The sequence below is a fragment of the Pseudopipra pipra genome, chromosome 2 (assembly GCF_036250125.1).
Source record: "Pseudopipra pipra isolate bDixPip1 chromosome 2, bDixPip1.hap1, whole genome shotgun sequence".
Classification (NCBI taxonomy): Eukaryota; Metazoa; Chordata; class Aves; order Passeriformes; family Pipridae; genus Pseudopipra; species Pseudopipra pipra.
In genome coordinates this window covers 13,560,923-14,137,638 of record NC_087550.1, presented here as the reverse complement: position 1 = coordinate 14,137,638, position 576,716 = coordinate 13,560,923, and the positions used below count along the sequence as shown (strand labels likewise).

At 36.8% G+C, this 576,716-nt stretch overlaps 1 protein-coding gene and 3 long non-coding RNA genes across 8 annotated transcripts; all 4 read right to left on the bottom strand.

Annotated features, from left to right (window-relative positions):
- Positions 1 to 39,652: 39,652 nt before the first annotated feature.
- Positions 39,653 to 54,226, bottom strand: LOC135409026 (uncharacterized). Its single transcript, XR_010427991.1, has 3 exons — positions 53,854 to 54,226; positions 46,707 to 46,799; positions 39,653 to 44,701 (listed from the first exon to the last, which is right to left on the bottom strand). It is a non-coding gene; the product is annotated as an uncharacterized LOC135409026 (long non-coding RNA).
- A 35,446-nt stretch (positions 54,227 to 89,672) lies between these two features.
- LOC135406601 (uncharacterized) lies at positions 89,673 to 93,259 on the bottom strand. Its single transcript, XR_010426366.1, has 3 exons — positions 90,742 to 93,259; positions 90,537 to 90,653; positions 89,673 to 89,922 (listed from the first exon to the last, which is right to left on the bottom strand). It is a non-coding gene; the product is annotated as an uncharacterized LOC135406601 (long non-coding RNA).
- Positions 93,260 to 102,480: 9,221 nt separating this feature from the next.
- On the bottom strand, positions 102,481 to 125,688 carry LOC135409025 (uncharacterized). 5 transcript variants are annotated; one of them, XR_010427988.1, is made up of 7 exons: positions 125,410 to 125,688; positions 118,857 to 118,940; positions 114,962 to 115,068; positions 113,859 to 113,918; positions 112,517 to 112,702; positions 108,949 to 108,998; positions 102,481 to 104,695 (listed from the first exon to the last, which is right to left on the bottom strand). It is a non-coding gene; the product is annotated as an uncharacterized LOC135409025 (long non-coding RNA). The 5 variants fall into 5 exon arrangements; XR_010427990.1 differs by having other exon boundaries at positions 102,481 to 102,708; positions 103,023 to 112,702; XR_010427989.1 differs by having other exon boundaries at positions 102,481 to 103,222; positions 103,335 to 112,702.
- A 106,767-nt stretch (positions 125,689 to 232,455) lies between these two features.
- NCAM2 (neural cell adhesion molecule 2) lies at positions 232,456 to 504,054 on the bottom strand. Its single transcript, XM_064644006.1, has 18 exons — positions 503,860 to 504,054; positions 363,397 to 363,471; positions 362,165 to 362,371; positions 359,851 to 359,994; positions 355,463 to 355,600; positions 352,309 to 352,426; positions 347,123 to 347,283; positions 339,813 to 339,958; positions 322,453 to 322,603; positions 308,734 to 308,921; positions 308,016 to 308,112; positions 299,394 to 299,567; positions 275,026 to 275,145; positions 273,031 to 273,152; positions 266,042 to 266,222; positions 243,013 to 243,217; positions 238,514 to 238,633; positions 232,456 to 233,220 (listed from the first exon to the last, which is right to left on the bottom strand). Exons 1-18 carry the CDS (start codon positions 503,909 to 503,911, stop codon positions 233,109 to 233,111), a joined length of 2,511 nt encoding a protein of 836 aa, XP_064500076.1. The 5' UTR covers positions 503,912 to 504,054; the 3' UTR covers positions 232,456 to 233,108.
- Between the last annotated feature and the right edge of the window lie 72,662 nt (positions 504,055 to 576,716).

Here is a 576,716-nt window from a genome sequence, read left to right as displayed (position 1 = left end):
AAAAGTTTGCATGTATATAGAGTCCTGTTCAAATATTTCAAACTCTTCTACTCACTCTTGAAAACTGAATAAAACAGGGACAATTTTTCATGCTCAATACAGTCAATTTTTGTCTCGTTCTTTTCTCAGACTTTGTTCTTAACAAAAGTGAGATAAAAACCAAAGCAACAAGTAAGATAAGGGTGTTGCAAAGTTCTCTGAATAGAGTTTTTCATCTCTAAAAAGTAATGGATACTTCTGAAAAGCAAATAATAAGTGAACTCATTATATATATCAATAGTGGTTTTGATTGATTAGTTGTTTTGGGTTGTTTTTTGGTTTGAGTTTTGTTTGGTTTTCTTTTAAACAAAACCCAAACCTTCAGACTAAGGGTCATCAATGCTCCTTTTCCTCTTCTGACTGGTGATTAAAAGCATATTAGGGTCATGCCATATCAACAAAATTAATACAATCTACATACACAAATATTGATAGTGATTTACAGACTTGACAACAAAAGGCCACAAAATTTAAACAGCCTTTACTTCTCACTTTCCAAAGTTCTGCTAAGAAACTTGTAAAGGTGCAGATCAGCAGCATTTATGGTAAGACAACCGTATAGCTAATTATTAGCAAATGAAAGGAGAATAAATTCAAGGCAATTTTGATGCCCAAGTCACACAAATACTGTGCAATTCTTTCAGTCTTGAAGAAATTGGATTTTCTGCTTCACAGGAAACATTGATACTTCATATTAGTTTCCATCAGTTATTGGAATAAATGGATAAAAATATATGTTAATATATACATAATTATATATTTATAGATCATAAATCTCGAATTGTGGATAACAATGAAATTCAAAAAACATTTGATTGAAAAGAGGTGATTCATTAAGGTTGTCATGTGAGACCATTAATTTTTCAGAGTACAAAATATTTTATTTTAATCTGTTATTTCTTTTAATGTTCAGTTTCAACTATATTGACTCCTTGGAGGTCTCAATCTATTTTAAACTGAGTATACTTGAGATCCCGAATAGATAACATTTGGTCATGTAGTTCCTTTTAATACCTAACATCAAAGTCTGCCTTACAGTAGTTACCTTCTTTAACACCTCCAATATCTCTTTGAGACATCCATTCCAGATCCTCAGCGACAGCATTTCCAGTTTAAATTTATCCAAATAAATTATTGTCCTCAGTTTACGTTGTTATTTTTCCTGTCCTCATTTAAAGAGAACTTGGTCTTGCTTTAGCTCTGATAAATAAGGCATGTTTTCAGCCTTGCCTTGTAAAATAGCTTCTTCAATTTCTTGCTGATCTTTCTTTGCCCTTATTCCTGCCTAAAGCCATCACTCTTGTGCAAGCTGTCTTGAAAAACTACAGGCAGTATCTCAAACAAACTCCCAAGAGGGTTTCTCTCTAACAGAATCCTAATGCATCCCACCATCATATTTTGTATTTCCCTAAGGAAAATTTTGCTTTTGCTGACTCTTCAATTTCTGTCATAGGGTGGCTACAGAAAATTGCTGTTCACCTCTAGTAACCTAAGAGACATGTAACTCTTCTCATGTCCTGCCTGGGAAACAGAAAAGGTTCGGCTGTGCAGGTTTTCTTAAAAGATAAACATGCATTTCATTGTTTGTTAGGCTTAACCCACACTCTGCCAAAGGAAAGATCAGTTATTTTATAAATGCCTAAACACTGTATCATAGTAATACCATCAACCTATACAGCACTACTTGCTGGGGGGGGGAAATTACTTTAGCTATGTGCAGGCTCAGTCTGTGACACAGCACACCAGGAGCCACACCAGATAACACCTTGCTCTGAACAGCCCATAACAATTCATTCCTCTTGCTGCAATTACTTTCTACTTAAAAAAAAAAAAAAAAATAGGTCAAGCCCCCCAACTCCAAATATATAGAGAGTTCAGAAAACAGCACCTGGAAGCCAAAAGCTGAAATTAGGGCACATTCAGGGCACTCTCTGGAATCCTGAATAGTGAAGTTCAGAGACTTCAGCCATCCTCTCTCAACCTCTGCTTGGAGGAGCAGGTCAAGAGAGGAATCAGAGAAAAGAGGCACCATGTGTAAGCCTGTACACCCGAGAACAACTTCAGGCTCCTTATAGCAAACTGTCTTTGTTCCCAGCACTATTATATGGTCCAAGTGTAGAAAAGTTGCCTAAAAGTAAATGATGACAAATCCCAGTTCCTATCCCTTTATTCCCAAGAGCAGATAGTAGAAATAGATGTGAGCAATGAAATAATGAAACTTTTACTGGGTGGGCCAGGTACAATTTATGCTTCTCTATCTGTTTTGCAGTTCCCCCCCCCGTATTTCTGTTATTTTTCATTATAAATTTGAACACACACAAGTTTGAACACACCCTATGCACCCAAAAAGTGGATTTCAGAAATCACAAAACTTCAGAACAAACCTTTCTTTCAAAGTCAGTTTGCAACTCTGGAGGAGAATTTGTCAAACCATCCTAAAAATGTTTCTTTCAGGACCAACTCCTTGTAATTGCCTGAAGGGCAGAGGTAGAGTTCTTCAATGGATCAGGTGTTTGAACACTCACACAGAAGTGGAAAGTCAGGGCTAATGGCTCTTCTGCTTGAGAACAGCTGATGTCACTCCTTTCAGGAGACCATTTTAAGCACTGTCACAGAAGATAAGAGAAAAAGTTGAGGGGATTGCTAGACATCTCTATTGCTTATCATCACTGCTTCGCTTAGGAAAGATAATTAAAATATTCACACCAGGAATGGTATCTTCTCATAGGAGTACACTTATTGTCCTGACCAGCAGACTAGAAAGTCATCCTACAATACCTTCAGATTATATAAGTGATTTATAAAAAATTAATTGCACCATTATATCTAAAGCCATACATCTAAGTTCTCATAAGAGAGAGGACACTCAGTCCAAGCTATTCATTGTCTGATCAGAAGGAATTTCACCCAGGGGCTTGTACCAAAAATAAACATCTTGTTTTGTACCACACTGTCCTGGTCCCCAAAGCAATCCATGTTGCCATGTCACTTTTTCCCTACCTAGGACTGTAAAAGCTTTCAAATTCAGTCAGTCCAAAACTCTTCTTAAGCTTTCTAAAGTCCAGTTAACAGCCTGAAAAGCTATACAGCCCTTCTTTTTACCTTCCCTTCATCTTCTTTTCGTTCCATTCTTCACTCTCTCCTGTCACCTCCATCAAGATGTACTAAACTCGTTAATAGAAAAGAGAAGAAAAGGAGATGAAAGAAAAATCAGAAGATTACTGGAAAAAGAAAAGCTGTGAACAGAGAGAAAAACAGAGAGAAAGTGGGAAGAGTTGAGAGGAAGGGTGAAATTAGGAGCAGTGCTTGATGAACAGGTTAGTAAGTTGGGGTTGTGGGAAGATGAACGAGTGACAGAAATGAAGACAACAGCGGAATAGATGACTCTGTGATAGCAAATGGACAGAAAACCTTTAAACACAGAAAAGTAACACAGGCAGAGTTAGAAACAAAGAAAGAAAGATTCCTAAATAATTTTCTTTTAAAATACCAAGCATATGGAATTTTAAATACAGCAGCTTATATATATATTTAGTTATAAGGCAGATGGGATCAGGGGAAATCAGCAATGACCTTCACAGCTGGAGACCATACCAATGATGGTTTTTAACACCGTGTATCCATGGAGTTTTACACTGTCAAGCATGAAACCTGAATACTTTTAGGACTGAAAGCTTTACAGAGCACGTGTTCTATCTGGTTCACTCACTACTGCTCCTTTGGGAGTGTAGGTGCTGCTTGCTGGGACAGATGATCTCGCAGCCACCTTGCAGAGGCAACGATTTTCTGATGATATTTCTCCTGCTCTCAGAAAACTAATTTATTGACTATCCCTATGAAAAGGAGCAAGAAATTGATCTTTACAGCAGTAGGTGGCTTCACTGGCAGACACCAGTGGTGTCTCCTTTGATGATTTTGAAGAATCCCACGGACAGGATCCCAAAGCTGGTTCCCTTAGCAACCACAGATGATGCATGACTGTATTATGTTTGATTCTCCAAACATCATTTCGGCTCCTCCCTGAGATTTAGTTCTTGTTTGTTTGTCAAGCCTGTGTCTCTGAAAAGCATGTTCCAGTGAAAGACTCTGAAAATTAATCCTCCACATATTTCTGAGTAAAAACATGTCCTTCCACTCATAGAGATTTAAACTTTTAATCAAGCAAATGAGATTGGGCCCCTCTCCAGATTTCACTGCCAGGACAACTAAAGTTATTCCCAGGAGGAATAGAAGAGAATTTGTCACAAGAACAAAAGATTTCCACTGCAGCCCATTGGTGGAGGTGACCAGCTCGGGAAGGAACAACAGGTTAATACTGATATTCTGTAAAGTGGGAAATGGAATATAGACAGTATGGTTTTGCAATTCGGGTTAAAGAACCAAGCAGAGAATCTGCTCAGGGTATGCTTTAGGCCATGGAATATGGGACCCAATTAGCAATTAAGAGGGAATTGTGATAAAAAGAGAATATAAATATTAATGAATATCAGATAACCCTCCAGGATACAAATAACTAACTATATGATCCTGGAGGAGGATTATTTCACAGAAGTAAACAATTTTAACGCAATGAATATTGCATTTGCAAATGTGCAACAGAGGGCTGTGTTAAAATGTGACATAGAGTACACTCTACCATTCATAACACAGAGGCAAATGTTACAAGGCAGAGGTAGAGGATGGGCAATATTAATAACTTACCGACCATGACTTCCAAGATAATGAAAGGCAGTACAGATGAATTCAAGTACTCACTCACACCTAGAGGCTTTGACATGGCATTTTAGAGAATGCAGAAAGAAGGAAATATCTTCAGAGAAGCGCAATTCTGTAGACATGTTTTTCATTTTTGAGGCTTTTGTTGGTTCCCCCCCTCCCTGTTACAAACACCTGAATTAGTTTATTCTAGGCCTGATGCCTCCCACGTGGCTGAGGACTTTCTTTGCCAAGAGGACACACTGTTGTCTCCTGGTCAGTATGGGATGCACCACAATACCAATATAATTTTCAGCAAACCAGCATCCAGCCTGCAATTAATTGAGTCATCTGATTATCTCTCCCCAGGTGCAGGACCTGTTGCAATTTGTGAGGAAACACCTCTGCCCATTCCTCCACCTGTAAAGGCTCCTCTGGAGGGCTGCAAAACCAACTGGTAGATCTACCAAGAATTCTTCCCAGTTTAGGGTCATCTGCAACCTTGCTTCCTTAGCCTTCCTTTTTTTGCTGATATAACTATGGAAGTCCTTCTGATCGACCTTCACGTTTCTTGCCAACTTGAACTTCAGGTGGATATCATCTTTCCTAGCCTGTCCATCCACATTAACACAATGTGTCTGTACTTCTTTGCCACTTAACACCAACTCCATCTCTCATATCCTTACTATCCTTTCTTTTTATATTGGATTTTTCAGGAGCTTTTTGTTCATTCCTGTAGGTTTCCTCAGACCTTTGCCTGGCTTCCTGCACATGGAGCAGACAATTCTTGAGCCTGGAGGATGTGGTCTGAGAAAATCAACCAGCTCTCCTACTCTACTCTTGTTCTTCACAGAACCATATCCTACAGAACCCTTCCAAGTTCACCCTAAACAGGCCCAAATCTGTTCTCCTGAAGGACAACACTGAGTCCTGCTTTTTGCCTTCTTTCTTCCTTTCATGATCCTGACCTCTTCCTCTAGCAGCCAAGGCTGCTGCAGCCAACCATCAAATCCCTAAACAATTCTTTTCATAACATTCTGAACCTCCAGTTGGTAATTCTGTGAAGGGGTAGCAACACTTTGACTCATGAGACCCCATTGTTAGCAAGGCTGGACTTGTTAAGAAAACACATTGCTCAAAATTTCCTGTTGCTCTGTTCAGAGGCCAAACTCCATGCAAGTTAAGGTACTCCCCTGATGCAGTAAAATATAATCCTGTGGTTTAGATACTTCATTAGTCAGTGGTTTTATCCTTATCTGTGTGTTTAACAAGTATTGAAGGTCTTTTCTTCCATGAATTTCTCTAATTGCTTTTAAACCAATTTATACTTTGGCATCCACAACATCCTTTGGCACAGAATTCTACAGCTTAATTAAGCATGGTTTGAAGCAGCACTTCCTTTTGTTCCTTTTAAAACCTCTCATTATTTCATTTTACACTTTCCAGTTCTTGTTTTATAATGAATCATGAATAATCATTCTCCATAATTTCTTTCATGATTTTTGACATAGTTATTTAAATATGCCCCCTCAGATCTTTATCCAAGCTAAATACTACTACTTCTATCTTTATTCACTCTTTATAGTCTCACTTACAGCTCTTCTATGCCTCTAGTAATCTTCATATCCTTTCTTTCTACCTTTTCCAAATTATTATATTATTTTTGAAACGAGGGGATCAGAACACGTAACCTCCAAGATTTAAACCCCTCAGAAAGATATATATGTCAAATTACAGCAGTGATTCTTGGTTTTCCCTTTCATTTCATCCAATCCAAAAAATCCTTACTTTTTTAGAGTCACTAGGGCCTTTTTCCTTGAGTGGTGAAGGTTAATGCAGAGTTTCTCAATGATTTAGGAACCAAGGTAGTTTCTCCTTTATCTGCTCTGATTTCCACCTTCCCTGAATTTCATCTGCAATGTTTTACTTAGTCATTAAGATATCAAGACAGTGAAAACATTCTGCAGGTCCTCAAAACTGGTTTTGTTTTTACTCTGCTATACAATTTTTTATTATCTAAGTTTTGCCACCTAATATTTCATCACTCTTCCCAATAATTTATTAAAAGGTTGAGGAGGACTTCTAGCTTACCTCTATTTATTTGTAGAGGAGGAATCATTTTGAACTGTGTTCATCTGTTCTCATGTACTGTCTTTAAGTCTTTATAATAACTAGATTTTAGCACTGGCTGCACAACTCTATTTAGAGAAAGCCCCTCCTTTCTATATGGTCTCTCTTTTGTTTTTTTTTTTTCTTTTTTTTAAATGTCAGGTAACTTCTTATAAAATGAAAACTTTCTTTCCTATATCATTCTTTTTTTTTCTGGAAACTTCTCTCAGGAGTCTTATCTCCTCTTTAACTTCTTAAAGTTTGTGTCCAGAAACCTCTCTCCTGTCTCTTCTCATCTCACTGATACATCGAGTCATGGCAACTACCTCCTGCTCAAGAGGAAGCAATCATGTGGTCCTCAGTAAACTTGAGGGTATATATAGAAACAACTAATAATCAAATCTACCCACAGCCATAATGTGATTCACAGTTAAACTCTTACTCTGCCACCGGGTATCCTCAGTACAAATGCCACAAAACTGTCACCCAGTGCAAACAATCACTGCACCATCCTTTTTTGGCTTGGTGCTATATCTGCTCAAACAGCCTTTCTCTGTTGCTATCAGCTCAGTGGTTCAAGTGTGCTATGATGTAATCCTGTATGCTGAAAACATTCCCACTGCTTTTCTTGGGCTCCTCTGGGTGAACCACGCTGGCACAAGAATCAATATTTTGTGAAGACCACTTCATGTGCCTGATGCCGTTCACAGAATCACAGAATCGTTTTGGTTGGAAAAGACCTTCAAGAGCATCAGGTCCAACCTTTGACCAATCACCACCTTGTTAACTACACCAGAGCACTCGGCCACATCCAGTCACTTCTTGAACACCACCAGGGATAGTGACTCTACCACTTCCCTGGCAGCCCATTTCACCTGACAACCCTTTCCATGACAAAATTCTTCCTGATGTCGAACCTGAACTTCCCCTGGCACAGCTTGAGGCCATGTCCTCTTGTCCTGTCGCTGGTTGCCCGGGAGAAGAATGCAATCCTCACCTTGCTACAACCTCTTTCCAATCCACAAACACACATACTTTTTTTCAAATACTATGTGGACGTTCTTCTAGATTTCAATTTGGAGAGAGACGGAGGAAGAACTGGCTGAAAAACATAGGTTGTCACTTTTTTATTCTTCTTTTAAACCACCAAGTTCCACCTTTCTTCTGCCTGCTCCTCTCCCTCCAACGGTTAGTACATCTGAACTCCACAAGTTTCTCCTCTTCAACTCTCCTAAACCTTGGCTTCCTCCATTTTATAGTGTTATTAGAGCTGGGGTTTAACAGTTCATGAGCTTCCTCACCAGCAGACTTCATAGTCACTCTGCTAAGACTTGTGGTTGCAGCTATGAGACAATATGAATCTTTTGTTCATTCACTCGTGGACAGGGAATTAAGACTAAATATATAGTATAGAATACACTTGGCAATGATTTATCCTTAATACAGAACCAGAGGTATGATCAGGTACAAATCCCTGCATTTTACCATAAGGTGAGCAAACAAAGTTTTGAATGCATGCTGAAGTACCACTTGTTTCACTTCAATACTGAAGAAACTTTAAATGTTAGAAAACAAAATTTCATTATGTTAACCAGCATCTCAATTTCATTCCAAATACCAGCTATATCTTGATTCATCACTGCAGCAATGCACTCCCAGAAGAGCTGTCACAAAGACAGAAAATGAATAAGTGAGTATCTGCTGTTATGTGTTGTTGCTACTGCTGCCCCACTCCATTAGGGAAGAAATCAAAGCACAGAAGAGAGATCTTATTAATTCCTACTCCTAATCCCTTTCAGTATAAACCACCCTTTTTCATGCATTGTATAACCTTTGTCCTATAGGGTTTACACAGTTAACTCCTAGAGCATATAAATATGGAGAAGTCATATCACTGCACCAGAAGTCATCAAATGAGTTTCAAATAACTTGAACAGAAGATTTGTATTTTTCCATTCCTAGTGGTTTTGTCAATTTGCATTTTCATTCTCATCTGTCATTTTTGTTCCTCTACTGACTTTAAAAATCAACATTTTGCTTCCCTTTGTCTTGAACTTGTTCCAGACTAAATAAGGAAACACACTTGATCTATGCCATGCATAATATATAGGGCTCATAAACATCGACATTTCAAGTTTTCAAAGTTGCAGTCAAGCAAAGAGAACTCTTCAAATATCTGCTTTGACATCCTTTCTCATTCTCAGCAACAGCACACAGTCTGACAGGCTCAATACACATGAACACCTATTTCAGACTAAAGGGAGAAGATTTAAAAAACTAATTTCATCTATATCAGAAAAAACCTGAAACTTAGAGAGAGGTCTGCAGAAAATACTCCATGTTGCTAGTTCTTTAATTCCATCAAAATGGAAACTACTTTGAAGTAAATTGTGTTTGCAAAGAAAATACTATATAGTTCAAAACAAAATTTAAAAACAGCATTATAGAATCCATTGAAGGACAGGTGCTGACAAAGAGTAGCATTGTAAGTAGCATTCTCTTCATCTTTATTTTAGCATTTTATGTATCATTATTTTTTAATAGGTTCTGTGCATGTTGCTGCTAAAAAATTAATAGAGATTTGCAGCTAGTTTCTCTTCACTTACCTAATCCATAGTGGGATATCTAACATTAAATTGATTTCAAATCCTGAAACCAGTACTACAATAAATACAAAGCAACAATTTGTAAGACCATAGTAACTTCTTCATTGCACTTCCCTGGTACTCACCTTTAAATTAAATTAAGAGAGATCCACTAACAAGGATTATTTTGTTTGGTAAAGGTAATGAGAAAACCAAACAAACAACTTCAGCTATGGTGGTGAGAGATAGAGACCTTATTAATGAATAACCAATAGAGAAAAAAATTTAAAGAGAAATATTTGCATAGCTGCTGTCTCAGCCAAGTTCAGTAAACCTTTTCCTTTCTATCTTACTCGAGAATTACATGCTAGCTGACTCATTGCATGAAGAAGAGTAACAGCAAAATTGTGTTTTGGGCAAACAAGATTAAAAGCTAGCAATTGTATTTCACAGTGAAAGAGGATTAGACATTGTAGGAATTATTTTCAAACAAGTTATATGGACTCCTGGTTGCACTGAGATGTTGTTGCATGTATACATTATACATATAAAACTAATTAAAGCTGTTTATTAGTTGTCAGTCACTCATTTCCATTAGTAAGCCATTGAACAAAGCAAAAAGTAATTTGGAAGCTTATTGCAGGCATAAAACTGAACAATGCTCTTTTGGTTTAGAATTCAGAGATGAAGTATTTTTACCTGAATCAACAACTTATCACAGCAAAAACATGGAATGAGTGCATAATCTTGTACCAACATATTAGAATATCAGAGTAATTCCACTGAAAGTCATAAAACCAGACTTTTTACAAGTTCTTCCACTCTTCTACAAAGTCATACCGAAAACAAAGTTATTTACTAGGAGAATTTAAGGCAGCTATTCTACTTGTCACTCATCTATAATAGCCCTTTTACAGCTGGTGAGCCTTCAACATAACCACTTTTATCCTCCACCTTTCCCTTCTATTTTCCTTCCAAAATAGCTAAACCAGACACGCAATAACAGACCAAAATGTTTTAAAGAATAAGTACGTACCAGAATAAGGTCCAATAAAAGGACATATCATCTTAGAAGGATTATCAAGCATTCATTTAATAGTTCAGAGCTTTCAACAGACTCCCTCCTATGTACTGTGAGAGACCCAAAAAGATCCTCAGGAGGCCTGCAGTAGTAATGATGGTTGAAGGCTAAAGGGACCAAGAGAGAAACTGTGGCAACCTTTTCTCTACTGAACTAAAAAGGACGAGAGAAAAAGAAGGAAAAAGAAAAAAAAAAGGAGGAGAAATTATATCCTCATTGAATTTCTGAATATTTCTGCCTGTTTTAATTCAAAATACGCACATAACTTGAAGACTCTCTCAATTAAGTATTTTATTCCAGATTATTGAAGACAGAAGGCAACTTGTTGAAAGAAAAAGATGATTGAGTCTTCTGCAGTTAAGTTTCCCATTTCTACCAACCTTGTATTGACTCTGAAAGTACTATTATGTATGTTTCCAGCAGTCTCTCAGTCAGTCATCTAGCAGTGAAATTAGGCAGACTACTAAAACAAAAAAGTTGATAAACTAAATAATGAAGGGGAAATTATTTAATTCCATGCTTGAAAATGTGATTATTTTTAGATGACTTAGAATATTTTTTAAAACAAATGTAATAGCAACAGCCTTAATTCATGCCTGTGGCTCAATTCAAATCATATTTTCTTTCTTCCTATCAAGGATTCATTAAATCTTTGATCAGATGAGGTAATTATTTCAGGTAGCTTTCCTCAGACACAATAGAAAATGAAGCAACTGATAAAAGAATTAGTTCTTTATGGTTAAAGGCCGACTTCTGAAGACAGTCAAAAGGAAGCCCACAATCTGAAATCTACTTGAGACCTTTCCAATTGAGAACTGGTTAAACAGGTACAATATCCAAAAGACATGCACATTCTCCTCTGTCCAGGTTTGTTTCGGTGGTTACAGCATACTGCAGTTAAAAATTTAGTGCAGCCAGAATGCCTCTTAAATAATAAATAGGGAACACCTTCCTAACAAGAGGAAGGTTGTGTTGTCCTGTCTCTTTTCTAAGTGAATGACTCACATTTTGAGTTCCCTTTGCTCACAGTATCCACATATCTAGACATCTAAACACAGCTACAACTCGGATGCCTAAGGTTCAAGAGTGCATCCTGCAGAAGTTCAGTGAGAAATAGCATAAGAGATTTCCAACTTCAGTGCATACTATTTTAATTACTTCCCTAAAAAAGCCCCAAATGTAATGGGAATGCATTTGTTTAAACTCTTAAGAGTGTATAAAAAACCACAGATCCTTATTTCGGAAAGCACTGAAGAACTGCATTACAGTACCTAAATAATGTAAAAGTATGTGGTCAGTACATGAGAAAAATGCAAGCCCTCACAGTTCAGTCTTTTGTCTTTATTTCCATGATCTTTTCTTTGCAAAACAAAAACAATTGCAGCCAAAAATTACCTCATGAAACAGAGCTGGAAGTGCACACTACAATTGTACTGTTTGTAATGAGACAGTTCAAGTTCTGTCCAATTCTTTACATCATATTTCACATGTTTTACCTGGAAAGGACACCAGAAGAAATCTTTGGATCAAAAGAATAATCCCAATAGCACAGAACTGCACCAAGAAACAAACATGCTTAACTGAACTAATAATTTAGAACTTTAGGTACACTTTGGGGATAAATCATTAAATATGTTTAAAAAATTTAAAACAAAACTTAACTACAAAATCATCTGCTGATGATCACAGCACAAAGTGAGACACTAAGAGGAACAGTGAGAGAAGTTTTTCTATTTTCTTGCTCTTCAGCATCCAGAAGGATCCTGGGATACCTATTCCAAACAACTATTCATGAGCAACTAAAAGATACTATAGGAATGAGAGTCAAGATTAACTTTTTTTCTACAGCATCTTAACAAGTCTTATAAATAAAAAGTACCTTGACACTATATCTCTTCAGTGTAGCAAGACTTTTGACAGTCTTGTGATATTCTGAGAAACGAGTTGGCTAAACCACTGTCAATTAAACAGTTTTAAAATAGGTTCATATCTGCGGAAAACTCATCACCAGAGTAGTTAGCAAAAGTTCACAGTAAAAATAAAACAAACTAAAAAAAAATAAAATGCGATGAAATCAGCCAAGCATCATCCTATGTTCAGTACTTCTCTATACTTTCATTAATGAGCTAGATAATGAAGGACTTTCCTTGAATTTGAAAGCAATATGAATAAGGGAGGTAGGAGAAAGGTGCACAATGTGCTTTTTGTGCTGCCAGGAAGGATGTGATTTAAAAAATTCTCTTGACTAATTGAAGCTATACCCTGAATTATGTATAGGATGTAATTCCGTAATGGGGAGAGAAAATTGTTATTAGGTAAGAATAATCAGCTGTGCAAATACAAGCACTTAGCAATGAGATAGCAGGTCTACAGAAAAAGATGTGTGGGTTATAAAAGGAGATTTATTTGAAGATTGGGGAGACACAGTAACCATACCCAATATGTGCTAAAAGCTTCCATAATAAGGAGACATCATATTTGCTCCATGTTCACTCAAAATGGGACAAGAAGTAATCAAATGAAACTGTATTAAGGGACTTCAATTTCAGATGTTAGTTGAAAAAAATTCTAAAAGTAAAAATTAACTTAGGCCTTCCTGAATTTCATGCTACTGGTAATTTTTAAGAACAAAATAGATAAGTTTAGTGTGGATTTGATCTTGCCTTGGAGGAGTGAGTCAGGGTCAATGACTTCTTGAGGTAACTCTGAGCCTTATCTTCTATGATTATCAGCTAATCTCTCTGTCCTCAGCCCTGCACATTTCCGCTGGAGGGAACTCAATCTTTCCTCTCATTGCAATCTTTTCCCTAGCTACGAACATGCAATGTGCTGAAATATGAGTTTCTAATGCCTTGTTTATGTTATTTGTCCTTCTGGTGCATATTTAATAGCCACTGCCACTAATAGTCTGAAACAACATCTAATTATTACAATCTCATGAGAGACAAATGCCAAGAACTTTAACAGCTTTAAGTTTTGGATCAGCAAAGAGCTGCCATTCTTTCTTCCATCATTTTTGTTTTTGTAAAGTATTAGATAATATTCTCCTGCCTCACTTGATGTATGTCATCAACTGCAAAATCACAGCTAACTGCAGTTTTCATACCCTGGAAACCAGCATGTCAGGAACTGAGCTGCAGTCATCAGTTAAATTAGCTCCAAACATGCTGGGCTGCTATGCTCTCATATTATTAATTTTTCATAACCAGAAGTTGTTTCACAGAATACAAGCCATGCTAACTTAAAACAACAATCTCTTCTTATTCTGTTTTAAGATTTTGCATTGGTAGCTTGCATCCTTCACTACTTGGAACAACACAAAGACAGGGTTAAAATTAGTTTACATAGGAGAGCTCTCTATGCCACTCAGCCAGGTCTTCTTGAAGGGAAATTGAATGGTATGACATGACTTCTACTTTGCTGATCACATCAACTATTGTTATACATACTCACTAATGAAAAAAAAAGTTTATGCTTAATTATGGACATGTGAATCAAGACCATAGTTAAAAGATAAATAACTTCTGCACTTCATGCTAAGAATGCAAGGCCAAGCACATCCTCTTTTTTGTTAGCTAAAGTGTGGCCAGCAGGCACAGAGAAGTGATTCTCCCCTTCTGCTTGTCCTGTATTTCATTTGAGACCATCCATCATGTGAAAGACATGGACATACTGGAGCACATTCATCGGAAGACCACGAAGACAAGTGGACACTACATCTCATGATGTACAAAGAAAGGCACAAAACTGAAAATTTTCATCTTGAAGAGACTCAGGAAAGAGCTTATTTCTCCCTAGAACTCCCCACAACTTGAGTTGTTGTAAAGGAGCATCCAGACGTGCCTCAGAGTTACGTAGTGAAAAGAAAGGAGGCAACGGGCACAAGTGGGAATAACTTTTTTCACTATGAGAATGGTTGAAAAATTACAGCATCCTAGAATGATTTGGGTTGGAAGGTGTGGCAGGATAGACCCACCTGATAAGACCTAAAATCTAACCATGCTATCATGCAAGCTATTATGCAAGATCAATTGCTGCAGCCAGGGTGTTGTCTTGGTGCTAATTATGCTAAAACCATCCTGGTTCATCAAACTTTGAATACACATCTTGCTTTTTGAAGTCTGATCTGATAGATAAGCTGATAGTTGGCCTGTAAAGGTGTGACTAGCAGTCAATCACTTTACACTATAAAAGTCCAGTCCCCTCTCATGCAGTCAGGTTCTTCTGACATAACCCTTCTTGGGGTGTATATGTGGAGATTCCTCCCTTGGCTGGGGATGCCCCCCAAGGATACTCCTCGAGGTTGAGAAAAAGAGATCTCCCCACAAGCGTTGGTATGGGTGAGGTACATCACATCTCCACTTCATAATTATTTCTTTTTGCTAGCTTTAATATAACTGCTTCAATAATCACTTTGTTACAGTGCACTATACTACTTTATGCCATGGTATACTCTACTAGTAGATTTTTAGCGTTTATGTTGTGTAGTAAACAGTTCTGATTAGGATCTTTCATCTGTTCACCTGTTTGTTAATTTGTCATAATAAGTAACTAATTTATATAAATATATCTGTTTTGCCATCATCAAAACCGGCAGGACAAAGTGGTTTAATCACACCTCTATAATTCCTTTCAATTCAAACAGTTAACACAGTCCGAGGCTAAGACAGGATTCAGCCACACCTAAACCTTTCTCTGAGAGGGAGGTCTTTCTCTCCTTTGAGACTCAACAGCAGAACTTCTTAATAACTTTGTGTAAGCCTTCCACTCCCATCCACAACAGAAGGGACCATAGACTTCATCTAGATCCAACCCCTTGCCATGGGCAGGGACACCTTCCAATAGACCAGGTTGTTCCAAGCCCCATCCAACCTGGCCTTCAACACTTCCAGGGATGGGGCAGCCACAGCTTCTCTGGGCAACTTGTGCCAGGGCCTCACCACCCCCACAGGGAAGAATTTCTTCCTAATATCTAATCTAAACCTGCTCTCTTTCAGTTTAAAGCCACTCCCCCTTGTCCTGTCTCTTTTCCTTGCAAACAGTCCCTCTCCAGCTCTGTTGTAGTCCCCTTCAGATACTGGAAGGCCACAATAGGATCGATCTCCCTGGAGCCTTCTCTTCTCCAGGCTGAACAACCCCACTCTCTCAGCCTGTCTTCACAGGTGCAGAATGGCAGAATTTGCCCAGAGACACTGTGAAAACTCCATTCATGTAGATTCTCAAAGTTCAACAGGACAAAACTGATCAGCTTGATTAACATGGGCCTGCTGAGCAGAGATGTGGACTAGAAACCTCTGAAGGTCCCTTCTGATCTACATTTTTCTTTGATTCTACGGTGTATTACGTGTTTTTATTATACGCAATAAACCACTCAAATTTATTGTGTGTTTTATCTCCCTGAAGTCTTGTGAAAAGACTTTCACAACTATGTTTAGTACGAATGCTTTGTTTTCCACTATTCATCTTCAAAAAAATAGTTTGTCGTTTAGCTATGCCAGCTGAAAACCTGTTCTACTAAAGGGCTATAAGGCAAATAAATGCACTTCAAAATGCCTTGTTTCCTAGATTATTCCTTTCTTTTCAAGGTTTTCTGCCATGTAGATGATTTGTGAGCAACCTATTTCTCCCTTTTGCCTCTGCATAAGATTAAATACCTTAGATTAGGGTGAAAACATTTGTTGTAAGAAGTAGTTGTCTTCAACTCTCTTGAGAATGAAGAAAGAGAATGGATGTCTTCAAATAAGCTTTCTTAATGACAATTCTATTACTGATAAACAATGAAAGGTGGGAATATCAGCTTGAAGGAATTTGTGTTTTTTAAGACACTCGCAACCTTGTGACATTATTCATCAGTCTGAAAATGTATAATTACAACTAAATAGTACTGAATCTAAAAGGTTAAATCTAATGACTGAGAAAAGTTATTCTCTGGTTTACAAGGTTTGACCTTTCAAAAATATTCCTACAGTACAATGCAAAACAATATATATAAATAGAACTTACACCATTTCTCCAGAGAATTACTTGCACAATACAAAATAAATAGAGTGTGTTTAAAGAGAAAATTGAATTTATTTTATATATATATATATAATTGTGAGATGAAAATACACTAAATAAGCCACTGTAGTACAAAGTTGCTGAAGATTTTATGTGTTCTAAATTAGAAAATGTTTATGCAACATTCAATTTCAGTTTTCTATTCACATTTTAAAATATAAACATTTGTCAGTGTTACAGCATTAAATTGCCTTTTTCACAGCTCTGGAAATAACAACGTAATGTTTCTCATCTTTTTGAATATCATTCACTGCTTTGGGATTCTTGCCTATCACACCTGGTTTTTAGTTGTTTAAAAATCTAAGATATGCAGATGAGAATGCATGCAGAAATTAAGTAATTCTGCATATCTTTTGGGAAGGAAATTACAGAAACAATTTTCCATCAGCAAAATTTTGGAGATGGTGCAGTTTGCAATGAAGCTAATTTACTAAACATGCCTGCAGATCTCGGGCATCCTTAACTACAATTCACTGGTAACAGATTTTTACTTCAAAGCTCAACTTAACCCACTGAAATTTGTAGTACTTCCTAAATTGGATTTTCCAAGAAACCAAATGGATTTAATTGCATGTCTCCCACTGAAGCAAGAATGGAACTGTGCTAAAAGAACAAACCCATAAAATATATTTACGAACTTTGTGATGTAGACAGATACCTTCAAAAAGTGATTGAGAGAGACTGTAGGCCCTCCTGTAAGCTGCACAAAGGACTAGGTTTCCTAAGAAGGTGGGTGTAATAAGGGACTGCTACTCTCTAACCTAAAAATTCAGATTTTCAAAGCTTTGATGAGCTGCCATGTAACCTTAAAAATATCTGAAATCTAGCTTTGCAAACATAATAAAACAATAAAATGGCCAAAGTGCCTAAATTGTCTGTTTCTTGACAGGTGCAGCATGGTCCAGCTAGTCACCCAAATGGGAGGGAATCACATGATAGAAAAATACCACCCCCTGCAAAACTGCTCTGAAACAGAGGAAACTCAAGAAAAGAGGAAATAAATTACATCAGATTTGACAGAAGTATTTACTTCAGAAACTTATTGGAAATGCTCTGTATTTCCACGTCAAAAAGCAAGTTAAATCATCATTTTAAACTCCTCCATCCAAAGACCAGAGAAGTAAACTCCAGGGCAAAACACTCACACTCAGGCGAAAGTTGGAGAGTTGTTTCACATCACTCAAAGCAACCTCTCCATATGACTAAGAAACAGCCCAGAGATATTCCAAAGGGATCTCTCTCTCACACACTGTCTTCATCCACTGTTGTGACCTAAGGACACAGGACCACTAAAAAGAGTTGGCTCAGTACATAAAGTAATTATTTTGAACAAGAACCTCTTTCAAAGAAGTACTTCACACATGCCCATCTACCTGCCACATACATAATTTTAGTCCAATCTCGAAGTCACTCCAAATTCAGCCTTCAGGTTCTGAACACAATTTAGGCATTCATTTTTCCCATTTTCTCTTTCTGGAAGCTGAAAGCCTTCAAGTTAGGATTTTGCTGGATGGAAGAAGCAGCAGCTCCTCGTGCTTTTTAACATGGTTGAATTTCATTTACTAATTCCCAGGAGAACTGTGTAGCTGCACAGTATGTATGAATGCAGCACTTCTTAACAGTTGTTCTTAGACATGAGATGGCAGACAGGTCTATATGCAATAACAAACCCTAAATTCTTTCATTTCCTTAGCAATGCACTTATGTAAGCTCCAGTGGTGTAGAAAAACCCTTCTCAACCTTCACTTCTCCTGAATCATGAAATTACTTTATCCAGCAGAGCTGTGCAATGCTACATTTTAAGCAGGGTCCATAATACTTCCAACAGCATTGTGAGTAATAGAAGAGCCTTGGAAACTTTTCATGTATTTCTGCCCCATTTGAGTTTCCACCCTTCCAGAGTGTAACACTGAACCTTCTTTGTTGTTGCTGGTGAATACTTTGGGAATTTTCCACTTCTTCAGCTCTAACCTTTACAAAGAGTTTGCAGCAAACTCCCACCTCATCCCACCCAACATCAACAGTCAGACTTCCTGATCTGGAGAACACACTGGTATAATTCGTAAAGTCCAATGGCAATGTGATCTTTTACAAGTCAGTGGTTCCTACTACCAGCCAAAATGTATAAAAAGTACAAAGACTACTTCAGCACTTATTATGTGCTTAACAAATCACTTAAACACACTTAAGTGTTTGGCTGACCACAGACTTACTTTACTGACTTATAACTTTGTGGAAGCACGGACATAATTAACCTGCCAAACCTGCACTGACAGTCTGCTCCTGAGATTATTAACTTTAAACTGCTTCTTTGTCAAGAAACCTCAATTAATTTACCACAAGTGAGTAGCTGGGAAAAATAAATCTCTCCTTTAACGGTTGGATTTTCTCTGTTAGCTTCTGTTTTCAGCTCACAGCCTGAGAGAAGAAATTCCCCCAGAGCACTGCATGATGTACACCTGAAAACATCAAATAAAAGAGATGTCTTCTGATTCTGCTCCTTATTAACTTCAAGTGGGCAGCATCCCACAGAACAAGAAGATAAAACCTAGATTTGGACCCCTAATGCAACTCACCAAGCATGATGTCTGGAATGATTTCAATTAATTTGTTGCCCTCCTTGCCTGAGGACAGAGGTACCGGGGGTGAGATCACTACGTTAGCACTAACTTCTTAGAAAGAAGAAATGTTTAAGTTTAGCATTTGAATGCATCCTTACAACAGCCTATGGGAACAAATTTATATCTGATTTATCCTGAAAATTGAGATTGCTTGGGAATTGCCAAAGCACATAAGAAATCTAGGAGCAAGTCTTTAAACCCATTGAACTAGCCTTTATCAGTGAAAGAATACAGAATTAAAAGCCAGTACAAAATCCTTCAGATGAAGAATTAAGAATTTAATAGGAGCCAATCTGGGATAATCTGGATCATTCAAGATGCCTATAATTAAAGTGTAAAGCATTGGGTTCAACAGCTTTTACAAAACTGGTTATACTTGGTAACTCCTATTTACATCAGTATCTTTTTTTTTTTTTATTTCATCTTACTAAGTTCTTGGATTCCATTGCACCCTAATTTCACGCATTTCTTCTTATTCATTTGCTGCCTTTCAAAACCAAGTAGTCCCACTACCAAGGTTTGAAAGAGAAGGGTTGCCAAGCCCACAGAAGCTGTAAAATGCAGTAACTACTTAAAAAAAGTTAAGGTGAATAAAAGGTAGTAATCACTGAAGCATAAATGTAACTTACTTTTAAGAGCTGTTAAAATCACTCTTGAGCAAAGTGGAAATTACATAGTTGCAATAGCACTGGGCAGAACAGCTGGGCTGGATTAGGCCTGGCATGCACAGTCACCCTGAAGTTTTGCAATGATTTACAGAGCCCAAGCTTAAGTGTAACACTCCTATGCTTAAGCACTATGAGACGGCATTTTAAAATCTACCTTGGATTTTTGCTGCAATCCTGTGCACTGATATATCCTGCTATGGAACTAAAGCAGCTGCAAGAGCTGAGGAAGTGGCTGGCTGGAGGGGCTGGCAGGCAGCTCATCACCTGTGGCTGGGCTGAGGCTGTTTTGTGCCAAACAGCCCCAGAAACTGCTTTGGGGGCAGCAAACACAAAATGTGTATTATCAGCACATGTTAAAAAAGCCAATTTGTTCCAGCAGTTGCTTCACCACCTCAGACAGGAGAACTGGAAGCCACAAGTCTCAGGAAAAGAGACTTACACATCATCTTCCTCATCTTCCCACCTTTTCTGTCCTTGCTCAGTTAAGCCATTTGAGTCACCATTTGCAACCAAAAAGAAATAGCCCAAAGTAATCAAAGTCGTTTTGTTTCACTTGCCCTGATTCTTGTGTTTGAAGAGATATTAATTAAAGACCAATGAACTGAGTCCCTTCTTGCCACAAAAGTTGGTTAGTATGCTACACATACATTAATCATCTTTTAAACTCCTTTTTCTGTGTCCTAAAGTAGGCATTTTCTGTTGTACTTCATTTTTGAAATTTTCCAGAGCATTAATTATTTTTGTTGTGTTTCTTAATTTTCTACAGTTCTAAACAACATTTTTGAGAGAGCTTTTGCAGAGTATATTGCACAAGAAAAAAACTGGTATTGCATAAACTGTAAGCAGCTGTATGCAATGAGAAGATCTATTTTTCCAGTGGGTTTTATTCGTATTAACAAATACCACTCAAAAAATAAGGCAAATATATACTTCTTCAATATTGAAAACTGAAAATACCCCAAAACCCTAACAACACAGCAGCAGAAAAATACTGACCCTGAATGGTTAATAGCCACATTTCTAAAAACAGAATAAACGTAGATGGGATATAATGCTACATCAAAAAACCAGCATGGTAGAAAATGCTGTAAAGTTTCTATTTGTCTGTATTATTAGTTACAGGATATTTAATAAAAGTCATTAGCAAAACAGTCATCACACCTCTATTAGATATGAGTGGGATTTTCTATAACAACATTATTCTACAGTTTACTAAAACAGCTGCCAAAAGTTGGAAAAATCATCCTATATTATTGAGTAGCAATAATAAACCTGGCAGCAAATCAGTAGAAAGGGTAATGAAACCTTCTGTTGATGAAGGCTCATAATAACTTCTAGTATATCTCATTTTCTATATTGATTCTTAGAGGAAAGCCTAAAATCAGTCTGATTACTTTCCTCAATAGTTTAAAAAAAAAATTTGAATTATAAGCCAGTTTCAAAGAATTGGATGCTGAATGACATCCACCAACATGGATCTTACTGCCTCCTGTTTTGGTGAATCCATTTGGTTACTCACTTGGAAGCAGTCAAGAAAAATCAGAGAGTCTGCCCCTGCACAAGCAAGATGGTAAAGCAGCAAGATTTTTACTTTAACTCAGGAAGGTTAGAGGTTAGGTGTTGTTCCATTCTTTTCCACAGTCCCCATGGATGGGATCAAGATATTCTAGTATAACTAAAGTGTTATGGAGTCTGTCATGAACAGCCCTGGGGAAGCAGCTTAAGTGGAACAGGTATCAACTGACACCTCTATTCCGGCTGCAATTGTTGGGCCTGCACAGCTAAGTCTGAACACAGCCCTCTTACAGCCTGAAACTGGGTTTTGTTTCCCTTCTTTTAAGACATACGAGCCACTTAGGAAATGAATATCAAATTTTTCCTATCATTTTTATTCCAGCACACAGAGTCAAATTTTTAGGTTTTGTTTTCCTTATGGAATTTTCCTCTAATTATTCTACACCAGTTCTACATAACTCAATTTATTCAATGATTATTTTGAATTAAACAACAGATTTCTTTTACTCACTTATCTTCACATATCCACTGAGGCACTTTTAAACACAAAATATGTTGCATACTAATAAAGAAACAGAAAAAAAAGAACAAAACAAGCCCTTTAAAGTATTGGGAAAAAACTATAGCAGTATTCAAAAATGCACATGCCTGATGCATTTCTAACACAGACTGTCACATTTATCAAAAGGCTAAAGAAACTCAGGAATTCTATCTTTAAGCTCATTTTGGGAAAATATAGCCATATACATGATATGAAAGTCTTTTAGGAAGGAGCTGATACACCGGATTGGTTTAAAAAAAAAAATTGTTTTGAAAATTACTAATTTGGTGTATTTAAACATTAAAATTTCAGAAAGCCTCTCTACTCATTCTACTAATATTAATTAAGTACAATTAATTAAGCCAAAGCAAGATCAGGAACACAAGTAGCAGCGAGGTATCACTAAGAACTCCTCTTTCTTCTTTTTTTTTCTTTTATTGGTGGATTTCCTATTTTAATACCAGATTTTATGATATACGGTTAAGAATTTAAATATTAGAAAATAGCAGATAATGGTAAAGAATTAGGAAATACCAAAAAACCTGGTATTGTGCTCTCATGCAGACCAATTGTGAATTAACAGGGAGCAAGGTGAGGGGTGCAGGCCTTGATATAGCCTTCATTTGGATCCGAGCTGTGACTCTCCTGGAGAAGCTGCTGCAGCAAACAAGCTCTAATCCACAATTTTCTGAGGTTGCTTAGGAAGCATCAACAGAATATCTATGGGGGAGAAAACAAGACTTCACAAAGCACAGCCCGTTATGTTTACCTAAATCTTCATCCATGAAGGTTTCCTGTCAAACATGAGCAGAATTAGCAGTTTCCTCAAAACCTGTTGATCCTAAACAAAATGCTGAGATGACAGAAAGCAGGAAGAGAAGCCTCCTCTTCATCTGTCCTGCAGTATCACAGACATGGGAAGTGAAATGACTGCTTGTCTGCACCCTTGGACAGAAGCAAATCCCTCCTGTAAATGGAGTTATCGCTGCTTCTGAGGACTCCAACTGCTGCTCCTGCTGCATGGCCAGAGCGTGGGATCATCCTACTACCCAAAAAGGTTGCCCATTGATTCAACATCCCCAGGACTGTTTCCTAAACTTAATGTCACAGGCAGTAACTGCAAAGCCCAACTCTCTCCCCGCCACCAAACCAGCAACTTATCCCACACTCCCTTTATCACCATCACAGTCAGCTCACCTTGATATGCAAAAAACCCCATCATATTAACCCTAAATACAGCTTTCCAACCTCTTTCCTCCTCTTTTCTTACAACCACAAAGCTGTTCCAATAAAAGAAACTTCACTTAAACAGGACAAACTGTGGGTATAGGCCCATGAAGCTTCAGTAGATTCACTGCAGGTGGCTGAATTTATTGCAAAACAAGCCAAAAATTATGACAAATGCCCTTGTGTTAAGATCTATATGAGAATATGAAAGCACTTATTTTTCCTAATCTGGGTTCTTTACAGACAAATGTGAAAATGTTACCATCTAAACAGGGAAAAAATTATTCTTCTGGAAAACAGATACTTTTAATTAGATGCTAGATGTTCAGATTCCTCATTACAAGTAGATCACCACACACTTTCTCTACTCTATGAAGCCTTTTCATGAGCTATTCCACAATTTCTTAGAGATACCAGTAAATTATTAAACTACTGTGATTTTTTTCCTTTACTCAAGAAAATATCCAAAAAAGGTAATTAAAATAGTGAGAATGTTTTTATACTGCTGTCTCTAGAAAGCTTGATTAGAGTGGGGAGAAGGGTGGCCTGAGATGGGAAGGCAGTGATGAAATTGTTCAGCTTTGCAAAGCTTTAAAAAACAGGATTTCTCAAGAGAGGATAATTTAAATTTTAAAAGCTTTTAGCTTGTGAATAATGCACATTCCTTACTTAAGCATGTTATTATTTAATAAACAGCAAAGTCTAAGAGATGGGAAATCCCTTTACACGCATATTCTTTCTCAAATCTTAGAAAACTTGCTACTTGATTTCTAATTTTTAAATTTAAACTTATTACAAAAGCATTATATATACTATATCTAATTATTATATATTATATATAATTAATTACATTACACATTATAATTCATTATTCATTATATATAACTCATTACAAAGTATTATACTTAAAACATAAAAGAGATGTCAGACATTTCTTATAATCTGTCATGAGACATGTACAATGATCAACACTGTAGATTTTAATGGACTCAGTTTTTCCCTAGCTTAGATATCCCATCAAAATCACAAGGAATATCGGAGACAATAAATGACCCTCTTCTGAGGTAATTACTTCAAAATTCCTTGTTTCTAGAAAAATGGCCTAGTAAAGATCAAAAAGTTAATTAATGTCACCTAAAATCTGATCAGGTTGTCAAAATTGTCAGGTTGTTTTAATGACAAGACAGGGAAAGCATGAGTTTTATGCAACATATTTGTGTCCTCTTTTTCATGTCTGAACAACACTGAATGTAGTCACAGTCACTCTTTTTTCCATTGAACACAAACCTTATGTGCAGGTCTAAGGTACCACCCACTAAACACCAATTCAAGCAAATTTTGAACAAATGGCTCCCAGCAGTTTAGAAGGTAAATTTTCAATTAACTCTACTTTTTCTCATTCCAATTTTAAAGTTTAAGAAAGGAAAAAGAAATAAAAAAAAAAGAGCCAAGTTAAAGGAATGTATTTATGTGTTTAGCAATCAAAAAGTAGCATTTACTATGAAAATCTGGTACAGTTTCTATTAATCTAGTTATCATAAAATTGGGATAGCTACTATAAGCCAGTCAATTTCTTTATCCTTATGCTCACAAGTGTTTTTAGGTTTCAAGGAGACAAATAAACCAAAAGTTAATACAGAACTAGGTAGCTGAAAGCCACTGCTATCTTGCAAACAGAGGCAGACAATATTTCTGTAGGAGCCCAAACCTGGTTGCCAGCAGAAAGGAGCTTAAGGGGTTTGAATAGCAGACCCCAGAAAACAGAGGCTGGCAATAATCTCGTGATCTGAAGAAGTTGGACCTTCCTCACAAGACTTGTTGATGAACAATCTTATGGATTAAGCTGGCTCCAGCAGAATTAAGAAAGGACTTTTTGAAATCTTGGTATCGAACCACGTCTGAACCCCTGTAATCCTTCCTTCCCCCATAAAACCCTCCTTGAAGAAAAATTAACTATTTGGAAACTGCAGTAAAAACTTGTGTAACTCCCTAATTAACATAGCTTGTCCCATTCATTAACATGTCCAACCCCCAAAGCCCTTAAAATTGTGTTCTTGCATTCAATAAACTATTCCAGTTTATACCCCATATTGGAATCGTGTTAGCTTTGTTTTTTAGACCTCCACTTATTTCAAACTCTTTAACACCATGAATAACTCTACCAGTAGAAGGTGCTACCCCTCAGTTGAACACACTGAGCATGAAAGTAAATTCTGAGTCTCACAAAAGTTTCATCTCTTAAAGTATCTGGGTCTTTCTGAATTACAAGCGATTTAACATCCTCCATTCACAGAAAATCCTGTGCTACCACTCATATAAACACTTTTTTTTTTTCCAAAAGTGTATAAAACCCCCACAGTTAGTAATGTGCCACCTTGCATTGCCCTGTTTAGGTATTTTCCAGATGAAAGGGACAGCAAACCTATGCTACACTCACAGACCATAGACACTTCAAGTAGAAAGGAAAATACCTTAGAAGAAAGCAGCACTTTATGCAGTTATTTAAATTTATTCCAAGTATTTCTTCCCAATCATTACTACTGGAGCACTTTAAAGTGTAGCTCAAAACCAAAAGCCGAAAAAGCCCTTTACATCTCATAGATAGGAACCATCACAGCCCTTTTTCTACAGAGTAAGCATTTTGATTTAGATGTAACATGTGTAACCTGACACACAAAGGATAAAAGCAGGCACATGAACTTTCATCAGTCTCCCTTCTGAAGTAAGAGGAAGAAAATGGTAGTTTTCCTCAGCTGAAAAAGATATTACGGTTATTTTTATTCCTGAATTAACAAATGCATAACTCATATCCACTATTCAATTTATACAAAATGATTATGCTCAATATTTTGTATGCTGAGTGTAGCATCTGTAACTCATTTCCTAGTGACTAACATTATCACTCAATGCACATATTATTATTTTGAATTTACTTTTAACATTATAATATACATCATAAACATACACTTTTACATCAGGTTTTAAAAAGCAGTTGAACTGCTTTTTCCATAATCTGACACACCCAAGCGTGTTTATCTATCTTGATATGTTGATTCTTTGGCAGCATCACTTACCGGGGGTTGTTTGAGAGAAAAAACCAAAGTTTCCAGACTGATAAGGATACATTTTTCCCCCTTGCCCTATGTTTTTTATTCCCTTTTCTCCATTTAACATTTATTCAGGAAGTTGCTATAATTTAGAGAAAATTGACAACTTTCCACATTTGGTATTTTTCCACTGTCAATAAGGAGGAATGAATCAACTACAAACAAGCTGTTTCTTCCAGAGTCAGTGTCGCCCCACAGAAGTCACTGGCAGACACAAGAGGACAAGGATACTCAGAAAAGTTCAAGAAAGAGCTTTCTCTGAATAAATGAAAAGCTCCCCTTTGAATACAAAACTCACTTTGATAAGTTGCAAGTCTTCTTCAGCCTACTGAACACAACATACTTAATTCATATGTACCAACATCTGACATCTGCAAGTAGATGAGTGTCTTCATCTTTAAGCTGCCTAAATTTAGTCTCCATGCATATTAAAATATTAAAAGTCAAGGTTCTTCTCAGACATCAGTAAGCTGAAAGCTTCTGTGGTCACTATTGGTTTTAACTTCTGTTCTAGGTCAGTACAGACTTATCAGAATCTATTCTCCTAGTTCTTATAAAAAACTAAGAAAAAGATAAAAAATTATGTCTCTTCCTTTCACTAACCATAAACAGTTTTTTCTCCTACAGAACCTAATCCTCTTTATACTTCTCATTTGAATGCAAAAGTAATGAACTATGCATGAAGGAAGTCAAAATACCAAGAGATGATTGTGATGAGAAGGGGCTACCATATCACAGGGTTTTATGTTTAAAGATGTACAGTGTTTATTAAAAGGGGAAAGGAAAGCAGTACATTAACCTAAATAATTGTCTCTTCTGTTAATAGTACCATTATTCACATACTGATAATGACTTTCATATAACCTATCAGGCTGAATGAGTTTCATTGTCCTCAGATAGTCCCTGTGAACATACTTGTTTTCTGTGCTTTCATATGTCATAACAAAGAGCAATAAAATTCGTCATTGCTTCATTGAGGGGTGATTTCTGCTTCTCCTGCCCAAATCTAAAGTAGAGTTGGAATGTATCCTCACTGTTCCCTGCATGCACACAGTGGTACAGCAGGCGTGTGCAGAAAGCAATCTGCACTGCAACCCACAAGACACAGGGTGCCAAACAGCAGCTGACAAATCTGCAGGGATGAGAACTGGTGGTTTCCTGGAAAATCACCTGTTTGATCCCCCTCACCACGCATTTCACCAAATGTGTTAAACACCACTGAAATGCTTTTAAGGTTATTTTTCAAGGGATCCATTCTGATCATTCTCCTCCTTGGCCATACAGGGAGTCCAAAAGCAAGAACAGCTTTGCTGCAGCTTCCTGTGACAACAGCTCAGGACAGGAGGGAGGTAAGAGGTGGGAATGCACAATGTGACTTACATGATTTATATAAGCACACTGCACCCTGCTTGAATGCTTCACTACGAGAACAAATACGTGCAGTGTAACTCTATCCATGACATCTTGCCAGAAGAAATTAGAGGTTACAGAATGCAGGATACCTCCTTCCAAAAAAAGTGATTTTATACCCTTTATGCTATTCTTCCTCTGCACATATAGTCAAGAAATGTGATTTCACTAAGGAAGCTTTCAACAAAATTGCTATCAGCACATAAGAAAAGTAAAAGCTTCTCCTCTTTAACCATTATTTCTTACTGTAATTTTTGAAACATTATATACATCATCAGAATTAATTACATCAAGTTTTTGCTGGCATTAAGTTATTTTACTCTTGAAACTTGAAATATTTCTAGTGTGATTTCATGGCAAGTTAGAGGAAAAAAGCTTTCTAGATCACGTAAACTAAAAATATGTCATATTTCTTACCATGTGTTTTGCTTCCTTCCATTCTGGTAGGCTCTCGAAATTCAGACACTGATGGTTGCTTGTGAATTTCTATAATAATGCTTAAAAGTTCCTGTAGAATGATCTATTTATTTACTGTTTTTATCTAATTCAGCATTAATTAGCAATATTTTATTTCAGTCTTCCCACATGTTCCGGAAGAGATCATCATTCAATTCCTGAACAATGATTAGATCTGCTTCATAAAACTGCATCTTTCTAGAATTATTTCTCTCTGAAGTGCCTATGTAAATAAGTGACAAAAATGAGGAGGTGTGTAATAGATCCTTGTAAAGACAATGCTTTGAAAAAAAATGTAGAAGAGGAGAGGAAGAAAAAAACAACCCAGTTTTTAACTTAAAATCATCAAGCTTTCAGCTAGGTCTATTGGTATGAAACCTGTTAACGTTATTCTTGGACTCTTTACAGGTGTAACCAAGGCAGGTATGGTCACTGTTCAGTACGCTCTACTCTGAAGACATCAAAATAACTCATAGCATCATAAAATCATAGAATATCTTGAATTGGAAGGGATCCACAAGGATCATCAAACTCCAGGCCCTGCCCCAAGAGTCACACCCTCTGCCTGAGAGCATTGTCTAAACCCTTCTTGAGCTCTGTCAGGCTTGGTGCTGCCACCACTTCCCTGGGGAGCCTGTTCCAGTGCCCAACCACCCTCTTTTTCCTAATATCTTAATGTGTTTCTCATTAAGAAGAGTTCAGCTAGGGTGTTTGCTTCATGGTCTCAATGGAAGTGTGTTCCTGACAGTTCTCAAGGTTAGAATGTTTCTTCTTAAATCCTGAAGTAAATAAAATATTTTTTAGGCAGTGACAATTACTCAGTGTTGGATTCTGTACATTGCAGCAGTATTTTTGAAAAGTGTGTTCAATTTTCTGGACTCCATAATTCTAGAAGTACTTTTAAGGCAGAAAATTACAAATAATTTCACTATGAAAAAGGAAAGATGGATTTAGAGAGAGGAGAATTTGGAAGCCACTTGTGTTGTCTCTTACTGGGTTTCCTTTCATAAGCAATAAGGAATCACATAAAGAGCAGAGTTTAAGTTGGAGAAAACCAAAACAAAACCCCACAAGTTACTTCTATTGCAAAGTGTTGCTAAATTATTCTCAATTCTTGCCAACATAGAATTGGGGGTGGGGGGTAATATTTTGAGCTAAAATTGTTCGATAATAGCACATTTCTTTTAAATTATTTTATTTGCAATGGTGGAAAACATTAATTACCTTAATGTTTCCAGAGAACAGCTAAGAAATATTCTGAAGAACGTCTTTCACTCTGAGCTTGTAGGCACTAAGTGTCCCTCTGGTTGTTCCTTAAGCCTTTTGCAAAAAACACTGAAGACGCATTAGCACTGGAAGTCTTAATTTATCTGGTCACTTTAATCTCTGTCCTAGAAGGAAAAAAGTTGTAATACAAGTTATACGAAAAGATTCCTTTTTATAAGTATTTCTTCATAATTCAAAAGGGAACACTACTCTATGGATGTTGTATATTTAAAATTGATATGCGGTATGTTTTAAGGTTATAAAAATAAGCAGAACTGTATTCACAGCTGCTACTTATCTAATTATGCCAAGAATGTTAAAAAACAGCCACTCATAACCCAAAACCACTCAGCCCCTTCTCCCTCAGTGACCCACACATTAAATGAAACCTCAGCCTGTCATTTTTCAGACTGGAACACGAGGTTCTGGCAGTAGCTGACCACCAGCCACACCCACATACAGGGCAATGACAGCAAACACAAAGCCTTTTTGCTCCACAGCATACCCACAGTCCATCGTGCTCTCAAAGGTACAGTGAGCAAACAATTTTAATTTCCCAGAATTGCTACTGAGGGCATACTGAAAGTGGTGCACACTCCCTGAACATGCATGTGATGATATTTATAGGTATAGCTAAGGTTACCTCAGCATCATCTTCTGATGCTTAATAATAATAACACTAAAAATAATAATGAATATGAACACACTCTTAGACTTGCAGCTTCTGAACAAACCAAAAGACATTCCCCCTCACCTCCTTACACACCACGCTAAAGAAGGATTTCAAAATACATGTTCATTTTTCCTTCTCCACCCCTCCCTCATCACAGAGGCAGATGGCAATGGATCAGGTCCAGGAAGGCAGAGAACCCCACTGCGAGGGATCCTGGCACAGAGTATCTAACCTGCCTTCCTGGGCAGGAACCATCCCACTCGATCCTGCCGCGATTAAGCTGCTCCTGCTTTCCAGGGGAGATGGAGTGTTTCTCTGCAAACACACTTGACAGAGTAACACAGTTTAACAAATCGGCAAAAGAGAATCTGAGAGAAAAGATAATTTGCTACAGCTCCAAATAAAATTGAACAAGTTACAGCATGTGTTTGGTAACCCACTGACTTCCCCTGAAGTCACGGGAGCTCTCATCTTTAATAAGCCAGTTAACACTGTAAATAACCAGGTTTCATCCAGCACCGACTCTTTTTCTATTTAGGGTGCCACTGCATGAGACCCAAAGTCCCCTGTCTATTAGCTCCTCTAAGTCGGATTCAAGGAATGAAATACTTTAGCTACCAGCAGTTCTCAGATGTCTTCCTGCCCGTGACAACTCTTTGTTTAAAGCAATTTAGCTAACTCTCCCGAGCAGATGAAATGATTTGCCTCACTAATCTTCTCCTAACTTACCAAGCTGTTAGTGTCTATGTGGCCACTGTGCATCTGATTTTTCACCTAGGAAGAAGTATACAAATATACAAAAATCTGGGTTTGTGTGTGTGTAAATACACACACTGGACATTTCACAGGAATCTCCAACAGCTGTGCAGGGAGTTCCTGGCACTGTGTGCTTAATGCAGCATTAACTAAATGACACATAATACATTCTTTTTTCAGGCCACACTGTTTTTCTTCAGTTCAGCACCGCAGTTTATTGGTAATTATTCTGTATGTGATAGATATAAGGCATATTTTTCTCTGAAGAATCCTGATGATTAAATGGACTCAACACATGCAGTTTGTCTACTTTCTTTCATCTTTATAGTTGCACATCTGAACTTTACTAATTCCTGATAAAAACCACAATATGCTTCTTAGTTACAGTGCAATTCTGTGATAAATACAAATATCTACATAACCTCAAACCTGTATAGATTTTTAAATTAAAAAATCCAATGAAGAAATAACATCCATTTTGCTGGCAGAATCAGAAACTTAGCCATAAAACTGAGGTTCCAACAGAAGGATCAATCCTGATACATATTTTTGACGTAAAATATTCCTTGGTGCTGTTTCTTAGGAAATAATAAATTCACTGAGGTGTTACATTAATCAGGCCACCTACGACAGCTTTAATATATACCTCCTTAAATGAAACTCATTGCTTTTACAGCACATAATACCATTCCTCTGTCAGCTTTTAAAAGCAGTCTTAAAGCTCTACAGAGGAAGCAGGTGTCACAGGAAGACCTCTCATTGAATATTCATTGTGCTGCCTGTAGTATTTTGAAAATAACATCCTCTCTAAGAGAAGGCAGGGAGAGATTGCAGAATATTGCCCTCCTCAGAGGACTTAGTTCAAGGAATAATGATCTGAATAGCAGGAGGTTTAATCTGGTACTGACTTGCAAAAGCAGTTTCATAAGAGGAGAAAATGGCTGGTTACCTTGTGTTTTCATTTCAGCATGAGACTAAAAAAATATGTGTATCATCAATTAACATATGTAGAGTTAAACTATGAATATACAAAAATATAGGGAGAAGTATAACTGAAATCCACAATTACTCATTCACTCACATATTCTTGACACATATTTCTATTTCTTCTTTGTTGCTGACCTTTTAAGAACAGAATAGTCTTAGTTCGCAACCCCAAGTCAAATAAACCATAAAATATTTTTTGAACTGAGATAATATTGATTAATGGATTACACTCTCATGATATTGGTATTTTGACCTGTTTACCTTATTTGGACTGCTTGACAACAGCAGCTGACATTACTCATCATCAAACACTGATGGCTTTTATATTACGGCCAATTAAGTGCTCGGAGAGCCTGAATCTCCAACTCTTAGAGAGCAAGAAGGCCTTATTCAAAGACACCAAGGGCTGTGGGTTTTCATCTAATATATCAGTCACACCTCCTAATGTAAAATAGAAAAAATTAAAATATAAAGCCTAATTTCACCACTAAGTAACAGTATCAATAACAGACTACACAAATAAAAAGTCACTCAAAAATTTGATGCAAAGATCACTGCATATTTAATGTAATCATTTAACATCATATGTGTTCTTTTAGTATGGGGATAAGCTCAGATAATGCTTTCAAATCATTGAGTAAATTATCCAGTGCTTTGGAAATGGTTGTAGACAAGCAGAAGATGAAGAAAGGAAGGAAAGAAGAAAAGGATGACAACAAAAACCAGGTTATTGTACTCAAGGTACCCTCAGAGGGGAGGACTGCAACAGAAGTACTACACAGAAAAGACAAGACACTGTAATGGACAAGGAACAAGAGTTATAAGTCACAGTTTCACAACTGTAGCCAAATTCCTCTCTGTAATCAATCCTCTCAGACAGTCCTCTGTTGTTTGAGGAGCATGAGGACTGTCAGGCTGATCACTGGCAGTGAAATAGTTCCTGGCATAGAAATTCCTAGCCATCATCCATACAACACATAAACAGAGAGTCAACCCAGTGTAAAAGTCTAAATCATCAGCTGCTGCGCAAAATCAGATATTTATACATGCTTAAATAAATAACACAATCAGGCTGCCACATTTGAAGGAAACTGGTAGATATCTATTTTCACCAGGTTATTTATGCACACATGTGCTGAATACAATATTAATTTTATTCCGACATCATCATAATTCAGGGGAATTTCTCTAAAGAAAAACTGTTAAGGAAAAATAAACTTTAAAGAGGTCTTAAATGCCTGGATACAGACAATCCAAGTTTTCAAGGTGAGTACTGAGTATTGTACATTCCATATGCTTCTACTTCAAGGTCACATGAGGGAAATGCTAAGTCCATTTGCTTCTCCTACCCAAGAGCAAGGCTTTCTGCCAGTTATCCTTCAGAAAAGAAACCTTTTCTGTGAAGCTGTGCAGAGGAGTTATGTATGCACAGCCTGTGAGAGACATAAAAGCAGTGTGCTCCTATCACCTCTGCTAGATTTATCATTAGTTCAAAAATGTATTGTATTGTAAGGCAGATTTCATAGCATGAGATGAGCACTGCAAAGAGTTGCCTCTTACTTTATTGTGTCTCCTGTAGGGAGAAGGTGGTGCATGTTGCTTTCTCACACCCTTAGCTGAGGAAGGAGCAGGTGCTCAGTCCCAGCCCTCCCACCCATCACAGCAGCAAGGCTTCTCCACCACTCTGCAGACCAAATCAGGGGAAAGCTTAAGGGCTTAAAGCAAAAAAAAAAAAAAAAAAAAAAAGTCATACTTTACATATAAGAAAGTGAATTTTCTGTTATAAAAGAGAAAATAAAAATTCCAACATTTCTGTTTCTGCTACAGTTTCTCAGGGGAATGTGATAGTAGTTATTGACTTTTTATGAAGAGTAATACCACAGTACAAAGATAAGTGTAGTTGGAGAGTAAAGTAAAACAGAGGCAAGTGATACTTGAAGCTCTGACCAAAGCCTGAAATACTTGCATTTTTTGGAGTAAAACTTTCATTTCCATTTAAAAAACTTTTCCTGCTTTGTGAGGTAATTTTAATGAAGAATTTAAATTACCTTTCAACACACTTCTGAAAAGTACACGTGAAGTAAAAAAGTCAATTTTCTGAACATAAAATTTTTAATGCATTTTATTCATCACCTTATTACACTGAATAACCTGGAGACATGAAGTCAAAACTTGCTGCCTCTCAGACTAATAAGCTCCTGAAGGAACAGCTAGTATAGGGTTTCCCTACGCAAGGCCTCACCTACTGCTGATCACTGTGATTCCATTGGAGATTTAATTCAAAATTTGTCTCCTTGTTACAGGAACCTCATCCATTGGGAAGTTTCTTCTTCCAAATATTGAAACTGGTGATACTGGTGCTCAGGGAAAGCAAGCACACCTTAGCTTGTAATACTCCAGTTCTGACACAGATGATTTGAGTGTGAACCTCAGCTAATGTTTGTTACTACCAGTCTGTATGACTCTGCAGTTAAGTTTTCCGAAATATTATAACACAATATCCTCAGTTTTTCTGTTTGATAAACTACTCCTCTGTGAAAAAGTAAGTGGCAGATAGAGGGCAGTAGATACTCACATTTTTTCCTTCATCAGGGTGGAGCACAAAGTCTGAGAGAAGAGGGAATAGGGACGAGAGAGAACTTGGAAGCAGCAGGTTGCAACATACTGGACATTGGTGTATGCTTGAGTGACTCTGGGAACTGAATTCAAAGTACTGCTGCACAGGGGTAAATGTTCTTTAATTTAACATCTTTTGAACAACTGCATTAACCCACAGGTATGAGCTTCCCATTTCATTCTGTCAGTTCCTTCTCTCTTCTCCTCAGATCCTGGATTCTTCTTTGCTTCAGTATAGCTAAAATTAAAGATATCTTAATAAGGATTTCTAAATATATCACGTAGGGGATTTTTTAAGCATCATCTACTCCTTCAGCTGGTAATTTGTTTTAGCAGCTACATAACAATTATATACAGAAGCCAGTTCCCAGATTTGTGGGAAACAAGGATGGAAAAAGTTAATGAAAATGTGACTTTAGGCTACGTTTAGGATTTACAAGTCCTGAGATCAATATATGTCATCTTTTGTTCTCTGTGTGAAGTATAACACTCTGAAGAGAGACTGCTGCACATTGTATTAGAAACAATATCCCCATGTGTGTAGCAAATAATTTGGTGTTCTGTTATACATCTTCAATGACTTCATAGGAACTGAAATCTACAACCAAGGGTTAGTCTAAGAAAAATGAAGTTTTTCTGGAATTTCTGGAGATTGCCAGAAATGATACCACTGCTGATATCATATATAAAAAAATCTGATCGTATGTATGTTCAATTATTTTAAAATAAATATTATAAATCCTTAATGAAATAATTAAAACCATTTATCGTATTCTCATCTCAGAACAACCTGCTTTTAATAGAAATTTATTTGATTCCAATAGTTATCTTTCAATCAGGTATCTCTGTTTTATTTGCTGCATATGGCAGATAGACACCCTCAGTGAAGCCATACCATACCAAGGAAATATGGATTAGGAGGAATAGCATGATGCAGCCTCAATATTTTTATTCACAGGATCATCAAATGGTTTGGATTGGAAGTGACCTTAAAGATCATCTTTCCAATGTCCCAGAAATTAGTTTGGAACGTGTAATGCGAACTGACTTCCTTCCTATTAACTGTGCTCACTTGTTATCTGCTGACCTGAAAAAGTAAATAATTACCTTCTTCTCAGCAAATACGTTATAGACTTGGTTTTTTTTCTTCTGATTAATGCATTTTACTAGTTTGGAAGGGCATAGGAACAAACCCTTTCCTCAGTATTTATATACTTCTGATTTTACTTCCTTCATACATGTCCTTTATACTGTAGCATGGGTTTTTTTAGATTTTGTTTTACTTTTTTCCTAACAGAAAACTCAGAAATTACACACACACACACACACCCCCCTTCAGTCTACAGTGATTTTGACAATAATAGACAACCATTTCCTAAGCAGAATAAAGTACAATAAATGTAAATCTATTCAGAAGTTTACTTTCATGAAAGAATGCCCTGTGTCTCTTACCTGCTCTCCAAAGCTGGATCCACGCTGTTTCATTTGTATTCTTGAGGTTTCTTTTCACACTTCCACATCTTTCATCATTTTGGTGTATATCCAAACTCTTAAATGGACTGAGCCTAAATTATTCTTCAAGTTTAATAAGTAAAGGCAAAACAACCAATTCAAAGGTAAGCACAGAGAACACAAAGGAGAGAACGTGCTCACACAGACAGAGTCCCTCCTTCATCCCTGGTCCCCAAATCACATTTCTACCCTCCCGTCTGCCACATGCAAATGCAATGATAATCTTTGTCAACACAGTCACTGCAGATATCCCACGTGAAAATTTAATACCGTAAGGCACACTGGAAACACTTCTCCATATGACTAGAATTTTAAAAACAGTAAAGTTATTCTGCACCTTTTCTAAATGAAGACTCTCTTCCTCTGAAAAATCTAGTGGACAACTGAGTTTGTTCTACATCGACTAAATCCTTTCAAGTCAACTATATGGGGCCACCAATTCATTTTCCTAAAAATGCCATCCTTTACTTCTCTGATCTGTTTACTAACGAAAAAAGGTGGATAACTAGACAAGGAAAGTGGGAGACTTAGTAGTACACTGTGCTGGTTTGTAAGCACACATTCACTCTTGACTACATGTTAATATTCAGCATGAAGAAATCCTGGGCAGGTTTCACTTCAATGAATTGTAGATTTTTAACATCTCCGTTTAAGGTGGTCATCTGAGTTCACTTTAGAACAGGGAAAAATGTAACCTCTGGGCACAAATTATCTAACTCTAAATAAATGGCTGAAACAGGTCAGATGAATCATGCTCTATTTTTCTTCACTGACTGCAAAGAGAGCCTATGATAACTTGCATTATATAGTCCTTTCACTATAGACATATAACATCAGGGGGGACGAATAAATCAAACTTCTGGCTACCTTTAAAAAGAGTCATGGAAATGTATGGGATAACAATCTGCTACTACTATTATTTCTTCCCAAAAGGGAAAAAATAATATTGCATAGAAGCCATCTGAAAATACAAAAATGGTATTACGATCAAATAGTTTGAACTCAGCTTATTACTTGCAAAGGATAACATTCATGTTTGGGTTTAGACATAGTTACTACAAATCACAGGAATCAAGAGCAAGTTGTAGGTTTCCTTCCAGCTAACTGCCCAACTCAAACACCACAACAGAGTAAAATGTGCTACAGAAAAAAAAAAGGTTTTTACTTCAGTAGAGTCTTTAAATTCACACAGAAATTTTTATCCCATGTATTGACTGCAAATCTCAGGCTCTTAGTTCCCTAAAACCTGTAGAATTTATGTTCACTTCTACCTGAAATACAGCAACAGACAAAAAAACGCCCCAAAACTGTTAAAACATTAAGAAACAAAAAGAACATTCTAAGCTCTGTTAAGCATAACGTTCAAATCTATATCAGTTTCAATTCTCTAACAGGTTTTATATATCGATTCTTTAGAGCAAATGTTTACTGAAAGATACTAAAAATGCTAAACAAGTAATAAAGATTATTGTAAACAACAAACCGAACCTTATGAAAAGTGCTAAAAAGATATAAGATATACTAAGGAAAAATGTGGTGCAAATATGAGAAAGTTAAGACAAAAAGGGCTTTTCACTCCCTCCCACATTCGTTTATATCTTATTTTAACCAAGAAAGATTGTCAAATTATCTCTTTTCAGATCCTTCCAATGAAGACACGGAGATCTAATTCCAGTCAGTAAGAAGTCAATAAAACAACATATCTGAAAATTTCTTTGTGGGTTATAGCATGTTATCATGTTCCAGGTGAAATTTCTCTACTATGAAGTGACTTATTGCACACAGGAAATAGATTTTTGTAGTAAAGGAATTGAGATAGAGTAAATAAAGGTTATCAATTAATCCATTCCTATAGTATTGCTGAAATTGTTGTTCATGATGAACAGCACGGTCCTACTTAAGTATGTGTATTAATTTGCAAAAGACTATTTGAGGAGAATCGTAATGTACCTGGCAGTGCAAGAGTATCAGAGCACATACATTTTATTAAATAATTTGCAGCTGCTTAGAACAAAGAATTCATTAGACAACCTTTTCCTTTTTATGTTGTATTTCATTTCCTATGTAATTAGCTTGTACATATTTGCTTCACTGGAGACACACAGAATAAGTGAAACTGTTTCCTCATAAATCTTGCTACATATATGCAATGATGACTTTCTCCCATTCTTCATAATATGTCCTTTACTCAGGACATATCTGACTTACTACAGTTTCTCTGCCTATAGTCCACAGTCCTTGCTAGGATGCATGAATCAGAACACATCCAAAAATATCTATCCAGTGCAGGCAAACTGTGTGGTTCTTGAGTTTATCATAAAAGACAGACTCAAGCAAAGGCTTAGGGAATTTTCTGAATAAGATTATACAGGAAGATTTAACCAGCTCAAATAAACCAAGTTACACATTAATAAAATAACAAGGGAGCACTGAACATTACTGTTATACTATTGAATTTTCTGTATGGGTATTACGTCCAGATACTACAAACAGTTATTCAAGGACTTAATTCCTAAAGTATTATTTATGCACATCTTTCCATTGACTTAAATAAGCCTACTCATGTGAGCTAAACATAATATAGGGGTTCTGTTTTACATTCAATAAACTTGATTTCATGCTCTAATAACATTGCTGATTTATTTCTTCCATTAAGTAATCCTCTTGACTTTTTGTAATAATTAAATTGTAAGTTGTTTTCCAGAAAAGATGAAAGTAAAGCTAGGCTGCAGAAAGGAGTAGGAAAAAAACCTGGTCATTATACTTGTATATCAAGACTTTATTAATTTACCACAGACACTTTCTTTTAAAGTGAAGAATTAAGACATTCAGCAGCTGTACTTGCAGAGATAAACAAATTTATCAGACATCAAGTCTTTCTGCTATGTTTGTTTAAAAGACATTAATAAGTCTGTTTCATTTCATTCCCAGTCTCATGCTTTTCATCTGATGATGCTTCTCTGTGGTGACATACTGAGGTATTTAAAGAAGATTCTCCTGAGCAGTTTTACAGGCTGCTGACTGTATATACACATCTTCATACTTATACACCCTAATAACTTAGTAAGAGTAATTCATTTCATGATGCACTGCAAAACAACGCTTCAGATTTGAGAACTAAAAGTGATTACATAGACATTCAACAACACTCAGTTCCTCTTCAAAGATGGTGCAACTTGGAATTCTGATTCTAGCTTAAGAGAATAGCATACATTCAAATTTCTTCCCTGCAGGTTATTTGCCAGAAATTAAGCATTCTTTTTCCTTTCCCCTTCTCCAGTTTCTGAACTGTGAATCTTTACAAAGTTTCACACATTCTAGCTTTTTAATCTGAGCTAATTTACTTGTGTATCCAGGATGCACTCCCTTTCCTGTGAAACCTTTCACATTTGGAACCAAGTTAGTCATGTTCTTGCATTGATTTCTCTCATGCCCAGCTGCAGTTATATCCCTGACCACTGAAGAACTCCTCTTCTCTCGAACAGTCTCCCACTCAGGTTTACGATATCCATTCTTTTGATTTTCTAATAATGGTGAGATCTGAAACATCCCAACTTATTTTCATAGAGAAAAAAGTATCCTGTGATTCTCTAAATAGAACTTGAAGGGAAATATAGCAAGACCTTGAAAACCACATTACTTTTAAACATCAGTTGCACTTGAAGTCTCAGAAAAAGGATAAATACACAAATACATGAGTGAGGACATTAAAAAAATTGTTTTATATATATATGTTAAAAAGTTCCTTGTCTTTCTCATTCTTAACCCTGGTATCAAATATTATCCAATATCTCCACTTATTTTTCTTTCTTTTCTAGTGCAAAAAAGAAAAAAAAAGAAACCAAAAAAAATAGTAGCAAGTCAACAAGAAAAGAAGTAAATTAAACCAGAGTGCTTTTTTAACTTATTCTACAATACTCACCCTGGGGATGGCAGGCTGTATTTGTCTGATCCTCATATTTTCTAGACTAGTGTAAGCACAGAATATGAGTATGTATATATGTATGCAGTAACAAGAAGTTCAAAATCATCATTTGGATACTTATGCAAACCTACTGATTATCAGAATATATCATTTCCTTGCGCCCCCACTATGCACTGTGTGTGCTGTTTCCTCAAAAGGTGTTACATTTCCTACACGGGAAAGGCGTATTCCTAAAACAAGGAGAATGTTTTGGAGCATGCTTAGACTAAGAAGCTCCTTGAAGACAGAAGGCAGGAAAGGAGACTGTGGGTAAAGACCCCAAACAACATGCAGAGATCAAGAGCTGCCTCAGAAGTATAAAAGTCCCAGTCACCATGAAAAATGTACCTATTTTTGGAGAATTTTATAGAATTAATTTACAGCTGTAACAGCTGTGGAAAGTTGCTGGTTTGAGAGTAAGCACAATAAAATATCCACTGTACGCAATGGGAAGGAGGACAATTTTGTTATTAATCCATTTTTTTTTAACCCATTGTACTCACCAGATTTCAGAAGTTTCATACAAAAATCTAACAATCACTTGCAAAGTCCTTTACAGTGCTAACCTCAAAGAAGAGGCAGCAGCTGCACATCCCATTAGGTTCACAAGGAGAGAAGAGTGAGACACAACAGAATTGTTCTCTTCTCCACCTTTCCTTCTCAGCTTCTTTGCTTTTCTCTTTTCTTCTTCTCATCTTTTTTTCCTTTCCTTTTGAAAAAAAGAAGTCAGTTCTTCTCATGGAGCTGAATCAGTCAGTCATGCACTTCAAACACAACATTCAGTGGAGGAGAACTGGTATTTTGTCCTATTGAGGTGGTAACAAGCCCAGTTTTTTTTTTCCCTTAGTTATGTAGAAGCACACAAACATGCTACTGTCAAAATCCCAATGGTCTTCAGAGGCCAAAGGAAAAAAAAAAAGAAACTATTTTCCCATATGCACTACTTTACCTAACAGTGATTTACACAGCAGGCATTAATTTTCATCTATCTTGTTGCTTTCTATCCCTGCTCAAAATTGTGAAGGATCTCACTGAGTTTTTCAGTTTTTCAGCATGTCTCACTCCTAACCTTTTATCACTGAATGTTAATCTGCAGTCAAGGACAAATTTTGCCCAACTGTAGAGTTTCCTTGCTTAATTTTTTTTTTTTTTTTAATAATTGACACTCACTTTTCTTCTCCCTCCCTCTTTTTAATCTCTCTCTTTGGAATAAGAGATGCTTTCAAGAAGCCTTTAAACTTCGTATTGCCCTGACATGAGGCTATTCTGGAAAATTAACAGAATCCCATCAAATTTGACGGTATCAGAAGCAATTTACGTTTTACTCAGAAAAAAAATAGAAAAATAAAGTTTTTCATCCTGTTTAGTGTAGTAAGTGCTCAGCTGATCTTGAGGCCTGTAAGATGTGAGGAGCTACCAGTAACTGAGGACAAAGGAAAAAGAAATCCTGACACTATTAATGTTGAAATCCATGGAGCACAACATTCCCTGACGTGAATATTGTACATATTTATGGTCATTATCTCCCAAAACAGGCCAAATTGAAAATGGGGAAAAGAGAAGTGGATAAGAGAAACAGAATGGACAAATGAATTTCCCCTCTTTCAAACTGAAGGAGAAAAAAATTTAGGTTAGATATCAGGAAGAGATTCTTCCTTGTGAGGGTGGTGAGGCCCAGGCACAAGTTTCCCAGAGAAGTTCTGGATGCCCCATTCCTGGAAGTGTTCAAAGCCAGGTTGGCTGGAGCTCTGAGCAATCTGGTCTAGAAGGACGTGTCCTTGTCCATGGCAAAGGGTTGGAATGAGATGATCTTTAAGGTCTCTTCCAACCCAAATTTCTCTGATTCTGTGATTCTATAAAGAATAGTTTCTGTATTCAGAAATGAGTAAACAAATTTAATTTTTTCAGCTTTGGAGGAGGAAAAAAAGCAATTACAGAGGAATTGAACAGATGCCTAGAATAGTACAGCCAATATACACAAAATCAAACATGGAACAATTATTCCTTATTTTTCGTAGCACAGAAAAGGAAAATTGTGATACTACCACAGTCACAGTCAGCAATTCAAAGTCATCAGAAGGAATTACATTCTCCACACAAAATGTGATTAAATAGTGAAACTCACAAGAGACCCAAAGTATAAATGAATTCATAAGAAGATGAGATAAGTTCATGCAAGAGATATCAATTCACAGCCACCAAATACAGTGGTTTGATGTAGCCGCTGGCTAATAAAGTCATTAATCTGCTTATTGCTGGAAGCTGAAGGGGGAAGGGCTTCTCTGATTTACTCTGGTGTTCCATGCTTTGACTAGAATCTGCTACTGGGTATTGCTGGGGACAAGCCACTGGGCTAGACAGACAATGATCTCCCTCACTGTGCCCATTCAAAGCTTAAAAGTAAAACGATACTCAAAGCAAATACTTCATTTTCAAAACCGCTGTGTAATAATTTCATAACAAATTATTTATAAAAATAGACTTATGAATGCTCTCCTAAAGTACAGTATTTAGATGGTCAATACCCATATTTCGATATTTTGAATGCAGAACAAACAGAGGGCAATATACACTGTATACAGAAATGCAATTAGCTACACTAATAAAACCACTGAATTATTTAACCTTTTGGGAAAGCACTTTCTAAGGTATTGGTTTACAAATCAGATTACAAAACTGAAAAGCATTTGACACCAAAGGGTAATATCTACAATGTCTCACCCTAATCATTAGTCCCAAGACTTAAAAAATTATCACTCAAACCAAGAGAGACTATCATCAGTCCCAGATCTTGAGCTGAGTCTGTCTGCAAAGATTTTGTTTTCCTCCTTCAGCCAATGAGAATTCTAATAAAAAAAAAAAAAAAAAAAAAAAATTAAAAACGTACTGTGAGTGAATTAGATTAGAGACTGGTAATTGCAGAGTTCATCTACACTGTTTCTCTTGTATTTCTACAGTATCAACCAGCTGTGTTTTTCCTGAAAGCAATATTGAAAATACAACAGCAGAATCTGAATAGCATAATTTACATCTATCTTTTAAGTTGTTTTTTGTAAATGTTACCTACTTCTAATGTAAATTTTGTTCCTTGGTACAGTGAGTTGATTATTTTAGTGAATAAAATAAAGTGTTGTTGAAGCTGAATATCAGCTTTTGCTCAAAGCATATCCTACTTTGCCTAATGTTAACAGCTGAAATTGTGCCTCAGACATCTTTTCCACCTTACTAACTGAATGGGCAGTGGCAGATTCATTTGATATTCATCACCATAGCATATAACCTTTCCATCACTGGGGAGGACCATACTGGAATTACACCATTATGAGAGGAATAAAGTCTGTACATTGCACCTTTGGTAGAGCACAGAAGACACTTAAAGAAGCTAAAAGACAGTTGACCCCACATGCTGAGATGCATGGGGGGGGGGAGAAAAGATGGGACTGAAAGCTCAAGGTTCCAGTTCTCATCACGAAGATTTCAGTCACTCCCATTTAATCTTTTGCTTGTAATCCAGCCATGACCTGCTGAATTTCTTTGATCTCCTAAACATTTTACCTGCCGTACCAAGTAGTACTCATGAGCCTGATAAAAGACATCTCCTCTGGATGCCTCAAAGGTCTTTGCTGGCCAAAAGTACTGAAATATCTAAATTGCACCATTCCAGAACAGCTTATTCCACAGGCCTGACTGAAGAAAAGGGTTTTTTGCTTGTTGCTAATATCTCTAAGAAATCTGCCCTAAAAGAGGTAGAAGGTCATTCAAATTGGTAGAAAAATACAAACTTAACATAATCTTCCTGGAAAATAAAATGTTTTTTTCTCTATTCACCTCTAGTCCTGGTGATATATCTTCACATGGATATATACATACATACAGTCAAGAGTTCATACCACTCAGTCAGCATCTGGCTTTAAAGTGTCAATATCCTCCAGACATACAGGAAGAAAATACTGAATAATAATGGCTTATAAGTATTGCCACAAATAATTCTATGTTTGTATCTTGTGCATACAGTGCTGTTAACTTTCTTTTCTGATTCTTTGATTTCTTTCCTTCACAAACCATTTCCATAGTGAAATCCTTTTCTAGTCAAATTTCATTACAGTATGTCATGCCAAATCAGGGACACGCAGGTTAACCACAAGATTCAGTAGTTCTGGGCTATATATCATCTTCTTTCATAACTGACAGTTAAGACACTAAGCACAAGTCTGGGAATAGGGAAATATTTGACAAAACAAGGGTCTGTTGCTTTAGGGGAGCCAAAATTCCGCCTTGCTTGGTGAGACATAATTACTAGAACCATAAAATAGACTATGATAAAGGTAATTCATTTACTACATGAAAGAGCCTAAAGAATAGTTAGCAAATTTTAGTGGCAATAAATAATACTTCACATCTTGTTGTCCTGTACCTTTCTCAGTTGCCTTCAAGTATTTCCAAATTCATCAACTAATTAATGAAATAAAGCTCTGAATTCATTTAAATGAAGACAATGAGGGTATGCTCTAACACATAAACTACACACTGTCCACTACACTGAGATACACCTCTGTTAACATCAATATTCCCTGTTTTGGAATAAAAATCTGAATAAAGTCTGAGCATCGTGGAAGTAAGAATACATGTCATATTGTTATACTATCTCCAAATCTTGGATGTCTTCTGGTGTATCTTCTTTTAATGTTATACTAAAACTAACTTTACTTGTCATCTTGTTTAAGCCATCTTGTCCACAGAAGAAAACAACATACTTACAAAGCCTTTCTTCAGCAACAGAGTTGTATCAGCAGCAGGTTTTAAAGCTTTTTAACTAACAAAAAAAAAAAATCACAGAGATTTTAAAAACAATAACTTAGTAACTAATAAAAAAAATACGTATGTATGTGTATATATGTATATATTTTCCAGATACTTGAAAGTGATTCTTCTGACTCAATACTGAAATACAGCATGGAAGTTCAAGGAATGAGGGACAAAAACATTTTGCCTAAATACATTGTCTAATGCATTCAGAAAGAGACAAGAACAGTGCCTTTCTGAAGTATAATGAGTTGGATAAAAAAAGTAGTGTATGTAGAACTCTTAACACCCACTGAAAAACAACCTGACCTACAATTAAAGGATATTAGAGAGTGCAGCTTGTGGAATCACAGAAGTAAGAGTGTTGAAAATAAGGAGTATTACACCAAGGTTAAAAAGTGGAGTGATAATTATATAAAATTATATTTCCTTTTTTGTTTGGTTTTTACTTTTTAAGTCTTTCCTGACAATTAAAACATACAGCAGAAACAGGTGTTTTTTTTTCTTTAATCTATATCACAAAACCTAATGCAGTATTTTGGTGTGCTTGGGCTCACAGTTTTGGAAGACAAGGCACACTATCTATCACACACCAAAATATACACAAGGCATCCACTGAGCAAGTTCCTCTGCTACTCCCCTTTGGCATAGCTTTGCTGGCTACCCTGGAATGAATCACTTGGCCAAGGCAGCACATAACTCACAGATATCTCTTTCCATTTTACCAGCCACATTTGGAGTTGTCACTGACATTTATAAAACATTCAGTGAATTAGAACTTACCACAGGCTGCAGGGGAATTTCCACTCTGGCTCATGGAGCACCTCTTCTCCCCCGTTCTTCTCCCACCTTGTTGTCTGCAGAGTGGTTTCTCTCACATATTTTCACTCCTCTCTCTGGCTGCTGTGCCACCAGAGTTTTCCCTCCTTCCTAAATCTGTTATTCCAGAGGTGCTACCACCACCTCTGATGGGCTCAGCTTTGGCCAGCAGCAGGTCCATCTTGGACACAGTGGAATTGGCTCTCTTGGACACAGGGGAAGCTTCTGGCAGCTTCTCACAGAAACCACCCCTGTAGCCCTGCCACCAACCAAACCTTTGCCTTGCAAACACATACAGTTGTTAGAACCATATAAATTTTGCACTTCTTGACAGCTGTGGCACATTTTGGTCACTTGGGCTCTGCATTTTAATAAAGTAACATTTAATTAATGTTGTCTGTAGTTATAACACATGACAAGACCTTAGTCTCAAAACCATGTTCTGAAATGAATATTATTCCCTCGAGATTTATGATGGGAACAATATTTTCATTTAACTGAAGGGGGATGGTAAAACATCCCAGAGGTATACAAATTTTACTGGAGAAGGGAATTTTCTTTCTCTTTCCAGTGTGCATATGCTGTTTTCATCCCCATCATCTTCAAAACAGAGGAATGAGGCATTGACCATGAGAGGAGCAAACAAGTTAGTGAATTTTTTCTATTTTAGAAGTTTCATGAAATAAGGATTAATTACAACTCCTCTGAAGAGCTATGTCTGCCAGAACATAAAAGGTATCTTGAAATTACGAATATTAAAAATTTTAAGTACTTTCAATCATATACTAAAAACCAGAAGAATTAAAAAAACAAAGGCAAGTAGATGTGCTCCTCACTGCAGGAAAGTCCAGAGTAGCTATAATGTAATAAAAATCATTTAACCCCTACTAGATGAGTTTTATCAAGTACTGATGATTTTCCTCTCATTTTCACTTGAAGATAATTCACTGTATCAACTTGTAAGATGAAAAAGAAAATTGAAGTTGGCAACCGAAAATTTTCAGATTGTTATAAGAAAATTATTTTTGCATATACTACCCCTTATTCCAAAGAAATTTCTCTTTTTTTTTTTTTACATCAGTAGAATTCAAACACCTTACGGAAATTAAATGTCTCCAAAAATAACCATAAGTTATTTTCTGAGCAAGCATTTACCAAGCTTTAATATTTCGTTAGGTTAACAAGTACGTACTCACCACTTTGACAGCTCACTCACATATTTGCAGATATGTCTGTAAAAGATACAGAAGATGCTCAGAGTGTCTCAGAGTAAAAGCCAATACACAGCACTGAAAAAGAAACATAAATAGCAAGGAGAAAATTAAAAGGACAAGTTTAGTCCCTTGCTGCTGCAAGTGAATAAAATAAACATTTGCATACACTTTCCAGCCATTCTTCGCACAGATTTTGCTGTTGTGTCATTCTATTTAGTTACCTACTGCTCAGAATATTAAAAAAAAAAATCCCAAACCAACCAACCCACAGCCAAATTTCACACATTCTACGGTTTAATCAGAATTTTAGGATTCTTACATACATAACTGTAGACATGCCACGTTCTGAATTCAATGAGCTTTCTTACAAAGTATTGTTTTTCTAAACATATTTTGAGTCAAACAGTCAGGAGTCAAGTAAGGTCATTCCCAGCAAATCACATGGCGATTGATCCCCCAAAAAAATCCCACTTCAGTGAAAACTATTACATATGTATAAAAGACAGAAAAAATTAAAAAATTAAGAGTACACATCAGAGGGAAATTTTAATCTTTTGGGAGAATGGTGGGTCTGTAACCTCCAAATGGATAATTTCTTTGGGTTTATTTTGTTGGTTTGTTTTTGGTTTTTTTTTTTTGCAGAAGGGTATAGTGTAAGTAATAAATATGGTGATAGCTCTAGAAATAGAATGTAGAGAATAAAATGGTTTGAAGCCAGAATGCATTTAGGTGGCTAGCTAAAAGAAGAGAAATTCTCTGCTTCCAACATCCTTGCTGATATTGAATGGTTTTATTCGATTTTTTTATGTAACTCCACGGGGGAAAAAAAAAAGTGTATGCAGTTTTTCTAGTTGATCATGGTAGACTAAAAACATCCATGTCTTAAAAGCTTCTGTCGGTAGCCTTTGATACAGTAATGCACTTAATATTGGTACTCTGACCCCTTAAATTTCAGAATAGGAATGCTATATGTTGTAGAAAAGAAACCATTATTAACCTTTGAATAAAAGCTTTTGATATTCATTTTTAGTACTTCACATTGAAAGCTCACCTTTCAGAAAGGCTATGAAAAGGTGAAGAACACAGCACAAGACTAATTCTCATTTAAAAATATTTTTTTTGTGTCTTTCTTCAACACTGATAAAGATAGTACTGGCATTAGTGTAGAGTAATTTTTGCAGATTGCTTAGCACTTATGTGCCATAAAAATAAGTTTACTGGATCACCCATCATGCCGTGACAAAATGGTTCTATTTGCATGGATAACATATCTCAGTGTATTTTTCATCTCACTTGAAATCTATGCCTAAGGAAGTTGATGATCACTGTACAAACTCCATTTTCAAACAGTTAGCTCTGGTAATAGAGTTCACTACTCAGTTGAATTACTGCTGATATGTGTGGAAGTTCCCTTTGATTCACACCACTGCTCCTGGCTGGTACTTTGCTGGACAGAATTCCTGGTAGTGCTCTATTATTGGTGGCACTGGTTCTCCAAGGCACATACTTAAGTGTAACTCTGGACAAAATTAATGTATGAACAAAGGAAAAGGTATTTTTCCAACTATTTTTATATTTAGAATCCAAATCAGTACCAGTCAAAGAATAACCACAGCGCCAACTTATTTAAATAATATTCTCTGATAAATTTTGGAGGCCTAAAAGCAGCAGGCACAAGCCATGAAGCAGAAGCTGAAGCAAGCGAGAAAGTAAAGTACCTTCTTGGCACACTGAAAATACTGTAATAAGACATGCTGGAGCAGACAAAGGGATAACTCTTCCAATACACATCAAAAGCTTCCAAATGTCATTTCTGGGGCCCACAACATAAGAAGAACGTGGCTCTGTTGGGGCAAGTCCAGAGGAAAGCCATGGAGATGATCAGAGAGCTCCAACACCTCTCTCTGATGCCAGGCTGAGAGAGTTGGGTTTGTTCAGCTTGGAGAAGAGAAGGCTCTGGGAAGACCTTATAGCAGCCTTCCAGTACCTAAATGGGGCTTGCAAGAAAGCTGGGGAGGGACTTTTTACAAGTACGTGTAGTGACAGGACAAGAGGAAATGGCTTTGAACTGAAAGAGGGTAGATTTAGATTAGGTACTAGGAAGAAATCCTTCACTATGAGAGTGATGAGGCACTGGAACAGGTTTCCCAAAACAAATCATTCTATCATTTTATGATTCTGCAGCCAACAGAACAGTAAATGTAACTCTATTTGCTATTTTCTTCATGAAAATCAAGATTAACTACATAAAATGATATTGAAAAATATTTAAGGAATAAGGTATATTTAGACAGAAGTTTAGCATAAGATAAGCTAAGGCTAATATTTTCTTCACAAACTTAAAAGTATATCAAATCAGATCAAAATCCAAAACAAAATCAAGATCTCTCTAAATAGTAGAAAACATTAATTACAAGGACAGGTTAAAATGAGAAAGAAAGTTAGGATGTACAGGGGGATGCAGAGTACCTCAAAGTCTTAAAAATATTAACTAATGTTAAAAATTAGCAAAAAAATATTCATTTTTATGGAAGTGTATAAACCATAACCTTCAGATTTCCGTAACAAAAAGAAATATGAATTAGTTTAAAATGGAAACCAACAAATTCCAATGAAAGGTCAAGGGGAAATAAAAATTGCTTCATTTTACAGTCTGTTTGTTGGTACAAGAGCCCCTGAAATAAATGACACGAGGAAGCTGTAGGAAGAACACCTACATAAACACCACAAATAGGAAACTTTAATCCAGCACAGAGAGCTGTGAGTAGGGCCTGTTTGCTTCACCAAATAATTTTTAAAGCAGACTAAACCGTAGTATGAATGCATCCAGTGTGACAGACACATTTCTATTGCATTTATCTGCTGAAATCAGCCCAGTTGGAATCATTGGAAAAGGATGTGGGACTGCCGTTTGACAGTCACATGAATATGAGCCAGCAGCGTACCCAGGTGGCCAAGCAGGCCAATGGCATCCTGGCCCGTGTCAGCAATAGTGTGGCCAGCAGGACCAGGACAGTGACTGTCCCCTGTACTCAGCACTGGTGAGACCACACCTTGAATCCTGGGTTCAGTTTTGGGCCCCTCACAACATGAAAGACATTGAGGGGCTGGAGCAGGTCCAGAGAAGGGCAACAGAGCTGGGAAAGGGTCTGGAGCGCAAGTCCTATGAGGAGCAGCTGAGGGAGCTGGGGATGTTTAGCCTGGCAAAAAGGAGGCTCAGGGAGACCTCATCACTCTCTACAACTACCTGAAAGGAGGCTGTAGACAGGTGGGGGTCGGCCTCTTCTCCCAGGTAACCAGTACAAAGATGAGAGGAAATGGCCTGAAGTTACGCCAGGGGAGGTTCAGATTGGATATTTGGAAAAATTTCTTCACCAAAATGGCTATCAAGCTTTGGAACAGGCTGCACAGCGAAGTGGTTGGATCATGATCCCTGGAAGTAATTAAAAGGCATGTGGACTTAAGGACATGGTTTAGAGGTGGAATTGGCAGTGATGGGTTAATGGTTGGACCCAATGGTCTCAAGGGTCTTTATCAACCTAAGGGTCTTTATCAGCCATGTTTCTATGATCCTATGATTCTAAGCCACAGCCTTTTGAGGATTCAACAAAATGGAAGCTAAACCCAAAAATCCACAAAATATGCTACGTATTCTCCATCCTCTTTACCTGCAAAAGTAACATTGGGCCCTTAAGACCTTATTACACACTCTTTTCACAGTGTTTGAAAGAGTGAGACAACAAAGTACCACCAAGATTTTCTACAAACAGACACGTCTCACCCTCGCTAAAACAAAATAATTTCTAACACTGTCCGGTTCCTTTTGCACTTCAGCACTTTGATGAGGAACCAGACCTGATATAGAATCTGCTTTCTGCAGAGCATCACTAAATTCAGCCATAGGAGCACCTTCACAGTCCGATTTCTAGCCAAAGTGCTGATAAGAGAGAAAGGACAGTGTGGAATGAATCCACCTTGCTTACCAGCTCACCCATTCCAAATTTGCTACGGACAGGCTAAGTACTACAAGGCTTCCCATCCTCCTTGTGTTAGTTTTTTTCCCCAGGGAAAGAATGATTGCTGCTGCTACTGCAACTTTATAACCCTTGCAATTGCTATGATTATTTCTATGGCAGAAAATGACAAAACATTAGTTATTCCAGATAGAAAGGGGATACACACCTTGAAGGTCAAGGTGTGTATATAACCCTACAATAAAATTACGTTTCCTTTTACCACTTAAACTATCAAATTGAGAGAAAGAAAAAATAATACAAATAGGATTTGATTTACCTGTTCCATATTTTTTTAAATTATTTTTTTAACCCAAAAAACATAGATATATTGGGAGGAATTTTGTTGTTTTGCTTTTTTGGGGTGGAGGTTGTTTTTTGTCAGGGTATTTTTGGATCTGTTTTCCTTTTTTTGTTGTTGTTGTTTTTCTTTTTATTTTAGACATTTCAGTTTGCAGAAAATATAACAAAGGAGATGTGAGCAAGCTGGGGAGTCAGACTAGTCAGACTATACTTCTTTTTTATCCAGTAACTTGGGACTTCTGGTGTTCATCTAGCTTTGGAAACTCAGATTTGGTTATCTCCAGTTTTGGAGAAAATATGATTCCATATCTTTCATATGAAACCATAAGGCTACAGGGGATTTCAGAACAAGTCCTGTGTAAATCATAGAATGACATAATTGCCTGGGTTGGCAAGGACTATAAAGATCATCTAGTTTCAAACACCCTGCCATTTGCAGAGACACCTTCCACCAGACCAGATTGCTCAGAGCTCCATCCAACCTGGCCCTGAACTCTTCCAGGAATGGGGCATCCAGAACTTCTCTGGGAAACCTGTGCCAGTGTCTCATCACCCTCACAGTCAAGAATTTTTTCCTAATATCCAATCTAAACCTACTCTCAGTTTGAAGTCATTCCCCCTTGTCCTGTCACTCCAGGCCCTTGTAAATAGTCTCTCTCCATCTTTCCTGTAGGCTCCCTTCAGGTACTGGGAGGCCACAATTAGGTCACACCGAAGCCTTTTCTTTCCCAGGCTGAACAATCCCAATTCTCTCAGCCTTTCCTCACAGGAGGTGCTCCATCCCTCTGATCAAATCATTACCTTGTTCAGACAAAGTTTTCAATATAACACAAACTGTAGAAGAGACTCCTACCCAGAGCAGGAACCTCCTAGGAATTTGTATAAAGTTGTTCACTTCACCCAGCAAAATTACTTTTTTAGTGCAGTAATTGCCAAAAGAGAATAATACAAGTTCACTACTGTGACTAATGGCAACAGACACCGGTAGAAATTCTCAAGATGTCACTTTTATCTATTTGAAAAAGAGTTGCTTGGCCAGTGGGCTTCTCTAAACAGTTTCCTAACATAGGGCAAAATATGGTCATCGCAGTACGTGTTGTAGTCCAGCTGCATGTTGTCATGTTCACTTTTGCTCAGGAACAGTGAATCTTTAAGTATTTTACATCAAGCCATCTCCATAGAAAAACAGAGATTCAAATCCACTATAGATACCCAAATGAAAACCTTTTAGGTAACCAACAGGAACAAAATGTGGATCTTTCATGACCAGGGCTACACGGTAACCACAAATAATTTAGGAAAATGCTCTGGTATGCACAGTAGGGAGTTCCTCCAGCATGTCAGTAATTTTCAGTATCAATCAAAATACACAAAGCAACATGCAGAAATGCTGGAACAGCTTTCATGTCAGGTAATCCTGGAATGCAAAAGCAGTATAGTGCCTTTGCTGCCCACCTCAGCTCTACTTTTCATCTCCCAGGAAAACCGGCCGTGCACTCATTTGCAATACAACCTTCCATGCTCATTAGAAGATTTTCTTTAAGCTCATAATTTTGAATCGCTTTTTGCTCCTAGTCAGCTTTACAAAACATCCTTCAACTGATTTCATTATATATATATATAATAAATTAATATAAATGTGTGCATATACACACAATTTTTACTAAACAGGACTTTTGCTGCCTTGGATGACCTGCTAGGACATTTAGAGACATGCTGCCTGTGATCGATGTGTAAAACTGGAGCATATTTCTGAGATTAAATCAGCATGGAAGGTTAAAGGGTCATTTATCTTCTTCCACAAATTTATCATTGCTATTATGAAAACCTCATATTTGGATTTCATTATCCTTCAGTCCTATCTTGATTTTCTGCTACTCTTGCACCCTTAGAAACGGGTTTAGGTATTCCTCATGAATTGCTGTAAGAGTTCCATCTGAGTAGAATTTTTTTTTTTTCACTGACAATGGAGTTACCAATAATCAGGGGAAAAAACCCAAACTATTAGTGATACCACAGAATGCCACGTACTTAGGAATTCCTTCCTTTTTTCATTCTTGATTACTGTGTCCCCCTCCCTACCCTTTTTATGCTTCTAAAACATAGATTAGATATTAAAAAAATTATTCTCAGGTTCATTCTTAAATCTCTATGTGAAATATGTGTGGATGTATAGCTTCAGAATAAAACTAAAATATATTTGAAATTCTTCTGAATACTATTTTTTGCTCAGTGTTCTGCATCCACATTGTATCTCCTATTTAGACATGGTCTCCAAAAACCAAAACAGAGATCAAGCATGATAATGCAGATACAGGAGAATTTCATTACTGGTTTGTTTAAAGAAATATTATAATAGGATTTGGACCATCATTTGCCAGTTGTTGACTCAAACCCATCTCAGAAGCTAATTTCAATCACTGCAAGCTCCCATTTTTCTGATCCAGGCACAAAAAAGTTGCTGCTCTCAGCCCAGCGTTTAGTGGGCAGGTGTCCACATCATAAAACTTACATTGTATAATATATTATAACTTAAACAAGTTATTGATGTACTCAGAAGTGTTTATGTACATTGATGAGGCACAGTAGGAAGTGTACTTAAGTGATGCTCGTGCTGTACTCAGCTGAGTAATTTTGATAACAGCTCCTCATAGCAACAGCTGGAAAAAACACAGAGAGTAAGAAAGAGAAAAGGATGATGACAACTTCAGATTCAAGAGTCTATCAATGTAAGAATTTTCATAAATACCTGAACTGAAAAAATAATCCATAACCATTCTGACTATTGGAATATTTATTATAAATTCTTATACCTTGAGGCTCTAAGAACAGGAGTAGCACAATAAAATGACTTTGACCGTCATATTTTGGAATAAGAAATGTGCTCTAGCCTGAAAGAAGAAAGAGCAAAAAAGTTAAACAGCTTGTTCCAGGTGGATAGAGGCAGGCTGGTGCTCCCATCCCTCATCCTCTGCCAAACACCATCCACTCTTCAGCACTAAACTTTTGGTAGTCAGCACCTGACAAAATGCAAATGCAGATGTAGAGATTTGATAAACTTCAAATAAGAAAAAAAAAAAGAGAAAATTGAAGTGATCAAGACATCACAGTGGCTGCTGACCTTCCTCCTTATCTGTAAAACAGATGCACAGATGGAGCAAAAAAAGCATATCAGCATTCTGAGGAGGTTACAATCATTTTCCAGACAGAACATTCTTCAAAATAAGAATTTATAAAATTTTAAATCAATTACTAGAGTGAATACATAGGGAAGTATATCCATAAATCCTACAAAGAATAACATTTTTTTTAAAAATCCAACATACAAAAAAGGCAAGCTAAATATTTAGTACAGAACTTGATGATTCATAAATTACAATGAGCTTAAAATGAAACCTTGAATTTTACTGTTTCCTCTCTTCCATCTAAATAATTACTTTGGAAAAATCACAGGAAGGTAGAAAAAGGCTGTATTATGGACACGTTTAACCAGTTAGTCCTTCAAATTCATCTCATTCAGTTACTAATTAGTTGTAAACGTTATCCTTATTATCAGCATAAAACCTTACCTTGGGGAAGCCCAAGCCCTCTCTTTTTTTCGTCTTCAATAGCATAACACGATAAAACTGTGAGCTCCAGTAGCATGGCACTGTGCAGGAACCATACATAATGGGAATCCCCTGCCAAAAGCAAACCAGGAACTTTTTCAGACATCTCAGATGGTTTTCTTCCATGTTTTACAGTAAAAATATTGGAACTACTACTCATGGAAATGAAATAATGATTTCTATTTCTCATTGCACTATAACAACTTTTTTTTTGCTTTTCTGACAATGACTTTTTCTTGTTTAATTTACTGATGTGTGTAAAAATTGCCTTTTTTTTCTGATTATTCCCTTCATCTCCTCTACAGAGATGGCCACTTAAAAATGCTCACTATACTGGGTATTGAGTCAAGTTTTCAATTCTTTATTAGTCACAAAGGATGCAGGTATGACTTTCTTTGGTTCTATGCCTTTTCAGTCTCCCTTTTGTGCAACAACAAAAAATTCTAGTAAAATATGGATTTCATCATTTTCAATACTGCCTGTGGACTTTCTCATTTGTCAGTCCTAAATCTCCCAGTTCACCTCTTCTTTTTTATTTTTTTTCCAAGCCAATTGCATTTTGCTTCATTAGTTATAGCTGTCCAGAATTCTTTGCTAACTACATTCTTTATTCATCATCTTTACACTTTTAAGCATTGGATAACAAATAACTTTTTAGGTTCAGATACAAGAATTTGTTTTGAATTTTAAAGAGCTATTAATTTTCTACTTTCAAAGAAAAGCACATTCATTTCTCCAGAAAGGTTATTCTTCTTTCCCAATAAAGCCAAAGAGTGCCATTAACAAGACCACAAAACTGCCTGTTGAATAGAAGTTTGATTTGTTTCCTCACTCACTCTCACTCTTCATATTTGATGATGCATGCTTTTGACTTCTCGACTGTATTTAATTCCTCCTCATTAATGACACACTTGTCTCTTATCCCTCTTTGCAAAGATCAATTATTGATCTGCATTAATGTAACTGATGTATCTCTCCCTCATCTATTAGCCATGTGTTTTCAAGCATGTAATTTAACTGAATTCTTTCCTCCTGTTACAGTTTCTCTGTCATCCATTTCTGACAAGCACTGTACTTGCTTTTATTCCTGTTCTTTGTGCTTCATTTTATCAAAAAAACCCCAAACCAACCAAACTCTGTGCTCATTTTATAATAGTCATTGCTATTAACTGTAGTAAAAATAACTTGATCACCACAGGTTTTTCTTGTTTTGTTTTGAGAAAATGCAAACTATTACTCAAGAAACATATTAAACATTTACAAAAGTAACAGACTTGTAGGCTGGCATGAAACGGATCCAAACATGTAAAAAATTGTATTTATACACTAAGGTTCTACGGCTCTATACTTCACATGTGATGTCTGCATAGCAAAGTATTTCTCATAGCATCCTCCTCAAAATCCAAGCTGTACTATTTCTAATAGAATCAACTGCTCTGCTCCAAGGGCCTGAATATTTAACATCAATATCCACATACCCTCTGAATCACACTGCAACTGAACAAACCTATAACTTGGCCCAGGTACCCTAAAGATCAAACTCCCATTGTGAGCACCAGCAGGCCTTGCACAATCTCACCCATGACATGGAAGTCACTGCTCTCGCAGGAACTAAAAATAGTGAGGGATAAGTATACCAGTCACATCCTCTTCCTGTCACCAAAAATATGCCTCTTCACCACCACATGGGCTATGAGAAGTTTCTTAAGGCAAGTACAGTTGCATTGTGACCCACTAGCTCATTGAATTTTTTAACCTGACTTTTGTACATCTTTGTCTAAAACACCTGGACAACTACGAAGATAGACATAACTTGCAGTTTCTTCTCTTGAACTAGCTTGACCTTAATCATTCAATAGATATAAAACACCTTCATATAATTTCAGTATGTGACAAATCAGGCTATATTCCTAAGAAAGACTGCTAGTTATGAAACAAGAATGTGAAAGACTTACTGTAGCTCTGAGTAATCTGTTCCAATGCTTGCTTGCCCTCACTTCCAGCAGTTTTCACTGTCTTTCCGGTTTGGACTTTGCTGACTTCAACTTCCAGCTGCTGGATCTTGTTAGTCTTTGTTTGGCAGATTAGAGAGACCACTATTATCAACTAATAGCACCGTACCCTCCACAGTCAATTCCTCCTTTGCAAGCAGTAATTCAACATAATTTTTATATGCAGATTAATAACTCAGCGAGAAAGGCAGACAGGAATACACTCAGTACATTCAAGTTGTGTCAATCCTTTTCACAATAATACTGAATTAATAGCTATGTTATTATTTAGATTATTAGCTCATAAATTGCAATCTATTCATATCCCACAGCTAAGCAGCATGTAAAAACTCCAGGTAGCAAAAATCTGTACTTTTTCCAATTAGAATACATAAATATGCCCAAAAGCTGTAAGAGTACTAAAGTACAGGGCTCCCCTTTCAATGGCTCACTGATTAGTCAAATTATTCTCAGGTACTTTTTTATCTCTCTAGGAATCCTCATTTTATATGTTCCAGTGAACAAGTCTCAATTTTCACAGTACAGTTTCCTTGAATTTAGTCTATATTTTCTGTTCAGAAACTCTCCTTTTAGTAATCAGCATATGAAGGTGACCAGAGCCCAGTTACATAGTTACATAGCAAAGCAAGTTAAGATCCATTAGTACTTGTTGCTCTGCACCAAACTTTGGTGTTTACTCTAAATCACGTTTCAGTTCAGCAAAATGAATGAGTAGTACGTGAACATATTGTCTTAGATGTTTAAAATTTAAATGGAGTCACCAGTTGTAATGACCACATTTGGAATATATTTACTTAGTTTTCTTTCAAAAATACATCATATTGGAGGTTGCCAAATCTGGTGAGCTTCACTCTTACCACAGTTGGGATGATACAAGGCTGCAGTGGTTCCAGGTTTCCAGAGCAAGTAGTGAGGCTGCCTAAGTGTTCCCAGACAGACAAACAGATACACACTATAAATATGCATTTACACCTGTATTTATATGCACACATGGCCAGCCACACGGAGCAGCATAGGCAGAACAGTGCCTTTACCAGTATCCATGAAAGGCACAGGGCTCTCACCAGCAGGAATAGCACAGATGCCCTAAGCCTTCATCGCTGTGGTGGATCCACCACTGGGACAGACACACATATATGTTGGCTGTCTTTCCATTAGCTGGTTACAGACACTTGGTCTGGTCAGTCCCTGGCTCACAGGCCATTGGGAGCTGCTCCTCCAGCAGCTGACACCTCAAGCCCCTGGAGTTGGTACTCACTGCAGTTGCTGGCACTCAGACTTCTTACCCTACTTGAGGATTGGTCTGAATTGCAGCTTGCTGGAATTAAACTACACCTAGAACAGAGGTTGTACAACCCACATGGAGGATGGTCAGAAATAGGATTTAAGAACACCACAGGATAGACTATGATAGTCAAGGCCAGTCAGGTAAGTGTATTAACCAGCAACCTGTATAAACTCAATCAGCCCCTTTTACCCCACTCACATCTCTACTTCCCCCACACTTGTTCAAGGTGGACCCACTGGTCCACTTTGATTCCTACTCACCTTCAGTCCATATTGAAGTTTCACAGCCCACCCTTAAAACATTGCATGTTTTACACAATCCCTGAATTCTCTTCTGTTTGCAAGTTTTGTGCCCCTGAGAGACAGTTTTGCCTTTATAGCTTTTCAGGGATTCTCCTCCTTTCAGCATGCTCCTTTCAGTTTTCACTGATTATTCTAAGGTATCCCAGCCTGTCACCACTCCTCTGATCTTTACTGGGGCTTTGTCCTTATTGTGATTAGCCAGAATACCTAACATAACATTTATGCTGATACCAGCTAATACAGAATCACGTTGCTCAATTCCATGCAATCACATGATTACCATGATTGCATTTCAGTGGTATTTATGCATTTAATGGTACTATTAGCTCTACATCAAATCAAGTTTTCTGTCATAAAAATAAACCCTTTTGATCCATTTAAACAGACTTGATAAATCATTGGGAAATATAATGGTTTATTATTTGATTTGGGAGGGAAAATATAACCAACAAAAATATTAGGCACTGAGTTACATCCTCCATGTATCTCTGTTCCGGGTGTGGTACAATTCCAGATGCCTACAATAATGCCTGATCACAGAAAACAGGTTTCATCTACATTGGAACAGTGGGAGCTGTCAGGAGAAATCCGTCATTCCTGCTGGATCAAACAGCCTGAGAGAGGTGAGGCTGCTGCTGTTCTATGTTCCCAGTAGGTCCAGCCAGTAGTGAGGCTGGAGAAGCACTCCCAGCAGATACACATACAAAAGCACAAACATGCAATACACACACAGCTGCCTGCACAGGTCACAGATGGAGCACTTGCACAAACACAGCACCAGCACCCTCATTCTGCTCCCTGTGGCTGGACAGGATGGAGAATGACTAGTGAAAATGCCATTCCCATGTAGAAGGGGGATCCCTCCAGCAGGTGGACTCAAACACTCAGTGTGTCCAGGGCTGGCCAGTTGTTGGTATCTGGACATACCTGAGACTAGGCTGGGTGGGGCTCTGAGCACCCTGGTCTACTGGAAGGTGGCCCTGCCCATCCACAGCAGAGGGCTTGGAACCAGATGATCTTTAAGGTCCCTCCCAACCCAGGCCATTCTATGATTCTAATCTCTTAGCCCCAGAAGCTGCAGCCCTACTCCAGTTGCTGGCATAGACTATCACCCACACATCGAGACAGGTCAGGATTTTCCAGGTCCCAGTTATCTAATGTCCCCCATGTTCTTGCCCCTAGAGGCACCCAGGTGCTCTCACACCCAAAGTCAGCCCTAGAGATCTGTTCACCATCTTGCTCCTGGGCCATTTCTGCTGACCAACCCATCTGATTTGATCTTCACTATTGCTCACACACATGCTCACAGACTTACACTCGCTCCAGTCTCTGGCAACATGGACACAGACCCTCTGCCCCATGGTCTGACTCCAGTTGCTGCACACAGATCCCCCTGCACACAAAGAGGGAAGTGCTGCCCTGGGAAGAGCTGGGAAGAAATTTAATAAGGAGGACAGAGAGGTGATCAGGTGCAGGGCAACATCTGGCAAGAGTACTGACCACACTATTTACAACATGTGATGGTCCCTTCTAATTCCTTATCCCTCCTTTGTTTTCTCACCCCTGTTCCTCTCCAAATCACCTGAACACCTCCCTTTTCCTACCACTGATTCCTGCCTAAACACCCTGTAAATCCTACGTGGTCTCAAATTGCTTTTCCCCTGCATTCTGCAATGCAACTCCTCTCAGCTTGAAAGGTGATTTGCAAAGCTGCTCCCCATGACACATTGTGATGGGTTTCATGCCTGGACATTGAGGCTGAAGGATCAGCTGACATACACTGTTAGGGGTCTGGACAAGGTGGTTGTTCCTCAGAAGTCCTAGGTTTGGGTTCCCACCTGTCCTTGTGCATTCCTGTGCTCCTCTGGACTTGCGCAGACAGGTCATGGATGGGCTGGTGGTCCCTGAGATGGCCTGGGAGCAGCCCAGCAGGGCATTACTTGGGCTTCAGCTCTTGCTGTTGTCTTTCTGAGCTCCTTTATGGATGTGGAGATGCACCTCATTACTTAATTGAACAGTAAATTGAGAAATAATGTGTCAGCACAAAAGGTATGGAGCAGCACCAGACAACCAGGCAGAGAGAGAGGTGAGAAAAGAGAACACTGGGAGAGCAGCAGGAAAAAAAATTTAAAAAGCACAACTGCTTATGAACATATTGGAAGTCGGCTGGAAGAACAGAATGCCATATCAATGGTTATCCCAAGGAGTAACTTGAAAGACTGGGAATAACCACGCATACAGAAGATGAGCCCTTGTGTCCAGCTGGATGTCAACAGGATAAGATTAGCAGTAAGGGTTTTGTTTCCCTTGCTGCCCCTCTGCCCCTCCCACGCCTGCTGCTCGGAGCCATCTCTGCAGTGATCACCACAGAGCCAGCAGAAAACAAACCTGATGCACTTGCATTTGGACTCATCACTGAGCTGACTTCTTACAGCAGCATCACTGAACTTCCAGACTGCTGTACTTGACCACAACAGTGAACCACTGCAGAATTTATATTGTCTCAGTGCTTGGCTGCTGCTGAGGTGATAACATCACAGGCAGCCCACCTCTTCCTACATATATGAGGTACTTCTTTAGATGTAGAAAAAAAATTCTTCATTAACAGGCCACTTAAGCTTATAAACTTGTGATTTTTTTCCAGTGGCACATCACAAAATGCACTAAGACAATTAACTCACTGATTCAATCCTTAACCAAATACAATAACACCAACCCAGCCATGGACTAAGATCCCCCTGCAGAAGCAGACCCTGCTTCAGTAAAGAGTGATTATGCACAAAGTTCTCCGAACACCTGACTGTGCTGAGATTGATGTGAACACAATGTCTACAGGAAAATGAAGAAAGATTTCCAGAATGTTCACATCCCAAAGCTTGCTTCACGTGACAACTAAAGCTGTCAGATAGACTTTATAAAAACCCCTCATCATCTGTTCTAAAAGGAAGGTTTACTTTCTGATGGGTTAATTAATTAGTGGCAACAAGGAACCTTTCATGGATCACAGAAACATTATTAACAGTAATAAATTGCACCTTCCCCAAAGCAACACAAAATCAATGACTTTACAAGAAATTGTTAAAACAATGGTGATGCTTTAAGAAAAATGCTCATTTGAACCGTATGAAGGTTGTGATGTAAGGGCCATTATATTTTTATACTATTTATGATTTAGAGAGATTTGATGTTACTGAGTTAGATCTATTTTCCTAATGTACTATTAGATATATGTGAGATATGTAATATGAAGAAACTTATTTTTGCTGAGAGGTGGGGGAAGGAAAGAGTTTTACACAAATTGTAAAATTTCTTCTTCCAGGAAAAAGTCCCCACAAACTATAATCGTAATCTGTTGGAAGAAAAATAGTTATACTGATCCTCCAAGGAAGGTGTACCTCAAATTTACTGAATTTTCGTAGGAATTTCACTGATATAAGAAAGTATTTCAAGAGTAACCACTGTCATGACAAATTTTACCCTGCTTATTGATCTTCCACTATAATTTTAAGAAAGTACTTCTCTCTCATCCATACCAAGAGAACTTTCACACAGCCACCAAGAAAAATGTATCAAAACTGAGCCTCACTTCAGTATAAATTAACACTGACCTATGCGAGACAACTATTTTTGTTACCCAGTTCACTAAGGATTTCACTGATTACTTTGAAAAAAGGAGAAATTTTAACTTGAGTTTGTGTGCTGGTTTTTCAGTTTGTGTTTTTTTTTTTTCCCCTCACTTTTTAAAATTAAGAAAATCTTTTGAAAAATGTAGCCAGGTCACTACCTAAAGTTAACCCTTGCTCTTTATTCTTCCTGAGAATAAATAATAAAGAGCTAATTATCCTTAGCTCTGTCCTTCTGTTATTTCTTCCCACTGACTTATATTTCATTCTTGACAGTAACTATGGATAAATAAAATCTACTGCTGATAATTAAACATATGCATCCCTTTAAAGACTAAGCCAGAGGTCACAACAATTGTCAATAGTTACACAAACATGATTAGTATTAATTTAGCCTTAAGTGCTAAAGCATCACTTAACATGTAAACTGAAGCAGACTTTACAGATAAATTAACCAGTAGGAGGTTTACCCTCTGGTGTTGCATAAATAGAAAGAGGAAATTCCTGCCGTGGTACCCTCTAGAAAACTATTATTTTTGTAGAGAATTAGTGATAGAGCAGCCAAAGAATTTGTCTTTGATATTTAAAGATGATACAAATTATAAGAAATACAAATGAATCATAAACAAATGGAAACAGCACGCTATCTAAAAAAAAAAAAAAAAAAGTATATGTCTAGAAAACAATTTACTAAGTTTAAATTAATAATTATAGTACTTTAGACACTGTCCTGGAAAGGAAAACAATAAAGCAGGATACTATAATGCATGGATAACATAAAGTACCACCTTAAAACAACCAGGTCAGGACACATTAAAAGGCTATTCTCTGTCATTACTATGATCAATAAAAATACATTTCCCACACTGACCATTAGGTTAAATAGGAGTTAGATAAAATTCAATTAATTACTGTTATGTTTTAGAAGCAAGTATGGCTAGGTAGATTTCAATCTATTCCAGAAAAAAATAAAATTTGATTAAGAAGAAATTAATACAAAAATGTAATCCTTTACTAGGAGCAATAATAAATTTCCAAAAAGGCAAAATTAATGATTTTTTTTTTCAGAATATCTTTTTGGCTTAATAAAACAAGGTGACTAACGAATGGTGTGGGATATCATCTTGGGTAATGTTTTCTCAAAAGAGTCCCCAAACATATCTTTTTCCCATTTATGCAATTTATGTAGCTACACTGAGAAAGTTTTTATTGAAGCAAGCATTCATCTACCTCATTTCCACACTGAGCCACCTCATAACTACATTATCAAAATTCCTGTCATCTAAAAAGCTCAACTTAATCCATATCTTATTAAATAGATTAAATGTATCTGATCACAAAACCCACATAGAGTTCAATTCACAACTTTAACATATTACATAACTTTATCATTATACTACCCAATTAGCAAATACTTTGTGTTTTCTGAAGTGTATAATATACAACTGTACCACTGCCATTTTTATTTCATTGACAAATTAATATAATACTCCCCTACGATTTTTTTTGTTCTCAGAGATTGCATTCCTTTCTGCTTACTTAACTCCAAATGCTTAACATGGATTGCTAAACCTCAAAATCCTCATCTTGCCAAACTACTCAATGTGTACTGTCTGCCAATTCTAGTTTTCAGTTTGGGTTTTTTTGTGCTGACTAAAACTCACTGTATGCAAATGTACCTTTTTGTTTGATCATTTGTCCTAACTGGAGGTCTTGGCCAAAGGTGTAAGACAAAATTTTTTCTAACATCTTGTGTTCATTACAAAGCAGTGACTTTGTGAGGATGATGGATTGGAAGGTCAACATGAGCCAGCCGTGTGTGGTCATAGTCCAGAAAACCACCTGTGTCCGGGCAGCATCCAAAGCAGTGTGGGCAGCAGGGGAGGGAGGGAATTCTGCCCCTCTGCTCTGTTCTGGTGACATCCTGCCTGGAGTCCAGCAACCAGCTCTAGGGTCCCCAGCATAAGAAGGATATGGACCTGCTGGAGCAAGCCCAGAAGAGGGCATGAAAATTATCAGAGGGATGGAGCACCTCTCATATGAGCACAGGATGAGGGAGATAGGACTCTTCAGCCCAGAGGACAGAAGGCTCCAGGGAGTCACAGAATCACAGAACATCCTGAGTTGGAAGGGACCCAAAAAGATTATGAAATCCAACTCCTGGCCCTGCACAGGTCACCTCAAGAGTCACATCATGTGCCTGAGAGCATTGTCCAAACACTTCTTGAACTCTACCAGGCTTGGTGCTGTGACCACTTCCCTGGGGAGTCTGTTCCAGCACTCAATCATCCTCTGAGTAAAGAAACTTCTAATATCCAATCTAAACCTCCCCTGACACAATCTCAGGCCATTCCCTTGGGTCCTGTCACTGGTAACAGTGCCTGTCCCTCCTCTTTCCCTCCCAAGAAAGTTGTAACTGCAGTGAGTGTCTCCCCTCAGTCTCCTCTTCTCCAGGCTGAATAGACTAAGTGACCTCAGCTGCTCCTCACGTGGCTTCCCCTCAAGGTCCTTTACCATCTTTGTTGCCCTCCTTTGGACACTCTCTAACAGCTTAATATCTTTCCTATATTGTGGCGCCCAAAACTGCACACAATATTCCAGGTGAGGTTGCACCAGTGCAGAGCAGAGTGGGATGATCCTCTCCCTTGCCCGGCTGGTGATGCTTTGCCTGATGCCCCCCAGGACACAGTTGGCCCTCCTGGCTGCCAGGACACTGCTGACTCAGATTCAACTTTTTATCAACCAGGACCCCCAGATATAAGGGGAGACCTCATAGCAACTTCCCAGTACCCAAGAGGGGCTACAAGAGAGCTGAAGGGAGACTTTTTTCCAAGGGCATCTAGTAATAGAATAAGGGAGAATGGCTTCAAAGTCAAGACAGTAGGTTTAGATTAGATATGAGGAAGAAATTCTTCACTGTGAGGGTGGTGAGGCACTGGAACAGGCTGCACAGAGAAGTGTTGGATGCCCCATCCCTGGAAGAGTTCAAGGCCAAATTGGACAGGGCTTTGAGCAACCTGGTCTAGTGGAAGGTGCCCCAGTCCATGGCAGAGGGGTTGGAACTAGATGATCTCTAAGGCTGTTTTCAACACAAACCATTCTATGATTCTATAATGTGACAGAAGTAGTCATAAAACACGGACATCATCTTTCTTATCTTTATGTATATGTTTTGTGTTGACCGAATTAGAATTCAAGATCTGGATGTTGCTCAGTGTTAACCTTTTACATGCCAACTTTATAGGAACTAATCCCATCTCTCTGGCAGCAGCAAAGGCCCAAGAGCAAAAAGGAAAGGGGTCCATAAATAAACAAATACATAGATAAATAAGTAAAACTAAACTAAGTCGAGATCTGAATAAGAATCTATCTAAATCCATTTTAAAATATTTAGGCTATAGCCTAGAGCTTTATATGTGAGTAGAATTAAGCGTAGCACCATTCTGGACAAAGTTTTCCCCCCACAGAAGCTGGAAATTATGTCTATGATAGCCATAATTTTGGGGGTGGGGGAAAGGTGAGGCAAAGGAGAGTGGATTTGAGCAGAAAGCACAGCAACAGTGAACTGATTCCAGTACAGCACTGTAACACACCTAAACCAGTAGTCACTGTCAGTGTGCCGCCTCCCCTATGCCAAAATCTGTGTGTTACCTGTTTCCAAACCCTGGTTACCCATCAAAAACAAATCTCAAAATTACTTTGCCAATTATGCACAGCAGTGGTTTTGCTATTGCTGGTCCATTTGCACAAATCATTACATTAACCAGTTGCAGCTGACTTTAAAATGTGTCGAAAGATGCTAAACTCAAGTATGCTCAAGAACAAGACCTTCTCTCCTTCCTAGTGTTACTTTTATTATATCCACGTTTTTTCTTATTATTAGGTAAGCTGTATCTTTCCAGATTTCATTTAATACAAGTGGAAAACACGAGTCTTTGAAACGGTTAGAATTCATGGCCTTTTCCCATTTCAGCATGGACCACTGGATTCTCAGACTCTTGTCCTTCTGTAAGAGATCAAATTTGTAAACAAACTCTTTTAGCTACTGTTAACAAACAGGAAAATATTTTCCGTAAAAAACTTTTAACTACTCAGGCCCATTTTGGCAAAGCTTATTTTGTAAGAGGTTTGGCTTCTCTGAAACTCTCTGTATAAACTCAAGTGGGTTTTAATCAATTTGACATGGGATATGAAAACTCTTTTACAACATTTATAAACTCATCAGTATGTAATTAACAAAACCATATCCATTTATTTTAAAACAAAGCCTGTATGTGAACTAATATCTAACACCACAGTGCTATAGCAAAGGGGAGGAGTGGAAGAGTCTTCTCAGCCACATGAATGCAAAACTAAAATTCAATACAAATAATCATCTTTTCCTCTTCTTCCTAGCTGGTTGCCAAAAAGCTTGTCCCATCTCAGCAGAGACCTTGGCATGGATCCTGTATAAAATCATAGCATTCAATTTCCCATGCCTAGCTCAAAAAGCTTTTCTTTGTGTTGCATTATTCAGCAGGTAATTGATTTGAGCTTATTTACATTTTCTGTTCTAGAGTGAGACTGGTGAACTCTCTGTGTTAGTATTTTCACAGATGAAAACTAAAGACAACTGTCCATCCATTCTCAAATCATCCACAAACACATCTGAGCTTTAAAAATTGGTTTAGTGTTCAAATATATATGATGAAAGATCTGTTTAAACAGAAAAGATAGAGAAGAAATTGTATGTTACAAGACATACATCACACCACTCAAAGCAAAGGTGGTTTTGAGGGCAGCCATTTCATTTCACTGCAAGAGAAAATGAGAATTGTTCCCTCATGTGACTTTCTAATGTGGGTGGCAGACAGCACTACTGCCAAGCAAGGGAGGGTTTTATTGAGTTTGTGGCATTCCCTTGAGCAAGCCAAGAAATTGCTCATGAGGATAGGTTCACCACATCCTGAACCTGTAAATCTCAGCTAAAATATAGAAAGTGATAGGAAACATAACAGCTTATGCAGTGCTTCAACTAATTTTGTATTATACCATGCTTGCCTAATTTTTAAAGATAAGTTAAATATATGCATATGGTCTCATTGCAGAATATCCTGGTTACTGGGAGATATCCTAAATATCCAGGGACAGAGCAGTCTGCTTCCATATGCACCCCACGAGGAGTGAAGTCCTTATGCATGGCATGTGCATGAGCACATGCAGATGAAGCCAAGAGTCTGTGTGCATGACATACTGCCACATTTTAGGATAACATCATGAGTTACTGAGGTTCGTAATGAAGTTATGCAAAACTACCAGAGGACTAACAGAAATGCTTTTAAAGCAAAGCTGGCGCAGAAGGGAAAATAAACAAAAAAAATCCAGAATCTCCAAAATATTGCATGGTTTGCTAAAAACAGCAAAATATGACAAGTACTCAGAAAGCCTTGACGTAGTTCTCCTTTCTAGTAACTCTTAATACCCCATACCTTCATGTCACTTTTTATCTTACTGCCTTTGCATAACATATTTTCTCATCTTCTTCCTTCCCTGCCACCATCCTGGGATTCCATGACCACCTGCTCTGAGTACACAAAATCTTCCCCACCTTTTATTCCTGACATTGCTCGCCTTCCTTTTAAGGTATCTGCTAGGAGAAGAGAGCTCCCACCTGATAATGCTCCTAGGAACAAAGACCAATGATGGTGTCTTTGCACAGTATTTCATTGAGTCCCCATATCCTTTCCTTACTGTGTGACTCAATCATGCCTTTGTCGTATTCTGTTAACTAAACATGTTCTCCAGTGAATAAGACAGCTTAACATATGCATGACTTCAAAATAGTCTTGAAAACACCATGACTGACCCAATCTTTCCAATGCTTCTCCCTACAATGTTCCTACAGAAAATTGTCTAGCAATTGGTTGAAAAGATGTGCAAATGTATACATATATATGTATACATAAGTATATGTATATAGAGAGAGCATCTTTAGAATGATGGTTTTTTTTCTTACATTCTTAAACAAAAAATCCTAACCCTATAAAACAGCACAGCATCAATTCAAATTCCCCTGTTGTGCTGCTGAAGTTCAGACAAAGCAGTATGATTGCACTGTGAGAAGCTGACACATCTTGCTATCAGATCTGAGCGTTCTTTCTTCTATCCATAAAGAGACTTACTGTTGTAAAGTTTTCTTTGGGAGGAGGTGGAGCACTAGACACAGATATGGATGGAGTTTGGTTTTGTTTGTATTCACAAGGCTGAAAAGTTATATCCTTTTGGTTAATCTCTTCTCCCTTCCCTGCCCATGCCACTGCCCAGTAATAGGGGTTTTATGTTAGTTTCATGCTGAAAAATAATGTTCTATACTCACTCTTTCAACAAAATACAAATGCACCTCACACACCGTATTTTTGGGGAACAATCTCTTCCCCTGGGAAGTGGAAAAAATCCATAAGTCTTCCCAGGATATTTAAAAACGGAGAAGTAACAAGCAGAGGGTGGGGTGGAAAGAGTGTGAAACATAAGTCCTAATGAATTAAACATCAGATGATAGTATCCCACACTGAGACATGGCATATGTAGTAGTAGTCCCCGTAGTACAGAAATTCACTAAGAAAAACATTTGGAAAGTGGAAAAACAGTGGGAAATCAGGATGAAACAATGAAGATGCCAGTCTAGCACATCAAGTTCAGTATAATATTACTCAGATGAATAATTTTCATTAAAGATGCATATCCTTTTGTTCACAGTCTGTTCAGACAGACAGATAAACAGGCTTAAGTGACTTTAATATCACAATCACATATTTGTAAATCAAAAAATAAAAAATACAGACTAAATAGCATTGCTCTACCATTGTTTTATATGAATGCGCAAGAAACATATTATTTTCATCTACAAAGAGAGATAAAAAGGGACTCCTCACACAAATAAGATGGCAGCAATTGCACTTTGACTTCAAATACTTATTGGCATAAGAAGAGGAAACCTATTAGAAGTTTATTACTCTTAGAGATTTCTGATTTTCCCTAATCGTTGTGTTTAATAATGCAACAACTACCAAGCAAGATACAGACATTATTTTACGTAGCATAGTTCCAATAATTAATCTGTAAAAGCTTCTGTCCTTCTAATGGGATGGGATTCATAAATTCTATTGAAATTGCTAGAGGACCAGCACCTAACAAACAATAAAATAATCAACCTGTCTTTCAGGAAAATACTGATCTTATTATTGCATTAGTATGATTTTTCCTTGAACTGAAACCACTTTGGGGAAGGACACAGCTCTGGTAGGAGATAAGTGGAACAAAAGTATGCAGAGACGATACCAGGATGCTCCAGGAGTTCTGACAGACCAGATTCCAATTGATTTCAACTGTCTTAAAACATTTAAGCAGTCATTTAACACATTACAGCTCCCACTTGTCTCGACATTCCATCCGAGGTGGTTACTGCTTTCCTTGCCACTGCAAACAAATCCTCTTATTTCTCAAACACCAAAGTTTACTGGCCAGGGAAAATGTGTTTCTACTCCTAATCTAGACTGTAAGCTGGGGCATCTCTTGCTTTCTGTCTCCTTTCCTACAGGTCTGAAAAATCCTAGACAAGGATGATCCAGGTACCTTAAATCTTGATAGGATGTCACTGTAACTAGGCCAACAGTAATGTGGAAGTCCTGAATATTACTTGCCAGCATGTAGTTACAACTTATGCTTGCCCATTTCCTCAATCCCTCAATCCCTTTGCCTTGGTAGCTAAAGGGATATCGTTGCTGCCTTGCACTACTTTCTACACTGTTGAATATATTTCTTAAGAAGAGACTAAACCAGTTTGTGCATCTCCTACTCCCAATTTTCCTCAATGCAACAAAATGGACTGTACATAGGTTCAATCATGTCTTTCCACTCTACACCATTCCGCCACCACAAAACCAGAATGCCACAATAATGTCTTTGGTTACGAGCGAGACAATAAGAGAGGGACAAAATTCACATATTCAGCCTTTGCAGATTTGTCATAAAACAACTTCACATTGATAAAGTGAACCTCTGTACTGTCCAATTCATATTTTACAGAACAGACAAAATCCCAAATAATTAACAATATTTATCCTAAAAAAAAGTGTAGAAATAGAATCCTACAGCTTAGAGCAATGCATTTTGGTGTGTTTACAATTTGGCCAGTGGTATTTAGCCCTTTTTCTTTTTAAGTGCATCTAAAATGAAAAAGATTGTATAATAGACTGTACTGCATAATTTCATTTTATTTTCCATATGGACAAATTACAATAGCTTAGCTACAGCAAAACACATAGTAGTTAGGGAGTTCTTTAAATTAATTTCTTGTACTTGCATACTTATAGCTTCTCAGTTTGTTTAGATTAAATAATTTTAATGCTGAGCTTAGCACATAGAGAATGTTATTAACCATGGGAATAAATATTTGGAAGATGAGGATTTAAAAATTGCATCAGCTTTATTATTCTACTTAATAATAGCTTTTTCATTGTAATTTAAAAGGCAGTTTATCTTGCAGTTAAAGTAATAAAATGTAACTGTATAAAATAAATAGCCTTTTTACAAAACACTGATTTAATTAAATTTAGAGATCATTGGGAACTAGCTTTATGATTCTATTTTTGCATTGTATTTTTATTTTTTTAAATCCAAATGCTTATTTATAAATAGGCATGCAGATTATAACTATAGATGCATACAGATGTGTGTGTGTATTTTGATAGCTTTTTCAGGTTGCACTGCCATGCTGTATAGGTTGCAGTTTTCAGCATGCTGGATTTCAACTGCTGGAAATAGTTTGTAAGAGTTCTGAATTCCCAAATCTCTACGGAAACAGGTTAGGTAGAAGTAATGCAGTTCTACTGTAACCAGGGAACATAACATCAAAAAAACCCTCACCTATAAAGCAAATGAATTTGCCAAATGATTTTCCAGACTTTCCTTTCTAAGCCAAAACTTTGCTTGAGTCTGGAATACAGGGCACCTGGACACACACAAGAGCTTTCTACCACCCTCTGCTTCCAACATATGGTCAAATGCAATGGGAACCTCATGGCTGAAAACCAAAGAGAGAGCAAGGAAAAAAAAAAGGGAAAATCTCTTACCTTCCCATTCACACATTTGAAAACACAACAGATGAAAAATAATGTCCACACTAGGATAGAAATTATCAGCCCAGCCTACTCTGACAGCAAAGTTTGCCTCATCACAGCACGAGGGAACACTGGCAACGCTCCTTTGCTCTCTGTCCTGTTGATCACCACCTTCCATTCTCCAAGGCTTGTTTAGCAGCTTTTCTTCCAAGTCACTGTTTAAAATCATTGTAACTACCCTGCCCAGTTTCAGCAGAGGTAAGTTTATAAACTCCTCTATACCTGTAGAAGTCAGATTGATTTCATAGAGAATTCTTCAAAAATTTCAAAACTTAAATGATCACAAATGCCAGCTGATTCCTCTGGGTGTCTTGAGGCCAGTTCTCTCCTATGAGGCTCAAAACGTTCAAATCTTGCTTTCTCTTTGACAGGAATGAAGTTTTGTATCCCATACTGTTTTGTGAGAATTCATATCACAACAATAACATATTTCAGGATGAGATAAATTAACTATGCTGAGAACCAAATATTGTCCCCATCAACACTGTGCTGAATTGAATTCAAGGCCAGGCTGGATGGAGCTCTAGCAACCTAGTGAAAGGTGTTCCTACCCAAGGCAGAGGGATTGGAACTAGGTGATCGCCAAGGTCCCTTCCAATCCAGGCCATTCTATGGTTCTACGATTCTATGATGAGCTCTTGAACCTGAAGCATTGATGGCCTACAAAGCCAAAATATTTTTCTTTAGCTATAGAAAGAGTCTGACACTCCCTCATCCACCACTTGTCCTTGTCCCCATTAGGAATTCCTCAGTCCTATAGGGGTGCTCACAGAACGGCTTCCAGTTCAAAATAAAAACCAAAGTTTAAAAAATGCATTTCACTACCTCAGGTTTCCCTGAAACCTTACAGCCATATGTCTGCAGCTATATGTCAGCAATACTAAGTTTGGTCACTGGACATATTTTCTGGTAGATGCAAGAACCTACACCCACAGGTTACAGCCAGCCCACTCATTTAGAGGTGGTTGTCAGGAAGGGACTGAGGGTGAGTGTAGTGTAGCTGTATTTTAAGATGTGAAAAACATAAGAACCACTAAAAATGGCCTTTAATTCTTCTCAGTTGTTTCCAGTTTTGCAAGGTTCATCCCTCGCAAAAAAAGGTTTCTTCTGCGTAAAATAAAATGTTCCAAGGAAAGCACTGCAAAGTCAAACTTCAAACGAAAGAATATGCACTATCTTAAGAAAAAGAGTTGATTTCAGTAATGTTAAACCTCAAACTTCTTTTGAGTATCACACTGATTTCATTTACTCAGCAAAATTTTGTTTCAATTTATTTCTTCCTTACCCCACTTGGCTGTCAAGAGTATACTTAATAATTTTAAATCAAATGAGAATTTGTATTTGGTAAAATTAAGGAACATCAGGAGTTTTTAAGTAGCAAAACATTGGATCTTGCTGGCAAAAAAAAAAAAAATCAAGAACATTACATTTTATTTGTAAAGACTATATTAATATGTCTATACAATTTATTAGCCTTTGAGAAACTGCAGCAAACTGGCACTAACTCACCAAGGGTTTACAACACACCCCTCTAAGCTGTTCATAGGTTTAACAAACAGGAGGAGTCTGGTTGAAATCCACTGTAAAAGAGGTGAGATGATACTGTTTGAATGACTGTCATTGACCCTGAATTACCTTTAACTCACATCTTACCGTCAGTACAGCAGTTTATCCTGCAGACTAAGGAGTACTGAAACATCCAAAATTTGACAGCAGGCAACTTCTTTCTACTGAGCAAAAGAGAAGTAAAGTCTCTGAGATGGCTAAGAGCACTTTCAGACCAACAATTTAAAATGCAGTCAATCATTTTCCAGTCCTATACTTCAATTCCAGAAACACATAAAAGCCTTTCACATTCTAACCGATATCCCAGAACTCTTCCCTGCTATATTTTATGAACAAAGATCTCACACAGATGAACACCACAATTTGACACACAAGGCTGAGCCATTTTTGAAAGTTGAACTACTCAGTTTAATCATATTATGCCCATTAATGTTCCTGGAATGGGTCTGAGTGACTGTGTTTTGTAACCTTTTCAGACCTTATTTTTATCTAAGGGAAAAGCTACATATGCTGTTTCAAACTGAACCTGGAATGAAAAAGGAGAGCTCCAAAAGGAGAGGTATTATCATTTTGCCAGCACTGGCATCTGGCAAATTTCACTGCTGTACAGATCCCTTCTGTTTGGCTTACATCAAAACCCCAGAATTTTAGACAGGTAAAACCAGACAGTGCTGACCACTGCCTTAGATTCTCAAGACTGAATCACACAGAAAGCTTAACAAGACTTCCATAGTTTTGATAACTCGAATGATAACTCAATTATTTTACACTGCTATTGAAGAAAAAAGTTTCAGAAAAACATTCTACTACCTGTAAAATGGCTTCTACTAAGCCTGTAAAATGTACAGTAACCATGATGGATGCACATGGCATAATAATAGGAGCTGGTGTGCTTGAAAATATTTGGGGATTTTTCCGGAATCTGAACGGACTACTCCTCAGGAAAGGATCTATATGCATACCTTTTACACTGCATTTCACTTAAACAGTAGCCATTTCTCCACAAATCCATTTGTTTTTCTAGCTATTATGGATGAAATGCAAGGCTATACAAGACTCCTAATTTCTTAATCTGACTGTGAGTCTTAAATAAAGAAGCTATTAAGTTTGCAGCACAGACGCATTTCCTTACAAAGAGGAAAAAAAAAAACAAAAACCCACGCGCAAAAATCCCACCAAAAAGCACCCAAGTCTCCAACAACACACACACACAAAAACCAAACCCAAACAAAACAAACAAACAAACAAAAAAACCCTGAAAAAAAAAATAAAAAAAACAACAACCAAACAAAAAAACCCCAAAACAAACAAACAAACAAAAACCCTGGAAAAAACAAAAGCACAAAACAAACAAGAAACAAACAACCAAAAGCATTGCTCCCGAAAAAATGAAGAATCAAGACTTACACACTAGGATATCCTGAAGTTTCCTACACATATAGTTTTCATAATCCTTTCCATAAATAAATTATGTAGGAATTTAAAATATATAGAAAAAAATTGTACTACACATAGAAACTTTGAAAAGACCCATAGATGGTAATATATAGCGAGATCATTCTCCAAATACCATTCTAGCATCTGTAGTTTACTTCATTTCGAGATTCATGCTTAGACAGAAAATAATCCTTCAAGCATTTTCACATCCTTTTCCTTACACATTGAATATTTAGAAGCAGAGACTTTGTTCTGCAAAATCCTGCACAGAAGAGTTGGGTGTGTAACTTAAGAGAAAGAAAAAAACCAGAGGATGGACTATTTTTCTGAGCCTGTCCTGGAAGATGACTTTCTCTCATTACTCACTAGACAATGAATACTGGTTGATGAAAAACAGCAAGTAGGAACCATTTTAGCTGCATAAACCTGTCATCTTGGATTTATATTTCAATAGCCTGTGTTAGTGCTCAAAATGTTATGGAACTCTCTGGAGTTTTTTGGTGTAGTTTTTTTTTGTGGGGAGTGTTTTGTTTTGTTGATTTTTTTTTTTAGATTACTATTTTACTAACAAATAGTTAACTATTACTTCTAATAATTTTTTTTTTCCCTGTAACTTGTTAGGAGTTAAAGGATGTGTAGATGTTAGGTGATTAAGAATAATTGCCTGGCTTTTCCAATGTTGTACAGCATCCTTAAAAGGTGATTCGGATGTAAAATCAACAGAGATCAATTTAAGACCATAACGTCCTGGATTGTATTGAAATGAGAGAATATATTTGGGGTTTTTTTAAAGTAATTTGGCATGATATTAAAGGAATGGAAATGAGTTAGTAATGAGTATGTTATGCTTTCTAAAGGCATCATCTCCAATCTCTGTATTCAATTGTCATAAAAGCTTTTTAAAGCATAACCATATCTCATCATTGTAAAATGTTGAGAGTACAGAAACACCTCTAAAAATATTTAACACACCTCTTCCCTACTAGCAAGGAACATACAGGAAAAATTGTTCTTCCTTTTATGGAGACATTGAGTTGGAAAGATTATCAGATAAAAAATGTAAAACAACTGATGTAGAACTAATCCTGATTCCAAATACAAAAAACATTCTCAAGAGTCTGTAGGACATTGTGAAGTATGTAAAATATTTTCTTCTTACAGAGTAAGATAAAGACTTCAATAAAAAAAAAAGGAAGTGATAGGAAAGGGCATTTGCTGAATTGTGTCTTTCTTACATGCGATAACCACCCACCATCTGTAAGAGGTGGTCAGAAGTGGCTCAAGAACCCTTTCAGAAAGGTATTCCTAAAAGCAAATTCCAGAAAGTAGTTAACTGGAATCACTGTAGTCCCTGATGCAATAGAGAACTAAATCTGTCACAATTCACTGCAGTAACACATGCATCAAGGAAACCATATTTTGTCTCCCTTTCTCTTGCAAATTCTGAACACTTATCTGATGTTCAAAAAAAAATTAAAATAATCATTCATAAGACTATAGGTAAGGTGAAGAAATGAGAAAGGTATCACTCAGAACTTGAGCATTCAAAAGAGATGCAGTTTGTGTCAGCACAGGAAAATCTACCCAGTAGTCAAGCAAGTGGCATCTTACACACAGGGCAAACTTAAAAGTTTAAAATTCAAACTTAAGGTTTGAAAACAAGTTTTCTCACCTTTCTCACCTCACAGTATCTTTGCATAAAACCTGTCTCCAAGATCCTATCATCACTGTTAGATACTTAGGCTTTAACTGCAGTGGCATCATCTTCCTTTATGTTTTGATGGATTTACTGTTCCCTCTGATCCAATCCATGCAAATACCAGGTGGAACACATTCTGATACAGGAGAAATGAAAGACATTTTACTTCAATAATTTCCTATGTTTTTGATAAAACATGCAATGTGTTTTAACAGTGATAAAGCAGCATATGACACCGAACAAGGAGGAAAGTCTTTGTTCATGCTAACTTTAATATATTACTAGTATGGAGGTTTTGATAGGTTTTCACATAATCACTTACCACATTTCACCCTTCCTTTTTCTTTTCCCCTTTGATTTCCTATTAGATAATAAAGTAAACCTTTACAGAGGACAGAATGAATTGTTCCTTTTATCTCTAGGCAACAACATCTAAAATGGAGAACTACAGTACAACATAATTTGCTGTAAAAAAAAAACCAAAACCCAAACAATTTCACAGTTTAAAAGAGGGTATGGGGAGTAACTGCCTATTTAGAATAGTGAATAACTCCCCCTTCAAGCACTCCCAGAAGAAATATATTACACAGAGAAAAGTTACAACTTCTTGGTCGCACTGGCTTCTGTCAAAAAGTGCCCAAGCGTCCACAGTCACTCTGTCACAACAGACCACAGTCTGCCATTTCTACAGGAAAGAGATGGATCCTCAACTGTATCTTGTCTCTGCTGTCAAAAAAAGAGTAGGAAGATCCCAGTTCCTTTCAGTATAGGATTCATTTTTGTTCCAGTACTTCTGAAACTGAAGATCACTTCTATCCTCTGCAGAGATTTCACAAAAAAGCTGGAACACTGACTCTTTTAAGTATCACATATTGCTCTGTTCCCTTTCCTCACTAGGACTTAAAATATCCTTTCTGTTGAAGTAGAATTCTTAAATATTCATCTCAGATGCTTCATTTGGGAGGAAAGTGGAGTTAAGTAAAGGAAAAAAGTAGAAAACACCTCACCTCATCCATTTTCTCCCTAAAAACGAGTCACTCACTCCAGAGTACAGAAGTCTTTATTCTGTAACACTTCTGTTCTTATCACTCCATATTATTAAGTAACATTTGAAGTAATATCTAAGAGCATTTGCATGGCAACAGTAAAGAAGAATGGAGCACTTTGCTCCTTAGAAGGGTTCTGAGACCCCCATTAAGAGTTCAGCATTTCCTCATAAGATCCACTTCAACAGAGCTTCCTACACCCTGATTAACTAGAGCTGTTAAACTCTCTTAATGCAAGATCTCACACCTTGAGAAGTGCAGCACATACCTTTCCCAGGAAAAAGACAGATGTCTTATCAGTGTTGACCAGACCAAAAGGGAAACTTTCTTGTCTGAATAATAAAAGTGGAAGTGTGGCTATGAGATAAATCTGACCAGAGCAGTGGACAAGATACAAATGAAAGAGAAGCATGAGAAAAAGGTGGATGTAGTGCTGTACCTAATGTCCAGAGTACTGCAAAAGAGCATGATCAAAAAATCAAAATAAAAAACTAAGTGCTAAGGGGAAGTCTGAAGACTGAAAGCCCATAACACACCACAAATGTAACTGCACAGTCAGAAACCAAACCAGGGCCTGAAACCACAGGAATAACCTCAGTAACTCAAGAGCAGGGGAAAAGGTGAGACCAAATCCTCCACGTTTGGTAGATGATAAAAGGGAAGGAGATCTAGAAAAAGCAGCCTCGAAATGGCAGAGAATGTGTTCACACTTTCAGGAAAGAAGATGGAGAGCATCCATTTATCTGCAGAGGATAAGTATTGTAGCAAAGATTTTGTGTCATGGTGATTTGCTACTGGCACTAAGGCAATAGTATGGTAGAGAATAAACATACTGTAAAGCGTATTAAATTCTCTCCCAAACTTCACACAGTCTAGCATATTCAGAGCATAGCACCAATATCTAAATGCATTTTCCATGTGCTGTAAATACAATCAGTAATACTTTTTAAAATAATAATAAAGGAGTAGCCTACCTAAATTCCCACATATAATAAACTGAAAGATATATCTAATTTGTTTTCTTGAGAGTATTTATCTTTCTAATATTATTATGAATTTACAAAGGAAAGTAATATAATTTCCAGCCTTAGGGACAAAAAGGAAGACATAAAATGGAGAAAAAAGCACTTACATTAAAAATACTCTTCATCATATTCTGTTTTGAAAAAGAAAGCTTATGCATTAATTAGCCTAATAATTAGACTATGATATTTGGATTACTTCCACCAGACTTTACAACACAATCTGAAGCACTGGAACAAAGCTGAGTAAATAAATGCATTTTAGAAGTTGCATCATGGAAAAACAATAATATTTGATTCTTCAGGAAAAGAAAATAGACTACAATAATTGAAGAGACAATATGTACTCATAAATCACTTTAATAGTATTTGAATATTGAAATCCACTATATCTAAAATATTCTAAATTGTACCAAAGATTGCATTTTAGAGACACACAGAGCAGTCAGACTATTTTCCTAAATTTGATTTTAAAAATTGTTTTCAAATACCTAAAAAGGCACCACTTTTTAAATGTTTTCTTACATTTAAGATGAGCAACTATCAAATAGAGTACTGCTGCTAATACCCTATCTTGAAAATTTGCACCAGCATGGAAGGTAGACTTCTCAAGTTAACAGTGTGCATCGTGTACAGCCATTTAACCCAAGAAACCCTTATTTTCCAGTGAATGCACTTAAAAGAAAAATATTATTGCCAGTCAGTTTCAGCAATCATGAAGGGAGTACAAATCAACTTTTACTGTTTGACAAAATCATTTAGGGTCAAGGGTGACAATAAGATGATGATCAAGTTCACTCATCTTATGGTTTTTTGAGGGATGTATCTACTTCCTCCTAATATACTATGCTTTATAGTACTTGTCATTAGACTTAACTGTCTGTATCAAAATCAGCATGACTGAGGGAAAGTATTACTTCTTTCATGCTTGCTGACTGACAAACATCTGTTTTCTGGAGAGGTTAACATCGATTAAAGTTCATTTTGTTATTGAACATAAGTTACATGCTGCTTCTGTTCAAAGAAGCAAAATTCACACATGTCAAGCTTTGCACGTAAGGTGCACCTGAAATACCTTTCCAGGAAAATCAGTGGTAATTATTTGGGTATCATAAACCCGCAATACAAATCCAGATACTGCTTTAACACCTGAAAAATCAAGGTTACAGGAGGAAGAAAAAAAAAAAAAGAGCTGAATTTGGGATGTTTTTACAGTTTTCCAGTTGTGATTATTGCAGAAGTTGAGATGTTTTCTGCCTTACATCAGAAAAAGGTCAGAATAGGGTCTACAGCCCAATCTGCTCTCCACTGGATTGCCATCCATCCCTGGGAGAGTTCTATGTGTTCCTGCCATTCACACACAGGGCAGCTTCCTTCCTCACCTCTCTTGTGTTCTTCCTTAAAATCATATATCCTTCCATCACAGTGCACTGGCTACATGACTGGGTGTTAATAAATGTCCAGTTGAGTGAAACACGACAGATTTTGATAGGCCCTTGCAAGTGCTCTTGTGCTGAATGAAGAAAAAAGATAAAGCACACCAGAGATACCACAGATTGCCATAATGGTACTTTGTGAAAGGCAATAAAGCACTACTTTCACAATTAAGTCCTCCTCTCAATCTGTTGTCATTCTGAAGTCTCAAGCTTAGGCATTCTTTTCTCATTTGAACATACACTCTACTGTCTGAACTTCTGTAGATGAATGACACACAAAAAAATTGAAAAACTATGTTCAGGAGCTCACTCTCTCCTCAAAAAGTGAAAATTTTCTGCCCATAGAAATCTGTGGCTCTCAGCCAGGGAATTACCAACTGAAAAGTCTAATGCACCACCAAAATAACTACCAAAATTAATAAAAATAATTTTATTTTAAAATTTCAAATAATATCTTGGCAAAGCTTTTCGCACTAATTAAAATATTCCATATTCACTATGTAACATACATTATTTATCTTTTTGACTTAAAAAAAAAATCAAGGAACAAAAAAATCAGACCCTCCTATTTCCAGAGAATTTTCTTTGACGCATGGTGTATTTGTAGCTAATTTCTAGTTCCCAAAAACTTGTAATGAAAATGCTTATTTTTTTTTCTATGACACTTCTGTAAGTTAATTCCCTGAAATGACATGAGAGGTGAAAGAAAAATGCAGTTAAACCAAAAATCATCAATCTGTCTACTGACTACTGCACATATCATGTGGCCAACATTGTATTTAACTGTACCTACCATTAAAAAAAAATTTAAATAATCTTGGGAGATTAAAATATGACAGCTTAGACCTTCTAAATTAATGCACTTGGTGTTTTTGTATTGTAAATTTTACATGCAAAAATGTGGCCTTTAAAATATAATTAAATACCTTAAAACATTTTAATGTTATCTTAAATTGTATTATTCTCAAAAATATTATAAAGGATCAACTTAACATAGCTAATAATTTTACTTCTTTAGGGAGTTCAGTAGGTTACCCTGAATACATTCCTTTAAAAGTGATGTTTACTGAAGTTATTGTTTAGCAGACTAGTTACTTATAAGAAAAAACTTGAGCGTGCAAGAAAAAACCATATAAAATTATTCAATGACCTGCTTTAAGAAAAAAAACCCTGAGCAGCCAGGATTCTCTCTGCCCCAATGACCTCTTCTCACTTTTGTAACTCTAATGAAAACACTCAGGTTAAAACAGAAGCCCAGATTCTCTGCTTTTCCACCACATTTCAGGGTACAGACATACACTCTTGCTTCCTCTTCCCTTGCCCTCCCCTTTAAAAACCAAAGTGAGTGGAAATGCAACAGCACAGCAAGAAAACCTCAAAGAGTTCAGCAATCAATTAACTGCATACAGAGCTTCATAGCCAGCTGTGTCCCAGTAGAAAATCAGCTCCCTGCAGTGCAGTGATGAGGAGACAGGACCCTGGGCCAAAGGTTTCCTTTTCATTTTATCCCAACCTCTCACCGTAAACTAGCCTGAATTAAAAATCTCTTCTTGCTGCTGTCAGTGGCAGGATTTGTGCACATAGAACTTCTGCAGATGTTGTTAAAGCAGTTTTTTCTATATCAACTCACATGTTTCCAGTGCATAGGCAAACAAGCAAACCGTCCAGAGACACACCCCCATTTCCAACTTCCTAGGCAGGAGCCATTTACCTCTATCCCAAATATCCTTAGCTTTAAAACAAATGTTCTTCCCTTAACAAAAGATCTTTCCTTCCAGAAAGAGCCAAAACATGTGAGTGTTATTCTACAGTGTTACCTGTGAGCTCTCTGAGCACTCTACACTCCACAAGTTCTCCTTCAGAGAAAAGTTTGAGATTTAGGCAGAGGAGGTGCAGATGAAAGAAGTCTGCCACATCTCACCACCAGCCTAGCAACAAGTTGGGGAATATGGGTTCATGTCCAGTTCAGGATTTGACAACACATCATCTTACCTTCCATTAATTGATCTTATCCCCAATCACATCAAGATCCTGTTATGACAAACAGGGGAAAAAAAAATCTTTACTTTTGAAACATAAATAGCTTGGTAGTCTATTTAAAATCTTAATACACTAATTGCAGTACAAAAGCAGTTATCATTAGGTCAGCTACAGTAATACTGCCCAGGACAGAACACCTTAACAGATAAAACCATCTTTAATATTATTACAGTAGAAAACTTACTAATATCCTTTTCTCTGGTGTTCCACTTGCCCTCATGATATCTATCTGTGTCCTAAGGCTGCCACTTTCATCTTGGATAGCTAATTATACATGTGTATCTATACATTGATATATCATTGTGTACACATGGTTATACATAAGTATATTTTATTAGGCTACATCTATACATAGAATTAGCCTAAACTACCAGGTGAGGCTACATATATATATATATGTATATTTGTGTGCATATGTGTGTATCTATACATAAACACAAAAACATTGACATTTCCTTACCTTGTGAACTTAACACCCTGAAACACTGATAAAGGCAAACGCAGTTGTGGGTGTTTACAAAAACCCTCATGTTTTAAGGAAGTGTTGAGGCAACACACCAGAGATCTTTTATACCAGAAATAACTGCTTCAAGGCATTTGCAAAGCAACAGCCAACCCAGAATGTCCTCTGCCCCAAGAAATTACTTGGATAAAAACCTCAGGTAAAATTCCCTCCTCAAGAACACATTCATCTCAGTTTTGAGGATTAAATACACTGCTTTATGTTTTCTGTCAGTTCAGCAGAAAATCAAGGAGTGGCTTAATTAAGCTATGACACTAAACAATGAGGAACAGTTGAGTTCAATTCAGCCATTTACCAATAAATTCTGCACCTTTTTAGCATCATAGATTTCTGATGGACACCAAGGGGTTTAGGGTGAGTTTGAATTTTTACCACTTTATGAATTAAAGAAGGGCATTGAACCAAACAAGAAATCTTGTTTTGATGGAAATTCCTCAACATAAGGAAGGAGAGGACAAAGAGAGGCTGAAACCATACAACTGCGTGAACAACTACTGACTTCACCACTGACATGACCACTAAGAGCCAAATTATTAGTTTCTTGTGCTTCTAACCTGAGAAATCCATGCCACTCTCCCACTTTTAAACCTAGGAATTAAAACAGCTTATCCTCCAATATTTTGCATAATTAATTTTGCAACAATTACATACAGGAATCAAGGAAGTTAACATTTTTTGGTTACAGGATTTTGATTAATGCTTGCATTGCTTCAATTTAATAACTATCAAACATAATTAATCTTCAAAACCCAGAGAGTTTAAATACAGAGCTTAAGTTATAATGACGAAAAACCCTCAATCCTTCATCACCTCTGTCATACTTATGATTGAATATCTTTTGTGCAGTTTGAAGGCTCTCATTGCAAGTACAAATTGCTTGGGGTTGAAATCTGCCATGCAAGGCTGGTGGTCGAAATGAGTCCTTAAGCATTCACAATTAACAAGCCCTCTGCTCTCACCACACCAGTTGCGGGTGTTCAAACACATATTTCCCTGAGCTGCTGAAAAACACGACCCTCTGAGCAGTTAAATGTTCTTGAGTCTGACAACGTTAATAAATTAGCGCTGGAATTCATGCTGCAGGACATAATCATCTTTGGCATGATGACTGGTTGTGCTAGACTGTGCCATATGTCAAAGAATTACAAGAGCATCAAAATTCTCTCAACTCCAACAGAGCACAATCACACTCTTCCATTTGAGTAAGAAGAGAGCTTAATCTTAGAGCTTGGATTACACTAGACTTCCCTTGTCTGACTGAAAGAAGCTTAAAAAATGCCACCTCTCACCTTTTTGCTGCAGGGCTTTGTCTTTGTTTAGAATGTTGCTAAACATTCTAATGGCGCTTTTTATTGTTGTTTTATACATGCATACATACATATATATATTTATATATGTGTAAAACAATCCAAAGATTTTGGCCAATCAGACACAGGACAATAGTCAGGAAGTTTCTCACCAGGTATTTCTTGAATTTTCAGCACTAATATTTTCAGCCCAGTTATAGTGCTTACTACAACATTTGCACAGTTTTCTATGATAAAATAATACAAGATAAAACAGCATTAGACAAAAACACATGAAAATTTAGTTCAGAAAGTAATAGCCCTCTTTAGAAATGGCTGATCTCAGACCTTATTTTGTCTGCCACCAACAAAGGTTAGTCTTAATTTTTTTCCACATAAGAGTTTTAAGAGCAACTTATGGTTCACTTCAGGCAAAAAAACCCTCAAAATCACACAATTCCATCTGTCTGTGAGCAACGTGTAGGATGTGCCATGTTGGATGGTTACTGATGGCACTGGAGGTGGTCTCTGCTGTTGCACTCCCTGAATCTCCAACATATCACTTAGACAGCTTTACCTGTCCTGGTCTCTCCATGTTTAGAAGGAAGAGGTACTCCAGCCTGATCTCTGTATCATTGAAGTAAAAAACTAAGTTTTTGTCACTTTTGTCACTGCACTGCTAAGATTTCAGGCAGTTCTTGAGATATTTAAACTCTGCTTGTCACCATATCTCAGCAAGTAAACGAACTAACAGATGATCAACTTAAATATGCTCTGCCTATTCACAAAAAGAAAATGCACAGCATTTGGGAGGAAGAAAACAAACAGAAGTGGCACTGCAGTTTATTGGTCTGCTTTTGTCTAAGGCAAGAAATAATTACTCTCATTTAATAGGGTTAATTTAATTAATTTAAATCACCTCAGCATTTTGAAGACCACTATCTGCAATGTCATAAAAAGAGAGGGAAATAGTTTTGTCTATTTGTGTATTCTATATATCAACCCAATTCAATTCTGTCATTATAGACAGAATCCTACCTACTTTTTCCTTCTGAAATTAGACTAGAACAAGGGACCTCCTCATTTTAGGACAGCAATGAAGATAACAAGCCAAGAACAGAGTAAGATTTGAAAGTAGCAATTTCATACTTATGTCTTTGGGGGCATAATTGATAAGGAAAATAAATTTAGGTAGTGCTCAGTAACCATGTTTTGCAGTCACAGTCTTTCACATATGTTGTCCTACATAATGAGGTTTCCTAAATAGTTACTGGGGAAAGAATCAGGCAAAGTTCTCAATTCTTAATTTAAAATAGATTAGTTTGTGACAAGATGAAGTTTGGAAACAAAACATTCGACCCAAATGCATAAACTTTCATTTCAATATTCACAAGACAAAAAAAAAAATAATTATCTCTGAATATACCACTCCTCTCTTTTTTCTCTATATATGAAATGTATTTTGCATAAATAGGATATTCATTGCACATTCCTTTTCTTTTTCCTCCAAGTAGAGAAAATGGAATCACTTTCACACAGAAGAGGCAAAACCCTCTTTTGCTGTCATCATGCATCAAATTATTTTGGTTATGTTATTTTTAGTTGTTTCGAACAAAACATCCAAACTTCACTTCTGTAAACTGTTAAAGAAGTTTGAAGTCCATGTAACTTGAGTTAGTAACCTAAGTATAAATAAATATATTCTTCCATATTTGTGTAAAATAGGTCTACAGGTCTTTTTGTTTCTACTATAATTACTTATTAGTTTAAACAGAATTTAAGATATCCTGATTTCCTATATTTTTATGGTAATAACTGCTTTGATAATACCAAGCACATTATTTATAAGCCTAGTGAATCTGAACGTGAAAGCATTCGGTTCTTCACAAGACACAGTCATTATCACTAATCAACATTGGCACTGGGAAAACTTCAAAATGCACAATAATACTTCTCTGACATTTTAAGCCTATCAAAGGAACACCGTAGCTTCATGATTTTTAGATAAAACTTCCTTCCTGTGATTTTTATTTAGGAATTTTCTATTGAAGGATTGTATCAAATTGCTTCAAAAAAAAAGGCAATTAATGCGGTATCAACTCTTTCTCTCCAGTGTGAAATAAAACATGCAGCTTTAGAAAAGAAAGAATAATGCTAGCATTAATATTTCTCTCACTCCTGAAGGTTTCTCATTAGTTCCTTTGTGCTCAATTTTATATCATAGATTCACAGAATCACAGAATAATTTAGGTTGGAAAAGACCCTTAAAGATCATTAGGTTTGACTGTTAAACCAGCACTGCCAAGTCCACCACTAAACCATGTCCCCAAGTGCAACATCTACATGCCATTTAAATACCTCCAGAGACGGTGACTCCAGCACTTCCACAGGCAGCCTGTTCCAATGCTTTTGGTGAAGAAATGTTTCCTATTATCTGATCTAAATCTCTTGTGGTGCAACTTGAACACATTTTCTCTCATCCTAATGCTAGTAACCTGGGAGAGGAGACCGCCCCCCATCTGGCTACAATCTCCTCCAGCTCCTGTCAATCAGCACCCCCAGGTCCTTTTCCCTTGGGCAGCTTTCCAGCCACTCTTCCCCCAGCCTGTAGCACTGCAGAGGGTTGTTGTGACCCCGGTGCAGGACCCAGCACTTGGCCTTGCTGAATCTCACACAATTGCCCTCAGCCCATGGATCCAGCCTGCCCAGATCCCTCTGCAGAGCCTTCCTGCCCTGCAGCAGATCGACACTCCAGCCAAACTTTGTGTCACCTGCAAAATTACTGAGGGTGCACTCGATCCATGTCAACAATGAACATATTAAACAGGGCTGTCCCCAGTACTGACCCTGGGAACACCACTTGTGACCAAACACCAAGTGGATTTAGCTCCATTCACCACCACTCTCTGGGCACAGCCTTCCAGTCAGATTTTTTACCCAGTGAAGAGTGCACTTGTCCAAGCCATGATCAGCCACTTTCCCCAGGAGAATGCTGTGGGAGACGGTGTCAAAGGCCTTACTGCCATCCAGGTAATTCAACATCTTATCATTTCCTTCATTAACTAAGCAGATTGCTATCTCATAGGAGGACATGAGGTTAGTCAAGCAGGACCTGCCTTTCATAAGGCCATGCTGATTGGGTCTCTTCCCCTGGTAGTCCTGCATGTGCCACATGATGGCACATAAGATGACCTGCACCATGACCTTCCCCAGCACCAAGGTCAGGCTGACAGCCTTGTAGTTCCTCATAACTACCTTCCAGCTCTTCTTGTAGATGGGTGACACATTTACCAATCCCCGGACTCCTAGGACCTCCCCAGTTGGCCAGTGAGTGCAGTGAGCACTATTCACTTACCAGTGAGCTGGTAAGTGCTCAGTGAGCACTATTCCCAGCTCCCTCAGCAGCCTTGGGTGGATCCCATCTGACCCTACAGAACTGTGTCTAAGTGGTGTAGCAGGTCACTGACCATTTTCCCTTGGATTATGGGGGCTTCATTCTGCTCCACATTCCTGTCTTCCAGCTCAGGGGGTTGCATACCTAGGGAACAACTGGTCTTACTATTAAAGACTGAGGCAAAGAAATCTTTAACCACCTGAACCTTTTTCCCATCCTTTATCACTATGTTTCCCCTGTGTCCAATAAGAGATGGAAGTTCTTCTTACCCCTCTGTTACACTCTGGTCCAGAAGCTTCAAACTCTTACCTGGTGTGCACCTTAGATTTCAAAAGATTTGACCCACGTGAACTCTTGCAAATTCTTTGATTCTCTGATACCTCGAGTTCATGTCTGGAGAAAAACTACACATTTTTCTCTGGGAGATTTCCTTTAATTTGGTGAGAAAACAGGTGTTTTGGCAAAAAGGGTTTTACAAAAATAACATGCAACTTCCCAAAAGCATTACAGCAGATTACTGAGACTAGCAAGACATAGCAATAAGGGAACCTCTGTTACACCCAGCAAACACAAACTCCATACATCTTAAGCGAGATACTTGCAACTTAGGTGAAATACAGAAAACAGCTGTTTAAGTTGCCCACAGGAGTAAAGGAAGAGAGATTAAGAGAAAAAAGAACAGAGGCAGAAAGAAAGGAGAGAGGTATATTTCCCACTCTGGAGGTCACACATCGACAGACTAGGAGGGCAGAGGCCAAGGGGAGATAGAGACCAAATATCTTTGTGTGTAAGAGTCTGGCCGCTCCCCCTAGGCGGGACCTTGGGCTCCCTGCCACTCACTGTCCCCCAGGCAAAGTGAGCAGTGCCACAGCCACCCAGAGGCTCTGGGGGAGTGCTGTGGGCAGGCCCCCAGGTAGCCTTATTGACTGACAGCCCAGCCCCATGGCTTTCCCTGCCATATGCTCTGCATGGGCACAGCCGGGGTGGCTCCAGGTCTAAGCCTGGCCCTTCTTCCCCCCACCCAGCACACACGGGCAACATGGTTTATTCAACCCACCAGTCAAACAATCTGGTGGGATATGAATCCCATCTCTGACACACTCCTTTTTTGCCTAATTTATTTATAAAAGCATTTGGTTTTGTCGTTTATGGCAGTAGCCAGATTAGGCTTTCCTTGGGCTTTGGCCCTTCTAATTTTTTCCGTGCATAATCTCACAATATCCTCCTGAGTTGCCTGCCCCTTCTTCCAAAGGTCATAATTTATTTTTTTTTTATCCTTGAGTTCCATCTGAAGCGCTCTGTGCAGCCAGGCCAGTCTTCCATTTCAGGCAAGAATAGAGCTTAATCCTAGAGCTTGGATTAAACTGGACTTCCCTTGTCCGACTGAAATAAGTTTACATTTTGGTGCATCGGGATGGCCTTTTTCTGAGTCTATGAGACTTCCTTCCTGAAGAATATTATAATACTCATCATAATACTTACAAGGTGGTGGTAGGAATACAAAGCATTTAAGAGACAGACACCATTACCTCTTATTTCAAATTATTGTATTTTGATTCTGAAGGGAAAATTAGGATGTGTTATTAAAAACATGGATTTCTTTTACCTATAACTCTGTCTCCTAGTGTGCTTCCTGTGTCAGATAAAGCATTGCTAGTCAAAAATTAAATGAATATATGTTGCACCTGAAGTTCATACATCTGAGTTATTAAGTTAGGAGGAAATAAAAGCAGTTAACAAAAAAAATATTTGAAATAATAGGTTGATTCAGAATTCCTGCCTCCATTTGTGAAAGGGATAAATAGGTACTGGTTTTACTTGTAAAGTTGTGTATCCAGGTCTGGGAAGTCATTTTTACTTAAGTCAGTCATACCAACCTCCATTTGTGTTCAAAGGGACTCAGTAGATTCCTCAGTAGATTCCTTCAAGGGATAAAGTTCTTGGAAGTTACTGAACAGGTTAACAGAATATTAAGATATAAGCACATTCACAAAAAAAAAAATCTTCCTTATTCCTTTATCAGGTACAATTTGGCATTTTTAAGTACTTGCTTGCACAATACCAAAGAGGGCAATTTTCAGTTACTATCTCAGGCTATAAGTGTATAGAGATAAGCTATTTTTTTTGCCTTTCAATTTGTGAAGTCTAGTGTGCTTGCTCAGAGATTTGAAAGAGCTGCAACAGGTAGAGAATTTCTACCTGTTTTACATAGTAAACTAAAATAATGGAGAGTCTTCTGTAGCTGATTAGTTCAGGAAAGAAAAGCAGGAAGTTTTCAAAAAACAGAAAAATTTGACTTATATTTTTTAAAGGAAGATAGAAGAAAATAACAATATTGCAATGGCAGCATTGTTCCAAGAGGGAAAACAAAAAACAACTCTTGGATAGAAGTGGGGGCTCTATTTTTTTGGATTCACACAAATAAAAATGCATGTTCTTCTCTAACTAGTAAAATGAAAAAAGTATAAAAATATTTTTATTGAAACTCATCTCTTTGCTTCAAGTTGTATGCAGGTGAGTGCTTTTTTGTGATTTGTTTTTCTTTTTTTTTAAATAAATGTTTGCTTTCATCGAGCATTAAGGGCTTCTGTGGTTTAGAATTCCACCCATGTTACTATCACTTGTATCTAGTCAAGGCATATAGAATAAGCAATGCCTCATTATAACTCCATTTCTGAATGATGTATTAATGGCTGCCATAAATGTGACAGAAATACATTAAGGACAGTTTTGTTTAAATTTGAAAAGCTGGAATCAGAAACGCGCTTTAGAAACTGCTCACACCTTAAAAATCAGAAGTATTTTCTGAAGCCTGACCCATGTGTTCCTAAGGCACTGGTTTCAATGAAAGCTAAACTACTTTTCCCTTTAGGAATCAGTTTTAGAAACTTTAGGAAAACTACTGAGATTTAAATTTGAAAATTACATTCAGATTTTCTGAAGACAGGTCATTACTTAATTGTGCATCTCTAGATTTCATGTTATTCCCGCATATAATGATAAGCACAGACACAGTTCTAGAGTTTATAATTGATTCAAGTATTTAACCTTAAAGACCTCGGCCAAATTTGAATATATTTCCCAATTATATACACAATATTAAATTTAGGATTTCATTACGTTATGCATAATACTATTTTACTGTATCATATGAAATTTCCCACACTGAAACCAGAACATCTACATTAAATTTTGCTGAATTTAAAATGAGGCAAGTACATTGTATTGCTCATTATAACATTATTACATTAAAAAAAAAAATAAATCAAGATTATGACCTGTTAATCTGTTAAAAGCCAAACATGTCTCTTCATACCCTTAGTTTTAACCTTCTTGGACATCTTGTCCTATAGGCTGTCTTCCTCATTGCCTAGAGTTTCTTTGCCTCTCCATTTATGAAGTTGATTTGCTATCAGAATATTCACTTGATTCTCTTTCAGACCTTGTAACAAACAGGGAAATACCACCTCATTGCTGGTCAAACAACAAAACACTAGGAAAGAGCCACCCAACAGCTGCAATCCTAGAGATGGACTGCCCTCATATACACTGTGTATGCTCTTAACCCCACAGTCTCTCCTACAGTGACATTAGCACACATACACGAGGAGTAAGTTGGATGCTAAGTATTTTTATCATTAAGAAATTCAAAGTCTGTTACATCCATTCAGTTGCAAGAATGTAATTTTTGCTAGGTTTTATGTCTAGTTATTTGTAAATATCAAATATCAGCATCCCTAAATTAAGTGTTTAAGAATAATCACTACCAGTCATATACTCCAGTTTAATGAGACCTCATAAAGCAATAACTACCTACATTCAAAACCAAAGACAGACAAGGATGTGGATATATATTCAATCTATTTCTGCACTTATTAGCAAGTAGAAATAAGCTCATGCATATATGACAAAGACAGCACTTTCCAGAGGTGTCCAAGTCTTTAAACAGAAAAGGGTATCCTTTCTTTAATGGTAAACTATGTTAAAGCATTTAAATGACATGCACAATGCATAAGGAAATTCAGGTACCGAAAACACGTTGAGAACATTTCTTACCTTCGGTGTTTCCTTTTGCTTTCTTGGGTATCTAAAACACAACCCCCATCCTGATGTTGTAGTTTACCAGCACTTCTAATCCACTCCATATGGGAAGCTGCAACCAGGAGTCTATGTCTGTCCAAAATTCAGATGGATAAACAGACCTTTAGAGAATGGTTTATTTTAGAAGGCAGCCAAAGAACACATTAGTGTCACCTCTGACCTTTATATGAAGTAGCGTGAAGAAGGGAAAAGCTACTTCGCATGCTTTCCTTTCACCACCATCTCTCATGTTGACCTTTCAGCAGTCCTGTCAGAGTAGGAAGATCCAGGGAAGGCTAAGCTGAAGACACAATCCATACTGTTTCTTTCAATAAGCAGCAAGAAGAAACTATTAACAAAATTAGATTGCAAGCACAATAAAGGAGAGCATACTATCATAGACTGGTAATAGATTTTGTTTCCAGTTTGGCAGGATTATGTTCTATCTTTTGCCAAAGGCTGCTGAGGCAGGTGGAATTACAGATGCAGAAAACAAAGTCCTGCTCATCATGAGGTCTTCTTTCTTGATTTATCTGTTCTACAGGACCTCAGCTTCAATAGGAGAAGCTAAATTATCATTTGTCAATTTCAATCAAGGTTATAATTTAGGGCTTAGATTTGGGAGATATAAATAGAAGTTCTAAATCCTACACTCTTATTACAATGCACCTGTTATAAATTAAACAGACAAAAGTCCTAAGCTTTAGCTCAGTGACTTATCCTTGGAGAGACTCAAAACCCAGCTATGTCCTCAGCAGCCTTCTCTAGGTGACCATGCTTAAAGATGCTCCAGATTTCCCCTCCAAAATCAACCATTCTGTGAATTTACTTACCGCCTTCTTGTCAGAGCAAGCAAAAAGTTTCAGCAACCACAATAAAACCAGTGGACAATCAACCAGCCTGTCCTTTCTGCTTGCAAAGCAAATTCCAAGATAAGCTGAACCAATGACCATTGTCCTTCCCTGGCTCTGAACCTGTCTCTTGGACAGCATCACATCCAAGTTTGCTTCCCAGTACTGTGGCATCACTCACCCTGTGTGTGAAGGTCACAGCATAGAACACACATGCAGTATTTGCTGGGCTTCTAATTTATTTAAATATATATATGAAGATAATCCTTTACATGTGATTGCTGAGTGTGCAGAAGGAATACAGGATGAAGAAAAATTCAGAAAGCAGTGTTCCCAAAAAAGGGTAAGAACAGATACTGTTAAGCATAAACACTGATAACATGCATTACCTATAACCAAGTGGGAATGCAGGAACAATTCTCCCTTCTTCTTTTCTTCCCATGCCTGAAAAGGATGTAACTGCTTTTTATATTTTATCATTTTTTCTGTGCTTCCATCAAAAATGTGGTGTTTCACATATTTGTTATTTTCTTTGCTGTTCCCTAGAAACACTTTGGCACACCTTGAACTTACATTCTTTTAATGACCAGTAATTTACCATTTGTGGTTTAGGTTTGCACTCTTGGTGCTGCTGATATTGTCCTGAACTTGTGCTCTCAAGGCTTTTGCTATGATCCTGTGGCTGTGCTCTCATCAGACCTTGCTATAGCATGAATGAGAGGTGAACTCCTGATTTTCAGCCAATTTCTCCTCCTTACTTTATGACTTGGTTTAGTTGACAAGGCGGTGTTTGGTCAAAGGTTGGACTCAATGATCTTGCAGCTCTCTTCCAACCCTAATGATTCTATGATTCTATGACTGTGAGGCACATTTCCCAAAGCATCTGAGGAATGGCAGCTCACAGCTTCTTACAGTAAGAACACAGAGTAAGGGGGAAAACTTCACTTTCCTACAAAAATCAACCCTTCTAATTTATGCTGTTGTACTTACAGTTGAAATAGCAGTGTCAAGTACTAACTCACCCATAACTAGGAACTGTCCATTGCCTAACTGGTATTGGTAATAAGTATTAACTCAATTCACTAGAGAGATCACAGTGATTGTGACAGACTCCAGAGCCAAAGTAATGGAAACCACAGTCTGGTTTTACAATATAAAAACTCTGAATGCTTCACAGGTCAGATATTACTTCTAATCCATCCTCCAAATGTTGTAAAAATGTTTATATTGATGGCCAAAACATGTTCCTCCCTAATACACATTTAATTGAGTTATGTAAGTCATACACCAATAACAGATGCTTTTATCCCATTTTGCAGAATCACAGAATGCCTTGGGTTAGAAGGGACCTTAAAAGTTATCTACTTTCAACCCCTCTGCTGTGGGCACGGACATCTTCCACTAGACCAGGTAGCTCAGAGCTCCATCCAACCTGGCCTTAAACACTTCCAGGGATGGGGAAGCCACAGTTTCTCTGGGCCATGTGTTCCAGTGCCTCACCAGCCTCACAGTAAAGACTTTCTTCCTAATACCTAATCTAAACCCACTCAGTTTGAAGCCATTCCCGCTTGTCCTGTCACTCCAGGCTCTTGTAAATAGTCTCTCTCCTTTTTTTCCTGTAGGCTCCCTCCAGGTACCAGAAGGCCTCAAATAGGTCACCCCAGAGCCTCCTCTTTTCCAGATTGAACAAACCCAATTCTCTTAGACTGTCTTTTTTTTTTTTTTTCCCCTTTCATCTAAGAGCTACTCTCACAAGTTCAAGCCCCACACCACTAGCCAGCCTAGTTAGTAAATCCTAGTAGCACAGGTCCATGAAAATAATCGCTGATGCTTAGCTCTGCGTGCACAGAGTGTGAACACACCAAACCAGAAGAGCTCACCTTGTACAGACCCCTGCAGCACAAAGTGCCTCAAGATAAGAAACTGGCTGTGCCAATTACCTGCTGTGACCTCTGCACACCCAAGTTCTGACTAAGCCCCAGTTTAAAAGTGTGCTGCTGTGGAAAGACTGGCCAGTAACATATTTGTAATGTCAGGTAGCAAGTCTCATGCATTAAGAGACTTACAATCTCCTTACTGCAAAATGTAGTAGTGTGATTCAGACTAAGATATCTTTAGCACATCATTAAAAGAACTGCCTAGCAGTTCCTTTCTTCTCACAACAGCTACAACATAACATATAGTAGTCTAGTTTCCCAATATGATTTTTTAGCTTGTATTCTTTGCCTGTATATCTTTATGTAAAAAACCCTCACGTTTTCTTTGATTGCTCTGCTTTCGCTAAATTAGGATGCCTTGCAGGGAGTCTTGGGAAAAATAATGCTCCTTGATTAAATACTTTTAAGATGCATAAATAACTATTGTCACAATGAACACATTATAGATCAGAAATTACCATCATGTAATATCTCAGCCTATGCATTGTACTCCATACAGTATGGAACAGATCATGTCCTAAAAGTGAAATTATGTTATTAATGGGAGAAGATTAGAGACAGTGAAAAGACTGGGGCTTAACCCTGAAAATAACTTTTTCATCATTTCTCAGGAAGGAGATTCTACTCATTCTGAAATTAAAAATATATTGACTTCAGCATTAAGAGGATCAAGCACTAATAAACAAATCAATATATCCACCTACCCTTTCAGTTCTCCCTTATTCTCAGCTTTAGAAAAAATCTGATCCAATTTGAACACAGAAGCACAAATCACTGCAATGTATCATATACCATTTGTTGCTCAGAAAGAGCACCACACACTCAATTTTCCATTTTTGAGATACAAGAACACACAAGTGTTGTTCTAAACAAACACATTCCTGTGCCAGATACTGTATAACACTATGAAACAAACCTGAACTCAGCTACCCAAACAGGTTTTACAGGTGAGATAGTCTGGATAGAATCAGGAATGAAAAGTAATTGAGACATAAGTGAATATAGGTTAAAGTAACAGAATAAATTAGTCAGAATAAAGCAGTGTGAAACTACTGATAGCAAAGAGAATATGAGCACCAGGGGTATCAAGGCTGAAATCTTGTGCAACTTGAATTGGCTTATGCTTGTTCAAAAATTCTGAATATCATCCTCAGTGTATTTATCAATAAACTGAACAGATTCAGATCTTGTTACCTGTGCTTAAGATACATAGATTAAATTCTTGTGATATCTGTTTTAAGAATTATTTAATCCATTAAATACAACACCAAAAAGTTAGTTAAGTCTTAATATGGACTAAATAAACTTTTGATTGCCTCTTCAAACAAACTCTAGCAGGATACTTTACAGTCGATGTATCTTCCTTGTTAGCACATAGCATTGATATTTACTACAGCATTATGCATGAAAATACTTAAGTATATTTAAAATAGAAATAGGTCGTTATGCTTTATTGGAAAAACACCTGTTTCTTCTCTTCTTCATGACCCACTTACTTTATAAAATTATTATCAAATACTCTGATTTTCTAGTAAGATTCCAGATGCTCATAACTCACGTAGCTTGTGTACAATTTAAAAACTTTAATAACCTGTTCCATCATGAATGTGAAATCTAAACATTTTATGTGTCCATACATCAGTGTAATCATTAGATAATAGTGCTTTAGCACTGTATTTTTGATTGACAGAAAGCAATATAAGAAATGAGATAATAATAAAGGATAATTTGTTCCTGTTTACAATGTAGCAGAACCTTGCTTTGATTATTGTAAGAATAGCTTGCCTCTCCCTAATAAGACGCAATGCAGTAATATCATTCCCACAAGGAATACAAAAGAAATCCATGTTCTCCATATTGTCCTGGTTCACATGTGAACAAAAGACCAGAATGCTAGCTGCATTTATAGCACAACATGCAGAAAAGAGTAACAAGAAGTACACAACATTTTAAAAGTCACACACAGAAGCACCAAGGTGAGTTGAGGTACTCCAGGCTTTAGGCGAAATCCAGCAGAATTACTCCTATAACATACAGACACATGTATACACATACACACATATGCAGGTATGGATGTATGCATATGCACACTATGGGCATTCTGATCATCAAATCTGATCTTCCATCATCACAGACAGTCACTTATTGTGACTAGTCTGGAGTCTACGAGGAACCTGTGCAATCTGTATTTTTTTTGTCCTCCCTAAAGTCTCTTTCTTAGGATTCTTTAGTACTTTTACTTAAGAAATGATAGCAATGAGGTTTCTGTCAGTTACTCATGCTTTCTGATTCATAACTTTTTAACTCTGAAGAAGGTGAGGTTAGTACAGAAGTTCTGACAGCTGTTAGGGGGTAGGGAGGTTTAGGGCTTGTGATATTGAGCAGATACTCCATACTACCTGTGAGAGATAAAGTATTCTGAGGGAGGAAAAAAATGAACATCTATATCTTTTTGTTAATATCTATCTACTTTGAACATCTGGAAATTTTACACTGTAAGGACTTCATGTCAGAGTAGTTAAAGGCTTTCTTTGAGCCCCTGTGTTTACCACAGATTCACGTGACAACTAAGGAAGATGGAAGTACTACAGACAAAAATAATCATTAGTTTATTACTAATAATTCATCATCTCTAATTCTTTCTACTGTCTGCTGATAACTACACAGAGAAAATTTTCACCCTCACTGAAAGTGCCAAAATCTGTATCAGAAATACAGATGGTGTGGTGTAAGAAGGGTTATGACTATTAATGATAAAATTCTTCAGTCCCTTATCTTAAGTGGTTTTGGACAAAACCCATGGGCTACCACTTGTCCTGCTGATAGCTTTCAAAGTAAGTATTTTCATTCAACAGAGGGGTACCCATATGAAATATCCAAACCCATGCATTTCCTATTCAGTGAATGAACTGAGGCTGATATAATTAGGAGATGAACACCAAATTTTCTTAAGTTGTTCACCCCTCCTAGCCAAGATGTGGAATTTTCCTCACCCCACAAGCATAAATCAGCTGCTGCCTCTCTTCAACAGAATATTCTTACATGGGGATGCTGGAAACAATTTAAGCTGTAACAGAATAGAGAAAATTAAGGAGTGGGGGAGGGAGAGAGCAGGGTGCATTTTGGATGATTGAAAATATAGTTCATTGTTCGACTCTGCACACAAAATAAACCAAATTTCATTCACTCATAAATATCCCCATCGTGAAATACAATTACCATCCCATCTTGCCTCTTTAACCTCTCATTGTGAGCCAGTTCTTTGAAACTGTCTTGGTATAATGGCAGGTTTTCTTTTTGGTGTGATTGCAAACGTACTGAATGGAGTTTCTGTCAAGTGATAGAAAGAATGACTCAACTTTGGTCTTGAACTACACGGGAATTGGTTTCAGAAGAAAAACTGAAATGGTGGGGGAAGGGATCATTATATAGAGAATCAGAGAAACCAGGTTAAAAGGTATAGCCTAGATGCTCCTAGGTATTTGGAAAAGCCTGCATAGAGTGTCTCCCTTACCTCCTAAGCAGGCAGTTAGAAAAATAATGAAATTGCTAGGGCTAATTTTCTATTTAATAAAGAACATAACAATTTTTCAGGTTTTTCTCCACTCCCCATATCACACTAGAAATTCTTTCCACATATCATAAGAAATTAAGGGAATTTTTTCCTATCCAATGAATGTGTACAACATGAGGTTCAAAAATATCTAGGCTCGCCTATGCACTTGTTTGTTAAAATTTCTTAGGTATTCAAAACCCCTTGTCTTCTCTGTTCTAGTCTTTATTCTAACTACTGATTTTTCTTTTGTTTTAAACTCTTTTAAACTAGTTTAAAAAGCACACAGCTTACCTTTTTCAAATTTACAACCACTACATTTGACATGATACACACAGTGCTAAAATAGTTTTACTTTTCATAACTTTATCTTTCTTAGTCTCTCCATTTGTCTACAAGGTGCTTGCAACAAAGCAGAATGAAAGTCTTCTGAAATGTTAAGCTTGCAACTGAATACCTCTTATTTTATTTTCATCCAGGCATAAAATTTAAAACAAGTAGAACATGTAAATGAAGAAGAAACTGTCAATTGTGACTCTGTGTTCAATACTCAGGCTTCAGATTTGCACTTGGAATAACCCACAGTATAGTATCATTCAGTGTACCATAGCCTGAAAGTCAGCATGATACAACAGGAATGTGATTCTGTATATTTGCCAAATTTCATCATCCTGAAATAGTTCATCAAACATGTTCACTTTCATATATATATTATACACAAACTCTTTAAAATTTATACTCTTTGAAAAAAGATTGTCTTATTTTGGAAAATACCCCAAGCCTGGTGACGTTTTTTTTTACAGGAATATTGCTGCTATTGTAGGGAGAGGGAAGCATCACAAACTTTCTGAAATGGCGCAGAACACAGAAGTACTCCATTACCCTCCTACAAGGTATTCCATGATCAGCTCAGGCCAGCGAGAGGCACTTTCACTACTTCTGGTTTCTGGAGTACCAGCTTCCAAATTGGCTCATAAATCATCTCCTGGGGACACTTAGGATTGTTCAGACAAGGAGCTGAAGAGGGAGGCAGTCATTAAAATGGAATCAATTTCCCCCAGAACTGGTATATAGAGAACCAAGCACCGTTCAGAGTTTTCTGTTATTGTGAAATCACTCAACCTACGTTACAGTAAAAGCTCAAGGTTTTGTTTACAGTATCCAGAAAGAGAAAACTGATACATGTTTATCTAAACCATGGCTGAAAAAGCAAAAAGACTGTGAATAACAGATTTACTCTACATTTAACACCAAGTGGTTAAGCCTGCACGTACTTGACTTGTAGAAGATTTCCTGACACAGTCACAAACTATTCTGTGAAAAAAAAATCCACATTTATACATCATCAACAGTGTTTAGTCTGTGAATACACCAGCTTTTACAGTTAATTTCCTTTTAGTATTCTGCACAGGGTTTAAAGTGACTTAATCTTTCCCTTACTCCAAATAAAATAAAATGTAAAAAGTCAAACTTACTGAGGAAATATTTTTCTCTTTCTCTAACATACAAATTAAACAAATTCCTTGGTGGTGCAAATGTTTATCAGATCAAGTGTCATCCCCTGTACCCAACTGTACTCCAACAGCTGCTCCAACACAGTCCCAGTCTCTCATCATTCCCTATATTCCCTGTCTCCAGTGGGGGCTATATTTCGTGTTTGTATTTTAACAAACATACTGGTAAAAACTTGTCAGAGGTTAAAGGTATCTAGTTCAAGCTCCTGAGATGAAATATTAACCACTTCAAAATAACAGAGGCTTGGGGGTAACCACACACATTCACTATCAAGAGATATTGCAACAGATATTTTGAAGTCAGTCACTTGAAAATACCAAAGATTTCAAAAGAAAAGTCGTTCAGCTAACTAAGACTGGAACATTTATTTTAGAAAGGTTGATAATGTTCAGGTTTTGCCCTTCATGACTCAAGAAATTCCATAAAAGAAAACATTTTCCAATTTTCCCTGGATTCTGGAAGAAATTTTCACTCTATTTTGATTTGCACTGATGTAACATTCCTCCTGGAAATGTGAAACCTCATTTTCTTTTCAGATATGAGAAGTATAAACAAATACCATCTGTAGTCATTGAAAAGGAGATACATTCATATACATATGAATTCATACACATTCCCATTATGCAGAAGGGGATAAACATAGTTAAAAAGTGGAGAAAAATTTGAGTTTCCCTAATTATATTTAGCTCCTGTTCATCTGTGCTGGACAGATTAGTTCACATCCAGGATCATAGCATCATCACAGAATGGTTTGGACTGGAAAGGACAATAAAGTCCATCACGTTCCAACCCTCTGCCATGCACAGGGACACCTTTTACTAGACCAGTCCAGCCTTGAACACTTCCAGGGATGGGGCACCCACAGCTTCTCTGGGAAACCTGTGCCAGTGCCTCACTACCTTCACAGGGAAGAATGTCTTCTTAATATCTAATCTAAACCTACTCTCTTTCAGTTTGAAGCCATTCCCCCTTGTCCTGTCACAACAGGCCCTCATAAAAGTCTCTCTCCATCTTTCCTGTAGGCTCCCTTCAAGTGCTGGAAGGCCACATTTAGGTCACCTCAGAGCCTTCTCTTCTCCAGGCTGAACAACCCCCATTCTCTCAGCCTTTCCCCATAGCAGAGGTGCTCCATCCCTTTGATCGTCTTCATGGCCTCCTCTGGACTCACTCCAACAGGTCCATGTCATTCCTGTGCTGGGGACCCCAGAGCTGGAGGCAGCACTGCAGGTGGGGTCTCACCAGAGCAGAGGGGCAGAATCCCCTCCCTTGACCTTGGAAGAACCAAGGAAGCAAAAGTCGTGGTGAGAAGACAATACTATTTATTCTCTGTGGACAAGACATTAATGTTTCCAAAGATATCTTATAGATGATGGTACAATGTCCAAAGCAATTTTTTCATTGCTTTGTGTTATGCTGATGCCATAAGAACAGTGAATTAGGGGGGTTATTTCTGCTCACAAAAAAGGCTTAATTACTGTTATTGCAGATTTTCAGTGCGGATGTACTCTTGCATTGCAACACCAACACATTACCTCAACAAAAAGAAAAAAGTAACTGTAGGTATGAGAAATTACATCTAAGTGAAAGTGCTGTATACAATCTTTTCTTCCAGAATTAAGAATTCCTTCATCTATACCAAAGGAACATTGCAATAGTGGTACAAAACCCAACAAATAACCCATTTTGTTCCACAAATGTAAAACCTTTTCTACTTAGCAAATCTTGCAAGATAGTTTGTGTGCCACTTCTTGGCTTTTGTCATCTAGTGACCACCACTGCCAACAGGTCTGGATTTTTATATCTTTTAACATGATATGGGCACTTTGAGGACATGTTTACTGCATTTCAAAGCACTGTGTGAATTATTTCGGTTCACATTTATGTATTTATTGTCTGACATGAAAATTATGTTGCTATGAAACAAATCAATCCTAAATTAGCTTTTCAATAAATTTAGGTGTATGTGAAGCTACTGGGAGAGCAAAACTGTGCTTGTTACCCATATGAAGTATTGGAATGTTAATAAATAGTTTTTCACATAACAGTAAAAGATTACACACTAGATTATATGTATAAATGTATTAAATTATATAAACTATATATTTAATTATATAAATATAAATATGTAATATGTATTGGTATATAATTATAATATATAATATATATTTAATTATATGTAATTATATATTTTATAAATATATAAAATTCTGTGGTTTTTTAATAATAGATCTCACAATTAAAAGTTACAGATGAGTTTTCATCATTTCTTCTGAAAATGTGTATGAATTATATCTTACCAAAAGGTTTTAGAGAGTTTTACTCTAGAAAATAGCATTTCATAGTGAATTTTAAATCATTATGGTCATTTACTGATATAGTGGAAAACAAGTATCAGACAAAAGCCATCATTTTAAATAGTTACAATACTGCATGATACCACAGACTAGCAGGAACCAGAGCAGATCGTTCCTAGGTTACCTACCTGCCATTCTGACTGATGAAGACCCATCCTGTATAGGATATAAAATGAGGTCAGAAATAAAATCTAATGGCCTCCTTCAAGAAAGCTGCTGTCCCTGCTCCCCGGCTGCTTTGGGCAGGGGCTGCCCAGCGAGCTACGTGCCGGGCACAGGGATGTTTGAGGAACTGGGGTGCCATAGTCGATCGGGAAAAGATCACTCGACAACTGATGAAGTTCAAGGACAGTGGTAGCTTCAAACAGCTATCACCATTTATTAAGGGTGGTTCACTCTATTTATGTTAGGTAGGGAAGGATCTAGAAAGAGGGGAGGAGCATGGGACTGACAGAGGTCATAACCAATCGGGGAAGGAAGGAGGGAACATGGGACTAACAGGGACCAAGGAGGGAAACACCTGCATTGCAGCGAATCTCGACCAATGAGAAAAGAGGGGATCAACGTGAGGGGGGAAAATGGAGTAAAACTCGGTAAAACCAGGGGAACAATGCATTCAGTGCATGCATTAACAGCTTCTATAATAGTGTCCTTCAGTTAACAGTCTCTGTTCTGATATGGTCGCCATGTAACACTTCACAGCACGTTCTCATCTGCTGTTGCCTCAGCCAGTGTCCTTCGTAGCTGCTGTTTCCAAACGAGAAATTTCTCCTCCTCACCACAGGTGCCTTCTACACCGGGGGATTTGGTGGACACTTGCCCAGAAGGGTCTGAGCTCGGGGACCTCTGGGGACACAGGCTTGTTGTGGAGTTCCATTGGCACCCCTGGGAGACCGGCCCCTGCATCCAACAGCCCGGGGATGCCACAGCCCTGCACCTCCCAGCACAGCATTCCCCAGGGACTCTCTGCAGCACCCACAGCTCCCACACCCTCCACCCTCCTCTAGGCACCATGCCCCCATGGGGCCCATGGCACCCCGGCACCGGCACCCTCACAGAAAAGACTCCACTCCCTCCCCACCACAGCCTGCGCTGCCCCCTCCACACATCACCAAGAGAGGAGGACATGGCCCAGTGCCCACTGCCAGCAGCAGGGATCCAGGTAGGGGGAGGATTGTTCTGCTTGGCTTGAGTGTCTTGAAGGGCATGGGGTAATGCCATGAGGATGGGAAACAAAGCCCAGAGCGCTTGGAGGTTCAAAGCCTTAAACATCAGCCACTGCAACTCCAAAAGCTTCTCCCCAGATCCTGACTGTAGCACTTCCCAAGACTGTCATGGCCTTCAGGAAATCAATTGGAGTTTTGCATCCCTGTGGCCTGATCCCAGCTCTCACCCCAGGAGTCCCCTTGGCTCTAGCAGGAAGGGGAGCAGCAGTTTTCCTGGTGGCACCACTGCAGGGACCAGTCACGTCAGACCCCCCTCTCTGCTGGTGACAGCTTTGCTCTTGGGGACACTGCTCTGCACCAGCCCATGAACGCCAGGAGTGCTCAGTGCAAGTGGGACCCCTCTGTGCACAGGTCCCCCCAGACAAACCTGGGGGGGCCATTCCAGCACCCCCAGACACCTCCAGCCCCAGGAACCCGGAGCAAGTGGAAACCACAGCACTGCAAATGCTGCAAGGGCCCAAAGCAAATACAAAGAGAGCTGGGGTGTGAAAAACAAAGAGTATTTATTTACAGAAGAGCAGCAAAACCAACGAACTACAGAACGTATTTACATTATAAGAATCTTTATAAAAACAACCACCTACAAAACATATTTACAATTCAACTTATCTAATAGCAAAAAGTCTATCCAACGTATTTACAGGAGGAAAATGAAACAACAACTAAAACATATGTACAAGGGTCAATTTCTTCTCCGGCATGTCCGTCAGTCCTGGAAGAAAAGCAAGTCATTCCAGTCAGGCCCTGCTGGGTGTTCCATGTGCCACCAGCCTGGGAGCTGCTGGGCAGAGTGGGCCTCTGCCACCAGGACTGAGCCTGGCTGGGGATGGGAGCCAGGCTCCAGGCGGTGGGACACGGGTCATGTGGCCCAAAGCAGGCACAGGGCAGGGCAGGGGTGGTGGCTGTGCCACCAGAATCCAGGGATGTGGCACTGTGTCCCTGAGGGAGGTCACACAGCACAGCCTTGCACCAGCCTGGCAGCAAGAGACCCACTCTCCCTGTGGGCAGGGAATGGGGCAAACATGCCTGTCCTGCTGCTGGAGGGTCTGTCCTCATCCCAAAATCATCTCCTCCTCCTCATCGTGCTGATCGACATCCATCTCCTCCAGATCCTCTTCCAAATTGATCTCCATCTCCTCCACAACATGTTCTAAGTCAACCTCCATCATCTCTTCCTTAGCCACTACCATGTCAACTTCCATCTCCTCTTCCGTGTCTCTCTCAACCTGCATCAGGCGGCACAACCTCAGAGAGGGGTCCCTGTCCCACACCATCCCCACAGTTCTCCATCTCACTCGGGCAGGCGTGGGGGCCCAGCTCCATGGAATGGCAGTGTACCTTCTTTGGGATGAGGGTGCCCATCCTGCAGGAGTGGATGCCAAGCTCCAGACAGCAGGTGGAGTTCAGGACTGGCGGGCGTAGCAGGGGCAGCTGACAAGGGCACGCTGGCACAGCCGAAGGCAGCGCTGGCAGCAGGCGAGTGGCTGTGCTGTGCTCATCGCCGGGCACTCGCAGTTCCTGCTGGAACACAGGCTCTGGCAGCTGGGATGTCACAGGAGGCCCAGGGCCACTCCAGTGTGGGTGATGGGGACCACAGAATGATGGAATCGTGGGATGTTGGGCTTGGAAGGGACCCTAAAAATCATCTCCTTCCAACCTGACCAGCCTTCCATCAGACCAGGTTGCTCCAGGCCCCGTCCAACTGAGCCTTGAATGTTGCCTGGGATGGGGCATCCACAGCCTCTCTGGACAACCTGTGCCACTGCCTCACCACCCCCCAATAAAGACTATTTTCCTAACATCCAGTCTAACCCTACCCTCTTTCAGTCTGAAGCCATACCCCTTTGTCCTGTGACTACAGATCCTGATGAAGAGTCCCCCTCTGGCTTCCTTGGAGGCTCCTTCACAGACTGGAAGGTTGCTCTGAGGCATCCATACCATCTACTCCAGGCTTGGGAAGAGCCCCAACTTTCTCAGCCTGTCTCCATGGGGGAGTTGCTCTAGTCCCCTTTGCAACTTTGTGGTCTCCTTTAGATTTGCTCCAACAGTTCCATGGACTTCTCATGTTGAGGACCCCACTGCTGGGGGCAGCACTGCAGGCGGGGTCTCCTGAGAGCGGAGCAGAGCAGCAGAGTCCCCCCCTGCCCTGCTGCCCACAGTGTTGGGGATGAGCCCTGGACACAGGGGGTTGCTGGGCCGTGAGTGCACATGGCCAGGGCATGTTGAAATGGAGGTCTGAGGCTGGTGTTCCGCTGTTGTTCTCTGTGGGGTGCACACAAGCATCACACACCCGTCTCCTCACCAGCCATTGATGATTTTCTGCGTTCATAACGCAGGTCACAAACCAACTCCAGCCCTGCTGCTTCTTTTGGAGCCTCACAGTTAGATCAGAAACACGCTGGGAAAATTCTCAAGTTCCTGATGAAGAGTCCCTCTTTGGCTTCCCTGGAGGCTCCATCACAGACTGAAAGGTTGCTCTGAAGTCTCCACACAACCTTCTCTTCTCCAGGCTGAACAACCCCAGCTTTCTCATCCTGTCTTCATAGGGGAGGTATTCTTAGTCCCCTTTGCAACTCTGTGGCCTCTTCTGGACTTGCTTCAGTAGTTCCATGGACTTCTTATTTTAGTGACCCCAGCCATTCTGAACTTGTGACATTTATGTGCTTAAAGTCTATAGCACTGTCAGTGAAGGAAGCTACCTAAAGAAGAAAAGAGCGGCATTATCAGCAAAACTTATGATACTCATTAAGTCTTTTGATTAGCATAGGTGAATTTAATTGCTCTTCAGAGCCTGGAAGATAAATCGTAAAACCTGAATACAAAATTAACAAGATCACCTCAAGAAACTGTTGGCTCCTTATTGACATCCCTGAAAATAAAATGGGGATTCATCAGTTTTGAGTAACGAATTTACCATCTGTGCTTATCCTAAACTACTTCTGATAGAATGTCTGAATTTCATAAATATTCCTGGGTAAGCAACTCTCATGTTTTCCCACATAAAAGAACAGATAAATATTCACAACTCCATTTTTCTAATACAGAAGTAAAGTAGTCAGCTAGACTAAAAGCATATTTCAGATCAGGAAACCTTGCTTAGATTCATAGAAAAGATCTTCAGTTTGCTGTATGAAATCAAAGGGGATACCATTTGCTTCTTAATCTGCTTAGATAAAGTATTATTCAGACCCTATCTCTGTTTTTTATCCATTTCTGAGGTGCACATTCTTTGTCTGACATCCTCCCTTGTATTTACAGCTCCAGTCATCTGAATGGCTGAACCCTTTAACACCTCTAAAGAGAAAGCAATAGCCAGTGCAAACACTGCAAGAGTTTAACAATGAACTTATTAAAACCTTTTCTTTTGGTATAAAACCAAGGAGGCTAGTGGAAAAAAAAAAAACAAATGTTATAATGATTCACCCTGGTTTTTAACTTTCCATGAAGGCCAGGTTGGATGGAGCTCTGAGCAACCCAGTCTAGTGAAAGGTGCCCCTATCCATTGTAGAGGAGTTGGAACTAGATAATATTTGAAGTCCCTTCCAAATGAAACCATTCTTTTCTTCTATGATTCTTTGATTCTGGAGCTTTTATACTGTCTCATCAGAAGGTCAGAGCCCCTCTTTAGTGTTCTCCAACTCTGAAAAAGGCATTTCACCTGAGAAACATCATCTCTTAAATCTGTTGGTGGCCATTTACATCCAGCTTTAAATACTAGGCTTTTTTCCATCATAAGAAGCTTTAATGAATCTGCTGGCACATAACATAACTGTTCTGCTGGTAAACCACAGTGCCCCCCAAGTTGAGATTACTCAGATGAGATAGGAAGGACATCAGTCTGTTGAAGTGAGTCCAAACGAGGTCACAAGGATGATTAGTGAGATGGAGCACCTCTGCTACGAAGAAAGACTGAGAGAATTGGGATTGTTCAGCCCGGGAAAGAGAAGGCTTTGGGGTGACCTAATTGCAGCCTTCCAGTACCTCAAGGGAGCCTACAAGAAAGACGAAGAAAGACTATTTACAAGGGCCTGCAGCGACAAGACAAGGGGGAATGGCTTCAAACTGAAAGAGAGTATGGCTAGATTAGATATTAGAAAGAAATTCTTCCCTGTGAGGGTAGTGAGGCACTGGCACACACTGGCTTCTCTTTCCCAGAGAAGCTGTGGTTGCCCCATTCCTGGAAGGGTTCAAGGCCAGGACAGATGGGGCTCTGAGCAACTTGGTCTAGTGAAAGTGTCCATGCCCATGGCAGTGGATTGGAACAAGATGGTCTTTAAGTCTCTTCCAACCCAAACCATTCTATGATAACTTCTGATGTCCTTCTTAAGGATTCATCTGTAAGCCCAAGTTTTTGCCAGAAGAGCAAGACACGTTCCCTGAACTACAGGCTGCATTGCTAAAAAAAGTGATCGAGGTATTCATTATTTCTGAAAGGAGATACAAAGGTGAAGTTTCAATTAAATATGAAGACAACATGGCAAGTTCCTTCTGCTTTGAACAATGTTGCTTGGAATGCAATTCACTGTTCTTTGACAAATGCAAAGCCCACATTTTCAACACAGCCAAAAAAAAAGCTACTCTACAGGGGTGCTGTATTGCACAAAAAGATGGTCTGGGATCTTCTCAGATGACAAAGGGAGTTGGCCAAGTATTTACAATCACAACAGAGTACCCTGGAGAAAGAAAATAAATAATTACTAACTAAAGCTTGAAACAGCAGAGGAGTGCATTATCACTGTTCAATTCCTCTCTTCCAGAGTATAACTTCTACTCCTGGCTCCATCCAGATAGAAGGAATAAGACACATATAGAACAGAGGAAGTCATCTTGTACAAATAAGCCTGTAGAAAAATAAATGGCATTGTTACGCTGTCAATACATAATGGCACTGCCGTATCAGCTGTCGACAAATCTGTTTTAGCACCAATATTCAACGAAAGCACAATGTAAACAGTAAACCCATCCAAGCAAGCCTCTAGTAGTTTTATATTTTGAAGAGAGAAATGTTCTTACTCTAAGCTAGTTAGATCTGTAAACTGAGCACAGAATTAATTTTATGCCAGCAAATTACTGGTTTTAACAGGTTATACAAGGCACAGAGCCATATAATTGCTTTCCACTTGAAATATGCTCTCATTCAAATTGAGGGAATGAAGTTAACTGAAGGTGCAGCTGGGGGCGGGGGGACCACATCTTATCTGTGCAATGACTTGTTCTTTACAGGTGGTTGGTTCAAAAATTAGCTGCTATTTTTTTCTGCAGTAATAAATTCTAATATTTGAAGAGAGCAAGAACAGATGGATTGCCAGTTCATTGCCACTTGCCACAGCACAATGAAGATTTAATCTTTATGATGAGCAATTCACTCTTTACATAACCACTATACTAGAATTCCAGTATCAAGTCTCATCATCCCATATTAAAGCAGACTGATTTCCTACACTTTATTTAATAGAGAGTTTGGTTTTATTTTTCTTGATATTATATACAAGTTGCTCTAAGACATTTTTGCCTTACTTAAACTATGTGTCACCTGTCAAATAAGTGCTAAAATACAGCAATGATGTTATAGTAATTTGAAATGCATTCTTAGGTGCAGAGATCTTAATCAAAGAAACTAAAAGCTCCTTATCTTTTTTGGTGCAATTCACTCATTTTTATTTTGCAGAAATAATTTCTGTTGGTTTAATGAGAAAGGTTTCATACTCTGACTTGAGGATCTTCTCCTGATAAAATGTCCTTGTAGATAGGTGAACACATCCATCTGTGGCTAGAGCAAATTAATATTTTATCACTCCCCATAATACCTTCCAATGTGTGACACCTTACTCTAAAATGGGCCAGAAACATGCAAAGGGGAAACTTCCACAGATAGTGGCATTCCAAACCCTGAATCTCAGTCAGCTGCCTTCTGAATTCCTAAAATCTTTGCAGTCTGACTTTCCATAATCTTTGTAGTCTGATTTTCTAAAAATCTTTGCAGCAGTACATTTTGTATATGACAATTTTTTTCTCTAAGTCAATTGAGCAAATATTTTCCACTCTAGTTAGGGCTTCATTCGGAGTATTGGTATTCCATTATCAGGCTTTTCAGACACAGCACGACAAAGGCTATGTGGATTTTCTCAGGTAAAAAATAAAAACTATATTGTTTAAAAATATACAAAGTACAGCATAAGAATCTTCTCAATGGAAAATGTGAGATGGAACAGTTTTTATTTTGTCACCTGGCTTTTCTAGAGCTTCCCCGAACTTCCCTGTGCTTGATTTCCTAGCAATAGTGTTACCAAAAGCAGCAAGTGCCCTGCAGCTCTCACCTTAGTCCCATCACCTTTTGTTTTGATGTGGAGCTCAGCCTTCTTGCATTTGCAGCATAACTCTGATTCCTAACCTTATACAGCAGTATTACTGATCTAGAGAGAACTACGTTTTTTGCCTTAACGGGTCCTGGCTTAACATGCAGGGGCGAGTGCTTGGTAAAACTGTACAGAGAAACAGGCTCCTCAAGGAGGTGGCTTAAATCACCTGGATAAAGCTCTACTTTGAAGGCACTAAAAAGACACAGGTAGAGAACTATGTGGTGGTAAAAGCAGAAACTCAAATAAATTTATTATTGAAATCTAGATAGAAAAAAAAAGCATTCTTTTTTGTTCCTTTTCTTCTTATTTGCTTGCTCAAGGTTTCCTTCAGGAATGCCGTATTTGTGTAAATAATTACAAAACCAGTAGAGGGTGCTGAAGAATATCCAGCATAGTTTTAGTTTCTGTAAGAGCAATAAAATGTAACCCTGTTTTACACTGCAAATAGCAGCTTCTCTTTAGCCTGCACATTGATTCTTACAAATTCAACTCATTGGATAAAAGCAATCAACCTATTTGCACGTCTGTGGTTTTGCTCAACTCCCAGTTTTCTCCTGCTCAACTTACAAAGCCTTTCAGATATTCACACTAACCTGAGAGTGCCTGGACCACCTCCTGGTGCACCATAAGCACGTGAAACAGGCTGGAAAGAAGCACAAAATGAAAACCTTTTACATTTCTTCAAGGTCAGACTATGTGATGAGTCATCATCTGGTACACTGTTCTCAGTCAAGGCACTGTTCAATCATCCTCTGGGCATTTAGGAGGAAGAAAGAAGCACAGATTTGTGTACTTTTACAAATGTGCTTTTGGTTCTTTTCATCCCATATCAATCCATAGATATTAGAAGAATATGAGAAAATGAAATAATTTCTTGCTTTAATAAGTTCAAAGAGAACTAAGAGGGACACATCCCATTTTCAGACTACTAGAATAAGCTATTTTTCAGTACAGTAAAAGCTTTATATATTAGGGGTTTTGTCTGAAATCACAGTTATTTTCAATGGAAAAATAAGTAATAGAAAGAATTATCATAATCTTATTAGCTAGAACCAGCAAAAATGCTGTGATATGTTGACTGTGCATAGAAAAATGGTGTTCATTTTAAAAAATAAATTTAGTCCCTTTTGATAACAGAAAATCTTTGTTCTCTGTGACTACTTCTGGTGTGGTCCCATAAATTAATAGAGGAATATGATGTCTCTGCAACTCTCCTCAGCTTGAAAAAATACAGAAAAAAAAAATTGAGGCAAATCTGCTTTTACATGCAAGAGGAACATACTTACCAAGGCGACTTTTAAGGTATGCAATGGTTTTTTTATATGCAAATTTAAAGTGTCATTCTGACTGTGCATCCTGGAATAAAGAAAGGGCTCAAAACTGTCTTTTTCAACTGATCAGATCTTTGATGAAAACCTTTGAAAAATAAGAACTTATTTGACTCCTTCTTAAAGTGCTCATTAGCCTGGTTTAGAAATACCAGCAACTAATGACGTCTGGGGAAAATATGTGCCTGTAACTCTACAAAAACATCAGCTTTTGCTGCTCAGTGACATTTTCTGCTATGAATTTTTGTTATTACTGAGTGGCATGCAATATTCAGAAGTTCATTTGATTCCCATTTCAAAGGGCTCTTTTCAGACCCAGTTGCAGAATTCTCTTTGATTTGGCAGCTCAGTAACTGTTGAACTTTGACATTTGTACAGGCACCATTTGTATGGAGGTAAAAATACCTTTTTTCCCCTTACAGAAAAGCACGAAAAAACTCCCAGTCTTAAATGTCTCTTGTATATCAAGATCAACTATGCAAAACATTAAACATCAAAATTTTAAAAACCTGTGGAAAATGAAACAGAAAAGGCATATGGCTGGAGTAGAACTAATCTCTTTTTCAAGTGTCCAGAAGAGGATCTTCTGAAGAAAATATCACCAATGACTTGAATTAACTCTGGGGTTGTAATATTCAAAAATTAGCAAATCAACCAAATACTCAAGTCTTGGTGTGTTAACACATTGAAAAAACAACAAGACTCTCTGCTTTCGTAAGGGCAGTGTATCAGATGGAGGATGACTGATACAGGACTCAAAATGTGACCTTTCAGGTTTTACTCCCTTTGAATAATTTCCTCTTGTAATCAATATATACAAGATTATGTCACAAAGTCTATGGACTATCAACAGTACAAAGGACAGAGAAGAGAGAAATCAGAAATTACAAATATGCAGCTGCAAGAGGAACCCAAAAGAGGCAAAAAGGTGAGAAAATGGTATCTGAAAAAGATGAAGGTATGTAAATACTCTTTTTGCAATTCAAACCAATAATTATATTCAATAAAAATATAAGCATTGGCATGACACTTCAGGATCTGTGTTGATCGTAATGACTGGAATGAAATCTATCACTTTGCTAAAGTTTACTCAGCATGTACCAATAACCAACTCATTGTACAGTTCATTTTTAAATGAAATCATAAGAGCTTCTGTGCTCGACAGTCAACATCACCTATTGCATCAGTGGTAACATCCACTCATTTTTCTTCGATTCAGATTTGTGCAAATATTTGAACTGCTCCATGCATTGTTTTTCTCTGGAATTCCTAAGTGTTAGTGGTGAGGAATTTTTTTAAATTGTGAATTTTCTGTCATTTTCATACCACATGAACAAATCATAGTACTGAGTCTGCTGCTACTTTCCGTGGCTATTGGCAGTACCAGCTAATCAGTAGCCTTATAATTTTTTTATACCTTGTCCCTTCGTACATAACATTGTTCTCATTTTCTTGAGGCAGAAGTTGTGAATGAGCGACAAAGCCAACAAGTGTATAGTACTGGACATACCTTGTGAGTTTTCATCAACATATTCATTTTCTCTCATATTTGAAAGTAATTTCATATTTGGGGATGTAGCTTTTAGATCTCAACGCTTCTTAATAGAAAAAATAAAGAGGATACTTATCAGCTATTGGGTACCTTTCATAAAGTGGAGATACATTTAGCAAATAATAGTCCTATGTAAACTATTTTTCAGTTTTCATATTAAAAAGAACAATAGAAGACATAAAATGATTTTGCTCTGAAATCGAGAATGAAGAAATGTGTGGGGAGACCTGACCTTTCACATTCTTTTTTCACCAACCACTAAGTGATTTAATCTATATAATCTCTTTTGTCATCAAACAGAGACTTCACATTTTTTTTCCTGGAAGATATCATGGTCAGAAGGATGAGAGGATGAGGACAGTAAACTTATGGGTGGTCAGACCAAATGATCTTAATAGACTCTTGCCACTTAACAACTAACGACACCTAATTTAAATGATTTTTTTTTTAATTAGCACATTAGCATTTGAATCAGGATCCACCCTTTACCTTCATCTTTTGAGCAACTAAATTTAAGGGACTGACATTTTGGTTAAGTTTTCTGCATGTGATATATTGTTTTTCAAACAAACAGAAAACAAAGTTGCTTCCCCAAAATTTTTTAAATATGTGCAACAACTCAACAAAAAACTTTATTCTCTAGCAGATGTAAGATATAATCTAAGGTATCTGAGGTATGAAAAATTATGCAAAGTAAGAAAAAGTAATTATGGTTCCCAATTTGCTAATCAAAAGTAAAATGCTCAGAGTGCATATATTTAACCATGCAGCTGTCTGTAAAGCACCTGCCTCAGGTACAGCAATTCACCAACTTTGAATCTTCAAAATCCAGAAAAACAAAACTTTAAAAACAAATCATTATATCATTCTAAAAATACTATGTTTTTAAGAAGTATTTTGGCACCAGTCTTCTTTCACTGTGTTTTTTGAGCACTTATTTGAAGCAGGGCAAGACTTTTACTTTATCATTCATTTGAGAAGCTGGATATTTAAAAAATCATGAAGCAATGATGCATCTGTCTGAGCTCTGGATACTGACATGTAAAGCTCCACATCTGAGATAGCTATTCTGCATTTTGCTAGAAGTTCTTTATGCAGTCAACAGAAAGAAATCGGCATTGTGAGTGTGCCAGACACTCAAACTACCCTCACTCAACTCACAAAGCACATATTTTCTGCTCGATGCTGTCAAAGGGAAAATAATGGCAGCTCAAATGTAAGTATTTTAAAATAAATTAGATGAATCTCAGTTCATGCACCCACAATAGTGTTATCACTCACCTTTCAGTACTGTAAGAACTGTAAACCCTAGAGAAGGAGTCTAAGTTTCTTACTCTCTACATGGTTTTATTCTGCTCGGTTCTGTACCATTTCCATAAGCACAATATGCTTTTTTTTACAGTAAGTAGGAATATTTTTTCCCCATCATCTTTCTTCACATCAGTCCACTGCATTTTTTTTTGAGGTCTGTTAAAAACAGAAATTCAAGACAGAGTCACTCTGTCTCAAGTTAAAACTGAAACAGAGATTCATAGAAACAACTAGTAAAAGATACACAATATTTGACAAACAGAAGAAATTAGACATTCATGCATTGTTGCAGAGCTGTAATGTAATGGGATTATTATGGAGCCATAGGAGAACTGTTCACAGGAATGGAGCACTGCAGTGGATGGGCACAGACTTTCCAGGAAAGATGAAAGAGGGAGATAATGTGCTCTGTGCAGATGACTCTCCACCATAGTCATCTATAGTCAAGAGGGAAAAAGTTGGCTGAAAGGATAGGCTGAGGGTGTAAGGACGTCCAAAAAGAATGGACATGCCGGTGGATTGCTCCTACAGGAAACTCAGTCAGGAAGAGAAAGGGAAAAAATAAGCTTCTTTAAGGCACAGTTACAGACCTTGGTTCTCATGGAGGAATTTAACACCTCAGCATCATCTGGAAAGGCAATGAAGCATAATACCAATAATCCAAATTTCTAGGGTGTGTTGGGGACAATTTTTTGCTGCAGCTACTAGAGAGGCTGCTCTGCAGGATCTGCTACTTATAAATAAGCAAGCAGTCAATGGTAGTCAATGTCAGGCTTGCCTGTAATGAGATAGTAAAGTTTAAAAACATAAAAGTAAGATAAGTAGCAAAATAAAGAGTCGGTTTTTACAGATGTCAGACTTTGGCTTGTTCAGTTGTCTGCTTCAGAGGGATGTATTGTAGGGCAAGTGGGCCAGCAATAAAGTTTAAAAGCACATGAATAGTCCCTCTGATGTGCAAAAGAGTAAGCAGACATGGCTTGGCTAAATGAGAAACTCCTATCCAAGCTCAAATGTAAACAAAAACAAAAAAACAAAACAAAACCCCCCAACCAAAACAAACAAAAAACCCAACAAAACAAAAAAATGGTCTCCAGATAGTGGAAATGGGAACAGGCTCCTTGGGAGGACCACAGAAGCATCACCCAGGCACGACACAACAAATGGAACACAGCCAGTCAAATGGAAGCTCAAGTTAAAACTAGTGAGGGGCATGAAAGAGAATAAGAGTTTCTATAAAGAAATCAGCACAAAAATTAAGATGATGGGTATTTGCTGCTGAATGAAGCAGGTATGGAAAAGGCTGGAAAAGTACCTCAGTCATTTCTAACAGGGTTTGTTCTCAGGTCTCCCAGGTCCCTGGTGATGGCAAAACCTATGGAAGAGAAGTATTACCCATTGGAGAAAAGAATCAAGGACTCCTTAAGTAAAATTATCATACACAAGTCTGGAGATCCAGAGAGAATATATCTGGAAGTGCTGAGCTGCCATCAACTTTGAGACAATTGTGTAATCTCTGATAAATTGTGATGACTGTGGGCGGTTCACAATGACCAGAAATAGACAAAGGCTACACTCTAAGTTAAGAAGGATTATCAAGTCTAGTTTCCCAGTCCTGGGAAGACTATGGAGCAGATCACCATGAGCAAGAGAGGATTTCTGAATCCTCTTTCCTAAAGAACGTGATCATTTCTAAGGGCAACCAGAATTTTGAGATTCATTCTCAACACAACCCTAGACTTGCAAGTTAACTAAACCACTCCTCAGTTGTTCAGTTGCTTTTTCTGCATGAGTATCCAATTACCCAGCACCCACTGGTGTTTTAAACTAACCTGACTAGCACTGATAATATGATCCAGCTCTTCAAGAAAGGATCTCAAAACACTCTCTACAGTGTCATTATCTGAAGGTATATGTCCTTCAGATACCTTTTGTCTATCACATTAAATAATGACCTTTATAGAGGAAGGAGCTCTGTAATTTGTGAACTTCAGTTGGTTTAGCACATCTCTTGCCGAAATGTCATATTTAAATTAGTATGCACACTGCAAGAGCAGCCTCAAATCATTTAAAAATTAATATTCAAAATAATTTCAAAGCTGATAGGAGCCGATACCCTCGGTTTATTATTCTCTACTCCAGCAGAATGTACGTTGGCATTATAAAAACAGACCATTTTGAACTTGTGTGGGTCATTTCAGATCCAGGAGCTTTCCTAGGCACCCAACATTTTTACACTGGCTAGTTATTCAAGATCTGTCACTTGACTCTGAAGCACTGCAGTCATCCACAAGTTTTTCCCCTTAGGCACTTGAGAAGGGTGGGTAGTCCTCGGAAATATCTGGTTCATGTCTGCTTTCACCATGAACAGGTTTCACATGTGTTTTGTCTTTTCTGACAAGACTTATGTTTATGTACCTGTGAGATGCAGTTCCACATCAGCTCCTCCTCTCCAAAAGAAAAGATTCTGCTTTTTCAGAACCAGCTGTTCATAGGCAGATGGTTTGAATCTTGATTGGTCCTGCCTAGAAAGAAACAGTACTGTAATCTCAATTTATTCCCTTCTTCCCAGGAGGACTGTACTATCCAAGACCTGCTATTACTTTTTCCTTCATGGTGAAGAAATTGCTAATGACACCAATTACGTGACACAAATGTCGCCTCTACATTTTTCTTCCATTCCCGGTCAGCAAAATTGCAACTCAAAAACAAAGATATAGCAACTTGAAAAGAATTTAGGGAGGCTGTTGTTTGGTTATTTTTCTCCCCCAAATGGAAATGCTGCATAAAATTCAAGTCCAGATAATCAGACAGTGCCCAGCTCAGTGAATGAGCTGAGAAAGGGCATTCATGAGTGCTATGCTGTATTTTTCTGGTGGGAGTCTGCTCAGACAGTGCTGTGAAATGAAATTGCATTTTACCCACTGCATTCAGTACTTACAATTGCTAGACACAACAAAGGAAATTAGAAAGAGTGGCAGCTGTCAATTGATTCTGATTTATTTTCAATTATTTTAATTTTCATACATAATTAGTTTTATAATTCCCTTAATATGCATGAAAATTACATTTCTCTTTTCAACCATCCTTAAATAAAAGCTGAACCTTTTTTCTACTGAAAGCTACACTCCCTTATTTCTAGTAGATGAGAAGCAAATTTGGCTTTCATGACACACTCCTCCACTTTCCTTGGCAATAAATGTGCTTGTTTAGTCACACAACCAAGAACCTGTATTTCATTTTTATAACATAGGTAGACAACTGTCCTAAATTTCTTGCTTTCCTAGTATGACTTTACCTTGTGCATATGAATTATTAGTCTTTGCAAACATATTTCATCTCCTAGCATTCTCCTCCCAAGTTTGAATGCTATTTGATCATCCTCTTTAGTCTAGCGTCAGCTGAAATTTGTTGAGAAAAGATTAGTCAGTCGTTAAGAACCAACTGCAGAATAAACTATGAGTTATTTTGTACTGGGCCTTGTATATGTGTTGTTTACAGGGTGAAAAATTACCAATATAGCAAAATACAGATTATAATTAAATACATATAAACATATGCAGCAAGTCCAGAGGAGGGCCACCAAATTGATTAGAGGGATGAAGCACCTCTCCTGTGAGGAAAGGCTGAGAGAACTGGGATTTTCTGCCTGGAGAGAAGAAGGCTTCAGGGTAACCTAATTGTGGCCTTCCAGTACCTGGAGGGAGACCACAGGAAAGATGGAGAGGGACTATTTACATGTAGGAAAAGGAGAAGGGGAAATGGCTTCAAATTGAGAGAGAGTAGGTTTAGAAATTCTGAATAAATTCTTTACTGTGAGGGTGGTGAGACGCTAGAACAGGTTGCCCAGTGAAATTGTGGATGCTCCATCCCAGGAAGTTTTCAAGGCCAGGTTGGATGTAGTTCTGAGCAACTTGTTTTAGTGAAAGGTGTCCTTGTCCATGGTAGGTGGAATGGAATGAGATGATGTTTCAGGTCCCTTCCAACTGAAACCATTCTATTGTGAAATAACAATGTGAGTTTAAAATTTGATTTAAGCTAATGCCCTTTATTCATAATATTCTTTATGATACAGTGACAAGAAAGCACAAGAACTGGTAGGATGGTCAGATACACTCAGCAGCTATGCGTGGATACTCATCACATCATTTATTTATTGCCAGAAAGGGGTTTTCCCCTTTCCACTCATCCCAGGTTTTCAGTGCTGAATAAAAAGTTGTCCAACTATACCCTGTAATTTGACTTCAGTTGATGATTCATTTCACTGTTTCTCAAGGGGGAGATGACCTCCTGCTGAGAAAACAGGCAGACTAAACACATACATCACCACTGGTTCTGAGTACCTGACATCTGCTTGTTAGGGATATGCACAATTTACTGGTCAGTGGTACTGGGGCCTGTTCCTTCACGCTCTATTTATTCACATTAAGAGGATCTCTTTGAGCCTTATCTAGGCTAAGCAGTCCCAGATCTCTCAGCCTTCCCCCATATGAAAGATTCTTCAGTCCCTTAATCTTGTTTAACAGCCCCTTTATGGACTGTCTCCAGCACATCCATCCCTTCCTTGCAGTGAAGAGCTCAGAAGTGAACACAGTACTTCAGGTGGGAAGTACTATAAGCTTAAAGAACAAGTCTTCACGTTCTTTAATGTTGAAAAGTTGGACATTTCTACCCAGTGAAGGATATCCTGCACCTCACATATTGCAATACTTACTTCCAGTATCACTGCAGAACCAGAATTTCGAAACTTAACGTTCTTATACAAAAAATAATTTCACAAAAACATACTGATTGAGACTTAGAGCAATCAAAGGGAACACTGCCACTGACTTAGCTGGGAATGGGATACAGCTAACTGGGCAAATCAGAAGAGTAGAAAGAAAGGAGGAGAAGCAATCTGATTTATCACAACTTTATCATCAGTAGGTAGTTACAAGAAATCACACAGGTAAAAATTGGGAAGATCATTTCTAGTTCAGAGCTCGCCAGAAGGTTCTTCCCAACTATGCTGTCACTACCAGCTGTCCTCTCCACTGCTACAAACTATCTAGGAGCCTGTGGCCATATAATGAACCAAACGGATTCCACTGATTCAAGTATTGCCAGGTAGCAATAGCTGTGGTAGCCATAATGCTTATTTAAATAGTAACATTGAATCAGGCTGAGTTTTAACTAATTTTACATCTGAGGATGGAAGAGAGATGCACCAGAGCATATCTGATTCCCCAAAGTCGAACGGTGAGGCTAAAGAGGCAAAGCACAGCAGGACTGAAGCTGCTGCTGTCAGAACTTGTTTACACTGTCTGATCACAGTGTTCAGTTCACGATGCAAATCCATATAAGTAAATTAGAGCGGGTTTAGTTCACCCAAGCACATCTGTCATACCATCACATTTATGCTGCTCTTACGGTCCCTTTACGCAAGTCCGAAATTTTTGGATGATTCTGTAAGTAATTCCTTAAAATATGAGACGGCCATTTTATTTGCTGGGTAGTTTTAAACACAATTACAATCGGCACGATTAGGGATTACAGTTGTCTAGAGTTAGCCAAAAGCTCAGCCATATCCACAGAGCAAAAAGCAGATCTAACAACTCCTTAACACCCTCCTCCCTTAGCTGTCTACATCACTATATCAAAATATGGCAGAACAAAAATTAAGACAAATTAAACACTCCACCATCCCCCTTTAATCCACTAATGTGTAAGCAATCCCTATCTTTAGATTGAGGAATTTTAGAATCCTTTTATACCTCTTTAAAAGCAATCTTTCTGCTTGTGTACCTTCATGCACTGAAGAGGATGGTATTGAAAACCTCTCTTCCCTTGTCATTTATTCCAATCACATAAAGAATGGTGATGAAATTTCAAATTCACTTCAGTGTTGTGTGCTTGAATATTCCCAGGAGACCTGATGTCTGAGCAGTTTTAAACATCATTTTTCTACAGGTGTTTTTCTGGGGAAGGAGTCCTATGAATTTAAAACAACTGTGCCCCCCACAAGCCCCCAGCAGCCACTCAGGTGTGCAGTAGCTTTAAAGCAGCAACAGAAATAGAAGGACATTAAGCAGGCAGCTATTGGCCATTTGATGGTCACTAAGGTTTTGTCCATCCTTTACTTATAAAAATTACACATCTTTCTATGGGGGTTTCATAATTAGAAACTTTGAAGACCTTGTATAAGTCATTGCTATTTCTGTAGTTCAGGTGTCATAAAAATATACTTTCCTTTACATTCAATTAATACCTTTTGCACTATTCAACAATCCCAGAAAGTAACAGATTTCCATGTTAAAGAAACTGGTAAACTCACCACTCCAGTGGCTTGTAGCCTCAAGAGACCCATGTCCATGGTGAACTCCATTTTCATGCCCCATATTTAACACTTCACATGGTCCTGGAAAAACAGAAGCAAAAGAATGCATAGAGAGTATTCAGCTGCCTCAGTAGTTCTGGCAACAACAGAGAGACTACATTCTTGTTTTTAATCCCTAAAGCAAGTACATGGCTCCTATGAAACTATGAACACATAACTGAACTCCTGGTTTTGTATCTCTGTGTTGTGCAAAACGTAGGACAAGATCACAGGTATCATGCTTCACACCCAGTGACAACTCTGTTTCATCAAAGCTCTGGAAGAAAATTAAAGAATAAAACACTTCTGGTAAGATTTGTGAGCAACAGGAAATGGCTGCTTTGTTGGTAATGAACAGAAAAAAAATTGTTTCTTTTCATAGGGAAGCTATTTGAAATAAAGTCTGCCTAAGCACAGCTAAGTTATGCTATGACAGAAACAGAAAAAGAGGGAAAATATTTAAGAATGAGGACAGTCTTCCAGAAAACACCATCTCTGGAGGTCTGAATGAACATGTAATTCAATGAATTTTCAGTGAGATGCTGTAGTGAAAAGAAGATGGGAGTGCTTAGATGCACGTGCAAGAATAGCAAGAAAAATAAGGTGATTTAATCTCCCAGGCAGGGCATAATGAAGTTTATGCTCCCAAGAATCAAAACAGACACAACAACACAGAAACACCTCTGCAGAGAAAAAATGTGCTTCAGACAAGAGACTCCAGTTCAGGAGAGAACAGAAATGGATGGCTAGAAGTGACAATTAGGCAATTTAAAATTAAGAATTAATAATGTTGAGTATTTGATGGGGCAAATAAGCATGAAGTGGTGATCCTGCTGCTATGGATACTTTCAGGTTGATTCTGATACACTTTTATGAACTTCTCATAGCAAATTTCTCAGAACTCTCACAAGCAAAAAATAATTGTTCCATGCGCTTATGTCAGCATTCTTTTATAGTCAAGATATACAAAACAATACAACAACCTTTATCCAGGCTGTAGAACAAACAGATGGTCCTGGGCTGTCTGATTAAATCCTGATCTATCAAGCAGAGATAGTGGCTGGTATTCATGAAGCACTTTGCACCTTGGCTGTTTTAAGCCTGGGAAAATACATCACCAAGTTAGTCATTAATTGTACATTGTGTTGGCTACAGAGGAAAATATTAAAACAATACATTGTGGGTTTTCACCCAGAAGAATTACATGTGACACGGAATCCCTATGCTGTATATACCTCTCCTTATAAAAATGAATTTTAGCCTTGATTCCACTTGTTTATTCCAAAGATTCAGTAATCATGCATTTTGATTGCTATAATTTACATACACTTAAGCAGTAGCTAACTCTCCAGGAGCAAAATTGCACCAACTCATCTTGAAGAAAATTTTTTTTTCTAAATCACAGGTGTACTGGCATACAGAGTAATACCACAAACATAACACAGAAAAGTACTCACTCCTCATCCACATTATGCAGCACAATACGAAATTTATTTCTTTTTTACCCCCAAATAAAACATAAAAACACTGTAAAAACAAATCAGAATTTACCAGGTTTATCCTTTATTCTCTTCCATTTCTTAAAAGCATCTTTCTTCTGTTTATTCTACTACTTTTGGATACTTTCAGTTTTGCCATTTAGTAAACCAGCCTAATGTCACCAATCCTGTAGCTGCTCTGTCAGTGGCATCAAATGGTAAAGCACCTTCACAAAAAGCTGCACTAAGATATTAGACAGGGTCAATACTTAATGAGGATGAAATGAGTAAATTTTAGTATCTAATAATTCTATTATTCACTGTAGGAAAATCAGGGACATGAGAGAACACAAAATGAAGGAGAATTTCAGCAGAATTGTTGCCTTTGTCTATTTTACAGGGATGGACAGATGAGAATACACTTAGGATATAAGAAAAGAACAGCAAAGAAAACTAGATCTAAAATTAGGTGCTGAAAAACACCCTGTTACAGACAGAAGTAATATAAGCCATAAAAGAGCCCTACAATATTTAAAAAGGAAAGAGCACTATCAGAGAAGACCAAGGTGACTAACATAATATAAAGGAGACAGAAACCTGTGACAGGCATTTTAGGAAGATGATTAAGCCAGTAAATTTAAAAATTTTAGAATAATTGAAAAAAGACATCTGAGAACCCAATAAAGGCATATCCTGGCTGACCACTACTGTAAAGGATGGTAGAAAGTTAAAGAAATTTATGTTACACTTGAAATGAACAAGCTAATGAGATCAATAAGGCTTGTAATAATATTTGTAAAAAAAAAGGGAGAGTTTTTTAGTAAAAATTTCAAAACGCAAGTAAAACTTCTCTCCACTTCTCAACCTGAGTGGTGAACCAACAAATATCCACTTGATCTGTGTAGATGCAGGTCACTTGGACAGCAGGCCTGTTGAACAGTACTGAGGTACAGTTCAGGACTAACGAAAAGGCAACTGGACAAGGGGTATCAACTGCAAGACAGGAGATGAACCACAAAGAAATGTGGAGTACCAAGGTGAGGAAATCTGAAGTGCCTATGTGATACATTCATTCCTTCAGAATTTCATGACCTTAGGGAAGAGAATACTTTTCAACTACTATCCAAATAACAAATACCATATCCATAGCAAAAGAAATAACTGGATTATCACAGTAATGAGCTTCCATAGACTAAAATGTTTGTAAAGTTAGGGTGTGCTATTAACTACTGACCATGTAAAGGGGCTTTTTGAAGGAGATCAGGCACTGCAATTCAACAAAATTTCAAAGGATCTAGAAAGAAGTCAGCTTGGGAAAAAAGAGTGGACATTTTAAGATTGTTTGTGGCTGCAAGACCTGGAACTTCATAATGGAAACACCCTCCCTAAATTCCAAGCAGAGACTAGCCAAGGAGGGATCAAATGCCTTTTGTACAGAAAGCCTGAGGAAAGATTCCAGAAGACATCAGGGTGATGTGAGAAACAGGACATCTCTCTAAAATGACCTCAGCCACCCAAGTCATGCAGCTCCCTATCCAACAAGGACCTGTGAATGGAACTCTTCCAAGCAGAAGCCAGTCAAGAGGGGATTATGGCTACAGTGGGAATTCTCCCATCTTACATAACTGTTGCACTTCACATGAATCAGTCTTTGCCTTTACAATAACACCCTAGTGAACTAAACTTGCCCTAAAGCTGTTATTGAAAAGAACTATTTTTAGGGTTCAGATCACACTAAAAGTCATGTAGGATTTCTTTGGAGAGGATTTTTACCTTATATTTAATTATTACTACCCCTGATGCACAAATGCATTAGACAAAATAAAAATAAAAATCTGAAAGACAGGTCAAGGCATAGAATTCCTGCACCTGAAAGCTGAATTCAGGAAGATGCTCAATCTTTTAATTCTTGGTTAGTCTCTTCACTAAACTGAGCATACATATTTCTCAGCTGTGCTTGATTTTGTTTGAATATTTGTGAGTCTTGTGGACATCACACTGTCAGCTTCTCAACATCAACAACATCAGAAAAAAGACACAACATAGAAACTGATTGAGGAGTTTCTTATAAAAAAACGTGCTTTCAACACAGTTTTTTATCTTGTGCCCTAATTTTCAGGAAGAAAATTCCTAATTTTGGAAGAACAGTCTTCATTGTCTTAAAGTGAAATTGTTACCAAAAGTCTGCAAGTGAACTGAGAAACTCTAAAGAGAAGAAACGCACAAGTCCTTCAAAGTTCATAGGAAAACAGAACAACTCTTTTGTTTTATTTACTTTGCCTTTTTGCTGAAAGGAGGGAGAATACTTTAAAAAAAAAAAAAAGAGGTTACCTCATCTTCATTAGTCTACTAACAGTTCTATGTTAATATAACACAAAAATATTTGCAATTTATGCATTCATGAAAATGGTAATTACTGCTTTTTTGAGCATAAATTTATTTAAAGTGTTCTGTTTCCTAACCTAGAAAGTCAGGTTCCTAGACCATCACTTCCAAGAACAATGCTATTGAAGCAACCAAACACTTCTTATTTTTTGACCTGCTTTTTCAATTTTACCCACATCTACAGAATCCAGCACTCAAAATGCAACTAAGCAAAGAAGAAAAATCAGAAATGAAAATATATTCTGGAAGATATAACACAAACCTTTAAATATTTGCATAAGGAATTATGTATACAAGCTGTCCCTGGAGGGTATAGGCTGTGAATTCAGAAATCACTTTCAATGTCTTCTACATTCTGTAGGCTATTAGAATTCACATAAACCAGCAGCTTTGCTAGGCTTGAAAACTTCACATTAATGTTGCTTCATTTTTTATGTGTTGTGTGAACAGCAGCAGAGAAAACAGTATTGAATAAACATTAAACAACTGGGAAAGATCATTTATAAGACTGTGTGTTTTCAAACAAGGCTTTACTATTTCTCTTTTGAATATGTCATGTTCTTACTTCAGGTTTAAGAGCTAACAACAGGCTTAATCAAAACCTTCAATAATTTAACATTATTAGTGAGAACAAGCTATAAGAAAAATGAATTAAATATAAAATTAGATTATGCAAAGAATAAAAATAAACCAAAATTGCAATTCATTTCTCTTTCAGGTGTTCTTAGAACGATCTAAAAATGCTCCACTGTCACCACTCAGCATTTATGGAGTTGGTATGTTTAAAGTGATTATGAAAAATTTTCAACTTCTCAGCAACCTTGTTTCCTAGGAACTAAAACCACTTCTTTTTACCTTTGACTAGTTTGACTATTCAACAACCATAGGTAATAACATTCATTATTAAAAATAAAAATAATCAAGATCAAACTTCACAAAGAATCTGTAAGATCTAACATCAATTGTGGCAAGAGTTTATCTGAATAGACACTGATCAGACTGTCATTTTCCACAAGCATGAGCTGTAACAGAATCCAAATATATAAAATTCACACTGAAAAACTATTTGGAAAGTCCACGATAAAACTGAAATCCATGAATTTCATTCAAATAAATTGTTTATGATTTTCCTCCCCCCTGAATGTACATCAGTTTTAGACATAAACTTATTTCTGATGGATATTTTGACATTCATAACATCACTAAAGAGCCAAACTGAACACATGCACAAGTGGTCTTATTCTTTCATGTATTAAATCAGATTGGCAATACACGTATTAAGCTGAAAATCTGAGTATCAAGTTTAGCTCCCTCTCCTCTTTTCCTTAAAGACAAAAAAGAAATTGCTTGATACCTTTAAATGTATGGATGGGAAACATGCATAGAGCAAATTCTAAGGTTTAGAGGATCCAGAAAGTTTAGAATAAAAAGATCTGGGCAGCCATGGAAGACAAAGGAAAAATAAAAAAAAAAAATTGAAAAAAGTGAAAAAAGTATACAACATCCTAAAGGGCAAAATGTATCTAAAGCTAACAAACAGTTTTAGGGCAAAATTCCACTTCTCAGTAAAGGAAATGTAATGTTCACTCACATTTGAACTCTCTCATATGAGGGTGGAGGCCCATCACTCTTTGTTCTGACCCCCTACACCAAGTCTTTTGAAAGCAGACCTGGTTTACAGTCCAGTATGCTGATCAAGAGGTGGTTCCTCCAAGTGGGCTTGTATCTGTAGGTCAACCTCTGCAAAAATCTGCACTCCTACCATCAGCCCCTCTCTTCTCATCAACTGACTTCATTCCTCCTTCCCTGTTTTATCCCTATTTTTGGACCTTCCTTTTTGGCTTCCTGTACCACCATGTCTCATGTAACAAATAAACCACCTGCCAGTTTTTCCAATTTTTCTATATATGTACCTAAATCTAGCGTTTCTTATGTCATTACCTGTCAATCACAGGTAATGTGATGCTACTGATACAGAGTAAATATAGGTATAATTACTTGCCCGGCACAGCAAGGGGCCAGCTGCTCCCCAAGCAATGGAAAAGCTGGAGCCAAGGGGGATGCCTGGGCTGCCAGAGCATGGGCCTTTCTGCCTAAGGCACATCCTAAATGGCAGGGAGAGGCAAGGGCAGATTGGGTGAAGGGGACCCAGCCTCGAGTCCAGATCGCCAAGAGAGTCTGTGATGAGGCAGGTTTGACACCAGATTGGGAAGTCAGGATCAGATCAGGGTTCAGACATTCTGGTGACTGCCAGGCAGGTCAACAGAACCAGGGCAGAGCCAATGTCAAGCTGGGAAGAGACTCCACAGTTCAGGACAACAAAGTTCCCAGCCAGGCTGCAGGCACCACTGTCATGGGGCTGCAGACAGACCAACCTCCAGTGTCAGCGGGCCAGTGGCCCCAGGGTGAGCTGATGTGGGGCTTCAGGGCCCACAGGAGAGAGCTCAGGGTAAGGAATCCCCTTTAGGACCCTCAGGGCTCTCACAGTTACCCAGGCATTGTTTGCCTTTGCAGATCCCACTCCCCAGATGGTCCCAAAACCATCTGGGTTGCAGTGGATCTGTTATTCTTTGCCTCACGTGCTCCCCAGGACAAATCATCCTGTTTAGCCTTGGTATGCATACTTAGGCCCAATTCAGTTTTCTTACCTTATACACAGAGCACCTGTAGACCTCAGCAACGTGGTTTTCACATGCTGTTGTACTCACAGACCATCCTGCTTTCTGTGGTAGCTGCTTGATTAGGGATCATTGACCTTGGAACACTCCTTGGGCAGCATCCTGGTTCCTTTCAAGGATCTTAGCTGATGCCTAGTACTCCATAAGGACCTTCTTGCTCACAAAGTCAAAACAGCTTTCAGAAGGTGACCCGCTGGTTATCTGCCACTTAAAAGTCATAACTTATTTTTGCTTGAATTTTTTCCTTTAATATCTGTATGTGAAAATCACAAAAACAACATTAAGTATTTAAGAACTGAAATACAAGCACTCCAAAAACTCGTGTTAACTCAAATTTTACTTCGGTAAAATGCAAATCACTCTAAAACAAGTACAAAGCATATTAAAAGTCAAAATGCAACATTTGCAACAGATGGAAAATGATCTTTATATATTTTCTCTAAGTAACAGTTCTCTTGCCTTTTTTCAGCCTAATGCAGCCTTCAGAACACTGCAGGGCTTTAAAATCTATTACTATTTCCAGATTTTTCCTCGAGAAAATGAACAGTCTTTCATTAACTGAAAAGACTAAACTACACATCGAGTCAATGATTAATTATTTGGCAACGACCAATTAATAAGGAATCAGCTCAATGGCATTAATTGACATTGGCAATTCCCCACTTCTGTAACGATGTTAAATATAAATTTAATTAAAAAATAAAATTTGGATATGTTTTCAAATGAATCCTTCGTATTCTCATTAGACCCATCAATAGAAACATCTAATCACACCATACTCCAGTTGCACTGGTGGAATACCAGACCTGCAGAAGAGATTAGAAAAACGTTCAAAGACACACTAGATAATCTTTTTATTTAACAGTGGAAGCATTAACTATTTCTTTCAGATAATATCTATCTAGTCCAGGGGACATGCCTCTGTGTTTCACACTGGTTCATGTAACTAGATTGGAAAGCTGTGCCCTCTGCTCCCTTGTTCAAACTTCCGTTTCGACTAATACAGGGTCACGACGCCTATTAAGCATATGGGAGATTCTCTCGAGCATCTGAAATTATGCAGTGACCCCCCACGACATTCAGCTAATCAACACTGCACTTTAATTTCTGTGTAATCTTCATTAATTAAAGAGGTCGGTTTTTCCACTGAAGGACCAAGGTGCAGTTTCTTGTTTCTTCAAGAACAGATTCAACAAGAGAGAACAGTGACAACACAAACTTCCATATGCAAATGCTACAAACCCAAAGGACACAACAAAAAAAAATAATAACAAACTTTCCTAGTTTTTAGCTGACAGAGAAAAAAAGATTTTATCTTACAAAGTATACTTTATTAGTGTTTTATGTGATTAGTATCAAGTTCATGGTTTTTTTAATTATTTTTTTTATCTTTAGCAGCATCAGTATAGTTAAAACAACAGAAGTCAGGGCAATATCTTCCTGCTTTGTACCTTTCTGTACAAATGACTTCAATAAATGCTGTGCATATCCCACCTAAACCCATGAGACAAGAAACTGATAAGAAATACCCAAGAAGTAGAAGAAAAGGAAAGACTATGTTTCTGAGGAGTGGTGTTAGAACCGCTTTCTTAAAAACCTTGAAGATCTATAACTGCCATCCTACCAAAATTTTTCCAGGTGATAACTCACTTCTCTGTATGGCCTCCTAGTATTTTGCCAAGGAAAAATCTCATAAAAAACAGAGACTTAAGAAACCAGGGATTCTGGAAGAAGCAGCTGGAGAAAGCACTGCTTAAAAACCCTTCTGCAGACACTATTACTGAATACTGTGTATGTAATTCCAATCTGTCAAACTCCAATGAATAGAATAAATTCACCCAAAAGTCCCAAATAAATTTCTTCTGATGGTGCAGTCAAGAAATACTGTTCAGTTTGATGCATAACACCACACACAACTCACAGCTGCCACAATGGGTAGAGATTTGCAATGTACTTGTGGGAATGTTAACACCGGAGGAATGTGCAGGTGCTCCCATCATGGAATACATGTTCTGCAGCTTAGTGTATTGAAAACCACTATGTATATAGTTTCTATTTAGAATCATAGAATCATTTAGGTTAGAAAAGACCTCTAAGATCATTTGAGTCCAACCATTTACCCAGAACTGCAAAGCTTAATGTCTTATTCCAATGATTTCTTGATCACAACCACAGAATGTTTTCAGCCACAGAAAATATTCAGAGAGCTTTGACATATTTCTTAAAAAAAAAAAAAAAAAAAAAAGACATCTTTACTTAGAGAGACCTTATTACTAAGCACTATTTCTTTCACTGCCTTTTCTCATCCTGCCTGTCTGTCATCTTCTCTCCCTCCTACATTTTCTTTCTCCTTTTACAGCCATTTGGTTTTCCTGTCCCTCCTGCCTTTCTTCTCTAGCTTTTCGTGGCTTTTGTTATCTTGTTCTCTTGTTCCTTTTATATTTTTTCATACCAGACTTCTCTTCCAATAGCTGCATTACAATGTGGAAGATACTCTGTGCTCTTCCTACAAGTGAAACTACAAAACAAAACAAAGCAAAACAAAATCAAGTTGGCTTTAGAAATACTAGAAGTTCTTTTGACTTAGGTCATACCCAATGACTATCAGATACCAGGGCGTGGCATCAGATAAACAAAACTTAAAAAAAAAAAGAAGCAATATAATTAATTTACAAATCTGTATAACAGGACATTTTCTCAGTGTTAGGAACACACTGCCTGAGTGTTTACTGGACATTTGGTTAACAATTCTTAGTGCTATTCCTTTACCCCCCCTTAGGACACTGTACTAGGGATGTAGTCAGTTCTGCCTCAGCAATTCTACTTCTCCTTCACAGAATAGTTAGCTAAAAAATTAAAACTCAAGTTATACTTTCAGCCTCCTGTGCCCTGGTACAGGGGAAAACGTGTTTGGTGCAGGGAACTGTGCATATAGCTGAGGAGGTAGACAGAAATATTAATTTGCTACCTAAAAGAAACTTTGTTTTCACTATCAAAACGAAGATTCACATATGGGCTATACAACAATTTATAATAATACTCCCACCAGAGTCAACATGCTCAAAGCAAAGCAATTGTTTTTCATTACTGTAGATGCAGCTGTGAAATGAGGCCAAGACACAGAGGAAGGGGTGAGAAAAGAGCATCTTCTGAAGATGGCTTCTCAGATTCTCCCTATATTCCTTCAGGATGCTCCTTAACTGCTGTTAGAGAGCGCACAGAGACACCAGCATTGTCACATGATCTCGACTCCCCTCATTGTGATTTCAGCCCTTCCAAAGCCTATAAAAATGGAGGGGAGAGAAGAGGACAAGACATTATTATGCCTTTTTCTTCACTGGGACAGTCTGGATAATGAACCTGCTCAAGCACCTGCTATGTGAAACAAGCATGTAAAAACCTTACTTCAAAGAGCTGTGGCGTTTCAGCTGTCTGCTTTTTACTGAGCTTCAACAATCTGATACATTGGCTTATAATTTATTATAATTTACTGTATTTCCATTTCACAATAGTTATTTAGTAGTCTACTGAATACAAACTGACAAGGAGAGATTAGAGAGAGGTTCATTGGTAAAAAGGAAAGTACATGCATGAAGATGTTAAAATCAGCATGGACTGCGCAATCAAGAGAGACACTTACAGGCTGACTGGCAGGCACAAAGAAGTGAAGCATTTTTCATAATTTCTTATTAGGATACCACTTCAAATCTTGTTAACTGGAAGCTAAGAATGTACAAAGAATAAACCAAACCCGAACTGCAGAGGTACAACCTGGGAAGTGACATATTAAACACTGGCAACCCACAATGACCATACTTCTTTTCATAGAGTCAAAAAGTAGAGGAATCTACTGACTACATGGATTATTTTCCAAAGATTTATCCCTCCAAATTTTCTAGTATTTAAAAAAAAAATTAAAAATTGTTTAGAATTAAATAATATAATCAGTGTCTTTGCCTCTTTAATTGTATTTTATGTGTTAAGTTATGTGTCTTTTATGTTTAATTGTCTTTTATATGTCTTTAATTTGGCTCTTTAATTGTCTTTTATGCGTTAGGTAGAACTTCATATAGTAAGTTGAACTTTGAGTAAACTTCAAAACTGAAGCTGGAAATGGAAATTTAAAAGCTCCTTGGAATTCCAAAGCTCTACAATTATGTATTTTGTTTATTCAAACACTACACTATTTTTAATGAACTGAGCAGATTTCAGATTTTAAAGCCAAGATGTAAGTTCCCTGTACCATTGACATTTCATTTGCAGAATTATTGCTATTTATATGCCGATTTTCTATTTTTATGTGTAGCTACTTCTATCTCACATGTTGAAAAATATGCCTAAACAGGTGTATTAATGTGTGGAATCATATTTTTTGTAGGTCAAAAATAACAGAAGTAAAATACAGAAAAAGTCACCACATCTTACACTTCAAATGAATAGTTCAGGCAAACTGCACCTGTAATTGAACAAGAGAACCTCACAACAACCCAGTCATCCCAAAACTCCAGGCAGCTACAGGCTGTAGATAATCACAGAAGAGTTGCTAGAACAGGGACTCTGAAACCCTGCAGAGTCTGGTTCATGTCTCTTCTGTAGCCATTCCCACTAGTCTAAGCTGCAGAGAACATTCCATATGCACTTGACATCATGACATTTCTAAATCCTCTCCTAAATATTTGCGCAATTTCACACAAAGTATCTTTGTGAATTGATAACACAGAAAAGCATCTAATTAGGAAAAATGTGTACTCCATAAGCCAAATTGAACTGACCTAGGAGGGCAGAACAAAACTTTGTTCCCAGTAGATTTTATTAAAATAATTTCATCCTTTTTGTGTGCTTTGATCAGCAATATGATAGAAATAGTTATTAAATTATCATCAGTCACTGCATACATTTTACAAGCAATGGTAGAGCAGAATTGTAATTACAAAGCAAGCATTTCAGACCATCTGCAAAGTTATGCAGATGCATTTTTTACAGTAATACAGAAAATATACTTATTTATACTTAGCTATTTTTAAGTACTCAAAAAGGAAAGGCACTCCATTAATGCTTACCACCATGAATGCTGACCCAAAAGGATTCATAAATATTAAGTTTTGCTTCTGGCACTTGAACAACCACACTGATTCCAAATATCATGTCCTAATCCACTAGCTCCCCTGTTTCTGATCCTGTAAAATGCTCTGTAGGCTTAACTACCTTTAACATTTCACAGTTGACTTCTTGAAAACTAATGGGAAGAGCAGAGTAAAGTAGGATGGGAGCTAACATCAACAAAGGAATATTTAATATGTAAATCAGAGCCCAGTGACAGTGCTCCATTTTCAAATATTTTGAGCTCTCACTATTTACATATCATAAAAGTGATTTACCATATATTTTAAATACATGCTATCTTTAATAAGCTATACTTATGTCAGTACTTATGGCACCTTTATACAAACAGGATCACATTTACCTTTACCCATTTCAGAATGAGAAATGAAGATTACCAGTTATACAAACTCATAAACTGGGATCAGAGCAGTTTCTCTGTGAAACTGCTATAAATAAGACCATCGGGACCAATATTTCTCTGGTTTCCTCCGAAAAGCAGAACAGTACAGGAAGAAATATAATATTTTTTTATATAAACATTCATGGCAGTTGTTTTCTTTTTTTCCTGACAGACATTGGAAACACCTATTAGATATATTTGTAAAGACACAAAGAATAGAGACATATTGCCATTTAAAACAACCATTAACATTCTTGCACCGACACAGCAACAAGGCACCTCATTATGTCAGCACTGCCCGTATTTGAAGGGAATTTGACAGGAGTGGTTACTCCAGCTCATCATGCTCAGCAAAAGATGGAAGATCTGTTGTGACATAGGATGTGCTAATGTAGGAGTACAGATTCAGGGAAGACGTGCACTATAATGATTTAGAGCAAAGCTTATCATTGTTTGCCACTTGGAATAACAAAAGAACATTTTGAGAAAAGCTACATGTTCTGACATCCCTATTTATGGTAAGCACTGCTTTAAGTCAGGAGTGTTCAAAAGAGATTCTGAGGTATTATTTGTACGTAAAGGTATTATTTAACTTAAAGCAGTATTCAAAACACAGGCTCTGGCCCACAGCACTCTGGGGTTTGACTGACAGGAAGGCTACCTTAAAATATGCAACTCTTAGCCCAGATCAGTGCAAGGATAAGAGAACTCGCTGTACCAGATTTAATATTATGGTGCTGGTCTATGTCAGGACCCTTCCTTCCTCAGAAATTCCCATACAATGCCAGACTGTAGCTTTACACTCCTAAAAACAGGATGAAGGGGAACACACACAAGCTGTACCTCAGCACCACAACTGCTGCTTGCTACATTACCCCACTTCGTGAAGCAGATAAAGCTTTTGTTGCACACAGGCTCCAGTTACTGAACCAAGAAAAGCCAAAGCCTCCTTCCATTTCTTTCACTTTTGGAGAAAAAACATCAGTAAAACAGTTTGTGTTCTCATTCCTCCATGCCAGAAAGGAATTCAGTACACTACACAACAAGCACCCTAAGATCGCCTTTCTCTGGTGGAACCATACCTGGTTTATTTTGAAATTTTTACACCAATCTACTGATGAGCTCCTCTTATTTCAATGCTCTTTTTCAAGTAGGTTATTTCAGATGTCTCCTCCAAAAGCAATTTATTCTACCTTTTCATCTCCAGTAAGAAAAAATCACGCGGTTACCATGATTTTGTACTTCTTACTAAACATACATTTCTGGGGTTCAGCTGTAACACCAGTGACGGTATCACAGCTTTGTGCAGGTTAAGATCAAGAATCTCCTTGTGAGAAAGAAATTGCAAATATACCACATTGCTGTTGTCCCACTCATCATCTGAAACTGTAGTAAGTCATTTTATGTCATCATTCAGATCACTAATTAACGTAACACAGAACAAAAGAAAATTCATCACAGAACTCCACTTGATAACTCTTTCAGACAGTGAGTACTCCAAATTAATGTTGTATGCAGTATTTTTCTCGTGTTCCATGAGTTTTAGATAGAGTATTCATGCTGAACTCTACATATATAACATATACTGGGGGGTGGGAGGGTGTTGGTTTGTTTTTAAAGCATTTATATGACCTGAAACATGACGTCCTTCAAAAAGTTCTAGTTTTTATTGCTTATCTCACTATGTTCTAGGACTACAGCTCAATTTTGTGATTGTTTCCTATTGTACTTTACTGAATATTTTAGAGAAGGATTTATAACACCCTATTTCTTTCCTTTCTTCTCTGTATAGAAAAGACAAAATATTTTTGTTCCTTCTGCCATTTGGTATCTTGTCTTTTGCAAAGTCTTGAATACAAAACTGCCAACACCTTTGAGACTTCACAAGTTTGTTAAATGTTTCGGAATGATGTTCAACAGGTTTATCTAACTTAAAACCTAACTCACCTAAGGGTTTTCTAAATACCTTTTCCTTCATTAAGGATGGCACAGGCTTGCTGCCAGCATTTGTTTCATTAGACACCAGTAACATCATTGCTGAAGACCAGAGAAGAACAGCATTAAGCACATCAGCCTTCCCCCTCCTATTACCCAGGAGCAGAAGTACCCCGGGCAGTGCCTTATACTTGGTGATTAATCATCTTACTGCTAATGTGCTTTTGGAGTAAATGTGTTGTTTACTTGAGTTTGGTTCCTACTTCCATTCTATGATTTGATCTTCCAAACGAAATGACAGATATCAGCAAAGGAGAAGAAAGGGATGGTTTACTGTTCCTCATTTACCTTTCTCTCTTGATTACTCTCTTTTATATGTAAACAGTGAATGAAATTTTAGCAGTGAGATCCCCAACTTTTGGATGGATCCACTCTCCTGCAGACAACTGTTTTTATACCTTTGCACTGCTGATATACATAAACATTTGGTAATCATTTATTTGAAGAGAACAATAACACTGTGCAACAGAAGAGCCAGATCCCACATGGGCTAACATATCTCAAGTAATACTGAACACTGTACTTGGTCAGAGAGAACACTGATGAAGCAAATTTCTGAAGATACAAGTTTAAATTAGCTTTTTGTTGAAAAGAGAGGATTAGCTCTGAGTTTATATTATCAGCTGCTCCCAGTGTCACTTCGGAAACCCATTCTTTTATAGCATGCTGCTGCTTCAGGCACAACAGTTGTCTCTAACAAATTATCACAATTCCCTGAACCCATTATTTATCATGGATAAATCTTAGCACTGAGACTTAAGTCTTTAGTGTCAAACTGACACTCTCAGCCTTTCCTCACAGGCAAGATGCTTCATCCCTCTAATCATCTTGGTGGCCTCCTCTGGACTCGCTCCAATAGGTCCCTGTCCTTCCCGTGCTGGGGACCCCAGAGCTGGATGTTGTACTTTCTCGGAGTTCAGCAGACATGATAAGAGCTTTGTATTTATTAGTGCTGACTACAGCTAGAGGATACTGCATTCATGGTAACACTACCTGCAGTTTGAGCTACTGAACTTGCTAGAAAGTCTGCAGCCTTTGGCCTTTAATCCAGTTCCCGTGTGTGATACTTTACACTTCAGCTTTACGCAAGGGAAATATCTATCAGGAGCCCTCTGTATACAGTAACTGCTCTTACACATTGAAAACCAGGTTCTACTAAAAACAACTCAACAATCAAAAATTTTACATACCTACTGCTTAATCAATATATCAGCATCAGAGAATGCTGATGCTGTAAACAAACCATTTGCAATTTTATTAAGTGACAAGTGCCTTTGACTACATGTTCTAAGATAAATGGTTTTGTCCATTTTACTTTTAAGTATTTGCTTAAATTACTTAAGGGAGGGCTTCTCTTCAAACATTTTTACAAGAGTGGAATTATATACAAGGTTTTTTTGTAGATTAATAAAGGTGAAGTATAACTTCATGAAAAATAAAATTTATCGTGTGCATGACAACAGCTACCCTTCAAGCTTTTAGTATTCTAATATATCACCCATAAAAACCACCTTGCTGTACAATGCAATGTAACCATTAATGTTCACAGAAATTATGCAGTGCAGGTTTAATACTTTATATCTTGGGAATTTTACAATATGATCATAAATGGAATTTGGAACATACAGATTATTCTGAACTTCAAGATTGCTTTGTGGTTTCTTTAAATATTGTCACCCAAGTACTCAATTTAAAATAAATTAAGCTGTAAAACTACACAGAAGAATAGTGCAGTTTTGAATATCAGCAAATAAAAGTTGACTGTGTTCTATTAAAAAAACAATTGAACTCCTTGCTGCTGGATATGTTCTCATTCAATAACTTCATAATAAATCATCCTCTGCTAAACGCGCTTGGCAAAAGGCATTACTTTGTTCTAGCAGCTGTCCTTTTCATCCTTTTGAATCATAAGAACTTCTGAACACAATTATTTCTACAAACTCTAATAGGGCAAGCATATTAGATGGGTAAAATCTCTTCTGGAACAGACTATGGAAAAAGAAGATGACTCAGAGGGATGATATTTAATTAGTATTATCTATGGTAAGAAGCCACTCTGGGACTAAGCTAGCCATAACAAAGAAAACAGACCCTCAATCTTAACAGGAATTCAGGGTTTAGCTTTAAATACTGAGGTATCACTGAAAGTTTCAGCACATGCAAATGAAGTGCTGCAGATATATCCTGAGATGTCAATATAATTCACAGGTTTAAATACAATGATCTATTTAATCCACTACTGCATAGTAAAGGGATGATTTCTTTAAAAATTACTTTTATAGTAAAAATTTGTGCACTTTTATAGTAAAAATTTGTGCACTTTTATAGTAAAAATCTTCCTGTGCACTAGGTTATATCTACAAACTAAGGCAAATGTCATTACCTAGATACTAGGTAAGCACAGGTTTATTTACAGGTGTACTGGAAAAGGAATGGCTGGAACAGCTATTCTGTCAAATACATTTTTAGCATCTACATATAAACTAGACCAGTTTGACATATTTAAAGTACACTTGAATCCAAGTCCACATCTGCCTTGAAGAGAGGAGAGGACAAAAATGTTCCAGTCAAGATCAGCACCAAAGTTTTATCTCACTCTATCATCAGGCCTGTAAGAAAGAAGACCTAGATGGGTCTTTCTATTGATATCTAGAGGGAATCAAAACTATATTCCAGATGCATGTCACTGGTAATGTTTTAGGGTGAAGGTGGGGGAACAGGTCTTTTACTTTCTACTGTCCATATTATCAGATCCACAAACTTACATTTATTTCATAATTATAACTGCACTATATAAACCACTTCCTTCCTTTACATCACTGGATGCAAGCCATGAAGAATTAGCAAAGCTTTCCGAGTTAGAAAACCCAAGTGTTCAGGAAGCAGCAAGTTCTTATCTCTAAAGGAAATTGTGACGAGGGACACACAGATTTTTCAGCCTGCTCTTCACACGGTGGCTGTGTCCAGCCAGGCTGGGACTCCAGACCACTTCTACAGTCAAGTAATAGACACAGGTTATTCTAAAGGACAGTTCATCAGTTCCTCCACTTTAAAAAATGAGGAATGTACAGGTGAACTGTGTAGTGTTGCCTGCCTGGATGACTCAGGCTACCCAGGCCAAAAGAAACACCTCCATCCCTTTGATGTGCCACACTGAACCCATGCAAAAGCAGCACACAAAACCTACCCCAAATCCATTTGTGAAATTAAGTTCTGCATCCCTGAGGGCTTTGACTGTAAAACGTTAGAAGTAAATTGAGCTAAAGGAATTTCTGAAAAGAACCAGTCAGAAGCGTATTAAAATATTGCAGAATAATTTATAGGTGGCAATTGTAATGATGTGATATATCATTTGTGAATATAACCATTTTTTCATTAGCTTTTCAGAGTTAATTTCAGCAAGTGAATTCATATTTAAAGCTCACTGTACTGTACAAGATTGAGCCCTACATCTATGAAGAATATTTGACAACAGTAAAAGAGTTTCTGGGTTTAGTTGACATTTTATGGCTTAAGGTGAAAGAATTAAACAAATGGGAGTTATGCTTGTTTGACATTCTAGATACCCTTCAGTTTATATGCTAAAGCTGTCCTAATTTTTCAGCAATAAAACTGTGCTGCTTTAAAGCCTAATATCAGAATTGCATACCTCCAAGTGGCTTCAGAGCATACCACAGCTTTTAATTGTTGGTACCCATGTTCTTGTCTATATTCTCTGATTTTAAATTAGAAAACAGTAATGGAAATATTTTTCAGCAGAAAACAGACTTCCTCAAGTATTTTGCTGAAATTAAAGTGACTGACAGTTTCAAATGTGATACAAAAATAGGTGTTTATCTTCTGAAGTAGCATAATTTCCATAGCCTATTTCTCTGAAACTTTTGCCTGACAGGGCAAATACTTTCCACAGAACATTAAAACTCACAGGAGCTTTCAATAAACTGAAGCTCAACTCAAAAGCAAAAGTAGACTTTACTTTTAAATTTCCAACAGATCTAAACTTTGACCTCCCAGACTGGAAGACTACATGCTGACATAATACACGAGGACATCATGACATGATACATAAATGACAGCACAAGAAATTACTGAATTTGAGAATGTCTAGATTGAGTCCTTGAATCTGACACACTTAATTGTATTATAACAATATGTAAACACATACGTATTAAATGAAGATACATTTAATTTCTCCAGGTGCTCATTTTCCAAGCAGAAAAAAGGAATAATTATTCTTCCTCTATTTGCCTGCATAAGATTATACAATACTCAGAACAAAAGAGGTTTTTGAGAATTTGGTAGTTAAATAGATGCTCCAAATTAGTCTTTTAACTACAATTCTCATGATACACCACAAAAATCCTAAGAACTCCAAATCTGTAGAAAGCAAATACTAAGCTTCCTGATTCTCTAAAGCATTTTCCCTAAGTTTTACTGAACTAAAAAGTCTAATCATAGCTGAAGAATGCTCACAGTACAGGGATTTCAAATAGACACAGATGCATCTGATCCAAACCCACCTGAACTCAAACTCATTATAGACGAAAAGCTTAAAGAAAATAATAATTTTTATTATTATTTCTATTTAAATTACAACCAAGAAGACTCATGAAAATCTTGATCCTGATGGTTGCAATGGGAAAGCTCACTCTGGAGAAAATAAAGAGCACACTGCTAATTTAACATGAATAACCATCCATTTAAAAATCTTGGAAGAAACAGTGTGGCAAACAGCTTACCAAAAGTGACAGGAGGTTCTTCTGTTTGTTTTTCTGTGTGGATTTGTTGGTGGTTTTTTACTTCTTTTTTAAGGAGACATACTTTGGTGACAAGAGACTCCTCAGTTAAACTGCAGTTGCCTACTCTAAATTTATCGAGCTTGATGAGAGCAAACACAAAGTCTGTGCTACCCCTGGCACCATCAATCAAAGTCCTAGGTGGTAAAACATTGCATCTTAAGCTTCCCAACTGAGAATTCTTTGCCTGCTTGCTGACTGAGATGTGCAATGCATGCTGATGCACCTGTGGATGAGGAAAAATAGTCTAATAAACCTATGATTTATTTTCTCTGAGATCAACAAAATATCAAAAACTGTGACAAATGAGAGATCTATTGGGACTAGGAACCATTTTATTAAAAAGTCAAAGGCCTGTTTACTCTATCTTCTGTAATTTATCACTCTGTAATTTCTCCCAAGACTTAACATCTTTTCAAGGTAACTTCAGAGGTCTAGAAAATTTCTGTAAATTGGCCTGCTGAAGCTGAAATTGTACTTATACCACATGTGAGGTTATTCCAGAATCAAGGGAAGTATGTGCAAATGAAAAATGATCGAGTTGAAAAGCTTCTTTTTTCTTAGAGGAAATCAACCATCAGAAATAACCTGTACTTACATAATACCTTTATGCACAACTACATAAGCAATATAAATGCTTTGTATATATATCTTCAGTGTTATCCTGAGGTTCATTAGGAAGAGCATTGCCAGCAGGTCAGGGATCCTGCCCCTCTACTCAGCCCTGGTGAGGCACATCTGGAGTGCTGTGTCCAGTTTTGGGGTTCTGAGCACAAGGGAGACACTGAGCTCCTGAAGTGGGTCCAGTGAAGGGTGTCAAAGACAATTAAGGGACTGGAGCATCTCTCTTATGAGGAAAGGCTGAGGGAGCTGGGCCTGTTCAGCCTCAAGAAGCAATGACTGAGAGGGGACCTCATCACTGTCTGTCAGTATCTCAAGGGAACACTCCGGACACAATCCTGTGCCATGTGCTCTGGGATGACCCTACTGGAGCAGGGAGGTTGGACCAGGTGACCCACTGTGGCCCCTTCCAACCTGACCCATCCTGTGATTATGTAAATTTGGGGTTTATTTGTATGTCTAGCAAATCATCCAGTAGATACATTTAATATTATGGAAACTGAAAAAGTATCAACATGATCTAGTGGACATGAGCACAGTATAATTGCAGGAGCTCAAGATATTCCTTGAAAAGAAAAATCTCACGAGTATTCAATTATGATTATTAGACATAAGAACTGACTTGATGTACTGGATAGATTTTTTTTCCCTACCCTAGCAGAAGGCCACATAGGTGAAAAAAAGAGTAATAAAAGAGAATTCCCTGGCCGCAGAAATCTGGGTGGTTATATTGTCTCTGCCAGAATGGTGACTGTACTCGACTTGAGGACATGGCAGCATGACTTCCTTGCCATGCAAATGTTTGTTTTCATAAGTAAAAGGCAGGTATTTGGGGTTTTGACTGAACTTTGCTGAAGCTCCTGTTGCCTGTGTATCTTTTAAAGATATAGTTCTGTAACTTATAAGTGTTTTCCTTTTTCAAACTGCAGTATGCAAAGGCATAAAAATTAGACGTCTCTATCTTAAATTATAAAACCATCAAGAGTGCTGACTCCTACAAAACAAGCTTGAAATTATTACTGCTACTATCAAAATAATTTCCTCTAATTGATGGAAAAAAATGGCCAGACCCATAAAACGTATTTTTCTCTCAAAACAGCACAGTATTTGAGCAAGGAGAATGACTAATATTGTATTGTGGGGGTGCAGAATTATTCAAGTCAAATGTACCAAACGTTTTTAAGCTAGAAGCCTAAAAAATAAATCCAAGAAACAATCACGTGTAATTTCTCAAAAGGCAGTGCAGAACTAATTAGCATGAAAAACTGTATGCAGATTCTTCCTTTATTACTTTACTCCACAGATGATTTCTACAAAGCAACTTCTAAAGCAATATTTTTTTTGAAAAGTAACCGAGCCTTCTCTTGAGAGCATCATATTACTATATATTAAGTTAAATGTACCTTTTGAATTTGTAAGGCATCAGAGACTACATTCATATATTTTCAGTGATCAAGCTATCAAAATGATTCTATTTAACTTGAACTTTTCTTCAGACCACTTGTTTTCCATACTCCTGTAACCTTCCATCTTGTTATATTATCAGACTGTAATTTTACCAGGTTAGATTACAGTTTTGGGGTTTTTAAAGGTTTGTTAACTAAGTCCTCTCCTCTTTACCAGTCGACTCATATTCTACAGTGTTAACATCACATTTCTTAAAGCATTTAATTTTTTTCTGCTTAAGTTCTGTTGATATAGAAACAGATTCAAACATCTTAAGTTACCTCTCAATGTAAGCACAGCTATCTTGAAAATAGTTAAAAATGCACATCTTATTACAAATGAGAAACCAGCACACTGTGTATCTGCACTGGTTGCCTCCATGTACATGGAGTATTCCTGCAGTATTACACAGCTACTTTGTTTTTAACCATGCTTTTAAATGGTGTTCTGTTCCTATTTTTCTCCAAAGTTTTCTGGGGGAAGCATTTACTTTTTTTTTTTTCTGCTATGATCAAAAGTTTCTACTCCAGACAGTAAGACAAAACCGAAGACATATTTATTATTTAAAGGACATTCATCCCAGACTAACATCAAAAGGAGTTAGTAACCATACTTGAACATCTGAAACAAACTATTTAGGAGCTAAAAAGGAGTGCAAAACACAAAAATATAAGTAGATTCTTCCCCAGCTAAAGAGTAAAAAAAAAAAATTATTGGTCAAAACATGAGACTTTTCCTCAGATACTGAATGATAAAGCATCTTCTTATAAAAGGAAAATCTCCAATCTCTGCTGTGCTAGCTAAAAGCCTGCAATGCAAGATAACACAGTCCCAAGATTCTGCCTAATGCCTACTAAAATCCATGGAAATTATACACCTCCTTAGCTTTTAGCACAGCTGATAAAGTACAGGACTTGTTCTGGGCCACGCAACAGCCTGGCAGAAAGGGAGAGTTTTGTGGGAGAGTTCTGCCTCTCTGCACTAACATCAGAAGCAACCTATCAAAAGCTAATAGTGAAGAATAAGGTCAATATAATATTCATTATACTTTAAAAATACTTGTTCAGTGTTAGAAAATCATTATACTACAATGCATTGGACTTTATATTTCAAAAATATTACTTACAAGTTTTGTCATTGAAAACCCAAAAGTAACACAGCACTAATTACAAGCCTTGGTGATGCCCATTGGAAGCAATTTAAGATTTTCCCAAAGACAAAAGGATAAGCACATGTATCTTGGTAAAACTATCCAAAATTGATGTGAAAAGATTTTTACAATCTGACAAAAAAAGAATGAAAGAGTATTTTTAGAAATTTCAATCACTAGCCAAACAATTACTCAATTATCTGTTCTATATATCCCAAAGTTATTTTCTTTCAATTGACAATAAAGCAGAACTTAATGTAAATATATTTATGTCCAGCTCTTGGCCATGTACAGTATATGAAGTCAGAATGCAGTGTAAAGCATTTGTCTGCTGATAAATACACGGAAAATCAATTAAGAGACTTTTAGGTATGTGGATATACTTTACCATAACCATTAGTGTTCATTTCTAAAAGTACCAGCATAGTTTTACCATTGAAGGTTTGCTTTGTCTTGCTATCAGTGATATACAGTACTCTAGTTTGCCCCTGGAATATATTCACTCATATCTGTATACTTTCATAATACTAATAAGTGAAAGATTTTTCTTGTTACATTTTTCTTACAAGATTTTTCTTGACTACATAAAAAAGGAAATTTAAGGCTCAACACCAGCTATGCTCAGTGAAACAGACTGCTCAACAAGCTGTTTTAACAACTAGTTCTATCTCATCAACCTCCACTCAGAATTCCCAGTAGCTTAAGAGGAAGTCTGGATTTCTTACACAGTCAAAGGTCGGAAATTATTAAATGTAATCCAAGTAAGACTCTAATCTCCTACGAGAAAAGCTTATGTGTGGTTCTAAATCTAAATCTTCCATGGAAACCTTGTATTTTTTCACACATACCTTCAAAATCACTTTCTCTTAACAGGTTTTATTTGTTTCCTATTGTAAAAATACACTTTGTTCACCATCAGTTTGTTTATTGTAAATTATTTTTCTTGAAACTCTATTTAAGTTCATGCGTTTAAAAATGAGGTGCAAGAACTTCAGAAGCAAAATAAAGCTTCCCAAAACACTCCCAATTTTTAAAGGATATAAATTTCCATTCTTACATCTCACTTTAGCTTCACTTGCATAAATGCAAACCTGTGAGTTGCTTAATAAAGAATCTTGTGAAGATGGAGTACAGTATGTTATACTTGCTCACATCAATTATACCAGACAGGAGCCATAGGAACACAGGCACAGTGTGCTCAGAATTAGAAGTGTTTACTGCTGGAATATATGGAAAATATTAAGTTAGCATGATGCCATTTGCTTCAGCTCATTTTCAGCAGAGCTCTTGCAAGTTACAGTAGAGTATGTCTGCATGCTTAACTAAATGCATTAACATTTTGGGTTAGATGGGGAATACACTTTTGAACCAAACATCTCTTATCACCTCTCACACGGCCTTGGTTTGCATTGCAGAATCGTCTCAGAGGACAGAATTGCATCCCCTTTGAATTAAGGTAAACTGACATTGTACTTCAGAAGCATCTAAATCTTCAACTGCTGTTGACAGGACCAGGGCAGAGCCAGGCTGATATAAATCCCTTGAAACATGCATAAATACATAAATATGCAGATTTCTGGTCTTTAACCACAAAGTTCACTTCTGTTGTACTGCACTACTGGGTAATGCGGACACAAACTTCACACAGCAGCAGCAACCCTGGTGTCCTCAGTGGAGCTGCTGGCAATGTCAGCACCCTGAGGGAACAGACTGGGCAGGCATGGAGGCAACAGCTGTGCATAGGCTGGCCAGCCCTGGTAAATGAAAGAGAATCTCTCTTCCTCTCCAACCTTATGAGCTCGCATCTTGATTAGGGAGAGTGTCCTGACAGGTCCAGCCACTCAAAGAGACCAAGTTACCTTCTTCCCTATACAGGCTGATGTCTCAGCTATCACAAGTGCTTTAAGGAGTCAGCACACAGGCAAAGGCAGACGTGGGTGCCATGTCCCCCACCCTGTGGTTCTATCTGCATGAGCACTAGGAGGGCATAAAGAAGAGGGATGATGCACCTACATGGGCTTCTAGATTGGAGGTAAGTGAACTGTGAGAAAAGCAGTGTCCAAAAAGCATAGTCAGGAAGGTTACTCCCCCACATGCAGCAGAAGGTCTGAGGACATTTCCACTTCTGATCCTGATGAAGGGACTTCTGGTTTTCAGTTACAGGCATCAAGTGATGAATGCTCAGATCAGCGATAGAGGGGCTCCACCTCCAGCCAAGTAGAGGAATGGTACAACTAGGTTTAAGGGAACAGATTTCCTGGCACATCAGACCCACGGGAGAATAATACTTTGGTGTACACTGATGCCCAATGCAATCTAAAGCCATCAGGGTACACGGGGGCAGAACCTATCCGGATTTCTGGAGTGATGGCTTCCCAACTGGTGGGGTGAGCCTAGCAAGGCTCAAGGACACCTCAAGGACACCCCAAGGACCCAAAAGTGTGCCAATGGGCCTTTGGTGTAGACACCATGAAGATTAAACAGCTGTTTATCTTGCCCAGACTCCCAGGTGATCCTTCTGTGGTGAGGTTGCTGCATGTCAAAGAGCAGAGCTGTTGCTACCATGATGGTGCGCTGGTGGCAATACCGCACCATCCAAGACCCTCTGGTTCCCCTCCGTGAGCTGATTCATCAACTGGAGATGGAAGAAGTCATCAGCAAGACTTAATCACACTTTAATACTACCACACAGTCAATGCAAAAGTCTGATGGAGGGTGGAGATTTCCAGTAAATTATTGTAACCTGAACAAACCACTCTAGCACAGTGCTGCCGTACCAGACACGTTAGAACTCCAGTACAAACTGGAGTCAAAGGCAGGCAGGTGACACGCCACACCTGATGTGATCAATGCTGTTTTCTCTATTCCTTTGGCAGCCTGTAGGCCACAGTTTGCTTCCATGGGGAGGGGTGTCCAATAGCTGGAATTGGGTGTCCCGCAGGTGGAAGCACAGCCCTACCATTTGCCATGTAGACTGCACTGGAACAGAGTGAAGCCACCCAGCACTCGCAATATGTTGATTACATAATAATGTGGGACACTACAATGAAGGGAAGGCTTGAGAGAAAGATACTTGGATACCACCTGCAGTGCTGCATCCAGCTCTGGGATTCCCAGCACAGAAAGGACATGAACCTGTTGGAGTGAGTCCAGAGGAGTCCACCACAGTGATTAGAGGGATGGAGCACCTCTGCTACGAGGGAAGGCTGAAGAGAATTGGGATTGTTCAGCCTGTAAAAGAGAAAGCTTAGAGACGACTGATTTATGGCCTTCCAGTACCTGAAGGGAGCCTGCAAGAAAGAAGACGAACTTTTTACAAGGGCCTGGAGTGACAGGCCAAGGGGGAATGCCTTCAATCTGAAAGACAGTAGGTTTAGATTAGATATTAGAAAGGAATTCTTCCCCGTGAGGGTGGTGAGGTACCAGTACAGGTTTCCCAGAGAAGCTGTGTCTACCCAATCCCTGAAGTATCCAAGGCCAGGTTGGAGGGAGCTCTGAGTAACCTGGTCCAGAGAAAGATGTCCCTGCCCACAGTAAGTGGGTTGAAACTAGAGAATCTCTGAGGTCCCTTCCAACCCAGGTCATTATATGATTAATATTTTCCCTCAAAGATGATTTTGCCCAAAACAAAGCAAGGCCAAAGGCCCCATACAAGAGACTTAGCTATAGGAAATCAAATTACATATAGATATTACCACATCCTAACTATGTGATTTGTATCGTAACAGCCATGTCCCCACCAGTAAACAGAAAGAAAACACAGGTATGCTGAGTTTCTAGATAGTGCATATCTTTTGCATATATTTAGATTGGGAGCCCTCTCCACTGAGTGACACAGTAAGTATTTCAACCAGTTCCTGAGCAGCAACAAATGTTTAAAGAGATCAAACATGAGATAGATCATGAAGTAGCCCTTAGGCCAGTTGGACAGGACCAGATTTAAGAAGCAGAGTCTACACCACAGTCAGGAAACATTGCTGCAACTAAGACCCTCTGCCAGAAAGTGCCTGGAGAGACTCAAGGCCAGTCTCTAGAGTTTTGGAGCCAGGATACATGGGGATCTGAGTTCCAGTACCCCCTAACTGAAAAAGAGATACCAGGGGGACACAAAGTGGTTCAAGTTGCTCCAGAAGGAGTTGTTACAGAAACACAGCTCTTTTGGGCAACACAAATATCTGTGCTGTACTGAATTATCAAATGAAGGATCCCCACTATATATCATGCAACTGACACTACATGGAATCAGTGGGTAGCACTGATCATGCAATGAGCTCCTACTGGGAACCTCAACTACACAGGAACCCTGGTAAAGATCATACAGAGATCTCAGAGCACTGCCTGAGGAGACTCACATTGAAAAGTCCCAGTGTATAAATGTCACTGGGAAGTAAGAAGTGATATGCTCTCTTTGCCAGAGTACTGTCACATTGTAGGAATCCACCTAAATGGAAAGCTGCTGTGTGGAGTGCCACGCAAATACAGAAACCAAAGGAAAAGACAAATCAAGTCAGTTTGCACAGGTGAGAAGCTTTACAGTTGCTTTTAGATATCACTGAATGAGAAATGTGGCCAGAGCTCTCTCTCTGCACAGACTCGTGGGTCCAACTGGCAGCAGAGGGGTAAATATAACTGAGTTGCTGTGTTGTAACAGGACCTTGCTGTCTGAGAAGAGAAACTTGTTGTAAAGGTCTATCACATCAATGCTCACATGGAAATCAGTCTGCTAGACCTGAACCGGCTCATGTGGACCTGGACTGGGAATGTAAAAATGACCTACTCTTAAAGGGTGGGGCCAAGAAAACATCAGGACATCTAAGAAGAGAAACAACACACAGAAAGTCTCGTGAGCAAAGGTTGGACTTGACTATGCAGGATGTCTATGAATGCAAAACATGTTGCCATAATCAAGCAAGGCAACACCTGACACCAAATCAGGAAGGCCTGACAGATCAAGTGTATCACACTACCATGAGCATGCTGCTGCAAACATTACATGCTTTCTTGGCTGGAGGTGACTCCTGGATGGTTAGAAACATACCCTGGAACCTATACTACCACCCAAAATACCTTGTGCTTTGAAAAAGAAGTTTTCTGATGACATAACACCCCAGAAAGAAGTAAATTGTACAATATGACTCATTTAGGAAACCACTTCACAGTCATCCAGGCCAAGAAACACATCCTTGATTGGGTTTATCACATTCCCTATCACGCACCATCTCCCAGGAAGACTGAACAAGGCAATGAAATGTTAAAGAATACACTGAAAGCAACAGGTACTGGGACAGTCAAGCACTGTGATACACATTTACTATAAGGCACATGTCTAGTAAACACTGGAGGATCTTCCTGCCCAAACAAACACCCTGCACAGCATTGAAGGAGCTCCAATGGCACATAAAGGCAGTCAGATGAGAAAGTGTGGGTTACACCTTCCTTGGGAAAAGGCAAAGACCTTCATGGGATAGATTTTTTTTTTTCAAGGACCCAAGTGCATTTGATGATTGATGCAGGCAGATGGAATAATCTGATGTGCACCTCCACGATGTGTTTCCTTAGGAAAAATAACCCATGATTTGAGTTGCCATTATATATGTATTTCGTTGAAAAGCACCACAGGAGGAACTATCCAAACCAGTAAAAACGAGCCTTGTAAGGAACCTGCTAAGTGCAACAGTGATCCAACCTGAGCTTGCTTCTGCACCCAACAATTCAACACACATCGTCTCTCCCCTCTCAAATGACCACCTCAACAGACAGATGCCAAGACACAGATTCTTCAGTTCCCTGTCCCACTGGACTTGCTGGACAGTGGTGGCATGAGGAAGAGACTGATCACTGCTTGGTTGCTGTCCGGTTTCATATCACAATAGCTAGAGTGGTGGTTTGTTGTTTTTTTTTTTTTTTAAGACAGTATTAGATTCCTGATATCTTCACTCAAAGTTTATCTGGACACAGGATGCTTGAATAATTTTTGTTAGTTCTGAAAATCATGACTTTGGCCAAAGGGCAAGTGACATGCATTTAAATGCCTGTTACTCTGTGCATTTACCCTTTAAGTCACACAAACATACGTATACATATATAATTTTCATGTAATCAGTTTTTGGGTCTTCTAGCTCACATCTCCCTGTTGAACTTAACAAATGAGACAAAAAGCAGTCAAATGTAAAAATCTGTATCCTACCAATACCTTTGAAACCTAACTTAATCTTAAACTCCCTTGCAAACATCTGTTCCTGAAAAAAAATCCACCCTTTAAGCAATTGTAAGATTACCAGGGAGCAAATAAACATCTAAATAATCTTTATTTCATTTCACCTCCCACTGATGGTCTTTGGGACATATATTTCCTTCTTGCTTTCTCATCTTCTTTTCTACCCCCTTCTGTTTCTTCCAAATTATTTCTATCCTTCATTTATGTCTCAGAACATGAGCTATTTGCCAGAAAATATGTCCTAACTTGACTGAAGCTGTAACAGTTATTCCTGTAAGCCTCCATCAAGTAACCCTGTAATTAATCATCTCTTTCCTTGAGGGCTGGTGTCACTCAGCATAAATCAGAGAATGTGTTTCCTTCTTGTTAAAGTAAACATTATTTTTTTTTCTTATGAAAGAAAACATTTGGGATTATTTTTTTTTTTTAGTATGATAGAAAACATTTTGACTCCCCATTAGTTTGGGAGTGCAAACTAAGGACACTGAAGGCACCATATTTTCATCCTCATAACTGAACATCCCCCAGCAATTTTTGCTTTGTTACACTAATTTTTAAAGATCTGTTTTTTACTTAATACACACTTCTGTGATAATATAGCTTGTTAAGAGATTGAAAGTTTCATGCCATAGGACAGCAAATATTTGGAGATTCTTTCGCTTTGGCTCAGAACAAAAGCTGAAACATTTTTCCCTGACAGAGAAGATTTTTCTTTCCCCACAAAGCTTTTCCCTGGCTCTTGAAGCCTGTCCCATTTTCTGCAAGGCTGAAAGCTCTCCTAGTTTTGAGGATAGTTGACATGACCTGGACCACAAGCACTAAAGGAACTACTGGATTTACCAATACCCCTCAAAGCTGACTGGGAGAAAATTAGGTAGGTTTCCTATAAACAATTATCTTCCCTTCAAGCAGTTTGTACCTTATTCCATCAGGAGCTCTGCTGAGTTTTACTGTGTAATTGGTTCTGACTTGAATAGAGCACAGACACATACAGACTAAACTTCAGCCAAATTCAAGTGGACTGATCCATTATCCTGGAGATGCAGCAGCAGTAACAGGATCATATATGATAATATTTTTCCAAGGTTTTTATGGAGTTTTGAAGACAAATAAGGTAACGCAAAATGCGTAATACATAAAACCCAAAAGAATTTAGTAAAACCACAACAAAATAATGCCAAGGGAATCCTAAAAGAGTCTAGGGAAAATAGGAATGATAACCCTGTCATATTTTCTCGTGGTAATGTCCTACATACTTAATCTGCTAGTCTTTAACAACTCACTGGCATCGTATTTCAACACTAAGGGGAAATGAAGTTAACTGGGAGTCTCACCCCAAACTTCAGTTACCCACATCTTACATCCATCTCACAGTTGTACGGATGAGGACACACTTTAAAGCACAAGTCTGTCATAGACTGAAGGGTCACAAGTGCACTGGCAGAAAGACATGAAGAAACGAGTGCATACCTGTGAAGGTTTTGGGCCATGACTACGAGTTACAGGCCTGAGAAGCCTCACGTGCTTACCCAGCAGCACATCTTTCAGCACAGCCTGGTGTTACCTATATTTACATAATTCTGTCTCAGAGAAGAAACTTCCAGCATTTTTTAGAGTTTTCACTCCTGAGAAGAACAGGAGTGAGCCCTTAAGACATGTCAACAGATGAGGAAGACAGAGCAGAGAAAACAGCATATTTTCTTTTCAGTGCAGGACTTGGAGCTTCACAGGTCTATGGAAGGGACTGCATGGCATGGCAGCTGCAATTGGAAGTAATGTGGAAAATCCCTTCCTACAATGTAATCTCAGCCCAATTAGGCTTCAAATTAGCTGGCAGCTCTCAGAGTAGACATGGTAGTAGGCAAAGGACAGTGTGGATACTAAATATCTAGTGTTGTCTCAAAATACAGACATTTGGGTTTTGATATTGAATCAGTAATAAAAGTAAGCGAAGATCTGAACAAATAAATACCCCCAATTTTTACAGTAACCTTTAAGAACAAATTCCGTAACTCATATGATTTACATTGAATAGTCCCTATTCATGTAACAAAGACTAATCAATGCTCTGTTCATAATGAAGTGACTCCTTATTCTCTATTTCATGTTTATTTTGCCAGATGATCAGAAAACATTGAAGGTAACATTAAAAAGGTAATTCAACTTTGCTTTCATGAATTTTAAATTCTCACCATAGCTCTTCAGTTATAAAATTCACATCTGTTTTCAACTTATGATTTTGTAGGAAATAACACAGTATGAAGCACAGAAAATTTCAGTCTAATAATTCATTCTTAAACTACCATGTTTTACTAACCAAATATCTATGTACAATAACATTCTATTTATTGGCTATAACCAAGAAAAAAACAGATAATTAAAACAAACAGTCCCGGGGCAAGATATTAACAAAATATTTTGTAATTCTTTTGAGGAAGTAATTATTCTTCTACTACCAATAGTTACATTAACATATGTTCAACTTCAATACAAGTAGCTACAACATAATCAACAAAACTACTTGCATTCTTAAATCAGACTTGTATATGTAGTTATATACTTAGCTGTATAAATAACTGAACTAGGACTTTGTAAAAATTCAATTATCTATTTCTGGGTTTAGTTTGTTGTGGTTTTTTGTTTCTTTGTTTGTTGGTTTCTGCTGTATTTTACAAGAGTTCTACTTTTATTTTATTACTCAAAAACACCTGGTTTCCCCAAGGATTAATCTTCCTACCCAAACACTAATCAGTGAAGACCAGAATAACCATACATACTTCTCCCTGATGCTCTCCCTCTTTCCAGCACAGAGAAACCCTAGGACATGATTTGTGACAAGCCCAGATCTTTCCACTGGCTGAAAAGTTTTAGAGGAATTACCCTCCTCAACGACTTTAGTTGGACCTCAAATGTTGTGGCACAACAAAAAGCCTCTCTCATTTTGCTGTGTCCTTGGCATCTGAATATGTTTAAGTCACTCTGGAGAATGACTGAATAGATACTACCCTGAAAATAAAGCGCACCTGTTAAAAGTGCCCCTACAAGGTAAATTTGCTTTTATCCACACAGGGAGTCACAGATTTCCTAAGAACCTGACAATTATATTGCCTGGAGCAGACACCAGTGGCTTCTAAACAACAACATTCCTATTGCACCTCCCTCTAATCGACTGCCATGGTAATAACAACAGGCGAGCAAAGAAAAACAGCCATGAACACTGCAGGCTGTAAGGGTTTCTTAAAAGAAGTGTAAACATTATCAGTCATTAAAAATACCCTCAATTAAGGGAATCTATTTTCCATACATTATGAAGAACTATTCTACTTTGTTCTATTAATCACAGAATTGTTTGGGTTCAAAGGGACCTTCAAGATCATCAAGTTCCAACCCCCTGCCACGTGCAGGGACATCTTCCACTGAACTAGATTGCTCAGAGCCCTGATTAAGGATCAGATGTCCAGAGAGTACTTTATAAAGTGGAGGAAATATAAGTCAGCAGAGAATAACTTCACTCACGAAGAGCTTTCCAAGTATCTAAGCACTAAACAACTGTGTTTAACAAATTTTATTTTTTTAACCAGTTGGAAAACATATTTTGATTCCATAAAATACTTTCACTGAGGATAGATTTCAAAAGGAGCAATTATCAAGAGGAAGAGGGATAATAAAGCCCACAATTAAGAGAGCTAAATATTCAAAAATAAATGGTGTGGGGTAACAGGCAAAAGAAAAAGACCTCAGTAATGATAAAACAAGGCAAAAGTCTGTATTCCTCAAATTTATGTAAACGAGTGCCCACAGTCTGGGAAACAAGCAGAAGGAACTTGAGCTCCAACTATGGCCACAAAATTCTGACTGTGGAAGTAACTGAGATGTGTTGGGAGAGTTTGCATGACTGGAAAGCTGTGATGGACAGTCTTCAGCTCTTCAGGAGAGAAAGGTTAGAGAGACCAGGGAAGGGAGTTGTCCTCTGTGTGCAAAAGCAGTACAAATTCAGGGAGCTTTTCTATAGGATGGTAACCCTGTTGAGAACTCAAGAGTTTGGACTAGGTAAGAGGCCATTAAGGGGGACATCCTGGTGGAAGCCTGTTACAAACAACCTGATCAAGGCCAGGTAGAAGATGAAACCTGTAAAAAACTTGAGGAAATCTCTGTATCACAGACCTTTGGTCACAAGACCAGCTTCGACCTCCCTGACATTTGCTGGGAATGCAACATGACAGGACACACGAAATCACAAAGAAGGATGCTAAGGGATAACTGCTATATCCCAGGGATACAGGTACTGGATGAAGCAGCCACGGATGATACGCTCCTGGATCTGCTACTCACTAAACAAGAAAGAGGCTAGTAGAGGATGTGGCAATCAGTGGTAATCTTGGCTCTCAGGAGCTCACAACTGAAGGCCCATAGCAGAGTCAGAACTCTGACTTCAAGAGAGCAGATATCCCCTTTACTGAGAGAGTGGGGAAATGGGATCCCATGGGCAGCTTTGAAAAGAAAGGAGTTCAAGAAAGCTGGCTAGTCTTTGAAGACCTCCAGGCACATGGAACAGTTCATCCCCGTGCTGGAGAAAACACGCAGACATTTCAGGAGGCCTGAATGGCTAAAGCAGGGAACTCATGACAGACACATGTGCAAAAAAAGAAGGAACTATACAGATGGAATTCAGAAAGCCATTTAGTGAACCTGCTAGTAAAATTAAAACTCTTTTGCAGCTAAGATTTGCAATGGATATTAAAGGCCACAAGAAGAGCATCTACCCAAGCATCAAAAGTCTGAGCAAGGAAAGTGTGGACCCATTGCCACATGGGGCAAATGATTCAGTAGCAGACAGATTAGGGATTAGGTATTTAATGTTTTCCGTGCCTCAGTCCTCAACAATAAGACTGCCTATGTTTAGTGAAATTTCAGGTAAAGAAAGTACCAGTAGTGGATGGGAATTGAGTCAGGGATCATTTGAGAAAGATTGACCTATAGTGATCCATGGTTTAGGATGAGCCACATTCAAGCATCCTAGAGAAATTCCCATTGTCCTCACAAGGTGACTCTATCATTTCAAAGACTGTGGACAGCAGGGAAGATCCTGATCTAGTGACATGAAGCCAAGTGATACAGAGATACAAATAATTCAGCTTCTAAACTGTTACATTTGGTGCAGTGAGGGCAAAATCTCCATAATCACCTAAGGAAAGCTGGCATTTTGCAGATGTTGGAATACACCACCACACAGGACTGACTAAACTAGTGAAATAACCATTAACTGTAGGAATCGTATCTTCTGTTTACCATAGTCATAACTGAGAAAATCAAGACAATAAAACAAATAGTAAGACAGTGTTTTCAAATTCCTAAAGCATTTAAAGAGTTTTTTTACAATTCAAAACAAAAGCCCTGAGTCTTGAACTAGTCTTGCACATCTAATTCACTATGAACTTCCAATTTCAATTTAACACAAGCAGCTTGTGTATCAACAATACAAAGAAAAAATGAAGTTATAAACTGCTACTAATGCAATGTACAGGCCTAAAACAATAATGGCAAATTAATCCAGTCTCTTCTACAAATCATATATTACCAAATTCACAGCTGAAGGAGACCATACTGTTTTTGTAAATGACTTGCTAATATTTAGAATAAGACATTAGAGTTAGTTTCAAGTGAGCATTTAAGTTTACAGTATTCACATTTCAGATTATGAATTATTAAATGCAATTTTAAAGGAAAATTACTGATAGAAATACTTTCAGTGCTATCTTGCAAATGGAAGGTGTAAGATAAATTTTATGGAACTGCAAAGCAGAAGCTGACTGTAGAACATCTCACTGTAGGGTATTTAAACATTTCAAGCAAGAAAGTTTCTCTCTTTCCCAGAGCTAAATGTAGGAGGCTGACTTTTAGAAAGGTTAATAACACCCAATGGCATGCCCTCATCCTTATATATAAAATATGAGGATGACCAGTTGTGATGGAAAGAACAAACATCAGCAGCCATCCTTTAAGGACACAGACCCTTCAGGACTCCACTCTTCCATCACTGTGATGAAATCTGCTTTTATATCTGTCTCAGAGGAAAACTGACGAGATGCACATGTGCCAATGTGTGCTACAAATCTTGGCAAAGGCATTGAGTGTTAAGAGAAGCTGCTGACAAATTTATCTCTTTTGATAACTGTAGGTTTTTGAGATGATGGAGATGGTCCTTTCCTGCACTAATCACCTTAAGGTCTCAAGACACTTAACTTGCATCCTTAAGCTCATGCTCTCTCAAGAATTATTCTTCCACTAGCCTCCCTCCTTCTACATCCCCCCTGAAACCTTTAAGTAAATGAGTTTTTATGGGTTTCAAATTAAAGTATCACATTTTATCACAAAGTACAGCCCAAAGTATTTCCACAGCATATAACTGTAGAAAATGCATCAGAGATTTCACCAAGTTTCTTTCAGCTTCACTATCCTTATTTAGTCTTCTACTCTGCTAAACAAGGGAGTGCAGATAAATCACAGGAACCAAATAGTGCAGAAGTTAGCACTTCATTCATATTCCATCCTTTTTAATCAATCTTAGAATACAAAACAGAGTCTAAACAATAGCAAATAAAAAATTTCATCATTAGATGATTAATTAGCTATACAGTCTCCACAAAACAGTCTTGCTTATACTCTAGTGTGATGAGTCAAAACATCTCTAGCTTATATATGTTATATGTAAACAACAACTTGTAATACAAGTAGTAATAATTACTCCCAAAATAGCACGGATTTTTTTCCTCCTAAAAATTGCCTGAATTCCAGACTTACTCAAAAAGCTGCTCTAAAGCAAGGATAGTCCTGACCCCACATTTGACTCAATCTTCATATTATCAACAGGACATGCACCACATATTTCAGAGAAGCAGAGGATAACAATATCTTTGAACTGATTCCCAGGCAGAAGACTGGTTGCCCAAAAACCCTTCCACAATATTGTAGGATGTGACTAGGCCTCACGCTGGTGACAGGTTTATATAAAAGAGTTTACAGCCAAAGGTGACAATGTAATCCACCCAAGAAAAAACAGCAGCAGGGACTCAGGGCAGTCGGGCATGGAGGCTCCAGGGACTTTGGCAGCAGCACCAGGAGCAGCTGCTCCATAGGCCAGGATGGAGGGGATGTGGCAGCAGGTGATTCCATTTTCTTTGGTGGCATAGTATGTCATACTCTCCAGACAGTGTTGAGCAGACACTGTTTAAAAAGCAGAACCACTATGGATTTCTAAACAGTGGCTATTTCTGAAAAGGTAGACCATGGCCATTATTGCTGACTGTGCTGTCAATGCGCTCTGACACTTTCTTGCACATTGTTTAAACTCTTGTTTCCTCACTCTCCTATTTGTAAAATTTGTCTCATGGTGTTTAGCTCCTTCATATGGTGGTATGAAAATCAGGAAGTTTTTGACAAGCATAGTTATTTATTTTTGTTGTGCTCCTTAAAAGCCTACTGCACAGAAGAACTTACGAAAAGTCAGTATTTGCTCACCATTGCTATTTACCATAGGAAAAATACATTACTGGCAAGCACAGATGTCATTGTGAGGCACAAGTGATATGAAAAATTTAGTGGCAGTCATTACAGCTGTCATAGGACACTAAATATCTTCCTATCGATTCAGTAAATGACACGGAATTACTCTGAGATATTACGCACTTACCGAACAAATTTCATCAGTCAAATCTCAATTTTGCAGTAAGTTTTATGCAGAGAAATCCTTGTGGTCATGTAGGATTTACCACCGGGCAGGCAAAGCATCCTTAAGTACACACAAATTCTTCATTTCAAACTTCATGCAAGAAATGCTTACGTTTCTCACCACATATTCGTATATCTTCACTTTTCCAGTTCGTCACTTTACTGGAACCCATCGTGTTTTACCACAATGTAGAGGCCCACCTATGGAAGTGAAAGCCACCCATTTCATCTCTCAGCTCAGCTGATTCCCCACTCCAGCTCTTCAGGTTTTGTGCACAGGGCCTCAAGAAGTAATAGTTTTCAAAACACACATATTTGGTTTATATATTAATACTGTGTTTATATAGTTCAAAGGTGCTGCAGAGTCAGGTTCGTGAGTTGTGTGGCTTTCCCCCAGCCATGCAACTTTCAGTTAGTGGGGCCAAAAGCACTGCCAGTTGAAGCAAAAGTTTGGCCTCCAACATTAGTGCAGAGGGTTTTGTTGGTGAAGTCTTCCAAAATTACAGTCTCAGGTATAACATCATATCCCCATTTTCTGTGTCTGTTTTGCTCAAAAAACATCAGACCACTGTACCTGAGCTAGGCATTTGCATTCTACATATAGAATGGACTTCTGGTTCACACAGCAAATGGCTGATGCAGCAGGATTGGGTACAAAACACCCTAAGTCCCTCTGTAGCAGGATCTTGCTTCTCTGGAAGACCGAGGTACTTCTTGCTTGGGCTGCAAGGCCATTAGGTGAGGGAGGCAAGGTCTTAAGGAAGGAAGTTGCAGGTAGGATCTTAAGGTCTGAGGTACAGCCGATCCAGCAACTCCTAAATATCAATTCTCTTCACTACAGAACTGTAAACACCTTTTCTTCCTTGCAGAGATTGAAAATCTGTCATTTACAAACTCAACATATCCTTTGCTTTGTCTGCTTCAGTAGAAGTGCACCATCACCTGATGAGTTTTGGGGTTTTTTGTTTGTTTTCTTTACGTTTAAGACTAAAATTGAGTATATTTAAACTGATTAATTTATCTTTTTTTTTTTTTCTTCTATGGTCAAAACCAGAAATTGCACATGCAATGCAACGGAAGCTCCATTTCCAGTCTCATTCCTAACCTATGATGTTTCCCAAATTACTGTTTCAGTTAAATACAGTGTACTCAAGTTGGGCATTCAAATAAAGGTAATATAATGAAATGCTGGGTTACTCATTATGTTAACCTCATTAGCATGAGATTAATGTAGTGATAAGTAGATTGAACTGTCTTTAACTGATGACAAACTGAAAATGCAGCACTAAAGAACTCCCATCTCTAATTTAAATAATAAAACAATTTCCGTTTTCTAATGAGTTTAATGTGATATGAAAGCTGTATCTAGCCTTCAGTTAAACTAAACTGCGTTTCTCTTAGCTAATTTTAAATAGAATTGCATGTTTTCTTATTATCAAATGTATGCTATTACCTTTACCTCTTATCTACAGTCATTAGTTTCCTTGGTATCTTATATAAACTACGCACAATGAATCAGTTACCTGAAATGGTGCAGTGTGATGAAGGGGGTTTATTATCCACAACTTCACTCAGAGACAGAAGAGAAACCTTCAATTCTGATCAACAAAGACTGAAAAAGGGAAAACACTCCTGCAATCAAGAGACAAAGAGAGTTCATAGTGAAATCCACATATGTTTTTATAAATTCAATGATAAATACCTCGGTTCAATATTAATTTACGCTAAAACACTACCTGGCACCACCAACAAAGCAGATGAAGTTCTGCTACAGAGCCAAGGATAAAGACTACTAAAGGCAGACCACAAATGCAAAACTTTTTCCTTAAAGTAAATTCCCCAAGTAGGTACCTTCTAATACGGAATACATGTGACAGTCAGTCTTCAATGATTTAGTCCATTGCATTCTTCTTGCACAGCATCACTTGTTTTGGTCTCCACTGTTTATTTCTTAATTCTTTACACATTTTCCTGTGTCTAGTTTGATAAATATCTGTTCCTCTTTGGAGTGTGAGATGGTTAAGTGCCTCAAAGCAAATAGAGAAATAAACATCTATTGCATGAGATTAAAAATCTTGTTTGGAAGAACTTCACAAGATTTGTACAAGTCGGTAATCCTTAGATGTAAAAATAAATAGCTACTGGTCACCAAGGAAGCTGCAATGTAAGGATATAAAGGTGTTCTTTTTTCTCCTCAAATTTACCTAGATGAGCTTGGTGCTGTGACAACTCCTCTGTTTGTACAAAGCCTGTCTTCACACTTTGAGCTGGTCCCAAGGTGCCACTTCCAGCACTCCAAGAGGCAAGGTCAGATGTCCTAATTATTAGTTCCATTAAATCCCATCAAGTTCTTTCCAGAGATCTGGATCCTTGCCAGCAATGCAATCTGCAACTTCAGTCTCACAAGTTCCCAAAGTAAAAGCAGACTGGTACTGGGTCTACATCATCAAGCAAAAGGCACTTTTTTTCATTTTGAAATCATTATAGCCCTTACATTTAAAGGCCAAGTCTGAGACTGTGACAATTGATTCAGGGATAAGCAGGCTGGGAAAATGATTGATTCTGCCAATGCATGCATGAAGCAAAAAAAGCCAGACACCTTCATGGGTTTAAAGGTTTCTTTAAAGATTTCTGAAGTATGCATCCAGGGTGAGGGGAAAAATAAAATAAGTTTCTATAGTTGAATGTTTCTGTTAAACACTATAAATTGCAAACTGTGAAAAGGCATATAGTTACAGGTGTATCTGTATAACTAAAATGAAAGAAATCCTCCTTTTTAGACTTTAGTTTGCTAATTCCAGAGTTGAGCTGTCAAATTGCTACAAAAAAGACAGCCTGAAATTCACTGCAAAGACTAAATCTTTTGATATCAATTTGCACAGAATTGGAACATTGGAAAATAATTACATGGCTGAAAGTGTAAATTTAATCAGTGTCAGTTAAACAGACCCATTGCACAGGAGTCTTCAAACTCCAGCTGGATATAGTGTGGGACCCACAAGGATTTAATTGATTAGTCATGATTAAGGCTGACTTGAAAATTCTGAATTTAGCAAAAGGTGATCATGTTTTCGTGCTTTAAGGGTTTTATCAGGACCATAAAATGCAAAACCAAAACTAAAACAATCAGTAAATTCCACACCTGTGGTGCTGATTGCAGAGGAATTTAGAGTTTCATGAAGGTGGCTGAACTATAATAAGTTTACCCTGTCTTACCAGAGAAAACAGAGGACTCCTGCTGGAGTCAGTGTTAAGAATTATTCACTTGTTTTCCCCAATGATACAAAACATTCAAGGCAATTGATGTGATGGAATTGAAGATTGGTTAATAATTCTTGCTAGCCTTGCATTTGCTACACGTATCATGTATCTCACTCCTGAAAATAAAGTCTGCATGGCTTCAGATGCCAGGAAAGTAACCATTTTCATAGTTGGATGCATTTCTCCCTCTAGAAGAAGAAATGTATTAAAAAGCAGCTGACAGAGCAACATCTTAGTCCATTTTTTGATGTCTGAATGTTTTGGTGAAGCATGTGCACCAAGTCTAAACCACTGAGTGCATGATGCACTTGCTTTTTCTTATGCTGGATCTGATTTTAAGCCTCCATAAAAGTGCTACTGCATACTTCATGGAACAGCAAAATACATGAATAACTGCAATTAAAAGCGCTAAGTGCTATTTATATCTGACTTCTGCTCCCCATCAATAAGACAGCTGCCAGAAAACAGCAAGAGTAGTCTAAATACAAGTGTTATAACTCTATAGGTGTATGGCATTTGAAAAGGATTTTACTGCTATGATGTTTCTAAAACATAATAACGTAACTCACGATTGCGTAATACACTGAAAGAGATGTTTTCCTGGCCTCAGGTGGTATATTACATGCAGGAGGTGGGGGGTGGTAAAAAGAAGGGGGAAAAATATCTAACTCAATACATCCATAAGGAAAACGCCTTTCCTTTCATCTGCAGATAAAGAGTGACCACAAATTAGAGCACAAATTCACAACAGACATACTAGAAATGCTGTAAGCTGACACTGCAAAACTCTGCACATAAATACAACACCCGAAACTTCCTCCCTTTTAATTATCATTCCGTGTTCCTGTGATATCTTGGAGGATAGGAGTGGAAGACAGAAGAAAATATTCATCATTCCTTAAATTACTAACTACACTTTAAGTAATAAACACACTCCTCATTAATGTTTATCTGACTTGCATCAAGCGCTTCCACAATTCTCATTCCAGCATCCTTAGAAAAATATTGCTCAATTCAACTGAGGGATCTGAAAGTCAGACAAAAAAAATTCTATAGAAGTCCACACATTCTTTTCTCAGAGATCAAATACTGTAACAAAGAAATTAAAACTTCTGTCTAATTTATCCAATCCCATTATTAAAGCATGAGAGTCAATTAAATTAAAACTAATAAAAATTCTCCATTTAAATATCCCCTTATTATTTGATTTTCTCAAATTCTCTATAAACTGAAACAAGTTTTATAGGAGCCTTGCTAGTCATAGAAATTTAAGTAGTTCAGATGTACAATAAAAAAATACTAGATACTCCTACTTTTTAACTTAGCTTTATTCCTTTCCGACAGTGTTTTTGTACAACCAAAGTAGTATATTTTGTAGTAACAGATCAGAATAAAAGTGACCTTTTCAACATCCTCCTTCTAGTAGAACCTGTCCTCAGAGCCAGGTGACAGACTGCCCTCCTAGGCAACTGAAAACTTGAGCAAAAGACCACTACAAAAAGAATAGAAATTTGAAAAGAGAATTAAAATAAATGTTGCTATGCTGGACCATATGGTCTTTAATCACGTAACACCTTTCAACAAACTGTAAATGCCAGTATTTTTTAGAAGATAAGATAAATACAGAACATTTCTATGCAAATTTTAAGTGCCTTATTCTATTTAGCAAAATACAAAAACAGAGTAGACAGTCGTGCTTCACTAACAAGTACATCTAAGCACTGCACTTCATATTCATACTTTTTCTCTGAATAGAGATAGACTAGTCTGGCAAATAAATAAAACACATTTAATTTGATTACATTTGTTGCAGTAGTTGTGCCACTACATGTTGAAGTAAAATCTCAACTCTTAAATGGATTCATTTAGGCAAGCCATCAGGAAGATTTTCAGGTACTGCTGAAGAACTGGTTAAAGCTAGTTAGAACAACCTTGCATGACTTCAGATACACAATCATTGCACAAAGTGCATAACTTTTTGTTAATGGGATTGTTAAAATCCCCCAAGTAGCTATAGAACAGTAATTTCCCCTTGGAAGATCTTAATAATAAACAATGCAATCATCAAAACTGCTGCACTTGTAACTATACACAGTGCCTACCTAAAAACTCTGGAATGAGAGGCACTGGAGGAACCCAAGCTAATAGCATTAACACTTCCCTTCCCCAATACCAGTACTTTAAACACTGCTTGCATCTTCCCTTTATTTTCAGACTGCAAAAGAGTCACACCTCAGCATAGGTGCAACTTAACCTTGGTGTGTGAATAGCTGTGAACTAGGTCTGCTCATCACTATCCTCACCTGGGATGAGCCAAGCTTTGACATTCCTGACACCTTATCTGGGCTTCTAAAGTAAATAGTTTTCCATAGGCTTATTATTATTAATATATATACGTTTAACATTACACTATTTGGATGGCCAAATAAATTCTTAGACTTGGGGAAACGAGTATGCCATCGTGAATTTGTCACAGACTGAAGGGCAGAAAATTCTCCTGACAATATTTTCTACTTCTTGAAACAGATTTTGTGCTCTAATACTATTCTAAGACACAATATCATTTTTAGGGAAGAAAGAATGTTTGCAATTACTCACTGATGATGAGAGTATATGAATTATTATTTGGACAGCTTGACTCCAGACCTCATTAGGTACCACACAGAACCTGTATTACTTCTGCATAAATATTTGCATGAGTTTTTGAAACTCTTCCCTAATTCTGGCTGATGAGAAAGCGATGTTTATAGCCCTTCTGTTGTTTTCCTGCTTTCCAAACTACATATTCCCTATATCATAGCTATGGTATCTGTTTAATCTTCAAATTGCATGAGGTTTTTACATGCTCACTGATGAATACTGTCACGAATCACCAGACCTTAGCTTGTTAAGAAGAACTGCCTACTGAAACACTGGAATAACTAAAACTAATATTTTTGAAATCTTGCTGAGTGAAACAAACACTAAAATACCGAGCATTTTAAAGGCACAATTCCAAAACTGTTTGGAACACTGATTATCATAAGAAAACCCCAGTTGATAAACTGAAACTGCTCATCCCTGTACCTTTCTGGATTCTCAGGAAAAAAACATCTGGCATGCACCAAATGCTGCTATTACCCCTAATTTGAAAGCAATTAATATTCGTATCTTTCCCTCTTCACCCACAGAGCCTGGTGAGCTGAAAGCACTGCACTGGCATTGTTTTAGAGGTAGCTGCTCTATCTCCCAAATGTATCAATACATTTCTACTTTCACACATTTCATAACCAAACAGTAGATTCAGTTAAAAGCCCTCCAGGCTCTTCATCCTTGTTTCTAGGTAACTCTTAAAAAACTCCAAAAAACAAAGTACTGAAGTGTGACAGTAATGTCAATGAACATTAATTAGTGCAATGCAACCATGAGTCATGAGAAAATGTCTAGTTTGCAAAGGTTTGAGGGCTCTGTTTGACTACGTAACTCCAAATGTTAACAAAGGAATACTTTGAGGCATAGATGTTTTGCAAGAATTATTTATAATTAAAGGAATTTATTCAATCATCATTTAGAAGTCCCCAAATAAGTCTTGATCCTCACACTTTATGTCAAATATTCACTTTGTACTTGGAGTAGTTGACTTTAAAGCCCAATCATTGCATTCCCTTACAAAACAATTACTAAATGAGAGCTAGTTCAATCATTCTGCATACACTCTTACATTTGCTCTATTGGTCTAGATTGCCTCATATATAACCATTAAAAGGAAATTAATTCTAGTACATTCCCAGAAGTCTGAGAGGATTTATATAAACACATATATGAAAACTTTAAGAAAAAAATGTTTTCAGATTATTCTTAAGCAAAATTTGTAGCAGATTTAACAATGTTCTGTCTTCCTCCATCTATCTGAAATAATACATGGGATTTGAGCTCACCATTAGAACATCATACCAAGTTCACTATTTTTTTACAGGATTACTAAAATGGCTGACCCAAAACCTGCTGTTATTTAAAATACATATTTAATTAGGGTTGGCTTTTTTCTTATTGCTTTTCTTAATAGATTTATACTGCAGAAGTCTTGCTCATTTTGAAATGGCCTCTGGCATTGCTGGGAACAGACTGTGCTGTGCTAAAGGAGGCAAAAGGACAGGCAAGCAGGAGACCCAGTTTGGCACAAACCCACTGGAACAGTCATGGAAGTCCAGATGTGTTGAATGACACTTCATTCCCTTTGTCCAGAAACAAATCAGCGGCCACCCCTCCAGTTGTACACCTGATATTAAGGGCAGTTTTCCAGGAATGAGAAAAACAAAAAAAATATCAAAAAATCCCTGTAGTTGTAAAAAAAAAAAAAAAAAGAAAGAAAGAAAGAAAAAGGAAATATATCCAGTTTTCCCTTTTTTTCCCCAGAATTAATCTTTTGGGAGACTTGGCTGTAGAAAACCTGTTTATGCACATTTCAAATAAAGCAATGCATTTTACCAGAACACCGGTGCTCCTGAGTACACACCACAATGGAAATAAAATGCTGAAGAAGGACTGGTGCCTGGAGAAACATAAAGATAAGCAGACTGTTTTCCAGCTATTTATAGTCAGATGGTTCTGCTGGAAGTGACCACAGATGCATCATTTTCTTTCCAATATCTGGACACAGGTCAGGAAACAGTGTAGAATATTTGGGCCTGGACAAGTAAGTCTTGTTGATTTCAATGGAGGACAATGACCTTTCCTTCTGAAAAGGGTATTTTTTTTAATTTTTATTTTTTAATTTTATATATCTTAAAATTATAATAATTGTAAAATACAGCTACCTGACCTCACAAAGTTGCAACATCAGCAATCAGATTTAACTTTCCTTTTTAAGAAGTTATTACTCTCCCTTTTTAGGGTGCAAAATATTTTAGTAGTTCAGAATGAAAATCTCATGCTAGAGCCACTTCTTACAGTGTCTTTATTTATACCTGATTTCAAACACACCTTCTATTTTACTTCATTTATACTCTTACATAATTTCTTTAAAATGTCTAATTTTTAATGACTAATTCACTGAGTAACACTCAAGATGTTGCATCTAATTCTCCTAATTTTTGAATATATTTTAATATCCTTTATTCCTACACATCAGAATCTTTCTTAGAAGATGAAAGATGGTTCTTTGGTAACAATTTTTTAATTTTTAACATATTAAAGTATGAAACACTTGCAACTACAAGAAAAATTTTTATTAGCAGTAGTTTTCAGGGTATATATTCAGTACCTTCTTTTTTTTTTAATTGTAAATAAAAGACCTGAAAGCTCATAATCATCTACACTCCATCTGAAGCAGGTTTATCACTTTGATTCCACGTCAAAAGAGAAAATCCAAAGGCAGATTGAGAGCACAGCTTTGGTTCTCTCTTTTAACTGCTTGATGTTTTTTTTCTTTACTTGTATTTTTATTTCTCATTCACAAATTTCTAAAATTCTAAGTAATGTACCTATATGACTTAGACAAGAAATTTACAGATTGAAGTCTGATTGCTTAAACTTCATGACAATAACTCTGGATCATGCACAATTCTTAAGGATTATATTGTCCAAAATGTAAATACAGAACTGAACTATTTGCCTGACCAAGTGACTTTCTATGGTGGAGTGACTACATCAGTAGACAAGAGAAGAGCTACAAATGGCATCTATCTGGACTTCTGTAAGGACTGTGAGTTAGCTCCCCACATCTCTCTTACCTCCAAATTTTTAGAAATATAAGTTTGATGGTGGGCTGGTGGATGTAGGAAAAATTGGCTGGATGACCAAGCATGAACAGTTACAGTCAATGACTCAATGTCCAAGTGGAATCCATAATGAGTGCTGTCCCTCGGGGGTCTCCACTGGGATTATTCATTGTTATACAAGCCCTCAACGCTCCCAAATTACGTATCTCTAGCAGTAACTCACCAGCATGACTGCCATTATTGAACTTCAGAGTTGGTAGCTGAATCCATCTGTGGGTTTCTGTACCATCTTTCTTGATTTTCCAAAACCTCATCCTCCCACCTAAGCCCATTAAACTGTCATTTGTGGGTTTATATCACTTTTACCTGAGGGGCCCAAAGAAACTTTGCAGTTCTCGTTTTTAAAATGCATCCAAAAACTATGCTACTGCATCCTGAAAACTCTATTTTGCTTCATTTTTTGTCTCTTGTTATCTTGGCCTTGAAGGGTAGCAGATTTAATAACTTTTAAGCAGCAGGATATCAGAAATAGCAGCATTAGAAATATTTAAATTACACGTTTGATATGCAATTCTTCACTTCCCATCAAATGTCTTCAAGCTTTTGTTGCCTACTTCAGCAAACAGGGTTATTCTAGTCACATTTTAAGGTGTTTTCTTTGATGTGCAAATAGACGGAAAAGTTCAGATAAGAAAATCCAATATATTTTGTGTACTTCACGTCAGCAAATCAAATAGATGAAGTGAGCTTATTTTGTACTGAAGGCAGAAAATGTCAGAAGGCATATTTAAAATTAAATGTAGTAATTGCAGGAAAATGTGTGTTAATATGCTATTATAATAGCAACAGGGCGCCACAGATGAAAGGGTAGAAATAAATTTGAAATATCTCTGCTGGTTATAACCAAGCACAGCATACTGAAGCATATACTTTTTATAGGTACAGAACGACTATACACACTTTAAGCAATCTCATGTTTTTCTTAATATTTTAGGTACTAAAAAAAAGTAAGTAATTCTGTCTAATTCATTATTTCTATAATTAAGTCTACTTACAATGATTAATTAGTAGAAGACTTGCACTTTGATGAGCCTGAATGAGGTTAGAAATAAAAAAGTTCTGCTAACCTATAAAAGTTACTTTTTTGTCTACAGTTCAGCCATTCAGTTGGGCTATATTTAAGTTACAGAAACTACTTACAGATATTCTTGGTTTCAGATAAGGTCACAAAATTGCTATGGAGATGGAGGAAATTAAGTGTCAAAAAAACAGTGGGTAAATCATAACAACATGTGGCAGAATCATGAGATTCTGCAGGACATTGCCTTCTGGAAAGTTAGTCAGCTATTGGTTTAATCCAGTTTGTGAAATGAATAGTTTAAGAACAAAAGTCTCAGCACCACGGCTAATGTTTTCCCTTACAATTTTTTCAGGATGTGGAATTTAGCTCAGCTTGGAGCCTTTAGTGTTCTGAAGACTCTGCAATCTCTGTAAAGCCATCCGTCCAAATCCTGAGAAGCGCTGGGAATCATTTTCTGCTGTTTCTCCAATCCACCCTCTTAATAGTGTCAACATCATGCAACACCTTTTTTGTTTTGATTTTTTTTTTCCTTTCTCCTTTCTTTTTTTAAGCTGATGATGGGGAGCAGCACAAGTGCACAGATGGCTGGAGCACCTACATCTCCTACAGCTTTGTATGCCCACAGCCCCAGAAAGGGGTGTCTGTAATTGCAAGGATAAATTGCAAAAGAATGTTTTGAATATGTAAAGATTACTAATGCTTTAGAAGTCTTTAGTATTCTGTTTCATCTGTTGTATTAGTCATATTGATCCCAAATGTGTATTTCACTGATTGCTGGCTAATTATGCATCATTAATAAATCACTAAATTAATTAAACTCCTTTGATCCTGATTTGGTTAAACTATATTAACCAAGCTGTGTTTGCCTGTGACAGGCGCCAGCTCAGCAAATGTAGAAGTAATTCCTAGAAATCGGAATTTATGCCAGTAAATTTCATTTTCTCCTTGTGTTCATTTGTATGCAACTGGAGCTTCAATGTGCAACTGCCACAGGAGACTCACTACTTAAATTTAGTGTGCTGGCCTTTCTAGCTGTACAGAATTTCTGAAGGGAAACAAAGCTTTCCTTTCTGGGTTCTTCTGTATGAAAAGAATGAAAGAACAAAGTACAGGATACTTTTAAATAAAAAAATTATAAGAGAGGTTAAATAAACACTTTTGCAACTGCTCCAAGACAATATTTACCTGAATTTTCCAACAAGATGAGACACAGATAAGTAGAGAGATAACATGCTATATATTCTCAATATCAAGTAGTGCAAGTCAGAAATCCTGACTACACCAAAAGAAAACAGATAAACGTATTTCCACAAGTGTCTCGCACAGTATTTCCAAACAGCTACATATGAGGCTGTACATATCACTTCTGCATATATGGAGGTTTCTCAGACTCCACTGCTTTAAGTTTTACTGTGATTAAACAGTTGCTCTTTAAAAAACTGATCTGGATTTTTCTCCTCAGTGCTGAGATCAGAAACTGATGAAATAACTTGTATAAGATGAAATTGGTATTGATCCATTGGATTTGTATTTCTGGAAATTTTCATGTAAGCTCACAGTTCATATTGTGATTCTCCACAGTTTCTATGTAGAATGTGTATTTGTGACATTTAGGAGCAGTGCAGTGAAACAGAAACATCAATTTCCCAGAAAACATAAGGTCTCTGTCTGAATTCCTTCAGGCATAGAAGCAACTTGTTAAAGAACTTAAAAATCAACATCTGTCTCACAAAGCTGCATGGAAAACACTGAAGATAAAACATCATAAATAATGCTCAAACAAATGTTTGTTCACAGAATTACTGATTTGAATTTCCTGTATTTACCCTTAAATTACAGTTAATAAAAACTTTTATGAAAGGAAATAAATTAGGGAAAAGAAAGCTGGAGTTTTTTAACTGCAAAAATGTCATTTTTGTTAAAATAAACCCCAAATTGCTTGCCAAAATAAAGTATGTTAAAAGCTGCCCATGAAAATCACTCAAAATATGACAAAGATTGTATACCATCAACTGGTTTTAATGACTTATCATCTTTTCATCCTTTAGGCTGAAATTGCATTTTCTGACTCTCCTAGCTGTCCTGAGTTTTTTCTGTATCTAATGGTCCTTATAGTGCTTATTTAGTTCTTCCAAAGCTTCCACCTTAGGGAAGGAAAACACTAGAAAAATGCCAGAGGGTCACTAGTTTTCCTCTAGATCATAATGTGGTACTTCAAAGTCACCAGGCATGTTTAAATTGCTAAGGAGAACAGCAGTGATCCAGAGTGTGGTACACTCTAGCAGCTTCCAGATGCTTCAGTGCTTAGAGTCACATATCTGTCCAATATTCTTGGTCTTACTCATACAACCATGGAATATCCTGAGTCGGAAGGAACTCACACAATGATCACTGAAGTCCAACTCCTGGGCCTGCTCAGGACACCCCAAGAGTCACACCAAGTGCCTGAGAGCATTGTCCAAACCCTTCTTGAACTCAGACAGCCTTGGTGCTGTGACCACTTCCCTGGGGAGCCTGTTCCAGTGCCCAACCACCCTCTGGGTGAAGCACCTTTCCCTAATATCCAACCTAAACCTCCCTTGACAGAGCGTGATGCTGTTCCCTCAGGTCTTGTCACTGTGCTGAGATTACCAGTTCCCCCGAAGATTTAGGCACAAAACATCAACTTAATTTACAGATAGACAAATTTGTAATGGCAACAGGAAAGTCAGAAAGTGACTTTAAGATGCTTTAAATACTTCAAAAGCAGAGATAGGATCTCTCAAAAGTATAGAAGGCACACTCAGGAATGTTAAGGATATAAACAGAGAAGTTGTGCTTCGCTCCAGAATGACAGGGTGTTTTCCAACACATTTATTCAGAAAGGCAGAGCAGAGCACCTAAATCAATTTCTAGTCCTTTCATAAGGAAAATAAATTATTAAATGAAATTAATAAATTAGATGTGGAATAACAGTACTCACACAAAGAGCTCTGAATGAACTCAGCACCTGCAAGAATACAGACTAAGATGTTTAAGCTATTGCTGTGCCAAGGGACTACCAGTCTTGTCAGGGTAACCCTTGTCTACCAAAAGAGATTTTCAAGGGATTCCAGGAACAATAGACTGATGAGTCTGATTTCCACCTCAAGATGTAAATCAAGATGGAGTGTCTACAGTAAAACATACAGTCACTGAGCCTACACATAAACAGCCTGTCTGGAAGGGGACAATCTGGTGAAGGAAAATCCTGGCCTAGCAACCTGCCAGATTTTTTGAAAGGGATCAATAACCATGTGGGCATTGAGCACACATAATGTATCTGGATTTTCAAGACTCCTTTAACAAGGTTACTCAACACAAATTACCACAGAGACTGATCTGCCCTATGATGGGGGATCCTTTCATAAAATAAAAAGTTAATTAAGAGAGAGAAAGCAAAGGAAGAACTTAAATGCTCGCTTTTCAGGGCAAAGAAGAGTCAGTCCTGGGGCCCTCCAGGCATCAGTGCTGTGATTGACTCATTTTATTCACCATTCATGACAGAAAGGGAAGAGCACTGTCAGATCTCCAAGTCTACTGACAATACTAAGCTTTTCCAGCCAGACAGATGCCACAGCAGTGGTGAGTACCTCGCTAGGCTGAGCGTGTGAGCATCAGACAGCAGAGGAGCTGCAGGGTAAACAGGTGCAAGTTTGTTTACAAAGGCAAAAATTATCTAAAGGATGCCTGTGTGGTGCTGAACTCAAACCAGCAGACAACTCTGGATTCTGGAGTTACTACCAACAGTTTGAAATCTTTCGACAAGGGTACAGTGGCAGACAAAAAAAGCCAAAAGCCCTCTGAGCACCACTAGAAATGACACAGGGAAAAGGAAACACAAGCCCACATTGCAGGCAGCTCTGATCTCCATGTCAAAATGCAGCTTGAGCAGCTGCCTCATGAAGAAAAGCTAGAAAGTTCTGGAACCTTTCACTTCAAAGACCAAAACACTGAAGAGAACGTGATCATGAGCCTACAAGAAAGACGGAGAAAGACTATTTACAAGAGCCTGTAGTGACAGGACAAGGGGTAATGGCTTCAAACTGAAAGACAGTATGTTTAGATTAAATATTAGGAAGAAATTCTTCCCTGTGAGGGTGGTGAAGCCCTGGCACAGGCATCCCAGAGAAGCTGTGGATGCCTCATCCCTGGAAGTGTTCAAGGCCAGGTTGGATGGGACTTGGAGCAACCTGGTCTGGTGGAAGGCGACCCTGTCTATGGCAGGGGGGATGGAACTAGATGATCTCTAAAGGCCCTTCCAGCCCAAGCTGTTCTATGATTCTATATCTCAAACCCCATGAAAATGCTGTATAGCATAAAGGCAAAATTGTTACAACCAAGTCCTGCAAGACTGGAAGTAAGGGACATGTAATAGCAGATTTAAGAAGTATTACACAGCAGGCTTTCAACTTCTGGAACTTGCTTCTGTCAGGTTGCAAAGTCAGGCTCTGACAGTGGGTTCAGATGGAGTTTGGACAAATTAGAGGGCCACGGCTTCATTAATGGATATTAATGACAAGTTTATGCTAGAAGTCCTGGCTCTGCTATTGTTAGATAGGGAACAGTGACTTGAGTAATCCAACATGGTATTAAACATCAAGTTACTAGTCAAAACCCAAAAAAGCATTTAAATTATTTAAATTCCTAGATATATAACCAAGTAGGCTGACTGCTGAACATGCTGACTCAGCAGTCATGGACAAGTAAAAAGCTTCATATTATTTATAGGATTCTTACCTCTTGGGACTGAGTGGGGAGGAAAAAAAAGAAAAAAGAATCCATTTCATAACAGAAACAGGCAATCCATAGAATCAGATAAAGATAGTTTGTTCAAACAGTTCACAGGCATGTGTCAAGTTGACAAAATTTTAACACATGCTCCTTTCAGCATGATAAACACCTCCCACTTTCCAAGAAAAAGCTGGCAACTGTTGTGTTGTTGGTTTGCTTTGGATTTTGATAGCTGCAATACTTTTATAAACTTAATTGTTTATGCTGTTCTCTTTCTCATATGCTACCACTTTACTGAAGACTTATATCCTTGATGTTCTCAGGCTTTTCCTATTTTTTTGTTTTAAGACCAGGTACTCTTCTTCTGAACCTGGGTTGCTCTAAGACCTCCACTGAATTCCCTCCATAAGTGACATGCCTAAAAATATTTTTTTCCATATGAATTAAAACAACAAAAGTTAAATGTAGATTTACAAGCAAGGAGTCTGTATGCCAAGGAGTCAAAAAATAATCAGGCAGTTGATAATAGCTGGAGTAATTGTTACAAATCTTGACCATTTACATCATCCTTAAACACCTTTCAGTAACATAAATTTTCAAATACTCTTTGTATTTCAATTACCAAAGACATCTTAAGTGACAATGATACCAGTAAAGATTCCTTAAAATGAAATTACCTTTTTAACTGTATTCTTAATACATGATCTTCATACAGTGATCTACATGAAGAGTAATGTTTTTCCTTCAAGTCATGCAGTCCTCCTCTCCTTTTGCACAGTGACATTTTATTTCTGAGCTGCAAAGGCTAATCAGCTTTCCTCTGATATTTTCAAGTCCTCAGAAGCCCTTCTTTTTCCCACTGATTGGAAAATGTATCAGCCCAAATAAAAAAAGCCACTTGTTTCCTTTCATTAGAAGGAATGAAAAGAACAGTTCACAACAGACTGACTGTGGTCAGCATTAAATGAAAACTTGTGTCAGTGATGAAGATCAACAACACTCATTCATGGCTTGGGAATAATCAGCTCTGAAAGGCAAAGTAAGGAACAGGTCAAAACAGAGCAAACTTTCTTTAGTGTGCAGCACATATCACACCAATAAAAATAGTACTATATGAAGATTTGTGGATCCATTCTCTCATCTGCCTCCTTTCATTTCTTTTCATCTCTTCTTTTCTTCTTTATGGACAATAAGTTCTTCAGAAAAGATCACATGTATAAAGCACAAAATCATCTGCCTAGATGCTTTTGAAAACTCTTGAATATCCAGCTGAAACAACATGATGTCACTGAACATCCTCCACTCTCTAAATCTCAGGGACAACTGCTGCAAAGTTGCAGAGAAATACCTGCCACAATAGTCTTCAACAGAGATGAACATAAGCTGGCAGTAAAGCAGTCCAATACGTTTGTGAAATGTCTTCTGACTCAGTATTAGGGACAGGAAGACTAAGAATAGAGGTGAGTAACTAATCCTCTTCTAATGCCTATGGGTATAGGATCTTGGAAAAGCAAAAGCTTGGTTAAAACAGTGCTTTGGGAACCCAGTGGCAAACTCTAGAAGTATTACCACAAGGTGCAGGATTTAGCCAAAATGCTAATTAAAGTCTTTCAGAAGGCAGAGATCTAACATATACAGGCCACATACCTGAAGCACATCAATTCACAGTGCTTTATTCAAAACTTCCCCCTTTTCTATTCAGAGAAGGCATAAGGGAAATGTTCAACAGCAGACACCTGTAATGGCTTGTAAACAACAACAAGTGAGAGGATTTAATTATAATTATTTTTAGGGATAACTTTACTATTATCTGCAAAAGTTTAAAAAAGCAACTCTCAATGGGAAGTAAGACTTGATAATGTTACATTTTTACATGAAATGTTTCTACTGTCTCCAGAAGAGTGTTTTGTTGTAGTTGAAAAGGCAAATATAGGCATACAGATTAAAAGGAATGTGAGAATGTAGCAGTTTTGTCTTATATGTGCCTGTCCTCGTCTCCCACAATGCATCCTGAGAGCTCTCATTACTGCAAAAAAAAGGACATGGAGCTGGGCAATGGAAACTCATAGGGGAGTCCAATTGGTACAGAAAACTTATCATACTTTGAATTGTAGTTCCATAAGACAAAACTTTAAAATTTCAGGATGGATGTTTTCTTGAACTTTCATATCTTTTTAATGTTCCTCCGTAATTAAAGATCATGTAAGGGAACTGAATTTCAGTATCAGACTGCAAGTTTTGACACTGACATCCTAAGACACGTTTTTCAAGGCAATACTTCTATTTATACCTGTCACATTCTTTCCTGGTGCAAAGAAAACTACCCACACATAACCAAAATTATGTTTTCAAAACCATTTGAAGCTGTGTCAGGGGAAGGTTAGTTTGTATATTAAGGAAAGGTTCTTCACCCAGAGGGTGGCTGGATGCTGGAACAGGCTCCCCTGGGGCAGTGGTCACAGCACCAACCGTGACAGAGTTCAAGAAGTTTTTAGACAATGCTCTCAGACTCATAGTGTGATTTTTGGGGTGTCCTGTGCAGGTCCAGGAGTTGGACTTTGATGATCCTTGTAGGTTCCTTCTAACTCAGGATATTCTACGATTCTATGATTTCAGGATAAGGAAAGAAATTATGACCTAATAATGAACAAATAAGTAAATGCATACCAAAATGCTATTTATATAATAAGAAACCATTTTGGCCTTCAGCCGTTACAAACTATCAAACTGTGTAAGCATCCTTTCAAATACAGACAAGTAAAAAAAAACTTTAAATACTCAAGCATGGCAAAAATGAAGATTTCATTTAAAAGGAAAAGAGTACAGGCTTACAACATATTCTTAATTAACCCTTGCCTTTTTAAGCAAAACAATTTTTAAATCACTCCAGGAAGATATTTCACCAGCTGAGAGCATTAGAAAAGCATTTATTTACAAAAGAAGGCATTACAGAAGGTATTTTCACCATCCATGAAAGTTCTTAACATCAATAATGAGCAAGAGCAACTCTTTAGTCTCTACTGGTCTGAATTTAACCACAAAAGCAAGACTTCAAATTATCACCATCTGACTTTTGCTTTGTCACACTCAGTTTTTAAAAGGATTTAGTGAAGTCTGATGAACATAAACAACAACAAGCAACTCATTAGTGTTTCACTCCATGAACACACTCTATATTCAGAACCGACTGCATGTATTCATGCACGCACTTAATCAGGTTAGGTAAAAAATAACTGTATCCTTAAGGTACACATAAAACAGACTTCAGCACATCCTTTCATAAATAAAAACTTTGAAGTTATCTTGTTTGTGGTCCTGTTATGTTGATGTTGAAGCACGCTGAAAGAAATTCTCTATTTTAGAAAATGCAAGCACAAGCAAGAAGCTCCCACTCCTAAAAAAAACAAAACCCACAAACAAACAAAAATAAACACCCTATTAGGACGTATGAGAGATGCCAGACAACTTGTAGAAAAGATTAAATACAACACTTGGAAATCTCACTGACTATGACGTGGGACCCCAGCATGTCCCAACCCAGTTGCTGTTGTTGTTGTTTATAAGCACAACTCTCACGTGATAGGACACCAGGGCCTTTTTTGTTTATATCTGCACACGTAGATTTGCATTTACACACGTAAAACATATCCTACGTATTACATGTTGTCCTCATTAAGAGTAGCAGGAAGCAAATGCAGGGATTGCATGTTCCATACTGCCAGACTGACGATGAAAGAACCTTTTCCTTCTGGAGAAGCTTCAAGTATAAGCTTTATCTTTCACCATTTCCTAATAACATTTTGGCAGGCTGAAAAAAGCTCTCTCAATACATCTGAGAGTTCTTGATGAATGAAAATCTAAAGCCAGTTACCATGTTGTAAGGAAGTTGTTTGTAATCCCCAAATACCACCATGTAATGGTATAATCAAACTTAAAATGTAAGACTTTAACATCGCTGGAATTAAGAGTTTTTCTATGTAAACCTTATATGGAACTTCAGAAGTATAAATAAAAGAAATGCCTGTATTAGATCTTACTTGTTTTTCAAAAGAGCTAAAAACAACAATAGAAATTGTATTATTCTAATGAAAACAGAAGTTTTAACCGACTATTAGGTACCACATTGTGTAGGATGATACTAACACCGACATTAATTCATTTAAAACCTTTTTTTTTCCTGTCAGGCTTGCTGTCTACTGTGTAGAAGAAAACAAGCTCCTGATCACTGCTTTGTGAACTCAAACTAAACATACAACAGTAATTAAGGAGGTACAAAGAAACCACTTCAGGAACAGCACAGATTGTTAAAACAGAGCAAAAAAAATACACCTGAAAATGCACTTCAAAATCAGGTCTGTCATGCTGCAAGTGTTGGGTTTTGGTGAGCTTTTGACAGCACATTAGTGATGACACAATCTGACAAATATAGACTGTCCAATGCTCCTAGGAACAGTAATTTTTAGCAATCAGCTTTTTATATAAAAAGTAGGTCAGACTGACCCATAACATTCTGCTGGGGTTTTTTTTTGAAGGACAGATGTATACTACTACTGCAAAATTGTACATGAATACATTCTATAATTCAGTCATATTAGTTGTGTATAAGCAGAAGAACAATCTTTGACAGCAAAAGGCTTAACTGTATTTAAAATAAATTAAAAGAAAGAAAGAAAGAAAGAAACCTTATGAAGGTTTGAGCCTGTTACCAATTTTTCTAGAAAATTCCAGTGAATAAAAGACTAACCACGACTTGCAGAGAGCCACACAGGCTCATGTACTATAGATTAATCTATAAAATATTTCTATCAGTTCCTTGGAGAGTTTAATGAGCAGTTTCAAATCAGTTTAGTCAAAAAAGTCACAGATGAAAAGACAACATCATTTTACTTTCAGCTTAAAAAATGACATGTATGTAACATGTAGCATTATAGTCAGCATTGGTGTTTACAATTCCATACATGTTCCTTATAGATGTATTTATTTACTTGTTACTGGTCCATGTGCACTAAAAGAATGTGTTAGTCAAAGCATTGTCCAGCATTTGATAATAAAAAACTAATCATAGAATCAGACAATGGTTTGGGTTGGAAGGGACCTTAAGGATCATTTAGTTCCAACCCCACTACCATGGACAGGGACACCTTTCACTAGACCAGGTTGCTCAAAGCCCCATCCAACCTGGCCTTGAACACTGCCAGGGATGGTCATCCACAGCTTCTCTGGGCAACCTGTGCCAGCATTTCACCATCCTCATAGTAAAAAAATTTTTCCTAATACCTAATCTAAACCTACTCTCTTTCAGTTTGAAGCCATTTCCTCAACACTGTCATTCAGAGACAGACAGAGGAAAGCAGACCTATTAAACCTACATTTAATATGAAAAAAACCTCCAAAAAACAAAACCAGAAAAACCAAAAAAAACCAACTCAGCAAAATTAATCTTTCTGCTCTCTGAAGCTTTCAAGCATCTATACGTACACAAACAGAAAAAACATACACAATATATTATGCTATTCCAATTTAAATTCTTTTTATGTGGAAAATAAAACCCAGTCCCTCAACATGCAAGTACTGTACTGAGAAAGATAACACATCCCCCAACATTCTTGGGGATTTATGCACTGGCTAAGCTGCATGTTTATCAGTCAGCTTGAGTCCAGCCTGAGACTGCAGCTCATAGTCTGTGAGCTGCACCTCACAGCACATACACAGATCCACAGCATCACATCTAGAAGTCATCACTGACAGACGAATGAACTTCCTTGAGAAGAAATACCTTATTTTCAACGAAACTTAACCCACTTAGCTGCCCCTGTTTTCAAGGGCAGGCACTGGCATTCGCATGGTTATATTCTTTACCCCAATACACAAAGCCTCATCAGAAATGCAGGTTAGGTTCTTTTCTGTATTACATACCAAAGTAGTTTCTTATCCCAGCAAAAATGGTTTTTAATAACTCTCTGGGCATACTTTGCTTGCTCTGAACCTTGAGAGTGTGTTCTGCTGTAGCACCCACCATCTACATGAATGTACTCTTCAGTTTTTTATCCAGATTAATGATATTTTAAAGAAATTTGCAGTTCCATAAGACTGCTCTATTCATTAAATTAACCATGTGATACTTTTAATACCATTTTCAAGAAACAATATGCAACCCACCCATGAAGGTGAAGCCTGCAGCTCCTGTTTTAAATGAAAATGGCTTTAGAAACAATGTGAACAGAATATATGGAACTACTCTTATTCCTGCTTTGATTCTTTAAGGCAGAATATATACAAAAAATAAATTCAATTCATATAAATATAAAACACAGGGCACTGCCATGACTGGCTTTTATAATGCTAAACTTTTATAAGTTGTTAAGTTTCAGTCATGAACATTTTGTTTCCTGGAATAGGTTTTCTAAACCTTCTAATCCTTGCCAAAACGTCCTTATGACATTTATTTTTCAGGATGTACAATGTCCTGTATTTTGTGTTCAGTTGTAGGATGGAAGTCAGAAAATAGACTCTAAAGACACATCCATCCCAAGTAATCTCTGAGAAACAGATAACTACTGGAACTATATGAAGGTAATAAGTCTAAAGGTAATGATTTACACTTAAATTACATGGGCCCTTACAGCATTAGCAACAGCAGATAGATTCTCACAAACCTTATTTAACTTGATGCAATTTGGTACATTGTTTTTCCCCCAGCTCACTTATTTGAACTAGGGATTGGTTCCAAAAAGTAGAAAACCTTCTTATTAAAAAAATGGAACACCCTATTTTCAAAATTTATTATCATTTACACTTTTTTTAAAGGTGAATTTTCAGAATTATGATTTTTCCTCTTTTTCAACTAATGGTATATCCTTCTGAAGAGTGATAAAAAATAAAGTATTGAAGTTTGGAATCCAAATAAGGTACACTATACCCCTACATATAGTGTTTCTTTATGGTTTAAAACTATTTTTGATTAAAGGAGGTTAACCTATGGTACAGGGTGTATTTTCTTTCATGTCAGCAGGCTTGCATTGTTTCACAGATAGAAATGTTCCCCCTGATGCAGTATTTAAGTGATCTTTCTTCTGGTAGGTCTGAGATGCAGCTTTCAGACTTATTTCTGCCATTTCAGATTTTTAGGGAGAGCAATTTCATAACATTTTATATCCAATATATTTACTCCAAGAGTATATAATAGCAGAGGGTCTCTTTAGGAAACAAAGATCATATTGTGCTAAGCTAAACTTGATCTGCTTAATCACAAACAAGAAAGTGAGGTGGATGTAACAGCTGATCCACTAATGCTGCTAAAGAAAATTTAACTAAAGCATTCCTAGGGGTACAAAGATTCCTATTGCTCACTAGTTTGAAAAAACAAATACATTAACTGAAGACTGTTTAGCTCCAGAGCAACAACAACCAAGGTGTATCTGGGTGCTTCCAGACTTCAGGCTTCCCAAGGTCAGCTCACATGGCCCTGAAGTTAGAAACACCCAGAAGAGAGTTATTGATACTATAATCTGAAATCTGATTCCTGTGAAAAAGTTCCAGCCACTAAATGGGACATCTCAAAACTTCAAAATCATTTTGGTATTTCTCATCTCCCGATTGAACAATGACAAAGTGTAACATTATGATGTGTTATGATTTAGCCCTGTTCTTCAGAAGATTATTCTGCTTTTTTATCTTCTGAATTCATTTAATTACAGCTAAAATGTTTAGGTTTTAAGAGTTTGAAAACAAAGCTTTCTCAAATCTCTCAATCAAGTTCAGGTTTTTCAGATGAAGCATCTATCACGACCAACCATCAATTCATCAGGATTTAGCTATGTAATGTTGAGGTTACTTTACATAAATAAATTATGTAGCTTAAAGTTAAAACAGATTTTTCCATGCATATAATCTAGCAAACACTTACAAGATCAATAAGAAAACTAGGACCGAAGACCCTGGACTTGGCTTCCGTATCCAGAGTGGGAACTTCAATGAAGAAATCTCCATATTTGTAATTTCTGAAAACATTACATTGTTTCTTAGTATAATGAAACCTGTTATGTTCCAACAGGCATTTTAGACCTACAGACTTCCAGCCTTAAAAGGGAAGAATATACAAAGTAAAAATCATATACTACACGAGTCAGTTCTAGTCCTAGATCTACACCACAATTCTCTGAACAAAAATAGCTCAAAACCACTCTATAAATATGCCAAGAAATTTTCAAATAAACAAAAAAAAGAAATAAAAATCAGATCCCAAAGGAAAAAGCATTCTTCACCAGCCAAGGAACATATAGATTATACTCTACTTCCCAGACTGAGATGTAAAAATATTGGTGTTCATTTTAGAAGGTATTTCAATGATTTAAAGCTTTACTGGCAGAGCACTGTGTAATAGCTAAATTCTTTGTACTCTAAGTCCAGCATCAGTGAAATTTGTTGTGAATTATTCTTATTCCCTTATCTAAGCACTTTCTGTAATAATACAAAGCATCAGAGAATCTATGGAAAGCAAATAAATTCAATATCTACAAAATTACAGCCACAAGAATGTATTATGGAATCATCTTTTGGACATCAATAAAAACCAAATGCTGTCATAACATCTGCTGCATATTTTATGTGTCTCTATTCAGCCAGAAGTGGCCCCTCCAACCACTGCAAAATGAGCAAACATGTATTTTCTCTGCATCTTATTTTCCAACTGTCACCTGCTCTCTTGTTTAAACGGAAGTCAACATGGGAAAAACGATTTGTATTTGTCACTTGTTAGACTGAACACATTTATTATGCCATGTTTGCGCTGTACACTACTATCAGACAGCTTCCTACAAATCCAAGCCCGCGGAACATTTTAGAACTGGAAGGTGTCTCCAGGGATCACCTGGTCCAGTCCTCTGCTCAGAGACAATGGCCAGTCAGATTATAAACATGTCCATGGACAGAAATACCTCTTGGGGCAGCCTGTTCAGCTATTTAATCCCCATGACAGTAAAAAAGGGGTTTCTTATTTCATGTCATGCCCATTGCTTCTTCTCCTGTCATGCAACATAGAATCACTGACAAAAGTCTAGCGTTTTTGCCTTACTCTCCCCTCCATCACACTGACAAATCTTTCATATTTAGTGTCACACAGATCCAGGATATCAGAGATGATCTTGAGAACCAGTACCCAAATCTTAAGGCAGGGTGAAGGCAAAACACTCCCAGAGACCATGAGTGCACTTACTGCCAAGGGGTAAGTAAAAGGAACATGTTTTAACACCTTTTTTTCTGTGGTGCCCAGGGACAGAACAAGGAGTAATGGGCATAAATTAAACCATGAAAAGTTCCACCTCCACATAAGGAAGAACTTCTTTATGTTGTGGGTGGCAGAGCACTGGAACAGGCTGCAGAGCCTCCCTCTCTGCAGACATTCCAAACTCACCTGGACACATTCCAGTGCCACCTGCTCTAAGTGACCCTGCCTTGGCAGGGGGTTGGACTGCATCATCCCCAGAGCTCCCTTCTGATCCTATTTTGTGTGATCCTGTGATTCTGTTTTCAAAATCTCATGCAGAGATTCTCCACATCTCTGGAGACACTAATGCAAGTTACTTAAAGTTACTGACAAGCTGGGCACTGCATAAGCAGCAACCCTGAAGCTGTATGTACTGTTTGGTCAATCAAGGCCACACACAAATCTGGTGGAAAAACTGAAAACTCACGTAATAGTCTCTAAAATAATTGCCCGTAATAAATATGAGAAAAAACTAGTAGATCTTCATATGGGTAGATCAGAACTACTCATGTACGGTGGGCTTTATATAAATGCACCAGAAATCCTAAGCACAAGGACACAGCTTCATACTGAGCACCCGTTCAAGGTCAGATTTCTCAGCTCTGGTATTGGAATGCACTGGGAACTCAGCAGGAGTTACCCATATTCTCTTCCGGTTGAAGAAAAAAATCATTCCTACTGAGGGTTTTTTTTTTTTTTTTCAATGAAACAAAACATGTAGGATGATGTTGATTAAAATCTTATAAGGACAGGTAGGAATGCCAAAACTTACCAGTGGTTTTGGAGAATATTACACATTTAGAAAATACTTAATTCCTACTTATTATTGCTGTGTTTTAAACACAACCTGCAACTAAGTACTACACAGTCACTCATCACACCTGCCTGATGGGATGGGGAGGAAAATTGAAAGGGTAAAACCCATACTTGAGAACAGAACAGTTTAATAATCTAAATAATCCTTGAAATAATCCTTGAAATTATAAAAATGTAATAAAAATAACAACAACAATAACATTAATAATAGGAATTAAAAGGGAGACAATAAAAAGAGAGAGGAATAAAACCCAATAAAGTCAAGTGATGCTCAACACAGTTGCTCACCACCTGCTGACCAATGCCCAGCCCATCCCCAAGTAGTGATTTACCCCTCCTGGACAGCTTGCCCCAGTTTATATCCTAGGTATGACGTTCTGTGTTGTGGAATATCCCTTTGGCCAGTTTGGGTCACCTGTCCTAGCTGTGCACCCTCCCAGGTTCTTGTGCACCTGCTCCCTGGCAGAGCAGGAGACACTGAGAAGTCCTTGATTTTGGGCGAGCACTCCTCAGCTAAAGCATTGGTGTGTATCAAAGTTATTTTCATATTAAATCCCAAACACAGCACTGCAGCAGCTACTAGGAAAATAATTGACTGTATGTCCACCAAAACTAGGACAATTATTAAAAAAGAAAAAACAAAGACCAAAACGAACAAATTACAAAACCCACCCACAAAAAACAGAACAAAAAAACCAAAACCCCCAAAACCAAAACCACAAACCCACAAAACGCAAACAAAAAAAACTCACAAGCAAATTAATATGAACAAATCTAGCCACTACTTTATCATCACCTTATGAACAATGTAGAGCTGGAATGAACTCACAGTACAGCCTTTGCAATTTATTTCCTAGCCTTCAGTCCAATAGCTTCTCCATTACTCCTGAAGACTGACCTTTCAGTGACATGTTAAAGCACTAATAGTTTAAACAGTAAACATAGTTTTTATGTACCAACACCATTCCTCATTCCACTGAATTTCTGCTGTACACAATATTACCTCTAGCTGTCAACATTTTTAATTTATCTTTTTTTCTGCAGGAAATGTCGATAGCCACACTAATCCTTGAGAAATACAAGACAGCACATTTTCTGTGTTACTCTTCATTGTTATTCCAAATTAAGGTGATGTGGCACAATGATATTCCAAAGCATAAATTGTTTCAAATGATTAAAATTGCAGGGTTTATGTTATTTTTTCTTATATTTCCTTCCCCTTAATTTATAAATATCTTTTTCTTTCTTTTAAAGGTTCCCGAAGCTTCAACACAATCTAAAATTCCCAAAATGTCTTGCAGAAATAAAGTTAATTTCAATTTTTACTACACTTTGCTACGTTCAAAATACAGTTACAAGTCTTTCAACAGCTTTCTGGAAGTTGGAAGGAGAATTCTAAGGAACGTACCACTATATAGATATTCATAAATATTTTTCAGTTATTTGAGACCTTAAAAACAGCTCTGTCTTAGTAAATGATTTTGGCATGTGCTGGAAAAACACACACAGCACAGATGACTTATTGGGAGGTTTCATTTATCTGTAAATTCAAGAGTTTTTCATCCTACAGTAAGTGCAGAAGTTAGGGCTAAGTACACTTAATACAGAGCTAGCGATTTTCTGTGTCGCTATGGCAGCTAACGTGACAAGGCATCACAATATTTTAACTTTCCTTATAAATGTTTTCAGATGGTCCTAAGTAAGAATAGAATTCTAGTAGGATTAGGAAATGTTGGGTGTTCCACTTTTAGTATGCAGTATAGTCATCAGAAAGAAATGAAGCATTGAAGAGGAACTCTTTAAAATTTTAAACCTTTATGACTTACTTTGGGCAGAAGCCTGAAGGTGATGGTAAACCATGTTAACAAAGTTAAATGAGTGCGAAGTCAACGTTAAACAACTAATAAGGCCTTTGGCAGGTTGTCAACCATCTGAGTTAAAAAACTGCAAAGCATGAAAGCAGATAATTTAAGTGGAGTGGGGGAAATATCTAAGGGCAGCCTCAAGTCAGGCTGCCAGATAGGACTTGGACACCTTACTGAGATCAAGTAAATATTCTCTTTCCTTTACTGGTGGTTATAACTGAACCAGAAGCCTTTACTGGGGAAGAGAACAATTTTTATTCTAGCACACTTCTATGCATCTGCTTTGCTCATCCCATGTAGATCTTGGATTCTCCACCACTAAGTTGCATGGTTGTGTCTTGTTGACTTCTGGACTTTGCTGTGTGATGTTCTTCCAATTCTACTCAAGATTGACATTTCTGATCAACTCCAAAGGTAACAGATTTTCTAGAGCTTTGATTTCATTCACTCCATCTGCTCCATCTTAAACCTAACCTGAACCCAGTACACACAGGGAACAGAAGTTTTATTATCATATACAACACTGCATCAAAGGTTCTGAAATTCACATGTGTCTATACTCAACTCAAACCATCCATCTTCAAAAATCATCACTCAGGCAGTACTTACAAACAAGAGATTACAACACAAAATATCTCTAAATGATACTGTATAGTGCCTGGGAATTTGTATTTGGCTCACATCTCATATTTCAAAGGAGACTGATTACTGTGAGGAATACTGACAGGCAGATAGTCACCCACTTGTTTTATTGGTGACTAATTAGTAAGTTCATCACTCAGTTTATTCTTTAAAAGACCATTTAAAATTACTTTGGGAAGAATTGTGTGTAATCTCGATTTACAGTTAAAATGCTTATTACTGAACACCTACTGAAAATGTTCACTAACACATGCAATATTTATAAAGACCTTCACACCTGACAACCAGAATATACCGAAGAAGATAAATGATCTGCCTATCAGTCTCAATTAGAAAAACAAAACCCTGTTTCAACAGTTACTATTTCGCTGACAACTTCTGCTGATGATTTGTGAAATTGAATCAAAACTAACTGCACAAAGTTGTGGTATCAGTGAAACATCCAGGAAATATTTGCTATTTTTGTCTCGCTGATCTTTAAAATAAAAGTATAAATGTCATCTCGGCTACCATTATTATCATCAATCAAGGGGTGGTTTAGATTGTGCTAGAAGCCTTTCTCACTCTATAACATGAAAAGTATATCACATACTTTTCCTTTGTGCTTCTGCACAGAGTAACTAATTACTGTTCCTCACAATGATGAGTACTAATTATATACCACGACTTTTTTGAGGACACAGGCTTTACAGCTGTCTGATTTGGCACTGAGAATCTTTCTGTTCCTCCTTCATCTACTGTCCACCCTTTAAAGCATTAAAAATATTGTAAAGCTGAAATTAACAGGTTGAGAATTTCCTTTTAAAATATATCCTTCCAGAGAGCCTCAAAAACATACAGCTCCTTTTACCCCTTTCAGAGACTGCCCCTGCATTTTGTGACTATTATCCCTTTGTGACACACCATGGACAGAAATACAGAGCACTGTCACACTGTGCATGAGCTCAGAGTTCAGTTCTGTGTACAGGATGATTTAGCACTTTAAAAATATTTGGCCAAAATACTGAGCAGCTTAGTAGCTTCACCAGTTGAAATGTCACTACTCTGTACTTACACAGAAGTATCAGCCACTTACTCTCTAAATTCACGTTTGACACCATCTTCCAGTAATTCTGCACCTTGCTCCTCAGTGTTCCACCCAGGGAGTTTTGCTGTGTCACAGAGCTAAACTAACTAGCACAGAATCACTAATCTCTCCCTCTGTTAAATAAAGAGGCAAAAAAAAAAAAAAAAAAAGCACTCCTCTTCCTAGAAAATGCAACAGGGGAAAGTGACACAAAACAGCAATATATGGTTTACCCCTGATTATACAAAACACATTCATAGAAACAAAGTAGTGCAATGCATGGCACAGATTATTAAGCACAACTGCAACACAAATGAAAGCAAACCTTTATAATTAGTGTTATTGATTGCATTATTTTGAAGCACTCAGAGACTAAAATTATAATATAGCATAACAATTATTTAATTATTCTGGCATATTCAAATATTTACATATACTAATAATTCATATCAGCTTCTTCCTTCAAGTAGTAGATATCTATGTTGACACAATGCAGTAAGACAGAACTTGTAAGCAAATAGAGCACAATGCACCACTTATTTAAAGTACTTCCATGGGTACCATTACTACTGCACCTAGGTACTTAAAGACGGGAATGTATCTTTCCTCAGCAGAAACATCAAAAAAAGGAAAATTATAGTTCCAATCTTTGACACAGAAAGCATAGCAACAAAGGCCCTAGTTATCAGAAAGCATCATCAAAATAGGACTGGTAGCCTGTAGGCTTTAAGGGTCTTCACAAAATGGCTGAGGTTAGGGGGGATCTCTGGAGGTTTTCTAGTCTAGTTGCTGGCTTAGAGAGTTGGTGGACAAGAAAAATGTTTCCAGGACAAGAGCCAGTTAAATTGTGAGCATCTCCAAGGATGATAACACCCTTCTTTGCCACAGTTGTGCATAGGTTGCTCATGGGAACTTGGGGTCCACCAGGATATCATCATCACCCCATACCCCTCCCATACCTTCTTATTTAAATTGCTTTCCAGCCTGTCCACCCTCAGCCTGCATTCGGGCACCATGTTATTCCTCCTCCAAGAACAGGACTACATGTTTCCTGTTGTTGAATTTCATACATTCCCCTCCACCCGTTTCTCCAGCTCACCAAGGCTCCTGTGGAAGGCTGCACAACCATCTGTCTGGCTATCATCCCAGTCTGGGGTTATCTACAAAGCTTGCTGAGGGTGCACTCTGACCATCATCCAGCTCAGTACGGTGAATATTAAGAAATATTAGACCCAGCACTTACCCCTGGAGGACACTGCCAGGGACTGGACTTTGCCACTGAACACAACCCTTTCAGCCCAGCAGTTTCAGCTCCACTCCACTGCCCTTTAAGTCCACTCTCCACCGGTTTTTTAATTATGATGTGATGGGAGACAGCTGAAACCAGCAACATCCACAGCTCTCCCCTCATCCACCAAGTCAGCTGCCTTGTCATATAAACCTATCAGGTTCATCAGGCATGGTTTCCCTTGCTACTGCTCTTCAGGATCCTGAACTCCACCATCTCGTGGTGACTGGGGAAGACTCCCAACTTCCTCATCCTCAAGCAGGATGAGGAAGTATATATATATACATATATATATACTTTCCCTGTTTTTAATACCAGCTCTAGCAGGTCATCATCCCCCATTGGCTTCTCCATCACCAGTGTCAGGAGGTTTTCATCAATGCACTCCAAAAACTTCCTTCATATCTTACAGCCCACTATGCTGCTTCCTCCAACAGATATTATGGTGGTTCAAAACATACCTTTGCCAATGGAAGTCCAAGCAAATACCATCATCCCTTTCAGAGCCAGCAAAGTTACTTTCAAGCTGAAACACTTTTCCACACTGTAGGCCAGTCATTACACAGGCCATTAAATATTACCAAGAAAACCACCATAACTTTGGCAATTAAGTCTTGTGATTAGGACAACCATGTACAAGTCTTAGATTTTTTTTGCATTCAATGTCCAACACTAAAGGATAAAGCAACAGATGCCAAAAGTATCCTGAAAAAGAACATTTTCAATATAGAAGCCAAAGAGAATTGACTGAGGGTTAAACAAACTATATTCTACCTATTGACTGGCAAAACAGAGAGCAGACTGGATGAGTCAAGGTTCATGGATAGCAACTCAGAGCACTCTTCCTATGGGAATAATGATATGGAAATACAAAGCTCTAGCATTTACAAAAAGAATGCTTGTATGTTTATATCCTCAGATGAACACTGTGTGTCTGAACTATTTTCTATCAGTTAGTTCAGCAGTTCAACTGCATACATTTATATACACAAACTACATACAAAGCATATATAAAACATTATTTTTGTGTATACATCATTAACCAGAGCTACTTGACTACCTGTTAAAAAGGTTTTTCACACTCTATCAGGAAACCCAATACCTACCAATGGCAGAGAAATATGATTTTAAAAGTCACTATGAATTTCCTCAATTAAATATTATCTATTGACTCTCCTCTCCACCCTTCAAAAAAACCCAAAAACCTTTCCAAGTGCAACAAAACTGTTAAAAACTGTTAGATAAAGATATATTTAAAATGATGTGTGGTACTTATTCAAAAGCAAAGATTAACACAAAGTAGAAATACTCTTTTTTTCTTTTTTTTTTTTTCATAGAAGCATGACTTATTAAACATGCTCCTTGTCTAATAGGTTATATATAAAGTTTCAGTTAGAAATAATTTTTACATCTGCAAAAGTAAGTTGCAGGTCCCTTGGGAAGCTGATCTTCTAACAGAAAAAACGAATACCTGACCAGAGACTCTGCTACCACTGTACTCACAACTAATCCACGTATCATGTATTTTCCTTACGTATAATATGGTACCAAAACTGCAAGATTTTCTTTAGACAGTGGATAATTTCAGCTGTTATATCTGATTGTTATGGCACAATGCATTTTAATTGTCTTTCTTTAGTGAATGCAATAATTTATGTTCATTTTGTAATTCTGTTACCCATGTAATGTCATCTATAGGTTTTGTCCACCACCACCACTACCAGGTCTAACCAGGAAATCTATTTCCATATATCATTTATATCAATATTGCATTTTAAACTGTGCCAAACTTTAAACATAACATTTGCTGGTCCCACATTCAACTTGTTTGATGAGAAAAATCAAGATACAGTGTGGTAGCTTTTGCACAATATATAGATTCTGAGCTCCCAAAGCACAGGTAATCCAAGAAAACATCCATTAATCTGCAAGTAGCCAATGAAAAAGAATACTAATAGTGTTTTGTCTTGCCTAGGACACAGTGACAACTGGCTGGAATACCTGCAGGCTCAGGAGTGAAAGATTTGTGAGGTGTCACAGAGTTCAGCTGAGTGAAAACAGAAGTCATCACTCTTTCTAGGATTCCTCATCTTAGGTAGGAGAAAGAAGTAGTCCAAGCCTAGCTGCAAGGATTCAAATGAATCCCTGCCCTTCTGTGCATCAAGGAGAGTACATAACATCCATGCCTTGCTAGCTACAGCTCTTTTGGGCAACATTCTGTAACCACAAAGAGCTAACAGAAAAACCTGCCACTCGATTCCCATTTGGAGCCTGGGATTGCTTAGAGAAAACAGCAGATGCCCTAAGAGATAAAGTAAAATATCCTTACAGGATTCTGATTAGGCACCAGTAAAAAGAGCAATGAGGAACAAGCTCTCTCTCTTCATTCTGACCAGGCACACAGCTCAGGGACTTCACAGTGACTGACAATGCCTCCAACAAAGGCCTGAGGAAGAAGGCACTTTTCCCCCGAAAAAGACAAATTTCCAAGGGCTGTATTGCCAGAGGTCCCATCTTTCCCATTTCTAACTGTGCGGTCACTCTCTGTTTAGCAAAGAAAAGGGGGAAGAGTCAGCTCGAGTCACTGCTGTGGACACAAAGTCAATTTTTGCAAATGGTAAGAAGTAGTAAATTGCCAGGTACTGCACTACTGTGATTAACGGAGTAGTAGTCATGCTAAAAACTAAAGTGTGCATGACATGTCTCTAGGGACACAGATAAAGTCGCCTGAAGTGAGACAAAACTATAAAAAGATATGATTCAGAAAGGGATTTAGTATTCACTGCATTTAGATTAATAAATTCAGTAATTTCAGTTGTATTTACTTCATTCTAATGGTTACATCCTACACAATCTCTTTTTTTTTTTTTTTCCCCCCGAGATAGTGAGCTTAAAAGTTTTATGTGTGGACAAATTCCTTATTTACAAGAAATAAATATCTTATTGTACTTTTACAATGGTTGGGTTAATGGTACATCATTAAATATTTAAATTGTTTTCCATGAATTTTAAAAAAAAGAGACAGACTTTCATATCTTTAATAACAGAAATAATGTCTGAATTTATGAAACCTCACTGTGAACTTTTTTTCCAAAGCATATCAAACCTTGCTTTCCAGAGAGTCTTGTCAATCAAATTTCCAACAGACTAATGCATATGAGACAAAAAACCTGATCTTTTCTACTCTTGTGTATCTGTAGAATTAAGAGTTAATATTTTTACCCTTTACTCTTATGATCAAGCATGTAAGCAAATCATCTTTTCATCTTTAGATGGAACTCAAAGAACTTTAGTTTTAAGTTCCATTATAGATGTTTCTACCTATATTTTTTCTATCTGAACAGGCAAAGGCACAAGTTGCTGCTGGATTATTTTACATTCAGGTATACAGTGCAACAGATCAGTTACTTGACTCAATCCAATGTTTTTCCAATCAGCAAGAGGTCCCTCACTGATATATCAATCATGTTGTTGAATAGTAAAATATCGTGGGCAGACCATTTTGCTTTCTTTCGTTGAGTCTTCTATAAGCAATTTATGTTCTCAGACCTCGAATCATAGGGATTATGACAATAGTTATCCCTTGACCAATCAAGATAAACCAGAAAAGAAAACAATGTTTTTATTCATGTGACTATCTCCCTGGATAATCTAGTACTGACCAGACCTTAATTCCAAACTGTCGGCCAAACAAAATGTGCCAGTAGCCCCACACTCCCTGCTCTCTTCACAATCCATCTAACAAACATTCCACTGTTGACATTCATTCTGCATCTGTTCTTTATTGAACTTACTTCTATTCTTCTGCCCCTTGGAGGTTACCTGTAAGTTGACTGAAGAACCCTCCACTTTTTTCCTATCTGTTTCCTACTCTAATTATTTTGAAGCCTCATACACACTCCAACGGTATGTAAATAATTAGCAGCATATTAATGAAAACAAAAAGAATAAAATCAGAGTGGAAATTGTGTTCATAATCTGTAATAATTGACCATAAATAGAAATATGCCACTGAGTACAAGCAGACAGGTATTTTTTGCTTCTGTTCTGTGGTTTGGACTTCAAAACTTCCTAAAACTGTTCGTAAGTCAAAGGAGTTATTTTCCTGTGGTTTTAAACCAGCAAATTTCAGAAGTGATTTGAGTTGTATTTCTAATTTTTGAAAATAAGTGAATTATTTGGGAGTCAAGGATTTGGGTACCTATACTTGAAAGAGTGGACCCATTTCTTTCTGAGGTAAGTCTACTCAATGTCCTCTGATGAGCTGCTATGACAGTAAACAGATTTCTGGGAAGACCTTTTGTGTTTTCCCTTTGGGTTCTAAGATGATTTCCGTCTCCTCAGTTCCCACCTTGAGTGGTTGATAAACCAGATGGCTGTGCTGGCATCCAGAGGGACCCTGGCAGGCTGGAGAAATGGGCTGACAGAAACCTCAGGAAGTTCAACAAGGGAAAGTGCAAACTCCTGCACCCAAAGAACAACAACCCCAGGCACCGGTGTATGGGTGTCAGTCACCCAGCTGGAAAGCAGCTTTCCCTTGGAAATCCTGGTGGGCACCAAGTTGAACACAGGCCAGCAAAGTGCCCACATAGAAACAAGGTTAATGATATCCTGGGATGCATCAGGAGGAGCACTGACAGCAGGTCAAGGCACCACCAGTGGAGATGGTCCTTCCCCTCTCCTCAGCACTGGTGGGGAGGCCACATCATGAGTGCTGGGTCAAGTTCTGAGCTCCCCACTGCAGGAGACATGGATACTGGAGAGAGTCCAGGGAAGGGGTGTTGAGAAGACTAAAGGACAAGAGCCTTTCTCCTGTGGGGAAAGGCTGAGAGATCTGAATCTGGGGAAGCCTGGGGAAGTAAAGGCCCAATGGATACAAATACCTGTAAGGGAAGGTAAAATAAATGAGAGCACCAGGCTCTTCTCAGTGGTGCCCAGTGACAGGAAAAGAGGCAACAGGCAAACTGAAAGACAGGAGGTTCCATCTGAACATAAGGAAACACCTTTTTTTTTAATACTGTGAGGATTATTGAACACTCGCAAAAATGACCCAGGGAGGTTGTGGAGATGGCTCAGACATTTAAAAGCCATTTGAATGTGGTCCTGGAGCACAGTGGTCCTGTGTCACCCTGTCTGAGCAGACCAGATGACCTCCAGAGGTCCCTTCTGATCTCAACCATTCTGTGGACTCTTAAGCGCAGGACTCAGCTGTGTTCCTGCTTTGCAGGCCCTGTTTCAATGAGTATCCAAAAGCATGGCTGTGGAAATTAATTCTCACACAGGATTTCATAAAGAAAGCTAGAAATGGACAAACCAACAAAAATCCTGCTTGACGGTAACTTGATGCCATAAAGGATGGAAAGAACAGCTCATACAAAGCTTTGGGATTCAGATATGAATGCTTCTGGTATTCAAGTGAAAAGACTTCCAAGTAGAAAGAAGTGAGATGTCAGAAAAAACATCCAGGACATGGTAGAAACGAGCATTTTTAATAAAGCCTTAAAATAGATACATAAAATGTCAGGCTTCGTTAGTATCTATTGACAGAAAAGATATTCCACAGTACAAGACTGTCACAGGAATCTGACAAAAGTATTTACTATCAGCAAGGCTGCAGAGACAAATGAGAAATGGTTTTCACAAGTGAAGAGTTAGAAGGAAATACAGTTCACTGTTCTGTTTTCCAGTGCCTGACATTGCCACACTCAAAAGCAGCAGCATGATGACACTACAAACGCTACTGTCACAGGGAAAGGAGACCACTGTCTACAGGACTCCTTCCCAAGAAGTGAAAAGTTACCAGGAAAACCACTTACAATCTGCCTAAACCATTTCAAGTTATCCACTGTTGTAAAAAAGCTTCTCTTCAATAAACATGAGATTGTTCCCTGTATCTCATGTTCTATTATGCAGATATCAAATTTCAGACTTACCTCTTGATCTGGCTGATGACACTGTTTACTGAAAAAAGGCAAATAAAAGTAGCAAGCAAAACCTCAATAACTAGGAAAACATCAAGGTAAGAAGGAAGAACACAGTTTACTGCAGACTTTTCAACTTGTTCAGTACAATATTATTTATCAAAATCTCTTCCATGACAAAGCTAAGATAGTGCATGCAGCAGAGGAAGAACAGTATGTGAAAAGTAAATCTTATAAAACCTGATATATGGTACTGCAGCATAAAGTTATTGAACAGCTTCTGCAAGAGACTTATCAGGGCTTTCTTTCTTTTTATTCATACAGGGGTACTCCATCATCCAGATTATACAGGGCACAAGAGAGGCATGATCTTACCCAGACCAGGACTCCCAAAACAATAATCAATGCAGGTATTACTGCAGCATTCTGCTTGCTTTATTCTGAGTCATGTAAACAATTACCCAAGTCAAATTGCACATTTTATCTGAGCAACAGGAACAACAGTTTCTGTGCACGCTTGAGCAGAGTTCTACCTTGCCTATACCTCGCTTTAATTATTATGATAAAATCTTTACAGTTGTTACAATCCCACCCAAATGCTGTTTGGGATCCCACAGCGAGCTTCTCTGGGCTGCAAATCTTCATGAAAACCTCATGCCCAATTACACACCAGAGAATGCTTTTGTTCACACATACATTGATCCACCATGACGTTAAACAGAGAGACAAAACAAGACTTCTCATGCAAATCTGACTTTTTAGAGTAGTTAAAAAGTACAGAACCACATTTTATTTGTTAGATAGCTGTACTGAACAGATCACTGGACAAATATATTGTTGGTTTGGGTTTCAAATTAACAATTCCTTAAAACATCTGCTTTCTATGGAACATTTCTGATTTTGTCCTTAATTTCATGCCCTCTTCTCCCTTCATTTTCTAGAAATATGCTGAAGAACAATTCTTTCATTAATCAAAGGTTTGTATACTGGCTACTGTGATAAAGCATCAAGCATCTCCAATAGGTATACTGCTAGGTTTTATTAATTCATACTTGAAATAACATAGTTGAAAATATGTAGTCATATAACAGCTGTTTGACTATCACTAGACTTACTTCTCAGAAACCAACCCTTCACACATATGATCATTTGTAGCCAACAGCAATAATTAAAGTTTGCTAAAATTCTTTCAGCATTTTTTCTCTGGGGAAAGTCGAAATAATTAATATCAAGTAAATGACAAAATTCATATTATCAGCCTTTGAGCTCTTAGAACTGGTCATTCATATATCGCAGACAGTAGTAGGAACAGCAATCCAGACATAATGAGCCAACAAAGGATCATTAAGTTTTACCTCAGCTTTGAGTCACTTTTTTTTATGTAGCACTATTCACTGACTGACTGGTTATTGCTTTTAAAATGTACTGATCTAATAAAGTTAACAGGAAAGAAAGCATACATCAACAGGTAATGTGACAGAGAAGACTAAGCACTGTGTCAGATATGTCAAAATGTGTATGCTACCCTACAAAAACATGTGTATTAACCTTTGGAGTATGCTCCCTCATCCAACCAGACAGATGGAAGCAATCATCCTGGGGGGCCCAGCAGCACGTGGTCCATGATGGCACACTGTATGTCACAAGGGAGAGGGGGGTCCTGCGAGTGCTCAGGACCATGGTGGCATATTCTTACACATAAAAATATTATTGTGTTTTAGTTGTGCTGCAGCAAGCTAAATGCACCAATATTGACACCAACCCTGAAGGAGCTGCAGCAGCAGCTAATACAGCCACTGATCGTAGAATCACAGAATGGTTTGGGCTGGAAGGGACTTTAAAGATCATGTCATTCCAACCACCCTGCCATGGGCAGGGGCACTTTCTACTAGACCACATTGCTCAGAGCTCCATCCAACCTGGCCTTGAACACTTCCAGGGATGGGGCATCCACAGCTTCTCTGGGCAACCTGTGCCACTGTCTCATCGCCCTCACAGGAAAGGATGTTTTCCTAACATCTAATCTAAACCTACGGTCAGTTTGAAGCCATTCCCCCTTGTCCTGTCACTGCAGGCCCTTGTAAATAGTTTCTCTCCATCTTTCCTGTAGGTTCTCTTCAGGTACAGAAAGGCTGCAATTAGGTCACCCCAAAGCTTTTTATTCTCCAGGTTGAACAATCCCAGTTCTCTCAGCCTTTCCTCATAGCAGAGGTGCTCCATCCCTCTAATCATCTTGGTGGCCTCCTCTGGACTCTCTCCAACAGGTCCATGTCCTTCCTGTGCTGGGGACCCCAGAGTTGGAGGCAGCATTGCAGGTGGGGTCTCAGCAGAGCAGAGCAGAGGGGCAGAATGCCCTCCTTCCCCTGCTGCCCACACTGCTTTGGATGCAGCCCAGGACACGGGGGGTTTCTGGGCTCTCAGTGGACACAGCCTCTCATCTGCCAGCAAGCAAAGACAGAAAAATATATTTTCCTTTATTCATTTAAATTTTCCTTAAAGCTATCTCAGCACTTCAGCTGTGTTATACTATTATGAAGTACATCAATGCCAGTGTGTGAAACTGTTTTAAAGTTGCTTCTTATTTGCAGGACATTACAAATTTGATGTATACAGTAAATTTTTCCAAAACCTCGTCTGGTTTGTTGTGGTCTCCTGCATTTTATTGTACATCTGTTTCATTAATTTCTCTTAAACTCTCAAAAGCATCATACAAAATTATACATACTCTGCTATTTTCCAGAGTGCATTCAGGGTTTATAAAAGGGGAGGAAGGAGTGTCATTGCTTGTGTAACCACATGTATGTGAAAACTCAACACATGTCTGTGCTACTTATGAAAAGGTTCAAGAAGTACAGGCTTCCAAATAGCTTATCAATTAACAGTTTAGCAATTAAAAGAAGCCACTACATCAGTAGGATGAATGTCATGGGACAGGTGGGCCTAATGTCTAGCTCTCCCAAACGGAGAAGCCAGGTTATCTGAAAGAAACAGAGCCTCTCACCTTACCAAGAGACTGCATTTTAAAAACATTTAGGGGGAGACAAGTCAATGAAATTTATCTTTCCTAAGGTTACCCAGGAAGTCTCCTCGTGTGAATGCTACACAAAATAGCTTTTTTTTTCTCCAGAGTTCTCCAACTTCAGACCTCCTTGTTCTTCAGAAACTAATGAAAAAAAAAGCTTATTTACACAATCAAAAATATTCTGAGCAACAACTAACAAGTAGTATATTAAAATAGCTAAGTGTAATCCATTCAACTGTTTCAGAATTTAAGTAATTGAGAAACTTCTCAGAAGTAAAAAAAACCCAAAACCAAAACAAACCACCTTGCTTTAAAATAATATTTGAAACAATGTGATATTTGACTTCTAAACATGTCCTATATTCATATAAAAACCCTCTTACATTTAACTATGGAATGGAAACAAATGCCCTTTTGAGAACACAGAAAATCACGTCTCTCATGCAGCCCTCCAACACTCTGACAGACCAGTGATGCTATGTCAATTTTACTAATGACAGGGCATTTTTAGTGTATTTCCAATATTTAAATATTGGATGTCCCAGAACTCCAGCTTACCCAAGCAGTGTTTATAAAGTAGGTTTGCACTGTCAGAAAATGTTCAAGAGATTCTGATGCTGATGCAGTTCCTTTGCTATAAGTAAAACCAACTTATGTCCCCCAGAAGCCAGTAGGACAGCCCAAAAAACCTGGAAAACAGTAGGAACTGGGCTTCTCCTTCATACTCTAGCTCTATCCATTTCAAACACAGGAAAATGGTAAAGCACAGCATTCTTGGTTGAGCCTGCCAAGGATGGTAAGAGAATTTTCACCTCTCACCTCGTCTTCTGATAGGAAAAGTCTGAATAGTATCTTTACCTCAATGTAAGCGGGCCTGGAATGCAAAGTAACTGCTCCATTCTGTAGCATTACAGGCATTTCTAAACATATAGAAGCAGTCACTTCTGCTCAGAAAGGAAGTGCAAAATTTATAGCCAGCATTATCAGTGTGACAACACACAAATGTGAGACACAACTATCTCAGATATTTTACTAAATCACAGCATCAAAGCATTTCCCAAATACATGCAAAAAGACAGGTGAAGAACAAGTCTTCAAAGAAAAAGGGATAACCATTGTGCAATATAAAAATGTGGCCTGGAGGCCGCATCTGGAATGCTGTGTCCAGTTCTGGGCTCCTGAGCACAAGAGAGATGTAGCGCTCCTGGAGGAGGTCCAGTGGAGAGCTATGAGGATGATTAAGGAACTTGAGCATCTCTCTTATTAGGAAAGGCTGAGGGAGCTGGGTCTGCTCAGCCCCAAGAAGAGACAACTGAGAGGGGACCTCATCCATCTCTGTCAGTGTCTGCAGGGAGGTGTCAGGGCATGGCCCAGGCTCTGCTCGGTGGTGCTGAGCAATGGGACAAGAGACAACAGCCAGGAACTGATGCCCAGGAAGTTCCACCTGAACATGAGGAAGAACTTCTTTCCTGTGCAGTGACCACACACTGGAACAGATCAGCCAGAGAGGGTGTGGAGTGTCCCCTCCCTCACTGGAGATATTCCAGAACCATTTGGACACAATCCTGTGCCATGTGCTCTGGGATGACCCTGCTTGAGCAGGGAGGTTGGACCAGATGACCCACTGTAGTCCCTTCCACCTAATCCATTCTGTGACTCTGTGAATCTGTTTATTTAAAAATCTATCTCAGGCCTAGCTCACAACATATTATTTTATTTCAAGCACAAATAAATAATTTCTGTTTCCCTGCAAACTTTCAACTCTAGTGACATACTACAGGTGTGAGAGTAAAAAGTAGCCTTATTAAGAGCTAAACAAAAACTTACTACCCATAGATCCTGTTTGAGCACTTCTACTATTTGGGCAGAACTCATCACACATAATTTGCCTATCTTTAAATACCTGTCAAAACCTAGAATTTATCACCTTCAGTAGGAGGTTTCTCTTACTCCCCACTGATCATGCAGTGCTATATGATTAGCTAGTCTGAAAACATACATTTGAAAATACATCACGTAACTGAAATGTATCATACCCTTTTCTCCTCTCAGGAAGGCAGCTCAGAAATGCATACTTCAAGCAAACTCACAACCCATGGAGGACAGTGACAATTTTACTGCAACATAAATAAAAAAATCCTTGTCGCCCTAATTTTTCGTGTACTTATCCTTACTAAATTTTATCCAGTCCTTCAAAATACATGGGCAAGTGCACAGGCATGTACCTACATTTTATATACATAAAACATATGCTCTCATTCTTCAGCTGCTATAGCAAATACAAGGAAGTGAAAACAGCTTATCTTAAATTAATAAAAAAATCAAATTCTCCCCCTAGACAATTCTTGTCCCCTCAGTAAACATCTTTGTGCTACTAAAAACTATTTTCTTGTCACAGAACCAATTATGCCTTTAAAAATTCAAAAACATGTTTCACTCTGATCCATGAGATTATTTTAGCTTTATGTATGGCTTCAAGACACATGGATCTCCAAGCATAGTATAGATATTTTAAATATATTGTTTAAATATAGATATTGTTTAAATATAGATATTTTAAATATATTGTTTTACTGAAGAAAGGTTGTTGGAATTTATCCACTCGAACCAAACACATGCTTCTTACATGCCCACTGAATACTACTGTTGATCAAAGATAAAAGATTGAAAACACATTAAAAGACAATTCTGCTGTGAAAATGTATGAAAATGTAGGTAGGTCGATGTCTCTTTAGAGAATTACTCAATATGAATAAATAGTTAAGTAGAGGACGAATGCAGCAATAAATTGGTCTAATATGAAAAAAAAAGAAGAAAAGGTAAAGGATACCATGTCTGACTGCATTATCCTAGAAAATTAGTGCTCAGTTTTGATAATGTGCATTGCTACTAATCCCATCTGTCAAGCAGGAATTCCTGACCATTGTACCTGACCCCTTCTGCCATCTAATCAGAACATAGAACACTGCTACAGACTACCAGGGACCCCACATTCCCCAGGATGTCCCAGGCTGGAGAAAGGTCTTCCCTGGCCTTTCAAGCACCAGAAATTAGCAGGATGTTTGAAACAGTCTCCACAGCCTCCTCCCTTCCCCCAGACACTGTGAGCACTCACATGCATAACTCACTGGACAATGTTTCTGATCCAACAGGTGATCTAAGGCTTTTAGGAAGGTTGTGCACTTTGTGTTTATGCTTTCTCTAATCAATGGATAGGCTCTGGAATCCCACCATGCAAAAGGTTACCCCAATTCCCAAGGCTCATTGGAATCACAAGGAGACGCCGAGACACAACTTCACCAGTATAAAACACTCTTAGTTCTTGAACATATTTAAAACAGATCCTGAAGCTACTTACACAGAGGTACATTTGATATGCTGCCCTAAAAGACCAGTCACAACTTGAGGTGTAAATACTGTTTCCCCATTTCAAAATTTACACTATCTGCCTGTTATGTTAGAACCAGTCAGCAGTGAAGCCTCAAATGCCTCAGTCAGATGAAAGACAGAGCTGCATTTTTCTCACTGCTACAGCTGCTCTTTGAACATGAAGATGTATTAGTAGCACAAGAAATTAGATGACTGCTAAGCTACAACCACGAATAGCTTTTTCAAATGGGAAGCTAAAAAGAGGAAACATCTTCCTTTGGAGGGCAAGGGGGATGGCATGGGACCAGCAGTCAGGAAAAACAAGGTCTGGCTGGATCCTCCAAGTCTTGCTAGTGATCCAGGTGATGCTAATCTGCCTGAGTTTCCTCATTAGAAGAACTATGAAGCTCAGAGCCTGCTTATGGATCAGCAGGCAGCATAAAAACTGACAGATTAAACTGAAAAGCAAAACTGAGAGCCCACAATCACATCACTACAGGCAGATCTTAAAATAAACCCGGCAGCAACAGTCACTGGCAAGGCAAATGACATAAGAACTGTGTGATTTTATAAAAACTTACCCAATTTTGTCATTTAAAGGTTATGTCAGACCTCTAATCAAAGGTCATTCTACAACTGTCAGCATTTCAATCAGTCATTACTCAGACCACTTCTGTTGTTAAACAGCATGTCCCCTGACAGACAGCTTCCCCAGCTCTCTCACATAACCACAGAGTTTTTCATCTAATCATTTCCATAAAAGGAAACAATGACAGGAGACTGAAACAACTGGAATATTTTTGTTTTCTTCCATGTAAGTCAAAGGACTAGGTAATTTAGTCCATTTGATGGCTGTGTCCCGTTTCCTCAGGATTTCTCTAAACAGAAAACTCAGGGCATTCAATGATTTCTTTAAAAAGTTCTTTCCTACAGTTTCACTTCAACACACCACTACACTTCCCATAACATTGAGGGAGTAAGTATTTTCAGACCAATATTTATTTTAAAAAGACAAGTATTGAAATCTTTCAGGGCACAATGATTTTTCTCTTCCCCAAACCACGACAGGATGCTTGCAAATGTATTTATGATGAGCATTACCAGAGTTACTACAGTTCTATCAGAAATTTGTGTGTGCAGTTTCCATCAATCTCACAGAATGGGTCAGGTTGGAAGAGACCCCAGTGGGTCACCTGGTCCAACCTCCCTACTCAAGCAGGGTCATCCCAGAGCACATGGCACAGGATTGTGTCCAAATGGTTCTGGAATACCTCCAGTGAGGGAGGGGACACTCCACACCCTCTCTGGCTGATCTGTTCCAGTGTGTGGTCACTGCACAGGAAAGAAGTTCTTCCTCATGTTCAGGTGGAACTTCCTGGGCATCAGTTCCTGGCTGTTGTCTCTTGTCCCATTGCTCAGCACCACCGAGCAGAGCCTGGGCCATGCCCTGACACCTCCCTGCAGACACTGACAGAGACGGATAAGATCCCCTCTCAGCTGTCTTCTCGGAGCTGAACAGGCCCAGCTCCCTCAGCCTTTCCTTATAAGCGAGATGCTCAAGTTCCTGAATCATCCTTGTAGCCCTCCACTAGACCCACTCCAGGAGCTCCATGTCTCTCCTGTACCGAGGAGCCCAGATCTCAGCAGGCTACATGTCTGCTGTCTTTGATTCCCAGGTGCCTTCCTAGACACAGGCTGTCACCTGTCAAAGATCCACAAGGTCACCAAGACCCAAACACCTTTGATGCCCAGGGACTTAATTGTCCAAAATTGTCTCCTGAAAATATTTTGAAGGTATGTATCAATGAAAGAAAACAAGCAAAGAAATCTGCAGGTAATCTGCAGAAATTCCAGGTCAGAAGACTTGCAAAATTACAAATGCATTTTGCTGCCTCAGTTCACATACTAATTCTGGTCATCCTCCCCAAGCTAGTCATGTAAGTCAGAGTCCCTGACCCTGGGCAAAATTCACTCTACAGAGCACTGGATCTCCCTCCTACAGGGGATTTTAGGTAATCTCTGTAGGCACAACAATGAAGAGTACTAAAAGGGTACCAAAAGAAAAAAACAACACACAACAGCACTGTCAATATTGAACAGGAGTGTCCCAAGATACTATTCAAAAGATTCAGCAGTAGCTCTCCAGTGATTATGCAATGAATTCTGACCACTAGCACAAACTGAAGCCTGTCCAATGTTAACTGTTAACTACACTAATCAAAGTAAGGTCAAGACAGAATGCATACATATATACCTGAGCACATCTTCATTTTCCTACTAAAAAATTATTGTAAATCACTCCAGTTGACCTTTCAAAGCTGATCAGAAATCCTCCAGACGAGAGATCGCAGCTTCCTGCCAGGTGATCCACTTTTTGCCTACCCTGATTTTCAAGTTCAGGTCTGAAATGTCACCTTATGCAGGAACTAGGAAGGGCAGTACCCATCCTTTTCTCCAAAGTATATTTCATTTGAACAGACAGTTAAAATTAGCCTATCCCCTATCCCTAGCTCCATGCCAGGTACAAGATTTTGTTCTGACACCTCCTGTGAGTTTATCTCAGTATGAAAACAGAAGACAGACGTGGCAGAAAACAAAATGCACGCTCAAAATGCAGTTTGCAGTCTGACACTGGTACACAGAACCCTTAACACCAACAGAGATTCGGTACATAAATACTTCTCCCAGACTGTCACAATAACATTACAAACCAAAAGGTTTATGCAATGCTTTCTCCAACTGACATTTAAAGCACTATCATTTCACTTCTCCTGCCCCATCTGCATTTATCCTGCTCAGAAGAATGTTTTGGTGGTTCAGCATTGTCAGGAATCAACAGCCCCAGTACAGAGGCAGAATCACAGAACATTTTATTTGCTAGGTTTCTTGTACATAATTAAGACTATAAAATATGTTCCTACCGCAAAAGCTGTGCAAGCAGCTGACTTTGACATACACAGTAAGTGTTTAAAAATGTGAAAGCACATTCTGCACATTCGCACAGAATCTGTAATGTTTCTGGCCCTTATCCAATACTAACTAATCTTATCTATGCCATCCATACTGAATGTGAATCACTAAGATGGGATATTTCAAAACATGCTTAACTACTCTGTAAAGGAATGCAAGGGCTAGACTTGCTTGCCACCATTTGAAACTGTTAACAGAAGTAATCTCCCCTGCTCTGCACAAAACCTCAAACATATTCAGGCTCTCCTGTGGGTAGCAGGGAGGTGCAAGCCAACGTGTTTCCTGCTCCTGTACTTGATTATAGATCTGAGCTGAAGTGTGAAATATTGTCAACTTCCAATAGCTAGACTGAATTAAGAATGTTCTGCGGGGTACAGTGCCACTTTCAGGCTGCCATTGATGGCAGTGGCTTAACTCCAGCAGACAGGATTCAAAAATGAAGACAGAAATTGCTCCTGTTCTTACACAAACTTCCCAATAACTTCAACAGTGATACTATCTGTACAGCCTTCAGTAGCAGGCTCTTCACCAGCAGCATGTATAATTAGATACTTCTCGATAAGTCAAACATTTTTTCCTTCATCCCACTCCATGCCTGAACTTTTCTTTAGAATCCTTTTTTGACAATTACTGTGAAGATGCTATAGCGTAAGGAGGCAGGGAGATGGCATGGGGTTTAATTATTTTATTAATTTTTTCAACTGCTTTTGTCATAATTACGTATTATTGGTCATTTTTGCCAATGGTGAATGAAGTGCACCTTAATTCCTTTTTACAATACACTGGATACTGAAAAATTCTTTTTAGTGCTACACATTTACCTTCCAGCCCAAGTACTGTGTTATGATGAATCATACATAGAACTAATCAGTATTGTGCCCAGGTTTCCTAACTGGCTACTGGAAGACACTCATTTTATTGTCAAAATAAGCTTATTTCTCCTTTAGTCAAACTGTTGAAATGTAATAAAAAAACATGGAAATAAATTATGAAATGCAGTTTTCATTTTGTAAGGATTTATTTTTGCTGGAAAGCTGGAGGAATGGGGACACACATGACTTTTTTCCAGAAACATCACTGTTAAACTGAAGCATTGTCACCAAAATTTACTCTGGTTTTCATTCTGTGCCTCTGACCAAAGTGCTTTGACTGCATAAGTGTGTTCTCTGCATTACATTATGAAATGTAGTATTAGTCTCAGGAGCCCAAGGGAAACAACACAATGTACAATAATTTTTTGTTACCTAATAAAAGCTGTCTTCAGCAGTATGGGTATAATAGGTAATGTCAGTCAACAGTAAGCAATACATTTTAGAAATGTATTTAGGTAGCATAAATAAGTTCAGAGTCAATGTAAACAACTGCAGATATCCCCTGTTTCTTTGTTATACTGGAAACATGGGATAAATGGTTTATGATTTTGGTTGAGAGCGCTGGTCTTGACAACTCTGCGTGTTTCTCCCCTAAAACACACATGATAAAAGTCATAAATAAATGCTTTCACTGCAGTAGCTCCTGCATTGTTTTTTCCTCTTCACAAGCATAAAGCTCATAACCATCAAATTTTCAGCTGAGCACTGAATTCATTCCTGGAATTTAAGAGGCAGATTCACCTGGTATCAGAAAGGTCTACAAGAGCCACTTACCTTACACAAAAACAGGCTGTCTACAAGCTCCAACAATCTCATAAATAAGGGATATCCCTGAGAATGGTCCTAAGTTCCTCTCATTTTCCTACAGACAGCAGTGACTGAAGGGTCGCTGCTTTAGAGCAAAATCTACACACAACCTACTTCAACAAACAACCCCTGTAATTGACACTTTCTGTTCTTCACAGGTAAAAAACCACCAGCAACTTCCTGACTTAAGTCGTAGAGATACCACTGAAGTTCAAAGGCACTCTGGGGGTTATGATTCAGCATTTAATACAAGCCTGACCTTGAAAGTAACGGTAAGAATTTCCATTAATATCTGCAGGAATTACATATGCATGCCATGGAGAGCACAAACCTCTAAATGCTTCTATTGTATGATTTAGAATCCCCTTAAACTAAGTATCATGGTATTTTAGGGCCTAATACCTCTTGCCTCATCCAGCCAAAACTCACATGAGGAAGAAAGGTTTGGATCCATAAAGCATATTGAATTAAAACCCATAAAGGAAACCAACTGCTTACCAGAGTGATTAAACTCAGATATGTTTCCACAGGGAAAATAAGAAGCTTCTTCATAAAAATTCACTGCAAAAAGGATCCAAAATTATCTTTAAAGATAGAAATACTTCAAGGAAAGAGTGACTAACAGACAAAAAGTGAGACAGTCATGAAATTTGATGCTTTGTTTCCTTTTCATATGTCAACCTCTTCGCCCCTCCCCAGCTTTTCTCACTGTACTTTTATTCTTGGAGACAGAGAACACAATACACAAACACACACAAAGTATTAGAGAGTTCTATTCCTCTGTTTCATTTTTTTTATAATTTGCTCCCCTTCCCCACAAAACTCCTTGACAACAAACATTTTTTTCTCCATAATACAGTTCTATTTTGCAGCCAAAGGCTTGACAAACATGAGAGAGGCATCACAATTGTGTTTTCATTGTATTAATATATGCTAGACCAGTATCTCATATTGCAACGCACAGTTGTGAAGGTATCTAAAAGACAGCAATTCCTCCTCACAAAACAGAGGACTTATAAACACCTCTATTTTGGCTTTAAAAAAAAAACAACAAAACAAACAAACAAAAAAAACCCCGCTAACAATTATGAGAAAGCATTCATTTTCTTGAAAATTATTTTAACCTATCATTTCAGAAGAAAAAGTTTTACTATCAAGTGAAGTTTTACTATCAGGCACTTTTATGTCAACCATTAGTATTTTATCTGCTATTTCTATTTTGTCCTTTTCAAACGTGCCTGAGTTAAAAGAAGACCTAATTCATTTTCTCTTAAAAAAGGTACATTTTCACCATCTTTAAACTTTCTTTGGCCTCCAATATTACATCTGAAAGTTCTAGAAATATCTTCATCATTTACAACATTCCCTGAGTGATTCATTTCCATAGAATTATATTCCCAACATCAATTTCTGCTACGCGCACAGCACAAGAAGCTGCTTTCATTACATGCCATGGATTTATGAAATTGATTCATTTTTAAACTTATTCATCATTGCACCCAGGACTAATGGAAGTCATGATGTTGGAATATAAAAAAAAAAAAAAAAAAAGAAGCTTTTTGTATGAGGTTTAACAGAAATGGTCAAGGTTAAGAGAATATTGTTTCTAGCCCTCTTCTCATCCTCTTTAGGCAAAATGATCACACAATGACACAGGTGCCATAAGAAATATTCAAAACATTAGCTGGATATATTTTGTAGATATCTGCATTAGCAAACATTAATAATTCAAGACATTTGTACACTGCAAAACTAACCAGGAGTGTTCCCATGGGTTCATATCCATGCTTCCCTCAGTCTTCCACAGTATTGCCAACTCAGCTGTAAGTCCTTACATGCTGGGATAAGGTTGCAGACAGGCACAACATATACATACATGTGTGTGTCTTCTCTCTTAGCATATTGAAGTAGAGCAAAAACTGACCAAAGAGAATCCACTAAAACCAGGTTTGGGCAAATACACTTGCTAATCTCTTTGGATAACGCTATCCGTTAAGTTCTATCTTCAAAAACCCAGACATCCATTTAGATCTCAGTGTCTCTAAGTGTCTACATGCAATACTTCACATAAGCAAAATATCCAAGAAAACAGTAACTATCCATTCATAGAAAAAAAAAAAGGGGGGGGGAAGGACCCTTTCAGTTCCCTGTATGCTTTAAAATATTAACAGTTTAGCTTTCTGAGAAATACCTTTACACTTTGGTGATAACTATATCAAACCCCAAAATTCTCAGAGGAGATAGCTGAGGCAGGACTGAAGATGACATTTTTTTATTCATGGAAACTGCATCTATGGACACAACTTCCAAACTCCACCCATGCCAATGATGTGATACTTCCCAATCACATTCTCCCTTATTTTCCAAAATGTAGTAATTCCTTAATAAATCCAGTCCATACCATCCCTGGACAGACTCAAAACAATTCAAGAGGAAAGCCAGAAGCATTCTAAATTTCATGCCGCACACCACCCACTCAATGCCCAAAGGGTTGGCACTACCTGTCCCTTTCTGTAAAGAAAGGCTTGGGAAACCTCACAGCACTAATTAGGTCAGCATTTATCCTCAGAAGTATAATAATATCAGTGGAAAAAATGTATTTGCATCCCAAACCTCAGCTTCTTCGGAACATCACCCTTTAAAATAACCTCTATAGAAGTAGCTAATGCTTCTCCTCCTCAGCCTGCTGGCTGGAGAGGAAAAAGTATCAATAGTATAGGGGCTATAGAGCTGAAGAGCACACTACAGCTGCACACTAGGCCAGGCAGCTACTTTATCTCATCCCTCTGCTATTTTGTAGCCCAGAACGCCCCCGTATCCTGGGCTGCATCCAAAGCAGTGTGGGCAGCAGGGGAGGGAGGGGATTCTGCCCCTCTCCTCTGCTCTGGTGAGACCCCACCTGCAGTGCTGCCTCCAGCTCTGGGGTCCCCAGCACAGGAGGGACATGGACCTGTTGGAGCGAGTCCAGAGGAGGCCACCAAGATGATCAGAGGGATGGAGCACCTCTGCTATGAGGAAAGGGTGCGAGAATTGGGATTGTTCAGCCTAGAGAAGAAAAGGCTTTGGGGTGACTTAATTGCAGCCTTGCAGTACCTTAAGGGAGCTGCCAAGAAAGATGGAGTGTAGGTTTAGATTACATGATAGGAAAACATCCTTTACTGTGAGGGTGGTGAGGCAGTGGCACAGGTTGCCCAGAGAAGTTGTGGATGCCCCTTCCCTGTTCAGGTGTTCAAAGCCAGGTTGGATGAGCTCTGAGCAACCTGGTCTAGTGAAAGGTGTCTGCAGTAATACTAAGAATTCAACAAGCAGCACACAAAATGGAAGAGGACACAACCACATTTCAATATTCATGAAAAAAAAAGATAGGTGTGTTTTCAATACTTTTCCATCTTGAAGGACTAATTTGCCCAGCACATACCCACCAAGGAGCCACAGAAGTTTATGAATATGACAGAAATGATGTATCTCAAAATCCTTCAAAGTAACTGGTAAGTATTAAATGGGAAGTCTGATGACTCAAAAGCCTGATGAGCAGGACAAAAACCCAAACAAAAGAAAAAAACAAAAAAACCCCCAACCAACCAAACAAAACCAAAACAAAATCCCACCCATTGCTCAGATCATAGAATCATAGAGAGAAGCCAAAAAGTTCCAAATCGGAAACAATATTCAAATGAGCGTAGATATCTTTATACAATGTAAATACAGCAGTATGTCCCATATGAGCTTTCTGTGGTATATTTATCCTTCCTCTAGAGGCACACCACATTGGGGAATGGCTATTATACTCTTAAGAACAATAACCTAGAACAAGATTTTTAATTTTATCCAGTCAAATGGAAATTTAGCATAAAACAGTACTTAGCACTTTTTGTAATCAAGTCTCCTATTCCATATACCCCAGCAGAAGATCAGCCGTGAACTTCATGCAATCAGTGTGAGCTCACAACAAAGCCAAAAAACCCTGCAGCTGTTTCTTTGTGCTACTTAACATACAGGATTTGCCTTGCCAGAACTTAGTATGCTTCCCTTGTCTATTAATTTGTAATCAGTGGATACTGAGACATATATATTGTCACATTTCCTGAAGGCTCTACCAGGAGGAAAAATCCTTTAGTATCTCTGCTGAAGATCATTCTGTACAATTATTCAGTGGCAGCCATAATCACTGCAGTCAATCAGTGCTATGAAACACATCCCCACCCCTGCCAGCACCACCTGTGGGGCGATGGCAGCCAACTGTTAGTTCCACCAGTGTATCCAAGTCCTCCTCCACACGGCTGTTCTCAATCCATCTCTCACTCTCTTTCTGGAGATTGTCCCAACTCATGTGCAGGACATAGCACGTGACCTTGTTGGACCTCATGGGGTTCACATGTGCACAATTCTAAAGCCTGTTAAGATCCCTCTGGATGGAATCCCTTCCTTCCAGAACAACCACCATGCCACTTAATTTGGTGTCATTCACAAACTTGAGGAGTTATCAACCCTCTTGCCCATGTCCCCGAAAAACATCATGAGTCCTTTGGGAGTGAGCGAATGATGTCTTCAAACATAAATGAAGAAATTTCTGGAGAGGGGAGAACAGCAGAATATGATATTTAAAAAACAAAACCAAAAAACACACACACAAAAAAACCCCACAAAACCAAACCAAAACAACCCTAAAAAAACCAAACAAACAAACAAAAAAAAAGGAATATGCAGTCAGCATGGCTGATCAGAAAATAAAGCTGCTGGGATTAATCGCTGAATTCCTAGGGCTGCTGGCCATCCTAATGCATCGCTCCTGGTATTTGCAGGCTTGTCTCCAGGTTTTGATCATCCCTAGCATTTGCTCGATGGAAAGAGGTAAAAGGCTCAAATCAGAGACATCTGCTGCAATCATCGAGTACCTTGTTTACCAAATTCAACAAGAGGAAAAGCCTGTAGTAGCTCAGCTGTTCACTTTCTGTCATAATTAGGAAATAGTATTTGATTTCATGGGAGAAGAAAACAAGGGCAGTGTGAAACAACAAAATGCAAACCTCCAATAAGAGCTGAGTTCAGGAAGTTCTGGTTTATTTTTCCCACAGAACAGGTTACAAGGTGGGAAACAAGAATACGAACATTCTCAACTCCATTTTTTGAAGAAAGGCAAACTACTGAATTGATATGTTTACCTCTGACCTGAGAAGTTGATAGTATATTTGGTCTTGTTTTACCTAAACTCAGTTAGCCTTGAGCCTCTTGCACTACGCAATTATGACAGAAACAAAACCCACATTCTCTAATTTGGAACCAATATTTTTCTCCCACCTTCCCAGGTTCACTCTGTCATTCAAAAAATGAAACAAATGCTAAACCAGCTCTACAGTCTAGTACCATATGGCCTAATACTTTAACTTCTCATTTGATATGATAAAATTTCAAAATAAGCTTATAAAAGAAACCTGCAGGCTTGAATGCTTTGGATGATATTTCTTTTACCTCAAGAGCCTTATTGGGAGCACACACAAATAAACTGTTACCATGATATTCTTTCATACCTGTCCCTCAGAAGTTGAAAACATTCTTTTTCTGTGCTTTTTGCCTGTGTGTATGTTTTTCCATTCTGTCTCTTAATAATCATACAGAACTTTAAATAGAAACAGCCCTACTCTTTTAAATTTGCCTGATGGGAAGCATGGAATGAATTAAAACTAAAACACAGGAACAATCATTTGTCAGGGGAATAGAAGAGAACTCATGCACACACATATATGCACTTGAAACTCAAATTTTCTGCTGGGAGCAAGATAAGAGTTCTCAACCTGAACTTGGGAGAAAGGACATGCTGTTCTTCCAGATGTTCAATTAACATCACACACTGAGGCAGGAAAATTGGATAGAGGGTGATCTCTCTCAAAACTCTTGAGTCCTGATGATCAGACCTTTCTTCTCTTGACAGAACAAAAGAAATCCCAAGGCATATTTTTAAAAAGTTTTTAGGAATTTCCATATGCTCCAAATTACAGAAGCAAAAATAAATACATGGTAAAAAAAAAAAAAAAAAAGGCCGCAGCTCTTTTTGCCTTTTAATACTGAAAGGTCCTAACACCCCTGCTCCTTCTGGGGCTGAACTATCATTAAAAAGATCTAGGTTAAATAATCTCCATGACCAAAAGACACTGTTTCCTGTGTTGGGGAGAGGCAAGAAGAGTTATAAAAGTGTTGAAAACTCTCAAACCAGATCATTTCAGTGAGACTGGTCTCTGAAACTTTACAAATACCAGCAAAACCATATCCACTCTAAAAACCAGTTGTGGTTTCATTATTAAAAAAGAAAATAAAAAGAAAATAATCCCAAGCCCTATGTCAAAACAAAGAAACAAAAATCAACCCCGGAAAAACTATATGAAACCAAACAAATAACCCAACATTGCAGCATGCAATATTATTCTGAAAACAGAACAAGAGCAGTAGCTACCAAAACCCTGTATCTTATAATTGCATCCTAAGTTTCCTAGGAATTTCAAATAACAAAACATCAATGGAAAGTGTTATTCCAGATAGACATCTGACAGACTTCAGCTGAAATGTAGTCTTCCTCAGGAAATACTCTCCCCCCCCAAACGCCAAAAAGACAAATATAAAGCAAGGGGATAGTCTTCTCAGTTTTAACATCTTTAAACTGAATTTGCAAGGTTTCTTCCCACTTTCCTTATGAGCTGGGAATAAGGTGCTTTTCAGACGTGATTGCAAAAAATTAAATTTGCATTACCAACACCTTCTTAGAGGGAATATCACACTTAAAATCTCACTCTGGGTAAAAGTGAGCACATTGTATATGTGGAGCTGAGGATTTACTATCAGTCTAGTTAACATTTTTGCATTCCATTTATTTATTTATTTTGTATTTATCACAGAATTGCAGAATATGCTGAGTTGGAAGGGACCCACAAGGATCATTCAGTCCAACTTCTGACCCTGTACACGACTGTCCCCAAGAATCACACCATGCGCCTGAGAGCATTGTCCAAACACTTCTTGAACTCTGTCAGGCTTGGGGCTGTGACTACTACCCTGGGGAGCCTCTTCCAGTGCCCAATAACCCTGTGAGCGAAGAAAATTTTTCTAATATCCAACCTAAACCTCCCTTGACACAACTTCAGGCCGTTCCCTCAGGTCCTGTGACTATATTAAAAAAAAAAACCTTTCTCATCCTTCCTTTCTATGTTATGCCTATGTTCCCAAAACTTGTCTGGGTCTGATGGTGCTCCCCAAGCAGAGGGGAGGGGAGTGTGACTCATCAATGTCCTCAGCTCTCCCTGGGACAGGTGGGGTGTTGGTGGTTGGTTCCTTTCCTTGTCAGTGCCAGTTCAGATTTCTTTGCATTCATTTGCATACTATGACCTGCTCCCTTCTCTCTGATCCCAGGGAAGGGGTGAAAGGTTCTCCACAGCTCCCCCAGTATCCCTGGGGCTGCCAGTGCCTTTCCCAGCACCATTCCCAGAATTGGAGCTCAAACAGGCTGGGCAACGGGCACTCTGGGAACCCAGCTCAGCCCTGCTCAGGGCAAGGGCAGCCCAGAACCCCCCGGGGACCCACCACAGCCCACTGCCTGCCCCCGGCAGCAATCACATGTTGCTCTTTTAGATTTCACGTAGCCACCTACTTTAATAGATTTATTCTCCAGCTGTTCTCCGGTATGATTCATCTGCTCAATAAAGAGATTGGCACCATTTGAAATCTGTGCTTCTAGACATGGCTAACTGGGGAGCTATAATTCATATTTCACTGTCTGAACTCATTTCGGTGTCTGCTTGCCAGACTTTAAGGTTACCCAGGATTATCAGTCTCTCGCTTTCACCCAGTTCAGTAAGAGACTTAATCAGGATAAGACTCATTTGCTTCAATAGGATTTACTGCTTAAATTAGGCAGATGCTTAAGACTCTAATTCAGCAATGTGTTTAATCGTTAGAGCCTGCCTGTCAAAACAGTAACTCTAATGGGAACAGTGATTTAACACTTATTTAAACTCTTATATATATTTAATTTTAAATTTGTTATTTTAGTACTGTGCAGAATGGAAAGGAGTATAAGCACATGCTTAAACTCATATGCTACATGCTTTGCTGCATGGATTTCATATTCTTTGAAATATCAAATTAAGCTAGTAGAAAGACTTCCAGACTCTTCTATCCTTTTTTCTTGATAATCTCTCTCACCAGGAAATTTGTTATACATATACACAGAAGCTTCAGTTAGAGGGGAAAAAAATTTCTACACTTTTTATTAGTAATAGAAGAGTTATTTGATTAGCATTTTGGCATAGAAGAAGAGCCCTTTAGGTTGTTATGAAGGTGTTCATAAAACAGGTGAAAATGAAAACTTGGAAAGACTATAAAATGTTATTACCATGATGAACTTACCTGAACGGAGATGAAAGTCAGCTCAAAGTTATCAAAACTTTGAAGAACTATAGAACTATACAAACATCTATTTTTAATTAATGTGGTGTGTAGAGGGAGAAAATTACAATTCACTTGGTTATTTATCACAGTCCTGATGATAAAAGTTATTAAATGCTTTCTCACTGGAAATACATTTATTTATATGGGGACAAGGACTGATCAACAGGCTTCTGGGCATCCATAGGCAGGGGAATCCCTGCTTTGTTTGTTAGTATGAGTGCTCAACTCCTGCTGGACATCAGACCCAAACATATTACTGACACCACTGCATGTAAACTTCGGTTTCCAACAGGTTTATATACGACATTCTATTAATTATCTGTTTATTAGGTAACATAGAAACAGTCCAACATAAGAAAGTGTACAAGAATATTCTTAGCCATATTTTAGCATATGACCTGCAGGAATCAGGATGGTATTTTTTCCATCTGTGTCTTACAAAAAGGAAAAAAAATACTGAAAAAGCAATTTGAAACTGAGAGCTATTTAAGTTACCTAAGCAGAAATTTGCACAAAGAACATTAGCAGAAAAGCAACAACAAAGACAAACTCTCACCTTAATGCCAGGTCTGAAGAATTGTATTTACTGCAATGACTCCAGTTAACTTATATTTATCAAGGCATAGCATGACAGCAATAGTACCTTTTCCCTTGCACTGTGGAATTATCATAGCTTTTAATAAAATTCCTGCTGGGATGCCATACCTCACAAGTAGCAAGATTTGTATGAATTACTAACTTAAGGATAAAAAAAAAGGGATGAATTACTTGTCATCTAAAACTACGTGAAATTTAAAATTTAAAAAGTAGCCAGGTCACACAGTTTTGAACTTGAATCTCGATGAATAACAATGGATGGATGGAGACATACTAAAAAATTGCACAACTTCTTATGTGAAAACTTGAGATCTTAGTAAATGGACTTTTTTTTTAGACACATGTAAACAGTATCTAACACAATGGGGCTCAGTAATACAGCTTTCCAAGCCTCCATGCACTAATGGAGCAGAGACATGACAATAGCAAAAGTAATTCTTGACTCCTTCAGAAACTTGAACTCTACCTACTGATTTAAAGCAACAAGTTTGAAACTACCACCTTGAACACAAGAAGAAAGACATGAATTGTTCTAAATTAATGTACATCTCAGTTTTTAATGAAAAGGAAAGCTGAATTCTGTCAGGAAAAGCCCAAACTTATTTTTGTTTATGCCAATGAATACTGACAGATATAATTCATAGTCAGTTTGTAATTTATACCTCAACCTGTAGAGAGTGGCCACTTGGGAGTTCTAAATATGAGGTCAGCAAAGAAGGAGATCTTGCATATATTTACAAGTACATGCAGATATTTTTCTATTTTGACAAAAACAAATTGCATGAGTAGCAAATATATTTGCAACTCACCTCTGTCAAAATCAAAGTAGGCAGTAACAGGACTAAAGCCATGATCACTGAAGTAGTTTTCTTCAGTTGTCTGTATTATCTGCAGCAACCCTGTTGCAATGAACCATCCCATCTACAACTGAGATTATCCTGAAAAGCTATGCCTGAATTATTCTGAGAAGCTCAGCACTGAGATGTCAATGGCACAGACTAATTTGGAAGGGGACTATTCACTATGCCTCTAGGTTAGTGCAATCTTCTCTTATTTTCATGTTTCTCCATTTAATTTTCTGACAAATGTTACAAGAGCTCCATTAACACTAAAATTCTGATTTTTAAAAAACAGAGGTATAGAATTTTTTTGACGTCTATCTCTAGGTTTTTTTTAAGAATAACACGTGAAACTTTTTTGTAATTTGAACAATTTGCATTGGCTTCTTATAATTGTATTGAAATAATATACCTTCTATTCACCAAAAAGAAAGTGAAGAAAACCTCTTGAAAATTTTGAGTTCTGTCATATCTGAGTAAAAGTTCATAATTTTTCAGATATCTTTTGATTCTTCAGAAGTAAGAAAATCACTGTATCCAGTTCTGGACTCCCCACTGCAAGAGAGACATGGACATACTGGAGAGAGTCCAGCGAAGGGCTACGAAGACGATTAAGGAACTAGAGCCATCTTTCCCAAGTAAAAAGGCTGAGAGATCCGGGACTGTTCAACCTGGAGAAGGCTCAGGGGGATCTTATCAGTGTGTACAAACACCTGAAAGAAGGCTGTACAAGCAATGGATGCTGGCTCTTTTCTGTGGTGCTCAGAGGCAGGACCAGACTCAACGGGCAGAAACTGAAACGCGGGAGGTTCCCTCTGAACACAGGAAAACACTTCCTTCACTGTGAGGGTGACTGAGCACTGAAGGGTTGCCCGGACTGATTGTGGAGTCTCCCTCTTTGGAAATCAAAAGCCATCTGGAAATGGTCATAGAATCTTAAAAAAATCACAGAATGGTTTCAATTGGAAGGGACCTTAAAGATCATCTCTTTCCAACCCCCACTGCACAGGCACCTTCCACTAAACCAGGCTGCTCAGAGCTCCATCCAACCTGGCCTTGAACACTTCCAGAGGTGGGGTATCCACAGTTTCTCTGGGCAACCTGCACCAGTGCCTCACCACTCTCACATGAAAGAATTTCTTCCGTATGTCCAATTTAAAACTTTCTTTCAGTTTGAAGCCGTTACCTCTTGTCCTGTCACTACAGGCCCTTGTAAAAAGTCCTTCTTGAAGACTGTTCAATGGACAAAGTGTTCCACGCACATTTCTCCTGACCTTCAACCTTAGGCCTTTGCTCAGGCACAAGCTGTTATTCAATCTCCTTGAAGAATGATTCATAAAGTTCTAAGATTCTGTCACTGCGCTTCCCCAAAAGAAGTTTATTTCTCTCTGCTGTCCTGCTTTGAGTCCAAGCCTAGTTGTACAGACTTATTTATTTTCAACCTTGGCAGATATTTAATTTTCACCAAACTACTGCTTATCAAAGAAGAGGGTGAGGGAAGAGGGAAGGAAGGGAGAAGGAGAAGACATCTAAACTTATATCTTCTCCACAGAGCCAAAATACATTATGCCCTCATTTAAATGGGACTGTGATAGCAAGCCTGTACATGACTTGTCTTCCCTAATCAGCATTCCTCAGTTTGACACTAATGTACCCTAACAAGGACAGTCAGAAGTTGTGTAAAAATAAAGACAGATTTGGCAAAGGGCTGCAGTTGTCAATAAAATCTTATAAGTAACTCAAGGTTACTATGTCAAATAACTCACTTCAGCTCCTCTACAACTGCAAATTTACATGAAGAAGACAAACATTTTTTCAGAGCCTCTTCTTTGGCTGCTGTAAGACAGATTCAAGACAGTTTTCAAACTGGGTGTTTTGAAATCCAAACACGGAAGTTTCACATTTTCATCACCTCTATCATTTCTGCCTATGAGTAAAGTAAATTTAAGTCTTTCAAGAAATCAAGCTTCATTCAAAGATAATATGAGTATCTGCTGTGCCACATGGACATGACCTCAAAAGGCATATCTGCTACACCATTATTAAACATAAATAAGCAAAACATTAAAAATACAGAAAAGGGATACTGAATGTCAGGGGCAAAATAATAATGTTATCTTAGTCTGAAGATATGACAAAGATACAAGTAAATGGTAAAAATTTCACTAGTATATTACTTTTAATTACACAATAACAGCAGAGGCTCCAAATGGAATTTGGCTATAGTTGTTCACAGGGTAGAATTGGATATAACATGATTTACATTAGGTTTTACATGAAAAAGAAACTGGTTAGTTAAAATGAACTACAGACAGAGGAAGGAATGAGAGAAGGCAAAGGCCAAAAGTAAAAACTATAGTAAAGAGTAACACAGGCAACTTGTGTATAAACTGAGTAAAGCCTCTCTTAGTATATGAATGAAATATTACATGGAAGTCAAAACTATGTATAAGGATATGGACTTTCTAAAACAAGCAATATTATGAGTAATTTCTAATAGTTTTTCTGGTCATTACAACCATATGGAAAGTTGAGACCTTGAAAACCATCTGACTTATCACAGCAATCATATTCCTGTCTATACTTCTTTGGTCTAAACAGCTGTATATATAAATGTTATGATTTTTAAATTTAATCTTTATAGCCAAACTCTGAACAGATGCACAGATCCTAAAAAAATTTAAATTAATGGCTCGGGGTGGGGAATGTGGGTTGACTATTGAAAATTCTACTGCATCTATTGGTAGTTCAAACATAGAAAAAACCTACAAATATCTGAGAATAGAAGGTTAGTTTTGAATTATGTACATTAAAGTAGACAAATAAGCCCAGGCAACCTCTATTCCATTAAGGAACAACATAATCCACATTTGACAAAGACTTTATCTCTGTGACTCTTTATGAAAATGTTACTTGATTCAGGAACTTCAGATATTACTCCTGAGGGATTTGGTGGAGTAATCATCAGCTGTTCACAGAAACAAACATTTTAGAATTTAGAAAAAAACAAACCCTAACATATAAAAAGTATTGGTAGATATTTTGCAGCATAAGAAACCAAGCAGTTAAAGCTGGTTTTGAAGTAAAAAATAATTTCTAAAGAGATATTTAAAATACTTTGTTTTATTTTTCTTTCTGAAAAGCTGTTGCCTAATTACAGAAAGAAAAAAACAACGAACTCTTATCTTGAAAAGAAATCACAGCTAAAAAAAGCCACTTAAATTCATACTTTCTGCTTATTATTTTATATATTATTTTTATATGTTTTCCAGAATGTCTAGTGGTTAAAAAAGAAAAAAAATCATATAATAAACATCTCTAAACATAAGTTCTGTTTGTACTATCCAGCCTAGCTCACTAAATACCTATGAGCTGTTGGAACACATTTTATCTCAGAGCAACGTGTATTAGCAAAAACTATTAATCTAATATTTTTCAACAATAAATAGGTGTTCTTCTGTATTGTATCCCTGATCAATTCAAAAAACAAAAGGTAAAACAGTCATCAAATAAATAATTCATTAGAAATCAGGCATCAAGTTCTAAGGGTAGAGGGCTGATACATAAATAAATGTTTGTAAGTGCATTGATGTTTTGAAAGCATCTCTGGAAACTCTTGACGTCAAAATATGAGCTTATGTATTTTACAAACTGATGGAGAACTTTAAGCCACATAGCTGGAGATGTTTGGCTTAGGGTCACTTTACATATGTGTGCATTTTCCTGATATATTCTAGAAGCTATTGACTGAATTAGTCTGTTAAAAAATGTAGAGCAAGACACACAAATGCTCCCCTCTGCATTCTTTTATTTCAATGACATTTAAATATGCCATTAGGAAAATGGAATGGAAAATCTAGACTGCAGATAGCACTTGCACTGAATTTTAGACTATATATTAAATATTCTAGAATGATTTTAACCAAACTTAGGCAGGAAAATTTCACCATTAAGCTGCTGTATTAACACATATTTTCATTAAATCTTCCTCATACTGCAGATTAAAATTTATACAAGTTCATTAGTAGCCAGTAAACAGACTGTGCCAAAATGTTGCTGTGTGACCTCTGTGATGTGACTACTGATCAGGAGCTTCAAGTGGAGCAAACAGAACTATATAATTGTATATATAAAGAGCTATACACATATATAGCACATCCATATGCACATATGCATGTGTGTGTATATACATGTATGCAAACAGAGTTTCTCAAGTCTTTATTCCTGATGAACTACTACTCAGCTGAGGGGAAAAAATACAAACCTAACAGTAGGTTGTATGGTCAGCACATACAGCAAGTGCACAGTAGGACCAAGTAATACTAAATAAGAGAAGTATCAACAAAAAGCATCAAACCAAAGGAAGGAAAATACTGAGGTAGATAAGTAAAATGCTACATATAAGACTGTTTCAAAATCAGTTTTTTTAAAGAGTTCACACAAATAAGAAATCTCAGACTCTAATTGAAGATACAGTCCTGTCAACATGCACTATGAATTAATATGAATACAAGTTTTCCCTTCTTGTATTCTTGGAGAATTCAGTTTTTTCCAGTAGACCAAACCCACCTCCATATACAGAAAGACTCTGATTTCTCTTTATGGATGTCTCTACCCAAAGAGAAAATAGTTTGATGTTCCTGATTTCAATCTTAATTAAAGAAAATCGATTGTATCCCAGCCCAAACCAGCATAAGAGGGTTCAATGCCTTCAACCCAACAAGGGTTACTACGCAAAATCTTCCAAAAATGCACGTATAAGCTTTCTGGTTTGGATGTTATTCGTAAGATATCCTGTATTTCATATGCAGATGACAATAAAGTCCTAGTATCTTAGCAAGATCATTCATTATGGAACAGCATAGTACTAAAAGGAGTTTAAAATAATGTTGTATGTTAACAGACACAAAAAAAATTAGCAATCTTAAATAGGAGTATACAGGCAAAACAAAACACTTCTTGATTAAAAAAAAAAAGGACTAATTATAACTCTAACAGTTCTCACTCATTATTTTAGGACTACTTCATTAGTCCTAAGAAGAACTGGTATGATTTTATGAAATATCAGCTTCCACCTCCTTAAACTCACCATTAAATAAACAGTAACGTTTTAACCAGCTCAGCATTTACTATCACACCATAATGTGTGAATTTTACAACACTGAAGCTTTAGTTCAGCATTTGACCTTGTTTCAGCAAAGAATACATATCTAGATGCAATAAATGTAGTTGATTATCCTGAACTATCAGTCAATGTTTGATTTGCAGTCAGGTTCAGAGACCAGAATTAACCACTGCATCTTGATATGTGCCTCTGAAAATCTCAGGATCACACTGCTGATTCAATCACCTTTCAAAATATCTTTATATTTAGGTTCACTGCCTCATTTTGAAAGCTTCCTAAGTCAGCAGCATCATGTGGGTGTGCCTGTTACAAAAGTATTTGTTGGATGGGCAGGCATAACACAAAACCAAGTCATCTTATTTATCAATTTTAATGACATTATTACTAATGAGGCTTTTCTGCTCTAATTTGAACTGTGCTCGTATGGCTGAACCAGTAACAACTGTTATACTGTGATTAGGTGTTATCATTTTTTGTTCTGTTAACAACAAATTTTTGGTTCTCCCTCTCTTGCATATGGTGTCATCTTTCTTCCTTATAATAATGACTTGTAACTATGTACATCTTGGTTTATTTTACTGAAATGTAGTGCAAAAGCTCAAATGAACTGCATGTGCAATTGTTTTAGATTGTTTAGACATCAGAAGAGCTTGGAGGTCCAAAATTGCAAAAGGAAAAAAATATTAGGAAAACAAACTTTTAAGGCAGTTAATTTAACACCTTCCTTTTTTTTCTTCTCTTCACTAAATATGACACAGTTGTTTGTTTTCCTAGTCCTTATCCAGAGCTATGCCTGTGTTGTCACCTCCTTGTGCTTTAACACAGTAGAGTCAAAATGTGACCTTCTCCTGTGTCTTTTAATTCTTACTAAATGTAAATACTATTAACTGTCCTTTTCAAATATAAGGCCAGTTTAAGAATTTTGTGCTTCATTACCATCATACCTAGTTTTTCATATGTAACAGCTTTTTAATTGTGAGAAACTCAAATTGTATTCTCTGCAATAGAGAAAGAGAAGGACTAAGTTAGGTATGAAATTTGGTGTCCAAGGAGCAGAAGGTCCCTACTAATTTGCAAAAGTCTGCAAACATTTTGAGGCAGTCTGCTGGATCTAGTTTGACTTTGGTGGGACTGTACCAGCATGCACCAGCAGCTTGATCATCTGGTTAAGGCACAAAACAGACCTCTCTACCCTGCAAACATACCTGTCTTTCCAGGGACTGAAATCACAAATGAGGGTGGAGGAAAGCCTTGCCTTCAGAGAGGCTGGGAACAGGAACCTGGGACACAGGGTTCACAGAGCTCCAGCTCCAAATGTAACTAGTGTAGAGAGGAACAGGCATCTTAAATGCCCTGCAGGTTGGGAAGCAGCTGTTTCTATTCCAAGCAGTGCAGCCATTTCAGGGGCTGGAACTTTCCCACTCACAGGGGTATCACAGGATGGTGTGAAGCTGTTGACAACTCCCTTCACTGCAATGTGACCAAAGGCAAAGAACTTTGCTACTCCACAGAGTTCCTGCAGGAGCTGTGCTGAAGAAATGGGTGCGAAGAGAGGGAATTTCTGTTGATTACCTTGCAGCTCAGACTGAGCTGGAGATGGACAATCCTGCTCCCAGCTAAACCTACAGTCCTCTTACCCATACAAAGAGGGATCAATCTACTGGCTGTGGCACCTCATTATCCTCTCTTTGCTAACATACAAAATCATGCACCAAGTGAACAAGCACCACATTGGATGACAGAAGAAGAGGTTATTTTCTGACTGGAAGATGAAAGAACAAAAACAAACCCACAGCTTCTTTTTTATGGGACAATTCTCTTCCCATCAGCTCACGATCCAGATTTTCCTTCTGCCTTCATGCTCCACTTTTTTCCTGTCTCTCTTTTTTTTTTTTTTAAACATAAACACAGTACGTGTGGAACAGAAATTCTTTTGTATCTCTGGCTAACATTTTGTATACAGTGATTTTCTATTTAAATCATCAGGAATGTCATTAGGATAATAACTAACTAGGCAGTGAAAACTATTCTTCTCCCTCTATTCAGCTCTCCTTCCACCCCGTTATGCTTCTGCACAAGTGGAGGATGTTAATTATCTTTCACAAAAACTAAAAATCATTCTAGTGATCATTAAAAAAAATAAATAGGCTTAAATTAGATAGTACGATAACTCCTGCACACTACTAAATGCATTTTAGCTTAGCAGATATAGCACACCTAGCTCAAAATATGTGTACATAAAGGTCTTAGGCAAGAGCTGCACTGAGAGGTAAACCTATTTATAAGCCAACAATCAATAGAAAGCACCAACAGTGGGGTATACAGCTCTTCATTTTCTGCAAACAGCTTTGTTCCCATCAGTGTGAGAGAAACCTCAGACACACTGCAGTATAAGGAATAGGTTATACCTGTGTAAACACAGATCTACTGAAAGTGGAAGATGGAAGAGAAATCATGTAATGTGATTAAGTATTAAGAGTGAAGTGTCCATTATCCTTTCCATTACCGTGGAGTAAAGCACAACAGAAAGAAAGCCTACTTCTAGACTCCTTAAATGTGGATTGAGTTGGGTTTTATTTGAAAAACAAAGCTTTGATAAAATTGCCACTGTTTGTTGAATGCACTGAAACAATTTACTTTCGTTTGCTCTCAGTGGATTCCACAGCATCTGACATAGTCTTTCTAATTTTGGTTTTAATTGTAGGTGGTAAAATCTGTGATGGCTATTTAAACATACTAGGGACTGACTTAATTTACTTATGTCATGTTTGGATTTATGACAACCTATCTGGGATTTTTCATATTCCTATTTTCATTCTCGTGCAACACTGGAAAGCTTAGGACAGATGGTTCATCTTTATAATATTGTAATTGAATGTGTATTATCTCAGATGTTTTGGCGGTTCTGGATGGTCTGAGGAGGTTGGCTGGAAAAAGAAGGCAAGCTGGTACAATATTGTGATAAAAAGGAAGCAATTATGATGTGCATTTCTGATATATTTTGTTTTGAGTGATGAATCAATCTTAATTCACGTGCAGGCATAAATTTTTCTCACTGAAGGAATTAAACTGTTAAGAAAAAAAACAACAAAGCAAACAATTCATATCTATCAGTCTCTACCTAACAAGCTGTAAACTTTTGCTTTGGGAAAATGCTGCCTCTTCATACTGTGACAGAGTAACATGCAGTGGAACATAAAAACAAGGAAGAAAAGCTGTGCCTAGAGGCTGTAAGTTGTCTACATCCATCCAACTCAGATCTAATAAAACCTTAAGTTAAACTGTTATGATATTTTTTAACCAAAATAACAGATGAAATCCAGATATATGGTATAACTTCACTTACAACTTGAAATGTCTTTTAAAGTCAAGTATTATTCTTTGCAGCTCTAAATGCAGCATGATGTGATGGCACCTTATGTACCAGTGAAGTGGCTCAAAGGGAGTAAAGGAAAGACTGCAACAGTCATTGAAAGTTTCTGCTAAATTCTAACATATTCATGGTTATACATGCCAGCACCCACCCATGAGACTGACAATCTCTTGTTAACAGACTTTTAGTAAGAGGCAAATAAACAGTGATCAATTTGGCTATAAAGAAGACACAGGTCATAAATCAATTTTAGTGTGAGTGGGCGCTGATTTTTAGAGTATTTTGTATTAATAAATACACTGGACTTTTTTCTAAACACCATTGGCTACAAGAAGGCAGCAAGTTCCACTACTATCATAATAACATTACCTGCTGCAATACTTTCTGGGTTTTGGGAGATTGTCATAGCCCATTTTGCTTCTAGAAAATGACAGCCTGGTTTGAACTAATTTGAAGCAATATGAGTGAGAGTTAGCAAAAAAAGTATACAAATAATCAAAGGTCCACAAATTAGCCATTTTTTAAATAGGGTCCTGTTATTTTATTGTAGTAAAGAGATTTCTGAGACATATGCATTACATGACCATTCTGTAAACAGGTCTAATAAGAGCCAAGTAAACAGAAATCAATTTAAAAATAAACCAACCCTATTCCAATAGATAAATTTGTTCCACTAGAAATGGGAAGTCAAATAAGACCATTTAACCCCTTTATCACAGCTTCCTGCTGTGACAGTAGTAGTGCAGTATGTACTAGAGGCCTCATCTATATTAGTATTATTATATTATCCACCATCACATCCTTTCCAAGTCCACCTACGTGAGAGGGCACATCTGTCCGAGGGAACAGTTGCTGAGAAAAAGCCAAGTACCACCAAAATCTTCTAAAGCACATTGTCATGATCTGTCTACTTGCTCAGCTAAATGAGTGCAGTTAAACCTCTAAATTCTAACACAACCTGTCTGCCTGACATATTTTTGAAGTTGGAGCCATGGAGATGTTATGACCACAGGCACGGTAAGAAAAGGAAGTCATACCATAGGATCATGAGCCAATAGATCCACGAGTGGTCCAAAGAAAAAACCTGTGCACAGAAAAAGGAACAAAGGAAAAGCAGTATTCATGTTTGTCTTTTTTACGATCAAGCTTGACAGAGACAAATTTGCATAGTGGAATAAATGTCCAGTCACAAAAATTGAGCTTAATCCATCTCTAAGGCTACCCAAAAAAAAAAAATCCACAAAAAGACAAGATGAAAGGAATATATTTTATCTGGACTAGGCAAAAATTCCACCTCAGGCAGGGCTTTGCAGCACACCTAAGTGCTACATGGCTGTCAGAAGAATTAGTGAAATAGAGCCTGAGAGGAAGGAAATTAATTGTTTGCAGAAAAAAAGAAAGTTTCAGTTTAGTTCTCAGTATTATAGGAATAGGTGCAGGTCAGAATGCTGAAGGACTATTTGGGAGAAATAAAACAGCAAACAAACAAACAAACTAAAACAAAGAAAACCTGAAACAAACAAGAAAAAGCCCTACCAAACCCCAAGAACACCACATTGAACAGCTTGGTTTAGTACAATTCAATTGTACCTTTCAGTTACTCCACTGTTAATCAAGGCTGAAGAATGGAAAAGTTAAGAACACAGAATTTAGCCTCTGCCTCTCTTTTGAAATCTGCTTTTAATATATCACCCTGCAGGCCCAACAGTTTCCACCAATATACCAAGGTAAGGCAGGAATGGGACTTCACAGAGAATTTGGGTCAGCTACCATCAGTGTGCACACCCAGGAAGGCCATAATAGCTAAGCAGGAAATAAAGCCACTGTATGAAAGCCTTCCATTCACACTCAAAAGTAGGAATAGAGTGACAAGTTATATCCAGAAAGTTACGAAGAATTAGGGTAAACGTCTTCTAACTTCACTGACTGGGCTTATCAGTGAAAAGCATCGTATCAAGCACTCTACACACCCTCCAAAAATTATTTACACAGGCATCTGCTCACCCTCCCAACACCGCAAAGGTACCAACATTTCACTCTTCTCCAGGTCAGCATGCTGGATCTCTCTCTCACACTTGATTTTCTTTGTTTAAAAAGAGAACTACTTTCTGCCAGCAAATTATATTTTTTGGTCTCACTTAAACTTCTCCTACCCTTTTTTATTCTTATTTCTTTCACTAACTTTCTAATACATCTTTTGCCTAACTCTTCACTACTTTACTAAAGCTATTCTGATAATTCCATCACTCTTCCCACTCATCTTCAGAGTAAAAGCGATTAAAAACTACTATACTCATCATTCCTGCCCAAAGTATAGATTTTTTATTGATAATACATAAGTCAGCTTTCCCTCCTCTGGTTTTGCTTTTTTGTCTCTTGACTTTTTGTGACTGTAATTCTGTTTCTGCACTCCCTCAGCCCGCTCAAGGCTTTTAGATACTCCACTGACAGAAGCTGTAGCATCCAAACAACAAAAGTTGTTGTTTAACTAAAAGCTTCCCTGTTACAGTCCCTCTAACAATACCTTCTTTTCTCAGAAGCAAGAGAGGAAGCTGTAACAGCACCTGAACATACATACTTACCTCTGGGAAAGAGTGAAGTTGGGAGCACCAGCCATTGGCAAAATAGCCACATCACACCACACCTGCATTTGTTTAACCCCTTTAAACTTGTAGTGTTTAAACTGCCCTCAAAAGGCCTAGTAAAGAAAAAAAATCCTAGAAGAGGTAAATTCTGCTGTTACAGATAGTAAAGGATTTTAAGATAGGTTATTTAAGATAACTCAGTGTGTTCTTCGTTGTCTGTTAAGTTACTCAAGTATTTCCAGGGAAATTTGGGTGTTACGGTATAGGAAAGAAATTGTCTCTATTCTCTGAACAATAAATTAATTCATGGCTGCCCTTTCACACAGAAGTTACTGGCAAACCTTCAGAGCAATTTGTCTCAACAAACACCATAATATATCAAGACAGCAGCATTTTTTGAAGCTACACAAAGACATTCAGTTTCTCATAATTTGATAAAGAATTCATAATTCTTTAAGGTGAAGTTAAAAATATCACAATTATGGGTAATAGGTCTCCTTTGTCTAGCTTGCCACTCTTACAGAGAATGCATCCTCTGCCCAGGATTTGCCTATTGCTTTCATGCTCAGACAGTGGTACCAACTCAAGTATTAAATGTGTGCTCAGAACTGAAGGCTCCAATATGTTCAAATTCGAACACACTAAAACTCCATGAAGCAGCAGGAAAAAGATTCCTCCACCACAACACACAGCAAACCGCACTTTTAATCTAAGGTTTAAATCTAGCAAACAGTTTATGCTTGTTCTTGTATTTATTGCAAGTAGTTTCACTGAAATCAGTAAGATAAACGGGTCCATAAATCTTTAGCACAAAATGGCCAAAGAGAGGAAAAAAAACATTACTCTTTCCTGGCAATTGATTTGCTCAATCCAAGCAACTATCACCCAAAATGGAAATCAGGTCCTCTGATCCCTAATCCTGTGCTACAGCCTTTCTCTGTCAGTCTTCTGCTCTCACACTTCAGACAAATTACGAACTACAAGGAGCTTATCTCCCAAAAATCTCACATAAAATACAACAAAACCAATGTACAAAGAATGTGATTTAGTTTACTTATGGCACTATGCTTTTCTCAGCTGAGAATCATGCTTAACCCAAAATACCTGAATGATCAACATCTTGCTGCTTTAACATGTCAGCAAATGGGCATGTACCCAATTCCCACCTCCAAAACCTTTTTCTTTTTTTTTTTTTCCTTCTATACCTTTAACCCAACCTGAGAATATAAAAACTTCTTACCTCTCTGTGAATTTCCCCCCTTACTCTCCGAGCCCTGGGCATCCCCGACTGGCCCTGCCCACCCCTGAAGCTCCCCCCCCAGCTTACCCACAACTCCTATCAGCCTCCCAGGGCCATCAGCCCCTGCTCCAGCTGTGCTCACAGACCAGGTGGATCCTGGCTTCCTGGGCTAATTTTGACCCTGCATCCCCACTACGGGGCCCCTGGGCATGAGGCTGCCCTGCTCCTGGGCTGAGGATGGTGGTAGAGACCCTGGCTGCCAAACCCTCCCAGACCCCCCCCCCCATGGGTCCCCCAGCAGACCGGTGTCAGGGAGCTGCCAGAAGTCGTGGCACTTTGACAGTGGTTATCTTTCAACAGCATCAGGGGACTCGAATACTAAGCTCTAGCTGCTTTGTGGGGTTTTGGGGTATTTTTACTTAGTGGAGTTAGCAGAAAATTAATCAGCAGTCAATTGTTTTTATGCCTCTACATTACTGCTTCCCTCTCATGCCCGTATCCAGCAGACAGAGTGGTATCTTCAGAGACCCTGGACTGATGCTGAAATTAAACTCTCAGAAAACAATCAAACGCTTTCCTTGGTCAGTTGTTCAGCATGTTCGTGTCACCATCCATCAGCATAACACAAAAAACATGGATATTTTAGCTTAAGGAGTTTATGTTGCCTTGAAGAATACAAGCGTATTGTATGGAAAAAAGTGCATGGCAATGATATTATAGCTGTGTCTTACATCACCAGATTATACAAGTGGTTTTTATATGTTTTCCTTTACTCAAAACAAGCAAAAATCATACTTTTCAGAGTAAATGCCTTTAATTTTTTTAAGGATACTATTTTCTGCTGAATATATACCTCTTAGAGAGAAGGATAGGAAAAAATACTGCAGCTGGGCATGTCATGAATACCAAGAAGGACAGAACCGTTACTCCAGTGCAACAATTAACACTTGCATCCCATTAGGGAATGGTCTAATTAGAAAACTTGTCTATAATTAAAACCTTTGCATAGGAGACCTCTAATATACATCACCACTTTCACCCTGTGAAAATTCACACAGTAGTTTGAATTTCAGTGCAAGCGCCCCGTCGATTAAATGTGCACACTATATGTCATTACTTTCTCCAAATTATTGTTTCCTAAAATACATCTGTCATTCATAAAATCCTTTTGAAAGCAATTCTTGAAACAAAATAATTTTTATTTATTATGGACTTGGAAATTGTAATGGCAGTACATAGGAACTTCTCATTTCTTGGGGTTAAAGGCTTTTTAGCCCTTCAGACACAAGTAAATTATAAAAGTTTTTTTCCTCTGATCTATGATAAAAATAAGTACCAGAGTAAAATTCATTCATCATGTTATGGTCTAAGACAATGAAACTCCTTTTTAAACTTTAAAATAATAAGATATCATTTCTCCCTCACTAGTTAAGTCCTAAAGGATGGCATTTGCTTAGCAGAAAAAGCTTTTCTTTTTAATTAAAAACTTTTTTGTCCACCTTATCATCAGATTGCCTGAAAGAATTCTACAAGTGTGTGCTTAACCTGATCACCCTCCTGCCAGATGTGGTTCATTCTGCTTTCTCAGCAACACCACTGACAATATTTATATTGGCTCCAACTGGATACATTTCATTTCTTTGTTTAATCAGACTGAAGGACAGTATTATCTTTTTTCCTAAAAAAAAATAAAAATTACAGAAGTTAAAGTATGACACTAAGCTTGATTTAGAGGTTTAGCTTTTTTTAGGAAGTGTTTAATAAATCTCCAAAGAAGTTTGAAACATATCCCCAACAAGAAGCATTTTCCACATAGGAATGAGTTTACAAACACAGTTTGTTTTTCAGGATCTGCTAGGTCTCAAAGGAAAAAGTTGTAATCAAGAATCAGTGTGGCACATTTTTTTCCATTTCATTTTGGAGGTTTTTTGGTCCAATGCTATCTGTGACCAATTTAGGAATGACATGGGTAAAAAAATTGTTCTTATCAAGGTACCTGAGTATAATTTTAAGTATTTTTTCTTGTATTTCAAGTAACATCTGAATCACATGAGAGAATGATATATTGTGACAAGGCTGAATTTTAAAAGGTTGAATCTGTTTCTGAAGATGTCATACATTATCTTTCCGTTACCAGTAGTTTGCAATAGTTGCATTTACTGCTCACCTCTAAATTAAAGGGGGAACCTGTCCTGCAGACAGTGCACTAAACTGATTGACTCTCAAGATACCTGACCTAAATTTGTGCACCATTTGAGAAAGTCTGTTTATTTTCTGAGCAAGAGACATGACTATATGAAAAATTTTCCGTGGTGTACTGGTGTTAACAGGACACTGAACAAGTTCTCATGCACAGTTTTTCAATACAAAGAGGTATTTTTATTATTTGTTAATGCTGTCACTGACACTTAGGGAAACACATGCCTAAGACATCTGCAAGGTCAGAGCTGAAGGGTGTGTGGAAGGAAAAAGATACAGCTGTGAAGATTTTGTTGGGTAGAACAATATATTTCTCCTATATATGGCCCCTCCTTTCTTAGGCTGGTGTGGTTTTTTAGAACTTAGGTGGCACTCAGAAAGCTGATTCTTAGGCATGAATACACAATCTGGCAAGTTTCTCTTAGGTTACTTCATTTTATTGGTGGTAAAAAGGAGGAGATTTTGCTCTGCCATTTCAGGGGAGTGCCTGGGCTGTATTCTCTGAGGTGTGCTTTGCCCATCTTCTGTCTTACTGGAATACAAACCAGCACTGCAGTAAAAGCCCACTACATTGCAGACTATGCCCAGCCTGTTACCATCAACTCCTGGTGGTGCTAACACAGTTACAAGACTTTTGGAAGATTCAAGGTTTGGCAAAATAAGGAGGCTTCTGCTGATAATATTTTTTTCTGGCATATACTAAATACCTTTAAAATGTTGCACTTGTATGGAAAAAAGGACTATTAGCTATCAACACTAACACTTAGAGGGCTGATCAAAATGGGCCTCAAGCTCAGGATGCTACAATAGATGTATTTTGACAGAAAAGAGAATAATAAATTGTAGGTCTGTGTGAGTGTTTTTCAGTACTTCTATAAAGAGGGTAAAATAATTGATATGTTTCTTTTTGGCAATGAGACTCCTAATGAATCAGACATCTTGACAGAAAGACGCTTAGCAAAAATAAATATAACGACAACACTTCATTAAAGTAAAAGTATCTTTACTATTAATATACAAATGGTGAAGAGTGACAAATAATTGATATACTTTAAGCCATACTTTCAATGTCTTTCATAAATACAAAACCAGCATCTGCGATATTACTTCTTTTTACAGTATAGAGATATATATATATACACAGCATTTCATAGGGACATAAGATTCTGAAACAATAAACAAACTAGCTCCAGTGGTAGCTAACTTATCAATATATATTTCAGGTGGCATATATCGCAAGTGGGCTGTTGACAACATGTGGAATAACAAAAACAATATATGGTATGCTTTAGCTTGTACTGTACATAGCATACAAATACGTACCGAGTGCTCATTGTAGCAGGAAAGCTTTTTTTTTTTTCTTTTAAAACCTTGTCTAAGTAGTTCAAAATTCTTAGTGAGAACTCTACATCATGAGCAACAAAATTATCTTCTGGGGGGGGTTGACTGCTTTGTGTATTTGTCACTGCTCTATAGAGACTCTGAGGGTTTGTTTTCCCTTCCTCCAACCCTGCATTTTAGATTTTAAAAAATGCTGCCTAATTACATGGTAGAGCTAAAGGATACAGTGTGGTTAATGTTCCCTCTTCACTGGTTTTCACAGCTCACAGTGCTTTGCCTTTTGGCAATGCCCTTCAGCAGCCTCTCCTGCTTCAGTAGCTCCCCATTTCCCCTGTCAATGCTAAGGAGAGATGCTCCCGGTATCGAAGCCTTCTCTTGGCTCATTCTTTGGCACCCGTTCTCTCTGGAAGTTGCTTTCCTGAACTCTGCTGGCACTGCATCTGGTCATCCCACCCGCACCCGATCTCACCTGTGACTTAAAAGCTGCCAATACAAATTTGGCAATAAATATTTATCTCATTTCTCTGGGCTAAAAATGGCCAATATTCAAGTTTGAAAGTCAAACATCATGAGGCTCTCAAAGCCTGGTAAGAGAAAAGATAGACTGCTAAACTGTGATTTCTCAGAACCTGATCCAAGGCCAAATTTGTAAGGCTTCTTTTTGGCTCAGGTTCAAATAAATTGATATAAGAACACATCTATATGTGCAGTGGAAATACTTAAAACTTATCACTTAAGATCACTTAAAACATAGTGAGTGGTTTCTCCCCACTACTAAAGAACTGCTGTCAAGTGGACAGGCTACTTCAGGAACTGATATGAAAAAATCTGAAAAAAAGGGGGTGGATCCTTTTTAAAAAAGATTTATTTAGCCATGGTAGATTTTCATTGATCAGAACAATTATCTGAAGCTAAACAAAGATATGTTTTAAGAATGTTTTCATCCTCACCTGAAGAACTGTCGCAATCACAATGAATTATTTAAAGAGATGTTTTCTTTCTGGACATATGGTAAAGTATTGGAAAAAAAACTGTCATCAGATATTCTGTCACAATTTCCTGATCAATACAAACGCCTGACAGAAAAACTCCCTCTGTGCAAAATGTTAGCAGGAGCCTGGTGGGACATTTAAGTTCCACTTAGAAGCAACTCGATCAGCTGAGGACATGCAGAGCCTCGCTGAGGTGGATGGATGGATGAAATTCAGGCCCTGCTGAAGTCATTTTGTGTCTTACAGCCCAACGCCACCTGGATTACAGTGTGGCCCTTCCTGCAGCACCCTCAGCACCCCTCCATAGGTTAATTCATAACAGGGGTCTTGAGCTTTTCCAGTAAAAGGCCTTTATGGAGGTTCTTTAATCAGGAGTGATTATCATCCCTCAGACACAACTACGCAACCAAGATGTTACTTCCTGTGACAGCTTACCCAGTGATGGTGAGGCTGCAAATGACTGCGAAACAAATGCTCGCTCCAGTTTTTCTCCAGGGGTAAAATGGTGGGAAGATGCTCCACATCATCTTTCAAATTTGAGAAAAAGATTTTAATATTTTAGGTCTAAGCACTTAAATAGAACTAAGGAGACTTTCTGTCTGACTCTTCAACTTGATAAATTGGTCAAAACACCCCCGCACATCCACCATGTGCTCCATCTACTTGAAAGTTTTCAGCAGTAATACACCCACTATGACCCTCCGTGGAATTGTGATCTCAATTGATTTTTTGAAAAAATTGTGTTTAAAGTATTTACGTGACTTGACAATAGTATCTCCAGTTTAATGTCACGGTAAAGCTTTCAATTATTTTAAACAGGCTTTGTAGACAAATTATTGAAGATTTCTCTTTAATAAAGCAGAGTGGCATGCTATCAAAAGGCACAAATACATTTCCATTATCTGGTCTAGGAAACAGAAAAAAAAAATGGCATGATGATTATACTACAGTTTGATGATTGGCACTTAAATAAATAATAAAAGTAATTACCATCATAAAAAAGAAAGCCACTTTTTTTTTGGATGAACATCAATGCAGAGGCTGAAGACAGCAGGTGGAATTCACTATACCAGGAACTGTTGTCAAACAGCCTTTGTAGATGACGGTCACTGTGTAAATACGTTGTAAATATCTATGAAGAGATAGAAAGTAGGCCCAGTCCTGCAAGTTCTCCTATGAAAGTACATCCATCTTCCTGCTCACATCCACCCCACTGGTGTCAGTGAAGTGCCATACGTGGGGTGGGTTCAGCCATATAAAATTTCTTGCAAGACTGAGGCCTAAATAAATTAATCTTTGTCACATTAGGCATTAGCATCACCAGAATAGTAAATATTTTTAAAACCACAAAAAAAACTTAGAAGTCAAAAACCCCAAATAAACGAACAAAACCAAGAAAAACCTCTCCAGGGTACATTCATATACTAAATTGTAAACTATTAATTAAAACTTTGTTACTATTGTGGTAAATCAGAACAGAGGTCTACTAAAAAAATTATAACAAGGAGTTCTAAGTAATTTTACTTAACTGTACTCCTTACTTTTTTTGTTGAAAAGAGATTGTCACTGCCACATTTCATATCAGTAATAATTTCAATGGCTCCCTCCCACCCTCGTCCCTGGAGTATGTTAGTGTAACAATTCAGATTACTTTTACAAATAGTTATATTTTGTCAACTCTTCTGACATTTCATACTAACACTTAAAATTACTTTTAGACAGTAAAAGTGACATTTATACAGATATCTGTTTGTTGGTTTTTTTTTTTTTTAGTCTAGAATAGGAAAAGGAAATAAACAAATGTTGTTATTCCAGTTCTACACATATCTTACAAATTACTATGAGCTGTCCCTCATTTGGAAATATTTGCAAATATCAGTGTTTTTCAGCATTCTTTCATAGAGTTTGGCTTTCTCCTGCACAGCACAGAGTCAAAGCACAAGAGATTACCTATTAATCCACAGACCAAAAAGGTATGCTTGGACAGTCCATCAGGAAATAGAACTGTTTTATTCTCAGCCCTCATATAGCCCAGCTGGCAAGAGGCATAACAGCAAGAAGAAATTAAATACTCCTGGAAACAGCTTTTGGTTTGTAAACTAATATAATGGGAAATGCTTTTACTTCGAATATTGAAATAATTTTGCGGGATATTTTGCTTGTGAAGAGTAGCACAGGCATATTAGTAATAATGTGCTGACAAGATCTCTTAAATCTTCTAATTCCTTCATATTGGAATTAGAGGCCATATTAGGGGAAAAAAAAGAGGAAAAAACTCCCCACCAATATAGTCCATGATTTTTTGTGTGTGTGTGCATAAGTCCAACTAAAGAAGTACTAAAATTTGAAATGCATCTGCAGATGAGCCTGGACAGCGTTACTTCTGCCCACGTGGTATAGGCAGCTTCTTGTGCAACTGCTGAGTCTGGCTTCATGAAAAGCACCATTTGCCTGGGGAGGATTGACTTATGTGGATATGCATGGCACCACCTTACTTTGTGATAGCAGGTAGAAGATCAAGGATGTCTCCTACCTTCATCCTCACCCTGGAAAAAGTATTGTGTGAGAGGATGTTCAGCCACACCAACCGCATTGTTCTCAACTGCTGGAACTGCCCAGGTCCCTTCCTTGCATTTTGATAGAGCAAATACATACTTTGTACAAAGAATATATATTCATATATATAAATAAGACAACTGGTTCTCTTAATTATAGGTTAGGGGGCAGTTCAGCTCACTGTGTACTCAAAAAGGAACAGAACAGAAATCTGACAGACAAGCAGCTCTTTGGTGGTACTGCCTGCTCAGGATGTGGGAACAACAGTGAGAGGTCATAAAGGAATGTCTTCATCTTTTCTTCACCCAGAATTAGTGCCTTAGCATTAAGGGAAACTTCCTTTCAGCAATTTTGAATTATCATCTTCCATGATTTTCATCCCACATTGCTATCCCCTCTTACCCATTCTTTTCACTTTGGTACTAGTTTTGTAAGAGCTTGACTTCTCGTCCTAACCACACCAGTGGCATGCCTCTGTCCTCAGCTACTTCGGTCATTGCACGTATTTCCCAAAGTGAGGAAAAGTTGTAAAACAACCCCATAAAATAACCTGGTTTTGAAAAATAAGACAGCTCTAATAATTAAATATATCCTCCTTAGCTCTTTCAAATGCACTTAAGCTTGGGTTAACAAGAAGGGTATTGTGACATTTTCCTCAAATTTAAGGACATCCTTTTAAAATTCACTTTCAGTTTTACTGCACAAAAGACAACAAGTGTAAGAACTTCAAATATGAGCAGAATTCAGATATAGCATGGACACAAAACAATTTGCTGAGCAAAGCTACACTTAAACCTCAGCCATGACTTAGATGTGGAAAATCCACAAAGTACTCTACCATTTACTCCTGACAAGTAGGACTTTTCAATCTAGTTTTCTATATGGTTTATCTACTTCTTCCAAAGCAAGACTTTGAAGAGTTTGGTAGGTGTGGATATACTATGTTGCAATGGAAACAAACTATATTGTTCCAATTAGTGATTAATCAATGATACTAAATATGAATGATTTTCGCATCAAATAAATCTGTCAAATTTCAAAGTGGGGCATGTTGACCAGAATAATAAAAAGGAATATCTTAAGGAAAGTTTAACAGGGAAAAAAATGAATTTGGTTGAATATAAGACTGCATTAAGTTAATAATTTAATAGTGTTCCTAACTGTTAAGGCAAAGTCTGCCTTTCCATCTGTTCTTACATGTTATTTGCTAAGACAAAGAGTATCACAAAAGAAATCACAAAGGAACAACTGCTGTTTCAATAAGGCTAACTTTAACGTTTTATGCACTGATTTGGGGAGAAAATGTATCTATTTCACTAAAACACAGTTTCATCCCCCAACTAAATGGCTTGAACTAAGAGCAAAATGAATATTCTATATGTATAAATATGGTGGGACAAATATTGTAACTTTTCATTTGAAGACAAGATTACGATTAAAAACGAGTTTTCTTTCCACACCTTTGCTGCAGTTTAGTTCACATGCGACCTCCAAAACTTTAATATAGAAAACCTGAAGCACTGAAAATCCAATCCTGGAGCCTTTCAGAGTCACACTCATGTAGTTAGGATGAGGCCAATATATCATTACAAAACAGTTACCAATTTTATTTATATCCATATATACCATCATGGTTATCAGCTTTTCATTTTACTGTAGAACCCAGGTGAAACTGCAGGTGGACTTGCCTTTGTGTTGAAGAGTGGTTTTTGTTTACTTCAAGTGATAATCACAGCTGGAATGACTACTGAGTATCTGCCAGTGCTAAGGTCTTAAAGGTTATACTGAAACTGTTTTTCTTCTTTTTTTTTTTTTTTAAAGACAACCTAAACTTTTGTTTTATTATAAATGGAAATAAATACAGTAGCATATGGCACTTTATGTATGTAGCTTGCACTGTAAGATCTGGAGAGACCTGATATGCTGTTTGTGGCTAGGGGTGCTCTGCAACTTTTCTTCTAAATAGGCATAATTTTTCACAAAATAAATTACAGTTCTTGTTCTGCAGATTTGTCCAATTTATACCATGGGACTTGGTGTCAGCAAAACTACATACTAAAACCATTAACAAAAAAATAGAAAGAAACTGTAGACAGGAACTGTTTCATCATATGTACACACGTACTAACTATTCCAAGCTTAAGTTTCCCAAGAAATTAAGGTCAGCTGTAAAGTTTTGGTCACGGGATTACTTCAATCCAAATGCATTATCCAGACAGCTGTAGTTTATCTTATTATGCTTTGCTATCATCTTCTTTTGACTGGATGATATCATTAGCAACTTTGATTTCTATGGTTTCTGGATTTAAAGCTTCTTTGCCATTTTCCTCCTTTAGTGGCAGTTTCCTATCAGACAAAAAGAGAAATTATGATAAGACATAAATAACACAATCTGGAATTTAAGTCTATAACATATGTATGACTTACACAGTTCACAGTGTTTCTAAAATCATAACTTATTGAAAATAATATGTAATTATTTTATTATGTGCACTGGCATTCTTTGCTTTTAAAGAAATCCATGTTAACCCTTTCTATTTCTACAAAGCCATGAAAAGCTAAATGTCACATGATAAGAACATTGCTGCTGCCCAAAATGCAGCTTCTTCAATAAGACAAAATTAAAAATAGAATGTCAAATAACTTGACCCAAGACAGCACAGAGATATGTGTTCCATAGGATACTGTGGAACACCTACAGTCCAGCTCTTTGCTGAATCTGGATTAAACTCTTTTTTAATGTCTGTTTCTTAATGTAAATTCAGTTGTATACAAAAGAACACAGCTATCATTGGAGATTATACCAAGACATAGGTAAAGAACTTATAGTGCATAGTTATTTAGAAACTTCTACAATTTAATTTTCATAGATCACACAATATAGCTTCATTAATAACTTACAACTCTTCTAAGACCAACTTAGTGAAAACTCTGAGGATTTTTATAATACTTAATACCAATGGCAAAAGAATCCCCACCCTTTTGAATGTGATTTCATTCGAAAAGATCTTGAAAATCATTGATTTCTTACTGCCAGTAATTAGCTATCAAAAAATATAGCTGTCAAAAAGATATATGGATTACTGAGATGTTCCTGTAATAATGTCTCCTGGGCATAATAGCTGTTAATTGTGATTCCAGTTCGGGTTTGCATATGCCGTTTTTATTCATAATAACTGTTAAATCTTTCAGTAAATTTCCACTGTGATTGCCTTGATGTCCCGAAGAGCAATAAAATGTTCAAAATCTGTCTGAGGAATCCCCTAGGAATGTCTTGTAATAACAGTGTTTAATGACAGCAAATAAAACAAAACAATACCCAAATTCCCAGCCTTATGAAATTTAAGCCACCTGACAAGAACTAAGAAAGATGCTGTTTATGTGGAGGTTAAACAGTGAGCACAACCTATATCTGCGAGAAATCAAAGACAAGACTAACTCGTTCTATTACAGTAAAATACGTGGGGTATATTATCAGCTGTCTGGCTCTGAGCACAGAGGGAGGTCCCCACTAATTGAGTGTTTCCCTTGGCACACCCAAGGGAAGCAGATCTCAGCCCACAACAGGACGGCTGAATGAATGGAAACAACAGAATCAACACAAATGTATTTTTAACAGAGGATTAAACACTGGGGCAGAGGAGGTGCAGCTCGTGAGATGCATTTCAGGTGAGCAGGTACACGTGTCAAAGATCTGATAAACTAGCATTAAAAAAAGGAAAGAAAAAAGATCTAATTTAATCTGGTTTTAATAAAGGCACAGTAATTTTTCAAAAGATGGTGCTGAAAAGGGAGGAAATATTTAGTCAAAGTAAAAACTGGGCAATTGACAGAATATACTGTGTGGAAATTTAAATAAATTGGTTAAAGTGGATTAAGACTGTGTTACAAATAATTTCAAATTACTTGAAATAGGAAGGTTTTCTAGAACCCTATTGAAGGATACGGGGCATCACTAAAATCCATGTTCATACAAACATTGTGAGCAAATTAGCCTTGGTTTACATACAAATGAGGAACAACAAAGAAAAAGGACTACAAACAAATAAAAAATTTTAGTCCTCAAAACTTTCCTCGTCGCAAAGGTCTTTGACCTTATTGTCTTTAAAAACTTGTGGTGATTTTTTTCTATGATGTGAGTTACGAGTGCAGTTATCATTAGACATTATTCTTTTTGACTTTGTTTTTTTTTTGAATTTTCATCTCCATTTGTTTAAAATATTAATTCATATTTAATCTTTATTAATAGATTCAATCATTTTCATCTTTCCATTAATTAATTTGAGTTTAAATGTTTTAATTACACCAATTTTCATATACCTAGTTTTTCTTTAGCTACATCTATTTGAAATAATTTTATATATTTCAGCTGGGTAAACTAATCCTTTCAAATCTTAAAACATTTTATAATAAAAGCCTTTTGAGGGGAAAAAAAAAAGGACCAGAGAACTTTAAAAGTTTTTTTGCTTTAATCAGATGCTGGTTGCAATCAATCATTAATAATATTGACTTCCTCTAGCACTGCATGTGGTCTAACTGCAAATGTCTGCTGCTACTACCCATACAAAACTTTAACTAGCATGTTTACTTTCCTATTTTAGAGGAAAATGGTTCCATTTTAATATTGGAATTCACCCAACTTCATTAATACTAAGAAATATTCAACCAATACTGGAAACACAATAATGTCAGACTAGGAAGGTAATTATAGTCCCACATTGCATGTGGTATTTTAATCATATTACAGAAATGAGATATGAAATGCACCGCTTAAATTGATTTCCTGCCAGAATGATTAAAACTTGTTGACTTGCAGGTAAAAGTGCTTTGAGCTAATCTGTCACAGAAGGATTCCAAACCTGGCTTTGACAAGAATCTTACCTGAGATAAAGTAAAACATAGATTGGCAAATGATATACTGAGCAATACAATGAAAATTATTGTTGTAAGAGGAAGTAATCTCTTTACTAGTTATTTCCCACAATTGCTTAAATTGCATTTAAGGTTCTGAGTATAATTTGGCATTATTCAAAATAATTCAATTAATTATTCAAAATATTTCATCTAATTTAACCTCAAAGCTTATCTTGTATACATTTAAAACAGCCAGAATTAGTCAGAATGCATCCCATCATGTGTGAACAGTGCCTGCCTGGAATGTCCTTGAAACTTTTCTTTCCTGCAGGCTAAGCCCTTCTCTCCAAGATCCCTGCTGGTCATCCTCACTCTGCCCAGCATGTGCCTTTCTGGCTGTTGTTGGCAATGTGTCTTTGTGTTATTCCTACTGAGAGACTGACTTCTTCTCTATTGCATCCTCCATTAGTGGCATCTCACTTGTGCTTCTCTGTTTTATTGGTTATGACCCACGTCCAAGCCAAAGGTCTTTCTGTGTTGCCCTAGTACCATTGTCCCTCCAGGTGTCCTGGTTGCATGGTGCTCTTTTCATCTTTAGTTTACTAAGTGGCACTGTCCCAAATATTTAGCTGACCTCTGTCCTGCTCTGCCTTGAACTGCTGCCTTTTGCCATTGGTTGTGAGAGAAAAAAATACCAAGAAGGAAACTGTCATCATTATTAATATCTCTTAGCAGTCCTATTCTTTCAAGGACATAATACCCATCAAAATCCTTATCAGTTGTTCCTATGATTTAGTTTCAGTGGTTTTTTTCCCATGACAGCGGGGACTGATTCTTTCCCCCTCCCCTAAGATAATAAAACATTTTTGATTTTAACTTTCTCATATTTCACTCCTGTCAGTTGTTCTAAAGATTGTGACAAGCAGAATGAATTTAACTGGATTTTTCCTGGTATCATGTCCCCTGCTAGATGCATCTCTTTTGTATTTGCAAGAGCTGGTGCTACAAATAGTCTTGAAACCTGAACAACTGTGGCCCTGGTTCCTTACCCACTAACATATTCTGTGATATCCAAGGCCTGCTAGACTTACAGTTCTGGCTTTTGCAGTTTTAGATAATGGAGAAAAAAAAAGACACTGTTTTATAAGAACACCCTCTCCTTTTAAAAAAACAACTGTGACTTCATCAAATAATGATCAGGTAAATTTCTATATTTATTATGTGTCTTTGTAGCCCTGACAGTAATCTCATGAGGCAGGAGGTTTTCACAGCACATGGAAAATCTTGGGCTCCAACCAAAGAAACTTGGAGGTTTCTTTAATAATTTAAAATCAATCAACTTTTGAGGCTCAGAAATTAAACTCTTGAGCAAGCAGTTCATGCTCTTTAACACCAGTATTTGGGCTCTCAATAGAAAGAATGGTACTGTCATCACCTTTATTGACAAATTAGTTTCTCTTCAAGCTAAATTTTTAAAGAAAAAAAAGCATTGGAAGCTCTCATTGTAACAACAAGCTTAGCAAAATACCAGCTCGCAAATTTATGGTCCATCCAGGTATTGAAAACTGTTGCTCAGGTACAAACAACAGGCACTTTGCCCAGTTTAATCTGTTCCAGGGGCTGCATCAGCAAAAGAGGAGAGGACCTGACTGTCAGGACCCAGGATCCCCAGGCACAAGGCTGATCCCCACAACTCAGGAGGCAGCTGGAGTCTGCGAGCGTGGGTGAGAACTACTGCAGGGACAGGAAGGGGGCACAAGGAAACAGAGCAAAGCAGCTGCCCTTCAGCTCAATTAATCCAATTACACCATGAGGACTTAAATACTCAGCTAAGCTCTCAGTAAAATGAATGAAAGCAGGAAGAGGCAACCCTGTGAGGAGCTGGGTTTCTGGGGCACAGGATCATTGTGCCCTACCTATGGGATGTGTGTGTGTCAATCTAAAGCTATTCCTGAGAGTCAGGAGATTCCCAGAGTGGTGAATAACTTCTGGATGGGTGGTAAAGATCAGCTGTAACCAACTTAAAAAATCCTTGTACTGCTCAGTCACCACTGCAGAGTCAGGAGAGCTTGGGGAGTGAGGTGGCTGCAGGTGCTGGGGCTGGGAGGGAAGGCAGAGTGGGCTGTGACTTGCTTCTGCTGGCCAAGGTTCCCCTCGGGGTTTGGAGGTTAGCCAGGAATGGCAGGGGAGCACTGGGGCAAGCTCTGGTGCATCCTGAGAGCCAGGGAGCACAGGAAAAGCCTTGTCCTCAGCCTCCAGCTCCCCGAATGCAACAGGCAGAACTGGGAGCAGCAGCAGGGTGCCCGGTCCATGTCCCACCAGGACCAGGGCTGGGCAAAGGCTGCTGATGAGTCTGGACCTGTATTGACCAAGAACACAGGAGGAGCTCCTCGGGAGTCAGGGCAGCAGGGAAGAGCAGAAAATTTCCCCAGAGGCTCATTAATCTCCAAACAGGTGATTGTGTAAAGACACACTGCAGGATTGACTGTCGTGATGTTGCCACCCAAGGGCTGGATAATGCCCAGATGTGGTTGTACTCTGGGTCACAGAAAGCAGAGAAAAATGTCTCGTGATATCCTCAGCCAGTATATGTGAGGTACAGTGATTTAGATGGATTATTGTAAAAAACAAGCAAACCAACCAGCCCCACACTCATACACTGCACTGCCACAGCAGACCATTCTGGTGATACTGCGTATCTCCCCCCCAGACTGGAGGGAATCCAGTCCATCCATGCAGCCAAGAGGAGCTTGTGTGAAACTCCAGGGAATATCAGCCTACTTACTCTGGTTCTGTGAGGGGAGTTGTCTCATTTGGCTCATTTACTGGACTCCCATCTTCATGATTGGTAATTCTTTCATCCTCTGTTCTCATTTCCACTATTGGCTCTTTTGATCCATCTTTCCTAAAAATTATTAAAAGAGTCTTAGTCTCTTATCACCATATTAACCATATACATTGCACCTAACGAATTACCAAGATCCCTGCTCTCAAAAGTTGGCAAAAGAAAGGCAGAACTAATTATCAGTGACTAACACCACCAAGACACATTTAACAGTGTGTTCCCAATTCCTTGAAGTCTTCAAAGCATCCTGTATCCATGGTTACTTACCTAACTCTGCAAACATGATGAATTAGCATCTCAAAAGAGCATTTTGTTTATGACTAATAATAAGGCAACAGCCTCTTCGTGGGAATAGATGTAAACTTCCCTAACATAGTATAATAAATATAGGATTTGAAGCCTAGTTATACTTGAACTTCTCTGGCAGTGTTAAAGAGTCATTATGTTTGTATACACACTGCAGAAGTGTGCTTTAATCTCCTGAGATTGTGACAACCCCAGCTGCCAGAGTGGCGTAAAGAGCCCTTGTGTGGTAAAAATCTAACCCCTTCTGCTTTCCTGGTAGAAAAAACTGTTTCTGTGTCATATTTCCCCCCATTTAGGAACAAATGCTAGTGTCTCACATATAAGTAAATGAATAACCATTGGGCTAATTAGACAATGAATTATAAAGAAGATGGAGCAGGGAGTATTGTCATTGTGTTTTGTTGGTAGTCACAGAATCACAGGTTTGGGTTGGAAAGGTCCTTTAAAGGTTATCTAGTCCAAATCCCCTGCAATGAGCAGGGACATCTTCAACCAAATCAGGTTCCTCAGAACCCTGTCCAACCTGACCTTGAATTTTTCCTGCTATGGGACATCCACCACCTTTCTGGGCAAGCTGTTCCTGTGTTTCACCATCTTAATTGTAAAAAAATTCTTCCTCCTGTCCAATCTAAATCTACTCTATTTCACTTTATAACCATTACCCTTGTCCTATCCCTACATCACCTTCTAAAAAGTCTGTCCCCATCTTTTTCATAAGCCCCCTTCAAGTACTGAAAGAACGACAAAGGTCTCCCTGGAGCCTTCTCTTCTCTAGGCTGAACAGCCCCAATTCTCTCAGCCTGCCCTCATAGAGAGAGTGCTCTATCCCTCTGATCATCTTGGTGGCCTCCTCTGGACTCGCTCCAACAGGTCCATGTCCTTCCTGTGCTGGGGACCCCAGAGCTGGAGGCAGCACTGCAGGTGGGGTCTCACCAGAGCAGAGCAGAGGGGCAGAATTCCCTCCCTCCCCTGCTGCCCACACTGCTTTGGATGCAGCCCAGGACACGGGGGGTTTCTGGGCCATTGAGAGCATATTGTTGGCTCATGTCCAGCTTTTCATGAGCCAGAATCCCCAAGTCCTTCTCGGCATGGCTGCTCTCAATAATATGACCATGATATGGGAATAACTGCTCACTGCTACAGAATTATTAACAATACTTACTGATTAACATGACTTACTAAAAGTATTAAGTAACTTGCATATAATTTTACTCTCAAAAGGCAGATCAAAGTATACCCGATCTATATTTAATTCCAAAAAGAAAACCTCTTTCCATGCAAATATTTCATCTCTATTCCTGTCATCAGATCAGGAATTGTATCCTGGAACTTCATCAGCTGCAGTCTGGAAACAGAGGGTAACTGAGTTACAGATGAACAATCACTTTTATATTTAACAGATTATTTTCTGGACCTTTGATATTCTAGAGAGCAGTCAGTCTGCAATGGGCCACAGCAAAGACCTGGCTAAATGCTTCTCTAATTCATGTCTCACATTTTCATATAGTTTCTGACAAAAAAATTGTTAAATAGTCTTTTGCAACAGGAAGTATCAAGAAAACTCTACCATCTTCTGGTAGGTATCCTTAAGGAAAATCTTTGTAGGTTAATAAGAGTTTAGCATAGATACAGAAACTGACTGGAGAAGAAATAATGGGTAGAAGTCTTAAAGATTGTGTCTATTAAAAAACCCCAAACAAACAAAACCCAAAACCCCCAATCCTGTATGTGCTTATTCACCTCTGCAAATGACATTTAAGACACAAAAATGGATACAAAGCTCATTTTGGATGATGCACTAAACTGTCATGGCTACCTCATATCTGTGAAAAGATTATGGATTTAAGCTGGACTGGTGGAGGGACTGATAAGTTCTGCTTGGTTTTTCAATGTATTTAGAGTCTTACAAACATTATTGCATGACCAAAAACCTAAAAAAGATATTATTCATGAGCAGCATTCACATACATGTGCAGAATGTACAAACTGTGTAACATTTCAGAATTCCACAGAAGAGAAAGTGATTTATAGGAAATGCATTATGTCATTTTTGTTCTAGATGGCTGTGTGTATGTTACATGCATTGTATCACCTACATTAATTGCATATGGAACATAATTAATTACTATATATATATATCCTACAATCAAAGTGTAACCAAGAACCATAGCACAAACCTGCTCAAAAATCCAGAATGCAAACTGACATATTTAAAACAGGGAAATGTCAGTGTATTTTAGGGAATAGCTGTTAGCATGAAATAAATTCAAATTTTGATTCTTCAAGTCTGTCCTGAAATTTTAGCCTGACAGTTTATTAGTGCAGAGAACAGGCTAAAATAAGAACCGTCACAAGTATTTTAAGACCTGACTGACTGAAGGCCACTCCAGCAATGAAAAGAAATATAGTTAAATAACATAGTTGTTCTTTTAAAATACGTGTCATGGAAGAATTAATATTAAGAGACCAGCTTTATGCTTTCCTGGGACAGCACAGAATGGCATTTGGGTATGATGTTGATAACAAGGTATAAACTCCTGTCAAGTGACATTTGCAGCTTTATTTCCCTAAGGTCTTCCCGTTCAGGAGGGTCTGTACACCAATTTGTACTTGGTCACTCCTTGAATGGGAAATTAAAGCATAAACTGAAGTGCTGTGCTCAACAGGAAAGGACAGCTGAGCCAGAGCCAGAAGCTTCACATCTTGATTCTATTGATCCAGACAGGCCAGATTCACACAATAGAAAAAATATCCTTAATCTTTCTCTTGCTGTAAAATGGGAGAGCTAGGAAACACTTATTTTATGGCATGACTTTTATTCAGAAGCCTTATTTGATGGGAGTAGTCTCTGCTTGCTTACAACTGGTTTTGTTCTATGGAGCTGTTTCCAAAAGGGAACCTCTTTTAAGAAGAACCTGGCCAAGACGTGTAGTCAAGTTAAGGAAGACACAGTCTGAAACCCAAAAGCCAGAATTAAAACCAAAAAAAGGCTTTTACACCTCCAGTACTGGCAATGGAGAAACCTGTTACAGCTGTGAATAATGAAGGCTGCAAAATCTACTCTGCTCTTACAGGCACTTGGGGAAGGACGGGATCTAGGATGCTGCAGGACAATAAACTGTTATGCCTGACTGCTGGGAGAGGCACAGAGGAATTGGACCAGTAAATATTAATCAGCCACACAAAGACAGCATTCTTTCATATATTACAGTGTATGCATAAGTTGTCTACCAGATGAACATAATCAGGTAATTAAGCACATTTTGGTAAAAAAATGGAACTGCATAAAATAGAGGACCACAAATAATCCTCTCTCCAGGTTACATATTGAAAGCCCTGTAAAGGCTTGGTCTCTAAAGTATGGTTATTTTATGCAATTAGTAATTGAACTGTTTTGCCAGAGATCTCAGTATCCACTCTTAATTAAGGGACCATATTTGCACATAAATGATCAGTTCATTCACCTTTGTCTGATGGAATAGCCACTACAGAAGGCTATTTGTGATAATTAGGATTGTTTATTTCCCACTCATGTTTAGCAATCATTGACTATTGTTATGAAGAACAATCACACTCACCACCATTTCACCCACATCTAACTCAGCATTCCTACTTAAAAAAAATCAACAATACCTTTCATTCTTAAAGTCTCTGGGCAAGAAAAAGGATTTTTCCATCAAGTGCTATATCTGAGAAGAAAAATTCTTTCATGGATTTTTTATAATACTACATCCTTCACTCTCAGATTTACTGGCACTGTCACAACCATATGCTGAGGTTTTGGGTATTAGCAGCTTAAAGATGGATTTGCAGAAATGGGAGTTACAATGATCTGTTACCTGCTCCTCATGAACCAAATATGTGCTTGTAACTAATACTGCATTACAATTGATTTCCTTTGTGTCAAGCTGGACAAAGAGGTCATCCTAAAGTGAGGTACGGTAAATTCCTTGTTTGTGTCTCAATTTTTCTTTTAAAGGCAATAAACAATTCTACACATTTCCTTTTCCAAGTAATAGAAACATTTTATTAATTCCCTTTGTCACACCACAAAATGGCCATAAAGTCAATATAAGCTGGACAGCCAACTTTTTCTTTTAATGATGTTTCCAGCATAGGTGTTTAATACTCACAAGTAAGCAGCCTTTCCTTCTTCCAGTTCTTTACTTTTTCCACTTGAACCACTCTTCTTCCCACAGATCCTCCTGGTGATGCACATTAGCAATCCACATTGTCGTACAAAGAAGCAGCTTACATCAGTCACAACCAGGATTAATAAAAGGGCTGCCACTCCCAGGCCAATGACAGCACCGAGTCCAAGACCATTAAAAAGAGTGTCTTGAAGGAAAGAAAATTAACACCTATTAATAAAATTAATCCCAAAATATCATTTTCTAAAGTTTTAAAGCTGTTGATCAGGAGACTAAAGGATGTTTAGAAATGAACCATTGAGAAATTAATGGGAATAAACAGTCCTGAAGATTGAGCATGAATATTACCTGATTAAAATCACAAAAAACATTTTCTTCTGCATAATACTTTCCCACTGCCAAAATTCCAATATGGTCAAAGAGCATAAATGGCATTATTAAATAACAAATAATATCTCAGCATTCTAAGACTGAGAGTATCAGTAAGCAGCCTAAGGAAAACATTTTAAGTGCTCAACATAATAATAGTTGATAGAAGCTATCATTTTCTACATTTCAAATATAATTATGATTCTCTGATTCTAATTACTGAAAGATTTAAGAGAGTGCCAATAGAGTATTTATTCTTGTAAAGGTCATTTTTTGAATTAGAGTAAAAAAGTCTTCAGTCAAGTTAATTCAAGCTATTTAGTCTACAAACAGTTGCACACAGTCTTAAATAAATTAGTATGAGGAAAAATATGCATATCATTAAATCATTATAGGGTTAGGACCTCATTTGGTTTCATCTTGTACCTTGAAAATGCAATCATTCACTTAAAAATAAACATATTCCACACCTGATCTTGCTTTCTGTGTTTGTATTATGAGACTTGACGCTTAGTTAATTTTACCTTATTACAAAACTCAGAAAAAAATTATTTTAATTTTTCGATTTGGTTGATATTTCTATAAGAGACAGCAATACTGTGAACTCTTTTGAATAGTGTGGTTCTCAGGAGAACAACCACTGCTGTGTCTGTGAACTCAGACGACCCTTATACAGGAGAGGATTTGTATCTGATCAATAAACTATGGGAAAAAAGCCAGCTCAGCAATGGTTCATGCACCAGCTAATTCAAGAGGCTGTCACCTGGCTCAGAAATTGGCCAGTGACAATTGCCTAGTGTGATACTCTGTCCTGGAGCAAACTCCAGTGGATGTAACAGAATATAAATAAAGAAATGTGACTACTTTAAAATATCATCTTCCTCTTCTTTCTCTTCTGCCTCCCCAAAACATTGTGGATTGTTTTCAGATTAAGCATAGCGTTCAAGCTTTCATTTTTCTGCTTAACTAATTTTAATATCTATTTACCATTTCAAATATAATTCAAAAATTTTTTTTGCAGGCTTCTAAATACATAAATATTCATTCTTAGTCTAGTCTTAGTGTAGGACTCTAAGATGGAAAAGTAAGAACTGTTTTCAAAAGAAGGGGAGCATTTTACTTCTTATGCAATTGACTTCATTGTCCATTATATGGGTTGTTTTATTATAGAAGTGTTCTTCATGGTGTTATTATGCAATAAGCCAGAATTCAGTGTATATATTTACATGGATGGATAGACAGAAAAACAGACAGATATTACTTCAAAGTTAATCTGCTTTCTTCAGAAAGACTTAAAAAACACTACATAAATTACAAAAATAATGGTGCAGCAATGAAATAAAGTAACATTTATGCATTGCTCCATCAGCAATGTTGGAAGTTTGACATTTCACATTAATTCATTTTCTTCCCTTTTTTTAACCTCAACATTCCTAGGTAATTATTATAATTTCTGATACATCTTCCAAAACTTACTTTATCCATGCATCCACCCACCTATTTGATGGCTTCTTTTGTAAGCTTCAGACATTTTTATTTACTAGTCTGAATTGTCAGGAAGATATAAGTAGATATTCAATTCCAATTTATTGAAAAGATCATATGTTTCAACTGACAAAATACCACTAAATTCTATAGAGTTCGGTTTTCAAGATCTTATACTGTGAAGTTTTCATCTCTGTACGTTCTTGACCAGCAAACAGAATGTGGAGGAGTAAAATTAGTGTCTTTTAATCCATATTTTAAAAGGGATTATTTGCTGGGTTTTTTTCTGGTTTATTTTTAGGATTTTTCTTTATTTTTAATGCAGTGTTAAGAGTTCTTTCCTACAGGGAGATACATTTTTCACTGCTGTGAACAGCATTTCCAGTGTCACTGGAACGCTGTGAAGTGGCAAGCTTCCCATCCCAAATGACTCAGTGACAGAAAAGCCTACACAGTATTTTCACTGTCAAGTGAAGGAAATGTTTACAGTAGCAATATTCCTCCTTTGTATAATACTTGCCATAGTTGAGAGGGAGACTGTTTTTTGTTTCTGATCTTCTTCGGTATATGTGAGACCTAAATATTTGACTGTTACATACTTTTTCTATCTCTTCGTGATAGATAATTTCCTTTACATTCAGCATTCCCCATCCTTACCACTGCCCTACCTCTCAAGTCCTATTTTTCCTACTTGAAACCCATTTGTTCATACACATTTCTGTTTCATAAGTCTGATTTCTGAATAACGGGAACGTGGCCACATCCTGTGGTGGGGTGAGGAGCATGGCTATTATCACCCTTCTGACCTGTCTAAGTATCTTAATTTACTTTATTCTTCTAAAGACAGGTAGAAATTGGACTGTCTTGTGTTTTAAAAGTACCTATGTTATGGTTTATTTTCAGTCTTAATGAAAACATATGCAATTAGTGTTTTAAAAGTTCATTGGTGGCTTAATTCTGTTCTTCCTTAAGATTTTGTACTTTTCTATCTGCTCCCACAAAAGTTGTAAAACTAATGCCAAGTACTATTAAAGAGGTTTAGGCCTCTCCCAACTGCTTTATAAAATCATATACTAATATATCTATGGTTTCAAAACAATGTCAATTTTTTTCTTAAAACTTTATGTTATAATGTTATGACATCAACAGAAGCTCTAATTCTATGACTGGAAGTAATATTAATGTCATACTACATATAGCCTTTCCACCAACTTTGAAAAGCACCTTTGTTATCAAAAAGTGTTGCATTAAATTAAATTTGGTTTAACTTTACTGCAACAATTCTTAAACAATGCAAAATGAAAGTTAAATTAAAGAAATGATTTTACACTTTTGGTGTTTTTTTAGTGTTCCAGTATATACTAAATGGACTCAAAATACTAATTCTACTCTGCACTCTAAAATAACAAAGTATTTATACATTATACCATTTTTTTCCTAGTTGAAAACAAACTTATTTTAAATCATAAAAATTCAACGTTAATGCAAGAGAATAGGTTCTTAGCAACTTTTTGAAAAGAATTATTGTATACCTAACTTAATAGTCTAACCATAGGGAGCCTTTTAAAGCACTGCTTGGAGAAAAAAAAAGTGTAAGTTCGAGAGTTCTGAGTGAGTTTTAATTATAATTTGTCAAAAATATGCTAAATTTAAAATGACATGCTTTTTGTTATAGAGAATGTGGCATGAATAATATAATAAACCTTGCCATGACAATGAATGAAACCGACAACCTTAAAGTCACTTCATTCATCCACTTCTTCAAAAAAGTGCTTATCAATGAATACGTATGGAAATAAGATCTAAAAAAATTTCAGAAATGTAATAAAAAAAACCCTGAAGCAAGTTTATATAAATGTCACGGAAAGTATTGGAAATGTTCAAGTTCTCACTTGTTGAATATTTCTAACGATGTCTAATAAAATAATTGAACATTTTTGCAGAAATCATTATTTGATGGGAAAGAGCAATGGAGAGCTTTGGAAAGTAATTTTGCAGTGAAGAGAACTAAGTGGAAAGATAAATTTTCTGGCCCCTCAAATGCAAATTCAGACTGAATTCCTTTAAGGAGTCTCCATCGGATACCCTAAAGGGAAGCAGGTCTAGAGAGTCACCATCTGTACATGTGTACAGAATCACAGAATGGTGTTGGAAGGAACCTGAAAGATCATCCTTTTCCAAGCACTTGCCACAGGCAGGGACACTTTCCACTAGACCAGACTGCTCAGGGCCCCATCCAACCTGGCCTTGAACACTTCCAGGGATGGGGCATCCACAGCTTCTCTGGGCTGCTCCAGTGTACAGGTATACATGGAAAACTAAAGCTTCCTCACAAAGTGACAGGAACTAAACAGGCAACACTGGGATACTCAAAATGATGTTACATCAATGTATGTTCTTGGAGGTGACAGAATTTCACTGTACTCTGACAGAATCACATTCTATATATTCAATTGCTGGTACAATAAAATAATAGTTGTAAGCTTTATAATAACTAATCTGCTTGAGCAGGGAGGTTGAACAAGATGAATTCCAGAGGTCCCTTTCAGATGTTCAGTGATTTTAATTTTGTTGGGGGAAAAAAAGCAAGTTAGCACCTTCTTGTGCCTTTCTTCCCTTCCCCTCCTCCTTAGCAGACATGGATTAAAGTTAGGATGAAAGATAGATGAGGCTACATAGTCTCCACCCTTTTCCAGTCATTTAAATTTTTAAGGGAAAATGGCAATGATATAAAAGACTTTCCAAGCTCATAGGGAAGCACCTGGCTGCTACATATGCATGAGTGCAGGCATATCATGCATTTTGTCCTTTCTTTCAGGTCAGTCAGAAAATAAAGTAAGAAATGCTCTCAAGCTGAAGTAGTTAAAAATTATGAACTAGAGGATGAATTTGAACATACTGCACTGGGTCATTGGAGGAAGGAAAAACATACTCTTGCTTGTCGTCTTCTTGAACTGCACTGTTGTACTGACTCTTAAAAGGTGCCCAGCCATAAGAGTTGTTTCTGCACTGCCTATGAATATTGTCTGGGATTTTATATCTGATCTGAAACTTAGACTGAAAGGCTTACAAATGCATATTCTAAATCAAAACCTCTAAAAAGACAGAAAACATAGATCTTAAAATTTCATATCCATTGATGAGCATCCGAACAATCATAATGCAGTACTAAAAAATTAAAGAGCTGTTTTCTACCAGTTAATAATATGACAGTGGAAGGGCAAGACCATTGCTAGAACAAGCTCTGCCAAGCTAAAGGGCTAGAGATGGGAAAAAAAAACCCAGACAAATGGATTCACATGCGGAAAACAGCCTATCATGAGAAAAATAACAATGGCAAAACCAAAAGAATTCATCAGAAATGTTACAGAATTCCAAACAGGTAACATACATCTGTAGCACAGGTCCATCCCAGATATAAAAATATATACAATATGTATACAAAACTATGAGGTGTCAGAGGCAGGGAATTGTAAATATTCAAATGATGGCTTTTCATTATATCTTATACCTTTCATTATATATTATACCTATATTTCACTGCCTTTTAATGCTTTGCATTTCCTTGTATTGAAAATGGATATACCTATATTGTGGGACTTGCACAGCTTTGCAAGTCAAAGCATCTTCCTCCTTCATTTTCCAACAGGAAATCTCCAAGAGGGCTTTGACAGAGCTGTTTTGTGCTCCAGCTCCTTTACTTTGGCTGACCAGGATGCAAGGACTGTGTGACACCCATCAAATGAAGAATGAACTCTATCTTGAGTAGCATGTGAAGGTAGCATGTACCCACCTTTTTTAGTTAGATTGGCATGATGCTGTAAGACTATAAATTAGAAGAGGAACCATATCTTAGCTTTGTCCAAGAGCTTTCTATTACTAAGCACTCCTGTTCCTTACTGAGATAAAAATCATGGCAGGCAAAAGGGAATAAAGACCACGATCTGTTTTTAGCAACTTATACCAGTAAACCGGGCTTTTAAGCCAGGTAAGTGCCCAGCAGCTGCGTGTCTACCTTCAAATTAAATAAACAAATCACTACATTTGCAACATCAACTTGTAAAAAATTAATATGATTCTGTACAACATTTACTGGGGGAACGTTCGATGCAAAAGAGAATGTGACAGTAAGTATTATTCTTTTCTATACCGTTCCTTAATACAAAAAGATGCTAACAAGGCTATAATCGACATTAATTTTAATGCTTTTTCTTCCTTGGTGATTTTTCCTATAACTCTCTGCTAGGACAGATACAGCTGAGGGCACTGTACAAGCACATGAGGATGTGTGTGCTCTGTACTGCACAATTGAGTAATATGTTCTGACAGACACACTTGACACACAGCTTTGAAAAATAAGGGGACAGTATTATGAACTCTGAGGTAACTAACTGAAAAGGTGGTTTCCTCTAACTTCCTTCCACCCACAATGACAGATCTTCATTTTCTCCCATTTCCAATGAAATCTGAGCTGGATGGCAGTGGAGTTTCAGTGATTTTCACTGGCAGCAAGAGTAGCTGTAAAGAACAGACTAAAGAAACAACAACACACGGAGAGATGGGCACTCACAGTCAAAGGAGTCTGTGGTGCCACCAAGATTATCAGTTATACAGAAGTCATCTACTAAAATAAGCATGTCTAAAATGATATCTGTCAGAAATGTTGCAATGTTCTGATACTTATCTGAGTGAGGGAGCTTTTCTTTATTATGACTGAGATCCTCTTGCCAACAAATTTTCTGAAAATACTATTTTCCTTTAAATTTTACAGGAAAATTTCTTGTATCATGACTCTCTCAGGATATACTGAGTAAGTAGGACTTGAGTTCTCATTTACTCTAATGGCCCTTTACATCATTTCTTATTGGAGGTTGTCTTAATAGACATTGATACAAGAGCTAAATGAAAGAATAGTAATGTAAATAACAGCTTGAGTTTTCCTGCCAATGTCTTGTCTGTGGCCATTGAGGGATAACAAGGGAAAGGCAAGGAGGCCTCATTTACTAGAAAAAGTGTGCTGTGTTGTGAAAATACTCTCCAGAGTTGTTGTTTATTACTTTTTAAACAAAGCTTAAAAAACAGTATTCCTGGCATCATCAAACTATCCCTAAGAAGCCTTCAGAGGCATTTCTGATATGCCTAAAGAGTTATCAGGTAATTACAGCCCCTTTTTTCATGTATTTGCTCAGTCAGTGTAGTAAAGAGTATGTTTTTACTGCTGCCTCCTTCTATGGGAAGCCTCAGAGAAGAGAGGGCAGAGAGATCCCAGCCCTCCTGTGCACTGAGGAGGAAAGGCTGCACAACCATGGCAGCTCTGTGGGGTTTATGGCATCAGGCCTGCACCCAGGTTTTAGAAGGCCTTGGGGAAGCAAATTCCTGTGTCCCAGTTTCCTCCACTCCAACTGACAGCAGATTTACTGAACATGTCTCTTGGAGGAATTTCTAAGAACCTCTGCAGATTAATTAAGATTGACATGGGTATTGAGAACACACAATTATGTGTGGTTTCAGTACTGCTCTTACATAAAAGGATAAATTATTTTAATTGCTTTATTTAGGAGAATTCAAAATCATACTGTGAGCATACCACAGAGACCTGAGAGATTTTTGCATCTTTATAGTGGATGACAGCTGCAGGCAGAGCACTGTAGCTGGGAGACCTGAAAAACAGTCAAACTATCTTGGGATTGTATTTGAATTGATAAAGTATTTCAGCATTTTGACAGCATTTTCTTTAAGACAGATGTAAATTCAAAGACAACAGTTTCAAGAAGTAATACTTGGAATAGTTCAAGTATATAATTATTGTGTATCATTAGCTACAAAAAGAGCATTAATATTATGAGTGCTGCCAATATATGGTGCATGTTTTTATTTGAAACAGTCACACTGCCACAACTGCAACTGCCAGCAGAGCCCTACTTGGTACAAAAGAGTTGTGTAACAATATAGTTTCTCCCAGTAGTAAAACATCTGCCTTTGGGGATACAACTGTTTCAAGCAGGCAGATTAAATCAGCGTGGATCATGTGCTCAGGCTGCATATTTGCACAGACATTTCACATACTTGCTCCATTAGTGCAGTAGCATGGCAGCCACCTAATATCAACCAAACGTAAAATTCAGGAATTCTATTTTTAGTGACTTTTTTGGGTTTGTGATGCTTGTTTTTTTTGGTTTTGTTTTGGGTTTTGTGTGTATGGGTGTTTCGTATTCACTATTGGAAAAAACACTGTTGAAATAAAAATGTTGATACAATGCTAAAAAATCTCTTCAGTTACAAAATACATAATGCAGATAATACAAGAAAAAAACCCAGCATTTATCAGTAATAAAGAAAATACAGATTGAAATGCTTTAAGTCAGTTTTCTTTATTACAAAAATGAAGACAGAAGTTGCATAAACTAAAATGAAATTTGAACAACAGATGAAAGATGCACAAAGTTACATACATTTCATGACATTGTGTTTGGAAAGATGCTGAGGGACATTACAGTTACACCATGCACAGGTTCTTCAGGGAAAAAGCAGAAATGACAGCAAGTGCTGCGTGCGTAAAAGAAATCAGTGGAGCAAAATGGCAGTGAAATATGAAAAAGACAAAAAAAAGTAATTGTTTCACAAATTAAAATAAACTATTTTGAATCCAGATTTTTTCTCTTGCCTTTCACACTGTTTTTGAAAACAGAAACTTACAGACACTGCATTGTTTCCAGTATTTTTCACAGAATTAGCTTTTAGTACATTGTATACATTTTCAATTGTAATGCTCTTAGAAACATTCTCAGTGAGATTTACTTTGCTTGTAGTATAGGGCACCTAAGACATGTATTATATTTAAAATTATATGAAAATAAAATATGCACTGAAAATTGCCTCCACAGAAATGTTAAACATGTAAAATAAATATACAGAACTGTTAATATCATACAACATAATGGGACTATGATGTCAGGAATTACTACTACAGTTTCTCATGGCTTTAGAACATATGAAAATGAAATGAGGATATTCCTACCTCAGTTCCTTGATCTAGTTTACATAAAATATCTAAACCTAGTATAGGTCTCAAGCACACAGTTTCTATATGGCTGCTGATTCTAGACAGGCCAAGTTGGTAGATCTCTACACTTCATACTTGAGATCATCAGCTTTATTAGGATGTTGTCATTGGCATTAAAAGGAAAAGGTTTTTCCCTGTGAATTTCCATCACTTACATATTAAGCCTGATAAATACCAAAGGAAAACTGGACATTCCTTACATGCCTGGAGAAATGAAATAGATGAAGTAAATGTAGAAAGTAAATAAGTAAATGTGATAAATGTAGGTGAGTTCTAGATGTAGCAAAGATTTCAGTGATGTCATTATAAACCTCAGAAGCTACACTTGCCTTGATATTGTTCAAATTGCTTCGGAAAAGTAATACTTTTTTCTCCTTTGCTCCCAAAAATTCTGAAGAAATGAGCAATCAGAAATCATACTGGACAACGTGTAGAAGATTGGAGACTATTAGAAAAATCACAAATTGTATATGGCTCTCTATTACATTTTAAAAAAAATAAAATTGTTTTGTTAGGCTTAATTAGTTAACTTTACATTTGCATAAACCTTTGAGTGGAGCTATTAAAATGAGTGAATGAGGATTGCCTGATGGAAACCTGCACCCAGGAATCCGACTTAGTATTGGTTATAAGGTTACATACGTACTTAAATAACTATATTTCTTTATCTTCGAACTATCTATTTTTCATATGCATGTCATATTTTTTTCATCAGTGCTTGGCCTTGTACCTTCATCGGAAAATGAAATGGAATGTTATTTTGTTGTTTGGTAATAGTATGTTTTGTCCGTCTGATAAAACCACTCAGAAGTTATATTTTGTTTTCAATATATGCAGTATATGTGTCTATTTCTGGGCAATATTTTTCCTATTTAGAGAGACAGCAATTTATATTCTAATAACCTTACTGCAATAAATGAAGGATCGCATTTGAAGTTGCATTATGTAAATACTTTGATTTGTGAATAATTTGTAAATGTTAGGAACTTGTCAAAACTCTGGAAACAAGAAAGACAACACATAAAATCTCATTAGGGAAGAAGCCAGGCTTAGACTCAAAAGGTTGTAAACGAGAACATTTTAAAAATACTGTTCCTTAGAGATATACTGCTATATCACAGAATAATCATTACCCTTTTTAAGTTTCTGTGCCACCAATTTGGATTTAAAGCATAAGTTCAGCACAGAATATTTTAGGACTTCAGTCTTACAGACAGTTTAATATTAGCATTTCAAAATATGTGACAATGTTAAAAAAAGGGTAACATTTTACACTGTCAATCATAAAAACCCAAAATCTGTTTTACAATTACTACATTTAAAGGAACAAATTTACTTATCTAACATTTAAGTACTAATGTCAGCAGAATATTAAATTCAATTTGTGACAACATATTTATCATTTTAATACAGTTTAAATTACAGTTTTAGGCTGCTCAGTCTATACCTATGGATTTAATTCGCAAATGTCTGAGTTCATTTTTTCCCTCGTGCTTGTCTGTAAGAAGCCAGGAGTTCAAAATCTTCTGTATATTCACAGATTGAACAAAATATTGTGAAATAATCTCACTCTCATTGTTTTTAAAGATACAATTATGAAACACTCATAAAGAGAACTACAAACAAAGCTGTACTATTTATTCATCTCAGGAGACACATGACAACCCAAGGACATTATTCTCTTCCTCTTTTTCTTTCTCATTACAGAGGTTTTGGGTCACTGCCCAGAACTGCCTGGCCCTGCTGTCACATAATCCCTATAATATTGGTTTAACTCATCCTCTTTGGACTTTGATGGGAAGAGGAGGGCCAAAAGAAAAGGATCACATTCAAAGTGCTTGATAACCTCAAAATGCAAAGCACAGAAGAGTTTAAATTGGAGCAGACCTAAAATTTTTCTCACTTAATGGAGGAAATTTATGTAGTTCCCAGCTGAAGCTACTATCAGTTGGAAAAAAAGATAAGTGATCCAAATTTGTCTCTTTATCCCACTGGCATTGTGACGTAGAGGATAAAAGCCAACTTGTCATTTATAATGTATATTTAGCTTCTAAAATTTCTCAAGGCTTCTCATTATCTCCTTCACAATATGTTTGGAGAGCTCACAGTCGATCAGTCTCTGCGCCCTCATTCCTATCTTGTCTACTTATCTACAATGTTAGAATGACTTCCTAAGATAATAAATTTACAGCTGGTAAAGAGTTCTTCAAATGTCTAACCAGAGTAGGAAAATTATATGGAAATTTTTATTTTTCTGCTTTTATACATACCTGTAGTAGTGTCTTGTCTTGTCTTATTTTGTTAAAAAAGTAAGAACAGAGACAAGTATATGACAGGTAAAAATAGGTTAAAAAATATTTTGTAGAAAAACTTTCTTTCAAATTTTAGAAAATTAGGAAAATGTTGCAAAATAAGGTAATACCAGCTGTGCAACCTTAATGAGACCCTCCCTATTTTAATTTTCAGGTTTTGAGACAATCTAAGTTTTACTTAAGACCGATTAATCCAGTGGCAGGTGCTCATTAGTTGTGATTGTATCTGCAATTTGATTTTCTTTACTGTTCAGAACAGCTCTTTTTTATTTTTGTTGTGTCCACAAAAGAAAATTCTGTCTCCTTATATGCATCCAGTCCCTGTCCAGCGGTTTCTTTCCCCCTTTGGACAAGCAGCATCTACTTACTACATATGTGCCAAACATCAGTTCTCCAATTGTAAGTAGAGATGTACTTGTAGTCTTATGTTTTGTTGCCACAATAGTGGTAACCAGCAATAGTGACAATAATGACAACAACAAACCTTTTCACTATGTGGATTTTTTAAATTATTAAAAAAACCCACCCTACAGCTCTTGCTAAAGTTCCTGCCCAAGGTGATTCTTTCCCTATAAATAAATTTAGCATTAGCAACAGCACTTGTCAGACTTTTACTCAATTGAAAATGTGTTCTCACATCTGAAAGTCTTTGGTAACTGATGTGTAGTTAGTAATTCCAAATCCTCTGCAGCACAGTTAAAGAGAAAACTTTAATTAAAAAAAAAAATCTATCCTTCCATACTTACTGTCTCTTGGTTCAATAAACACTTAAGCATAAAAAAAAAAAAATTATGTTAGAAGAATAACACTTATACAGCTAAATGACAAAATCAATACATATATTCACATTTGTGTGTGGAAAAAAAAAGGCTTTCACCTGAATGACTCGAACTGGGAACCCAAAGTTTCTACTCTTATAAAATTAGAATAGAAATTGCCAGGCACATATCAATGTAATTAATTTCAAATAATGTCATTACATTAGGTTAAAGTGGCAAAACAGAGTGGCAAGGGCCAGGGATGAAAGAGTGGCTCCACTTAACACAGCAAGACATCACAATAAAGCCAATATATTTAAAATAGCATTTGTTTGAATTCCAGCTACTTCATTACACTAAATATGTAATAAATTGAAACTGGCAAAAATAATCATAATCATTATTTCTTAGAAAAAAGAAAATCCTGTAACTGGGTGAAGATAAATACTTAAATTTGAACAACTAATTTCAAAGTTATAGGATTTTATTAAATCCTAAAAGGTATGAACTATAAGAGAGAAAAAAATCAACATATACAGTTTATTTATCGTATTTGTTATATTTAGTAACAATTTGAAGGGAAGTATCTTAAAATAAATATTTAATTCTGTCTTAGATTTAAAGTGCATTGCTTTCTTGGATTATTCTGTATGCAACAGAGAAATAAGCCATAAACTTAGACAACTATATAAATTTTAAAATTAAATATATGCAAAAAGTCTTCACAGACTCTTACTAAATAAAATAATTTTTTGCTGAGGTTCTGTCTACATTACTCTAGTTACCATGCTTTTAATGTATAAAATAGGAAAAAATACTCCTTTCTGTTTTTACCACAGGTCAAAATTAACCCCCCCAGAGCTTCAAGTCCAACAGATGCCATGGAATGGAATGTGGCATCATTACAGTCACAAGAAATGAGTTTGTTGGGCAGGGACCTCTTTTATGTACTGAGGCATGGCAGTGGAGAGGCACAGGAGATGAATATGAAATTAAAGCACTATGAACTAAAGCAATCCTAGATAATTAATTGGGGAAGAAATGTTTGTTAAAATCCATTAGAAAGAAAACGTGTCTACAGACGTATAGAACCATAGAATGGTCTGGGTTGGAAGGGACCTTAAAGATCATCTCGTTCCAACTCCCCTGCCATGGACAGAGACATGTTTCGCTGGACCAGGTTGCTCAGAGCCCCATCCAGCCTGGCCTTGAACACTTTTCATTAAGCATAAAGTTTTAAGTTCATTATGGAAGGAACTAGTACAAGGACAACTCTGTGCAAAGTATTAATATAATAAATAATAACAATGCTCTCATGCAAAATCAATCACTGGTGTATTGGAAAGCCATGTGACTCACAATGGTAAAGTCTCTGCATGGATTTCTTATAATCAAAATATAGTTCAGAAAATAGAATCAAATCACACTGATCAAATTCAATAGGTCTCATTCTCCAAGTTCTGTCAGACTGAAGGGTCAAGCATCATCTGTTGAATTTTTCATAAAACTCACACGGTTTTCCAAAAATCCAGATGAAGAATTTTGCACATACAGACTGAAGCAATTACACTATTTGGGATCTTAACTAGGAGTGGAAACTTTAGAAGAGCTGTAGAAAAGTACAATTTTTTTAAGGTCTCTATTTTCCCTTAAATATAAAATGAAGAGGAAAAGGAAGAACACATATTGATTGCCTTATCAACAGTATCAAAACATGCCCCAGAAACTTATGACTACAATGAGAGAGAAAACAGCAGCATTCAGCTGCAGGGACTGGCCTCCATTTTCACGTCTAGTAGCTTCACAGCATCTATCTGTGTGGATAAGAATTGTTACAGAATATCAAGAGTGTGAAAAAGAAGTAAATTTTAGAGAAAAAGAAGTGAAAAGGTTGAAACAATATGAAAAAGGAAAAAAAAAGTGACAATGGAAAAGAAAAAAGAGAGAAAAAATCCTAATATTTACATTGTGTCAAAGACAATCACTAGAAAGACATTAACAGAAACATCAAATTAAAGTGTGGCTGAAATGGTAACCATTGAAATGCTCTGGCCAAGTGTGAAAAATAAAGTAAACTGTGGAAAAGGTGTACCTGAATAGCAGCAACATGTGTTTCTCCACAGCAGTTAAGGTGGCAAACTCTTTGGGCTATCTTTAAAACAATTTATCTAAACACTTAAGCTGAAGCATGTTTCTTGCTTCCCTTGAGATTCAAAACAATTCAGCCAAGCCCAATCTAAAGGCAACCTTCCATGTGATTTTTATGCTGGAGGTACTTGGAACTCACGAAACCGTCATGTAACATCTATCAGAAACAGTGACTATTTAAAGCAAGGACAAACAACAGCACACAGGCTCAAAGAAGAAACTGTGAAAAAGAGTAAACAATTACACAATTCCCTCATGCACAGGGCTAAAGAAGGGACAAACTTGTTTATCTGCTTCTCCTTGCTAATTAGTTCATCTGTACCTGAATTATCGTAGGCATTCAGAATGGGCAACTGTAAAAAGTGGCATCAATAACCTGGACATAGGTCCACTTGAATTAGGAGTGACCAACGCAATTAGCACATGCAGCTGGGTAATTAGATATTGACTTTAATACCGGGGTGGGAACAAAGTAGTTTCTTAGACATTCAAGTCAGACTGTAACGTCTGGATGCAATCTGGTGAAATATATGAAGTTTGCATGTATATTTTCTACTAATATTTATATTAAAAGTTAACTTTTTGGTAGATAATACAGTCAAGTTTATGCAATATAGTATGTTGACTGGATTTTATTTTTTTCCAGCTACAGTAATACAGTAATTATATGGATAGTGACTAATATCACTGTTAGGCTACTGTTTCAAAAGACACTTCCAAAGAAATTGAAATGTAGAAAATCTTGTGTAGTATGAACAATAACCTTGGTTATGCCTTTATAAATTTACTTTTAAAAGTGAATTTTAAGAAATTTTAGTGTAAGCAGAAGAAAACTATTAAGCTAAAATGTATTATATCGGTCCCTTATTATAATTATTTCAGATTGAAAAGGATTTGCTTAAAACTGAAATCAGTGGAGAGGATGATTTCTGACATCCAAACAGAAGCATATTGGGGTATGTCTCTCAATCTCTAGAGCTCAGAGTCTGAAGAGAAAGGCCAGTGGAAGATAAATAATTATCTCTTTCCACAAGTACATGATCACAACATGTAGAATGTAAGCAGTACCCAAAATAAAAGGATCTTTAGGTTTTAGGATATAAATCTTCTGGGGTATTTTTGCAATAAACCTCAAATTTAGCTTAAATCACAGAGCTGTTGTTTTTTTAATATAATCAAGTGGAAAACTTGCCTTTGGGACATGGATGCATAATATTTAACCAATGCATTATCTTCTTATGACAGGAATGTCCCTATTCTTTCACAAACATACATGTGAGTGTAGGTAACTATCAAGTAGAAAAGACAGCAATAAAAATAAACTAAGAGCAGCTATGGATTCTATCCCATCCTCACCCATATTTCTACTGCGCTGTTTTCAATGATACACATTTTTAAAGAAATTATGAGTGTTCAACTTAGCTTTTAAATATTTTTAGGGTATATACCTAACTATTTCATCTTTTAACTGGCACTCAGGGTTATTTTAATTATAAAGCAACACAATGCTGGCAATTATCTATAACAAATAGTCGAGCTGAATAAGAATACCATATTTCTAAAGTGTGGCCTGGCGCTTCAACATTCGGCATCTATGACGATTTTCTTTTTACCTCACAGAGTTCAAAAAGATGAGCAAACTTATATGGTAAAAGAAAAAAAGAATTAAATTCCTTTTGAAGAGGAAATTTTGAGAATACAAACCAGTTCTTTGATTGCTGCTCTTCTGCTATTCAGTGGTAGTTAATGGCTGTAATAGCTGTACCATAGGAACTAGATTTTACAAAAAAATAGTGTATTTTTTTTCCTATTGACATCTTTGATAGTGCAAGCCTTTTTGTCTCCTTTTCTGATTCATATCGAATAAATTCTACCAATTTTAGTAAGGGATTTCTATCCCTTTTCATGTAACAACTTTAGTTTTTGCAGGGAATGGAGCAAACACAGCTGGTTTTAGCCTTCAGCAAGAACATGCCCTATCACTTTCAACAATGATCCTCTGCAGGATTTGATGAGAAATGGCTCTTACTCAGCAAATTCTAGTATGGTTTGCAAAACAAAAGCAAACAGGTTTTGTGGAGTCTGCCATCCTTCTGAAGTTTTAGATATTAATTTATCTGATTGATGTGATTCCTACCAACTGCTTTACTCAAAGCATGAGATCTCAAATACATATTTCATCTCTCTATCCTTCTATTCTTCAGAAAATAAAATTAAAAATTTATTCTTCCATCACAGCAATATATGCTAAAGACTTTACACTTTTATCTCAGAATTATGATCTGAACAAAAAATCCGATACAAGTTTTCATTTTCAAGCTCTGATTTTGGAATTACAACATCCTTCAGCCTATGAGAAAATGATGTAGGTAAATTCACAAGGGTAATGCTGCAGCTCTTCTTTGCTTTGGGAAAATGATCAGAGCTGCAAAGGAACTAATCCCCCAGGCTTTCCTTTTTCACTACTGCATTTTGTTCTTCATTTTAGATTTAGCTAAAAACAAACTAGTCAGAGCTAGTAAAATTGTAATACACAGACTCATTACAAAAGAGGTACTTATGGCCTTAAAATTTTAGATCCTTGGAACTGAAATTTTGCCTGTGAAAATATTTTGTGCTTTTTCTTTTTTTTCCCCCTTGATTTAAATTTACTGTTGCTATCCAAATTGGTGTAAGGAACAAGGGTCAGAAAGTTAAAACTTTTTTTCCCCCAAGTATTCTTATTATTACAGTTGTGTAAAGTTTTAATGCAATATTTTGCCTACTGAACAACAGAAAATCTTATTTTTTTCCTTAGATAACTCTTTTGGAAAAATTTGCAGGAATGATTAGTTTTGAAGCCTCCATTCTCTGAAAAATTTAGTGAAATTATCAACTGTATTCAAAAGTTATTAGAAGCCACAAACTGATGGATGTTTGTGCATGTACACAAAAACACAGACATGGAAGAGCAGAGTGGTTACGGACCACAGGCTGAAAATCAGACCAAAACATTATTCCTGACAAACTGGTAAATAATGTAATTCTACAGTCCTTTTCCAGAGATTCAAACAGGCAATTCATAAGCCGCACATAAGGAATGACTCTTAGTCCTGACTCAAGTAGCTCCTGGCAGCCATTCTACCTTTTTTTCTATGGTAAGAGAATAAAATAGAAGATGATTACAAATCCCCACAATTCTCCTAATTTAACTTTTAATGATGAAACACAACTTTTCCTACAACTAAGAATAAGCACCAGAGGCCAACCCAGGGGTAGATGTTGGGCCCCCTCCTGTTCAACATCATCGGTGATTTGGATGATGGGGCAGAGTACCCTCATCAACTTTGCTGATGACACAAATCTCAGAGGAGTGGCTGATGCACCAGATGGCTGAGCTGTCACACAGAGGGATCTGGACAGGCTGGAGAAATGGGCTGACAGGAACCTCAGGAAGTTGAACAAGAGGAAGTGCAAAGTCCTCCCCCTGGGAAAGAGCAACCCTGGTTACCAGTCTATGGCTAGAGACCAACCAGTGGGAAAGCAGCTTTGCAGAAAAGGGTCCTGAGGGTCCTGGTGGACACCAAGTTGAACAAGAGGGAGCAAAGTGCTCTTGCAGCAAGAAAGGTTAGTGGAAATGACAGCAGAGGCCTTGGTCATGCAATCATGATTTTAAATGATACCCTGACCTTGAAGCTTGGTTGTAATCAGGAAAAATCCAATTTCAAACAGATCTGAAATGATCTGAAATCTAATGAAAGTGCTTCAAAGGACCCAAGAACTATTCAGTTTGGAAGTTTATTCCTAGGTATGGTAAGTCAACAATTGTTACATACTTTTGTGGTGGAGTAAAGAACATGAAAGAAGAAGGTGGCTTTTTGGCTTCCCTTTGCTGATGCATGGTCAGGGTCAAGTCAACTCTTCCAGAGAAGGGAGGCTGTTTCCTTCAGAGGCAGGGAAACTATGTCCCAGGGAGTCTCATACAACCCGTGGGTTGAAGGGATGTGAGAGAGAAGGAGAGCATCTGCAGCAAGAGAGTCTGCTCTTTGGCAGCAAGATGTGACAGGAACAAAAACCTACTCCATCTACACAGATGGAATCATATAGCATTTATTTCCACCCCAAAAAAAGTCATTGAATTGCTTGATTTAGAGCAAAATTAAATAAAAAGACTCTCCCTGAAAGAAAATTGTGAGCATCAGGGAAACTTAGTTCTGTTTTGCTGTACTCAGTAATTTTCAGTTTCTGGATGAAAACCTTTACGCCAGCTTCTTTTCGAACAAAATACCATTTGTATAGCTCAAAAGCTCTATTTTGTCAAAGAAATACATCATAGAATGTATATACACAAAGGCAAACCCAAATATATACACACATAGCTAAAGAAATGATAAGAGCTATTTTTATTTTTCGTTCATTTCAAGAACACTGGAGATCCTAAAGCTGCCTTTTTGTGAAAGCTATTGATAAAAATCTTTTTTGGCATGATGAGTATCATCTTTGCTACCAGTGGTGATGAGAGAAAATTCCACATATTATTGTCTCTCTTTTGTCTATCACTATATCATTTTAAGAATGGTGACATACATTCACTGAAAAAAAATAAATGAGATACACAAGGGATTAAAACTCTTCCAGCAATGTGAATAAAAAAGTACTCTGACAGTTCCTGCAGTATTGGAAGTCAAAACCAACCAATATTGCAAAGTGAGAAAAATAGATCTAAGAGGTTCTTATTATCCCCAGATGTTGGGGGTTTATTTATTTAGTTAGTTTTCCCACTATTGCTTCAAGTTATTAACTTATAATGAGGAAAAAAACCCCTATGATAAAACACAACTTGCAGCCATTTTTAACATACTTACTGGCCTTTCAAAGTAACAGCACTGACTGGATAAAAGCCTTTGGAAGATAGCACCTGCATAAATTTTTTACCACTAATCTATGAAAATATATCTGACACTTGCAGAAAGTATCCCTTTTTAACACTTTCCATTTCATCTTCTTTTAAGATCCATTTATTGTAAATCTGTGGATGTGTTTTTAGGTTGCAATAGTAATGGCTCAGAAGGGCAGCAGATTTGGACACTTTTGTACAAGCTGCAGGGTACAAAGACAGGGTCTCTGTCTTCACCCAGCAGAAAAAAGAGTAAATGGGCCCATAAAAATGGACTCTGGGAGCTGATGGAGTTTGGCTGTTCCTGGTGGCACTTAGAGTGTTTGTTATGGCTGCAGAGTTTAGTCCATGCTGTCCTGACACAGATAAAGACCTAAGGCACACAAGTTCCTTTGAGAATCCCTAGGAAGCTTAACACTGTAGAGGAGCCAGATGAAAATTTTCTGAAATATCAGAGATTAGTACCTAAAATGTGATAAAGACTTCACTCAGAGGCAAGTGCACTGATCTAAGAGTTGCACCTGCCTGCAAGTACTGCCAACTAACATCCCTAGTGAGATTTTTGAATACGTAAAAATACTACGTTTAAGACTATGCTGCTCTTTCTTCAAACATGATTCTAAAATACCTGCTTGTACACCTAAGAAAAGTCTGAAATACAGATATAGAAATGCTGACTGCAGAAAATAATATATATATACCTGAATATATTTATCCATACAGTTATTTAAAGCAAAGTGTTTTAAGAAGTTGGTTTGCTGAGTATTTCTCAAAGTCAGTGCAAGTTTCCACTGATAAAACCCTCAGAAAACCAGAGAATTTTCATTAAAAGGATTACAAATTCTGAGGAACTAATCACAAATTTGATTGACTCAGTGAGTGGAGACCATATTACAGGCCTAGGGACAGACACCACGAAATCAGTAGATCTGTAGTTGGAGGCTGCTGAGGCCAACCACAGGAAAAGTTAAAGGAATGTCTGTCTCATTTATACACCTTGCTGATGCCAGACAGTAATTTGCAGCCTCAAGCTCTTTTCCAGACCTAAGGCTATTAAAGGAAAATCATATTGTGTTATGGAATTGACTGCCAGCCAGGAGTTGGTACCTGCACACTTCCCTAGCAAGCAGAGCTGTGGATTCACTGTCCACGGGAATGGCATAGTCACGTAACTATAGTTTTGGCTTCTAGTTCCTGCCCTCAGGAATTACTATTTCTGTCTTGTATCCAGTGGTTCTTGGAAGCATAAGCAAGCTTCTTCTGCAGCAATCAGAACCGAAGTTTTAGTTCTTGTGACAACTCCCATTTCCCTGCTAAGCACCTACTGAAGGACAACCAATGTATCCTTGCCTCCATCTCTCTCTGACTAATTGCACTGGCTGGCACACATCTTCACCAGAATATTATGTTCGGTATAGTCAACTATCAAGACACTTAGAGGATCCCAAAATTCCCTTGGGATTGAACACACAGGATCTACAGACTGTTTTTCTTTTTTAATTACATTTAGAGCAAGACATAAACAGTTCAGCTGAACTGCCACAGATCTGGGCAAATACAAATGAAAACCTTCAGGAGTCTTAGAGGCTTTTCTAATAATTAAATTAATATTTAGAAAGGGAACCTCAGTTATCCTCAGCTGCTAAGTGAGCACAGGATAGGTGATGTGGATTTCATTCAAAAGTCTACCCCGTTTCATTTTTGTTGCCTATGTCCTTCTTCAAACCTAGCTGTAGGTGCCTAGCTGTTAGCACCTTAGTCTCAAAGCAGACAAACAGAGCATCATCAGAATTAACTGACATCAGAAATAATATTTCTGCTCAAAGTTAAGCATTTTATAAACAATATCTATCAAGTTTTAATAGATTACATTCGTATTTTTGCAACAATGTTATGTGTATATATAATATTATATTGCAATAATATTATGCCATTTCAAAACAAGATAATCGTGCTGACTCATGAATATGAACACTAATGTTCCACTGGTTCTGTCTTTTGACATACTTTTAAAAATTGCCTACAGAGTGTTCCTATGATTGGAATTTCACACCCTTTTCAGGCTTTGCAGAAAACAGTTGTCAAGGAAACTAATTAGTTCCACAATCATAATTGCAGTAATGATTCATATAAAGAGGAGCTGAAGTTAAATAGTGTAACAGGCTTCTTACAACTACTTAGAGGTTATGGGAGAGCACTGAGAGGAAAAAGCCCCTAAGTGCCTATAAAACTGTGTTTAGAGAAAAATGTTCTATCTTTCTTTTGAAATTAAATTAACTAAGATTCTTACTACTTGAATGTCTAGAGACCATCTATGTTATCATTTACAGAGGCATATCATGTTTCTGTTACAGCAGCTGTGGCAATAATAGGGAATACTTTATGTAATTATAACAGGCTGAAGTTAGATTGCATTGCAAAAGAAGAAAGATTTTCATTTCAAACATAAAAAATTGAAAAATGGCATATCCCTTCCATTTTCCTAAACAAGTTTTTTACTTATTTTTCTAGTTGACAAATATTTTTATTTCCTTGGGACAATAAGCTTTCCTACACTTCTTTTCCCCTTTTCTTTATCAATCATGTGAAATTTTATTTCTGAATGATGGCAATCACAAGGCACTGTCTGTTTAAAAACAAGTACACAGGACCTATTGAGACCCTGAATTTCAATCAAGATGCAAATCAGCTCCACTGCAATTCAAGTGCATAAACCAAATATTTGTACTAGAACTGGATCTGAACATATGAATGAATTACAAATGCCTTTTCTTTTTTGTAAATACAAATCACAATGCTTCCAATATAAAAAAATTGCTCTGAAATACTTAAAAGTGTTGCAGAGATCTTGAGAAAACTTTTGTAAAAATGTATTTGAAGAAAACTTACAACAGACAAAAAAAATTAGCCAATTATTTCAAATTCTTCTGATGACACAGTAATCCATGACTCATTCAAACTCATTGCCACTGTACTAAGGTTGATGCAAGTCAGATGCTCACATTGAAGCGCATGTAGTTTATTTTTTAATACATTTCCCATTATATTTATACAGCAAGTTTTTTCTTTGATTCTAATACTCCAATAGTTTGATATACAGCAGACAGAAAATATCATGTTAGAGGATTTAGCACTGATTTTTCAAGTGGTAATGATGACACTGATCTAATTTGGAAGTTATTATTAAATACAACAGCCCATAATTGAAGGAAACAGTTTGAAATCTTTTCCTCATAACATTTATAAAAATTTTTATATTTAAAAATTAAAAAATAAATTTACTCATAATGCTTTAGAATTCATCATTTTTTAGGTTTATTCTGAACTAAATAATTTAGCGTTGTTGCATTAAAAAAAGACTTCATATTGGGAAGCATTAAAACTCTGACACTCACTCCTAACTACGATGTAATTTTCTTAATTAGAATTCCAAACATTCCTATTTACAGACTTAAGAATATGAACAACATTTCTATAGATTTCAAAGCTTGTAAATAGGCCTCATAGAACTCTGTGTAGTCAACATATTAGGGTGAGTAATTCAGACAGTATCTAAGCAAGACTATTCGAAGTCTTAACCTCATCAGACACTAAATTAAACACCTTTATTACATGTGGAGCTTGAAGCACATGTTGAGAGGGGACTGAAATCAAATTCTACTAAATAAGTTGCTTACAACAGACAATAGACAGTAAGAGGCAACTTAAAAATGTATAGCAGGTGTATCTTAAATACTATATTGCTTGTTAACTGCCATCATCTGGGTTGAAGATTCAGTCTTTCTTCTATACTTAAAAATTCCTTGGCTAGTAAGAGAAAAGTGGGAGATGGGGTCCCATTTAAGGGTTTTGAATCGAGTCTTTGAAGGTAATAGGATCTGGGTCTCAGCTTTTTTCAGTTAAAGATTTCAGTGTTCAAATGTTATGTTCAACCACAAAAATTAGTGTACTATGAGTAGGAAATGATTCACAGAGAGAAAACACTATGAAATAAACTCACCTGTAATAATGTTGGGCTTTGGTGGCATGCTGAATTCATACAATGTTGGTTCAGAATAACCCAGTCTGTTGGCAGCTGTAATTTGTACTTCGTAACCCATGGTCCATTGAAGGTGCTCTAAGATGATGTGGTCTCTACTACCCTGCACTTTTTTCTCTAGCCACTGGTCTTCCTTGTCTTTCTGCAAAGATGAAAATGTTTGTTTAAATGCTAAGAAACTCTTGTATTGTTTGTCTAAACTCTGTATCTGCACAAGACACAAAAATACAGAGTTTCCTTTACAGCGGTTATGAACACTGAAATAAACTAATTTTGGAGTTCTGAGTACTCCAGCTTTTTGTAATTTTGACCACTCCTTATCAATTTTCCATAAAGTGGATTTAAAGAATTTTGTGGTCAACCCTTTTTAACCTTTTGGCTTCAATTTATTCTTTGCTCAAATACTGTTTTTTATCTGGTAGAACGGCAGGATAATTATTTACAAATGCTGCTAAGAAAAAATTATGTAAAAGGTTTATTTTATATAGATGTTTCAATTACATTTTGATCAATGTTCATTCAAAGAAACTTGCCATTAAACCCAAACTTGAATTGTTCACGAATGCAAGCTGTGCTTATATCATACATTAGTAATTTAATGAAAATTGTAGCAATATGTGGTGCTACAGGAGCATTTTGCATACCAGGTTGTATGCAACAATATAAACAACAGTTAGAAATTATGAAGTACTATGTCTACACTGGTGAGAGGAGACATGTAAATCATTGAGATGGTGTTCAAGGGGAAAAAAGGATTCTCATAATTTCTCATAATTCAGGTAATTAAGACATCTGTACAAGGGGAAAAAATAAGGACTTCAGTTGCAAACAATTCTGGCATTTTATAAATTTGGAGTGCTTACCTTTGTGATTTCTCCTTTGAGTGCATAATATATTTAAATATTCTTTATACAAATAAAAATGACAAAATAACTAAGAGATAAAAGGATAAAACAATATATACTATCAAACACAAAAGTGATCTAGTTCAAAGGACCACCAGTAACAGTCAGTAAGAATCCCTGCAGTCCTATTTTTACTACACACTGAGGTACAATAATGGCAAAAAACATGGCTGAGAGACAATTCTGGCCATCCAACCCATACAGCAACACAGAATTAATCAGTGGATTTAAACTTTATGGGGAAAAATAAAGACAAAAAACTTATAATACACGGAAGTATAACTTTTTAGCTGCACACTATTGTGTTTCTCAGCAGCTTATATTTAAGCTCTTTGCTGAAGCATCTTGCTCCTCACTCATACAGGTTTCAGAGAACATAGCATCCAATTTAGAGAGGTCAGGGCCGGGCCCAATCACGCTCCTTATGTCTCTTTTTTTTTTGCCCCCAGTCTTCAGAAAACAGAGGACAGACTAAACTCACTTATGGGCACTGCTGCAATAATTCATTTGTTATCAGATCTGTGTGATGATTTTTCCATACTGATTTCATCTTTTTATAAACTTTCTTGCTGCTTCTGCACCAGCATTGGTGTTGTCACATGGTAGTCCTGGGAATGATTAAAATCCAGCAAAATGTCTTTTCAAGAATATTTGCAGCCAGGTGAAAGTTCCCACTTAATGCAGCCACAGATCAATGAAAAACGTCAGAATGGTAATTCCATTACAAATCATGAAAAAATCTAAATACACTGGAGTAAAAATAGTTTGCTCATCATACAGTGAAACTGGTATTTTCTGGATACTTTCCCATATCCTAATGTTGCAATCATCTGACTTGCCACTGAGTGAATCCACTTACATTGTCACTATACCAAACTCCTTTCACAAAATATATTTTTTGCGTAGCACTCCTGAAATAGAGGGATCCAATAGTGATTGCAATATATTGCAGATACTTCTTAGTAATATCAGGAATAGCAATGTTATGTAGCACCATATTTTAATGGCTGTTTAAATTGGTGAGGTGTGTGTACACAAATACAGCTAGATTCCAAAGAATATCAACATTAGAGTAATCAGAAGTTCCATACATGACCTTTGTGTTATGCACATATACCATGTGAATATCCTGGAAAATTCCATAGGGGTTTAGAATCACACGGGGGGAAAAAATATACTGAAATGGAAAAAAAAAGATTCAGGCTAATATGGTTCTTGCAGGTGGAAAAGACAGTACTGAAAACAGATATATGACTATATGACTATGTTTTGAAGACAAACTGTAGAATTTGATGTGATGAATAGAATGAGCTTAGGGGTTGGAAGTAAAACTTCCAACTTAGATTTCTGTATGAGGCTGCACATCTACAGATAGAATAAGTAAAAATGTAGGTGTTCTACAATTTGGTCAGGTGAAAATAAAGAAACAGCTGAAATGTAACGGGATACCTGCACAGTATTCCAGAGAAGTTTAGCTGAACCTGAAGCCAACTGGGTGAACTGAGATAAATGAAAGAAAGTCCAAGCCCTGAGTGCCAAGACACAAAATATTTTGTGAAGAGTGACAAGCACAAGTTAGGAGGAAGAGGATAAAGTATCTGGAAAGCAAGGTGTGTTTTTCTAAAGACAAGCAGATGAAGTCTTCCAGAATACCACCTGCTTTTGGCATCTTAAAGAAAAAAAAAAAAAAACAACCAAGAAAAAGAACAGCAATGTCCTTCTTTATAGCTGATATTTCAGCTATAATGTATTTTCAAGTACTTTTTTGCTAAGCAAAGCTCAGTAATGTGTCCACATTTATTTTATTATTAGTGTTGAAATGGAAAAAGAGGGACAAGAACAAAAATCAAGAGTCTGCCAAGTAAATCTTCCCACAAATCTGTTTGTTCTAAGACTCTTTAATCAGTACCTTAAGGAGCAGAAAACAAAACCACAATCACTTTGTACTATATTGGGTTCTTTTATTATTAATACTTCTTAAAATTTATAGAAAGCTCTATGTGTTCTAGAACAAAAGAGAGAAACTTCTAAATTGCAAACTAGAGTCTAATTTGGGAGATGGATTAATATGAATATCTTCAATAATCACTTACTATCAGCAGTTGTATCATTAATATCCACCATCAAATGCACATTTTCAGAAACTACAATCAGATCTGCAACTGGAGAGGTTAAACTGCTCCTTTATTTGCATTTCATTTTGTTTCATATAATGCAGAAATACTCCTTTACAGAAAGCCACTGATGACCTAGGCAGTGACTGGCAATTTCTAGGGATCTCACTGCCCTCTTCCATTACTCTTAAGCCTTAGATTAACACTGTCCTCTTCCCACTATAAGTCCTTGGTTGAAACAAACCTGTCACAATGCTACAGACCACTACACTGGAAAAAAAACCAAAAACCAGACCAAATCAAAGCCAAATCAAGCACAAAACCCTCACAGTATTCTTTCTTAATTGTGTATATATTTGCTTTATAATACTAGCATCAGCCAAATTTATTTAAGAAGTATCTAATAGCTAGATTTTTAAGACAGCTGTAACTTAAACACCTAAATGCCCTGGCAAAACAAAAACAAAAAACCAAAAACATAAAACAAAAACAAACCCTCAACTCCCCAAAAAAGCAAAAAAAGTAGAGTAAAACTCCAGTCTAGCATAACTTGTTGCTTATCAGAACTGAAGACACACCTGACAACAGTGGAAGTAAAGCCACTCCAGTGTTAAGACACCAGTCTACTAGTCTAGAAAATAACATCTCTTTCTTTAATGGTCATTCTACAATATATCCAAGGTCACTCCCTTCAACTCTTCCCTTATTCTCCATCCACTCTAAATTGTTGAGCTGAAAGTTCAGCCCAAACAGACTTACTGTGATGGTCTCTGTGATAAAAAAGGACAGGAGATGCCACACTATCTTGATATCTGGCAAGAAAAAAAATCAAGAAATCCTCACAGAAAACAATCTGACAGTTTAAAGCAGTGACTTCACAAGAATTGATTACATTTGGTTGGTGATTTCTAGGTCTGGGTAAAATACAGGACAAAGCACAAAATGGCTGATAATGTACATGGTGGTAAAATGCACAGAAAATCCAAGGATCTGGCAGGTAAAGTGAAACCTAGAGGTGCAAAAACATTTAACTGTTTCTTGGTAGGTAACTCAAGAGTGAGAGTAAATGAGAAATTATCTCTTTTTAAATGTTTCGTATTTATAGAGGTTTGTTCTAGAACCTGTCATAAAGGAATAAAATGATCACAGACTAAAGGAATAAAATCAACATAGTCAAAACAAGAGCAAAGCATATAACCCATCAATCAAACCCTTGTTTTCCAAAATTCAGATCATTAATAGGAACCCTGTCACCTGTCAACATGGTGAACAACTTTCAAGCCTGCAAAAACTAATCACTCCTTTAATGTTTCCTCCAAACACCATTATGGACGTAAAAGGCAAATTAAGCACTGTTATTGGTTTTCGAGTCAGGATTTTAATCAATTTTTCTTGCTTCTGCCTATATTGTTTCTAACCACAAAAGAGAGCCTTCTTTTTTGCTTTTTTTTTTTTTTTTTTGAATATTTACTAAAACTTTTCCTACCATGGAAAAATGAAACCAACCTTCTGTGTAGTATCGAACTTGGTAAATAACACAGCAGGTGATAGTCTTTTGCAAATTCAGTACACATCTCCATAATGTCCATGGATAAAGCTTAACACCCACTGGGAAACACCAGCCCTTCATTATGGGTGTCCCAACCAACTTCAGAAGGACCATAAGCAGGAACAACCAAAGGAGAGCTTGAATTGGCCCCCGTTAAAATGACACAGTTACTGTGAGAGATGTGGTCGGGTGGTCATCTCCTGCATCAGACAGGATGCTTCCCTAGGGAATTCCTATCACTGCTCTTCCCGACTGGCTACTGAGGAACAATTTTTCCTTTGTTTTTCTTACTACCCTCCTATTCTTTCCTAAGGTAACTTTGAAGCCAATGTGTGCCATCAGCTTCAGACTCCATCAGTGAAGCTTTGTCAGACTGTCTTGACTTAGTGCAACAGCACGAAAAAATCTGATGCTGCTACTCATAAAAATTGTATTCCCTGGAATACAGAAGAAAATGTCAAGCTGCTTATTATCTGACTGTAGTCAGTAATTCTCACCCATAGTATGAAGAAACTGATGTTAGGGAAGCAATATTTGACAGAATGAAATATGTGATTTCCAGAAAAAGAAAACTTACCAATTGCCCTAAATCAGGCTATTAATTGCTTTAATATCTTAAAGGTTGTCCTCCCCCCAGTTTATAAAAAAAAAAAAATCGGTATAAAACTTAAACATGAGGGAACTGACTTTTAATAAGACATGAAGAAAAAGCCACTGATGTACAGGTTCTTATCTAATATGCTCTTTAAACATGCAAGCAAATACATTGGTCCAGGTGCTAGTAATGAGGCTGGTAAGAGTTAATTAAATATGACCAATGGGGAAGATAGAAGAGGAGCAGTCACCAGATAATTATGAACTTTAAATAGCATTCATTCATCCTGCTTAAAACACCAAAAAAATTATTCTGCTTCTTTTGTTGTAGGAAGGCCTTTAATTTAGTCAAATTGCTTTTTCAATTGGAAGCTTAAGGAGATAAGGATTTGAGGTTCAATTAACGCTATCTTCTTCAGTAACCTAATGAGTTTCCACTTACTGCTTAAACTGTACATTTACCTTTCAACAACACACATGAAAAGTCATCTTTTATGCTAAAATATTGTACTTTATTCAACACACAAGATCAAATTCAGATTTCAAAAAATTTTCAGGATACTTCCAAAAGCATTTAGCTCAGGAAACCAGATTAAGTTCCGTATGTTGCGAGCATGTATTATATCCAAACAGTTTATTTTCTTCCACATGGTAAATACTTAGAGGCATTTTAATCTAACTAGGAAGTTCAATCCCACAAAATTGCATTGTATCTTTTATTGCATATTTTACTACCCTCGTCTTCTTTACAATTACTTTTTTTTTATGCCAACTGTATTCACTGGACTGAAAGTCATTCGAGGAGGTCGATTACTATTTAGGGATCAATGATAGCAGAATAACTCCTGGTCATTGCCTCAGGCTACTCTTAAAAGTGCTACCAAATGTTTCTCAACTGATTTGGAGCTACCAATCTTTTGTGGTTATACTTAGTTTAGGAGAATCATTCTACATACCAGGTTTAGCACTCAGATAATCCCAGGACTATCATTAAAAGCTACATTATAAGAAACATCAGGAAATGTGACAAAAATTGTTACAAGTTAAGGAACTGTCTTTTCCTTTTTGGGAACACTAAAAGAGGTTCTGCAGCTAATTTCTCAAAGGTTGCTTCGTTCTGTTAAATACAGTTCCAACTACATTCCATTTAACATGACTGGATATATGATGTCACATTCCCAATCTTTCAGACTCTTGAAATGGTAAATTTGTTATAACACTCTGGTAAAATGTATTTTTACTGGATTTAGTCAGATAAATGTACTATAATCTTCCTAAAAGAACACTATGAAGTTTTTAAAAAATGAACACTTTGGAATTAAATTCATCACTTTTGCCAGCTCTGTAGCTACTTCTTCAACCCAATCTTTTCTAAGCATAATACACCAGGAACTGAAGGATAATTGAGCTACTTTAATAACAGAAAAAAACAAGCAACACTTTTTTTTTTTTTTTAAATAAATTATACATTACAGAAAAGCCTGTTTTCTAAGCATGCCAGATCTGTTCTTAATTTACAATGTAACAAAATAGAGAATATAGTTTCCTTACTGGAATGAAATTTCAGTTACATCCTTAGGAAGACCTTTTCTTTTAATTTTTTTTTTATACTCTGGCATCATCAACTTAGCAACAAAAGAAAACATACTCTATCTTATTTACTTTTCCTGGTATACAAAACCATTCTGTTAAATTGTTACATTTCAAATAATTTCATCAGTCTTCTCTGCATTAAAAGCAGATGTTAACAAGCATAACTCACTTATTTTGATTAACTGAAATACTTACACTTCTGTATTTGACAATATATTCCAGTATGGGGGCACCTCCATCATCTTGTTTAGTTATGCTAAGTTTAAAACTCTTGCCACTTTCAGGTTGTCCATGAATTGAAGGGGGACTTGGCTCCCCTAAAGAAGGGAAAAAACATAATAATAACTCAGCAGTGAGATAAGTCTTATATTACAGCTGGGAACCTGTCTGTAATAATATTAATCAAAACCTTAAAATCAATATGATCCTTCCAGGCAATGCAAAACAACCTCAACAATATTGTTAAATATTTTGTTTAAAATATATTCCAATGTAGATTACTCATACCAGGAAACAAAATTATGTGAAATGTGAAAGAAATATTAATTTCTTTGAGACCTTCCAACTTTTGACACTTTGAAATTAATTTCCTTCTGAAATCCTTTAGCCATCAATTCAGCAAGACTGGTAGGCTGCTACTCACACCGAATTTAAAGATCAACACTCTCTTACAGGTGAGAATATTAAGCTCATGCTTAATATTAAGCATGAGCTTTAGTCCCATGTGCAAGATTTAAATTGTAATTTAAAGTAAATATACTCTCCAATAAATGTGTCAAGGCAAATTAGATACTTTTAAAGTAGTCAATATCAAGAATAAATGTAAAGAATAACATTTCCAAAACCAAACCCAAGTATTCTTAAACATATCATCCAAAGATTTATAGCCAGTTTAAGCCACTTTGCTAGTCAAAATTCACTAACTAATTATCATTTCTATATGCAATGCCTATTAAAAATTTTTAAAACAGATCCTACATGAACATTTCATGCTGAAGTGTCTAATCATCAAAATACCTGCAAATTTGCATTCACCCCAAGAGATACAGTTCTTTTAAAATAATTTTATTATTTCTGTTTATCCCTTATCGGAGTAAGGATAAACAGATCTCAACATAAAGTTTGCCTAGCTTTCTATCAGATGACATATATATATATATATATATAAACTTCACGAGTTTCTGCCATTTTTCCATCAGGTATGTTGTTTCATAGGAATGATAGCAAATCATTTTATCAGTCCTTCAATATATTTAGGATATGCATATGCTTCAATGAAAAAGAAAATTAAAAGCTGTCATGTTACTGGTTTGGGACAGAAGAAATGTACCAGTAAGAACATAATATAACAACACAGAAATATTTTATGTTCTTTGTAGTTGCATGAATATTGTTCATTCCCTTAGGGCTGGTATTAACTACACTGAGTCATGCCCTACTCAGGAAACAGTTCAGTTGCAACAGATTTATGAGAGATTGGTCTGGCAATAGTTGCTGATGTATTTTGGTATGTCTGTTTGATTACTATACACTGCCATCTGCTAGTTCCTTTATTTTTCTTCTCGCTTTGTATTTTATTTATTTATTGTTCTTTTTATTTAGAGATAATTTGAGAAAAATATTTTTCATTAGTCTTTAATGTTTAAGTCTGAATCTCTTGCTGATAGTTACTACAAATATAAAACTGGCTTCATAGAATTTTTCATTTGCATGTAATCATAATTACAACAATTTATCCTCATCATTTTTTCCACATCTTAAGATTTCTCTTTGAGGCTTAATAATTGCAAAACAATGGCAGCATAATTTGATGAAGAAATGTCTCCAGAAATGGACAATTCATTTCTCACAGATGCTGATAATATCCTGAGTGTAAATGAGAAAAAGCCCTTAATCTAATATCTTTCATGGTTTGTTCTCTTGTATATAAAATATAGATTTTTCCGAGTTTCAAAAATATAAGATAATGGGATAAATCTGTCAATTTAAATTCATTTATACTTCTTGGAAGGGCGGGAATAAGATGAACAAAACATGATTTCTGAGAAGCAATGACTGTTGTAATACACTAGGGAGTAGAGTATAAATATAAAACATTATCTACAGTGAATCATAATTCAAATTATTAGCTGATCTAGAGGTAACATATTCCAGTAATAATTTTCATTTAATAGCATAAGTGTTACTCACGGACAGGTAAGGTCTGAAAGATCTCAATTTTGCTATACTCTCCTTGACCCTTTCCATTTACAGCTGCTACTTTGATTTCATATGTCGTATTTGGTTCCAAGTTGCTGAGAACAACCATTGCTAAAGGAAAGGGAAAGAAAAAAAGGAACAAAGTTTGATGAAGCAATAAATTAAAGAAATTCAGGCAACTTCATAATTTGTTTGCTTCACTTGTAACTTAACAAGTCCCATTTTCCAATAGTACATTGGTTTCAAACGTAGCTTTTTGGTCGAGTGCTAATAGTCCCTTTTTTCATCTGCATGGAATTGTTGTTGTGACTGAGCAAATTATGCTTCTGCAGGAATGTAAAGTCAGTGTTTCAGAAGCCACAGGCAACAGTCAAAGATATTGATGGGAATCGATATTTTATGTTCACACCGTGAGCACACTGTATTGGTTTTGGTAGCTGGGGGGGGTTACAAGGGAGGCTTCTGTGAAAAGCTGCCAGAAGCCTCCCCTGTGTCTGGCAGAGCCAAAGCCAGATGGCTCCAGGATGGACCTGCCACTGGCCAAGGCTGAGCCCATCAGAGAAGGTCGTAACGTCTCTGCAATAACATTTAAGAAGGAAAAAAGTTATTGCACAGATATAATTTCTCTCAGGGAAGAGTGAATATGTGAGAGGAACAACTCTGCAGACACCAAGTTCAGTGCAGAAGGAGGGGCAGGAGGTGCTCCAGGTGCCAGAGCTGAGGTTCCCCTGCAGCCCCTGGTGCAGCCCATGGTGAGGCAGCTCTGCCCCTGCAGCATGTGGAGGTCCACAGGGGAACAGAGATACACCTGCAGCCCTTGGAGGAGCCCACACTAGAGCAGATGGATGCCTGAAGAAGGCTGTGACTCCATGGGAAGCCCACACAGGAGCAGGCTCCTGGCAGGGACCTCTGGAGAGAGGAGCCCATACTGGAGCTCGTTTGCTGTTAGGGCTTGTAATGCTGTGGGGGACCCACACTGGAGCAGCCTGTTCCTCAGGACTGCACCCCATGGATGGGACCAGTGTTGGAGCAGTTAATGAAGAACTATAGCCTGTGGGAAGGACTCACATTCATGGAGTCCTTCCTGGACTCCATTCATGGAGTCTCTCCTGTGGGAGAGATCCCACACTGGAGCAGGGGAAGGACTCCGACTCCTCTCCCTGAGGAGTTGCAGAAACAATCTGTGATGAACTAAGAGTAACCCCCATTCCCATCTCCCTGAGCTGCTGTGGGGGAGGAGGTAGGTCCTGGGAAGGAGGGAGAGGTGGAGGGAAGGTGTTTTTCAGATTTGTTTTACTTCTCATTGTCCTGCTCTGAGTCTGACTGGTGATAAATTCAATTCATTTCTCCAAGTCGAGACTGTTGTGCCCATGATGGTAATTGGTGAGTGACCTCTCCTGGTCCTCATGTCAACTTTTGTTCTCTTTCTTCTCCAGTTGCAGAGGGGAGGGACAGAATGGCTTTGCTGGATACATGGCATCCAGCCACGGACCACCCACCACACAGAGGAGACAGGAATCTGGCAAAAATTTAGGCAATTCTCCTTCTTCCTTACTGGCACCTAATACATTTTCCAGCCAACTTCATACACTTCATAAATCGCCATTTTTCCTTCATGCAGATGAGTATGAACTGTCCTTGGTCTGCACTCTACACAGTTACATTAACATCAGTGGTGAATTGCTGGTGCTATCGTCTGCCAGTTCAACAAAGTATTCAAGACCTAAAGTGACAGATGTGTATGATGACCAAGGGAAGAGTTCTGAGTTATCTGCTAGGGACCTGAAAGTAAATTAGTCACATTTGTATATATTTCAGAGGAGGTGCATGGAAGTGTGTATTAAGTTATAACAAACAAAAAAAACAATCAATCAAACAAAAAAAGGTGATTTGGGAAGCCAAGGGGTTTGAACTTATGACAGGCTTTCAGAAATTAAGACTGAACCCCTGACAGGATTCATTCACACAACCTATCTCTATAATAGCACCTGGAGCATCAGAAGCAGAGAACAGGGGAAAAGCTTGCCAAAAAGCAAGAATATTGTACAGAAACAGCTCTAGAAACAAAATCCAGGGAAAAAATGTTGGATTCCAGGATCCTTCATGGGAATAAATAATATATAATATTTATAAATATTGTAGTACTGTATTTACTAATAGCAATGGTGAATATGCACTTGGAAATATCGATCCAAAGAGAGTTCTTGGAGCATTACCCTGCCTTTACAAGAAAGATTCTTTTTTGTTGTCTCTACAGCAATTGCCTGTTTGCTGTTTGCCAGCTCTGTGATGAGCTCTCCATATGTCAGATTCATAGTGGGGAATGGATGTAAATTAGATGGACTTGACTAGAAGCACAGTAGCATTTCTCCTGCCCAGCAAGGCAGGGGCTGTAATATTTTAGAAGAGGATATAGAAATGTAATGTCTCAAGAAAAAAACAGTAGTATCTTTCTCAGTCTCTAGGGAGCCTCATTTTTCATTATAGAGGAGTATTTTTATAGTTGCTTTAGGCCTCCTTTTCAAGTTACATATTCAATGAAAGCATGATTATTTCTGTCCGTACTCTTTGTTAGTCTTTTGAGTTCAGATTTATTAGAATTTCTATTTCTTTAGTTTCTGCAGCAGTCAGCTAGAGTTTCCATTACATGTGGTGCTAAAGGGATTTAATGAATTTGGAAAAACAGTAACTTTTACATTTCACACTCTATTATGGGCACTTTGCATGAATTTGCCATTGAAACATGATAACTGTTTTCTAGTAAACAAAGCAGTAGAACTCTATGTCTTCCAGCATATTTTAGCCTTATAATTTCATGAAATTTAAAAATATCAAACTCTGAAGTATAACCATGTCATGAAAAAATAAAGTACCATTATGAGAATAAGAATAGAATTTGGAGAAGGGAAGGATTATGATATATAACATTCAGTTCTGTTAAGATGAAATTTAAAACCTAAACCAAGCAGTAGCAGTGTTTGACTTGCCTTTCAGCCATGACTACTTTCCAAGGCTGAATAATTTCACTGAAAATAAACCTTAGGGCATACTAAAAATTAGTGTTACTGTAAATGTATTTAAAATTTAAACAACATAAAAGCATGACTATGAGTCAACACTTAATAAAAAACAAATGTATTAAATACACGAAACCTAAGGATTCGATTCCATAAACACTTAAGCGACTCCTGGGGCCTACATAAATGAACAAAATTACTTATATATGCAGTATTTAAAGAATCATTGTATACTTCAGAATCCTCTGCACAGCACTATGTGTCTAGATACAATGACTTATAATTACATTTATGGAATTAACCCAACTGTATCTGATAGCACAATATGTCCTCAAAAGCTGGACCAACTTGTTATCAGTGATGGTAGATGTGGATATATTATATATGTAGGAAGAAAAATATAACTATGTCCTGCTGGGAAAAAAAAACAGAAAAAAAACCATTCTGAATCTGAATACTTTACATACTCAGTTCCAAGAGAATATTTAGAATAACTAAGATATAAAACTGTCCCACAGTATGTAACAAAAGGGCAGGGCTGAAAAGTAATCTAAGAGTAGTGAAACTACCACTGCTTGTTCAGTTTCACATTTTTTGGAATATGTTAAGAATGGAAGAAAATACTTGACAAATTAGTTGTTTGTTTTTGCTTTTGTTTTTTTTTTTAAGATATGCATCTGTCATTTAAATATAAAATCATCCTACATATCTTTCCATATAAAAATTAAGATTTTCTTAAAGGACTCCTTATTTCATGGCCCTGGCCACATTGGATATTTTGATTACAGCTTGCAATGATCACTGAAGTAATTAGCTGCAAAATTTCAAACAATGCTCTGAAAGAAATATAGTATTTCACTTTCATAGTATATAAATGTGAAAAATTTGGTCCACTGCATACTGTATGTTGTGCTGTTTGTATATTCATTGATGTCTATCAAGTTCAAAATATACTGAAAGTGAAATTCCTTTATTTCAGAATATGATTTGAAACTTTTCAGGTTTTTTTTCTACCTCTCATGTCTACCTTTCTACCTTCTTTTGCTTTTATACTGTCTTTCTAATTAGAATATCTGTGTGCTTCAGCTGGAGAATTCAATTTTGTAGCCTGATTTTGCTGGGATTATTCATATAGTGACGGGTTACATTGAGGAGCAGATTTGGAAGGAATACTCTAAAGAGGGAAAACCAGAACATTCTCTTGTGAACTCTGCAAATTAACTAAATTAACTAATTTAAGTTACTTAATTAATACATTAAAATGATGCAGAACACCTCAGACCCTACTGTTTTCCACTTATAAAAAGATAGACAGGGAGACTGCAAGTCACAAGGTGCTCTTCGAGGAGATCATGATACAATAAGTTATCAGTTATTTTGGTTTTGGTTTTATATACTAGATAAGGAGTTTAAAACAAAATTATAAATACTTTTCTAACAAGGTATGCCAGGAACACTGGCTTGATTTTTATTAAAATGTTGTTGGCCAGAATTTAAAAAGAAACACAGCCATGAAAAAGAAATAAACCTTATTGCATAAAAAAACTCAGTGTAACATATTCTGGGGCAATAATCCTAAAGTTTAAGCAATATTAAAAATATGGTCCTTATTTTTCATTTTACAGATTGTTTTAATTTGCAAGCAAGTCTAAAACAATAAAAACATGAATGCAGTAAAAAAAAAACCACAAAAACAAACACAAAAATATAGACAAAATATAGATAGAAAAAAATGCAGAATTCCACACTATTTAAAATCTAGTGTGCAAGCATTTCAGCTAGAAAAGTTCATTTTATTCTCACAAAATTTTAACTGCTGTCAAGATGAACCACAGGAAAACAACATCTGATGCAAGATTTGCTGTGAAATAAATTGTACCATAAATCCAAGTCAGTAAAATCAAAACAAAATTCCCCAGCTGCTTTTCTGGTCCAGGGTAGGTTATTTACGTTACTTTATAACAGTAGAATGAGAGGGAAAATGTCTGGCATATAAAATTGTCTTTTCACCAAAGTAATCTTCCTCAGAAACCTTCTAGGGACTGTGATATATTACATAAACCATCACAAAAGCAAAGAAGGTTAGGGGAACTAATAGTACAGTTACACTACATTAATCTCAAAGTAGATTTTATATGAGGTTAATTAGCAGAAATAGCACATCACTACATTGTTCTCATTGGAGAGGTATCTGTTGCACGGACCAATGTTCTTCCCGTTCCAAATTCAATCCCTTGAGGATGTCAGATCTAACTAAAGCAGGATATAAATTTATTTTGAAACAAAGTATCTGAGACATATAATCCTGGAATATCATCTTTGCTCGTATATATTTGAGATTGTGGCAGAAGTGTGAAAGTTCTGTCAAAGAAACATTACAAATTTTAGGATTTTTTTTCCTACTCCTTTCTCTTTAGTCTCCATCTGTATTACTACAGAGATTGAATGCAGACTGAATACAGTGCATGTTGATAACTGGAGTGTTTTGATTTAATAGCATTTTGGTGCACCTATTACTCATTATTTTACTACCCTCAAGGGAAAAAATGAGTCCCCTGGAAATATGAGAACCTCTTTCAGAGGAAAAATAAATAAAATAGCATTTTTATGAAGCTCAAACAGGTTTCTTTTTGTGATGATGACTCATGTTCTTTTAAGGACAGAAAAAAAAAGCACAGGAAGAGAGCAGTGAGGAACCTATGGCAGCACGACGTGAGAAGAGCAGTGAGGAACTTGAGCATTAAAGTTCTGTACAAATGTCTAAGACTCTTCTAGATGTCACAGAATATGAGGAACTTCTCCCAAAATTTCAGCATCTGTTTTGTTTATTCTCTGTGTTTACACAGTAGGAGGAAGAGTTTAAAAACTCTCTTTTCTAGCTGAGCCTTACAATCAGCTCAGAAATATTGACAAAATGAAGTTAGAATTTGCCATGGGGTAGAAATACAGGGAAAAAATAAAAAAAGATTTTGCTACACAATAGACAAAATGTTAATTCATATGCAGAATCAGCCAGACTGTCTCAGTTCCACCTGTCAGCCTTGCCCAAATAACAGTTAATTTCATAAATACTGATTCAAGCAGACTATAAATTTTAGAATTCAACTAACACAAATGAATGAACTCTAATAATGAAAACATTTCAAATTGCACATTATATGAAAAAACCCATAATTAATGCAAATCCTACTGCCAGTGAAATCACTGGCATAAATTCCATTAATATATGTGGAGACAATATCAAGCCTTAAGTCATTCTCTAAAATGTATACACAGAAAAAATGCAAACATTTTAATAATCAGATAAAATAGCTCTGTCAGGAATTTCCATCGTTCTTTGCACTATAATGTATAATTATTGCATTGGTTTGGAATAAAAGTTGCAGAGGTTTAATTAATTGTGAATACAAACAATCACCTATGAATAAAGATATAAAGCATGACAGATCAGTTATAATTAATATAATCTAATGTTCACTAACATGAACAATTTTCTTACAAAATACTTTTCAGTAGCTGACATTAAAAATGCATTTTGCAAAAATGGCTTTATTAGTTTTTTAATATTAATATATAAAATACTAAAATACAATTACTTTGTTAAGTCTCTTTATATATTTAATTTTTAATTTTATTGGGTTGGATTCTGAAATATCACTATACAAACCGAATCAAGAGTAGTATCCCCACTTTAGAGTCATTCAGGGGATTTTCTTTGCTATCTATTTGCATTGAAATAAATCTAATAAGAAAAGGTTAAATAATCTATGGGACAATTACAGTTATAAAACACAAAGTGCTATAAATTAATGAAAATAAAGAAAGCAGGAGTGTAAATCAAAGCCCCTAAGAAAGAGTAAATTTGTGGATTGAGAATACAGTTTATAATAAATGGAATCAGCATGAATCCAGAAGATGGGTTTTGTCACATAACAAACCTTGGGTATAACGATGAATAGATTTTCTCCAGAAGTTCATTTTCTAGTTTATTTATTTCAAAAGCACCCTTAGTTCAATCTGTATTTAATCAAAATAACAGCAGAGCATGCAGTTTAAGAAAAAAATCCTATGAGAAAAATTCCGGGAACAAAAGCAATTTGCTGAGATGGATCATTGTAACAGTAAACTGTTTCCATAACCTCATTCAGAACAGAGACACACTTGCACGAACTGCATATAAAATAAATAATTTATGCAAACTAGTGTTAAGAAAAATGAAAAATCATTAAAAGTATGTAATATTTTTAGGCTATAGCCTAAAAGAGACCATGTTATCTTGATATCATTTTCACAGTTTTCTGTGATATTAATTTGACAATAACAGAATATTTCATGACCAAACCCTGCCACTTGTACTGATTAATGTCTTGTCCTATCAACACCCATGTGAAACTAGGGTCCAGCTTTGAGAGCTTTTGTTTCTCACCACCATTAAGACAGAATTTGTATTTCAAACACACATTCTATATTCAAAATAAAAGAAATAATTTTACTTTTATTCTGTAACTGTTTGGAATGCTTTGTATTTCTCTACCACTTTCAGTGTATGCTAATTAGAAATAGTTCCCTCACATATCTATAGTTCACTTCTTTGTTAACTAATATTTCTTAGCTACTATTTTCTGTAGTTCCCTGAAATGGAAGATGACATGGATAATAGTATACCCTAACCTAAAGGACAGGAATGTAACAGCCAGTTCTCCTGGTTTACAGTACTGTGTGTGCAGGGTGGGGTAGGTTAGGAGAAGAAATTCCCATTAAAAATTGTATTATTTTTAATTACAATGTTTTTAGTGCGTTTTTAGTAAAAGCAAACTTTTCATAATTAAAAATTGCCAAAATTTCTAGGAGATCATGTGAGGCTTCACTATTAATTCCAACTTGCTATGCTTCTTCTCTATACAGAAACCTTCTAACATTATCAAATGAGAATTTACTAATGTACAATAAGAATGTATAAGAGTATGTAATGGATATACTGACTATCCATAAAATAATACTTATTTTGTCCTAAGTTTCCTGATTTTTCATATCATTGCATTAAAACTGAGATAGGCAAATTTTCAGAATTTTCTTTACTCTTTGTTTCATTCATCTATAACCCAACACTTTCCTTTACAAGTCACCTTCCCTTTCTTCAAATTTGACACCACTAAGCTTTTATTCAATTGTTTCTGTATTACCCTTTTGTAAATACCTTAGGTTGCTATTTTGATTACGTTTTATCTAACTGGAATGTACAAAATCACATTAGGTGTTGGTTCAGTTTTTAGTAAGAAGTATCTCATCACTTAAAAAAAATTATGGAGAACAAAGTCAAATGTGTTTTTCACCATGCCAACGAGAAGAGCTTCTTTTCCTCCTCTGTAGTAACACCCATTGAACCACACAGATACTCAAAGGTGTACTGATACCTTAAAAAAAAAAAAAAAACAAAAAACCCCCCAAAAAACCAAACCAAACCAAACCAACCCCCCAAAAAACTCTCTTTTCTATTCCTTTAGTATCCCTTTCTCCAAGGTTTTACTTTGAAAATTTCCTATACTACCTTTATGATGACCAAGCAAACTGCTTAATACCAGATCCTTGAAAATGCAATCAACTTCCAGAAAAGATACTTGTACATATTAAAGGAAAGGGAAATGGAAGTGAAGGAATAGGAAAGGGATAAGAGAGAAGAAATGGAAGAGGAAATGCAGAGGAGAAAGAAAGAATGGACAATCAAAAATGTACTAGGCATCCCTATATTTAAAGTTCAGGAGATGGAGTCCTTGAAACTGTTGATAAAATCCCTGTAAGGAGATCTTGTTAAGCTAAACAAGGCATATGGAATGAACTAATTTTTTACACAATTCAGTTGGCTAAAATGGAAATATGTATTGAGCTTAAAACCCACAGAATTTAAATGCATTTTAAAAACAAATGCTCTTTGAATAACTTAACCTTTAAAATGTCAGGTCTCCTCACAGTACTCATTAGCCCTTCATTTTATTTATTCAATAAATAAATTTTTTAGAACAAGCTTTTAAGAAATACTTTTATTAGGTTTTTTTGTCTGTGTATAGGATTGTCAGTGTTCTGAAGTGTTGCAATTAACATCCAATTAAACAACTTTCGCTAATTGTTTGCTACCTTAAAATGTAGAAGCATGAAGTTAATCTAAATCATGGAAATGGATCTCATGGAGACTGATGAACTTTGGTGCACTCCTTAGAAGAACTGATCACACTCTTGCAGTTTAAAACACACAACACAAATCCCAACCAATTCAATGAAAGAAAAAATAGCTGCAGCAGCATAGACGACAGAATCCCATCTGTGTAACCCTATTCCTTGATGTTCACCAATGCAGGTGCCAAGATGCCCAACAGAAACATTTTGATTAGATCAAAGATAACTTTGATTAGATCAAAGATAACTGTAGGTCTTTGGGGCAAGAGGTCTTTCTGGTCAGGCTGAAAGGTTTGTGTAGGAAGAGCTGCACACAGGCCAATGGAGACAGCGATGCAGAGATGGAGCCAGCAGGCTGAGGGAAGTTTATTGTCCTGTTCTAGTTAGTGCTAGTAACACCAAGCTGGGACTGTGTGTCCCAGAACAAAATGAAACAGCCTGGAGAAGAGGAGACTGAGGGGAGACCTCATCGCAGTTACAACTTCCTCACAAGGGGAAGAGGAAGGACAGGCACTGATCTCTTCTCTGGGGTGACCAGTGACAGGACTCAAGGGAATGGCCTGAAGTTGTGTCAGGGGAGGTTTAAGGTTGGATATTAGAAAGAAGTTCTTCACCCAGAGGATGTCTGGGCCCTGGAACAGGCTCCCCAGGGCAGTGGTCACAGCACCAAGCCTAACAGAGTTCAAGAAGTGTTTGGACAATGCTCTCGGGCACTCGGGGTGACTCTTGGGGATGGTCCTGTGCAGGGCTAAGAACTGGAGTTGATGATCCTTGTGGGTCCTTCCAACTCAGCATATTCTGTGATTCTGTGAAACCAGATTGGGTCCACCAGAGAGCTACCAAAAGGAGTGTAGGATATGAACAACGCACAGTGCTGAGTGTTATTTAGTCTGCTGGAGATAATGCCAAGGGGGAATTGAACAGTCACCTACATCCTTTCTCAATGGAGATAGAAACAGTGGTATGAGACTCTCCTCAGCAGTAGCAAAGAGCACAACAAGCACAACAGGCCCAAGCTGTAGCTGGGCAACTTCAGAGCAGATATTAGTAATATTGATACACTGGAAGAGACATGAAGCACTGCAACAGGTTACACCAAGACAAGAGGGTGAGGAATCTCCATCCTTGGGGGTTGAGACTGAGTTAGAAAAAGACATGCCTGGCTTGATCTAGGACTGGCACCAGTCCCGATTTAAGCAGAAGGCTGGACCAGATAAACTCCAGATGTTCCTTCCAACCAACCTTTCTCTGATTCTATAAATGAAAGGCGAATACTATCTTGGTCCTTGGAACTCTGTTTCCTCCTCTGCCATAAAACTATTGTGCACTTCTTAATGCAAGGATTTTAGGGTCTACTGCTTGAAGAAACAGCCAGCCACTTGGAAAGGACTACACTTAAAATTTTTTATGAAACAATAAACGAATACAGTAAAATCAATGGGAATTTGTTCTCAGCACGGTTCATTGTTAAATATTTATGTGACTATAATAGCTGCAATTTTAGTAGTACAAATTACACTGCTAAATATAAAATCTGATTAAGTTAAACCTTTCCATGAATCAAATGTACTTTCTGTAGATATAGTTTTAAAATACTCCTATAAGAAAAATTTCTAGGCCATTGAATACATCTGAACTTCCACTGGCAATATGAACACTTAAAGACAGTAGAAGTAAGTCTTCTAAGTGATGCTTTATTAAGTGAACATACAATATCACAATATGTAGTAAAAGAATAACTGTGTTAATCTCATTGTAGAAGGGCAATTAAGGCCTTCAGCATTAATATAATTTATATTGTTTCATTTATCCCCCTTTTTTTTAGTCCTTTTGAACACCAATCAAGGCTAAAACCAACGCTTACTGAGAGAGAACCCAGAAAATAAAACAGGGTCTTCTAAGGGATTCCATTTATTAGGAGATGACAAAGAACATACTCATTGTTAGATTTTAGCAAATGCAACAATGCTTTATATCAAGGTTTAGAATTCACTGTAGATTATTGAAGGAGGGAGTATAATTTGAGGGGGGAGGCTGAGGGTTAGCTATGAGTACATACCTTACTTTCTTCTATGCTTGAGACAGCTATACCACTTTCTCTCATTTTTCAGTGGTATAAATCAAACTGTATCCCATCCCAGTCTGTGCCAGAATTTAGAATCTCTTACACTGCCTTGTAGGGCAGAAAGAATTTAACTACTTGTATTTCAGCTTTTCCTGCCCTTTTTTCTTCTGTTCCTACAATGGACATCTCGTTGTGACCTAACATCCCCTTTGAAAATTGCAACACAAAGTTGGGAGTTGAAGAGAGTCTCCTACATTCAACATTCTAGCCATGATTTCTTTGTTACTGAGAGATCTTGGGGAAAAAAGGTGAGCTAGGCCTTACTTGAATTCCTAACAGACAAATGTTGCACCTTCCAAGCACGAAGTGGTTTCAGCGTCAGGTTGAATGTGTATGTGCTATCCAATGGTGTGGCAAGTCCACGTAGATTTGTGGACCATATCACTGCTTGAGAAAGGCAGGTATGGGACACCTTGGCACAGATTCTTGCAATACAGTGACATTTGGTGGGTCAGAGTCCTCCCATTTGAGTCAAGACTGACTCTGCTCTTCTGCATCACCAGTCACTGGCAAACAGGACTTGCCAATGAGGGCAGAACTGTGCCCAGGAGCACAGCTTTACTTGGAGTTGGTTTTTGCTTGACTGACTTCACAGAGTGAACTCAAATCTTTCTTCCAAAAGGCTGAGCAGACAAGTATTTTTCAGTGTGATACAACTGCCGTTTCAAGACTGGACAAGCTCCTGCTGACTGCTTTTAATAGAGCAGTGTATATCTCAGATGTAAACTATCAACTTATCCTAAACCAATAACTGATTACTGGTCCAAATATCTTTTTATCACAGATACAAAAAAATTGTCAAAAAAATCCCTCACAGAAAATGCCTTCCGAGTCTAAGAAAATACTGACAGCAGTTTACTTTTAACAACTGCATCTCCTTCCTGTTGTCAGCCAAGTTCTGCAGAGCTACAATTTTTTTTCCCATGAGACTTTGCAACAAATTTAAGATGTTTTGTGTAATTCCCCAGTTTTCTTACATACCATGCAATTCACTAGTTTTCTTATGGTGTTACAAAACTGCACCATGTTATTATATACAAATAAGAGGTGGCCTTGCTTAACCAGATGGATTCAAAGACGTAAGAAAATTAATGACTCTTTACTCATTACTACAAATATATCAGTATTCCTACAGCACTCCAAGACAGATGTCAAGAATTTGGGAATTCTTAATGGTAAGCCAAAGGAAGGAATTCTTAATAGTAAGCCAAAGGAATATCCGAGAGTACCAAGGAATGAAAATGTCTATTACCATGCTCAGAGAAGCAGAGAATTTTTCATATACAAATTCATGTATGTTAACAAGCCTTGCCTCTCAGTTAAGGCTGCTATTTAAAATCCCAACATTTTAACTTTGATTGTAATTCTGCATCCTACTAGTAGTAAACAGAAAAATATATAAAATCTACATGTCTTTTCTCACATACGTTGCTGCAGCCTTGGAGCTACCTAAGAAGTAGGTACTGACACAGGAGTTCTGACTCTAAGCCATGCAATTTTCAACTCTGGAATATGCAAAGTGTGAGAAAAAGAGACTCTACTTGCTCTGTTACCCAGGAGGTGGCAGAAACCTAACCACCACCATTTAAAGTGAGAATATACCAGCTCCTGGTGACTGCTATCATCAAAGAGACCATCCTCACAGTGACAAGCAAAGGGACTAAAATGTGATCCCAAATGTGCCTTTCATGGCATTCCCTACTTTGCAAAAGGAAAGACCTCAAGGCTGACATGAATTATGATTCAATAACTGGTTTTTTTTGCTTCCTACATGCAAAGATAATTTTTCCTTCATAACTTTTTCTTTCTCATCCTCATCATGTATACTATACTTTTTCCTTACCACTGAAGAAAGAAATGGGGAGAGAGAGAAAAAGGGACAAAAGGGAGATTAATTTAAAGATATTGTGAAATGTAATACAGATAGATCCACGCTATCCTTCTGTTGCTCATTGTTGTACGTGGCAGAAGGAGAGCCCTGTTCATAACTATTCTGTCATTCAGTGACCTTGAAAATACTCCAAGAACACGCTGTCATCCAGAAACACTTTTCTGTTTTGTATTACAAAATGCAGCAGAATTTTATATACACATAAATATTCTGTAAATGTACTTTACCTTTTTCTAAGTAGACTAGCAATGTAAAGTAAATGGGGATGAATACAATACAGATTTGAAAGGCAAAATTTGCAGCTGCACCATGAGTCTCATTTATCAGTTATTCATATCCAATATTGCACTGCATCACTATTTACTTAACAAGACTTACTTTTACGAGCCAGATCAGCAAGATCTTTACATCAGATCAGCATGTTCACTGCAAATTGACTTGAGAGTGTGCCCTCATGAAAAGCCTGAAAGGTCTAAATAGGAAGTAGGCAGGAGTTAACACAACAGAGGAGCATCAGGTGAAATACATTTGGAATACCCGATTCTCCATGTAATTGCTTGTTAAAATATTTACTACATACTTCATGCATTCAAAGTATCTTGTGTTTGTTCCTACAGATTTTCAAGTCTATGTCTTAAAAAAAACCCAACACTGGCACATAAATCACATTTTGCAATGAACTTTGACTGGTTGACTAAATGCAATTAAAAGCACAGAATTACAAGCTCTTGAAAAAAAAAAGTAAGCTCTGATATTGGCAGTAGTTATATCTGCATAACACTCAGTTGCCTTTAGTTATGAACCCATGCTGTGCAGTAAATTGTCTGGATTTTCTTCACTTCTCATGACATTTTATTCACTTTTGAATGTGAAAAGTACATCTCAGTCTCCTGATGTTTCAGGTCTGTATAAAAACCTGAAATATTCAAACCTAGTTTTCCCTTTACACTTCTCGCTTTCCAGTCTCTCTAATCCATCCATGTAATTTAGTTTAAGACATTTACTTACAGTTCAACCTTTCCACACACATGAGACTTTTACAGCAAAGATTAAGCTGGATGGAGGCCAAAAATAGTATAGAGACAGAATTAGAAGGTTGAATAACTTTCTTACGTGCAGGCATGTACCCAAATTAAATTGAGTGGTCTTTGTGCTACCATTTAATTGTAATCTATATTGGTTATAAAATTGCAGCCATTCATTCACTTTTTTTTTTTAATGGCAAATTGTAATAGAAAATTGTATTGGCAAATTGCATCATGCCATTTTATCACAAGAATTTATTTTTTTTTTTAAAGTTTTATGCATATTATTTGTATTGTGTCTTACATCACCATAGGTTAATGACATATACATACAATTCCTGCATTCTTGTAATTTCAAAACTGGTTTAAATTGAGAAAATTATTTTTGAATCCAGCTAAATATCCAGTTTCTTTTGAAGAAAAAATCCCATGAATTTAGGCTTAGCAATAATATCATCAGTATATTAACTGATAACAGGAATGATGTACAAATTTCTTTACAATATTAACAATTATTGCCTATTGAAAACAGGCAATTTCTTTAATTAAACTAGTAATTTCAGGAAATTTCACAATATGACAATCAATATGACATAACACACAAGTGGGATAAAAGGGACAATATATTTTTTGGGTCTAGTTTCACAGGTTTTTTCATCCATGTTTTCACTGTTCTTAAACTGCTTGCCTAACAGTCTGCTAAAAGAAGAATCAGACTCTAAATCTCAATTCAAAACTCAAAAATGTTTTCTGAATGATTTATGGCTTTCTTTAACAGGCACAAGAACCTCTGAGACTTCAGGTGCTTCTAAATTTGTGGAGTTTCAGATGTTCCAGAAAGGCATAGACACTCCTCTGGAACAGCAAGTGGGATATCAGAACTGCATGGGATCACAATTCATGTCACAGGGAGCTAAATCTGACAGATATGCCAAGGAACTAAATGTCTCAAATACTTACAAAAATGTATTTTCCCTCTGGAACAGGCTGATGAGTGCATTTTTCTTCTGCTTTTGAAGGTTGCAGGAGAAATTACTGAATTCTGCTTTGAAGATTTTCAATTATTAAAGTAATTTTGAATGCTGGCTTAGCCTACCAAACAAGTTATTTCTGTTTGATCGACAAATATTCTACTTAATCACTGAACTCATTTAGAAAAGTATTGAATTATATGGGGTTTGTATCTCTCAGGAATCCATTTGAAAGTCTTCCCAGTTTAATGGTGAAGTATTGTTACACTGGGAAATTGTTCTAATAATCAGTGGGGTACATACTTTCATGCTTCAGTACAAAAGAAGCAGTAAATACAAACCCTACAACCTAAGAGATAACACATGAGAATTCTAACTCATCTATCTATTAGATTTCCTCACAATTACACTAATAAATTGCACAAATTGCTGTATTTTACCATAAGAAGGAATATCTTTTGGCATAGCGGTGTTTCTGAAATCTCAGTGGAAAAATATGCAGTACTTCTTCCCTGTGAGGGTGGTGAGGCCCTGGCACAGTTTTCCCAGAGAAGCGGTGGATGCCACATCCCTGGAAGTGTTCAAGAATATGATGGATGGAGCTCTGAGTAACCTGGTCTCATGGAAGTTGTCCCTGCCCATGGCAGGGGAGTTGGTCCCTTTAAGGTCCCTTCCAACTCAAAACATTCTGTGATTCAATAAAATTCTAAAGTCTTCTGAAAGAATGTCTGTTCATATGATGTCTATCAAAATTTCTTGCTTTAGGATAGAAAATGAAGTTTAGTAGAAAATGGAATGACCTTATTTTAACTGTACTGATTTCTTTTTTTACTAGAAGCTTTGTAGAAAGAGTTGCCTACATCATTTCAATGCAGCCAATTCAAAAGTAAAAAGAGAGAGAGACAGAGAACTTCAAGTTTTAGTCACCTCATCAACACTGGCATGTACATAACTTCCTCTAAGTTTAAGGATACGTGTAGTAAAAAGAGCATCAGTACCAGGCCTAAAACACAACAAAGCAGGTTAAACACATACCTTGAGTAACAGAAAATCCTTTCTCTACTATAAAGTACCTAAAAGCCCCAATTAAATGCATGTGAAAAAACTAATACAGATATGACTTGATTTTAAAAAAAAGCCCCTCATTTCACAAACAAACCTCTAAATACAGAATTTCCATTCATAGAAACAACTAAAAACTCAGGACAAAGCCCTAATAAAACTTTCAAGCTGGTCCTGCTGCAATGGGGGGGGAGTTGGAGCTGATGACCACAAGGTCCCTTTCTTTCTAAATTATTCTAGGATTGCATGAAGTACATGAAAGTGAATTCACTTAGGTAAAAGAGAAAATTAACAGAACCTGCTGAGATTTGAATGTGAAATTACAAAGAATTATTTCAAGTTTGATCTCAAACTTGTCAAGAACCAGAGAGAAACCAAAAAGTTATGTTGAAAGCAAATTCAAGCATTAGTGCTTGAAGTTTCATAACTCCTTAATAGCTAAAGCTGAAATATTACATTTATTGTTATTCAGTTTGCATAAAAGATGCTATACAAACTTTGTATTTTTTCCTTATGTTATGCTTATTTCTCACACATGTAAATTAATGCTACTTGTAGTCCACCTGTCAAGGGATTTTCTTTTCTTGCACAAAGAATAAAGTTTTCAGCATTTCTTGGGTTGTAATATTTTTCATTTTGAATTATAATGAGAAGTTGTAAAAACATTTATATTTTACTGCTCTTTGCACATAGTCTGATTATTCTTTTGCAAGGCTTTGAAAATTATTGTCTCCTTCAATAAAAAATTCAATAAAGAAGTATAAACATATGTTGATAAAGTATTTTTGGTATATTTTGATATCACTGCATGAAATATATTCATGAGTAACACATTCATTATTGAATCATACTTGGCTCATTATTTCATAAAGCTTCTGCTTTCTGCCATTGTAAGAGGATTCTCTAATATCAAAAAAGAAAACACTGTTGAACACTGAAACTCAAAACACATTAATAGATTAAAAAAAGTAGTTTTTATAACATCTTCATTTTCTGTATTTTTTCTTCTACCCCATGGCTTGGGAACGTAAACTTTAGCTGATATCATTTTTCTATTGTAGAAATTGTTTTGTGTTAGTATCCTACAAATGCTAAATTATAATTCCAGGGTTAATTTCTCTAAATTGCTTGAAACTCAACTGAATATCTCCTGAAAAAAAAAAAAATCAAGACCTAGAGATGCCAGTAAAGTCCAGAGATTTTAGTTTGGTGTGGTTTTTTGTTGGTTGGTTGGCTTTGTTTGTTTGTTTGGTTAGTTGGTTTTGTTTTAGTTTTGTTTTTGTTTGATTTATCGTTTGGGGTTTTTTTGTGGTGGTGTTTGTTTGGCTTTTTTTCAGGAACATAAAAAACACAAGACATCTCTGGTTTTTAAGATCCAAGGTTAAGAAGATTATAAGGTTGTCATGTTCAGTAGCTTCCTGAACTTTGCGTATTAAAAATTATGTCAGAGTACTTAATTCTTTAAGTAAGTTATTTTTAGGGCATCACAACAAATTAACATCCTTAGATTCACCAGTTTCTAACCTAATTACACTTAATTTTATGTTAATTTACCAGTAGGCAAATGCTTTAAGGAAAAAAATACCTTATGTAAGAAATGCAAATTTGTTCAAGAGAGGTTCTGTGTCTTCTACTATTCTTTTATGAAGTTTACACATGAATGATTGAAAAATACTTTTTCCTTCTAAACTATAATTTTATCCTCCTTTATTAATTTTAAGTGTTTAACAGTGATCTGTTTTGGAAGGTATACTTGTAAAGAAGATGCACCTTTATCATCTGCAAACTCTGTTATGTGCACTTCTTCAGTCATTTGATGATATAAAAATTAACCCATATAAGAAATTCTAAATTATCTAGGCATTACTATTTTAGCAATTTCCTTACAAACTCAGAAAACCTATAAACTTTTTCAAATGTTGCTAAACTGAAGAAATGAGTAGACTAACTTTAAGAAGTCTTCCATATTTATTGAAGCTTTATATAAAATATTAATAATTTGATTTTAAAAATTAAAAAAAATATATTAATCTAAAATTTTACCAAACCTTTCCTAAAAAATGATAAAAAGCAAGAAGTTAAAATAGACATGAAAAAAAAAATAATTATCTGAATTCTGAAAACTTCCAAACCCAAGAAGTTCAGGGGAAGCAAAAGGGGGGGAATGTGTATTGGCTACATAAATCCCCAAATGTATATCTCTCTTCTCTCTATATATCCCATATATCTCTATATATCCCATAGGTCCATTTCCACAGTAATCTTAATGTGGGACTGGGTTTTTACTGTACTCCTCATGTTGTTCTGTCACCAGCAAAACAAGTGGCACTACAAATGCAGAGACTGGTTTTCCTTAGTATTGCACTAAAATGCTCTGAAAAACAAAGATCCATTGACGTGTTTCTCTATTTATCTACCTGTAAACAGAAGAAGGAAGGAAATAAAGTTTTTTGTGCATTCCTGTTGAAGACATCCAAATGTTTTTAGAGAACACATTCTTTTCAGGTTTCAAGCACACCTCCACAGTGGTTTGGATTTGTGTCTAAGGTAAGGCCCTTTCTTTACAAATGCATTTACTTGCTGCCTGTGAACCAGAATTACTAATGTCTATAAAGCTATTAAGACAAAGCAAGACCTTGATGGCTTCTCTATTAGAGCTATACCAGTGATGCTTTCTGAGGGATTGAAGGGATGTGAATAACTGAATCTCACAGACTCAATCCTGCTTCTTCCTTAGAAAACTCACTACTGCTTGAAAACAAAAAATAATGAAGGCTGTTTCTTATGAAGTCTTTGCTGATTACTCAGAAACAGATCAGTCAATGTCCTTTTTTTAAAAATAAATTTTCACAGAAGATCGTGGTAAGGTAATTTTGCCCAGCATAGGTATCTTACACCTTCTCACTGGTTTCTTTGTGTCTACAGAAGAAATCCTGGCACATGCTCTTCACCTGTGGCTATCCCCTCCCTGAGGGGGGATGGGTGACATCTCACAGGTTTACCAGCTGTCCAGGGAAAGGGATGCAAACTCTCCTTGGAGAATGAACCTTGCACATACAGTACTTCAGGATTAGTGGGCTTTTTTGCACTACTGACAGGGTCATAAATGTCTGATCTGCCCATGCATATCCAGCTCCTCTCAGGACTCCGGTCCACAAGGAGAACTGCTGTAAAGTGAAGCTGCACAGAGATTTGCAGGCATCCTGTAACAAAACAATGTTCATATTCAGAAGAGCACCTACCAAGGGCAGAAAAATCTAGTGCCACTTCCTCACTGATCTCTTGGTGAACTATGATAATGTTGATTAAGACTTTAAATTCCTTAATAGTCTGAAACTGGTGTATCAGGATGATTGCTTCACTTTCTGCACTCCCCTTCAATAGCTGCAATCAGCACAGACTTTCAAATGAAACGTTCTTCATTATAAAAGACAAAGAGGAGGGAATAGGGAAATAGATATTCTTGACTACAGCTCCAAGACTGGGATTTTCTCCCTTATTTGATCTGAAAACAGCTCAGTCTAGTAAAGTTTGAGACAAAAGTCACCTTTAGAGGGATACTTTGAAGAAAACAGGAAATCAAGAGAATGGCAGGATGTTTGAATAGATTTGCATATAATTCATTTCATACTGCTTAATTGTCCTGATTAAACTTATTTGTATTTACTGGATGATTGATTACACAAGAATGCCTAAAAGCCTTGGTAAGCATCTATTGTGTTTTACATATAAATAATATAAATCAGATAATTATAATAATTAAAATCTTACCTGTAAAAGAATTTATATGTAGCTATTAGATCATAATCAGATGAAAATTAATGACTTGTTATCATTAATAGCAATTCCTTTCAAAAACTTTTTGAAACATCTATTAATCATTTATTAACGCTTTTTTCATAAATTTACTTCTGTAGGTACATTTCCATGACATTTGTTTAAACTAAAAATACTTTTTTCATTAATTTTATCATTTTATGGCTGTTCTGTGTGACTACACTATTCCTTTAGGTCATAGTATAGAGGGAGCCAAAGACTCAGTTTAGCCCTGAAAATATCTGTACTGGAATTCTAACAGTCTTCCAGGTACAAACTTGCTCTTGCATGTAGGTTTTTCTGTCTCTTTCCCTTGAATGATATTTTTGGAATTTTCACATTACATACACTGTGGCAAGAAAGGTCTGCAGTTTTACCACTCTTGAGTTAAATCAGACTGATAAAAAAAATCCTTTAAAATTTCACAATATTTTATCACTGGCTGCTGGGAAAGAATCATGACCCAGGCATTATGTATGCATCATCACTTGAGATGTGCAAGCAGTTAACTGTCCCTGTCTAAACAGCATCTATATCTGAATCTTAGCCATAAACCTGTCCCTAAAATGTGAACAGATGGAAAAAGTGGTTTTGTTTCCATTAAGGAATATTGACTGAGTGTGGAAATTATGATGACCCAGCTACAAATCATAATACAGAAAACTGACTGCATTCTAAACATCCTCCTCACTCAGCTAAGAACATGTTGAGGTATGGTAGGAAAGTGGCTTGTAGTCACTTAAGAAGAATGAGAAGCTGTATCAAAAACATTTAATTTTTATTAACATTCAGAATACTTAAAAGTATCCTAAATATCTCAAAAAGTATAAAGAAAAAACCCTACTTCATACTAATAAAATTTTCTTTGAAAATTCTTGCAGGAACTGAAAATAGGAATTTTAGAGAGGCTTTCTTACCATGACACTGTAAGTAGGCTAAAACATAAACGGAGAAAAGTTTAAAAAGATGCTTTAGAAAATATTCCAGAAGTATTCCAGTTACATTCAGCAGATTTTCTTTTTAAAAAAGGACACTAATATTGTTTTTTGACATCTCCATTTGCAAAGATTCTTTCTGTTCTGGACTGTTCAGTCTGTGTTTTGGTTACATATCTTATTTTTCTGGTTTGGCCCTATAGTACCTCACAAATAGAACAAGTTTTTAACTTATTACAGAATATCTGCAAGAACTTGTAATAAATGCAACCAGGTCTCTTACGACTTCTCAAACAAATTACATAGTGTGGCATCAACGAGATTTACAAAACCAAAATTTTTCCTGTTTAGCAAATATTTGTCAGTCTGCAGTACTTTTTGGTTTCTAAAATAGTTCAGAGAGAAATTCAGAGAAATATAGGATATACAATCTCAATCTTTCTATTCAGAGGTATACCAATAGAGATTTCAGAAAACATCCTGAATTAAGTATTAATCTAGTATTAATTTTTAATATCGCCCATTGTCCTCTCACTATTTATATATTTATTACATAATTTTTTGTAGACCAAGATGACTTTTCAGGTTGCTTTCATATTTATTAGTTTTTGTCATCAATTGGAGTAGTCTTTGATAATACATGCTATTAACAGGTATCTTTAATATGTCCAAGATCAGTGTGACCTATTTAGTTTTCTCAATAAAACCTTTCAGCATACAGCTGGGGGACAAAAAAAGGAAAATACATGCTTGCAAGATGGTATATACCCTGAAAACTTCCAGACCAGAAAGAAGAATTAAATAATCAGGCAGCTTGCACAAAAGTAAGACATGGAGAAATAACATGACAGCATGTGGGAATGAATACAGCCTTTTTCTCAAAGAAGCTGTATATTTAATATTAGTAGGATTGGCAGCAAAGATCCTCAATAGTCACAGTCTACTTCATGGTGGTAACGTCAGCATAAGGACAGCAGGTGTTTGTACCTGTCACTCTACTCTGATTTTAGAATAGATCACCATAGAATTCAAGCAAGTTTTGGACTAAAATAACTTCAAGATCAATTTGTTTATGCGGAAATCTCCAAATTACCTGTATGCAACAACTTAAAAACATGCAATGGTGAAAGGATGTTTCAAAATCAAAGTGTGAACTTTTGAAAAGGCAGCTCCAGTCAACTCTAATAACCACAAGGGTGTTTCAAATTACACATCTTTCCCAATGTAACCAATTAATATTTTCATAACATTTACATCAACAGAAATAATAGGAAAGAAAGTTTTATAGGGAGTAAGATAAATACACTTTTCTACGGATTTAACACCGAGGACTTTTGTTTTGTTCTGTCTTTACAATTAAATTAAGCATCTACCCAGAGAGATGGTGGATTCACCATCCCTGGAGGTTTTTAAAAAGAGATTGGACGTGGCCCTTAGTGCCCTGATATAGTAATTGGAATTGGATCAGGGGTTGGACTTGATGATCTTGGAGGTCTTTTCCAACCCAATCTATTCTATGATTCTATGATTCTATGATTCTATGATTCTATGATGTGTGATTGACTCTGTAGTCACTGGGTTTGTACTGGGCACTGACTGCACACTATTACACAAACTGGTCACCTCAGGGTTTGGTATTTCATATATTACAGTTTGTGATAGACTGAAATGTTGTTAATGTCTTAAACACGATCAAAATCATAGAAAGCCTTTATGTCAAACTGCAAGGAAGCAACTCCTGCCTGGGACCACTGCAGCACTCCCCCTTCGGAATATGCCTCCTGACTGGAATTTGGACTGTGAGGGGAACAAGACTATTGTCTAATCACCTCAGGTCTGAGGAGAAGTAAACAAGGAAGCCTGTCTCAAGAGCCTGCAAATCTTCCCCTGCCCCCATCAGGAGTGCCTGGGGTGCCTGTGCTTTGTGGGACCCTCACCACTGAGAAGAACAAGACCCACAGGAGTCCACTGGGTTCCACAGAGTAGTGATACATTTTCTATTTAATTTCAGTCTGTCACTCTCTTCCTGCCCCCACCCCCTGCCTCCTTTTTCCCATTTCTTTCTCTCTCTCTCTCTCTGCCTCACATTTGTTGTTAAATAAAATCCATACTATTGACTTTGGCATATGGTCTTGTTTGCACCTTAATTCGGGCAGAGGCATTTCTAATAATTTTAATAACTGGATCTTAACACAGTTCTCATCAGAAAAAAATTTACTGTCAACTCATTGAAGGAAGCTACAAGAAAAAGATCTCAAACTTGGTCTGAAACATTACATGAAAAGAAAGGAAGAAGTAACAAATAGCCATTCATGTGCTGCCCTGCAAACAGGAAGCAAGTTGTCTTCTTTAGATCTACTAGTACTGAAAGAAATACTGGAAAATTATACTGGAATAAAATGTATGTTACTATGATTTACAGTATTATATCTAGACACACAGTTACTGTGTTTGATTGAGAAAAACAAAAGATAAAGAGTCATTATATGTTTCTTTGAATACATGTTAACTACATGTTCATTATATGTTCCTTTGAAATAATTCTGTAATTTGGAATACGTTCTGTTTAGTGCAGAAATTTTGTCTATGTGAAAGGGAAAGAGATAACACATAATGGATAATTTGCTACATTTTTTTGTTCCATGACCTTGCTGGTAGCTTCCAAACCATTCACCTGATGCTGTATAAATCAGAAGAATGTTGGGGCTGCTTTAACTTGCACTAAAACTGCGAAAAGGTAAATTTGGATACAAAGGCTTACTGATCTTTTGAATGTATTTTCTTAACATTACTCTGTATAAACATCCCACCTCAGCATGTACCTAAAGAACTTGTGTCTTTGGGAAGGCTTATGCTCTTTTCTGCCTAGAGGGGTGCAACTAGATGCCCTTTTAGAGAGCATTTATTGTTTGTTGAACAAACATTAGAGTTATGCTTTTGAAACAGATATCATGAATACTAACAGGTACATAGAAAGTTTACTAAGTAGCTCAAGATCAGAAATTAATGCCTAGAATTAAATATTACATAAGAGTTTAAAATTATTTTCTGTGTGCATAATGCACATTCTCAAACTAACTGATTTCTACTCTCTTTGAAATTTATAGCTTCAAAAGTATTCTTCATATCTACTTGGTTGGAGAGTGAAAAATGTGAAATATTTGTAAACTTTTTTAAAACTCAAAAGTAACAGTTGAGTTTTACAAAACAACAGTAAGATTAGCGTAAAGAGGTCTTCACTAATGTTAAGATACAGCTACTGGATTAAGACAAACAAAGAAGCAGTTAACACACACTTAACATTCTTTTCAGTTAAAACACTCCCATTTATTTTTCATATACTTACTTTGAACTCCATGGGAGCGAACTATTTTCCAGGTTTCTGAGGCCACCTCTTTTACATCCACTTGGTAGTGGTGAATGGGAACACCTCCATGTGACTCTGGCTTATGGAACGAAACCTTGGCAGTGGTTTGGGACAGCTCTAAAACTCGTACTCCATACGGATTTGATGGCACATCTAAAAAAGGACAAATGTCAATTTAATAATCAGCAGCAATTACAGAGACCTAAACAGTTGATAATCTACCCCCAAAAGTCTCCTTAGCGTGTTCAAGGGAGAAAAAATAAATACTGAATATGGTATAATAATGTTTGTGTTACATAAACAACTTGTTTTCCACTACAGAGCTGTAAGAAAACCACATTCATTGCCTTGTATGCTAAAGTAATGCAAAAACATTTTTGCCTTTCTTTTATATTATGATCTTTTTCAACAGCTAATTTCATCACAGTCAAATGTAGGAGATCAGTTTGTTGACTGCATAATTATATAAAAAAAGAATAACAAACTTTAAATCAAATATAACAAAAGGAACAGTTACACTAAATAGATCATTCAGAATCTAAATTCTTCTAAATGAGATTATGACAAAGAACTGTATAAATAATTTGGCCATTTTATGGAACTCTGAAATACAGCTGAAAACATGAATCATTTTTCTCTTTTTTTGAAAGACTGGATTTCAAGCTACTAGAAGGATACATTAATGGAAGGTTTCTATTCTCTGTTCAGTTTAAGAACTAATTTGCAAAATAGGTTGAAAGAAACATTTTCCCTGAAATCAAAAGGAAATGCATATCTTTCAAAGTAGAAAAGAACTATGAAAATAGAGCAGGTGTTTGTAGGTGTTGAAAAGAGAGATATGAAACAAAAGCAAAGCACTGACATCAGGGTCAGCACAGCTTTAAAAATAGAAAGGTTACATTACTTCTAAAATGTATGATCAAACACACAGGAGACAAAAGACTAGCTTTTCTAATTGTCCTACATTTTAAAGTGTTATAATTACAGAAGATGTTATTAAAAATATTAGTAAGAATTTTACTCCTGTGGACAGAATACTAGGGATCTGAAACACCATTACAAATTTCTCTTCTGATCCATCTGAAGATTATCTGCATAACCACTTACACATTGGAGATTGCTTTTGTCTCCATGTTATGGAAGATACTTTTGTAAGGACGTGCAAGAATTTGAGCCAAGGCCTATAATTTTTTGTGGGTAATGAACCATTTCCATGAAACACTGTCGGTATTCAAAGGCTGTCAGACAGTTGGGAATAAAAGGAGAATCAATCTGAGCTTCGCCCAGTATTGGTACTTGAATGAAAATGAGACAAAAATTTCTATAAAATATTAAAGAACTGATTTAGCTGACATATTCAGCCACAAATTCTCTGGAAAAGAATGCCTGCCAAAGCAGGTCTAAAAGGGCTGGAAGGTGTATAACCTTTCAATTATCAGAAAACTAAATTATTTTCTGAAAAAATCTCTAACAGTTGTCAGACTTGAGTATCTTAATGCTGATATGATACCTCTGTGAATTGTCACAGTTAGCATTTCTGTCTATAGGTCTCCTGAACCCTCCAATACTTGGTGGTCATTGGGTTAAAACCAGTATAGATGCCATCAAAGCATTCCAGGGCAGCATTGCACTGTATGAGTGATGTGAATGTATGACGTGGATACCAATCATTTGGGAAGCAAATATAGCTCTTAGGTACTGAAGATAAATGCTCTTTTTGTATTTAATTGCAAGCTAAAAGCTGCTGTGGATACCTACAATATTGCAAATAGCTTCTAAACTTCTAAATTTTTTTTTTCTTGTTAAAATAATTAAAATGAAACAAAAATATTTAGGAGATAAATGAATAATTTCACCCATCTTACTTTTATGTTAGTTTTTGTATGCTATTTTAATAATGCAATTCACTGGTACTTTTGTTTGAATCAAACCAGATATTTGGTCAATGGTATGAAACAAAAATGTGTTATTTACATATCCACCCTGTTCTTGACTTTCCAAATGTTAAGATCTCCTTTCCTTGTGTGTTACTGCCTGTGCATGGTTAACTATAAGCATGGCATAGGGAAAATGACACCCTTCAGGAAGAACCTTATATTCTCTACTCCTGGTTCAAATACAATTTCTGCCAAATGAAGGTAGGATTCCTTTTGGTAATTAACGTAAAATGAAGGTCCTGTGAAAACCCAGTAAAATATTTTGCATAACTAGCACAATGCAATCTGCTTAGAACTCACTGAAGTGTAAAATACATCCACAATACTATTTTAAATATGCATTCCACAATCCAAGGCAGCCACAGGTGTAGGCAACTTTTATGCAGTTTCCAGAGTTGAACTATGTCAGTTCTAAGGAAAACAGTGAATCACCTGAAGAAAATACAGCAGGAGACACTTCCGAGTTAAAACCAAAACCAAATACTAGCAATACCATTAAGATACAAGAAAATACCTACTACCTTTTTCAGACTGAGCAAATCTATAACTGTTTTCCCCAAAGAAGATCAATAGCAGCATAACGAAATGAATCTAATTTTGTAGTTCTCTGATAGTAAGAATTTGATCATGCAAGGTATACAGCCTTCTGGTCTTGATCTAGCTAAACATTCCAGCATTTGAGCTCTCCCCTGTCAGCCATAATTACTTGGAGCATTGCCATGATTTCCATGTCAGAATTGCAAGGATTTTGGTTCAGTGTTTAGCAAGAGGGAAGGATAATTTGCGATGTTGTGTGCTCTGAAGTCTGCATCTGGAAGAATATAGCTATGGATGTTTCTTGTTCTTTTTCCTCCTAAAACCAACCAACCAACCACATGAATCTTAGAGGAGTTTAGCTATGGGCAGTGATCATGTATACTGATGTGGATACAAGTTGAAGGATCATGTAGTAGAAAATGCATGGGATTTCTTTTCTCTGCTCTAAAGATCACTTAGTGACAGTAGAGATTCTAATATACTTCCTCAGAAGTTCCACTGCCAGTTTTTTTGTCATTATGCTGCTGTCAAAACAAGGGATAATTCATCACAAGTTCAGCCTTTAAAATAAAGTACGACATAAAAAAAAAAACAGGTGTCAGCTGTTTAGTCATCTTTTGTCTTCTTTCCTCAGCAACTATTCCTCTGTTCATTATGTGACTGTATTCATGTATGATGTTAAACAATTCCTTATAAATAAAATCAAAAAGTATCCCCTCATAAGTGTAAAATTGCACTTGTACCCAGCATATAATTCTGGGTTGCACAAATGAACTTTGTGCCTAAATAAGTAGCATTAGTTTGGTTCCAAAAACATTATCACAGCTGATAAAGAAGTACACACAGAATTATGAGTACATATTTATCTCCACTGACGTGTAAATAGTCTTTCAAGTCTATTACAATTATCACCAAACCTGTTCAATACATAACCATTGTTTATCACTGAGAATTTTCTTTTCAAGCTATTTTTGTGATAGTTTTATGGAAGAAAATAATTTTCCTTCTGAGAGTTTAGCAGTCCCAATATAAATGGAGAAAAGGAAGTGATGCTGTGAGAGTAGAGAGTGGGCTCAGAGACTTGTCTTCCACTTAAGTCATCTCCTATCTCCTGTAAGGATGTTCCTACTGCAGCTCTGCAGCTTTTCCTGTCTCTGTATATCTGGCATATATATTGACTCAAAATAACTATGTCTAAATGCTGAATGTAAGTACCATCAGGACCTTGCCAGGGAAAGAGAAGAGGCTGGGGACTAGACCTTTGGAATCAAAAATCTCTATGACACAGCTTGTACTTGCACATCCTTGGAATGGAAGAAAAATTCAATATTACATCTACATAGATTTCTTTTACCAAATCACTGGCAGTTCTAGAAAAATAAGGATTTAGTTAAGTAATCTGGACCACAGCTAGCAAGTAAATATATAAAACAAAAATTAAAATAAAATGTACACAAAGCAAAACTCTGTTGCCATGTTGATAGTTTCACACCTAGGCCATATGAAAATATGTTGTAGTTTCTCCTTTTCTTTTTTTTTTTTTGGTTCTGTTTTTTTTCAATAAAAATCTTTTAGCTGATGCTGTTAAGATGTGAATGGCAAGTTTTAGAACAGCGAGCTAGATTTTAGGTCTGCCCGTATTTTTGTGGCAGTCAATAGACTTCTGGCAGAATATGATTATCTTTTTCATTATATTATTCCTTGGGGAAAAATAAGTCCTACTTCTTTGATTTTATTTTGCCTGTGTGAAAATTGGGGAAACAAAAGGAACATCCATTAACCAGCAACAAAATGCCAGCATTGAAACTCCAGACTAGTAAACTTCTTAATTTGATGTTGTAGCCTTTGTCAGTTATTGATCAGCCTTATCATATTCTGGGCATGACTTTATTCCATAAAACAGATTAGAGGATATAGTTTCTGTGAAGCTCAATTACTGTATTTCCCACGTTTTAAATTGCTTTTGTTGTCATTATTCCCCATCTTCACTAATTTTCTCTGTATACAGGATGCTTAAAGAACATTTAATTAAATAAAGAGGTGTAGGAGCTTGCAATATCTAATGATATCATTGAAAGTTTGCTTTTTAATTCTATGTAACATTGGTTTAGAAAGGAAACAAATAAATCATATAGCTACAACAAATATAGCTGCTAGAGGCACGCTCAAGGCATGACATGGTGAGATCAGAATTTCAGCTTTCATCAAAAATGAAAGTATCCTTCTAGGTACAAAGGCCAAAAGACTGGGGTAAAAAGGGGAATCAGACTGTTTATCTGAACTTTTAAACCCTTTGCCATCCCAGAATAAAGAGGGGGTCAGGAAAGTCTAGGATGAGTAAGGCCATGAGAGCCTTGGAGGTGAATCACATTTTTAGATTCCATCCAGCTATACATTGCTATGTGCAAAATATACATTGAATAATCCAGTTTAGCTCTGTGTCATAACCTTAAGATTTATCATTCTAAGATATTAAATTACCTATTCCAAAAACATAGTCCTAGAGTACTGATGGCCACATGATTTTCTACTTGTCTATACAAAAAACATTTAAAATAACAATACTGAGATCCAACATAAAGGAAGAATGCTTTGCTAGTTTCTACCAGCTTCCTGCATACTGATATTTCACATAAACTATGACTAAACTAGAACTGGACAAATCTAGGAGTATCTGTGATCACCTCAGGCTCTGAGAGGCATTGGGACAACCTGCCAAGCTCACCAGGCTTGCTAAAATCTGATCCTGTCACAGATTAAAACCACAGTGTAAGCAGACTTCTAAAACATAAGGTGTGGCTGTGACATGAAGGAATTAATTTGCAGTGGCAAGAAATGCCTGTGGTTCTTTTCACACTCTACATGTTACTCACATAACCATTTAAATGCTTAAACAATGAAAAAGCAGGAATAGTTGAACTACGTGGTATTTTTAAGAGTTGATCACCACAAGTCAGGAGAAGAGCACATCTGTTTAAGCTTTCAACTGATGGTCAGCACCTTTCAGTGTGAAATCCCAAATAGTCTGCAGTTCTTCAATTGTTTTGAAAGTTTAAATGAAATTCAGGCTGATTCAGTAGCTCTGTATAATCTGAGTGAACATTTATGGTTTTCCTGTCATACAAAATGGTATGGCTGCAAATTGCATCTAAATTCTGAAAGAAATCTTTTTTTTTTATCATCAATAAGTCTAATTTCTTAAGAAGGGCAACAGAAATAAAGATAATGGCATCGTGACAGTGTGATCACTTTTCAAGTAGCAGTAAAGTAAAAAAAGAGAGGTAACTTGATTCTTCTGAAATCCAGCAAAGCAGAAAAATGGAACAAAACATGAAGGAACAAGTAATTCCTGCAGAATTTAAAGAGAAAGCTATGCAGTAAAAATATCATTATTTGTAAAATTTACCCCAGCAGCATACTTTGCTTAATACCATCTCCCAGCTAGGAACAGTATTTATTTTTCCATAACAGAGGCTTTGTAAAAGTATGCTATGCCCCAGCACTTGTATTTATAATCAAAGCCAGAAGGCAATCCAGGCTGCATTGCAATGTATGAAGTGATTTTATAGGCTTTAATAAGGAAAATATCAATCATTAGGTCTTCCTAATCTACCAAAGTAAAGTGATGGAAGTAATAAAACTAGAAAGAAAGCTGTATTTGACATTTTATACCTGTATTTATTATTTTATCCTCCATCTCCCTGATTGTTTTCCATTTTCAGTTTAAGTGCAAAACTTGTAACTTGTTGAGTTTTTTTCTAAAAACAGGGTCTATTTAGATGTAAATGCTCAAAATATCAATCTTTCAGGATACTGAATATTATGCATTACACTACTGTAAGTAGTGGGCAGCATAATGGAGCCCTGACACCCCCAAACCCAAGGTTTCCAGCCCTGTTCATTATCATTACTAAAAAACCTGCTTTTAACCCCCTATTTTCTGCATTTAATATTATTATATAGAGTATCCATATATAGCTCATGACTTACATAATACCTTTCCATAATTCTTTATTTTCCCTGATTTGCCTTTTTATTGTTATAACTCCAATATATAACTTTTATAAGTGTTCATCAAGTTTTCTGATGAACTGACTGAAAAAAATATTAAGTGAACTATTGCAAAAGTAGAGAATATCAAGCTCTTTGAAAAACTGGCAGCAGTAACATTTCTGATACAATTGTATTGAAAAGTCAAGCCAGGGTTACAGGTTGTATGAAGTTCTTTGTTTTTTGCATTTCCAGGGGCTTTCATGTATGAATTTTCTGAAATATTTCAAAATATATGTTCTTTTTCAATTGACAATGCTATATTCTTTGTATTGAAATTAATTCATTAATTATAAAAGCAGAGAGGATATACATAGCTAAAATGATCACCGTGCAGCATCATTTATTGTGATGGGATACTGTGCTGCAAATCTAAGAGGAAAAAAACAATATTCTGTACAGTATCTGTTGAGATGCTCTCCCATGTTATACATATTTATGAAAAAACAGCACACAGCAACAACTACAATATTTTCTCTTTTTTTTTTTTTTTTTTTTTTTCTCTCCTGGGAGGTAAGACACCAGAGGGATACAAGTGGGGATTTTCCTTCCCTTTCCTATCATTTATGTTCATGGCTTCAGGACAGACTTTTTTTCTCAGTAGTCACATGTAGCTGCCAAGGGAAGGTAAGATCACAACACAGTTAAGACCCTAAAAAAGTAGTAAAATGAAGGGTAGTGGACCTTCTGAATCATGTAAAATTGTGCCCCATAGAAATCGCTTGTTTCTCAATAAACCCCCACATTTTTCTATTTTAGGAATCTCAACACTTTTGATGGTTCTTCAAAGCAAAATACAGGAAGAGTGTGTGTTAGTAATTCATCCCATAATGGCAATGGGAAAATTTATCAATACTGTGTAAAAAGTCAAAGTAGTTTATTAATAAACAACTGGTTTTTATAACACCTGAGATACCTAAAAAAACCAATCACTCTGTGGAGCAAAACTACACAAATTAAACTACCAGGCCAAGTAAGAGAGCTATGACTGGATGTGAATGTTTCAGCAAAGCACCTCCAAAACTCCTTCTAGTAGAGCTCCAGAGTGTTGATTTCCTTATTTAAGAAAAACAAACTAAAAGTTACATTCGACTAAAGCATTCAAGATCATAAAGAATATACATGTCTTACAAAAAAAAAATAGATATAAAAGACCTTACTTCTACCTGCCCCTTCAATATATGTCAGCCAGTTTGGTGTTACAGTGTGGCCTGAAAGTGGTCCATAATGACACATCCCAAAGGGTGCAGAGCTCTCAGTGTGGCTGTTCCTTTAATACCAAGCTACACTATAGCTCCCTAGACATCATTAAAGCTGGCAAAATTTGCATCATTAAGTACATAGATCCAAATGCTTGGAGACCTCCAAGCCTGCTGAACAAACATTAGTTCATTCTACAAGAAAATATAATTGAAAACAAAGCCAAGAAACTCTCATTTGTTCTCAATTTATAGTTATTTCTGCCCAAAATCTGCAGTCAGATTTTTATATTTGCCTAAACAACAACAGAAGGACCTAAAAATTCTGTAAGAACTTATTCTTACAGAAATCCTGTAAGAATAAGTTGTAGGACATCTCAGAGTTTAAATTAATTCAATCTAGCACTCCAGCTCAAATTCTTTTAAATAACTAAAAGTGCAAATGAAGGTAGAAATTCTCTGCTGAAGTATCTCAGTCTTTTGTAATCCTTAGTTTATAAAGAAAATACCAGGGAGAAAAAGTAAAAAAAAGAATTTCCTAGTTCCTTCTTACTTTTATTGCCTGCAAACCATATGTCTCTCTGTTGAAGTAATGAAAATACACTGTTATAAATGTAGAATGTAGTGAGGGCAAAGGAAAAAAAGTTACACTAATTTAATTTCTTCAAATTTCAGAAGGCCTTAAAATTAAATCCAAAAAAGATTCATATTCTGAGGGAACTGGTTTATTTTACTTTATATTGCAACTCAACTTTTAGAGAATTAAATTAACTGCAAACAGTCCATGGAATAAAAGAAACAGAGGATAATGTGCCTGAACTTCATTTTGGTTACAGTAAAAAAAATATTTAAGAGAAGGAAACAAAATTTTAACTTACCAGCTTGACCAAGTGTATATTCCTGATATCTTGTTCCTATTCTGTTTGTGGCTGTACAATTATACCGTCCAAAATCACTGTCAGAGGTGGGAGCAATCTTTAAAATGAATACAGTTTGTAAACATTAGTTGCTAATGAAGTATAAATGTAAGTATATTCTCCTTTACCAATATGCAGATGTGTTCTTACTTCAGCCTATCTGGTATATTCCCCAAACATAGACCTAAATACATCTTTTTCCATGTTAAACTCTCTCTTCTCAAAGGCCAATGAGGAAATCCAATCGTGGAAAACAGTGACATTGTTCATCTTTATAATTGCACCCTTAAACAAGAAAAATAATCTAACAAACTCTTTGTATATACAAAATACCTACCAGGCAGTCAGTTTAATTTTTGGTATTAACTTGATGTGCAAGGTTTAGGTTTATTTATGTATTTATTTACTTCCAAGAAATGGAAGTTGCATTTTTGTTCGGTGCAGATGGAAACCTGTGCACAAGCCACACAAATAAAGCTTATTTTCTAACTGCTAACCAGAAACATGGAGATAAATCAGTTCCTATACAGTTGTTTGTTATTTTGGTATCTTTTTAAAGAACATTTCTTGTTAAATTGTAAGTCTTATCCTTTAATATACTCTATAGTACTTTCAATGGTGACAAACTGAGGATAAAAATATTTTACATCACCACATTGATTTGCATTTTAAGCCTTACCTCTAGAATCAGCTTTCTTCCTGTACTGTAGGTCTTCAGATGTGTTGTATTTTTTATGGGTAAAACTAATTTTCCTCTTCTCCACTGAACTGAGGCAGAGGGATTTGCCAGCACTTCACAACTTATATTGATGGGATTGCCTTCCCAAGAGTAATACATGGTTTGATTTGACACAAACGTTGGAGCATCTGGAAAAAGAAAGTAATGCACAAGTACATTGACTGGTTTAGTAAAACAAGCTGTACACTTATATCCAAGTCTTCATGTTCACAGAGAAATTCCAATTGATTGCTGTGTCAGTTTATTATGGACTATGAAAGCAGTAGCATTCAACCTGGAGTTTGTTAAGCCTTCATCTTGTTAAATTTCTCCTCTCCTGAAACTGTTTCAGCTGAAATTCTGAAAACACCTGCTAATTATATTTAACATTAGGCAATATCAGGCCCTTAAAAAACAATATCTCATAAGTGAGGAAGAACACTTCCTCTTGAGGATGAGAAGCTCTTTGGCCAAACCCTTTTATGACCAAGGGAGGTGACCTACAAAGCTTACAGAAATAATCTGTTCACGTACTGATTTTATAGTGCCATCTTTTGCTATGGAGAAATTATATTCACTCTCCAAACTTTTATACAAGTGTTTCAGCTTCACCCGTTTCTCACTGGAACTGTGAACTTATGAAATGATCAAGCTACAGACAAGAAAAACCGCGGTGTGTTTTCCTTACAAACCTGCCTATGAACGGGTACATTAAACATATACCAAAAACTGAGTCTGACACAGAGGAAATTGCTGGTTTGCAGACTGTGATTTTCAGATCACAATGCCAGTAGTGACAAGACTTATCTGTTCTATTCACTGTTTCTCTGGAGAGCAAGACAGTTTAGTGGTCTCTAGAAAATGAGAGGGAGTAGCTTTTTCCCCTCCTCTTCTGCTTATGTCTTAAGTAAACAGTATTTTTGCCTATCAAATATTTGTTGCAATTTTTTTCTACTTTTACTTATATTTTATGAGTATTAAGAAAATATTCTTTTTATTATATTAAGGAAACTCTCTTAAGCACTTTAATACCTAAAGAGAAGTATTGGTTACAGCTTTTTAACATCTGAAATATATAGGTATATATTTTTATTCTGACAAATAGCTCCTAGATATTTCTAGGAAAACCTATTCTAGTCTTCTCACAAATTGTTTAACTTTAGGCTAGAAAATTGCTAATAGGTCTGTCAGAGACCAGAACTGAGCACATTTAAGTACTAAGTGAAATTTAGCTTCAGGTATGGTTAAAAACTACTTCCTTTTTTTTTTCTTTTCTTTCAAGTTCACGTTTTCAATTTATTTCTGTGTTCGCCTCTGTCAAAAAGAACAGCTTTTTGATGACATATGCTGCTGCTGCATGCAGGCATACAGGCTTTGACCGAAAAGAATTGCTATGAATAGAAGTTTTAAAGCACAGATCAAAGCTGCTACATTGCTCAACACCAGCAGCATCTTCTTTAATAACTGTTCAGCCTTTATTTTTGTAAGAAAACCAGCAGTTTCACCCAAATAACTAAAGCACGTCTGACTATGAATTTATTTACCAGATACAGGAACTCATTTTTGTGTTCCAAATATTTTAATAAGTAATTCTAGTGCTCTTGATTTTCATAGACCTTTAAAACCCCCATATTTCATCATCTACACAGGTTAATGTAAAGCATGAGCTATCAAAAAGTCTTCAGAGTGTGACATGTCACGCTAGGGGAGAATATGAAGAAAAAAGCAAACTGCAAATGCCTGTTTTATGGATAAGGATGATCAGGAGTCTCAGAATACCAAGAGTCAGAGCCTTGGCTTTTCCTCTGGAAATGAAGTTCATGGAGGGATCCACTTGTAGGAAGAGTGTGTGAACTGACTTCTGCCTGCTCAACAGATGGATCAATAATGTTTTCGACATATGGATCATAAACTCATCAGGGTGTTTGTGAGGCACCAAATGGGGTTATTTCACACCAAAGTTTATGTAAGCACTGTCTCCCAACGCACATTTCTCAGAATTTCTCTGTTAATGAACACAGGCATGAATGCTGAAGACTGAGAGATGCTCTGTCTGAATATGAGTAACTTCCTTGGTAACATTATATGGTTTGATGCTCTCTGTTGATTTAAATACATGTGGCAAACTCATATCCTATTTTACAAGTCTTACAAGTGAAAAAGTAATGTACACTTCTATACTGCAGGTACAAGCATTTAGGAGAAGAGGGACTTCTAGTTCAGAGTGCTCTCTCTTCTAAAGGTAAATTTTGGATGACCATAGTATGTATTTGTTTATATTTTAAAAGATTAGGTGAGTTATGGACTGCCATCTCTACGTGACTACAGATACTAATACACATAAACATAAAAAAACACAAGTAGGACTAGAAGTCTGTCAAAAAAAGGTATATCTCAAAACTGGCAATTCACAAATGTAAAGCATTCCAAAACAAAAAGAGCTTCACAATTTCCTTCTCAAAAAGTCTGAGTAAAAAGGCTTTGCAGCCACTTCCTCAGAAGTCAAAAGCTCCAATATAGGAAAAACAGAAGGACTGTGCTAATGGCTTGATTCAGAAAAATCATCTTAAAGGAGATGATTTTTGATTTCCTAGTCAAAATAGATTAAGGTGCCTGGAGTGATGTTTTACACAAAGAAAATAAGTCTGGAAATTATTTTTTTACATTACAAATAAAAGATATTTTACATTCTTTATAAAATTTAAAAAATTGAGTTAGAAGGGAATAATTGGTTTATAGAAAGAATTTGCTTTTGCTGGTATGCCCTTCATCACTAACTGCAGTGTATTATGCTGAAATGGTTACAGAATTAGTAGTTATCAAACATAAACACAAAATATGCTTAATATAAAATAGAGCATGAAAAAATAACAAATCTTAAGGCCAAGGCTTTGAAAACATAAGGTTGACTGCTTGCAAAACCTGATCTCTCCAGTTTTTTAAAATAATTAAGAAACAAATAAACAGAATATTTGTCAATAAATTCTATTAACTGAAAATTAAATAAAACCAATCAGAAATGAGAAGGTGGACCTTCTCATATGTTTACATATGTTGAGGATCTTTAGCTGCAATATATGTACTGTATAAAAAAAAAAAAGGCTTCAGTGCAGATCAGTTAGAAAATTAAAACCCTTAAAAAATAATAATATGCTCTGCTTAGCTTCTATGTAGCTCAGAATTAATTTACACCTGACAAAAATCAATGCAGGGTGCAAATGAAAACCCGCTTTTAAGCTTTTATAAACAAAGTACTACCAGCTAAGGGAGCATGCTGGACTTCTAAATAGCTAAACAGAAGTAGAAGCTTGAATACAGTCAGTTTTTAAAAAAATCAACACTGATGGTATTTATTATACCTGAACCTTTGGCACTCTACAGAAAACAAAACAAAACAAAACAAAACAAAACAAAACAAACAAAAAAAACCCCAAAAAACCAAAGAAATGTACAAAAGCTACTATTCATGTTAGTTAATAAAGGCACACAGTATCATAGAATGGTTTGAGTTGGAAAGGACCTGAAAGGTCATTTAGTGCAGCACTCCTGTCATGGGCAGGGACACCTTCCACTAGACCAGGTTGCTCCAAGTCCCATCCAACCTGGCCTTCAACACTTCCAGGGATGGGGCAGCCACAGATTCTCTGGGAAACTTGTGCCACGGCCTCACCACCCTCACAGGGGAGAATTTCTTCCTAAAACCTATTCTGAAACAGCCCTCTTTTAGTTTAAAACTATTGTCCCTTGTCCTAGCACTACAGATAAAAAGTCCCTCCCTCTCTCTCTTCCTTATAATCCGCCTTTTCATATTGAATGGCTGCAAAAGTCTCTTTGGAGCCTTCTCCTCTCCAGGCTGAAAAACCCCAACTCTATCAACCTCAGGAGAGGTGTTACAGCTCTCCGATCATCTTGGTGGCCTCCTCTGGACCTGCTCCAGCAGGTCCATGTCTTTCTTGTGTTTGGAACCCCAGAGCTGGAGGCAGCACTGCAGGTGGGGTCTCAGCAGAGCAGAGCAGAGGGGCAGAATCCCCTCCCTCCCCTGCTGCCCACACTGCTTTGGATACAGCCCCAGGATGCGATAAAAGTTCATAAGCATCAGCTATGAAAGATAGAATATTATTTTGGAGACATGAAGCAAGCCAAATGAAAATGATGCCTAGAAGGAACAAAGACAATATTACAAAGATACAAAATTAAACAAAACTATTTTATGAGCGTAGGATTCTACAAGCTATTGCAAATTTAGAGTGGCATTTTAGAGTAGTTAATGTTATGGCACCAGCATCAGCTAAACTCAACCTGTTCATTTTCACAAACAAGAAAGAAACAGGCAGGTCAGTACTCCAATTAGAAGTCATTCTGGATAACCTGTGTGAGATTATTTAAGAGAAGCAAACTGTGACCTGAAAGCTGTCTGTTGTATTTAGATATCCTTGTTAGGCACAATGTCCAGGAACAGTTATTCAAGAGCAGACTAATGCATCACCTGTCTTGTCTAGAAGGTAATTAAATTAAGGACTTCAAAGATCCAGCTCTGGTGTACGTTCAGTGTAATACACAAAATTAGATATAGCAAATTACCTGATTCAGTCCATGTGTCCAGAAAACTGTAATCAAAAACTTGTGTGCAGAATGAGATTTGCACGTCTTAATTCAAGAACATAGTTTTTCAAACTTTTGGCTATTTGTTCCTCAAACAATTTGTTTTCCTGGATCATACAATGAAAATATGCAAGAGGTTGTCAGGCCTAAGATGCTGGACATTTCCTGCAGTATATTATTGGAAGCTTCTCTCTTAGAGGATTAATACTAGCATAAGTTTCCCATCATTAAGGACTTTAATAAACCACATCCTCTAGCAAATCTAGTACTGTCCTTGTCATTGGTCCTGTAAAAGCACCTCAGTTTTTTGTAACTCTGCAACAATTTGGTTAACAGCTATCTATCTTTCTCTTGTATTTTCTCCCTCATACCTGTTTTCAATAATTAATATTTAAAAACTAATAGCTTTTTCTTGAATAAAAAGTAGAAGAACCTCCGCAGACAACTGTAATAACTGTCACATATTCATTTGTAACAAAAAATAATATCAGAACGACTTCAGAAATGTGGTTAGGTGGTTATACTTTGATCTATAATCATCCTGAAAACGAGCATAGGAACTGGAGAACTAACTTTCTCTTTACTTCTACTGCCACAATTGTGAGGCTGCAAGGAAAAACATGCGAGATCTGCATGGGAAGTTTCCAAATAGAAAAGCAAATGAAAGTTATCATATAATAATTTTAAATTTCCATGATTATTAGTAAAAAACAGAGGTTTGGGTTTTGTTTTGTTTTTTTTTTTTCAAAATCTAGCTCATAATTTCAAGAGTTTTGAGAGGTATATGTTCTTTTCACAGCAAGTGCAGGAAACACTATTCTCAGTAATGTTTCCTTTCCCCTGCCCCATTCTCTTGGTTCCTTTCAAAATGCATTACAATAAAAGATTGATATTCAATAGTATGATGAATTATCAACTAATTCTCCAGTTTATGAAGAGTAAGAATCCCCCTCTTATTGGAAAGCAGTATTACTTTCTGATAAACTTGACTGGGATAATATTTTTAATATTCAACTCCCACACCAATTGCTCCATTTCCATAAACATAGAAAAAAATTAGTTGTCATGAAGATAAGGTATCTTCTGCTAGATGCAAAGCATGTTGTTGTCACCTTAAAAAATGGTGGGCCATGAATGCATGTATGGTTCTGGTGCTTGGTGCTGCCAGAGTAGCAGAAATTCAATGTATCTAATTTTCTTTGAATTCCACTTGACATTAAGGAATTGTATTTGGTTGATTAATTAAAAAAACAAACAAGCAAATAAACAAAAAAACCCCACAAAACAAAACAAACTGAAACACCAAGAAATTTTAATTTTATAGAAATATCTGTTGTGAACGGAAAAATTTTCTAAAAAATTACCTAAAAATTACCTCTCTAAAATTACCTAAGCCAGTTTAAATTAGAAGAAATTATAAAGAAAACATAGCTAGACAAAATAACCTAAGTATGTCAATAGTGATGCTTAAAAAACCCTGTTTGCATGTGTCTATCAATCATTTTCTTGTCTCAGTAAATCACCAATAACACTAGCCATCAGATCTAGAACATGAAGACTCCCCCTACACATCTCTCACATAGCAGTAATTTTCATTTTAGTGATAAATTTATCAGGTGTTGCCAATTAATAACACATTATTATCAAATTTTCAAATGTCATGTGCATTCCTGGACACAGTTACTGGAATAATTTAGGATGGCCAGACTTCTTACATCAAATCTTAGATTTTATAATTCTCTTATAACCAGAAGTCAAAAACTGCCGTGCCTTTCTCAAATCAGGTTCCTAACCCCACCTTTCTTCCTGTCCAGTCTTTACCTTCCATGTTTTTCTATCTGTCATCCTTATCTCCATGCCTCCTTTTTGATATCATCCCTCCATTCCCTCATCTCTCTCTCATATATTCCCAAATAATAATTGTTGTTGTATGGAGCAAGGACTCTTAACGGTGTTATGTCTTTACTTCATTTTTACATACAGTGATGTCCAGAAAACAATGAATAAAAGCTCTAAAAAACTTTAAGGAACAAACTAAAAATCCAATCAGCATTGCTGAAATTTCTTTGTATATCCAACACCATTTCTAACATGTGGTGCCTCTAAAGCTACACCTCATGTCCCTCTGACCCCCAGTACAGTGTATTCAACCTCACTGGGTATTTAAAAATACCAATTTCAAGTAATGCCAAGTATTCTGCTCTTAAGGCAAGTTAACCAGGAAAAAAAGAAAAAAAAAGAGGTTAAAAATCTCAATTTAAGGTCCTTTTTTTGTTAAAGTTCCACTTTTTCAGCATCACACTTATCATACCACCTGATTTTTTTCTTCATAACTCTCAGATGCATTGTTCCTGCTCTGCTAGATCTCTCTTGGAGGTATAGAGCGGGACAAAGGCCATGTTGCCTTTTTTTTTATTCACAGGTCATCAGTGTATAATATAAATTACACTTAACACAATATGAAATTACTTGCAAAACCATTTAAAATTTGTATATTCATTATCAATGTAAATATTAAACTTTTTTATCCTACAAGACTAACTCATGAAATAGAAACATCTTCAAGGAAACATAAAATTCTTCCATTTTTTTTCTTTTTTTTTTTCTCCTTTTACTTTTCAAAATTGCATATGTGAAAAAAAGCATAGGTACATATTAATGAGTAAATTACTAGAAGTGAAACAAAATGAAACCTAAATTATTTTATTAATTCAAAATTGTATTCTTCTATTAAGAGGAAAAATAACCAACATAGCAAACATCTACTTTAAATGATATCAAGTTCATTGCAAGGCCAACCAAAACATGTAGTATAGAGCTCATTTAGGTAAAAATTTAGAGAAATTCCTACCATGAATATCACATTTTAACAAGTCATTAACATATATAGGCAAAAAGTTTTTAAGATGGAATTTCTCTTCTAAAGTATTTTTCCACCCTTTTGGGCTAAACAATAGGTATATTTACTACATAGATGAATAAAGTATAATTTATCCACTTTGCCACACTCACTGTTGTAACATCAGATAAAGCAAACAGAAGCGTTCATCTCTGGTTCAATGTGGGAAGCTTTGCTGAAACGGTTTTGGAAGGTGATTTTATGCAATAAACCTCATCTTCTGGTCTGAGTTCAACATTCTCACCCCCTTGAAGCCACTGCAATGGCATATCAAATTTCCTTCTGTGCGAGCGCACAAGGTAGTCAAAGAATGAAAATGGTAAAATCTCGCAATTGATATTCATGAGCTTCAAAGACGTGTCAAAATTATCACATGTAAAATGTGAAAGACTGACCTTTGCTGTCTTTGCTTTCTCATTTAGACTTGTGAATTTGACAGGAATAAATGTAAGTAAAGCCAATAATATTTTAATAGAAAAGATGCAAATGTTTTCTAGACTATTTCAAAGTTTTGTTTCTCTTGATGGTTTTTCCTGTCATTTGTTTCTTTCCTAGGCCATATGACTGTGTTTATTAGGGTTTTTTTCTGGCTGTTATAAGATAGAGCTGGGCTCTCATGATTAAGGGGGATGGGAGGGCGTAAAGAAAGCAAAGCCACGTTATTTCAGTGGTGTCCAGAGACAGGAAAGAGGCAATCTCTTCCAACCCTAGCCATTCTGTGGTTCTGTGAGGAGCAATGGGATGCTGCTTCACTGATTTCTTTTAAAAGAAACCAAATTTAAAGTATGAACTGTTTGAATTTATTCTAATTTACGATAGCAGTAGGCAGCTGAAATTTTTGTGATGTTTGCTACAACATCTAGGTTGCCCAGAGATGATGTGGCTGCCCCATCCCTGGAAGTGTTCAAGGCCAGGTTGGATGGAGCTCTGAGAAATGTGGTCTAGTGGAAGGTGTCCCTGCCCATGGCCTGGGCTTGGAATTAGATGGTATTTAAGGTCCCTTCCAACCCAAACCATTCTATGATTCTGTGATAACATTTGGGACATCCCGCACACAGTAGTAGCATTTTCACGAATTCAAAGCCTTGCTTCCCTGAAGGTAAATACAATTTGTATACAATCTCTTGAACATTCTTTAAGTAATGCTGTATGTATTTTGCAAAGATATAAAATTGAACTGCATGAATCCAAAGCACCTCCATCAATCGCAGTGCAATCCAGCTAACATACAACAAAGTAAAAAGGCAAAAGACTAATCAATTCAGGAAACAAAGTTCAAGACTGTAACACTAATGAGATTGATTTCAAATTGTGGCAAGGAAAAACAAATAGAAAGTAAAAAAGCCTGTTTTTGATAAGCAATAAAGTAGTATAATAAATACTGTACAGGTTTCTTTACAAGTAAGGACTATGTTGCACATGCTACGCTTTTTTTTTTTTACCACTGAAAATTAGTACTTAACTAATAAGGAATATAACTACAAAATTCAGATTTGGATGAAAAGTCATAGTGAGAAAAACTGCTCTTTTTTGGAAGACACTTTAAATTATTCAATTATTTTTTTTTTTTTAGAAATTGCTTCTATTGAAATCATGTTTATCAACTACTTGCATGGCTGATCTCACGCAAAAGTGTACCGTGCTACTCAATGTAATATGTTTGTCATAGAGGATTATATCCCAAAAAATCAGTCTTTGTGTACCATGAGGCATTTTTTGACCATCCAGCACATCTAATAACTGCAGAATTAGTATAGAAATAGAGAGATGTGAAAAAACTGGTAATTGCAGCTAAAAAGGTCTCTGAATCAGGATGCTTCCCAGGTAGTATGTGAGAAAACAAAGACATTTCCAAAGAACATGTTTTAATATATTTTCTCCAGTAAAAGGACCACTGTCCAAAGGAATTTGCACCTGGTGGTAACAGAGCAGTCAGAGGCACCAGCATTTTACACAAGGTGTGCACCTGAGAGGAAAAAACTGAACTCTGTGAAAGCTTCTGACTGATTAATGAACAGTTTGAACACAATGAAGGGAAAACTAAGGGCACATAGAGAGTCACTTTCAAGGCTCATAAATGTTGTTCACTACTGGCTTGTTTGAAGCTTTTCCAGCTTAGTAAATCAGTGCACCCTAACTCAGAATAATACTATGATGAAAGATGATGTAGCATATTGAACATGTCAAAATCAAGATTTTTCTTTCTCCGACGTGAATTATGCAGTGACAAATTTGTGGAACCCAAGAAATAACGAGTTCTCTCATCAGAATTTTTCTTCATTTAGCCAGGTCTGTATTATGGTTTTTAAGATTCCTTTCTAACCCTAGCATGTATTTGTCAGAACAATTATGTCTCATCTAAAAAGACAAAAAATACCATATAGAAAGTTAAACATCTGCATAGCCAAAACGAAATTTTAAGAGATGCCTGATATTATTATATGTAAAATCAATTCATAATTCACTGAGATTTATGCCTGAACTTCCTCAGGCCCTCCTGAAAACTTCATCTTAGAGTATCTCCTGCTTCATCTATTTTTATTTATTTCTATAATTTTTTATTAAAAAAGATATAGTTATTTCTCTGTCTATGATAAATATAGAGATAATCACTATAGACACATCTTAATACCCAATATACATCATATAGGATGTAACAAAGGATGTGTTACTTCTATTATTACTATTATCATCCAATGCACACTGGGCTTCATGTCTGCAATCAAATTTTGCAGTTAAGGAAATCCATTAGTAAAGAGCATTTACAAATTGTACTTTTATTTTTGATGTAATTTCGATTTATTTTTCCATACTTATTTATATTTATATATATATAAAAACTACTTTATATGGGAAAAACTAAATGCAAAGATGACTTTGCAGGAAGAAATCCTCACAAATGCCCCTGGGTTCCCTGCAATTCATGTCTGCTTAGCATTTACTTGAGATAAAAGGCAGGGTTAACTGTGCCCAATTGGTATCAAACCTGATAATCTCTTCCTGTTCTGCAGAACTGCTCTTATCATCAAGAACATCCCCAACAGAGAGCAAGGATAAAATATGGAAACTGTGCAATCCTACTGTCAGTTTAGGTCTCTGATAGGGGTCAGTAAGTAACGGGATGAGAGAGTGACACCAGAGCACGGCGCCTCCACTAGACCTGTTTGACTGCACTGACGTTTAAGGATGTGATGGAACCATGTTCCTCTCCTGACTACACAGACTGTCAAATGTATTAAAACATACAAAGGAAACTGCTATAGCTTTGTTACTAACTTACAAAAAGACGTACGTTCATTGACTGGTTCCATCTAGAAACTGTGGAACAACATAAACAATTAAGTCCTGCTTATTTATATTTTAATTTTAAAATAGTTGCTGAGCTTTAAATGAGAATATTATTAAAAATAATAAAAAATTCCGCTGAAATGGCTTGACTGCAAGAGTCAGCCATATCTGAAAAAATTCTTTTCAAAGCTGGTTTTGAAGAGAATGCAACAAAAATAATAGAAGAGAAAATTAAAATATTTTGAAGCATTTTACGCAATTTTGTAAATGAATATTTGGGAAAAAAAATCTAGAAGCCCTGATAGCAATGTTTGTAACTGTAAATAATATGCTGAAAAAATATCACTTGGAAAATATTACAAGGAGAATCAAATCCTCTATATGAAACTCACTTCACAGACTTACAGCGATTCCCCCTGTTTTTACCAGTTTACTACAAAACCACAAATAAGCTGCCTAGTTTTTGAACCTGTGCCTTTTGCTGAAGCTCCCTGGCCTGCAACTCATGAAGTGCAATAGCTGGAATGAGGGATAACTATGACACCTGCTGCATAAAAGAAGGTATTTTTAGTGGAGAAAAGGACTGTTGGCACTTGTAACAACACAGCACTGGGTGGAAATGGTGGTACTGAGGTGCTGAAAGATTCTTTGAAGAGGCTGTTTCATTACAGAAGTTTATGACAGAGACTTGACTGATGGGAGATGAGGCTGGAAAAAAGACACTTCCTCCTGGGGACACTATTTTAAAGAACTAAAGAATTCTTCACCATTAAGACAAGTGTTTTCTTCCCTGGGCAAGATAAATAAGTTATACTTGCAGTTCATGTACCAATGCAAAGTTATTTGCAAAGGAAAGCAAGACATTTCTCTAACTCATTAATCAGAATATGAATGGAGATAGACCTAAATTGTATCACCCCAGAAATATTTTCCTTGCATTATAAAACTCCTGACATAAAGGATTTGAAAAAATTCGTATTTCTGTTATTCAAACACCTGTGCTGGAAAAAATTGTTTAAACTTCATTATCAGTTAAGTATTTAAATCTTAAATCTCCAGTTTTAGAAATGTCATAATACAAATCTTGTGTTATACATTAAAAGTAATCATTACAATGTGTGATATCTCTGACAATAGAATAATATTTCTATGTTCTTTATAAATTATGTTTCATTTGAACTGTAGAAAATTTTATGCTGTATAAAAATTGTCTACTAAGGCATAAATTCAGACTTTAAATTATTCTATTTTCTCATACACTATATTTGATTGTTCCCACACACATTTAAAATTAATTCTGCCATACTTTTATAAGACTATGTTACTTTTAAATTCTTGCCATCTGTTCTAAAACTTTTACCCTGAAAGGTGTTTTAGATTAAAATAATATATTGTATCAATGCAGAGATTTTGTCATGCCCTTCGATATGAATTCTGTGTTGCTAATAAATTCTTAAATTTCAATTGCCCATGTTTTATAACATGGGGTGCATCTCATGTCTCTCTACTGAATATAAAATGTATTAATATTTAACTTCAAAGCACAGCAGTTATATAGCCATAATCAAAGAATATATTTTATACCACTATGTGAAGAGTAGGCAGGATTTCACAGAAAATTTCCAAAATCTTCACTGAATTTCTATTTTTATCTAGTTTTTTTCCTTTTAATACATATAACTTATTACCAGTGCACTCATTAAAGAAACAAATACAGCAAATTAACATGTTCCCAAAATAATATTTTGCAAAGTTCAAAATACCTTTATATGACTACTGAAGACTAGCTATGTTAAAGCTATTAATAAACACTGTATTTATTTCTAGGTCTTCTGGATTGGTAAATCTCTCAATTCCTAACCATTCTTTTGACTATTCTTTGTTTTGCTTCCAGATTTATTTCCTATGCCACAATGTACTGTTTGTTCCTCTGCCAAAAAGATGGAACACACAAATGTATACTGAAGTCCCTTTCAGAACTCCCCAGTAAATCACTCAGTGGTCTGCAATCCTTACTTATATTCCTGTGCCACAGATCTTACTCCAACTTCTGTCCTCCCACTGGAAGGACTTTTTCTCTTCAGAGACTCAGTTTAAACAGGCTCACTCAGACTATATTGGAAATGTATTGGAAAAAATGTATCTAGAAAATCTCTACAAAAATGGAATAACAATCAAATATAAATGAAGAAGTTGTTTTTCTTTTTTCCATTTTTCGAAGACCTTTGCTCATAAATTTGAAGTACAGTTTGAAGAGACAATTTTCCAATGGGTTTTTGTATATTTCAGATTTATATCCTCTGATTGGCTTCTAAAGCATCACACTCTTCTAAGCAAAAACCATCTCCTTTTCTACTGGATAAAATTCAAGTGCTTTGAATAAAGGCAATCTGTAAAAGAGATTGTCACCAACTTGATAACTTCAGGAGGGGTTATAACAGGGGTGAGAGACTTTTTAGGGATTAGTAAATCACAGAACTAGGTGGGGGGAAAAAAAAGAAGAGACTTTGTTGAATCTCAGAAGGTAAAGCTAAAGACTGAACTGCTGCTCAAATCAGTCCTTACCTTATCCTGCTGAATACTTTTCATCCCCAGCAGTCTCAGCAAGCCCAAAGATTTGAAACTATTAAGCTTAACCTTAAGTTAGTGGGTAATACCACTGGAATATGATTTCAGATGAAATCCTGTCCCACTTAAATCACTGACAAGGCTCTTATCAACTTCAGAAAAGACAGGATTCCTCCACAGAATAACGATCTACAGGACATGCTTTCTTCATTTATGCAAATTCAAATACGAGTTACCATGAAAAAATGACCTTCCATTAAGAATGTACTTTTTTTTTTCTTTTAAAACAAATTTAAAAGAGAAAACAAAATATTAGAACTTACATTCAATATCAAGGTACATGCTCTTTTGGTGCCCACCAATTCTACTTGCAGCTTCACAGTCATATCTCCCTGAATCTGACAACTTCACATCTTTAATATGCAGTGACGATTTTCCATGCTGCCCTTTGACTTCTATACGGCCATCTGGGCTCTGTTTACATTGATTCAGGAAAAAAGAAGGTTTTATATATTTATATATGTATATCAATGTATAATTTATATATTAAACACCACTGATAAGAATGACTGAAAGCACCTCTTCACCTACGGTGAAGTTATTACTGACAGCTAAGCAATTTCTAAATTTTCCAAATAAATAAAAAAAAATATAGAAAAATATGTTCTGTTTCTAGACACTATAATCAAAGGAATAAGTACATGCTTAAAGGAACATTGTCAAGAGAAACCACAAAATATATCAACTTATGACTTCAAGAGTGAACTCCATACTCAAAACTTCTTTATGATCTCACTCACTGTGTTATGAAGCTGCAGTTAATGAAAATGCATTCATGTAAGATCATTATATCTTAGATTACAGTTAGCATCATCTCTCTGGTCCTCAGCAGTGCAGAAATAACCCCTCAGACGACAGCCAAACTACAAATCCAGCCATAGATTTATTTTCATTATTCACATTTTCTAGTCAGAAGCTCAAAATTGTTAAAAAACTTGAACCATAAATGCAGCTGGAAGTTCTGGATTTCAGTTCCATATTATTGGATGGAAAAGGCCAAGAGAGAAAGAATAATCTGGCTTCCAATTTTCTAGAGCATAAATTTTATATTTAGCAAATTCATAAAAATCCTTATCCATAACAACTCCTCTCCCCCAAATTATTTGAATTTAAAGCATATATAAATATTGGGGACAACTGAACAAAATAATTAAAAAAAAAAGTCCTCTGCTTGGCACTTCGACCTTCATAGAGTAGACCTTCATAGACCTTCATACCTGAGGAAAAAGGAGTTATTTTTAATTTGGTTCTGCTCTGTACTTATAGAATCATGGAATGGTTTGGGTTGGAAGGGACCTTAAAGGTCATCTCATTCCAACCCCCCTGCCATGGGCAGGGACACCTTCCACCAGACCAGGTTGCTCAGAGCCCCATCCAACCTGGCCTTGAACACTTTCAGGGATGGGGCAGCCACAACTTCTCTGGGAAACCTTTGGGAAATTTGTTGTACATTGGTTTTTATTTTTGTTTCAGGAAAAAAAATATTATTAGAAATACTGATATTCACCTACCTTCATTATTAAGGGAGGTGGAAAAGGGAGGGAAAATCAGTAACTATTTCACTGGATCACATTTAAACTTGAAACAGATTTAATGTTCAGTACATTACAGTACTGGATTTTACTCCTTTTACACTAAATACCATGAGGCAGCTGATATTTAAGTGACTGAGCATTTAACTCTGTACAGCTGTTCTTTGACTTAATAGAGGAAAAAACGCACACAATTAAGATCTTAAAATATTTGCTGGAAAGCAGTCAGACAAAGCATTCTGTTTATCACTATTTATATGGAAAGAAATGTATTCTGATCCCATGTCAGAATCCAAGAACATTGAATTCTGTTTCCTGTGAGCACCTCTCAGCTAAAGTACATAAACTAGAGACATGGAATTCTAATGCAAGAGCAAACAAAACCCCCTCTGGATTGGCAAAAGTCAGTAACTAAGACCACTTAGCTGTCATTTATGTAATTTCTAATACTGAAAATTCTGTTTCCATTATAAGTTTAAAGAAGAAAAAGTTATGATGCTACTTGTAAATATGTTACAGTAATGAATATCGTGGCTTTTGGAAGGAATTCTTGGGATAATTGAAAAGCAATTTCTTTAAGATAAAATATTAAGTGGTAAAACAAGTACTTTCTATGACATAGTTAATAACAGTATTATTTCCCTACTTCTTTTTTCATGCAATACCATGGTCAACCTACATTATTCCCACCTAAAATGTAAATACACTTCAGCAATTTAATTTCCGATTTTACTTTGATGACAGATATTTCCCTAAGAAGATACATTTAAAACTGTGAAACAACCTGTGACTATGAATCACAGATACAATAGTAAATACTTAGTAGTGATTCATCGGTTCATTAATAATTCCAAATACTTAAAATCACTATTAGATATTTTGCTATTCCATCCAATCCTAAGAACAGATATGAGTGTTAATTGATGTTATAAAAGAAAACAATAATGCAAATTATCACAAAGTTCCTTAAAACACATAGTTTTTACACTAATTTTTCAATCTTGTTCTAATTTATCTAAATATTTTCTAGTACTACTGGAAAAAAATGTTAACTGTACCCAAAATAACTTTCCTATGTTTTCACACTCTGCAATTCAAATACAGATGACATAATACATCTTAGATATATAGTTAGGACAAAAGCCAAACTAATAAATAGTCTGAATGATAGGAGATTTTTGCATAACCATATCATTTATTCTCATAATCAAATAAATGGTAAGAAACATTGTAAGAGGGATTTACTAGGTTCAAAGTCCATAAAATAAATAAAACAACTATTGTTGGCAAGAAAATTTCACTCAAATTATCATAAAAATAAGCATCTACTAAATATAATTTCTATTTTTTCAAAGTTGTCTCATTGAAATTGCTACCTAATAATAAAAAATGTATAAGATGTGTTCCAGTACATTGCTTATAATGTATATTATACTGTGACATCTTCATGAACAGTTTAAGAAGTCCTGTTCCCTCGACCTATTCTGCAGATAGTGCACAACTCCTTTTTTTTTTTTTTTCTGCAAATATGGTGCAATACCTGATTAAAAATACACTGATAGTCTGACATTCCTCAACACAGAAACGCATTAAGGAAAACAGTGCAAATACAAACAAAAAAAATTCCTTTAATAAATAAATAAATTAATTAAAGGCAATGTTTTGAAGCAGGTGTCTGTGTCTATGAGACGATTGCTGGAATATGCTGGACATTAACACATGCAAATAAAAAATGGTAGTTAGTATGATGAATTTTTCACAAGTACTTCAAAAATACTAGTGTGGTTGCATTAAACTGCTTTATGGTGTAAGTCAGTTAATAGAGACATGGATCCACAGTGTCAGTGTTTCTATTTAACTTTGAACAGCAAATACACAATTCCAAACAGAAGCGGCATTAATCTTGGGCTTTGCACCCACCAGAGCTTTGTAACCATTGGTAAAACCTTTCTGAGGTTTATTTCTCTCCTGCACTAATTATGCAGAGCACATATTAGCACCATATCTGGTATCATAACACACCAAAACATGGAGAGGAAAAGACAGCCCACGTGAGAACACCAAGTACATTGCACCTGCCCAGTAATCCTCAGGGAAAACCCCCATCGGGAAAAAAGCCTTGGAGCTGCCAATGGGGACAAATCAAAATATAGATATAATCTCTATAAATTAATAATGTCAGTAACTCTCAAGTCTGCCTGAAATAACAATGGACACCTACTAAATTTTTCCTTTCAAATATTATAGTGGGAGATATGTAGAATACATACTATGCTGTCTTCTGTCAGTCTGAGTACCTGTGCTTTTATTTCTTAGTATTAATGAAGAGTATAAAAATGTACAAAACAAAACCCTAGACAATGAGAATAGTCTCTGTGGTCTAGTACTCATTATTTGTGCTCATTCACTGAATTAATCCTCCATCCTGGAGCATGAATAGCCATTGAGGTCTGAAAACATATGTGAACAACACACTTCCATATAGATACAGATACTCTTTAGAAAGATCAATTAGAAAGTCTGTTAACAGACACACTCTAAAACATGGGAAGAATGCCAAAGTCTTCAGAAATTACCTTTTAACAGCATTTTGGGAATCATAACAAAATCTTAAGAAATCAAAATATTTTTCATCATAAATGTTAATTTGAGAATTTCATAGAATTCATAAATAAAAGTGAGGGGTTTGAGGCTTTAGTGGTGGTTTTTTTCCTCCCTCAACCCCATTACCAGAATAAAGCTAAAACACAAGTGACAAGTCTTCAGCAGAGACTTTGATAGTGTTTTACTCAGGTGAAGTCACTTTGTGACTTTATCCACATGAAAACCACACTCCACTGATTAGGAATTTAATATATAAAAGAAAAACACCTGTTTTGAATACTATTAGCAATGTAGTTCTCTGTCATTGACAAAGAAAACTCTTCTGTACAGGTCTCCAAGTAAAATTATACATAATGACACCACTGAAATACAAAAAGTACCTTCTAAAAAAAAATAAAAAAGAAAAAATGAAAACTTTCTGCATTGCAATATTATTCCTACTTAGAATACGTAGCTAAACCCAAATGAATCCTATACTAATAAAAAAATAAGAAGTATTCCATTATTTTTGGTTTTGATAAAATTCTTGTTGTGACATATATGTTATTCTACTCCTTGAGTTCTTCTGTCATGCTCTTGCTTCTCAATTTGTAGTTCCATGTGTGAATATTCCCAAAGCCCAGGCCAGATGATGCTGATCTGACTGATTTTTGCACAGCTTCAAAATTATAATTCCAAGGCAGCATCACAGCAATGATAACTCTGCGTTTCAAGGGTTCCACATGCAGAGAGAACAGAGAAGTGATGAGATAATAACATCCAAAAGGCAACAAGAACAGCTTCTGGGACAGAACAACTTATTCAGGTATCATGGAGTGTTCAATCTGCAAAATTCCATTGTCATTGTAGTAAAATCAGTGTAATTACTCAGAAGGGGAGAATTAGCTGATTGTGATGCTTGGAAGTTGTCATTCATTTACAGCTGTAGAAAGCTGTACTTGGGCAGAGGTAGATGCTGTGGTTAGTGGATGAGTTTGAATTATCATCCACTTCTCCAGCTCCCACTGAGAAAATGTAGCACCAAATGAGATGAAGTTGTTTGTCTGCCAAAACTTGCATTTTGAGTTGGCTGAAAACAAGAATGGAAGGCGAGAAGAGTTGCAGAAATTGGTGATTCGTTTGTAGCTGGATTTTGGTAATATTACTTGGATGGTTAGAGCAGCTGACTTCCTTTCTATAGAGTTTAACATTTGGCTGACTGAAGTACTCCTTTAACCCCTGAAGTCCAAGTCCAAGACTGCAAGCAAAAAATCCCTACATTTAAAATCCAGACCAGTTGAATACCTTTAATTTTTTTTTTTGTTGTAATGTTTAAAGCTTATTTGTGAACAAAGTGCCATTACTGTCCATAGTATCAATGCTATGGGTCAGTTTTTATCTGTCAAATGTTTACCAAATATATCTTCCAACACCTTGTGTATTTTAGTATTATTTTGGATGTGCATTGTACATATTAACAACAGAAATGATGAAGAAACAGTGGCTTAGAATCGAGATTGTTGTTCCTTTTGCAAAACATGGAGCAATATACTAAAGAAAAGCCATTATAAGAACATATAACTTCAGTAAAAACTGCAGGTCTTTTTAAATTTCCTCCAAAGGATCTGTTTAGATGAACATTGTTGAAGATCCTCACACTGCAGGGGGGAAGAGTTGAAAAAATCCCGACTCTTCCTTCTTCAGACCAAATTGCTAAAAATTGTCAACTCATTGTGTTGTCTTGGTCATGTTCCCAGTACACATCACTGAATTTTCAAGGAGAAAACAAATACTGGATAAAAGAATCATGTTCAGAATTTCATGAATCACAATTTTATTAGGAAGTTTTCTGATTTCAGGTTGTGTTGATATCCACACAAGAGGAAAGCTTGAGGTCATACACTTCAGGCTGACATTTTTCATATGGGAGATTTAAGCAGATTGTAATTGCTTGTGAAAATGTTTCTTGAAGCAGCATGAAAGATAAGAACTGCAACCTGACATGCTGATACTAAATGATGATAAAATTCCAGAAGTCTATAAAATGCACGTGAGCAGCAATTCCTAGTCTGAAAATCTACCTTTGATGATGAGAGAAAGGGCTGTTAGTCACAACAGCCATCATCGTGTAGAAGCTGATGGAAGCTCCCTTCTGGATTATGGATGGTATATTCACAATATTTCCCATTCTCTTCAGGTAAATGTATTCTATCCAAGCACCTGTTGGAGACAGCAGAAAATTCCAGAGTATTGCTATGTGCATATGCCTTAATGTCCAGTGAATCAGAATAATGCTACAGTAGCATCTTGGACTTCAGTGATTTTTATAGGAGACCTTGTGATACTTTTAGAACTGCAGCTTGTTAAATATATATGTCAGCATGCTGCAAATTCCTGAATTTCTTAGGAATTTGTTTTTCCACAAAGAAGAAATTATTGAAGAACCTATTGTTTGTAGATCTATAGTGTAACACCAGGGAAGTCACATAAACCCCTAATATTGAAGAAGAAAAACAACTGTTCTTTTGATTTTCTGTTCAACTGCAGACACAGGAGTTACTCTTAAAGAATTCAGATTGGAAATAGTAGCAGGTTCTATGCAGGTTGTTAGGCAGCATGGACAATATCAGGAAAAAATGTGTTCTTGAATGCTTCATATAATTTTTTGAAATTATGAACTGATTGATATTTCATTGATTCCTGCTGGCATTTTTTTCAAACTTAAGTCATTATGCAATGAGATGACACAAGATATCCCATACACCAAACATTTACTAAGCCATGACACTGAAAACTGAACTTCTTTCCTTGACTGGTTTTTACTCACAAATGAATATGAAAGAAAAATAATAAAGAGAGAAAATATGATGAACAACCACTCAAGATTACTTCTGCTAAAGATGCAAATCACAAGAAAGAAATTACTGATGATTTTTAATGGCAAAAATAGTAGCATCATATGAAAAAACTCGTAGAGCAAAACAAGCATTAGTGTTGGCCATGAAAAATAACAACAGTAACCACAAATGAGTGTTTATAAGTATAGCAGAAATATTACAACTGTAATAATTACTTCTGTACTTGGCAATTAGAAATTCTGCTTCGCTCATAAATACTGTATCCAGTGGTTTTATTCCTACTCCAACACTGCTATAATGCCATTAACACACATGACTCAGATGAGTCAGCCCAGTAAAACTTCAGAAATAACCCCATCGAGTACAATATTCTTATTCAATACAGACCTCACACAAAACAGCCTCTAAAAATAGTGATTTTACTGTACAATTACATTTTAGTTTAGACAATCAAATCTTATTGTAACTTGATTCTTTGAATAAAAGAGAATGGGACACTGATAATGCTTTGTAAAGCTCACAGCTTTGTAAATCTCTAAAATGGTAATTGCAGTGCAAATTGGAGTCACAAGATCTTTCTGCAAAGGATAAATAAGGGAACGCTGTAGCATAGCACAAGGCTCCAAACACATGTCCGTGTGGGATCTAGAATTGCTCAGACTTAAAATACTGTGATTTGCCAGAATTTAATCTTCACTCATTACTCAATCTCTGTGCATCTGGGCAAGAATACTCACTATTATATATACACAGCATTAGTTGCAACAAACATGGTTGGACTCAATGATCTCAGAGGGCTTTTCCAAACTAGTTCATTCTGTGATTCTGACTAGGAACTTCAACCTGGTCATGTTTCTGTTTGGGTCAGTTCAAATCTGAAGTAAATATTACTTCAGCTGTAGAAATAACCAGTATGGTGAAATTACACCCCACTGCCCAGAGAGAGAGTTATAAAACTTTCCTTCAAGCAGGGATTTTAGCCCTGTATGATTGTTCTGTTCCTAGGAAAAGCTCTGCACTGCTGCAGTGCAGGTTCTTGGGCCTTACCAGAGGCTGCATTGGTCTGAGGTGATTTTGTTTTATGATTGCAAGTCCCTTGTCACCAGGTAAATACCCAAATTTGTTTCCACTTAGCTCTATGCTAAGTACTTTGTATGGCAAAGATCTAAGTAGAAAACATTAGCTTCCTGTTTTAACTGGGACTGGAGGATGCAGTTCTGCAACTTCAGTGGCTAACAGGTGAAAACACGGGGGAAAAATAAAAGCAAAGAAACCAAAACAATCTGTGGCTGGACACATATGAAGACAAAGCATGTAAACAGGTCTCCATAGAATACTGGAAGGGTGACTATAACAGGGAAAAGAAAACTAGGAAACTTTTGTATGCAATTTTTACTGTAATATTATTTCCCCCCCTTTATTACTTAGATAACTCAGTCCTGTAATGACTTGAACACTTTAATCTAAGTATAATTGCTTGGTTTATTTTGTTTAACTGATAACATATTACTTGGAACAAAAACAGATTCTTGGATAAATACAGGTTGTATGCCACTCTTGCTCAGAAAACTTTTCTGTAAGAATATATAGCAGCTTTAAAATTAATACTGCTGCAAAAATCTCAATCAGAGCTTAATTCATGTATATATGACTTCATTTCACTTTCTTAGAATTCAGACAAAGTTCATGACAAAGTTTAGCTTTAGCTGCAGGAATAGGTGATGTGCAGAAGGTATGCAGATAAAACATAGAGCAGCAAAACTGTTGTTTGGGAAAAGAGAAATAAATCACAATTTGAGTTTCTGGTTTGTTCAGTAGTTGTATGCAGCTTGGGATCCCTTCCAGTTTACTGCAAAGTTGATGCATATTTTATTAAAATGACTATGGCTAGACAGTAGATAGGAAGTCTGTCTGGAAACTGGGATGAGATGGAGCCCTGTAGGGGCATATGCAAGAAACAAGGCTCCCTTAGGGGAAGGAAAGTCACAGAAAGCCAGAAATGCAAAGGCATTATTTGAGTCATGAGGAGAAGGGAATTGTCAGCAGGATACAGATGCTGACCTCACAGATCAAAAAGTCTTCATTCACAAACTCTGATAGTTCTGTAGGGCTTTTTGTAACTGAAGAAACAAAAGGAAATTATTGCAGTAGCAAGCAAAATGGAGAAAGTGAGCTAACCTGGACCTGTCTGAAAGGATATTAGTTTTCCAGTTATTTTATTTAATTGGTATCCAATACAGTTTCTCTATTTACAGTTCTAAATTTATTTATAAGTATATCTATAAATAAAAGATCATACTGGACATATCAGCCAAACTGGATGAAAAACATTATGGAAAAATGTCCTCCTATTAGACTTTGAAACAAGTTGGAAAGCAAAGATTAAAACATGGCAGCACGAAACCCCACATGTCGTGCTGCTGGGGAAAATATCATTGAGAAACAAAACCTTTGAACCAATCTTTTGCTTATTTCCAGACAGCTTACAACCTTGCCTACTCAACTGCACAGGTTAGGAAACTCAAGGAGTATATATTATTAAACGAAATTATCAGAAGTTATGTATAGTACATCACTGGAAAAACAGATCTGTAAGAACACACAGATTGAAGAGACTACGAGGTAAAATTAATCTCAGCTAAAATATTAGCCACAGCTTTAGGATTCTCTGGTACACAGGCAAATTGAGAGGGGAGACTGGGACCTGGAGGGAAGTAATGAGTTTCTGGATGAGGAAGAGAAGGTAAAAGAGGAGCAAAGAAAAAAGTGTGAGAAACAGCCCTGCCAACACCAAGGCGGGAGGAGGAGGAGGAGATGCCCCAGGTGCTGGAGCAGAGATTCCCCTGGAGCTCGTGGAGGAGACCATGACAAGAAGATTGTCCAACTGAAGCCCATGAAGGTACATGGTGAAGGGGATGTCCATGCTGCAGCCCATGGAAGAAGCAAAGTTACCAATAAAAGCACCTGAAAATACATTTGCTGAGGGTATCTCAAGAGAAAAAAAAAAATCAAACTCAGGAAAATAATATTTTGGTACTCGCTACAAGATGAATGATGCACATGTAATGTTTTAAAATCACACAATCACATTTGGACAAATACGATGATAAAGGTAATAAAGACAAAAGGACTAATCTAATCATATAAATCCATACCTCTTTATATGTAACTTGGAAATATTTTTAAACATAATTATGGCATATTTGCTAAAGCCTATGAAATTCATGAATCTGAAAGTTCTTTAGGGTCTTAATTTTAAATGCCTACAGTATTGTTTTTGGTTAAGATTGCAATACTTTTATCTCAATACAGGACTGCTATAGTTCTGGTGTTATTGAAATCACTCTGGATTTGTGACAAGGAAGCACTGATAACTATGGTATAAATAACATCACATGTTCCATACTCTAAGTATTGTGTTTATCTAATCAGAATGTATGTTAATTCTTTTATTATTATTATTCATCTCTACATTTAAAAGCTCCAAAGGAAGTCAGTGTAGTTCCTGACGAGATTCTGTATATATTTTTACATTTTCTAAATTTAAGCAGAAAATACACTTTGAACAACAGACCATAACACTAAATGAGACTTTTTAAATGTACTGGTAAAATGGTATTTATTCAGTTTGGAGCTCTAAATATTCACAAAACTGTATTCTTAATGCAACTTTCTATAATAAATATCCACTTTTGTATATTATTTTAAGTAGAGGAATGTTTATAGAATACTATGATAACTCAAACAACTTTTACTCAGTAATATAACCCCAAGGGCTTTAATGTTACCTATAAGATATATTAAAGCATTTCAGATCATCAGCTTGCAGTAAGGTAAAGATTACCACATGCTACTAATTCTTTGACATAAATGTCAAAGCTTTACTTGCACAAGCAGGAATTTGTAAAAAGATAAAAGCTATATTATTATTAACAACATTATTTACGGAACACCTAGAAATTTTAATAACAAAAGTTGAGTCCCTAACAGATGGGAGTTATTTTGACAAGGAATCAAAGCTCAGACCTATCTTTCATTTGTGCAGTCCTAAGAAATATTGTTTGCTGAATCTGTCAGTAAGGGATGCTGTAGAGTCTTCACTTTGTACATCATCATTGTCATGTTAAAGTGGCATAATGTGTCTGTTTGAAATCTGAGAACTGTGTTTGAAATCGGAAAAATGGTATCAATAGAAAAAATAGTTTATGAGTAGATGAACACAGAGAGATGGTACAGTGAAAATGTGATAGGAAAATATGTTGGGTTTTTTTAAGTAAACTAAGGATGTTAACAAATTATTAAGAACTAACTATTACACATAGTTTTAGAGAGTTTATTAAACAAATCAAACAACAGATTGAAAAATAGAATCCAGCCCACTTGTCATCCTATTTTTGCCAAAAGTCTAAAGACTTATTTTCTCTTAATATATAAGGGTACTCAAGCTGTCTTTCAGGTCAGAAAAACTGCTGACAGGTTTTAACTGTGTAAAATACATGTTGCCAGCCTTGCACTGCTGATTGTGCCATTGATTGTGCTCATTACCTGTGCAGGCAGCATGTAAAAAACACAACATTTTTGAAGTCTCTGGAGAATATCCTATCAGTGAATAACAGCTCCAACTGGCACCAGCCTATAAAGTGTGGATGTATCACTTAAGGTATCACCAGGTACAAGATCTCTATTTCATCAAACAAATAACAGCTCTTTGGAAGTTCTTAAACCATTAGCAGACAATACAACTCATACATAGGCAGAAGCTCATGAAACAATTTTTTTGTGTTGCGGAAGAAATGAATGAATAATAAAGTCCAAGCTGCCCTGATACTGCAGGAAATGTTGGTCCAAAAAAAAATTCCCTGATAATTTCATTCTTCTTTAGTGTAACAGACCTAATATCAACACTTATGGCTAAATGGGAAAAGCTAATATTGGAAGGGAAAGAAACACCATTTCCAAGCCTGTACAGCTTTATTTCAGCCAATAAATACAGCACCACAATCCACAGAAAGTAGCCAAAAATATCTACAAATAGATTAAATGGGAGACAATTTTTAAATTTTAAATATAAATTTGTTAAAAATAGGATTACCCATTTACAGAATAGATAAAAACTTTGTACTTAATTTAAGGCATCACATTAAACAACTGATTAAATTAGTCATGCTCCTAAATAAATGTCTTTCTTTCCCTAGGTTGTTTAAGCTTTTAAGCCAGAAGAGTTATTAAATTTTACATTTTCTTGCCTTTTTGTCTTCTTTAAATAATCAACAACTCAGTCTCTGCTTATTTAATTTTTCCCAGTGAAAGGTGACCTTAAAGTTTTACTGAAAGAAAAAATTTACAGAAGTGAGAGGATTCTGAGCTAGTGTAATACCAATACAGCCATCCACACAACATGAATACATCTATGTCTGTGTGTATGTACAGCCATTTGGGTCTACTCTGAGTAAGAGATAATTTAATTCTGATGCCAAAAGAGGAACAATTCTGAAAGGCTGTCTGGTTGTGTGGCTGACATTTAGTATTGAGTTGTCAATATAACCACCAGCCAATGCTGCACTGAGGCTGAGGCTGTGGTACCACAAAATAATTTCCAGCTTCAGCTGTGCCTTCATTTACACATCACTGCAGATATTGTTTACTTAAAGGACTGCAGAGCTCAGATGATTGATTGAGCTACTTAAGAACTTGGAAATACCCACATTTCCTTGCAGCTTTCCTACCGTAACGCTTCCTCAGGTCACCAAAGAAAGCTGCTCTTCATTTCCAACTGCAAACAATCCTTCTTCTCCAAACTCAGTCTTCCTACTAAAATTCTGTCACCTCTCCCAACTGTACACTTCCCTTTTTGCTCCTTCTAGTTAGCAAAGAGTTTGTCCCAACTCCCTATTAGTATGCCATAGAGAAGATGAAGAAGCACCAAACCATATACAGATTTCCATGGATCAGATGGCCCCTGAGAGTCTCCTATTCAGTGGTCATATGTGCTCCATTATTTGCATATGCTGTAGGGTAAAAATCTGCATATTCTCAACAGTACTAATTACCCAACATTTAAAGTGACCCTGTTGCTCAAGTCCATTTGCTTACCTTTTCCTTCCAGTCACAATACTCTTGTTTTCATAGCCTTAACATGTAAATCCCACTAAGATTCATTTGTGGTTAAAAACAGAACAACCTTTGAGGCCTGATTGAATTGTTTGCAGAGTGTCTCAATTGTATAATCAAATGTAATTGCAGCTGGCTACATAAATTGTTCTGACCTGCAGGCCTGTGCTAATATTGCAGCAACAAAAATATTCTATGATACTGTAAGTAGAAGCTTTTCACACAATGTGTAGTTGAAACAGGTTATAACAATTTTCTCCAACATGGCAAAGAGACTTGCCTCTTACATTTTTCCAACTATTCAAAGGAGAATTATTTACAAAGAGAGCATTTGTATAGCTCAGTAAAAGAAAGATGTCTCCTGGAATCAATTAAAATACCCTAGATACATCTACGTTTTTTGTGATTCATTTCAGATAAAGACCTGATCCTTGATAAGAAAGAATTTGAAAGCACTCTCATTACTGTCTCAAAAGACTGACACTGTAACACTGGGTTTTTTTGTGCAGAAACAGCATATACAGGGAGAAAAAAAAAAATCTGTGTTTTTTTTTGTTTTTGTAATGGATGAAGTGGATTTAAAAGGCTTGAAGAAAAAACAGAGTTGATCTTTCAAAGAAAAAGATAAAACAAACCCCAAATTCTTTAACTTTGCCTATTGCCTGATCATAAAAACTATGAAAAACTCTACAAGTTCCACATAGCTACGATTTGTATGCCAATATAAAGTGAATTCAAACTTGGAAAATGACTTAATTATTGGTCTGAACTCTGAAATATTTATAAAAAATGTCACAGGAAATTTCACAGACACATATTATTACAATGGAAGGTAGATGAAGCAAAGCAGAATTCAAGCTGTTTCTGTAAAGTTGTCATTACAGAGTTGAAAATCAGGGTTTTTTTTACTTGTGGATACAAGGAAAACAGTATAAGATACTTGAGAGATATTCAGTGTTTTAAATACAAGTACAAAGTACGGTAAAAAATACAGTATAAATCCACATCTTAAATCCAAAAACCAAGTTTTGACTGGGATCTCTCTGTACTGACTTCTTTCATTCATTGTGTCTGTTTAGGTCACAAATTCTTCAGGGTATTCAGCATATGTCTCTTTGGACATGTGCTGCATACAGCGCAGCCACTGTCTCATATCAAGCCCCATTTGTTATTGTAATGTGTATTCCAAAACAGGGCAATTACAAACAACATTGGTCAGCTTTAATATTTCTGCTAGAATTAGACACTATGAAAGCAGAGCATTAAACTCTGCCCCCACAGTTCTGCAGGATTCAGAGGAGTCAATGACATTTTTGTACCACTGACCAGGACATGCTTTCCTTGAGGGATATGTATAGATATCTACGTGCACATCCAAACCCCATTTTACAAGTGATTATACCAAATCAAATCCAATCACTATCTTTCCTTCTGTTCTTAAAAAAAAGCAACTCTTCTCCTGCCTCCTCTTTTTCACTGGGAGAAGGGCCAGGCCTGCTGGATGCACGGTGGTCTTTAGGACCACATCATTTCAAATCACAGCTGGAAGGGGCACAGCCAGGTTGGCACGTTAGTGCAAAGATGTGCAGTGCTGGGGAGCTGGGGACAAGAAGAGCAGAGGCAGAGTTTTGGCTAGACACTGAAACAGCAGCTGAAGCTCTGGTCTTGGACTAAACCTCCATTTTCACACCTTAAAGAGTGACACAAACACCTTCCATCACGCATAGCCATTCATTTACTAAACCTTACCCACTCTCATGTATTTATGGGTTAAAAAAGCCATAGAAGGATGACAGAGGACATCTAATTTGACTTCCTGGAAAACTTTTACTTAACTTTCAAGAGAGGTCAAAAGAAAGGGAAAGATCCCTATATTTCAAATTGTCAGTGAAAGAGGGAACACACACTGTGTGGTAGATTGTTCCAAAGGCTAACTGATAAAAGGAGAGAGGAAAAGGCTTCCTTGCTTCTGATTTGAACTCACTTGGCTTCAGCTTTCAAATACACACTTCTGAAGTACTGAAAATCCTTTATCAAAGCTGTTTTTCCAAAGAGATAATTATAGAGCTCTTACTCATTAATATTATCCTCCTTAAGCCCAGATGGGTTACTTCTTTGATCTATGAGTTTGGTGCATATTTTCTATTCTTTAGGACATAAGAATTTCAAAACTCAGGAAAGCCTACGTCCCCGTTATAAGACCTATCACTGGAAAGAAAACATTTTGAATCCATGCAGGCTAAGAAAGATCTCACATTCAGCCTTCTTCCTTATCCACATGAGGTATGTTTGCATTTTAGCAAAACAAGAACAACATGACTGAGGAGGTACATACTAAAATTAATAAAAGTATAATTAAAAAGTAAGAACAGCAGTTTCTGTGTTCTTTAATCATCATCATGTTAATGTTATAGCACAAGCAGTTCTTCCATCTTCTACGGAAAAAAATCATCCCCTAATGATACCCTTAATTCAACAGAAATGTTGAATAAAGTGCAGTTAATACCAAGAATGTTTAAAAAATTGGCAAAAATTCAAAAGATGAATCCATTGAATGTAGATTATAATCTTTATGCATAATGTATTTTGTCTTGTGATTGGATATTACTTCAAAAGTTATCACACATAAGTAATAATTTCAATTTAAGACTATGTTCTTTGTTATTCCCCCTCTTCCCTCATTTTCTTCAATTCACCTTTCCCTTTTCTTTCTATGTGCAAAACATTGCTGTATTATTCAACAATTATTCAATAATTAAATCACTGCCAGTTTTGTTCCCTAGTTGTCTAATTTGGTAGGAAAGCACAAGCCAAGCCTTTGGCACCCTAAAGCTGGAGGACCACAGGGCAAATGTAGCAGCATATTTTATAGCTCAAGAACATATACAGTATTTCAGAACATTTATTCAAGATTCAGCACAAACTCTCCCCTGAGCAATACACAGAGTTCTTTCATTGGCAAGAACAAAGGAAACCACGTAACTGTATTTATTCTCACTCTTTTTATCTTCCACATAGAGTATGTCAGCACACAAGTAGGAAGTGAATATAGATTTTTGTCTGATTGTCAGTATTATTGAGTTGAATTAAAGTTCAGAGAATACTACAGCAACATGTCTGGCAGCTTAACCACCTGCAACTGGAATTAAGAACGTGATACTGTCCTATATAAGCACTGGATAAATTTCAAGTTTCAACTACACCAACATTTTTAAGCTTGTTTCTGCTATTTGCTCTTCTTTTCAGTGTCTGATGTAACAAAGTTATTTCAGGATCATTTAAAACATAACTGAGAGGGCACGTTTGTAACCTTTGAACCAAGTGTAATCTCTGTGAGTCAGAAAGATGACCTTTAACTTGAAATATTTAAGGAAGAGAGAAACTGCTTTATTTTAATGCAAAACTGTTTGAAAAATTAATTTAGAAAAACTGTTATATTGCTTCAAAATGGAAATCACAGAGCAGGAAAATGGTAGACAGAGCCTCACAAATTGCCTCAATTCCAGGAAAGGTCAAGTCAGAGATTAGACCAGACCAGACCTTCTCCTTCAGAATACAAATAATGAAAGTACATAATTCCTTATTATACACCAATTCCCTATAAATTGAGTGACTTACTATGTATCTAGTTCTCTCAGTGACATGACTGCTGCACAGGTTTTCAACTGTTTGGTTTTTTCTAAGCAATGCCTAAGAATATGCAAAAATCTGCAAGAAGACTGTATTTGATTATCTGGAGTAAAAATTCTGAATTAGTTAGCCAGAAAGATAGTATGTCTTACTTTAACCAGTACAGAGAAATTCTGTAGCTTATGTCAGGAAATTAAGAAGGAAATACTTGTTCAAATACCAAAAGAAAATTACTTTTAAAAAGGGAAAATTAAAAAGAGCTCTGTAGAAACAGCTTGCTGTCTACATGGTTAGGAATAACACTACACCGTGCCCTTTTACTTTCACCATTCCATCTAATTACAGCTCTTGTTCCCACAGTAACTGACTTTCCTCATTGTCAGGCTGCAATCTTTCTCTACACAATTTACTTTTGTAATAAAACACGAAAACGGGGAAAAAATGGGAAAATAGGCTCAGTTTGTCCTCTGCACAAAGAAAAATACAAGAAAAAAGAGAAGTAGAATGAAAAAAATGAAGTGGGAAATAAAGAACTCAGGAGTATTCAGATTTTTTAATTTTAGATACCTATAAGCTCCACTTAATTTTGAGGATTACTGGACAGAGTCCAAATATACTGAAGAAGGGCTATGTGTAGCCATCATGACATTGAAACCATTAGTAGGGATTATGTATTAAAATTTAAGCCTGTAGTGATTAATTACCTTTCAGTATTTCATTGCCTTTTTTTTTTTTTTAATTTCAAATTTAAAATCTCCATGTCTCTTTTACTACTTTGGAAAATAGCAATTCCTTCTAATTTCAGAGGAATCTACCATTACCTATCTCTAAATTAATTTTCTGCTTGCAAAAAGAAGATTAGCCAGACAATACTTATTTAGATATTTTATATATTAAATGCAAATTTACCTTATCGCCTTCAGAGAAAGTCATTCCATCAGAGGCCCTTTTCCAAGTAATCTCTGGGACAGGTTCTCCTTCTGCTTCACAGATGAGGGTTGCTTTCCCATTCTCAAAGGTGGTTTCATTTTTAAGTTGTATTATTTGAGGCTGCACTGTTGAAAATACAAATTCCATTACTGATCCTGCACAAAGAATGTAATCTCAAAATTTATCTTTAAAACCACTTCTTTTTTTTCCTCCCTTCCTGGAGTAGTGTGGGATGGATCCTGGCTGACCTGCCCTGGTGGCTGTGTTTGTGTGCTTTTTTTCCCCCCTTAGGGACCCGCCAGCCCTCACTGCTCTCTGCCAGTTCAGGAGTGAAGCAAAGGTTCAGTGATTGCATGATGATCCTGCCTCTGGGCAGGAATAACCCCATGCACCAGGGCAGGCTGGGTGCTGACTGGCTGGAAAGCAGCTCTGCAGAAAGGGCCCAAGGGGTCCTGGTGGTCAAGAAGTTGAGAATGAGCCAGCAATTCACCCCTGAGGATCAGGGATCTCATCCATGTGTATAAACACCTGACAGAGATGAGTACACATAGAGCCAGAACCTTCTCAGTGGTGCCCAGTGAGAGGGCAAGAGCCAATGGCACAAACTGAAACACAGAAAGAGGGAAAACCTGAGGGTAACTCAAGAGCGGAACAAGCTGCCCAGGAGATTGTGGAGTCTCCATCCTTGAAGATACTCAACACCCAGATAGAGTTGGTCCCAAGACACCTGCTTTGGCTGACTCTGGACTAGATGGTCTGCAGAAATGCTTTCCTGACTCAGGTATTCTTTGATTCCATGATAATCTGTGTTTGTCTTCAAATGCAAATTATTCAGAAAAAAAAAGCATTATTACTATTCATGGACTTTGATCTTTAGCAATGTTTAACTGCCTTACATAAATTACAGGATTTAACAAAATCCCCCAATAAAAAACACATCACACTGGTATTACCTCTATTAAGAACTGAAGAGTCCTCTGATCCAAAGCTGTTAATCCTTGCTTACTAACTATACTAGTGGTAAAATACATTCAAAAAATTCCAGGTATTATTTGCATTCTTCAAATCATTCCACTTTATATCCTCAGTTACACAGGACCTACAGCTCTCAATCTATACTTTAACTTGTCAGGTTATTTGGATATGCAACACAATTTCTGGTAGCATGTGCAAGGACTTATCTGTACGATATCACAAAAGAACTCTGTTGTAGAACTATGCATAGAATATTACTCTCTTCCACGGCATTCAAGTATCTTCAGCAAAAATCTTTTGGTCTTATGTATTACTTCATATATAATGATTACTAAATTTCTCTGAACCCATCCACTTTACAGATTAAATGAGGCACTCATCCCACTGGAAAATCTAACCTGTAACCCTATAATAAGAATATGATTCTTTAAGTTTACACCCAAAAGCTGTGAATTCAGATTACATGAGCAAATTAAATTTTGGCAGCTCTTAACATTGACTTCATCGACTTTCAGTACATTTATTGAAAACGATATATTTTCTATGTATTTTTTCTGAGTTTTGCTTTTGAGGAAGCACTGCAATAGTGTACTCCATATGAAACAGAAAATAAAGAGATGTAACCTGTTTTCCAATGGCCTTACTAAAGTATAGCTATGCAGAAGAGCAATATTGGCTTATGTTAATGGATCAAAAAAGGAAAGACAATCATTCAGGTTGGAATGGACTGCAGGAGGTCATCTGGACCAACCCTGTTCAGGTCAGATTACTCAGGGATTTGTGGAGCACTATCCTAAGAAATGCTGAGAACAGAGACTGCACAGCCCCTCTCACCAGCCTGTTGCAGTGAGGAATGTTTTCCTTATGTCTCGTCTCCCCTCATTTTATGAGCACTATTTCACTTATGGCCATTGTCTCACAGATAGATGCTGCATTCAGCATCAGCAAGAAGAACATAAAAACCAGGTTCAAACTTGGTGTCTCTAGATACATCACCCACCTCAGTTTTATCCATTTCCACCACACCATTCTTGTCTCACTCCTTATCCCTTTTCTCCACACTCCTCCTGTTGCTTGTCTACTGTCTGTTCACCCTTGACTATTATGAATAAACTATTGTATGTTTACTGCATAGAGATTAAAATCAAGTAGTATTTGACCTAAGAAAGGACTGAACTAACATCCTGCTTCATTAATATATAACTATGGTGAGTGACATCATGTGTAGAAAGAAAATACCCGAGTGATCACTGGTTCTTGAAATGTCAACTAGATCCAGATTTATTGGATGCAGCAGCAGGATATCAATTTGGCTGAGAAAATATGAAACTCTCCTCTGCGATTCAACAAAGGATGTCAGTGGAAAGAACTAAAACCAAAAAAAGAATTTGAGACAAGACAATTACATTAAACTTCAAAATATCTTCAATTGTTACTCTCACTTTCAGGATCATCCAAATGCCTATGAAATATTTGACCTTGGCACTTAGGCACTGTATTCCTACAGCCATATCACCTGGCTACAATATAATCTGTTCTATCCTTTCATTCCCTTGATATAATATCATCCCTGGAAAAAATGGAAAGAGCTGTGGCAGATATACCACTTAAAAAAAAAAAAAGGCATCTGATATAGTACTTTATGGCAGAATTTTTCAGAATTTATAATTACATTATTTCCATCAGAACAAGAAGATTTCCACATCTGGACAAGATGACAGACAATATAATCTGCTCAAGATGATGCATGTTCCAAAACATATAAATAATACTCTTTAATTTTTAACCTTAGACATATTATAAATTTTTTTAAGACCTTCTTCAAATGAATCACTATGAGATAAAAAGTTTTAGCTTGACATTTTAGACAAGAGCAGCTGACATTTAAAGGAATAAGCACAGATTAATCATCAAATATGTCTAGCTGACAGTTATTACTTGGAAGAAGAAGAGTGCTCATATGGGGGATATTATTTAATTGCTTCATTTTTGTAGGTCACAAGTCATAACTTGCTACTGAATAAAAGTTTTTACCTTTCAATGACATTTCGGACATTGAAAAATATTAAAATACATTTGTGTACATGTAAATAACAATATTTATTTGAAAATGACAAGACTAGTATTGACAGAAATACTGAAACATTTGTTTCATCCTCCCTTCTGCCTCCAATTCTTTAACTGTTCTTTCTAAATTAATAAGGTCATTCTCAGACTGAATGGGTATTTGCTTGTTGTATTCTAGCAAATATGAAGCATATAAAAATGTAGAGTCTTGGAATGCAAATTCAGAAAGCCTCCATGTCTTTACTGGTTTCTTCAGTCAAAAATATTGAAATACTTTTGTAGTGATGTAATTTTAAAATTTGTGAACTAGATCACCTGGATGAAATAAAAAATTGTTGATTATAGAAGAATTGTTGATTATGCTTAAACTTCATTAAAATTATTTTATTTAGAAGGTAAGGAACTGCTTATTACAAGACATGCATTTTATAAATATGAAAAGAGTGATCTGCAAAATAAAGAAATAAAATTTAATGTTTGGAAAGTTTGCTCTCTGAGCAGGGAAGGTTGGTGTTAAGTTCTCCAACACTTCCTCAATAAACAAGTTTCTTTCGGATTCCATCCTTGGTCTCTTTTGGATTTGTCTCACTGTTGTGCACCTAAAGCCTCTCCAAAAACCTTATGAAGAATACAGATAACTACCTGAAGTTTTAGATTTGTCATTGTTTGCTGATAACCAATTTCTTGGAAAAGCTACACAATTTATTGCATTCACAGAGTTCTACCCATATCTTTAGCAAAAAAGCTTCATCAGCCTTTGGAAGCGACACATATATAAAGCTTGGGATAGTCCTGATTATATCTCATCAGAAGAACTGCTTTAATCAGCTTGTAATTGAGACAAACATGGATTTATTGGTGAGAGGCTTAGTATGCCTGTATCACTGCCTGATAGGATCTCCTGATTAAGATATCGCAGGAGGAATCATACTTTTCTGCTCTCTTCCTGCACAGCCATATTTGAATCATCAGAACTGCAGCTCCATCCTCCTGGAAACTGCCAGTACAATTTTAATTTAGTAAACAAACTAGAGACCAACATGGAAATACCTGAGATTGCTGAAACTTGATTCCTGACATAATAAGGATTCACACACATACCAGTATGAAATGTTGACTTGATTTAGCGAATGACAAACCCAAGTTTTTCTTTCTAGACTGTGTAATTGAAACAGGTTAAAATGCTGTTACTACTTCACACTCAAAGGGATTTAAGACTTGTCTTTTGAGAAAACTGTCATCACTGCCTTTATAGATTAGATCATTTTTATTTTAAATGGTAGAGGTGTTCCAAACAGGTAAGGAAGTAAAAGAGAGGAAGAAGGAATGTAGAAATGTGTGAACAAGTTTCAACCCTGCCAGAGCCCAGTTGTAGTAGAAACAGTAGTTGCTGCCCCGAGGAGTTGGCATTGTAAATTAGAATTCAAGATAGCAGGTTTTTGAGACAAGTAAGCTAATGAAGTGGGAAAGAGAAATGTAATTTAATAGGCCATTTTAACACAAACTAGCTGTTTGTGTACTGTTTAGCTATAATAACCACCCATCTGCCTTGCCATTTTCAGAGCACAGGTTATTTTAACACATTTAATGGGAAGAAAAGTATAAAAAGTTGTTGGCTGTGTATATGACTGGGAGTTTAACCTGCATGAAACAGAAAAATAAAAAGTAAAGTTCTTTGTAGCATAAATTAAAAGTGTGCTCCACATTTTCACAGTTAAATAGAGGTTAATTTTGTAGAGGCAATATTAAACTAAAATTACACTGAGTTGTAGAGATCACAAATAAGGTAAGAGGCTTAATTGATCATACTATTCCCTAAGGTGTCCTGCTGTTGGCTGAAATAGAGTTAATTTTCTTCCTAGTAGCTCACCTGGTTTTGGATTCAGGATGAGAATAATGTTGGTAACACACTGATGGTTTAGTTGTTGCTGAGCAATGTTCACAGTAAATCAAGGACTTTTCAGCTTCTCACCCCACCAGAGAGGAGGCTGCAGGTGCACAGAGAGCTGGGAGGAGACACAGCCAGGACAGCTGAGCCCGATGACCAAAGGGATATTCCACACTTACAGTGCCATGGTCAGCATATAAACCGTGGGAAAGCTGTCCAGGGCCACTGCTCAGGAACTGGCTGGGCATTGGTTGGTGGGTGGTGGGCAATTAATTGTATTGGGCATCACTTTTTTTGTATATTTTGATTCTATTGTTGTTATTATTATTATTATTATTATTATTATTATTACTCCCTTTCTGTTCTATTAAACTGTCTTTAGCTCAACTCATGAATTTTACTTTTTTTTTTTCCTTCTGGCATTCTCCATGATCCCACTGCTGTCAAGGAGAAGTAAGTGAGCTGCTGTGTGATGCTTAACTGCCTACTGGGTGAAATCATGACACAGGGACTAACTACCAGCATACAGGTTATTATAATTTAAATTAAATATATTCAATAGTAAAGCACACAGGAAAAGTAACTAAATATGAATACTTGATGGTGTGCTCAAGATTTGCTACATTAACTTCTAAATTATCCACTCAGGAAAGAGATGTGGGAGACGCTGCAAACAGTTCTGTGGAAACGCTGGTTTGGTACTCGGGGAGAGCCAGAGAGAAAAACTGAATGTGAGAGGGCACCAAGATCAGTTCCCCTCACAACACAAACCCCATGTGCCTTTCCCGCCTTGCCACATGGAATTATAATCAGAAAGGTACAGGAATACACTGTTCAGAGATTCACAATGGTTTCCACAGAAGGAGAAGCTAAATTGACCAAAAAGTCATAGTTCAAAAATAAATGAACTAGTAAGAGAGAAAACTACATTTGATCCAAAGAACCTACGGAATTATTCTTCACTTTTTATTTAAAATGATAATTATCAGGCAAAGGGATATATAGGCTCCAAACTTACACATAAGAAAATATTTTTCATGCCAGAAAGAAACGATATAAGGAGTTTATGAGTTTAGGATGTCATGGAAACAAAAAGGATGCGTAGGTTCAAAATGGATTAAACCAATTAATAGTGTCTACTAAAACATCTGGATTTAGCTTTCCAGGGAGTCCCCAGCAAAGTGGTTGCTAAAAGATGAAAGAATGAAATAATTGAGAATAACTTTCAAGTACCTCAAGAACAACAACTTTCAAGGACAACAGCCCAATAGCTGGGCAACACACCTGGGGTACAGAGCTCTGGAGACACCACAGCGTGGAGGGCTGGGAAGAATTTCTCAGATAGGAAAGGCAGTGGGATGTGTTCATCTGACACAATAGCTTAAGCCTCAGGCTCCCAGATCCCAAATGGCAGTATTATCCAATCCAACAGCTAAGCTATTCCAATGCAAGGGACCAGATTACCCTCTGCTATTAGAACTGTTTCTCTTTGTATATTTAATTTTTTTTTTATTATTTTTTTTTAAGCTGGAAAGTTGATTTCCCATGGTCCTAAGTACAACCTTTAAGTCTTCAAATGTAAATAGTCTTTCTCTCTTCTACAACCTATCATTAATGTAAAAAAACCCTCCAATATATTCATTTTTGTAGGTTTTTCATAAGTTAGCTACAGCCTTTTTCCTGCACGGTGATCCTTAGGGATGTTTTCTACATTCTCACAGATGCCTACTCTCACCAGGTTATATCTAAACAAAACTTCAAATAAATTATCAGTTCTATGTGAAGGAGAGAATCATTAACACAGATTAGGTGGTGGAGTATAGAAAGAGAAATAAGAGTTTTGATGTTATTACTTTCATCCTGTGAAACTCAGATCAGCCAATATTTTCACGACTACATCTGCAATCATGCACTTAAAAAATGAAAGTCAAGAAAAAAAACACAAATTAAAAAATCAGGAACATCTCTGCATGGTGTTTTCTTATTAAAAAACCTCACTCTTTAGAAGTCCAAATAAGCCAGTTTTCCCCTTTCAGAATTTCCCCCTCTTTCTCTTCTTGGTTTTCATGCAACTTCTAAAAGCAAACCAGAGTGAATTAACAATTTAACACTCCATTGTACTGTATCTGAATAGCAGAAAAGCAAATTCTGAAGATAGCCTTTCAAAATTAAATTCAGGTGTAAAGGTTAAAGAAGTCAACAGGGAGGAAAGAAGCTGTAAGATTATACAGAGGGTGGTTTGCTGCATCAGTAGGCACCTTGCAGAAATACTGTTCCACTGAAAATTGTGAATTATCACCTCATTTCCCCACTGTTTATATTTAAAAAGGCAGGATGGGACATACTATGCAGTACTTACCAAAAACTTGAAGGAATGTCTGTTTTTTGTCATTTCCTGCTTTATTTTTAGCATTGCAGATATAAGGACCCGCATCGATATTTTTAATATCTCTTATGGTTAGTTCTGAATTGCTTCCTCTCAGCACATATTTTTCATTTGCTTCAATAAGTTTGCCATTCCTAAAAAAAAAAAATAATAACAATGTATAACTCAACCAGTAGGTTCCAAACTCTGAAATTATGGGCTATGAAAGCATCAATATGCTGAAAATAATACTTGAGGGAAGAGACTGCTAAATATGCTGGCCTTAAAAATGCATTAATTGGCAATATGTAGAGAAGGGAGTTGATTTTAGGATGGCAAAAATTGGTATTCAGGATCACAGTGTTTTACCATAAGAATGTGCATATTCTAGACACAGGCAACACATTCTGAACTGCATCTTGATGTTCAAGACCTCAGCTGCACAACATTATTGTCAGGTTATAAAATAAACACGTATTAAAAATACTACAATATCTTTGTTCTTAAATGTTCGATATTGACCTAATGTTAGAAAAATGGTTGTGAATAGAACTCTAACATATGGCTTACACTCAAGGAAGGACAGAAGGAAATTGGTTAAATACACACTTGTGCGTGAAAAACATTTAAAAACATATTTTCTAATTTTAACTGCTGCAGTTCACAGTAGTAACAACTTAGCAACTTCTAAAAAATTTAGATTACATACACGTAGAGCCTATTGGCACATCAAGAACCCTTCCAATTTATTTTCTCTCAGTTGTTGTTGGCCAGCCACAACTTAGTAAGCAGGCATGTCTCCAGATGTTAGAATGAGTTCTGACCAGATGGTAGAGAAATAATAAAACCTGTGAACAATTCTGAGGGCTGAGCGAGGCTTGACCGTTCCATTTGAGCACCCTGGCACACACACACAGCTTCTTTTTGAAGAGTGCAATTTTAACTTTCTTTTTTTTTTTCTGATTCTGCCCAGTTTGTAAAGGATTCCTTTGATCTTATTTCCATTGGTTCATCGACAGCCCCTTCTCATAACCACCTGTCTAGAAGTTGCTTGATTTTCATAAGCACTGATAATGCTGCTGACAACGCCAATTTATTGAAAACAGACTACTTTAAAATAAAAATAATATACATTACTCAAATATTCTATTCAATGCGCCTAGTTTTGGACATCTAAATTTAATTCAAGATTTAAGCAACAATTATTTTCATTTCATTCTCATCTAACAATAATTACATATATTTAATAATTTCTGAAATTATATTTTCCCTAAAAGTGAGGATACTGCTTATTTCTTGGGAGTATTAATATCTGTTAATAGCTCACATTTTAGTAATATTTTTTTGTAAATAACTGTAGTCCACTTGGCTGTCAACTTCAAGACATTATTATGATATTTGTTCATTTTGTTTCTAAAGCAAATCATAAAAGTTGTTTTATAGACCAATAATAGTCTAGTTCTCCACATTAGGTGGTCTCACAGAAAAAAAACAAAACCAAAACCAGAACAAATAAAAAAACCAACCCACACAGCAATAAACAAACAGCTATAAAAAATCCCCAACAACCAAAAACTCCCCAGTGATTTCTTTTAGGAGACAAAACTCTATATTCAAGGTTAGAAGTAATTTCCAGATGCCTGTTTTTCAAAAACATCACTGATATCTATGGCACTTTCTAAGCAGAAATGAGCATTTCCCTGGACCCTCCAGTGAACAGGAGAGATTCAGACTGATGCTGAAATTAGATAACAGGAAAATATGAATAACACATTTAAAGCAGATTATTTCTTTTGTAAGATAATTCTAAGTCCTGTCAGGAAAGATCGGGAAATTGATCCAGCTAAACTTTACCAGAGTAATTTATCACCACGATTGTAAACAATCATCATGTTTTCAGCAGGACAATTCGCATGAGTAAAGATTTCCAGTTCATGACTTGTATCTACATTAGGATCTTAATCTTTCAGTCCTGGCTAATTTAATTCCATTAGAGCACTGCTTCTCTGAAGGTTATCTTTACATTAATGCAATATCAGCTTCAATAGAGATACCAGTTAAATAGCAAAAGAATTAGATTCTCTTGGTCCATGAAATATCCACTCTCTCTCTCTCTCTCTCTCTCTCTCTCTCTCTCTGTGTATATATATATATTAAATAGAGCAGCAACTAAACCTTGCTGACCTTTTTTCTGGCCTAGGTGTTTCAAAAGGACTAATTTTTAAGTGAACTAAAATATTTTTTGAGAAAAAAAAAAGACACATTAGTTCACATGCATTCATTTTAAATTGACAAAATCTTAAACATCGTCAGCACCTGGAAATGAAAAGGGTGAATGTAAACAGTTCAAGCTTGAACACATTATGCACTGTCTTAAAGAGTTTAAAGCTTAAGACTATTTGTTCATCATCTTGCTTACAATCAACACAGAGGAATATATATCGCTTTAATAGTACTGTCATCTGATTTTAAAAAAACAGACATTTTTCATGCCCTAGCTGAAGCTGACTTGTTAAACTCAAGTTCATTGGAAACCAAAAAGGAAACAAAAGAAACATCAAGGGAATCTACTTTTAAATTGAGTAAAATATCAGTGGGTTGTAAGCAAGGCGAGGCTACTTTTGGACAGATACAAATTCTGCAGTTCTTGCCAAAGAAACTTCAGTAGACCCAATGAGTGAATAATTTGTGTGAGGGCCCATTTTAAAAGACAACACAAGAACACTGAACTGGATATAAAACAAGTCCATAATCTTGATGAACCATCTCAATAGACATGGATGTACTTTCTATACCATATAACGAAAATCTTCCAGCAGGATGAAGTACAAATCATTCCCTTTTTATCAGAACTTTTCCTCAGCTTGGTAGACTTTTGAGTGTTTTGCAATGACACATCAGAAAATGGCATGATTATTCTCTATGATAATAGTTTTCATCTTTCTGAAGCTATTAGCTATACTTAGCTATTCTGAGAACTCAGAAAACAGACTTCCATTAAATCATTTTATTGCACATGCCCATTTTACAAATGGTTAACCTGAGGCAAATTAAATAAAGTGACTGAACTCACAAAGATAAAAGGTACAGTTGGACATAAAACTGAACATTATTTCCATAACTTAACATAACCCTTAACAAAGATTATAATCCTTCCAAAATCAGCATTAAAATTTAATCAAGTTCAAGCCATAATTCCACTTGTTTATTAAAATAGAAACTTAAAACCGAGGTTACTATAAACTTACATTCAACATCAAAAAGTAAACTGAACAAGATGAAATTGGGAATAATTGGCCATTGATTCTGATAAACTGATTCAATTAGGTTCTCAATGGATGACAAGCACATTAATATTAGATGAATCAGTTTTGATAGACTTTCCTACCACTGACAATGCTTTTTAGATTTTTCTCAAAATCAAGAAAGATTATGTTGATCTAGTTTTTCTATGCTCAGTCTAATTTCTAAAGAAAAAGAATCTAAAGTCTTATAGAAAGCAAAGGTCTTTATCTTGGCAAAATTGTTAGGTAAGACCAAAAACAAGGAAAAGAGAACAGATGATTCTGATTTATTTTAACTGGCTATCTATATGTGGGTGAAAAGAAACCTTAAATGTTCAGAACAGAGAATTTAGAAATTTACAGAAATTTAGTACTGTATTACAATTTAGAAACTTTTGTTTCTTCTAGAAAAAAATAATTTATCTGTCTTCATTTTTTTTCCCTGTTTGCATATCAATAATAATATCCTATGCCACCATATATGTTTTATATATATTATATAATCATAAGCTATATATTTATAAAACATGGGGAAAATCCCACAAAAATAAACAGGGATATACACAAACTGCAGAAATTCATGCATTCTTTCTTAACAATATATACACCATAATATTGGCTGTCTTATACCAAAGCCACTTAGAATAGCAGATTTCAGGCAACTCAAGATTTTTGTTCAGGTAAGAGAGACACTGTAAAAAATTACTTCAAAGACATTAAATAAAAGGAATATTATATCATAGCTTGAATTCAATATCATTTCTTTAATTTGGGCTCTATATATTTTGGGTATCTTTTTCCTCCTCTTCACTAAATTTTGAATTCTAAGATACATTAATTCCTTAACTTTTCATTCTATTGATTTACATTTCCTTCGATTCAAACTGTACAAGAGAAAAATTTGAATTCACATTTGATGTTTGGCTTATTAAGATGAAGGTATCAGTCAAAGGAAGATAACCTTAGTCTAACATTGTTCAAAGGTTCCAAAGAAGATTAAGAATTAATGGAAATTCCTTCTATGCCCATTTTGCAAATGGAATGACCTTTTAATTCACCTGAAATAATATAAGTAGATGCAAATTATTCAGGTCTAAAATAGAAATGTGCACTGGTATTAGGTGTTGAGATATTTTATATCCCAGGACTGATGCACATCTTTGTTCAAATGTAAAGAACACAGAGGGTATAGATATTTAAATTTTTACAAATGTTATATGGTAAGTGTTCCCAAATGACATAGCTGTACTATGCTCATGTCACTGATAAAATCAAAAAACCATACATGAGCTTTAAAAGCAATTCTATTTTCAAAGCATTTTACACTTTTAAAATTACATTAAATTACACTGAAACTTATTCAGTGAAACATCTCCGTGTCCTACAGGTGTCTGAAGCCATATCTCCTCTCAATCTCATTAAAATGGAGAGTTAGGGTTAGAATCTATTTTTACAGATGGGAAAAATGTTATCTTTTTTACCAATATTGCTGATTTGTATTGGACATTTATTTATTGCACAAATGCCTATGTTTTTACCTGATACATTCATGTGAAAAGTCGTTGTTACATTTTTCTTGTGTTGTTTTTGGGAAATGGACTCATTTCTTCAGCTTTATTTGTTTCCACTCACGTATGAAGAAATCATGACAATACGGTATTTTTGTTACTTTTTATGTTTATTTCACTTGCTGGTAACCTGAGTGCAATTGAATTTGTGCAAGTTCATTCACTTATTAATGCTTAATCTAGCTTTAGCAGTTACAATAGAAACAGACAGCAAATGCTCCTAAAATTCAGCAGAGAAATTAGGGATACACAGCTTAATGGACTGTGGTGGAAAACCGTGAGGCATAAAAACAACGTGCCCCGATGTGCAGCCCTCAAATGAACTCACCTGTACCAACTGATTTCAGGTGGAGGTGATCCAGTGGCTCTGCAGAACAAAGTTATTGCCTCTCCTCGGTCTGCAGTGGCATTGAAGGATTTCTGCAGCAGAATAATTGCAGGGGGAACTGGAAAAAATCATACATTACATCCTGTTAATGAAAAAGAAAATAATTTATGTGTTTCTGGAGCAATTTAAAGCGCAGGACAGGATCCTTTGCTAATTTGGGAATTTATGGTTACACTTGGGAATGAAGTCAGAATATGAAACACTTCTATGAGTATTTCTTTACTTTTCTTAAACACAGGACTTCTAATATTTTCAGGACATCTATAGCAGCTTTTTCTATAGAATAAATTTTTTAAAGTCTTTTTCAGCAGCTCTTCAATATTCATAGAGAAGATTCTAAGATGACTGTAGTTACACCTAACGTATAAGACAATACATACATAAGACATAAAACTATGCACTGATGTCAGACAGTGCTTTTAAAAGAGGTATCCATATGCAGGAGTCTTGATTATGAATATTTAACTTTTTTTGCTGAATTCTTGCATACTTCCTGGGCAGGAGAATCACCAGCTTTCAAAGGGGAAATGTGATAGAACCCAATGGATACAATATATTCGTATTTCTAAAAACTGTAATTGTGTTCTGAGAGTGACGAATGGTTTCTGTTCTTGATGTGTCATTACTGAAGTTATTACTAAAATTGTAACAGTTCCCAGAGAACCTCTACCTGACAGAAAAATTAGCAATAATATTTGAGACAGCACAACTCACAGGCTGCTATTTAATATATCTGTTCATTTGGTAATTTTCACATGTCTGTCCAAGGTCTGTTTCCATTGACTAACAAGCAAATATGAAGTGTTCAAGGCCAAGTTGGATGGGACTCTGAGCAAACTGCTCTAGTGGAAGATGTCTCTGCCATGGCACAAGGATTGGAATTAAATGATCTCTAAGGTCCCTTCCAACCCAAACTATTTCATGATTCTATGAAACATGCAAATAAAAACAATCCCAGGAGATTGGAAGGAAGAAGATATCTGTAAAAGAGAGAATGTCACAGAAAGGAAGAGGAAAGGGAAAAGGAGATGAGAGCTTCAGAAAACACAGGTCTCTGCTAGCAAGAACATTCTGTCAGAGTTAGTTATCCCTTTTACATTTATACTTCATTAGAGAAAAGAAGATGAAACAGAAAACCCCAATGAATTTGCTTTTGGCTTCCCAATGTACTTAAACAGGTTTTTCTTATCAAACATTGAGAATCAACTTCTGTTGCTTTGCTCTCAATATTTCAGCTTTAGTATTCTACTTCAGAAGCCCTTCCAGTTTCTGAACCTTAAATATATCAAATTATCATAAAATCATGTACCAGAATTATCAGTGAATAGTAAGCCTATGTTGTTATACACTTTTCACACTTCTTTATGGTGTGTTTTACTGTTTTTCACAGATCACTTCTCTCCTATCTAAAATTTTCTCTACTCAGCATACAAAAACCATGTGGTGTGCAACAGCAATTCCTCCATCTCCAATAAAAAAGTGTTGCTTAGAAAGTGTTTAATACATTTTAGCTATTTTTAGCCACTTTTCAGCGCATTCTAAGTGAAAATACACTTAGGAACACGAGAAGATGAACCAATTTTTTGCCAGAAGTAGCAGGTTCTTTACTGCTCACAAATAAGAACTACAGGACTATGACTTGGTTAAGTACATTACTTAAGTGCTTTAATCTTCTAAGAGATACAGCAATGACAATGAAATGGAATTATTTTTCTCATCATTATTACCGGGAAGACATCTGTTTACCTTTGATTCTATTCTTGTATGTATGTTGGATTGAACTAAAATGTGAACCAAAGACCACTACAATTTTCATCTATTTATGGATATTACTCTAAAAGCTATTTTGGACCAAGTTTTATACATTAAATTTTATGTAGGAAGACCTATTTATTACTATAAATGAAGCAGAAAATAGCTCTTAATTGATGCCATTCTACATGAGCAACCACGTCAGAATCACTCGTTTGGCAATTCCTTCTCCTCCCAACATTGAAAATTAGAGCTAAGTGAGCATTAGAATTCTTGTCTAGAGTAATAATAAATGTATGAAGAACCCAATTTGTGTTTCTAATCCACCAATAAATTATGTAAAGTCAAACCACAGTTTGCAAAGTAGTGTTTTAGAATTGCAGATAACCAGGAGTGGAGGTAATGCAGCATCAGAACAAGCTAGCCACAACAATCTAAAGAATTCTGCTTCAAAGGCTGCTGCTTGACTCCTGGATTTAGCAATACCTGTGCCAGAACCTGCTCTTTCTGCTGACACTAACTGAGAATTCAACTTAGATAATGACTTCTGTAAACTGAGGTTTGCCGAGAAGGACCAGTCAAGGGCAAAGCATTTAAGGTTCAGAATATAAAAGGCATGGTGGAAAAAATTTCATTGCAAAACTGACATTAAACAGAGGGCATAGATAAAAAATGACCTTTATGAACTGTGTCCTTTCCAGGCAATATATGAAGAGATATTTATCTTTCAACAGGTCAACCCTGAATTTAAGGGAGGTTGAGTAAAATGCCCCGTCTTGTCTCAATTCATTCATTTTCCTTCTTAGAAGTTTATTATAAACTTATAAAAGGTATAATTCAAATTTTAGGTAACTCCTTATAAATTTTATTCCTCATTAAAAATTAAAAAATCTATAAATAAGACTTTTAATCTTAATAAAATGTATCTATGACTTAAAACAGTTCATAAAGTATGTTAATGCAGTGAGGGTGAATAATTATGAAAAATCAATTGCAGTTTAACTGTAAATGACAAAACATTGAAAAATACAGGGTGAACAGGACTGCTATAATCTGCTACTCAGGTTTTGCAGTAATTGTTAATGTTCTGTGAATGATTAATAACAACAATCAGGTTTTACATATTTATATTTACTGATACTGTGAAACGCAATGAATTCTATTTACATAGTAGACTAGATTTTTTTTCAATATTAAGCAATTACATTTATAGGAAAACAATACTAAACAGATGTAACAATTATATTAACTAGTTTAATCAGTATTTTTTGGAAGCTGATATATGTTAAAATAGGATCTAACAATCAAATAAAGCAACAATTCACCGACTTTTATTCCTTACCATTCACAATAACAATTATGTCCCGAAAGTCAATTTCTCCTCTCGCTTCCACTCTTCCTTCACATCTGTATACTCCTTCATCACTTTTATTGATTTTAAGAATTTGGAGATTATTGTTTGCTAATACTGCAAATCGATCTAGAAAGGCAAATAAGAGATTAGGTGGAGTTAGTAAATCAAGACAACATGTGGAACACCAACTTAAATTAGTAATATTCATGTACTTTCTCTGTAAAATATGAATACTCATTGAGAAAACATTTGTTAATTATAAGTAAAATGTCAACTGAGAAATTAGGGGGTTTTCTCATTGCAAAATGCATTGCCATTTCCTAAATTTCAGTATGGATTTTCCATCCATACCTTCCCACTTAATCATCAAAGGAGTCACCAAATTTAAGTCAAATTTACAATTTATTGCAAAATGAGTGGAATATTCATGAGCACCTCCATAGGATATCTAAAAAGATTAAATGGGAAAAATATTCAAAATATAAATTGAAAAATTTATAATAAAATAAACAACAAAATGCTGCTTCTCTCTTTATCTAGATTAGCCAAGTATCTTTGTGCCCATTCTACACCATTAAGTCTAATGATTTTCAGCTTGCCTTCCCCCCTTCCTTCCCCCTGTTCCTTTCCTCAGTCACTCTTACTCAAAGATGTAAATATCTCACCACAGTCTAACACTACACAGAAATGGGTACAAAGACGTAATCAAAAAAAAAAGCACTCTATTTTCTGCATATGCTAGAATAAACTGAACTTCAGTGGCCTCTTTGAGTAGTTGAAGTTCATTCCAAAAAATCAGATTCTGAACTACCATGCACAAACTTTTCTGCATATGCAGCAGCAAAGTTATAATCTGCAAGAGTAAACTGGATGCAAATTTAACTTTTCCTCTCCTTTCTGTCTGGACTAGTGCATTGGGTTTACAGGCTGACATGTTGGCCCCAGGAAAGAGCACAATATCCACCTTGTAATCTGTGTAAGACCCCGTGTTGCAACAAGTTTATCCTGAACAATTGCAACCCTCTGAAAGGACCCACATTGGAGCTGTTACGGACTGACCACAACCCCCCTTCCCCAATCTCCCCGCTCTCCCTGGAGTCAGCAATGAAAGAGTAAATTTAAGACTGAGAAAAAGCAGGGGGAAGGTGTTGCTTTAATTCTTTGTGTTTAATTAACCAACTATATTTAACTGGCAATAAATTTATTTTCCCCAATTCAAATCCATTTTGCTTGTGATGGTAATTCATAAGTGATCTCCATCTTTATCTCAACACCAAAGCCAAACCAACCAGCTGCACTTGTATCACCTCTGGGACAATGTATTTAAGAAGGGGGAAAGTTACTGTGCAACAGCCAGTGCAGCTGAAGAGAGGAGTGAGAGGAAGAACCCTGCAGACACCAAGGTCAGTGCAGAAGGAGAGACAGGAGGTGCTCCAGGTACCAGAACAGAGATTAAGACCCAGAAGAAGAGAGGTATGTGGGGAAGATATTCTTTTAAGATTTGCTTTTATTTCTCACTATCCTACTCTGATATGATTGGTAATAAATTAATTTTTCCCCAAGTCAAGTCTGTTTTCCCACGATGGCAATTGGTGAGTGATCTCTCACCATCCTTATCTCAACCCATGAGCCTTTTTTTATATTTTCTCTCTCCTGTCCAGCTGAAGAGGAGTACTGTCCACAAAAAAAAAGCAGCTTTGGTAGGCAGCTGGCATCCAGCCAGGGTCAACCCACCACACCTGTTGAGGAGGGCAAGTGACAGAGTGGTTGGGTGCGCGCCTGGAAGTTGGCCAAGGTCAACATTAATGGAATCTTTTGAGGAGAATTGCTTCCTGCAGTTCATGTATGTGGGTTTTGAAGAACCTGCATGCTTGTTATTCAGCTGCCTTTCTTGTTCTATTTGCTCCAGTGTCATCCTTTCAGCACTGGCGGATGACAAGATTTACTAGCTTTCAGTTTTAACTAGAAACCAAATGACTTCTGTTTCAGCAGCAAGAATTCTATCATAAAATAAAGAGAGAAATGAAAAAAGAAAATTTAATTATGCTTCACCTGATAGAAGTTTACAGGACATCAATGTCCTCAATACATTTACGCTAATTATGTATGGTTTATAAACTCATGCTTGAACATTAATGCCATTTCACACACTGCCACCTAGAAATTATATAATCTTTTTCTTTCCTACCCCTACACAATTCCCAGAGAACTGTGCCTCCAAATGTTTTGAAAGCATCCAGTCCCTCTTTAAGTTAATTGCTAACTTTTTCTTTTTTTTTTTAACATAAATATTTAATGTACGAGAAGAACAAGAGGACTGGCGGTCATATTTATTTCTTTAAAACACTAAAAAAATGAAGTTTCAGGAGGGTTCCTGTTCCTTAGTAACAAGAAACAAAAACTGTAAGTGTTGGCTGGATAATTTTGCAACTTTCATTGAAGAAAAATATAATGGAAACAACAATAGACATCCCCATGAGTAAACCTGTTATACCACAAGAAAAATATTTTGGGTCTTTTTTCACCACTAATACTGTCTACATACAGTCAAAATTAATATACATTATATTATAATCAAGCTTAGAAAATGGGAGGTGAATTGAATGTGTGACTTTCTTTAGAAGTCATTGCTCTCCATGTTTTATCCCTTAGTAGGCTTGTGAAAGAGGAGCTCATGTTGCTGTAAAAATGCCACTTAAGTATATAATGATAGTATTCTCATTCAGCATGAATCAATCGTGCATGGGTTGGAAGGGACTTTAAAGATCATCTAGTTCCTATCCTCATGGGCAGGGACACCTTCCACTAGACCAGGTTGCTCAAAGCTACATCCAACCTGGCCTTGAACAACGTCAGGGTTGGGGCATCCACAACTTCTCTGGGCAACCTATTGAGATGGTGCACACACACAATAATGTTCACTGTCCCGTGGATATCCTGAAAAAAATTGTGTCCTTCACTAAACAAATTAGAGTCAGTGGATCTGGACAGTAACTGGGCATTACATTCCTCCATCCTGTCACTATATTGTCTGGACTCAACCCACTCAGCTTCAAATGCCTGATTCAGAAGAACAGCCAGACACGGGACCTTCCCCTTCAGTCATATCAGATGCTAAGTGGTAGCAAGAAGGATTGTCTATGTCTTTTTAGAGCCTTGTAACCCAAGCTAGAGGTATTTTTGGCTGACAGTTTGCAAATTTTGCTGTACTCTAGGGTACATATCAGGCTGTCAGCTGAAAATCACATTCTCCTAAATTTTTGTTTTCAGAATTCGTATTCTTCAAAATCTCCTATGTTTCACCTACAATCACTGTTTCAGTATATATATATTTGTGTGTATATATATATATATATGTATAAATTTCAACCAGGTTTTTTTAGGGGTAGAAGTTTGCAATTTCTTTTTAGTCTCTGTGTCTAGATGACAAAAGAAATAGAATATACAGAAGTAAGAAAGAACTTTAATCAAAATTTTGTTTTACAAGAGGAGAGGAAAATAAGACTAAGTCCAGAAACATCAACCAAGCTTTTTTTTCTCCCCAAGAAACTGCTCCACATTTGCTTATTTCATTTTGTGAGACACCAAATAAACTTTTAATGTTCATTTCTATATAAAAATAGCAATTGTTTTTTAAAATTATAATAATTTAAAGTGCATACTGCTACCTTGAGTTTTGTTATAAGCAGAGACAAAGTTTGATGAGATAAGGTGGTTCACTAAAAATGTTAGTTCCATTTCCAGAAAATGTGGAAAGTCCCAATTTTCCATAAAGGCATATATGACTATTGAGACAGCACTGACAAATGATTCACAGTTTTTGAGGCAGTAAGTCAAAGAAATTCTAAGTGCCTAATTAATTTTCTCTCTAGAGGCTTAGAACTTGTGTGTGGGGAATGTGGGGTTTATCTTCACCTAGGCTTTATCAGTCCAGCTTAACTTACCCCCAACACATGCAAACTCTCACAGGAGGGCAAAAAGCCATTCCACCTGGAATTCTCTGAGCAACTATGCAAGTATCCCAAAGTCAGTGCAGTGAGTGGGCAGTGTCACTGCTTTGTGTGCACAGGGAAGCTCATCTGTGTGTGTTTTAAACATATGTTCAGGCAGACCAGGAAGAGTTCCTGTGAAGGAGCTCACAGCAACCTTTTGGGCATTTGGACCCTCATGTTACATCTAGACAAAATTCCCAATTGGAAAAAAAGACATACGAAGGAAACCATTGTATATTCTCTGTAGACCACTGAACCTGGTTAAATCATACTCAGACTCATGGGCTAGTCAAATCCCCCACTATAATGCGATTAGTCTTCTTTTACAATAATGCTTTAATATTAATTGGAATGTATAACTGAAAGAGTTACCAAAATACTAACTGTCAGCAATAGCTGTGACTTCCTCGTTCCGATACAACCAGCTGACAACGGGAGCAGGTGAACTGGTAACACGGCAAACAACTTCTGCATCTTCTCCCTGCCTGAACTCCTGTGGAGACACTATGTCTCGAAAAGTGAGCTTTTCTGAAAAGGAAAAAAAAAAAAAAAGGAGAATACAGTAAGTGTCTTACGGTTCACTCAGCATTAAAATTACATGTGACATCAAATCAGATAAATGTGACTATTACGCCTTCTCACTGTGATAAAAAAGAATTATTTCCATAATATATTTTTCCCAGATAAGACTCAAATGGTTCTAGACACATCATTTCCACTGTCTGTAAAAGTGACTTTACAAACATATTTTATTATGAAACATAATCCGTTCATGTTTTATAAATATATTTTCCTTGTTTTCAATGTTCCAGAGCCCAGTTTTGAAACTCTGGGTCTTAGAATTTTATATATTCATGTTAATAGTCTATTTACTCTTTTTTTGTTTTATTCTTCATTATTTTATTACTTAACTAAAACTTAATGTTTTTATTCTATCAAAACTTTCATCAAAACCACTAAAGTTTGGAAAACTACCTAAAAAAGTAGAATTTTAGTTTCACTAACTGAGAAAAACATCAGCTGAGTAAAACAGAAAACCTCAAAAGCCAGTGAGAAATAATATGGAAAAAAAACCCCAAATAACCAAACAATATTCAATTGTATTAGTGGGTTGAATAAATTCAGTATTATTAGAATTTAGTGATGGAAGTCCAAGATGGTATTAATCCATGATCTCATACAAGATCTAACGCAGAAACCACCTGCCTGACAAAAAAAAAATTCTGGAAGAGTTTCTTACACACAAAATAAACAAACCAACCTATGTTGCCTCAGAGCAAAGATGGTCAGTTATCTTTCAGAGGACACTTTGGAGAACATAAAGCAGAGATGCCACTTCACCTCCATTTTTCTGTATTGATACAGGCTCAAATAATCCACACAGTTCCCACAGCAGACGGACACACAGCTCTTATATAGCTTTGCATGAAATGTTTGAAGTATTTTACCATATGTAAGACAGGGAAAAACCTCCCATAGACATCAGTGAGTCCTGAGCCAGGCTCTAAGACAACCAACAGTTAGTGAGTCTATGCTGCTTTTTTCTTACCATACATAACAAATATGAATAAAGATACTTTTTTATGTGAGTTCCCACAAACCTTGATATTTTTGTGGGGGTTGCTTGCTCAGCAGTCTGTTAATGGAGTAACTGGCAGTTTTATGCATACAAAGGAATCCACAAAACTTGAAATCCTTTGAACTGCCAGCTTTCAAGCCATCACGTAATCACTTGTAACTGCTATCACCCTTTACATGGTTCTTTTATCAAAACATTTTTTTAATTATATGTCTTTTGTTATGTGAGTTATCTGTAGCCCTCAGAAGTAGAGCTTTACCGTTCTACTCTGTATTTTCTGTCTCATTGTAATGCCTAAGCATTTAAAAACTGTTCTCTAATCAAATTAGAGACTAACTCAGCTGAAAGGCTGCTGGCATATGGCCCATCCTTTCACCGGCAAACACCTTGCCTTACATATTCACTGTGTTTGTTTAATGTACTGCTTCTAGGCATCTTTAATTGATCTGAAGAATATAGAACAATGTAAAGTTATTCAACTACAGTGAGAAAAAAACCCGACAACAAATCTCTCAGGGAATCTCTTACCACAGTAGAATGTATTTATTTTTCAAATATACGCTTCAATTAGTTGCTTGCAACTGAAATGCATTTTGGTTTCTTATCACCCCAAGCTTGTCAATGCTTTATGTCAAAATTCCATTATAAGGCCAAGAATACCAAACGACTGACATAAAAGTAACCAATTCAGCAAAAACTCCACTTTTTAAATGTCACATATTGCACTTCCTGCAATAATAACAACTTTTATTTATATAATAATAAAATTTTATTTATACACATATTTGCAATATATTGTAGATATGTTTTTAATTAGAATGACATTGATCTGACTTGTTTCTCATATTTACTTACTTCTTTCAGGGGCATAGCATACAGTGCACCCTCCTAAGATGACACTCTAAAATATAAGGGAAAAGTGATCTACAATATTACTAAGTGACCACCCATTTAATTTGAGTCTTTGTCATAATACCCACTAACTAAACTGTAGGAGAAGCAATTATGTGGAAGAAAAAGACCAGAGCTTGGGAAGACATTTTGATAGGCTTTCCTTTCTCTATACTAGTGGCTTTTAAAACATAGTCTTTCATTTGTTAATGGTAGTATTTTACTTACGATAAATTTCCAAAACTACAGTAGCTTCTTGAGTTTGTCCTTTAGCATCTGTTGCTTGACACCGATATATCCCAGCATCTTCTATGTTTGCATTGTAAATGGTCAGACGTGATCGAACTCCTTCTTTCTGAACAACCACTCTCTGACCAGAAACAATCTTCTCTCCTTGGGGATTGTACCAATCTATGCTGTCAGGCTCACCAATGGCTGCAAACAAAACCAAAAAACAACCCAAATTTAGCAGTTCAGGAGGATGTTACTCAGTGCACAAATTTATCCAATGCGTAGTCTACGCAGTGTCAGGAATTTATGCAAAATTCAGGAAGAATTTCTTCATGGAAAGGGTTGTCAAGCATTGGAATGGGCTGCCCGGGAGATTGTGGAACAACCATACCTGGAGGTGTTCAAGGGAAAGCTTGATGTGGCACTTAGTGCCATGGTCTAGTTGACCTGGTGGGGATTGGTCAAAGGTTGGACTCCATGATCTTGGAGGTCTTTTCCAACCTAAACGATTCTGTGATTCTATAGTGTCAGCTAACTGCTAAACTGTGAGAGCTGTCAAACTGTCAGTAGAAAGACAGGCAAGACAAAACCGCAGGTAGATGTACGATTGTTGAGAGAGGATAAATAGCAGCTCAATAATTCAAGAAGGGTAAAAAGCCCACAGACAGGTATAAAGTCCTAAAGGGAAGACACAGGCTGTTCAGCAGTCACTGGGTCAACGGGTCAAGTCATCAGGCAGTTGCACTGTCAGTGTAGTCAGCCCATGTGTCACCATCAGAGAAAGATGCCAACTCAGAAACGTCAAGGATCAGTATCAGGCAGCTGCAAATGAAAACTCTTCTCCTGACTGATAACTGCCTCACCAGAAAAACTCTTTGGCTCTCTCATTAGGTTGGAGAGGATGTTAAAGCTTAAGCAGGTAGCTTATTTAATTCCTTAACTTAGACAAGTAAAAATATTTTAACTAAAAAAGCATCCTAACAGATATAAACAACCTTTACTGATACAGAGGATTCAAACTGAGTGATTCAGAGTGTGAAATGAAGAGATTCCAGACTGTAAATGTGAAGCCAGTGAAGAGCCAATATTTATCATGATTCTTATGAGTCAATATGAATATAGAACATTATGTTAATTTAATATTATGAATCAATTAATTCAGTTTTAAATATGTAGGAAGTTCAAAAATTAACAAAAATCACATATCTGTAAGTAAACTGAAGACATACCTGTGCACGTGAAGAATTTGGATTCACCCACACTGAGCTCAACTTTGCTAAGTGAAATTGTAACTTGAAGTAAAGCTGAAAAATATAAAGTAGGTTGTTAATACATTTGAGTATTTGTCAGTTTAAATTTTTTATTGTCAGGTCTTGTATTTTTTTCATTCTATACACAGAACCTGTTCAACAAATCTGAAGTTTCAGCTAAACATTGTTATGCTTTGAACTAAAATACATATAGAGGTAGAGAAAACAATCAAAATAAAATGTTACATGAAAGATAACAATCTCATATCTCAAACCTGAGGACAAAATTAAAGGGGGGAAAGAAAAAAGAAAGAAAAATGTATAGAAATATACATAAACCCATAAATTCAATGAGAATAAGGCGACTTGGAACACTCAGCATAGACTGACAAAGGGTAAATCATGCCTGACTTTTAGGATAAAATTATTAGTTTTGTGCATGAGAGAAGAATACTGAGTGGAAATTACTTTGACTTTATCAAGGCTTTTGACACTACCTCCCACAACCTTCTCATATTCAACTGCATTGGTTATAAATAGCAAGGTTTTGGTAGCGGGGGCTGGTTGCAGAGGTGATTTCTGTGGGAGGGAGGTCAGAGGTTGTGCTGTGCAAATACAGCCAGTTCTAGCTAGCTCCACAACGCACCCACTGCAGGACACTACTGAGAGACTTAGAGGAGTTTGTAGCACCTGCTAGAACACAGCCCGAGGAACAAGGCCAAAATGATAGGAGGTGCTCCATGACACAGCTGGTAACAGCCCTGATGGGACGGTGGAGATGCAAGAACAAATACACCCCCAAAAGGACTGTGGCCTGTGGATAACCCACAACAGAACCGAGGAAATGAGTTAGGCAGCAGGAACAGTGGAAGAAAAGAGTTAAAAAAGAAGGAATGGCAGAAAGAAACCACTATGTCCTCACCCCAACCTCCTGCATTACCCATCATGTCACTGGAGGGACTGAGTGTAACCTGCATGGGTGGTGATAATGAGAGGAGTGAAGACTAGGAATGGAAAGGAGAGGTATCTGGAACACAGGAAAGAAGCAAAAACGTGTTTTCCCTAAGTGTTTAACTATTTATCATCCTTGTTTTCAAGTACTCAGGTAATTAAATGTTTATGTTAGGTTGATAAATAAATTTTATTTCCCCAACTGGAGTCTGTTATGCCCCAACAGTGATTTGACAATGATTTCTCCTGTCTTTGCCTTGACCCATCAGTTTTCTCAGTCTCAGTCTTCCTAACTTCATCCCTGTCTTGCTGTTGTTAAAAGGATCGAGCAAGGCACTGTAGGGGATCTTGGCCTAACCCACCACATCAATCTGTTTTGTCTGACCCTGCTTTGAGCAGGAGATTGGACTAGAGACCTTCTTCAGTCCCTTCCACCTTGAATTATCTTTTGCTCCCGTGATCCTGGGAATAACCTACACAACGCAAGACAGTATTATAGGTGAAGGGGTTAATTATGCAAAATAACTATGTACTCTTCAGTAACCACATTTCCAGCATCATCACCATTCTAAGCAGCTGTTTCTCTTTAACATCCATTATCTTAAAAAAATTGAACAATAAATGTTCATAAACCAACAGCGGATAAAATCAATTGCGTTAATTTGAAGGTCTAATCAAGGCAGAAATCAAACAGGCAAAAAATGGAATCTTTTTTTTAAAGAATTTTCATTTAGGATTCTACATAGTAGAGAACTGGGATGTGTCTGAAGGTTAAGAAAAAATACTAGTCTGAAAATCTGGATTTTCAGTCTTGAAATATAGTAACTATAGTCTATTCTTTGTATCTGGAAATATTTTACCTTTTGGAAAACTGCAACACAAGATATAGTTTATACTGAACATCATAATCACACCAAGATTCCTTCTGTATAACTGGCATGAAAGTCCAGTAGGACAAACATCTCTAGAGATGAGGAGTATTATGCTCCAAACTAAATTTTTTCTCTCACAAATTTCACCCATGAATAAGAACCTGCTAAACCACTCAATTATTCAGTTCTGCTGACAGTAAAAATTCAAGAGAAGATGAGCACAGAAAAAAACATTAATCTCTATTGATAATACTCAGATAATGTGCCAACTAATACAATTAAAAGAAAAGTGTAATGAAACAGATTTTCTATTAACTTTCATGTAATGAACCTGGATAAGCAAGAATTTGACAAGATTTGAATTTTTTCTTCAATAGTAGTACCAAAAAACAGCAGAGAAAACTGCAGATTACTTCATTATCAGCCTGCCAACCTAAATTTAACAAAATTAATTATTTTCTGATAAAATAAAATAAATTTGAAATCAAATACATGTGTGGTAAATAACATTTTTCATGAGTTGTCCTGAATTGTGATCAGGGATTTGTACCATTCTCCACACAACAACAAGGAGCATGGTGAAAGCTCCTTTAGGACACACAGAGCACTGACAGAGAAAAGAGTCTGTGCTCATTCTCATCCATGGTCTTTACGTCCATGGTATCAGAAGCAAAAGACAAACCTACAGGTAGGAAAGGAACTGAGTTTCACACAAAGTTTTCTTTTATGTTGTAATAAGCACCAAGGAGTAATAAATCATCCAAGAGGCTACTCCAAGCCTCATTTCTTTGTTTACTTGTCAGGTAAAGCTTCACTATAACCTCAGGACATACAACTGCTGGTTGGAAACCAAAGTACTAATAAACACAGAGAGGTTGGGGAATTTCAAGTGTTCAGACATCACAGACTCACTTTTTAGGTCCTATGCCACCATTTCTCTGGTACTAAATTTTTTTTTATGGAGTTAGGAATCTTGTGCAGTTGCTTCAGAAATATATACATCAGCATTTCAGCAGTATTGCTTCAAGGACAATTGCACTGCTTAATTCCAATAACTGTAATAACTGATGTCAAACTATGTAAATGCAGTAGATTAAGTAATGAATGTCAAGTAGAATGTAAGGAACAGGATGAGAGGTGAAAAAGCAAGAGAATATTTTTCCTTCATCAATTAAACACATATTTGAAACTCTCACAGAGTTTTGGCAAAGGGTTCAAATCCAATTAAATTTCTTAGCATAAATGTAACTATAAACTCTATGGAGATATGCTGGTTACATCTCTGAAACCAAGAGGAAGTCTTCTTTCCTACATATGGTACTTTAATATTTACAAAACAGAAAAATATAAGACCATCTGTCTCATTTTCTAAACTTCATCACTTTCCTAGCTCTGCTTCATGTAAATAGTAAAATATTGTTTCATGCAACCTAGAAAGAAAAATATTGTCCAAGTTATTAATCTAGCAATCTTTGCTTATTAGTAGTGAGGCAAATAGTCAAGTATGAAGCTAGGAGGAGGCTCACTTGTCACTTACTGAAGGTAAAATATTGCAAAGAGACAACACACAGTCAGGAAATTCCACACTACTTCCAAATCTGTTTCAAGAACTACAGAGATGCATTAAGTTATTATAAGCTCTGATGAAGGTGGCAGTGATGCACTCACAACTCAAGTTTATTGCTGTGCTCCAACAGCTAATGGACTAATATAAAAGGGAGTTGTTTGTAACAAACTGGTTTGATGGTCTTTGAATACACAGGCAAATCAGGTCAGTGAAGATGCCCCAGAAATTCAGCAGAGCTGGTATCTAACTATGTTAAGCCAAGCCCAAAAGTAAATAGTATTTTCTTCATGGATCTGACAAAATACTGCCTTTTCCCATTTTTCCAAGGATATCACCTAACTACTTATTCAGAAAAAAAATATTCAAAAAGGCAACATGTAAAAGATCTCTTCAAGTAGAAGACTGGTGAGTGTAATCCTATTGTACAACAGCTGTTCTGGGAAAAAGTGAAGTCAGTCAGGACTTCACTCAGTCTTTGGTACATGCCCAATTTTATACCAAAATAAAAGAGCACTATTAGCACTAGGTGATACAACCAATCCCGTCCCTTTTGACCACAGTCATTATAAAAGAATTATCATCAGTTGTAATGCACTAAGAGGATTCTGCTGAATTATTCCTTAATGGTTTTAAAAATCACTTATGAAGATAAGAAAGAACAGTAATGAGAGGTTCATTTGTCCTGTTAAATATGGAGACAGATGACTGCATTCATGAGGACTAATATTTAGTAGCCTAACTGATTTCAGTCCCATTAGCAGTAGTATCCTTCACGTTTTAGAACAAACATCACACCCTGCCATAGCTGTTCACACAGAGCATCACCTGATGCAAGAAAAGTGAGGTGTCATCAGTGAGAGGTTACAAAAATTGTAACAATAAGTGACTTGCATTTGTACTTCTACTGTCCCTTAGCAATATATTAAAACAAGTTCAAAGCGTATACTATAGAAATGTACTTTTAAACATATCTGTAAGATACATAAGGTACTAAAAAGGAAAAGGAGACAATATTTAAATAAGATCTGAAAAATATTGGGTAAACCTCTGTTTCAACTAATAACTCCATCCAGCGTCTTCTTGATAACCCCACCTCAAACACTCAAAAAAACCCCCAAAATCTTCCTTTTTGTCTGTATTGGAAAGATACCAGTAACAAAACACACCATATTCTGCCCCAGTCTGCACAATGCAAGTTTGGTACAATACAGTTGAACAGTTTTTATGCTACATCGATAGATCGGAGTGCATTTTGGAATTTACTTCTGAGCAGTCAGGCATCACTCTGCCATAGAGGGGTCTTTCTAAATCTGTTGGAATGCAAACTCACTGAAGGGGAGAGGACAATGGGAAGGCAGCAAAGAGAAAAGTACACAGCTACAAAGAACAAACAAGGCATGTCATGGGATCAACATAGAACTAAGGAAAGGGGTGATAGCTACAGAAGGCAGTTTGGATGGTTGCAAGATAGGACTGTCCTCTTTGTGAAGGTCCTAATTCTGTTTAGCATAAGTTCTCTGACAATAGTTATACCCTCAGCTATCATAATTCTTTGACTTCCTGTAATTAGCAAACTTACCTGGGTAATGTGGTTTTGCGTTCAGTAAACGACTAAACTAGTATTTAATGTATAATATGCTTAGAAAACAAGGCTTCATTATCCTTGAGCATAAAGAAATTAGTATGTTTTAAATAGGTATCAAATTCAATCCCAGAACAACCATTCACCCAGTTAATCTTTTTACCCTTTATTATGCAGGCTTCTGAGAATATTCTGTTACAGTGCACTGACTTCCAGATACAAGTGAATGGCCTTCAAATGAAAAATCACACTAGCATAATCCTTGCAGAAATGCATTCTCTCTTAAATTCCTATTAACTTCTATTTTAAATAGACTTGGAAACAACAAAAAGTTTTGTTGGTTTGGGGGCTTTTTTTTTTTAATAGTATGTTTTAAATCTATTTGGACTTCTAAGCTGAAATAATGAAACATAAATTATTAAATACACAATGAACTTCTTAAGTATCAGACAGTTAAAAGGTATTTTATTTTAGGGCAAACACTTTTTTAAGTTCTTTTTAAAAACCTCAGTAGGTTAAATTGTTTCAAGTACTAATTCAGCAAAATCAGAAATACAAAAGAAGAAAACCACTATACAAGCCATAAAGTTACACTTCTGTTAGCAAAAGTGTGCTCCGAGTTGTTTCCATGAGCAGTCAAACAGGAATGGTACACCTCTGCCCTGAAGAATTCCTTTAATTCAGCTCTATTTTGTACTGTTATTTTAAAGTCTGCTAAGCTGTTTGCACCTGAGAGATGGAATGACCTACTGGAAACCACGTTTGGAAATATCTTAAGTCCCCTAAGGTATTTTATTTTTTCACATACAAAAAAGATTCCAACACTATGGACCTTTGAAGAGGGAATGGCACATGGTCAGATGTTACACAAGAGATGACCTTTAAAGCTAATTACACAGCTACTAAAATTATCATCGTTAACAGAAACCCCACAATGAAATGATAGAAACAAAATAGGATTTTACCACACATTGTAACATCTCTCTTATATCCAAATGAACTCGCTATAGAGAAGAAATCCTATCATCATTCATATATCCAATGAAAAGGAGATGATGTTCTTGTTGAGCTTGTAAAGGCTGTGAAACTTGTCATGTTTAAAACCACCTAATACATTTGTAATCCTTTGGGAACAAAAAGAATGCTAACAAATATTTTTTTTCTTGTGTATGTGAGAACCCACAGTGAAAATTTAATCCAAACAGGCTATTCAAATGCAATTCATTTAACGTTTTATCATTGAAATGTATTTTTAGATTTTTTCCCCAATTTTTCTAGCAGTTTAATAAACTACATAAGGTTTCCTATTTAGACGGGATTCTTATATCCTGTAAGCACTGTAACCTTTTGTTTTTTCCTATGAGAAAGATATATTAATGGTCTAATGATAGCCTGTCTTCCATTCAATGGCCTTGAATGCTTGTCTGCAATTTGTTTTGCAGAAATATCTCAAAGACAAACTGCATCTGAAAAGCCAATAAACAAAAACTTAAATTTTAAGAGTTTGGTTATTTTTCAACTTCACAGTGGGCTGACTACTACTAAATCATAAAGTGTCACTTCTCCAGGGTATGACAGTTCTGAGAGATGTTGTTTACATTTATAATTGCTTGACAGAAAGTTTTACAATAAATTAAGCAGTTCAGTATAACCGAACTTTCTATTTCATTAAATTACCCTTAATTTGGATTTGTCAGTAGAAAATACAGTTTTGATATAAAGTTCTAAGGTTTTATTTGAATTATTATGGATTCCTTGTTAAATTTCTGTCCTATAAAATACAGAGTGGTTTATTTTTGGGTAGACAAAACAGTCTTTGTGTCATCATGAATTTGTTTCCTACATCTGTTGAAGTGTCATTTTCCCTGATGAGAAGAGCTAAAGTCACATGAAGTTCAAATTCCCTTCTGGGGCGTAACAGATGTTATATAGGGGTGAAATGCACAATGCAGGAGCACCAACACAATCCACTTCTGTGCAACAGTGGCCCAAATACTGAAGAAGAGTCAGAAAATCCTCTGTTAAATATTCTTTTCTATGACGCAGCAGAAACAGTAAAATAGATAAGCTATTAATATCTGAGCAGAAACAGTAAACAAGTATAAGCCAGTCTGCTTGTTACAATTACAATTCAAAAGACTTAACTCAAACACAAGTTACTCATTACTGTCCCCTCGAAATTCAAGCAAACTATAGTTTAGAAATAAACATATAAATATTGTGAGTTTTATTGAGATTTTCAGGTAGGTTGATATTGGGAGCTCTGTTCTCTCAAAATGTAAGAGATGCAATATGTATAAATATTTATATATAAATTTACAAACCCAAGCATATTCAGATACTTTAAAAGATACCTAAAGAATATTTAATGAATATTTATTATTCCTAGTCATGGCTTAGAAGTTTACTTAAAAACCCAACAAAACAAGATTAAAAGGTAACCTAATTAAAAAAAAAAATAAATAAAAAACATGAGCATATTCATTTAAAATCTGTTTTTGGCAAGAAATATTTGCTGCAAGTGAAAGGCATTATGAACTTTGGAGGACTTTAGCTATAAAATACCAGGCATGACATGATGCAGATATTTAATTCTATTTAAGTTATTCTAGCTAAATTCAGTAAAGCTTCTTGTAATGTATGGGAAGAATATGGAAGTTTAAAATTCACTGATTAACAGAATATTAATCTATTTTAACTGCAGAGAAACATCCTGGGGAATCTTTGTCATACATCGATCTCATACATACATAACTACATAGATATGTGGGGAAAAATAACATAGAATAATATGATTATACTTATCAAAGCTTAACACCTTAAAAAAGTCCAATTAGAATTTTTTTGGGTTTTGGTAGTATTAAACAGAAAGAAAAAGTACTTCATGAGCCTATGAATTTTAAGGAACATGCTTCCCAAACTGAAAATTACTAAATCAAGGAATTCTTATTTTCACAATATCTCCTATACACAGAATCTTTTCAAAACCCAGAAATACCTCAACAAATATAAATTTGAAAAATGAAGACCTTAATCTTCAAAGTAGTGGTTTTCCAATAACAATAACCTAGAATGACAGATGTAGAATAAGTAGGAGGCTGGACATGTTCTTGGTGGGTAGGGTTAATTTTTTTTAACATTAAATCTATTTTCCTAAGTAACAAGTGATAGGGCAAGAGGAAATGGCCTCAGGTTGTGCCAGGGGAGGTTTTGATTAGATATTAGCAAAAATTTCTTCACTGAAAGGTCTGTCGAGCATTGGAACAGGCTGCCCAGGGAAGTGGTGGAATCACCATCCCTGGAGAGATTTAAAAGATGCGGAGATGTGGAGATTAAGGACATGGTTAATGCTGGGCCTGTCAGTGCTGGGTTAATGGTGGTACTCGATGATCTTAAAGGCCTTTTCCAACATAAATGTTTTCACCGTGCTTTGTTTTGTTTTTAATCTAATCTAAAATAAATTTAACATCATTTTCAAAATGCTTGAAGTCAAACAGAGTGATACAAGCTGACAGTGGTGCCCAGTGACAAGTGGTAATGTGCACTAACTCAGATACAGGAAATTCTGCTTAAACATAGAAAAACACTTTGTCCACTGTCTTTTATTATAGAACAGTAAATCAGGCACAATACAGAGACAAATGATACTGAAGGATGACATTTATCCAAAACTGCAAGCTTTAAGTTAAAGTCACAAACATTAAACACATTTCTGAAAAGGAGAGCTCATGCTATAAAAAGTGTCTCATGTTCCCTCGTTACATTTCATTTTGGTTTGACTGAGGTAAAAAATTTTTAAAACTGCACTTCTTCATTGTTACTGGGTAATCAGCACAAGTTTGATAACATGCCAAGGCAGTAGCTGAACACGGACACCTAATTAAAAGGTATATATATGCTGCTTACAAAGCAGCAGCAGAAAACATGATACAGGGAACAGGAGTCTGGGGAAAAAAAAAACAACAAAAAACCAACAACAACAAAAAACCCAACCAAAAAAACACCAAGCTAAATCACTGCCAAAATTCCTCCTTCAAAATCAGCTAATAGGCCAAGTGATCCTTCAAAGTGCAGCGGAATATTGGATGGAGCCAGCATTCATCTAAACTACTTGGCCCGTACACTATAAATCCAAACAAGATGTTTCGCAAACTTCAGGCCAAAAATTGTATGAAAAACTTCTGTTGAATGTCAAACACATTAACCATTCAGATGGTCATAGAACTAATTCAACAGAACTCATTTAACAAAAAGAGGAAACTTAAAAAAACCCTGGAATTATCTTTCTGTATCCACAGACACAGCATTGGAAAGGTTCTTCTGAATCTGGCAGACACTGAAAAATAAAGCCAAAATTCTACCCTAAATCCTGGACATTTCAAGACGTCAGTGAATCAATGTTCCTTAAGATCCTAGTGAGTGGTATTGTAAAGAGCTGATTCCTCCAGGTCCCATAGGAGCCAAGAGTTTGCCAAGTCTTAAACAATACACAACCCTTTCTCACAAAAATGTCTGCTTCAAGCACATTCTACAAAGGAGACATATAATAATTGTTTCCAGTGATGTATATATAGAGAGATTTATCTGAAATAAAGCCAGTGTAGTTGCTTAAAGATAATAATCTAATAAAGACAAGGCAAGAAATCAGATCATGTAATTATGGAACCAACGTATCCTCACTGATTTAAAAATGAGATCTTTGCAATGAAAGGTGCAACGAATTCCTTTTCCTCAGTTCTCACCAGAAAAACACTGAAATTAGCCTTAGAGTTCAAAAATTATTAGTGGAGATTAACAAACAAGTAGATGGCGAGATACAGCAACCATTGCAATTGCCTAGCAAATGTTGCTAAAAATACAGTAGTCTCTATGAAATGCACCTGTAGGCAACAAATAAGTTAAAGTAGAACAATATGTAAACTAAAGGCAGCAACAGAAAGAGCAGTATTTCGTTCAACACATCTTGAATAAAATACACCAACTAATCAATGTCTCTGTAGGTAAAAAGAGAGGATTTTAACCTTGATTGTAAGAACCTCCAAACAAAAAACTGCATTGGCTTTCCTCGCAGATTTGTCTTTTATTCTCGTAAAAGAGATGACACATGCAAAAATTATTTGTTTCAGAAAAAGGACTTATCTAGTAAAAATGTTTTGTGCCTCAAGAATTCGTTACAGTCTCCGTTGGGAGTTTTCTTTAACACAAGTGTAAGCAGTTCATTCCATTTCTCAGAAGTGCATAATGAAATCAGAGCATCAACTTTAACTACACAAACCCCAACATTTTTAATTGTAAGGGTTTACAAAGAGACTGTGGAAACGTGACCCAAGGATGTCTGTTTGACATCTGAAGAAAATGAATTAATGGCTCAAAGAGATATGAATTGTCTCATTCAGTCTGCTGCCCTGTTGAGGACAGATGTCACAAGGGCACGGAGAATGGCTAGAGGGACTTCTTGATGCCAGACATGCACATCATGGCAGCATCTAAATTCAGATTTAAGAACTTTCAGTCCTTTTCTTGGCACCAGTCTGTTTGTCCGCATGCTCCTTATAAAAGGTAGGTGTTTCCTGAGACATTCAAATTGGTTGGAATATGAATTTATGGACTCCTCATTTCATTCAGTACAGTTTAGCTTGAGCAATGGTTTTTATTTTCTCTTCCTTCCATCAAGTCCTTAAAAAACTTGAACCCACATTTGAAATGCAAGAGTCCACAATCCAGTACTCGTGTTTTCCATTATTAATTATCCAAGACTAAAAAATATTATCAAAGGGGAGTGATCCTAAGAAAAGAAATAGTATCTGCATCAGTCACTAAGCTTCTTTAAGAAAACTGTGTTTAGAAGGAAAGATATTGGAAGCACAGAATGGAAAATTAGCCATTTTGATACATGCTTTCTCTACTTCCTTTAGTTTCCTTACTTTCTGCTTCAGGAATTTACAAGTAAAGTAATTTTAAAAACTACAGTGTGTAACTTACAGAGTACTTAGACAATCTTATTCAGAAACATCTTGAACTATAATTATTTGTACGAATATATTTTATCTTTCATCAAAACCTTTTAAAAGTATTACTATATTTCAATGGCACCCAAACCCGGAATTATTGTTGCATGCATTTTTACCTATAATTTAATTGTTTATAGTTTAAAGTTAGGATAACATTAAGTCAGAGATGTGTTTGTTCTTATTCACTGCTGAAAATCCATTTAAACAAATTTTCAAAAATCATAAATTACATAAATTATGACAAAAGATGCCAGAAGATGGCAAGATATTAAAAATTCAATAAAAATGAACATATTTTAGAAAAAAACTCCTTCAGCACAGTCTTACCCTGAATGGATAAAACCTGAAGAAAGATGAAATTTGGTTGACTAAATGTCTATTCAAAAAAGGCTTAGACATCATTGCTACAGAGTGTGACTTGAGGATATCAGAGCTGCTGTGGGCAGAATGTGTTTGTGTCTATGGCTGTTAATTCAACATCACAGTCCCTTGCAAAGATAATACACTTTTATGCACACAACTTCCATAATTCTGAATACTTCCAATCCAAACATCTTATCATGACACAAAATATATTTATTTTTTAAAAAACTTGTCTAGCTGCCTCAGTATATAGATCAGTACTTCAAAAGGATAGGTACATTAAATTATATGTAAGAAATGATAACCTATTCACAGAAATAATTCAATTACACTACAGGTAGCTATTTTTATTCAGCATAAATCTGGTCATTTACATAAACTCTCAGGCTAAATCTGGGATGGGTTAACTGAGCTATGAAATTTGATATTTTCATTATATCTCTGAAAAACTGCCATAAAATCATAGAATTATTTAGGATGGAGGTGACCTCTACAGGTTATATTATCCAACCTCTGGCTCACAACAAGGCTTACCTCCAAACTTAGATTAGTTCCTTGGTCAAATAAGAAAATTTCTCTTTCACATCTGAGTTAGTTTATAATCTTACATTAGAAGATAAAAGTAATGGAAATTAAATTTTAAAGACTTTAAAACTCTCCCTCAGTATGTCGATCCATTTAGGACTCGCTGAAAGTATTTGTGAGCTAGACTAAGATTCAATGTAGTTGTAAATTTATGCCATAAAAAGAAGTAACACCGAAAAAAATATTAAATTACAGAAAAAGACAACTTTCTGGTTTATTTTAAATTCTTTTAAAAAAGCAAACCAGCTATTTCTGATGACATCCGGGCATTGAATGAATTCTTCTCCAACCCTCTATTCAATGCTTAAGAGGATATAACTTTGCCCAGTTTTGGGGCCTTAGTTCAAGAGGGACAGGGGAAATTTGGAGAGTCCAGCAAATGGCCATGATCAGGAGCTTAGAGAAAATGCCTCATGAAAAAAAATATGAAGCAGACTGGCTTGTTCTGGCAAATAGAAGGCAAAGTATCAAGGTAATAACTGCCTACAACTTATTTAAACAGAGTTAAAAAGACATTTTTAACTTTTAAGCTTTTAACTTTTAAGCTTTTCCAAGTATTTATGTTGTTGGACAAAATAATAGTTGGCAAGACCACAAACTGTGGACAGCATGAAAAAAAAACCCCTCGGTAGAAGAAAAGTATAACACTAGGAAAGGTTGTCCAGAGAAGTTGTGGTGTCTGTATCCTCAGAGTTAAAGCCATGATCCAGTGGAATGCTTGTCATGGTCTTACTGTAAAGAGGAGATTAGAAGAGATGACCCCCAAAGATGCTTTCAAATCAAGATTCCTATAATCTTGTGATTCTAAGAGAAATATCATAAACATTAGGGGACAGGAAGATGAATAGTATTTCCTGTCAAAGTAAGGAACAGGCACAGATAATCCAGTTGATAATCTGAACAGATGATAGCTCAGAGAAAACCTCTCATGAGAAACAGAAACAAGAAACAAACTGATTTAACAAGCTGATCAAATCAGAATTATCTCTGACAGAATAGGAAGAGTCTGTCACACCCTAACACACAAAAGTCCTTATGCTAAGCCACAACTGCTGTATACATGCATTTTATACCTAAGGTGGAAAAAAAGTGTTTTTATTTAATGTTGACATTAATCTTTCTACTCTTCCTACAGTAGAAATTAATGTTTGTATCTGTAAGCACCATTACTAGAGGTAGTGCTTATGTAAGAAAGATCACCAAAAGAAACCAAGTATTCAATCCTAATACCATGTAATTAAAACTACATCTGATGGAACTCTACATGTCAGAGCAGCCTCACTGTTTGACTTAAGGCAGCTCACCCCTACCCAAGAATAATGAAGAAAATATTTGAAGAATACTTTTCCTACAATGCTGTTGTGAATAAGAGAGTATGTCTTCAGCTGATGTAAGTAAGTATTTTAACATCGATGAGAAACCTTCTTGGCAATTACGTAATAAACATTTAAAATGCAGACAAGAAGATTGGATTTCTAATCATACTGTTTCCCTGTTGTCATAAAACTAAGCAGTTCAAGTGCACCTGATAAAGCTTTTGATCTTTGGATAAATGTCAAAAATATTTTTTACACATACAGTACTCCACTGAAGCAAAGAAAGGTTTTATTTTACATATGAATTTTTCTTTCATATATGCTATGGTCTTTCAACACCCACGGAATCAGAAAGGAAATACCAGATTTAAGTGTATGATCTGACACTGAATCTTCGTGTTGGAAAACCCAACTCCCACTGTTAAGTATCCATTCCTGTATTTCAAAGCCTAAAAATTAAATTATTTGGCAGTTAATTTATAACGACTTTAATCTCACTTAGGAAGTGGTTATTCATTATTCCTCATGATCTTCTGGAAAATGAGATTCTAGATATCTGAAAGTGATATTCAAGATAACTGTCTGGGTTTGGGTATGATATACATGTAAGGGTTTTTTATTCCAAATCACATTTGCATACTTATTCAGAGATTCAGTATTTTCAAAAGTCAGGGTATAGAGAGGTTTTAAAAATCCATTAGATCTACTAAAAGCTAGACCTTACTTGACTGGGAAGCAATGTAGATGGTTTCATCAATTAAACTTTTTTAGCTACTCAAGCATTATTAATGCCTTCAAAATCATCAATTAACTATGAGAATACATCACTTAGGAAAATAGAGGCGCTGTCTGGGAAATAGACATAAATAAATAAATGCTGCTGATTGCAACATTTTGCTTCTCTTTAACTGAACATTCAACAGATATCAATGAAAGTACTCAGCAGAAAGTTTGGTTATTTGCCAATACTAAGTAAAATTTGGCAGACTTCTTCTCTATATCTTAATCAAGATTTTGATTCATGCAGCTGTGTCACCAGTAGAACAAACAGAAACTAAGAAATGGTTGAAGAGCTGCTATCATATCATAAAATCATAGAATGGTTTGGGTTGGAAAGGACCTTAAAGATCATGTAGTTTCAACCCCCTTGCCACAGGCAGGGACACCTTCCACTAGGCCACATTGCTCAAAGCTCCATCCAACCTGGCCTTGATATATGTTCTGGAACCATTATCTTGACATTAGTTCTATGATTAAGTCAGTTCTCCTGGTTTTTGATTTTACAAGCATCAATTACACTTGGTGGGAATATTAATACCAGTTTAGATATTGAATTGAACACAGAGAACTGCCTATCAGAGAAAAGCTAATCATCTACGTCTTTTAAGAAATGGATGACTTGGCCCCACTTGTGAGGATCTTACTTATAATTATTAAAATATAATTTTTAATGTCCCAAATACCTTCCATCAAAGGATACAGAAGTTGTGCTAGAAATTACATGGACAGGATGAAGATGTAGAATCAAGACAATTTCAAGTTTCTCAACAACTGCATTTTCAGATCTGTTGTGGTTAAAAATAGCAGCACAAAGGGAAACCTTTGAGATTGATCTCCTGTAGCCTGTATGCATACATTGCAGAAGTTTTGTTTTGGACTAACACTTGGTTGGTCCTGTGAACTGAAAGGCCTTCAGTGGGTTAGAACTGCCTAGCTCTTATTTCAGGAATACAGATTTCAGTTCAGTTTCAACAGAAAACAACCCAGTTTTCCTGCTTTGGGATCATTCTATAACATGAGGCAAAACGTGGTAGGTATGAATACCTGGGAAATATGCTTCTAAAGCTTGCTGGTCACAGAATCACAGAGTTCATTAAGGCTGGAAAAGACTTCCAAGATCATGGAGTTCAGCCTTGACTCATCACCACTGGGTCAATTAGACCAGAGCACTAAGTGCCATTTCCAGTCATTTCTTGAACACCTCCAGGGATGGGGACTATAACTCCTTCCTGGGCAGTCCACTCCAGTGCTTAACCATCTTTGCTGTGAAGAAATTCTTCCTGATGTCCATCCTGAACCTCGCCTGGCACAGCTTGAGGTTATGCCCTCTCGTCTTGTCGCTGGTTGCCAGGGAGAAGAGCCTGACCCACAGCTGTCTACAACCTCCTTTCAGGTAGTTATAGAGAGCAGTAAAGTCTCCCCTGAGCCCTGATGATTCAGTTTTAACATAGAGGCAACCTGTAATTTAAGGATTAGAATTATAATAACTATTATAATAACTATTATAATTCTAGTTACATGGAATTTCACAGGTCTAGAATTAAAAAATAGGATTGTAACATTATTTTAAAAAATCTTAAATATCTTTTGTTTCAAATATCATCACTGAACCAATTTACTTGAGACAAAAGCTTGCAATATTTCATGAGACTTTTCTGAAAAGGACCCAAAACTTCAAAATTTAAATATTAAAAATAAGTAAAGAATAGGTATTATTATCACCAAGTATTGGAAGTATTACGGACCAAGAAAAAAACACTTAAAAATCTTGTTAATCTACCTGAAAGGAACAACTGCTTATTGAGGTATTATTAAAAAAACTGAAAATATTGCAGTTAATGAAGGCAAAGTATTCCCTTTGACTTGTGGGAAAATGTCAGAACAGTCTCATGAGCCCTGTCTGGATAATAAAAAAAAAGTCTCTGGCATAAATATTCTTTCTGTTTCAAAAAATTAAAAGTTCAAGGAAATGCTTATAAATAAGTGACACTGCCAGAGATCATAAGAAATCAGACTGGCTTTTCAAGCTCTTTCTTTTAACCCTTAAACTCTTTGATCTTTGAATGCTATTGTATGGGTACTAGCAAGTTCTCATCTTTAATTATCTTGATTTAAGAAACTAATTTTCTCTCAAAGGATTGCTTTGAAAAGCTTTCTAATTGAGAACCAACAGGGTTGCAATTAATATGAAATTAGCCAGACAAATTTATAAGCAAACAATCTAATGTACCAGACAATCATACGTTTTAAAAAATCAATCCTTTCATGACACTAAATACATATTTATTAAGGCTGCTGAAACCTGATTAAATCTTTTATGGGTCAAGTTATATCTAGCTTAAAGATTATTAATACTTTCTGTATGTAAGCACAAGCAAATGTCTGAATTTCAGACTAAAACCCATGAAACAGGTCAGGTCAAAAGTCTAATGAGACAGTATTGCAGCAGTGAAAAAAGAGAATCCAAAGGATTACCACTCATTTGCACTGTTGATTTTTTTTCCACTCCAAGTGATGACACTTTGACATCCAAAGGTCTTTTTGAAGCATTCAATTTTAACATTCCCTGTAAGGTCACAGAATCATAGAATGGCCTGGGTTGAAGGGACCTTAAGGATCATCTAGTTCCAAACCCCCTGCCACGGACGGAGACACTTTCCACTAGACCAGGTTGTTCAAAGCCCCATCCAACCCAGCCTTCAACACTTCCAGGGAATCCATGCCTCTTCTGGGCAACCTGTTCCAGTGCCTCACCACCCTCACAGTCAAGAATTTTTTCCTAATATCTAATGTAAACCTACTCTTTTTCAGTTTGAAGCCATTCCCCCTCGTCATGTCACTACAGGCCCTTGTAAATAGTCTCTCTCCATCTTTCCTGTGGGCTCCCTTCAGGCACTGGAAGGCCACAATTTGGTCATCCTGAAGCCTTCTCTTTTCCAGGCTGAACAATCCCAATTCTCTCAGCCTTTCCACATAGCAGAGGTGCTCCATCCCTCTGATTATCTTGGTGGCCTCCTCTGGACTCGAACAGGTCCATATCCCTCCTGTGCTGGGGACCCCAGAGCTGGAGGCAGCACTGCAGGTGGGGTCTCACCAGAGCAGAGCAGAGGGGCAGAATCCCCTCCCTCCCCTGCTGCCCACACTGCTTTGGATGCAATTACAGCATCTTCAATATCATCTAAGCCTTTAAGATTTCTGGCTTTTTCAACAGCTCCTGAGAATTAATTACATTATTTAATTATACTTGTCCAAAAAGGAACTCCTGTTCTTTGGTTGGTGCCAAATTCCTTCACCATGCATTTTTTCCTTCTCTCATTCTGAGTGTTACAATGTTCATAATAATTTTTTTTCCCTTCCTCTATTATCTGCTGATTTCATAGAGTTCTACAATCAGTCTTTTCTTCAACTGCAGCACAGTGCTCGATCAGACAATTATATTTCATTAGGGACTCCCAATTGACAAACCATCAGACAGAATTTCAGAAGAAGGTTGAATTGCAGTTCCCTGGTACACTTGACAACTACACTTTTAAAGATATTTTATAACTATCTGTAATTTTTTTCCTACTAATGTCACTTTGGAATATAGAAGGAATAAACAGAATTGGTATTTGCTACAAAAACAAAGAAACATATATTATAATTAATTACATTATAATTAATTACAGAATGAAAGGAATAGAAATTAGGATTGTATATTTCCACTAACAAATCTCCAAACTCAACCTGCATTGAATAATGCTGTGTTAATCACTGAATAGTTTTGTGCACCAATATTCATATAATCTCTCACATACTATAGCTTTTTAAATTATAATTCCCCAAGGATAAATCTCATGTCTTCATGCTCCCATTTCCCAATAGTTCTAGTTCCTCAGAATTTTCTCCATGTTATTAGAAAAAATAATAAATGAGAACACTGCTGAATATGAGCCAGCAGTGTGCCCAGATGGCCAAGAAGGCCAATGGCATCCTGGCCTGGATCAGGAACAGTGTGGGCAGCAGGACAAGGGGAGTGATTCTTCCTCTGTACTCAGCACTGGTGAGGCCACACCTGGAGTGCTGTGTCCAGTTCTGGGCCCCTCAGTTCAGGAAGGACATTGAGGTGCTGGAGCAGGTCCAGAGAAGAGCAACAAGGCTGGTGAAGGGACTGGAGCACAAGTCCTATGAGGAGAGGCTGAGGGAGCTGGGGCTGTTCAGCCTGGAGAAGAGGAGGCTCAGGGGAGACCTCATCACTCTCTACAACTCCCTGAAAGGAGGTTGTAGGCAGGTGGGGGTTGGTCTCTTCTCCCAGGCAGCCATCAGCAAGAAAAGAGGGCATGGTCTTAAGCTGTGCCAGGGAAGGTTTAGGTTGGATATTAGGAAGAAATTCTTTACAGAGAGGGTAATCAGGCATTGGAATGGGCTGCCCAGGGAAATGGTGGATTCTCCATCCCTGGAGGTTTTTAAGATGAGACCGGATGTGGCACTTGGTGCCATGGTCTGAGAATCATGGTGGTGTTGGATCAAGGGTTGGACTTGATGATCTTGGAGGTCCTTTCCAACCTGGCTGATTCTATGATTCTCTGATGCTATGAAAATATTCTAAACAGAAAACTCGCTAGGAAATGTGTTACCTATGAAATTCTATTCTTTAAAATGCAAGACAATCATTGATTCATGGTCAGGTTTTTTTCTAAGAGACACACCTGATTAAAACCAAATAAACAAACTAGACAAACAAATCATGTGATGATGACCACACACAAAGAAATTTAATATTTGCATATATATGAATAGCATACTGTGGACTATACATGATTTTAGAATATAAATATCTATATATACATATATATTTGCTCCAGCACTGATTTCTAACTGTTTCCTCTATCTGCAGTCACTCATGGAAATATTTCCAAATACACCTCTCAACAGAATTTTCCCTCCTCTTTCCCAAAACAGATTACCCTACCTTATTTCAGTAAAAGGGGCACCACAAATCAGGACCACTGATTTCAGTGGCGGTGACAGCTAATGCTGAATTAAATCAATTATGAAATTTGTCTCAGGTTACATGTTGCTTCCATAAGAATCAAAAGAAAAGAAATTCGTGTCTTTGACTCCAGCCTTAAGAGAACATAATCTAAATTATACATCCTTTCACAACCAGTTTCACTTCTTCCTACGATTCTGCTGAATTATTTTTCTCTAGAATAAATGGCTCCCTGAGAAAACCTGGGATAAAACTATGACATCTTCATATGAATTTCTATACCATCCAAAATATGGATGTGTATTGATTGGAAAGGTAAAGAAATTAAAAGATTGGGGTTTTGACAAATCATAAGGCATTAGTTCATCCTTCACAGAAAGCATCCATCACCTCCCCATAGAGTAGAGCCTACCTGTTATGTGAATATACGATTACCTCTTGAAGGAAAACAAACAAGCTTAAACAACAAGCAGGAATTAATGTACACACAGAAAGAAAAAGTTCTTACAATGCAAATTACCTGACAAAACTTGCTATAATTCATTAAGTGGCTCCATCCATAACACAACTATTCTGAAGATATTTTGCAAGCATTCCTTCTATATTTCTCATTTTGTTCTATATATTTGTTCTCATACAAAAATAATCATAGAATCATTTTGTTTGGAAAACACCTTTAAGATCACTGAGTCCATCTGTTAACCCAGAACTGCCAAATCCACCACTAAACCACGTCCCTGAGTGTCACATCCACATGGTTTTTGAGTATCTCCAGGGGTGGTGACTCCACCACTTCCCTGGGCAGCCTGTTCCAATGCTTGACAACCCTTCCAGTGAAGAAATTTTGCCTAATATCTAATCTAAACCTCCTGTGGTGCAGCTTGAGGCCATTTCCTGTTGTCCTACTGCTTAATACTTGGAAGAAGAGATCAAAACTCTCATTGCTACAGCCTCCTGTCGTGTAGTTGTACAGTGATAAGGTTTCCCCTGAGCCTCCTTTTCTCCAGGCTAAACACCCCCAGTTCCCTCAGCTCTCGTCATCAGACTTGTGCTCCAGACTCTTCCCCAGCTCTGTTGCCCTTCCCCAGCTCTGTTGCCCTTCTCTGGACATGCTCCAGCCCCTCAATGTCTTTCTTGCAGTGAGGGGCCCAGAACTGGACACAGGATTTGAGGTGTGGCCTCACCAGTGCCCAGCACAGGGGGACAATGACTGGTCCTGCTGGCCACACTATTGCTGACACAGGCCAGGATGCCACTGGCCACCTTGCCCACTTGGGTACACACTGGCTCATGTCCAGTTGCTGTCGATCAGCACCCCCAGTCCTTTTCCTCTGGGCAGCTTTCCAGCCACTCTTCCCCCACCCAGCCTGTAGCACTGCAGGGGATTGTTGTGACAGGACCCTGCAGGCATTGAATTACTCCTGGCAAAGACCTGGAGAGGATGGTGACTTGTCATAGACGTCTTCACCTCCCCTTGCTGAGAACTGAATTTGTCAATGTTAGGACCTAGAGAGTAAAGTATCAAAAATTGATAAACACCAGAAAGGTTTTTCATGCAATAATTTTGAGGTCTTCTTTCTATTAGTTCGGATGACCAAGCAGTTTTAGTTCAATGGGACTAATAATAAATTCTTAAAGACATTTATATGATATGCTCCCTTTTGCCCAGAACAAGATTTTGAATGTCAGCACTCTAAGGGATTTAAATTTGGACCACTCTTTTTTAAAGATAGCATTTCTGCCTCAAAGCTAGAGGATAATTTGTGGTGGAGTGCTCTCAGTCTCTCTCCTGAGGATCTTTGGTTTGCATAAATAATTAAACCTATACTGAACAGTAACGGGAACCCAGGTGTTTTCTCTTTTACACAAGCATCTTAACATACAACAGAGCTATTCTCACCTTCAGGCTGAAATTTGCGAGCAGAATTCGGAGCAATATAGATATTCTGGTCAAATATGATATGACATCCCTTTACAACTCTAGGAAAAATGTCCTATTTTGATTCTCAATATTTTGGTTCATTGAAGGGAAAAAATACAACAAAAGATTTTACAGAAGTCTTCATTAATATCAGTTGATCCTTGCATAACTTTTACATAATTATTGAGAAGAAAATACAGGTGAGGCAGCAAGTTTTGTAAGGGAATAAATCATTCCTTTTTTGAAATAGAAATAGCAATAACTTTGTTGTATGATGCTGTAAGGGTTCAACCTTTCCATGCTGAAGGAAATTGAACATATTTCTTTCATTTATATAATTAATATTTTGACCTACGTGTTTTATGGACCTTTATTTTATGGTGTCAGTGGCCAGACACTTTATTGCTCCCTGATTAACCTTCAGACCAATGCTGTGTATTTTTGTACAACAGTTCTTTTTGAGCATGTCGTTCTGACAAGAGGGGAACACATCACCATTGCCTGCTACTGGCAAGATCAGTGAAACCAGTTCTAAGGCTTGGGGGCTATATGACCCAGCAATGTTTCCCAAAAATCCAACAGAATTAGAGACTTGCTCTGACACAGAACAGAATACTAGGAATATTTGCAGACAAAATCCAACTTATTTGCTCCTTTGTAGGTAATCTTTGTCTACCACCTGAAATAATAAAATAGGTGATTTATAAAAACCTGGTTTGAATTTTATAAAGTATTTGGATTGCTATTAATTATCCAAAACACAACCTGCAGACCACAACTATTTGCTATCTACATTATTGCAGTGCTCTAGAAACACTGTGGGTATCATTCACCTGGTCAAATTTAAATTACTTATTTTAGACAGTATCCCAATTGACATACAGTCAGCAGAGGAAATAAACACTTTTAGAGACAACTCTTCGTATCCTAAAATAGATATCTAAAATGTATCAGTTGATTCACAACCTCCAAGTGCCCTTTCTGGTCTTGTTTTTTTAATTAGTTGCAAAAGGAACCTAACACGGATAGGGTAACACCTCCCAAGAACCAATATATCAAGATACTTCATATATACTTGTGATATCTACCTTGATATATATTTCATGTATATATTTTACTCTATATGATTTATATATATTTAATATATATTTCTGATATAACTTGAAAAGTTCAAATTTATGACAGTGCTGAATATCCAACATTTGAAAAAAAGACTATGTTTCTGTATATTTTGATGAAACATGCAAAATCCTTGGCTGCATTAGAAAATTAAGCTCCATTCATGACTGAATATATTAGAAATGAAATAACACTTTTTCTATCCACACATGTACCTATATTCATGTTTGCCTGACTTTGGCTTTTTAATATCTCCCATAGTAAAATATTAAAATTACATATTGCCTATCTAGATTTCCCACCATTTCATAACTACAGTCGCCTTTATTAAATATTAATTTGGCCTAATCTTCACCTTTTTTCACATGAGTAGGGATGAGCAATATTTGGTGTATTTCTGCTACATAGAAAGTCATACCTTTTATATATAACTCCGTACTGAGTTTCTCACATGTCCTCTGCCATATGCTTTACAGAAAACCATATGAAGTCCGGCAGCTTAAGCGACAAAGGCCAATTCTTGGAATATTAAAAACTCCCATTCAAATCACTCTAAGGAAAAATACGGATTCTTGTTATATATAAACCAGAAACCCAGGAGTTCTTACCTAGTATGATACATGAAAATTAAAACTTGAAATATCATAACGTAAAAATGTTTTCTTAATTATAAAGAATATTCCCATAGATTTTTAAGCAGACTTTATGAATATTTATGTTGCCTTTCTGAACTAACAGATTAACAAATCATCTTCAGTTTAATTTAGCTGACTTAATCCATTGTGATGAACCCTGACATTTTCTTTCCAGCTCATTGCCTGAGGAAATATAGGACAGTTAAATGACTGTTTCTTTCCACAGTTTAGATACATTGCATATTAATTGCTGACATTAATTAAGTATTTGTCCATGTCTATAATATTATATACTTTAAAAAATAACGTGATTAATAGCAATGCTATTAATGGGGACTGAAATTGCAGCTCTGCTGCTGACATAACAGGAAACTCAAGGAAGTTATAATGGTAGAAAATAGTTTCAAAAATAGCTTATTCTTGGTTGCAGATCCTACAACACAATCTGAATTAAGAAATGATGGGAGAAGGGACTCCAGAGACTAACAAAACCCTGATGTTTTTGTGTCAAATATATAAATGGGTTTATGTGTGAAACTGTCCCTGAAAAATATTTATCAAAAAGAAATAAATCTTATGAAAGAGAGGTAGAAATAAGTTTTCCTTGCCCAAGTCTGGAGCTCATAGGACACATTTACCATTTTGACAACCTAAATAGAACCTGCTCCTCCTGAGAGATTGGCTACCAGCCCTCACAAGGAGTTTGAGTTCTGTACCAACAAGTCAGTATTAACATGGCTTGTAGCTACCTTAATGCATATCAAATGTTGCTCCTTTGAGTAGGAAATGTCTCATCCACAGTCTTCCCTGCCCTACAGATGTCATTCAATTGGCAAGTCACTTCAGTGTATCAAATCAACTTGAATAATATAGTCTACATAAAGAACTCCATGAAAAACTGAATATTAATTGTTCCAGGATATAAATACAACTTATATTAATCCCTTTAATGTTCAGTTATAAATCCATCTTGGAAGTATTTATTTGTACCAAGCTTAAGGAAAAAAAAAAAAACCTATAAAGAAAAATAGTCTAAGCTAGTTTAGTTAGAGGTATCGCATGACGGAAAGATGTGGCCTTTGATATGAAACAAACAAGTCAATACTGTTCAGATTATTGTGGTAAAATACAGTAAACAGTGAATGCATTTCCTTGAAGCCTAATTTTATACAAAACGTAGTTCAAAAAAATGACTGCATTGTTTTATTTCATATTTAATCTTCTGAAAAAAAATCTGTAATAAAATCAAACATCTAATTTTCTGACTACACAAAGTATCATCACTTGAACTAATGGCAGGTGTACATTGTTAATTCTGTAGGCTTGCCTTAGTCACGTGTTAAGCATCAACTATTAAAACTAAAAAAAGGACTAAGCAGCAATACTACCTTAACTGTGAATCCCCAGAAAAAGAGATTTTGTTTGACCAACCTTCATTATTTTCATAGAAGTGCTGTGATTTAATTGAAAATTATTACTTTTCCATCCCATTTTTGTTATATATTTATCACATGAAAAGAGAAAAGCCTTATTTTCCCCATAAGCTGGATTATTGGAGAAAATACAATACATATATATCTGTACTTCACCGATTGTGACATTTTACCAGAGCACCAGTACTTTACAAAAAAGTAGCATAAGCCAGAATACTCATCACATTAACCCAATTAGTTTTTTCCTTACAACATAAACCAAGATATTTAATCTGTATTTATGCAGACTGAACCAGGTTTAGAGACTGGAGGTTCAAAGAACTGAAACTAATGCAGATCTAAACAGCTAATGCTGTTTAGATCTGCAAGCCAGCACTAGTATTAGAAAATGAGAAAGCCTAATCAGATTCTGAAAACTCATTATCATATTGGACTTCTGTAGCAGTACATGCACTGCAATCTGCTCTAAATATTTTTTCCATAAAAAAACAAAACCCCCAGAGAAATATAATACGAAATAAGTCCAATGTGCCAGTTATTGCATGCAAGTAAGCACTATATAGCAGACAATTTCAAATCAGAAGATAAACTTCTGTCTCTGGAAATCTAGAATGTTGCCAAGGGAGGCTCAGGATAGTCTTTACAGTGTCTACTTTTCAAAGGAATACAAAATCAAAAAATGCACACAGTTCTTGACAGAAAGCTGCATATGAAACACCACATCTGGAGGCTTTGTGTCCCTCCTTCCTTAAAACTGGCAACTCCTTATACTTTAACTTCCAAGTGATAACTTCACTAATATCTCAGAAACTTTTTTGTATTTCTGGATCTTGATCACATACAGGTAAATCTAAATCAGAAATACAAAACTGTGAAAGAGGAATAGTCAGAGGCCTTGTTCTGGGTCTTCCCTGTCAAAGGATATAAGGAGACTAGAGCATCTCCAGAGGTCCCTTCCAACCCTAACAATTCTGTGATTCTATGAGACATGATAAAAAGTTTTTGTACTATTGAGTAACCTCATTTATTAACCTCATGAGATGTAAAGTTTACGTGTGCATTCGCTGTGTGAACCACTGAGCATCAGAGTTGTTCTGTTGTTTTAAACTACTTCTTATGGTCAGGTCATGAAAATAGGACAGAATGAACAAAAACACCCTCTGACCCTCTCATCAGCAGAATTCCAGAGGGAGATGGTCTTGGGGAGCCTTTGACATAGATAGATAGAGTGCAATATGAAAAAGATGCATATACAATCATTGCACAGCTTAAAGAATTCAAGTTGTGAGCAGAACAGTATCTCTGTGGCGTTCCACTGATAGATCAAATATATATTTACACTGAAGGCGCATCTCTTAATCTTTCATCAAAGAAAAAAAAATGAAAAGAGAAAGAATATATTCCAGTTTCATTCCTGAATTGAGGATGACAAGGGATTTAATAAGTTGCTTGTGGAACATCTTGGCAGTTGTCAAATGCATTTCTTAGTGGTACCTCCCATCTAGTCTGAACTCTAGAGAAATGCCCTCACTTCCACTGTGAACTTGGAGATCTCACAACAAACATTATCCAATTAGAGTCTCAGCACAGAGATTACAACAGCTTCTCAGCCTTCAAAAGAACAGCCTTGACAGTATTTTTCAATATTTCAAGAAGGCATGAGAGAAACAACTCAAAAACTAATCCCCTAAACGACACTGAGTGGAGGAAGGATAAGCATCAAGTTTAGAAAAAGGAGACAGGTAAATTAATTTCCTGGCTCATCTAGAACTCTCAAATCACCTTAGAAGAGCTGTAAATAATTTCTGCAGGGTACTTTGTCCAGAAAAAAACACGGTATATACAAAAACAACCAGAAAGTTTGACTCTTTTTCAACCTTCTCATAGAAATTAGCTGACATCAAAAAGAGTGTTTTCATTGACACAAGTAATCCCAACTAGACTATAATTTTAAGTAAACCAGTAGATATCAGATTACCAGAGACATCAGGTTTGGATTCTGTCTCCCACAGGATGACGGCTCTTTCACTGGTAGAAGTGCTGTGGCTGACACTTCAAGAATTTGAAGGCAATGTTTTATTACAAAAATAGAGTTATACCACCAGGGTCAGCGATGGCTCTTTAACCAAACCAAAAGGTAAATTAAACTTCTTTTACTCCATGAAGTGAACTAGAAAGGTAGAAAATATCTCTCATGGTGATGCAGAGTTACAGGAACAGCAGATTCTACTAAGACAAGAGAAAATTCCACAACTTCTATTTTATTCAGGGCATGTCTTGCAGGGGAAGATATAAAGTGATTAAAGCCAAGCAGCACCCAGGCCTTAGAAAAGAGCACTGAGGAAACCTATGTTAGAAATCTATCTCAGAAAGTCTTTTTCGGTGTCAGTGGAAGAGTACAGATGGAGGAAGGCAGCTCACCCAACTTCTGCTGCCATGATATGGTCAGATTACAGAGACACCCATTTTTTCCCCTGTTGGTCTCCTGGTTGTTTTCATACGGGTTGTCCTGTCTCCTACTGTTTTGATATGGGTGCTTGTATTATTTGAAACCTTTCACAGTGTCTATCATCATAAAACTATGAAGGAAAGGTACAGAAATCTGTCTCAGAGCTGAGTTCCCTGGGAAAAGAGTTGCAAAGGTGTTAATCTTTTTCAGCTTCAAAAGTCCACTTCCAGAAAACTGGCTGCTAATAACTCTGAAGAGATAACTTATTTTAACGACAGGTCCTATTTTGAAAATAACAGAAATAATTCATTTCTCTCCAAAAATTAGTTCAGAAAACCTGAAATGATGACAGATACATGAGTTTAATAGGCTCGGGTTCCAAATGTGAGGGACAAGGAACAAAAATAAACATATGCTTCAACTGATAAGGGGTATATATATGCACAGCATGAATGTATATGTGACTTTAATTATTTCTTTAAAAATATAAATCTCTGAAGTATGTATGGATGCGTGTTCAGAAGTGTGCATTTCAGAAGAATATGGGCAAGCAATGGAATATTGTACAAGATGACAAATGTTTTAGAGCCCGTTTTTAGTGAGCTGTTCTTTAAAAGAAGATTGGTTTGTGCACATCAGAGAGGAAGAAAGAACCTGTACTACCAGAAGGTTGAGATTTGCTGTTACTTGTGTTACTTTGGGAATGACCATTCTAAAATCTTCATTGACCCTTCTGAGGAAGAATGGATGCTTCCAGAAAAGCAAGTTGAATCAGGTAATTGTTGTCTGCATTGCCCGCATTTCTTTTCAACTGACTCTCTAACTGTTTGCAGTGCAAACACAAAACCCTAAAGGGACTCTTCCTATATGACATTGATTCAACTTTGGAAGTAGAACTGGTGTCCTAACAGGCTTGAAAACTACACTGTGCTGTGCAATACCTGCCTCATAATCACAGCAAGGCAGGGCTCCAGGAGATTTAGGAAAAGAAAGGGCAGTATAACAAACAGATTAGCTACACCTGTGCACATTATGGGTTATCTTCAACAGAGTACAGTCTTAGGTGACATTTACTTGCAAATCCAAAAGTGCAAATAAACAACTCTGAAACAAAGAGCAGCTAAATCTAAATGCTAAAGATAAGCAAACACATTAAACAAGTTAATCTTTCCAATTTCATGTTATTGCTGCTCAGTGCAACACCATTTATAGTTTTTATAGATTTAATTTAGATCATATTCTTGAATCCATGATGAAAACAAAATGAAAAATATTAGATTTTGCATGTTAATTAAATATTTTTAATTTCATTTCCTAGGGTACTATGAAAACACACTTATATTAAGCAATAATAAATGTTAAAATGATTGATGAATGTCCCTATAAACTGTGTCTATAGAAGATAAAATTATATTGAGGAATAGATCTAAAGATTGTTTATTGAATTCCTCTGATTTAATACGCAAGTTATATCAACTGCTTTTCAATATGTTCACTATATACAAGCAGCTCTTAAATTTACTACACTTTGAGCTCATGAATCAACTGTATCTCCCTACAGAAATAAGACAAAGGCTGCTTCTGGCATTTATTCAACTTGCCTTTTTTTTTTTTTCCTCTTAAATGAAAATCAATAAACAGAATCCGTATTATTGACAAGGATTCATTTGTCAGATCACTGCAAAACACATCCCATTAATCCTTCCTTTGTCCTTAATATCTCAGTAAAGTAATAATATTAAAATCACTCCGATTCTGAAGATACAAAATTCTACATATAATTTCCAAAATAATTGTTACATGAGAAAAACCCACACTAATTAAAAATATATAAGAAACTTCAAAACTGTCATTGGTTAAGTCCCTCAAGACTATTATGAACTAGTAGCTAGCCTTGCTTTAATATTACACTCTACTTCAGATAAAAAGAAATAAATATGAAAACAACAGTTTCTAAGACTTCAGAGGTTTCTTTCTTGATCAGAAATGTGAGACATGGGAGAAAGAAAATAAGAAATTATCATCAGCCATTTGATTTCGCCATCAGAATTCTGTATAGGTATTTGTGGAGTGTTGTATTCTGTTTCCTTTGAAGTTGTCTGAACTTCCTTCCTTCTACTCAGGCCTAATCCCAATCAGATTTTCCTTACATTCATTTATTCCACCCATTTATTCTCCTGATGCCAGCATCCATTTCTTCCTCTCCTCCTGAACTGTATTTATTTTGCTGTTCATCAGGACCTATAAGTCCTTTTCAGAAAAGCTGCTTGCCTACAAATAACTCTCCAGTCTGTGTCACTGAAGGTGGTTTGTTCATTCCAGGTATTGGACTCTTCATTTGTCTTTGTTGAATTTTACAAGGCTGTTGTTGGCTCATTCTTCCAGCCTGTCCAGGCTTCTCTGAAAGAAAATCTTTTCCTCCAGCTGCACCACCAAAATGGAGGATGAGCTGCCTCCAGGTCACTGATACAGATTTCAAACAAGATAAGCCAGAACCCAAAGCAACTCTACTTGGAAATAAACCTTCAGGTAGAATCAAAATTATTACCTTTTTTTTTTTTTTTGAACCCTATGACCCTGCCATTTTTTCATCTATCTAATTGAATAAATTCAACCAGACATAACATCCCAACCGGGCTATAAGGATTCTGTGTGAGACCACGTTAAAAACCTCACTATTTTCAAGGCAAATACCCACTGGTATCTTCACATCCATGGATCTCATCATTTTATCAGAGTGCAATTGGAATGGTCAACTGCAATTCACTTCTGTTGAATATCTACGGGGTATTTTCAATCCTCTTATTCTCCTTATGTGCTCAGAAATGGCTTTGGAGATAAATGCCTTGCCTTTTTTTATAGATGTCTGAGGCATTTGCCTTTCTCCAGTCACTGGAACTCTTCCCCAGTGTACATGACTTTTCAAATTCGATAGAGAGTACTCTTCCAATGATATGAGAGCTCTGTCATCACCCTTGGATGCAAACTGTACTAGTTAAGATTTCTCAAGATTCCTTATTTGATCATCCTCCATTACCTGTAGGCCTTTTCCTTCTTAAACTCTGTCACTAGGTGCGGGCTAGCAGACATCATCAATGAAAACCAAGGCAAAAAAGACATTGATTATCTCCAATTTGGCTGTATCTCCTTGTTGTTAAATGGCTCATTGATCAGCAGACCTGCATGTTCTTACCCCTCTTTCTATTGTTCATGTAACAGCAGAAGCTCTTGTTGCTATTGATGTCACTTTTAACTCTCAAATCAAGTCAAGTTTTGTCTTTCCCATCAGCATCACTGAAAATTTAGGCCATGTTTTAACACTCCTCTTTTGTAGCCTGTTCATTATACCCCTTTTTTGTGACCAGTATTGCTGGAACAATACAAATAAATGTCTACAACAGCAGCTTCTCCTGTGAGTCTCCCATGTTCTCCTTAAATATCTGACTTGCAACAGCTCACAAAATACTCTGACAGGGCGTTTTTTGTCTACAAAAGATATCCATGTCAAGAACTCCTCTAGAAGCATGTATTCCCAGGGAATGTATTCCATGTATTCGGGGGCAATCTAGAAAGTCACCCAAAATAATTCTCCATATTTTTTTCCCTTCAAATAGTGTCTACTGCTATTCTAAGTTTCTAAGTAAGAAATGAAGACCCAGCTAAAACACAGGTATTTAGGTGAACCCTGTATGCTATATATTTTCAAAGGAAGTCTATCCCGAAATGATTTTGGCACAATAACAAATCATAAAGGAAAATATTTGTCTGTTCCCACAGACAGTCACTATATGCCTAGGACATGGTGAGAAATACCAATTTTCTTCTATATTATGTTATTTTCTGCTGTTAAAAAAAAAAAAGGAAAATTGACAATGTCTTTCAAAATTTCTCAGGCACTGTCCAAAAGACAATTTGTTCACAGCGAGGGTTTTACTGCCCTTGGAAGCAGCTCAGACTGGCATTCAGGGACTTTTTTGTTAGACTATCTTGACCACTAAGCTATTTTTTAATTCTGTATATTAATATATGTAGCACTGGAATTTACCTTCTAGGCACGCCACCCAAACACAACATTCATTTCTATTTGCCTAGAGAAATTGTACCAACACTTGGCTCTGCAGCACATTTTGCTACTTCATAAGCCCTGATCCTGAACTTAAGAGTTCGAAGCTTTGTTTTGCTACTCATATATAATATAGGATTTTATAGGTTAGAAAAGACCTTTATAGTCCAACAAACACTGCTAAGTCCACTATTAAACCATGTACCCAAGTGCCACATCTACGAACCCCCGGTGATGGAGATACTTATCTCCACTCCCTGTGCAATCTTTTCCAACGCTTCACAACCCCTTCCTTTAAAATTCTTCCATGAAGAAATTTCCCCTAATATTCAATCTAAACCTTCCCTGGTGCAACTTGAGGCCATTTCCTCTTGTCCTGTTGCCTGTTACCTCGGAGCAGAAACCACCTCCCACCCAGCTACAGTCTCCTTTCGGGTAGTTGTAGAATGGGATAAAGTTCCCCCTGACCCTCCTTTTCTCTGAAAGCCACTCAGCCAGCTCTCTCAGCCACTCCTCGTCAGACCTGTGCTCCAGACCCTTCCCCAGCTCTATTGCCCTTCTCTGGACATGCTCCAGCCCTTCAATGTTTTTCTTGCAGTGAGTAGTCCTGAACCGGACACGGGATTTGAGGTGAGGCTTCACCAGTGCTGAGTACAGAGGGATAGTCACTGCCCAGATCCTGCAGGCCACACTATTTCTGATTCAAAACATAGTAGTTTGTATATTAAGTATATTAGTAATTTGTATACATATATTCCTATACAGTAGTAATGAATATTAAGAAAGACATTTTTAGCAGTCTTTCCACAGCCTTTTAAACTGTTTTAGTGAATTCAGTAACACAGAGACCTATGAAGTGGCACAGTTGATAGCAAACAATAGTAAAATAATTCAGTATTTATATTTTACTAACGATAAACTCAAACTACTAAAACAGGTTAGAGATCTGTGTCTAAAACAACTGACTGAATCAGCAAATAACTGTTGGCACAATATTTGCTGTTTGTCATTGTGACCCCATTCCCACATGTTTTGTGTGATTTTAACTTCTATGTTTTAAATGACTCATTCAGGCATGGTAAGGAGATTTGTACAATCACTGTCCTCCTTTTACATTTAGGAATCCTTTTTATCAATGTGTGTATTACACACATATAGAACTGCAGCATATTTCTCCTTTCCTAAATCAAAATATCTTTAATTTCATAACTTTAACAGCTGATGCTAGAATTTGTTAGGAACAAGTGCATTTCTGGCAGACTGTAAATGTCTGAAGGAGTGTTCAGGATTTTGGAAAAATTAAGTACAGAAGATTATTCCATCAGCCTGACACTGCGTACATTAGTCCCACATCACCCACTGAGAAACAAATTAACTTCATGGGCAAGTACATCTCTACTTTTTTTCTGCAGAACTTCAAGATATTTGAGCTTATTGTAAACTCCCAAGAGGTACAAACTGGGTAACAGAAATTGGAATATCTTGTTTGTTGCTTGCTCATGAAATTATCAATATCTACTTTTCAGGAATACCACTGGTTTTACCAGGGTTTTCAGGACAGCAGTATCAGACCATTGATATGTGAAGAACCTAAGGAGCAACAACTCGAAGAATAACGGTTGACTCCTACAATGCCACTCTAACTTTTCTTCATACAATAATATGCTAAAAAGGGGCCTTCTCCATCTTCTCTTATTACAACAAAACAAACTGAGCATCGCTACAAAGAAACAAACTGGGAATTCATTACAAATATCCAAAAGTTAAAGTAAAATTTTAAAAATAAAATAATATGTAAGACTTGCACATTGTCACTTCTCTCAATGTAAGGTTTTCCTCATGCAGTCAAACGCTTTGTGTGCTAATACATAACAGTTCAGCATTACAGGGGCTGCAGAACTATAAACCTTTCAAGCAATAGATGCAATACATAATAGGATAAAAACAATCCCAATTCCAAAGCCAGATTTGTCAAGAGCTCTAAGTTGTCAATCTCACTGATATACTACAGCACAGGATCTGTGCATAGCCCCCACTAAACATGACCTAAATGAAGCAAAGTTTTAAAACCTGATATCCCTTATTGACAGCAGGAGCTCAATAAGAGTTGTTTCTTAATATATGCAGATACGTATAAATACTTAGAATATTTTCCTTCTACTTGAAAACTTCATTAGTTCCCCCAGCATTCAACAACATCCACAACTGTCTCCCATGTTGGTAAAAGCATTTTACTTTGTGAAAAAAATTAATCTTGCACTCAGAATAATGACTCCTAATATCTTCAGGATTCTTTTTCTTCACTCTCCTCCCCCCCCCAAATTAATAACAAGGAAGAAAACTTAGCCACTCCATTTGTAGATAAATTCTGGATTCACTGCAATCCTATTCATTACTTCTGTCTTGAAAGCAGTCAGAACCGTTACTCTGGAATTTGAGTTAGGTATGCCCTTTATGAACAGCCTCAGAGGAATGATCATGCCAATGAATAGTAGTTTATGCCACAAGAATGAGTAATAATATTATGTAATTTCAGATTTTGACCCTCCTTCCTCAGTAACCAATTGTTATTGATGACATCCTAGCTTCACAAGAAGAAAATATATTCCTATATTGGAAGAACAAAAAATAAAACTGCTAATTAAACTAAGAAGCCTTTACAGTTCCTTTAACAGTTTCATTAGTGAAGTCATAGCCTTTGTAATTTCTATGCTCTTGCTGGAACAAATATTTGTTCTGTCTGCTCAGCAATTGGGTTTTTTCCACTCATATGAATGAGGGAATATACAGGGAACAGTGTATTAGACACAGTAATAATAACTACAATTACACAGCTATTTCTCCTAGAGGATTTTGTACAAAGAGTACATAATGAGATTTTTTTTTACCTATAATTAAAAGATAAATATTCTGTAGGCAGCACAGACACAACTGGAAAGCCTTCCTGTGAAAGGAACATGTGCTTCTCACAGTGAAGAAGTTACTCCTGAGCAAAAGTCAGAACTACACAATGCAGGGCTTCAGAGCTCTGGTAAAACAGGATTATTTTCTGAAGCTAGGTCCATTTTTGAATGTCAGCCTGAAGGCAGCATGTGTAAATTGATTTTAAAATATGGCAATAAGGACTAAAGAGCAATTAGTTACATAAATCTCCATTATTCTTTAGTACTTAAACTTTCTCATTTGTTCTGGAATAATTGCTTTTTAAAATACTGCTTTATTTTCTTGATTATATCAGAATAATGCTCAGAATTATATTCCGAGTTATCTGGCTGTCTCTCCTGCTTGGCTGTTTTCTTTCTACAGCTACTTTGTTTACCATTAATTCCCTGTCACTTCCCTGTTTTGAACACTGCATTACAATGTTTCACTGATCACATTTTCCCTTTGAAGCAAATTTTTCCTCTCACCTTCATGCCTTTAACCTACAAAAGTGAAAGAAAGGGAATCAGGACAAAAGATCACTGTTACTGCTGTGGTCCAAACTGTAGTCTTCACTGTATTGATGCAGTGCTGCTCCTGTAACTAATGGGGCTTCTTTCAGGGCTATTTCAGAAATGTTTTCACAACATATATAACTGGGATTCACATCAACTTATAAGTGGGTTTCATACTGTCATGAGACACATACACATGGAACATGAGCGATGCTTGCTCAGAAAATGATGTACCACTGTGCACTCAAAACCACTGACCTACTACCAACAGTTATTACATTTAACCTAATTTTTCCCCTGAGACAGGCATTGTGTCCGTCAAACAGGCAGAGTCTTTTCCCTGACAATCATCAGAAACTTGAGCTATCTCAACCTGAGCTTCCACTAACTTCAAGCTCTCTGATCCCTGCTTCACAGATTCCTCATGCAGGTCCAGAGCTGTGGCCCTAACTCTACCCACAAGAGTGTCCTCATCTAATGTTCATACAGGAAAAAAGCAATTTATAAACCAAACTCATTTTGTAGGACTGGACTGAAAAGAAAATGTGAGAACTGGACTGCAAGCTGTATATATATGTTTAATGATGTTTAAGAATTCAAAGGAATGTTTCAGGTTTTTGAAATCAAATGTTCTAGTGATTTTCTCTAAAGGACACGTATCACACCTAATAGACAATGTCTCCAATTCTCTTCCCCTCATGGGAAAGCTACCTGGGAGAAGATAGGGATCAATGATATAAGTTTCATACATATAAGACTTCCCAGATATTAATCCTCAACATATCTCAGATTTTAATGTTTCTCTAACATGGACATGGCATACTCAGTTGATTATACGATTTGTTCCTTTCTATATAGTTGGTGTATTTAATTCCCCTGTCCATTTTTTTAAAACCTTGCAAACAGGTTCAGTATTTGTTAGTTACAGAAGCACTTCTTTGATGAAGTACAAAATTAAGTAGATTAAGAACAAAATGGATAATTTCAAAACATAGCCTTTACTATGTTCCAAGTAAATATCTGTGATAACTTAAGTTTCACTCATTTTTATTAGTTTTCAGACCACAGAATATCTCTATGTCCATGAGTAAATTTTCAGAAATGCAATATATTCGAGAGAATATGTTCTGCTTATAAAATAAACCAATCTTTGCATCTGTGATAGACAGCAAATTCTATTTCATAAAGTACTTTTTCTTTCGATTTTTATCCCATTTTTAACTGAAATTGTGATAGATGATAATAGCAAACTAACAAGAGTAATACATCTTTTCAGCCTTCTGTTTAAATGGAAGTTCTTTGAACAAAATTGGCTACAAACCGGAGCAACTGAACTAGTAAACCAGTCTCAAAATCAGAAGTACCAGAACATTCTTTGGTTTCTTGGCTGCCCAGCTCATTATTTAATCTATCCATTATAACTCATTTCTTGTATATGGGGAAGACAAAAACTGAGAAGCTTCATCTGGTAGCACTCAATTAGCTTACAGATTAACCACATGAAAGACTAAATTGGAGACAAAAAGGTTGTGTTGCTTTGCCTTATTGCGCTTTGTCTGCCACAGTTCAAACAGAACCAGCTCTACATATCCCTTCAGTTTTATGCCTTCTGTGTTCACAGCAAAGACAGTAAATTGTGTAATACATCAACCAATATTAAAAAAGAAAAAAAGGACAGCAAGTGTCTTACATAACTTCGAACAAAGCATTCCAAAATGCTGTTAAGCTTCACAGCTTCTCAGGATCAGATTAACAGCGTGAGGGCAAGACAGACTTTCTTTCAGTATAAGAACAGGATTACTTATGTCATACCATCTTCTTGGTGCATTTCTATGCCTACCAAGAAACTGTGCTGTTTTACACCTTGTCTGAGAGTCAGTCATCACTAAGCAATGTACACACAGAAAACAACATCTTTATTTTGTTGGGCATACAATAAGCACACATTAAACACCAGAAGGTAGGTTTGTACATGTAAAGTGTTCTTGGAATCAAAATAGTAAAATTAATTAAATATGTCATTATCCACATAATATTGGAACTTACCAGAAATGAAGGGATGATGTGTCATTCGACTTCTATAAAAATGAAATGTTGTGACAATACATGATGTCATAACCTTGAATGAGTTTTAGAGCACTCTAATTTTTACCATCTCACTCTAAAGACATTTTAAACAGAAGATTAAGAATGGTGTTATTACTACAGGAATATTTTTAAACACCAAAGATAAGAAATACATATTTTAAGGAATTTTCTACAGCTGAAATTCAGAAAATGGCATTTAGGCCAATGATTTACTATGAAAATTATAGAGAATCAAACATTAAATTTCTATATTTAACTAGTACATCACATTTATTGGAATCTTCCCTCTCATCATCAAAAATTAGCTTTTTCAAAATACAGTATAAAGAAAGGCCATTAGAAAATGGAAAACTTCCATTAAAATATGTAGTAATAACTAGTATTTTTCTCTTTGAGAGCAACTCATTAAAATCATAGTCAGTATTTAAGGAATCACAACAGACTATTTTTCATTTTTTGCTTCTTATAATCTGAAGGTAGTCTTGCTCTCTAGATCTTACACTGAAACAGCTCAGGAAAAGAAACACAGCAGTAAACAGGAATTTTGATCAAGTAAGGACACTGGGTCTACACTACAAGTTCTAACACACCAACTTCCTGCAGCTGCTTCAACCAAAACTATTTCAAATTATTATAAACACCTATATCATTTAGTCATTGTGATAGGAAAAGCTTTTCTCATAATTAAGTATAAAAAAAAAAGTAACTCTTCTCGATATTAACTTTAAGGTTTTGTATAAATCTCAAGAAATATAATATTTTCATTTTAAATACAGAACTTTATACACACATGGAGTACAGGAAAATTATTTAGATGCTGCTTTGTACACAATACACAGATTGTTAAGCAGGAGTACCTTCTCAGGAAGGCATTTTCACAGTAAGTGGCAATAAGCACACAAATATTTTTGTAGGTTTTTTTTAACAGTTTTCCCTTGGGCTGTATTTTTAGAAGAAGTTAGCATATTGCCTTTAAAAGAAGGAAGGACTAAGCAATTCATTTGAATAATTTGGTCTACATGAGTTATCCACAGGCTTCATTAAGAAAAGGAGCCCATAAAAGCTGCCTAATTTTTAAAAATGGAACAAGTGTCTTCCCAGATGAATTTTGCTCCAAATATCCTTTTTTCTACTAGTTTCTTCCTCTCCTGTCCCAAATGGATGATTCCTCCCTCCCACTAAAACAGAAAGAATGTCTCATCCTTTCATATCTGGTGTCATCAAAGTATAAAAATTGCATGAAGTGCTGCAATACACAGTAGACTCTATATTGCCTGAAGTACAAGTAATGAGAAATGACCAAGTGTCATAAAAAGCAGCTAAAAAGATGGGGAAGGAATTTTTGCACTAGCATGGAGGCTGTTAAACTCTGCCAAGACAGATCTAATTTGTACTCGTTTCTCCCTTTTGCAAGACAGACTTGAGAAAGGCTAAATAAGACAGTGTTTTTATCACAATTCATGAGTTTTTTCCTGTCTGCCCTTCTGATTCCCTCCCTCACTCTGCTGGGTGAGAGTGTGCAGCTGTGTGGGTCTTAGCTGCCTACTGGGGTTAAAACATATTACCACTATAAATACGAAATATGTATGCATTAAAAATACTCAAAGGGATGTTACATATTTATATAAACAGAAGATAAAAGTACTAATACCAAAAAAGCCTTCAGAAGTAGCTCAGAACAAGGATTTAAAAAAAAAATATCATTTAAAAGCATGCAAGTTTCCAGTTCCATTTACTGTTCCCAAGTCAGGCGCTGTCCTTGCATCATTACAATCAATTGAAGCTTTATTATCAGATTCCCGCAATGTGAGAGCTGGGAAAAAAACCTGCAATCAGCAAAATTAAGGGTAACAGGACTTTCAGAAAACTGCTTAATGCAGTTCCTTAATTACTTAATGTTCTACTGAATTTCAGATGTAGTCTCCAAGAGCAGCAATCCTGAACATCTCCCTTTTTTCCTGACAAAGAGGTCAATAAGTGACAGGTTTCAGTCTCGGCCATTTTGAGAGAGAAAATTATTTATACAGAGGAGAAAGGAGAAAAAAGGAAAAAGGAAAAGAGGAAAAATATTAACTAAGGAAATAGTTAAACATGACAGTGACTACACTTAGATTTGATTTTCTTGGAATAGGCTCCGGTATGCTTTAAATTAATTCCATAACAATACCTCATGAACAGGCATTATTCTCATAATACAATGACATGATGACATTCTAATGACATAAATTCTTCATGAAAAAACATTATGAATAAAGGTTCAACCCTGCTGCTCAACTTTTAACAGAGGTGAACAAATAATGGCAAAAGTCTGGAAATTATTCATGTTTCAAAGTTGGGAGCATTTGAAGCTGAGTTGCATAAGCCAACAGCATGTGATTTTCTCTGAAATTCATACACGAAGTCACACAAACCTATCCTTGGATCCTTTGTCCTAAATTTACAAGCTCCTTATACCTGAACTCTGAGAATTAGAAGATTTCTTTAGATCTTCCACTCAGACAGCTAGTTACATCAGATCACAATTTCTCTTCCATTTTTTTTCTTATCAGACATTCATGAATTATTTAAAGCCACAGAATCATTATTATACAGCATTTTAATTTTCTATATATTTTCTAACATTTTCTAGACATTATACATTTCAATTTCTTTTACATTGTAAGTTTTAATTTTCAAGGGAAGGTGTGGAATTGGATTACTGGAGTTATATAGCAGATCTTCTATGTGAATATTTTCTAAAAAGGAATTTCAATTTCTTAGCTTCTTACTGTAAACCATACTTGTATTTATATCAGAATTATTTGTATTCCAAGCTTCTAGATCCTTCTCCATCTCACTGATGTCATATCTGTTCCCATACTGATTTTCATTCTAGTGGCAGCTTTCATGTCCTTCACTTTTCATTTTAAATGGCAACTAATACCAAACTCATCTATTTTTAATTTTTATAATTATATTCTCCTTGAGTTGTAGATAGTGTGACTTTGGGTTTTTTACTGGCTTGTAAACATTGTGACATTCACAACCATAAACATCCTGTTCAGACTATGAAATCTGCATGATTTTAACGCCTCAAAGTGATATGTTGCCCATTTATTTTTCTTAGCCTGAGTGCTGAGGGGTTGGAAGTGCTGAGACTGTATCAGTGTTGAGACTATTTCATGTATAAATACCAGTTATGCACAAACATGATTTTTTTAGTTTTCACTGTCAAATCAAACAAGAGTAAACAGCAGTAAAATGTGCTAAGCTGTAAGAATATGAAGAATAGGAGGAGAAAGGTCACTTTACTGGAAACTTTGCTGAAAACATACCTTATTTTTAGTCTTACATATTAATACAAACTAGAATAGCTCCAACTGAAATCAAAGGAATTGACCAAAGTGTGAGAGATGTCTCACCCACACTCTGGTAAAGGTATCAATTCCTTAGTTTTGTCATGACCACTCTCTTGGTCAACAAATAACACAAATGGATCAGTTTGGGGTTTTTTTAGACAAAAGAATCCCTGCTCTTTTAAAGTTTGAAATTATGTCCACAGTATATTTTCAGCTGTCTGGTTGTCTGCCACTTTGAAATGATGAAATTAAAAAAACAGCATAAAATTTGATAAATAATCTGGAATTACTATTTGCATACTGCTTATTGTTTTTTCTCTACAATATTTCTAACACTGAAACTCTGACATTTTTAGTCTTGGTTATGGTCAACAAAACTTTATGCCAATCTACTGCCTCTTCACAGCTAATAACAGGGTACATATGATAGTCCATATTTCTATATACCTGATATAAAGTCTCAAAAGTTCCCACTGCCACAGATGCTGAACACATGGTTTCGGGGTTTTTTTCCAGTTTTTGGTGGTTATTGGCCCAATCAGTAAGACAGGTAATTAATCCAATGTAGTGATTTCACTAGAAAAACTAACATAAACCCACACTCATTAAAGCTCTGAACTTATGTGAAGCCATCATTACTATACTCCCTTACTTTTGTCAATTCAAAAATCATTCTTCAGTGATTACTGAAGAATATGTAAAACTTTTCTTACTTTGAAACAGTCTTGCAAACTAAAAGGCGGATTTAAAGCCCCAGTTGAAATCTACAGTTGGTAGTTTTGCTCCTCTGGGAGTTGAAAGAAGATTGCATGAGCCTGAATCAAAACCAGAAAACAAGAGTCTCCAAAAACCCCTTTCCTTATTTTTCATCTTCAAGTATACATTTCTGGCCTTGATTCTCAAAAAACCCCTATATACACCAGAGTATATATAGTGTGTCTACACGCACATGAACTAGAAATAATTGAAAAGAGAAACAAAAAATAAAAAATTTCATCATTACTTCTCTAATGAAAGAACATATGAACAAACATGATAAATGATAAATATGACACTTAATATGCAATTTCAAGGTCACCAGATTGCATAGTATGAGTGTATAACCAGAATTTACCAAGTATATAATAAACTTCAATGAACATGTAATATTATTGATCGTAGATGTATGACAGCAAATCATTCAGTCATAAGAAATACACGGCATTCAGAAATATAAAGGATGTTTTGCCAGCAACTCAGAAAATACCACTACTTATTTGAAGTTATAGGCTTTGCCACAAAAGACTGGTTCCCTTTTTTTTTTTACCAAAGAGAAAATGGGTCTTGCTTCTCCTTAGCATGGTCATTCTTCTGAGTACACTCTCAAGTTCTCTCAAAGCTCTTTAAAGGCAAACATTACACAGCTGAAACATTAGAGACATTCTGGATCACAGTTTTGCCTGGTTTTGAACATTGTTCACAGTTCCAGTTCACTGTCCTTTTTTAGCATAATAAGGCCAGGAAGTTTCACCTGACCCATTCAGATATGCAGTTCACTAATCTGAGAAGTGTTATCCCCATGCCAGTTATATTTAGTTTTAGATAATCAATATCATCAATAAAGAACTTCAGTACTTCTCCCCTTCCCTGTGCAATATACTACTTTTAGAAATGAAGTATTTTTATTGAGATTAAAGTTAGAAGCTACTGTAAGAAGTATTTTTTGTTTAGCTTCACCATTTCATAGCCCAAATTTAACACTAAAAATTCTTCATTTTATGATGGTTTTTAGTCTCAATTAGAGAATTTCCCACAAAATAGTCTTTCAATGCAAGAATTTGGAAATAATGTCTTTCAAAACTTATCATGGCACATGAAATCACAGCAGGATTTTGTTAGAAAAAAAAAACCTAACAAAACAAAATCCTAAACCACACAATTAGATCTTTAGCCATCTGATTCTTTACATGATGTGGTCACAAATTAATACTACTTCCACTTTAAAACTGGAAAAAATCCATCTCCATTATTTTTACAATTTTTTCCATAACATTTTGCCTTTGACTTTGAATGGCATGTTTTCAGCTCTAAGGATTTAATTGAACTGTAGTTCCTTCAATTTTACTCTTTAAACTTCAGTCCAAGGCTACAGCTGCATGAACCAGTTACTTTGTATATTTCCTGGCAATTTGCAAGTATGGGCTTTACTAACTATGGAAAGATGGGCAGGATTAACCTTCAAATTTAACTTTAAAAACAATATTTTTAAGTGAATGTATGAATTGTTGTCACATTAGCATAAAATAATCTCGTAAGTCCTACTATCCCTTTTTATTATTATCTTAATATGGAGTCACTACAACTTCATTATCATTATCATTACATGGAGTACTACTGTTACTGTAATTCAGTGTCATGGTCAACAGTTCTAATTCTCATCATATCAGCATCTCAATCACAATCCACTCCCACATGAAGATAAACAGATCTGTGATCCTAATCTCCATGGCTCTGTGATTATGTAATCATGAGCAATACTCCAGTCCCACCATCTTCTCCCAGAGAAAATTTTCACTGATTGCTGTGGATAATATCTGTGTGATGGCAACAGGAAGAAAACACGTGGCATTTACAGAGGATTTAAAGTAAATTTGTTCATCGGAAAAACAAAAATGGTTACTTGATGTTGACATTAACCCTTCTAAAAGAAAGAAGAAATATTGCAAATATATATGGCGTTGAATGCCACAAATCCCACCCTGCTGATAGTATTTAGGAAAGCTTTTGTCTCAAGGACAGTCTTTCTCTGAAAATTCATCTTTTCAGTCTGTTCAAAACAAAAAAAGAGTCATGTATCAATCATCATTGCAATGACTACCAATCAGTCATTGCACATCATTGCGAAGCTGACACTTTCAAAGCTTCAATGCACACAGCTTATAAAGCAGGACTACTTAAAAGTCTGTTCCCTTCATTCTGAATACAGAAGTTTTTCCCATGTGGTTTCAGCTGAGCTTCACTTTAGCCATTATAAAATATCAAGTACTAATGATCTACATAGGAAAGCAATAATTCAATAACTTACTCTCTTCAGTAAATAGTTCTTGTCAGCATTTCTGCTCTTGTCACTTGAGTTAGTCATGAAGAGCTCTAATGAAGCCTCTGTCACTACAAATACTAGCTGCTAGTGAGGAAAGAGAGCTTATCTGGTGATTAAAATCTCAAATTAAGCAGAAATATGTTTGAATATGGAACATAGAGAGTATTCTTTAAAAAAATAAAATAACCCCCCACGCTTGTTTGAAAGTGCCCTAATAAAGCCATGTTCTGTATGCAAATATAGTACATATATAATATGTACACATATAGAGTGTCCTCAAATCAATGAATAGGCAACTGGCCTCAAAAATTGCATATAACTAGAGATTTTAAAATTAGAATAATACTAAAAAAATCTTAACCCACCAAAAAAGCCACCAAACCCCAAAATCATGGAACAGTTTACATTACTCAATGTACATATGTACACAACTCAGTACACAACACAATTCAATGTACACAACTCAGTACACAATCCTAAAAAGTGGCTGAAGGTCCAGGACTTTAAGTTATTCCAATTTTAACTATTTTTCTTTTTCTGCCACTACCTTGATCTTTCTTCTGCAAAGTGAAAAACAACAGCAAAGAAGGCAGCATGTCCCAAAAGAGATGTTTCCATGAATTTAGATTTATACAGAACAAAAGCACTCAGGTATAGCAGATGTCACTTGAAGAAATTAAACAGATTCACCATGAGGATTGATTTATTACTAGAAAAAGTCATAGGTGAATAAGTATGAAAAAATTTGTGCAAAACTGTAGGTATGACAACCCAGAGAAACAGTTTGGAATAAAAACTGCAGTCCCAGTGATACTTTGGTGGTAGGAATTGAATATCCTGCCATGCCACAGAAACACTGGGGCTAGATCTAGTTCATTCTCATAGTTAGAAAGGGGAGGAAATAATGCAGACCCACTCTTAAAGTAAAGCTTTAATAACTCTCTTGCTGAGGAGCATAGCACAAGTGAAGTGTAGTCATTATGTTAAGATGTTTTAAAGACAAATGAACTTAAAAGTTTAGCAAAATTGTCTTTCAAAGTATTAGAACTTCCTCCTTCTACTTCACTTAATCCCCATCTAAATTCCTCATCCAGTTGCAGAATGTAATTTGAACTTCCATGAAGTTTGATGTAATATGATCTTAGCTTATTTTTCTTATGAGTATTTTGTTGTATGGTCACATGCAGCTGTGACTATTACAGTATTACAAGAATTTTTGGTGTGGCCAGAAATTTGGTGTAGACAGTAATTTGGATTTCCCACAGGTACATGTTCATAGACATGCCCTATTTTTAGGATGCCATTACAGCTCTTAACATTGACAGTAAGAGGAGGCACTATGAGGATGAAAGAGATAAAACACATAACAAGAAAATAAAAAACAGAATGCTTTTCTTCATATGTAGTAACCAGTTATGGTTATAAAATGCTCTCACTACTTCGAACAGTCACCGCATCACATATCCAGCAACTTTGAACAATGAGAACAGCTTCAAGACTTGGGGGCAACCTTCAATAGCTCTGGTACATTCACTACTGCAAGAATTCACTTTAATGGTATGGCTTAGTTGAGAATAAGAACAAATCTGTCTCTTCTGTTGCCAAAAGCTATAGAGAGAGTAGCAGGGAGAGAGGCTAGCAAGATGAGAAAGTATCCAAAATTGATTGTTTCTGAATTTCCCTGTTATTTAGGAAATGCTTGGAGCAGTTGCTGCCCCACAAGTCTTTTTATTAAAAGAAAATACAATTTAATTACCATTTCAATTAGATTACCAGGAACCAATATACACAAAATGTGTTATTGTTCTGTAAGCCTGAGCAGCAATAAAAACTTGAGCTTTGTCTACCTTTTGTAACTGATCCTAAGCCAATCTTCTTATTACAAATGAGTAATACATTTCCTCTTGTAACTTTAGGATAAAATTAACATTATGACACTGTGCATCATGTGAAGATGCTGTTAACAACCTTAACGATCACAGAACAAATACACCTAAAGACAGACTGAAAATATCACAAGAATCACACTAAAAAATGCCAGCATGACTTACTGACTGGTTTTAAACTGTTGTAAAAGCAGTCATACAGGAACAACAACATTGGCGCTGTGGACAGTGGGAATTAATCTGCTGATCAAAATATTCATGTTTTTCAAAAGACTCTACTTCTTTCTCAGTAGTACTTAAAAAGAGATAAATGGTTCAATTATTGAAGTTGTAACTACTGTTTAAAACATATCCTGACCTTATAAGATAACTTTTGGATGCCAAAGCATAGGTGTTTTTAAGAGAATTCTTTGATCCTCTGTTGAAGAAATAATGCACAGTGACAGCTGAGCTCTTCTCAAGAGACATCTGTTACTCCCACTTCTGGGTTCACCCTGAGTAAAGTGCACCATGGTTCTGGATTACTCCTCAGTTCATTTCCCACAGTTACATTTCTGGGAAGAGAGAGGCTCCATCACGCTCACTTTCGTAACTACAGGCCTCTGCTTTCTGGAGACACAGTCTTCTTTTGCTATCCCTCTCCCTTTCTCAGTATTTCATTTTCTTACATGGCTTAAAATTCTGCCAAGTGAGTGATGTAAACCTCCACTAAAGTTCTCCCTCTTCATTTACTTCAGGCTTCAACCTTCTGATGGTACTTATAGGATTTACTTAGGCCAAAAAGCTTCCAAAACCATCTCATAAAATTTCTTATGGACTGCAGCTGTCTATCAGTTGTAAGGAGCACAATAAGACTGGTGAAAGAGCTCCTGAGCCAACTTTCCTACAGGATCCTAAACTAAAGTAAGAACAAATTGTGTGTTCTGAGGCAAATGTGCTTGAGCCATAGACATACATTGACTCTACTACATTAATTTGGATAACTGGATTTGGACATTCAATTTAATAACACAAGATGAATTTGATGCTAGTCAAATACTAGGGAAAAAAGTAATTTTCTATTCAGTTGAATTGCTCTCCATCATTAATGAAAGCAAAAAGGGAGATCAGAGTTTTGTATGCATAACATGGGCACTTTTCCACCCTCTTTGTATGGAAGACAACAAGGGAACAAAATCCAAGGCATGCAAGCCAAATTTCATCTCTCTCTGTATCAACTTGTAAATTCTTCTAGCCTACCTTTATTGCCCCGGACTTCAGATTAATTAATTTCAGATAATACAATTCTCATGTGACATATGCAGTGTTGGACACAATCAACAGCAAAGAATTTTTAAAAAGCTGGAAATTACAACTGTATGATTGTTTTATCCAATCACATTTAATCAACATATTACACATTCTTCCAAACTTTCACTTTTCTCTCATAGAAAATGGAGACACTATTTCTGGCCAAAACTACATGATGCAATATATCTACCAATACCTCGGAGGTATGGCTGTGTATAATGTAAGAAAGTCTCAAGATGATAAATCACTGATAAATGGAAAGTAATATTAACTGCACTTTCCAAAGTAGCATAAATTATGTAACTTATTTTTGCAAAGATTAATCAAATGAATACAGAACACTGGAAACATACTTTGGCTACGCTATGCACTAGGAAATTATTCACTAGTCATCTATGCTACTGCTAACTTAACTTTTTCAAGGCTGGACAATTCTTTTGCCAGTTGGACAACCAGCAAAATTACAGTGTTCTCTATTACACAGAATCACAGAATCTTTTAGGTTTAAAAAGACCTCCAAGATCATCAAATCCAACCTTTGACCAGTCACAACCTTGTCAACTAGATCAGAGCACTAAGTGCCACGTCCAGTCGTTTCTTGAATACATTTGTCCTTGACACATTCGTCTCTTGACAGAAGTGTCCTTCATTTCATAGGAAGAAATATGGAAGGATATAGGGACAGAGCACTGCATCTGCCTCAGCATATTTCTTAGCATTCTGCTCAGTTTGTTTTGTAATGATTTAAAATATTTTCCACACTCGTTCTGCTGCTAAATTCTTCCATTCTGATTGATCCAGCAACCTCTGGTTCTTTTTTCTTAAAATATTACGATATTTTTACATCCAGCTTACAGTTTTGATTATTTTTATATTTCTTCAGTTTTCTGCAGAAAAACTACTGAAAATTTAGTCACCCCATCACTGTACCTATTCTTTGCAGGTTTGTTCCACATTTTAGAGTTTACTGAATATTTTTCTCTCAGATCAACGCTGACTTTGTTTATATCCTTTTTTTGATTATCTTTCCTCTTGTTTGTTTTGTTTGAAAATGCCACAGCTTGTAAAGCAAGTACTTTTTATTTCCTGTATTCCCAATTTTTTTTTCTGGTCAATGTAGTTTTCTACTTTGCACATCGTTCATTTCCCTCCTGACTTTAACAAATATCTGCATTCCTTCTGAGAGCCACATTGCAATTACTACCTTTCTTCTTCCTTTAATACCTTTTCCTCTTAGCACTGACTATCTCAGAGATATTTGAGTCAGTCACTGTTTCTGGTAGGAAAAAATTCCAGATAATTATTAAGTAAAACTTTTTGCAATATATGACTGTCTCAAAGGCAGAAAATTCTGCCTCTTCATATCATTCCTCCTGTAGCTTAGGTAGCCTTACAGCCCAAGAATCAAAGCACAGCTGAGTTGCATTTCAATTCTGACTGCATTGGAGGTGTTTACTAAGACAAATTAAAGGGGAACTTCCTTTAGAATTGTCATGTAATTACAAAGTCAACAACTTCTGCTTATCCACTAATTATAGAAAATTGTATTTGATAGCTGCATAATTTGATCATAATTGCAAATATTTGCTCATCTTTAGTGCTGTTTGAAGAATATTTCAAGGCGTCTGCTCAATTCTTCTGAATTTAAACGTATGCATAGTGTAAATAAAACACTACATGCCAATGGATTGCTTTTATGTGTCTGCCAATTTAATTTCCATTACATTAATTCTGTTCATCTCTTTCAGCAGATGCACATAATCTTTCTTTAAAACAGTGTGGAAATAAGCGACAAAACATTACACCATACCAAAAAGTTGAATAATCCTACACAGTTTAGTCTATTTTGGCCTGCACTTAAATTGATTGGTTCAGACTTACATGTGTATCTCCCACATGTGCACAAACACAAGCTGCAGTCTCTGAAAAGACACAGCTATGTGTCTAGCAAGGAGGAGGAAAAGGTTTTTCCATAGGAAAAAAAAAAAACAAACCTAAAACCAACACAATTTTATTTTGCCATTACATTAACGTTACCCCAGAAGTCAAAAACAACCAGAGAGGAATCTAAATCTAAGCCACCACACCTGATTAAGTTCTATGTAAGTAGAAAAAGCCCAGTGTCATTGGCTTTCAAAAATTATTATTCTCCTTGAGAGTCTCATGGATTCATTCCTAAGTAACTTAATTCCTAATCCTCATTTCTTATCCTCATTTTACATGACAAGAATTTATCTACTATAAATGTAGCCTCGACAGACGAAGTGGGTTTAAAATTAACAGAATTAAATATTCTAAAAAGAAAATACATTTTATTTTCATTTATTATGGACTTTGCTACACAATAATCTTAAGGGGTAAAGCACATCTCACTACAAATATTTGGCAGTTGTTTATGCAATTCTCATACTGGCTTTCAGACAGCATGAATCTTTGAAAAACATTTTTCCTTACTCAAAGCAGTGCTTCTCTCCTAGAACAGACCTTCAACATCTGAGAGTTCATCTGGACCATCAGATTATTAGAATTAGCTGGGATGATGAAAAAGTGAAGTTTACATGGAATAATACACGGAGTAAACACTAAACAAGAATACCATGTAGGAAGGAGCATTCCAAGAACTAGTTTTGCTAGGGTGAAGAAAATCAGAGCTGCCTTTATTTAAAATTCACCATTTAGAAAGAGTGAACTCAGATACATTAAAGAACAAGCAGAAGTAGCAAAATATGATGATTCTGAGGCAAACAAGCACCACTGACTTCAAGTGAAATGTGCACTATGATAATTAAGCTTCTCTCTGTCTTGAATTATTCCAGTTAATCTAAAGAAGAAACAATCATACTTGGACCAGCGGTTAATTCTACAACTGTATTTGTTGCCTGTAAATGATCCAGAATTATGTGCTTATCTTGTGAAATAAACATTTTTACTTATTTTTTTTTCAGCAAACTAAACATCTTAATGAATAATTTAAGCTATATGATTATTATTGGTCATATTTTCCAGCTTAAAAAATAAAATCATTATTTCTTTTTCTTTCCTGCAGAGGTCCTCCATGAGCAGAAATCTCTGTGACCTTTTTAGTTTAGACTGACATCCCCATCTACATAGACTGAGACATTTCTCCAAATTGGGTACAGAAAAACCTGCACGATAGCAAAATCTGCACGGTAAGAATTAAGGATGCAGAGAAAGCAAGAAAGACGCTCTGTGATATGAAATAATCCTGCAGGGAATGTGGGAAGGGTGCCTGGTACCAAGGGAATAAATACCCTGAACAAGCAGGAGCGATGTCTGATGGAATCAGACTAATCCTACAGAATAATCAAGAAGGATGCTTGGCCTAATAATATCAATGATGTCAAGAATAGATGAGATCGTCTCCTTTTGGGAAGGTGAGAGGAACATAAAGAATCTTTAATGGGATGAAGATCAACCATGGTAGTTCTTTTTTCCTTGCACTTGGCGGCCTCTCAAATCTGACCACCTTGAGCTGGTGACATCAAGGAACACGGCCATCAGCACTAACTGCATGGTAGTAGCTGCTGTGACAAGTTATAAATGGGCTTGACTCAGCTGTCAGGTGAGAATTATAACCACACTCTATACCACAGGAAGGGAGTTCTGCAACAGCTCCTAAAAATAAATAATTTTTATCTGGTTTGAGGTGCCAATATGTACGGAGAAGCTAATCCTCCTTGATTCCCTCTGTCGCTAGAGTCCAAAAATATTCTGTTCCTAGCAGACTTGCTGGGTTTTTTTTCCCTCTCAAAAGTCACATCTTAATTGAAATTAATTCTGGGAATAGGGAATACAGACGTTGTACATAAATATATATGTATTTCTGTGCACATATGTAAGTATAAATAACTACGCCATTACAAACCTTGGTACTGCTATTACTGACTCAGTATCTCCATCAGGAGAAGAGGCAGGAGATAAAGATGAACTATTTTTTCCTAAGCTGTCAGTTCCCGAGCCGCTCATTCACATTTCCTGTGCTGCCTCCTGTTCCCTCCCTCCCTCAACCTTATCCAAGTTTTATAAGTAGGATGCAAATAACAGGCAATCTAAGAGACTACAGGGACAGGAGACAGGGAGGTTTCAGCCTTAAAAAAAGGTGATTTGGATTTAATGTCACAATGATGGATGAATTTTTTTGGGCTGTTTTAAACTTCCGGAAGCATTCAGGCATTTCTCTTACATTTAGGATATACCGTGTATGACATAAGAAACACTGTCTTGCTAGTGGAATTATTACATATTTAAAACAGATACTCCAGAGTAGGCTCTAATATCCTGGTTTAGTATTGCATGTATAAATAAATTTGTATTTTGCAAAACTGCCATCTCACTGCCTCCATGGCTTTCAGACCTAAAATGTGAAGACTTTATTTTCTTTCTTACTGATGAAAACTCAATGGTGAGTTCAAGAAGCTAGATCACTGCAAATACATAAACTGAAGATAGGCTTTTTTTTTTTAAAATCTGTAAAAAACAAAACCCCTTCACAAAACCTATTTGTAACTTGATCTAAAAGCAAAACTGAGTAATTGTTGAGCAGTTCTAGTAAGCAAGGCAAATGAACCTTTTGCAGTTAAAAAGAAAGTCAAACATTTCAAGTTCAAATACTTAAAATCAAGTTCATAAAATCTTGCTCAGCATGGTCAGAAAAACTAAGCAAACATAAATCCCACTAAATGGTAAGACCAATGAACTATGCAGAAATGAAATTAAAAAATGACAAAAGTTACCTCCTATTTTCCATCTGCATCTTTTAAATAACCTAAATATGTACATGTAAAAAGTCACATGTAAAAAGGAAGGAAGTTTGGTTTGGAATTCTCAGATTGTCGCATTCAGACTGAGTAGAGGGACAGTCATACAGAGATGACACTTATGATGGGCAGCAACAGGTATCAGCAATTGATTTCTCACACACAGGAAAGTCATTGGCCAAAAGGAAGTGACAAGTCACTTTTTTCTGCCTTCCTAGGTTTCATAGATGCTTGAGAACTTGTGACTGAAAACAGATACTTGAGATTTCGAGACCACAGAAATAGATTTGCTACCAAGAATAGGAAAGAGGGGTTCTGAGACAGAAGAAATGCAGCAAGTCCTGCACAATTTTCAGACTAAAATGTACCAAAATAATAATTACAAAAAGAAAAAAAAAAAAACCAAAAAAACCCCTCAGTTGATATAATTATTTTTCAAACATATATTATAGATGGGAGTCAATAATTTGAATAGATTGTATCTTTTACCTTAAACAACTTCAGTGGGAACAACCATTCATCCCTAGTAGCTCTATTATAATACAGACATTTGGTAAATCTCAGCAAGACTTCCTTCATCACACCACAACTAAAAACTAATGTCCCCTGGCTGTGACATGCATTGTTATTGTTGAAAGGACCATCACTTTGTTAACAGGTACTGTCTCCTAGCAATAAAATTCTTCATTCCACAGAAAGGCCATTGGAAATGTCACACTACGTACAGGTGGTCACTACTCAGTTTCAAATACAACCCATGACTGTGCAACTTTTTGGAAAGAAGTAGGTCATCAATAAATAAAAATCAAGTTCTTATGTTGAACTAGTAGAGATGTAATTAAATTGCCATATTCTGAGTAACAACTTGAAGAACCAACTTCAAAGCAGGTGCATGGAAAATGGCATTTTATAATGCACTGCTGTCAAATCAAAGTATGAAGGCAGGGGCTGCAAAAACTCCAAGTTCCAGGATCTCAGGCAGAGAAACTCCTTACTAATCATAGAAGAGGCTGATAGTAGGAGTCACTGGTACAAAATTCAAGGCACGTAATGTAAGTTATCCATGGTTTCTAAATATAACACTAAAAGAGCAACTTTATTTGGCACTAAGAGCGAGAATTTAATGGCTCGTCCTTGTAATGACTAAATTCATCAGTACAAATCCCTTCCATTCTAGGAAAAGCATGTACTTTAGGAATATAAATCAACTGACTTTCTGAAAGTACTTCCCTTTATTGCTGATAAGAGTTGTGATATAGATATCTAAATCCAAGCAAATTAATCCCACCATATGTGTTTAAATCTGTTCAAATTCCTTGTATCCTGCATTAAAAACAGCAAAAAGCACTTTTGATAGAAACATCTATCACTAGAAAAAGCAGTTGAGACATGAGCTTTCATGGTGTGCTTTCCTTGGATTTAAAATTGTGAAGATAATTGTTAAATTAGCCAATAAGAAAGCCAAAAGTGTCCTCCTAACACTTTTGCCTTTCTTATCTGTGTTGGTTTTGTTGTGATTTGTTTGTTTGGAGGGTTGTGTTTTGGTGGTGGTGTTTGGGGGTTTTTGTGTGTGGGTTTTTTGTTGGTGTTTGTATGTTTTTTGGAGTGTGGTTTTGTTTGGTTGGCTTGGTTTTGGTTTTTTTTTATACTGTACATGGCATGCTCTAATCAATTGCTAATAAAGGTGTTGCCTCGAGCTGTGGGAAAACTGGACCTTGAATACTGAGTCATAGACTTGGACAGCATGTTAAATGGATCTTTTTTCCATCAGAACTACACAAATAGTCCTTCAGAATTAAAAATGAAGATTGGACAGCTACTACATTATAAACATTATCATAATCTATTTGGACAGGAAGTAATTCAATAATTAGGAAAAAAAGAAAAAAGAAGTAATAAACTATTGTTGAGTAACAATTTGACTCATTTTACTTTGCAATAAAACAAAAAATTGTCTAATCAGAAATTATATTATTTGAAGATAATGAACTATTTAGTATTACAGGAATTCTGATAAATTGTTTAGTAGTAATCTCATTTATTTGAAACCTTTTGCAATCAATTCATATCAGTGTTTTGATCAACATATGAACACAATAAGGAAGGATAATTTAACTATTTTTTTAGCATTGCAGCAGTGAACAATGACAGTCATTTATAAACTCCTTTGCATGTCTTTTAAAAAGATAGCATTCATTTGGGATAGAATATGTATTTGTGAATTATATGGTGAATGCATTGGTGCCAAAACCCAAATGCAGTCCATATCTGTGATCCTCTTAATTAAAAACAGGAATAGCAGAAGAGTTGCTCTGAAAACAAATTCAGCCACTAGAATAGAGGACACTATTAAAAGAATTCTTAAAAAACTAATTCTCAGAGATTTTGTACACTAATTATGAAATCCTGACAAAAGTCAAATAAGCATATTATATTGGCATTACATATTAATTTCTTTGGTGAGGAAAAGAATTCCTGCACTGGAATTTAGAATTTAACCACAAGGGCATTTTTCTTTTCTTTTTCTTTCTTTTTGGACGTGCAGGAAGAGGTGGGAAAAGTAACAAACATGTTGTAATGCAATGAATTACAAAGGAAAACAAAGGATGGGAAAATAATAATACTAAATAATAATATTAATAACAATAACAAACTGTAACAAAGCAGCTATTTTGTGCAATAATAAAAACAAAGGTAACATTTTTTGAATCCAAGCCAGTGTATTTAATAAACAGAAATTATCTGATCATCCTGTTCTGACTGCTGTGCAAGGAAGACACCTAAACCTGCATTGAACTTCTAATTAGGAAACAAACATGCACTGTTTAGTGAGCAACTAAAATAATAATGTGGAATTGGAAAATGATTAATTCTTCACATCCAACACACTATCTCTATTAGAGAAAAATAGCAAGAACTAAATTTAATTTACTATTTGCAGTAAAAGTCAGGACATTACCAACCATGTTACAATTCAATGAAAGAAAACCAATCCCAGTTCATTTAAATAAGTTCAAAACAGAAAAAGACAAGAAAAATTTAAGCTATTATTCGTAGTCATCTCTGGTTTTGGTGTTTATGAATAGCCAAATACTTTGTTTTCTAAGAAAATGTCTCTTGCTTTAATACTTCTTAATCTTTAAAACCTTGATTTTTTTTCCTAATTTCCAATTATGGAATTCAAAAACATGACAAATAGTGACATACATCTCAAACATCCATATATTTACACTCTTCATAAGACTAAAAACTTTTCTGTAGCAAGTATTCCAAAAAATAAACTTGAGACTAAGTTACCAAGCCATTAAGACCTTTCTAAATCCTGAACATATCTTTTATTATGTTTACATTTAAAAAAAAATCCAACAATTATTTAAAAGCTTTAAAACAGAAAGTGTACGTTGCATGAAGAAGGCAGTGAAGCCAACAAACAACACAGGGTCGAAGAATATTTCCGATGGAAAACATTTTCAATAAGCTTAGTTCCAACACTCACATTTTGGTCTTTAGTTGTTGTTCTATGCAGAAATACATGTATAGTTCAGAACTGAGGCTTCAGACCATAACAAAGCAATTTGTTGGAATTTTTCAATTTGCTATTAATATTTGCCATTGGTCAAGTTAAATTAATTTCTAAAATGCTCTTTTCATTTCATCATCTGACTCTTTAATAACCTCAAAGGTAGATTAACAAAAACAAACACTAATCATTCAAAGGAGAAATGCATCTCAGGTTAAGGACTGCTTGATAGCCTAGGATCCCACATTCATGGTCTCACATTCATCAATCTATTTAATCTTTGCAAAATTTAAGATGACGAGTTCTATTTTCAGATTGGAATGATCTAATATTTAAAGCATCACAGAATTACCTTTCATGAAGTAATTTTACAGTAATTAGTACTTTCATACATCACAAGCTCACCCAAACGCAAACTGTCAGTCTGTGTTTCTACTCTTCTCTGTAGGTGAAAGATGTTGTGGGTAAGGTTTCAAAAATATTTACATACCTTTGATTTCTACTTAAACTACTTTTTGTTCACTTACAGCTTTCCTATCTGGAGCAGAAACAAAAAATGTAAAAGCTTATTTATATGGACATTGTACTTCATTCCATCCTTAACATTTGCAACACAACATGGACTTATAATTTACAAATCTTTTGGCCTGGACTAGGAATCATAGAATCATGGAGTTTGAGGGACATGTCAAAGGTCATCCAGTCCAAACAACAGGAGGATTTTCATTTTGCTTGCACTTTGGTCAATCAATACATTGGGGTTTTCTTGGGTTTGTTTAGATATAAATAGACACATCTTTTCCACTTTATGCATAATTTCACTTAAAATTTATGTTTATTTCATAGCCATTTTTTCACTAAAAAAAAAATCTTCTCTCTGTAATATCTTGATCTGCAAAGAACTTCATGTCAAAAAGCATTACGGGAGAGTATATTGCTGTACAAGTACAGAGATAACTATGCATAAATTGCATTTATCAAAATTCTGGCCAGGCAAATTTATAGAAATGCTTACGTGAAATACATTTAATATTTATGTTGAAATACACAGAAGGTTTGCAATTTCTGGATTTGTTTTTGAGTTCTGAATTCCCCTCCCCCTTGACTAGTTACCATTAACATACTCGTTAATGCATATGCTTTCCCAGATCATTTATATCCCAAAATAGACAGCTAATCCTTGCTGCCCAAATTTCCAACATTATATACACCACAGCTATTCTAATGAAAGATGTATTTAAGACCCAATACCAATCTCCCAGAAAAGGCTACAATAGTGTCATAGTAGTAACTTTTCAGGGACAAGAGCTTTTCACAAGAGCTCCTAGAAACGTACCTCCTGTAGCAATTTAGACTTTGCACACCTTAATTTATAGAACTGAGTAAATATTCCCTCTGAAAGATCTCACACACAACTCCCAGAAGTCTCTTGAGGGTACTTCCTTAATCCATAGTCTTCTAACATAAATCACTCCTCCTTAGCTTGCAAAATCATAACTAAGAGGGAAAGACTAAGTATTCTTCTATTAAATGATGTTCATCAGCCTCTCCATTGAGTATTAAAATAAAAAAAGTCCACTAATCAAGTCAATCTGCATGATAGAGTGAATGAAAATACCATTCATAGTCACATTTTACTTCACATGTACTCAGTAACATGCTTTTCAATGCTTAAGTAGATAAACAGGTTACCAAACTGAAAGTGGTTTATTGCCTACAAAAAAGATGCTACTCCCTGAATGAATCATTATTTCAGGAACTGTGAAAAGTCTGGTATGAACCAGCCAAGAAGTTTTCTCTGACACTAGATGATGTCAACATTTTTGCTTACCTACCAGTATTTTTAAAATCAATAAGGTTCAAATGAGTGACTGCAAAATATGTTTCCAGAAACTGTCAGTCCTTCCCTGGCAGTGAGACCCTCTTTGGCACCTGCAGCTGTGACACTGCAGCATTAAGCACAAACCTTTAACTATCCGTAAAGTCAAAGTGCCAGTCAGTAGCCGATGGAAGAACAGCATCTGAAGAATCATACAAATCCTTATTTTTACTTCAGTAAACCACTTAGAACGGGATAATACATATTTGATAGGATGTCTAGACTTACGATGCAGCATTACTTGAACAATCATACTGATAAAAACCCCATTAATAAAACATGAATAAAAGAATTCTCTCTCCTCATCACTTTTTGGAGGTAAGTTGCCTCCATAGAGCATCTACCTCTAGAAAAAGCAGCTGTAGAATATGGTTGGTTCGTTCTAGAAACTTAACATTTTCATACACTTCTGTGTTAATATTTTGTTTTTTACTTTCCATAACAGCCTACTTTCTCTGCTCCTGCTGTGAAACAGCAGCTGAATCTTGCCTAACTGATAATCTTTCCCTTTCTCTATATGAATTTCCTTTCTCCCTTTCGTTTTTTTGTTTGTTTGTTTGTTTTTGGGTTTTTTTGTTGTTTGTTTGTTTGTTTGGGGTTTTTTTTGTGATGCCTGTATACTGTTCTGCACTTGTAGGCTTCCTCACAGGCTTCATCTTCTGAACTCTTTGTCATTTGAGCTTTTATTTTTGTCATTTTAAAATGCTATACTGAATAAATATGGTGCTCCAAGTGCAACCTAGTCAGGATCAACTAGGACAAAAAGCATTTATTTCTTTGGTAGACAGAAGCGGCTTTCTTAACGGCATCTAAAATAATTGTCTTAAACAGAGTTCTCATTTCATGATCGTCCCACACAATACAGAGATAATTCTCCCAGAACTGCTGTTAAAACATTGTTGCCCCATTATTAAATAATTTCTGCATCTGCTTAATACAGGAGACTCCAGACAGACATGCAGCTTACTATAAAATAATATGCTTATTCAACAGATGAAGCAACTTATTGTCCTACATCACCAGGGCACCACCCAATTCCATGGACACCCCTTTAAGGTCTTGTCTGTGTTCCAAATTCTTAGTCTAAGTGAGTAACTATTCCTTTTAATGCAATGTGTAAGGAACATGGTGCTTAGAGACATGGTTTAGTGCTGGGTTAACTGTTGGACTCAATGACCTTAATGGTCTTTCCCAACATAAATGATTCTGCCTCTATGAAAATATTTCTCTTACTTCAGAGAGGGAAGCAGACACCAAAGAAAAATAGCTGTCCCTGGTCTTCTCAAAGGACATGTAAGCTTTTTTCACTCAATAAAAATGAAAGTGGACACAAAATCACCACTGAAATAAGAGGTCAACTCCTTCTCAACTCTGTCTGGCCACCTATTTCACTCTTGGCTGTAACACAGCCATGCTTGAGCGGTCTGTGAAGCAACCTGATGCCTCTGGCTTAAAGTAGTAACCAGGAAACAGGAGACACAAAATGAAATTTCTTCAACAAGTATATTATCAAGGCATTTTGAAATAAGCCTTCTTCATAAACGTGCATTTAACTATAATATTTAAATAGCTAATACACGCTGAAACACATCCATTGTTATACTACTCTCTGCCCTGTTGATTTTATCTATCCTCATTATTCTATCATCATAAAATGTTTCAAAAGAGAATCACAGGCTTAGAACATCAAGCCATTAACATTTTCAAATTATATTTTATTATTTTCATCCCATTAATCACAAGTTACTCACTCCTCTTCAAAAATTTCATATAGAGAAGCTACATAGGCAGTTACACGTGAACAACACTATAAATAGAACAAGATTAAAAAAGGTAAAATGAGGTAAGTGAATCTCCAATTTTACTTTGTAAGAAAAGTATCTTGTTCAAGAGTTCAAATAGCTTTCTGGCAAAGTAAGGAATGGAGCTTAAGTACCCTTAAAACACTGTGACCAATAAGCAATTTGCCAGTAATTTATCCTGAGTTCTCCTTTCACCCCTCTTTCCTCCTAACAAGCTTTGAGCTTTAATTTTGTTTCAGAGACAGTATAAGTCATCTTGTCATACAATTATGCAGAATTTACTTTTTGCAAGAGTGCACCGGCTCTTGCAGGGTTTTGCAGAAGCCACAGATTTTGTAAGAATGTGGGTGTGTGTTTCTCATCCCAGTTTCCCATCACAGGATGTCTTTTGGGTTTTCTGTGTGAGACCACTCCTCCTTAGACTTCTTAAACTCACTGGCGTTCTCCCTCTTCTGCCTAACACGGCTGCAAAAACCTGTATATCCCTAGGACTGGAGATGGGAAAGGAAGAATACACAGAAAGCCTCTAACACCCTTCTGTAGAGACAAGTGCCTCTAAAAGTCAACATAAATAACCTGATTTTCAGGACTAACTGCTTCTCTAATTTAATAAGTAGCTCCCAGCACTAACTATTGCTTCATGCACACCAACACAATCAATCTTCATTTCCCTGGACCAGGTAAAATAAAGATTCTAACCCACAATTGCCAACCCTTCTTACACTAAAATCCAATGGTTGAATTTAGAGGGAACTGGAAACTTTTAAAACACAACTTGAAAGGCAAGATATGCACGGTTACTCCAAAGACTTCAGAACAAAATAAAAATATAAAAAATAAGTAAATAAATGTAAAACCAAAAAAAAACCCTTGAAGTTGTTCAGATACGGTTCTGAACACTGGAATTTTTCTGACAATCTGATCAGAAGTGACAGAGACAACAGGGTTTGCAACACTTCTAACACAGCAAACTTTTTCACACATTAGCCTACGATTCTACTTGTACCTCAGGATTAAAGCAAAAGCTGTTGAGCCAAAAAGTTACTCTTTGGACTCACAAGTATAAAATTTAGAAATACCTGAAATGCAAGCTAACGTTTCCTCTAGAACCCTTGTCTTGTCAGATACATAGTCAAAACTGCATAACTCCCATCTTTCCCCAAACACCTCCAAAATGAACTGCAGAAGTTATTCTAGATTTATTCCTTGTATGCAGGATTAAAAGCACCTTTTTAAAATATAGCAACTTGTGATTTACTTATCAAAAGAAGTAACACATCTTTTCAACAAGAGTTTTCTGTCAATATATTAATGTGCCCTGCTGGGTCTCAAAGCTGGGGAAACAATGGTGTGCAGGGTTAGTCCTGGCTTGAGTAGGTTGGTAGGAAAAGCAGTTACTCTCACATTTCAGCATTTGTCTCATTTCTCAGGCAGTGAAAGAGCTTCCTCTTAGAAGACACAGAAGCAAATGACAAACTTATTTTATTTTTGTTATAGATTCCTCCTGTATTAAAGACATCTAGCTTATCAAATGCTTACGAAAATTTATTTAATAAGCTAGAATTTCAGTGGGCTAGAACCCTTGATTTGGGACTTTGCAAGCTTTTGACATGAAAAATCTTGTGCACAACCCCTCCTGCAGCTTTAGTTTTCTCTCTATAGCTCTAACTCTGGCCACACTATTGATGGACTACTTTGAAGAACCCCACCAAGTCAGTGTGTGACCGTCCTTATAATCCAACACAAGGTTCCACAGCTCTTGATAAAATACAATTTGAACGCCACTAAATGAATTCCAGGTAAACAGCTGCTGGCACTCACCCTGGTTAAGCTGACAAACCTATCTTCTGAATTCTGATAAAGTAGTGCCAGCTCCAACACTCTTCATTTGTACAAAACCAAAGCCAATTTTGTTTCAGCAATCTGTATTTCCTGATAGTGGATGCAGATGCACTCTTCAATGGCAGTCCCAAAAAAGCATAAAACTAAGGAAGTAAATATTTGCTCATCCTAAAGTTCTACAAAAATAATAATTAAAAAAAAAATTAACAAAAACCAAACTCTCCCACCTGAGAAAAGCCAGTCTTCAGTTCCTTTGCTAGGAACAGTCCTACTGAAGGGATAAACTTGGTGGTTAATCTCAACAAACATAACAAAAATAACTTGCTGTGTGTGTTCCTCTGTGTAAGAGCTTCATTTCCAGGGTAATTCTGCAAGAAGCAAAATATATTAAACAAAGGACCTTTCTAAAAGATATTTTATACTTTATTTACTTTTTGCCAGCTTCAATATCTGTCTTTGACATTCACAGAAAGGATAAAATACAAAAAAGGAGTGATAATCATGCACAATTGGGTCAGTTTAAAATCAGACAGTAATTGGAGAGTTTCCTGTAAAATTCAGTTTTGTATTTACACACTTCTATTCAAAACATTTGCTATATGTTTCTATTCTAAGCACAAATTTAACCTGGCTTTTAAAAACCTTTCAGCTCATTAACTGTACCAGGAAGTTGGTCTAAAGGTACCCATCCCTGTATTCATGCAGACCAAAAGGCTGAGAGAGAATGATACATAAATGAGGCATAACACTTGGTAACTTCAAAAATTATCTTAAGTTGATTAGCACTTATATTTTACCTTCAGAATATGAGGTATTTTTAATCTTAAAACCAAAGCAAAACCAAAAAAGCCCAAACAAAACCAAACAAAAAACTTCAAACTAAGAAAAACCCCAACCAAACAAAACAAACCCACAAAAAAATCCCCAAAACCCTAAAACTCCTCTGTCTCTATGTATATCAGAACAACATTCAAAAGTTCAAATATTTTAAAGCTGTGCATTTATTTTTATTATCAATTGATTCTTAATAATTATATTAATTATGGTAGTGATTATTTTTATCAGCTACATTTTCCCATGTAAAAAAATCCCTACTTTTCATACATAAATAAAAATTCTCTTTTTGCGTTTATTTGGTCTATTGTCATTTCAGAAGTAATACACTTAGAAATTAAGCATGCATTTCTTCCTTTTTTTAACTGAAAAAACAGTTTTTGTTAGACCTACCAACACTTAGTCAAGATCTTCTGACAGCAGTAAGACAAAGTCCGTACCATGTCACCAACCTTACAACGTGCACATGATACATATAAATATCTCCTCAATGTATCCATGGGTATCTTTGATGTATCTAAGGAGCCGTGAAACCTGACAGGTAAGACAGAGGTCTGCTTTGAGTTCTGCTGAGGAGAAAGTACCATTTGCATTTCCTCTGAGTGATCTGAAACCACTGTCTTTACAATCTCTGAGGTGTTATCTAAAAGTGAGGTACTAAAATATCTGCCTTCACTTGTGCCCTAAAGACAAGTTGTCACAGATTGTTGTCTGAGCGCTCTCGAGTGCATCCCAACAAAGTAGCCTGAACGTGCACAAAACACTTCATATGTGAAATTTTAAAGTTCTAACATATCTAGAAAGTGCATATGCACCTGCCTAATTGATTGTAGCAGGCTGACAGGTAAGTACAGACATCCCCTTTCCACCTCATTTGAAGTACAATAGTTGCAAGCTAAAGAGACAGAGTAAGGTGAATTTCCAAATAAAAGCATGTCAAGTTTCAAAATAAACAAGTTAAACTTTACCTCTCTGAGATAGTTACCTAGCTCTGGAAGAAGGAGGACCCACATTTTTTTCACATGTACTAAGAACAAACTGGTTTACGGACTTCAAGAACTTTTGCTTGGCTTAGAAATTGTCAGTACCAGCTGCTGAAAAAACACCTAGAAGTAACCAACTTTGAATCTTTATTTTCCCTAGACATATTTATTACAACGACAAGAAGACTACTACATGCAAATGCCTGTGTATTGTTCAAAATGTTTCGACTGATGGTTTCCACCATGCTGAGGAAAGTAAATTTTTAAAATTGAGATTTTTTTGATGGTATAGGCATGGTTTGATTTGCATGCGATGAAGAAACAATTTTTGGGGGAGATGTAGAGAGGATAATGTGATATATAATTTATAATTAAACACGTATTCTTATTTATTTAATTTTACCAAGGTAATATGTCAATGTGCAAAACATCTACATGTGCCAAAGGAATTTTCTTTTGAGTTAACTCCACATGTTTTTAAAACTCTATTCTGTCTCATTCTTTCCTGCATGATATATAGATATCATTGACCACTGAAAAGGTACCCTGGTTACCTCTGCAAATGTAATCAGGGATGTTAGACAGATCTAAGCCTATGAAATTCTTGGGAATCTTGGTACAGTTGATAATCAGACCTACTGTCAGCCATTGGACCATTCTGTCCTTGACTTCAGCTGTGCAAAGCAAATTAAGAAACACAAGGATGATTAGAACAGCCTAATTGGAAAACAAAAGGTTTAAGAACAGCACTATAGCTGCTTATGGGTCAGTAGTCTCATCTGCCTGTTTTCATATAGCTGCATTTACCAACAAATGAAAACAGAATGATTACTTGGGTAAATGGCAAGGTCTGGAAACCATGATCCTAAGGAGAAATACATTCCATGAATGCTTCAATATATTAACTTAGAAGCAAACACGAAAAGCACAGTCAGTGAAATAATCAGCTCCATTTCAATTATGCTAATTTTATAACATCTGTAAATTAACATAATGTGGTGATTCAAAAAGGATGTTTTGTTTGGTTTTTTCACCACCATTAAATGACAGAACTGTTGTGGATAATATTATTCAGTACCACAAATGAAAGAGACACAACACTGCAATGGCAAAATCCACTGTTTTAAAGATGTCCCTTAGGAGATAAGTCACCAATCCTTTGATTATTAAAAGATCTTCAGTGTCTTAGTTTAGGTTTCCTTCTGCATCTCCATTTTTCCCTTCCTTCTTTCCTGTCAGTAATGAACAGTCTTTCAGAACTGAAGGGGATTTATACCCCTCCTTGCTCAGAAATCCCACACTGGTTATGCATTAACTGCAGCACACAGATTAGGGCACTAAGTCACCTCTTTAGTTTGTAGCCTGGTGATATTTCCTGTACCTGATGAATTTTAGTACACTTGCTAATAACCCAGCACAGCTGGAAAGAGATTAAATATCAGTACTGTATTTATTCACGAAGGAACTCAAAGAAAGAATAAAACAAAAGTCTAACCACAACAATGTGTGTGTGTGCCAGTACTCTCAGGATGCTTTTGCATCTCTTGCTTTAACAAAATACTTGCAATTATAATCAGCCAACAGCACTTTTGATTCCAGTAATGACTAGTAGAAAACTTGTGTCTGTTTTTACCCTTTATTCAGATAATAACAGTGACCTTAAGCAAAATCACAAGAGTAAGAATCTTCCTTTTTCAACCTAAAAAAATAAGAAAATTCCTCTACGTTCCATTCCCAATTTCTGTTTTCTAGATGTTTTGTATTTTAGTTGAGTATGGATCTCCAGGCCAATCTGCTCACACTGACTAGTCAAAGCACTATCACGCATTTTTCTAACCCACATATGATTTTTTTAAAACTTTCTAGTCACTTTGTGTGTGGTTTTAGTACTATAAAAACTAATTAAATCTAAAGAGAAGCACTGTGTTTTAAGACTATCCTATCAGAACCAGAAAAAATATTTTTTTGTAGAAAGCTATAAAAAATTAGAGCTTGAGCACATAGTAATTGAGCCATCCTGTTTTGTGGGCGAGGTAAGAGAAGTGGAACACAATTTTTAAATCTCCGAATACATCCAACTGCATAGAAAGTATAACTATGAATTTAGTTTTGTATTTTTAAGATATCATGGGATAATCTTTATAATACTTAAACTGCCTTTTTTTTTGTTGAAGTGTAAGTCATAAATTTAGTACTGCAATAACTTAACTTTGTTCTGTTTATGACTTTAATGGGTTACCTCCAGGACTGAGAGAAAAAAAAAAAATATTTTTTTCCACTAGCTTATGCTTTGAACTTGTTCAGTAGGAAAAAAACATCATTGAGAAGGCATGCCAAACTATTACACTTCTAATTTGCTTTAGATTTCTGCATACTATTTTATATAGCAGGTCTTGAAAATGACAATAACAATCAGCATGAAATTAAGAAATGCATCCATCAAGTCAGTTCCTACCTGTCTAATTTTGCTTCAGTAACACACTTGTTCAGTTTTCTCAGTGAAATGATAAACCAAGTTCACCAAACCAGATAAGGATTAAACCACATTAAGAAAGTGCTACCCTGCTAATTAAATTTCACACAACTGTTTTAGCACAGAAACACCGAGATGAACTAGAAAACCTTGCAAGTCAATCACAGAATGGGAAGATTTCCTTTAAGTGGAAAATGATCAAAATCTCTTACAACTATGGAGGCAGCCAACCACAGAGCGAGTGAGTTCTCAAAATAGGTTGCAATTAACATAAATGCATCCTGGCACAAAATGTTAAGCAATGACTAGGAGACTACGCAGGGGACAGAACCTTTCAGCAACTTCTATTTTACAGGATGAACACTTTACCTTTTTTTTAGGGCTTAGACTACAGCATAAATTCCATTTATTCTTATAAATTGACAACAGGTGCAATATCGCTTACTGCACACCCTTTCTTTCTTTGTCAGTAGGAGAATTATTTGTTGATGTGGTTAGACACTTGGAAAAAAAGACTCAAGCCTTTTAATTCTGAACTCCCAAGTTCTACAGCCAACATCATTAGAGGTCTTTCTGAATTGGTTAGACATGTATGTGTTAACATATGTGTCTTAGGGTGGAATGGTGTGACTTTGTGAGGAAGGAATTTTTGTGCCTCGTATTTCAGGAGCTGTTATCTAGAATTCAGTGAGATAACTTGGCAAGGACAGTTGATAACTAACTGTAAAATGTAGTACGAAAAGTAATATCGACTGCAAGTTCTAATGTATTGGCATGTACAAATTTACATTCTATGCTAACTTGTTTTTCCAATTCTCCTGTTACATACATGTTCTAGAACAGATTCTATGTAATGGCTGTTCTAAAACATGGACTTATCAAAATTGTTTTTGTGCATATGCAAAGCCACAATTTTAACTGAAGAGGACTTTAAAGTAGAAACATATCCAATCTGTATCCAGTTGTATTCCCGTGTAAATCTGCCTTACGTAAAAATGAGTTGATCTTATACTAAATTTCATTAAACACATTTAGGTGTCTCATGTTGCTAAAGTTTTGTCACACTCTTTTCATGTTCAAAGCTCTTCTCAGATTCACTTCAGAATAAAATGAGAAATGAGAACTGAACAGAAGGACGAGTAAAGTTCGTGATGTTTTTGAATGCTCTTCACTGGCACAATTACCTGAGGAAGGCATTTCTACTTTTTCATAGGAATTTATCTGTAGAGATTAACATCAGGAACAAACATTAAAATTTAAATTATCTACATCTGAACTCCTGAGAGAATTTTAATAGAACAGCACCTCTACTTAAAATGACAGAAGGGGCAGAAGGTAATTTAAAACCACCCAAACCAAACACTTAGTTCACAGTGATGTGCCCTGGACCACACACCTTGTTTTGCTTATGACACTCCTGGAGCAGCCGAACTCTTCAACAACACTTGCAGGATTCCTTTTGGAACTGAGAGACAGACATCAAATTTGCTGCAATCTGTGCAAAACAGCTGTTCCTGAATGTAACCTTGGATGCCTGCTACAGCCACCAGGGAAAAAGAAAATCAAGGGCTGTGAGCCAAAGGCACACTGTTTCAGTAGGACCTTCCATATTATGGCCAAAATTTGTGGAAGTGTCATCTGTTCGTACAACAAAGAACACGACTTTTGTTTGTTTGTTGTTTGATCCCCCCGGCTCCCACCTCAATGTTTCCTTCACCTGTGACATTGCATCGTGTCTCTGGCATTGCAAAGTGTGCACCACATACTACTGGGAGTGATCTGATCTTCTTCCAAGTTTTGCATTATCTAGCTCATAGTAGGGAGCAAAACTACAGATTAAACTGCAATCACACAGGAAGTTGTTTACAATGGAAAGCACAGGGAGTTTTCATTGTTCAAATCCCATTAATGAAATCCACACAAAGAAGTCCCCCTAGCTTTTTCCTCAAAAATTAGTGCTAAGGCATTTATTCATAACTACATGTTCTTTTCAAAAGACTAAAAATTACCAGGCTTTAATGACATCTCTTTGGAGACTATGGATATATAATACATTTAAACCTAAAATAATTGTTTGGCTGGAAGCCTGGTTAAACCACAATTCTAAGAGTGAAAATTAATCTTTCAGATGAAACAATTTTTTTTATATTACAGTTACATGCATTGTGCAAGTCAAACTGCACTTTGAAGTCAGCAATTTAGAAAAGCGATTTCTTTCTCCAGAAGTAAAATAAAAAAAAGGAATAAAATGATTACTATTCAAACTAGCTGACATCCTTCTTACAGTGTTGGAAAAAAACTGGAAGAATCTGCATGGCAGCAGGAAAAAATGGCATGCTATGGAACTAATGATAATTTAATATTTACAAGAAGAACTTTTTTTAAAGGTTCAGGTATACAGGTAGTGAAAACCAACAGAGGTATCCTGCTCTAAGAGTTAAAATGTCGGGGCTGGGAGTGGGGCGAAGAGAGAGGGGGAAAAAAAGGAGATGGAAAAGAAACACAGAAATAACAATTGACTAAAGCATTAATCAGCTGGACAGATCGTTAGCATAATAGTTTAAGAAAAATAAAAAATGGCTACAGTATTTGGTCACTAACACTCAGCAAAATTCCTACTGAAAACAATAATTGTTTTTTTCTTTTCTTTTTCCAGGAAAAGTACTTATTTTATTTTCCCATATTGGTGGTTTCTGTCACTCAAAGTTAATTATTTCACCACACTAACCAATAGATCTACAAGTAAAAAAATCAAACCCATAGCCAGGGATAAAAACAAACAAACAAACAAACAAAAACCCAACAGAATAAACTAAGAGAAACTCCTTTATTACTTTTCTTCACATTTAAATATTTCAGGAATAGGCATTTTAAGGCTAATTTGTCACATAATAATCCTATAATTTTAATTTTTAAGTGGACTTTGATAGAAATATCACTGCCCCATGAAGACATTCTTATATAAAGTAGCCTTTTGTGACAATTTCTCCAATAAAACTGCAGTTTTGGTAACATAGGTGAGATAAACAAATAATATTAATTACTTAATTTATGAACTACATATATTCTAATACAACAGTATATTTTAAAGTATGCAATTACACTTTAGTCACAGAAAAAAAATCAGGATATTTTCATGGTAGATGGAAATCCTGTATAGTCTAAAGAAATAAGGTAAATAAGAGACTAATACGGTAAATAAGGGACTAATAAGGTAAATAAGAGACTAATAAGGTAAATAAGAGACTAATAAGGTAAATAAGAGACTAATAAGGTAAATAAGAGACTAATAAGGAAAATAAGGTAAGTAAGAGACAAAGAAGGATTAGCATCTCAAGTGTACAGATGAGGCCACAAAGAGTTTGCTTGTTTGCTTCCATAGAGTCTACTTCCCACCTGGATTTTACATTCCAAATACATTGTTCAGAAAACAGTATGTATTTTTAAGACATAACATCATAAAATATTTATATAAACTCATTAAACACAAGTTGACATTGGATTGGTTTTATTTCACTCTAACTTTTTAGCTGTTTTAATAAGAATTTACCTTGTGTTTCACTTACATAAAACGATCAGATTTTCCAGGTGAACAAATGCTGTTAATTTTCCAAGAGTTCTACAAGAAATGCCTTGGAACAGAGTTGCAACCTTAAACTCAGGGCATTAATTTCAAACAGTATGGAGTCTTCCCTGAAAGTCTATATTAGCTGAAAGCTTTCAGCTATAAAGAGCCTTTTCCAAATTAGTTTGGTCTCCAATATAATAATTTCTCAATTTATAGGATAATTTCATAAACTCCCAGAAACTTATTTTCAAAAAAAGTCTGATTATTTTAATAAGCCTGGAAAGGCTAAACACTACAAATAAAATCCATTCTTACTACAGAATAGACACTAAATAAAGTCTAGGATGTTTTTTGAAAGTCTTTTTTGTATGGGTAGATTCAAACAAAGAATAATCAAAGAGAATGGAAATCTTCAACTATTGAGTATCTGTAAATATCTGACTCAATTACAAAAAAAAGAAAACATTAAGAAACACACAAACTATACTACCTTTTTTGAGTTTTAGCTATTCTAATATCCATGAAAAGCCTCAAGTTAAAAAGCTTATGTTGTGTTCCTATTATTGGTAAGCCAATTGACTTCAGCCAGCCAATGAATGCCCTAAGACAAAGTAGTAGACTTAACCAAGTGAGTAAACTCAACAACCTTATGTACTTTCTTCCATGAACAGACCAAAATAATTTAGTTTTCCATCCAATCTGACATGAATTGAAAATTATAGGTGGGTCTCAGAATTAAGGCAGGAGGCTTTATGGACATAACCACATTGAAAGGGGCTGAATGAGTTACAACAGCAGCTGTCTCACCCTAACTGGGAGCATTAATAATCTAAACAGACAGGGAACAATTTAGAAAGGGTCTATCTGGAAATTCTGTAGAATGTTAAGCATTCTATTTTTACCTTTGAGTCCAAGATGCTACTGCAGGAAAATCTCATAGATGTAGATCTGTTTTGCTTTTTTCCTGGCTTCGACTCCTCAGATACCAATAAGTAAAAAGTACAAAACATTTATTAATACAGTAACTCACTGTATTACTCACAGTCCCATCAACATGTTGAAATGTAAGCATTTTTTAGTAAGATATCTTACATACCCTCCTCCCTAGAACTATCCATCATCTATTTCTACTATTTATATTGCTATTTACACAAAATATTCTACAGGCAAATGTGTCTTGACAGAGGTACATAAACCCAAGAAGGACTGAAATATTGAAGTTCTGACCTATAAGAATGCATATAGACAGCATCATTTTCCATTTCAGTGGGAAAATATCAGTGACTTGAGCTGTGTGCTCCCAATAACATTGGGGGAAAAGGCCCAATGGATGGAGAGACAGATATTGGGGTGAAGAAAAAACCCAACAGAAACTTACACCAAGAATTACTGAAGAGTTGTCTTAGAAAACAGAAGGAATAGTTCAGGAAATACTTAAAGACCCACCACATTTGGCTGTGGATATATGCTGATAACTGGTAAACCCACTTCTCCCTCCCCATTAATACTGGTTGCTCTAGTTGAGTGATGTGGCAAATGCAACTTTTCTGTGGCTCATTTCACTCCCAATTCTTCACAAAACAGATAGATTTGATCTCATATAAGACTGCAGCCACAAGGTTTGTGTTGCTAGTAGTATATTTAAAACTAATACAGTGTTTGAATTACAGAAGAATAGCCTAGATCTATTATGGGTGTTTAATCTCCATTTTAAAAACTCCCGCATAAAAGATTTTTTTAAAAGATCACTTTAAAACTAAAGTGATAATTTCCTACTACATATGACTTCTAAACAATTTATTTAACTGGGAGACACACATTGTATGCTCTCTGCAGTTTTCCATGACGACACCCTATTTCTACTATAGGAAAGCATCACTTTCATACACACACTTAGAATAATTGTTAAATAATGCAAAATATTAGTATAATCTTTCACATGATTTGGGCCTGAGACACTAAGCAACTACTTGCTGCAATTCTACCATTAATATAACTTCCAGATAAATTTTAGAAAACCTGAGGTGTATTTCTGGTTCTCATTTTAGTATGAGTAGCCTTTCTAGGATTAGTAGGAAAAAGTTTGCATTATTCAACAGAATTAAACCCCAAACTCAGTCCTAATTAGATCTTATCTTTTTCTGCATTAGTTACTGAACTGGAGTATCTTCAGCACGCCTAAGAGATGGGAGATCCTAAAGATAACAGGAGTCACTAAAATAGACTATTGAAAGATTAAACAGTAATAAATAAGCATTTTTCTCACGGAAAAATGTGCAAACTTACTAAAAAATGCGTAACACATTTACTAAAAAAATTTTTCTGTCTAAAATCACCGTTAACCAGTATTTCAAAACACACGGGGAAACTAAACTTCTGTAAATAGTATGGAAACATTTCTATGCATTTTTTAAAATGTAATATAATATGCTTTCCATAAAAAACTGTACTTGTCTGCAGATGTGTTTCTATTACATCCCCATTTTATATCTACATCTATAACCAAACAGAATATTCTCAAAGCTATTCAATGGGCTAAAAGGATATGCATATGGAAGAAGGAAGGAGGGAAAACCTGGAAGCAACACAATCAATATAAAAAGTATACACTATTGGGAAAAAAAAAAAAAAAAGGCCAAATTCCAACTATCTTAAAGGAAGTTAAGAATCCATTCTAGGGCCCAAGTTTTTACCAAACCATTCAACTGTTCTGAGATTGTTGCTGTGAACAAAGAACAGAAACTGTGAGTTTAAATCACTATTAAATTGCTTTCACAGTTCATTCAATGGGCAACAACCAGGTAATGGTCAGGATAAATACCAGTAATATTTTTCTTGTCATTCCTAATTCTAACCCCAGTCAGGCAAACTGCTCCACAAGATTTTCTCTCTTAGCAGCTCAAATCAATCTTCTTTAACATCAAGATGTTGGGTTTTTTTTTCAGTTGGGACTTTTGAGAGATAAAATGGGGAAGGAGATGTAGATTAGAGATTCTTAGAAAGAGCAAGAAATGTATTAATAAATTTAATACCATTTCCAAAAATAATAGGTCATAAATATTCAGAGTGAGCACACAGCCCAGCATACTGCAAAAGATCCTGTCACAATCTCTTAAGTGCTGCATTTTTAGGAAACAAAGTCTTACTGTACAAAGAAAATAAAGACAACTAGTTATTTCCAGCCTTCTTCCAAAACTCTTCCCTGTTTTACTACTTCAAGTAATGGAAACAAGTTCACAAAGTAATTTTCATCCATAAAACAATGATAAAGAAATTTTATCATGAGATCAATTAATTTACCATCTGAATCCAAATAAACTTGGTTTAATATATTGTTAAACCTTTTACTAGACCTAAGCAACAATAGAACGAACATGGAACAAACAGAATCAGGAGAACACAAATAATTTCCAGATAATTGAGGGTAGTGTTATTTAAAGGTCAGATTTTGTGTAGAAATATTGAAAAAATAACTGAAACATGTAAAGGATTTTTGTTTGTTTCCTACATAAGACTGATGTGATGGTGCAGACGCTCTTAAAAGATTTCAGATTGACAGTCCACATAAGAAAATTAATATGGGAAACATAAACAGGGAAGATACAGTAATGGGAATAGTAGAGCAATTTTAAAGATGCAGGGTTTACTTTGTGAATACAGTCTCCATTAAGTGCATTTAATGACTTTTGCATTTTTATTTTTGTAATTTCTTTCCACAGACCACTGACTTTTCTTAAAGGCATTCAGTCTTGTATTATATACAGTTAAATCTGGAAAAACAGCGAGGTCTATATAAATGCATCTAAAAAGCACATTATAAAATAACTTTCCTTTTACATAATAAATACTGCAGGTCAGTTACATCTGCAAATTAGATGATTAAGGCAAAACTAGAAAAAGTAAGAGCAGAACTAAGATTTTTCAGGTTTAAGAGCAGAGAGAAATTCCTTCATATGTTTTCAAAGTAGCCTGTCACAGAATTTTGTTTATAGTTACATTTTCTTTCATAAAACTTGTTCATGTTAGGTTATTTTTTCATTTTCTGGACAGTACTTTTTCTTAATGTATAACAAACTATGTAAGAAGTCAATAATTTCTTTTAAGAAAAACCCCATATAAACATTTATTTTTTATTGTTTCCATCTGGTCTCCTCCACATTTCCATGTTTATCCTTCCCCTCCTTGCTCCCTCATCTAATCTGACTGTGAACACCAGGTATTTGCTCAAAAATAGAGAGGGAACAAATCAAATAGCTTATTTTTAAGCAGTATCATGATACTATACCATTAAAGGCCCCTAAGCTTGAGCATAATGTGTATTAGTACTTGTGCTGCTGAACCAGATAGCTTCTGCTTTCAATGATTAAAAGATGGACTTGTTCCACCTACAAATCTTCTATTTTGCAATACTCCAGTAAAATATTAACATACATAATAAATGTCACAGGGTAACAAGCATTTTCCTGTCTTTATTTCTCCACATTGGAAAATAAAAGTCCAGTTCTGGTTGTGCATGATTATAATCTGTTTTCTCCTTGATGAATATGGCACACTTAGTGGAATTTAGATTGTATCTTTTCCCTTCACAGACACTACAGAGCCCTTTACTGCATGAATTTATATTTTCTTCCATTTGCCAGTGGTTAAGTTGTGGCCAGCTCAGAAAAATGATTTGTCTCATCTCTCATTTCAAATATTTACATGTTTATAGTAAGTTTGCAGCCTCATTATTCATAAGTGAAGTTAAATGTCAAAAAACCTGTTAGTTTTGCTGATTTCAACTCCTTGGAAGGAATACAAAGTGGATTAACTAAACTGCTAAGGAAACCACCACAGAACATCAGCTCCCAGCCTGGTCAATAATTCATTGCTTTTTTCTCTTGGCTTCAAACTAGCATTGTCCAAACGAGCTCCAGAACTTGAATCAAAAATTGTTCCTCAGATGAACCTATTCATTTGATCTCTGCCCCCTGAAGACACAGATATACTATGATGGAACTGGAGTTGGCATCTCTGCAGGGCTCCGTACTGAGCCCTGTAGGCACACCAGCACCCTGGAGCTGGCTCGGGGATCACCAGGACATTGAATCATGCAGACAAGTCCACGAAATTAAGTATAAACAGCAGGTAACCTAATTAGGGGTTTCTATACTAGAAGAGTAAACAGCAAACATTCATCAGTAAACACATGCCCCAACATCTTGCAGTGCTTGAATGAACACGAAATAATCTGTCATTGGTTAGAGTAATGATGTCTTAAAAAAAATAATGATGTCTTTTTATGTCTCTTAAAAAACACAAAAATTAAAATTGCAGAATGACCTTATAGAAATGGTTAAGAGTTGCTTTTGTAAAAAAAAAATAAAATTGAAGGACTATCAAGTTAAAGAAACAAGTTAATTGTGCAGGGTCAGTTACCACAACTAATGAGACTGAAGCAGCAACGTTTTAATCTCTATCCATTACCTTTCATTATCATACCTTCAACAGTTTGTAATTATAGTATACCAAGACAGAGGGTATGGCTTCACTGAAGAAGCAACATGTACTAAAATTATGCAGGTTCTTCTTGCTTCTTTAAACAATAGAAGTTCATGCATTCTATGCTACAGTGAACTGTCTGCAATGAAGGCATTTTGACATAAGAGATACGAATGTATTCCATTAAAATAGTCCTTGCAACTATTCTTTTCCCCCTTTATTCTACTGTCAGAGAAACCCCATAAAAGATTCTTGTGCTTCTCCAATTTACTGTCCAAAAGGTAGCAATAAAATTCTAGTTGGACAATGAAGAAGAGCACTAGAAAACACTAACCAACATTGCATAGGAGTCACCTGAATGTATTGGCAGATTGTACGAGGAAAAAAGGCTAGAAGGGAAGAATATTATAACAGCTCTGTATATTTTGGAAGAATCTTTTGTTTGCAAAAGTAACAGATTTGGAAGGCGCATGAAAATCCCTGAGCTAAAAAAGAGAGAAAACAAATAATCTCATACTTAGAAAAACAATGCTAGGGAAAGAAATCTATGAGATAGAGAGAAAAGTGGCTAAAGAGATTCCTCAGACAACCTGTGAAAAAAACAAAGACACCTTGAGTGTCTATGATACTTACCTAAAGTATCCAATATCAGACACTTTGTCTGATAGGACTCCTGAAAATTTTCCTAAAGCTTTTTCTCTAGACCTCAAATGGTTAAGCAGTGATGCACATAATCAACGTCTGCAACGTAACGGCTCGATGAAGCTTTTAAATATTAGTTCTATGATCAAAGATCTCTATAATATTTTCTAAATTACGACTGTTGAAACTTCAAAGTGATGAAATTTAAAATTTGCCGGTTGCTTGTTGATTCTAATGACTTCTTAAATACATCATGTAAACTCCCTGCCTGGTTTGAATGCTGACTAGAACTTGGGTACAACATACAGTCGTAACTTTGAAAGTATTTGAAACAAATCTAAATCATTCCTGCCTTATGCACAGCTAAATGCATGTCTGATAAATCACTTAACTTTTGCTTTCCTCCTTCTTCTGAAGGTGAGGGCACATGAGTTACATCAGCTATTTTATTAATACATTCACTTTGTTGCTGGCACACAAAAATACCTGGTTTATATTCAATTTGATAACAGAGTCAAATGCCTTTCAAACAACTCTACAAATTTTATTTTAAAGGGTTTAAACATGCTTAAGCTTCTGAATTTATTCACATATCCAGAAAGTGGAGTCACAACCCTTTCTTAGTCAAGTGCAGTGCATCATCTAAGAAAAAAAACTCTCAAAGTCATAACAATGGTGCAAAGGAAGGGCAGGAAATGCAGCTTATTGGGCAACAAGAATTTCTCTGATCCTAAGGACTAACCATTTACTAATTCAGCTTTAGTTCAACAGGTACCTGTCAATGCCATTTCTCTCCCCTGCTAGAGAAAATGATTTCTCTGAAGGATCTGCACAGAAGCAAACAGGTAGGAGGATGGTACAGAATTATTTGGGAAGAGTGAGTTAAAAGTCTCACAAGGACATGAGAAGGACACTTGTTTTAAACCACAGTGAAATAAACGATTCAGAACGCTAATATATGTTTTATACATGTATCATTTCCATGTCCTTTTGATGAAGGTAAATGCAAATAATAATTGACATTGTTGTAGATTACAACTTCATATTTTCATTCTCAAATGCAAAAATCCATCTTTCATGTGTAACATGATCCTAGTTTTAATGAGGACTTTGACAATTGATGAGAAAAGTGTATAGATTTCCCTTTCAAATATACTTAAAGTCTGATTAGGAGCCTACAATATAAATAAATAAAATATTTATTTATAAATAAATAAATAATTATTTTTGTTGTTTCAGACAGTTCCTTTGGTACACTAAGTGAAGTTTGATAGCAGTGTTCCCACTGTCAAACAACACTATTAACATTCAAGACATGTACTATATCATTATGGAGAAGGAGATTAGTGATTTCTGGACAGAATTTTACTTCTAAAATTTTAGTTACCATTCTTTAGACAGACTGATGCAATCAGTAGGTCCATGTTTCTCATGTTTAATATTACATTTTTATTATTCTATTGTTTATTATTTTTATTTCTCTATTGTTTCAGTATTACTATTTTGTTACTTCTGTTACTATAATTTTTATTCTGTTTTCATTGCAGGAAAAAAATTAATATATTTACCAAACTGCATTGCACATGAAATCCATCATTCTATTACATACTTTTAAGTGTCCATATTAAGAACAAAAATCATAGGAAAAAAAGAAGTGCACAGTACTTTTTATCTAACAATATAGTACCACTATTCAACAGTGCAAGAGGTTGTTACAAATAGCAACATAAGGAAAATATTATTTAACCATATGAATGATTTCTACATTTAACAACTTGCACACCAAGTAAACCAATTAGGAATTATTTTCAAAATTGGCTCTTACGTTATCAATTAGTAAAGAAGAAAATAATTTGAAAATAAAATTATCAAGTATATTAGAATCGTAAAAGTATAATAATTTTCATCTTATCAAAATTTCCCAGATTAAAGCCTAATGACTCATCTTTCAATAACTTTGAGAAAATTCATAGGAAAAAGATGATTAATGTTTCATTATATTAGGTATGGATCTTTGCTTTCTTTCTATGTTGTCAAACACTAAAACTTAATAGTTGCTCATTTGTTTATTTCTGATTAGTAAACATTTTTCCCCCATGAATGCATCTCGTTCTTTAAAAACTTTTCTGCCAAGAAGAGGCCAAAATAAGATCTTACATCCAATTTTTTTTTTTAAGATGACAAATACAAATAATAATTAACAAAATCTCAGGAACAATTTTTTTTCCGTCTCTTTATTTCTGTGGTGGGTTTTCAGGTGATCAGTTGTTGCTGTCTGTCACTACACTGACTTGGAGAAGTCAAAATCTACCCATGTTTGCACTACAAGTTAGACTTACACTTCTAAATGCAACAGCACAAAGACTCTAGCTGCATTTTACTTTACCTTACATTATGTAAATCTCAGTATAGAAATACAGCGATTAAGTGTCACTTAAAATCACCACATGCTGTCAAAAGTTCAAGTAACTGGAAACTTAACAGCATTTATGATTTTTGACTCAATTGAAAAAGCACTGTTTAAAAATCTCAGCCCATGAAGCTGAGTAACATTCATAAACTTAAGACATTAACTGTAAAATCTGCTTGTCAACAGCTTCCAAAGGCAATACAGAGCACTTGGCAATTGCCTTCAATGCTACATATAAAATAATACAGTTATTATAATAAACATTGCAGAATCAAAATATAGGAAATGTTTCAAACATTTTCTTCAGCTCAAATAATGGCTTAAAAGGAAACATTTTAAGTGGCCAGAATTTGGCCTCTCTTGGTCTTGCAGCAATTACTGTAAGAATGATAGATGAAAGCAAACAAAAACTGTCAATGTTTTAAACCAGACAATTTTGCTTTGAATTGATCATGATTTTTTATTTCTTACATGGAAGAGATAAGATGCAGATGAATGCCCTAATACATATTTTTATAACATTTGGAATTTTACCTCCTGGGTTTGGGAGATAATTTTATGTAATATTTTCATTCTTTCAGTACTGTACCAAACTACAACCCTAAAGTAGCTGTAAAATGTTGCATTTTATGTCACAGAAATGTTCAGGTAATTAGTGCTTGTGCTTTAGCATTCCTCAGAGAAAGGAAATATGCAGGAGTCCTGGCACAGAGATTACAGTTTGCACCAGCAGAGCACTGAGGGTCACGTTGAAGAACATGAATTAAACACTCAGTACTGGATGTAGTTCCAGGAACCAGCCACAGGACCTTTCACATTTCATGGCTTGGTGAGTTCTGACCATTCAGTAGCATTTGGCCACTCAGAAATATGCCCTGCAATTAGAGAAGCCAGCTTGTCACTCCCTAGACAAAAGGAGTCCTGCAGGCACTTTTGCATTAGGTTTATCAAATTTTTTGAAGAAAGTGTCGTGCACATCAGGACACAAAGTTCAAAGGATACTTATGGAGCCTGCCATCCCTATCCCAGTCTACAGTGTGCATGCAAACTCACATGTTTTTTGTTTTAAAACTCACAATTTAGCTACTGCAAATTCTCAGAGGTGCTGAATATTACCAGGAAAAGGCTCCTGACCTACCTGGGGGCTGCTGGTTAACATGATTAAGGGACATTACATCAAAAATTAATTGGACTTTAACAGACTAGCAGACTAACAGAACAAGTCACTGTTTAATAAAGTTAAATGTTCCAAACTAAAAATAATTACACTGTGAGAAGACTAGAAAAAGAGAAAATATTTTTTGCTAGTAGCCACTCCACACAAACAACAAAGTTTCAATGTTATAGCTACTGTCACAATATTTATGCATAGCTTGGGCTCACTGTCAGCTTTCATCTCCTTGATGCTGAAGTGTCAAACCAGATCAGCAGCAACAGGGTTATGGTAGAGAATGGAAAGAAAAAGACGAAATAATATCATGGAAAGAATTAAAATTTGCAGTGCTGTTGAGATTGAATACAGATACCAAAAAGCTACCATCAAGGTGAAGGGCAAGTATAAATGTGCAGGATTTTGTCAGTTGACTTGATTATTTCTGTTAATAGTGACTACATTAGCAGCTTTTCTTTGAAGCACTGATGGTGGTTGGATGTGTCACCATTCAATTAATGACTATATCATGGCAAAACCAAACAAGTTGAACAGAAATGAATCATTGGCTACTCTGCTGATAGGCAGACTGGAGGAGGGATGGAAGGAATTTTAAAATAACTGACTACATTTCACTGAACTGCCTCATCTTTGAGGTACATGACCAACTTGTCTCACACTTTTCCCAGCGTCCAACAGAAATAAGTTCTAAGTTAATACTGGGGATGTAGAACTCCAGAAAACCAACCCAGACATACTACTGATTTCCCATTCCCTGAGCCTGAATGTGGTGTGAAGGTATGTAGAATTTTGGTCACATAGAAGTATTTTTGTCAGAATACTGGTACTCTGAAACTGATGGTGCCGCCCTCAGAATAGAGATGTATTGTTCATCAACTCTTTATCTCACATATCGTAATGCTTCCTACTCCCAACAAGCTTAGAGATATAAAAATAGTTTGGGAATAATCCCAAATAATAGGACTTCAATGCATCAATTTCCTTTCTCTACAGGGTGATTTCAGTATCTGGTGCTTTTCAGATAAATGCTAACACAAATGTCTAATCCAGTATTTAAAAAAATTGGCCAGAACTCTGCTGTGTAATAGAATTAGACTTTTTCAGAAACTTCTGTTGGCTAATGGTCTTGAAAAAAATAGTCTTCTAATAAAATGAGAAAATGCTGAATGGTTTTTATCTCAAGAATACCAGACGCTTTCCTAGCATTGCCTGTTGCAGAAAGATTCTATTGCAGGAATCCAACTGTGCAGACGGACGTTACAACTGAGGAACAGGATAATCACCTTTCCTATATTACATATGTACTTACTTTCTTAGCACCTCCAAAAGAAACTTCTTGTCTTGGCCAAAGATCATAGAGGAAAATTGATGTCAGCCAGACAAAGCTATAGCAAGTTGATTCCTGTTCTTAAATGTTTTCAAGGCATTTAAGAGCTTAGGATCTCCAGAGGTGAAAAGCTTGTCCATACTGTAACATATTAAAATTAGATTTCCCATTATGAAAATGAACTGGAGACAAGATTAGAGATGTTGAAGAGTCAACTGCAGTGAATACTTGGCAATGTGTACTCTTTCCAACAGACCACTGATAATCAGCAGGATTGCCTTTTGTTTGGGTTTGGTTTTGAGAAATCGATAATACATTCAAGAAAGTAGAAAAAAAATTTGGTTTTTTTTGAACAAGGGACACAGACAAGTTAATATAACTGCCCAGTTTTCACTGTGGTATTTTTAGTGGATGTTCAGTTGAGTTTCTGACTGAAGATAAACACATCAACTGCGGTCATGGAGGGTGCTTGTGGAGCCACAGGCTTGATGAATTGGCAAGGTTTCATCATGTTACTGTTAAGCACTACACAAATCTTGATATTGAATTTGTTGGCCTAAAAAAGTACTGGAAGCTCTAAGGCATCCATCTATGACAGTTAGTATAAAAATTATGGACTCCATTTGGCAGATGCTCAGATTATTGGCAACCGAAGAGAGCGAGGTGTTCACCACGGTCAGAGGCAAACTCTGTGATAAGCAGATAATCAGAGGTTAACTCTATGATAACCACACCAGATATTCAGAATAAGTGGAGATGAAAATAATAGGTTAGATGTAGATTGTTTCAGAAGAGTCATGAGTTCACAGATAGCTGTATCAAAGGCAGAATGTGCCCAGGAATGGTTCAAAGGGTTGCAATACAATCTAAAATTATCATCAGAGAATTTTCAAGGAAAAATTATCCAAGGTTCCTGAATTAACTCCTGTACAATTAAATCAGTTCAAGTTGAGAAAGTAAATCAGAGCATGAAAACGTATGGAATTAGTAACAGAAGTGGCAGTATTGAGCCTGTGATGGTAAATAGTATAGTCGAAATTACTGACCATACACATTAACTAATTCATTACATTCATCTGTGAACAAAATAACTGTCAGAAAATTTAATGGGAATTACAGCCAGTTCATAGATTTAACAACTAATGAACCCCCAAATCTACTCCATTTTGACCATCAGTTTTCCCAATAGCCAGAGTTCATGTATCAATCAGCCTGATTAAAGTGAACAAGATGAGCTTGGAAAATATAAACCAGATTCAAGCTCTTCTCTGAGGAAAAAAATTAGTTAGCATCTTTTCCCAGAAACAACAGAAAAGCTTTTGTACACTAATTAAAATAAAAGAATATGAGGACATATATAATTAAATCTCAGAAAACAAGACAGCACTGAAATATGGAATCTATGAATAAGAAGGATTATAAATGTCTTCGGTCAAAGTAAACAAGAACCATTAGATCATCATCATTAGTTCTTTAACACCCATGAGTTTTCAGGCTGAGGCATTGCATGGATCAATAGCACAGTCTTCCTCATTAAAAATCAGTCAATAATTAAAGTTAGCCAGTATGTCATGGAAGCATTAGAGCATCACTGATTGCTTAATGCTTGTTATTGTCAGTCCATTTATGCCATTATTGCAAAATTTTATGTTATCATTTAATGTCAGATATTTCTTACAGATGAGGTCAAGTACCAGCTCATTTCTCAAAGTTGAAATAATAATCTTTTGGATCAGAAGTATCCAAAGAGGGAAATTATGGACTGATTCTTAAAGAACCTGAAAAGTAGTCTTTTACTGTAGAAGTGTAAAGGTGATACAGGGGCTTTACGTCTGATTGAGATATGAGGAAAATTTCCAGTAACCCACACAAAAGTTTTGAGTCTGTTAAAATAGAACAACTCAATTACAAACCTAATTTAGCTGTTGTCTGCTAAGATGAGACATACAAATTTCTGCTGGAGTAAGGGGTGACCTGAAATCTCCAGAGTAATGTCTAGCACATCACATTCCAGACTCCCAAATGTCCTTCTCATAGCCACAGGTTTTACAGGTCAAAAAAAAATTCTGAAAACTATTGTCAGAAGCCTACTTATTTTTATTTGAAAAGCACTTAAATACTATTTTTTTAAAGAAGTGTTTGAGAGCAGATGAATTACCACATGGAAAACTTGTCAAGTAAGAAGATATGAAATAACAAAACACTTCATCATGAGGAACATGCACATAGGAGAGGAGGAACAGCAAGAGGAGGAAGAAAAAAAAAACAAAAACTTTCACTCCTGGAAAATTACTATACTGGCATTAGAGAAATTAAATAACAGCTCAGAAACTGAAAACATTTCAAAGCAAAAGAAGAGGAAAAAAAAGGACTTTTAACAATTTACTGGTTTAGAGGCTATTTAAATACTTAATTTTATTCTCCTAAGGGCCACAGTGTGATTTTTTTTTTCTTGACCTTATACTAACACATTTAGCAGCACCAGCCATTATAGCAAAACATCCTCTGATTGCTCAGAATCTCGGTTTTTCTAATTGTCTACTGGTTTCTTTTTCAGTGTTCAAGAAGAATTCAGCAAGAATACCTGCCAGTGTAAAAAGCCACACTACTTTACAGGTATGAAATCCAGAAAAACACCCACACAACCTGTGTCACGGTCAACTGGAAAGCAAGCCAACCTGGTAACAGAATTTCTATCTAGGCAAGTTTGCAAATGCATTGAGAAATAATCAAGTTGTTTTCCTTATTCACTCTTGCCTTGTTTGAAAGTTGAGAAGGTTCAGAAATGGAGCTTTGAAACCTTTTTCATTTTCCTGCCCTGTGTTCTCCCACTTCTCACGTCAGTTTAAGTCAAGGATAAGTTTTCAAAGAAGGAAAAAAGTGCTACTCATTTCTCCCCTCTCATCCAACAATAAACAAACCCACATCACTCCTGTATTTTACACATTAACGCTTTACACTGTGGGAATGGTTACAAAGGCTGTAACTGGGAGCTGGCTGTAAACAGAGAGGAACATCGAAAGTTGCATTAAATTGTTTTTCTTCCCCTTAAAATAAATGCAGTCATGTACTGGTACATTATGTTATTTGCTGCTTATTCTTCTCACAACTAAGATTACAAATGGAACCATCTTATTACCTCTATCAGGTTTCATTCACACAGTATATTCCCACACAACATACTTTGACAAGCAAGCACTAAGTACTTGTCAACAAATCAGATTAAGAAAAACACTTGATATTTAAGAGTAGAGAGCTTTCTAACTTATTATAAATCAATTTCCCAACTCCATATATTGTATAAGAGCAGTCCTGCACACTAGTTGTGTTACCAGACAGCAGAAATAGATAGTAACAGTAAGTAAAAAATGTTAGGATGACTTTAAAACACTACAAATCCATAACTTTCAAGTGAAATAAAAAAGTGGCAAGTACATTATAAAAATGACAAGGTATAGAATCAATGTTGTACTGAACACTAAGCATGCTATGCTAAAAATGCACAATGTCTAAATAGTTGTAGGATTTTTTTCAGTGATCACACCGTTTAATGCCCGTATGATTATGATATTTCAATAATTAAGCTCTAGGGCCTCAAGAGAAAAATTACTTATTTTTTTAAATTTTGTCTTAAAGGCACTTAAATTTTGGCTTCTCTCTTTCTCTGCTTTATTTCCTGATAAGAAGAAGGGATAATAAAAATTGCTTAGAGAGGGTATTAAAAAGGGGAGAAAACGACTGGGCAGGAAGAAACAGGAGAAAAAAAATAACAACGTTATTCTTTGGCTCTGTTAAATTTATGGAGACAGTTGTCATTTTAAGTCTTTCTGGGAGACCTCACTACAATAACAGTCACTCCTTGCGCTGTAGTTAGGAACCCAAAACCCATCCCAAAGCAGGGCTCCTTATCACTAGAGGTGTGAACAACTTTGGAACACCTTTCAAAAACAGCATCATAGCATAAGTCATCTACAGAAAATACTGTGTTTGGATAACCTTGAAACTTGATTCATGTGAGAGACAATTGATTTCATCTGACTTTCATCCTTCCAGAGGCAGGTGGAGAATTCATGCCTCCTACTTCACACAGGTAAAGTGTGCCTTTACCTTCCTATTCTTCACTTGCTGTAGAACTCAGACACACATTTCTGTCTTCCTCCTGCCCAGCACATAAATTTTGTTTGGCTGGTTTCACTGATAGCTTTCCCTAAGGCATTTAGGATTGCACAAAACAAAACTAGGGATGTCATAATATGTGCTAATATTCTCTGCAACTCTGAAGTGCTTCTTACAGAACCACACCTATTTTACTTCATTTGTTCCCTTGAATAGTGTACAGCAATTTTTAAGGCTCTAAGGTTACAGCATGAAATACATATCTTTGACATAACATTTTGGAATCTTCCATTCACTGGATGTGGAAAAGTAAAAGAAAAGGCAACAGTTAAAGCCACTCACCAGCTACTTATTTTGGTCTTGGTGTTACATGGAAAAGACTAAACCAATTCAAAATGCCCCTACACGATATATTTTCTAGAATCAAAAATTATTCTATAGGGTGTAGGGTGTGTTTTTCCCCCATAGGATTTGCAGGTAACACACATCACAAATTACCAAAAAAAATAAAAAAAAAAAGATTCCATTTCTTGAAATTCATGCCTTTCGTCAAAATTCTTCCTCCTTACTTCTATAGAATTGCTCCTGAGTTATACATAAGCAAGGGTATAGTTTCACTTGAAATAAAAAATTTAATTCTTCTCTAAAACTCTATCACAGTAATTGCTATTATTATTTTAGAAGCTTACCTAAAATTTTTCAGCAATGCATTTGGAAGCACTGGTCTCAAACATGAAAAGGAAATATTTTGGGCTATCTCAGAAAATATTACATTATTTTTTAAGGTATAGAGATTATATTTCTTTTAATCTTTTGTTTCTTTATTCATATAAGTAAGTAATACTGTTGAAATCTAGAAATTCACATGCTACAGTACATGTTAAGTCCACTTGTGCTCACAAATGTTCCCTTGGAAAAACAACTACAGTATAGTTCTACCATAGTTACTATTCTTCTAGTAGCAGGATAGTAACTCTAAAGACTTATTACTCTTAAGGCATGAATCATGTCAACTGTCTTCTGCAATTTGATGTTCACTAAAGGTGGTTCTGCAGCCAAACATGAAAAAATATGAAGTCAAATAACCTTCTTAAAGAGAAAAGCAGAGTAAACCACGTTCAGGAAACTTTCACTCCCTTCACAACACTTGCTTTTCAGAACATGTAACTGCCTCGTCAGAGCGCTACAGCCCTGGGGAAGGTCACCACTGGAGAACTGCACACCAGTAACTACAGATGACCACGGGATTCAAGTATGTTAGACTTGAATGCAATTAATCCAAAATAATTGCTGGAGAAGAATAACCAAGGAAGAAAAACTAAAAAGTTTGTATGTAAAATGAAGTGTCAGAAAGAGAAAGTTGCAGAAGTTACTATGAAATTCTTGTCTTTGAGACAGTTCAAGTTCCAATTTTTTTACTGGCTTTTTGGCACACAATGATCTTTATAACATATATAACTTTCAGTGCTGCTCACATCTGAAACTACTGTTTTACTACAGAAACATTCCACTGAAAATTTTATTTTGTAAGAAAGCACTTTATTGAAGCTTGTAATCCTGAATTTAATATTTCAATCATGGAAGTTTATAACGAAGTTCTCACTACTGTTATGTAGATTATTTTGTTAAGCAAAATAATAGAAAAAAAGGTAAACCACATTTCAAGTTGGAATTAAACCCACACATTCTGTTAAAATTTGAAGTTAATGCAAGTGTTACTGGAAGCTTTTTCTGCCAGCTTTTTGTAATCCTATTTCAGTTCATGACAAAGGAAAGACAAGTATTTTCAGTCCCTTTGATTTCTGAATAAGTTCAGGATCAAGTTTTAGATTTACTTAGGACTTGAATCAGGTTCTCTCATTAAAAACACAGCTATCCTACATAACAACCTTATTTCCTTTAGGCAAACAAGAATGGTACCAGTGGAATATAACAGAACTATGAGTTAGTTTTGTTTAAAAGTTGCACTGAATGTTAAATCAATATTATTTTTATTAGCAAATATATATGAAACAAATTCATGTTTATGTCCCTGTACATTTTTTCACTCAAGAGTTTCTGAGATAACTCTTCTCTTTATTCAACCTTTATGTGAGGGAGGGCATTTTGACCATGGAGAGAATGATTTTAAGCCACATCTAAAAATACAGCTCCTGTCTCACAATGAAAGAACTATTCTGAGCTCCAGGATGGAGGAGGGTTACTGACAATGATCATTGCATGGCAGAATAATCTACCTTGAAAAGGACCTTAGGGGGTCTCCAGTCCAACTTGTTGGTCCAAGGATGGTCAACTATGAGCACTAACCAGATTCCTCAGGGTTTTATCCAGACAAATCTTGAGAAACACTGAAGATGGAAATAGCATTTCTCTACTCATGTACTTCTACCATTGGCTACGCTCACAAGGAATTAGTTCCCTTACATCCAGCTCCTCAAAATATGAGAAATCTCAGGAAAGACCAGTCGAGCACTGCAGTTGTTACTGAGCTCTGATAGAGTATGACTCATTAACCTCTGCCCTCCTAATCTGATTATTCAAAATTTTTTTTACACATCTGGTTTGTGTGTTGCTACAGATCACAAAGTCCTAACATGGATACAACTTCACAGCTACAGTTTTAGCTTTCCACAAGTTTTCTAGTCCCATACGAAAGGAGAGTTGGGGAAGAATAGAAATAGCCTTTTTTGCTTGGGTAGGTAGGTTTTTTTTGGGGGGGGATACCCTAGATGCCCGTCCCTTGTACACAACTTGCATTCTACTCAGTGTGATGCTGAAGATGCTCTTGCTTTAAGAGCTGAAATCAAATCCAATACTTGTAATGGTTCCATTCCTTACCTTTCTCCGTGATGGCATCTGGGTCTATCCTGATTTTAAGTCCAAAATATTCAAAAGGTTTTTTAATTAACTTGAAGAAAGGAAGAGCAGGCAAAATAATTAAGCAATCTCTGTGGCACAAGCAACAGAGCAATGGAGACAAACATCCTCATATTTGCCACAAGGATATTCAAGACTATACCTGGACTGTTAAATTTTAAGTTTTGGATCAAACAGTTCAAAAGTTGAACTTAAATTCAGCAGCTTTACTAAAGAAAATGGTTTTGTGAATCCCATTTTAACAATTAGCATTAACCAATAGTTATCATGACTTGGCTTTGATGGTGCCTTAACAGCCTCCTGGAGGGAGGGATAGATCTACTTCATTAAACTCTGCCAGGACACTGAAATTTGCAGGGCAGTTTTGCCCTCCTTTGATTCATTTAAGAAGCACATGCCAGTTTTAAACTAAAAGAGGAACTATTTGGATTAGATGCTAGGAAGAAGTTCTTTGCTCAGAGTGTGGTGAGGCACTGGAAGAAGCTACCCAGAGAAGTTGTGGATTCCACCCTTGCAAGAGGAATTTTATTTTGGCATCATTTACAAGTATCAAATCATGGCTATTTGTAAATATTTTTAAAATTTATTAAACGTTTATGGAACAAAGGGAGAACAGAAAACAGCACAAACTATGCAGGCACACAGAAGCATTAAAAAAATTAATACGCATATTTTTTTCTTTTCTAAGCTAATACAGTAATGTTTCAAACAGCTCCTATAAGTTTAAAAGGATGGTTCTAATTTTCAGATGGATCTCAGTGACGACTGTGTCTAAAATATTTTTTATTCTATCAGTCTGTTTTACGAACACAAAACTCTCAGTCCTAGGATACAGTTTATGTATTTAAATATCCTCCAAAATTTTACATTAAAGACTGGTTCATCATGCTTTTGCACAGAAAGAGAATATCAGAAAGGCTTCCAAAATGAACATTATCTGTCTGCCAAAAATATGATTCTTTAAAACCATAGAAAAAAGTGTCATGAACCTCTAAAAGCAATGGGGACATATTAATTTTTAAATACAGTCACAAAGACCTGTCTGATAATAATAAAGAGATTATGACAGTATCAACTGTAGGATTATCAGGCTGGTTTCTTACTTATGGTTTAAAAAACCCTCTTAGTCAAAAAAACCTTTGTTTTCCATCTGTTGCCAGTCACAGGCTTGCATTAAACCTAATGAAGCTAGACTACAAGTTATTATATGAAGAGAAATTTTGAACCAGGGCATAGTAAAAACACCCTGAACTTCAATAATCTTTTCCACACAAACACCAACCCCAGCAATCAAAAAGAATCTGTTGAGTAAAGCCTCTCTCCATAAACTCAAATTCGGTTCAGGGAACATGACACAATTGTAATTACTGATCTGCTGTGTACAAATTAAAGTTCATAGAGTTCTTCAGCTTCTTCTATTTCCTTTCTTAATTGGACTTTATCATTCTGTCCTCTTAACAACTCTCTTCAAGCTTGGGTAGATCTAATTTTGCACTTGTTTGTCTAGTGTTCCTCCCTGAACAGTAAGGTTTCTGTTCAAGATCATGAAGTTTAATTTCAGTCCTGGTAACCAGAGCATGGACAGCATCCTTCCCCTCTCATCCGCTGCCCAGCTTCTGCAATGACTCAGAGGTAAAAACAAACATTCCAGTGCTATTTTTTTGACTTGAAATAAAATGCAATGCCTTGAGTCACTTCCTTGGAGTGGAGGAATCCATTTCAAAATCACTACAAATCTTTACACATCTTCAAATTGTCAAGATCCCTTTTTGTCATGAAACACTTTTCCTAGTAGCAAGACCTTCTTTGTCTGGATCTATCACTAGTATACAAATCTGCAAAAGTCAGACTAAAAATAATGATAGCATCTTCTAGGCTAACACAAATGCAATAAATCAGATTCACCTAAATGCACATGTCTTCTAAAATCTCACAAAACATCAAGTTGTATTCTGATCTTGTATAATTCACTTTCATGCACTTTAGATAATTTCACCTTCAATGGGAAATAAGAAAAAACAGCAACATACAGCTCATATTGATTTTAACATTAAACTTTGAAGTGTTTGCTCCTTAAGAAAGCAGTCAAGATTATAAAATTCTGGACATGTATCTACTGGGGGTTCAAACTAATACAACTTAAAGGCACTCTCAGAAAACTCCAGGCATAGAGTTATAGAAAAGCAGGTCCTTTAAGATTGCTCACCTTAGATGCCCACAAATGACTAAACTTAATAAGTTAGTCTTTAAAAAAATCTATAACCAGTCTATTTATTATCCTCTTTTGAGCACAGGAAAAACAAGCCTTATTAGGTTTTAGTAAAGGAAATTCAATTATTTGCACATTCATACTATAAATAACCTCCATCTTATCAAATTTTATATGTTACTTTTGAATTAGCTGCAGTACTATCAGGTATTTAATAATGAACAAACATCCTTTCAAAATCCTTTTACAAAATCTGCAAAAATTATTTTCCAAAACATTTCAGAACACTCAAAGCATTTAGGAAACTTATTCTAACTTAAATAATCTTGTCTTAAAAAGTGAAGAAAGTAAGACTCTGACTTGTTTCTCCATGACAACAGTATTAGAAAAAAAACAATTCTAAGGAGATAGAATTTTAATGTTTATTAGGGCATGTCCTTGATACTTTTGTACTAAAACATTTTTGCTGGAGAAAGACAGAGGTATAATCACAACTAATCTATAAAGATCTGGAAAAATGTACTCCCTCTGAAAACAGATATATAGTGGGCTATACATTCAATCATAGTCTATAAGGTAGACATCAGGGGAAATAATACAAAAAACAACCAATGTTACCTATATTCTTTCTGAAGTCCTGGTAATTAGAACAGTTAGAAAAGGGAAGAAGTGAAAATAAGGTGGTTAATTCTCTTAGGCTGCCTGTACAGAAAGTAGAGAAAGGTTTGACTAAATGGGAAGTAAAACTATGAGACCATCAAATATTCCCATCTTTCATAACTGAGGATGTTCCCTAATTTAATTTTGTAAGAGCGAGGCCAAGACTTTGTGCAACCCACTATCACCTTATGCCTTCTCCCAAATGGATCCAAGGGGAAGCACTAACAAACAGAGCAGTTAGTGCTGAACAAAAGAGAGGTAAATTTATTCTCTCTGTGGATGTCTTAAGGCTATAAAGCTAAAACTATTCTTTTATTATAAATTAAAGCTGAGTTGAACAGCAATTTACTAGGAGAAAAAAAGAAATTAAAGGCACTACACTTGCAGCAAGAATGTTAACTTTGATGTTAACATCTTAAATGTAATTTATGAAAGCTTATGCTCATTTGTTAAATTACTAGCACTAAATTTTGCTGAACACATTTCTTAAAGAAACTCCACTGATGTCTGCTAAAATAATGAAAAGAAATATATCCTCATTCTCATGAATGAGAATTTATGCAGTGAATTGCCGTCGGCAGCGATGGAAGTTGTATGCAGCAATCCCAGTGGACACTAATACAGAGGCATTCCTAAATACACAAAGGAAGTGAAAAAGCCTAAGAAGACTTGAAAGAAATGCAGAAGATATTTATTGTACAATTTAATGATCTAGAATGAAAACATTGCCGTATTCAGGTGCCACATCAGATGTATACATGCAGATAAGCGTATATGACATTGTATCCCTCCAGCCAGGAATTAACAAAGCAGCAAAAAATTAACCTCTGTCTTCCCTTCTGCACCCTCCTCATTCACACAGGGTTGAAAGGAAGGAGCCCAACTTATTCATAAGAAAGAACAGATACTTCTGTTCTCATTCCCAAGGTCAGTCAATACACAGAAATAGGACATGATCTAAAATTAGAATGAAAATATGAAGTACTCAGAAAGGACCAGCCTCCACAGACGTATAATTATGAGATTAAAATGCAATATATAATACCCAATGTACAATTTCACAGGAAAGGGTAAAAATTTAACAAAATATTTCTTTCAGGTTTGTTGGCATAGAACAATGAAGGACTTTAAAAACCTGTGAGTACACTCTTCAGTCAACATAAGTGAGCAGGAGTTCTCATAATTTCCTTGCAGAAGCGTACAAACAGATTGCCTTAAAAAGTTTACAATTTAAAATTATAAAAATCAAGGCTATGGGTGGAAGTCCAGAATAACATTTTCTGGAGAATATCGTTTCTCAGAGTTAGGAAAAAAAAACAAAACTGGAGCAAAGTGAAACAACTTAATGAAAGAAGATGCAGAATGAATGAAATTTGTTGATAAAGGAGTTAGAAGTAACAAAAACAGTAAAAAAAGGTTGGAATAATAGGATTAGAGAAAAAAGCAATCTGGAGTGAGTAAGCAAGAAGTACAGAAGAAAGAGCAGATAATGATTTTTAGTCTTTGTGTTGATTTTTATGCCTTGTTTGTAAACAAACAAGTAGTACTGATTCATATTCTTTGATCTCCTACAGCAGTATCTTTTTGAAGGTTCATGATGTGAGGATAATGATCCTGAAAAAATGCCTCACAGTTAAGTTTATTCATTTTGAACTGATCAGTTGTTTCATACAGAAATGCAAAAAGCCAACAAGAATGTTTTCAGAAGTTACTGGATTTCAAACAAAAGAAACGAGAGGGCCATACTACATTATTACAGAAAATTTCCTCATTCATATAACTGGAACAACCATAGCCTAGCCAAGATCTATTTCCTCCTTCCCAACCCCCAGAAATATTTTCACTGAAAGACTATTTTAGAATCTGACTTGGTTGGCAATTAGCATACTCCCTTCCAATTTTCAGCCAAATTAATTCTTGGAGTCTAGCAACTTTATCAAATTCCATCTTCCCTTCTGTAATAAGGAAGAATCATATTTAAACATAATATTCACCTTGCTGAGCTAAAGCCACAAAATTATTATCTACTTGGGAAGGATGTGGTAGCTGGGGTCCCCAGCATTACATCAAGCTGGATGTGAACCCAGTTGGGGGTGTAAAAGATGAAGGTACATTGGAATTATAATGTTCTGTCTGAATTTGTAAAAAGGCATAGAGTCACAAACTTTAGCACATTCACACAGACACCATTTCAGGCTTTTCTCCTAGGACATGTTCTCTATTACTTTCTTTTTCTAGTGAATTCCCTCTTTTACATCTGTTTTAACTTATTAAACTCATTAGGTCTTTTTAACATGATAAATGGGCTTCAGCCAAGCCCAGTTCCAGATGAAGACTCATCAGTGCTAATTTACAGATCAGTAAAAATTGTGGAATCACCATTAAAGTAACCAACTCAACCCTGATCTGATTGAATCAGAGTGAGAACCTTCAAAGCCTTTCACTGAACTACTGGGCACCAAAATACTTAAATGTTTTAAGTAGTAAAAAGATCAATTCTAGAGCTTTTTGTCTCTAAAAACATCTAATGTTTCTAAGAGATCTCTTCTATGCAGCACTGGAGACACTATTACTAGGCAAAAAAAAAAAAAAGAAATATCTCCTTCTGCAATCTCATACTTTATGATCTAATTATTCACTGTGTTAGTTTCCTAACCTTGTAATTTTCCATAAGAAAAAAAAAATAAAATTATCTAGATGGATTTGCATTTTCACATGATATATTTTGAGCTCGCTTTAACTCAAAATCATACCTAGAGCATTATGGATTTACATAATGTTCATATCCCAAAGTATTTACTTTTCTATATTAGTAATTGAAAATTATTTGTGTAGTGCTCACATCAAAGGCTTGAGCTTTTTTTACTTTTCCTCTATTGAGCTGTGGTTGAATTCTAAATAAACTGGAATGAGGAGCTGTGGCTACCCCATCCCTGGAAATGTTCAAGGCCAGGTTGGATGGGGCTCTGAGCAACTTGGTGTAGGGAAAGGTGTCCCTGCCAGAATGAGATGATCTTTAGGGTCCTGTCCAACCCTAAGTCTTCCACTGTTCTTCAAGCAGGGAACCTACAACAGCACTCTGTCTTCACAAGTAACTAGAAACAGGTCTAAGAAAGAGAAGACATTGTAAACAAACAACACCACTTCATTGGCACACCCACAGTGGACAACCAGGAGCACAGAGGTGTGTGAAGCAGCACATATGGACTTAATCACAAAAAGTATAGTTGTATCAGAAAGATAAAGTAGCATTTTGGATCCAGCCATTTGCACTAAAATGCAGAGGAAACTTTGTTAGAGTATAAGAATAAGCAATTATAACACAGAAATATGCATTCTAAAACAGCTGCTTCCACAATTCTTGTTCAGAACCAGTTACAGACATTTTCATCAATCTTAGATCTTGCACTTTTTTCATGAGGAAAAGTATTCTGGTGATACACCCAGTAACTGAGAGCAAGTGGTCACATAAGCACGGCCAGCAGAATTACTTAACATACATCTTATATTCCAAAGAGATGTAGGAAAATGACTTCATGTGTCAAAGAGATGACTCCTCAGATCTCATCACCGTGAATATATTTAAGAAAGAATGAAAGAATATCTTAAGACACAATGATGCAAAACAGGAAACTTTTGTCACAAAGGAATAACTTGAGAAATTATCTTTAGTGATGTGGTAAAAAACACACAGTGAAGTGCAGTTTGATTAATGACAGTAAATATGGATTCAGACAGGGGAGGCCATGCTTAACTAACCTTCTGAAGTTCTTTGAAAACAAAGGTTCTATGAAAAACAAAGAAAATCCAGTGAATACAGCACGGTTAGATTTTCAAGGAGCACTTGACAACGCTTCTCATAAAACATTCAGTGCCAGACTAACAGATATGCAACAGAGACAGGCTACTGAATATGAAGTTTTTCCAGAAGTGAAAGGTGCATAGTTACAAATAAATTTCCACAGTAACTTTGAGAGTTTTCAAAACCCCCTTATTCACAAACAAGCAGAGCTAATTAAGTCCTGATCTTCATAAGAGTGACTTTAAAAAACAATACTTGTTATTAGTAATAGCAGTATTAATGACTATTAATATTATATCTAATAATATTAGTGTGTATAGGAGCCCTCCATATACCTTTCACTTAATTTTTTAGAGTCTAAGTGAAAACAGAATTCAGTAATGGCGACATGAAATCAGAATAATGTGTTTCCAATTAAATCTAGCAGCTGGGCAGAGTATTTAGTCTTGTACACCAGAGAAAATATGGCAGCAGATACCAGCTCCAAGTGCCAGACACACTGTAACACTCACATTCAAAGAGACACATTTGAGAAAGTTACACAAGAAAGCTGAAGGTGAGATGGTTAATTTACTTTACATACATCACTGCCACTCTGACAGTGCCAACTTCACATCATCCATTTTCCTCCTCTGCAAGATGGAAAGAACAAGCCAAGTAGATTGATGAGATCAACAAGGTTGAACATAGAGCTTCTCTTTGATACACATCACAGAGAAACAGAAGTCTGGCTTTGTTTTTCCCCTAATACTGCAATTGTATCACGAGTTTCATGAAGGTTGGAGACAATACAAAATGAATCAATTAGATAATATCTGGGTACTCTCACAAGATAAACTATGACAAAAATTATTAGTCATACGGAATAAAATGTTCACTTAGGACACAAAAAGTGAGTTTGAAAGTCTCACAGAAGTTTTAAATAAGGAAAAGGATGGTATGTGGAGTTACAAGTAAATTAGATTTGTCAAATCAATGTTTTCTGGTTTCTCAAACTCCGTTTCTTAATGTCTGACTAATTTATAACCACAGATTTTTAGTTTTGTGTTAGCATATCCTTTTCTCTTCATGTGCAGTCAAGACTGAGCTTTTAAAAAGAACGAAGCTTTTTTCCAGGTTGAGGTCAAGTGTCAACTAGACTTGTATAAAAATACTTCAGTAGAGAAAGGAAATTTATAACCATATTAGAAGCAGAACGAAAGCATAAAAAATTAAAAACAACAGCAAAACAACTGCAACAACAACAAAAAAACCCAACAACAACAAAAAAAAAAGGCCCAAAAGAAAATAAAGCAAAAAGCCACTCCAAAGAAACAAACAAAAACCCAAAAATCCAAGTAAAAAACCCCAGGAAGCAAGCAGGAAGAATGAGCATAAGGAAACATGCTGTGCATGATCTTTTATTAGACTTAATGTCACAAATCTGATGATATTTCTACAATATCTGATGATATTACAGAAGTATCCAATCTATAATATACTCCCTGTAGCTAACTTCCTTTCTGTTTACAAATACTATGGATTTTTTTTAAATGGATCTCATGTAGCACCTGGCAGATTAGAACTCTTGTAAAACACGACCCTGAAAAAGGCAGCAAATGGTACTGACCCCTCACAGATAAACATTATTTAAAATACTCAATGCTTGGCCACACACAAAGTTTTATCAGAGATACTGCTCCAGAATAACTGTTGTGTTGAAAGATATCAATGAATGTGAAGTTCAAGTACCAACAAGCTGGTTTTATGACCAAAAACCAAGATAACATTCCCATAAAAGAGATAAAAGGGTGGCCTTGCATCTTGTAAAACCAACAAATGCCATGTCAGCTTTTCTCTATGGTGAAATGGAAGGAGTACAATTCAGCTTTTATCTGCTTTGCAACTTGAAGTCATGGTCCTTGTATTGACACAGAATTTATATATATATATATATAGGATAAAATTATGTATTATACATATAGAACAATATGCACTTGAGATTGCCTTTGACTTACATATACTGAAGTGACTGAACAAAAGCATCATTAAGCACCAACAAGAGAACACACATCTGATTACAGAAGCAACCAGTAAAAAGGGCACATGAAAAAAGTTCAAAATAGCAAGTACAGGAGGATCTCCCATCTCTTCCCCTTGCTAAATGTCCATGTGATGTAATTTCTACATGTAGGCAAATGCACAAAAAAGTATTAAAAGTAGATAACAGCAAAGACTAGGTGTTTTAATATCTAATGCAATGATGTTGTACCATAACTTTAAAACTTAATTGCACTTTAAATCTGCCTTAATGAAGGTAGTAGAAATTCCATTTACAATGAATGGCCCTTGACCATTTTTATTGTTTTGTTTCACAGTAAATTCAAGCAAAGCTGCCTAACATATACAGGAAGGGTCAGCACCACTGGTGGGAAAGACAACCAACCAAACAAAAAACAGAGCAAACTCCCCCCAAAAAAATCCAAATCAAGCCAAACTAAGCAAAAAATATCCCCCCAAAAACCAAGAAAACTTAAACATACAACTTCAGCAAGAAGTGACCATTACAAAGTTTGTGAGTGGATGTGTTATCCCTCACTCTTGGTAACACTCTGCTGTTTTACTGAGTTATGGAGAAAGGCTTTACATAACTATTCAGGCAGCATTTGGTCTTGGTGAACTATTTCTGTAGCACTAAAGTACCAAAAAATTTGTCACAACGGAAAAAAAAAATCAGAAAATGAAGCAAAAAGATGAAAGCATAACACAACAGCATATATTGCTACAAACTTTGTCTGTACGTGTCAAGAAAATGGGTGTGGGCAACAGGAGCACTTCATAGAACTACAGAAGTAGAGGCTGGCTGAGACAGAAGGGATCAGAGAGTCCAACCCCTGCTCAGATCAGGTCAGGGTGCTCAGAACCACATTCAGTAAGTTTTTTAGTATCTCCAAGGATTAAAAGCACAGAACTCTTAAGGATTAAGAGCTCTCCAGGCAAACTGTTTTGCTGTTTAACCACCCTCACTGTTCAAATAACAAAACAAAACAAAAGCCCTCCACATTTTTTGAGGAAAAGACTTATCTGTGGAGAGTTGACCTTGGCTGACTGCCAACAATCCATTCATCCACCCTCCCACTCTCCCTCCCCCAGCAGGAGAGGGGGATGAGACAAAATGAAAAAGCTTTTGGGTTTAGAAAAAGACAGAGCGATCTCCCACTAATTATTGTCAAGAGCAAAACAGACTGAACATGGGGAAAATTAATTTGACCCAAATTAAACAGCCCTTTCCTCCTTTACAGAAATCATTTAGGTTGGAAGAGACCGCCAAGATCATCAAGTCCAACCTTTGACTGATTATCACCTTATCAACTAGACCATGGCACTTAGTACCATGTCCAGTCACTTTTTTAAACATTTCCAAGGATGGGGACTCCACCACCTTCCTGGGCAGTCTGTTCCAAAGCTTGACAACTCTTTCCAACTCTTCCTATCAAGAAATTCTTCCTGATGTCCCACCTGAACCTCCCCTGGCACAGCTTGAGGCCATGTCCTCTTGTCCTGTCACTGGTGGCCTGGGAGAAGAGTCTGACCCCTGCCTGACTCCAAGCTCCTTTTAGGTAGATGTGGAGAGGAAGAGGTAGTTGTAAAAAGACTGTCCTAGACTCAACTCCACTCTTGAATTCCTGACTTCTCTACCTCCTCTCCCACCCTGGGCAGTACAGAACGGTAAGCAAAATGCATTTTGGTCAGTCCATAACAGCTCCTCTCTGCTGCTCCTTCCTCTTCACACTTTTTCCTTGATCCAGCGTGGGTTCCTCCCACAGGCTGCAGTCCTTCAGCACAAACCTGCTCCAGCACAGGTCCTTTCCACAGGCAGCAGGTCTTTCACAGTAAACACCTGTTCTAGCACAGGTACTCCATGCTCCACAAAGCCTATCAGGAGAACCTACTCCAGCATGGGCACTACATGAGATGAAGAAACTCCAGGAGTTTCTTCAGGAATATCCACAGTTTCCCCTCTCCTCACTGTTTGTGCAGTGTTTTGCCCTTTTTTAATATATTTTTACAGATCCACATCCAACTTTCCTGATGGGATCACTGTGTCCTGCAGTGGCTCCACTGTGAGCTGGCCACTCTTCTCACTAAAGACACCCCTACAGGCCCCCCAACACTAGCAAAAATTTGCCAGCCTACACCAAACACACCTTATGCCATTATACGCTACTTTTGATCTTCAGAAATCTTCTTGAAGTCTATTTTTTTAAATCTTTTCTCTTTGAAAGTGTCTTTGAAAAGGTTTTGAGCTAAAGAACTCATCACATAAAACTAGTACTTCTTTTTAAAGGATTATTTTTTTAAGATAGCTGAAGATCTAAAAAAAAAAAAGCCTCAACAAAAGAAAAAAAAGAACTTTAAAAAAAACTTCTAATGTTCACACTTAAACAACAAACTTTTCCTTTTTTAATGTCCCCAAGCAGCAAAAAAAATTAAGGTCATTAGGTAGTCTAGTTTGAAAGAGTGAATAATTACACTATAGGATGCATAATAGTACTCATATATAACTATAGGTGCAGTTTTTCCATACACTGGCTTGTAGGAGGCCAAAACAGAGGTCCTTAAGTCTAATTAGAAATAATTCTTAAATCTTCTACTCCTCCCTGCCCAGGTTTCCAGCATGAATGTGTAAGAAATTTTAAGACACTCACAACCTACTGCATAATTTATATACTTGTGAACACTTTTGTTATGGTTGGTTGGTAATTTTCACCCTGTGATCTGTGTTTCACTGAAAAATGCCCTAACAGAACTTCTTCAAAGATCCATGAACAACATCTTTAGGAAGAGTAATCCTAAAGAGATGTGAGTTCAATCTGTACTAGAGTACTGCTACTATATAATTAACCATCTTTATACACATGAGGAAAAAGTAACATGAAAATGAGTAGCATTATTATTAAATATCACCCATTATCACAAATATTCTGTGTCACAGTAAACAATAGAATGCTTAACATTCTGAACAATCTAAAACAAATCCCGGATAACACCCAAAACAAGTTTAGCTAGGTGAAAATAAAAAACAGTTACTTTCTGTTCTCCCCCATGCTCAGTTTTTCTGGAGGAAGAGGAACCTAAAATAATTTTCCACATTCAGACTTTCAAGCACACTCACAAAGACAGTAAATATACATTTGAAATAGGGTTTATTTGAATGAGCTAATTTGAAATATAAATGTCTCTTTGAGCATAGCTGTAGACAGTGTAGAGAGAAGCTACTTCTTGGAAGACTGGAAGAAGTAAAAATCAACTAATGACAGCCTTTCATAGCACAAAACCTCTGACAGTACACTTTAATTGAATGTTTATATATAGATAAATAGATTATGTATTAAGCATGCTATATTTTACAGTTTAGAAATTATGACTCACATTTCACAGTAACATTAGGTATCTAAAACTAATTCCTTGCTAAACCAATGTTAATAGTAAAATTATTTTCTTTTGATATGTTCCAACATTAAAAGAAAACCAAACTTGAAAATATTTTTAAAGAGCAGTTTGCACACATGAATAACTTAGCTGGTATAAAACAAATTGTAGGTCAAATATAAGTCAAAGATTAAACTTGAGAAGTAACTGTAAAAATCTGGGAATTTCCCTCATGAACAATCAACAGAACTGATATTTTACCTGATAATTATAGTAATAAAAAGCTTTCTAATTTATGACAGTCATTAACAGCCATGATTATGTATGAATATGCATTTTAGCATCATATCTAATCTTAGCTTAATAGAAAAAGGATCCCATTTCTATAAATTTTTTATCTACCAGTAGGAATCAAATTAACCATTTTATTGTGAATTCTTCTCTGTCTGGGCTGAAACTGTTCTATATGTGTAAGTTTTCCTAATGTTTTCCTAACAATTATTCTGCTAATTGTTAGTAAAATGCATTTATTTTCTAATTATCATTCCTCAAGTATAAAGAGGAGAATGCTGTTCAGATTTATCCTAAATTTCAATCTGAATGAATATGGAAAATAAAAAAGTCAGGGATGACTGTGAAAGGTTTTTTTTCTTTCAGTTTAAAGGAAGTTTCATTAAATTATTAGGATCTGTTAAAAGTGTAAAAAAATTAATGCAAAAATGTTTATTAAAAATAAAAAAAGGCAGAACAGGGTTTCCTTACCCCCTCTCCCACTCATTCAGCATATGCTATAATAAAATCTCACAGGTAAAGGAGTTTATAGCATCCAAAGTCCTCCAAATTAGGAAATAAGGGTCTGCATCACATTACTCAATGCAGAAAATTTATTCCTCCCTATTTCAGCATTATGAGACACAACACTATTTCTTACATTGCTTGTGCATTCTTCATGTCTTCCTGCTGCTCTTGGGCAATGTCAAGATGGGATTAGATATTTAAAAATATTCTGACACTATATTATTGTAAATCCATGAGGAAAATAGTAATTTTATTACCTCCTTGTGAGTGAGGAGGAAAAGGGTTTAGGTGGACAGAACATTTTCCTATGCCTTACTGCAAAAGTCTTTGAAAAAGGTCAAATCTTCAGACTGAAATTCACTACATGCACAGCAAGAAATACAACCTATTGTATTTTCTTGCCGACTGATCCATTGTAAATTAAGCTACATAAATATTATTTTCACATTTGCTCAGCCAGCAAGGGCATCACTGCTTTCAAACTTAAGAAAAGCACATTTTATGCACTTCCTGTTCAGTTGAACCACTTAGTCACTGCATTTAGATGTATACAGATTATGTTTCTGTTCAATTTGGCTCTGTTGTTCTGTTACTCACATAAATCCAGTGTTACATTCCCCTCTTTCTTTCCACATCCATTCTGATCCAGAGCAGCCCTGCTGAGAAGGACTTGGGGGTGCTGGTGGTTGAGAGGCTGGACATGACCCAGCCACGTGCACTGACAGCCCAGAAACCCCCCGTATCCTGGGCTGCATCCAAAGCAGTGTGGGCAGCAGGGGAGGGAGGGGATTCTGCCCCTCTGCTCTGCTCTGGTGAGACCCCACCTGCAGTGCTGCCTCCAGCTCTGGGGTCCCCAGCACAGGAAGGACATGGACCTGTTGGATCAAGTCCAGAGGAGGGGCACAAGGATGATCAGAGGGCTGGAGCACCTCTGCTATGAGGAAAGGCTGAGAGAATTGGGATTGTTCATCCTGGAAAAAAGAAGGCTTTGCAGTGACCTAATTGTTGCCTTGCAGTACCTAAAGGGACACTACAGGAAAGATGAATAGACACTATTTACAAGGGACTAGTGACAGGATAAGGGGGAATGGTTTCAAAGTGAAAGAGAGTAGATTTAGACTAGATATCACAAAGACATTGTCCCCTGTAAGGATTGTGAGGCACTGGAACAGGTTGCCCAGAGAAGCTCTGGATGCCCCATCCCTGAAAGTGTTCAAGGCCAGGCTGAATGGGACTCCAAGGAACCTGGTCTAGTGGAAGATGTCCCTGTCAATGACAGGGGGACTGGAATGACATGATCTTTAAGGGTCCCTTAGAACCCAAACTATTCTATGATTCCAAGAAGTACTGCAATTTTTTGCAATACATTAGAGAGTTCTTTAGGGTTTCTAGATATACAGGCTCCACTGTGCTACACACTCAGTGTGATTCTGTTGCCAAAATAAAATATTTTAAGTGACTTGGAATATCCCACCCTTGTAGTCTCGTAAAGATGACTCATACCATGGAGAGTCCCAAAGTGCTACTAGGAGTTCTTCATTTAGCCAAGATGATCCTGTCTTTTCTGAAACACAAATTGATTATTTATCCCACTAGTTTAATTAGGTTTTGTGCTTTCTGAACTCTCGTCTGACTCAAACAATTCAGAACATTATTTTTGGAGGACTTTTTCAAAATCCACTGTGTAGAACATAAGTGTTAGAATTAATAAATATTTTTTAAGAAGCAAAAGATCAAGTCATAACAGTCAGCAACATTTAATAGGATTCAGACAATCACCAAATAGCAGAAAACCATAGAGACAGCAATTTTTTTTTAGGAAAAAAATTAATTCCTGTTATTTCAAATCATTATGAAACAACAACAACTATAAAAACATTACTAAAAATTATTCAAGCTACACATCCCAATGAGGGCTTCTGATTATGAAGAAACTATTTCTAACATTAGACAGTAAAGATTGTATGTTATTTTCAGTAATCACTAATATATTCATGAGGCCTTTTTTATTACTCTAAGCAAGATGAATATATGACTGCATCCAACTACTGTTGGATGAAACATTCCCCTACATAAGCTCTGTGTAAGGAGAAAAAACAGGAGAAAAAGGGGAAAAAAAACAGTGGGAAAGGGGAAGACTCTATAAAGGAAACCATGAAATCACAAGAGACAAAACAATTAAGTAATGCTCCCATACTCTAGAAGTCAAGAGTATAGAGAGAATCTGAACATGTGACCTTGGTAGAGAAGGAACATTCAGAAGAGACAAGACTGCAGCAGCAAAAAAAGGTTTTGGAGATATGTATAGTCTGGGAAAACACCTATGTTACAATCCTATTAGACAGGCAACATGCCATAGGATGCTACTGAAATAAAAGTTTTTAAAGAAGCTATTGAAGAAGTAAGATATTGAATTGTTCCAAACAAGATGTCAGGACAAGGCAGCATTCACCAGAGATAACTGGGAGAATTCATAAATGACATAGCGTGATGAAACACCGAGCAGTAATTCATACTCCCTTGTAATGCCCAATGTTATCTGCTGGCCTTTAGGACTCTAGGCCACCTTTACTATATAGTTTACATATATATAATGTTCCATATCTGTCACTATCTCCCTTTAATTCATTAGAAAAAATATTTTAAACTGTAATATTGCACAGCACTCTGGAGTTGCACTGAATTTCAAACTGAATGTACTACATGGAGTAATAGCACAACGTGTAGACAAAGCACAAGAGGATGTCCTTCCCAGAGTCTTAGAGAAGGTCCTTGGACAAGAGCCAGCTATTATGCACAGTTCGTGGTGCTGAGATGTACTGAAATCTCACTAATAACTACCTAGCTAGTTTTTATCTTAGGGAGGAACCACTTAAATACTGTGCAACACTTCTATTACTATTTTTTGGTTATGACTCTGTGTACTGGTTCTGGATGAGATGGAATTAACTTTCTTCATAGTAGCTTGTGAATGGCTTTTGTTTTACCTGTTAAACTCTCTTGATCTCAACTCACAAGTTTTACACCTTTGTCCTTCTGATTCCTCCTCCACCCCATCCTACTGGGGTTTCACTGCCTCCCAGGGTTAAACCAAAAAACTCCAGCATCAGTCATAGAAAACAGCATATACTTCGATTTTGTTACGTTTTACGCAATTTTCTTTCTTACCAAAATAATTTAATTTAATTAAAAACTAATTTAATGAATCCTAAAATATGGAATGGTTCCTCACTGTCATAGAACTATCAATAATCACACAGAAGCATTCATAAAATTATCATGGGGGGAAAAAGTCAGAACAGGTATGTAGTCAAATCAAGATAATCGTAGTAGTAATATATTTTCTAAAGTATTGCTCTTAAGGAAATAGCTTTGTAATGCCTCTTTCAAAATCATCATATAACTCACAAAAAGGACATTTAAACAAAGTGGTTAAGGAGTTCTCCTTACAGATAATATTGCTTTTCCATGCTTATTGAGATACTCGAATGCTCCATGGGACTAACGCCTGAAAAAATAATTAATGACAAATAGAATATTTTTATTTGGAATCATTGATGAGCAGATTACTGTAATTTTTGTTAATTTCAGTCAATGGATCTCATCTAATATCTTGTTTAGAGGATCTGAAAGTCTAAATACAATTAAAGAATAAATTAACAGATAAATTAACTCATTTAAAATTTGTAGGATTTTTGCACAGTAGTTTAAAATATTTTTAGCAGAGAAAGTAAGATAAGTGAATCAATGACTTAATAAAAACATAACACAATAACCAGTTATTCCACTAAAATGGGAATTATATAGGGAAACTATCAAGGAATAGGTGAGTTTCTAGAGTGGTCATTCAGATTAGTTCTCTGACTTACAACTAATCTAAATCACTAAGATTTAGATGAAAAATCACTAAGATTTGAGAGCATGTCAAGCTTTTCAACAATTTCTCTTCTGTTTTTCATCTTAATAATGATTGAGAAAGTTGTGCAAAGACAATGCAAAATTTCATTATTATATAATCTTTGTAAATAACAGATTCTTAATGACTAATTTTTAGAGTGAATCTGAAAATGCTCAGATTAGCTTTTGATGCTTAATATTTTGTTATTCATTTTGTCAGCCTTTTCCACAAGTGCATCTAAACACTTATTTCCATAGTTATGACTCATTTTTACTTCATTCCTCATATGACCAAACCTTGCAAATAATTCTAAATTCACAACTACACACTATATTTCCAAATCAAGTTTCATCTGTATACATTTAAATGCATTTAGAATTTTTTCCCCCACAAACTAAACTACTGTACTATGAGCAAGAACAATGCAATTATTAGTCACTCAATTCACATTTTTTACTTCATTTCATTTTTACCATCTGTACATGAAAATCTACTGAAAACCTACCTTTATCACATATTTCTCAAACTTGCTGCCAATTACAAGTATATGTTTCTTTGCATTTGATGCATATTTGTTTATATTTTATAATTTCTTTCAAATGGCACTGGGGATTTGGGAATACTAGTGTTCCCAAGGTTTTCTTAGTTTGGGCTTATTGATGGTAAACAATTCAAAATGGAGGAAAAATAAGGGAGATGATGATAGCCTCTTTTGTCCCACAATTCTTTTTTTTTTTTTTTTTTTTTTTTGTTCTGGAACAATTAACCTTTATTAAGGCACACTAACAAAATATGTATAAGTATTGAAGCTCCTGTTTCACTGAGTTACAACTAATACAAGTAAATAAATTTGTGCTGGTAAAAGAAATAGAAAAAAATCTGTTTAGTTCAAGAGTATAGTCATACAGGAATTATTCTTGGCTATAATTAAACTGCCAATAGCCATAATTCAAGAAGATACACAGATATATTGCCCACGTGCTTGTATTATGCACAAGATAGAGTGGAAAGTAAATATCTTAAATTAATTTTCTGATTAATGAATTAACTAACCTCTTATTATCTGCTACCTGCTACCCATTAGATTTTAAATTCTCTGTAAAAAAAAAAATCACAGTGATGAAGTTCTCTTGAAGCGAGTCAGTATCTTAAACAATAAACACCACTGAATATAAATAAACTAAAATGACTTTCAGATACCTACTGGACACTTCTATAGTTGGGCAGATTACAAACTTCAGGAACAAAGCAATAAACCTGTCGTGCCAAATTTTCTCCTCACAGAATGTCTTGAAACTGTATGGCTAGAAACTGTATGGTACATCCCTGCTTGAGTGGAAGCAAAGGAATCAGCATTAACTGAACAGCAGGATAAAAACCACTGGGTGTTAGCCTCCCTTCCCCCAACCCCCCCATTCTTTCTGTTCTATTTCTGACCTATGAAGTCTGCACTTTCTATGAAGATGAAAAGAAAGAGCCATTAAGAGCATCCTCTGGTATTGTCAGATGCATCAAAAGCTGCCCTTCATCTTTTCCTTCTCCCCTTCTCACCTTTTGCAATTTCATCTGTAGAACAGAACAAAGGCAAGAGATCTTTTTCTTAACACCTCTATGTCCACCAGTAACAAACAGCTTCTCAGCTCCACTTTTTGGCATTTTATCACAGTTTTATGCCTTTGTTAGTCTCCAAGGATGCAGTGTAGACCAAAGGCTTTAAAACCTTCAAGTCTTCAGGCATTGCACAGTCTCATACATTATACTATACAGCTTCATGAATGAAAGGTGTTATAACACAACCTAAATAAAGCCCATAACTTGACTCTGCAATTATCTATTCCAGTTTTAAATCTTTTCAGTCTGAGAATACATGGGGGCAATCACTTTCAGCACAGGAAGCCCAGAAACAGTTTGCACCTAGTCTAGTACGTGCTCAGGGAATTTCACACAAATGCTTTCTTTCACGAAAACTAATTTTTATTGCTACTATTATTCATGATAAAGGTTAGTGAGGTGAAAGGAAAATGGAAAATAACTTTTACGTCTTCCTATGCAGGCAACTTGTGTACTCATTATGTACTGCTGGACTATGACTCAGTGATAAACAGAGCATAAATTAAAGCTTAAACAGCCAAGGACCACCTTGACATCTCTGCTGTCTCTAGCCACGTGTTGTTATATACAAGACCAATTCCATAAGGTATCAGAAAGAGCTGCTGAGGAGAACATCAAAATGTATTAACTTTTATACAGAAAGTTGATAAATACAAACAGTCATTCTCTGGAGAAAGAGTAGACTACTACGAAACAAAGCTTTAACTTTTTTTATATTATTTTTTAAATGAGTGGGGGCAGGAGGGTTTACCACTGGTATTCAAGTAATTTTTCCTTAGAATTACAGTCTAGTTGCAATTGGAAGCAACCTCTGGAGATCACTTGGTCCAGCCTCCCTCCCTCCCTCTGGTCTCACCTACAGCCAGTTGCCCAGGATCATCACATATTTGTTTCTGTTTCTTTAATATTCCAGTGTTTACAGATTAACATGTATTTTTTCCCCCATTAGTGCCACAAGGCAAGAAGCCGAACTATACCTCTTGGGAGATAGTCAACTGCCTGGCCTTAAAAACACATATTACAGTTTCCTAGGCTTGCCTGGGATTCTGCAAAACTGACAGACCGCAAACCCTCACCAATTTTGTTGTTCCATTAAATTCAGTGACTATTATTACAGTAAAATTCAAAGAATGTTCTTAACTCGATGCTTATTTTCTATAGCCTCCCTCTGTCCAAAGTAAATGAAGAATCAACTGCTTCGGTTAGATTTCCCCCATTTCAGTCAACATATTTCACTTGCACATATTTCCAACTGGCAAAGCCAGGAATGCCTAGGAAGGCATTCAGGTCATGAACTTCTGTGTTTGTAATTAAAGCCTAAAACCAGGTAATTCTCAGCCTTGTCACTAAGCACTGGAGAAATACGCTTATCTTTATCTCCATTCAGAAAATTTCTTCAAGAACTCCAATGATTATCATTTGGCATGCAAAGATAAAGTTTGATTTCCTTTAAGGAGTAGCTTTAGCCACTCATTCCCAGTCAGGCTGATTTCAATCTCTAATCAGCTGCTGGGATCCCCCATCAGTCCAGAATTACAAATGGATTCTGCTCCTGCATAGCTCGGTGGCATTAGGGTACACTGTGCCCCAGTGCCAACTAGAGCCTTATATTTCTGCAGGTCCAGCATTCCAGGATCCCCAGAGTCCAGTAAATCTGGTTGTGCCCCTCCTTCACCAAGCTAGAGGAAGGGCCCCTCTAATACTGATCGCAGGATTCTCCACTTACTTCTTGTAGAAGTGGAATAAAACTTGTTTCCATGGAATCAGAAGTAAAATCAGGTCTTTCACTCTGATAGGGAAACTGTCTACTGAAGACAAGAGTAGAAACTTGCCTCAAAGAGCCTCCGTTTGTTTTCCCCTGTAATTCATATACCTGTGCCTCTAGGGTTGAGGTAGGTCTTCCATCATGATTCCTCACCTCCTCTCTGTGGTGTTGCAAGTGAAAACACAAAGTACCCTGTAGCACATACCTTCTATATCATCTCTGGAGTGAAAGGACACCGCTGTCAGTGGCTGAGATACAAACCCACGCAGGTGGGAGTAGGACATGTCTTCTCTGAATCACTGGAACTCACAGGTCAGTTTATCAGGCAGTTTCTCCACAGCTGAGATAAAGGAGTAAGAAATGCTGTCTTCATATTCCTTAAGTTGGTGAATTGCTTCATCCACCGTTGGTGCCACACTCTCTTCCCAGACTAATGTTGCCAGTGGGTTGGTGTGTGACAATGGGGCACTGTGCAAATTTCCACCACATGGGTCACGTGGATTGGACTTCATCTGGATCTGCAGGTAACTGTTGTTCAGGTCACAATAAAGCTCTCTCACAGGGCTAATTCCCTCAGGTGTTGGATACCTTCCTCTACTGAAGTCCATTTGCCTGGACAACATGTAATATTTTCTTTGTAGGGAAAGCTTTCCTTCATGATTTATAAAAATGACCTTCAGAGGTTAAGGATTTGAGTCACTTTCCCCATTGCTTTGTCAATTCCTGCTTCCCTAGAAAGCGGCTTCTTTAATTCCAAACTGCCAGACCAAGTGTCCCAGCATCAAAACAGCCAGGTGGTCATGTGTTCACTTGGATGATGGCTGAAATCTTTTCATATATCCTGCAGCTCACTCAAGAATAGGAATCATATGATGATTACCTCTTTTTCTGTCTCTCCCTCCTATTCTTGTCATGTTCTTTCTCCTCCTTGTACTCCTTTACTAAGCAAGATGACTTTCCTGTGCATTTCCTCTTGTGAACAGGGATCACTGATACCAGGGCACGCTGGTTCTGTGGTTCAGCTGCAGGGCCTGTTGTTGGGGTTGGAGTAGCCACAGCCCCTGTTGTCTTGTTATCAGATCCAGAGAGGTTCTCTTCCCTTTGAGGGTACTGAATAGTGCTGAACAGGTGTCCATAGGCCTGAGCAAGGTCCCAGCATGTTGCAGAGATCTGTCTCTCTGGAACTGTGAGGATGACAGCATACTTTTCCCAAATATTTAGGTAGTTCGTTCCAGATTCTAGACTTAATAAGGTGCAAAGTTCCAAAACACTGGAAGCATCCACTGTCCTAGGTACTTGCCCACAATGTCCCACACATCCTGCTACTTCCAATTATCCAGCCTCTGGGCAGATCCCTGGATGATGTTCTTAATTAATTGTTTAACCTTAAACAAGACCTGAACCATATGCAGTAACATGCTGGTTCCTAGCAAAAGGACCAGGTTGGTTTCAAAGATATTCAAAAATCTTTGAAATTTTCAAATGCTGCTATAGTCAGTATAGAGGCAAAAAGGGATGTGGAGACAAAAAGGGATGGAGCTCTCCCATAGGCTGACTCTCCAAGGAGAAAAGGCAAAAGGTGCAATTATTAATAATTCCCAATAGGTGACTCCTGATGTACAAAGGTGACTGCAATACTGAATACATATACTGGAGTAGTTTCATGACCAGCAGTGCTTTGATATCATAAGCCTTTCACATCACTTTTTTTGTACTACAAAGTACAACAAAATGATAACCTTAGCTCATGCCCCATGGAGGATAAACATCACCACAGGAAGCGCATATAGCAAGGTATTTCTTAACACGACCCTGAGAACAGAACAACTCTGATAGCAAATAAATCAACATTGTGAGCAGGGACTACTAAATCTACAGGGTAAATGCTTACAACAAATTTGTTTTAATATGCTCTGGTCAGATCTGTCATTATCTCAACCCTTTGATCTCCATGTTGAGGGCCAAAAAGACTGTCATAGTTTAACCCCACAATGATGTACCATAGAGTCCCTCACTCACTTCCCCCTCTGTGCCACCAGTGGAATGTGAAGGAGAAAAAGAAAAACAAAAAAACAATTTAGTAATTGTAACAAAGTAAATTATAATCATAATAGTAATAACAGGGAAAGAGAAAGATACAACCCAAAAAAGATAAGTGATGTACAACGCACTTGCCCACCACCCACTGACCAATCTGCCCAGCCTGTCCCTGAGCCAGAGTAACTCCCCCCAGTTTACATCCTAAGCATGTTGCTCTATGGTATGAAATATCCCTTTGGCCAGTTCAGGTCACCTCCTCCCAAATCCTTGTCTTGGTGCAAGTACTACTTAGCAACAACCAGAACTTCACTTTGTTACCAACATCATTCTCATACTGAATCTGAAACACAGCTTGGTATCAGCTACAAAGAAAAAAAATAATTCCATCTCTTCATGATGAAAAACACAGAGTACACCAGAATATGGACTGTGATAGGCTGAAACACTTTTCCAAAGGTGACACTTGCACTTCAGTTGTCAGACGGGTACATGGTCCACCCTGGCAACAGGAAAGTTGGAACAAGTTCTATTTGGAAGGCATTTGGACTGCCCATACCTGATCAGTGAAGCAAAAAGTGCTACAAAGAACAGTTGATGGGTCCCTTGAGGACCAACCTCCTGACCTGGTCCAAGGACTTGCTCTGCCAGGATTAAGATTTTCAACATGGCAGAGACTGCTGAGGTTCATCTGTTTCTAAGACCACTTCCCTTTGATACTTATCCACATGGGCGCCATTGACATCAAAAGGGGAGATCTTGAGGGTGACTACAAGCTCTGAATATTGGGTAGGAAATTTGGAGAGCCAGACACTGCTCCCATTTACACTGTGGCCAAGGAAAACGACTTAATATGGAGCAAAAGTCTCTTATAGAACAATATACCTCAAGATCCAACTAAACACAGGCAATTCCACTCCATTTGCAAACAGGTTTTCTCATACTGTCAACTAATAATAGTTTCAGTCCACTGAAATTCTCAAGAAAACTGTCTAATTTTATTTAATATTTGAAACTTTCCAATCAACATTTCAGATGAATTAAGCTAAATACTAAAGAGAGATTATAACACATTCAAAAAATGAGAAGACTCAAATAATAGACCAAGGGGGAAGAAAGAACAGACGGCAGTAGCTAGGAACTGGAACACAAACAGAATTGGGATATCCAGTTTCAACCCGCTTTCCATATTCTTAGACTCATTTCTAATCAAGGCCTGCTTCTTTAGTATTGCTCATTTTGGAATTTCACTTTGTTATGCATATTCTATTTTTATTTAGAAAAAAGCAATTATTTTCACTTGCAAGATCCTTTTCATGTGTGAATTATAAATATGAAAATTTAGATAAAATAGGCAGAGTACAGATGTTAATCTCAACAGAAAACAATTTTGGTTTTTATATAAAATACTGAAAATATTTCATATCTCTGCACATACAGTAGCAGATTGAATTAGATGAAACAAAAAAAATTCTTATAGTTACCATTTTTAAGTGTAATAAGTTACCATAAAAGTCAAGATACCAAAAAAGTAACATTTTTTTCCTGCATTAGACAAATTTAAACAATACACTATTCAGTAAGTCAGCAAATCTGATCCTGTTGAGATCATGCACCCAGGTTAAAGTGATATTTTATTATCTGAATCCTATATCCACATTTTGAGTCAGCTCCCCACAGAGCAGAAAAACAGAATAGAAAAACCTGTTTTATGAATTTTAAGATCATATAATTACAATTGATGTTCTACAGCTAAGCAAAATAAAAAAGATTTATTAATGAACATACTTTTCAATTTCATATGTCAGGATTAGGTGGAGCAAAAATTTGCCGCTCATCTCCAAGATTAATTCTGAAACTACTGTCAAAAGTTAAGTCTAGACTGAATGTAACTCTTATTTGCTTTGACATTTGCTTGATACATAAAATTGCGTTTCAAGATAGTCAATTCAAAGACTGTATTTCTGTCACTGAGATCACGTCTTCTGATGGAACTTAACTTTTTTGCTGAGAAAGTATCCAAGAAAAGATTAAATTATTTACTATGGCTCTGTGAATGCCATGCAATCCTTCTGCTGATTCAATCACAAAGTTTTTAATTTGGAAAGAGCTAAACAGAAAGTTCAGCATACTTGTGAATATATAGCTCACATAAGAAAAACAGTCAACAGAATATTTAAGGGAGCACAGCATATTTCTTACATTTTAATCTTTGCTGAGTAACAGGATCCAAAGGAAAAAACTGTAACATTCAAATTGCAAAAAGTTCTGCAAAGAGACTGCATAAACTTTAAAACTAAATACTTGCTCTGGACATTTGGAAAGAACTTTTCGTATGTAAATTATTTAGGTATTAAAAATTTCCTAAGCGCATTTGACTAGTGAAGCTTATTTTTATTCATGGTTTTCTCAACTAAAACATGTAGTCCAGTATAAATGGTTATGATGCTGGTGTATTAATTCATCATACTAAAGAGACAATGAAATTAAAAAGTTCGGGAGTTTATTACTTTTCAGTATGACAGTAAAGTGTAGTGAGTAAATAAGTGTGGTACTTCTTTCTATACTGGGACTTCTTACTGAATTAAGAAATAGAAAGTAAGGTTGTCTCTAGAGTAGCACTTAAAGTAGAACAGACAAGGAACTGACAGGTGCTACTCCATCCCACCAATGCACAGAAAAATGGAAAGAAAAGGAAGCAAGACTACTCTGGATCATCCAGAAAATTAATGGAGCAAGCAGAGTTTTTCTCGTAACTACCTATGGCATGATACCTTGAATTATAATTGGGTGAGAAACTGAATCATATATTTTCCATGCTCTTTGCACTTTATTTTTTTATGTTTTTATTAAACTCCATAAAAGCATAACTAGAGGGCACTCTAGAGCCCAGGATTTAAAGGAAAGCAATAAGAAACATTGTTATACAAATCATTATTTTCAGTTTTAGGATTTAACAGTTTCTAATACAGTCTCTCATTACACTGTTGTTCTGCCTTGTCTTTACTACTATAATATCACTTACCATACAGGCCCCCTCCTTTCCAGATCCTTCTCTAGTCACTGAATTAAAAAAAAAAAACTATTAAAAAATTCTCCCCATTTAAGCCTCATAAGCAGGGAGGGGATTCCGGCCCTCTGCTCCACTCTGGTAAGACCCCACCTGCAGTGCTGCCTCCAGCTCTGGGGTCCCCAGCACAGGAAGGACATGGACCTGTTGAAAGGATTCCAGAGGAGGCCACCAAGTTGATTAACAGTTGAGCAGACAAAGCCTACCAGAACAACTGATCTCTTCTCTCTGGTGACCTGTGACAGGCCCTAAGGGAATGGCCTGAAGTTATGCCAGGGGAGGTTTAGGTTGGATATTAGAAAAAGGTTCTTCACACCTAGAGGGTGGTCGGGCACTGGAACAGGCTCCTCAGGGCAGTGGTCACAGCACCAAGCCTGACAGAGCTCAAGAAGCATTTGGACATTGCCCTTGATGGGGCATGGTGGGATTCTCATGGCTGTTCTGTGCAGGGCCAGGAGTTGGACTCCAGTGATCCGTATTGGTCCCTTCCCACTCAGAATATTCTATGATTCTGTGATCACTGTAACACACTGGACCATCTAAGATCTGGGACTGCTTGTCCACAGGTGACCAAGATAACCACATTCCCATCACACATGGTAGGCCTGAGCCACTCTGGTATTCTCAAGAAGAAAGCCAAAGCAACAGGCACGAGAGAAAAGCCACATGTTCCCCATGGAATTGTTCAGTATTGTAATGCAGGGGGTTCAGGAACAAGCGAGAAATAAGGATGAAGGCTTGAGCCTTTGTCATGGCAGGGAAATGGAACATGAACCTTTTCAAAGCTGCCCAATTTTTTTTTTTGCCTTCTGTACAGATGATCCTCATATTTGTCACATACAACAAACCTACTTTCTGTGCTGAAAAGGCTTCTGCTGAATCTAGAAACCTCTTTCAGCTGTATTACCTTGAATCAGATATTAAGACCTACCACACTTTGTATTCTCAAACCTGTCCTATTTTTCCATTTTTGTGACTGGCAGAGGATTAAAACCTTTTGAGTACAGCAAAGATCGTATTTGAATATTCAACTGACCACTGCTCATTTCCAAGTTAGAGATGGGTATATGGGTATTTTTAATCCTCAAACTGATCATGCACACAGACTGGAAATATAATCACTTCCTGCTATTGGTAAAGATAATGTTTATTCTTTCTCTTCCTCTGTATGCAGCAAAAATTTACAGACCACTGGAAATCAGCAATTTAGCTTTTTCCCCCAAGTGAAAAAGAATCTTAATATCTATCTTAATATGATCATTAATATGATCACATTCCTGTTGAAATCAGTTAAAGGATCCAAGACGAGTTATTTCATTTCTAAAACCTTCATGTTGCTACAATGTAGAAAAACTCTACTGTATGTATCTTAAAAGAAAAAAAAAAAGGAAAACAATTCACATAGAATTTCACAAGACCACAATTTCAGTAAGGATCACTATGATAAAAGGATGTGGACTGAGCTGCCCCTCCGCTTTAATTTTAAGCCACTGTTAGTTTTTCTACATCACAAATATGGCTAGAATTGGTACATAGAAGCAAAAGGGGTTCAAGCAGCAGCCTCACATGTGAGTAATACAGACCTGATTTCAGAAATGAATGTGAAACACAAACACAAGGCTGTGTAATACCCAATATATCCATTTAAATTGAGAAGTTGCACATCACTGACTTTTGTTACAGTAGCAACAGTTTCTAACTTCTCCAGAAGTAGTAGTGGCTTAAGCAGTTGAAATTTCAGTCTTCTTAAAATAACATATCTAATTCTCTAAAACAGTGCAGCTACTTAATTTTAACACTGTACATATTCTTAATGAAACTGAAAAAAAAAAGTTTATATACCTTTTTAAGAAGAGAAAATTAGGAAAAAAACCAGTGCTTCACATTAATAGCAGTGTTATTACAGGGAATAATGAAAAGTGTGTTTCAACACGAAGCATCAAAGTACCAGCACTATATTGAGACACACCATGAAATACACTTGGATGAACTCCAAGGTTGAGAGCCACCAGAAAAGCAATTGAGTATTTAAGAGTTCATCTGTCTTTCTGACATAGTATGGATTCAGTTTCCCCCAAATGAAAATGTCCTGGCAACCTCAGCAATAAACTAGCAGTTCTAGTTTCACTCCATAAGTAAATAAATGGAAACGTAGAATTCTACCTCGTTGTCTTGTTTTGACTTAGAAGGTAGAAAAACGGTACAAAAAACGCAAGACATATTTAAAATGATGCAACATAACTATAATTGTTCCAAAAATATCATATTTATTCTTAAAGATCTTCCTCTAAAGAAAATATTAAATACTGGGATATACACAAAGTGCCAGACAGGATATGCCATGACAAGAAATATTAAAAAAAACCCCAAACAAACAAACAAAACCAAAACAAGAGTTGTTTCCTGCACTTATACTATGCACAGATTTCCTTTATTAGCACCAACCTATGAACCAGCTTTAACTACTGGACAAGCAGAAATAATTCCTTAAACATCAACAGGGATGTGGCAATACCCTATAACTCCTAAACCATATGATAACCCTAAGATATCTTGCCTAAATTTGATTATACAGCTCTTTTGGGGGTAGCAGCAAGTGCATAGCTAAAAGCATATCACCTTATAAACACTCAGCTGATTGGATTTGCTGAACGTCCTCATGAATGGTGATAAGAAGAAATCAAATTTCATGCCACAGCACAAGAATTTTTATTAAAGGTCATTCTATATAGTCATCTACAAAGACTATCCATAAGCTCACTACCTACTTATAGCATTAAAGACAACTTTTTTAGGGCTTAGAAGTCAGTTTATAGAATGAGCAGGAGCTCATTTGAATTCAGCTCAGTTGAATGTATAGACCCTGTGCAGGAGAGGCATGAACATGACTTCAAGCAATGCAGTTGTTTGGTTATATTTGTTGCTCTTGCCTTAAAATATCCCTTGCTTCCAAAAGCCTGCCCCTTTTTTCACAAATTAGTTCAGATTAAAATAGTTTAAAGAGAAAAACATTTAAAAATAGGATACTTCAAGAAAAATCAGTATAAAAAGACTTTCCAAAAAGTATCCATCACTTTTACTCTAAACAGTAACAAAATTGCTAAGGAAAGAGCACAGAATTCAGTGCAAGTTATAGCAATCAGATGTTAGAGTCAGAAAAGAAAGAAGTGGCCAAAAGTATTAAATTAAACAGCTGCTGAAGAATTACATAATGAGATACCGAAGCCAATTCCAGAAGGGTTATATTTTTTATTTTCATGTCTCATAAGAACTTCACAAACTCCAAATATACACCACTAGAAGGAATTACTTCTCTATGGTAAAGAATAAAGATTATTTAAATTCATTTATACCATTTCAGATGTCTTTACGACATGTTGTGATAGAATGGCCCAGTAGTCAATTTTTAAGAAGCAGTAAGTTATAAGTACTAGAAAGTAAATATTTATTTCCTATCCTTTTTTTCCTCAAGTATTAACCTAATAATTGTTTAGCTTATGTTAACAAAATTTTCAAATATCTTAAGTCTATTATTGTTTATTTTGACAACTGTCCATTCAAAGCCTCTTTGTTCCCCCCCCCCCCCAACATATCAAGCAGCAAAATTAAATCAAAAAAGTGCTGGTACCACCCAGCACTGTAAATTCACACACACACAAAAACACCCTACACCAACCACACCCCAAAACACCAATCAAAAAACCTGCACACCAATCAGCGCCACACAACACTGATTCTGCCAAAATAAACACTAGCAAGCCATCAATGTGGCTCAAGATATGAACCTGTGAAGAAGAAATAAGACATCCGTAGGCTTCCTATAATAGAAGGAATATGGAAAAGGAAAGAGAAAAAAGCCTTCACGGGGCTGCTCTGTCCCTTCACCCCAAGGTGTGGGGACAAGTAAAGAGGAATGAACAGGCCACTGGGAAAGCTTTCTTGCCTTCCCAGAAGGAAAACACCAAGTCTCTGACCTACAAATGGTAAAAATTCTCAGAAAGAAAATCAGCAACTGGGAGTCTGGTTGTCTGAATCTCTGAAGCAATATTGAGACATTTTAGTACCTGGCTTGGACCCTAACTGGAGTTCTGTCAGGCAAATCAAACCTTTCAACAAGCCTTCAGTGTTTCTTATTTTATCAATGTTATAGGATTGAAAAAGCTAAAAGGAGTGATAGCTTTTTGTAATAAATAAAAATTTGCAATGAATAAAGTAGGGAATTTTTCATCACTTAAATTACACTGTCTTTAATGATAGTTTTTTCATTCTAGGTGCCCTGTAGCTTATACTACCTGATCTCATCAGTTAAGAGTTGGTCAGTTGAACAGCTGCAGGCTGAAATATACTACAAAGTAAACCAAGAAAGGAGGTTAAATCAGCATCTAATCTCTTTTTTAGATACATTTCATTTTTATAGCTATTCAGTAATAACCAGCGGTTTGTTATTAAGCTTAGAAATACATTTGTGGCCTAGAAACTCATTGATGAATCAGAGAAACATGGAAACCTTTTTCCACGCAAAAGGTTAATATACAAAGAAAAAAGACCCTAATAGAAAGTTTGCCTCAACCAATTTATTAGATAAAAGTAGTATGAAACATGAACACTATATTCCCCATATTTATGGCTTATAAGAGATTGGTTGTTCAGCTATGTAAATATAATTTGTTTGTTTGGAATTCTTTGTCCTTCCCCTTCCTTCCCTGCATTCATATTTTAAGTACCTCACACAGCAGAAAAATAAGGTGAGCACAGCCAACCATTTCAAGACTCAATGCACATAAATGATGCTTTAAACGAGTACTTTATTTGTGCCCCTTGTTTTTTTTTATTTAGTGCTTACAGACAACAGTTTCTGTGACCCATTAGGCCTAAAAGGACTTCAGCAAAGGTAAATTCCCTAGTTCTTACCTAGAAGGATGATATAAATAGTATTTCAAGCATAAGAAATGACCCCACAAACATACATCAAGGTCTGAGAACAGAGCATGGATTCTGCCACAAAGACACAAACTTCCTTTAGTTTGGTGTCAGTCTATTCTTTACTTTTTAATTTTCCTCTTAAAAAACCCCAAACACACACAAAAGCAACCAAAACACTTTTCAGCTTTTCCATATGAAGTTCTGAAGGTTTAGGGTCTTTGCAGTTATGTTTAAAACACTAAACAACTCATCACAAACTAGTATATGTTGTAAACAGTTATATCAAAATCATTTCACTGCATAAAAAGACTGTGCAATGAAGTAACAAATTTAAACTCAACAATAAGAAGGCTAACTTTTCCTTTTCAAAGGGATCTACAGGTCTATTTAAAAAAAAAAAAAACACAAAATTGGTATTTGATTCAACGTTTGTTAATATAACAATGACAAATAATATTACATACAAAAATATATCTAAAAGCTTTTAATCAGCTTATGGTTTTGCTACAAGTTCTCAGTTGCTAATTATTACCTCTTATCAAAAATGTTTTGACATTATGATTTACTTTTTAGTGAGGGGGAGGGGAAAAAAAAAAAATCAAAAAATGGCCACTGTAGTTTCAGGTTATATTAAGTAAAACTGTGTTTGGTATTTTTTGACTCCAAACCCGAGTATTTTCCACAGAAAAAACCATAACCAGGGACTGAAAGATCTCTCCCAAAGTTAAAGACATCTTTCATACAAGAATTAAGCTGGTCAAAGCACTTTACACCATCCAGGGATGCTGTAGCTTCCTTTGGTTATAGAAATTTTTGAATATACAGAATAATCTCTAACTTCCTTTTCAACTGAACCCTCAGAGTGACTCTGGAATACTCCTGAAATTTTAGATAGAGATATAAATGTAACATTTAAGAGATTACTTTATTTGCAAGACAAAATAACCACTCAGCTGTGGATAACTAATTAAGTTTTTCTGTAAAAATCTTAATATTACATAGTACTTTTTAAAAACCATATGGGATTGCTTGTATACCCTCAAATGTAAACCTTGTTCAGACAATTGTGATATGTAAAGTCTTGAGGTAACTTCTTAAAAACAGGTTTTGATCAGATTGGTGAATTCTGTGCTTATTGTTCTGAAAATGTTTCCTTTCTTCACTGAGGAAAACTGGCAACTCAGCACTTCAGCAAAGAGCATTTCTTTGCCAGAGACTACAAAGACATGTTCTGAGAAAACACATTATGCAAACTCTGCACAACCTAATCCATATTTTAGAGCTACAGGAATAAGTGGAATATATATGCAGAACACTCTTGAGTGTTGACTTTCCCCCTCGAAATACCTGCATTGTTCTGTTTAGGGGAAGCAATAAAAAAAAGCATTAATACGGTTGTGCCAATGGAGCTCTTGCCAACAAACGTGCATTTTGAAGGCATAGGGTACCCATCAGTTAAAGATCCATCTAGTGCTTACATCCAGTTACATACAAGACACCACAGTTCAGCAATAAAATATTTCATGGATATTTACAGGGGTTTTTAAGCAATAAATGGCTCGTCTGATTTAACTAGTTTGTTATGTTTCTGTTAAATTAAAAGAGTGCTCCGGTTCTGCTTGTTACTCCGATGCTAGCTATGAGATACTGCCACCAGGTGGAGATAATTTAATAAGAAACCACCTATTTGTGTATACAGACAGGGGGTGGAATTTCATAACATAAAATGTTTATTGTAAATTAACCAAAGAAAAAATAAAAAGGAATTTAAACTGAACTACTTAGATACATCCTTTGTATTTATTTCTAATATTAGCACATAATAGAGGCCAAAACTTGACAAATATCCTGGAAAATCTTCACAGATTTACTGTTAACAATTCAGAACATGCAGAAATTCATTATCAAGGCTCAGCAGCAGTCACAAACTGGAGAAAACAGTTCAAATGCAATCCTGCAGGGTTACACTATTTCACCTGTGTGTGTGCAGAACTGCTTAACAGAAGCAAAAGACAAAGCAATTTGAGGCCACTGGGTCATGAGATCAGTTAGAACTGCTGTTTCTCTAACAGATCCAATAGACACCAGACAAGCGTAAAAAGAGTAAAAAACCCCTGATTCTCAGAAACAACACATGGCTGCTGTCTTCACAGACAGATCAGTGTTACATGGGAAACAGTAAAAAGCACATTATTTTCTTCAGGGTCTGTCGTGCCACTTACACCACATTGTTTCACAATATAAAATATATTTTAAGGGGAATACAAACAGCTTTAGAAACCAACCAAACGAATACATTTGAATTATGTAGCAGAGTCATCTCGCCCTCTTCATGTTCCACACTAGCAATGCAACCCACTCATAAGCACCTCCCTGTTTTAGACAAGAGGAAGAGCAAGCATTTCTTTCGCCCTTAAGTCCTTACTGGATGTAAATAATGGAGAAAAGGCTGAGAAACAACAAAGACACTGTATCAGCATTTGGCCCTCTGGACTTCTCCAGCCAGACTCTGCACTCTCTAGAGCACGTCATCCTCTACGTAAGCTTCCCCCTTTTCCCAGGGCAGACACCAGTAGATTTGCAATCAGGAATATTGTATGGAGTTAGATCGGTGGAGAAGTTCATAATTGGCTCCACGTCAAAACAAAATTACAAGCACCAGACCTCCAGTTTATCACAAATTGCATTGCAAAGTAAAGATGGAGATGGTTTCTCTGGTGAAAAAGGCTTGTTAATACCTAATTTTTCAGATATTTAGTATTACACAATAACTAAAAGTAGGCATTCTTTTCTTCATATCAAGAATACGACTCCCCATTCTTCATAACACTTTTGATTTGATTTAGTCCTTCAGGACTTTAAAAAAATAATGATGTAATCTTCATATGTAACTCCCTTAAAAGCACCTGCTTTCTGTTGTTTTAATTTTTCATCATATGTATTTGAGAGTGTTCCTTTTGCTTTAATTTGTAATATAGAATTTCCCATCTGGGTAGAGAGCACAGTATAAAATATACTGATATCATGAGAGATATGAAATCTTTTAAATTATATTGCTTATCTATTTTAAAATATATAATTAAGATATCACAAACAAAGAAAAAACAAAACTGGATTAACTTAAAATATTTTTGCTGTATTCCTTTGACACAAGTTTTAATATGTCATAAAACGAAGAATAAAGTAACAAAGTGAAGACTGTGTTTCAGAGGTGTTTTTAAAAGCAACACATTACTTCTAAATTACAAGTCTCTCACTAAAGTACACAAAGCCAAGCCTATTTAGGGAATACAGGTGGAAATCCTGTGGTTAGTGTTTTGCAAAAAGCTAAAGATTCTGTTCTACTAAGGAATCATTGATGGGATGTATCAACTAAGGATGTATTAAATTGGAGTTAGGATGCCATTTAATGATTATATATGTGAGCCTGAAAAAGCATTTGAACATGGACCACAACTAGAAACCAGGTGTTTCCAGAAACTGGAGAACAATCAGGCTGCATTACATACTAGAACAATATGTATAGAAGGTTGCAAGAGCAGTTACATGGAAGCAGTAAGAAATTAGCATCCTCTAAACTTGCAAGAGGTTGCCTACCTCACAAACTGCCACCTGTGTTTTCTTGTGGCCCACCAGGGTACAAGGTTAATGCTCAAGTAAAACAACATTCAAGCAATTATTGGGTGGTAAACAGGATTTATCAGTACAGGGAATAAAATTAGAAAACATTGTCTGCCACAAACTGTAAGTACAAATAAATTGTGTACTTTGACATATACCAGTATGCTTTGATATACTCCCAAGTCATATGAACTTACCATTAGTGGTGGCATAAATTTTTCTCCTCCATTGATTACAGTGATACTTATCAGATGTATCTTATCAGAAAAATATGACCAATATTTTATGATTGGGTTTTTGTGGTTAATCTTGAAATCTAAATGACATAGCAATGCAATTTTAAACTAAAGCCCAACCATCTTTGATGTGCATGAGTAGAGTATCTACAAATGAAAGAAAAATGTTTGTTAAGTTAAAAGATTTTGACAGTATATCCTGCCAAAAATACTGCTGTTTCATAAGAGAGGATATGAAACATTCCAGACTATTTCCACTTGTTCTTTCTTTTCAAGGAATGTGTGGAACTAGACTTTGGCATTTTGAATGTAAGTTATTTGCTGGCACTATGATTCTCTTTTTTTCTTGGGGAAAGCTGCTTCTATGACATTAACTGAAACCATAAACAGATCACATTCAGGAGAATATTTACCTATCTTCTGGCTGTCCAGGTTTCTTTTCTGCCCGGAAAGACCAGGAAAAAAAAAGAAAAACAACAGCTACATTGAAAAAAATGAATGACATAACCATAGGAAGAAGGCAGATATCTGTCTAATCATTAATTGTTTAAAAACACACACAAAAGCCACAAGTAAAATCCTTCTCTTCAAGATAAGTCACTTCTTCAGATCATATCTGCAAGGAATACAAATACTGATCATTTCATTTCATGTTTTCAGCAACAGCTTGGTGAAACTTACTTGGCTACTACTTCTCTAAATACCAGATTCTTCTTTAAACATACCCAGAACTGTTTCTGCCAGTTCCACAAAAACATAATTAATGCTTCTGTGTTTCTAATGGCCATAATTCCTACTTTTTTCCCCACTGTTTGAGAACTGCTACTTATTTCCTAAAATTAAAGCATTTAGAAAGCATTTATTTTTGTGCATGAGTAGACTCTACAGTCATATTTTCAAGTACTAGTGAAACGCTAACTATTTTTAATGTCAAATTTTGGACTTAATCATCACTAGTCCATAATGAGATCGTGATGTAAGTGAAAACAAGGTAATTCTCATTGCACGATAAGTCATTGCACACATTTTAAACATCTGAAAGTTCTAGAAACAATGTCCAGAACAAATATGTTACTATTTAGAATGGATTATTTAAAATATTAAATAGTTAATTTTGACTTTTTTTTTTTTTTAATTTACTAAACACAAACTTAAAGGAGAAATTTCAGGGTTTAATTCCAGAAATAACTTAATCAAGAAGTCGGGGAAACAGCACTTTTGGGGTAAAAGATACTAATGCCCTTCTGTAGGCACAGCATTACAACATCCCCCCTAAATCCGCTTACCCCCTTCTTAAAAATCACTTAGTTTTGCACAACCACTTTTTAAAAGGCTGTTTCAATTTCCTTCACTCTTGTGGATGAAAATAATCTTTACATTTTTAGACTAAAGTTTTTCATTCAGCTCAAACTCATTTATTCCAGCACCAGGAAGCTACTTTTAGTTAAATAAAAAAAGAACTCTCTTTTCCACGTACCACTCTGGAATTGTTAGACTCCAAACATATCCCCTCTTCACTCTAAAGTAAACAAGCCCAATTTCTCCCATGCCCTGATACCCTCTCTCTCATCTTGCGTGAACACTTATTCTTGAAAATGGATTACTAGACTTGTATACAATATTAAAAGAACAGATTTTATTGGAACATAGGAAAATGGCATGATGGAATAAAATTATTTATATTTAAGGTATATGATATATATATATATTTACATACTTTTTGTGTTATAGCAGCAAGCCTGTATTGGTCAAACATCTTTCTTTTAAGCAAAAATTCAGCATTTGCCAGTGAACCTTAGGTTTCATTTGAGATAATGGGATGGAATTTATCTACTCATTCATTCCGGCTTCAGCTTGCAATGCCAAAATCTTCCTCTCATTGCCCCCTACCATTCAGGTTTTCTTTCCCTACCTCCTTCCCCTCATCACAAAATCTTGGTATTGCAATAACTCAGTTTAGAATGTCTTGAATTCTAGAACACACAGTATAAACTCAGAACATGCTCCACAGTCACCAGCATGGTCAAGAAGAGTCACAAAACATAACAGCAGGAAATTATGATGGAAGTGGTTGAGATTTCAGAAAGAAAACTTGAGGTTGAAGATGGTTTGTATATCAGATAGGAATTACTAGATTTCTTGATTTAGTTATCTCAAATTGTGTTGTCTTCTAAAGGTCACAGATCTTCCACCAGAAGAGAAAGGAAGTGAGAAAAACAAAACAAAAATGAGAGTACCTGTTTCTTACCCTGCACACTAAGGAAGTTTAAGGTAGACAAACAAATCCTGCTCATGACTCACAACCACTATTCTACAGATATGGAGAATTATGTATTACAAATATAAAACATTCTGACTCATATCTAGGGGGAAGTGCTGTCTGCAGTCCCCTTCTAAATGAAACAGCATTCCTGTATAAGGAGAAAACTACAGGAGCGAGTGTGGGGGTGGCACAGAGCAGGAGGAACAAGTGCTGAAGGACTGGGATTCACATTCTGTACATTAAGTGTAAGTACTACTCTCTGCACAGGCTGCACCACTGTCAGTGTGTCGAAACGTAACATTTCATTCCACAAATCTATACAGAAAAATCTAGGATTTCTAGCCATGTGAAGACTATATCCCTCTCTCCTTCAGTCTCTTAACACACACAACCTCTTTCAAAATAGAAGCTAGGGAAATTATATTTTTCTACAACTTTCCTTGCATTTAAAAATTCACCCACCAGTGTATCTTGCTGCCAACCACTCAAGTTCCTCATCTAACTCAGAGCACACATTCAGAGTGATCCCAATTTGTGTTTTCCAGAGGCTGTTTTCGTTTGGTTGGCTGGTGGTTTTTTTTGGTATCATATATAACAGTATCAATTTCCTCGTCTTGTTAGATTACTGACATTTCATTGCATGGCTTCCTCTATCTTTGCTCTGCCTAATAGGACATTCAAACCTTTCACTTGCTGCAACTTGAAAATAACAGGGCTCAAATGAACTAGTCACAAAAAACAATCCTGCATCTCTGCAGAGCTCTATCACTTGTCACCACTGTAAGAAAACAACTGAATCTGCCCTCTTACACAAGATATTGAATATGACACCTGTTACAACAGCCCCTTTTATATTCATTTAGTACCACTACTTTCATGCTATGCTCAGCAAGACAGAATATACAAAAATACACCTTTTAAGATAGAATTATAGGAAAAAATCATACACATACTAAAATTTGAGTTCAAATAGCAGGACTTTTCTGCTGGAATCACTGATCTAGAATTCAGAATAAAAAGATGTCTACATGAAGCTTAAAGAATTATATACATTGTGGGTTTTAAATCTTCACAGCAAACCATTCATATTTTGCTTGCAGAGGAAAATTTGCCAAAAAAAAATAAATAGGCAAAACATAAATATTAAGTTATTGTGACTTGGTGCAAATGCTCTGCAAAGAAACAAAACCCCCAGCATTAATAACTTGAATTAGTAATTTGTGAGGAGGAGGAGAAGTATCATTAACTTTCCTCTAAATTCTGATTTTGTACTTCTCTCTAGTTAGTAGCTTTCATACTCTCAGGTTCTCTGAATAATTTAAGGCATTTTTTTTCCCTGTGATATTCTTTTTCTAATCAATATCTCAAACATTATTCTAACAGTTCAAGAGAGTTTTCTTGCTTTTTTTTCTTTTTTGGGGGGAAGCCAGAAGGGGGATGGTGTTGTTTTTCTTTACACATGAGTGAAACCAAGACTTAGAAATATTGAATTATATAACCCTTTATTGAAAAAGACCTGTAACTGGCCACAACTTCATTAGATAACTTCATTATCCAGTTATCTGGCATGTTTTGATTTGAAGAATCAGCTAAGTGTTTTTGTCTACCTTAAACTTCTACCTTCTAGAACTGATTTTTATTTTCTTTCTCTCGGTGGCTTTAACAGCCTGAAAGGTTTTAGAAACAAAATGTGCAGTACTTCCCTTTCATTTGAGCTGTTCCTGCCTTTTAAACTAGCTGTTAACTAGTCAGGAAACAATGAACTGTATTTGTTACAGCTGACACATTCAGAAGTTAATCGCTGACATAGATTTGGCAGCTGTCCCAGTACAGGAAAAAAGAATGTATGGATTCAAGCTACTTTGCATTCTGGTCAGAAACACACACTAGCAACATGACAACGAACTTTGCACTCGAAAAGATCCCTCTTTCAGAAGGCTGTATTAAAGACTGGAGATTAAATAAAACATCTTGTTTACCAAAGTGACAGATTTGGTCTGTAAATTCAGCAATCAAGACTATAAAAAACAAAGTACGTATTACATGCAACAAACTAATGAAATTATACCTGGTCTTGTCAAGAAGCTTATTTAAACATGAGAAAAAAAATGCACCACATTTTCATTTAAGCAACAAAAAGGGTACTTTTTAACTAAGATACCCACATCATCTTTATTAAGTATTTAAATGATATGAAAACTTATAGGGTTATGAAATGCTTATAGGGTTGTGTGTTTCCCCAAAAATATAATGACAAAACACAAGAGAAAACAAAAATAATATTAAAGATCAAACTGAATAAAGAAATGAAAACTATTCTCCCCACACAAAAGAATGCCCTTATGTCTCTGACTAAGTTGTACTGTCTTTCTGTACAGAACTACTCCAGTGGTAAATGCTATCAATTTTAAATATAATTTAACTTGTTTGGTTTAGTATAAGTTATACTTCTGTTCATCTGAGTAGTCCCTACAGAAAGCCAGAAACGTGGTCTTATTTTAACCCTTCAGAGCCCAGGAGAGGAACACCTCAGACCACTGAGGGACCTCTGCAGAAGCAGTGCAAAGGCACCTGCCTGTGCCTCTCATGCCATCACCACTGTTGAAGGCAGGGAAGCTGCCCAAAACATTCCTTTTTGTACCTCAGAGTACACTGAATAACATCCAAGCACTATGAAAAAGTTAAATAGAAGTTGTTATTGACTTTGAAGAAACAACTATATATATATATCCATTTTGAAGGCACATCATCATTTCTTCATCTGGGGAAGAAGTGTAAGGATGAATATTCATAGATACTCAGAGGGAGGTGGTGATTGATTTTATGAATTTATGAAACATGATTGGTTTAAAATATGCATTTTCAACAGCCCTTACATACAGATTTAAAGCTTCTACTGAAATGTTGAGTCTCAAGCTCTCTACGTTACCAGTGGTTAAAACACAAATTCCACTGCATTAAAATACATCATTATACACCAGTTACATCAGTTACTGGTACAAAAGTACAGCTGCATTCTCTGTACCTCTCTTCTCTTTACAAACCCCTTCTTGTTCTTCCACTATTCTTTTCTGAGTCTTTGAGACCTGACTTTAAATAAATTATGCTGCTGTTTATACAGCTAATCCAATTTACAGCATTAGATAATCTCTTGTGTGTACAAACAATGCAGGGAGCACATAAATTTGGCCCCTTTAATTACTGTGTTCTCTCAGCTCTGCTAAGGAATCAGGGAATGTGTGTTCCAATCTGCATTCCAGAGCTCTCCCCATTTCTGCTGTGAGGATTAAAGAATCTACACAGGTTGTACCAGTGTTTCGTGCCCTGTAAAATGTTCACTCAAAACACCTGCAGAAATAACATGATTGACTTTTTAATATGTTATCAGTTGACAGAATGGATATAATTATCTTGCTATTTCTATATTTGAAACTAATATTACCAATAATTTAGCATTTTTGTACTAGTATTTCAGGATCAGACAGCTCTGTAACACCATGTCAATTGCGTTTAAAAGGACACAAAACTGAGGAAGACAAGAGTAAGTCCGCCTTCATTCCCAAACAGATACAAAAGCCCAACACTATAGATGTCCAGCCTGGCAATTTTAGTAAGTGAAGTTAGCAGAAAAGAAGAAGAACTCTTGATCAGGTTCTGAGTCATCAATACTGACAGCATTTTTCTCACCCAATTTCATCTCCCAGTCCAGCATTTGCAACCAGCCTGGATCACCAAAACAGATGATCCAGGTTTTTCTCCCTGGTTGACCATGGAAGGAAAACATTTTGGTTATTCAACTTCATTCTTCAAAGAGATCCCTGAATCTAGTTTCTCACCAAAAAGAACATTTCTATTTTGTTTCCTTGACTTCTTAAAAAGAACCAACAAGCATTCTACTGCTAATGTGCAGATTTAAATAAAGATTTCTGGGGATACTCCTTAGGGTCCAAAAGGATTGCCAAATCAAACCCACCAATGCTCTAGCCTCAGATAAGGCCCATTTAAGACAGAGCTTCTGGACTCAACATGCACTAAAGAGCAACAGTAAAATCAGTTTACAATCACTGCACATTTTCATGCCAGTTTTGATTCCGTATCTTATCATAAAACAAAAGCAGGGTGACTGGAATGAAATCAGGACATCTGGTTCAATTCTGGATTCATGGTGGACTCTGTCTGACTTTTCTCAAGTTCCTTTAAGTTTAATTTCACATCAGTTAAGGAAAAAAGGTTCACAGGGGCACGAGTTCTCTCATTTTGTACAGAAAATACTTCATATACACATCTGGACTGTAACACAAAAAGAGAAACAAATTTTAACAAAACCAAGGCAGTAAAATTCAGGTAATTCTGTTTCACATCTAACTCAAATCTAATATATTTAGTAAGGGTTAGTGTCTAAGATGTAATATTTATATCTCCCTTTTGTTTCTGGTGCCTGAAGTAGTTGACTCAGAGTTTTCATTGGGCCATATCGGCAGGTAAAATCCCTGAGGCACAAGAAAGGTCATCTGTATTACATCACAAAGCAGGGAGAACACCCTGCTAGCAGGGTTTCCTACCTGCCAGCAAAGTTCCAGCAAGAAAACTATAGCCTGTCAACTCCTTCATGAACTTATTTACTCTGTTTGAATGGATACCTATTCTATTGTCTAGAAATGGTTGGTATTCAACACCTATTCTCTGGTTTTATTTGTATGAAGAGCAAAAATACACAGTTTGAAGATAAACTAAAGACTTAAATTTAAAATACTCTTCAAGTATTAACAATTTAATAAATCTAGGGTTTCCATTCTCATTAGTAGCTGACATCCTCTCAGTTATACCACTTTGAATCTGGTGCTGGACTGTCTTCCAAAAGGATAGTGTTTGTCTCTCACTTCATGAATATAAACTATGTTGGCACCCTCAGAACATTGTGCCACACTGATGACATCTACTAACGCTGGAATAGAGGTCAGTATGGCTTCTGAGAATTTATGAAATAACACTGAGTGTCTGAAAAGATGGTTCAGCTTGCAGGGTACCATCCTAAAGACCCAGGAAACTCAATCAAATTGCTCAGTGAGACATCTCTATTTGGCTCATACAAGCACAGCTGGGGACCAAGCCACCCATGCCAATTACAGCAGTAGCAGAAATATGAATAACTATGATGCAGAGATGCCTTAACTCAGCTTAAGTCTGGAACAATATATGTATGTCAGTGTGGTGCCTGGGGCAAATAAAACTATTTAGTTGAGTCAGAAGTCCCCTTCTGACAGGACTGGGCACCCAGTGCCACAAGGGTGATGCTGTGCCACTTAGATTCACTGGCTCAGGCTCTCTTTAACTTGAGGATCTCTGCACCACCCTGCCTTTTTCTTGCTCTGTGCATGCCAACACCATCTTTGGAAGGCAGATGCTTACTCTGAGATGGGCAGATGCAAACCTAATGACAAGTGTATCTGTAATTACCACACCACCATGGGAATGTTAATAAGCCATGACAACAGTTTGTTCAAGCAATGGCACTTCCCGCTCTCGATTTGGAACTAGTTTGTCTTCAGTTAACTGGGAACATGTGCAAGGAGAGTTTGATTATGTCTAGAAGAGAACAAGGGGACACACCTGCTAACCTAATTCCCTACTTTTCCAATGGTGAGGTTGAAGGTGTTGTGAGGTTTAATACATTTCATGCTGAGAATTCCCCAGTATGTCATTGATAGAAGGTGGCACACACCTTGAAAGACAAGGATAGAGAAGCAATTTCAGACTTCACCAATAATACTGAACAGATAATTATGGAGAACACAGTATTTAGTAGAGAACCTTTTACGATAAAAAGTGGTTTTCTCTGATCTGCAGAAACTATTTCTAAAGTAAAAGCCAGAAAGTCTCCATTATCTTTTAACTTTTTTTAGTCTCACTCCTCAGGCTAACAAAGATGCCATTTGTGTTAGTTATAATAGATTTGGTTATGTGACTATCTATGCATCTGAAATTGAATAGCCAGACCATGGACTTTTAAAAATGGCAGGGACAGTATTTTAATAACCAAAAAAAAAAAGAAAAAACAACTTTTTTACCTGCTGCTTGTAATCACCAGCAAATCACATACTTAACTTCTCAGTTGAATCAGCTCTTTTTATTGTCAGGTTGTAGACTGACTATCTGCACTACCACATCTAAGAGACTGGAATTAATAGTTTTACCACAGAAATATTTACCTCTCTATTGTCATACCTCAAAACTTCAGTTTAGATAATGCAGGTACACTGCACACCACAAGTGAAGGCAAACACTACAAGAGAAGAGAAATCCTGCCAAAAGGATGTAGGGCAAAAGCTCAGCACTAACTCAATGAATCTGAGCAAGTTAACTATTTCCACTCATATTTTACTTCTTGTAAGACAGTAGGATTCAAAAATAAATAAAACACAACAACAGAACAACGACAAAACCCCCCAAAAGATCTGTATCTACTTGGGAATTAAACCTTACATGAAGATATTTTAAGAACAATTGAACTCAGACTGGTAATGCAAATGTGGTTTTTTGCATAAAAGTGTTTACTGTGAAAAGTAGCTTTTGCTTCATTGTGCATTTTTTTCCTAAAAACTGCTTAGAAAAGCTTATATTCTTATTTTTTCCTCTTTTAGTGATCCTTTGCACATGCAGCTGTTTTTAGGACTGAATTTCAGAAAAACCGCAGATTACAGAATTTTAAGAGTAAGGCTTGTCCTCCAACGTCATGAACTCTATGTGAAACTTCATGTGATGCTTTCATTAGGAAAAATTCTTTCATGGAAAGAGTTGTAAGGCATTGGAATAGACTTCCTAGGGAAGTGGTGGAGTTACCATCCCTGGAAAAATTCAAAAAAATGTGTGGATGTGACACTTAAGGACATAGTTTAGTGGTGAACATGGTGGTGGTGGTGCTGGGTCAAGAGCTGAACCTGATGATCTTAAAGGTCTTTTACAACCACAGCTATTCTGATTCAGTGGGAACACCCCTGGACTATGAAATCAGAATTTTGTTTTTAACAGCTCCAGCCCCCAAAAGAAAAACACAAAACCAACCAAACAAAAAAAGGCACCAATCCCCCCCCCCCCCCCAAACAAACAAACAAACCCACCACCAAAAAACACCAAAGAAATCCAATCACCAATCCCTTTTTTGGTGCACCACCAACAAATATTCAGTGTTTCTCCTTCCCTACTGCCAGTTTCCCCTCTCCCTCCTACTACAATGTTTTTTTCTGATCAAACATTCATAAACATATGTAGAAAGTTCATTATGTCATGTAAAAATAGAGCATCACTGCAGAAATAGACTTATCTATAGTTTGACAGATAAAGATGTTACTTATTTAATACCTACAGGTCACAGATTATAGATTCACTGTAGCTATGAAGAGAAAAATTTGTCTTCATTTTCAAGCTTTCATTGACTTAGGTGTAAACAGAGACTATGTAATCTGGAAAATAGTCAGATGTGTATTTAAGGTTCAATAAAGCAATAGAAACATTCACAAATCACAATTAAAGAGTAAGATTTATTTAAAATAGCTTTTATAGTATTTACATGATACTCAAGTCAATGGCTACAGTTATCTGGCCTTTAAAATAGGTGCAGAGAAACAGATATCACAACTCCATCTAACAGCAAAAGGACTTCTCTGTAGAAAACTGGGTTTGTTTAGTTGTGGTTCATTTCTTTAAATGAGATCCTGAGTAGCTAGAAATGCAGAACACATGACTCACAGGAAATTCTATTTCTTTTAATCACCATTTTCACAGGAAACAATGGTTTCCCCAGCCAGATCTACTCTTTTACGCAGCAGATAAAGTGTTCATTCATGTAGCTAGGACCAAAATTAAAAAAAAATATAAAAGAAAAGGCTATCAGTGTGGCACATAAAGAGCTGCATAGAATAAAGCACGTGATTCCTGAGGTTTTAGACACAGATAAGAATATTTTGATTTATACTAACATTTGCAAATGATACAGAAAAGTTGAATATATTGTTTTAAAAATTAGCAGCACCTAAGAGGATCATGCACTCAGAACTGAAACCCATTACTATGAAATTAAACAGACATCTGTAAATTTACTTGCAAGAACAGTAAAATCAGACTAAATCCACCATGAGTTTTTGAGGACTGTATAGAAAACACCACCTCAGAGCTCTCAATCCCAGCAACATAAATGCAGTATGTACACAGGCTGTATAATCCAAAGCCATTCATAAAAATGTAATGCAGAGGTGCTGGGGGGGGGGGGATTATTTTGACTAAATGCTAAAAGCTGCTGAACCCAGTGTGTGGAACTGCCATAGACTGGCACAAATCCCTTGAACATCTGATCACTCAGACAGTCACTTACAGACCTGCAGGCATGACCTGAATACTGAACAGCCGAGGAACAATTTTGACCACTGTCACAAAGCCACAGACAAAAAACACTCTAGTAAATCAAAACTCTCAAAAATGCAAACAAAACTGAATTCATGAATTTTTATGTGGAATGGTAAACTTCCCAACACAGCTATGACCTGGGCTGCAACAACTAAGTGACCATAAAAATTAAATACAACTTTCATACATTTTCTCCCTCTGGGAACAATTAGCAGCTTACAATATTTAAAGTGTGTCCTTGGATTTATTATTAAAAAACACAGAAAAATATTCTTTTTTTTCTCCTGTATCATGTTAACCTGGCACACTAGAACACCCCTTTAGTTTCCAACTCTTCCATGCTTTTGGATTAGCCCCACACCTTTTCAGCACTACTTTATAAATATACCCACTACTTAAATATACATAGAGTTAGAGCTTGATTTTCTATTCTTCACTAAATCAAAATTCCCACATACTCACATGGGAGTTATACAACTCCTGAAAGCTTCAATCAGACCCTGCAAGGTGCAATCAAGTACCACCCCTGAAACAGTACTCCTGGCACACAAGTCTCCCATCGACTCCAGGAGGAGTTCCGTGGCTGCAGAGTGTGCACAGTTCTGCCAGCAGACCTCATCTCACATAGCACTGTTTTCTTAAAATAAAAGAAAATAAAAGTCCAGAGATGTAGCATTCATATTATACCACAGACAATCTTCGCTGGGAAAAGTCAGCATTAGTTTTTGCTTAGCTCTGAAGTTAGGGTGTTATTCCCCCTATACAGAAAGCACAGGAGTACATAAATTATTGCATTATTTATTCTGATGGCAATGCCCAGTTGGGTATAATTCCCCTTACATTTCAAGATGAATAAGGCAAGATTTACAAAATTAGAATTCAGAAACAAACAAACAAAAAAAACCAAACAGAAAGCCACAAACCCAAAGATTCTATTGTGAAGTATAGATGCCTCGTACAAAATCATTCAGGTGATTAGCAAATAACACAATGTTTCAGCACTGTGAAATGTTGTCTTTGTAATTCTGTACTACTGCTACAAAAAACCCCATCAAATGAATCATTTAATGCTGCATTTTCCAAGAACTGGTGTGGCCTCACCTCCAGTAGTGTGTGCAGTTTTGGGTGCCACAATATAAGGATTATATTGTATTAGAGAGCATTCAAAGGAGGGTAACAGAGATAGTGAAGGGTCTTGAGGGGAAGCTGTATGAGGAACAACTGGAGGCACTTGGTCTGTTCAGCTGGGGAAGAGGAGATTGAGGGGAGACCTCATCACAGTTACAACTTCCTCATGAGGAGAAGAGGAGGGGCAGGCACTGATCTCTTCTCTGGGGAGACCAGTGACAGAACCCAAGGGAATGGCCTGAAGTTGTGTCAGGAGAGGTTTAGGCTGGATATTAGGAAAAGGTTCTTCTCCCAGAGGGTGTTTGGGCACTAGAACAGGCTTCCCAGGGAAGTGGTCCCAGCATCAAGCCTGACAGACCTCAGGAAGAGTTTGGACAATGCTCTCAGGCACATGGTGTGACTGTTGGGAATGGTCCTGTGTAGGGCCAGGAGTTGGACATCCATCCTTGTGGGTCCCTTACAACTCAGGATATTCTATGATTCTATGAATAGCCGCTTTGTACACCTTTTAATGAATGAGAAACACTAGTACATTTTCCAGAAAGTATCATTCAGCAATCTAAAAATTATTTTTCCCCTATGGCTTGTGGACCGTTATATGAAAAATGTCTTAAAAGCATTTGTTTGAAAGCACCTCCTAGGACATTCTGGAGACCCATTAAATATAAACATTTAATAAATTAATCAAGAACCATTTTAGGAATAACAGTATTTTCCCCCTCTTGTTCTTATGCTCCAGAGTCACTACTTTTTTAGCCAGAAATTAATTTTCTTTCCGTAACCAATCTATATCCATTCACTCATATATCATGTCTTCCTTTCAAGTACCTTTGCACTCTGTTTTGTTCATCCCTGGGAATCATCATTTTTGCAATCAAACTCTATCTCAGCATTTATTTCACCAGGGTACTTGCTCAAAGAACAGTTTTAGCCCCCACTCCCTCGTAAGGCAGAACTTGCAACACTGATTACAGTGCAAAAGAGATATTTATGAACGAGGAGGGTATTTTAAAATTGGCCTGATGCAGATCAGCTTAAAATTCAAGTACTTTACATTACCATTTGCTAATTTAAGATAACCATTACCAAAAGGCTAGGGAAATAAAATGCTTAAAAAAAAAAATGAAGGAACTGAACACCAAACAAAAAAAATGTAATTAAATCACTGGAAAGCCCATGAAAATAACATGTAGTTCTGAATCTTTCACAGAAGAGATGGGCAATTTCTCTATGTTACATGCAATTATGAATGTCATGGAAGAGTCAAATAAGGAACTAGTATTACTCCATTACTTACAACACAGCAATTAAGGGTCTGAACATATTATTTGTTCAGACTTCTTTTTCTCTTGTGTAATCTATTGACACAGCACATCAAGTAGATCAAAGTATCAGCAGATTTAAGAACAAATTCATGCAACAAAGATCTGCCAAGATCATTAGGGAAGATCACATAGATATAACCTGACATATCCCTGAACCTTGTAGGTGCACTAACAGAAGCATCACGCTGTTCTCATTCTGTACTTACTCTGTTTCTTTATGACTCCTGCTTTGAGTCTCTGTTGAGGTCACTGGAGCACATCAATCTTTTTTCTGATCCAGTAAGCACAGCAGTTTATGAGTATGATATGTTCAAGAATGTTTTAAAAATGCCATATGATGTTACTTCTAACAACTGGTCTTCAGTGCATGGAATTCATCTTGCTTTTCTACTCTTTTCCCCAAATGCTGGATCTGTAGGGTTTTTTTGCTTTGACTAATTAAAATAACATAATGACATAATGACATATTAACATAACACCATTGCAGTTTGCTTACATGTTTCTTGTTATAATAAAGAAAAAAAAACATAGTTTTGTCAGTAAAAAAAACCTATTCATAGGAAAAGGCAGAATTACCTCTCCCCTCCAGTTTATATCTGTGACCATACACTGCCTTATGTATCTGTTTTTAAATACTTTAGTATTTTAAGCACAGATCTGAGTTCATGCCAGCCAAATTCAGCTGCAGCACAAAGGTCTACCAAGTTAATGGGTTTGAAATTGCTTGCAGGTTGACTGAATTTGGTGCAACGTGTTTTAGCAGCAAGAAAATTGATGGTAATGAGTGTTTTTAAACTGAATCCATAGTATGCTCCAAATGGCACCTCTTGGGCAAAGTGATGAGGACAGCAGCTTGTCATATGATTTCCAAGTATGAATTTCAGATCATACCAAACAACCAGTATTGTCACTTAGGCTACAACTGCAATGTAAGTAATCAGTTTAATATTAGCTAACTGGAAAGGTCATTTTGAAAAGGGAAAAGTTTCATTCCTAGCCTTATAAGTTATTCATATGCTACAGGGCTGAACATTGCTGAATTGTGAAGTTATTCATCAGGCTTTGTCTGTTGTTTAGCAATACTACTCAGGTAACTAGAACATTAAATAAAAACCAGTGCACCCTTCTAAAGCCACAATAAAAGTTTAAGTAGGAGGAAAAATACAGCTGGGTAAAAAGAAAACGAGCCACTTGTACTTCCCTCTCAATTTTTTCTTCAAAGAGAGCCACTACATCTTAAATAAACATAAATTAACATATCAATGATCTATGCTTTTTATGGAAAGCTGGTTCTTGAAGGAACTTGTATAGTATGTATAAGAGGAAATTTACTTCAGTAATGATAGGCAGGACTACTGAAGAAGCTGACTAAACCTCCACAGTACTACATGTTGCTTCCCAACTTTATCTGGATGTTATCCATCCACAAACCGGTTATTTCAGATAAGATTATGATTGGATCATGGAAACCAGTAGCAAATGACACCCTTGGTTAGTAGATTTCTAGGCTTACCAAAATTATGTGTTCAAATAGGTTTCTAAAAGACTTGATCTCTTCATCCTATTTGCAGTGCTCCTTATGTATCACATTAAAGAACAGGTGAAACCAAATGACTACATTTTTTCCTTTCCAGAAGAGGAAGAAAGCAGGTGAAACATTTCAGCAGGTGTTTGGTTTAACTTTAACAGTGTTCTTAAATAGGCAGAAACTGTGTTATGAATTTTCAGTTGATACACTTCACTGTCTACTTCATTCCCAAAATTACTTACTTGAGACAGTAAAATAACCACTTTTAAAGAATTAGTCCTGTTTGTCTCTTGTGCAAACACAAACTTAAGTCGATGGAAATTCTCCTCTGACTAGAATTAGTAAAGTTTGGCTACAGTCATAGAATGGCTTGGGTTGGAAGGGACCTTAAAGATCATCTAATTCCAAACCCCCTACTGTGGAGAGAGACACCTCCCACCAGGCCACTCTGAGCCCCATCCAACCTGGCCTTCAACTTCCAGGGATGAGGCATCCACAACTCGTCTGGGAAACCTGTTCCAGTGCCTCAACAACAACAATACTCAGTCATCTTCATGTTTAAGAACTACATTATAAATATCTCCTTCTGCAGTAGATCTTAATTTGGATTTGTAGTTCAAGCTATTACTCTCACGCGTTCATTAATGATCCAGGTGTTAATGCACAAAAGCAAAGAAAAATTTTCTGTTAATCATAATTTTCTAAGTCCTAACAGCAGCATAAATGGATAGTATTGCCCATCTCATGCTATTTCAAAAATGAAAGCTGATTACCTCCTGCCATTTGAAGAGACACTTCCACACACTCCACTGAACCCACTGAAGTCAACTCACTCCTGATTAGTGTGAGCCTCTGGGTTAGTGCAACCAACAGTTCTTCCATGGAGCAACTCAAATGCAGATCATTCAAAGACTTAGGGGTCTTGTTAAGCAAGGTTTTCTAAAATGTAGACCTGTGTACATACATATTCTCTGTTTCCTTTCCACATAACTTTTAAGTAACACTTACATGGATTTCTTTTCCAGGATTTTAATATCCGAAGCTGTCACCACAAATAGCTGTAACCAGATAAATTACTCTCCCTGTTTTTCTTCTTTTTTTACTGCTCTCTTGTACTCTTTTCATTCAATAAATTAAGAGGTAGATTCTAAGCTCGTCTACAGCAGAACAAATCATAAGATGTCTTCTCTGATTAATGATATCATCAGTCAAGAGATAACAAAGTAAAAATTCAGCCACATAACAAATATAAAAACCTTGATACCCTTATTTTGAGGACACTCCATTCAAGATGTTATCGCATAATGCAAGACATCTAAAGAGTATCTTACTTTATTAAATTAACTCTTTTTATTTTCCTGATATCTTTTAAAAAGACATACAAATCCATACAAGCACAGTATTAAGAGAAATGGAGCTACAAAAGCAATAAAAAAGATTTTACTAAAGAATGCAGATTTATTTCACTGAAGCTGGACATCCAGAAATTCTTGAGGTAACAGCAAGTAGTGCTCTGAATGGTCTATTTAATATTAAAAATTATTCTGATTTAAGCTAGCTAACAAAAATTGAATATTTACTTAAATACCCAAACTAGAAAGTAATTAAATACACTAAGGGGGGAACCTAATTACTAGGTCAGAATTAGGTCATGATTAATTGCTTAGGTCAAAATAAAAAGTAATGATAAGACACAACAGATACCAATAGGCCTGGAACTACTCTATCGGAGCCTCCAGATTTGAGTATGTCAGGATACAAGCAAGTTTTACCTCCCACCTCTGCTATTTCTGATTTACAAGAGACATCAAAAATAAGATTCAAATGACCTGTGACACATAGAACTTCGGGATACACTTAATCAAGTATATTGCCCTTATATTACAAAGCAAATATGAGTGCTAAAAAGACAAACAAAAAACTAAATAAGACATCTGACATTACTTGATATAAACTATTTAAAATATGAATACCAGATATGATCCAGATTCTTTACCTGAAGAAGTCTATATACCACTCTTTCAAGAATAAATGTTCAACTCCCAGACACAAATTAGTGTAGTTAAAACGTGTTTCCCAAAATGTCATATTAACTTGACTCAATTCTGCTGGAATCAAATGGTGTGTGCTGAATGGAACTGGAGGATTACTGGAGTAAATTGAAAGAAAATCAGTAAGTAAACATGAATCACTTGGAAAAGGTGTCTCAAAGTAAAGGTCAATGAAAGGGCAAACAAATACAGTATTTGTTCTCAATATACTTGTTGTAGAAGGTGGCCATGAAAGGTAAATCCTACATAAATTCAACCTAACAATCCAGTAACATTTCCATAGATAAAAGAAATTAGTTAACTAAATAAATGTGTTGTGCTGTAAGAGAACAAGTCCAAATTATGCTATTCAACCTCTTAGAAAAGACTTTAAAGCTTTATGTCTATGCCTTTATCATTCATATATTTCATAATTTAGAGCCACTGCAAATGATAAAAATACCTCTAACTCCATTTTGACTAGGACTGCATGAAACAAAGCTCTCTACATTATTTCTCAACTATCTGTTCTTAAGTCAGTCTTTCAGAACACCTCATCAGTCAAGGTTTATTTTCAGGCAGATATTTTGAATCTCATATTCACCTGAAGAGGAGTAACATAGCCTAAAACAGAAAAATCAAGCATTCAGTTTTTGTCTGATTAGTTTGTTCATTTTGGAAGGCTGAAAAGGAGAAGGGAGGAGAGTAGATGTATCTTAATCTTAATGCAGTTGTATAAATCAACTGTAGCAGAAACCAACGGCCAGTTGAAGTCTCAGGATATGTTTCAGATTTCAGTATGCAATCAGAGCAAAATATTAGTTCCACTTAATCCAGTGGAGAAACTCACTGATTTCAGAAATTCCAAATTTCATGGATTCAGTATGCAAAAAGTAGAAAGAGGCAGGATTCCAGACTGCACTGTGGTGAGTAAGACACGCAGGCTGGCATCTCCCATGGGGGATGTTCCTTATTAACAAACAGTCCCTTATAAGCACTTGTAAAGAGAAACTCTTCAGGAAAAACAAGAAGCAGCTCAGTATCAAAGCAGTGAAAAGAGGAGACTTGAAGCACAATGACCGAACAAGTACTCACTCCTCTGAATCTCCTGGATGAGCACAAAATAGCTTAAATTCTACAAGCAAAACATTTTCTACCACCAAAATTTGCTAACACAAAGAAATGTATATTATGCAGAGTGATAAAAGAAATAGGATTCTGAAATCTGGGAAGATGTCCACTTCATCCACTTTTAGTCAGCGTCCCTAGACACTGGTAAAAACCAATGAAGCTTTTCTTTTTGAGTGTTGTATCACTACATGTCTTAAAAGGCAGATTTCGGAAGTGGAGCATGATTTTTTTTGTTGGTTTGGGGTACGGGGTGGTGGTGGTGCATCTATGTGTGTATTTTGCTTCTTTTTTTTTTAATCAAACCAAATCTAATTAAATTTGAGCCTTCACACTGGATGAATTGTCTGGACAGCTTTGAAAGGTTCAGGAAAAAAATACTTTTGTTTCAGCGTAATAACATCGTCAATTAAAGTCCTCCCTTGCCATGAAATTAGGAAAGGGAAAATTTGGCCCTGGTTGATAATTATGACATTCATAAGCTCTTAACTTAAGGGGCTGGGGGTGGGGGTGGCTGTCTGCTACTTGTTTTAAAACTGCTCTGATTTTCTGGAATGGAACAAATACAGTACCATTCCCTCTTTCCAATCCTGAACACCAGCACTTCCCAAAGAAAAAGCTTCAGCCATTCTTCATAAAATCTACTGCAGCTCCATTCTTCAAAATATAAATCCTCAGCCTAAGACTATGGATGTTTCCAAAGCAAATGAAACAAATCTAGTTTCTGGCTTTTCCCTGATGATCCACACTATTTCTATTTAACATCAAAAAAGTCATAATCATCACTTAATACTTGCATAATAATGATTTTCTTAAAAACAAACCAACAAAATAACCCTCACAAACGCCACAATCTCCAGCTGATGTAAGTGTTCCCCACTACTGCATTTCCACAAAAAAAGATAAATCCCAAGAGTTTTAAGAATAGCCTCAAATTACTTGATTCACTTAGTTCTCTAGATTACTTCAAGGATGTGTTGAAAATAAAAAAAAAATATATAGTAAGTCCCTCACCATGATCACACTTATTAAAATTAATAAAAAAACCCCCACATCACTGTAGGTTTTTCCTCTCTCCTAGCAACCTAAATGTGGATTTTTTCCATATGCAGATGTTCTCCCACTCCCATTTACTATGCCCTGCTGTGGATCGAAGCTGCATGTTTCTGCTTTATCTACAGCCAGTTAAAGAACCTCATTCTTCCCCTGCCAGTACAATCCATTCCCTCTAGTTAAAAAAAAAAATAAATTAAGCTGTTTCTTTAAATTGAGAGCAATAGCAACTTAATATCAATACGAGATTTATTCAGATTTCCTCCTCTTCTTTTCATCCCCCCTCGTATCTACCCTCCTATAATTCTTAAAATTCGGCTTAATATAATTTCACTCCATTGTTTATCTCCTAACATTTGTGATAGTAAGATACCAAAACTATGCAATCCTCCTACACTGCAGCGATCACACTTCACGAAGTAGCTTTCCACCGTTGGAGGAGGCACAGAGCACATCTCTACGCACATTATTACACCCAGGTAGATCAATGCAAAGCCTGGAGGAAGCTTTCCCGTTCCCTCCTCTGCCATCCCAGCCCTGGCTGTGCTGGAAAGCCTCCGGACCTGTTTCTGGATGGCTGCTCACCGGGAGACTCTTCGGAGCGCATCCCGGGGTGGCAAAAGCACGGAAGCGTTTCTAGAGAAACTGAGAGCATCTGGTGTCTCCTTGCTACTTATCAACGAGAGGAAACACCTGGGCGGTGCGAGCTTCAGCTATGAATACACCGAAGGCCACCTTCACAGCTGCAGCTGTTATACCTCAAGGCATAACCCCCGCCCCTTCCTCAAGCGCAACAGATCTCTCTTCCCCTTCCCAAGACACCGTGTAGGGCCTGGGTGACACGTGCAGCCCCTGGGTAACACAACCAGCCCCCGGGTGACCCACCCATCCCCCGAGTGACCCATCCAGCTCCCTCCCACCCATCCCCGGTCCCGCCGCGCCCCGTCCCGGGCGCTGCCCGGCGCGGCCGTGGAGCTCTGCCGCCCTCTGGCGCCCGGCGGCGGCACCGCGGCCCGGGGCCGGTCCCGCTGGCACCCAGCTGGGGGTTCGGGCGGGTTTTACTTCTCCCCCAGAACCTCCTTAGGAAGGCGGGCCACCGCCCACCCCCTCAGGTGCGGCGAATGAGCCTCGCACCGGGCACCTGGCGCGGGGGGAGCGGGGCCAGGGGCAGCCCCGCGCGGGCGCCGGGAACTTGCCCGAACAGTTTTCCAAACACGGCGGTGGTCATCCCTCACCGAGGGGCTATGCCCCTCCCGACGGCCCTTCCCCGCCCCGTCTCCTCGAGGAGCACAAATCCGCAAGTAGTCGCGGAGGGGACATCCAAAAAAAAAAAAAAGGCAAATAAATGAATAGATATATAGATGTTTCAGCCCTCCCCCCAAAAAACAAGCCCAAAACGCACGGCTGCAGCGCAATCCCCGAGTCCGCGTTGTACACACACACACATATATACACGCACATACATATGCAAAGAGCGAACCGTGCCCGGAGGCGCCAGCCCAGCGCGCTCTGTCCCCGCGGCACAAGGGCTCCGCACCCGCGCACAGCCCTGGCATCGCCCAGCCCCGCGCCGGGGGGCTCGGTGTCCCGGCAGAGCGCCGGGAAGGGTCTTCGGGAGAGGAGGAACCCCGACAGGCAGACTTCAGGTCAGGTTTTCTCACGGGCTCTACCGCCAGCACTTCTCCCTGCTCCTAAAAACGGAGCCCGCGCTACCTTCCCCGAGAGCGGATGCGGATTTTAAGGCACGGTCCCTGGAAGACACATTTTTTTGAGTCGCTCCGTCTCCCTCCCACATTTATCAAGCAAAAAAAAAAAGGGGCGAAACCCCATGCAAAGCAGCTAAGTACACTTAGCACCTTCCAGGTTTTTTTTTTTTCCTCTTTTTCCTCATAAATGACACCTCTTGGAAGACTTAAAAAAAGGTGGGCGACGAAACAAGTTTTAGGTCCTTCTTAATTTGGTTCCAGGATAATGCATTGCTTTATTTTTTTCTCCATTTCTTTGCCGTTAATCTGAGAGAGCGGACAGCACAGGTAAGAATAATAATTAATTTAGGAAAAAAAAAATAAAAAGAAGAAGGCGGCAAAAGGCGGCCCCGCTCCTACCTTGCCCGCCACTGAGGAGCAATCCGAGCAGGTAGAGAGGCAGGAGGCTCATGTTCAGGAGCTCGCGCCGGTGGACAGTTCCAAGTTGGAGGATGCTCGGCCAGCCCAGGCAAACCCTGCCCCTGCCGCTGCCGCCGCCCGCGCAGCCCCGCACCCGCGGAGCGCCGCTCGCCAAGTGACGGCCGCGCCTCCCCGCGCCGCGCTATATCGGCGGGGCCGCGCCGCCGCGCAGGGGGCGGGCGCTCGGCGGGACCGCCCGATCCCTCCGCCGCACTCGCTGCTCCACCACACCGACGGGCGGCAGCGCCGAGATTCCTCCGCCGCTCTCAGAGGCGGCAGCAGGCTCGGAGCATCCTTCTCTGCATCCCTCCCTGCGTCCCCCCCTGCATCCCCTCCTGCATCCCTCCCTGCACCCCCCCCCATTGCATCCCTCCCCTGCATCCGCCCCATAGCATCCCTCCCCTGCAACCCGCCCGCCCGCCCGCAGCTCCCCGGCGGGGTAAGGCAGCTCCCCCACCGCCTCGCCACCGCGGCCCCTCGGAGCCCGCTGAGAGGACACAGCCTACACCGGAGAGGCGGCGGCTTTGGCGGAGAATCCCGCCGGGAAGACCCCAGCATCCCGGGCCGGGAGAGACCGGGAGCGGCGCTTCGGCTGCACGCGCAAAGGGGAGACGCGTCCGGGGACTTGGAGTGTCCCTGGCATTCCCTTTGCCTTCGGGAGCGGCCGGCCCGCAGCCTTCCCGGTGCCCCGCTCCGCCCGCGGGCGGTAACGCGCGGCAGCGCCCGTGGGAAGCGGGACCGCCGCGTAGGGGTGCGACTGTAACTAATCCCCCGGCGGTTTTATGCCTGTTCATTCAGCTGTCTAAGAATTCACTTGGTTGGGCTCCTGTTATTAGTCCAGAGGGGGAAAAATACCTCTGCTATTCACGGCTGCGTGAAATAAAACCGATAAAAATAAATTGCTTACCGTTTCGATGCCTCGGTGCTGTGTCGCTGAGGATCTTGCATTGTAAGGAAAAAAAAAAAAACAAACCACAGCATGAATAAAGAGGTGGCTTTTTGTCCGGCTTAACTTTGAAGAGGGATATTTTTTTTTTTTGAGGGTGTTAATTAAGCTATAGTCTCCAAAAAGCAGCTTCCATAAATCTGTCACCTTACCACCTGTATGATACATGGAAGGAGATGGAAGTGGATCTATATTAATGTGAAGCAGCAGTGACAGTAGTTAATAAAGGATCAACCCAAATTAACACATCACTAATATTTTTCCCAACCCTTCCTTTGCCCTTTTCAAGAGGATTTGGGGAGGGGGAGGGAGATATGAAGTCCCTTTGCAGCAAACTGATATGAATGACATGATGGGTATCTTCCACTTGACTCTCTGCACAGTAGTCTTACAAAACTATGAAATATAGGAATAAGAAATTATGGAGTCTGAACTTTGTGGGAAGAACAAGATAGGTGATACAACCCAAAGTCTTTCCCCAGAGGATGATGTTTTAGGACACTGGAGAAAATGCTGGTAGAGGGGAGGCTGAGAGCTTCATGCCTTTGGTTGGTTAATCTGCACGACGTAAATCAGAACCATATTGCTCGTCTACACACCACATGGCCCCGCTCTGAAACTAAAGATTTTTGTAACCTACTAGAAAAAGAAGTGGGAATTGAACTGTTGTTCCTCATAGAGTTCTGGAAATCCAAAATATGGCAGCTTCAGCAAAAGTTTATGGGTAAGAACTGGATTTATACTTAGAAGCTGCTTTGCTCCTGAATGTCGTGAGAACTGTTTGATTGCAGGAACCTTTGGCAGGGGCCTTCAGTGTAAGTTCAGGAAAGCACAACACAGGAAATTTTTGGTGAAGGAGTTTTCCCAGGTAAGAAGTTTCCATCAGCCCTAGTACCCAACTGCATAAATAGACATCATTAATAAGTTAATACAGAAAGATGATTAGAAAAAATATTAGATAAAAACCTTGAAAAGAAATATGGACCTTACTGGAACAAAACACAAGAAGCCTTCACTATGAAGTGGATAGGATGCCAAATTTATCAAATTTATGTTTGGTTTTAAAGTTTTGGAGCATTTCCATCCAGCAAAAGTGGAATAAATGGAGAAAATAAAATATAAACAGTGTTAATACATAAAATCAAATAATGTGTACACATACCTTAACACCTATTACAATCTGCTTTAGTTAAGGGCCAGAAGCACCTTGATCTGCAGAGGTGCACAGGTGCAAGGAATGACACCCATGTACAGCAGATGCCCCACCACCACACAATACAGAAGCAAGTAGGAAGTTTCTTGCTCCACAGGAACTAAAACTAATAGAAAGAATGCCACTATCCCAATTTGCTTATTTTAAATCCTTATTATGTCAAAAATGTCACCAATGTCAGATCTGAGTGGCTAGTTCTCGCTCCTTTGAAATGGAATGAGGATGCTCTGCTTCCAAACAGGATTCTTTACCCTGAGAAGTCTGCCTAATCACTTGTCTGCAGCAATCAGCAGAGCCCACCATGTAGACTGTCCATTGCTACAGCATTTGGAGAAGTCTGTTTTCAGTCCAGCTTCTCTAGGAAAAGAGGAACATGCTCTTTGCTGCTCTGGTTTGCTCACCAGTAGACATGTATCTCAAAGGACTTGGTCACATATACCACCTAAAAGGTATATGGAGATCCTGAAACCACTCAGTGGAAGGACAGAGAAGGGAGGAGAGAAGAGGAAGGGACAAAGCAGGTAACTATGCAGGGCTTCATTGTTCCTGCTGCTTATGGAACAACTTGTTACAGAAGAAAGATCTGTAAAAAAGTGTCTCGTAGTGAACCACAGCAGCAAATCCCTTTGAGGTCACACAAACAGGGATTGGAAATAGGGCTCAATTTTCTGCCATCTGTATCTATGTGACTCTTGGTGTTCATGACCATGCATTACATGAACCAAAAGATGAGCTTTTCCAAGTGCTGTAAAACACTAATTGGTATCAATAACAACACACCTGTAAGTATTTGCCATTCTTTGGCTAACCATATTTTTCTTTAAAGAGTGTGCTGTTTGCTGGGGGGAAGTGTGAGATGGAGTTTAATGGCTGTACTTAAGACTAGGGAATTAGAAAACATGATTTCTGGATAATATCACATGTATAACAAATATGCTGACAGAAAACAAACACATTTTCATTCTATGTAAGTTTTAAAAGTAAGACCAGAAATAAACTACAGTGATTATCCTATGTGAACTGGTAAGAAGTGCAGCATCAGGAGGTATAATAATCATTCTGCTGGGGCAATTATTTCAAAGGTGAGGAAGTCAACTTTGATAGGTTCTCAAAGCAATTAAAATGCACCTCTAGTGAGTGGAAAGTCTTGCCGGAAGTATCTCAGGGGAAAAGAAGGGAAAATATTATCTAATGTTACACACATGTTTGATTAGTACCTTAGATCTTTTGGGGATACCACACACAGAATCAAAGTGGATACATCTGTAAGTTCCCTGTCTTTCACACAGTAGGCTCTAGCTTTCACAACTGTGCTATCATATGCAGCTTTTCTCCCACAAAGATTTACTACTGTGAAGTTAGCAAAAAACCAGCAAGAATTAATTTTCCCCCATGTTTCTTACTTGTTTTGCTCAGTGAGATTGTTTATACAGTAGTCTATCCGCTCACATGAATAAAAGTGGCAGAATTAGGCTCTGGCAACAGAACCATTTTAAGCTCTCATCACTGCACTTGAGTCAGTTTAGAAGAACTGAGGATTTGTAAACTTACTGTGACTGAACTCATCAAGAAACATCTCCATGGTGGTTTTGCAAAGATTACTTTATTTTTAGATTGATTGATTGATGATAGCACGTTCAATGCAAATGTAATTAAATATAGAACTGAAATCTTGGTGATGATTTAATAATGGATATTTATACTGAAATACATGTTTTCCTATGGACACCCAGGTTGCCAAGAGATCCAGCTGGATTTGCTTACATGTCTTACAGAAACTGAAGTGTTAAGAGAGCACCTTAAAATTAACTGAGAATTTTAGGGGAACTTATGGTAATGGCACAGTTACAAAAAAAAAAAACCCAAACAAACAAACACTAAAAAAGCATGGAGAGATCATATGTCTGGAAATAACTGGTGAAGAGCTCTAAGGAAATGGGCATGTCCTAGAGCAATTATCAAATATTTTGGGGGACAGGAATGGAGAGATGAAAGGAAAAGAGAAAATACCTTTTCTTTCTAGTACAGTATGCTGCCCATGCAGGAAAATGCCTTCTGCAGACAGTGTAATTTTCAGAGGTGCTCATGGACCAAATTGCTGATCATCTCCAAAGTGAGTAATTATCCCAAATAGGATGCTTTCCTCTGAAAACGGAAAACACAATTAAAGTGGCACTAAGATAAATTATACAACAGTGAACAACAGCATTATTGTGGTGAGGAAATGATGCACAATAAACAAAAGAGTTTCATAAATGTTTACACCACTATTACATTTCAAGTTCTTAACATCTCATAGAGACTTTCATAAAGATCTAAAATTACTATCTTTTTGGATAAACATTTTATGAGAAAGAGGCAAAACCATTGATTCCACTCTGTTTCAAGTCACTTTAAATAAGAAGTCTCCTTTCTGCTAGAGAAACTTAAAACAATCTTGAAATTATTCAGTTTCTAAGAAGAGACTCACAGATTTTGTGTAGGGAGGATAATTCTCCATATCATTTCTGGAACTGAATAATGACAAGGGCATGTGTTAAGTAATTTTGTCCAGGTAAAGATGACTGCCTAATTTTTGAAGATAGCAAGGTTGCTTGAAGTACAGTGCGCTAATTTGGTTACAATATAAAACATTGTGCTGACAAAAGAAATCAATAAGCTGAATTTATATGTCTGAAGAAAGCGTTGTACACGCCCGTGTCTGGTGCAGCAAAAGCAGCATTTGAGAGATGAGACAAGTTAACTTGTCTGAATTCTAGAGACAGGTTTCCATATGATCCAGGTTGTCACATTTCTAGATGTGACTCTATTCCTCTTCTCAGATCAGTCACTCAAAAAACATGAACTCTCAACAGTTATTATCCCATCACTATAAGCTACAGATATTTGGGCAAGATTATGGACACATTAATTATTTTACCCGAGAATGATATTGCCAGTGCTAAGATGCTGCAGCTGGCTCAAACATAGCTGCCTACATATTCACCCACATGGCAGTGGTGTACCTGACCTCTTTTATGGGTGCTTACAAACAGTCTCATACACCCTTTTTTCATGGTAGCTTCCTTCTTTCCTATTGGTTTATTTCATACAATTTCCAGAGCAAAGATGCCTTTTTTTTTTCCTTTTCTTTTTTTTTTTTTTTTTACCTGAGAGTATTGTGGATGCTACCAAACACTGTTTCATAAATTACTGTATTTCCTTAAGTCATTGGAATGGTCACCTTCATGCCTGACAAGTGTAAACACCTGTTTTTGGTTACTGACATCCCACCAACCATTTGTTACCATCTCTTAGATAAAACTATTCCTCCATGAACCATATTACCAGATCATGCAAGTACTAGTATCTGCTTTTGTGCAATATCAGTTAATTTAATTGAAGGGACCTTCAAGAACATTTTATTACTGCAGCACTGAAGAAGAGACAACATGATTTGCTGGCCTCAGCCAGAATGTGCAGAAGTTATTTCAGTATGTAGAATAGCAAAGAACGGTTGCTACATGCTGAAAGTTTGAAGAGCAGTTGTTTTTAAAGTGGTTGTGTGTGCAAAACACAGACCTTTCTCAGCTGCTGTTCTGTGACTGTGAAACTTGTTCCCTGCAGTGCTTTGAATCACGATGAATTTCAGAGACATGCAGAACAAAATGTAAATCACGCTTATTGAGCCATCCATACTTTCATTAACAGCAAAGGCTAAAAACATACGAAACTGCAGACCAAAGAGAGGTGATCTATAGAATGTAAAATTAGACATAAAGGACCAGAGGCTGGACATGACCCAGCCATGTGCACTTGCAGCCCAGAAATGCACCTATGTCCTGGGCTGCATCCAAAGCAGTGTGGGCAGCAGGGGAAGGAGGGGATTCTGCCCCTCTGCTCTGCTCTGGTGAGACCCCACCAGCTGCCTGGTGCTGCCTCCAGCTCTGGGGTCCCCAGCACAGGGGACCTCTTAGAGTGAGTCCAGAGGAGGCCACCAAGATGATTAGAGGGATGGAATTTCCTTTCCTGCGAGGAAAGGCTGAGAGAATGGGAATTGTTTATCCTGGAAAAGAGAAGGCATTGGAGTGACACAGTACATGAAGGGAGCCGACAAGAAAGATTGAGAGAGACTATTTACAGGAGCCTGGAGTGACAGGACAAGGGGGAATGGTTTCAAATTGAAAGAGAGTAGGTTTAAGTTTGATATCAGGAAGAAATTCTTCCTTGTGAGGGTGGTGAAGCCCTGGCACAGGTTGTCCAGGGAAGTTGTGGCTGCCCCATCCTTGGAAGTGTTCAAAGCCAAGTTGGATGGAGCTCTGAGCACCCTAGTCTAGTAGAAAGGTGTTCCTGCCCGTGGCAGGAGAGTTGGAACTAAATTATCTTTAAGGTCCCTTCCAACCCAGGCCATTCTATGATTCTGTGAAATGTGGTGTATATTTCAAGTATTGCCCAGATTAGAGTGCCTGGCATTCAGAGCTATCTGACTACCCCAATCCACGTCACTGTCACAGTTTTCACTGGAACTGGGTGGTTGTGGACTTATATATGATAAGTGAGCAAGGACTGTCAACAGTCAGTGAAACCTTTATGGAGTACCTAGAAATAAGCCTTTATTTATACGCATAAATGAGACAAGGGGAAAGAGAACACATGATTTTGAGTATATTCATTTGTCCAAGTGATTAAAGCGCTGTCCATAGCTCCAGTTCTCAACATGGTCATGATGAAAGTGCTCAGCTGTGATTTCAGGAAAAGATTAACAAATAAATAATCACAGAAAATTCAGAAGAATGTGTTCAAGACTGTTATGAATGCATTTGACCTAAACCCTGTAGTTTATACCCACACTTATATTTTAATTTAATTTCAGACTTACAACTTCAGAAGTTCTTATTCACGTGGAGACATTCGCTCCTTTAATGAGGTGTTCTGAGCTCTTGATATCTTCTAGCATATTGATACAGCAAGCAGTTTCAAAGGTCAGCCATATCAGTTATACAACATTTTCTTTCATTAGTTTTACATCTGAAGATTTTTCAAAGAGTGCTCAGTTTGGTTTCTCTAGAAGCTGTATTATAAGAATAAACATTCTCCTGTATCTTTTCTAAATGGGGCAATCCAAATTTATTCTGTTCACCTGCTTTTCTTCCTGTCTTTCTAATATGTTTTTCATTATCCTTCTGTATCTGTTACAACTCGTAGTAAAGCAAGGAATTCAGCACAGTACTACAAATGAGAACAAACTCCTGATTTATAGTGAATTATTTTTACACCCAGAGATAGTGGGGTTTTTTTATAGACACTGTCTTGATCACCTTTCAACAGACTACAAACCAGAGTGTAATATGGCACATATCTTCCATAACTTAAAAAAAAATAAAAAATCAAATTGTCCTTATGTGAAAATTTTAAATACATCTGCGAGATTCTTAAGTAGAACAGAAACCTCCTTTTTCACTGCTCTCTTGTTCAGAATTCAAAATAAATAATGAATGTCTTCTAATAAATAACCATTGGAGCAGGCAAATGTCAGGATGTTATGACATTTTTCTTAAAAAAGCGGGGAACAATCTTGTATTGTTAAGCAAATCTATGTTATGCAAAGTACATAGAAACATAAAATAGGATTTTTCTTTGGAGATACATAATTGTCCAGAGGTTGTTTTTGGTCATTCAAAATTTATAATTTTTTTTACACAAATTAACAGATTATGGTATGCCAAGAATAATAGTTATGGAGCAGTAAATATTGTAGGGCACAAACAAGGAAAAGCTCACTTGAAAAGATATCTAACTTAAAATAGGGAAGCAAACAACCAACAACATTTACACACATTGCTGAGAAACATACCGAAATTAAACTTACCTAAATAATAAGGATTGGGTTTGCAACACATTTGCTTTGGCCTTTTTAATTTTAATTTTCTTCTGTGTAGATGTATTTATAATTAAATAATAAGGAATGAGGCATGAAAAATAGATTTTGAAAGAGAATTTTCATATCAACTTCAACAGAGTTAAAATTTGAATGCATTTTTAAAATTACATGAATAATTAATTTAAAATGTTTGTTTGGGAGCCATTGCACTTGGGAATTTTATCACACGGGGAAACATGTTCCTTGGATCTGTATGTAACAAGTTGAAAACTTGGGAAAAATCAAGTTGGGAAAAAAAACTTTAAAATATATGAAAGTCTAACTTTTCCTGCCTCTTTTATGTGAGCAGACCTCAACCTTCTCAGAGCCTAAGAAAGCATAAAGATCTCTTTGTTCTGAAATACTGGCAAAATGAGGTCCTCAAAGACCGAGTTTCCAGATGATTCAGTTCCTGTTTGCAGGCATACATGATGTCTATGCATATATTCAGGCTCTTTAAACTTGGACCATTCAACACTTTTAGTTTATTTATGCCCCAGAAGAGCTGGAAGCACAGTAAATGAGATCAATACTCAGAATCAAGCTCAGGTCATCCTTCTGGCAGTCTCTGCTGTAACTTAGGCCCAGCTTTAAACAATATTTTCAAAATTCTAAGAAATCTCTCTTAAAACTTCATAAGTAGGAGCCTACGAGTTCTATGTACATTCTTTGAAAACAAAACATTTTAAAATCTCACAGTTGTCACAGATAAAGCACGATGCTGCAGAATATTTACATTACTGCAGAAGAAGCAAGATCATCGGGGAAAACAAGCTAAGAAATACTTTTTTTTGCAGCAACTGTGCCAATAACGCTGATGAAATCATCACTTATGTTTTTGACAAGCAATAGAAATCGGTGTACTGTATATATTGTTGTGCTGACTTGTACTTCACAGGAAAAAGAAAGGGTAGCAGGTTGGGAAAGATCAATATTTGTCAGAAGAAGAGTTAGAAAGGAAAATATTACATAAGGGATAAATAAAAATATTATTTTTAATTTTTTTTTCTTCAGGATTTTCTGTTTGTTTGTTAAATTCAGGCACTCAGCAGAACATAACCAAAACCTGTAGAAAGAATCCAAAACTGGTTTAGAACTGGATTGTTCCCTTTGTTCACAGGATTATAGGGGATCCAGAGAAAGAGCGGTGTGTTGAGTGAGTCCAACACAGGCCATGAGGATGATTAAGGGCTTGGAGCATCCAATACACGAGGTGAGGCTGAGAGAAATGGGAATATTCAGCCTGGAAAGGGAATTTTTTTGGGGGGGATTTTATCAATGTGTAAAAAATATGTGATGGAGCACAGGAAAGAAGATGAAGCCAGACTCTTCTCAGCGCTGCCAAGTGACGGGGCGAGAGACAACGGACACAAATTGAAATACAGGAAGCACAGTCTAAAATTAAGATAAATCTCTTACTTGGGGATGGTTTCCCACAGAGGTTGTTGAGTCTCTATCCTTGGAGAAACTCAAAACTTGACTGACTATGGTACTGGTCAAACTGCTTGCTGACCCTGCCTGAGAAGGGGTGTTGGACTAGAGGTGCTGAAGAGGTGCTTTCCTGCCTCAGCCCTTTTGTGTTTATGTTACTCTGTTGTATGACTCCCAAGCTGCAAGAGAAATAATTATTTAAATTATTCTGTAGTATTTTCCTTTCTCTCAGCGTCCTGGTTGCCCTCAAGAACATTTCCTCCTATTGAGTGACTTCTATGATGTCACAGAGAGCAGCCAGAGAGGGTGTTAAGAGGTGTTCATGGTTTTTCATTTACATTAATTGCCAACTAAATCTCTACTCGAAAACATTTAAGCAATGGAAACATGAAAGTATTTCTTCCTTTTTTTTCTTCTTAATAGCTTCCTTGTTGTAAAATTTCAAGCAGTCATAAATAATGATTAGTATGAACTCCTGAGTTGCATTTTATATGCGTGATGAATTTAAATAATAATAGTAATTATTAATAAGCTCCAGGAAAACTCATAATCATTAAAAAAAAGAACTAGTAAAGGAGAACAAATACTCTTTGATTCAGGAAAATCGTACTATGTGTTGAAAATGTCACTTAAAAAAATTACCCTTAAGAGCTCAGGCTGTCTGCAGGTCCAGTAGTAAAATAATTTTGGAGAGTCTTATGGAGAATTATGAGATAGTAGAATTGTTATCCATTAACTTTTGTTTGCTCTCATCAGATGTTTCCAACCAAAGTAATGGTTAAGCCCAATTTTAGGAGTAGGGCAATCAGCTTTATCCTGTATTATATATGCTACTACACAATAAAACTCTTTCAGGATGATTCTTTGATAAGAGCTAATACACTCAGTTTTGCCCCTTGATGCTCATATCTCAGTCTGTTTTCATGAATCCTGTGTGTTATCCTTTCATTTTCTCTCTTTCCTTTTTTTTTATTTTTTATTACTCTTTAAATGAGTTCATAGAATCATAGAATCATGGAATCAACCAGGTTGCAAAAGACCTCAGAGACCATCAAGTCCAACCCTTGATCCAACACCGCTGTGGTTACTAGACCATGTCACTAAGTGCCACATCCAGTCTCATCTTAAAAACCTCCAGGGACGGTGAATCTACCGCCTCCCTGGGTAGCCCATTCCAATGTCTGATTACTCCTTCTGTAAAGAATTTCTTCCTAATATCCAACCTAAACCTCCCCTGGAAGATCTTAAGACCATACCCTCTTGTCCTACTGCTGGTTGCCTGGGAGAAGAGACCAACCCCCACCTGGCTACAACCTCCTTTCGGGGAGTTGTAGAGAGTGATGAGGTCTCCCCTGAGCCTCCTCTTCTCCAGGCTGAACAGCCCCAGCTCCCTCAGCATCTCCTCATAGGACCTGTGCTCCAGACCCTTCACCAGCCTCTGTGCTCTTCTCTGGACCTACTCCAGCACCTCAATGTCCTTCCTGAACTGAGGGGCCCAGAACTGGACACAGCACTCCAAGTGTGGCCTCACCAATGCTGAGCACAGGGGAAGAATCACTTCCCTGGACCTGTTGGCTACACTGTTCTTGATCCAGGCCAGGATGCCATTGGCCTTCTTGGCCACCTGGGCACACTGCTGGCTCCTGTTCAGCTTCCTGTCAATCCAAACTCCCAGGTCCCTTTCTGCCTGGCTGCTCTCCAGCCACTCTGTCCCCAGCCTGTAGCACTGCAGGGGGTTGTTGTGGCCAAAGTGCAGGACCCGGCACTGGCCTTGTTGAACTTCATCCCGTTGGAATCAGCCCAACTCTCCAGCCTGTCCAGGTCCCTCTGCAGAGCCCTCCTGCCTTCCAGCAGATCAACACGCCCCCAGCTGGGTGTCATCTGCAAATTTGCTTGATGATGGACTCAATCCCCTCATCCAGATCATCAATAAAGATATTAAACAGAACTGGGCCCAACACTGATCCCTGGGGGACACCACTAGCGACTGGATCCCAACTGGATGCAGCCCCGTTCCCGACCACTCTCTGGGCCCGGCCCTCCAGCCAGTTCCTGACCCAGCACAGAGTGCCCCTGTCCAAGCTGCAGCTTTTTCAGGAGTGTGCTGTGGGAGACGGTGCCAAAGGCTTTGCTGAAGTCCAGGTAGACACATCCACAGCCTTCCCCTCATCCACTGGGTGCATCACCTGATCATAAAAGGAGATCAGGTTGGTCAGACAGGACCTGCCCTTCCTAAACCCGTGCTGGCTGGGTCTGATCCCTTGTCCATGCTGTAGGTGCTGTGTGATTGCTCTTAGGATGATCTGCTCCATAACCGTGCTGGGAACTGAGGTCAGGCTGATGGACCTGTAGTTTCCTGGGTCCTCCTTGCAGCCCTTTTTGTGGATGGGTGTGACATTCAGCAACTTCCAATCATCTGGGACCTCCCCAGTGAGACAGGACTGTTGGTAGATGATGGAGAGAGACTTGGTGAGCTCTTCTGCCAGCTCCCTCATCATCCTAGGAGTTGCTAATAGTTCTCTTGGTATTCTCCTTTAATAATCCTTATTCTATTTCTATTGCCTTAGCATCCTTTGATACCCATAAATATAAAAATATAGTTTGCCTACTATTTATGATTGAAGTCTATGATTGCTCTTTATTTTTATATTTCTGCAGATCAAGTTTTGGCCAGACCTTCACATAAGCCGGGTAATCAAAATACTTTTCTGCCTCAAGTTACAATCCACATGGCTATGGAACCGGAGCACGCTCTTTCAAAAAGCTTTCTGATGGCCTGAGGATGCAAGTAATATGTTTTTAGTCTTCTTTACAAGAACACAGTCAGCTTGTTGAACTGACATGTATAGGAGATGGCATGGTGATGCACAGCACAGCTCCAGTTCACATGCTAGGGTAGACCTTTAGTATAAGAAAAGACAAAAAGAATTCTAGAAATATTAATTGGCCACAGTGTTAACATTTATCATGGTGTTTTAATAAATATTTCATTTGCCAGAATCTTATTAATAGTACATATGACTTGAAGCCAAACTTTCTATTTCTCACATGTCATTTATTTATACTGTCTCAAAAATGACAAACCTGACAGTAATATATGGTCCAGTGACACTGAACCTTTCCTGATTATTTATTGCCCTTTCTTGCAACATTTCTACCTGTGATTCATTGAATTATAGAATCATAGAATGGTTTGGGTTGGAAGTGACCTTAAAGATCATCTCGTTCTCACACCTCTGGCATTGACAGGGACACCGCTCATTAGAGACCAGCTTGCTCAGAGTTACATCCATCATGGCATTGGACACTTTCAGAGATGGGGTAAAAACAACTTCTCTGGGTAATGTGTTCCAGAGCGTCACCACCCTCAAAGTAAAGAGGTGTTTTTTTTCTAATATCTAATCTAAATCTACTCTTTCAGTTTGAAGCCATTTCCCCTTGTCCCATCACTATTTGGTGAAATTATTTTGGATCACTGTTTTGATTGTTGTCTAAGTGGGATTTGAAAACACATATCTGGATTTTTATTTCTGTGATCAAGCAAAACATCCTGTGATGTTCAATGTGATTTTTCTTATTCTCGGTGAGTTTAAGATTTGCAGTGCCTTTTGCTAGATAATCCTTCCATGAAAGTTAACAGAGCAGCCATTCTCTGAGGGCTCATCAGTGGTTATAAGCCTTTAGAAGGAAAAGAGAGGAAGATTTTCCTTTTGCTTTGGCTTTAACACACCAAAGATCTACATTAATGTGTTACTGAGACTCCAATGTAAAATAGTCATAGAATCATAGAAAATCCTGAGTTGTAAGAGACCCACAGGATCATCAGAGTCCAACTTGTGGTACTGCACAGGACCATCCCCAAGAGTCACACCATGTGCCTCAGAGCATTTTCCAAACGCTTCTTGAACTCTGTCAGGCTTGGTGCTGTGACCACTTCCCTGGGGAGCCTGTTCCAGTGCCCAACCACCCTCTGGGAGAAGAACCTTTTCCTAATATCCAACCTAAACCTCCCCTGACACAACTTCAGGCCATTTCCTTAGGTCCTGTCACTGGTCACCACAGAGGAGAAGATCAATGCCTGCCCCTCCTCTTCCCCTCACAAGGAAGTTGTAACTGCAGTGAGGTCTCCCCTCAGTCTCCTCTTCTCCAGCGGAACAGACCAAGTGCCCTCAGCCACTCCTCACACGGCTTCCCCTCAAGGCCCTTCACCAGCTTCGTTGCTCTCCTTTGGACACTTTCTAGTAGTCTTATATCTTTCTTTTATTGTATCCCTTTTTCTCTAGGTACTGGTTGTGTGCTTATTTTTTTCTTGTCTATACACTTTTGCATTTAAAAAAAAGGGAGGGGGGGAAGAACTCCAAGTAGATCTTCTTTTTTTTTTTTTTTTTTTTTACTTTAGTGTTGAAAATATTTAATCGGTTGAAGTGAGAAGTTTTATATCTATATTTTTATAGCTCTACCACATTAAATACCAAAATGATAGAATACAAGCATTCAAAGAGAGAAAAAATACTAATCTAGAGAAGAGAATATTTCCACAAAGATACGAAAGTAAATAGAGAGTCAAGGCCTCTAGAAAATTAAGGTTTTATATATGTTCAGAACAGCTGCAATATTTTCACTTAAGAGACTACAATTCAAGTAAAGCAAGTATTTCACTTCCCTGTGTGTACTGCGAGTTATACACTGAGGCCAATGACTCCTAAATGACCAAGTGTAAGTACTTACTGTCTTAGTGTCTGAAAAGCCTTTGCTGGGGGAAGAAATACACTTCTCCTTGAAGACTAACAGAGGAAGGTGCATGTTCACACTTATAAAAGGAGGCATCCTTGAACTCCTAAGCAAGGAAATGGGTTTTGCATTTGACTCTAATTGTTTTCTATCTTTTTATGAGTTTTATTCCTGGAATACAGAGTACCATAGTCTAGACCTGGTCTATTGGATAGTTCCACTTAATGCATTTTCCATCATTTCTAGCTCGGACAACGGCGTTGTGATTTGCCTGAAATACAATTGCAAATCGTGGAAGTCATAAATCAAGTTGGTTGAAAAGGACCTCTGGGGGTCATGTAGTCTTCCCTTTTCTACTTAAAAAGGGATAATTTCAAAATTAAATTGTATTACTCAGAGCTTTATGAAGGCTACAGAGGGCCTGCCGTTCTCACGAGTAGCAAATACAAGAGGTGTACAATGAATTTGTGTTTTATTCAATAGAGAATCAGTGACAACTGATGTGCTCTGCACTAGGTGAAAACATTTTGAACTTTTTTTGTTGTATTTTTTCTTAGTTCTTTTAAGCAACAGTGAATTTAGAGACATCTAACACACTGTTTGATGTAACAACATCAGAATCATTACAGTTGAATAAAAATTTTGACCCTTTAGTTCTTTCATTTATACACCAGTGGCCACCTCAATGGATGGCTCAAAAAAACCCTCCCAACCAGCAGCAGATAGTCTGACATTCATATTTTTCAAAAACAATAACTGATAATTACAGATATTCTTCTTTGTAGGAAATATTAATTCATTTAAAAAATCCTGTTCAATTTCCATCTTTATCAAAGCTTTATGCCAACTAGTTTGACAAAGCTGTGTAAGAAAGAATTCTCTTTATTCATTCTGAATTTATGTGTTACTTATTCTACAACATGTAAATGGTATCATGGTATCATTTATACTGCCTTCCTTCATAATGTATATATTAAGTAATACAAGGACTATACACTTTCTCTTGTCTGAAAGTATCTACAGCTGCAAATTGACCTATGAAAAATGAAAGATATGCTTAATGGTGAAATAGTCAGATCCACACCAGAAAGCATTATGTTGAGAAATAATTACTTAATGATTAAGTTATGGTTATTTAGACAGTATCTGGGGGAGCAATAGTTTCAAAAACAGAACAACCAAAGACTCCAGAGTTCTGGTCAAAGAAGAAATTGCAATCTCCTGTCCCCTTGACTGCTAGAATAAAGATCTGTCTCCCCAGTTCCAAATATCATAAGGTCAAATAGTGTGTTATAGTCTGTTTCTGCTTTCATATACTGCACCAGGACGCTGGGCACTATTTCTGCTGAAAAACAAAGAAAAAAAGAAACTCACAGGACATCAGTGCATTTGCATCTACATTTGTATCCACTGTGAAGAATTCTTGAGATATAAACATATTTTGACAGTAGCTTCAACAGGATCAAACTTGACATATTTGAGGTAATGGTATATTATTATGTCTGTTTCTATTTTTTTTCCTCATAATTTTAAGACTTAAGCTTGATTTCTCTCTTCGTCTGTAAGTTTCTAATTCTTGCTGTCATTCTAAAACTACCATTTTCTTTGTGTCTCATTAAAGAATGGATACTTTTCTTATGATAAGTTGTTGGTATCTTTATGAATGAGTTCTCCAATGATATGAAGATCTACCATTACAGAAAAATTACTTTTTCAATTATACAATAAGAGTCTGATTTTTTTTTTCAAAATGCAACTAAGTCCTAGCCAGAGTATTTTTAAATTTTTTAAAGGAGGAAAATGGTTCTTATAGCTGAGAAATTATAAGGGTAAAAATAAACATATTTGTAAATGTTTTACATTGGATTAGCTTTGCCCAAAAAATTGACTTAAGAATGATGTTTCACTATTACAGATACAAAATTGAAATACGGATAGTTAATTTCAATTAACAATATCCATTAGAAACCTTATACCTGTAAAAAAATCATAACACATGCACATTGGCCACAAAAAATTGGATAGACCTATGGAAAACCTGAAACCAACCCTACATGACTGCAGTGTTTATGTCTGACTTGACAAATGGCCCATTTCCCTACTGAGATTTGTGCAAATGGGTGCTTATCCAAGTTCCCAGAATATTAATTAATATCAGGTGAAAAAACAAAAGTTTGAATAAAAATTTGACTCATTTGTGCAATGAATAGGTTCAGGAGAATTCTGTTTGTGTGTGGTGGGCTGTAATTTGTACCTTACTACAATTATACTGAGTAATACTCTAATAAAAGTGGCTTTTTCTAGCTTCAACTTCCAGCCTAGGGACTGTGGTTAAATTTGCAAGGATAGTTTTATTGTCTGAAATGAAAGAAACAAGAAGAAAGTATAAAATAGTCCATTAAAACCAAATTCTTCTGTTTGTGCCTGACCTGCTCATCAGGAACTGCATGCCCTGTAATTGAAGTTAACTACCCATACCAGCACATATGTGAGTAACTCAACTGCTCTGCTATATTCCTCTAATCCACGAGGGTAATGAAACATAAAGCAAAAAATTTAATCAAACCCCAGATTACTGGGGGAAGGAAGGAGAAAAAGAAACCACTTCAAGATGTTTGGTGTTAAACGCCCAAATCAGAAAAGTGGACCTGTAACTGCAGGGTCACGTCCAGGAAGATTCCCTGGTCATTCAGTCCGGTGTTGTTTTCCATCACACATGGAAAACATGCTCTGTTTTAAGGACTCTCTTCAATTATCAGTTATAGGAATGATCTGTTAAATTCTCTGAACTATGTGCTGAATGTTTATTTCTTAAAATTATCTTAGGCTTTAACACACAAACAAAGCAGGTGGTTGCCAAAGGCACGAAAATATTAAAAGCTGTGAAGTGTTCACTGACTGAAAGAAGAACTGCGCTCCGTGAGGATCACATTTTCTTTAAGCTCCTTTTGGCAGTAAAAATCTGAATTGAAGCTAGTTTGAGGAAAAAGTGCATAGAGTAGTGAGGGCAAAAAAAGGCAAGACATGTTTAGATACTCTTTTGTGTTTATGTGCTACAGGACAGAATGATTCATTTTGAGTACATATTGTAATAGAAATATTTCCTCCATACTGCCCTCCTAATTGTCAAAGGGAAGAACACAAATCAAGCATTTTTACTAAAATTAGTGTACCCTCACTAAAAGAGAAAGGGATTTTCAGGAATAGTCTGTTTTGATCAAAGATGCACATAGAGAAGCTGGGGGCGTTTGGCCTGCATTTTTTTTAATCAGTAAAGATAAGCATAACAGGAGAGACAGTGGTGAAAACCAGCTGGAAGAGAAGAAGTAAAGAGCCATCCTCAAAGAGGCACAGTGCAAGAAACCATTCATAATTCAAGAGTAAGAGCTCATTGGGAAAAGCTTGTCAAGATCAGTGGCCTTGGGAAACATCTGCCCTGGTCTGGCAGAGAATTCGATGGCATGAGATTCTTGCTCAAGAGACAAACTCAGGCACAATAAGACAACTTGAACTGATTTCTTTAACATAGGTCACAATTAGATCTATCCTTAGTGTATAAAGTCTGTACTCACATTAAAACTTAGCTGTTGATTAGAGACCTTCCCTGGGTTTTGATCTGCTATGTTGTCTTTAAGAAAGTTGTTAATAGGTTTAGTGGACAAGAAAAAGATTCCAGCATCTGGGAGAAGTATTGACTCTTTCAGAATGGACATGATTAAACATTAATAAGTTCTTTGAACTTTTATAGCTCATATTTCTTTTTCTGTTCTATAGGATATTGTATTTTTCTCTGGTTTTATAGCAGATGCTGTTTATTACAATTTACCTTTCCATCTTAGGGGAATATTGCAAGCTAATATAGATGGGAACATGAGGACTAAGCTTTGCAACTTCTGTTTCTCCCTTTCTTTTTGCAAAGTTCACTTTTAAGTTTTAATGTATTTGCACATGTTTAAGCCTGCACTAATAACATGTATTATCTGTGTGCAATTCACATCCTCTCTCTTCATCAACAACTGAGCAGCTACACTGGGGATACCATAACCCTGCATTGAGGACCCCAGTCCCTCCCTATTACTTCAGCTGAATTTAACTATTCAATTAGTAGTTAGAGATATTCATATCCAGTCAGATATGCCGCTAAAATTAGATATATCTCCACAACAGCATTTGCTTCATCTCTTCTTGTCATCTTTTCAGAAGGTCTTTGTCTGGAAATGAAAGCACTGAGTTACATTTTGCTGCTCTGATTCATCCTGAAGTGGAGTTGTACTTAACGTGGGTTTTGATTAGACTCTTAATGCAGGAAAGTGAAAGGGATGACAAAAGCAAGCCTCTATGATATTTAATAATCATAAACACCTCGGGTCAGGGGTCGTTACTCTGTTGTTTTATGTCATGATATTGCACAGTGAGGCTCTGGTTGTGAGAACTCACACAAACAACAACATAACTTGTTTTTCTTTCCTTTCCCTCATACTTGCTTCTCCAAAGGAAACACTCTAATAAAAACAATTTTGAGAGAGTGATATTTGTTGCCAAAAATGAAAGGCACTTTTCTCCAGCAAATAAGAAAATAAACTATTACTGAGAAGACTAGTTCAGATTTGTACAGTGCAGTACTCTGTGTTTCTTCTCTGTACTATTTCTGATGTGGAGACAGGCACTGACTACATTAAGAGTGTGGAAGTATGGCTCTCCAAAGACATCACTGAATTGGCAGAAAATAGAATCATGTTTCATAATTGGGTAGAATTGGCATTTCTGAAAGCATGCAGAGACTGGGAGGATCTTGGGAAGAAAAGTACATGTTGGGTAAAATCTCCATGGCTCAATATGGGACAATAAAGAGAGTAGGGTAGTGGTGCAAAATTTGTTCTAGATACCACAGGGGCAATTTGCTATAAGGCACCATTGGGCAACAAGGTCAGGTCAGGTCTCTGCTGTACTTGCACTGCTTCTTTTAAGACTTATCCTTCACTTGCTCAGGTGGTTCCTGCTAAAGTAATTCCTGCTAAAGTACACGTATTTTAAGAGTTTAAAAGTATCTCCTTTACAATCTCCACCCTGACCCCTTTGGGCCAGACCATAGGGTTTGATGTTGCAATGAACTCCTCCCCTTATTCCCAGCCTGACTGCAACAAGGGGTTCCTACATAACTGTAATTTCCATAACATGCAACTCTAAACCTGGATTGCAACAACTGAAATGTATTTCCATTACAATCTCCACCCTTCGTCCTTTTGGGCCATACTATAGGGTTTAATGTTGCAATGAACTCTTCCCTTTGTCCCTGCTTCAGCTTGGACTTATCCACAGACTGCAGTCCTCTGGGGGTGTAGCTGCTCCAAGTGGAGCCTTATCTGTGAGCCACAGTCTCTTCAGAGGTATAGCTGCAGCAGCGCAGGCTTATCCACAACCACAGTCACTTGGAGTTAAATCTGTTCCAGCCTGACCTTATCTATGGACCATGATGCCTTCATATATATATATATATATATATGAATATTTAAATATATAAATATATATGAATATATGAATATATATATACCTGCTCCAACAGGGCCTCCCCCATGGCTACAGCCCCTTCAGGAGTGTACCTGCTCTGTCATGGGCCTACACACAGCCACATGCTTTGAGGTGCTCCAACGTGGCCTCTTGCACAGCCACAGATGCTTCAAGCTCTACCTTCTCCAGTGTGAACTTATCTTTGGGCCACAGTCCTTTCAGGGATGTAGCTGTTGTGGCACAGACACTTTGATATGTACCTGCTTTAGCACGTTCTCATTCGCAGCCACAGATGCTTTGGGGAGCCTTCTGCTCATCCACAGGTCACACTGCTCTTGACTCGGGTTCACACAGGACTTCCAGCCTGCCCAGTGCAGCAGCACAGAAACAGCAGCGATGCCCTGGCCATCTGCCAGCCCAGATGCATGGCCACTGCTCCCACCAAAATGTTCCCAGGCACAGCAGAGTAAGATGATAAGCAGTAGAGCACTACAGCAAGCAGCGAAATCAGAGCACAGCCAGTAATGAGCACTAGACTGTGATATACAGTAAGGCAAGAAAGCCCCATGGCAAGCTCAGAAGCCTGTCAATTAAAAGCTAAATGGCAATGACAGCTCTATATTCGATCTGACACATTCCAGTCAAATCTGTTGTTATCTCAAAGTCTTTGAGCTCCATATCAAGTGCCAAAAAGGACTGCCTTGGTATAACCCCAGCCAGCAACTAAGCCTCACACTGTTTCCTACACTCTTTCCCCCTAATGGGAGGGGGGGCAGAATCAGAAGAGCAAAAATGAGAAAACTTGTGGGTTGAGATGAAGACAGTTTTAATAGGGAAAGCGAAGGTTGTGCATGCACAAGTGAGGGAAAACAAGGAATTCATTCTCCACTTCCTGGGGGTGGGCTGGTGTTCCGACATCCCAGGGCTCCATCATCCTTAATGGTGACTTGGGAAGACAAAATGTCATCACTCCAAATATCCTTCTCTTTGTCCATCTTCCCCAACTTTGATGCTGAGCATGTCATCATATTGTCTGGGATACCCACTTGTCATTGGGGTCAACTGTCCTGGCTGTGTCCCCTCCCAGCTCCTAGTGTGACCCTAACCTTGATGCTGGGCAACTGCTCAACAATAGCTAAAATATCCCTGTCAACAGTTTTGACCACAAAACCAAATCAGTCCCATACAAGCTGTTTTGGAAAAAAATAACTCTATCCCCAACAAAACCAGTACAGACACACAGAAGCACAAAATCACCTTAAACAACACTGAACAAAAGACCTACATACCACTGCAAGGCTAAAACATATATATTAGTGTAAGGCTGTAAAATGAATTAATTTTTTAGTGGGGTGGTCTCTACTCAGAAACTTTTATATTAGAGACATCATCAAACAAGCATTTTAGGTGGTAACTAGCTGAATGTCAGTCTGACAGTGCTGAAATGTAACTGCCATCACAAAATTAAAAATTCAAATGTAACATATACATGCACAGAAAGGAATACAATATCAATTACTATTTCTAGATTTTGATGTTTAAATTTATGAAAAAATATAGATAAACCATATATACTCAGAAGAGTATCTTGTACTGATGTGCTGTTATGATGTATATGAGAAAGGTCTCAACATAAAGAGTTTGAAAGAACTTTTAATGGTGTTGTCCTTCTTTTCTGATAGGTTTGCAAGGTTAAATGGCAAGACATATATTAGTCATTGGCAGTACTGTCAGTGAATGAAGAGTAAATAATGATTATAGTCAAACCTTACTTGTGAGAGAAGCATATTGTGATAAACAGATCAGTGAAAAACCCCAAGGAACTAACCCCCAGAAAACTCTGGGGAACAAAGTTACGTTTCTTACAGCTTTACTGAGGTGTAGTATTTATGGCCAAGAAGTCAGTTGTCTTGCTCTAGTGCCTCAGTTTCCTTTTGCTAATATAGAAATGACAGGCATTGCTTCTTAGAACATATTGAGAGCTGTTGTAGAAAAAGTTAATTGAAACTCAGAGCCAGCAGCTTAAAGATTAATAATAGATAGAGCAGACAAAGCTAGCAGCTTAAACATCAATAGCTAGAGTAGTCAAAGCCTGTAGATTGTGGTATATGAGCTGTAACAATGGTGTTACAACACGCTGAAGGGCTGACTACAGACCCTGACCTGAGACAATGGGATGTCGTATAAGAAGATGACCGCTTAGCATATGCTTAGTAACCAAATAGCAAACAAATCAAATCAATAAAAAGCAAGAAGATCCTAGACCTTAATATTACTGTTGGTCTGAACTATCACATTTGAGGTGAGGAACTCAAATTGAGAGGATATTATTACCCAGGCAATTTTTTTGTATGGGCTCCCTCTTTGGAAGCAGGCAGATCAAGCTGTAGCACTATTAATAAAAAGTACTTTCATAAAAGAATCTGTCTTTTGGCTTATGCAGAAACCTGCAGTCAAACTCTGTTACAGTGGCTGGCATGTGCAATTTCCATAACAGAGCTTAACTCATTAGTTATTATAAAGCACATACGTCTTCACATAAAAGGTATTACTGAATTGCAAGGGTACCATTTTAATATCAAAAGAATAAAGTGTGGAATATAAAACACAACACTTCAAGCACAAAAAAAGGATGGGGAGTTTATAGAATGTAGCCAAAGGAATGAAAAAACAATTTTAAGGAAATGTGAAGCTAAGAATGAAATAATATTACTGCAGTAACATTAGGAAGAAAGGGAGTCTCTTGCAGTGAGTAACCCTTTAAGAGACAGTAGGGTTAATTTATTGGTACAGGTGACTGTCAGCACAGGCTGTTTACATGAACTGTTACTTCAGCATTCTCAAAACAGAAAAAAAGACTGAAGAGAGAACTAACAACAGGGAAACACACCTAAACCAGAATATGAGCAAAAACCTGAAGGAGCATAGCATTACATGAGGAAAAGAACAGAACCATTTGGAAAAGGAAACATAGCTAAGAAAGACACAAAAATCAACAGGACCTAATACAAAGTGAGGGAAAACTGACATATAAAATGGTGTGAGCCTTCCTAATCAGAAATAATCATTAGAAGAACCTCAAACAACACACATCCAAGACTGGAGTTACATAAAGAAAACAAGATAATGCTGAGTAAAGATAAAACAGAGAAGACTGAACAGCAACATTGTTTAAGGCTTATCAGGGTGGTTTCACAAAAAATCTTGGTGACAAACATAGCAGTCATATATGAGAAAGTAATACACAGGATTTGTCAGAAGAATTTTGGGCAGAATGTACGACCTCAAAAGAAAATGTTAGAAAATCTCTCTTATTACATGACCACCCAGAGATGACTTTTAGCAAGGTCATCTGGTACTGCAGGATATAAGCAGTTTATGAGGATAAAGAGCTATCTTGAGGAGTAAAGACAAATAGCATAAGTGAGAAGGAACAGCAAAAATGAATGTATGTGACAAGTGTGATACTGCAAACATCAATATTGGGTCCTGATCTTTTCGCTATGCTTGGCAAGAGAAGGATGTTCTATTCAGTCACAAAATATTAAAAGGAAGCAAAAATGAATAGTGGCGGAAGACAGGAATTAAAAAAGCTTGCAAAGCAATTATACTTAAAATAGCCTGAGTAGTAAAACAACTTAAATGCAGTTAAAATGTACTTTTTTTTAAATTCCATAGCTAGTCAGAAAATGTTATTATAGTCCACCAATGAACATGGAGAAATAAGTGTCAAAATAAAATTTTAAATCTAAATTTTTAAAAAAAAATTCACCTTCTTTGAGATTTGCAGTAGTTTGAGTACCACACTTTTTCTACAAAGTAATTTCATGCATGATCAAAAGATTAAATCAGAGTATGGAAATGGTAAAAGAAATTGTTGTGTAAAGATAATTTCTTTCGGGAGAAGGAAAAGTTATTTAATGGGACATTAATGGGTAAGTAATGCAACTTTTATAACAAAGACTGTATTGTGGTCCAAAATATTGTGGGTATTTTGCTAATTCAAGACACTAAATTAACAATTATTGCAGCTTTCTGGTATCTGCAAAGGTAGAAAGTAAGCATTCCCTTGATCTGCAACAACAAATGATTATGACAAAATTTTATTTAGTTTTTTTAGGTGGAATGAAAAAGTGAAGAGGCAAAGAATCTATTAATTTGAAAGTATTTTCCCCTTATCTGAAATAATTGATTTTGTAGATTTGTCTCTAATTAGATTATTTGCATTTTGCAAATATTACATGGTTGTGAAAATATGCTGCCACACGTCCTAAGATTCAACTACAGGCATATGAAAGGGAAATAGTAAGCAGATTTTCTAGTCTTTATGTGGTCTTTCTCCATTAACTGTTTACGGAATCAGATATAATTTTGGCAAGTTCAAACCATTTGGTAAAGGAATTATTCTATTTCAGAAACATTTGTAAATTGAATATATACCCAATTCTGTGGTGCACTTGGGAGTTAGCCCTTACTTTGTTTTACTTTCTTTTTTATTTTGTTTTACTTCCTACTTTAATAAGAGACCCTCAGAATCCCTTTCTGCTACTACTTTTGAAATATTTCTAGTAAAACATGTTAGTGGAGAACTAGAATGAAAATGGCCAGAAATAGTTGTGAAGCCACATTGCTGAAGCCTTGTAAAATTATGGCTAAGATTAAGAATCCAAGATAGCTTGAACTAGTGTGAAGAAGTAAATTACTGATCTTTTTGGCTTTGGGTAAAAGCACCAACACCTGAAGCAGCTTTTTACACCACAGCCAAGCAAACCATACAGTTCTTTAAAATGCTTTGCATTGTTAGCACAGGGAACCAAAAGATGCAGCAGTTTGTGTGCAGGGTGCACTGGGGGGGGCATGGAAATGAGGATGAAGCTCTGCAGAGGACAGTGTCCCCATGTCCCTGCATACAGCAGTGGTAGTGAATCCCTGTGGGGCACAGCCCCAGCACCCTGTACCCTGACCACACGATGTGTTGGGGGACTCAGCTCAACCCAGCTGTGAGAGAGGATAAATCTCTGCAGATTTGGGACCGTGGGAATGTTGCAGCCAGAGTGATGCACTCTGGTAAGAGAGAAGCAGCACTATTTACTTAGTCTAATACTTGTTCAATGGTTCATGGCTAAAGGACTATATGTGCACAGTCAAGCCTTTATATCACTTAGTTAAGATTTCAAAGTTTTAGTGTGCTCATTCCCAATTCACTTACCGAGCATCTGATTTGATAAGGAATCTCTAAACCTTAAGTAACCTTGAGAAGCATCTCTGCTCAAGGCTGGATCCTGGCTTGCAGCCCACTGCCATACAGGAGAGCTCAGCATACCCCAGGCTGTCCCCTATTTATGATATAAGGTAATGACTCATGGTCATACTTGCACAATGACTACAGAAGTTGTGTATTGCAAACTCGAGGAGTCAGACCTTGACCAGTACCACGGTTAGGTGGGGGCATTGCTCAAATCAGCCCTTGGCAATTGCGTTTTTATCTATCTTCCCCAAATCCACTTTGAGTGACCAGACACATCTATTGCAACAGCTGCCAGTGGTTATGAGGAAATAAAGAATGTGGGCGGGGACATCCCCCCCTTCCTGAGCCTGGGGGAGGTGTGTTCTTGCCTCTCAGAGGTGATTGCTGGTGAGGGGTCTGTGTCCCTAGGTGGAGGTGCTACAGGAGGAGGGCAGCAGCCTGCACAGCACCAGGGGTGGCACAGAGGAGATGGACCTCTGCGTGATGTCCTTCTTCTTTGAGAACATGGAAGTGGGAAGTGAGTCTCAGCCACTGAGTGGGGTACACTTGTGCTCATGAGGTTGAAGATGAAGATCCCCTGACCACAGAAGCTGAAAGGCTTTAGCACCAGGAGAGCTCCAGTCCTACCTGGGTTACAAATGAGGGACTGGGGATGCACTGTGGGATTGTGATAGGACTCACTTCTGGAGGGGACAGAGGTGCCTCACCTGCTAAAGTAACCTGCTGTCCATGGGGGGTTTGCTGTTTACAAAGGTCTTGGAGCTGGGATGTCCCAGAGAGGTTGCAGGGGCTCATCCAGCCCTCACCTAGTTGCTCCCGTTGCTGATTAATGGGAAAACCTGGAACAAGGACAACTTCCTGCCTGTGAAAGAGGATGGAGTTAGGGAACATTTGAACTGACTGAACATACCCAAGCCCCTCCAAACTTACCGGGATGCACTCACAAGTGCTGAGGGACTTGCCCAGTGACACTGTGAGACCATTCTCAGTTATCTGTGAAATACTGTGGTAATCTGAGGAAGTTGATGAAGACTGGAAGAAAGCAAATATCACCTTTACCTTCAAGAAGGGCAGGGTCAGGGAACTGCAGGCTAGTCAACCTCACCTCAGTCCCCAGGAAGGTGATGTAGTAAATAATCCTGGTAACCATTTACAAACACACAAAGGACAAAAATGTGACTGGGAGAATTCAGCATGGATTTATGAAGGAAAAATCCTGCATGTCAAACCTGATAGGTTTCTATTATGAGATGACTGGTTTGGTGGATGAGGGGACAGAAGCGAGTGTTTTTTGTCTTCACCTTAGTAAGGCTTTTGATGTTGTCTTCCATAATATCCTCATAGGCAAGCTGATGAAACATGGGCTAGAGAAGTGGACAGCAAGGCAGAGTGAAAATTGGCCTTGATGAGCAGTACAAAGTCAATCTGGAAGGTGATCCCTAGTGGTGTACCCTAAGGGTTAATAGCAAGGTCAATCCTGTTTAACATCTTTGCTAACCCAGATGATGAGAGAGAGCACATCCTTGGCAAGTTTTCAGATCATATAAAACTGGAGGAGTGGCTGATACAACAACAGGTTGTGTTACAATTCAGAGGGACCTTGATACGCTGGAGAAATGGTCTGATGGAAGCCTTGTGATATTCAACAGAGGGAAGCACAATGTCCTGCACCTGAGGAGGAAAAAACGGTACAGGCTGGTAACCCTCTGGCTGGAAATTTTAAATTCCACTTAAAATTAAGAGCAACTGTTATTGTAGGGTGGCCCAACACTGTAGCAGGGTACCCAGAATACTTCTTGACTCTCCATCTTTAGGTATTCACAACCTGACTGGACACAATCACAAGCAACCTGCTCTGTCTGACCATGCTTTGAGCATGGGGTTGAAGTATATGAGGCCTTCCTGCCTTAGTCATCCTTTGATTCTGTATTTTAAATGTTTCATACTGATAGTCATTGTGAATTATCTTCAAACATATTCTGAAAAGGATTCTTTTGAATCTTTAAAATAATCAGATGTATGATATTCAATATCAAGAAGTGTACTACTCTAAGCAAAGTTAGAGTGAATATAAATTTACTTTAAATTATATTGTGAAATAAAATAATAAATTAACTTTTGAGCATAAATCTTATTGATTAAATTTTAAGTATCTAGAAATATTTAAAATAATGTTTACAATAAAACTATCTTTTTAGATAGTACTAAAAGGATAAAATAATCTTTAATCAATATAAGTATCAAAAGAGGATGAACAATAAATAAACAACCAAGTAAAACATAAAGTTATAAACTAATATCCAAAATACAGTCAGCTTTGGGAAACTGACTTTCTTACAAACCATCTGGATTTTACATCTCATCACATTTTAACCTGAATTAGAACTGTCTTGAAGGTAGTGTAAGTTAGAAAGAAAATGGTATGGGCTTCTAAAAGCACCTCATTTATCCTCTGTGTCTTTCAGCATTGAGAAGGCTATGGACTATGGGCAGATATGAGCAGATAATTCTCCCTAAGGTGCTAAAGACAGGAGTTTTCTGGATGATAAAGTCTATCTAAACCCATCTCAGATGCAGTTCATTTGCAATTATTTCTCTAGGAAGGAACTTTTCTCTCTATCTAGTTGTAATTCCTAGGAAAATAATCTGCTCAGGTCTCTAGATTATAATATGCTAGATTCTGAGATACTGTGCTGACATCTAACCTAAAAATAAATTTTTTTCTCTAAGACATCAACACTAGCAAAACCCTCCTGAACTTCAGAAGCATAAAAAAACCCCCAAAACTGTCCTTTTCCAAACCTGAAATTCTCATGTAAATGTTGGACTGATTCAAGAAATGCTGATAAAATGGTTGAACAAAACATATAAGAGTAGATTTTACTTACATAGTTGGTTCATTTTCTATTATCAGTAGACTGTTTAATTTGTCAGAGAGTATATAAGCACTTTGAGAAGGGAATGTTTACAGGTATAATTAGTTTAAAATTATATAATTAGCCACATTATCTCAGTTAAAAGGATCACAGAAATTACTGATGAAGAAAGGCTATGAGATTATTTTGCTAGTTGCCCACAACACTTTATTTTAAATGCAGTTTAAAGTACGTTAGAAAAGGTGAACATGTTTCAGCCTTTCAGGAAACTAATGAGCAGAGTTTCACAATCCTACATCTGCAGGAGCCTTTCAGATGTAAGGCCCTGACTTTGCAAATGTTATGCATCGAGTCAATTTTTATGTATCAAGTCATTCACTAAGATCAGCTGATGACAATCTGCGCCCACTGGATTTAGTGCTGAGCACAGTACATAAGAAACAGTCTTCCCAGCTTTTATGGGCAGTTATAACATTGAAAGTTCAAAATAAAAATGCAGTTTTGCTATGGTAAATGACAGTATATTTATGATCTGAGTAAGGACAGTGTGCTATCATGAGAAGAAAGAATTAAGAAAGAAAAAGAAATAAGGCAGGAATGACTCAAATTCTGTAATGAAATTTCATTAAGTAAATGGTAGAGATGATGTGCATCTCAGGAGGTGAGGAATATTTTTGTTCTAGCTGCATATGGGATTAAAATAGCCACCAGATGCTTTAGCTGCTGTGCACTAGGTAACCTCATACTTGGAAATCATCACAATTCAGTAGGAGCTGACTGGATGTTCAGGGATCATAACTGAGCCTGGAGAGAGGTGGTGGGTGTAAGCCATAAATTGTGACTCTTGATTAACCTTCCAGTGGCACCATAATGTAGATAGGTTGAAATGGTAGTCCAAAGGTGTCTCAATCCAAACATAGCCCAGAAAAAAAAGGGATTTCAAACAACGGATATGGTTCTCATGGCTGGCTAAGAAAATTTGAGCTTCTCTATGGTTCATCATCAACTGTTAGACATAAATTCAGCACTAGGTCCAGGAAATTTAGTGAAAGTGATACTTTTTCAATGGAAAATACTGTAATATCAAATTCTGCTTCTTAAAACTTTAGTTAGGAAACACAGATTTCAAGGATAAGGAAGGTCTAAAGGTATCTGGGAATGAAGAGTCTGTGCTTATTACTGTTTACAGTCATGTACCTTACATTGAATCATTTCCTACTTCTCGTAGGAGAGATCATGTGGTGTTTCTCAACAGGTTTTTCTACGAAATAGAGTTTAACAGACTTCCTAAGTTTTTAGAAAGTGAATCTAAATCTGATTCTCTTCATCTTTCTCTTGAAAAACATCTCAGTAATACTAGTCTAGGCAAGATAAAAAAATAAACAATTTTATGTTTTTCCAAATATTCTATATTTTACTTCAGTAGTGAAGACAGTTATCTTTCATCCCAAGAAGAAAAAGTAAGCTGTTATCTTTCCGAAAAGTAAGACAGCAGAGGAGACCTTTGCAGTGAAAGTTAATTCAGAAATTTTCAGGTATGCTGCTTGGGGAGGGATTGTATATGGTAGCTGGTGACCCCACTAACAGTTCAGCATTCTAAAAATAATTTCCATCACTTCTCTTATCAAGCAACGGAGCTGGAGGAGCTATCTTCTTTGACTCTTATCTGAGTTTATGCTTCAGAGACTTTGGAATGATGAACTTAAATACATATCATCATCTGGAAATTACAGAGTCACAGAATTGTTTAGGTTGGAAAAGACCTCAGAGATCACAGAGTCCAACTTTTGACTGAACACCACCTTGTCAATTGAACCAGAGCACTGCCATGTCCAGTCATTTCTTGAACACTACCAGGTATGGTGATTCCACCACCTCCCTGGGCAGTCCATTCCAATGTTTAGCAATCATTTCAGTGAAGAAATTCTTCCTGACGTCCCACCTGAACCTCCCCTTGAGGCTTAAGGCTCTGACCTTTCCTCCTATCACTTGTTACCCAGAAGAAAAGACTGGCCCCCACCTGGCTACTCCCTCCTTTCAGGCGATTGTAGAGAGTGATAAGGTCTCCCCTGACCCTCCTTTTCTCCAGGATAAACACCCCCAGCTCCCTCAGCTGATCCTCATCAGTGTTATGCTCCAGACCCTTCCCCAGCTCTGTCGCCCTTCTCTGGACATGCTCCAGCACCTCAATGTCTTTCTTGCAGTGAGTGGCCCAGAACTGAACCCAGGATTTGAGGTGCAGCCTCACCAGTGCCCAGCACAGGGGGGCAGTCACTGCCCTGATCCTGCTGGCCACATTTATTGCACGCCAATGGCCTCTGCTAATCAAGGAAATGCTCTATAGCATTGCAAAGTTTCTTTGTTTCACTCCTTCTTTCTTGCCAGCTGTTTCTAGAGCATCTGTTATGTGATGCTGAGACACAGCTAAGCACTCGTCACATACAGTGACACCAGAGCACAAACCTCCATTTTACCATCTGTTAAAATGATTTGCTGAATCCACCCAGCACATCAACGGAAACTCTGTGTTAACCAAAGGAAACAAAATGCTTGCAAATTAGTTCACGTACACTATGCACATAGCATGAAGGACTCGGAATATCTTGTGATCTTACACCTATAAATGGGTTTCACCAATATTTTTCATGAACAGGAATGTAATAAGGCTATCTTATGTAACAATGAAGAACATATGAATATAAGCTATTAATTCCAGATGGAAGCATAACACAGAGCAACGTACATAACTTTATCTTAGTACTGGAGTGGAAGAAACTGGTCTTAAAACCCCCGTTCTAGCCAAGAAATTGAGAGTCTATGGTATGTGCTAATGTACAGACAGCTCTTAAAACATCTTACAAGATTAATGCTCAATTAAAAGGAATAGAGGAATAAATTAGAAACAAAAAAACCCCAAACCCCCCAAAACCACTGATAGCTTGGAAAAGAGGATTTAAAACAGTAAGAAGAATGTGTATTTTATGCAGTATAGAACATTAAATATCTTTAAGAGTAGATCACACTGTACAAGAACATGAAAAAGACAACTCTAATGTTTGTTTAATGTTAAGATTTTGAAAAAGAATAAAAACAAAGCAAGGAAATGAAATGCGAACACCCTGACTATACCCTTTACTTATGTAAACATATATTTATGTATTTCTCAAGCCCTGCCCCCCATAAGTCACTCACTTTAGTTTAGGGAGTGCTGCTAGTGAACACCCAAAGGCATTATACAAAATCAATACAGGAACAAATATGCTTAAATATTCATGAATACCAATGTTTAATGAACATGGTCTCCGTTTAGTCTGAAAAGCAGGCAGGGATTCCAAGGATTTACTCTTTTCATATTCAAGAAAGCACCAATTTTACAGTGAAGAGTTCATTAGAAATGCATTAGATCAGATGAATACAAAACTGTACAAATAACAACATGCTCTGTAAAAAGCCTGGCACCATTGTCTCTATGGTGGCAGATGAGCAGTTAGAAGAGAAAGCTGTACAGCTGATTCATTAGCCTCACAGAATCCTAATAGTTGCAGTGTCTGTGAAGTTTTATAACCTCAACTCAACTTTCTTTGAGAAAGATGGAAAAGTGCTATATTGTAACATGTATAACCCATGAATTGCTCACCACCACCACCAATTCATCAGCAGTTCATGTTATAAATGCAGTTGTGTTACAAAATTTCTCTAGACCCCACTTCCTTCCAAAAGTCCCCAGTCTCCTTACTCCAGACACTTCGTGAGCCACCCAACAATGTAGTTTATCTGTAGAGCTATTTCAAGGAACAGTATTTTAGGAGGCATGAATTATGTGAGGTGCAGATGGTGGATATGTCTGGGCACAGTCCTGAGTACCATGCTCTAGGGAACCTTGCCTGAGCAGGGATATTGGACTAGATGGTCTCCAGTGGTCCCTCCAACCTTAAACACTGGTGATCTGTGATAAGAAATTACAGTCTATGTGAGATAAGGAACAGTTGAGATCTCATTTCCGCCAGATTCACATTTCCTAAACAATTAACTTTTTTATCTGGGGCAGTCTAACATTTTCTGCTGTTTCTGCATGTACTTTATAACCTCCCACGGAGTACTTTGGTGCCAATATGAGTGTTATTTCCATTAGCAGCAGACTTCCTTTGATGTTATGCAAAATATCTTGTTAGCATTTGGGCTAATAAAAGCTATTAACAGTGAACTTGTGACTCTTCAAGTTGTGTTTATCCTGCTGGCCTGCTATCTTTCTTTATGGAAGTTCACTAACATTAGACAGTGTATTAAAAAGTAGTAGAAAATACAAAGACACCTTCCCAAGTCTCTGCAAAGCCTTGATGGCTCACAATGTCAAATGCTGTCTCCATGGGTTATTATAGTGGCATTTTTGGCAAATCAGTCTATTTACAGGTTCTGTCACCATTTCTGCAACAAGGACCTTGAGGAGGTCTATTCTGTATAAAAGATCATGGGAATATTCAGTGATTAAAACTCAGCATCTCACATCCTGCTCCAATATGAACAAGACTTTGACTATCCAGTCTCATGACTGGATAACTTCTAAGAAAGTAGCAACTTTTTCTTATAGTTGTGACGCCAACATAAATCTCTCCTTTAGTCAGACTGTCTATTTTTTTACACATTTGATTACCTGTGAAACTTCTTGCTCCAGACAACTGTAACTGTATTCAGCCAATATGTTCATAACTTGGGCTGAAGGGGACACTAGAGAGAAATAATTTGATCCTAGATGACCCATTTGTGTTGGCAATCCAGATGAAAACAAAATGGCTTGTGGAGACTTTGTGTTGGTGCTTGAGCTCAGTCAGGTTACAGACTATTGTGTGGTACCTGTCCATCCAGTGCTCTTTATAAAATTCAGTTTCTACAGTGCCTTTTAGAGTTCTACAACTCAGGACTTGATTTGGATTAAAAAATATACAGAGATATATATCTCATTAAAGAAAGAAATTCAGTTATATATACCTTAATATTGTATGTCTTGTGGATGTGTGGTTATGAATGAGAGAGGCTTGGCTTATCTTTTTGTGTGTATTGAAATAGATTTTATGTAGAATCATATAATTTACAACTCCATTAAAAACAAACAAACAAACAAACAAACAAACAAAATCCCCCCAAAAACCTCACCCTAAACTTAGTTATTTTTAAGTTGTATTGAAATAAAACATGGATTTTGGGGCAGTGGGGCAGAGTTTTTTGGGAAATATTGAAGACTAATAAAAATATTTACATTATTACTTCCAGTAAAATTTGAAGAATACCATTAATGATTAGTTCTGTAAACTGGGATTGAGCAATTAGTACCCTATAAAAGTAAAGCATTTTAACATATTTTCTAGTGAAAGTTTGAAGGTAAATTAAGGAGTAATATCATCGTATCTTCTCTGTGTATCAGAAATCAGAAAAGGCTAAGAAAAATTGACTGTAAGATCAGCTCATCTTTTATCCTTAAGTGACAATAAGTCATTACTGACAGGAGAGCCACTGACTTTGTCTACTACATGATCTCTTGATTTAAAAATCTGACCTGCTGTCTAAGAATTAATCTGTGACAAACTAACTTTAGGAGACTTTGAAAATTAAGTAAAATGTCTCCAGAATTTGCCTAAATAAATGAAAACTTGGCATATAGAAGTGTACTCTTACAAACATGATAGGATCACATTATGAAATTTGGCTTTAGGTGAGTTAAACTTCAAAGGTAATTTTTTTTTTTTCTAGTGGGAAAGGAAAGCATCTCTGATACTGAGTTGTATCATTAAAACCACAATGAAAAGCTGTGTTTAAAGTTAAAATTGTTCTTTATTACTTTCTGCATAAATTATTGTTTATATTTAAAATTTCTGAGCTTCCTTTCACAACATAAAAACACATGTTTTTGGAAAACTACTTTAAATTATAACCATTACTTTGCCTATTGTTCATATTTGAAGAGCCTTATCTTTTTAACTTTTATTCTTGGTTTATACAGATTCTGGGTAAAGTGCATCACTTGAACTATACAGAGAGTTTATTTTTTAATTAGTCACAAATATTTAAAACCCAGTCATACTTAAGCCCTACTGGACTCCATAACCACAAGGGGGCAGAACAAACATTAATCACAGAAATCCAATTCTACCTTCTTTCAAGACACTTAAAAAAAGTTTCATTCTTTAAGCATAGTACTAGATTTATTTTCCATCCATATTAAAATATCTTTGCCGAAGACATTTTTCCAAGCAGTTTTTATGTCTTTATCTGTAATAATTGCAATATATTAAAAAAAATATTCTATTATTTTCCAGAAATCTGGAAAGCACCACTTTGGAACCAAGGATGATTAAAGAAAAAGGATTCTTTTTTTAACCTATGTTTTCTCAAGTGGAAGCATTTTAGATTTTGATTTTTTATTAAATAAAAATTCTGAGAGTGTTCTCAATTTAAGGCTGAAAATTTTCCTTTAATTCTGAGGCTGATCCAGAATGGAGATATTAATATTTAAGCCTGGTGAGGCAAATGAGACATTAGAATGGTTATAATGTGACTTATATTCAGAATTCAGGAACTAATGTTCTCTTCAATGAATATAGAATGTGTATGTTAAAGGTAGTGAAATAGTATTAGTTTTGGTTTGATGCATTACTCAATAACTATCATAAACCTAAAGGCCATGGTATCTGGTGCAGTACTGAATTTTCTGTGCTCATGGTTTGTTTCATATAAGGGAAAACAGATCCCATACAGGAAGGCTGGCATTTAAATATTGCTGAAGCAGGTTGGGAATTTCAGCACTCACAGTTTTTTACCAATGAAACACAACACAGAGGAAAAGGGGGAGAGTGGATGGACTAGAAATAATCTGCATCCAAACAGTAGCAAGTCCTGTTTATAAACAGAATCTGTTTCAGAACAGTTGGAGGTTATTTTCATAGAAATGTTAGCAGACCAATTTATGGCTTACATTCATATTTCTCTGCTTGCCAAATAATGAAGTGGTAGCCAGACTGAGACATGTGCCACCTTCATTCTGGCTCCCAGGAAAATGCTTTGCTGCAGGCTTCTGTGGAGTTTTAATGAGCTGAAAAGGACTGGGAGCATCTGATGCATGGCAGGAGACCAGTGTGTGTATTAATACATGTAGCTACACTTGTATAAATATATTAACACACATAAAAATATATAATACTCCACACATACCTGTTGTGCTTCTGATTGAAGTGCCTACAGAACTACACGTTATTACAGATCAGCTAATGGCCAGGCTGAGAATAATGCTGCTGCTGCTGCTGCTGCTAGACAGACAGGATGCAAATTGCTCTGCCTGAAGGCAAAGAATGAATTTCCTCATCTTCGTATTATACAAACCATGGCCTCAATTTCAGGGCATTATGTGGCATTTTGAGAGGATGTTGCTTTCCATACCAAGGTGGAATGAACTTCATCTCAAATTACCAGCTCTTTCGTGGAAGAGCATATGCCATCACAGGTGTTGCAAGTTTTTGGGATAGGGACTAGAATTCAAGATGATTTTGGCAAACTGAAGAAGAAGTCTGTAAAGAAAATAAAAGAAAGGATAATGAAAACATAAAAAATAATGTGGTCAGCTGAAAGATTACGATACTTGAGTATAAGGTGTCAGCTACCTGCTTTCTAGGAGAGAAGCTAAGGATTTATAGTTGCAATTAATCATCAGCAATCTCTGGCTGCTTGAGAAAAGAAAGACTAGGGACAATAAAAAAGAGCACAGGCTATCAGATATGTAAACTTGTAATAACACTCCTTTATTTTGCATTGATAGGATCTCAGAACATGAAGTAGAATTGGAGTAGATAAAAATGTTATCGGCTTTTGGACTTCAAAGGCCAAGAAAAAGTAGACCCGTTAGACTTTATTCAAAGGAAACCAGTAAGGAATTAACAAGTACTGTCTGGAGTTGGATTGTTTTGCTAACAGGAGAAGGAAAAAAAAAAGGGAAACATTATATCTGTTTTCAGATGAGCAAAGGTTGCTTTTGCAAGGAAGGGAGTAGTTGTTTCTTCATGTCCACAATAAAGAAATTACAGCAACAAAAAGACTCCTAAAGCTTCCACACAACTTAGGGCCAAGGTGTCTTCAGCCAAATGGCAAAACCTGGCAGGGTGGCAAATTAACCCCTGGTTTTTTTTCTACTGTAACTTGGCACTTTCTGGACACAATTCGTTTTGCCTTGACTGCAGTTCAGTTTAATATAGTTTGGATGATCTGATAAAAATTGAGAGTGAATTTAGCGAATAGACCATTTTTCATACCACAAAAAGTGAGTCAGATATTGACTTAATGGATTTGGAGAAGGCTTGGATGAGTCATTCTTCTCCTGGTTAATTGATATTGCTAGGACATGCTAAATGTATCCCTAAATAGCGAAATAATTTATAGAATGTGCTTTTCTGGTTGTTAATTGTGCAGCTGGATAACTGCATTTAAAAGCTCATCCAATTCTCTTGAAATCACTAGAAGGTTTTCCACTGACTCAGAGGAAGCTGAAGTAGCTTTTCAGGGACCATTGTCAAAGGCAAGAGGTGATCTGACTGCATAAAATACTCCAGGATCTTATTACTATAAATAAGCTGTATCCTTAGAATTTTTCCAAGGCTCTAAGGACAGAAGAACCCCTCCTTTATCATCCTTTTACTTTTCTAAGGAGATAAATCTGATATGTTGCTTATGTTTTCTTTTTTAAGGACTCTGACCTTTTCCAGTAGCCTTAACACATTTCATGCACACAAACTTCAGGCTACAAAGCAGTTGACAGTTTAACAGTTTGAATCAGAACTTATTTGGGTCCCAAGACTTACATAGTATTGTCTACTCTTTATCTGTGTCTTCAAAAGTGCATATGTTACAAATATTTGCTATAAGCTTTGCTGTGATGATGTCATGTTTTTGGGATTTTTTTTCTCTGATGTTTAAACCTTTTTGACCACTAAAACTCTAGCAATAAATTGTGATAAACTTGGAATGAAAAATACAAATGAAATATTGAAATTCCCAGAAGTAATGAAGTAACTTGGTCATTTTGTAGTTATTGGCATGCAGAATTCACTAATCCAATCCCAAGGAAAACAAGAACAATGTCCTTGCTATTGCTGCTTAAGACATACCTTCTGACTGGCACTAATGACACAAAATATTAAAATACAAATGGTACTCTCCTACTGGGAAAACAGGAGAATAAACACATTCAGCCACTGGAAAAAAAATACAAAGCTGCTGGGAAAACAAGTTAATTAACACTATCTTGTGTAGATAAACTAAAATAGTTCATGGTACCTTGTTCTGTGCAACCAGTTAGGTTTTGAAAAGACATGCAAAAGAATTAATCGAGAGGGAAGAGGCCCTTTGTATTTACATGACTATCAGCTCTGGCCTTTGTTATGACAGTCAAGAGTTGAGCAAAAAACATCTGAAGAAAAAGCAGATATGGCTGCTTTCTTATAAATGTTTAGCATTTTCTTTCTTTATTTTTTTTAATCTGAAGGTCACTAGACTTGAGTTCTGACAAACTGCCAAAGGAGTCAGATTCCAGGAGCAGCACTCTGAATGGCATGTTCAAACTGAGATGTGTATGTGAGCTTTCTTCCAGCTTATCTCAGCTGCACTAACAGGACTGTGGTCCAGCCAGAGCTGTAAAGGTCACGAAAACACCTTGAGCTGTAGTAAGAATGTCAACACGAAGATTTGCCTTGGGATAAAATATTTAATTGTCTGTGTAGCGAGAAGTCATTCATCATTCTACCCACAATAGAGTTTACAGCGTGAAAGCTAGGAAGCAGTGGATTGATTTTCAGCAGAAGAATGTTAGGAAGACATGGTCACAGGGTCTATTCTCAGGTGATGTCAAGTGATCAGTTCCCTAAGAGTGTGCAGCATCAGCAATGTCTGCAGTTGTATCCCATGGTTCTCAGAGGGGGATAAACCACAAAAGCAGCCAAGGAGGTGAGGGACTGGACTCCTTTGGGAGCTCCTTGTTCTCCTGCTCATGCCAGAACTTGTCAGAGCTGCCTCTCTTATCAAAAGCAGACCAAGGAAACATACAGTCTCAGGCTTACTTACATATCACCTTCATATAAGTAAGCAAAGATATCAATTAATTTTTTCACACAACAGCTTCAAGAAGCAAGTTTGCTGACTTACAAAATGAGAAACTGAAACTCAGAGGTTATGTTGTTACCTACCTCTGTAAGGAGTCTGTTCTTACCTACAGAAAGTAGTTGGATTGTCTGTAAGAAGCCAAAAATTTAGTCTACTATATTCAAGGATCTAGCAACAAGCTCATATGAAAAAAGTTCCATATGGAAGTCTGTATTCTGTGTGAAATCAAGACAGTGAGAGCTTCAGTATATATCAAGGAGAGGTTGGATGGGGCTCTGAGCAACCAGGTCTAGTGGAAGGTAAGCCTGCCCATGGAAGAGTGTTGGAACTTCATGGTCTTAAGGTCCCTTCCAACTCAGGTCATTCTGTGATTCTATGAGTCTCTGTGTGTCTTTGTCCCTTGATTTAGCTCTACCAAAACAACACAATCTCTCGACAGAGATCTCCAGCGCCATTCAAGGTGAGTGATTCTTCGATGGCTTAAGATACACCAAAATTAAAAAAAAAAATAATAAAAAATACCAGAAGCAGAAAGTGCAATTATTAGTTCATAGCACCATGCTACATCACTTAAAGAATACATACTTTTTAATTTTAAACCATTCTTCTTTGGAGGAATAGGTATTACTGTAGGTAGTGATAGTTCTGCCCAATGCCTGGAGAATGACTTGAGCAGTGAATTAGAGAAATAGAGAAAAATGTGAAATGTAGTTGAGAAAACATAATACTACAGTCCAGTTTCCTAACAAAATTCAAATGTAAGTTAAAATTTAAGCAAATAAAACAAGTTTGTGAAAGTTTAATGGCATTTTCAGAGTTTTATTTTGCTTGATACATGATGCATCTGCATGAGAAACAGTTTGAGAAACCCTTCTGCAAGCACAGCACAGACTAGAAGCCAGCATGGACTAGAAGCCAGAGACACAGTAAAGAACACAAAAAAACCTTCTGTATAGAATATGTATTTGGCTCAGCTTTATCCCATTCTCTGTCATAGAAAAATGATCTTCTTCAGCTTTTGACAGTGTGCACAGAGTGTAAAAGGGAAAAGCAAAACCATTACTATCACTATTTGGAACACTTTCAGTATATCAAAACCAAACTACTTAACTTCTGTACCTCAATTATTCTGCTGTATCTCTGAAGTACTTTTTGCAGTGTCTTATCTACTGAATAAGAAACAGATGCCAGATTGGAGATTTTTTATTCCTTCCCTTAGCAAAATCTGGTGTCTAGGCAGATTTACACATTCTCATATCTTCATCTAATATTAACAGCTTGTTCATTACATCAGCCTCTGGAAAGTTAGGAATGATCACCTTCATTTTACAGATATAGTTAGGTATGGGGGAGGCTCAGGGAAGAAGGCTGTACACAGCTTCCCAAGTCATTAGTAGCTGTAGTTTAGTTTGTACAGCACTTCCAGAATTTGAGTCATAAACAACATAGCAGTGACAGAGAACAAATAAATTACAAAATTTGGATTAGTAACCCTCAAGAAGAACAGAACACTGAAAAATAAAACTTGTTTGACAACCACATAGAAGTTTGATTAATTTATGACCTTTATTTCTTGCTATTTGAAAGCATTTGAGTGAATGGATTACTGCTTGCATCATGTTTTAATAAAAGATCCTGCTATTAAGTAAAACTATCCACACTACCAAATGAAACACATTGTCCCTTTGGCAGTAGGAGTTCTCATCATGCTTTAGTTGCAGAATTTCTTGCCTCAATAATTTAGTAAGCAGAACAATGACATGAGATTTAGGTGACTGACAGTACATAATGATGTGCCAATAGCAAGCACTGAATAGCCAAATGACAGCTCATCACCTCCTCCCTCCCAGCCACACTCCACTTAGGCTGACAGTTCTGAAATCATTATACTGTTTATAAATGGTTTGTGACTAGAAAGTCTGTTTACATTACTAAATGATCACCATGACCAGTTTTACCAAATTATTGTTTACATCAGAACATGGTACCTTCCACTAGAAACATAACTCAAAATTCTTTGAATCTTATTGCAAAGCAGGACTGAACTGTATTATTACATGCTTGGTCTTAAAACACAAGGCCTGTTCTTAGTTGTTGCCTTGTTCTTTAGCTTTGTGTATTTCAAAACTTGATAAAACTTTCTGCAAATATTTTAAAAACTGATATTTTCCCAAATAGTTAATATTAATTTCCTATATTTTGTTCCTATTGAGAAGGTCTTCTTGATATCTTAAGCCCTGTCTGTCTGAAAAACCAGGCATATCTATTTTTATACAAGCACAAAGCAATATAATAATATATTATTTGTTATTATTAATAATGTTCTGAGCTGGAAAGCCACATGAATTTCTTTTGTTAACTCTATTGTTAAAATTGCCTCACCACCCTCAAACCAAACCTGTGATTTCAATACTGTACTGAGTTCTTTTCCACAAGTATATTCCAGGTCCTTGTGAAACCCCACCTCCCACTCAGATGCCAAAAACCATGTAGACTTCTATGAAAACTCAGCCTTAAAAATGTCAGATATACAAATGTCCAATTATACAAGGGAATGTTAATCCAGAATATAACTTACTGTGACAAGCTCTATAGCCTGATTTGATTCTCCAATTAAATCGACATAAGACGTAGGACTTACCTTTTGCAGTTTCACTGGGAGTGTAATAAAATAATAGTAAAATAATTTGTTTTGATGAAGACCATAACCTCAATGTTGTTTTTTTTGTGTAAAGCGGAAAGTGAAATTCAGTCTCATTGCTCAAGTCACTCCTTCTGCCTTGGAATGGGAAGCAAAACTGCTAGATTTTTTCCACTTGAGAAATGAAAAAAGACTAACAAAACCAACCAACAATAATGTCCTGCCCCACAAACCCTAAGATGGGGAAAAATAAAAAAACTTCCTGCTGAATTTCCAGCTACAGCTACATTCCCCCATGAAGTTATAGCTTCTTATAGCCTTCAATCTCTTTTCTTTCTCCTAGCTGTCACTTAAATGAACAGAAATGACAATGAACCTCCTTCTCCTCTCTGCAGATTTAATTCTACAGTCCTTGGTTTATTATGTTGTGGTTTGTTTTCTGTAGCATTCGAAGAACACCAATACAGACCTTGTGTGGATGTTAAACTCATATAATAACTATGAAACAAATGTATATCACAACATGACTCCCAGAATAATTGCAGTTGTATGACTCTGTTTGACAGGATAGTGCAGCTGCTTAACATTGTCATTACCTGCCTATCACCACTTTTTATCTGCAGCCTACAGATCGCTGCTTTCCTCAAAACTATTTCCTCGCAACATGACAGGAGCTTTAAAACAATAATTTTGTAGGCATCCAAGTTGAATGAAAAGCCCATGTCCCTGCAAAGAAAAGGGCTGTGCAAGATGTTTTGCCACAAAGAAGGAAAACATTTCGTAAAAGTTTGGTCACACCACCTGTTACCAGACCTCCTCAGTTTTTGCAATGACTTTTTACGTTTGTCAGTGACACTACAAATCTTAACCCAAGATACAAATAATTTCTAAGAGGGAAGAAGAGAAACCAAAGATGAAGCAGGGATGATGTAATAATAGTATTTTATTTAGCAAATCAATCTATTTATTAAGTAGAACAATTTATAGAGCTCTGATTTATTATCATCAGCATTTTGACATCTTCTCTTTCTCTATTTATAGTACTGTCCTGGCTGTCACAATCAAACTATTAGGTCTTTACTTATTCTATGTAACACTTATTAATACTATTTGAACCCTACCATGGCAGTTCATAATACTTAATTTTCATTAAAACCTATTACTTTCAGAGAAGACAAAATTACTGCTAATTCATCATCAGCATATTCCTCCTTTATACCAGTTTGAGCATTCAGAATTTTATCAAATTATCTAAATTACAAAATTATCAAATGAAGTCTGATTCCAGGCCTCAGAATCAAGAACATTTCTCACTCTCCGTTACCAATGACTACTAATTTAATCTTATCTTATCAATAGCAAATCATAACATGCAAGAAGGTCTCATGGGTACAGAAAAGGAATGAAAACCAACTCTCCAGCATTCAAAATTCATGTTCACATCTTAAATGATAAATATGCTGCTTGATAAATTCAAACTACAGGTTTCTGTGTGTATTATCTCCCTTAGATTCTTCTCTATTTTTACTTCTGGACTGCAGCACATGGGAACATTTGCTGAGTCCAGGCACACATCGAGGTGTGTCTTTACTTTATCCTAGACACTCTATCCTCCTTTTCCTCCCCAGCTTTTAAGTTGGAGACAAACTGCAGACTCCTACAAGGATGGACTAGCAAAGCACCCTCTGGAAGCAGGACTGCTGGGTACATCACAGAGCACGCCTGACTCACATCTTTTTGGGGTTGGAAGTCAGGTGTTGGTCCAGGTGAAGCTCACTGCAAATTTTCTGTTAAACTCTGTAAGGATAGAGAAGGCCTTTTTTGAACAGTGTGGCAGTTTTCTTTGCACAAGAAAATGCTCAGAATGTGCACTCTTGGACACCATCCTGGGCAGGTTTCCAGCTACAGAGGTCCCACACAAAACTAGGAGAAACAAACCCAGTTTCTTTCCCTCAGAAATAGAAAGTGTTGGGAAGGTGGATTAAGAGACAAGCAAAGAACAACTCCTCCTGCAAAAAAGAAAACTTTTCAGACCTGCATCTACCAGGGCACCCTATCAGATGCAGGACTGATTTACTGAATCCACAGCTGTTCCTGAAGATGATAAGAACTTTCCTATGAAGATGCAGTGGAGCATCCCTTTTCCCAAGCATGATTAAAGAGCTCTGTTCTCTGAGAAAAGGGAATGTAATGTGAGACGGAGATATTTTGCCTTTCTTGCTAATTTTTGGGGCATTTTTTGTATTGCTCCAGCAGTGGACTTATCAGAAAAACAGAAGACAAAGCTCCATCACTCAATGGAGAGCTGAGAAAAGTATTCCTCTAGATGCTTTGTTTTGCTTTCTAAAGAAGCAATGAAAGATAAAGACATTTTCTCAAGATTCAGAAGGTGACTGTACTCTGTTGAAAACAAAGCCATAATTTCAGCTTGCTCCTCAAACTATTTGCCTTCTCTATATCCACCACAACTTACTCATATTCAGCGTGAGCTCCCTGGGTTTCTTCCAGGCACCAATTTAGCTAAAATATTTGGACAGCTGCTGCACAGCAGGGAAGAAAATGAGAGACAGGGCTGACTGTTCCTGCTCTTCAGACTGACTTACATAATCTTGGGCATGTCATAACCTTTCTGTTTCTTGGTTCATATGTTTCCAAATAGGTACAATTATAAACCTTTTAGGGTTGATCCGATGGTGGATTTCGGAGCTGAAATACGTGGCTGAAACAAGTCTAAGGGTGCAAATCACTCTCTATATAAGTAAATTATTCAGTACTAACAGCCCTCTAAAACAAATATGGGAAATGTGTTTAAATTATCAAATGTTAGACCAAGAAGTATTACCTTTTTCTAAGTATCACTGCAAGGTTAATGACTTATTTTTTTGACTGCTGTGTGTCAGAATATAATATAACTAGTGTGTAAGCTGCTGCTATGCCTATGCACTTTGGGCACAGATGCACAAAACAGCTATATTCTGCAGTGATAAAAACTACAACAAATTCATCATTGCAATGACAGCTTTCTAACTAATATATTATACAAAACATGCATTTCCTCAGTCACTCTCTAAAGACTGCATTTAGGGAATTAAATACATAACTCCTGCTATTTTGGGATTTGAAGAAGAAAAAAATCAAGCTGCAAGTGTGTTAACCAATTCATGGAATATTGAAAATATATTTGGGCTTGTTTGGGTTATTAAGACCTAATGGATAAGCATTGCTAACTTATTATCATCAGAAAGCTACAAGAATTTAGGAGAAAGGTTCCCACTAACTGTGATCTCTTCCTATCTGGAAGCAAACCCCCTCCTCCTGCTCTTGCATGCTCTTTTTTTACCTTTTCCTCATCTTTATTTCCCCTTCCTTTTCTCTCTTCTTACTCTGCTCTGTAAGGAAGGAAAATAAAACTCAGAAATGAACAAAAAACCCCAGACCTTAGAACTAAAATGTGGAGTTGTCTTTGTTCTCATAGTTTGGTTTTGGAAGCTCATTATCAGTGTGTATTTTATTTGTCTTTACACATTTTCTTGTCTGGAAAGACAAGAAATCATATACTGCCATAAAGCCTTGGCTGGTATCCAATACTCCAGTTTTCTCTAGACTTACACTATTGCTCATCAAATTGATATACTTAAGTGCCCAATCTTCCCCAAAAGGGCAAATATGAAGAAGAGACCATAAAGAGTAATATTTGAAACCAGAGAGAGAGAGAGAGAGGAAGTTTAGAGGTGAAAAAATCACTGTCAGGAAACAAAAATTAGGAAGAAAACAGCAGGAAGATAGTTATATGCAATATATATTTTATTCCTTAAATTATGTTTGGCGTTGCAGATCGTTTGAATTAAAACATAAGGAAAAATAATATGCAGAACACAAAACTAAGTAAAGAAATATAATCAATTTGTCATGCTATTTTTAAGAGGGTGTGCTGGAGGGCAAGAAAGGAAAGGAAGGAGAGGAGAGGTTAGGAGAGAAGAGAGAAGAAAGGAAAAAGAAAGAAAGAAAAGAAGAAAGAAAGAAAGAAAAGAAGGAAAGATCGCCAGTCCTGGCTCCACTGTTGATCCAACTGGTCCTTGGGCACATGTACAGAGCAAGTGCCCTGGGCTTAGTGTAGATACCTTTTTATAGATAAGTTTTCCCTTCCTGGAGACAAGTTTCTCACTTTCTATGCAAATTAATTAGCATGCATGCTCTGTCCTCCTAGACCTCTCTGCAAATGGGTTGGAGGCTTCAGGGGCTTTGGATGGTCTTGCTCCCCCCCTACAGTCCATGCCTACTTCTCACCCTCATTCCTGTGCCTGCTCTCTGCTATGTTGTGCTTATCTCCAGGAGCCAGAATAAGGATGTTTGTCCCAGAAAAGTGCTACCCTACCTCTGTATGGTCCCTTCTCCAGGCACATTCTGCTTTTTCTCACAGTGTGTTATTACCAGCAATCCTTGGCTACTGTCACCAACAATCCATGTTTGGCTCCAAGCTTTCCAGCTATCAGTGTTTGAGACATACACATTAGAGTATACACATGAGACAGCCCTTATCTTCTGGGCTTCTATGACATCCATCTCTGAACTAACCACCTTAAGGCTGTCTTTATAACCAGTGGAATGAAGGAGTCACTGTTAGAGCATGATACAATATCTGTTGTGTCCCAGAAGTGCATGTTTATTCCATGGGCATAAGAACACTGAGGGCAACTGGCTTCAGAGGCAGATGTTTGTGATTTTCTTTAGGTCAGCTGAGTTGTGTGCCAACTGCAGAGCGATTGCAAAGCACAGAAAGGCATTTCTAATTCACTTCCATATTGCAACCAATGCTGCTGAGTTGTGAGTGGTATGCCAAACATATGCAATGAGCTATGCAATTTTAATTACTCATTCCAATAGCTGCAAAGTTGGACCTGACACAAGTCTTCATTGAAAAACACTATGCCCAGATACTCTTCTAGTCTCTGAAACATGTTATTGAAATTGGTGCAATTATGTATTTAGTGCTACATCTATTTTCTCACCCAGGGATTTGATTTTCCTGTTTCTTCATTAAATTGTATTGTGTTTATTTGTTTATTTGCCACATTCATATCTTCATTACAGGCCTGGTGATGAAAATATTTGGCAAAGAGCACATGGAAAGATCCAGATATTGAGGAATTCAAACAAACCAGCTTGGTCATATAATTGGTATTTGACAGAATAGATGAACACATATTAGTTCTGTATATTGTCAATAAGAGAAAAAGTCTGAAACACTGGTAAATAGTTACAGTTGGTTCAATAGCCATCACTGGGGCTTTTGGGTTCTTCTTATTCAGGGATGATTGAAGGTGTCAGGTAGACCATAGCTGCTAAAGGAGGAATGTTCTGATGGAGAAAGCCAGAAGGGCTAAAACAGTGATAAAGGGAATCACTGTCTAACAGGCAATAATACTTTGAAAGCAAACTTGATACCCATTTGATAGGTGGCAAGCTGGCTCCTTCCAAGCAGTAAATTGTATGACCTGAACAGAAGGAAGTTTCCTGTGGTTCATACAGGTGCCATATATTCTGATGATACATTCTACCACAGTAAGTTCATATAGCTAAACAGAGGTGGTTCTGCCATCAGTACAATTTGGAAATATCTGAGAAGGATTTTAGTTACTCACTCAACCACATCTCTCTGTGACCTTCATAAAAAAAAAATATATCTGTAATGTGGAGGGAGCATATCCCGTCTTCACAACAGATAGGGACAGTAAAATCCATCAATGACTGAACTGTTCAGGCAGTAGCAAACAGACAAATGGCTGAGAGAATTGGGATTGTTCTCCCTGGAAAAAGAGAAGGCTTCAGAGTGACCTGATTGTGACCTTCCAGTACCTGAAGGGAGCCTACAAGAAACACAGAGAGAGATTGTTTACAAGAGCCCATAGTGACAGGACAAGGGGGAAGGGCTTCAAAATGAAAGAAAGTAGGTTTAGATGAGATTTTGGGAAGAAATTCTTTAGTGTGAGTGTGGTGAGGCACTAGAACCGGTTTCCCAGAGAAACCGTGGATGTCCCATCCCTGGCAGTGTTCAAGGCCAGGTTGGAGGGAGCTCTGAGCAACCTGGTCTAGTAGGTGTCCTTGCCCATGGTAGGGGGTTGGAATGAGATGATCTCTAAGGTCCTTTCCAACCCAGGCCATTCTATGATTTTATGGAAAGCACAGACAGCCGTAAAAATTGTTACTTCAATAGTGTCAAGGGCCACCAATGCATCACTGGACAAAAATAAAGTAAATAACGAGCTATTTTCAAAGGTGCATGTGTGACAAAGGATCCCTCCCTACTTGCCCTTTTCATTACACTCATGTGCATAGTCGACCATATAGACTTAAAAAACTCTAGAGGGGGGCCCAGAAAACAGAAAATAAGATGTACAGTAATAAGTTTTACAAGTTAGACCTGAAGTTTTAAAAATAGGGAGATTTTTGATATAAATACAAATTAATTTAAAATATTCCATAGCAGCAGTTCCCACCCAGGGGATGTAAACAAACTACTTCTACAATAACAAAGCATTTGCCTTGCATCTAGAGCTACTTAAGGAAAAAAAAAAAGAAATCATAGATTTTATGAAATGCCTTATTAGAAGACATTCCCGGGGGGAGAAGGGGTGGAGAACTGCAGAAGCAGTGTCAAATGTAGTAAGTTAATAAAAAGCAAATAAAATGTATATGATTTAAATAAAACCTAATGCATTATTCATAAAGAAGATCTTTCACAAAGAAAGTTTAATTCATCATCCTGTTTACTATGTTTTACAGCATCAATTAGAAAAGAGGAATTCTCTTCCTCTCCAAAGTTAGTAATACATCTTTACAATAAAAGAAAATCTATTATGGCATTTAATAGTTTGATAAGAGACGCATAAAAGTAAATCAGCAAGACTGAAAATCAGAGAAAGGAAAAACAACTTCTTTATTATGAAAATTCATTCAGTTTACAATGATTAGATGATGGCAGGCCTGTTTTTCTCTTTTGGACCAGTTCACCTAAGCTGTGATTGTGGGAAGAAGAAATGGAGGAGGAGCATGCTGGTTCCCATCCACCCCCAGTCTTTTCCCTTTCCAATAAAGGACCGGATAAACTGTGGGCTGTGAGTGGGAGCAGGAAGAGACAAGGAAAAGCACTAAAAAGCAGAATTAACAAGGAAATGATTATTCAATTTCTTTTCATAGTAACTACTGCTAAGGATAATATATACCTGGACTTTAAACCTGTGCTATAAAGATCTATCTAGGCTTTAACAGGATTTTGAGTGTTGTGAATATGAATTTTTACTCGCTTCTAAGTTGAGAAAAGGAAACAAATTCCAAAGATATATACATCCTTCCAGAAATATTTTACTGGGTTTCCTATTTACATATTTTATCCTTGCAGATTGGTCTTGTGCCTTTAAAATTGTCCTTTCACTTTTTTTTTTTTCTTTTTTTTACAACTGTTGGAGAATAGATTGGGGTTTGATTTTTAGATTTTCTTATTCAGAATTCTGTTCCTAAGATTACCTGGATTTGGATAATGCAGGTGACAACTGCAGGTGACAACTGCAGCTTTTACACTGCAACTGTTGGTAGACACTTCCCAAGTAGCTTTAAAAAAATTGTATTGGAGAACTTTTCACAGTAAAAGAGCTCTTGAGACTTTCAAATTTGGGTTGCTTTTCTCCACACCACAGTTTCTTTTTCCCTGACCTCACCATATCCATTTGCTAACAAGTGTGGTGATAACTCCAATTGAACCGGACTCAAAAAGATAATTTTCAGAAAAGTTCTTTGAGAACGTGCACTTAGTCCAGCTGAACACTCTGGTCTCTTGCACAAGCATAATGGTATAAAATCAAACATGGGATTTTTATAAAAATGCAAACACATTTGCATTTACATTTAAAATATACTCTATGGACTTTTATATTTGAAAGGCTTCATTCTCATCTTCAAATCTCAGTTCTTAAAGCTCCCCAAGAAGCAAGAATCTACTAGGAAGGTTTATAGGAAGCAAGCAAAGAATCCAGTTAAATAATGGTAGGTATGTTTTCAGCAAATAAAGATACATATATCTCATCAACAACTGCAAAATCCACAGGGCATCGGTGAGGAGCTTCCACAACTGAACCCTTTCAACTATGTTAAGAATGAATTTGTCACCTCTGCTCAGGTTTTTCTCTGGCCAATTAAAATCTCAATTACATTTATGGAGTCTCTGCTTCATTATCCTGTTAGTGGTTAGATTGGGTTCCTCTAGGAAAGCAAGGGAATATTGGGCACATGAAAGAGGCTTAGAAGATGTTAAAGATGTGTGACCCTGGCAGACGTGTAAGGTCAGGACTAATTCTTGACTGCAGATACAGAGAAGCAAAGCTAACATGTGATCCACTTCCCCAAGTCCCGTTATAGTCCCATTATATAGTCCTTATCCTCATATCATCCCAAAACATTCCTGTGACATGAAGGTTATCAAATTTTAAAGCTCCCAAAGTAGAATTTCAGTGTGTCATCATCACTGTGAAACATAAAACACCAGACAAATGAAAGTTCTTCTTAAGAGTTAATTAACAAAGCACCAGTAACAAAGTTACTCTTCCAAGTAGCTCTTTTTTCCCTCTTCTTCACCCTTGCTTTCCCAATGTTTACAAATCCATTAAAGACCCCAGCTTGCCCTGAATTGGTCTCACTCTAATTCCACAAATATTTATTTTCTTAAGCATTCATAACCCAGGATGTTAGAAATGATAACTCCAGCTTGGAAAACACGTGTGAATACAACCTTATATAAAGGCTGAGGAGCTGAGAGACAATGTCATCTCACTTTCCTTCTACACCTCAACTTGTTCTCACCCCACACTTGGGGCTGTTCAAATTTGCTTCTAATTACAGGCTCTGGTGTGTAATGACCAAATCTTTGCTCGGGTCTTGAAGAATACTTCAGATATTGTGGGTGCTATTAGACAGAAGGTATAATGTAAGTAATAGTTGACATAATACTGATGAGAGTAAAATTGCACCCATTTTTTAATAAAACACTCTGATTGCAGTTGGGTTTTGCAGTTTATTAACAGAAACATGGGTGCCTGCACTTCATTTTGTTCTGTGAACAGAACAATTTACAGAATGTTAGAGTGTTCAAACATTTAGAATACTTTTATCTCTGTATAGGAAAACATAAATAAACTTATAGGAAGAAAGCAACCATTGATTTAATAAACTGACACAATTTAATAAATGCATAGGTTGAGGGCAAAAATGAAACGTAAAAGTTGGAATTCAATTAAAAATGTATTTAATTTTGTTCCCTTCTAATAATATTTGACTGAAATATTTTGTAGCATTTAGTCTAAATCTTGAATATCAACTTAAAAATTGATTATAAATTTAATATTTACTTTGTCAATAATGCAGACAAAGTGTAGTTTATCAGAAAGTTCCATGGTAAAGTTAACATTTATGAGAAGACAAACTGAATAATTTAAACTATTAGTTCAGTGATACTGAAATGTTTTAATCAAATAAAATTTCATTTAAGCTGTATTTTGAATTTGCTTATGTTTTATTCTTTACATTTAATTACTAAATTGATAAATACCAATTTCTTATAAAATGTTAAACTCACTGAGTGAGAGTCTTTTGACTTGTCTGGGGCTCCTGAAATTGGTTTTAGAGGTATTATTCCAATTGAAGCCTTGGGATCTTATCTTAACATTAGCTATGACTTAAGGGGATAACAAGATAATAAGGGGAAAGTATGGAGAGGTATAATAGAGGTATCATTAATGAGAAAGTACAATTAATGTATCATTAAAATCAAGGACATTATAGCATAGAAATAGCTATTTCATCAAGGATGTCAAGGAGCTTAAAGGAGTTTTGTTCAAAGAAAAGAAGTCAGTTGGGAACCGTCCCCTGAGCTAATTTATGGAAGTGAGTAATAATGGGTCCAGCAAAAAAGAAAAATGTAACCATGGTCACACATATCAATGATTCAACCTGTTTTCCCAACACTATAAACATAAGTCAAATGAGCAATTCCCAGGAGCTGATTTGCACACACAGTCTCAATAGTCTGAGGATTTTTCACTCAAAAGCCAGGAATTATTGAACTTCCAGGTTATTTTATTCGTCTGACTCCACTTAATGATAAATACTGTGGTTCAACCAACAATGACCTAACAAGTCAGTTTTAAGTTTGTAATTTAAAATAGAAGTTCAAAGAAGAGCAGAAAAATTGGAACAGTGACAAACCCAAAGTATTTTGAAGATTCATTGTCCTTTGGCAGGACATCCTTTAATTTCAGATTAGAAAAATGTGTATTTTTTAAAAAATCACAAAGGTATTTTGTCCAGTATTAGTGTAATACTTAACACAAGTGGTTTCACAGATAATGCACCCAAATATCTTCATTTGCTTTGGATTACAAAATAAGAGGGAGAAAACTCCAGCTAGTGATTTAATTCAAGCATTGAGGTAATATGGTTCTGGGCATACTATAAATACCTACATATGTTATTACCACTACATCAAAAAGTGTCTTCTGCCAAAAAGGCTGAACTCCCTGAAAGCCATTTCTGATGAATCAGCAGGTGATAACAGTAGAATTACATGAGACACACCGTTCTTGGGGGATTTAAAATCAATACTTTCTGTGTGATTTCAGCCTCTGCTGGCTCCAGAAGTAACACGCTGGAGTCTGTAGCTCTACACTAAAAATTAATTTGGCTCACTCTGTCTGGGGCTTAAACTTCAGCCACATAGTTAATGATGCATGATATCACTAATCATTTTGCCTGTGAAATGGCAAACTGTAGCTAAAAAACAAGACATGAGATGACAGTTGCTTATGAGGTTAAGAAGAAAAATGTTTTGAAAACTTGGCAATTTCCCAGTGATTACTCTTTTACATAAATTTTGGAGGTCTCTCTGGACATCACAACCAGCAAATATTGTACTCAATTAATTTGACAGTACCTGTTTTGGCAACATTCTCACTTCAAATAATCAAAATCTCCTTCATATTTCAAAGACATGCAAAATGCAGTCTTGTGATAGGATTGTTACAGCATTTTCTCTTCTATTCTAGTTTGTCCCTATAGGACAAATGCAGAACTCTGAAAAAATTTTCTTTCTCCAAGTGCTTTATTTTTTTGCTTTCTATCACCATATGGAGCCAAACGCTATTTTCATTCCCATTACCCACCAGCCTAAGCAAGCTATATTAGACCTTTTCTAACTATTACCAAATTCCAGGAAGAATAACAGAATTATTTTCTTTGTAGTATGTATTTATTTAAGGTAGTATAGTGATAATAAAACATAAATATGTTTTTAATTATTATTATTACTTTGTTATTATATTTTATTATTTATTATTATTAAATAATAATAATAAATATGTTTTATTACTCCAAAACAACATTCAGCACAACATCATACAAAAACTTTAGGGTTCTATCCTATCCCTAACTGAAAAATGCAAAACTCAGATGATGTTTGTTCAAGTATAGAGGACAAGGATGACTTAAGAGTTCTTGGCTTGGTTCTCAAGCAGAATGACTTCATTTTTGTGCCTGTTAATCTGTTTAAGCCTGGTGTCACAGGACAAAGGAGTTACCCACCACAGTGGCAGGCATGGATTAAAGTTTCAGAGACAAAGATGTTACTTTTATGATCTGAGTATTGAGTTTAGTAAAACAGAGATAGTAAAAAAGAAAACTGTTGTGTTCACAATAACAGGTTCAGACGTAAATTTTCTCCTTATAACTCCTTCTGTATAGGAGATAATCCCTGTTGGTCCTTTCCAATTCAGCACATTCTGTGATTCTGTGATTTGCCAGAGCAGGACTAAGTGCATGTGTTGACAGAGAGATATCTGGTCATTCCTCTTTACATCACCACAGCTGAGGAAAATCAGTCCTCTGATAAGGCAGCACAATAGATAAAGAAGTTGGTTACCAATAGGTAGTTTTCCCTTGTTTTCAGAAAAAATTAGAAAGACACTAAATGCAACCATTGAAAAGCCATCCAAGAGCCAGAAGTGGATGGATGCACAACTGACCTTTCCTAAACACAAAATCATTGTGACAGTTCAAAGCAATAATTATTTTTTTTAAAGGTAAAAAAAAATCTTTAGTGACAGATTTAGTGCATTATTTTATTTAGACTACTGTGTTATCTGCTGAGGGCAGAATCCTGTTCTGGCATTTTTATTCGTGATGTCCTGATAACTCTGTTATTACAACTGGCCTCTTCCTTTCATTTTCAGAAAGCTTATTCTCTCCACATACATTAATGAGAGAAAAGCTGACTGTTTGAAAAACCCAGCTTGATACTTATCATGTTGACAGATGGTATTAATTTGTGGCGATATTATACTGTACTGTTACTCATAATTGACCCTAGAACTGGAGATTTTGGCTAGCAAAATACATTAAATGTACCATAGATGCCAAGCTTATGATCACTGAAATAAAACTCCTCACTTAGGGAAATAATATTTTAAATAAAATGTACTGTTTGAAATATCAGGTTAGTAACTAGTCCTGTCAGTAGTCAGAATTACTTCATTTTAGAGATGTAATTGTAAGAAAGAAAGAAAAACTTTTCATATTAAATTTTAAGCTCTAACAATTATTCAGCTAGTGTTTTTACATGGTAAAACAACAAAAGTAATACACTGTGGATGACAGATGTAAATGGCAAATCACCAGATACCTACAGCTTTCTGTCTTTTATAAATTAAAGGTGGTAAAAATAACAACTGACCACTATGAAAGTCATTGGTAGTATTGGATTTCCATGTAATACCTTTTCACTAAAACCTGAACATAAATTATAACAGTGAGCAATATAAATTATAGCAGTGTATGACAGAGTATACTGTCATACACTTGGATTTGAAGAACAGATATAACACTTTAAAATAGTTGGATGTCTTAAGAATATTTTTATTGACTTAACCATATTAACACATGATGAACTTCTTCAAATGTATGTAGTTAATGAAGAGAGCTCAGCTCAATTTAATATTTTTCCCTCTTTATCTTCTGAAGTATAGTTGTATTTTTAAATCACAGAGCTTTAATTTTTTTAAAATTTTCGGTACTTTCTCTTCCTTTCCAAATGTGAAAATGTGAATAAGCAACTCCATTACAGCCAATAAAATTCACTGATGGGTCCCAGAGACATTTGTGATATCACAGTGCTAATATGGTAATGCTCAATAATTGCCACTCTGGACATATTTCTGTAGTTATTTGTTTTCCCTCTACAGTGTACACAAGATATGAAAGGCCTCAGTGCTAGTGCATACTGTGACTAATGTGTCCTAATTCAACTGAAGAATGTCTCAGCTTTTAAATCCTTTTTCTGATAATTCCTGTGGAAAATATAAGGATTCTTAGACAGAAGAAATTTGTGTTATGGTATTTTTCACTGTGTTGTCACCTAACCAAAAATTTCACATTACATACAAATAGATTTTACATTTTCATTTTAATTTTACGGTTTCATTTCTGTATTTTCTGGTTAAAAAAAAATTACAGATTTTCTTCTTTTATCTGTTGCCCATTGTGATGTGTTTTCAGACAGGATGGCTTTAAGAGAGGTTCTGAGCAGTATGCTGGAACCTCCTTGAGAGCTGGGTCTGTTATTGGGAGAAATGAGGAAAAGTTATTGCTTGTAATCTGAGATGTTTTGATTTCTTCCAGTGCAGAACTAGACCTTCATAGAAGCAATTTAAAAAAAAAAAACAAAAACAAACAAAAAAACACTCCAGGAAACAAAAAAACAGAGAGGAAAAGTTCTGTTTCAACCACTGCTTATTTACCTCTAAAAAGAAGGCAGAGAGAGAGAGACAGACAAAAATGTAGATAGATATGTGAAGACACTAACATTTCTCATTGATGTTTCAAATAGCAGCCTTCTCAATGATAATGAAAAGTAGAAAGGTGCAAATGTATAAGTTAGATAAGTGAGAAATACTGTAGGAATAAGGAAACATAGGTAAGAGAGAAAGGGGTGGTTGCAGCAGTTAAAGACCTGTCATAGGCTTTCCATTACGACAGCAGTATAACTGTAACAGAACATAACCAGGAATATAACCATTTGGAAGACTCTAGAAAGACTTGAGAAAGTGTGGAAAAAAATGAAACAAACTGAAAATACAGATTAAACAGACAGGAGGTAGGAAAGGGAAGATACTCCGTGCCTGAATGATGGTAGTGATAAATAAACCCACATGAGGGAGAAACAGGATATGAAAGAAATAAAATTAATGCTTATATCTCATCTATTTCTTCTTTAGTGGCTGAGCAATAAAGACAAAATAAATGAACTAACATGAGAACTCTTATTTTCTTAAGTATAGCTTTCTTTTATTCTTGCTTACTTGAAAATCCATTTAATTTAAAATATGTATGAAGAAAAGGGAAAAGCTGTTAGTCTAAAGCCGTGCACTGCAAGGTTCAATTTGAAGCATATTTTTCATGGCCAAGTTCCAAGGAGCAGTCAAATGGGATTTACAATGCCAGTGTTGACAGGATCTTAAGCATAACAGCATTAGATATCTGCCACCATAACTTTTCATACAGAGATGGTTACAGTAAGTTGTAGGCTACAATTGCAGCTCATTCCTTACTCCTTTCTTCTCAACATTGAAAAGGTTAAGGATGCAGGGATGTCAAAGCCACTAAATTATCCTTCTGGTTTAGACCATCCATAAATACCACAGAAAGGCCCAAGGAGTTCTCTTTTTCTTCTTTGAGGAGTGAAATTTTTCCATTAGAAAGTGGTGAAAGGACAGAAAAAAGAGAAACATGATGAAGTGCAATACACTTGAGTTTTATTTAGCTAAAAGACCTTCTCTAGATCTTACTGTAGATTTACAGATAATTTTTCTATACTCTTTTCTTTAAAAAACACAACCCCAACAAAGTGTCTGGACGTGTTCTTTGGGTTTTTTTGCTTGTTGACAAGTGTAAAGAAGTCAGAAATACCTGTTTATTTTCTATTTAAAAATCTCAACTGATAAAAGGACAAGTAAAATGCTGGACAATAACTTGCCCTGAATATCACCAGCTTCTGCCTTCAGAAGTACCATTTCAGGCAGCTGATGATCATATACTCATCAGAATCTGAATTCCCATCAGCTGACTTGGTAAGAATTTAATAATGCATAATGCATTATGCAACCTAAAAAAACATTAGCTGGATAGTTCAAGGAGATAGAGTTATTTTATTTTGTTGGATGCTGACAATGAATCATCACTTCCTCCATATTACATGTTGCTGGGTGCCTGTCTGGTTGATAGTAATCTGCATCTGGGAAGAAAGTGCTCCGGGCCATTCTAACATAAGTCTGACAACATTAAAAATAGGTCAGCCGTAAATTTTCATTTATGATTTTGGTTTGGCGAGAGACACTATGACAATCTGAATACAGATTTTAGAATTTTATCAGCTCAACATTATCAAGTGAACAATATTACATTTTTCCATGCCCAGTACTGAATTTTCACTTCAGACAGTGAAGTCTCAGGTTAAAGCATTCCTAGCAAAAGCCAGTCAGCGTCACGTCTGCGCCAAGATAACTCATTTGCACTGGAGCCCAGAGCAACCAGAAATCTTGCTGGCCTCAGGATACAATGGAGAAAACACATTTTGACATAGATTTCCTGACATGGTTTTGCTGTACATCATTAAATAAATATAAACAATAATTACTTTCTGTCTGCTTAAAGGTAGGAAGAGAAAAAAAAAGAAAACCACAACTGGTAATAGATTGAAAACACCCTAGGAAAAGGTAAGATACCAATGGAACTCTAAACTCTCAAAGGGAATAAATGGGGAGGGATTAAAATCAGAATTTGCAGGCTGCCTCACGCTGGCCATCTACTCTAGACTGTACAGAGGAAGGCTTCTTCAGTCCATCCTACTGCCCAGCCTGTTATAACTACTCTGATGTTATCTTTTTATTGCTTCTATTTTTTTTAGAGTCTTTGGATAAGAGAGTTTTCTAGATGCTATAGTTCTAGAAAGCTCAGTCTTCAGGCTCCCAATGTTCTATTTTTCTAGAGGAAGGCTCCAGCAGTGCTGCTTATCTCTCAGGGTGAGCAGCCATTTTTGAAGGAAATTCGGAAAAATAGGGTTTCTAAAATAAGTAATAGAAGGAGGTTTGGGACTGAGAGAACTTAGGATTATATTTGGGTTGAAAAATAATAGAATGATCTATAAAATGTGAAACTACAAAGCAATGTGAAAGTACTTTAGAAAATACCAAGTTGTGATTAAAAAATGACATATTAATTCTGCATTCCTTTCCCTCATACCACACAGCTTCATTTATGCTTTTTAGGAAAAGGACATTTTTTTTTGTCAACAGATAATAACCCTAACAAAATTGTGTTCATCACTTTCCATCAAAAATAAGAATATCTTAACACCAGGAACTGTATAGAAGTCAAGGAAAAACTGGGGGTACCTTCCCAGAGGTTGTTCTTTTTATATTATGTTCTTTTTATACAGCACTTAATAATGTCATGTGCGTGCATATTATCTCTGTGTGATTTATTTTGAACTGTTTTATGAGCTGCTCATCACCTTTTTTTTCATTGTTTTGAGGTCTTAAGAAACGCAGAAAGGAAATGCAGAACGAAGACAAAACAAAACGAAATTCACTACAGATCTATAAATCAAACAAAACTAAATTTTCTCTGAGCAGCCGAATGTAAATGTTTTTACAGAAAAATATGTGAATCCAAACAATAGTTTCAGTGATTCATGTGTTTTTCCCTGGCTGTAGCACTATGTATGTGACTGATGTAATGAGCCCTCTCATATTCAGACTTCAGAATAGCTGAATGGATCTACTGCCATGTCTGTTTTGTTGTCCTGACTTGTACATGTTCCATGCCTCGTTATTCAAGCTGCAGGTAGCAAGAGACCTGTGAATGATCAGCTTTGCCAACAGGTATAATGTAACAAGGATTTAATTGCTTTTGCCTTTCGCATCCTTCACCCGCAGGGGGTGGCAACTGTTATTTCATTTGTAAGACAGAGCATCTACTTAGTGGTCTTTCACCTGTAAAAGGATAAAGAATATAAGTGTTAATTAATCAAAATTTGAGTCCGTTTACCACTTTTGACATCCTCTCCAACACTGCAAGATTCAAAAATTCATCTGGAAGAGTCTGCAAGCCTCAGGATCTGTAATTGCCTTGTGGTTTTTGAAAATCGTGTCCCAGCCCCTGCTAATTAGAAGGTGACTAGGCAAGGAAAGCATTAGAGGCAAGGAAAGCATTACTGGCTTCTGCTCCGTGTCTTTTATCCGTTTTTGTGTAATGTACTACGTCTTCGCAATTTCCTGAAAATTGTCCTCACAACACAGAGTGTCCCTGGGATCTGTGCACTGAACTGGCTGATAGGTGTCCTGAGCTCACCCTTGACTGACCAGTCATTTCTACTGGTACCAGAGAAAACACATTACAGCAGACTGTCTGGACAGCCCCCTCTCACAGCCATTATGGCACAGGTTTGCCTTATCCCTGAGGACTGAAGTCCTGCAGCACAGCATTACCCTTGCTGGTAATGGGCCATAAGCTCTGTACTGAGTTTACAAGGCCTCAGCAGTGAGTTTTGTCAGTCCTGCCCCGCTCTGTATGAACATTTCTTGACCTGTCTGCAGCTTCATTTTACTTGTGTTTGCTGTGACAGCATTTCTCTAACTAAATGTCCATGGCTGATTTGTCCAACTTTTTTTGCCTTTGTGTGATACAACTGTGCTGTTTTATAGCAACAAGCACTTACTCTGTGAAGAACAAGACATCTATGACTAACACAAAAACACAGTGGTGGGGAAACACAGCCCTTTTATGACAGTGAAGAAGTAGAAAGGAATAAAACTGTGTTATAAAATCTATAAAAAATAACCCAAAGTGGATTCTAGAGCAAGGAGGAAGCAACGATCAGCATCAGCATCAGCATCATACTCCTGCTAGTAAAGGACTCCAGATTCTGAGGACCTCCACTACACAGATCTCCTCTCAGCAGCAGCATGAGAGACCTCAGGAACCAGAGGAGCACTGAGAGAATTTCTTCTATGAAAAATACTCTCCTACATAATAATAAAAAGGTTCCAATTATATCAATTAAATCAGCTTTAAAAATAAAGTAAAATTGAGACCTATATTTTCCTCTTAAAGCATACTCATTCCCTCCCAAAAAAACCAAACTTAAAGGTAACTCCACTATTTGGATTACATCTGGAGGGCTAAGAAATCATAGGGCTAAGAGGGCTAAGGATTTTTTCTAAGAGGGCTTATTAAAAATCAGATTGTAAAGTGAGTTTCTGAGAAGTTAGGGAATATCCACATCAAAACTGTCTATGTTTGTTCTTCCACCTTTCTTGTATATTCACTTGAAAAACAAGCTCTCACTTACATAAACAGAAGTCTAGAAATAAAGAAATAAAGGTGCAATTTAAAGAGAAATCAATACTGATGTTTCCCAGTATCTGCAGAGGTCGCAGTGCATCAGAACATTTAGATCCCTCTCACACAGCTACACTCCCACACCACTGGTGGCAGCAAATTGCCATGAGAGGTCTGTTACCAAGAGCTCTCCTACCAGAATAGAGATGGGTGGTGCTCAGTATATTTTGTCTTGTAAGGCAGAAGTAAACTAAAAAGTAATTTTACCACACAAATGATTTACTGTTTGCACAACTCTGTTACACAAGATGTCTTTTTAAGAAAAATGTCTCCAAGCAGAAAATGTCATCTATTAGCTCATGGTAAAACAAAACTAGAAAAACCAAACACAAAATCAACCCTGAAAAATCCTAACCCGCGAAACACTTGACAGCCTAACCAAGTTCTGGCAGAAATCCAGTGCTGCTGATGTGTGCTGGTAGTCTGTGTCAAACACAACATCTACGTGCATCTTTGCATGTCACCATCTGTATTATTTTGCCTTTTCCGTATTTAATGAAGGTTTAGGAATGAAAGCCTTGACAGAAAGCTCTGCAGTTATGATCAGAACAGATATAATAGAGGCAATAATAATGCAAACTTTCAGAATTAATAAAACTTCTAAAACGACACTGGAGAGAGTTGGGTACTAATTTGATCCACGTGTATGTTCCCGGGTTCCTCAGAGTAACTCCCAAGGTCTGTGGGTTACACCCTGTGTACACTCCCCTGCACAGCCTGAGCTTCCCCAAAGGCTCTGTGGCCAAAAGGCAGCAGGAACCACTGTGCATTTGCAGTCAGTAGCCCCAGGGCTACAGATAAGCAGTCTGTTAGTAAGGACAAAGGCTGCCTAAGCCACACACCTCAGGCACTTCAGTTCTTCCTTGGGGTATACAACAGGATTTCATCTTTGCCTAATTACAAATACCACAGGCTATACTGTTCCAGAAGAGGGATCTGAATAAAAGCAGCTTCAAACGAACCTTTACTATTTACTAAATAACTCTTAATGGTGGGGGCAGCAGAGTGGCTCTTTTCCCTGCCAATAGATTTATTTAGCAGAGTCATGAGAAAGCCTAAAAACCTTATAGAAGAATTGTAGAAGTTACCTTTCAGCTGAGTATTTACTAACAAACCTGGACAGGACTGAGCTGCACGTACAGACTGACACATTCTGCTTCTCTTCACTTTCTGTGGCTTTGAAAACCCAGGCTACTGAATTAAACATTGGATACTCACAGGCATGAGCAGCAGCAGTACAATTCTACTTACTGTGCCCTTTTACACATTCCCCCAGCAAAAAAAAAGTATCCAACTAATTAGAGTTTATGAGAGCTATGGAGTATTGCTGTGGATGTTTTATTTCAAAGGTCATTTATAGTGCAGATCTTTATTGCAACTTAGGAGAAAGAAAAATGTAAAAAGAAGGTTCCTTTTTTTCCTATCAGAGTGTGATATAAGTTTGCTTGAGAATACATTTGAGTGGCATGTAAAAGAGATAAAAAAAAAATCTCTCAGCATTAGGCAAGATAATAAGTAATTGCTTTATTTTATTTTATTTCCACTTCCAGAAACTTGCTGTTAGAGAGTTTTGAAGCAGAAGCTTTCTTGTGTGTTGTAAGTAATTACAATTCTGGAGAAGAAACAACAGGATTGGAAAAAAAATTACCCTTGTTTGCTTTAGAGTCCAAAGAAATTGCTCCATTATTTCAATTTGTCACTTTTTTTTTTTTACATGAGTTTTTTTATTGAAGTCTATTTTTATTGGCTGTATAACTTATAGAAATTAGAGTGATGGCATATCTTTCTATGGTTAATGTTTTAACATTTCCTCTTACAATCAAAATTACGTAAATACACAGTCTATTGACACTTACACTATCACTTTCTTCAGCAAGAAGTATAGTAAATTTGCTGTTATTGACGTCTACTGTCTTCCCATTTTTACAGTGGAAGAACAAAGTTTGTTATAATCCTGAATTTAGATTAGATTTAGGTCTTCCAAAAATCAGCAAGAATGAAGTATTCCTGGCTGATATCTTGAAGAGGAGAGAAAAATAAATATTTTTCCCTTTTGTGATTTCTGAGTTCAGAGAAAAATAATTGGGTAATTTTGAGGATTGTTTGATGGAGGAATTTAAAGTGATATTTTTTTCATCATATAGGAGCTTTCAGCACCTATGTTTTCTCTACAAAAATGTTCACAGCCGTGATTTCCAAATAGGCTAGGTCTTTTCAATTCAGTTGAAGTCAAGAGGAGATGGGGATATGGGAAAAGAAGGCTTAAGGCAAATATGTGTTATATGTAGAAGGATATGAAGACAGACTGAGAGAACTGGGGTTGTTCAGCCTGGAGAACAGAAGGTTCCAGGGAGACCTTATAACACCTTCCAGTAGCTAAAGGGGGCCCAGAAGAAAGCTCAAGAGGGTCTTTTCACAATGGCATGTAATGACAGGACAAGGGGGGATGGCTTCAAATTCAAAGAGATTAGGTTTACATTAGATACTAGGAAGAAATTCCTTGCTCTGAGAGTGGTGAGGCCCTGGCACAGGTTCCCCAGAGAAGCTGTGGATGTCCCATCCCTGGAAGTGTTCACGGCCAGGTTGGATGGGGCTCTGAGCAACCCACAGGGGCTCTGAGCAACTCACAGGGGCTCTGAGCAACCTGGGGCTCTAGTGGAAGGTGTCCCTGCCCATGGCAGGGGGTTGGAACTGGGTGGTCTTTAACATCACTTCCCACCCAAACCATTTAATGATTCTACAATTCTGTATATCAAAGTAATGGGGACATCACTGTATACTAAGGAATATAAATAACTTTATTCTCAGAATTACAGACAACATGCTCCCATCTCAGAACCTTCTTCAGCAACACCTTCCCATAGACTAGCTAGCATTACTGTTGATTAGAATAATATTGCAGGTGACCACATCCAACCTCAGCTGCTTTCCCCTGAACTTCTAAACGAAGCTGATAGAAAGAGTCACTTACGTAAATTTTCAGTGAATAACCTCTAGTTTACTTTTAGTTTTCTATTTCTTTCTCTAAATGAGAATCTTTGGAAATAATACTGCATTGAAAGACACTTACCACTCCTGGAGAAGGACTTTGCAAAAGGGATCAGTTGTTATTAACAAATACCAAGAAAAATCATGATGATCTGATCTGTTTTTCTTCTGTTTAAAATGTACAGACTAACTAAAGAAAACTTTTTTCTACAGACAAATTACCTTGAAAAGCAAATAAAACTGTTTTTTTTTAATTTTATGTACCACAGATACCTTTTGTATGGATAATACATGTGCCATAATGTTTGTGGGAAAAGACATGTTTTTGAAGCCAAACAATAAAATAGAGCAATCACAAGACAGACACTTAAAATTATAATTTTTTGGTTTCAGCATTGCCATTAAAGTTCTGCATTCAGAGTTTTTTCTGCCTTCCCTCCTGCTACAGCAGGATGTCATATATGGGCATCTATTTTTGCAATGTTTAAAATGTTCAAATACAGCTGCCATTGTAAATCTTACTGGAACAATGAAATAAGCTTCCAAAAGAGTGCTAGAATAAAAGGATAATAACTCCTATTGATTTATGTCTTGCAGTCAATTGATTTTAAGAATTGCCCAAGTTATGATCAGGGCTTATCCTGAACGAAGAGCATTTCTCAGAGCACTTGGTGTGGGTTAATTCCCTAGTAACAAACAAAGGATTCTGCCATGTCATGAGGGGGGAGAAAATATCCACTTCCAAGGCTTTTTCTTCTATTTAAATGAAATTTGTGGATGATCAATATCTGTGATACTTCTTTCTCTTTTGAGTTCACAGGCATTAAGGGAAGCAACTGACAGACACAGCTACTGTGTTATGTGATTTAGTAAACCTAGTGAAGTTCTTCCAAAGGCTAAGCAGAAGCTGAATAAGGTATTTCATGGCCATATTTTGGACTTTGACAGATAAATACCAGTGTATCCCAATTCAAGACAAGTTCTTTTACTGTAGGCTTAAAAAATATATGAAATAAAAGTAGTTTCTTCCCACCACCCTGCCAAATTCATCCTGTGTACCTTTGGAAACGCAAAATGTTTAGCACGTTTATCTTGTCATGGTAAAATTGTAAAATCTAATTTTTAGGCTTATGTTTCTCATTTTCATTCTCTGAGTTTATATCTTCAATAACAGTTGTTCACAGCTTGTTTGTTAGGAAATTGCATCTTCTCAAGGTTTCTTACATATTGATATTCTGGATGGAAGGGCCCTCAGGAGGTCCCTGGTCCAGCATCTGGCCCAAAGCTGCATCAGCTCTGGAGTCAGACCAAGCTGCTCAGGGATTTTGCCAGCCAGATCATGAAAACCTCCAAGGATTTAGACTGCACAGGCTCCAGGAAGTTCCACCTGAACATGAGGAAGAACTTTTTTATTGTGAGGGTGACTGAGTACTGGAACAGGCTGCCCAGAGAAGTTGTTGAATCTCCCTCACTGGAGGGAGCTATGGAGCTATGAAATGAGTGAAACAGGTCTACAGTCAGGAATAGCACATGGCATGTTTTCCCCTCTCTTTCCACATCCAACCTCCATCAAGTGAATTTTGGATGGGTGACAACCAAGCTGAGGAAAACAGGACCTCCTCCCACTATCTGTGTTGGATCTTCTATTTCATATCAACACATTCAGATGTCCACTGCCAAAAAACACCTCTCGAATTCCAGTGGCCTTGTCTGTTTTTGTGTTCACCATCAGATAAATAGGAGTACACTTACAGTTTTGGGTGGATCTTGAAGAAGGTAGATTCTTAGATGCTTGAATTAGTACATTCTTCTAACCAATTCAGTATATTTGATTTGATGGACTCGAGAGTTAGTTTCTTGTTTTCCAAGATATATCTTATTTTATTCCATAAGCAGGAAAAAAAAAAGTCACTGTCAGTCAAATGACAAGAGGCTAAACAAACTAGTAAATACTAGTTATGTACTCTAACTTTTAAGAGCAAGTTAAGCAAGTTTTTTAGCCTAGATACATACGTACTTACAGCAGTCTTAAACATTGCCAATTTAGCTTTCAATTATCTCATTTCTCAGAAAGAATTTGAGCAGTCAGCAGGAAACACCCTAAAAAAGCCAAGTCCAAACAAAAGATAGAAAGGTAAAAGATAAAAATGTAATAAACAACTGACCAATGGAGAATTAAACTGACAAATAGGAAATGCCAAGAGGTGGAACTAATCATCTCCTGGACATATGTAAAACCATAATTCAGATCCCAGACTGGTTTCTGCCCTTCAGCACATAATACTATTTTTTCCTTTCAGTCTGGATACCTGCCTTACACTTTTCTTTTAAACATATGACTAGACTGGAGGAATTTGTGGTGTAATCCATTTCCATCATAATATATTGAGTGACTACACAGAATTGCAGAGGTCTTTCTCTTCCTCTTTCCAAAATTTGTTTTTTAATTCCAGCATGTTAAGAGAAAGAAACGACTCCCAGATGGCAGAAAACTCCAAAGCACTCTGAAAAGAAAAATTTTTTTTCATTAGTAATTTTATTTTCGAGTGGGCTCCATGCTGCTTTTTGTGCATGGGACACAAAGAGAAGACATAAGCCACACATTTACCTTAGTGTTTTTATAAAATGGGCAAAAACCAGGATGAAAGCTAATTTCTTACATTATAGTACATTATAGTGCATCCTACTCAGCTCACCAGCTGTTTTCAGTGGCATGTAGGAAACAGAAGACCTAGATCCTCAATTATTAAATATTGCAATTTCATTAAATATTAAAGAAGTAGAAGCAAGTTTTGTGAAAACCTCTGATGTTTACTAACAGGTGGATGGTGCACATAGTAAAATGCTAACAAATATTTGAAAGAATATTCAAAACATTGTTTTTTCAGTAATAATGCATTCTAAGCTCATTCCCACATAGGCTATACTTGATAATCTTCTCTGGAGACTGAGAAAAAATTAGAACAAGAGAAAAAACAGCAAGATTGAGTCATTAGCAGTTGTTACAAGGAGATACCAACAAGTATGAGTGAGAATTTTACAATGGTTTTAGTTTTTAAAGAAAATCACAAGAAAGTATGCCAGCATACATATTTGCATTATTTTCTTATATATAAATGTAGTTACATTAAATCAAAATTCAAGATTGATGATATGTCACATTAACATATCCATTTAATGAGTAAATAGAGAAATGTCATACTACCAATGACAAAATACTAGTTAAACCAAGCCACTAATTTTACTTATGTTTTACCCATTAGTATCAACACTGATTTCCCATGTTAAAAGAAAATGCCCTCATACATTCTATTGTGATTAATTCAGTTTTTAAATATGGACTTTTTACTCCTTTCAGAGTTATTTGAAAGTATCTATTAAATTTTGGTGAGTGTTATCTATTTCATAGAGACAGGAAAAAAGAGAGAGAAGAAAAGAAAAGCAGGCAATGGGAAAAAGGCACCAGGAAAAAATAATAATTAACAGCCGTAATAATCTGAAGATGTATTTCAGATATACTTTCACTTCTCTGAATAGCTTCTGAGGCAATAAAGATTTTTTTTTCAAAAGCAGTTTCTTCACTACTTGTGATATTAATCAATTCCTTTCATTTTCCATGATATCAGAATTATGAATTTGGCCACTATTGAACCATATGATAGTTTCTCTAGGAAATGCTGCTCAGTGTTGTCTGAGAGCTGGGTTCTCTCTCTCCCCTGAGAGAATTTTACACTGTGAGCATTAACCTTAGAATGGGACAAGCATTGGCATCTCTTTAAGCATTTGACTCTCTGCAATCTGAGCCACACCATTTTGGCCCTAAAAATAATCACTATAAGGTCCCTTAGGATTTAGTAAAAGGCAATTAATATGGAAATAGAGCCTCTTTCTCAGGAGCCTGTACTGATGTTAGTCCCTACTGTGCTGCTGGAGTGAGGGACAGCTGGAGCAAGAGGCATTGCCTCCATACTTCCCCAAGAGCTCCTGCAATCTGGCATCCAAAACATGTTTCCAATTTCCTCCGTGGTATTGTCAATAATAATCCCAGTTCTGTGAAAAAAAAAGAAAATAAAAAAAGCGCTTTTTCATTTAACTGCCCCCCTAACTCTGCACATTACCCCTGCCTTTCATTTTTGATACAGGACATCTCAATTGGAATAACAGTATTTAAGGCTATTAAAGTGACATATTATTTACAGGTCAATGCTATTATCACTTTTCTGCCTTGGATGCTTATATAAATTGAATCATGGAATTTGTATGTATTCAGATATAAACTCAAGCTTGGAAAAAAAAAAAAAAAAGAAAGAGTTCTCTGGGGTAACCCAACAGCAAACACCATCTGCTGTTCTTCTGAGCTGAGAATGATGAGACACTCCTGAAATTTCATGACTGTACAGGGTCCATGGATAATTATATAATGAAAATTTTGCATGGTATATGATACATTATAAGAGTACTTTAAGCATATCACTAGTACCAAATGGGAAAAAAATCTCAGATATGACAAATTTTCAGAACAATATATTGATCTTATTAGAAATACCCCTTTAATCTGAGGCATTGTTGCTCCATTATTTTTCTATCTCCTTTTTTTAAAAACCATTGTTTTAAAAAAGATCTACCACCCCCCTGTACCTTTCTGAATGTGTTTCTATATCCAGGTCCCCTGTCAGTACCCATGAGAAAGATTTCCACACAGGTATACCCCTGGCATGCACTTGAATGCAAAGTTACACATTTTTACATGCTTACGACTTCCAAATCCACTAATTTTCTACTTGTCTGTGAATACTCAAAGCATTTGCCTATCACACTTGTTTAAAATTTTTTATTTGCCTAAATGGTCTACCAAGAATGCTTTACCAAATCTTACCTTTGTCAAACTACAAGCACTTCTTTTAGAATGATTTTTTTTTCTTTTAATTTAAGTTCATGAGGAAAGGCTAGAAGGGAAAAAGAAAAGCATTTATCAACTCCAAGAGAAGTTATGTTTACATTTCAAAATGAAAAAGCAAAGTATTCTTGTTCAGACATTTACCCAGTTGCACAACCATGACTTTGGTGCCTCACGGCCAGGGGCTCTACCTGACTGCCATTTAAGACACATGGTAGACTCACAGAATGGTTGAAGATGGAAGGAACCTCTGAAAGCCATCTGGTTTATCCTGCCTGCTCAAGTAGAGTCATCTAGAGCCCACTACCCTAGATAGTGTCCAGACAGTGTCCACTGTTCACCGGGAAGGAGAGCCTACAATTTCACCAGGCAACCTGTTCCAGTGCTCAGTCATCCTCACAGTAAACAAGCGTTTCCATATGTTCAGAGGGAACCTTCTAAGTTTCAGTTTATGCCCTTTGCCTCTTGTCCTGCCACTGGACACCACTGAAAAGAGACTGACTCCACCCTCTTTGCATCCTCCCTTCAGGTATTTAAGCACTTTAATGAGAGCTACCCTGAACCTTCGCTTCTCCAGACTGAGCAGTCCCATCTCTGTCAGTCTTTCCTTAGATGTGAGATGCTGTAGCCCCTTAATCATCTTTGTGGCTTTTCAAAGCACCCCTGAGGACCATCTAAGGGCAGCCTCTCCATGGTGTCCTCTCTGAGCCCCTGGCAAGCAGCAGACCTTGGACAACAGGCTGGGTTGGCAGACAGGGATGTCCATCCCCCCAGCAGGGAGTCTCCCACTGCCATCCCTCACTCCTTCCCCATGGTGGGAAGTGGGGCTCAGGGCTGGCCAGCTCAGACACTTCCTACCACTGCACATAACAGACGGGTATTTCATGGGAAATGACACTCCAGTCATAAGACAGAGATAAATCTCTCTCAATTGACAGTGAGGACGCATCCAGCAATGTGTCAAACCCTCAGGAAAGGCAATTAAAACCCACAGGAGCAATGCATTGTAATGACTGCCAAATGTCCATAGGGCCCTTGGAGAGATGCCAAGCAGAAATTGATTGCAATTTGGACTATTGATCTGTATCCAGTTTCTGGACTTTAGGTTAAGCTACACAGCATAAATAAGAAAATCTTTCCTGAGTGTGTAGTCCTGCCTCTAGTGTTTTCTAGTTTGAGCTTCAATACCTTTGGAAAATATGTTCTGTGTCACTTTAGAAACAGTACATCAACATTGCAGATAATTCTAAAATCTTTTTAGTTTGTCTTCACATTTTCTGTTAGACTTTTAAATCTTTGACCCCAGATTACAGCTTTTTTCTAAAGAGCAGTAGCTTCTAGAAACATTCCAACAAGAAATAGCCCATAATAACGGAGCACGATGCACAATCATAGAAGGTAAAGTAGCACAATTACCCAGAAAGATCAGTCTTGTTTGCATAAAGTCATAGTGGATCTAGTGTTGTCTGTTCTGTAAATTGTTTGGAGCAGATATCTCATTTCTCAGATGAAATAGAAATATTTTGCTGCTAGTTTGTCATTCAAAGCATACATAAAAATAAATTTTATTGCCTGAATTGAATGATGCAAGTGTTAAATAATCATTAGATACTCAATATGCTACCTAAAAAAAGCCAACTGACCAACCAACCAACCAAAAAACCAAACCAAAAAATCAACATTTTTGCGTACAATAGAACAAAAGACCTCAATTCTCTGCTCACATTATGCCTTTTCTCACAAAAGCCAAAGGGAATTTGCATCATTTGAGACCTTGCACATCTTCAGTACAGGGAGATCACTGACGTTACTGAGCTCTGTGGAACAACATCAGTAAAAGACTGGATATATTTCTATCACCTCCACCCAGAGCATGAGTAGTAGGGATGGTTTTGGTCAAAACACTGTTATTTCCCCTCCACATGTTGGCACAATGGCTCTGAATGTGTGAGTCTCTTGGCTGTGGAAGCTGCTCCAGTTAAAACTGACAGCAACTCCTGTGCAGGCCCCACATTCCCTGTATGCTTCAGAAGGGAGGTGGCACTGGAGGGAAGCCTGCTTTACACTTGTGGAAAGGCCAGGGTAGCTTTCCTGTGGGTTTCCATGCATTAAAAACTGACACAAATTGTACACACCAGGCAGGGAGTGAATCTACATCTTGTGATGTTGTGCTAACGAAACACAGATCTATTGCCTGCTCAATATAATTCTTGTCTCCCTTAAACCACAATTCACAAGTAACTCAATCCACAACAACATGTATAGATATTTTATCTGGATCTGGGTTTGGATGGAAAAATTAAAACTATTTTTGCACAAAACAGAAATCACCAAGAGCTTTATCCCAAAGTAGTAGTTAGTAGAACAAGGGTGTTTTTTTTTTCCCCTCAACTTGCATGATATTGCTGTTATACCTGAAGATTTTTTAAAAAATTGCATAACACCTACCCCCAAATTGTAGCTCCACAGATGAGTTTATTGTTGTCCAGTACAGACACTACAAAATAAATTAAAAATCTGGTCCTTACTTCTGTCTAGCAAGACTCCTCTTCCAAACCCAGAAAACTTTTTTATCACAAAGAACTATAAAATATCTGCGATATTAGGTTTAATTAGAGTTCTGATTTAACAATCTAACAGTAAATGCTGCCACTAGTCAAATGGGATGATATAGTGGATATACTCTGTGATGTAAGAATATAGAAATTAAGTTATTTATAAAAAACCTTAGAGTTACAATTCTACATGCTACCAGAGACTTCAAACCACTTCCTTAAAGAACAGAAAGCTGAAAGGCAAGTAAAGTTAAGTTACTTTTGTGACCTCCATTAGCCTAATGACACCTTTCAGAGGGACTAAGGTCAGTAAAGTGTACCCTTATCTTTGCTGGTTCACTGACAGCAGCTCCTGTGCCTCAGGCAGTATCACACATCACTGGGTTCTGCTACCAATTTCAATGTGTTGTTTTCTTGTGGCTGTGAGCAATATATAGGTAGCATAAACCATGGATTAGGCAGCTTTTAAAGAGCTGTACGGGGGCTTTTGTTGAATCCTTTGAGTCCTCTTGCTGTCTCAGGGACCATCAGCCCTCCCAGATGTAACAACTGTGATGGGTGTGACCAAGGCAGACCTCACTCCAGAGTAATTTGAAGCCCAGCATGCATCCAACTACTTCTCCAAGGATTCAAGGATTTAAGCTCTCAAAAAAAGAAAAAAGAAAAAAGAAAAAAGAAAAAAAAAAAGAAAAAAAAAAAAAAAAAAAAAAAAAAAAGGGAAGAAGCCATATGAATTGATTCCAGGTCTTATATGACTTATATGATTGAACTTGTAGAATTTTATAATTTTATGGAGTGAGACAAAGGCATAATCCCTTGACTCCGTATCCACTAGGGGAAATCACAGTTCTATTTATGACACTCACCTTCTGTAGTTAAATATACCATATATACACTCTAGAGTGAAAGGTACGTTTTGTTCTATTAATATTATCTTCTTGAGTAATCAATAGAGAGAAGTGGATGTTCTCAGATCCAAAGCTCCTAAACTGGCCTTTTGAAGTTAGGTGGTGTTAATATTGCCTAAAAGTGCTCTAGGAATTCCTGTCAGATAAGAATCCTAGGGAGGGAACATAGCATTTACTAATGCTAATGATTTTGAAAAATGGGACAAAGGGTAAATTGTATGGACTTGTGAACATTGTGAGCTATAAACAGGGAAAAAGAGGGGAGAAAATATGAAAGTAGAGAGGATAGCACACTGCTGTTGTAGTTACAGACTTGAGTATAAGAAGGTAAACAAAATACAAATATATATATGAGTTACATATTTGATTGCATGCAACTGTGATACCATGGCATAGATGATTTGCATTAATAACCTTTTAAGAGATAATAGATACAATTGCTCAAGATTAATGACAAAAAAAGAAAAATAAATGAGGACAGGAACAGCAAAGGAGTCTGTGCTTTTAAATATTCAGAGATGCTTTCAGAGTTGAATATTATCATTAATAAAAAAATACATATCCTATTCTATATTTAATTTATCAATATTTCCTTTACAAAGTCAAGACAAGGTTTGGAAGGTTAGAGATATTTAAGATCTTATCTAGATAAAGATTTAATTTTTCATCAGCTTTTGAGGAGTTTCTTCTAAATTTTAATACACTGTGATCATATAGTACAATCCCTACTTTGAGTTAACTGACCAGTTGGTGCAAATTCTCCAATGGGCTTTTAAAACCAATTAAGTTCTTTCTGTTATTTCAGTATCAATAAGGTTCATGCAGAGTTTTTTGTATTAGGTTGGCAGTCTTCCAACTACTTTCCTGCGTTGTCTATATTATTCCAGCATTTTATACTGTAACTCTTCTGCTCTGAAGTTGACAGGACCAAGCTGATTGTGGACCTTTTGCTTTTGCACCTTCTAAGAGACATGTACCTTTAAAAAGTAATATGCACTGGGAGGAGATAAGTAGACATTTGCTGAACACTGAAAAAAAAAATACATTCTGTAGACTGCATTGCAAAGAATATTGCAAGAATCTCAGACAGGCTTTGGTCCTATTTTTTTTCTCTTATTTTTCTCCGATGACACTTCAGAACACTTTAGCTCACTGTGTATATTCAGAAATTCTTATTCTCATTCTCGTCTACTCTCATTCTTTGATTCAGTGCTACTCTCACACACAGAAACACCAATACATCAAGGTTCTTAGACTGACTAACAGTAGTTTATTAAGATGACTAACTCCTGAGGTACAGGACTATCACTGCAGAACTTTTGTGCTACGCCTTGTTTGGTCATATAAAACAAAACTTCTGACACAGAATTGAATGACATTTCATACCCCAATATAATTCTTGGGGTCTTGGAGATCCCACAGGATTCTAGGGCATACCAGGACAAGACATACCATGACCTTGGTACAACTTCTCTGTCCCTTGAATGGGTGAGCAGCCCCTCCCTTTCAGTTGCTTATATGACATCTCTGATGGAAGTGCTTCCCAGCCCAGTGCAGGAAGAACACCACCCTATTAAATCTACCAAAGATATTTTCCACCCTAAGTGATTCTATTATTCTGTTTCCTAATTGTGCCCTACTTTTCCTTATCCCATAACTTCTACACACCAACTGTGATCTCTGTCCACCCTTTGTTCTTACTAGTGACAAAGAAAATCAGTCATGGTGAGGCTGTATGAGTGGCACACAAGCAGCTTTCTAATTAAAAAAAAAAAAAGGAGAAAAAAAAGACATTACTTGAAATAAGTGCTCAGAAAATTAGGTAGCAGATGACTTATCTTCTGGAAGATAATGAGAAGAGATTATGGAAGAAGTGAAATGTTTTATCAGTGTTCCCATGGAAACTGTAATAGGCGCAATAACAAGCTTTTAAATTTCATCAACTTTCCGAAGATCATAAAGTGGAATTCTGCTAGGAGCCAAGGCCAAAAGCCTCCTGGGTTAGTCAGGATAGTGTTCAGTCAGCCTCAGTGGTCAACCTCCCAGTGTTGCCTAAGAAGAAGAAAGGAAGAGTCTTACTATGAGGAAGGAGACAGACAACAATAAGGGAGAAGGACACGGAGTGTGCAAAAGCAAGCCCATGACAATAACTTTGCTGCAGATTAGGCTTAAGAAATATTTTTACAAGCATGACAGCTACCAGTATTGTCAGAACCCAGCTATATCCTTCGCCCCACAGTGAACTCCACTTTCTGAAAGCAACAGCTCCCTCCACAGGTTCTGACCAGAAGCCTGGTTCATAACCTGAGAGGAGGAGAATGATG

Coding starts and splice junctions, on each gene's coding strand:
- NCAM2 (XM_064644006.1), bottom strand. CDS start 503,911: ATGAGCCTCCTGCCTCTCTACCTGCTCGGATTGCTCCTCAGTGGCGGG. Junction 363,472..503,859: donor GCTCCTCAGTGGCGGGCAAG/GTAGGAGCGGGG, acceptor TATATTTTTCAG/CTTTACTTCAAGTTACAATT. Junction 299,568..308,015: donor ATATACACTTGGTCAAGCTG/GTAAGTTAAAAT, acceptor GTCCTTTTTTAG/ATGTGCCATCAAATCCGTAT.